This window comes from Rattus norvegicus, chromosome 5 (genome assembly GCF_036323735.1).
Source record: "Rattus norvegicus strain BN/NHsdMcwi chromosome 5, GRCr8, whole genome shotgun sequence".
Lineage (NCBI taxonomy): Eukaryota > Metazoa > Chordata > Mammalia > Rodentia > Muridae > Rattus > Rattus norvegicus.
In genome coordinates, this window is record NC_086023.1 from 65,621,070 (window position 1) to 66,103,258 (window position 482,189).

Genomic DNA, 482,189 nt, shown 5'->3' on the forward strand with positions numbered 1-482,189 from the left:
ACGAATTCTCCCAACCACGAGTGCAAACGCTTATAAGGATATTAGGTCCTTACTGGCCAGTTTGCCAGCAAGCGTTTGGTCCAGACACCTAGTACTTGTAGAACGAATTAACAAAAGGAAATCAAGCATTGCAATATCGAGTCTGGTGTTTTATTATTATTTTGGTTGAGGCAGGGTCTCAGACTCTTTGCCCAGGCTGGTCTGAAATTCTCAATCCCCCTGCCTCAGCCTTCCAAGCGCTGGGATTAAAGGTGGGAATTACCACCCACGGATGATTGTCATATTCTCCCATTGCACATTGCACGATTCTGTATCTATTTTAACTTTTATTTCTTAATTATTTTTTTTTTTACAAAGGTACAAGGAATTTAAGAAACATTAAAACAATCACTCAAACAGCTTCAGGCACGGTTTCAGATGAAAAGCGTAGGCAGGTCCGTTTCTCGCTTCCTGTTTCCCTCTGGGACACGACCTCAAGTTTTGTTCCAGGAAGCAGGACTATTCTAGGGTTAAGGGGGTACAAGCTCATCTCCAAGCACTCTCCTCATCCACACGAAGTTCCTGAGTCAACAGAAAGGGAGCTCCCAAGGCATGAAGGAAGGGGATGAGGGCCTCTTTGCTGCTTGGGTGGACACTGCCTTAGTGGGCAGTGTTGCTCCATTAGCTCAAGAACTAAAAACACAAATCTTAAAAAAAAAAAAAAAAGATGACTTAAAAAAATATCTGATAAAAATTACCTATCCCTCTCCCTTGCTATGAAATAATTTAAATAATTTATTCTAGATGTAAAAAAACAAAACAAAAAATAAATTTGTTCATAGCCGCCTGTGACCTGTTCCTGAATGTGAGGTCTGGTTCCCTTACAGTGGAGATAGCCTTTTTAAGGGGATGGTGTTGTGCAGAAATGGGATGAGAAGCTCCCTGGACCCCACATCTAGCCACATAGATGTGGCAGCCAGTGTTTTTTTGGGCTGGTTTCTTCACTAGGAGGCCATCCTACCCTCTGAACATGGGGTTGGAGTTTTACAAACTGACATACTGGTCACAAATGAGAGAGCCCCTTCCCAGGGGCTTCAGGTCCCTGTCGATGCCTGGAGACTCTTACTCAGATAAGGCGAGCATAGCACAGTATGGAGTCCTAGTGTAGTGTAGTGTAGTGACAGAGAACAAACCAAGGAGCACAGGACTCTGGTGTGTGCAGATACCAGCGACGGTGAGTGACGTGGCCATGTGCAAGCCGGCTTTGTACTTCTGTACTCATGGCCAATACAGGAGCAGGATATGAGGCAAAAGTGCCTCCATCCCCATTTTAAGGAAGCCACCGAGGCAGCTTGTCCAGAGGGCTACACCTCCCACTGCAGGGTCAGCTTCAGTGGGCAGGCCTGGTCATCAGTATGTGCATCCAGGGGGGTGTGAATGGACAACGTGGGTTGAAACCTGTTAGCCTGGATGGCCCTTGCAATTCTTCCTTGAGCTCCAGCCTGACCCTGAGTGATGGAGAAACACTATCTGTTCAGGGGGCGATGGGGGTGGGGGTATCTCCTGTAAACCTTGTCTCAAGTTCTTCTCAGGCACCAGCTGGGCTTGCTGTACAACAAGAAAGAAAAGAGCCTCAGAATTGGGCACAAGACACACAAGGGAGGGCTGCAGGCTTTCAGACCAGGTGCCATCTGGACCCATTTTCTCACCCAGTGCAGTCAACCAGAGTCCTTACTGGTGGCTTTGTCACATCCAGTACTGGACACCCCCCCCCACCTCCCAGAGGATTTTAGATACCCTGGGTGGAAGTATGTTTCTGCCCTCCTGGAGACAACAGACATGGACACGGCTCTGAGGGTCTGTGTCCCTACCTATGGAACATTCTACCCACATGTGACTGATTCTGGTTGGAAGGATGGGTTTGGCCGCCTGTCTGTGGTTTAGGATCGGGCTAAATCTTCACTCATTCCTCTCAGATTGAGCCCCTCTGCCAGACTGAATTTCTGCACTCAATTGAGGTCATCACGTCAAAGGGTACGGTCAAAATCTAGTCTCTGGTGGAAAGTCACAGAGTGGGCAGCTCATTCGAACCTTCCCCTTGCTCAAATGGAAAAACCGAGACCAGAGAGAAAAGCATTCAGTAAGAGGTTATCAGATAAGTCTGGACACAGCTGCAGGCAGAACCAAAGGATCTTACTGTGGGGACTGGCAACAGCATTGTCAGACAGACCCAGACGGACAGGACCTCAGTTCAGCCCTGCCAGGAAACAGATCTTACTTCTCTCTCTCTGGACCTCAGTTTCCTTACTATAAAATGACCAGTGCAGTGTTTTTCGAACTTCTTTTTTTTTTTTTTTTTTTTTTTGGTTCTTTTTTTCGGAGCTGGGGACCGAACCCAGGGCCTTGCGCTTCCTAGGTAAGCGCTCTACCACTGAGCTAAATCCCCAGCCCGTTTTTCGAACTTCTAAAAAATAATTTAGCTGTCAAAGTAGCTATTCCAAAGCCGGCTGATGGAGCCGGGGGTATCTTCTGGAATGAGCCCACTGAGCAAAACTGCCTCCTAGTCTATGGCCAGAGTTGCAAACCACAGGCAGGTTGACCTACCCAAATCCTTCCAGCTCTTTCAAGTTTTTCCCCTCTGGGAGGTCATAGCTCCTCACCAGCCCTTAAAATCAGAATTCAGCAGAAGGTAGGGTGTAATCTAAACCAGCCAGGGCAGGAACTGCAGCTTCGAGAAGGCGACAGGAAAGCGGCACCATGTCCCAGTGGGGTCTCTTTCAGAAACAGAGTTTTGTTTTCCTGGTATAAAATATAGAAATAGTGGTTGTTCTCGGGGACCTGCGGTTTGGTTCTGGACCTCTCCACAGAGCCTAGCGGTGTCCCTGAGGGCAAGGATGGAGGAGACCTCTGCTCAGAACTGTCCTAAGACCATCCGCAGGTTTTTGATCTCCAGTTCCAGCTGCTTGGTCTGGACCTCTCTCTGGATTAACAGCTCCCGGAGCCTCCGGATCTCCTCCTGTTGCCGGTAAAACATCTGCAGCAGCTGCGGAAGCACAGTGCAGAGTGAGGTCATCTGGGTGGCTGGGATAGGCAACCGCACAGAGGCTAAGCCGCAAACTTTTGACTTGGTGACAGAGGTTATATTAACAGGGGACAGCCATTTCTCAGCCGTGGCGAAAGCCTCAATGACTTTACCCAACAGCGAAGTTCAAATAACACCGTGTTTGTATCCTATTTCTCCTCCCCAGATCCCTGAGGGGTAGAGCAAAGGGCATTTGGACCGGAAGCCTGAAGACTTGGGGTGGTTTGTTTTTTTCCATCACAAGACTATGTGGCTAATATTAACCTATCGGGATCTAGAATCACCTATGGAGTTTCTAGACCGAGTTAACTGAGAGGGGGAGGACCCACCCTAACTGTAGGTAGCATTAATAAATGGGCTGGGATCCTGGGCTGAAAGTTGAGTGCCAGCACCCGTCTCTGCCTCTGGCTTGTGGAGGCCACGCAGCCCGCCGCCCTGAGCTCCTGCTGCCTTGCCTTCTCCACCATGCTTTAAGTTGTTTCTGCCAAGCCTTTTGTCACAGCAGCAGCAGCAGCAGCAGCAACAACAACAGTAAGAAGTTGCTAATACACAGGCAAATCACCTCACCTGCCCTATGAGTCAGTTTTCTCCTTTGGGAAGTGAAAACTAATCCCTTACCATAATTACCACTGTACGAAATAGCCCTTAGGTGCTGGCAAGGGTCTCTGCTATTCCCCAAAATGCTTGTGATATCTCCTTAGGGTGCCAGTGTTAGTACCTCCCTTTCCAGTGTGGGAACTGAGGCTGAGGCTATTCCCATTAGCAGCCTGTCCACAGCGGTTGTCCACCAACCCAGCGTACAGCAGAGGCTGAATGCACGCTGCCTCGAAACACAAGTCTCAAAATCTCAGTGCGGTACTAGGACCATAATGGCACCAAGCCATGCCCTTCTGCACTTCAGACCATTCTCACCACCGTATTCTACACATCCATCATCTTGGTCTATGGCTGCTGTTCAGAGCCCATGTGGTGATTAAATTCCCCAAGTGAGTTAAGGCCCAGCCCAGGCCACCCAGCTACCTGCCCTTGACCTCATTACCCTCGTAGTCCACCACCCTCTCCCATCCTGCAGGCCTCTCCCCTCCTACCTCATTTTCTGTCTTTGGTGGCGGGCATTCGAAAATGTCAAAGCCGTTGGTGAGCCAGGACTTCTCCTCCAGCTGATGCTCCGTGGTCCACTTCGTTACCTTCTCTTCCAATAGAGAGAAGGGTGCCTGGTCACCATCTTCGGCCGGCTGTTTCACGGGTTCTAAGGGCTGAGGTGAAACTTGGACCACAGAATTGGAGAGGAGTCTCTCCGGAGGCAGTGCCTGAGGATCCAGCAGCTCGGAGCCGGGTCTAAGGGACATCATGATAGGCCCTGGGGGTGGAAGCAGGAGGCTGTGAACTGACTGACCATGGGTAGATGGGCGTGGACACAGGCAGGCACTTAGAACCATGGCAGAGGCTTCTGAGGATAGTCTCGAACCCATTCTAGGACAATCAGGTACCAACATGTGAAGCACATGTGTGGGAAAGGAAACCAGCAATGTACGAACAAACCGAACAGCGGAGCACACGTGCACACCCTGGAGCTGCCTCCAGATGCTTGAGTTCCTCAGATGAAGCCTGGCTTTCTCTCTCCCTTCTACCCCTAGACAGGGTCTTGCTCTGTAGTTCTGGGTGGCTCTATACTCAGTCTTCTTGCCTCAGCTCTCCCAAGGGCATGAGCCACCCTGCCTGGCCTTGGCTTTGCTTTGTAAGGAAAAGACCCACTATCTTCTGCTATCTGTCTAGCAAAATAGTGGTTTTGTTTTGTTTTGTTTTTTTGACATCTTCAGACAAGCGTTGTAGACGCAGGAGATTGGGGGCTGGTGGGGGGGATGAGCAGGGCCTACGGAAGTGTCTGAGAAGAGGGATGTAGTAGTAGGCCTCCCATGCTCTAGGGATGCGTGAAGTAACGTGGGGGTGTTGCAGAGGTGCGGACAGAGCCTGCATTGCAAGAATGGGGCAGAATCCAGTCAGGCAGTGGTCTATTGCTTAGAGAATCTTGGGTCACAGAATAACCAGAGGAAATGGGGGAGGGACGGAGGAATGTGGCTGAGGCACCCAGACACTCTGCAGCCACAGTGGCAGTTTTTCTATGGAGTGATGTCCTTTTTACCAGAAGGGGTTTTAGGGACCAGGTCACGGGGGGGGGGGGGGGCAGGGCTGGCCGACCAGGACACAACAAAATAAAGATCCAGGCCAAATCTCTCAGTTGCTCGGGACCTCAAGGACTCCATTTTCCTACCCTAGTAGCCTGCTCCCAGCCTCCCTCACTCACCTCTGTTCATTCCGCTGAGCCACTCGTGGGCCGTCAGGGAGGGCTGGGCAGCTGCGGTGGGTGGGTAGATGTCCTCTTGGTAGGATTCTGACTGCAGAGGAAATGGGGACAGTGAAGGCTGAGCCTTGGAGTCTCTCTCTCTCTCTCCCTCTCTCCCAAACCCTGCTGTGAGGAGCCCAGGCCGGGACACAAGGGCACAGCAGAGCGAGTGGGGGATCAGACTCAGCATTCCAGGTCCGAGGGCCGTTCACACTGACCCGGAGAAGGGCTCCCACAATATCGGACTGGGATCTGGGATTCTGACACCCCCGGGCTCTGTGCCCTTCTAGGTGAATATGTCCCTGAGACAGGCCCACATCGCTTACCCTCCGGGGTACAATCATGGACACCGGCTCGATGAGGCTTTTGGTTGTGATCAGTTTGTAGAAGCGGAAGATCTCGCAGGAAGACACATCGAGACCTCTCTTTGGCATGATACCTGTGGCCAGATGGGCAAGGAAATGTGAGAAATCCTGGCACGGCTAGGGCTGCAGAGACCCAGTGGGCAGCGCGAAGGCAGACTGCACGCCTGTGATCAGAAACTGCCCTCCTCCCATGTCTCTCCTCTGTGGGTAGCTCCTCGCCAATAGCTGAGCTGGGCTGCCCTGACCCTGGAAACAAAGCGGGATCCCATAATTAAGCAGAGCCTCCATCTTCAAGGTTTATTATTTTATTTCTTATTTTTATCATTTTAGCTGGATCCTGAAGCCGGTCTACTCTGCTCGAAGGCCCCTATTTCCACCCTCACAGAACCTAAATGCCGATTTTGTATTTTATTTTTCGAGACAGGATCTCATGGAGCCAATGCCGGCCTCAAACTTGTTATGGAGCAGAGAGTGGCCTTGAACTCTTGACCCTCCAGCTTCTATCTCTTTTTTTTTTTTTTTTTTTTTTGTTCTTTTTTTCGGAGCTGGGGACCGAACCCAGGGCCTTGCGCTTCCTAGGTAAGCGCTCTACCACTGAGCTAAATCCCCAGCCCCCAGCTTCTATCTCTTGTATCTCTTGACTGCTCGGATTACACATAACAACAACAACAACACACATTATACATACAACACAAACCCTCATTTGTTTGGGGTTTTTTCTTTTTTTTTTGAGGCAGGGTCCTGCTGTTATATAATCCAGGCTGGCCATAACCTTCTGATACTTGGGCCTCCTCGGCCTCCTGAGCCTAGGATTACAGATGTACATTGCTAAACCTGGCTTTCTAAATGTTCCTGACATGGCCACTCCAGTTCTTTTTTCCCCCTCTTTTTCCTTTGTTTGTTTGATACAAGGTCACAAATAAGCCTGCCATGACCTTGAGCTTATGATACAGATACGGATGACCTTGACCTCCGGATCCTCCTGCTCCCATTGGCCAAATGCCTTGCCCTGTCTTAGGAATCTGGTAATACGAGAGGCACCACCAGTGGCAACCCTCTTGGAATTCTAGAGCCAAGAGCCCCAACATGCTGTGCTTGTCCCAACTCATCCGAGCTTCAGTACTGATACTGGCATCAAGAAACAGATGGATACAGCCCATAGACCCCTTTGTCATTCCCTGATGTTTTCCTGCACCAAGGCCTAGCCCCGGTGCCCTGACCCCCACATGGCTCTGGAGTGCCACTCACCGATCCCCTTCTGTGGGTTGTAGGAGCGGTACTCAGTCAGGTAGGTCAGGTGAGGCTTCTCAGTGCTCACCTCATAGTAGCGGATGTTCCCGTCTCCCTGGGGAGGGCAACCCAGAGAGTCAGTGCTGGGCCACCAGTGCTGCACTGGCCCTGGTGACTAAGTACCAACACCCTGACTTTCAGAGTGGACAGCTGGTGGACCCATATCATACAGGGATGCCGGGAAGCATTTTTTGCCAGTTGCCAAGGCTAAGTCCCTGACCAACAACCTGGCCCACCTACGTTTCTCTAGTGCAGAAGCCCTAGGAAAATTCCCACATGACAATCAGTCAGAATGACTGGCCTCAGAGACCACCCTGGCTCTCAGCCATGAGGACATTTTACATTGTCAGAGTCACTCGGAAGAATGAATAGGGAAAAGGGATTCTAGATACAGGACATCCCCACCCATGGAGAGCTACTCTGATTCAAATTCAAAGACTCCCCATTGAGAACCACCATCTGGACCATGAGTTTGGGAGGAACAAGCTTGGGTGGGGTCACACCAAAGCCCCCGGTTCAGGTGGCCCTAGAGGAGCTAGGAAGGAAGGGAAGGCCAGGTGTCTTCTCCACCCTGTACCCCCAAGGACCCTAGGATGTTCTCTGAACATCCCCAGACCTAAGCTTAGCATATCTTATCTGCTGTATCAGTGGACCAGAGGGCTGCCTCCCTCCTAGGCCAGACTGACCTTCCCCACAATGTACAGCATGCTGGTGTCCGAGTCGAAGAAGGGAAATAGCACACCAGAGGAGCCATCCAAATCCTCCTCTGTGAGGGGCACAGAAAGGTTGTCCTGCAAGGGAAGGGAGACCATCACGTCTGGAGGACCACTCCTGGAACCCCCCATTGGTCCTGAGATTCTAACTGCTGCCCTGGCTGCCGTGGGTGTATGAGTGCGGTTGTTTGAGATAGAAAGCTTGCTGTTCTGTGTGACAAGTTTTGGAAAGAGGTCCTGGTCTTCAAGACAGAGTCTGTGGATTATTCTCTGGAGGAAATGATATTTAGGCAGCACTGCCCCATCCCACAGTCAGCCTTTTATAAAAATATTTATGCATTTTTTAATTTTATGTGTGTGGGTGTTCTGCCTGTATGCATGTCTGTGCACCATGTGCATGCAGTGCCCGAGTATACCAGCAGAGGGCGTCAGACTCTCAGAAACTAGAGTTACAGTTGTGAGCAGCCACATGGGTGCTAGGAACCAAACCTGGGGCTCTGCAAGAGCATCAAGTACTCTTAGCCCCTGAGTCATCTTTGTCAGCAGTTTTGTTCTTCACAAATCGTTTTGAAAAGTATTTGAGACGGGGCTTCACTCTGTAGTCTACATTAGCCTCGAACTCAGAGCAATTCTCCTGTCTGGGATTGTAAGCATGACCGACCTGGCTGGTTTTTTTTTTTTTTTTTCTTTTCTCCTTTTCTTTTCTTTTTCCAGCATTGAAAATTAAACCTGGGGATTCATGATATTGGGAAAACACCCCACCACTGAGCTACATCTACATATCTCTTTTAAAATTGAGAACTGGGCTGGAGAGACGGCTCAGTGGTTAAGAGCATTGACTGCTCTTCCAAAGGTCCTGAGTTCAAATCCCAGCAACCACATGGTGGCTCACAACCATTTGTAATGGGATCTGATGCCTCTTCTGGTGTGTCTGAGTACAGCAACAGTGTACTCACATACATAAAATAAATAAATCTTAAAAAAATAAGAAAAAAATAAAATTGAGAACTGAGAGGCAGTGTTGAGGCTGGCCTTGAACTCACTGTCCTTGTAACCAAGGCTTTCAGGCACATAAGTTTTCACATGCTGGACTTAACTCAATATGTAGCTCTCAGTCCTCCTTCATCGCTAAGTGCTAGGTCCAGCTACCCATTTATTTTAACAAAATGAAGGAGACAGATGTGCTTTACCGCAGGTAGGTGGGAGGCCCTGCATTCTGTCCCCAGCTCTTGAAAACACAGAACAGCCCTGCTTACCTTCCAACCACAGTGGGCCTGTGCAAGCCCTGGACCTGCTCTCCGGATGTCCCCCGCCTTGCTTTAGCCCCTCCCCAGAGCCTCTCTTGGGACCCCACCTCCTTCCGGAATCAGGAGATGTACAAGCCTGGCTGGCTGGTACTCATCCCTGGCCCCCAGCCCTGCTGCCCGCTGACTAAGTGCGAAGCTGAAGGAAGAGAGAGGTACGTGTGTGTGTGTGTGTGTGTGTGTGTGTGTGTGTGTGTGTGTGTGCGCGCGCGCGCGCGCGCGTGCGCGCATGTGAGCAAAGGGAGGTGGGGCTGGGCTGCAGGGCGATGGAGAGGCCAGGTACAGACTCACCTGGTCCCACAGGGCCATCTGCCGGTTGTTCCAGCGGGACGTACCCGTGGATAGCAGCTTCTTGAGGTTCCCCAGGAACAGTACTTTGTTGGCCCGATGCCCCTTGTAGCTGGCTTCCTGGAGGTCAGTGGATAGGTGTGGTCAGTGTTGGGGAGCTGAGGGGAGGGGACTCCCAGCTGCAGGTGGGGTTCCTGCCTCCCTCTCCACTTGGCTCCTGCTGCAACCTTGCTGTCATAGGTTCTTCCTGTCCTCAAGTGAAATCTCTCATTCTACCGAGCGCTTCTGAATAGAGTTGGGCAAACCTCTCCCCTCTCCGCTCTTTTCTCGACACAGGGCCTTGTGATCTAGCCCAGGCTGGCCTTGAACCCTCACTCCTCCTGTCTCAAGATTACAACATGTGCCATCATACCCTGCTCCACAGTGAGCACTTGCCCTGAGCCAGGCAGGAGGGCGTGGCTATGTACTGGCACTCGAATTGTCCTATTCAACTTCAATGAGGAAGGATGAGTGGTCCACTGCAGCTTCTGAGCACAGGCTCAGAAAGCAGAAAGTACCGGCCTAAGGCGGCCCCTGACCCTTGGCCAGTGACAGAGAAGAGGCACATGACCAGCTCTGAGGTCAGAACAGGTTCACAGCCCACCTCTCTACACAGGCTAATCATTTCCTTTCTCTGGCCTTAGTTTTCTCATCTGTAGAGTGGACACAGCATATCTCAACACCCCCCTCTCCCATGATGCTGAGGCCAGCTAGGGAGGCTGCCTCCAGAGGCTGAGCCCAGCTGCTGACAATGCTGTCTGTCACCCCATTCCCAAAGTATCCCTGGAACCTCGGCCCAGCACAAACCTGGAGGACAATCCCTAGTCGGGGGTCAACAATCCGAATCTTGCGGTCCTTACAGGTGGTGGCCAGCAGGCTGCCGTTGGTGTTGAAGGACATGGAGAGGATCACATCTTGGTGACAGTTGATTGTCCTCACCGGCCCAGAAATTACAGAGTCCTTTGTGTCCAGGTTCCACACCATCACCTGCCCGGCAGAGTGCTGTCTCTGAGCACAGTGGCCCTTCCTCCCAGCCCCCACAGCCACACAACAGCAGGCAGCAGCGGCAGCAGCGGTGGGGTGGCGAAACACAGTACTCCCAGGAGGGAAGGTGCAGCTGGCAGCCAGGGCACTCCTGAGGGGTGTGGCTGAGGCTGTATGCACAGCCGGGATGCTGCTGGGAGTCAGGCTGTCTAATTGAAGAAAATCACCACCAGCCTTTGAGCAACAAAACGTTTATGTTGGGAGGACCTGGGCTGTGAGGTTTTTTTTTTTTTGGTTCTTTTTTTCGGAGCTGGGGACCGAACCCAGGGCCTTGTGCTTCCTAGGCAAGCGCTCTACCACTGAGCTAAATCCCCAAACCCAGTGAGGTTTTTTCAGGAGTAGTACACCTTGCTTTCTGTTCATAACCAGGGATGTCAAAGGAGCCTGTAGCCACAGCCTAAGGATGAGCTGCCACAGGTTCCGAGAGTCTCCAGTGCTGGGAATGGTGGGTCGCAGTCACCATGGCCCATGACCTCTGGGCACTAGGTGGAGATGGGGGAAGTGTCCGGTGAGCCCAGCCCACTCCCCTGAGGTTGACTGAGTGCACTGAACTGTGTCCCGATCCTGTCTACCTAGAACCTCAAATGGGACTGTCTGTCAACAAGGTCTTGACAGATGTAGTTAGTAGACATGAGGTCACAACAGGTGAGGAAGGGTTCTCAATCTAACAGTGAGAGGAAGCAAGGACACACACACACACACACACACACACACACACACACACACACACACTCACACGGAGGCAGTCAACAGTAAGGCCTGTGGAAGCAGTAGGCTGCCAACACCTTGCCTGAGTCTTTCTAGTCAACAGAGCTCTCAGAGAAGCTTCTAGAAGTGCCGCTGTGTGTGGTTTCCTGTGTACGGGAGCCTCAGACTCACCTTGTAATCATAGCCAGCACTGAAGAGAATGTTGGCAGTTGTGGGGTGCCACTCCACCAGCCCCACCCTGCGTGCGTGACCCATCAACTCCTTCCTGTAGGTTGTGAGGTTCCTGGTCAGCAGCTGCTTGGGGATGTTCCAGATCTTAATCTGGAGGGGAGACACAGGCAGGAGTGTGAGCTGGGGGCATCTCGAGGCTGTTGCTATCATAAGCCAGAGATTTACTAGCGCCTGGCAGAAGGACCTTGTTGTTGCCCTCCGCTGGGGCCCCGACTGCAGGGTGAAACTGGAGACTCCCCAAAGCCCTCCACTTATAAGCAGGGCTGATCTTGACTAGAAGACAGGCCTTACTCTCAAACTTGCCCCAGGGGCTTTGACCATCACCATGACCTGAGCTGAGCAGGCAGGGTGGACCCAGGATGGAAGGGGCTACAGGGCAAAGGGTAAGGTCTCCGTCCCGGAAAAATACAACACAGGACCACAGGGAAAGCATAGGACATGGAGCCCAGGAAACGTGCTCGCTCTCTCGTGTTCTGCTGGGTTCTCGCTGGTGTTCAGATCCTATCCCAAAGATACGCAGGTTTCCCACGAAGCTTTGCTTGCAGCTCAGGGACATTTCCTGGTGTTGGCCTTAACATCAGGCCATGAACTGTACCTGCTCTGTGTGTGGGTCTGGAGGGAGACAGGTCTGGGCTTAGGAGGGGGAGGCGTGTCCTGAAGGAAATGGCACCTACCATGTCCTGGGGAGGAGGAGCAGGGAGCACTTTGCAAGGATTCATTTACATGCAGTGGGGTTGTAGTCACCCAGTCCCCCCAGTCCCCCTAGCCCCCCATCCCCCACTACCATCCCTGCCCCAGCATCCTGTTCCTTCCCCTCCCCCAGAGCACGCAGAAAGAAGCCTTTCAGGAAGACCTGGTAGGGTGTGGTGGTTCATGCCCGTGATCCTAGCACTAGGGATCCACAGTGGGAGGATTATAATTTTAAGGTCAGCCTGGGATACACTGTGAGACCCTGTCTCAAAACAAACCCCCCCCCCCAGTTAAAACAAAACACCCTGTTTGTAATATCTTTTAGGGGGATTTTCGGAGCAGTCCTTAAAGGAGAGGTTTGAGGAGAGCAGCTGTGTTTTGCATAAGCCTGAGGGTTGGAGACCAGCCAAGTTCTCAGGCCTGACCCCAAGCTCCTACCCGGAACTTTCTGCTCTGAGACAAACTCTTACATACAACTGAGGATGAGGCTGGCCTTGAACTTGAGATCTTCCTGCCTCAGCTTCCCCAGAGCTGGGATTCCAGGTGTGCACCACCAACCAGCTTTCTCAGTGTTCTCTATCTTTCCCCCACCCTGCTTCCTTCCATAATAAAGTCTCTTTCTCTTTTTGTCTCAGCTGTCGAGCAGCCCTGAGCTAAATTTAGGAACTCAGCGGCTGCATCCTGCAGCACTGACATTTCTAGCAGTCCATCACTTCTGCTCTATGTAGTCATTTCTCTCAAGGGAAGCAGGACAGAGAAGAGGTTCCCAAAGTCAGACAGGCCTCAGTTTGAAGCCAGTTCTGCCGCCTGTGCTGTGCAACGTTGGGAAAATTGCTGTGTCTCTCTGATCCCCAGCTTGTCTATGAAACAGCCCACTCAGTAGGGTGCTGGGAAGACAGAGTGATAGTCAGAATACAGCAGGGTGGGCTGGAGAGATGGCTCAGTGGTTAAGAGCACTGACTGCTCTTCCAGAGGTCCTGAGTTCAAATCCCAGCAACCACATGGTGGCTCACAACCATCTGTAATATACATTAAATAAATAAATAATATATATTTAATGTATATATATAATGTGTATATATATATATATATAAAATAAAAAGAATACAGCAGGGTGACAAGAAAGGCTGACTGTGGCTTTATCCACACCCAATTACATTGCCCTTATTTATTGAGTGTGTGAGCATGCACACATTTACTGCTGGGTTTGTGGAGTTCTGTGGACGACTTGTCAGTTCTCTCTGGCCACCATGGGAGTCCATGAGATGGATACACGGGGTTGTCAGGCTTGGCAGGACCCCCTCACTCCCCACCCCCATCTCTCAGGACCATCCATACTTTAATTATTGGCTTATGACTGCGCCCTTTGTTTTAAGTCACGACCACTGTATCTTTGAAGTGGGTGCCAGAGGGACAAAAAACAGTGCTGAACACTGTGTGGAAAAGTGTGTGCTCCTGGCCTGGGCCTTGAGCTCAAGCTCACTGGGGGCTGGGTGTATCGAAGACTGCTATCTATGCTCCCAGCTTCTCAGGAGCTCGGAACAGGATTGCTTGAATCCAGGAGTTTGAGATCACCCCCCAGTGACACAGATTTGGGGTTGGTTGGCCTCTTGGGGTGGTTTTGGGTCTACGTTCACATAAGTCTATTCCTTGTCCTTCGTTTATTCATGGCCCGATCTTTCTTGGTCTCCTCACAGCATCTCCAAATCCCCAAGGGTCGAGCTCCCCTAAGAACACTAGTCTCACTGGATCTTCATGAGATGGGCAGAAGCTATTACAGCCATTACATTTTACAGGAGGGGAAACTGAGGCCCTTAGAGAGGTGCCATGGATCCCAAGTCCCACACACCCACAATGTTGCCTCCAGCTCTCACTTCCTTCCTGTGACATCACCTCAGCCTAGTGTTATGGAGACCAAGCCAGGACTGGTCTCTGAGGGCAGGCTTGGGTACCTGCCTTCCATCCTCCTCCCGGCATTCCTCTGCTCCTGACGTGTTGGCACTCACCGTGGCATCTTCTGAACAGGAGGCAATCTCAAAGTCATCGAAAGGATTCCACTTGATGTCCAAGACGTTCCCTCTGTGCCCACAGACCTTGGGGTAGTGAGGGTCCAACTTTCCCGTCTGTAAAACAGTGTCACAGGCATCAGGAGACTGTCACAGCATCACAGGAGGCTGGCAGGATGGACCGTAGCGTCAGTCAGACAGTCATCACCAAGCAAGCAGGAAAATGTAAGGGGAAGAGTCAGGGCAGCATACCTTTCCCATGTCCACTGTGTGACCCCGGGGAAATCACTTAACCTTTCTGAACCTTCCCATCCTCCTTGGCACAGGGTAGGATGTAATGGGTGTTTCACAGGCTGGACTGAGGACCATGGGAATGGTCTATCCCAGTGTCCAGTGCCTAGTAGGTGTGCAGTCTGGGCCTTTTCCATCCCATGCAACTGTTGGAACTAATGTGGTACAGACATTTCTGAAAATGGCATGGCTATTAAATGCTGAGAGGTACCGAGTGACCCATCAAGGACCTAGATTCGTCCCTGAGAGAAATGAAAATAGGGGTCCACTTGAGACTCCTCTATTAGCATCTACAGCAGCACTGTCTATGACAACCAAAAGGAGGAGGCCACAGCAGCATTGTCTATGACAACCAAAAGGAGGAGGCCACCCAGATGCTCACCAAGTGACATGTGGGAAATGCAATGCAGAGCATGGTTATTATACAGTGGAATTTTATTCAGCTAGAAAAAGGAAAACGGTGAATGAACCTTGAAGGCATCAGTCCAAGTTGAAAGGCTACTTATCAACAGGAGAGGTGGCACATATCTGTGACCCAGCACTAGGGAGGCCATTTTGGACTTAAACATAAAATCAGATATTAGTTAGGCCTTGGTCCTACTATCCCAGCCACTTAGAGGCTGAGACGGGAGGGTCTCTTGGGCCCAGGAACTGAAAGGAAGCCTGGACGACGCAGTGGAATGGTCACGCACACATGGGAAACAGGGAAATCAGAGGCAGAGCACCTGCCTGGCATGCTGAAGACCCTGGGCTCAGTCCTGACCACCACGGAGGAGGTAGGACGTGTACATGCATGCACACACACACACACACACACACACACACACACACACCCCAAATGGGAGTTGTGTCATTTGCTAGTGATGCGTGAGGCAATAGAAAGGGTTACCATGCTCAGTTAGATGGCTCTGCCTCCATTGTTGGAAGCAACAGCCTCCTGGACAGGACAGGCAGGTCATGTCCCCTAGGCCTCCTGTGAGGGACCAGTCTTAGCTCTTTGCCCAGCCTCTAGGCCATTCAGTGCACAGTCCCCAGAGTGCACTGGGTTCCCCAGCCCAGTGTTGCTCAGGCTGGCCTTGAACTCCTGATCTACAGGGCATTTATAGATAAGCACCACAACTGGCTCTCAGGGTGAGGTTTTGAAAATTAAAATCCAATCACGTCCTCTACCTATTTTCACTCCTCGAGGCCCTTCCTCAGGTTTGAAATGTAACAATCTCTTCCTTGTAGGACTGCAAAGGGTTAAGTGAGAGAGGAAATGAGAAGCACAAGCAGGGAGGAGCTGAGGTAAAGGCTCAGCACTAGTAACTATGCCCATGGCAGAAAATCTGTATCTCAAGGCTGAGGGAAGGAGAAGGAGGAGGAAGAGGAAGGGGAAGGAAGGAGGAAGAGGAAGAGGAAGGAAGGAGGAAGAAGGCAGGAGGAAGAAGAGGGGAGGAGGAATAGTAAGTAGGAAGCAGCAGCACTAACAACTGTTTGTGTGCAGATGATGGAAACATGGACTTCTTTTAATCATTTTCTCCCCCCCCCCTTTTTTCTTGAGATATAATCTCTTGTAGCCCAGGCTGGCCTTCAACTCATCATACAGCAAATTTTTTAAAGATTTATTTTATATATATGGAGCTCTATCTGCAAGTGCATCTGCGTGCCAGAAGAGGGCATCAGATCCCATTATAGATAATTGTGAGCCAACATGTGGTTGCTGGGGATTGAACTCAGGACCTCTGGAAGAGCACCTGGTGCTCTTAATCACTGAGCCATCTCTCCAGTCCCTAGTTTTGTACTTTTATTTATTTTTTTTAAAGATTTATTTATTTATTATATATAAGTACACTGTAGCTGTTCAGACACACCAGAAGAGGGCATCAGATCTCATTACAGATGGTTGTAAGCCACCATGTGGTTGCTGGGATTTGAACTCAGGACCTTTGGAAGAGCAGTCACTGCTCTTAACCACTGAGCCATCTCTCCAGCCCAGTTTTGTACTTTTAATCCTCAACTCTGCTTCCTATGTGCTGAGGTTATAGGTGTGACTACTATTATTCTTTGAAAGCAATTTTCCGTGTTTTTTTGGCATAAAACAGAAAAGGCATTTATTTCTGTAATCCCAGCACTTGGGAGGCAGAGGCAGAAGGACTGAGTGTCCATAGGCTGAACACAATCTGATCTACATATCATATCAAGTTCCAGATCAGCCAGGACTATGAAGTGGGAACTCATAACTACATTTCTGAACAGATGGTCCTTCTAGGGTTAGTTGAGGCTTGGTTCTCGAGTTCAAAGCATTTTCAGGCATGTAGGAATGGTGAACACACAGGCCAGGCTTTCTAATGCTATACCTGTGGCAGGCATCACCAATGGATCACAATACTCTCAAGCAGACTAGAGGAGGGACACTCCCAGGGCCATTGGGACTCAGAGGAACAGAGCCGGGCCTCTGCCCAACAAGTCGAAGTGAACTTCTGGTGGACTTCCTATACTCTGAGGAGTGATTGCCCTGGCCCTGCTTTCTACATTCTTTCCCTTTTCTTGTACCACTTCCTGGGTCAAAGGGTACGGCAATACAGAATCTTTTGCTATAAGTCTGATTGCTCTGGGCCTTTATCTTTGTTCTCTGGCCCAGAGCCATGGCCTTGTTTCTGCCCTGCAGGTTTCTCAGGAAATGCCAATTGCAAGGCAGGTCTTGGGCTAATCCTAGGCAAGCAGCCAACAGGCCACCTACACCACACCCTCATCCTCACCTCCTGTAGAGTCTGTTGCTTCAGGGCTAGGTTGACCATCAGAGCTGGGCTCCTCTGGGGCCCACAGAGCCGAAGCCACATCAGCCCACTCCTCCCACTCAAGACCCAGAGCATTAGTGATTTAGTTGTCTGAAGCTATTGACTAGGCTGCTAAAAGCCTGTCTGGGAGGCATTTACAATTAGTAGGCTGTTTTTATCTTTCTGTCCATTAGATCTGCACTCAGCCAGGGAGAAGCTTCTGGTTTATTGGAACACCAAACTTTAAGTCAGGGGTGACAGTGCTGCCTCTCTCAAACCTCAGCCAGGCCTGGCTGGTTACAGGAGCTGGCTACCAAGACTGTGTAGGACTACAAGTCAATGGGGGCTGCCCTGAGACAGGTGGAGAGGGTAGAAGTTAGGATTCCTACAAGGTACAATGAACGGTGGGGGTGGGGCAGCTACAGATCCAGGTTCTGGGATAGGGAGAGTTATGGTGGGCCTGGGAGCATGGCTCTACCTACTACAAGAGAGCTTACCGCTTCAAGCTCCTCCCAATTACAAAGTGGAGCCGGAGCGGCCTGGGTGGGGGAACAGAGAAATCACACAGTAGGGCTGAAGTTCAGCTGACTCCTGCTTCCTGGGGTTGAACCTCGGCTACACCACTTCATTACTGTTCAAGCTGGGCCTCTGAGCTCGGCCCAGGGCCTTGGTTTCTTCCTCTACAGAATAGGGGAATTGAAAAATTCACTTGCAGTGTGTGTGTGTGTGTGTGTGTGTGTGTGTGTGTGTGTGTGTGTGTGTGTGAGAAGTGTGTAGAGCCTTTGCTGGGGCATAAGGCTCTACAAAGCAGCCTGCATCGGTCCATCTGAAGCCACTGCAACTATCCACCCACAGTTTTGTAGGGTGCTGGGGAAGGAACTTGGGTGTCATATATGCTAAGCTGCCTTGGGCTACACCCAAAACACACCCAACTTTAATTGTTGCTTGGTATGTTCCAGGGCCCAGGGATATATTTAGTGTGAGAACAAACTGTTCAGGTGGTGGGGGTAGAGTCAAATACACACACAGACACACAAACTTATCCACCAATATACACATGAACACATGTGCACACACACAAGCACATACATGGATATATGCAAACATGTGCATATGCACATACATATACTTGTGCATATACTTGCATACATGCACACAGAAGACACACAAACAATGCACATGTATGGAAAGACAGACACATGCACGCAGATAAACACACACACATACACACACATACATGCACACACACATGCGCACACACATGCGCACACACAAATGTACATACACACACACACGCACACACGCACACACGCACACACGCACACACACACACACACACACACACACACACACACACACCACTTCCTATACCAGTTTAAGAACCCAGTGAACGGTCCTCTCCATTTCTTCTAGACCAGCACTGTTAAGGTGATCATTTGGACCCCAAGTCCTAGGCCCCTTTGATCTGGTCTTTGTATATCAGTGTCCCAGGGCCTACCTCCTGGGCTCTGTCTGTTTTTTCCTTTCTTCTTCTATACCTCACCCAAAGTTCACATCCCTCATGCCCTGGGAGGCTCTGTCTGGTACAGGCGCAGGCCTCAAAGTCCAGACCTTCTATCCTGTTTGGAGGTTCCAGGCAGCTTCTGCACACACCTCGCCATTCCCCTTTGTACCCCAGCAGACTTCAGTTGCCAAGGCTGCAGGGTAGGTTGTGAAACTCACCCTTCTGGCCTTCTTCCAGAGACTCACTGCTCCGTGCACAGGGGAGAGGCACCTTGCCTGAGGTGGCACCCTTTCTAAGCTTTGAATCTCTGCATGGGAGATACTCTGGTAAGATCTAGGACAGGAGGCTAAGGCAAGCTGCGCTCTGCCCTGCACTTTCAGTAGGGGCAGTGGGGCTATGCTGCTTTCACTCACCCTTGTGCCCACACTTCTCTGGGCCTGGCTTGGTGGCAATCTCTGAACCAGCGAGATGCCAAGCATAAACAGGCAGTGAGCTGCCACTGCAGCAGGGAAGGGTGGATTAGGAGATCAGGAGACTTTCTTGCCACACCCAGCCCCAGGGTTCTCATCTATAGCTCATAGGGCCCCAGCAGCCCATCTAGACAATGGGTAATACTTTTTCCAAACAGGCCAGTGTCAGTGAGGCTCCAGTATGTGCAAATACCCTACATCTACTATGCTAAAGTGGCTGCTATGCTGTTGACTTCTAGGAAGCAGGGCACTGGTGGGTCCCCATCCCTTTCTCTGCATTTAGTGCCCGTTCAGACTTACTGGATGTGGCCAGGTGTGGTGGCTTATGCTTGTAATCTCAGTCTTTGGGAGGCCGAGGCAATGAAAAACACCAGCTTGAGGCTAGCCTGGGCTACATAGAGAGCCCCTGCCCTAAAGATATATTAAAAAAAGAAAGAAAGAAAGAAAAAGGAAAAGAAAAGAAACATTTCTATTTCAGATCCTCAACAAAAGGTGGCTCACACCTGTATCTGAAGCACTTGAAGCTGAGGCAGGAGGACCGCCTCCACTTCAAGGCCACCTGGGGCTACCTGGTGAGCTCTGCCTAGTCTGGCTGGGTGCGATGGTAGACCTCATCTCAATATCCACTTACCCACCAAAGAGGGAAAGAGTTGTGAGAAGTTTAATTTGTTTCGGTTTTAAAGATGAGGTCTTACTGTGCAACCCAGGCTGACCTTAAACTCTGGGCAATCCTCCTGCCTCAGCCTCTGGACTGCTGGGGTTACAGGTGTATGCCAGGTCACCTACCCTGCAGTTTCTAAGAACATTGAGTTCATGGCTACCTTATGATACAGCAGCCGTCTTTAGTGTTCACAGAGGAAGTGATCACAGAGAGGCAGCTTCACTCAGAACAGCCCTGAACTGGAATCAATCAGATGCTTGGCTTGTTTGGTTTGTTGCGGGACAAGGTGTCCCTGGGTAGCCTGGGTTGGGGTTATCCTTCTGCTTCAGCTTCCCAAGTGCCATAGGTGTGGGTAGTAGTTTTAGACTACCAAGTGTGTGTGTGTTGTGTGTGTGTGTGTGTGTTGTGTGTGTGTTATGTGTGTGAGTGAGTGTGTGTGTTATGTGCATGCATGTGAATGTGTTGTGTGCATGTGTGAGTGTGTGTGTGTTGTGTTTGTGTGTGTGTTTTGTGTGTGAGTGTGAGTGTTGTGTGTGTTGTGTGTGTGTTTTGTGTGTGAGTGTGAGTGTTGGGTGTGTGTTTTGTGTGTGAGTGTTGTGTGTGTGTTTTGTGTGTGAGTGTGTTTTTGTGTGTGAGTGGTGTGGTGTGTGTGTGTGTGTGTGTGTGTGTGTGTGTGTGTGTGTAGGGTTTTGGCCCAATGCCTCATGTATGAAAGGAAAGAACTCTCCACTGGCTTTATCCTGCCTCCTACTAGGTAGCTTTTGGTGGGTGAATGGTTAAATACCCTATTAACTGCAACTGAGGCAACTTAGAAAAGCATAGGAAATTAAGGGCACAGGAGAAGATAGCAAAGCCCCTTCAAGATCTAGTTTGTCTTTCCTGGTGGCCGAGAGTCAAGAAATGCCCCCCCCTTGAGAAAAAAAAGCATGACGCCAAATTGCCTACGGGGATAATGTATGTTTTCTGGAAAGCATCTCGAAGGATGTTAAAGCAACAAAGAGAAAAGAAGGAAGAAAGGAAGAGAGAGGGAGAGGTGTGGTAGTACACACACCCACAGTCTCAGCACGTGGGACGGAGAAGCAGGAAGATCACAAGTAGGAGGCCAGGCTGGTCTACACAGGGTGTTCCAGGTTAGCCAGGGCTCAAGCCGAACCGAACTGAACCGAACCGAACTGAACCAAATAAAAAACGCAACAACAAGCTGGGTGTGGGGCACTTTAATCCCAGCACACATGAGGCAGAGGCTGGATCTCTGTGAGTTCCAGGCCAGCGTGGGCTACATATGGAGTTCCAGGTCAGCCAGGGCTACACCGGAGACCCTGTCTCAACACCTGGAAAAACAACAAACAAAAGAAAGCGAGGGCAACAGCCAGTGAGTTCTGTGTACTTAGGGCCGGAAAGTATGTGGCCTTGACTTTAGTATTTCAGTCTTCCTTCTTCATTTTTAAATGGTCTTCCTCAGAATTGAATTTCCAAGACAAAATTCTTTAAGAAAAATAGCCTAGCTCATATAGCTTACTTAGCTTTCAACTTCAAATCTTTTTTTTTTTTTTTTTTTTTTTTTGGTTCTCAACTTCAAATCTTAAGGTCCGCTTCATCTTTAAATCTTGTAAATTACGGGGTTGGGGATTTAGCTCAGTGGTAGAGCGCTTGCCTAGGAAGCGCAAGGCCCTGGGTTCGGTCCCCAGCTCCGGGGGGGGGGGGGGGGGGGGGAGAATCTTGTAAATTACATCCTTTGAGAGTTGTAATGGCACAAGATCATATACCCAGCTGCCGTGAAGACAGGTGAGGGGAAGTAACTTTCTCTGAAGAGCACGGATAGTGTGGGGGTGGGGGGCTGTCCTGTCTTCTGGTAGTCACCCAGCCCATACAGGTTACAAGTTCCCTAAGTCTGCCTCACTCTGAGGACAGGAAGATCAGCTATCTCTGAGCAGAGGTCTGGGGGTGTAGGGAGGGGAGGGTTGTAATGGGCTGTGCCTCCCTGCCTCTGCTGACCCAGCACCCTGGATGGGTTTCCCGAGAACCACACTCCTAAGTGAAAACAGGCGAGTCCAGGTGCAGCTCAGAGCTACCCCAGCTGACGGATTGGGGGGAGCTGGGAGGGGGGCCTGGGTTGAGCTTCCAGTGCTCCAAACTCAAAGAACTGTCGGTCCTATTAACACAGCCTTAAAGTGATAACAGCAATGAAATGGGGAACAGATCAGGGCCAATCAGGGGTCAAGGAAGAAGTGGGGTTGGTGAGGAGTGGCTGTGCAAGGGAGGGGCAGGGAGAGGTCTGTGGGGTGGCACTTACGCCCAATAGTGACCTGGACATCCTTATCAAGGTTGTTACACCGAACTGCAGTGCTATGGGTAGCAGATAATCAGTATAAAGGCACCCAGGACCCCACTGTATTATTTTATACGCTTGCTTATGAATCTGCGAGCATCAAGAATGAAGAGTGCAAGGCCTCCAGGATCACAAGCGATAAGAGACCCACTTCCTCCACACACGTGCTGTGGCAGAATCGTACACACACACACACACACACACACACACACACACACACACACACACACACACATTCACAGAGAGAGAGAGAGAGAGAGAGAGAGAGAGAGAGAGAGTCAGTCAGTGCGGGGACTGGAGAGAGAGTTCAGCGGTTAAGAGTGCTGGCTGCTCTTCCAGAGGACCCAGGCAGTTCACAACTATCTGTAACCACAGTTCCGGGGTACCTGACACCTTCACACAGACATACATGGAAGCAGAACACCAATGTAAATAAAACTTAAATTAAAAAACTCTGTGTGTGTGTGCGTGTGTGCATGTGAAAGTGCTTGTAGTTAATGTGAAATACTCTAGCTGGGTGTCACAAGTGCTAGCAGCTCTGGAGTAGGCTGGGAGTGCAGATGCCCTGGCTACACTTGAACCTTATCTTTATGGTCCCACCAAGGTGTGATAGGCTCATAGGTGGCACTAGTTGTTGTGCCTGTGTTCACGGACGTCTGAGACATGTCCTTGAACTATGTGTGAGATTGCAAACAGCCCAAAGGACCTTAGGTGTGACGATACACTCCTATAGTTCCAGCATTTAGGAGGGTGGGGACAGCAGGCTCAGAGTGCAGGCCGGTGTGGGCTGTGAGGTTAGATGAAGGATTCATAAATCTTATCTAAAACCAGGCTGAGTTTCAGTTCCAGTGGCTTCCCACTGGAGTCAGATAAACCCAAACTTTCTGTGGCTCAAATCACCTTCTTGAGAGTCTCAGCATGGCTCTGCCACACTCTTGCTCCCCTGCCAGGGTCTTTGCACTTGCTTTTGGTTCTGCCTGAACACTTTCCTTAGAGCTGGAGCCATCATCTAGGGCTATCTCCCCAAGAAGGCCTTCCTGGACCATCCCGTGTGATGCAGGCCCCTCCCCTAATGCATATCATCACTCGTCACACAAAGTTGATGTCTGTTGTCTGAACTTGTCGGGACTCTCGTCATTAGCTCTTGCAAAGTAGAAAGAATCTGAGTAGGAAAACCCAGGAACCAGCTACTTCATTCTTTTTCCAACTCTGGGAATCAAACCCACGGCCTTGTGGACTCTACTAGCCAGCTACATCCCCTGACCTAATTAATTCCTTAATTAGGGAAGAACTCGGCTCATTTGGTGGACAGAACCTCTTAGAGGTGCTCAGGGCTTGGGAGAGGCTTGCAGGAAGTGAGGGGCATCTGAGCCTCTCTACCTCTGACCTGTACCCAGTCTCCCAGCAGTGACTAGCAAGTCTCACTCTGACTCATTCTTCTCCAGCTCCCGAACCTCTGTTTCCTTGGAAACGCACTTTCTGTGTCTTTCCCTGGCAGTCAAGGCCTGTCTCAAATGGCCCCAGTCTGCTTCTCCAAGGCTTTCCCCTGCTTTGCTTCCAAACACTGCTCAAGCGTTCTAGTCAGACCGTGGTTCCACCGCGCAGCTCTCTCAGGCCTTTTACCACTTAGAATCACACTGCCTAGCACCATAAACAATGGTTAGATGGTGTGTTTAGTCCATGGAAATCTGTGAGTCAGCAACCCAGCACAGGAGTAAACAAAGCTCGGGCCTCTCCCACACCGTTCTAGGAGGTAGGAGCAGAAGCAGTGAGAGACCAGGGCACCGAGCCCCAAGCAGGAAACGTGTCGTGCCCTGTATCTTAGGAAGGGACAATGACTTGGGCCTCAGAAACAGGCCTGTACATAATCTCTGAACAGGGGAGGTGGAGGCTGGGGCTCAAGATTCACTTTAGCCCCAGAGTGGTTATCCATGAACATGGGATACATTTCCCCTTAATTCAAGTTTTTTTTTGTTTTTTTTTTTTTTTCCGGAGCTGGGGACCGAACCCAGGGCCTTGCGGTTGCTAGGCAAGCGCTCTACCCACTGAGCCAAGTCCCCAACCCCCTAATTCATATCCCCTTCCATGAGCCCTGTAATGCCCTGTAATTCTCTAAGTCTGTCTTGTCCATTCGTAGGAATGCTTGTTGCTGTCTGGTTGGTTTTTTTGAGACAGGATCTCACTGTGTAGCTCTGGCCACCCGGGAACTCACTCTGTAGAGCAGGTTGGCCTTAAACTCACAGAAAGCCACCCGCCTCTGCCATCCAGGTGCTGAGATCAAAGGTGTGCGCCACCATGCCCACATGCGGTTTTTTACTAGAAATGCTTAGTGACCTTCTCCATTTCCGGGAGGTGGAAATGAACTCATTTTTTGAATTCTGAGTCCTATATTCATCTTTCTTTCGAATGCTGTTTTTGAATTGGCTACACAATCTGTTTAAAAATTTTAAAATCATATTGACTCATGTATTGCATGTTTGGATACATGCTGCAGTACACGCCGCGTGTGGGAGTCAGAGGACATTTTTCAGGAGTGGGTTCTCTCCTTCCAGCATTTGGGTGCCAGAGATCGAACTCGGGTTGTCAGTCTCGACGACAGTCACCTTTACACACGGAGCCATCTCACCAGCCAGCGAGGGCCATTTCTTTTCAACAAGTGGCTCACAAATACTCCCTTGAGTGTTGTCATGTTGGCTCTATTTATCAAAGCTAACAGCCCAAGAGGACAGCCTTGTCCCATGATGCAATGAACCAGAAGGGCACAAATGAGTGTATACAGTATTCCTGATCCCCATACACTAATCACAGAAACAACCTGACAAATCTAAATTTAGTCACAGTCCACAAGATTGCTATCCTTTGCTCCTTGAATATAAAACATTTAAGATTTTCAAATGAAGACAAGAAGATACAAGAACTAAACATAATGTGTGATCGCCAATCGGCATCTAAATCAGATTGAAAAACGATGTAAGGACTGGTTGCTCTCACACCATCACGGCATATTAAATTTCCAGTAAGTAGTTATCCAGAAGAATGGTCCTGTCCTTGCAGTATATGATAGATGGGCATTACTTAGAGGTGAAAGGTCAGATCTGTGACTGTTTCCAAGCACACGTACAAATGCATGCACAAACGTGCAAGCACTTATCGCAAGGTGGCAAAGGTTAACTACTGGGAAGCCACATCCAAGATAACCAGGGCTGCATTCAATTGCACTTCCCAATTTTCTGTGTAGTTTACAGAGCTACACAATTACCTTTATTCCTAGGGCTACACTTTGGGTCTTAAAAGTCTGTGCTGTGTAGACGAGGACCCAGGGAAGTGTGACTGGGATGTGGTGGAGTCTTGAGGAGGAAGAGCCTAATACGTTGTCGTCTTCAGGTCCTGGGGAGCAGTGGTGGTGCATGCCTATAATTGTAGTATTCAGGAGACTGAGGCAGGAGGATTGCAAGTTTGAGCCTAGTATGGTCTACACAGGGAGATCCTATCTTAAGAGAGAAAGGGGTGCTGGGATTGTGGTATTTGCTTACTGGTGATGTGGTGAACAGAATTACTTGGCATGTGCTTCCCATGTAATTATTCACCTTCCCTAAGGCCCATATGTAACGGGGCCAGTTGATTATGGGCTGGAACCACTCGAACTTTTTTTTTTAAATGGTTGCCTCATTTTTCTTTTCTTCCTTCCTTTAGTTCCTTTCTTCTTTTCTTTTTAAGATTTATTATTTATTTATTTATTTATTTATTTTTGCATTGGTATTTTGCCTGCACGTATGTCTGCGTGACAGTGCCACATCCCCTGGAACTGCAGTTATAGACAGCTGTGAACTGCCTTGTTGGTGCTGGGAATTGAACTCAGGACCTCTGGAAGAGCAGCCAGTGTTCTTAACCACTGAGCCTTTCTCCAGCTTTGCAGGACTTTGTGGCTGTATGTAGGCCTGATGTTCTAATGTGTATTTATATATGTGAAACGCAGCAAACATGTTCCAAAGTGCATGGATTGAAATGTACAGCCTCACGAATGCTCGGGCAGTAAATCATCGGATCAGCGGGACAGTCCTCCCAGGTCCAGAAGCCATCACTAGTGGCCAAACCACTGAGGTGTCTGACTTCACAGCCACACCCACTTAACTATTCAAATCCTGCCGTATGATTGTTTCTAACTTCAGGGGATGGGATGATAGAATCTGTACTTTGTTATCTCAACATGAGGTCGGGCTGTCTGTAGCCATGTGCTGTGCATGTGAAGTACCGTGGACAGGAACTTATCTACTGATAGACGGGGTTTTCCAGATTGGTAAAGAAATAATGCCCCTAAACTCGTTCACTTGCTTGCTCTTTTTTTTTTTTTTTTTTTTGGACAGGGCCTCATGTAGCCTAGGCTGGCCTCAAGCTTGTGGTAATCCTCCTGCTACAGCCTCCCAGGTGCTAGAATTACAGTCAGAACTAAGCTGTCTGGTGCCTGGCTTCAGGAAGTGAATTTTGGTTTTATTTCCTTTTTTTTTTTTTAAATTAAAAAAGGTCTCACGTAGCCCAGGCTGGCCCCAATCTCCTTATATAGTCAAGGATGGATCTTCCAGACCTTCTTGTTACTGGATTACAGGTGTGTACAACCATGCAGAGTTTATACCGCACTGGGAGCAAAGCTCAGGCAGGGCCTCATGTCCAACAGAGCCGAATCCCCAACTGCAAGAGCGGCGTTCTTCACTAGGTAAGCACCCTCAGCTGGGTGTGGTGGCTCACACTGGAACCCCAGAACTCTGGAGGCACAGGCAGGCTGACTGCTGTGAATCTGAGGCCAATTGAGGCTGCAGAGTAAGACCCTGTCTTGAAATGTGGGGAGGGGTAGTGCTTGAGAGATGGCTCAGTGGTTAAAAGCCTAGACTCTTGTAGAGGACCCGAGAGCTTAGCCTGCAGCTAACAACTACAACTTGCCCTCCAGAGGAACCATTGCCTCTGGTGTCCACGTGCACAGACACACATACACAGCATACACACATTTTTTTAAAAAAGAGAATATGTCTTTTTGATTTCACAGTTTACCACCTCTTTCCATGATTTCTGTGAGGGAAGTGTTTTAACGCTCCGTTTGTTAACCGTCCCAGGATCGCGCAGGCTGTGGATCCCTACTTGAGTCAGTAATACAGGAGTCTGCCCGTTTCATCCATGCTTCATGTCGGCAACCACTCGCTCCAGTGGCTCCTCTGGCTCTCACAGCTCTGCTGCAGGCTGAGCTGCCTCTGCTGCCTTAGGACCGCCTCTTACTGTCAGTCAGTCTTTCCAGAGGCCACTCAGTTTATCTTTCAATTTGTTTCCAGTTTATCTTTCAATTTGTTTCCATTTAAAAACATTTTCTAATGCATTTTTGAATTATTTTTCCTTGGTTTCTGCCTTTTTAAAAAACTTGCATGTGCACATATGCACGAGAGCAGGTGTTTTGTGTGTGTGTGTGTGTGTGTGTGTGTGTGTGTGTGTGTGTGTGTGTGTGTAGCTACCTGTGGAGGCTGGTTATAGGCACTGTGAGTTGCCAGAAGTGGATGTTGAGAATCAAACTTGAGTCCTCTGGAATTGCATCATGGGTTCTTGGCTGCTGAGCCATCTCCAGCCCTGATTCCTGCCTTTTATCACCTTTTCCCCCTTGAGTTTTCTCTAGGCTTGCTCTATTTGCTTACCCACTAAGTTCTTAGGTTGGATGTTTCCTCACTAACGTCAGCCTTCTTCTCTTTTAACGTAAGCATCGGTACTGTGACTCCCTGTCTGGATTACACCCCTGAGTGCCAGGTGTTTTTGCGTACATCTGATGGCCACTCAGTTCCACGTGTTTTGAACTTGCATTTCATAGGGGTTGGGGGTAGAGTGGCTGAGCACTTACCCAGCATATACAAGGTTTGATCTAGCTATTTAAAAGAAAAGAAAAGGAAAGAAATTGGGGCTGGAGAGAGCCCAGCAGGTAAAGCACTACCTATATGTATTAATCAGCATTCTCTAGAGGAACAGGACTGACTGAATTACACACACACACACACACACACACACACACACACACACACACACACGCACGCACGAAGTACTTTTCAGGCTGTGGTCCAGCTGGTCAGGAGATCCTTTAGGGCATCTCTCGGTGCTACCATGTCCTGTGATTAAAGTTAATGGGAAACTACAACAACACAATCCAGGCAGGATGACGAAGGGCCTAGATGCTTCAGGCTGTGCAAGATTAACAACGTGAATTTAATTCCCAGAAGCCACTTAAAAAGCTAGATGCCGGAGGCTCAGCGGTTAAGAGCACCCGACAACTCTTCCAGAGGTCCTGAGTTCAATTCCCAGCAACCACATGGTAGCTCACAACCATCTGTAATGGGATCCAATTCCCTCTTCTGGTGTGTCTGAAGACAGCTACAGTGTACTTGTATATAATAAATAAATAAATCTTAAAAAAAAAAGCTAGATGTCCTGGGTATGATGGCCCATCCCTTTAATCCCAGCACTAGAGAAGGACAGGCAGGTGATTACGGCTAACCTGGTCTACATAGTAGGTACCAGTCAAGCCACGGCTACCTTGGCTGTAACTTCATGAGACCCTGTCTACAAAAACTAGATAAACAAAACCAAACAAACAAGCAACCCCACCTAAACAAACAAACTGCTGGATGTGGCAATGCTCAGCTATGACCCAGCACCTGCATCCTAGGAAATCAGAGAAGGAGACAGAGAATCACCAGGCGTTGGATGACTGGCTGGCCTGGAGTAAGCTGCACAGTGCTAGAAACAATAATGAAGACCCTGCCTCGCCTCATGAGGCCCGGGGTGGGAACTGACTCCTGGAAGTCGCCCTTGGATTTCTACATTTGCATTGTGGCATGCAAGTGCCTCCCTTAACTCCCACACGGAGGAACATATACACCACAAATAAACAAACAACAATAACAAAATAAGCAAACCTTCATTTTGGGTCCCCCTTTGACTCACAAATTATTTAGAAGTGTGGCACACAACCGTAACTCACGGTGAGGAGGTGAACTTAGGAGGATGAGGTCAAGGCCAGCTTGGCTACATGGGAAGTTCCAGAGCTGGACTACAGGAGATGCTGTCACAAGCAAACAAGCAAGCAAACGGTCCACACCAGTGGGCACACGGGGCCTCAGTTAGCTGGTCTGCTGTTACTGGCTTCTATACCTGAGGTACTGTGATGAGGGAGCTGTCTCTGAGCTCATCTCCCTCCAGGCTTTGACCACACAGGTCCGTCAGTGCTCCAGGGCTGCTTCTTGCCTTTCCTCAGACTCTGGATCGCCAGTCTTTGTGACTTCCCAGGGTCCTTATCTAAGTCTGTGGGCTCCTTTCCTGTGGCCAGGCTCCCCGAACACCTCTCGTGACATGAGTAGAAACACAGCCTGGGATCACCTCTCTCCCAGGCCTCTTCATGAGTTCTGCTGAAGGCAAGCTCAGCTCTTGGATCCCACAAAGATCCCCTTTAGGGTAGATCTATATGAAGATGTCACTCCATGGATCCAAACACTGGGCAATGGCGATAGTTCCTGGGGCAAGCATGCTCTCACTGCTGGCTCTAGGGATAAGCATTCTCCTTTCTGCCTACTGCTTTCGAGCCTCCCACTCTCACCTCCTGACAAGGGGAGGTGGCTTCCGCAGTCTCCCCAATTTCAGTTGAGCCCAGCTAATTGTTCTAACAAGCATATTTCATTCAAGAGAGAAAAAATTGGAGCGAGCACTATTCTTGCGTGGATAAGAGACGGTCCTCTAAGTGGGCCAGCTGCTGAGAGCCCAAGAAGGAGACCAAGGGTCTAAGAACTGGCTGATGCAAGCTCACACAACTAGGAAAGCAGGCCAGTCTAGATCTTCAGTCATATCTGCACTGGGGACCTGGGCTTCCCACCTTGTCCATCTGTCCTGTAGACCTCTAGAGGCTGGGTCCTTACCTGGTGCAAGGGGATGACAAGGAAGGCGCCCCCACCGGCACATTCAGTGACCACAGCGATGAAGTGGGGGTTCACAGCACAGAAGTGGTTGTCGTGGACGCTGCGTGTGATGGGCACAGAGTCGTAGCAATTCTCCTTGCTGGCAGGCTTGCCGTAGACGTGTCGGAACTTGGAGCTGCGGTACTGGGGGTGCCATGACATCTGCAGGGGATGAAGGGACCGATAGTATAAGGCCCACCACCTCATCATGGAGCACAGTAGAGAGTACTTAACAGGCACAGCCTGGGCAGTGGTCTGGTTTCACTGCTGATTCTTTTTGAGGCAAGATCTTAGACCAGGCTAGCCTGGAACTCACTGTATAGCCTAGGATGGCCTTGAACTCATGATTGTTTTGCCTTAACCTCTTGAGTGCTAGGATTAGAAGCTGTGCAACCAAGCCTGGTGTTAGTGGCCAATTCTACAAAGGTCCACCCTGAGGGGAGAGAGGCTATCACAGTGGTTATAGAGACTATTGGTCATTACTATTCATTCATTTCCTGATCCATTAGAGCCTTTCTGTTTTTTCAAATATGAACCCCCAAAACAGAGGGACCACAGAATATTTGCTACAGCCCCCACCCCAACTTTCCTGCCCAACCAAGCTCTCCTGCCAACCAAGTGAGAACCAGTGTTGTTCTCTAAGGCTAGCCAGTCTGGCCTCCAGTTCTAACTTTGTCTCACTGTGACTTAACTCTGATGACTTAACCCTCGGAGTCTCTGTGTTCTTGTCTGTAAAATGGGACAACACAAGTCTGCCTCATAGACTTGTGTCTCCCCTCTGGAAAGGGAGCTGTTGGCCCCCACGAATGAAACCACCCAGTCCAGAGCAATGTGACCGAGACCGTCAATACCCATCTGCCCCACCCCAGGCTTTATTTCTATTGCCAAGGTTTGTCCAGACCTTTGAAATGGGGGAGAGGTCACAGAAGTGAGGGAGGATGGCATCTAGTAAGGTCAGGGCATGAGAGTGTCTGTATGGTGTGACCATGTGTGCCATGAGCCTGGCATTCATCCATCACAGAGCTCTGGGGTGCTGGCGTTGCCCCAGGTGTGTCTGGTGCCTTCTGCTCAGGGACCCGTTTGCACAAGGCTTTGGTGACTCAGCAACTCGGAGCAATGGTTTCACTTCCCCTGCCAGCAAGCTTTTGTCTGCCCTGCAGGCAGGGCCTACACCCCTCCACAGCAGCCTTCCCACTTCGTCCGTCCATCTGTCTGTAGTCCTGTGGCTTTATGCCATGGCATTAGGCTGGGGGCTGGGAACCGCCACCCTGAGAAGGCTTTAGTTGGCTCTAGGCTTAAACTCCTGGGAGTCATTTCTCTTAAGTCTGGCTGTGGACTGGCTGGAGACTGTCTCATCCCCTACAACCCTCCTGAGGTGGGGGCGTACTAACCATATCTGAGGATGGGAAATGGAGGTGCAGGGGAAGCTACGTGATAGAAATGGTACTGACATGAGCAGCAAATTGAGAATTCAAAGCTTAGCTACCTTCTTCCTGTGGGGCGAGTGTGCATGTGCACGTGCGTGCGTGCGTGCGTGCGTGCGTGCGTGTGTGTGTGTGTGTGTGTGTGTGTGTGTAAGGGTACTGTTGTGGGGTAAGCAACAGATTTTCCTGCCTGCTCTCCATGGCCCTCTTCTTCACCCAGCCCAGCAAGTAGCTGATGTGGAACCCAAGTTGGGAGGGGCGTGTTCCCTGGTGCCACTGAGGGTGGCTTCACGGTGAGTAGGACATTACCTGATTTGGTTTGAGCAGAGGTGGGCTGGGCCGGAGTTTGCTGTTGCCATTCCACATCTGCTAGCTCAAGTTTTTCTTTTGTTTCTTCCTCTTAAAATCTGACCTTGTGGGCACAGAGGCCGCTCCCTGTAAGTGCTTTGTGGGAGGGTCTGAAGCACCACCTTCTAACATAGCCTGGTTGATAGAGGGAGATTAGAAGGGCAAGATAGGTGTGGGACAGCTGCTCATAATCCTAGCGTGAGGGCCAAGAGTTTAAAGTCAGCTCCAGCTACACAGTGAATTCAAAGGCCAGCCTGAGGTACACAGCAAATTCAAAGACTAGCCTGGGCTACTCAGCAAGAACCTGTCACACAGAACCAAACCAAACCGAACCGAACCGAACCAAACCAAATCACACCACTTTATTTGAATGTGATCTTCAAAGACCAAGAATTAGTGCAATAAAACCTGATTAGAGGTGCACCCCACATGGAGCCAAAAATCCTTTGCTCTTACCCACACAGAGTGCATCATGGCCCTGACCATGTATGCTCCAACCCTGATGAGAAATCTCCCCAGTGGGATCAGAGGACAACTTTTGGTAATTGATTCTCTCTTTCCAGCTTGTTGAGGTAGGTGTTAATCTACCATGATGCCATAGTGGCCATCTGCAGGCCACAGTGGCTCTCAAGCTTCCAGCTGACTCTCCTGCCTCTGCTTCCCATCTCACTGTAGAAGTCTTGGCATCATGGGTGTGCGAGCTGCGGCATCTGGCTTTTCACAAGGGTTCCAGGCATTGAACCCAGGCCACCAAGCTTGCAAGGGAAGCTATTTTACCTGCTAAGCCATCTTGCCAAGTCTCTTTTTTAATACACCCAGAATCCCTAGTGAAGGCCCAATCCATACCGGATGGGGTGGGACAGCTAGCCTGTGGAGCCAATCAGAAAGCCTTAGAAGTCGACCCCTCCCCCCAGGTCAAGGCTATGTACTAATTCCTCTGCTTCCCCCTTCCTCAGCCCCCCTCCCCCAAGTTCTTTCTCATGGTGTCTTTCCTTCTTACAAGGAAGAAGGAAGAAACCACAGGTCCTGGCTCCTGGTAAACGTCGTTTTCTCAATACAGAGTCTCTCAATCTGAGGCCAAGCCCTAACTGAAACCACAACTTCTTGGCACAAGACATTTCAAATTCTGTCTTCTCTAGGCCAGCAATGAGCTCAAGTGTCACAGGGACTCAGGCAATTAGGACATCAGTTTCTGCCCCCCTATCTCAAAGGAACAAGAGGCCTGGTTTCTCCTCTACCAGTCTGCCAGGGACCATGGACAAGGAGGAGTTCTTGTGCTATAGCTATGGAACCAAGGTAGAAGGATTTCAGGTTCAAGACCAGCCTGAAAAATGTAGTAAGCATCTGCCTCAAAATAAAAACACGAGAAAAAGGTTGGGTGTGGTAGCCTGACATCTGGATTCCAACACTGGGGAGGCTCAGGTACGACTGCCACAATTTGAGGCTAGCCTGGACTACACAGTAAGAGTCCCCTCTCAGGAAACAAACAGAATGACAAGAAGGGTTTGGGAGGACAGCTTAGTGGCAGGATACTTACCTATCATGCGCAAGTCCCTAGGTGTAATGTCTAGGACTGCAAGAAAAATGAAAGCAAACCTAAAACCCCAAACCTGAGGACATTCCAGACACACAGGGACAAGTTCGTCGCTCTACCACAGGCTATGGGTAAGGCCCTGAGAGTTCTGATTTTGACGACTCGTCTGTGAAAGAGAAAGCTATGGAAACGAGCGAGTCCAGCATCCTAAACCAGAGACTAGAACATTCTAAAGCACAAAGTTCCAGAAGGTCTGTAAAGAGGTGACTATGATTTCATTCAATCACCAGTCCCTACCCAAGGGCTGGCTCAGGGCTTACTTAGTACCCAGGGCTGGAGGGCAAGGAATGAATGTCTGGGTCACTACTCTCATGTTACTGTTCTCTGAGGTCGTCCATTTTCTGGAAGTGCCAAGTCTGAGAGGAGACGTGGAATGGTGAACCCGAGGGCTGATAATAGGGTCGGCATGGCTGGAGACTCAGAACACTGGGATCGACTGAATTCTACCACTGGCTGGACATAACGGTTCAAGCCTCTCTAATTCTAGCACTTGAAAGGCTGAGGTGACAGGTACACAAGTTCAAGACCTGCCTGAGCCACAGAATTGCCTTCCCTCCGAAAAAGTAAACAAAACAAAACAAGGAAACAAATCCAGCGCACCCTCAGGTCCCCAGGAGATTCCTGTGTGTATTTAGTATAAAGATAAGAGAGACTTACAGGGACTGGGGACACAGCAGCTCATGGTAGTCTCCAAAGAGTGACATCACCAGAGAGCTTGCCAAAACCCTATGTTCTTGGGCCCTGCCCCACCCTACCCAGACAGAATCTGGCACCCCAGAATGCAGGGCAGAACCTGTTGTATCTTAATTAGTCTTCCCCACGGGCTCATGCTCTGTAATCAAGTCTGAGGCTTAAAGATATAATGGAGCCCTGAAAACACGGGTCAATCTTAGCAGCACAAGAGCTAAAAAAGCAACCATTTTGTGTCCCGTTCCTTACAAAGAGACCTTGACAAAACCCGAACCCAGTGCCAAGCAAGACAGGGCTTCTCTGTACACTGTCACACCAAGCCGGGTGAAAGTGTTCACCAGGAGGCAGTTGGCAATCTCCAGAACACAGGAAATCCTGTGGGTTGAAATTTCAAGCAACTCAAAATGACTCAAAGAGCTACACTGAAGGACCGAAACTATAAAATGCTTTGAAAAACAAAAGACCAAACTCAAGGTACTAGATTTGGTGGTGACCAAAAGCAGTCAACAAGAGAAAAGTCAAACTGGACTCAGGGGGCTTAAAGGACATGTAAAACACTCATGTATCAGGACACTATCGGTCGGGTAAGGGCAACAGGGACGATGGAGAGAGATCTAGGACGAGGACTTGGAAAGGGATTGACAGAACAAACAGAATCCCTCAAACCCAATGACAAAGAGGACAGAGTCCACCTGGCTTGGTGGCAAACACCTGTAATTCCAGCACTCAGGAGGCTAAAGCAGGGGGATTGCTGTGAGTCGAGGCTAGCCTGGGCTACAGAGTGAGACCCCCAATAGAGCAAAACAAAAATGTGAAAAAAACTGCCCTGTTTTTTCAACAGGTGATAAGGCCAACGGAACCGGTCCAGACTGGAAGAGGCTCCACGGGTGGCGTGCCACATGGAGTGGCAAACCAAAATCCTGATCCACAGCATCCTGCCACAGAAACCCAGTCTGAAGCAGCTGAACAACTGGATTGACAGTATTAAGTGATGTCACTAGCTGTCTTCAGGGGCGATGGCAACACCGTGGCTGTCAGCCTGATCTCAGAGACGTATGCAAAAGAGTCACCACTTAAATAACACAGCACCGGGGGCTGACTCTGAAACAGGACAGGGGACTGGAGAAGTGGCTTGCTTAGCACGTGCAAAGCTCCGGGTCCCATCCTCGGCACCACATAAAACCTGGTGTGTGCTACAACAATATTCCCAGTGTTCAGCAGGTAAAGGCAGGAGGATTGGGAGTTCAAGGGCAACCTTGGCTAAATCCATAGTTGGAGGCCAGCCTGGGGTATTTGAGACTCTGTCTCAAAAATAAAATAATAATAATAATAATAATAATAATAATAATAATAATAATAAAAGAAATAAAGGCTCCAGGCTCAACCCCCAGCATCCCCACAAATTATAATCAAGTAACCCAGTAGGAGGTGGGTGGCAGACTGCAAGATTTTCATCCAGACTCTAAGGGCTCTGCCCAACAGAAGCCTTTAGAAAAGTATTCTCAACCCGTGAGTCGTGACCCATTTGGGGAGCCCAAACGCCTTTCCACAGGGGTCACCTAAGACTATCAAAACAGATAGGTACGTTACAGTTCATAACAGCAAAATTACAGCTATGAAATAGCGACAAGAGTAATTAATGGTTAGGGGTTCACTGCAGCATGAAGTCGCAGCACCAGGAAGGTTGAGGACCATTGGATCTCAAACCGTACAACTTCTACACTAGCGTGAAAACTCACCACATTAAATAAAACCCAAACTCAACTGGGCAGACACAGCAGCCACACCTTCCAGTGCTCAGTGGCCACACCTGTCTCTGAATGGAGTGATCACAGGATGTCACCACCGTGCTATCTAATGGCACTGTTCTCCCACCTCCTAGCAGCTTACACACACGTCTCCTTCCCCCATTGGTAACATCAGAGCTGACAACACCCTGCGATAAGAACCGCTTACCCTTGTGTCACGTGTTGGGGGTGTTCCAGGTATACACACGGCCCTACAGCAGCCATGGTAATGAGATCTCCTCACTTTACAGATGAGGAAATCAAGACACCGAGAGGGTAAGGCTCTCCCGCCTGGCATCACGCAGCTAGTTAGGGACTGGGCTGGAATGAGAGGCTGAGCCACTCAGAAACAGATCCAACACTTTCGTAGGGCTGGCCTGAGATTCACACATAAATCACCTCGAAGGGAAAACTGACGCACACCCAGCGCTCATCTAACAAACCTTAGTTGAGACCGCAGCATTTGGGCTATAGGCCAGTCACCTGGCTTAGCTCAGGAAAGGTTTGTGTCCAGCTCTGAGCATTTAAATCTGAGAAGAATATTCAGACTGGAAAGGGGCCTCTATGCACGAGCCGCTTGAGGGTCTGACCCTTGGCACCCCACAAAAGTATGGACACACAGACGCACATATGTTCGATGCTAAGGAACAAGCCCCACTGGTCAGGAAGAGTTCAAAGATGGAGGCTGAACCAGCTTCCACCTGTGCCCTGAGGGCTTCGGGGAGATGCTGGGTTAGGGAAGCTCTCGGCTTGTCTATCAGCACAGCCTAGGGCGGATTCTGGGATCCCTCCATGGCATCGTGCATCCTAGTACAGGCAGGGGTATCCTGCAGCCAGCAAATGCACACAGAACCCAGCCCAGTTCTCAGGTCCGTCCGCTGCCTCCCCCCCTCCCCCATCCTTCTGGTCTGGCACAGATGCCTGCCACAGGCCCATAGGAAACACAGATTGAGCTGGCGGCAGCCAAGAGAGAGCCTTTCTTCTTGATGAGATTAGGCTCATCAGGAGAGAGAGCCTCCCCCTCCCCCTCCCAACAGCCCAGAGCTGGGGTTAGCTGGCAGGGCAGCTCCAGAGATGACCAAGGCATTCCACAAGCTGAGTCCTTCTGTTCACGCCCCGAAGTTCCAGTTGCTGTGTTCTCGGGGAGGGGTCTGTTCTCTCACATGTGAGTTCCCATAAACCTCACCATGAATCCCCCCTATTCCTCAAAGGCTTCTGCTGGACTCGGGTGGTGGGTCCCATGCACCCCCACTCTCGTGCTGTCTTCCCTGTACCCCTGAGCACTATGCCTTTTGGATACCCAATCTTGGAACATACCTCTTCTCCCTGAACGGTCTAGAGTAAAGATATAAGGGCCAGGTCTTTGGCTGGCGCTCTCTGGGCTCCGAGGATGCCCCTGCCTCTTTTCCTCTGTTGCTCCAAGTTCCAGCATAACACCCCCACTCCAGATCACCCCATTATATGAAAAACTCATCTTCATACTGGGGGTGGGGTAGCCAAAGCAGGGAGAGAGGTGCCAGGTTTAAGACTGTACCCTTTTAATGGGCCTACACTTAGCATCTCCCTGCTCTGTTCTGTCCCCCTACATTTTTTTTTTTTTTTTTTGGACAGGGTTTCAATATGTAGCCCTGGTTAGCCTGAAACTTACTATTTAGACAGGCTGGCCTTGAATTCACAGAGATCTTTTGCCTCTGCCTTCTCAGTGGGAAGTGACATTATGTCCTGCTTAGCATGTGCTTCTTAACAGGTTGTTCTAAACAAATCCTGGTAGCAATCTCAGCTACTTGCCAGGAGGATCAAAAGTTCAAGGCCTTAGGTTGAAGAGATGGTTCAGGGGTTAAAATGTGTGCTCTCTCCCACTGGACCTGAGTTCGACTCACAGTACTCACTTTGGTGGCTTATAGCAGTCTGTAACTCTAGCTCCAAGAGATCAGGCCTCTGTGCATCTCTGTTTCTGTCTCTCTGTCTCTGTCTCTGTCTCTCTCTCACACACACATTGCTTTGGAACATCTCTGTCGCTGTCTCTCTGTCTCTCTGTCTCTCTCTCTCTCACACACACACACACATTGCTTAGGAACATCTCTGTCTCTGCCTCTCTGTCTGTCTCTGTCTGTCTCTGTCTCTCTGTCTCTCTGTCTCTGTCTCTGTCTTTGTCTCTCTCTCTCTCTCTCTCTCTCTCTCTCACACACACACACACACACACACACACACACACACACACACACACACACACACACACATCGCTTAGGACAACCAACAGTCCTATCAAGCTAGAACACCTATGAACCACTTCAATGACCACCCTGTGCAGTAGTGGCACCAATACCTTGGCTGTAACCAATGGTTCTCTAATTGGACTTACCCAGTTAAAAAAAGGGAAGCCATGCCTGGTACTGGAGACCTAGCTATCTACTCAGTGCCAATGAAACCACAGTTATTACATAAATCCATGGTTACATAGAAACCATTGTTATTACATAGATAAAGTAACATTATATTGCTGTGGGAGGCAAATCTACAACCACTAATTTACTAAACCAGTGTAATCTCTCTAATGACAACTTTAACATTTGTCTTTATACCCATAGATAAGCGTATTCTCCATTCCTTATCAAGGAAACGTCTCTGTTTGATAGACTGAGAACACCACGTAAAACCACAGCCAATCAAAACGCAAAGTTGTGGAGCCCTGTCTCTATGGATACATCTCCCAAATACCTCTGTGCTTAAGGCTCAGGGAACACTGTGGAAGAGGGGGCGGAAAGACTCCGTGAGACAAAGGACCAGGGACTTTCCTCTCAGATTACATCTCTTAGCAACAGAAGAAGCCACACCCATGAACTCTGCAACATGGTTGCTCGAGCCTGAGCTAGACAAAGACGACACTGACGAGTGTTCTAAACCCAACGGAGGAAGAGCCCAGGAGACCTCGATGCTACACAAAGCAACCTAGGAGAGCTGGCAGTGGAGGAGTGGCTCTCCCCAGGGAAGGGCACACTGGATGTGCCAAATGGCCCACCTGAAAGCATACATAAAGTAACATTATATGGACTCAACATATATGTATATGTGTATGTACAAAAACACATACGCATGAAATAACAACTAGTGACAAAAGAGCCATGATTAAAAGGAGAGTGGAGGGGTTGGGGATTTAGCTCAGTGGTAGAGCGCTTGCCTAGCAAGTGCAAGGCCCTAGGTTCAGTCCCCAGCTCCGAAAAAAAAAATAAAAAAAAAAAGGAGAGTGGAGATGGGTATGTGGGAGGGTTCGGAGGGGGAAAGAGAAGGGGGAAACATAGTAATTAAATTACAATCTCAATTTTTTTGAAAAATAAAACTGAGGGGCTGGGGGTTTAGCTCAGTGGTAGAGCGCTTACCTAGGAAGCGCAAGGCCCTGGGTTCGGTCCCCAGCTCCGAAAAAAAAAAAAAAAAAAAAAAAAAAAAAAAAAAAAAAGAACCAAAAAAAAAAAAAACTGAACACAACAAATATATATATATATATATGTACACACACACACACACACACACACACACACACAAACACATATGTTTTTGAGATGGGGTTTCTCTGTATAGTTCTGGCTATCCTGGAACTCACTCTATAGACCAGGCTGGCTTCAAGCTCAGAGATCTGCCTCTGCCTCCTGAGTACTGTGATTAAAGGCATATACCACCACTACCCAGCCACAAATGTTGTGTACACACACACACACACACACACACACACACACACACTTAAAAAAAGGAAGCTTGGACTACAGAGTGATTGAGGTCAAAGCCAGCTTGTGAAATTCTGTCTCGAAAAAGTAAAAAGAGGGCTGAGGACCCAGCTTGACAGTAGAGTGCTTGCCTATGTGTGAAGCAGCACTGGGTTCCACCCACCGACACACCTATCTTGTTATTTGTCTCACAGGCAAGAGAGGCTCTGGGCCTGTACCTAGAGGTTGGGGTAGGGAGTGCTGCAGCTGGCCAGGGTGCTGAAGGACAGCCTGGGGCTTGGTGTGTAGAGGAAGGGGTCATCAAGATTTGTAAGTGGAGACATCATGTGGTCAGAGCTGCAGATGTCCAGCTTGCCTTCAGAGGGCTGAGAGGGGATTTTTCTTTCCTCAAACCAGGCTGGTCTAAGGAGAAACCAGCAGGTTTTGCCGCATGTGAACTGGTTGCTGCAGCTGCTGCAGAGCGCAGAAGTCTGAGGGCATCCTTGGCTATGCACAGGGTGACCTGGGACTAGAGACCCCAGATCTGAACACCTCAGTTCTTCCCTGCTTCTCTCTCACCTGCTTGTCACCATGGTGATAAATGCTGCTGGTCAGACTTAATTCCCCAGGCAAGCCTGCGACAGCTGACAGCGCCTTCTGCTTCCTTCTCCCAAGCTCCACCCCGATCCTTCCAGCAGGCTGGGCCTGGAGACTTGGAGGCCCGAGGCCAAACAGCATCGCCTGCCAGATTCTAACTGTTATCAGCCAGGAGCTGGGGGTGAAGAGTTCAGGAAAAAGATACGAGTGTTGCCTGGAGGAGGTGTTTCTGCCCCAGGATAGCGGGTTAAGTGTGTATGGGTGTGTGTGTGTGTGTGTGTGTGTGTGTGTGTGTGTGTGTGTGACAGCACTTGGTTTATGTGTGTTTTCTGGGGCCTGAAATTTGAAACCCCTTGAGAGCTGACTCTAGCCATATGGACACCCCATTCTACAGTTTCTGACTAGGGGTCTGGGAACCCACATTTCTAAGCTCCAGCGGCCACGAGGCAGCTGGTCTGGGGACCGTACTTGAAGGACTGCTGCTCGGTGTCCTGCTTAGGATCTGAGCGGTCCCTCCAGATCACCGTCCATCTTTCTCTTCACCACCGTCCTAGGAGGGCAGAGCTGGGTCACACCCAGTCTTCCTTGGTGGAGGGGACAGCGTCAGTCTTCCCACCTACTTCCCCGCCAAGCTCCCAACTTCCAGCGTTTCCTGGGCCTCTGAGCCAGTTCCTAATGGGCTCTTATTAGAGGTGGGGGCTGGGATAGGCCGCTCCCCACTGAGACTTGCTCCTGCCTTTGTCTTCCCTGCTACTCAGGGCTTGGCAGGGAACTTGGCACAGGCATCCTGGTGGCTGAGGTGTCTCCTCTGCTGCAGGACATGACAGAGGGACCTCCCGCCCAGGTCCAGGCAATAATGGCTCCACCCAACCACTGTCCACCATTGGAGAAGGGCAAGCCCTGCCTCCTGTACTCCATCTAATAAAAGAGAACAAACAGCATGGAGTATCCAGGCCCTCCTGAGCCTGCAGGGAGCCTTGTGAAGGGAGACTGGGCAGAAAGGGGCTCGATTTACTTAGGAAACATGGTGATCCTACCAGGACTCAATATGCCGCCATTAGGGAGGTGGCTGGGAGCCCACCTGCTAGGCTCAAACCTCATCTCACCATGCATGGGCCTAGAGACCTCCCTTTTCTTCCCCTTACTTGGAAGATGCTTTAACGTCTGTCAAGCCCTTGGCACCCTGCCTGTTCCAGAGTGACTCCTGAGAACCTCCTGTTTTAAATAAGGGACCATGGGCAGGGGCCGGAGCTCATTTTGGCAGGGTGTTTACCGAGAATGCACGAAGCCCTGGGGATTGGCCACCAGCACTGCTGAAATCCGAGTGTGGTGGTACACATCTGTTATCTCAACCACTTGAGAAGTAGAGGCAGGAAGGTCAGAAGTTCAAGGTCATCCTCAACTATACAGTGAATTCAAGGCCAGAAATTTAAAAATGTAAGGAATGGCAAGTTTTACCAAGTCCTTGCTGAAAGTCAGGTTTGGCTCTAAGGGGTTTGCAGTAAAAGTGTCCTGGGCTCTGAGAAGGGCTGGAGTAGAGCAAAAGTGTTCATGCTGCTTTACTTCTCAGGGTGGCACTTGTATGTGTGTGTGTGTGTGTGTGTGTGTGTATGTGTGTGTGTGTATGTATGTGTGTGTGGTGTGTGTGTATGTGTGTGTATGTGTGTGTATGTGTGTGTGTGTATGTGTGTGCAGACGCACATGCGTGTGTTGGGGGTGGCGTGTCACATGTCCCTATAACTAGGAGAAATCAGAGAAAGTCTGTTGTATCCAGCAGCCTACCATTGCTGACTCAGAACCTCTAACTCTTGCTGAGTCTAATTCTCTGCCAGACCCACTAGCTTTTCCTCTCAGATGGGCCTGGTACTGCACAAGGAGGCATGAGTACGGCACACAGAGTTTCAGAGCTGACCAGGCTCAGTCGGGGCCAGCTTGGCTCCCTGCCTCCCTTTCCACACCTTCTCAGCTCAACTCTGAGGTGTTTGGCTTGCATCCTCCCAGAGATGGAGAACTCACTCCTTTGGGAGGGCAATTTTCTGGCTTCTGCTGCTATCAGTCCCTGGAGCCCCAGCAGCCATCTGTGGCTTCCCCAGTAACAGCCTCACTGGCGTCGGAGGTCCCTGACCACGGACTATGGGGATGGCTGGGATGGAGGCTGGAAACTTCCTTGTGGGACTGCTTCCTGTTTCCTCTCTGGTTTTCCCGCTGCCTATGGTGTGTCAAGCCTCCCCAGTCTGGATCCACACACTGTAGGGGGACTAAGGACCCTCGGTACAATAAATCCTCCACAACTTAGAATGATCACATGGCAAGATCCAGGAGGGGAAACCAAGTCAGCTCGCTAGTGACTACCAGGGCAGAACTGGGAACAGAAATCAGGCCTTAAAGTCTTCTAAGACAGCGAACAAAGTTTCCTTTCATCCTGTGCCTGGTTACAGCACCAAATATTTCCCTCTTATCTCTACCACTCTAAGTAATAGGGGAACTTGTTTGTGGAGGGACAAATTCCAAGGATGGCTGGCAAAGGAGAAAAGGCCTTATGGGAAAGGTCAGGGGTCATTCCCATTATCAGAATCCTCTCAGGGCTCCCTTTAAAGGAAGGGCCTCATTATGTGGCCCAGGCTGGTCTTGAACACACACCCTTCCAGCTGCAGCCTTTGACATTTTGGGGTCAGCTGGTGTGCGCCACCTCACCCAGCTTCGCCCTCAGGCCTTTGAAAAGTGAGGTGCTCTGACAGAGAGGCTTGGGTTGGAAACATGGGGTTTCTGGGGGGCTAGGAGAGAAGACAAAACCAAGGATTTTTCCTGTGGGCCAGGCCAGCAGTCCTAAGTGCCATGGGGTGAACCCGAACCCTGCTTTAACCTGATGCTGACAGATCAATGTTAGGTAGGACTCTAAATCTACTCACAATAGGGGTTGGGGATTTAGCTCAGTGGTAGAGCGCTTACCTAGGAAGCGCAAGGCCCTGGGTTCGGTCCCCAGCTCCGAAAAAAAGAACCAAAAAAAAAAAAAAAATCTACTCACAATAGGCAGTGCATGTGTGACTGCGTGTGCACGCACACACTTGTATACATGTGTGCAAGCGTGTAGCAGAGATCCATCTCAATGATGGGGGCGAAGCTGAGAGGAGACCACGGGTTTAGCACAGGCTATGAGTTTCCTGTTTGCTTGTTTGCACCATGTTCTCATGCATCCTGGGCTGGCCTCAAATTCACTGTAGTAAACACAGGGTGACTTTGGAGCTCCTCGTGTGTGTTGATACTGGATTTGAGTACCACTCTACTTCCAAACTTAAAAGAATTGTTTTAACATATAGGTGTTTTGTCTGTGCACACCCGTGTACCATGTGCAGGCCGGAAGAGGGAGTCAGATCCCCTGGAACTGGAGTTACAGGCAGTTGTGAGTCTGTAACTCCCGTGTGGATGCTGGAATCGAACCCCGGTCCTCAGCATCAGCAGCCGGTGCTCTTTCTTAGCTGCCGAGCCTTCTCTCCAGCTCCAGTTTCCACATTTTCATCATCCCAAAGAGCAGAACCCCTGAGACTCCATTCAAGTGTTTTATATTTATTTTTTGTTTTGTTCGAGAATGTTTCTCTGTGTAGTTCAGGCTGGCCTCGAACCCAGAGACCTGCCTGCCTCTGCCTCCCAAGTGCTGGGACTAAAGGCCGGTGCCACCACCACCAGGCAACCAGTATTTTATATTAAGTTCCAGAGCCCACCAGGAGGAGATATGAAAAGATGTGACACAAGTTTTAGGGACATTCCCAGCTATTCAGAGTGGCTGTCAATCTGCTGTCCCCAAGTTTTAAGCCCACATAGATGGGTGGTTGGGACAATTAACCTATTTTTAGTTTATTTTTGTGCAGAAGGGAGGGAGGGAAGAAGGAAGAGGGAGAGAGTGACTGTATAGCACAGGCTAGCCTCAAATTTGTGGTGATCCTCCTGCTTCAGGCTCCTGACTATTGTGATTACATGTATGCATTACCACACCCAGCTCTCTCTCTCTTTTTTTTTTTTTTTTTTTGGTTCTTTTTTTTTCGGAGCTGGAGACCGAACCCAGGGCCTTGCGCTTCCTAGGTAAGCGCTCTACCACTGAGCTAAATCCCCAGCCCCCACACCCAGCTCTCTTTAAACCACTCTCCCTCAGGGGGCCAGCAAGATGGCTAAGCGTGTGAAGGTGATTGCCACCAAGCCTGTCAATCTGAGTTCCTCAGTTTAAGTCCTGGGACCTCCGTGCTAGAAAGAGAGGTGGTTTCCACAAGTTGTCCTGTGATCTCCACATGCATGCTGTGATACTTGCGTATCTATCCATACCAAAAACATAAATAAAATTCAATTAAACAACTTTAAAAAACGTGTCCCTTGGGGAAGAGTTAGTTAAGTTATATAATGGGCAGTTAATATAGTCTGTTAATCTGCTGGGTTAGTTTGGATTAATCAACCAGGTTAACTAACTGGGATATCCTGCTAAACAGACCAAAGAGTAGGGGTCCCACTCACCCCTTTTCTGTGTCCTCCCTTTTCCCTAGAGATTCCTGGGTCATATAAGACTGGGGGGCAGGTATCCACACCTGACAATCATGTGCAAGCCTAACTCTTTCCTTTTTGGTGTGGGAGTGGAACCCAGGGCCCTGTGCATGCCACATCGCTCTTCCACTGAGCCCACACTGAGCCCCGAGCTCTGTTCTGGTTGATGCAGGTTATACGCTGCCTGCCTGAAGGCATCTCATACTGCACATCTCACTCCTAAGCCCCTGGAATAGATGAGAGTGTCACAGAGGGTATTCATGCCACAGGGGCAAGACCCACAGTCCAGGCTGCTTCTCATGCTTCACATGTGAATACGAGAGCCAGGATCTCATGTGTGCGGGTGAGTATGACAGGAGGAACACTCCTCTCTATACCTAGGGACCCAAAATGGCAGCCCTTGCCCGGCTTTGGGGCTCAGGCCACCAAGTTAGTCTTCTTCCGTCACTGCAGGTGGGTCCCTGAATCTCTACCTCGGTATCCTCCCTGCGAGCCCTCACCTGTGAAGCAGGACCCATCCCAGTGAGCTTGGGCTGCTGCTGTCAGGGGGGCCTAGAAGGATCGGTGACATCTGTGGACTGAGAACTGGGGTGCCTTCAGGACGCAAACGTCAGCTTCTACTGCCAATGGCGTCAGTAGACCCTGTTAGGATCTATCTTCCTGGGGTTCTGGCCCGGGGCAGCTGTGGGCCCAGACCTGATGAGACAAAGGCCGGAGACCTGCTCCTGTTTCCACAGCCCTCTTCAGTTCCTTCCTTCGCCCTCTGGGCTGTCCAATCCCCAGCGCCTGCCTCTCTGAACCTTCCCATGGGCTGCTGTCAGGGCAGCATCCTGCCCCAAACCTCCCCACTGACTCTCCAATGGGCACTGAAAGCCAAGGTGTGGCTTATGAGGATATCTGGAGGGTCTAGGAGAGAGAGGAAGGGAGAGCATCAGGGAGACGAGCCAACAGTCAGAAAGAGAGCCAGAAGGGGGCATCTTCTACGGAGAATTTCAAGTCAGTGACAGTGCTGACCCGAGTCCAGCTTCCCATGGTCATGAATTTCTGGTCTGTAACAGTGAGCAAGCTCTCCTTGGTTGCTAGGGTGATGTACTTAGCATGCGAGAGAGAGGCCCTGAGTTCATTCTAAACACCCAAAATAAATAATAACAACCATAAAAAAAAAAAAAAAACAAGCCAAAAAACCTCTCCCTGCCAAAACAGCCTCTTCCCGCCCCGTATAAACCAGAGTATAAACCCAGCCCCCATCCAGGCTGAGCAAGTCTTGCTCTCCAAACCTGACACGGCACAGGACATTCCCGTCCAGTCTCCCTCCTCTACACAGCCTCCTACATGTCCATTTGTGTGTCCCCAAGACTCCCTCCCCACCTCCTGACTCCCACAGTGCGGACTCAGCCAGCAGCAGTTTTCAGTCCCAAAGGAAAATTTAGAAAAGGGACTCCCAGCACCCTGCAAGCCCTGCTGCCTCCCTGAGCCTCTTCACCTCGAGAAGTGTGCTTCATCCTTGTCTCTTGGCCTTGACCTCCTATCTCTTGGGCAAAGGCTAAGCTTGGTCTAGAGCAGAAGTTCTCAACCTGTGGTTTGGGACCCCTTCAACAAACCTCTATTTCTAAAAAATACATTACGGTTCATAACAGTCATAAAGTTACAGTTATGAAGTAGCAACAAAATAATTTTATGGCTAGTGGGTCACATGAGGAACTGTATTAAAGGGTCACAGGATTAGGAAGGTTGAGAACCACCGTCCAGATGAATAGAAGACTACATGCTTTTCTAACCAGGAGCCGACCCGACCCATCACAGGCAGAGCCCCGTCCTCCGGTTCCACATCAGAAACACCTCTTACGACATCTCTAACTTTTCACCCACCGGTGTTAAGCCTACCTCTCCTCTGTTTCGAGATAGAGCCCGTGGGCCTCCTACATAATGAGATTACTGAGCCTAAAGCCCCACACAGGCTCCCTCCGTCCTTCTGCTTTTTGAAATGTCTGACTCTAAGCCTCCCAGCCTCCAGCCCACCTTGCTCAGGGAGCTGGGCTGCAGATCTATCCTTTCACCCACAACCATCCTTTCCCGTTGCCTCGGGACTTTCCAGGCTGTTTCTCCTGTCCATTATGTGCACCCTCACCCGAGAGCCCCCCTGCCCCCCTTATCGTTAAAGTTTTTTCCTTAGGGCAGCCTTTCAGTTTTCTAGGAAAGTGTTAGCCACTCTATGATCCATGGGCTCTTTATCTCCTTCCCTCTCCAGGTCCCTACCTCAGATTTTGTGGGACTGTACAATGATTCTTTCTGACATCTTTAGACCCTGAGTCTATAAGGGCAAAACCTGGATCTGTTTGATCCACTCAGTGTCTCTGAGCCTTGGTATACACACCCAGAAAGCTATGAATATGGGAACAAAGGTCCTAGTCAAGATTTATACTGAAAATGAAAAACAGCAGCCGGGTGGTGGTAACACACACCTTTTATCCCAGCACTTGGGAGGCAGAGGCAGGAGGATCTCTATGAGTTCAGGACTGTAAGGGGCTACAAAGAGAAACCCTGTATTGAATAAAAACAACACCCCGAAACAAACAACAAAACAGACAAACAAAAAAGAAAAATAGCTAAGCACAGTGGTTCATGCCTTTAATCCCAGCACTTAGGAGGCAGAGGCAAAGGGATTACTGAGTTCAAGGCCAGTTTGGTCCACCACGCAAATAAGTTCCAAACTCGCTGAAGTCACAGAAATGAGATCTTGTTTCAAAAAAACCAGAAAAGAAAATCAGTAACAATTTAGGGAGTAAACAGCTGATCTGGTCTGGGCCGAGATTCCAGCACTGTGTGTGTAAAGTGGAGCTCTGTACCTTTCTCCAGACTGGCCAATGGACCAGCCACTATGCGGAATGGCTACAGTAGGGCTGAGGCTAATGAGTGGCCAGTGTGCTCTCCAAACCTTCCAAACTCCTCTGGCCATTTACCCCGGCCCCTGGGCAGTCTGAACTGCCCCGTGGTGCAGGCACATTCCCCTTTGCCTAGCTTGGATGCCTGCTCTGGATGAAGAGGGAGGGGACCCGGTGTGAGCAGGTGTGAATCCAGATGCGCCCCTGAGCCAGCTACAAGGATGAGAGAGGACACACATTGAGAGTCTAGATGTGGGGCTGAAGAGAGGGTGAAGCAGTTACGAGCACTGGCTGCTCTTCCAGAGGACCCAGATTCAATTCCCAGCCTCCACATGGTGGCTCAAGACTCACGACCCTGTAACTGCAGCACCGCTCTTCTGGCCTCTGTAGGCACCAATATGGGTGGGAGTCAGGCATGGTGGCACGCAGCACCACTGAAGAAACCGTGGCAAAAAGATTGGCATGTGCTCCAGGCTAGCACTCGTTCTATGAGTAGTGTGCATCTGCCAGGGCTATATAGCAAAACTCTGTCTCAAAAGTCAAACTAAATCAAGATTGTAGCTTTGCTTCTTTATTTATTGTGCAAAGTGGCTGAAAGCTTGAGTGTGCTGAGGGCAAAGACCCAGACCGCATGCTCTTCAGACAATGGAGCCTCCCTGCTGACGTCATTCTGGGTCCTTAATGCATCAAAGACCCCAAGGCTCTGAGCCCACAGATCGGTCCGCAGATCTGTGCTAGCTATCTCGGCACCACTTAAAGGAGAGCTGCTGTGGCGGGACCCTCACCTCCTGGCTCTGGCCAGTCTCATTTCAGGGCCATCAGAGTCTGTAGCACCAGAGCTGTGAGACCTCTCCCCTGAGTACCTCCACGAGGCCGTCCCTGTCCCTGGGAACAGCATCCAGGCCTCTCTGTGTGCCTCATCCCATCTTGATCTGAAGGGTACATCACCTTCTGGCCTGCTGATGCTAACTTACTGCTCACTGTGGCTTGTGGTACAGCCACACTCGGCACCACAAGCGCAGAGGGGAAATGTGCGTGGGTCTAGGACATTTAAAACATAGAGAGCACAGCCTGGCCACTGAGGGTCCCCAGACAGATGTCTGAATTCTCTCTCTCTCTCTCTCTCTCTCTCTCTTTTTTTTTTTTTTTGGTTCTTTTTTTTGGAGCTGGGGACCGAACCCAGGGCCTTGTGCTTCCTAGGCAAGCGCTCTACCACTGAGCTAAATCCCCAACCCCTCTCTCTCTCTTTTTTAAAGATTTATTTATTTACTATATATAAGTACACTGTAGCTGTCTTCAGATACACCAGAAGAGGGCATCAGATCTCTTTACAGATGGTTGTGAGCCACCATGTGGTTGCTGGGATTTGAACTCAGGACCTCTGGAAGAGCAGTCAGTGCTCTTAACCGCTGAGCCATCTCCCCAGCCCCTGAATACTCTCGTACCTCCATCCTTCTACCCAGCGTGCTGATGACGGACCCTAGGGCCTCTTACGTGCAAGGTAAGTTCTCTGCCCACTGTTTAACTTTAGGAGACAGGAACTAATGTCTAGGCAGACCTTGAACTTGCAATCCCTCTGTCTCAGTCTCCCAAATGCCCAGGATTACAGTTTGCACCAGAAGCCTGGCTTGAATGTTTTTCTGTATTTATGTGTGCACTGCTTTTTTTCATATCTGAACTCAGACACGCTCCTTCTGCCCCGAGACTGTTCTTTTCCCAGTGGCATGACACCTTGGGCCTCTTTCTGGTAGACCAGTCCTCATTGTGATGACATGATACCCCATCCCTGAATCTGGCAGCTCCCACAGCAACTCAGGCAGGTTCTGGAGGTTTTCAGCGGGGGGGGGGTGGGGTGGAGGGTGGGGGTGGGGGGAGGTGGGTGGGGGAAGGAGTGGGGAAGCCATGGGGGAGGGGTGGGGAGAAGTACTTTGGGCCTAATGGGTCCCGTTGGCACAGATGGCTCTCTTCCCCAGAGGGGCTGTGATTCATGATTGAGTGGTGGCTGCCATCAGGGTCCCCTCCAAGTGAAGGGTAAGCAGACATTCCCTGAAACGGCTCTATCAGGTGGTGTGAGGGCAGTGGCAGCCATTTGTCTGGCTGGTTGTCCCTGACTGGTTTCATCACAGAACTTTCACAACAGCCCGGAAGCGCTTCCTGCCCAGATGCCCAGTCGCAGTGGAGGGGTGCCTGGTGCTGTGCCGCTCACAAAGCACCTCCACATCCTTCAGGGTCTGGGGTTCTAATCAAGCCCGTACGCTTGGCGGGCAGGCACTTAGCAGCAATCTCCCCTTTCCTCAAACAGTCTCATGCATCCCAAGCTGGCCTCAAACTTGCTCTACAGCCTTGAACCCTAAGATCCTCCAACCTCTGTCTCCCGAGTGCTGGGATTAGTGACACAGTCACCACACCCAGTTTATGAGGTGCTGGAAATTGAACTCAGAGTCTCTTCAAGCTAGATAAGCACTCTGGCAATTAAGCCACATTCCTGTCCAGTCACCCCCATTCTGTAAGGGAAGAGACAAAGTCTGGAGGAGTGGGTGAGGCACTGACCTTTATAGGTGGCTGACTCCACACCCCACAAGCAGCTCGGAAGGCCCCGCCTCTTCCAGGGTGTCTCCCTAGGCTCCTGCCCCACCCAGGCTGGATTGGAGGTCCTAGCTAGAGGATCCCTGACTGAGTCCTAGCTTTTTGATTATAGCTATGGCTTCCCCTGGAGTGCTAAGCTATTGAGGGTTAAGTTGATTCTGGGTTATGCCTCCCTCCCTCCAAACTCAAAAGCACCTCAGTGGATGGCTCCTGGGATGGCGGAAGACCGGAGGAAAAAAGTTCTCCTTTTCTGGATGGGGACAGAGGCAAAAAGAAGGGGCGGGGTTTGTTTAAAGAGCAACACAGAGGCAGGGCCAGGGGCCTTCCTTAGAGTAAGTGTTCCTTCCATTCCACTGATTCTTTTTTTTTTCTTTTCTTTTCTTTTTTTCTTTTTTTTTTTTCCGGAGCTGGGGGCTGAACCCAGGACCTTGCGCTTGCTAGGCAAGCGCTCTACCACTGAGCTAAATCCCCAACCCCCATTCCACTGATTCTTTATCCACAACCTTGAACGCTGATGCTCAACCCGGAGCTCAGGCTTGCACAAGCTGGAACCTGTGTGGTCCAGCTCACTGTGAAGGGAGCTCAGTCCACCGGCGTGGCCACCACCCTGGAGCGGCCCATCTGTTGAACACCCACAGCCACACACATCCCTGAGGCCAGTGGCTGGTGCCATTATGATATTACTTTGCAGGTGGACAGGGAAAGATCCTGGCCTAAGACCAGCTAGCGGCTGACTGTCAGAACGTGCTGGCACAGTACGGGGAGTAATGCACAGTCAGGTTGCGGGAGAAAAGTCCTCAGGGAGAGGGGTAGTGTGGCCTGGCAAAGCCCATCCCTTTCCTGTCACCTGTCACTTCCTAATGAGGCTGCGGGAAGAGACTCTGGCCTGGGCCTCTTTTAAGTCCCCAGTACTTCCAGGGATCAAGCCACTTGCCAGCCGTCTACAAGCAATGGGCCCAAGGCCAAGCCAGAAGCAGCTGTCATGAGAATCCCATATAGGTTCTCCTAGCCCCGATTTCTCTTTCGAACGTGACCCCAGTCATTCCTGAAACCCTGGACGAGGTCCCACTAGCTTCATGGCTAGGGGTAGGGTAGGTAGGTGGGTGGTAGAAGTGACTCAGTGAAACCCACCCGTCCTGGCACTCCGGAGTTTGCCAGAGAAGAGCGACGTATCTGAACTCTGCAGGCAGATGGCAAGGTGTGACAGCGAGGCCCTAGCCAACATGGGGCCTGAGCTTCTATCCGCAGAACGAGGATGGCGGTGTCCAAAGAGTAGGAAGGAAGCTTCCCCCACCCCCAAGTGTTCACACTGATCTCCGCAGACAAGAAGGCATGAAACATTAATTTTCTGTTTTTTATCCTTTTCTAAAGTTCTATCCACCATCACCAAATAGTCATAGCAGAAGAACCAAACGTGTGTTCTTCATAAGTTAACTTTATTGAGATACAGTCTACCTACCAGGAAATAGATCCAGTAATTCCAGGGAAGACTGAGGCAGGAGGACTGCTGTGAGTCCAGGGCTAGCTTGGGCTACAATATTGAGTTTAGGGCTAGCCTGGAATAGAGGGTAAGACATTGTCTCCAAAAAAATCAAAACTGAAACAAAGGAAACACAGGGAAAGATAAACAGGCCCTGGTGTCTACCTCCAACCTGTCCAAACCCACACCTATGGCTTCAGAAGGCTGCGTGAGTCTGAACTCTTCACCTGCCCAGGGCACAGACAGTTCCAATAGGAGAACAGTCAGGAAGCTGGGCCAGCCTGTCCCACCCCTGTGACAGCCATCTGAGTCCTGTAACTGGTGGACCGTGAATCACACAATGTACTTCTCACAGTTACTGGAGCCTAGAGTCCAAGATAAGGCTGAAGACTAGGATTGTGCAGGAGAGCGGGCTTCTGGGTTCAGGGAAGGGTGCCTGATGTGTGTGTCCCCAGGGTAGAAGGGGTGTGTCTCTTGGGACTTCTTTTCCAGGGACATGAACTCTCCTCAGAAGTGTTCTGCTTTTCCGATCCAACCAGCCCCTTCTGTGCCATCACCCTGGGGGTGGCAGCTTCAACGAATGAACTTGGAGGTGACAGGAACAGATTAACCACAGCAATCCCAGGGAAACAGCAGCACGCAGAGGTGTCTGTGCCCTGGCCCTGTTCAAAAGCCTGGCCCATGGCTCTCAGGGCTTTGGGCCAGGAGCTTCCCCCTGAGACAGTGTTGCAAGCTTCTAAGCCTCTCTGAACCTGATGCTTTTCTAAGCCCAAAAAGAGACTTAAAAATAGTACCTCCCTCTCTAACTTGTAGGATTGCACCCTGCACATGGGTGGGGGTGGTTTAGGTAATCAGGACGTGGCCTCTCTCTGCCCTTCTCTTTCTCACTCTTTCCTGCTCTTCTTAGCACTGTCCTACCTCAGGGGCTTCTCACTGGCTCTCCCTGGCACAGTTCAACCCTGTTTGGCCAAGTCATTCTCTCAGAGTCCCTAAGCCACCAGCCTAGAATGGCTGTCCTCTTCTCTGTGGTCACATTCCTCCACTCCCTCCTGTTTGCCTTTTCTTTCCTTTGTCACCTTCTGCCTTCCCCATCAGACAGATTGCAAACTCCTTCCAGGCCTACTCTTTGGTGAAGGTGTTTGGTAAACACTGGGGATGCCCTGGGGATGAGGCCTGGAGTAAGTAGCAAGTGGTGGTCAACAGACTTGTGGTTGCCATCACTGTTATTGATCAGGCTGCCTCTCAAGACCTCCTTAAGTCAAATCTAATCACAACTACCACACCTCATGGCTCTCTTACAGTAAGGAACAGTAATTACATCTTTAATTATATCCTTTTCTACTTATGCTGAACCACATGAAATTATTATTGTTATTATTTGTTAAAAAAAGGTTTGTTATATGTCTTTCTGGAGTGGTTTAAGCTAATGTATAAGCCCCTTGTGTTGGGGTTTAAATCTCGGCCAGTGCCCGGACAGAACACACCAAGCCAACATGGTTCCACGTGGAGAGGTTTAATGAGAGAAGAAGAGTAGGAGAGGGGAGGAAAGACCAGCCATGAGCACTTGGAGGGACGGGGGAGATGGGGAGAGAAGGGACAGGGAAGGGGGAAGGAGAGAGCAAGAAGGGAGTAAGAGGGAGAGGAGGGGGCCAGCAGCCCCCTTTATAGTCAGGCACAGCTGGCTGTTGCCAGGCAACTGTGGGGCGGAGCATGCTGCTGCCAGGTAGCTGTGGGGGTGGGTGGAGCTGAGACAGAATGCCAACACCTTGTAGATGCCCAGAAGACAGAGAGAGAGAGAGAGAGAGAGAGAGAGAGAGAGAGAGAGAGAGAGAGAGAGAGAGAGAGAGAGGAGAGAGAGAGTCGGGTCGGAGGGTTAGGTCTCCTGGCCCTTTAGATGGGGTGTGAGTGCCAAGTGCCTCCCCACTGTACTGAAGAAGCGCCCCCCCACCAACAAAATGAAAACTGTGGTATCATGTAGGGTGTTCTCATGGTGGTAGAGAGGAGGGAAACTCTCCAAGGTCTGATTCAGGGCTATTTGAAAAGAGCAAAAGCTTCAAGCGGAACAGGGGGTGGGGGGATCTGGCTGCCCTCCCCAAGGGGGCACACTTATCTCTGAGGAAGGGAAGGAGGCACAATCTCTGGTTGTCCAGAGCACTCTGCTCCTCCTGTGGAAGGCTCCATTACTGAACCGTGCAGACTGAGTCGCCACCAAGGCCACACCCACTCCCCAGATGAAGAAAACAAGGTGGAGACCAGCAGGGCAGAGATCACAGAGGGGGCAGGGTCTGTGTCTGCCACCCGCCTCAGGGTCTTTCCTCCAGACCACCTGGGCAGTGTTGGGGTGGTGGTCTTGTCATTTAGCCACTGCCTTTTTTTCATTGTTCCAGTGGCCCCAGCTTTGCTGTCAGGACACCCCACCATAGCAGTGACACACCCGTGTCTCTCTAGTAACCTCCTTAGGGTAAAGTCCCTGAAGGAGAGGCCTCGGAGCAAAGGGCAGACCCATTTCACAGACTCTTGTCTCTATGTTTGCCAGATTACCCTACAAAATGGCACGCCTCGGGCAAGAGCTCGCCAGCAGTTTTAAACCTTTTATGTTCCTATCTTGCTACTTTTACAAAGCAATGAGACTGTTTCATTTAAGACCTGTTTTATAACCCCTTTTAAAATTGGAGACAGGGTCTCGTATATACTGGGCTACCCTTGACCTCCACTTGTAGCAGAGGATAGCCTGGCTTCGGTGGATGGAGTGTGAGTGCCAAGTGCCTCCAAGCGGAGGAACTGCAGGCGTTGAGTCTCCCAGTTCAGTCTATTCGGTTCTGGAGACGGAGCTCCTCTGCCAACAGAGCTGTATCCTAGCTTCTAAGCATCTGATTCTCGGAGTCAGGACTCTTGGATGCTTTGCTGTGTGGCCTTTTACCAGTCACCCCCCCCCCCCTCCAGGGACAGGCGATTATCTGCCCATAGAATAAGGGTGATGGACAAGATGGTTTCTAGAGACCCTTTCAGGTCAGCTCAGAGAATCCACAACTCCACAGGACATTTTTCAAAGTACAGGATGCCTTTGTAATAACCAGAACCCGCCTTGCTCATGCCCCATCCACAGTGGCCTCCCAGATCACAAATGCACACAATGACAGGGGACTCGGGTGGTACTTAGGCTTTCAAGCTGGCGCTGGGCTCTGGCAGCCACACTTATACTTAGTGTCCCTTTACGAGGGGATAATAACACTCATTTGCAGTGAAGCTTCAGGTTGGGGCCACAGGGCAAGGTCCCTGCCACTCTGCTTCAACCCTGGAATCCCATAGCACCCTACAATGCCCACCCAGCCCTCTGCCTGTATGTTAGGATGACACAGGGTTCACCACCGGCGCTGGGGCAGGGGGAAGGAGGGGGGGGTCTCTTCTTTTAGCTCCAAGAAAGCCCTTGGGTGAGGAGGAGGGAGACAGGCGATCAGGAGGTGCTGAACCTGTTCCTTAATTGGGGCAGATGTCAGGAAATGAGGCATTAGTGTCCTGGGGCGGGCCCAGGCCTTTCTCTCCCTCCACATCCTTCAAGAGATGTCAGGAGGTGAGGGAAGCATAATGACATATTCCTATGCTGAGGTACAGGTGGTTATGAGCAAATGCCTGAACCATTCGCAGAAGAGCAGGTTCTAAGGCAGAAGGGCCACATGCTATCCCACTAGCAGGATTACAGCTGCGGTGGGAACAGAGACCCCAGTTTCAGCCAGTGAGATTCCCCATCTCGAGAAGAACGCAACACAAGACCTTCACCAAGAGGCGTCTTACAGAACTTCCCAGTCCTACACCACAGGTCTTCAAAGACCCTGGAGCCACTGCACCCTTAGACACATGCTCAGTCCCTCAATCCCAGGAGACACTATGCTCCTGGCAAGTGGACTCTCTGAGGTCTGAGTGTGGCAGTGCCAACCCTGCCCCACCATGCTGGTACACTGAACTGGGATCCTGCAGCTGGCCAGGGTGCGGACCAGGACATCCTTCCCCATTGCCCGAATGCAGGTGGGTGTCTGCTCGGCTCGGGTCCAAGCAGGTCTGAGACTGAGCTCTGGCCACTGCCAGCGCAGGGCTCCTCCTCCAGCTCCAGGCGGTGAGGCTGGTCTGGGTAGCAGACTGCTCGCCCCACCCGCGCGCCCAGGTCGCCTCAGCAGGAACGCCGGGATGCTTCCTCCTCTACCGTTTCCCGGGACTGGAAGCTGAGGCCCCCGCGAGTAACCCAGCCAGGAGAGGAACAATCACGACTCGGGTCCACGGGACACCTGGGCCACACCGGGGCCTGTCGGGACTGGCTGCCGCGCCCAGGGCGGGCCGCTCACCGCGGCAAGAGGCACGAGCGGTGCGGACTAGCCCCTAACCTCTGGAGCCCAAATCTGGGGGTCGCTGATCCTAGTCACACACTGAGTAGGCAGCCGCACCACTATCCCGTTGGGGAAACTGAGGACCGGAGCGGGACAGAGCTTTGTGTGAGGTCGTGCGGGGGTCTGGAGGATAGGTCTCCGCGACACCGGGGGCAGCATCCCTCCCGCCCCCGAGCTGCAGCCCGGGCGCAGCGAGCGTCTCGCCCTACCTTGTTGGCTGCCGCGCAGGTGGCGGCGGCGGCGGCTCCGGCTCCCGCTCCGCGCTTCACGCCGCCCGCCGAGTCCCCGCGCCCAGCGCCGCCGCCTCCCCGCGCAGCCCGGCGGGCGGGACCGGGCCGGGCGGAGCCTGGGCGGGGCGGGACGGAGAGGCCCCGCCTGTGCACCGCCCGTCGCCCGCAGCTCGGATCCTGTCCCGCGTGCACACTCTTGCCTCTTGCACGCTCTCGCCGCAGACTTTGGGTGGGACCCGGGTCCTGAGCCTCGGTTTCCCCTTGCTGAGATGGAGACAGTCACCGCGCCTGCCTCCCACGTGGCTCTAGGCTGGATCCCGCAGCGAGCGCTCTAACCGCAGCTCCGCAGGCGGCGGGAGAACCGGAGAGCCGAGGGCGGCTGCGCATCCGGGAGGGAGATCCTTCCCACTGCTGCCAGTAGGGGGCGCTGCATCCAAGCCTCTCCCGCTTTTAGCCCGGTGCTCACTGAATATGGAAGCTAGGACGTCATATCTTTCATAATAACCACGCCACACCACCTGTCTTGGAAAGAGTTCTTCGTGTCTTGTAGCGATGTATTTGGTGGTGGTGGTGGGAGCGGGACTAGCACGGTACCTGGCACATGGTAGGTATTGTATATTACATTTGATCTATCACCACCTTCAATCTAGTCATAATAATTCTCCCATTTCATAGATAAATTAAGACGTTAGCTGAGCTCTTAGCAGGCGCTATAACTAATTTAATGTGTATGTATGTATTTGTGACAGTGGGATTGAACATTAGGCCTTTGCTTGTGCTTGCCAGGCAAGTATTCTGACATTGAGCTACACTGTGAGGCCTCTCCTCTTTTTCTGAATCAAGAGTTCACTAAATTGCTCAGGTTCCAGTAGCTAGGAGTACACATCCACCACATTCAGCTCTCGTGAGTCCTTAGTCACTTTAGAACAGCAGCCTCTAAGGTCTTCCTTTGGCTCCTGCTGAACCACAGTGCCCTGGGCCGTTTTCTGAGCTGTGGGTTTCCCACATCCAAATTTCCCCTGCATCCCCAAATTCGGCCTCTTGGAGCTTTGGAAAGTTGGCTCTTTCCTCCCATCTTATTTTTGCCTTGCTACATACTCCTGGCTGGCTGTCCCTGACAATCAGGCCATTCTGCCTCCCATCTCCAAGTAGGAAAGCTGCATTCAGCTTCTTACACGGTTTCTAGGGACAGAACTCAAGCTGTCTGGCCTCTGTGACCAACACTATTGTCCTCTTAGACATTTTGCCAGCCCATTTATTAATTTTTATGGAAGGTACCACATAACTATCTATGAACTAAAAAGAAACTTTGATCTCATCCTCCTGTCAGATTCCCAAAAGCTGGGGGCCCCATGCTGGGGGCCCACTAAGGTGTTTCTGACTTGGCTTTTTCTGGAAGCAGGCTGACTCATCTGGATGTCCCAACCCAGTAAACACTGAGCCAGGGGCTTTGGTGGTCCCCTCTCTCAACATCACTCCCACAAGCTTCTGCTTCCTTCACCTCCTTTGGAAGGTCTCTTTCAGAATTATTTTTGAAGAAGCTCTTGTTCATGGGTACCAGGTCACTTGTCTGCTGGGACAGGCTTGTTTGACAGGGAGTCTCTGGGGAATATAGACCTGTAAATCAGAGGGGATTCCTGGAACCTGCATATCTCTCCTGTGTCTGGGGAGGGGCCTCCTTGTTTCCTCTTACCTTCTCCTAATCCTGCCTCAGATGTAGAAGGCAGCCCCTGACAACCCCTAAGTTACATACAATGAGACACAACCTACCAAGGCCTGGTCAGATACCACAGGGTACATGGTGGGGGACACCACTGATTGACCTTCTATCTTCTTGTCCTGTAGAATGTGTGTGTGTGTGTGTGTGTGTGTGTGTGTGTGTGTGTGTGCGCGCGCGCGCGCGCGCGCGCGCTGTACTGGGAGAAGACAGCCCCTAGGGCAAGGGTCTATTTGAACAAAGTAGTCTGGGAGGGAGTGTGACCCTCTCACATTGATTGAGTCTTTTGGGTCCCTAGGCCCCAGTCCCTTTGTTCTCTGTGATAAGGCCTGCTGGTCAGGGGTGGGAGGGGTTGAACATGGAGTTCCATCTCTGTTCTGGGTAGGAAGGTGGGGCTGTGGGATCAGATCCTCCAGCCTCAGAAGCAGTGGCCCCTGGGGAAGGGGCAACAGCTGTGGGGCGAGCAAGGAACCTGACACTCGGGGTAGCCCAGGCCCCCAGGCCCTGAGGGAGGGGCAGGCTCTGCCCCAGCAGCAGCCCAGAGAGTCTCAGGCTCACCCTCTGTTCCAGTTCAGGCAGCTCAGTCGTTCATCGTTTTTCTCTTATTTATTTGGTTTTGGAGACACTGTTTGGCTGTGTAATCCACTGTTGGAACTGCTGGGATCAGAAGTGTGTACCCCACACCTGACTCCTTTTCTCTTCCTAGTGTTGATACTATGGGTGCACCCCACAGGCAGTCATGGCCAGACCCGCCCTCCCCTCTGGGTGACACTGGAGCTCTGTCTGGGCGGGAGGAAGCAATTAGTCCCAGAATGCTCACCCCCCAGGGCTAGTAGAACTCGGCTCCAAGCTCCAAGAGCCACAGAGCACAAGGCCCAGCACTGCTGGAACAAGGTGCAGCTTGGTAAGAAAGCTGCTCTGGTCCTCCAAGGAAGAGCACAGAGCACAAGGCCCAGCACTGCTGGAACAAGGTGCAGCTTGGTAAGAAAGCTGCTCTGGTCCTCCAAGGAGGAGCACAAGTGCTTAGGCAGAATTCTCTTCTAGGGAGGCGAGGAAAAGGAGAGGTGGGGGCCTTGGCTTGGTGAGGGGAGTGGTAGAGAGGATACTGTTTATCCAGCAGCCCGTGCCCACAGTTTGACCTGTTTTTGGCTTTTTGATGGTTTCTGGGAGAGCTGGTCTCCCCCTAGCATGTCCCCTCCATCTGCTTACCAACTCTCTCTGCTGAGCCAGGTGCGCTGCTGCCATGCTCGCCCTCCCAAGCCTACCTCATTGGCCCCACATGACGGGGGCACACTGTCCAAACCATATCAAGTACCTCAGGGTGGCAGGCAGGGGTTCCCCCGGGATGTCCCCTGTGGGCTGTAAACAGAAGGCAAGTTTTAGGCATGAGACTGCAGATAATAGTCTCCATAAGCAGGGTGGTCTCAACACAGATCTAGGTAGCAGCTCAGAGGGGCTACTGCCTGGAAAGACAGATGAACTTGGGGTGCCACAGGAATGGTGGCCAAGACCTTGAGCCAGAGGGTGCCATTCCCGACACCTTGTGCCCAGGAGCACTGGTAATGAGACTGCTTTTGTCCTCAAGGGGGAGAGCCATCAGCCACAGGGACGTTGCTGTATGTCGACATGGCTCTGACAGGAGGATCCGAAGATCGGGGCCACGCTCAACTGCATAGAGTCCAGGGTCAGGAAGAGTCCCAGGAGGCCTGGTCAGAAGATGAAATCCAAGCCAAACTGAGATGGCGGTGCCTCGGAGACGGTTCCGGGTGACCCAGAGTGTATCCCTGCCTCCTTCCTGTGTGTTAAAGTGCTCTGTGGGGCTGTGATACAGGCTGGCATGCCCGAGAGGCTAATGCTGGGAGAGGACAAGGCCTTGTCCGGGGTCACACACACCTCCGGCCCATTACTGAATTCTGTCTTCCTGCCAGCAGTGGTAAGCAAGGCTTTGAGGAACAGGGTGGTGGGTCAGCTGTCGCCTTCTCCTTCGTCCTCGCTGACGCAGCCCTCAGGCACTGCTCTGCCCCTGGATGCCCTTCTCTCCAAGTACTCAGCCTTCAGCAGTTCTAGCTCCCGAAGCTCAGCCTCTAGTCGCTCTCGGTGGGCTGCCCGCAGCTGCCGCAGTTGCTTCATGGGAAAGGGGTTCATATCATTGAAGGCAATGCTTGTGAGCTTCCTGAAAGGAAAGGTACAGTCAGCCAGGGCATCTGTCAGCCCTAGAATGGTGACACTCCCCTGCGGAGTGCTCCTTCCAGGGGAAAAGACCATGTCCACCTGGAGTTGAGGCTGGAGGGGGCTCAGCAGGCACCTGAGTCAGTAGGGAAGGGCTGCTCAGGAGGGCTTCCTGGAGGAGGGGCATGGGGGGCTTAGCTTTGGGGATAGGGACCAGGCTCAAGATGGTGGTGGCAGTGGAGGAAGGAGCCAGGAGGCTCCTAGTAGGAGAAACCAGTGGTGGGGTTGGTTGTCCCACACCCTGGGTCTTGACAGCAGGCACGGTGAAGGTGGGCTGTAGAGCTTGCTTTCCATACAAGGATACTGAGGGAGGGCACAGGGTGGGGCAGCAGAGGGCCGGGCAGCTCACCGGCTGTCGCAGATGGTCTTGGTGAAGAAGCGCAGGTACTGGTAGATCTCCAGGCTGTCCTGGAGTCGAAGGATCGCTTCCTCGTTGTACTTGAAGATGGCCAGAGCATATCGGAACACCACCTAGGGCACAGTGGGATTCAGGTGGGGTATAGGCCCAGGCAGGTACTGTTCGGGCAGGCTGAAGTGGAAGCCTAGAGGTACAAAGTATGGGGCAGCCAGAGGGACAGGTGACGGGGAGCCCTAAAGAGAGCACAGCTTGAAATATTGCTTTATGCCTGGCCTCCGGATGCCTGATCTCTATACATGAAGAGGCCCTGCCCGCAGGAGTCAAGGCTTCGGCATCAGGGCCACAGCTTCCTCTCATATTGCACAGAGCACTTTGCAGTTTAAGGAGCTGAGCTCTTGGGTGTGACAGGTGGCCGTCTTCCTATACTGTGGGGCCCGGCTGGGCAGCTGGGCCCAGGCATACTGACCTTGGTCCCTTCGTACAGGAAGGCATCCCAGACTCGCAGGAGGATGTCACTGATGAGAGAGTCGGCAAAGATCACGAGGAACCAGTTGAACGTGATGAGAGAGAGGTCTACATGGCGCTGTCCCAGGTGCGCAGTCAGTCGGGGCAGCTTCTCTGAGAGGAGGTCCTGGAGCACCCGCTGGTCCACCTGGAGGGCAGAGGGGGCCCATCACTTCCTCTGCCTCCCTCTCTGCCTGCTCGTCAGAACTGCTGGGCAGGCCTGTTTCGTACTGGGGAAGGTGTGTGTGTGTGTGTGTGTGTGTGTGTGTGTGTGTGTGTGTGTGTGTGTGTGTGTGTGTATGTGTGTGAGTGAGTGTGTGTGTATGTGTATGTGTGTGTATGTGAGTGTGTGTATGTGACTGTGTGTGTGTATGTGAGTGTGTGTGTGTATGTGACTGTGTGTGTGAGTGAGTGTATGTGAGTGTATGTATGTGTGTGTGAGTGTGTTTGTATGTGTGTGAGTGTGTGTGTATGTGTATGTGTGTGTATGTGAGTGTGTGTATGTGTGTATGTGTGTGTATGTGAGTGTGTGTGTATGTGAGTGTGTGTGTATGTGTGTGAGCGTGTATGTGTGTGAGTGTGTGTGTATGTGTGTATGTGAGTGTGTATGTGTGTGAGTGTGTGTGTATGTGTGTGTATGTGTATGTGTGTATGTGTGTGTGTGTGTGTGAGTGTGTGTGTGTGTGAGTGTGTATGTGTGTGAGTGTGTGTATGTGTGTGTGAGTGTGTATGTGTGTATGTGAGTGTGTATGTGTGTGAGTGTGTGTGTATGTGTGTGTGTATGTGTGTGAGTGTGTGTGTATGTGTGTGAATGTGTGTATGTGTGTGTGAGTGTGTGTGTATGTGTATGTGTGAGTGTGTGTATGTGTGTGTGTATGTGAGTGTGTGTATGTGTGTATGTGACTGTGTGTGTGTATGTGAGTGTGTGTATGTGACTGTGTGTGTGTATGTGAGTGTGTGTGTGTGTATGTGACTGTGTGTGTGAGTGAGTGTGTGTGTGTGTGTGTGTGTGTGTGTGTGTGTGTGTGCTGAGTAGCAGCATCACCATGGCTCCCCACACTTGGGCAGAGCAACAGGCTTTGCCATGGATCTCTCCATGGGTAAGTCCTTGGCCTCTTCACACGGCAATTAATTTGTCTCCTGTTTTCAGGAACAAACTCGAGGAGTGTCTTTTCTAAGCTGCCTCTCTAGACCCCTAGTGGCCTGACTCTTAAGATGCTTGGTGGATACTCGGGGCGGGGAGAGGCCTGGGACAGATACTGGTGGGGAGGAACAGTGTCCTGTCACATCAGGTAGCAGGAATCTAAAGCAGGAAGCTGCAGGCCACAGCTGCTAGTGACCTCTCCTGGTGGCTCTACCTTATTGATTTCGGTGGACCTGGCTGATTACTCCCTGGAACAGCTCCCTCCTCCTTGGCAGTGCCCTGATCTGTGTCCCCTCCTGTTTCTCCTTGCCTAGAACCATGACAGTCCTCCCTGTGCAAGTCAGTCTGGGCTTCAGTGTTGTTGGTGAGTACTCGGGGATGCCCTTCCGTCCATATGTCTGTCCGTCCGTCCTTCCCTTCCCTCCGAGGCATGCAGCATCAGAGGCCATGGCCAGCCTAGAGCCCTGTGTGAGCCACCAGATCCGTGATGAATGGAACCAAAGAACTGCGTGTGATCCACAGCACGGCAGGCAAGGCTGGAGGGGCAGGCTCTCCCTCTGCTGGTGACCAGGGACACTAGGCGGGGTCCCAGGCTGCCTATCTTCTCTGTTCTGAACCTGGCCAATTCTCCAAGGTCAAAGTACAACCAAAAGCAAGCTTGATGCTGGTGCTCAATGTATATCCCTTTCAGAGATGTTCAGCTGCAGCGGTGAAATACCGTATTTCCCAGCCCGCCTTACAGCGGGGGGCACACCTAAGGCTCGGCTCTGACCAAAAGAAAGCAGAAAGTAGAAACTGCAGACTGAAACTCCAGCGGCCCACCTGTCTGCTTCTGTCGTACAGCATGGCCACAGAGGGGGTTGAGGGTGGCACAGCCCTCTTGTAACCAACTGGTGACAAGAGGGCTGTAGAACAGGGACTAGGAGCAGCCTGACCCGAGCTGGGAGGAGCCTGACCCGGGCTGGGAGGAGCCTAACCCTGTGGCATCAAGGACCATACTTAGCCCCTCCTCTCCATGAGGCCAGGTGCCGTCCCTTCACCGACCTGACCTTCTAGGTCCGGGGTGGCTCTCTCCTTGCAACTGCACCTGATCCCTGCCATCCCAAAGGGCAGCCCCGGAGGAGCGGTGGGTGTCAGACAAGACGCAGACAGGAGGGGAGAGAGCTGAGGAGGGAGGCTGGGAGAAGGAAGGATGGAGGCTGCCTCAGCAAGAACTGGGCGGGGGACGGGGACGTGACTTTGCACTGACCTTATTCCTATTCTAGAGTAGGCCGGCTGGGGGTGCTTTACCCACTTCAGAGCAGCAGTGCTCCCCAGGGATGTGGCACACATAACCACAAGCATGTGCACGGATGGCACTCCTCACCCCCAGCACACTGCCCAGTCCACCATCCTGTGGTCCCTCTCAGTTCTTGACTCGGAGATGGCAAGGGACATAGAGTTCTGTCTCCCCTCCCTAGCAAGCAACTCTTCCCGGTCATCACCACTGGACTAACTCGCAGGTGGGCAGGACCTCACAATCTTACAGGCCCTCAGTGTAGGGAACCTCTAGCAGTCAGAGAGGGTTCAAAGGCCACTGTGTAGGAGAGGCAGAGACCCAGGGTCTGCTGGCCTGAAGGAACTCCTCTGGGGTGGGGGTGCCTCAGGGGGACCATGTACCACCCCCCTGCTCACCTGGGATGCAGTCAGTGTCTTGCTGTAGTACTCAGCCGGCAGTATGGTCTCCACAATGGCCACCAGGCACCAGAAGGCACTCTCCTCATCCTCTAGGACCAACAGGGCGATGGCTGCCAGCCTGCAGAGGGGGGAGGAGCCTGGGGTGACCCACAGCAGTTGCAGTACTGCATGACAGAGGCAGCATCCTGGGTGCTGGGTCAAGTCCTCCTCTAGGGCATTGGGCTAGCCCTAATCCTGGACCAGGCTGGTAGCCATGGCGCCCGGGGTGAGACACTGTTTAGAGGAGGACACTCAGGTTTACTTCCAGAGCCGTGAAGACCAATTCAGAACAGAGACCCTGAGGCTGTGTTGCCTGGGTGGGAACTATGGTAAGAACTGTTTTTGTTTTTGTTTTTGTTTTTTTTTTTTTTGGTTCTTTTTTTCGGAGCTGGAGACCGAACCCAGGGCCTTGCGCTTCCTAGGCAAGCGCTCTACCACTGAACTAAATCCCCAACCCCGGTAAGAACTGTTTTAACCTATCTCGGCCTCAGCCTCCTCATAAGCTTCAGGGATGGGTGAGGACCAACAGTCAGCCCTGTTGGCTATCTGCCCAGAGGTTGGCATGCAGTCAGTGCTTGTAAGTACTGGCTACCTTCACTTCATGCTGGCAAGCTCTGAAAACCTCTCAGGGACACTGCCCTCCTGTCAGACCTCATGCCCTACCCACTGGCACACCCGTGTGAGCACACACAGGCTTTCCTCCTATGTGCCTTCACCTCAGTTGTGAGGCCCTACTGAGACTGGGAGCAGACAGACAAGTCTTGAGCTGAGTGGAGACATCTCCCTCAGAGAAGCACTCTGCTTCTTCAACCTTCCCTGAGGGGACACATCCAGGCCAACGCATGGATCCAGTACACTCCCTGGTGTGTCTTCCATGGACCCTGGTCTGAGGAACACAGCACATCCCAGCCGCTCTTGGAGGCTCACAGTGCTTCAGCAAAGCCTCAGGACATTCTGTAGCAACAAGCCCAAGGGAGACAGATGAGGGGGGTCCTGGGAACCATGGAGCCTCTTCTGTATGTCATACGTGAGGTCTGGGAGCAGCTCTCTTCACGGCATCTATGGGAGAAGGGGGCTGCACTGGAAGTCATGGGCTCTCTGTGGACTTACAGAAGCTTTGATTTTTATTAAAAATATTATTATTATTATTATTATTATTATTATTATTATTATTATTATTATTATTTTGAGACAGTCTCACTATATAGCCGGGCTGGCCTAGAACCTGCAATCCTCTGGCCTCAGTCTGCAGGTGCTGGGATTACAGGTGTGCACCACCCCAGCCTGCACTGCAGAGCCCTTTCAGAGCCGGGTGTTTATGCGTCTTTGGGCTCTTTATGGATTAGATTCAGGACTTCCGTTTTCTTCTGAGGTTCATGACTTTTAGAACAGGACTGTTTCTCACAAACAAGGAGCACCCTTTCTCCTTTCTCAGCCAATCGGGAATGAACCGCTCCTCCCTCTGGCTCTACTGTACATGTTTGCACAAACTCTCCTGGCTCTGAGCTGAGTGCAAAAAGAGAAAAACAGCCGCAGGTCTCCTGAGACAGAGGAGGCTCTTGGAGCAGGGGGAGGGGACCTGTAGAGGTCACTGGGTTCAAGAACAGACAATGTCCTGTGTGTCAACTACCACTCTGTCAGTGACCAGGGGAGGCATATGTAATTGATCATGGAACTTTTTGCTGTTGAACCTGGACACTACCCCAGAAATTCCTTCAAGGTCTCTAGCAGGTTTTTCTTATGGGTTAACTCTGGTCAAGGAAAACGTCTTAATGCACAGATGGGGACACTGGAACTCAGAAGGCAAAAGTGGCTATCACTTACGACCATCTTGGCAGAGCAGAGGGGACCCAATCCCGGATGCACAAGTTTAGCCTGCTGCTGTCTATCCTAGCCCACCTTTTCTCACAAAGCCCAGGATGTCCTCAGATCAGGAACTCCAGTCTGTATTGTTTTAGACTTCTGCAAACAGATGGTCAGTTACTGGAGGCTAGTCTCTACTGAAGCTTACCACTACTGGGCGGGGTGGGCTAAATGGGGCGCCATCTGAACAGGCCTGCAAAGGCATGTACATAGAGGGGCAAGAACTGCATTTAGTGAACTCGAATTATTTTCATAGGGAAATGGACTTTAAATGCTTGCTCTGAGCTGGCAACACACATCTCCACATTGTCTGTCTCAGGAAAAGGCTGCATTTTGTTGCCTTAGGTGAACTGTTTATTCTGCATGCAGTTCTAAGTTTGACCACTAGATGGTGACACAACCAGCCATACGGGGCTTGCAGTTGTAAAAACACTACCTCTCTTGAGATCCAGGCATGCTCTGGTATATGCATAGCTTTCTATTTAAAGCAATAGTATAAATATTTGTGTGGATACCAATTACGTGGGCTTGCATATCAATCTAAGCCAAGGCATTCTCGAGAGAGACACTGAGAGGCACCTGCTCCTTTTAGCTTCACGTGTCCCCTGTGGCCTTCTTGTTGGCATTGTTTCCCTCTCCACTGGGCATTCTACTCCTGAGTCTGACTTTAAGGCCCTCCTACCACGACAGCTTCCCCCGTCCCTTAGTCACTGGCCAACCTCTGGAGTTCAGAGCCCCTGTGCAGCTAAGGCCCCCCTGGCCTCCATAAAGGACACATTAGATCAGAAAAGCTTTGGGGTGGCCCAGCATCCCCTCTGGCCAAGCTCCCACTTGGAGGGTGGGTTGTAGAAAGGACTGGGGCATGGGCCAATCCAGGGCCAGAGGCTGCTGGGCTGCCACGCATAGTGAAATTCTAGAACTCTCAGATCTCAGCTGGAAGATGGAGTGTCCATCTCCACCTGCAGGGTCAGAGCTTAAAACTCACCACTGACCTAATTGCAGAGCTTCTCTGGTCCCTCACAGATTCTGCTTTCATTTTTTGGAGAGTTCTGGAAATTTTTTTTTTGGTCTGGGAGCTGGGGACCGAACCCAGGGCCTTGCGCTTCCTAGGCAAGCGCTCTACCACTGAGCTAAATCCCCAACCCTGTTCTGGGAAATTTTAAACCCAGGGCCTTGCGCACATTGGGCAAGCATCCCATCACTAAGACACACCCTCGGGTTTCTTTCTTTTTCCTTTTTTGAGGCAAGGTAGTCACTAAGTCATGCAAGCTGTCCTTGAACTCTACTATAGTCCAGACAGAAAGGTCTTGAACTTGTGATTTTTTTCTTGAGTAGCTAGATTATAGGTCTCTGTCATCAGACCCATCTAAACGCCTTCTACTCTCTATTTCTGGTCAAGAATTCATTAGCATTTACTGCTTTACTTGTTCTATTTTTTTAAATAAAAAAAGAATCACTTAGTATTTTTATGTGTATCCGTATGTGTTCTTACATGAGTTTTTTGTGCACTGTGTTTATACGCATGTGTCCATGAAGGCCGGAAGTGGGCGTCAGAGCCCCAAGAGCTGGAGTTATGGGTGGTTTCAGGTCACCATGTGGCTGCTGGGAACCAAGTCCTAGTCCTCTGGAGGAGCAGCAAGTGCCATCAAACTGTGCTGGTGTTTTATCAACTGGGCACAGCTATAGCCATTTGGGGAAAAGGACTTTCAAATGGGAAAAAAAACCATCCAAGACTGGCCAACAGGCAAGCCTGTGAAGGCTTTCTCTTCATTAGCATTTGCTATGGGAGGGCCTCGCCTGCTGTGGGCGTGGGGCCACTGCCTTCAGGGCAGGTGGTCCTGGGTGCTATAAGAGGGTAGGCAGGGTTGGGGATTTAGCTCAGTGGTAGAGCGCTTGCCTAACTCCGAAAAAAAGAAAAAAGAAAAAAAAAAAGAGGGTAGGCAGAGCAGCATGGGAGCGCACCAGCAAGCAGCACCCTTCCATGGCCTTTGTGACAGCTCCCACCTTGAGTTCCTGCCAGGACTTCCCTGGATGGCTGACTAGAGACCTGAAGATGGAATTAACCCTTTCCTCCCCAAGCTGCTTTTGGGCATGGTGTTTTACCACAACAACCGAAACCCTGAGATACCATCTCTCCAGGCCTCTTGAACTTTTTTTAAAAATTGCATTTATGTGTGAATACGTCTGCACGTGACAAGCGTGTGGAGACCAGAAGACAACTGTCGGAGCTGATTCTCCCCCCTGCCACGTGCATCCCATCCCATCTGGAGTTCGAGTCCAGATCACTAGGTGTGGCGGCCACCCCTTTACTCTCTGGGCCATCTTGCCAGCCTCTTCACAGCTATTCCCAAAGAAGATTCGCACATGTCCCTTCTGGAGTTTAAGGCATTTGGAAAGGACTGCACAGTCGTGCTGGGCTGGTAATGTGTGGGCAGGCTGTCTACAGATATCACTTGTCCCTCCCAGGCAGTTCAGCAATGCGTCCTGACAGTCTTGGGGTGGGGGAGGGGGGACGATGACCGAGATATGTGACTGCTGGGGGTTTATCTCACAAATCCCAGAAATTACACGCACATGCTCAATTTCATTCCCATTTGGGCTGGAAATAAGAATACAGAAAATCTCTGCCCTTGGGACCCATTGAAATATGATCGAGGACACTCCAAACGCTGATTCTGTGCTAAATAAATGTCTTGCATCACCTGTTCTGAAGGGAGAGTAGACAGCCTATGTAAAGTTTGCTTGAGGATGTGCGTGCTCGAATTAAATTGAGTCAGACTTGCTTTGGGAAATATCTGAGACTATGCATTCTATGGCAATAACTAGGGTACTCATGAGAGTCCCTCAGTACTGGAGGGGACAGCCACCTCTACCAACTGAGTAGTTCTATCCTCCGCGTGATCCCTCTACCTCTGCTGTTGACTGGAGTCAAACAGGAGTAACCCAGGCTGTACCACTCACACTCTGCTTTTGGAATTGCAGGCCTGGACATGAGGGGTTAAGGGAGGGCTAAAGTAGAGAGACTCGCTTCTGAGCTGACGGTGCTCCTGCAAACATGGTGAACATCCCTAAGACCCGCTGGACATTCTATAGGAAATGTGGGAAGCACCAACCCCACAAGGTGACACAGGACAAGAAGGGCAAGGGTTCTTTGTATGCCCAGGGAAAGCGACGTTATGACAGGAAACAGAGTGGCTATGGTGGGCACTCAAGGGCTGAGGTCAATGCTTAGTCAGCCCTGATGGAACCTACATGTCCGAAGAATGAGTGGGAGAGGCTGCCTTACTGAGAGATGTGCAGGGCGAAGACGTGAAGAGGGAGAGACCAGAGCCTGTGTGGCTGCAGAGGTGCCAAGGGCCTGCACCCCAGTCTGTCTCAGCCATTAACACAACCTCTCTGTCAGGGGAGAGGGGCAGGACTTTCTGGGTTCTTAGCTACAAAATAGAGCAGTGCTGGGAAGAAAAGGCTACATTCGCACCTCTGTGGGGCTCACCTGTTCAAGCCTTGGCAGTAGCCAATGGTGGGGTTCTGCCAGGAGAAGGCCAGGAGCACACGGCGGAGCTTGTCAGGGAAGCTGGAGGTAGGGCAGGTGAAGTGCTTGTTGGTGGGGAAGGTTCTGTTGAGGTCCAGCTCGATCTGACGAGCAGCAGGGTGCTCACATGCCCGGCCCCGGGCCAGAAGCTCCTGGTAGCAGCCTGAGGAGTGCAGGTGCTGGACACGGCGGTGGACCAGCCACCTCCAGACCCGTGGGCGGTGCTCTCGGGGCACACCTGCCCGTAGCAGCTGCTTGAGTTCAGCTGAGGGCATGAGCTCGGTCAGAGTAGCCCAGCGGTCCCGTAGTGGCCTCTCCACGGCCTCGAGGGCCAGCAGGTGGTGGGAGCGCACTTCCAAGGCCTGGATCTTGGCTAGTAGTTTCAGGTCTTCCACCTCGTAGTCTGGCACTGTCAGGAAGCCATAATCATCATACTCGCTGTTGGCAAAAGGGCCACGTTAGCACGACTGTCCCTGGGTGGGCTCCCACCCTGGGTGCACTGAGATCACTCTAGTGCCCGGCCTCAGTTTGCTGATCTGTACGTGAAGATGAGGGAGATCCCCTTCGTAAACAGAAGAACTTATATGCAGCCCAGGAGAGATGCATTTACTGGCTGCAATTCACTGTGTGTGCAGTGTGTGTCACCTTAGCCATCCCCAGGCTCCCTGGGAGGTGGGGCTCCCCACCCGCATTATGTGGGGGCTGAACACAGAGTGCAGAAAGGCAAAGTGACCTGCTTAGGGACGCAGAGCAAAACCGGCAGACAGTGACCCAGGAGCCCAACTGACAGGACTTCCTGCTTTGGCTGTGCTCAGCCAGGGTTTGGCTAGAGGAGCCAGCTTGAGTAATTGTGGGCGTGGAGGCTAAGTGGTTTGTGGGCCTCCAACAAGCCCTGCCCTCTCAGCTGTGTGCACTGCATACTATGTGCCTGGGCCTGGGGAGTCCACTGCTGTGAGGTGCTGGCATACGTGGCCAGAGACACATGATCTCATCGTGCCCGCAGCCCCTCCCTGGTTGCCCACTGGGTTCACCTGACAGGGCTCAGCCCCACGCTGTCGGAAGCCTCTCCTGCTTCCCACTGCAGTGCCTCCTGGACCAGCTGCTGCAGCAGCTCAGGGAAGTCACCAGGCTCAGCCCCTGCCGCTTCCTGCAGCCTTCGAAGTCCGGCCAGGTACTTGCTTTCTACCTGGCAGTTCCTGGCTTGGAGGTAGGCGCACTGTGAGAGTGGAGTAGCTGGTCAGGCTTCTGGGCTGCTTAGGCTGCCAAAGCCACGGATAGCTTTGGGCCCTCCCTCCCAATTCTGCTTTCCCTGCCCACCCCTCTCCTGGACCTGCAAATAGAGAAAGGAGGCCATGACTTACAGCGGGGAAGTGAGAGAGACCCAGGACTAAGGGGGGAGCTGGATTCAAAAGGAGGGGAGGGGAAGAGAGGGGAAGATATGGCACAGCGCACTCGCAGCTTGGAGTCTCATTCTGGATCAGACACTGTGGCCTGTGGTAAGTCAGCTAATACGCCAGTTCACCCTGCACCTCAGGCTCTTCATTTGTAGAACAGGGGTAACACGGGGGTTTCAGCATTCTGGCAAGGATCAGTGAGACCCATGTAAAGCACTGTCTGGCACTAGGCACAGAGACAGTTCCACAAGTTTAACCTGCAGAATACCGTCAGGGCTCCCTCTGCAGGTGTGACCCACAGGATGCTCTCAGGCTCCCCCTGCTGCCCTCACTGTGGACTTCCCTTTCTATGGCTTTTGGGCACCCTCTTCCTCAGCCTGGAGTGTGCCCCTGCGCTCCCACCCCATCACCACTTCGGTGAACGGTGAACGGTCAGCCGGCTGTGGGTGAGTCAGCTGCGCTCCCTGGGCCTTGCGTTTTGTCTCTGTGAGGTGGAGAGGGTGGAATTTCGGCATCTCTGCTGGGCCAGCTTAATTATCATCTTGGCCTCAGGGCTGAAGATGCAAATGCTACAGTCCTGCCCAGGGCCACTTGTATGCGTCTATGGACACTTCAATCCAACCCTCTGGGGAGCCTCTGGCCTTCCTCTCCTCCTGGTTTTTCCCCGTCCACCTCTTTCCTTTCACTGACAACTTTCTGTGTCTTGTCTTCAATGCTGCAGGGATTTGGGGAAGGGACTCCAGACCGCTCCGAATGCCATGCCTACCTTCTGCAAATCTGCCACCACAGGAGTGACAGGCCTGAGAGATTAGGGAAGTGGAGGTGGGGAGGCAAGGGGCAGGGAGTGGAGGAACACGAATGTGGCCATCAACCCCTTGTACCTTGGTCAGCAGGGCTTTCTCCTTCTCGGCCACCTTCCTCCAGATCTTGGTGACCTGGTGGATCTCAGAGTTGAGGAAGCGGTTCTGGGTCCGATATGCTTCCATGTCATCCTGGAAAAAAGCAAGGTGCGTCAGTGGTGGTACTGCAACCATCCTGCTCTGGAGAAGTCACCCTCAAAGGAACAGCCGAAGATCCTTCCCAGAAGACACAGAGAGGGAGTCTGAAAGACTTTTCCAGCAAGATGTGGTAGGGAGAACCCTAGATATGGGGTTCAAGATACTGCCATCTCTAGACCTTTCTTAGCTGTGAAATGGCAGATATGAACCTCCCCTTCAAGGGTTGGGAGAGAACAGGGCTAGCAGGTAACATCAAACGAGTGACAGAACTCAGAAAAGCACTCAAACACTGACCTTCTGCTCCATTGAGACAGGGTCTTAGGTAGCTCGGGCTGGCTTCCAGCTCACTAAGTAGCAGCAGTCGGCCTTGAATTCCTCTGCTTCCTTCCTCCCTCTCCCACATTCTAGGATGAGGCATGGCCTCTCCCTGCCCTGGCTGTTTTTAAATCAGCACAGAGCGTCAGGTATTGCAGCTGTGTGGATTGCTTCTCGTTAAGTATCTCTTTGTACACATGACGGTGTGATGCTCAAGGGTTTTGTATACTTTCGACCAGGCGACTCAAACCCAGCCTGTGTAGCATCCGAGGACGGGCTCTGCCCACTGCCAGCCCCTTCTTTTTCTTTTCTGTTTTTCTTTCTGGTGTTGTATGTTTGTTTGAACAGGGTCTCATGTGCCCCAGGCTGGTCTCAAATCTGCTACATAGCTGAAGATAGCTTTGAACTCCAGACCCTGCAGCCTCTGTTTCCCAAGTGCTAAGACTGAGGCTGTGTAGAGTGGATGCAGACCTGAGCAGAACCACGTCACACCGAGAGTCATGGGAGAGGCAAGGCTTTACCCTGGTGCGGCTGAACATAAATAAACCCATGCCCTCACCAGTGCCGAGTTTCCAGGCTCCTGGTGCACGGGAGCAGGCTGGCCGTCCCGGCCCAGCTTTTCTGCACGTGTCTATCCTTCCTTCCTTCCTGTGTTGTCCCTGTTGGGTCAATCCCAACGCTGTGCAGTTCTTGGCAATGTGCATATACCACCACACATGGCTTGTCCTTGCTTTTCTTGAGGTGGTCCCATTATGTATCTCAGGCTGGTCCCTAACTCACCCTCCTCCTGCTTCAGTCGCTAGACTAGCTGGGATACACAATGTACGCCTCCATGTGCAGTTCCAACAGCTATTTTTTTTTAACCCTACTGGGAAATTTTCTATAGCTAAGTTCTCTCTCTCTCTCTCTCTCTCTCTCTCTCTCTCTCTCTGTATGTATGTATGTATATGTATATGTGTATACACACACATATGTGACTTATATGTCACACACACATATAGTATATATATATATATATATATGTATATATATATATGACAGCTGCTGTCTGAACAGAAGAGAAGCTGGGTGAGCCACTGGAAGGAAGGAGCTGGGTGAGCCACTGGAAGCTTCCATACAGAGCTATAGCTGTCACTCACAACCTTCATTTCCCATTGAGAACATTCCAGAAGCCATCCAAGCATACTGTGCACTCATATCCCCTGAGAGCCCAAGCCTTGCCTTTCCTGCTGGGGAAAAGTCCCAGGCTGTTAGTCACTGGGTGTGACCGACCGCCACAGCCCATCTGTCCCCTCAGTCTGCTTGCTGGAACTGATTGTGGGAATTCTTACCCAGTACCTGGGATATGCCACAGGCACCTAGGTGAGGGCTTAAAGTGTCTGTCAGCCCTGCAGTCCCACTGTGTGCTATCTGAGGGTGAAGTGTTAAAGTAGCACTGTTCCCATTTTACAGATGAGGAAACAGTGAGCCCCTCAGTGATGCAGCTGGCGTGTAAAAGCGAAGAACCGAACCTGGGGATGTTCAGCCCACAGCAGGCACCCAGCAAGCAGCACTGCCTACCCAGAGTCACCCAATCCGGCTCCGTCTTCCCACCCCTTCCAGACCCAGGCTCAGCACAGGCAATTCGGACATTGAGAATATGGATTTGTCACATAGGGTGGCCGTTTCCAGGTCAAAGAGAAGGTAAGAGGTGTCCAGGCAGGGGGTTGGGTGTGAGCACCCCTTGGAGGGATGCCTTGGAGGCGGCTGGGCGGCCTCCAATCAGCTTGGTACCCTACCTTGGGTGCTCTCCTTGGCTCAGAACTGTAGGGAGGAAAAAGAGAGACCTCAGAGAAGAAAAACACCACACAGAGTCAGAGCAAAGCAAGAGGACAGCATGCAGGAGGAGCCCAGGAGAGGAGAGCCTGCCATCACCAGGCTCAGGGGAAGGACCAGACATCACAGATTGTCACAGGAAATGCTTGTGTGGGAGGACCTGAGTCTACCATGATGCCTGCTGCTGCTGTGATCCGAACCATCTCCCCCTCGTGGCTCAGCTGTCCGCGCTGGCAGTGCCCCAGCTGGACTAGACTTCCCAGTCTTCCCAGCCTGATCCCCTCACTGTCCCAGCTAGGACTTTATGTAGTCTGGGCTGGCTTCAATGGATGCCGAGGGTGGCCTTGAATTCCTAATCCTCCTGTCTCCACTTCCCTCCTAGATACAAGGATTATGAGCCTAATTTGGTGGTAGTGGGCTCCCCTACCCTAGCTTTGACATTTAAGAGGTCAATGACACTACTCTTGAAAGGACAGGGTAAGAAGCCCTTTCTCTAAGACTGGGTGCCCTGTCTCAGGCAAGCAGGAAGTGTGAGCACTCTCTGGGCAGTCGCTGATGAAGGCCGCTCAATGGGCCTTCTGAGAGCTATGGACTAAGCCACACTTGGTCCATGCAGCTCTCTCTGCCAGGCCCCTGTACAGGGCTCTGGAGCCGGATCTACAAGTGTAAGATCCCAGGCTGTGAGTCTCCTTGCCATGGACCTCAGTGAAAAATGATCCTCCCTCAGAGGTGAGTGAAGGCCACACTCTGCCTCCAGGGGCGGCAGGATAGCAAGTGGCCCTTGGCACTCCAGAGCCATCCGGGTGACCCGTGTTTCAGCACTGTGCTGATCTATTGAGTCTAAACCCACGGACTCCTGAGGAGGAAGGAGGAAAGGAGAACTGTGGCATATAGGGCAACAAGAATCGTTCCCACCGCCACATACATGGCAGGGGCTTTCTGGCAGGCCTCAGGGGGCTTGCCCTTCTGCTGTATTCCTAAATAGCATTTGACTCCAGGCTAACAGCCATCCTGCCCCTGCTAGTTTGGGGTACGGGTCTCAAGTCCCCTTCCTTCATTCAAAGTAAGAGTTAGGCCACTTCCCACAGAGGAGAGAGAACTTGACCAAAGCTAATCAGCTAGCAAGGCGCAGAATGCAGGACTCAGCTCTGGGGTTAGCTTGCTTCATGGGGTGGGCAGTAGCCATGCTTGAGCCCCCTGTGCTTCTCCCAGAGGCCTGCCCCCCACCTCTCCTTTCCACCACCCAGCAGTTCTTTGGCCCTAGTTACAAAACATGGGAGGTCATGAGAGGCAGTGTTTGGGACCAGACTGGCTCTGGTTCTGTGTACTGTCCTTAGAGACAAGAAAGTGAGGGTCGAGAGCACCTGTCCTTAGCCTCAGGCATGCTGCTGCTTGGGCAGCTCCTGTCACAGACTTTACAGAGACCCTGTATCACACCTCGAATGGTGTCCCCAACGCTCCCGTCACCCCGTGAGTTGGGATGGTCTGAAGAGAGAGATGAGGACAGAGAAAAAGGAAGCCGAGCGAGGCATGAAGTGGTATAGAGAGGCTGGGAGAGCGTCTGTGCAGAGCAGGTAGACTAGTCACAGACCTGAGCTCCAGCCCAGCCCTGCTCCCACCTCTACACTAGCTGCCGGGCAAGCGTCTTTACCCCGAGTACTCGAAGCTGGAAAGTGGGAGGTCCCCATCGGTCAGCCACTGCCTTGCGGGGCTGGCACAGGCCAGAGTGAGCTGATACTTTATTAACGCTGCCGGCAGTCCTGGCATGTGGGGAGCCCTCAGTGGTGTCTACTGCCCTTGCCTTGGACCAGCCACAGGGCAGCCTGGAGCCTTGGGCCTCCTGGGTAACAGAATGGCATTGAAGGAGGCTGTACAACCAGGGCCCAGACTGGGCTATGCTTGGGTTCTTCCGGTGATAAGCTGGGAGCCTGTTCATTTTCCAGAGGCCTGGCACAACACCAAACGGTCACACTGCATTGGGTCTTCACAAAGAGAGGGATGGAAGAGAAATTGTCCTATTACTACCTAGTTCTGGTTTGAATGTTCCAGAATGAAGGGTGATTTCTGCCCTGACTAGAAAACCACTCATGGTACCCTCCCCAGAGGCCAAGATAGCATGCTGGGTGGAGAGGGGGGCCTACCTTCAGATGCTCCAACCTCTCCTGCTGGCTCAGGAAGTCACCATTGGTAGCATCAGCAGGCTGGGGTTGTGCAAGGTCTTCCGTGAGCTTCTGGGAGAGCTTGCAGATGACCTGCTGCTTGGCCTGGTTCTTGTCCATGAGCAGCTGCACATGCTGCTGAAGCGCCTGCACCTGCTGCTCCCGCAGGCCAGCCTCGTGCACCAGGCGCTCACGGTCCTGCTCCAGAGCCTCCACCCTCTGGTTCAGCTCTGCGATCTGCCGCACCTTGTGCCGGACCAGCTCCAGCCGATCTCTGTCCTCGGTGGCTGCCAGGTACGCACTGGAGGCTCGCTTCTCTTGCTGGGCAGCCTCCAGGGCCTTGTGTAGGATTATCACCAGCTCCTGGGTGGGAAGGGAACAGTCATGAGTGCTAGGGAGGGAGGCATGCACTGTCACATGCTCTCTCTAAACTCGGAGATGGGGTTGGGGATTTAGCTCAGTGGTAGAGCGCTTGCCTAGGAAGCGCAAGGCCCTGGGTTCGGTCCCCAGCTCCGAAAAAAAGAAAAGAAAAAAAAAATAAACTCGGAGATGCCCAGCAGCTCCCCTGGGCATCCCAAGACTCAGTTCTGACTTCCCCGTCCAACACGAGGGGTAGCTAAGCACAGGCTATCCGGCAAAACAAAATAAAGCAACAGAAACCCTCACGCCACAGCAAATTCTGCCTTAAAATGGGTGAGCAGAGATGTGGGCTCCCTGGGTCCTGTTCCCTTTCCTTCTGGCTGGGAAGCGACTGGAAGGAAGGGTTACCCAGTCCCCAAAGCTGAAGTTCATGCTGAGGATAGGAGAGCTGCCCACCTTCACCAGCTCAGACTTGCTTACTGTTACCAGGATTCCACAGTGCAAGAGGGAATAGAGATTCTACGGGCTATAGCATTCTGAGGCTTCTCTGTCAGAGGAGCTGATCCCTCACTCCGACTTACGCATGTCTACTCTGGAGAACAAACTGAAGCCCAGGAGAGTTCAGGGGCAAAGCAGCCAGACCCCAGGGCCTGAGCTTAGTAACGGAATTGGGGTGTAGATGTGTGGCATGTGGGGTACGCCTCTTGCCTCTCACTCTGAGCCAGCCAGCCATTGCTAACGACTGGGGCATCCCTTCTCGCCATGGTAGTTGAAGCTTCAGAATCCTCAAGACGGCGTCTGTGATGGTTCATCTTGATGTGATCTAGAATCACCGTGGAAACAAACGTCTATCTGGGCATGCCTGGGAACCAGTTTCTAGGTTAGAGGTTAACTGAGGTGGGGAGACCAGACCCACTTTAAATGTGGGTGACATCATTCTGTGGGCTGGGGTTATGGACTGAAATCAAAGGAGAAGAAGAGGGAGGAGAGCTGGGCATGCATCAGCCTCTCTCTGCTTCCAAGTGCGGATGCCAGGTGAACTTGGGCTGCCTCGAGTTCCTCCTGCCAGGACTTCTCTGCATTGCAGGAATGTAACTTTGAACTGTGCTTCAAAATAGCACCTTTCTTTTAAGTTGCTTTTGTTACAGCAACTGGAAAAGTAAGGAATACAGCATCCAGACAGCCACATCCAAGCAAGCGGTGATGGGACTGGAGGAGAAATCCAGGCCACTCAACCAGGCAAACTCAATCTCTTTTTGTCTAGCCTTCAGCCCAGCAATGAGAAACAGTGCCAGCAAGGTGGGTCCAGGAAGCAAGTGCTAGCTGGCGTGGAAACAGCACCGGCCTTTCCTCCTCTGACCCCAGGTCCACAGCACTTCACGGTGCCTGAGGTCTCTAACTTCCCAGGACTCAGGCCTGTTGTGCCCAAAGAAGGGAAGGAATGGATCCTGCGATCTGAGCTTCAGGAGCCTGATGCGGGGAGGCCCCACAGGTTACTGTCTGACCCCGATAGTGTGCTTGGAATACAGTCTCTCTGTGACACCTTAACTGTGCCCACGCTGCAGTGTTCCGGCAAGTGGATCAGCTGGATGGAATTAACTACTAAGCATGACTCCATTTGGGAGACCTGCTGGAGACCATGCCTGAGCGGTTGGTAAGACCACCTTGGGTCTACCGACAAATCTCTTCTCTAGTTCTGGACTGTTTTGAGACAAGCCTTTACTATTAGCTCAGGCTGGCCTTAAACTCATGACCCTCCGGCCTCAGGCTTCCAAGTTCAAGAATTAATCACACACCATCATGGAAGGTGGTGACAGTTCCCATTTCTGAGGACTGCAAAGACTGGGAGTAAAGATGGGCCACTGTAGTGGAGTGGTTGGCTGTGAGATGGGGGCGAGTGGGTTTGGTGGGGCACAGTGGCTTCTGCCTGGGATGGAGGTGATGAAAGGCCCTTACACTTGGTAAAACCATTCATAAACGTTGAGGAATGAAGAGGGTGAGAGGTGGTCTACAGCTAGTGGGACATGCGGCTGGGGCGGCCTTTCCAGGCTAGGCCCCCAAAGAGAGCCCAACGATAACCCAAGCAAAGGCAGGGGAACAGAAAGGGCAGGTTTGGAGCCTTGGCAGCTCTTGGGTGTGGTCAGCAGGTGGGGTGGGGAAATGATTGCACAGCAGACCACTATGTCTGGAATGTTCTACAGTGGAGTCACAGCTTCCTGGGGCTCTAGTGAGAGATTAACATTCCTGTGGCTCCAGGGTCTAGCTGAGACTTGGAGATGGCCCTGGGTCACCGCTGGGTGAAACAGGCGCAGACGCCACGGCTGGTCTTGCTCTGGACCAGAAGCCCCTAAGTATCTTCCTCTCCGTCAGGGGATCTGGATGCCAACTCATGACAGCCAGAGAGCTCCTTCCCTCGCTTGGTTCCCAGCATCTCCAGACAGGTTTCCAACCACCCCATCCCTGCACCAGAAGACAGGCTGGGGGGAAAGGAACCTGGGGAGAGGAGGCAGCCTCACAGGAAGTTCAGAGATACAGGAAACCTGGAGGCCAGAAAGACCCCGTGGTCAGACCTTCTGCCCAGACACTGGGCTGTCACATGGAGACTGAAGCCCAGGGAAAAGCTATGACTAAAGGGTCAGTGGGCTAGAGGAGAGGGCTCCCAAGTCCCAGGTCCAGAGCCCTGGCTTCTCATACCCCAGTACACGGGCTCTGCAGCAGAATTCTTTCCATTTAAAGTGGAAACAGGCCCCAGACACAGCGGATAGCCAAGGTCCAGGTGTGCCAGCTTCTGGAAGGATCGGAGATTGGAGGCCAGCTACACTGTGAGACTTCTTTGCTACAACCCCATAGGCGTATCACCAGTGAACGGGCGGTAAATCACGCATGTTGTATAAGTACAAGGGGATATTATTCAACCTTCGAAAGAATGACCTCTGGCCTACCTTATCACAGGGATGGGTGCTTTCTTTTCATGAAAATGTTTTTAAAATTTCAAATGTTTAGTTATTACTTGTCTATGTGTGTGTGTCCGTATGTGGTCGTTTGTAGATGGGGGTTGGTTCTCTTTCCACCGGAGGACAGAACTTAGGTCATCGGGCTTGGCGGCAAGTGCCTTTATCGACCGAGCCACCTTTTCAGCTCTAAATAGCACGGCACACTAAGTGGAATGAGCCAGTCAGTCACGAACACGGCTGTGATTCTGGAGGTCAAAGGTAAACTAGAGTAGTCAAGTCTCGGAGCTGAGAACAGTGGTCCCCAGGCTGGGGAGCAGGAGTGGAGCTGTAGAATGGCTCAGGTTTCCTGTTATCTAAGAGAGCAGACACAATGTTGTAGACCTGAGCGCTTCAAAATGGCTGCAGGGTGCCACGAGGTGGCAAAACTTGTAGTTGTGGCATCGGGAAGGAGAGACAGGGAGATCACAAACAACCAAACCAAACCAAGTCAAACCAAGCCAAACTGCCAAATGGTAAATTTCATGCTACCTTTTTTTTTTTCTGGTGGTGCTGGACCTGGAACCCAGGTTCTTGTAGACGTTAGCTAAGTGTTCGCCCCCTGAGCCACGCATCCAGTAGTCCTGTTCTATGTTTTTTTGTCTGTCTGTTTTGTTTTTTAACTACAATTAAGTTGTTCGCTTAGGCTGGGGTGTAGACGGCACTGGAGTACTGGCCTCTCACGGGGCCAGTCTGGCTCTAGTCCCAGCACTACATAGTATAGTTGTTAAAAAGGGACACGGTCACATTGCTTTTTTTCTGACCAAATACTTCATGCTTCTTATGCAAAGTTTTGATGACTTGAAAAAAAATATAAAATTACCGTTTGGAACCAGTATTGATTGTACTGGCACAAATGGCTCAAACTCTCGCCTTTTAAGAAACTAGGATGCGGACGTGTCTGTGAGGACCCTTGGTAGATGGGCCTAAGCGGGTGCACAGTGAGAGCAGGCTCAGTGAAGGCTGGAAAGTGGACAAAGACGGATAGGCTTGGCAATGCCGTCACCATAGGACCTGCCAACTACATTAGCCACATGCTAGGCTTATACCCATCTCGTGGAAACCAGCTTCACTCTTCACATACGGACCTTAGAGAAAGGCTAAGGGAGGTGTGTGACTCATCACTTCTGAGACAGCCTCTCAAGTAGCCTCAGGAGTTTGCTGTGTGACTAAGGATGGCCTTGAACGTCTGGTCATTCTGTCTCCGTCTCCTGACTGCTGGGATGGCAAGGGTGTGCTTCATGTTAGACCTGCACGCTACTGGCGTGGGCTCCACCCACCGCAGTTTTGAAGTTAGCAGCACCCACATGGGACATGCCAGGGACGCAAGGATGGATGCGGCGAAATTCCCTGCATCCTGGGCCCCTGCGGAGGATGGTTCTCAGTTTCCACGACTGTAAAATCATAAGCAATGCCTGAGGAACAACTCTAGGAAGCAGAAGAACTGTGTCTCAATTCTATTATTGTCTGGGCCATCTCAGATGTTCAGACCTGGTCATGAGTGGTTTTATTTTCCTTTTTTTTTTTTAAAGATTTATTTATTTAATGTATATGAGTGCTCTGTTTGTTCATCTGCAGGCCAGAAGAGGGCATCGGATTCCATTACAGATGGTTGTGAGCCACCATGTGGTTGCTGGGAATTGAACTCAGGACCTCTGGGAGAGCAGTCAGTGCTCTTAACTGCTGAGCTATCCCTCCGGTCCCCTTATTTTCCTTTTTAAAGCCAATATGTCATCCTTTTAAATCAGCCTTTATTTTGCTGGTTTGTGTGCACCCATATGTGCATGACTACGTGAAGTTCAGGAGAGTGGCTGGGAGCTAACATGGGCCTCTCTCTGTCTCATGTATTGATTTGTGGTCCCACTGGAAGCTATTAAGAGACGGGAAACAGTTCTTGGGCCCCTGGGGCCTTTGAGAAGTGCTAGGAACAGATAAGGTCATGAGGACTTTATCTGTACTGCATCCTGTTGGCAAAGAGGAAAGCCAGAACACACACACACACACACACACACACACACACACACACACACACACACTCCTTGTGATGCCATATGATGCCCTGAATTACCTCAGAACTCTGCCAGCAAGGCCATCCCAGCTGTGGTACTTCAGCCTTAAAGCTCAAGTTGATAGGGTGCTTACCTAACCTAAGCCAAGTGTGGTTGTGTGCACCCCAGCAATGGGAGGAACCGTGAGACATAGCAAACCTTTTCTTCACAAAGCAACCTGCCTTAGGCGTATTGCCACAGTCACACACAACAGGCTAATGGATCTGAGGCAGGTGCCTTCAGGCTGACCACTCCACAATTCTGTCTCATAATTAGCTTGGTGATAAAGACCTCAGTTCCAGTGCCAAAAGCCTTTCCTTGAATGTGTCAGCCAAGCTGCCCCCCAGCTCTCCTTCCAAGTCAGGGCCAAGCCCTGTCTGAAGACAGGTACTCTGAAGTTCTGGGGGAAGGGCACTGCAGGCAGGATTGTCCCTACCAAGTTTCCTAAACAAACAACAAAGATATCCCAAGTGAGTCTACCTGGTCCCATTGGGGCCCAACTTTCCCAGCACCTGACAGATGGCCAACACCAGTCAACAGTCAGACACCTGCCAGGTTAGACAGCTTTCAAACTGGGTGTGACTATGAGCTCAGGGGCCTGGGGCACCAACTCGCCACCTGGTGCTGCGTCGAGTCTAAACCAACCTCTACGGGTGCAGCGATGGGGATTGCCAAGATGGATAATGAGTTAACGGGTGTCAGTCCCCAGTGGGCTTATCGACACAGGGAGGCATTGAGAATGCGCTCCTGTTTTGTGTCTGATGCTAGGCCATGAGATCGGGGAGGAGAGGAGGTAACCCTGGCTGTGGATAGCATCCTAGGGTTGCAGCATCAGACCTCCGGCAGGGAAAGGACTGAGTGGTAGTGGTAAATAGATCAGACTCTAAGCCCATGTTTGACTCCTGGGACACTCGGGTTTGGAGAGCTCTCAGGCCCTCAGACCTTCCGTTTCCTGTTCAGGAAGGGAGGGCAGTATCTGTGGTAAGAAGTACAGTTGATGCTCAGGCCGCCCTGTGTGCTGGGGCCACGACATGTTAATGTGCCCGTTAGCAGTCTCTAGCTTCCCTGCCCCATAGGATGGCAGAGCCTTCCAGGCCAAGGGTTTGCTCTCAATGTGCTTTCCACAGCAAAAAATTGAGGTGCAAATTCTCACAGGGTCACTGAATCCACTGTCTATGGTTCTCAACCTTCCTAATGCAGTGACCCTTTAATACAGTTTTTCATGGTGTGGGGACCCCCAGCCATAAAATTATTTTAGCTGCTACTTTATAATTGTGATTTTGCTATTGTTACGAACCATAATGTAAATATCTGTGTTTTCTGCTGGTGTTAGGTCACCCCCAAAGGGGTCATGACCTCCAGGTTGAGAACTACTGACCCACATGGTTGGCTGAACTAAGATATATTGCTATTTTCTCCTCACGCTCGAACGCTTTCCTACTCAGGAAAGCGTCTCTGGGTGTTGCCCCTGGGAGAGCCAGGAGCCATTTTTCCTCCTAAGGGACTCTGTCACAGTTAGCTTCAGCTGTCATCTCGTCAGAGACCCAGTCGCTGGGAGACAGGGAACTTCAACTGTCCAGATCAGACAGGCCTGTGAGGCAGGTGAACCTAGACCACACACAAAAGGTAGCTGAGCCAACCAGTGGAGACAAACCAGAAAGCGGCGTCACGGCCTTCCTCTCTCGTTCTCACTTCAAGCTTCTGCCTAGAGCTCCTGCCTCGCTTTCCTCAGTGAGGACCCTAACGTGTAGGATAAGATAACCCCTTTCCACACGATTGTGGTGTTCACCACAGCAACAGAAAACTAGAACAGACGCCAAGGGTCTGAGATAAACTTCTCTCTACCCAATATTTCCAGTGCCAGGTACCACCCTCTGGGTACCACTGGGGACCCAAGGCCTGGCTTCTCTGCTCCATCTGCCTCTGGCCACCTTGGTGTCAGCAGCTGGTTTGTTGTCCTTCTCTCCTGTCTTCGGTGTCTGGATGACTCATAAACACGTAAGAGCTGGTTGAATCCTGTGACCTGAGCTCTCACGTCACTGTTAGGCCGGGAACACATTTCCTGGAAGCTCTGACAGGGTTGGTCACTCCAGCCTCTCCTCAGAGCCCAGGGGAGTGAGCCTGCTCATTGTAAGGCAGGAGGAACCCACACTTAGGGCTGGGAGCACCAAAGTAAGAGCTTGATGGCCATACATGCAGCTGTGGGGCACTGTGGGTTGCCAGGTATAGACCCAGGTCTCTCCAGAAAGAACGGCCATAACTGCGTTTACTATGAGGATACAGGATGGGAGGTTACCAGACACGTCACAGTCAGAATGTAGACCAGCCCGCTCTGGGAGTCGCTGCTAGCCTGCCATGCATGCGTGAGACGGAGAAGTACACTCCTACTATAAGTCAAAGGCTAAACCACAAACCCTTTCTCCCAGCCACCTTTCTGAACAAAGTGAAGGTTTCCTGGAAAGTTACTCATTAAAAAAAATCCACATTTTGATAGGCCCAAACGACTTCCTCATGACCTTCTCTGTTTGAACGGGATATTTTCTGGCAATCCTTCTAGGCCTCTAAGAGTCTTGCCTTCGTTTTTTTGGAAGGAAGGCAGGGAGCTTCCAGAGGTTCACAGGTCTCCAAGGGCCTCCTGAGCACCTCTGACCATGTTATGCCTTAGAACGAAAGGCTAGGTAAGGGGTGAGCTACCCATGTATTCTAGGAAGAAGGGACATGTGGCAACAGGACAGGCGGTGTGTACAATCGGGGTTCCTTTTCCATTTTCTTCCAAGTTTGGGTTCGGGCCTTCAGCTACATGAATCTAGGGATCTGAAGCCATTACAGTTCAACTGAATACCTTCCAGTGACAAGGAAAGGAGGAGAAGACAGATCACTAGGCTCAAGAAAGACCTGAGCTCTCAGATCACTGCTATATCCCCACCTAGGACATCACATGTGGCAAGTACACACCTGAGTGTTCATGTACCCCGCAGCTGCTCTGCTAGGCAATGCATGTCTGGGCTGGGCCTGTGACCTTAACTCTCTTCCTTTCCAACACCAGCATGCTGCATGCACGCTATGGGCCTGAGGTGAAGATCCGTGAATGAAAGAAACCTTCCAATTGCCATCTACTTCACTAACTGTAACCGGGGCCTGTTGTGAAGGGGCGAGGCGAGGAAGGCAGAGAGTGCTTTTCTCAACTGCCTTCCCCCAAACAGGGCAGAAAACACAAGAAGAATCACAGGAGGGAACGGAGACTCAGCTATACAGAGCACATGCCCCACCCCATCCTGAGTCCTGTGCTGCAAGGGTCAGAGAAGGAAGCAGGAAGGGGCTCAGGCAGCCAGAGCTCAAGCACAAGCTTCCACCTTCCTCACAGGGGAAAGGAGCCCACCAATGCCTCATCTGGGCTCCGCCATAACAGCTGTGAGACCTTCACTGTTGCTCCGCTAGAGAGCGTCTCCCTCTGTAACTGCTACAGCCAACCTCTCACGTGAAAACTCAATCCCCTTTCCTGTCACAGCATTCTCTGTCCTGAGCCAGTCCCCCAGGTATCTGCACACAGTCAGAAGGTATGAATATTTCCCTGGCACACTGGGGATCCCTCCCAAGACCCTGCATCCAGACAGCACTGCCTTATCCTCCGTGTTGGGTCAGACCACCCAAGTCTGAGAGGCATCCAATAGTCAATTATTAAAGGAGGCTACCTTTGGTAGCCTCCCACCGCCTAGTTTGTGACAGTGTGCTTGTGAGTTACTGACAGCGAGGTACTTCTGACCTCTATAGCTGTCCTTTGAAGACCATCAACTACCTGTGCCAGGTTGGGTCGATGCACTGCACAGAGCGATCGATCCGTGAGGATCAAAGGCCATGTGGCACAACGGGGCTCCCGGGAACAGCTGGGGCTCACCTTCTGTGACTTGAGCTCTTTGGTGAGCATCAGCACCTGCTGTTCCAAAGCCACCACCTTCTCCTGGGCTGTGCGGCTCCGAGCCAGGCCGTCGGAAAAAAACGGAAAGGTATTGCTTTGCCGCTTGGGTTTCTGCATGGGACCCGAGGGCACGCAGGACCTGGGTGCAGACTTGGGAGGATCCTCTGGCTCCTTTTCTGCTTGAGGAGAGAAACACAGACGTCAGGACGGGCAGACCTACGGCTGCCTCATCCACATCTTCGGGCAACAGCATCTTTCTGCAACTGGAAAGGGGGAAATACACTGCCCTTATTTATGACTCATTACTAGGGATTCTGTGGGAAAAGTGGCACTCTGGGGACAGATGGCAGTGACAGTCACATAACAGCGTGAATGCATATAATGAATGGTGTGATGGGAAGTAATAAAATGGTGAGTCTTGTTATGTATATGTGTTTTACTACAATAAAACATTCTTTTTTTTTTTTTTTTGGTTCTTTTTTTTTTTCGGAGCTGGGGACCGAACCCAGGGCCTTGCGCTTCCTAGGTAAGCGCTCTACCACTGAGCTAAATTCCCAGCCCCCACAATAAAACATTCTAACCTAGTGGTGCACGCCTGTATCCCAGCTAAGGAGGCAGGGGCAGGCGATTGCAGGTTCAAGGTCATCCTCGGCTATACAGCAAGTTAGAGGCCTGGGATACATGAGGCTCTGTCTCTTAGGGAAACCGACCAAATCCCTTGGTCTTCACCTCTGGAGTCTGAGGAGGGAGGGGAGCCTTGTGAGGCTCAGCAGGTAAACAAAGGAAACTCATCTGGAGAACAGAAACTTGGAAGATCCCAGAGGTCGCCCCTCCCCCAACAGTATAAACTTGAGTGACCTCTGCAGGGGGAGGAGGCCGACCAACCCACCTACAGAGAGCAGAGAGGTACACTACGGAGCTGCTTGCCATGAGCAGAGAGCTCCAGACAGGTCTTCTGGGCTGCTTTCAGGACCCGGCACCTATGTTGGGCATTTTTTGGTGATCCAGTTGCTTTTTTGAGTCACCCCTGACCTTTTTAAGAACCCCCACCTGCCCCTGTTAGTAACCCCAATAAAAATTCACTGGTTCAGTCAACAAGGACTTTGGTGTAATCATTATTTCGGTCTGTCATGGGTGCCCTTTCTGGAGTAAATAGACGTGTGTGTGTGTGTGTGTGTGTGTGTGTGTGTGTGTGTGTGTGTGTGTGTGTGGTGTGTCTGTCATATAACACACACTGGGAAGGACTGAGAGTTTGTGTTCCTATAACCCCAGGCTGAAGCTCTAGTCCTCCATCTAGCCCTCCACTAGGAGGCAGGGCCTTAGGTAATTTAGATGAAGGTCCAGCCCCACCATTGAGTTAGTGCCCTCAGAAGAAGGGGAAGATGAGAGCTGTCTCACCCACCTTAAAGGACACAGCATCGCTGCCTTCAAACCTGGAAAAGACTTCTCCTAGAACCCTACTCTTTACACTCGGACCTTGGACTCCTTAGCTCCCACCTAACTATAAAAACCACAGTGTGTTCTGCTACACACACACACACACACACACACACACACACACACACACACACACACCTTTTGGAGGCAGGGAGGAGACAGGGCTTGGTCTCACCTGGAATGCTGGGATCAGAGATCAAGGGCTGCTCCCCTCTTTGAGGCTCTGCACTCTGTGACGACTCTTCCACGGGTGGCCCATGGGCTGTTGCTTGGGCCTGCTTGTTGCCTCGGATGTTGTACATGGTGTTCCTGAAAGGAGAAGCGAGGAGCATGAGGCCAGCAGTGTCTCTGCCTTTTGGCTGCCTGCAGAGTCTGGCCTCAGCAGCAAGCTTCCAATCATCCCAATTGGTCTCCTCAGCATCCTGTATGATGCAGCCCCAAGTCCCCAGCCCCATCCCGAGCCCCTCACCCTTCTTACATTGCCCCTTCTACACTACACTTCCCTACCCCCTTATTCTTGGTGAATTTCACACATACATACAGTATATCTCCATTTCTTTTTAGACTTATTTTATTTTATGAACGTTTTGCCTGCATGTATGCCTGGTAACCATGTGCACTTCTGCTGTCTGTGGTGGTCAGAAGAGGGTATCGGAGCCCTCAGAAATGGAATTACAGATGGTTATGAGCCATCATGTGGATGCTGGGAATTGAATGGGTGGGGGTCCTCTACAAGAATAAGTTCTCTGGGGGTTGGGGATTTAGCTCAGTGGTAGAGTGCTTGCCTAGCAAACGCAAGGCCCTGGGTTCAGTCCCCAGCTCCGAAAAAAAAAAAAAAAAAGAAAAGAAAAAAGAAAAAGAATAAGTGCTCTGAACCACTGAACCATTTATTTCCCCAGCCCCCTACAATGTATCACGACCATATCCTCCCTAACTTTCCCCTCCCACTTTCCCCAGCCCCCTCAACAAATGCCCTTACCACTGAGTCCAATTACTGCTGCCTGCTTGAGCAAGGACAATCTACCACTGGGCACAACCCTGAAGAACAATGGCTCTCCCTTCCCCAGTAGCCACTAGTTGCTAGTAGTGAGCCAGCTAGTGGTGGAGCCTCACGAGCCCCTCCCCCATTGATGCTGGGATTACTGACTGGCTAGATCTTGTACAGGTCTTGTGCAGGTAACCACTGCTCTGGCAATGGCCACTTGCATAAGCCTGGTTTCTGTAACCCCAACCCTGCTGCTGAAGTGTGTGCCCCACGCCTGTCATTCTGCTTATTGCTAGACTTAGAACAGAGCCTGTAGTAAGAAATTGCTTCATGTTCGTTGAATGGACTTGCTAACCTAACTTCCCCAAACCCCCAAACCCTCTGGCCTCCTAACCACCATGCCCAAAGGCCATGGGTGGCTCCCAGCTCTGCCGAGGTAAATTGTAAACATTTCCTGGCAGCTTTCTGCCTTTGCTCTCTTCTTAGACCCAGACCCATCCTGCCTTGCAGTCTCTACTGACTCAAGGGGCTTACGACACCAGTGGCCAGGCAGCTTCAGATTACAACGGCTTGTTGGGGCTGAGGCCCCAGTCCAGAGTCTAGACTTAACAACCTCTGTGTGCTTTACAAAAAGAAACCAGGTGGCACCAAAGGCTGTCCTGAAGCACAGACTACAACAAATTCATGGTCCACCACCAGATGAAGAGACAGCTCAGGGGCTCCCATTCAAAGAGATAAGACCACATTGATTCAGAAGTTAGTAGCAAGAGAGAGAAAAAGAGTTCTCCATGTGAACTGTTTGAAACTGCAGGCTGTGCAGAGAGACAGCCCATGCAGCACGAGAAGAAACAGGCCACCAGGAGGCACATCTGAACAGGCAGGGCAGCTATGGCTTGTGGCAGAGAGGATGATGGCTTCTGAGAGTCTGCCTCGGGCAAGCGTATTTCCCGATGGAGTTTTGTAGGAGGGGTTCTGAAGGCAGGGAGACTTAGCCATTGGTCTTTGAAATGTCCTGAGATCTGTTTCATGCAGACACAGAGGTGGAGGGATCTAGTGCCTGCTTCAGATGTCTGTTGAATGTTCCCTCTTGTGATTCCACAATGACCTTACAACTAAAACCATCTGCCACGCAGAAAAAGGCTAACCTCGGCTCCAGCCCTCCCCCTGTGTAGGCGTAGGGTGCGGGAGAACACTGTTTTCTTAATTCACTATGCACTTTAGGTTTTTTTGAGACAGGGTCTCTCATGGAACCCAGAGCTTGCTGCTCAGCTAGACTGGCTGGCCAGGGAGCTCTGGAGCACTTCCTGTCTCTGCTTTCCCTGTTGCTCCAGTTATAGATGGCACCTGAGGTCACTTACCACTGAGCATCTCTCTAGTCCTTTCTTTGAATTGCTCTCGGTCTTGGGACGGAGTCCCATGCACTTCAGACCACATCTCACACTTTACAGATTTACTCTGTGACAGAGGAATGACTCTGGACGTCTGACCTCTCTGCTGTGTGGCACCAGGGATCAAATGCAGAGCTCCACTGAGTCTGAGAGGCAAGGACCCCACCTGAGCCCTAGCCCTAGCCCTATACTTCTCCTGACCCAATCTTACTCTGCTAACTAGCACAGAGTAGCCATCAACGTTTTCTGCCGTACATAAAGGATAGGAAAAACAAAATAAATTTGATTTAATATGTTGACTCTGTGTGTGTGTGTGTGTGTGTGTGTGTGTGTGTGTGTGTGTGTACTATGGCCAGCTACCATTTTGGGTTATACTGCAGCTGGAAGGCATTTACTAAGCAGCAGCCGAGTGGGGTGGGGTTGGGTAGGGTGGTCAGACAAGAGGACAGGAAAGGCAACAGACCCTGGCTGGGTTGTGTTGTCCCTGTGTGAGACCCATCCTTCGAGCAATATGATAGACAAGTCACTCTGGAAAACCCTCATTCCTCAAATGCTCAGACTGTGGAGAAACAAAACCTCGTTTTGCAGACTCTATTTCAGGTCTCAGAAAGGGGAGGGGGTCAGGGACCGAGCCTGACAATGGTGGTGAAACTTGGGAGGGGAGAAAAGGAATGTGAGTGCAGTGGGCACAGCAACTCTTCTCCAGATACTGCAGGACTGTCCAGGGAGGCCATCCCACCCCTTCAGGCTCTTTACAGACTAGTTGCCGGGTCTACTCACATTTCGAGTTCTTTTTCAGTCAGTCCCGGCAACTTGTGTCCTTTTACGACTTTGTCCATCTCATCTAAGTTTTAAACTCTGTTGGCATTACAGTTTCTCACAGCAATCCCCGAACTTGTATACTTTTTGACAGGAACTAAGTAGCCCAGGCTGACCTTGAACTCAGAATCTTCTGTTCTCAATCACCATGCAATCCTTTACAATGCACCCTTACAATCCTTTTGATATCTGTAAGGTTGGTAGTAATGACCCCCCCTTTTTTTTGGTCCCTAACTTTGGTGATTTGAATTTTCTCTCTTTTCTTGACCTAGCTAGAAGTTGTCAATTTTGTTGGATTTTTAGAAGAAAAACCATTTTTATTTTATTCATACATATGCCATGGCACAATTGGTGAGGTCAGAGAACACTTTTGGGCCTCTATTCTCTCCCTCCTCTAAATGTGTCCTAGGGATCGAACTCAGGTCCTCAAGCTTGGCAGCAAACACCTTTATCTGCTGAGCCATCTCACCAGCCTAAAACTATTCTGAACGTTTTATTCAGTCTGCTTGTTTTTGGGTTCAGGATAAGAAAAGAATGGGGTTGTATTTTCATGGACTGGCAAAGACTATAGTCATCACTCAGAGTAAGCTCAGCATTAGGATCCTAAAACCCTGACCTTTGGTTACAAAGGAGCCCTGACTCTTGGTCTGGTCATTTCCCTTCTTGGTTCTCATCTGAAAATAAATGCAAGTGGGCATGCTGGAGAGGTTGTTAGCCACCGAGATGGGGATTAGGCTGCGCTGAGCACTGCTACCCATAGGTCTCAAGGGTGCAAGCCACAGAAATTGGGGGAGGACCCAGGGACACGTGCGACAGCCAAAAGCACTGGCTAGTGGTGTGGCAGTCACCACTGCCCACACTTCCCTCTGTCAGAGATGAATTTCCCCAGCATGCCACAGGGCCGTGACTAGTGGGCCTTGCATATGGGAGAGCAAGAAGACCTCAACTTGAAGGCAGGAAGGGAGCCCTTCTGGTCCTGGCTGGTGGTATCTCTCTGGGATAGATGTTCTCTACCTTTAACCACTGTCCAGGAAGCCGTCACTCGGGTGAGCCATAGTCCCTGGAGGAAGCGTCTCTTCATCAATGTTGCTTCGGAGCACTCGGGTTGCTCTCCCTGTATTGTGGCTGGCTTCTAGGGCGGGCAATCCCCAATGTGTGCTTTACTAGGTCCGAACCACTATGGAAACGCACCTCTAAGTGTATCCCTGAGGGTGCTTCCCTAGGAACCTAAAGAGAGCTTTAGCTGAAGGGAGGACCCCTTCCTTGAATGTGGGCAGCGGCATCCACGGGCAGGGAGGGCTCCAGACGGAATAGGAGGCAGCTTTAAGCTGAGCTACTGTTAATTCATCTCTGTTTCCTGACGGTGAATGCAGCGTGCTCAGCTCCTGCCTCTGTGCTTTCCTGGACGTGGTGGAAGCCCTGCTTCCTTGAGTCGCTTCAGTTAGGGATTTGGTCATAGTGGTGAAAAGAATACCTAACCCAGCTGTGTTCTGAAAGGCTTGGGCAGCACAGGGGTGATGGCCACCAAGAGGGCCAGCACCAAGCAACCCATCATCCTCCTGGGTTGCCTCCTGTGATGGTTTGTTTATGCTCAGCCCAGGGAGTGGGAGGATTAGGAAGTGTGGCCCTGTTGGAGTAGGTGTGTCACTGTTGGTGTGGGTTATACATTTTCTCATCCTAGCTGCCTGAGAGTCAGCCTTCCATTATCAGCCTTCGGGTGAAGATGTAGAAGTCTCAGCTCCTCCCGCACCAGGCCTGCCTGGATGCTGCCATGCCCCTGCCTTGATGACAATGGACTGAACCTCTGAACCTGTAAGCCAGCCCCAGTTAAATGTTGTCCTTATAAGAGTTGCCTTGGTCATGGTGCCTGTTCACAGCAGCAAAACCCTGACTAAGACAGGGCCCTCTGCTATGGGGATTAGGAATAGAGCCACAGCATACACTGCCTGGGCCGTCCCCTGGGCCATGTTCTAAGAGCGACAGGATGATAATCCACTCATTTTACCTTCATGACAGCCCAGGAGGTGAGTGCTATACCGTGTCCCGATGGACGTACAGGAGAGCTGAGTGCCAGGTCTGACTGGAACTCGTAGTGGCTCGCTATAGACTCGTCCCAACAAAGCCTGTGGTGGTGCTCAGTACTCTCCTCATCCTGACCCCACAGCACACACACACACACACACACACACACACACACACACACGCACACACACGCACACAAGCTCAAGGCCTGCCAGGGCCTGTGCCCGGCATGCAGGCAGCTCTCATCTCACCATGCTCGCTGTTTGGGTTTCCAGGAAGTGCAGGGAGCTCATCCTGCAATGTAGCCATTGCCCTGTAACTGGGCTCTCACAAGTGCCTGGAGGGCAGTGCCTGGGCTATGCTGTGAAACTTCCTTTCTCAGTCTCCACGAGTCCCTCCCCTGTTCCACTTCGGTGGCTGTGGCCTCCCTCAGGTCAAACCAGCTGCCTTGGCCTTCCCAGGCTCCTCTTCCCTTTGGCGTGTTCCCGACACCCACACTCCTGAAGGATAAGCCCTGCACCTTGGGTGCTTACTCATGCTCTGTGTCCCCCAGGCTTCTCTTTCCAGCTCAGACTGGGCTCCATGTGCCCCTGTCCAAATGGCTGTGGCTTAGCTCTTCCTCCAGCCTGCAGGCTCCAGAGGACACACCTCATCTTTTCTCTGTTTCTCTCCTGGAAAGGACAGCACTACCCTCTCAGACATACATATACATAAAATAACAAAATAAAAAAAATTAAAAAGCAGCCAGGACCTAGCATGGTGGTTCATGCTTCTAATTCTAGTACTCAAAAAAGCTGAGACTGGAGGTTTGCTGCAAGTTTAAGGCCAATGGGGCCACAAAATGACAGACAGCCAGGCTAGCCTGGGGCCACAGAGTAAGACTTTGTCTCAACACTTTCACCACAGAGTAGCTGACACGACTGACAAGACGGTGTACATGTGTTAGAAGTGAACAGTTTGATATGAAATCGTTTGATGTGATCTCAGCGTACATGAATGTATAGAACTATATACACCTGCTAGGCAAGGCAAGTGATAAAGCTATGGGGAATTTTTGATGCTTTTCCTTTTAAACTTTTATTATTAAGTGTGGCATGGTGTGGGTTGGGGCAGAGTGTCCGGGTAGGGTGGGGTGGGGTGTGTCCGGGTAGGGTGGGGTGGGGTGGTTGGTGCTTAACCACACAACATGTGGGTGGGGACAGCTCTGTGGAGTTCCTTCCATCTTTAGGAACACATTCCGGGAACTCTGGTGACCTCGAAGCAAGATCCCACTATGTAACTCAGGCTGGCCTAGAACCCATGACACTCCTGCCTCTGTCTCCTGAGTGCTGGGACTTTTTAATTAACAATGTGACTGATTGAAAATAAGCTCATGACCCACCCTTTTCCCACCTCTCTCCCCAGGACCACACCAGAATGAAGCTCACAGAAAAGGGGTGCTGGTGGTCTGGCCACCCACTGGCACTTACTGTATCTCGGTTCCCAGATGCTTCAGGGAGATGTTCTGAAGGGCTGAGGGCATGGCAGGGACAGGCTGCAAAGCCGCTGCTGTACCCACAAGTCCAGGGGGCGTTTTCACAGGGCACAGGAACTCCTCCAGCTCAGCCTCCTCTTGTTCTAGGGAGCCAAAGACAGTCAGTCAGCACTGGCACGAACCATCGTACTTCGGTAGGGATGACTTAGTCCTGGACCATGGGCTCATCTCTGACAGCATTTGGGGCTGCTCCAGCTACCCAGCTAGTGAACTTGATGCAGGTTAATGGCAGCGAAGTGGCTGCAGAATGATCTGTTTTGCTGCTGAAGCCTTCACAGACACGCAGGCCACAGGTATCTGCTGTATCTGATAAGCCATTTGTATCTTGATGTGCTGAGGCCTAGGTCTATCCTAGGGTCATGTGTAGTACCTTAAAGTGGGAATAACCTTTTCCAGGTTTGTTGTTGTTGATGACGTTGTTTTATTTTTAGCACGTGCATGTATGTATTGGAGGGAGCATATACAACATGTTCACATGTGTGTGGACACGCATGCAAATGCGTGTGCTTATGTGTGGTGGCCAGAGGTTGAGGTCAGATACTTTTCTCGACCACTGTCTTTATTCACTGATATGGCGTCTCTCGCTGAGCCCAGAGCTTGCTGATTAGGACAGTCTGTTTATCCAGTGCGCTGGATCTCCTGTCTCTGTCCCCAGGAATATAGGGAGCCAGGGACCACGCCCACCTGGATTTTCATGAGTTCTGGGGACCTGAATGTTGTTTCTCAGGCTTGCATGGCAACCCGTTTTCTATGGAGCCAGCTCTCTAGGCCCCCCTTACTTGGTAGAGTCTCACTAAATTACTCATACTGGCCTTGCTCTTGTTATCCGCACTCCAATGCTCAAGTACCTAGGACTACAGGCACACACAACCAAGCTCAGCTGGGAAGGAAGATTTTACAACCCAGGAGGAGGCTGGGTAAATCATGATGCCTCCACACAACTGTCCCTCAGCTACGTAAAAAATGTTGACGAAAGACACTAGAGAAGTGGGCAGCATGATTCATCTCTGAAGGCTGAAGCGGGAGAATTGTTCTGAGTGCCAGGCCAGCCTGGCATACACAGTGAAACCTTTTCCTCTAGAGAACATAAAAGAACAGACATAGAAAACAATATTAAATGGAAAATGCTAGATTGAAAAAAGGGAGTTACATGTTGGGCATGGTGGTGACACACACCTTTAATATCAGTACTCAGGAGGCAGAGGCAGGTGGATCTCTCTGCATTTGAGGCCAGCCTGGTCTACAAAAAGAGTTCCAGGACAGCCAGGGCTACACAGAGAAACTGTGCCTTGAAAAACAACAAAAACAGAAAGAAAGAAAGAAAGAAAGAAAGAAAGAAAGAAAGAAAGAAAGAAAGAAAGAAAGAAAGAAAGGAAGGAAGGAAGGAAGGAAGGAAGAAAGAAAAGGAAGGAAAGAAGGAAGGGAGAAATGGAGTTGTAGTTGGTCTCCATCACAAGACTGTGGGTGAGGGGTGTCGCCGAGATGTGTAACCTCCATAATTCAAGGTTCCAGATCTCAATCAAAACAAACGACTTGACCTTAAGAGTGTCTGGGGCCACCCTCACTATGGTGGCTACAAACAACCATGGTGCACATAGGAACAAGATTTAAGATCCGTTAGCAGCAAAGACTTCTAGTCAGCCATCACCGGGCATCCAAATATCAGCCATTTGTCACGGGGCAGTTCAAAACTGAAACCTAAGAACAATCCCTGGGGTCACAGGGTCTTAGTGTCACCCAACCAAGGGACACCAAGCAGGTTATTTTACAACCTCACTGAACTGATTTGCTACCTGATGCCAGTCTCTCTGATCGTCAGTGTTTCTTCTGCACCGATATATAACATTGCTAAGTGGAAAGATTGTAGGCTCCTGCCTGGGCACCACACACCTTACCGGGATTCCCCGGCACAATGTGGATGAGTCTGAAGCGATAGCCTCTGCTTATGCCAGTCGGAGGTGGGGCATGCCCTTAATCTTAGGAGGCAGAGGCAAGAAATCGGCATCTTTGAGCCTAGTCTATCAAGAGGTTCCAGGACAGCCATGGCCACACAGAGAAACCCTGTCTTGAAAAACCAAAAACAAACAAACAAACAAACAAACAAACAAACAAAAAAACCAACCAACCAAACAACCTTCTGCCATAAAGGACATTTCTAATAAAGGCAGTAAGTGGGTAAGAGGTTTAATATTCTTGGGTAAGATATGTCTCAGGCTAGAGGTCTCTTTCTGGTTAAGGCTCGATTTTTAAGATTAGAACAGAGGGAGCCCGGTGACTCACTGTTCTGGAATCTGCATGACCTTTAACTGCGTTAGCTTTTGAGTATCTTCTAGTTTTGGACCTGCCGACCTGTCTCGGCTAGCTCTGTAGACAAACAGCATGCCCTGATAACTGCGCACAGCCGTTATGTAGCCACGTGGAGGGACCCTTGACCTAACTTGTCAAATGCTCGGATCCTTAAGCGTGGTTGGGGTGGCACGATGGGATTATGAGTGAGCCCACTACTCTCAATTTACTGTGCTCCTCACCAAATTTGCTACTGTAAAAATGTTAGGTCTACTTCCATAACTCGAAAACAAATTTATATTCATTATAAATAGGAAGTTACAAAGAAATCTTAAAACATAGAGAAATGTTACAATCACGACCCTAAATACTGAAAAGCAAAGTACAGCTGTTTTGCATTGGTATGTGATCCAAAGTACACTAACAGGAGAGGAGGAGGAGGTCAGCACAGCATTAACACTGGCCGTGTCTGTAAGATCAACTATGGCTACCTTTTCTTTGCTGCCTCCCCGAGTATCCTGACAAGAATCTTTCCAGAGCAAGTGACTTCAAAATGTTTAATGTTTCTAGGCTAAAAAAAACCACCATTTGAAGTGTAAGAGAAAGGATGTGGCAGGTCTGCAAGTTAATAGGGAGCGTTGCAGAAAGTGGGAAAATAAAAAAAATAACCGTATGACTTTAGGACTTTATCTGTGTGTCACATCTGTAAAGAAGGTGTGCATAGAAAAGCACCCATCACCACGGCGGTGATCTCGGGAGGTGGGTAGTGTGTGGGTGGAGGCAAATGCAAGAAAATCTGTCTGTAATCCCTTAAACAGTAGTAGGTCACAGGTTGCTAATTCCCAGCAGGCCCTGTACTGCACTGGCTGGTCAGCTGACTTGGCAACGGCACTCAAAGCCATTCTTTCAAGGCCTCCTTTCCACTCCCCCTCTCCCCAGACAGGACCTGGGCTTTCAGGGAGGGCGGGAGAAAGTGAGGTGAGCCATAGCTGCCGGATGCAGATAGAGAGGCTACGGAGAAGCCAGTGAGAGGAAGACATCACAACTCCAGACCCAGGCAGGTGGGAGCTGGGGCACAGGGCTGTTCTGGGAGGCTGAGACAATCCTTCCAACTCAAGTCAGAGAAGACTCCCTCAGGGAGGAAGGGTGTGGCTGTGAGGGCTGAGAGTGTAGCCTGAGCCAACTCCTGACATGCATGAGGAGTGAGGGTTTGGGCACCAGAGCCCAATCTGTGGACAAGGACCAGGAAACTCCATGGGAAGGCCATGTGTGGGGTGTGGCTAGGAAGATGGGTCACAGTGTGTGTGTGTGTGTGTGTGTGTGTGTGTGTGAGAGAGAGAGAGAGAGAGAGAGAGAGAAAGAGAGAGAGAGAGAGAGAGAGAGAGAGAGAGAGACAGAGAGAGAGAGATTGGGGAGAGTATGTGTGTTTGTACATATATGTGAGAGGAGATTGTGTGTGTGTGTGTATGTGTATAGATGTGTGTGTATCTCTGTGTAAATGTGTGTATGTGTATGAGGGGGAGTGTCTGTGTGTATGTGTGTCTGTGTGTGTGCACGTGTGTGCGTGTGTGCGTGTTTTGTTGTTCAGCAAAAGCCTGAAGTGCTAGACCTGCCTTGGGTTGGAAAATTGGAGGCCAGGCCTTGTTTCCAAAACAAGCAAATGAAGAGTCAAAATGGCTGCTCTCCACCCTGTGTTCTTCAAGGTCAGAGGACATGGAAACAGAAAAGGATGAGGCTCTGTAATGTGCACTCCAATCTTTCAGATTTTGGACAGATTCAATATAATATTTTCTCATTCATCAATACTTTAACCACCTTCCCTCTCCCTCATTCAGAGCAAATAAAAATCAGTTTTTCTAACATCCGAGTTTCTTAGTTTGTGTTTCTCTTGCAGTGTCAGGTCTCTCACACCCTCTCGCCTGTGACCCGTGATCAACTCTGAGGTTGCACTACGCTGCCTTGGGTATCTCCAGTAAGAACAGCTTTGAGAGGTTAAGGTCTGTGGTGAAGGCCGAAGCCAACGGGCGGTATGAGCTCAGATGTAATCTGGCCACTTTGCCTTTTCCACTCTGTTCGCTGAGGCTCTGTTCACTCTGCCTAGAAAGCCACCACCTGCTGAAGAGTAAGAGGGACAGGCACACATGGTGGTCTAACCATGCTGAGACTGCACTTTCCACTGGAGGTGGACTTGATGGTGTGAGGCCTCAGCTCCTCTGCCCTGGAGGAAGGCCCCAGTGAGGGGGCCATGCTAGGCAGGCCAGCAGCTCTCCAGGGTTCTCTTCCCTGAGGGCTTGGGCTCATCACTACAAGGAAATCCCTGCCCACACAAAGAGAGGGCTGCTGCTTCCCTGGGACAGCCCTGAATGCCCCCTCAGTCCTAAGGTGTGAACTTGTAGGCTGCAGCTTGAATTTTAGTGTGGGAAGTTCCTTACCAGGGGCCTTTGCTTCCTCTCCTATAAAAACCAAGAACAACACCTGGGAGACAAAGGGTTAAACGGGATGGCGCATGCTCGTCCATGCTCGCCCATGCTAGAGCAATACTGGTAAACGGTATGGGAATTTTTGATGACAGACACTTATGAATGTCTCCTGTAAGCTGTGACTTCCTCTGGCGGTGTGCAATTATAGGAATCTGTCCGTTTTCCTGACTGTTCTTGGCTCTCTGAAGGCCGCTGTGTAGGTGAAGTACACACTAGAGATGGGAATGCTAAAGAGCTGTGGAGAACACGCCTTCGTGTTGCTCAAGGTTGTGACAGGACTTTTTTTTTCCCCTCAGGACCCAGCCTCTGTGACTCAAAGTCAGAAGTGGATCAGGAGGCCTTCTGCTTCCTCAGGAAGGATGGGGAGGGGCTGAGGTAGGGCGGGCATGCTCCAAACAGCTAATGTAAGGTTCACCAGCTTGCTCAAGACTCCCGGAGGGTGGGGCGGGGAGTCAGGCAGAGTAGCATATGTGATCACCGTAAGTTTAAAGCCAGCCTGGGCTACAGAGTGACACTGATGCCATCTTGGGCTACAAAGCGAGGAACCAAACCAACAACGGACTCCATACAGCCCTTTCTGTGTGTGTGGGCATGCGTGTATGAGCGATGCAGGAAGTTTCCCCTCAGGCTTGGCTCCAGCAGGGGTGGGTTTGCTATAGGATGGAAAGGCTGTCAGAAGGGAAATCCATACATCTGCTTCCAGAATCTCAGTCAGTGCTCTCCCTGGGACACCATCACCTTGGCTATAGGGCCAGCATGTTGCCTGCCCCATGGACAAAGCTATGCTGACCTCAAACAGGCCTAGTCACGTGTACCAAAGGAAAGCTATAGAACTAGAATGGGGACCAGGTCTGGCACAGGTCAAGAGGGCAACGGGGTTCCACACCATGCCTTTACAGCCTAGTTCTTTCTGTTCAACACACAGGAAGGCAGGTCTCTCCTCATCTCTTCTCTGAAGCGATCACAGCAACTCTGTCGACTCAGGCTATAATTTTCCACACAGACAAGGCTGCCTGGCTGACTGGTAGAGGGGGTTGGTAGGAACCACAGAAGAAGGATAGGTGCAAATAAACCCTTCAAAACCCCGTCGGAAGCTGGATGCAGTGGTTTGTGCCTGAAATCCCATGACCTGGGGAGAGGAGGAGGTGGGAGGCTCAGGGGTTCCAGAACAGCCTCAGCTACAGAGTGAATTCAAGGCCAGCCTGGGCTACATGACACATCGTCTCATAGCAAAAACAAGAACAAAACAAAACGAATAAAAGGCTGCCCAAGGAAGTTAGTGGCTGTTCACAACAAGAAAGGAGCAGCTGTTATAGAGTGGTGATCGTGGGTGTACGTACTGTCCCGGCAGCAGTAGCATGTAGGTATGATTATGATAATAACAGCATGTACATGCTACTATGATAGTCCTGCACAAGCATGCACAGGTAAGAATAGCATGAGTGTGTTCTCATGACAGAAATACTACTTCTGTGCACCATGGACTACTGTGCACAGCATGGACTACTGTGATAGTTAAGTGTTAACATACATGCTATGTTAGTTAGTACACATGTGCTTGTAGGTTCCACAGTGAATAACAGCCTCAGGCCTCCATGTACGAGGCCTGTGTGCCTAACATCACACTTTACAGTCCTTTCCTTAGTCATAAAGTTCGATATATTTACCCTCACATTCACTCTGCAAATAACTACTGTGCCAGGCTGAACACTATGAACCAGGTGACGAAGGACACAGGTCACAAAGAAATAAATCGTCCCTACTCTAAATGGCTAGTGGGTGGAGACTGACAAGGACATGGTCATCAGAGCACCACGGGACTGGTCTCTCTGCAGTGTTTGAAGAAGTGTCAAAGGACCTACATTGAGTCTAGGTGACAAAGTCCAGGAATGCATCCAAGGAAAGGTTGACAAAATAAGCAGACACTGGCCTCACCTTACAGAATAAGCAGGAGTTTACCAGGCAAAACAGGGACACGAGACTCTCCTTCTAAAGCACGGGCACAAAGTGGGTTCTGAGGGGCTGGCAGGAACGTAATGAGGGTCAGGGGGCAAGCCCTAAGTAACGGGCAAGAACCTGCCCATCTTGGTGGGTTATCATTTTAGAAAGCCCACTCAGACTACAGAGGATGGGTTCAGACACCGGGCTTGGGAGAGGCCACTGGAGATGAGGATGCTGGAGTTTTCTGAGAGAGTTAACCTAGGGAATAATAACTGACATGCAGCTCATGGGTAAGAGGCCAGGGCAGTGTCTAATTGGACTTGCTGGTAGAGACTGAGGAAGGGTAGGGTGTCGCCTGCTGTTGTGAGAATAACTGGGCGCCGACCAAGGGAGGGGGGACTCTCCTAGACAGGTGTACTCAGTGTCGGACATGTGAAGCACCCGGGCACTGTGGTCCAGGAGGCGTCTGGCCACAGCCCTGCCCTGGCTAACTGGCCTGTCAACTGAAGTGGTTGCATTTTAGACACTGACTCCATACTGGGACCTGACTCAGGCTCTGGCAGTGGCAGCTGTAGGTGGTCCAGCCACAGCACAGTGGTTGGAGAAAGGCTGACTCCTCAGGCTTCTCCATGTTGGGACATTCTGCAACTTGGGATCTAAAAAGCCTTCACTCACAGCAAATGGTGATGGCACAAGTTTATTACCCTAGTGCCAGGGAGGCTGGGATAAGATTGAGAGATTTGAGGCCAATCTGGGCTACACAACAAGATTCTGTCTGTCCCAAATCCAGGGGGAGGGACGGTAGCTTAATGGCAGAGTGCTTAGCTAACATTCATGAGGTCCTGAATTCAAACACACACACACACACACACACACACACACACACACACACACACACACACACACAGAGAGAGAGAGAGAGAGAGAGAGAGAGAGAGAGAGAGAGAGAGAAGAAACTTCACTTGTACGTAATACAGGACAAAGAGCTTTGTTCTCTGAAAACATCAGGGTTAACGTAATGGAGACATCAGATCATCACAGAAGTGTGTGAGAAGCCAGCACTGCGCTTTCTCATTGACCCTTCTCACAACTGAGCAGGTGTAACTTCCTGAGATGTCCTAGGGGTATTACAGTGTTCTGGGTTCTGACATTGCAGACATTGCTCTAAGCATGTGAGGCATGTGGATTCAGCTAAGCCTCAGAAGAATGCTAAGATGGATACAATTTTTTTTTTTTCACCTCATGTGGAAGGGAAGGAAACTGAATCCCAGACAGACTTGGCCAAGACTTGCCTGAGGTCACCCGTGGCTGAGACTTGAACTCAAGCAGCCAGCCCATGCTCCTGTCCTAACCAATCCTACATCCCATTCATTCCTGGTTCTGCTTCTTGGCAGAGGGCTCCTCCCATGCTCCCAGCAACAGGGGAAAGGCCTGGCTATCCAATGCCTGGGTATGTGCCTGGAGACCATCCCCTTGGTACCTAGCTTGAGGTGCAGGGTGGGCCCATTCTCAGTCAGGGCGGCAGCAGGGGTGGCAGGAAGTGCAGGTGGGCTGTTGTGGAACTCCCAGCGCTTCATCTGCAGCTGCTGTAGCCAGTAGAGCATCACTTGCCTGGTGGCAGCCTGAGAAGCACGAGCATTAGTTAGTAAGGTCCCGGGCCTTAGGATGGCACTAGGCCTGGCCTTCAGAGGTCACAGAAGGTTTAGGAACTCTGCCAGAAAAAAGGCATCACCATTTTGTGTGTGTGTGTGTGTGTGTGTGTGTGTGTGTGTGTGTGTGTGTGTGTGTCTATATCCACTTCTGGAATGGCACAACAAAAGAACGAGGCTCTGGTTTGCTGCTTAGGGGTTCCTCAATGTCTCTGTGTGTCCGTTTCCTCAGTTGCTTTGTGGTGAGGATGCTACCAATTTTAGACAGTGATTATGAAGACAAAGTAAATGAAATAAAGTGCTCAGTCCAATGCCTGGCACATGGCAGGTACGCAAATGCATTCCCTGGACAGAGAAAGTGAGGTGCCACGAGGGAGAAGAGAGCTTTGACTTGTGACCTGGAAGGGCCCAGTGCCACGGCTCTCTTTGAATGACATCAAGTCTTCAATGCCTTTCTGTGGGAAGGAGGTAACCTCTCCTGTTGCAGAAATACACTAACTCATGACCGTGAATCGGGGCAGGAAAGCTACGTATATACTATGATAACATGGCAGTACCCGGCACCACTGCAAACAAGCTAGCCTGATGTCACTCAGTAGTTTCCCAACTGATGGACTAAACAGATGTTTTTACATCCATTAGCTTGCTGGACCTTGTAGGAAGAAGGCAGGAGAGAACAGCCCTTTTCCACAGATGGCTACAAGTGGACAGACCCCAGAAACTAGGTCTCTCAGTTGTAGACTAGAACTTTACTTTAAACATAATTTTAAAGGCACAGGCTTTGCTGGGCTTAGATGATGGGTGGCTTGCTGGAGTAGACAGCCTTAAGGCTACAAAAGGATGGCAAAAGGCTACAGAGCAACCAGGGCTAGCTCATTCTTTCAAGAGGACCACAGATGTGGTGCGACCTGGGTAGGGCGAAAGGTTGTCACAGTGAGCTTCAGCTGTCAACATGACACAAACTGAGACTCACCTGGGGAAAGGTGACTTAATCAAAGAACAGTCTAGATCAGATTGCCCTGTAGCCATGTCTGTGAGGTGTTTTCTTAGTTACAAATTCATGTAGGAGAGCCCAGGGGATGTAGGGGATGGTGGTGCCATCCCTAGGCAGGCATGTCTAGGTCAGTGGTTCTCAACCTTCCTAATGCTGTGACTTAAGTCGTGGTGACCCCCAACCATAAAATTATTTTTGTTGCTACTTCGTAACTATAATTTCGCTATTGTTATGAATTATAACGTGGATATCTGATATGCTACCCCCAAAGAGTTTGCAACCAACAGGTTGAGAACCACTGGATTCTAGGCTATACAAAAAGGAAGCTGAGCAAACCAGAGAAGGCAAGCCAGTGAGCAGTGTTCCACTAAAGTCTCGGCTTCCAGGTTCCTGCTTGAGTTCCTGCCCCTCAGGGACAGACTGTGGTGTGTAAGGAAGCCAGATAAATCCCTGCCCTCCCCAAACTGCTTTTGGTCATGGTGTTTCTCAAGGAAACAGAAACTCAACCAGACCACAGGCATTTCTATGAGAGTCTCTTGATCTGTTACTCAGATATCAATAAGACAGAATGTTATCTACCAGTCTCCTCTCTCCACACTCTGTTCCTCAGAAACTCCAGTTTCTCTTAGTCTTCACCATAACCTGAGAGTCCCCGGACAAACACAAGCACCTCTTTTTATTCCTGAACTCGTCTGATATGTTCACGCCTGGCAACCTCTCTGACAGGAGGCTCTGCTAATGCTGGAGACCCTGTGACAGGCCAGGACATGTGGTCTCAGTTCACACTCAGATTCATGAGGTAGCCCTTAGGTCTGGCCAGAATTTACTTCAGATAGCACGGATCCGAGTATCTCTTCACTGTGAGCTCTCTTCTGTCAGAACTACTGCAACCAGGCCAGCAGCCAATGGCTATAGCCTGCATCTACTGACCTAACACCCCTATTGTCTGCTTTTCCTTCAGGGCCGCAGCTCCTGCTCAGCCATCGTTCCCTCCTGGGCTCTCTGGTAACCAGCTTCCTCGTACCCCAATTTGTTCTCTGCCTAACAGCCAGGCTGAGCTCTCGGAGCATTCTGATCTCATTGTACTCACTTGGCTTAAGGCTCAGACAACTTCTACAGCCTAGAGACAAAGTCCAGGTGCCTGGGCCTCACTCACCAATGTCTCCCCCTTCACCTCCATTCTTTGGGCACTTATGTGTGTCAGGTTCCTGTGGTTCGCCTGTAACATGTAGTCACACTGTGTGTCCCTACCTGTGCACATATGCGCTCCCCTTCACCTCCATCCTTTGGGCACTTATGTGTATCAGGCTCCTGTGGCTCGCCTGTAACATGTAATCACACTGTGTGTCCCCACCTGTGCGCATATGCTCTCTCAGCATCACCCATCTTTCTCCATTGCACGTCAAGAAGCCCATGGTTTTTTATTTAAAGTGACGCTTTTCTGAAAAACTTCCCTCCTCATCTGGAGGAGCCGATCCCTCTGTCACCACACTGATACTGTCTGAACTCTTCACAGAGTCTCCATTAGGCACTTAACCGTGCCTGCCAGTTTTACCATCACACCTGGAGCTGTTCGAGAATAAGGGGTAGAGCCGAGCAAGTCTGACTTGTTCCACGCCCCACAGCCTAGCACACAGCCAGGCATACATAAAAAATCATGTGCTAAGGGACCCTGTCCAACAGCACTTGCCTCGTGGAAGGAACACAAGACCTAAGCCCATATGCTCCAGAAAGTGTCCTTTCTGGTCTAAAAATTGGATTCCAGCCTAGTCACACTCTGCCAGGAAAGGAGAACTAAACCTATGGGTGTCCTTATATCTGCACAGCTACAGGTTGAGGACCTAGGGAGACCAGGCAGTGGAAAGGAAGACCTTGCACTCCAGGGCCTAAAGAACTAAGACCACACCTGTCTTCCCAGCTAGGGGACAGGTCACTTCACCTTAACATGATAGATAGGTTCTGACCTGTGGTTCAATCATTTTGTGTGTGCAAACGTGTTTATTCAAAGGGCATTTACTAAGAACTCACTAGTTCAAACATGCCTGGATGAACCATTTAGGCCGATCAGTGAACTTACACATTCCCCTTCCTAGCCCCTGCCCATGTCTGCATTCACTCTCGTTGGCCAAAACACCAAGACATGAATCAGATCCTGGCCTCAAAGAACGCAACCACAGTATCTTCACTGCTTCAGTACTAAGGAAATAAGTTAAGGAAACTGGGTAATTAGGCACCACCAAAGTTTTGATACATCATGGAAGATTCCAAAAAGTGAACGACATCGTTGTAAGTGCCCGGGTTGAGCCATTCCCCTTTGTCTATGACTCAGTTTCTTGATGCATAAAAGGAATTCCTCACTCTTGCCTTTGGGGAGGCAATAAAGAAATGGTGAAAGCTAAGTGGGACAGCTCCAGGCTCTGGGCACTCCATGGTGATCAACGTCCGGGTCAATTTACGGTGACCATGCATTAGCCCTGCAAACTCGCTCGAGCTGTAAAAGGGATTGGAGGGTGGGGAGTTCCACTTACCTTGAGGGTAATAACTCGGCTAGGAGTCTTGATTTCAAAAGTGCCCTCCTCCTCAGCGTCCGCCTTACAGTCAAAGGTGGCACTGGAGAGATCGATGCTGTCCAAGGGGTTAGCATCCTGAGCGGTGCGCGAATAATACAGGTGGCACTTCCTCTCATCGTAGAAGAACCAGCGGCATTTCCAGCCTTTGATGGGTCCTTTGCCGCCAAACTTACTTAAATACCCACAGAGTTTCTTAGGGGCCGGGTCTAGAGGCCGGGCGCAGCCCTCTGAGTCCCCGGGAGATGTCACCTCGGGCTCCCTGGCCAGACCCGGAGGCTGTATGGACTCGGAGGAAGGAGTGCGCTCGGGGGTGTCCTCCATCGCTGCTGGCCGCTGCACAGGCCTGCGGCACCGGAATGCCGGAGGTCCGGCGAGCACCTGGGAACCGACGACACCTGGCTAGGCGGAGCCGATGCGGTCCAGCCCCCCGAAGAAGGCGGAGAGCCCCGCGCTGGCGGTGGAGAGAGTGCCTAGGACACTTGACTGCAAACCCAGCTCCGGCGGCAGGCCCCGCCCCTATCACGCGAGGACCGCCCCCAGACACCGCCCATCAAAGCCACTTCCGGCTCTTCCTCCGCGCAGTCGGCCATGTTGCTTCCTTCGCCTGAGGTGCGTGCGGGCGCTTCAGTTTAAAGACAAGGGTCTTCTCTGAGGCACTTTAACCGTGGGCAGGGATGCAGGAGAGACGTGCCAAACTACGTGGGCGCTGGGTTCGCGTGGAAGCGTTGGAGGATGGCGTCCTCTACAGCCGCCACCCTACGGGTGCTAAGCGAGCTACCGCTGGACGGCGCATCGCGCAGCCATTGGCTGAGTGCACGCGAGGCGGGGAGCTCCGTTTCCGGCGCTGCGGGGCGCCGCTCTTGAACCTAAAAAACTTTGGAAGTTTTCCCAGTCACCTCCGGCCTAAGTAGGCCACCACCCCTGCCCTGGCTTGCATTCACCTTTACAGCTCCAGTCGCCTTGCCTCGGGCGTCCTGATGCGGGAACCCAGAGCACATCTAGGATGTAGCTGAACTTTAAATAAAAGGGCCTAGGATCCAGCCAACTCCCGCAACTTCCTGCTTCAGTTTACTACTGTCCCAAGGAGTATTTCGTCCCTAGAGTGGTACACCTTATTCCGGTTTTCCTCTCTTCTGGAGCGTCATCTTTCTTGCCTGTTACTTTAGCCCATCACCTCAACTCCCTTCTACAGTCCGTTTACAGGCAAGGGGTTTTTAATGGGGCAGAAGTATGGCAGTAGCTACCACTCCGAGTATCTGTATATTTTTAAGATTCTCTAGCGTTGAGTGACTTTTACTGCCAAGGTTTTCTCATGTAAGGATGGAGTGATCACACCTACACTCCATTCCACTACAAGCGAATTTATGGTGAAACTAAGGAGCTCTCCTAGACTGGCAGAGGCCAAATGGGGAAGGTTACAATCAGTATTGTCTACTAAATAAATACCAGGGGGATCTCTTTATTGGTAATAGCTTATTTTCTCATACCAAATCAACATTGGCCATCGTACTTAGTTTTCATAATTTTACATTTTAAAGAAACCCTTCAGTACTTCCTCGATCCACAGCTGTCTATCCTTAGAGTTGTTTTTTTATAATATGTAGGAAGCTCTTAATACAGAAGGTAGAAAGGGGCAAGTCTTCAATAAATGTTAGCTGCACCTAGAGGTCAATAAACGACTTCAAAGCAGTAAGCCACCAAGAGGACAATAAGGTATTTAGTAGAATTCACACCACTGAAAACTGGGGAATGTTCCAATGTCATTTTTTAAAAGAATTATTTAATTTATGTATATGAGTACACTGTCGCTGTCTTCAGACACACCAGAAGAGGGCGTCAGATCCCATTGCAGATGGTTGTGAGCCAATATGTGGTTGATGGGATTTGAACGCAGGACCTCTAGAAGAGCAGTCAGTGCTATTAACCGCTGAACCATCTCTCCAGCCCCATTTTTTTTTTTAAAGATAGGAGCTCATATAGCACAGGTTGGGTTCAAGCTTGCTATGTAGCCAAATAGGACTTTCAATTCTGAACAGTTGCCATGGCAGCAGAGCCAGACACAAGAGCTGTGAGTTCTCTTAAACTTTTAGGGACCTCAACCCTCATGAAACTGAATCCTCGCCTTTATTGCAGAAATGAGCTGGGGGTGAACCAGTAAGAAGCAGAATTGCAGTTTATTAGGAAGGTGCTCAGGGAAAGAAGGCACGCCCCAGAGTATGGGTGTGGACTTCTCAAAGTCCTACTTCAGTGTCTTGGCTCTAGCTGCAGGTACTATTTTGGTGGCTTCAAGTGACATCTCAAAGGATTGCTAAGAAATTTACCTTTGACTTCCTTTTCAATAGCGAGAGTTAGGCTGGCTCCGGAGGGACCTCAGCTGGAATTACAAACTGATAAGATAAAACCAGGATCAATTAGAGTTGCACGAGGGAGTTAAAGCATCTCCTACCTCAGAGGGGGTTTCTAGTGAGATTCCTAAAAAAATTGCAGGTTTACCGCTAGGAAGAGAGAAAGGCCTGAAGCGGTTCCTCATCTCGAGAGTCTCACCAGCAAGAGACTTCAACCAGACTCTGGAGTGAAGGGCTGCTTTGTCTTCCTGTATCTGAATAATGTTCCCACTCGCTTCCCCTTGCCCTCTTGGGCCACTTCCTAATTGTTGAGATTCTAGGAATGCACCTCCATGCCTGCAATGGGTTTTAGTACTGCTTTTAGTCTTTGTGAGAGTCCATACAAAGGAACGAAATAAGTAACAAGAATGCTGTAATAAGGCTGACTCTCATAGACAGCAGACAGTCTCTTATGGTAGAAAGAGAATTTTGGTTTTCATAAAGAATCTGCGCAAACATTTTCACCCAGTGACATCATGTGTGAAAGTAATACAAACAAGTTAATCTTGGGCTCATAAGATGGCTTGGGGTGCTTGCTGTCCAAGCTGACGACCTACCTGAGTTCTGTCCCTGGGTCCCACACGGCAGAAGGAGAGAACAGGCTCCTGAACGTTGTCACTTGACCTTGGTGCAAGTCCACACACACACACACACACACACACACACACACACACACACAGAGTGTAAATTTTAAATTATAAAAAGTTAATCACAATTTCCTCAAGATTTTGAAATAAAATCAAATCCCCTACATAACTGTTAAGTACAAGAGGACATAGTGCTGGCAGGGTGCTCGGTGGATAAATCGCTCACTGCACAAGTCTGACTGAGTTGAGATCAATCCCTCAATCCCACAAGCTACATGGAAAGAACTGACTCCTACAAGCCCTCTGACTGACACACACGAGTCATCCACTGATGCACACACATCCACAGCCCCCACCACCAATTATTTTAAAAGGTAGAAATGGCCATTATAAATAATTGGGCGGGGGAGGGGAGAAGCCAATAAAATGCTGTTCCTACCTAAAACCATCACCTCCAGGTAAGTCACTAGAGTTCATAGACTCTGCTGTCAGAATTTTGGCACAATGACAATCGTGAGCTTTGGGAAGCCATTTAATTTTTCTGGATTGTAGTTTTTGATTTGCATATTAGGTCTTTAAAAGTCAGAAAACCCTGTTGGTTTTTTGTTGTCGTTATTGTTGTTGTTTTTGTTTTTGTTTTGGAACAGCCTGGGTGAACTTGAGCATTATTCTAAGTGAAAGAAGCCAAGTTCAGAGGGCGCATATAAATTAAAATAGTTAACTCACAGAGACCAGGTACAGAACAATGGTTGCCAGGGTAACAAAGAACAGATTTTTTTTTAAAGGTTTATTTATTATTATATTTATATGAGTACACTGTAGCTGTCCTCAGACACACCAGAAGAGGGCATCAGATCCCATTACAGATGGTTGTGAGCCACCATGTGGTAGCTGGGAATTGAACTCAGGATCTCTGGAAGAGCAGTCAGTGCTCTTAACTGCTGACCCATCTCTCCAGCCCCAACGGACAGATCTTAAGTGACCAATGAAGTCCAGAAATCAAAACATTCCTTTGAGGGGTTGGGGATTTAGCTCAGTGGTAGAGCGCTTGCCTAGCAAGCACAAGGCCCTGGGTTCAGTCCCCAGCTCCGAAAAAAAAAGAAAAGAAAAGAAAAAACAAAAACAAAAAACATCCCTTTGCTCACCTAATTAACATTGCCCAATTAAAATTAAAACCTCATCCTAACACAGGTTTCCTCTTACACTTTTATAAACTGCCATTTTCCTATGTGTAGCCTCCATCTACTCCCTATCCAGGGGCGGTCCTTTATCCTCCATGACAAACGCCCCTTACTCCTCTTTCTTGATCATTTCCTCCTTCCCCTCCCTTTGTTCCTTTCCCCTTCTCCCCCATCTGACTTTGTCTCTTATTCCCTGCATTTTCCTCCTGTGGGACAAGTGAATCCCCTTTGTGCAGAGAGCTTGGTCCTGGGGCCTGTTGAGCCAGTTTCGAGATTCTCTATGCTGTTAATGTTTAGGATAGGCTGAGTTTATATCTGCGAGTACTCTTCTGATGTTCATATTCCTGTGAAAAGGACCAGGGTGGGGGTCTTTACTTCCTAGTTAGAAGCTATTGGCCTCTTTGCTGCCCATCTTTATAGACATGAAGACTATCAGACAGCAAACTCAACTGTCTTCATCCTGAGCCGGCCGTCTGGAATACTTGAGGACCCCTTGAGACAACTATGCAAAAGGCTGCAGTTGATGGCGCTTGGGCAGTAGGGGTGGGAGGAAGAGGCGTTTAAGGCTAGCCCACTCCATAGCAAGTCCAAGGGTAGCCTGTGCTATAGATGTGTTATATTGTTTGTGCCTACTTCTTCCTGTCAAGGAGAAAGTGGTGTGTGTGTGTGTGTGTGTGTGTGTGTGTGTGTGTGTGTGTGTGTGTGTAGGGGGGGAGGGGGCAACATGGAGAGATGGCTTCGTGGATAAAGCACTTGCCCTGAAAACGTGGAGGCTGGAGTTTGGATTCCTAGGTCCCATTTAACAGTAAAGGCTGGGTAGATGTGGTGTCTGCTCATCATTCCAGCCTTTGGGATCGGGGACTCTGGCGAAAGCTGTTCAGATAGGCATCCAGAATCTGCATGTTCTGAGTCCAGTAAGAGACCTGCTTTAATAAAGTGGAGAACAGTTGTAGAAGACAATGAATGGGATCAACTCCAGGCCCCTACAGGCATAATAAGTGCACACACACCCCACATATACAGGAGGAAGCAAAGAAGGGAATAAAAGAGGAAGAACAGAAGGATTGAAGGAAGGATTGTCACAGATCATCCTGGCTCTAGAAGGCACAGACTTAGGGCTGTTTCAAACACTTCATACCAGGCCTTTGTGGTGACAGCTTGGACAAACCATTTCTGCTTTAGCCAGAGGGGTAACACTTCTGGGCTGTGATTGATTCAGACACTTTGTGGACTATACAAGTGATCAAGGGTTTGGGGAGGTAGCTCAGTTGTAGAGCATGTCTGGTGAATGTGCATGCACCCCCCAGCCCACAGGGCCTGGGTTCAAATCTCCAGCACCATGAAATAAACCCCACAGACAGTCAGGGGCAAGGGTCACACATCAAAACAGGCTAATTTCGAACTTTTCTAAGAAAATGAATTTTTTTAAAAGATTTATTTTTTAAATTATATGCATGTGTCTGTGTGTAAACACATGCTCTTCAGTTGTACACACACCCAGAGGTCAGAGGCACTGGATTCCTTGGAGCTTGGGTTGCAGGCAGCTGTGAGCTACCCATGTGGGGTCTCTGCACTTAGCTGGTGAGCCAATCTCTCTAGCCACTCTTTTTTTTTCTCTTTTCTTTTTTTTTCGGAGCTGGGGACCGAACCCAGGGTCTTGCGCTTGTTAGGCAAGCGCTCTACCACTGAGCTAAATCCCCAACCCCTCTCTAGCCACTCTTAAGGAAAGAAATTTAGGTATGTGGACATGCTGCCGTTGGTAGAGTGACTACCTTGAATGCACAGGACTCTGGGTTCAAAGTCCTGGCCCTTGCTTCCACCTCCAGAATTACACAAACCAGTCACAGGAGGAGTACATCCATGTAATCCCAGCAGCTGAGAGACAGAGGTTGGAAGAGGGAAGTTCATGGCATCCTCAGTTATAAGGTGGATTTGAGGCCAGACTGTAGTACAGCAGATTCCATCTCAAAAAAAGAAAAAAAATCAGAATCTATACCAGTGTCTATATATGTCACCCAACATCTGTGGCACAGGTGTAAGAACAGCCCAGGAAATTTCCCTTTCATGGGCATGCTGGAAAAAATAACTCAGGTTTCTCACTTCCCAGCCTGCTGAGGGTTGAAATATATCCTCCCTTTAAATTCATGAGATGGCCTGCCTCGTAGTGCCTCGGAACATGGTTATAATTGAGGATGGGCTTTAAAGAGTTAAGTTACATAAAAGAATCTAATTTACTAGGAAGGGCCTTATGAAATGAGCTTAGGAGGCGAGCGCGCGTGCACACACACACACACACACACACACACACACACACACACACACACACAGAGGGCAGATCATCTGTGGATTCGGAGAAGACAGCCAGGCAAAGGCTGAGATGAAACCCACTCTGTAGACACCTCAGCTTAGGACTCCCAGACTGCAGAACAGTGAGGGAACCGGTTTCTGTTGCTTTAACCACGGCACCCACGCTCCACCCCCCACCCCAGCCAAAAAAGAGTGCATCTCAGAAGCTGCTCAAAATGGCTTAGCACACCCAGGAACTTTCTTGGAAGCCACGTCGAATAAGCATAAATGTGAGTCATATCACACAACTTAGTTTAGAGCATTCTGAATTAATTTTCAAATTGGAGAGGTGAATAGATTCAACTGCAGGAATAGGGATGGCCGGAGGAGACACATCCAGTGTTATGCAGCTGGGTCGTCTATGTGGGAGGGCAGGAAAGACGCTTCTAGGAACGTTTTGTCCAGCTGGAAAATGGAGCCCTCAGTCCTACAGCTGTCTGGAATGGAGTTTTGCCAACACTGCCTGAGCCAGAAAAGGGACTGCCCATGGCGAGACCTCCAGAGACCCATACCGGGGTTCTGATTTACAGAACCAGGCTGCTGTACACCATCAGGTCTTCCTGTTGCAGTCTGGGTGGGTTAGTTAGATCAGGAGGAGCCAAACGGCCAGATGGCATCTTACTGGTACAGCCATTTGTAAGCCAGGACTCTGCACTGGGCCCCTTGATCTTGGAATCTTTGGTTTCCAGAGCAGGACAGGAGCTCAGGAGGAATAAAGATTGAAAGAGGGCAGGGGAGGAGCGGGAGAAGAGAGGGAAGGGGGGGAGGGAGGGGGAGGAAGGGAGGAGGAAGGGAGAGCGGGGGGGGGGGGAGAGAGAGAGAGAGAGAGAGAGAGAGAGAGAGAGAGAGAGAGAGAGATGCTAAAACTTCAAATAGTAAAACCCTGCTCCCAACCATCTGTACTATAAAATGGATATCAGGAGGTCTGGCTGTACAAGCCCCAGCTGCCCCGCTGGTGTGTTGGGGGCTAGGAAACTGGACCTCCAGAATATAGTTTAGCAGCGACATTTTTTTCTCAGCCTTAGTTCCCCAATCCTAAAAACAGGGATCCTGACATCTGCTGCAGATAGCCCATGGACTGTTACTACTCTATATATACTCCAGGGAAAAGAGAAAATGGAACAAGAGAGGTTTCTGCCGTGTGTTTAGGAACATGAGGGAGTCCCTGTTGATCTAGAGGTATGGGGTGTCACTTATTCTAGTGCATGCATCCTCCCCCCACCCCCTTAATCAGGTCGAAGAGTCATCAACAAGAACCCTCACGTTTCCTCCCACTGTTGGGTTGACTGTAAATAGGAACTTGTCAGAAAGCGACCCCTTGTGGCTTTTGTGGATACTGCCTTCTTGCAAAGCTTTCCTAAAAATCTTTTGTTAAGTACCTAAAAGCATCCGTGTGTAACCTTTTATCCATAAGTATCTCACACAGACATGCCACTAATTTAATTTCTTAAAAACCTTTAGTATATTCCCACCTTATTTATTTAGTGGAAGCCAGAGAAACTTTCTATCTAAATCACATGTTCCTGTTTAGAACCGAATTATGTGTATTTTCATGAAGAACTTAAGTCTGTCTTAGATCCCTTTAAGATGCCCTTAATCCCGGAAGAAGAAAAGCGGAGTCAGGCAGAGCTCTGTGTTCAAGGTCAGACCATCTACTAAGAGAGTTCCGGGAAAACCAGGGCCACCGAAATGACTAAGGTAATGCCATCTTATTTTAACTCCATTTGTGTTTGTTTGGCTCTATACTCCTCTCCCACGTAAGTCACCACTGCCTGTCAACACTTTCGAAATTGTCATGGCCTTGACTGTGGTTCAGATATATTAAGCAAAAATAATTAGGCTAAAATAACTAAAAAAGATATGAGTAAAAAATGTAATGTTAGGTCTGAAATAATCACTGTACGTTTCACTACATACAGAGATTTGCCTGAAAAGAACCAAGAAAAAAAACCTTCAGATTATTTGGGGTTCTCTTTCATGTCCCTTTTCCCTTTTCCTAGTATGGAATAAGAGTAACTTACATGAGTGTGATTACACAGCGTATTACAGTGTTAAAAGCTGTCGGGAGTGCAGTTTGATTTCTAACTTATCTATTTTTAGTAATATCTTTTTCATGGTTTGTCTTTATTTTATGTGTCTTAGTGTTTTGCCTGCATGTATGTGTGTATGACAGTGTTGAATCCCATGGAGTTGGAGTTAATAGTTGTGAGCTGACAGGTGGATGCTGGGAATTAAACGTGGAGTCTCTGGAAGCAGCAAGAGCTGATCCGTCTCTCCAGCACTAGGAATACCAGTTTTCTGTTTCAAAATTTTTATCATGTAGTGTGTGTGTGTGTGTGTGTGTGTGTGTCTGTGTGTCTGTGAGTGTGTGTATGTGTGTGTGTCTATGTGTATGTGAGTGTGTGTATGTGTGTGTGTCTATGTGTATGTGAGTGTGTGTGTATGTGTGTGTATGTGTATGTGTGTGTGTCTGTGTGTATGTGAGTGTGTGTGTGTGCGTGTGTGTGTGTATGTGTGTCTGTGTGTATGTGAGTGTGTGTATGTGTGTGTGTCTGTGTGTCTGTGAGTGTGTGTATGTGTGTGTGTCTGTGTGTATGTGTGTGTATGTGTGTATGTGTGTGTGTCTGTATGTGAGTGTGTGTGTGAGTGTGTTTGTGAGTGTGTGTGAGTGTGTGTATGTGTGTGTGAGTGCATGAGTGTGTGTATGTGTGAGTGTGTGTCTGTTTATGTGAGCGTGTCTGTCTGTGTCTGTATGTATGTGAGTGTGTGAGTGTGTGTGTGAGTGTGAGTGTGTGTGAGTGTGTGTATGTGTGTTTATGGGTATGTGTGTGTGAGTGCATGAGTGTGTGTATGTGTGAGTGTGTGTATGTGTGAGTGTGTGTCTGTTTATGTGAGCGTGTCTGTCTGTGTCTGTATGTATGTGAGTGTGTGTGTGTGTGTGTGTGTGTGTGTGTATAGTGTGTGTAAGGGGGAGAATACATGGGATCAGAGAGGGCAACTGGCAGAAGTAATTTCTCTCCTTTCTACCATGTGGGTCACAAGGATTGAGCTAGGCCACCAGGTTTATCAGTAAACGCTCTTACCTGCTGAGCATCTCACTGGTCCCTCTTTCTGACCTTTCCCCTCCCTCTTAGAGAATTATCTTCATAAGCATAGTCCTCTGCAAATAGATATTGTTGGCAGGTGTTCTGTAAATATTGAGGAGGTAATCAATGGCCACTGGAAACGGAGGACAGAGAGTCACCATTCTCTTTACTTGTGTGTTCATGACATGATAGGACCCCCGAGGACAGGGCGGGCTCCCTGTGGTACCTGGCAGGACCGTAGATTACAAATGGCAGCTCCGTCAGCCCAACCTCACTTCATTGAACATAATGCAAACTGTTCCACGTGTCAGCCACAGCATTTAGCCACAGAATCTTGAAAGAAGCTACCTGATTTTGCACACATGAGCACACTTCCATTTTATATTTTGTGTTGAGGAATGTGAAATACATTCTGCAAAAAAAATCTCAATATTATTTCGTATTATATACACACATAGATTTTTAAACAGTTATTTATCATTTATTTGGTGCTCAAGTGTCCGTGAGTGTGTGTGTGTGTATGAGTGTGTGTGTAGGTGTGTGTGTGTGTGTGTGTGTGTGTGTGTGCGCACACGCCCACATTCTCATTTGCTGCACAGTAATCTTGCTGGTCCTATAGTTTTTTGTTTTTGTTTTGAGGCGGTGCTTCCTGTATCCCAGACTAGCCTCAAATGTGCTGTATGACCTTGAACTTCTGATCCTCCTTGCTTCTGTCTCCCAAATGGTGAGATTACAGGTGTGCACCACCATTCCCAGTTTATGTTTTTAAGGTCTCTCTCTCTCTCTCTGGTACTGAGAATTGAGCCCGGGGCCTTACATATGCCTGGAAAGTGTTGTGTCTCGGAGCCACAGTCTGCAGCCCCTTATTTTGTATTTTCAAGAGTGAGAAAATGTGGAATCCATTGTTAATTCTCAGACTTCATTTCATTTCACAAAACAATGAAAACTCTAGACTTGTGTGCTCTATGTTCTTGGTCTACTTGGCAAGAACTGCAGTAAGGCCATTTACTGAGAGAGGATGGGAAACCTTTGCTTCTGGGGTAGAAGAAAACCTCAAATCTGCCTTTGACCAGTGTTCAAACTCTCTTGTTTGTATCCCAGACTAGAGAGCGTTGAACTGTCTTAGAAGTCAACCGATGTGACAAGGAACATGGTGCCTTGATGTGAAAAAAATCCCCTCGCCAACCAGGAACTAGAGCTAAATTGTAGCTTCATGACCTTCTGTCAGCTCACATCCCAAGAGTCACCTCTTGGGTTCTGTCTTCTGGGAGCCTGTCTCCAGGGCCACGTGCTGACAGCCTTCTGTGTTGTTCACTCACACCACAAAGCTACAAGGCGTGTATGATGCTAGAGTGCAGGGAGCGAGGGCGGGTGGGCAGGCGGGTGGGCGGGCTTGCACACAGCTCCCCACGGTTGTTTTCGGGTGAAGACTGAGAGCCATAGACCAGCAAAAGTCACTGCTTACAAGAAGGCAGCTGTCTCTCGGTTCAGCAGGCTGGTGTGAGGAGATCAGCGCAGGCAGAACGCCAACTGGAAATGGCTGCTCGGATGAGGGTATTAACACACACCTCACACGTGCTAGAAAAGTCACCACTCCCCATGTTATCCATGAAAAGAATTCAGCAGAGACACAGAGTGTAGAAGATAGGCAGAGTTTGTTATGGAGTAAAAAGTGCTTTGAAGGGCTAGAGAGATAGCTCAGAAGTTAAGAGCCAGCTGCTCTTCCAGAGGTTCTGAGTTAATCAATTTCTAGCAAACACTGGGCTCATAACCAACTATGGTGAGATCTGGTGCCCTCTTCTGGCGTAAAGGCATAATGCAGGCAGAACACTGTATACACAGCAAATCTTTAAACAAAACCAAAACAAACAACAACAAGAAAAAAGTGCTTTGAAGGGAGAGTGGCCAAGGAGACCATTGCTTTCCTTGCTCTGCATTCTTGGCAGGTTTTAGACAATTTTCTAAACCCTCTACAATAAGAGCCTTTCCTGAGAGACTTTGTCCAGGCCAGGGATGGACAGCCCGTCAAGAAAGTGCAATGGCATGCCATTGTCCCTCACCCAGGGCTCCTGCATGGCAAGGAATCCGTAAGATGTAAGGCTCCAGAGCCAGGGTTAGAGAGACCCCAATACTGACCTTTTGGTTAACCAGAAATATCATCTCTCCTTCCAGGGCCAGAGACGGGACTCAGGTCCCAGTCTTCTGACCAGTAATTAAAGGCCTCAGTTTTACAGGTTGTCGACTGTGGGATGAGGGTCTGGCTCTCCTGTCTCCCAAGCCAAGGTTCCTAACTGGCTGTTTAGCATCTGTGTTGGCTGTCTGCAGTCTCTGCAGCAGGCTGTTTGGGCTTGCTCACATCAACCTCTTACTTCCTGGAGCAAAGCTCCCCCATTCCCCCAGTCTGCATGTGTGACCCCTTCTTCACAGGCTCCCCATTTCAGCGTGGGGACTGTTTACTAAGTCAAAGGCCAAAACAGTGTCTTTATGGAATTTGTAATAGTGTGTCCACCTTTTTCCCTTTGGAGAGATTTTACACAGTTTCTATTGCTGTAACAAAACACCAGAGGCTGGACTCTGTGAAGAGGTTTATTTAGCTCGAAGCTTTGGAGGCTGAAAGTCTGAGATCTGTTTGGCCTCTGGCAAGGGACAATCTAGCTATTCCAGTGCATAGCAGAAAAGCAGGAGAAGAAATGGCTGTGTATAAAAGGTGTGGGGCCTGTGGGATGGCCTTATGTTACAGCTTTCTCTCTCTCTCTCTCTCTCTCTCTCTCTCTCTCTCTCTCTCTCTCTCTCTGTGTGGTGTGTGTGAGTGTGTGTGTGGTGTGTGTGGTGTGTGTGTGTGTGGTGTGTGTGAGTGTGTGAGTGTGTGTGGTGTGTGTTGTGAGTGTGTGTGTGGTGTGTGTGAGTGTGTGTGTTGTGTGTTGTGAGTGTGTGTGTGGTGTGTGTGAGTGTGTGTGGTGTGTGGTGTGTGGTGTGTGTGTGTGTGTGTATTTTAGACTAGATTTGTCATTTTGTTCGTTCATCTGCACAGTGGCTGGCTTCCCCAGGAAGGCTCTCTGCAGGAGTTTGTATCCAGCTTGATCTCGTGTAGGTAACTTTATAAGAATGATCTAAGTTGGGGCTAGGCTGTGCAGCTCAGCAATCAGAGGGCACGCATGAAGCCTGAGTCCCAGCACCCCAGAAGCTTTGCCTGATAGTGCATTCCTCTAACTTACTGCTTAAGACGTAGATGCAGAAAAATCAGAAGTTCAAGGTCACCCTTGGCTACATCCTGAATTCAAGGTTATGTGAGACCCTGTCTCAAACAGACAAACGCAAAAAGATTCAAGCCAGTGGTGTGCTTTAAAAGGTGTCCACGTGTAAACTCACATGGGGAGTCTGATGACTTCTTCTGATCCCCCAGGCGCTGCACACACATGATGCAGAGACATGCATGCAGACAAAACAAGCATTCATAGGAAAAGAAAATCTTCCTGTACATTTTTCAAGTCTGAGGACCCTGCTCCAGGTTTTCCCATCTGAGTTCTAGCAGAGGAGAATCGAATGTCCCTTTCATGCACAAAATCTCGAATTTCCTGAATATTCCGCAACTATCTGGTTATGCAGGTATGGGGAACAAGAGAGCAGTTGGGTGGGCGGCCAGGACAGTAGAGAGCAAAGGTAGCCAGGCGAACGGCTCCTAAGCCCCAGCTGAGCCTTTGGCTGGTTGCTAGTAACCTGACTCCTGAAGCTTTGAGTGCGGAGTTCAAATCCAGGTCACCACAGTGTCACTGGCCTGGCTCACTAGTCTTTTTATTTTTGCACTCAGGCTCTTCAAGAATCCTGGCTCTGGGGCATTGCAGGTCTTCTGATGCTCGTAATAGCTGTCTATCCACGGGCTCCTGTTCTAGAAGGCCAGTTCCCCGGGTGGCAGCTGAGTGGGACCTCTAACAGACGGGGATGGTGGAAGGTGGTTAAGCCATGGGGCATCGCTCTTGGAAGGGATTCCTGCTGGTCTGGAGGAGTGAGGGAATTCTCACGGGAATGAGTTGGTGAGCTGGTACTTAGCCCCTTCTCCCTTTTCACTTCTCCACTGTGTTGTGACAACCAGAAGAATCCTCATTAGAAGCAAACCAGGTAGACAGTCTGGTCTTAGACTTGGCCCTCTATGAACCTGTGAGCTAAAAGACCCTCTTTTCAGCTCACCTTCTTTTAAGCAGAACATCTTTTATTCCATTTTTGACAATCTCATGCACATAATATATACATGTATGGCCTAGAACTCTTAGAGATAGACCTGCCTGTGCCTGCCATGTGCTGTGATTAAAAGTACGTATCACTATGCCCAGCTAGCACGGCATCTTGATCACGTGTGCCCCCCATACCCCTTTTGCACTCACACCAGGAACTCCCAGCCCATCCCTTGCTCTGACGGCCTCTCCTTCTTTGTTAATAACTTACTGAATCCAATCAGTGCTGCTGTTGATTTGACCTCAAGCAGGTAGCCACAGCAGCCATGTCTGGAAGATGCAGTGGTGTGTGTGTGTGTGTGTGTGCGAGTGTGCGTGCTTTCACGTGTGAGGGGACATTTATTGCCGTACTCAATAGATGGTAATTCTCAGCACGTTGGGCCAGTGATGTGTCTCCACATTAACTGCCGAGCACTGCAGAGAGAAGCCTCTCTGGCCAAGACTGAGGCAGCACTGGTCTGTGGCTATAAGAATAGATATTTGGAAGGCAGTTTGACAATGTGTCATCCAGCAGAATAACAATAGTAGACTCCCTCCCATGCTATGGATGCTTACTTTTTCTTTTCTTTCCCTTTCTTGATTGTATCTGTGAATGTGTATGTGGTGTGTCTGTGTGTGTGGATGCACACGCTTGTGCCCGTGGATGCCAGAAGAGACCAGTGCATACCCTCTCTGTCACTTATTCCTCTTGGGACAGGGTCTTTCCATGAACATAGAGCTAGGCTAAGCCCCAGCAAGCCTCCTGCTTCCACTTTCCACAGCCCTGGGATTATAGGTCTTCAAAGAGGTAGTCAGTTTTCCCATGGGTGCCAGAGATTTGAACTTGGGTCCTCATGCTTGAGCAGCAAGTGTTCTTACCTACTGAGCCATCTCTCCAGCCCCCAGACTTCTTTGATAAAGTGTCCATAGCTAGGTGTGGGACTGTGAAAGGCAGCCTGGTGCCCGGTTGAGCTAAGGCTAGAAGCCCTGGAAACCCTGAAGGGACTGTAGGCATTTCACTTGTTCCAGGGTACCAGGCCCCTGTCACTAGCCACAGTCCCCATAGATTTGTGGCCATCAATCACGTATGGGCAATGCCCCCAGCCCCTCCACATGTAGAGACGGAACCTCTCTGGTCACCTAGGCTCAAGACAGATCTCCATTATAATGAGGTACCTAAAGGCCTGGAGGCTTAGCCAATAAGCTTCCCTTCCCAGACACTCCTTCCTGCAAAAGGTATTTAATCTCAGGCCCACCCTGAGAAGTGGGGTACAGTTTTACTCATCCACCTTCCACCACGACAATAAATGCCTTAAAACCATGGACTGCCTCTTTTCATTGGGATCTGCCATGGGGAGCCATAGAGAAGGCCCTCGTCTACAGAGCCGCCTTCTAATCTCCCATAGAAGGCCTCTCTGTGCTCCCAGCCAGGACTGCCACCGAACTCAAGCCAAGGACCCCCTCCCCCCAAAGACTAGCCAGAGCTCCCCCCTTTTTTCCATGGCATGATCTCTTTGGACATCATAGATAGAAAGCTGGCTTTCAGGACTTGTAACTACACAGTTCTTCAGAAATGTCCCATGCTTAGCTTAGAACCCTGCTACCATTGTCATGAATTTTTTACTAACTTAAATCACAGGCTTAACATTTTAATTCCATACTGACAGATCCACAGCTAGTCTCATGCTTAGATACGAAGATAATGAATTAGGCAGCAAAAGAGGCAAAGGAGAACCAGGGTTTGGGAGGGAACTGGCAGCCCGGTCAGCGCGCCTGCTGGGCACCGGTGCTGTCTTGATTTGTTGATTGTCAGGTGGCCTTAGATTCCTATCTGTGTGTGATCCTGTGGGTTTCCATCACAAACTCACCACTCGGCCCAGATTTCTACTTCCTTCCTTCTTGGGCTGTGTAACTTTTTTTTTTTTTTTTTTTTTTTTGGTTCTTTTTTTCGGAGCTGGGGACCGAACCCAGGGCCTTGCGCTTCCTAGGCAAGCGCTCTACTACTGAGCTAAATCCCCAGCCCCAACTTTTTTTTTATTAGATATATTTCTTTACTTACATTTCAAATGTTATTCCCCTTCCAGGTTTCCTGTCCATAAGCCCCCATTCCCTCCCCTCCCACTCCCCATTTGAGTCACTCATTCAATATCTCCGAGTTTCTAATCTCAGGTCTATAACTATCAGGAGACGGGGCTGGAGAGATGGCTCAGTGGTTAAGAGCACCGACTGCTCTTCCAGAGGTCCTGAGTTCAACTCCCAGCAACTACATGGTGGCTCACAACCATCTGTAATGGGATCCGATGCCCTCTTCTGGTGTGTCTGAAGACAGCTATAGAACTCAAATAAAATAAATAAATAAATAAATAAATAAATAAATAAATAAATAAATAACTATCAGGAGAACCTGCTATAGAACTCATATAAAATAAATAAATAAATAAATAAATAACTATCAGGAGAACCTGCTATAGAACTCATATAAAATAAATAAATAAATAAATAAATAAATAAATAAATAAATAACTATCAGGAGAACCTGCAGGGAGCAGAGAGAACTCCCATCCTTAGGCGCCTATGATGTGGGTCGGAGGAGACCGTTTCGAGGATGTGTGTATAGAGAGGGCAGAGTCTTCAGCCCAGAGGAGGAGGAAAGGACAGTAAGTGGCAGCTACCTCAGTGTCTCCTAAGTTTCAGACTTCAGGACTCCCCATTTTGGGAAGAGTATGTATGAAAAAAAAAACCCAACAGGATATTTTCCCCTTTTATTCATAAAAACAAATTTGCAACAATTTATTAAAAATCGATACCATGCAGTGGGGCGAGAGAAACTCCTCATTTACATTTGATTCTGCCAGTTCCGGTCTAATTGAAAGCAGTCGTGTGTGTGTGTGTGTGTGTGTGTGTGTGTGTGTGTGTGTGTGTGTATGTGTGTGTGTGTGTGCGCGCACTAGCGTCACTGGAAGATGCCCTTGGGCGGAAGCCTCTAGGAAATGGACCGTGTGTTTGCTGCATATAAAAGAACAGAACCAGTAGATAGCCAGAATCACTTTGTGGGGCTTGTTAATTGCAGAGAAATTAAAAAAAAATGGGTGAACCTACAGGATCAGTAGACAGAGATGTATCTTGTGGGTTAACCTAGAAGACGGAGCACAGTTCGGAGTCACAAGGGATTACAGACGCACGCTCACCTCCGACAATCCAATACTTTTGTTTTTTGTTTTTTGTTTTTTTTTTTCCTGCTATGCTGGAGTAATATTTCTACAGGTTTTGTTTTGTCTGTATACATTATGTACAGTTAATTATCTCTTTCCCTTTGAAAAAAACTAATGCGGTCTTTTAAATGAAATTTGGTTTTGGTGAAGTCGAAAAAGCAAGGAAATACTGGTTAACACACACAGTGAGTGACAACACGGAGTTTTGGTGCCTAAACAGAGAAGGACATCAACTTGACCTGTGATGTGTTGACATTTTTTCCCCCCTTAAAAGCTACAGAACCTCTGTAACCTCTCTTTGAGGGATGGGGAGGAAGAGCTATGCTACGTGAACTAGGGTGTTTTGAAATGTTGGCGATGGTGATTCCCGTGGGCCCTTTCGTCACAGCCTGGTGGTTGACAGCAGTGTGTTCCTGACTGCAGTGGTCTGGGAAGAGATTATTGCCTGCCTGTTGAAGCTGCCTTTAGGATTCTTTAGGGAGTGAGCAAACCACTCGTTTGTGCAGACGCCCCTGGACGGTGCCATTCTGGCCTTTAGCAAAGAATGAACCTATTAAGGAATGTCAGAAGAGTCCTGAGCCTGCCTCTGACTGGGCTGTTCCTGTCCCTAGGTAGAGGGCCTTGCAGGAAGTTTCTCTGGGCCGCACCGCACCCTCCCCAGCTGGTGGGAGGGCTGAAGGTCATGGTCGTACTAATACCTCACAGGTCAGAGCTGCTTCCCAGTGCAAAGCTCTCCTGGATGAATGAGATCAAGTGTCCATCCTCAGAGTGACCCTGTGAGGTAGGCAGGATGGGTGTTATTTCAACCCCAGTCTGTTACAGAGGGGAAACCGAGGCTCAGAGAGACACTGGTGACTTGCCCAAGGTCACGGAGAGAGTCTGAAGGGACTGAGGACTCAAATCCAGGTCTGACTCCCAGGCCAGTGCTCTTTGGGGTTCAATTACAAGGAAAGTATGTCGTGATGGATGGGAACCAGCCTGCTGACTGACCGCCTCAGTGACACCCTAGGTGGGCACTCACGGGTTAGGGCTGGAGGGGCACTGGAGGGCTACCTTCTGGAAGCCAGGGGGCCCTGGGCCAGCAGCTCTAGCTCAGGAACACAGAGATGACTTTTAGCAGAATGCCCCTGATTCACTTTGGTCAAAAACAAAGTCAGTGTGTTGGGAGAGGGGGAATCCCAGCAGCCCTTGGGCCCCCATGGGAGAGGTTAAAGTGCACAATCTTTCTTTATCGTGTTTTCTGGGAGCAGACATTCCATGATTAGCTCAGATGGTTCCCCTTATTACCGGGAACCCTAAATTTGAACACAAGAACATGGCCGACACGGTAGGTGCATGACAGACTGTCTGTTGCATCCTGCAGAGCATGTCTGCAGTGCGGTGCCCTGAATCCCCACAGTCCCCGGAACGGGTGTTATTGTGTTAATGTGTGGCATTTATCAGAGAGTAACAAACATCTCTCTTCTGATGGATGTCCCCTGGGAGCATGCGCAGCTGCTTGCTCTGGTTCCCCCAGCCCCAGGGCAGAGCCCGGCTACCCTTCCTGCTGACTCCCTTGTTCCAGGAAGTCTGAAGTGGACTGGGCCAGCTGCTGGGGACCTGGTGGCCCTGCTCACCTTCTCCCCCAGAGTGGAGAAGGGCTGGTGTGTGGGGGCGGGCACCACCGATGACGTGTGTGCAGAGTGCCGAGGGCCATTTCTGCAGAGCCCTTGCTCTGGCCACTTGGCGAGGACAGCAGGAGTCCGAGGCCTCTCTCCTTTGTCTAGAGTTTGATTTGTTTTTGCAAGTTTCAGACATCCCAACTCCTCTTTGTTTGCAGACGCCAAGAAGGAGAAGTCATTGTCATTCCTCTCCTCTGTGAGAGTAAGACCTTCACAGATAAGGCTCGAGGTCGGTGCCGAGTCCCGCTCTGCCTGAGCGCCATTCCAGCAGTCTGGAGAGGCAGCATGGTGCCCAGCTTCTCGCCACCGTCAGTGTGCCTGTGGCAGGCGCCTTGGCCCAGCATGGTGCTGTCCCGGGGAGGCCCCGGCCCCAGGCCTCCCACCCCTACAGGCCCGAGACCATGACTCGGAAGGAGGGTGGTACGTGTCTGTGGCGAGGGCTGGCGGTAGGGCTGACACAGGGGCTGACGCAGCTGGCATCCACGCCTCCGATGGATGGGAGGTAGGCGTGGTGAAGGATGGGGAGCTGGAGCGACAGCCGGCGCTGGATGCTGCAGGGGAGACAGGAAGAGTTAGTGGGGCTGGCGGTTCTGCCGAGAGTTTCTTGCTCCTATTTTGGCTAAAAAAAATTCTGAAGGTAGTAGGAGTCTGTGTCTCTTTAAATCCACGATCTGTGGGTTTAATCGTTTAAGCCTTCAGACATGGGGCAGGCATTTGTAAGAGGCTCACGGGTACCTACTATTGGAAATAGCCAGGAAGAGTAGTAGGAGCAAGATGGAGTCTTGCCATCTCCCTATCCCCAGCCCCCGCCCCCGCCCTCCGCCCCGCCCCGCCACCCTGCCATCCCGCCTCCGCCCGCCCCACCGAGGCTCACTGACTACTGTAAATATCCCGGCAAAATTAGAAGGACCCACCAATGCCTCACCACTCATCTCAGGTTACACAAGCCTCTGTGCTCTGGGGCTTTCAACCCCCGACCCCACAGCTGCCTGTTCCCTCCTCCCTGCCTTCTGCCACTGCTGAAGCCAGCAGCCGACCTTTCCCAGCAGGGTTCTCCTTGCCCTTTCACGTCCTGATGTGGCTGTGACCTTCGGGGCCCTTATTAAGAGCTTTCCAAATGCTCTGGGTGAATCCGTCTGTCTTTTCTCCCCAAATCCTGCCCTCTGGTGGCTCATTTCCATGACAACCCACTTGGGGTGTTCTTCCATATATTTGCGTTTGTATTTCCCATTTGGAATCTTCTTCCTCTGGAGCTCATGACCAAGTTTAAGTATCATCCTCTTGGTGGTACTTTCTCTGGGAGTGAGCCCCTTCCTCCTCAGAGTCCCCAGAGCTCTAGGAGAGACGTCAGAGGAAGCTGAGCAGGGGACAGGACTGAGCTGGCAGTGGGAGGAGGTACTTGGATGCTACCGATGGTGCAATAAGGGAAAAGGTAGCTATCCTCTGGCCCTCTTCTCCTGGTCACATCCTTAAAGACTTAATGATCATCAAGTCAGTGAGTCACTTTAACATTTAGTAAGTTTATAGGGAATGTGCCAAGGGGGTGGCTTCTCGCTCTGTGTCATTTTTGCTGGACTTTGCATTGTAGTGTCTCTGAGGCTACATTCTAGTATCCAGGTTCTCCGTTGCAAACCAAACCAAATCAAATGGAGATTCTCACAAAGAAAAAAAAATTACAGGAAACAGAGAGCAAAGCATCGCTACCCCACCTAAGGCAAAGAAAGGCACGGCCCCTTCTGCAAAATATTTAGGGAAAGACCAGCTAAGCAGAGCCAGGGAGGCTGGGCCCTTGCTTCTGTGGAGCCAAGAGGCTCTGTGGTGGATGCACTTAATCCAACAGGGTGCACCCCAGGGTTTACTCAGGGCTTGATGGTTTCTGAGATGTGTGGGTGCTTATGCAGTGTAGCCCTGCCCTGAAAGGACCTGTGGCTCAGAAAGAATTCCCAGATACATTGACGTTCACAAAAGAGAGTGCTAGGCATTTCGTGGTTGTGATTCCATGCTGATTCCAGAATCAGCCTGGTAGGTACCAGGGACAGTCTAACATTCTAAATTCATCGGAAGGAAAGCACCTATGGTTCTCCTTGCTGAGAACAGAGACAGTGGAGGGAGCCTGGGACCCAGTCACTTTCCCTGATGGCTAAACTCTCTCCACAGCCTTAGCCTTAGGGTTTTCCAAAACTCCTCAGACGACACACTGGAGAGGAAGCAAGATCTTTTTCTCTTACTTCATTTTGGCCACATTATAAATACGTCTATTTTCTATTACCTAATTTATATGTCCCAGTTTCCTTTTGGAATATAGGGAAACCAAGCTGTCCAGTGTTGGCATCTGCTGGGTTGATAACATTTACAGACTGGGTGACTTTGCTGGTTCTCGTTTGCTTGTCACTTCCCAGATGCCATGTCAGAGTTTATGTATGTACCCACTGCTTCCAATAAACTGGAATGAGCAAAAGTCGCTGTTGGGAACAGAGTTGAGACACACAGGTCTTTGATTTCTTCTCTGACGTGTCTTTTTTTAAATTAACAGCCCCTTCCCCATTTCATTTAGCTCTAAGCACCGAATACGAACACTCTATGCCTTGCCTTTTTAATTAAGTAGTTATCCTGTCAAATAGAAGGAAGGTTCTACAAGGTATGGGCAGGAGAGAGGGAAGGTATCTCTGTTTTGGACACTACTGTGTCCCCAGCGTCTGTCTGAAGCTAAGAGATTTTAACTGTCCCTAAGCATCTGAGTTTCACCAGGTTACAGTTTGCACACACCAAAAGCAGTGTGCTCGGATGGAGAACATTTTATGGTGGATTTAATGTTTGGACAGTACCAAGTTCAAATCCTACTTCCTGCATTCAGGTACTGGGTGAGCTTGTTTGGGTCCTCTCCCCTTTTTGGATGTTAGTTTTCTCGCCTGTCAACGGAGCCTCGTGATATGGCTGCTTCGCTGGGTCATGCAGAGCTCGGATGAAATAATCGGTGTGAAACTGCTGTGCGTGTTGGAGAGAGCTGTGCGGGGGCAGTGTGCTCTTGGGCACGGGTCCTCTGGGGAAGGTACTTACTGCTCCGGGGAGTTGATGTCTTCTATGGGGTCTTTGCATGTTCTTGAGGGCTCTGTCGTGTTCCACTGGAGCTGGGGGTTTTGATCGAGGTGATTTTTTAGAATGGCCTTTCCTCCATCTGTTGAAGACAACATCACAACTTCTGTTAGGTTGGGTTTGTTTTTTTTTTTTTTTTAAAAACATCAATCATGAGACCTTGAGGATGCTGTCCACGGAGTAACAGAGTCCACGGTCCTTCTTCATTCTCTGACTCAGAGTCTGCCCCTCAGCCTGTCTGGACCCACGAAGAGGAGCTGTCACCCATGGACAACAGCCATGGGCTGGGAAGTGTGCAGCTGGATGGAGGGAATCTCTCTCTGGTTTGGACGCTGCTGTATCCCCAGCATCTGTCTGACACTAAAAGACTTCAATTATCAATAAGGATATGAGTCTCACAAGGTTACAGTTTATATACAACAAAAGCAGTGCATTCTCTCTTCTTTCTATTTAAGAAAGAAAAAAACCAAAACAAAACGGTAGGTGAAAATCAAGTGGCCCAATGTGGGCCATGTACTTAGCCTGAGGAAATCTAACACTAAAGTCCTCTCTGGGCGTGGGTGTCCAGTGAGAAAGGGGAAAGTTATCTATGGTATGTTATGGATAAAATTCACAAAAATTAAAATGAATAGGAAGAAACTACTGGTGGGGGTAGCAAAATTGTCGCATGCATCTTTACTGAGAAGCCCGGTTAGTGTTTGCCAACCAGTATAAAAGGCACGTGTCCCTCACCCAACAACATTAAGGATTGAACTCAGCGTCTTGTGTATGCTAGGTAAGCATCCAGCACTGAGCTACAGCCCTAGTCTTTTTTTTTTTTTAAAGATTATTTATTTTGTCTTACGTTTGTACCTGTGTGTTTGTCATGTGCATGTAGGTGCCCAAGGAGACCAGGGGAGGGCACCAAGTCCCTTGGAACTGGAGTTACAGGAGGCTGTGAATCTCCTGTAGGTTCTGGGACTCAAACTCAGGTCCTCTGCAAGAGTAGTAAGGGTTCCTAACTGCTGAGCCATCTTCCAGCTCCCCGAAGGCCTGCTTAGTGTTATTTTATTATCCCAAGACAGTGTCTTCCTATGTTGCCATAGCTGGTCTTCAGCTTGTAAGCCCCCTGCCTCAGCCTTCTAAAGAGATGGGATACATATATAAAACTCTGGCCAGAATTTCTGCTTCTGGGAAGTGCCCGAAGGAGGAAATCAAGGCACGAATGAGGACATGCACCGGATGCTCGGCCCAGCCACATGTAATACTGAGATGTTGCTGTTCATCTGAGTCCGTCCAGCAACACTGAACTATTTACCCAAGCTCTGTGGACTCCACTCAAAAGAATGCAGGGCCACACACCACAGCTAAATAAATCCCTTCTCGGGCTTCCAAAACATCTGGAGACATATGTGGAGTCTGTATCCCACCCAAGAGATTGGGGTCGTCTTGGCAGGGCTGCATAACCATTCTTTTGTTTGTTTTTTGCTGCCCTGGAAGACAGTATAGGTATGCAGTTCTGCATCCATCAAGGTGATCCCCATTATTCATGGCTTCTGCCTTTGCAAACTCGTTTACTTTCTCAAATGGACATGCCACCCTGCCATCAACACTCTAGATGCACCTTGGTCATTTGGAGTTGCCTGGCTGGCCTGAGGCCAGCCTTTCTTTGTGCAGCTTCCACACTGTTCTAGCCTTGAAGTTGCTTCAGGGATGCTTGACACATTCTTGCTTTTTTCTACTGTCAGCTTTGCTGTTTAAAATGGTCCCCAAGTGTAGGGCTGACTGTTCCTAAAACGCAAATGTCGGGCAAGCTTCCATCAGGCATGAGCTAGAGAACTGCTGGTCATGCACATAGTGTGTGTCAGGAAGGTGATGTGTACAGAACAAACATTTACAGCAAGATATTGATTGGCTGACAAAAATGCCAACCTGGGAGGAGCTCACAGGAATCTCACCTTCTCCTTCCCTAGAGCATTGATCGGTGTTTGCCATGGTGACCTTGCAGAACGAAACTTACGCCAATGCCCAGCTAACAAGAATCAACCGTATAAGCCCAGTGCTGTGGTTTGAACATGTCCTTTTAAGTCCACAGTTTTATTTTTGTCTATTTATTTGAGAAAGAGTATTATTATCAAGTCGCCCAGGCTAGTCTTAAATTGCTGGGCTTGAATGCTCCCCAAGCCCCAGGCTTCTCTGGGTTGCTAAGGCTATAGGCACACAGAAACATAATGGTTGTGTTAGAGATGGTGACTTCAGAAGGTGATCGCATTTAGAGGGCGGACTCCTTAGGGGAGGGCTTAGTGTCCCTCTAAAGGGGCTCAAGGGACAGGGTTTGAGCCTTTTCTGTCCCTCCCACCTCTGAGGAGACTTCTTCTCTTCCAGAAAATGATATGGTCCAGGGCCCATCTTAGAATCAGAGGCAAGGACCTCTAGACACGGAGCCTACCAATTCCCTCCTTCTGGACTCCCAGCCTCCAGAACTATGAGAAAACACATCTATGTTTTGGCTTTTTCCTTTTCCTTCCTTCCTTCCTTCCTCCCTTCCTTCCTTCCTCCCTTCCTTCCTTCCTCTTCCCTCTTGACCTCCTCTGTCTTCTGTGTGAGTGTGTGTTACATTGTGTGTGCTATTTTGTGTGTTGTATGTGTGTGTTGTATGTGCATGTGTGTGCGTTGTATGTGTGTGTGTGTTGTATATGTGAATGTCGTATGTGTGTTGTATGTGTGTGTGTGCTCACACCATGGGTGTCATTCCTCAGGCACCCTGTCATATACCTAGCAGTCATTCCTCAGATGCCGTGTACTTTCTACCTTTTGCTCCTATTCTTTGGGGTAGAGTCTTTCATCAGCATAGAACCTGCTCAGGAGGCCTAGCCGACTGCTCTGGGAGCCCTGGGGTTAGCTTGTCTCTGCCTCTCCTGTGCTGGGATGGCAGCATGTGCTCTGACACTTGGCTTTTCATGTGTGTTCTGGAGATTAAACTCAGTTCCTTCAAGCATTTTACCAACTGCACCATCTCCCAGACCCTGTTTCTGCCGCATTTGATTGCCAAGATCGCGTTATTTGGTTATAGCAGCATGAAATCCATTACACACAGACCGAATCCCAACAGCGGAAAGTGGCTCAGAGCAAGGTCTGCTTCGAGCAGGTATATTTGCGTACGGCTTCTTTCTTGCCTTTTTCCTTTCTTTTAAAATTAGGCTTATTCATTTTATTTTGTGTATGAGTGTTTTGCCTGCATGCATATCTGTGTATCACATGTGTGCTTGGTGCCCATGCAGATCAGAAGAGGCTATTGGATCCTCTAAAACTGGAGTTGTGGATGGTTTTGAGCCATCGTATGGAGCTGGGAAATCAAACCCAAGTCCTCAGTAAGAGCAACAAATCCTCTTACCCACCGAGCCAGCTCTCCAGCCTCTCACTGTTTGCTCAACAATGTATAGCTTTGGGCAGAGGCAGGCAGGTCTCTGTGAGTTTGAGGCTAGCCTGGTCTACAGAGTGAGTTCTAGGGCAGCCAAGGCTACACAGAGAAACACTGTCTTGAAAAAAAAAAAACCAAAACCAAAACAAAACCAACCAAAAAACAAAAACCCTCAAAATAAACAATATATAGCTTTAAAAAAAATCAGTATTTTACTGCATAGATCAGGTTATCCCCAAACTGAGAAAGACCTCCCCCTTCTGGCACTAATTACAAGCTTACCACTTGGTTTCATCTAGAACGTCCTCATTTTCACTTTTTATATTTAAATCAGTGTTCATCTGTATATTAGCGTTTATGTTACAAAGTACAGCACAAAGTGAGGCTTTACCTCTGTTCTTCCCACATGGCTACTCACTTAGCTCAAGAAAGTTAGCTGGAAAAACTTCCCTCTGCTAATCTGAAGTGCTTTCCTTTGTAAAGGAATTACTAGGATATACAGGGTGTCACTAAGCAGCTCTGGCCAGTTGGAGCTCACTATGTAGACCAGGCTAGCCTCAAACTCACAGAGATCCTCCTGCCTCTGCCTCCTGAGAGCTGGGATTAAAGGCCTGTGCCACTATGCCTAGCCCAAGAGTAATTTTTATCCTTTAAAATTCTTTGTTAACTATTTAAATTTAAAGATTTCTTGGGGTTGGGGATTTAGCTCAGTGGTAGAGCACTTGCCTAGCAAGCACAAGGCCCTGGGTTCGGTCCCTAGCTCCGAAAAAAAAAAAAAGATTTCTTTACAATTAACGTTTTGTGTAACACCACACACACACACACACACACACACACACACACACACACACACACACTATGTGTATGTCTCTCTGTGTGTGAAACTTCTAAAGACTACATACCTAGAGTCCCAGGACTTGCAGGTAGAGGCAGGAAGGTCAAGCATTCTAGGTTACCCTTTCCTGACTACATAGAAAGTTCTAGGCCAGCCAGCCAGGCAGTGGTGGAGCAGGCTTTTAATCCTATCACTTATAAGGCTGACATAGGCAGATCTCTCAGTTCAACAGCCTGGTCTACAGAGTGAGTTTAAGATTAAAAGAAATGGAATATTTTCATTTTTATTGATTTAAAAATAGATTTTTCCACACACTGGAGGTTGGACCCGGAACCTGGAGCACGACAGGCAGGTCCTCTATAGTGAGCTGCAACCACAGCCCATAAAACAGCCTCATAGCAAATGGTGCATGTGTGCTGACAAACGCCAAACACCAGGAGAGTGCCTGTGTACAATAAAAAGCAAGGGAATGCTTGCATACCTCGCTCTGCAGTACCGAGCCTTTCCGTCTGTACAGGGTGGATAGCCTGCTTGTTCTCTCTAGTCCTTTAAAAACTGCACTGTTCACAAACACTCACATGTGGCTGCATGTGCCACCCCACAACTCTCTCTCTCTCTGTATGTGTATGTGTATGTTTGTGTGTGTATGTATGTGTATTATAATGCTGGCCTCTTGCACTCAGAGATCTAACTTATGTTTTTTTAAAACATTTAAAAGAGACTATTTTTCATCTGCATTTGTCTCTGTGTGTGTGTGCACGTGTGTGCATGAGTTTATGTGCGCCACAGGTATGCAGTTACACAAGGAGGCCAGAAGAGGGCATCAGATCCCTTGGAACTGTGGCTCAATGTGGGTGCTGTGAACTGATCTCCGGTCTTCTCAAGAGCATTAGTGTTCTTAGCCATTGAATCACCTCCCCGGCCCCTTTAACACGATAGGCAGACCCTCTGTTGTTCAGCTATTCCATTACCCTTATCTCACCTTTAAGTGGCTGTGCATTGTGCTCTGTTTGACCATTTTATAACGGATGAAATCACTTTAACTCATGCCCGTGAGTTAGGGGTAGTCTTTCCCATCTACCAATAATGTTACAGTGAGAGCTTAGGTGCCCACGTGGATGCATTTCTTGCTGGGAAGCTACTAAGAGGGCCAGCCTGACTTCCAATGTCACAGGCGAATGTCCTCTTCCACATCCCCTGCCCACACTGGCTTTTGCTAAGAGATAGAGAGTGGCCCATGTCGCAGTGACCTGTTCTCATGTGGTTGGTAAGAGGGGCATCATCGTGTCACACCTTCCTGACTGTTCTCCTCCTGTATACAGCTGAGATGCTCCTTAACGTGTGAAGTAAATATAAATCATCCTCTGTGGCCCAAAGAGGGAAATAAAGTGTGTCCCCATCAGAACACTGGGGCACCAGCTATGCTGTGTACAAGGGACATGGCACCTGAGGGTGGGAAGTTGGAACCCAGAGCTGGGAATGGGAGGAGAAGACTGAACAGAGGTGTAGGCAGGAGATGAGGGCCTAGGTGCTTCCGCTCTGTCTGTCCGTGTTCATGGCTTCAGAGCAGCCCCGTGTTCTCTCAGAGCCCTAGCTTCATCTACAAAGTGACAGATCCCATCTCTGGACCCTGCCTCTTCTCACCTGTGCTCTCTGTGAAGTTGCCCAAGCTGAGGATGTCGTTGAGCTCTTGGTAGTGATTCTGTTTGATGTATGTGGTCTTCTCTGGTGTGTCTTGTAGCTGCATGGTGACTTCTTCCAAGTCTTTGTCCAGCTGGAAGACAAGACTCCATCTAAGACCAAGTCCCCAGCCCCAGCCCCTGGGGTTCCACCTCTGTATCGCCCCCCAACCCTTTTTGGTGTTTCCAGACAGAGTTTCTCTGTGTAGCCCTGGCTTTCCTGGGGCTCACTCTGTAGACCAGGCTAGCCTCAAACTCAGAGATCCACCTGCCTCTGCCTCCAGAGTGCTGGGATTAAAGGTGTGAGGCATCACTATTTGTCATGGCTTCTGCATCTAGAGAAGGACTTTGTTGCACTCATTCAAGCAGGAGCTGAGCTGAGATGGACCAGGGGTTGGCAGTCACATGACCTCTCTAGGCTCGAGCCTTGAGTAGGTCCAAGCAAGACCAGGAGGCAGGGCAAGCATCAGGGATAAGTGGAGAGGTCAACTCAGTCCAAGGGGAGACAGGCTGTACTTCCCGGCTCTGTACTGGGCTTGTGAGTCTCATCCTCTACTTGTGGCACAAAGACATCACCGTAGCCTCCTCATAGGATGTGTGGAGGCTCAGTGAGATGATGCATGTGATGTTTATCCTGGTGCCTCACATAAGGAGGGAACGAACTGCTAGAGGACTATCAGAACTATCATAGCTACCCAGCAGAGGCAGCCAGGAGACTCACAGTCAGAGCCCCACATCTCTGAGCCCTACCCTATCATACAGGTTCAGCCGGCTGGGGTCAGCTGGGGGAGCTCAGTTATACTCAGGTTACAGAGGAATCAGAGCAAAGCCAGGGAAGTACGCATGGGTGGTGAACAGTGGAAGTTGGGGTGGCTAGTGGGTACAGAACACAAAGGGAATTTAGTAACTGAATCACTCTTCTGAGGTCGGGGCCAAGTTGCTGCCTAATAAGTTTCTACATGAATGAAAAAAGCCCTCCTATTTTTATTTGTGCTACATAGAGGCAGTGCTGGGAGCCGAGGATCTGTCCAATGGGACGTCGATTGAGGCTCAGTTCTAGGGCAAGCAAAGCCACACTGGGGCTCTCAGCAGTGGGTGATTACACTGCTAGAAGGAAGTGGAAGGCTTAGACCAGTGCTGTGCTGTCACTTGGTATAGAGTCTGATGAACTAGCAATGGGCTCGGAGCGGCAAAAGCTGATGCTTTCATTGCCACAGAAGCTGGTGCAGGATGCACCCATCTTAAAGCATTTCCGGTGCGTGGAATGAGTGTGCTGGCTCCCTGTATGGCAGGGGTCTGTGAACCCCACAGAGGTTGCTGGACCTAGCAAATAAAAACAGAGAAGTCCAGTGCAGTTCAAGAGCCCTCTTTGCAGTTTAGGTACAGCCTGCACTTGGTAAGTCGTGTACCAAAGGGATCTCTAACAGGCCCAAGCCTTGCAAATCTGGTGTTGTTGGGCCCTGACCTCTCTCCTCCCACCCCCTGTTAAGCCGTTAGATTACATTTCTAAAGGTCTGGTGCCTGATTTGGGCACTTCCTTTACCTGTCTAAAACACTAAGGTCCAACTATCAAAACACCAAAGTCCAGCAATCAAAATTCACTACTTGGCTATTCTGACTAAAATGTCCAATCAGAATCCACCAACTCATCCTAGAACAGACTCGCCCTTTTCTCCTTAAAAACTAGTCCTGCAGAGTCACCTGCTGCTGTCTTTGCCAGATCCAGAGGCAGCCCCTAGCTTGTCCCTCTGGGGGAGTAATCTTTGTGCTGACTCCAAGGCCCCTTCATATACTTACTGAAAACAGGATTGGCAGTTTATTTGAAATTCAGAATTAGCTGGTCGTTCCATATGCAATCTAGCAACCAGCTTCTGCCCTGCAAGTGTCTGGCAAGAGGTTACATTTCCCAGGCTCCTCTGTGCTCTGTGGCTAAACGAGCTCATGAAATTTTTGGCAGCACAGGGAGACAGAACAAAACCGTAAGCAAATTGTGTGTGTGTGTGAGTGTGTTTGTGAGAGAGAAATGTGTATGAACGTGTGTGTGTTTGTGTGTATGTGTGAGAGTGTGCGTGTATGTGAGAATACGTGTCTGTATGTGTGTGTGTGTGTGTATGAGCATGCATGTGTATGTGTGAGAGCGTGTGTGAGAATACGTGTGTATGTGTGTGTATGAGTGTATATATGTGTGTGTGCATATATGTGAGAGAGTATGTGTGTGAATATGCGTGTGTATTTGTGTGAGCATGCTTGTGTGTATGTGTGTGAGTGTGTGAGTGTGTGTGTGTGTCACTTGCTTACGGGGTAATCCCTTATGTGGGCTTTCTGTGTCTCTTCTTCCTGAGACTGAGGCCATGTCTTTGTCCTACTGAGCCTGGGGAATGGGCAGGAAGCAGAAGAGAAGCCACAGCCCACAAATGACCCTGCCCAGCTGTGACCCCAGTCCTCAAGTCCACTAAGTAAGAGAGAAGCAATATACTTTCTTTTTTCAGACAGAGCCTTGCTATGCAGCCCAGGCTGGCCTCCAGCTCATGGCCCTCCCTTTCTAGCCTCCTTTTTGGGGCTACTTGCTTTTGAAACCTTTGTTACTGTTGCTTGGCCAGTACCCTAACTTGACTCAGCCCAGGTATAGGTCCAGTCAGAACCCTAGGAATTGAGAATGAGAGGGAATTGGGGTTGGAATGGGGGGACAGGTTAGCCACAGCACAGCCATCTCTGGGGAAGCCTATCTTTGCACCCTTTTACCATGGGAGTTATAGGGTCCTCCTAGCACTAAGTTTGGATCAGATGTGCTTAGCTCCCTGCTGCCATGGCCTGGGGTGCTCTAGAGAACTATGGAGCAGGGATGGGTTGGAGACCAGGAAGGGACCTGGGCAGGAGAATGGGTAGCCTCCAGATGTGGGCGCACCTCTGTGATCTTCATTCGAAGGCGGTGGTTTTCTGACTGCAGTCCCTCCAGGCGTGACGTGCTCGCCTGGTTCACGCTGGTGACTGAAGTGGAGGTCTTCGAATCTTCTTTCTTCTGGTTCTGTGTGAACTGGAACCGCCTGTTCTGAGTGGCTGCGTCAGGGTTTGTCCTCAGAGTGATGAGCTGAAGGGACAGAGGTGGCTTGCGGTGAGACTCCTGCAGTGCTCCTCTCTCTCCCCAACCAAGTCCGAACTGACAGGCCACCCCCTCCCCCAGAGAGGCCCACGCTGAGCTCTGGCACAGGCTTGGGCATGACCGTGGGCAGGTAGCTTCCCAGTCACTGAGCCTCAAAGTCCTTCTGGGATACGAGAGTCAGCCTTCTGACTGGCTCATTCATACCCTACCAGAGGGGCAGAGGCAGTCCAAGACCTTGGGCAAGATCCCATTGTGGAGAGTTTCTACAACAAGAAAATGGAAGACGGTGAAGACGACTCCAGGGTGAGTTAGAGACTAGCTGTTGACCTGTTTGTCCTGGCAAAGGCACGTAGCAGCTCAAAACCCCTCACATCTGTTATAATACAGGTTCTGTGGGGAAGGGGTCTGGACATGATCGAGCAATTGAAGCTGATTTTTACTTCCTTTTTAATGATGCATGTGTATGTGCATATATGTGGGGTGCTTATGTGTGTACATGCAATGCAGGCAGGGGTGAAGGCCGGCAGTTAGATCTTCTGGGGCTGCAGTTGGGTGCTGGGAACTGAGCCTAGACCCTCTGTGAGAGCAGTTTGGGCTGTCAACTATTGTAGTACCTTCCCAGCCCCACTGGGGGAAAAAAACTTGAGACAAAAAAGTTGCCCCATGACTCTAACCTTATCCACACATTCTAGAATCTTCTCTAGCCCATGGTGGGCTCTGGGCTTAGCCCTGGAGACCAGGAGTAGAGTTTCCATAACCTCTATAAGGACTCCTTAGCCTTGGGTGTAGGTGTGAAGAAGAACTTCATTGTCATCGGCCAGAGGGATTCAGGCAGGAGTGGCTACCAGGACCTGCTGTGCTGTGGGTGAGGGGTTGGAATGGGGTGGGGAGTTGGGGTCGGGTTGAAGGGACAGTGGAGAAGAGAAACCCAGCACAGGCAGAGGAACTTAGGGGAGGGGTATTATTATCATCACCCTTATTACTATCGTTATTATTTTATCATTGTGTGGTCACATAGCAAGGTATGCACATGAGGGTCAGAGAACAGCTTGTGGGGCTGACTCTTTCTTTCCACGTCTCTGTGGTTTCAGGGCTCCAGTTCAGGTTGTCAGCTCTTTGTGGCAAGGGCTTTAGCCTCTGACTCATCTTGCTAGCTTTACTTTTCTTTTTTCTAATATATTCAATTTTTAAAGATTTATATATCGGTCAGGCTGCACAGGGCCCTGAGAGGTTAAAGTCTCTTTATTCATGGCTGCAAAGAATAATGCTTGCAAAATATCTCTTCAAGCCGGTTCTCTAGATTGGTGTGACAGCTGTATCCTACAGGGGACGCGTGGCTGCTGAGAGCAGTGAATGCTGCCCAGCACACAACCATAAGCTCACTTGAAACTACGCCTTGTCTTGTGTGTGAGTCTTAAAAACCCAGTTGAGTTAACAGTTGGTTCTGGAGCATGAACTTTGCAGAGGCCAACACTGTGTCACAACATCAAAAGGGTGGATGCGTTTGCACTGGAAGATGTGGGTGGATACTAAGAGGGGTTGTTCCTTTTGACCCGGTAACGCCATTTCTAAGGCTGTCTACAGCAGATAATTGGAAACAAAAGAATGTGCTATGCAGAGGAAGAATGGTTTTTAAAAAACTACAGTAACTGGAGCATTTAGCAATAAGGGATCAAGGGGACAACAAGAGGGCAACAGACCCACCCCCAGTGATGCATGTGGGTGTGGGAAAGGACGATGGTTGGAGAGCCTAGAAAGAGACACAAAGGAAAAGAGAGAGTGTGCTGCACTGAGACCAGGAGAGATGGCTCGGTGGTTAGGAGCACTCCTTGCTCCTGCAGAGGACCCAGGTTTGATTCCCAGCACCCACACGGTTCACACACACATTTGTAATTCCAGACCCAGAACTTCTGACCTCTGAGGACACCAGACACGCATTCAGTGCATATATACACATATATACATATATATACATCCATAATACATAAATGGCCATAAACATAAAATAATACATTAAATAAAATACCTCAAATAAAAAAGCAACCCAAACCAAAAATGAAGGCCTGGCAAGATGGCTTAGTAAGGAAAGGTGACTGCCACCAAGTCTGATGCTCTGGATTCGAGCCTCAGGACTTAAATGGTGGAGGGAGAGAACTGTCAGTGTGTGCTCTGTCACTCCTGCATCCTCTCCGCGTATTACTACTTGGGACCACACTGCAAGAGCACACATGCATGCTTGCACCTACATTTTAAAAAATGTGACTTTAAAAGATCAAAAGGAAACACATCATCAAACAAGGGTACCCAAGTAAACATTAATAGTTTGTTAATTTGGGGCAGGAGATCTCTCTCTCTCTCTCTCTCTCTCTCTCTCTCTCTCTCTCTTTCTCTCTCCCCTCCCTCCCTCCCTCCCCCTCCCTACCTCCCCCTCCCTCACTCCCTCCCCCTTTCCTTTCTTGAGACAGGTTTTCTCTATAGCCCCTGGGTCTCCTGGAACTTGCTCTATAGACCAGGCTGGCCTCAAACTCGGAACTGGTCTGCTTCTGCTGGGACTAAGCCATATGCCACCACTGAGCTCGTCTCTTTCTTTCCTATTTTTCTCTCTCTCTCTATGTGAGGTGTGTTTCCTGTACCTATTGTTAATGTATGTATACAAGTGTGTGTAGGTGCAAGCATGCATGTGTGCTCTTGCAGTCTGGTCCTAAGTAGTAATACCAGGGAATAGAGACTGGGGGGTGTATCAGCCCCCTAGTTTTTCTTCGTCCTTACAACTGGTTTCCTGCAGAAGCCAAACATCAACAAAGGGTATCTTTACCACTTTTCCCCAAACCTAGATTTTACCAATTCAGCAGGACTGGCTGACCAGTGAGTTCCAGGATCCTCCTGCTAAGAGTATAGGCAGGCCTTGTATAGCTTTTTTTAAAAAATGGATTTCTTTATAATTGAACTCAGATCTCACATTTACGTGAATTAGAAGAGATTAAGGTGGGGTTGGGGATTTAGCTCAGTGGTAGAGCGCTTGCCTAGCAAGCGCAAGGCCCTGGGTTTAGTCCCCAGCTCCGAAAAAAAGAAAAGAAAAAAAAAAAAAAAAGAAGAGATTAAGGTGGGACAAAAGCCAGTCATGGTGGTGCACACTTACAACCCCAGTGCTATGAAGGCCGAGACAGCTAGATCTCTGGAGCTCTTGGGCCAGTCAGCCTAGCCAACCAATGGGCTGCAGAGCAGTGACCGACCATGTCTCAAAAATAAAGTGGCTGGAGCCTGAACAGCAACACTGGAAGTTGTCTTCTGCCCTCTGCCGGTGCACATGTGCTTGCATGTAGGTACATGCACAGATGCACACACACACACACACACACACACATACACACACGTGTGTGTGTGTGTGTGCCCCTCCCCTCCATAGGTCCCTACAGTTCCCTGGTGATGGGCAGAGGCAGAGGCTGGTACCTTTGGCACAAACACCAGGCAGAGAGTGATGGTGCTGCAGAAGATGATGACCAGGGCCACGATGCAGAACTGCACGTTGGGCTGGTCACGCGTCAGGAAGGAGACAGCAGCCCCGATGATGCACATGATCCCCACATTGTACACACTCATGCCGATGTACTTGCTGTCGTTGAGGGCAGGGATGCTCACATTGCGGGTTTCCCATGCCAAGAAACAACCGAATAGCTGAAGTGGTGAACAGAAGGGGAAACAGTCATCCCCAGGAGGAGGCCACCAACTACTTCCACCCAGGGCCCCAAGTTCATCACAGGGGAATGTAGACTGGCAGAGTGTTAGCCCCAGTTCTCCTTCACCCTCACAACTGACTGGTTTCCTGCAGAGACCTATAGAGGCCATAGGCAAAGGAACTTCACATAAGATCTTGGGTGTTTTCTTTCACTCTCCAGAGAACACTGAGGTACAGAGAGGAAAGATGGTGGCCCCACATGGTATGGAATGGCAGGAGTGCCCTGTGGCTTGACTTCTCGCATGCTCCCTGTGCAGAGCTACCCAGAAACACAGATGTGTTTCCCATCCTCTTGGAACTGAAGGTAGCATATGGATGGGCTCTGGACAATGTCCTGTAAGAGGGTGTGGTGCACAAGTTCTGGGCTCTGCCTTTAGAGGGGAAGGGGTTGCATCACTCCCTTCTTAACAGCAGATTGTGATGTGTGGCATGGATTGGGGACAAAAGACCATGAGAACTGCCAGGTCTAGACAACTGGCCTCTGGAGCAGGTTTGCTGAGAGGGAAACTGCCCGTGTCTTTAATCACCATTATTTGGGCTTCCTCTTGTGTGCAGTTCTTTTTTTCCTAAGTGATACCTCTCCATACAGATGTAGACAGGAAAGAAATAGATAGCAGAGAGGCCCAAGGGAGACTTTAGCTCTCACAGTGCTCTGAGGGAGGGTCGGCCACAGGAATAGTCCACATCCGCACCCCTGGGTGGTAGTGAGGGAGGCAGAAAGGAGACTTGAGCCTCCTCTGGGTGTAGGGTCCTGGGTCCTTCTCATTAGTGCCTCTTCCAACCCAGTAACCAATGTCTGCCATTGTTCTGGTCACCTGCTTTCTGAGGGTGACTTAATTTGGCATCATGGGTCAGAAGCAGGTGAGATGAGCCAGAGGATCTGGAGCCATCTCTACAAGTCACTGACCGCGAGACTCCAAACAGGTCTCTCCACTTCTCAGGCCTCATCTGCAGTGTCTGGGAGATGGGGTAACACTGGTCTCCAGGGGCTTCTCTTTTGATGAGGTGGGGGGAGATGCAATGATGGTTTTCTCTTCCCATCCCCATCCTTTTTTCTCAAGCGTGTCCTCTACAGCCTGATTTAATAATTTATTTGCTTCGTTATTTACTTATTTAGAGACTGGCTTCCATTTGTAGCTCGGGCTGGTCTTGTCCTACTGCCCCAGTCTCTTGGGTGCTGGTTTAACCATCCAGGCAAGGAAGGAGGTATTCTAAAGAGACACTTGTGAGCCTCACTTCGACTATCAGACTATTGATCAAGAATTCCTCTAGGATGTGGAAAGGAGAGAAGGCGTGGGCCAGCCAAACAGGAACATCGATATTGAAAAGAGATCTATAACTCGTGGACAGCTCACAGGACGGGCAATGATGGGCTGAAGGTGGGCAGTGCACACCTTGACGAGGACTCCTTGGGTATGTATAACTTCTTAAATATAAACGTTGCTTCCAGATCCTAGGGACAGACTTAGGAGGGGGTAGGGTGAGGTGGGGTATCACTGGATTTCTTTATCCTCTTCCCAATGTGGCCGCATTGAAACTCCCTTTTCTGCTTTTCAGATTGATTTGGCTGTTCTAGTTGGTTTGTGGAAGATGGGTACCAAGCCTGGGTTGCTGGAGCACAGGTCTTACCTCACAGGCAGTACCTCAGTAACCCTGGAGTTACAGGTTTGTGCCCCAACACCTTGGATAGATTCTTTTTAAACTTTCCTTTACTAGGAAATGGCAGTCTTGGAAGCAGACGCACAGGAAGGAAGCCATTGTCTGCTGGAAGCCTGCCCTGTGCGGGTCCTTCCCGCATGCTCCTTCAGTCCCCAGAGGTTGTGTCACCTTTCAGGAGAGGAAGCACAGGATGCACCAGGTGCAGGGACCTGCCTGGGGCACATGGTGGTGGGTGACAGGGTTAGATGGGAGCCTGGAACTCTAGCTCTGACCAGAATGTACCAAACCAGCATGAGAGTCCTGCAGTGCGGGCATGTCTGGGGACCTGGGGATAGCTGCAAATCTCTGACGAGTGTCAGGAGGAAACAGAGTCATATGTTCTTAGACTCCTGGGCACTGAGTTGAGGCGAGGAATAACTTTCTGGCAGCACAACCCATCTGGAATCTGTAGTGGCCCTCATGGAGATACTCACATCCAGATCCCCAGAAGGGGGTGGATGTGGCCGTGCTGGTGGTGGGACATGGGGTTGGGAATGGGGTAGAGAGAATCTTTGGAGATAGTTAGGGACCTGTGAGTAAAAATTTTCCAGATCATCTAGTTGGTCCCTAAACCCAATAACAAGGATTTAGAGAGAAGAGGGAAAGGACTTAGAGACAAACTACTAATCCTTGAGTCAAGGACTCCCTGGAGCCACCTTCACTGGAGGAGTCCGGGAAGGGCTCTCCCTTACAGCTTGCAGAGGAAACACAGCCATGCATCAGGAGGAGGACTGGGAAAATCATTTATGTTTATCTCCTAGGGCTGTGGTGGGGCCCGAGACCAGGCCGGCCCTGCATAGACTGAAGGCTGAGTCACACGGGGCATGCTCTGTTGATTTGCTTTGCTTCTTTTCATGTTGGGAAGGCCCCAAGGAGAGACAGGCCTGGCCCAGAAGCATCCCCCAACTCTGCCTCCCACTTGGTACCTACCATGAGGAGCCCCTTGTAGGCGTAGACAATGCCAAGCCAGATGGTCATGTGGGTGTTTTCGCAGTGTTCCAGCAATGGGCGGATGGAGATGTCCCGGCCTGCTGGGTCCGGCTGCATAAAGAGAAAACAAAAACCCCAGGGACAGATTGGCCACCTTCCAGCAGCAGAGTCCCTAGCCAAAGGTCTCCTTTTCCCACATGCTCCACAACTGGGGATACATCAGGAGAACTTTGCGATCCGATAGTGGGACGAAGGTACCAGCTAGCAACAACTGTGATATGTTTGATGGCTGTAACTCAAGCCTGAATGAACCCTGGTGCTGTGGCTTCTTCATGGTGGTCCAACTTGAAATAGAGGTGCTAAGGGAAAGGGGTGCATTAGTACTGTGCTCCAAGGATCTGGTAAGACTTTAAACCCTTCTGATGGAAATGAAGTGATTCTGAAGATACGTAGCCCCGCCTTCCTCTCAGTAGCACCCCAAAGAACTGCAATTTCCCCCCGGAATCTCACTCAAGTCTGATTCCAGCCAGCCACAGAGCATCTCCTAGAAAGAAATCACTCGTGGCACTGACAGCTCGTCAGACCACCTTGCAGAAGAGACGGGAGCCAAGACCATGATGGATTGAGGATGGTCTTTACCACACCTTGACCAGAAGTGCTTTTTTATGCCTTCCTTGGGCCCTCTAAACCAAAACTTCATGTGCGGACCCAAGGATGGCTTGGGAGGGGCTCACTGAGTCTCTGTCCCTCTCCCAGTGTGCCCAAGTTGAACAATGTCTCCTTTCTCCTTTTTTTTTTTTTTTTTTTTTTTTTTTGAGATGGGATTTCTCTGTATAGCCCTAGCTGTCCTGGAACTTGCTCTGTAGACCAAGTTGGTCTCAAACTTAGAAGTCTGTCTATCTCAGCCTCCCAAGTGCTGGGTTGGATTAAAGATTTACATGTCACTGGTACCTGGCTCTTACCTTTTTTTTTTTCAAATAGTGCTTATTTAATTGCCTTATTAAGAATAAATGGTCAAGGGGTTGGGGATTTAGCTCAGTGGTAGAGCGCTTGCCTAGCAAGCGCAAGGCCCTGGGTTCGGTCCCCAGCTCCGAAAAAAAAAAAAAAAAAAGAAAAAAAGAATAAATGGTCAAAGCTTGCTGATCGGGGTTGTTAGGGCCCAGACTTCAGCAGTACAGAGATTAAAACTGGAATGACACAGATGATATTAGCATGGCAATATGTGTTCAGTATTTTCACTGCTGAGCTCTGGACCACTGATGGCTTCTGGAGAGGATGAGTCATTTTTCTTTAAGGCTGTGGTCCCTGGTAGGTGGGCTATGTCTCAGTGGCTGACATCTAGGAATGTATAGACAGCGCAAACTGCATTTTATGGTTATCAAAAGGGGGAAAGGTACAACATTGGGGTGGGGTAGGAGGATGGGGTAGATCTGGGAGGAATTAGGGTGAAGTGTGTATGTATGGAACATGATCAAAATACACTGCAAGAAATTCTCAAAGAATTGATAAAAGTACAGTAAGAAAATTCCAGTAACAAGTCACCCCATAGGAGGTGCCTGTAAAACTTGTTGGAGGAGCAAGAAAGACAACTGGTTGTGAGTTGCGCAGGGAGGTCTTGAGGAGTCTTTGGAGTGAGCTTGGGCAGCTGGGATTACAGAATACATTGGGCAGACATACATAGGGGCCAATACAAGCCCTTCCAGAAAAAAAAGCATTGAGAAGCTGGGGTGGCAGCCATATTCTACATCACATGACACGGCCTGGGCCAAAGATGATTGGACAAATGGTGGGTACCTGACTCCAGGCAGCTAATCCCGAGCCAGGCCAGAGATCTGTGAGGTTTGCTAATACTCTTTCCAACGGTATTTTCTGAACACTTGTCTTTCCCAACCTCTTGAAGACATCCCACTCTTCACTCCTAAATCATCTTAGGGTGTGTGTGTGTGTGTGTGTGTGTGTGTGTGTGTGTGTGTGTGTGTGTATGTGTGCGTGTGTGTGTGCGTGTGTGTATGTGCGTGTGTATATGTGTGTGTATGTGTGTGTGTACGCGTGTGTGTGTATGTGTGTGTATGTGTATGTGTGTATATGTGTGTGTGTGTGTGTGTGTGCGCGCGCGCGCACGCGCGCGCGCTGGGCGTGAGGACACTAGCAGCCACGTGCTCACACTTTCCAGCTGGATCACTGACACTGTGTCTTCTCTATCACCCATCTTCACATAATTGTGATGGGTCCTTTAAGACATTTTGTAGTTTTTCAAAGGAGGACTCACCTCAGGACCATGAACTGCATTTTCTTGTCTCCCTGGCTTGCTTTAGTTTCAAGCCCACTGTGGTCTTTCTATCTGTGTTCCTGAGGAATTCAGTGCAGTTAACCTGCAGAGCATCCTGTGTAGATTGGCTGACTGTTGTCACTACTGGCTTCAGGTTATGCATACTGGGCAGGAATCCTGCCTAAGGGTTGTCCTCAGCTCCCCTGGGCTATACCTTGGGGCATAAGATGGCACTTTGTCCAATGACAGGTGATGTTAACTGTGCTCACATGGCTGTGGCGGTCACACCACTTGAAAGGTAGCTTTTCCCCTTTGTGACTAAGGAGTCATCCTTGGGATCCACTGTGAGACCCTGCAAGGATCCTGTTTCCTGCAAACATTAGCTCAGGCCTACCGACTCTGGGAACTGCAAGCCCAGGGTTTGCTAACCGTCACCCCATTTGGACGTACCCTATTCTGCTGCAAAACAGCACATTCTTGCTTCCCTGTTACTTATGGTCTCGTGGGTGCTTTGGAACCCAGTGTCCTACAACCCATTGCTAGCACTGTGCATTTTGACTCAAGTTAATGCAGATTCGGCCATTGGAAAACGCTTTCCTGTTGCCTGACGTTTTCTCCCATGTGTTCCTGTCATTTTATATTTTGGACACTTCCTTATTTCTTGGTACAGAATGTTCTCAGTTCCCCTGCCATTTTTTTTGCCTTGGCCCAGCATTGGAATTTGGTTATTTTTCTTTTTTCTGGATTATGGTGCTTAGAAATCAACATCTAAAAAATTTGTGGGCTCGCTGTCTTAGGGTGTCATTGGTTTAGTCCTATGTATGTACACAGGTTTGTATACACACGTTTATATCTATCATCTATTAGTCTTATATATTAAATACAATTTATTAGCCATTGCCACTTAGCTGGTACCTATTTATCATTTATCCTTCTCTACTATCTAAGCCTCTATCAGTTAGATGTTGTCTGTTTACCTCCTATCAATCATCTATCATCTACGGGTCATTCACCTATCGTCTATGAACCCTTTATTAGCCATCAATCAATCGTTGGTCCTCTAGCATCTACTTGTCCCCTCTGTCTACCATCTGTTCCTTATCTGTTCATCTATCACCTCAGAGATCTCGACTGCCTCTCCTATTCCCTCATTTCACCTCTCTTTTTGCACCGAGACCTCTGATTTCCAATCCAGTCACTATATTTACTTACTCGCCTGGTTTCACAATACAGCGTCAGAATCCATTCATACAGAGATACCAGCAACAAACTTACTAAGTAGAACTGATGATTTCTTAGCAAACCCTGTTTGCCAATCCAACGGAACCCTGGAGAGCAAGCATATTGCCCAAGAAAGGTGTTCAGGATGCTGTGCTCTTCTAAAGGTGTGCCTGACAGCAAGGGGTGGGCGAACACACGGTCAATACTCAGAAGAGGAGCACTTCGATGGGCCCATGGGTGTGGAAGGGAGGCTCCAGGAAGGGGAGCCTAGAAACCCTCCCTCACCTGTCTGATCTCTATGCCTGGCCTTGGAGGCAGGCACTGCCTGGGTCCCCGTGGATGAGAAAAGATGGTCTTCCTGTATGGAAGCCGGAGAAGCTGAGTCTGTTGGGGTCTGTGGGGTCAGGCCTTTTTATCTTCAGATTATTCAGCTGCAAGCTCTCGGGCTCTATGTCCCTTTAGCTGTGCCAAGCCGCAGAAAGACATTAGCTTCTTTGAGTTCACATGTGAGTAGGAGTGTTAGAAGGGACAGGAGGTTCTTGAGGTGACCTCCAGAATGCTGGGAGATGACTCTTCATGACACCCTTGCTGGATGGGATGCATTCGTTGTGGTTAATGGGGTTTCCCAACATCCTCCCCTTGTTTAATTACGGAGACAGCATGGACTTGTTCCCAAGGTCAGCAGTGACATGGTGTCAGATTCTGTGTCTGACAGCCTCACAGACATCAGAAAGCAGGAACAGAGGTCATGTGAGTTGCAGACGTATTAACGATTGTGTCTGCCGTTCTAGATGAAGGTAGCCATGCGAGGTGGGTTCAGCTGCAGTGAGTGTGGATGTTCTGCCGCATGCCACTGTTCAGTGTAAGGAGGACTTGGTCGGTGGAGGCCGACAGTGCCTGCCTGGTTCTACATACTGTGACAGGAACCCCTCCCTTTGACCCTGGGGAGATGGTTCCTTACATGCTCATTTTACTGAACCAAACCTTCTTCCTGGACTTTATCTATTGCGGACCTCATCTTTCCTCTGTCCAGAAAAACTCTGTGCTGTCTCTCTGGGTCTTGAAGGGCAGTCCACGAAGGACTCCACCTGCACTTTCTTCCACCTGACCCTCATGCAGCCTTGAGTGTCCCCTGATCTAGGGTCGAGCCTGACACTTCCAGCGTGTGGCGTAGACTGCTGCTCCCTGCTCTATATGCCTTTGACTCTCCAAATGTCTGCCTTCCTTTAGGAAGTCCCATGGTCTTTGTCCCATCAGGAGATGCTCATGGGACTGCTGTGATCTGCCTATACTCCAGCCCAGCCATCTTTCACCCCAGCCCCTCTCACATCCACATCCTCTCCCGTGCCTTCTTCAAATCCCAGCTCTCTCACCCAGCCCTCTGTTTCCTATCTACCTCAGCAACCTTGTCACGGCCTGGAGTGCAGCAGGGCAGAGCGGCAGAGGCAGGGCCAATGAAGAGCTCAGAAAAGGCAGCGGTCCTTGGAGCCAGGGACCTGGTTTTTCCTTTACTTCCCCATGTCACAGGTCCTGACTTGGAAATAACTCTTCCAACTTGGCTTTTCACATCCCTGTCTTGCATCCCCAACTCCATGGTACGAGAAAGTCACGGTAGCCCGGATTGAACTAGGGGATGATGGGAAGCCTTTGAATACGGTACCCTGGTACTGAATCTCAATGCAAGCTAAGTAAGTCGCCGTAGGGTCACCCAGATCCGTTGTGGGACTTGGGTTTACAGTGGACTGTGAAGTCCAGCCAGTGGGAAGAAAGAGGCGTCACCTGAGCACTTCTGAGTTATCACTGTCATGCAGAGAAGTGCCACTAGAGGTCACTAAAGCACCGTGTGGCATGCTGTGGATTGCCATTACCCGCTGCTGGGAACACAGAGCCTCACCTATCCAGTGAGGCTGCAAATGCGAGCCAAGCTGTCATCGACTACGAAAAGGACCTACTTGGCCCTGACAGAGGCCACTGAGGCCAGGTATCTAAGTTTGTGGTAGACCTTCCAGGGAAGCTATGAAGGGGTGCTGGGGGAGGGGACACTGCTCTAGGCTTCCTTGCGAGGAGGTGGGTAGGGGGTGGGAGGGGGGCTGTCCACAGAGCTTGTGCCTGGCTCCAGGCCTCTCTCTGTTCCCAGGTCTGTATTCCCTCTGGCTTAACAGAGCTGCTCTTGCTCTGGATGACTGGTTGTAAAGACTTGTAATCTGCTCAATTCTCTTTAGTTTTCTTCTTTCATTTTCTCACCTGGCAATTTGTCAAGTATTTGTCCATCTGTCCATCCATCCATCCATCCAACCATCCAACCACCCACCCATCCATGTATCCACCCATCCATCCATTCATCCATCCACCCATCCATCCATCCCATAACTACTAAATAAAGCATCCTCATTTCCCTGGTACTTCTGAGGGCATAGCGATGCCACTGAAAGCAGGACAGAAGAGGGTCCTGTTCTCACAGGTCTGCCGTCCAGGGACAGGTGGCTTCCAAGAGAGGTGGCCTCATGTGCTATGTACTGGCCTCCCCCCTCCCATGTAATGGTAATAGATAAGCAATGAATGCTCAATGGATAATCATGGTAAGGATAAGGTATGGATAAGACTCACCTCCTGCTGGTTGCTATGGTACGAACGCCACGCAATGCCGGAATGCAGCGAGATCTTACACTCACTTTACAAATGAGGATGCAGAGGCACAGAGCCGCTAACGAATCTAAGTAACTAGCCTGCTCTCCACTATTAAGTCAGAGGGGTGAGATTACACCCAGACCTGTCTGGCGTTCCTCCCACCCTCACCACTTGCCCTTCTAACCCAAACCCCACACTGCAAACTTCTCCTGAGCATCATGCTGGATTCTAAGGAGACAGCAGGTAGGAGACTGTTTGCGCTCCAGAAGGGAATGGCTTCACCATTGAGCGTTTAGTAGAGAGCCCTTCAGAAACCCTGGAACTCTGAGAAGGCTGAGTTTTTTATGCTGCAGGCTGAACTCAAGCTGAGGAAATGCTCGCCTGCATGGTAGGGCTCTGTGCCCAGCAGAGAGGTGGACACCTGCTCGGGATGGCCAGAGGGTAGACATGTTGGCTCTGGCTTCAGCACTGCTCAGCGGGAGGCTTGCACACGCTGCCTGGGAAAGCCTACTGCATCTGTGCATGGGGAGGAAAGCAGCTGGCTAGGATCCCTCTGCAGGATGCAGTTCCCGACAATGTAGGTCAGCTGCCTCTGGACACAGCCTGCATGGGTAGGCAGCACATAAGGGCAGCAGGTCGGGGCCTGGGTCTGCCAACTCAGGCCTGAAAGACAGAGACTTAGTCTTGTTACAGTCTTATGGGAGAACTTGGGCGAGGCCTTTTCCAGGCTTCAGCACCCAAGTTACAAATGAGCCTCGTGTGTGTGTATGTGTGTGTGTGTGTGTGTGTGTGTGTGTGTGTGTGTGTGTGTGTGTGTTCCTGTGTATGCCAGCAGCAGTATGGAGGCCAGGGGTCAATCTTGGGTGTTGTTCCTCAGGACTTAGTCACTCTGCTTTCCTGAGACAGGGTCTCTTGTCTCTCACTGGGATCTGGGACTTGTCAATTAGGCTAAGCTGGCTAGCCAGAGAGCCTCAGGAATCTGTCTCTATCTCCCCAGCTCTGAGATTACAAGCAGAGGATCCCCATGCCTGGCTCTTTACCTGGGTGCTGGGGAAGAAATTGACGTCCTCATGCTTGCAGTCTCCTGGCACCTCCCCCTTACTGGTCAGTTTACAGTGTGGTGGATCACTGGAGGGTGGTTATCCTTGCCTACCATTTATTCTGTCAAAGTCACTTTGTGTATTCCCTGGAGCCTGCTATGTCTAGACAGTAGACACTAAGACACTGGCTATCCAAGACCACACTCTGATGCCAGCATCCTTGGAGCATGAGTTCTAGTCAACACGGATGTTGGGCAAGCCACACATCAGCAAGACCACAGAGAGACCCAGAGGTCCTGGGAAGCTGGGATGGGAGGACTGCTTTGGTCAGCTCCACTGGAAAGGTTCTGCCGAATTGCTGACATAGGGGGTCCCCAACATCCAGGGATGAGGGAGAGGGATGACCTGACATGTCTAAGACTTGCGCATGGGCTAGACCCAAAGGAGCCAGGGTAGGTGCATATGACAAGAAGGGCCAATGGAGGCCTTGCTGAGCAAGATGTGTGCCGGCCTCTCAGGGAGCTTGGGACAGCACAGGCTCACAACCTGCTTGTCTTGGGAGGTTAGGTTTCTAAGCAGCTGCTGGTCTGCGATGCTGCTGGCTCCAGGGCTGTTCTGGGACAGAGTAACCTTTAAAGGGTTAAAATGAAAACAAAATAAATGCTACTCTGTTTGTGTATACATGCATTGGAGTGCCACTCTGGGGAGTTTGAGCCTTCCTCCCGCCATGTGGTCAGGCTGCCATGCCAAGTGCTTTCAGCCATGGAGCCATCACAATGGCCTCAGGAAAGGATTTTAAAGGATGAGGGGATATAAGATGAGAAGTTCTTTGGTTAAAAAGGAGAATCCTGGGGCTGGAGAAATGGCTCAGTGGTCAAGAGCACTGGCTTCTCTAGAGGAGGAAGAAGAGGAAGAAGAGGAAGAGGAAGGGGTGGAGGAGAGGAAGAGGAAGAAGAGGAGGAGGAGGAAGAGGAGGAAGAAGAGGAAGAGGAGGAGGAGGGAGAGGAGGAGGAGGAAGAGGAGGAGGAGGAAGAGGAGGAGGAGGAAGAGGAGGAGGAGGAGGAGGAGGAAGAGGAGGAGGAGGAGCGTTCAATTCCTAGCACTCACATGCTCTCAGGCATCCAAAATTCTAGTTTCCAGAGTTGGGCGCCCTCTTCTGGCCACTGCTGGCATTTGCATTCACAAGGATATACATACATGCAATAAAACAATAAAATAAATCTTTAAAACAACAACAAATGAGGCCTCCCTTTGTCATCTGCTCACCTGTGACAGAGCACAGAGGAGCTATGACACAGCTCTGACACTGGAACAGACTTGCCACCCAAGACTTCTGTGTGTCCTAGTAGAGGGGCTGGGTGGGTAGGCCTGGGTTAGGATTTGGGAGAAAGAAGCTGGTGAGGGAGGAGCCTGATGTGTGCCATGCACAGTGGGTGGCTTGCCCCTTGGACCCTTCCATCCAGCTCTCTGTAGCTGCCTTGAAGAATTTCCTTTGTGTTCCATTCCTGCCTCATATCCTAAATGCCAAAGTCAAATTTTAAAAATGCACTGGAAAATTGGCAGTTTTTTTTCTTTGTGTGTGTGTGTGTGTGTGTGTGTGTGTGTTTTGGTGGTCACATAAATTTTGGGGAATGTATTTCAGTGCCCATGAGATACTTTTTTCCCCCTGGGGTCAGGTGAATCCATTCTACCTTTTTGGGGGAAGATGGAGGACCCCCTCGGTAGAGAGAACATGGAGTCCATCGTTTGGCAGCTATGTGCTTTTGAACACAGTTCTAAGTTCCTCTGAGCTGCGACTTCCTCACCTGCAGACTCTCAGGGCTAGCAAGCAGATGAAGGTGGGTAGCTAACGCGTTCACAGCCTGCAGAAGCTGAGAAGCCTCCTGAGGTGTCAACCGTCATCATTATCTTTAACTGCAGAGTCTCAGAGTTCTGCAGCCAGGAGGGACCTTCCAGAAGTCTCGGGCTGGGCCGCTTATCTCTGCAGCCCAAGGCCAGAGCTATCACTTCAGGTAAGATTCCTTTCTGAAAGTCCTGAGTACAGGTTTCTTCCCAGAATCGCAGATCAGACAGGGAAGAATGCTGTCAGCCCCAGGGGCTTTTGAGGGTACTTCTGGCTGCTTTTCCTTTGTGGGTGCGGAGTGCAGCTCTTTAAAGGTGAGGGGTGTCTGTGCTTTGCAGGACAGACAGCCTGTGCTTTAGGCACTAAATATCATGAGGTCCTGACCGACATGCTCTCTTCCCCCTATTCAGTTTACAAACACTAAGAAGCTTATGCAAATTTTGTTCTTTTCATATCAGAGAAACTGAGCCCCCCCCAACCCCATGAGGACTCATGGCAAGAACTGGCACAATCTTCTGGCCTTGCCCCTGTGTGCTGGATGGTTGTCTCTGGGCTACGTCCTATGTCCAGACTAGGCAAAGGCAGAGGATGAACCATTGGGCTGTGTCCAGGAAGCAGGGAGAGAAGGCACAGAGAAGCAGGGGGTGTGGCCTGGGACTGAAGGGACCTTGGGCTGAGGCATCTCCAGTCTCAGAAGTATCCTGAGTATGACCTTGGCGTCCACTGGATGTTCCAAGGCTCTGTAAGGGCCACAGCTGTAGAGGATCGGGGCTGCTGGTACAGCCATATGTCCCAGTATACTCGGCCCTTTGCAGCTGCTGCAAGTTTTCATGTAATAAACTCTCTTTTGATTGATCTCAGGACAGTAATGGCAGAGAGAGGATCAGAGTAAACAAGACACATATAAGAGAACACAGCAAGAAAGACAGAGGAGAGCCTAGGCCAGAGAGCCTTCCCACAGAGCACGTGGGGTGTCTCATTCGCCTTCTGCATAACTCTGGCAAGTTCTGCTCTCTTCTCAGGGAGACAGACCTTCTGCATGGAGGAGTGTGCACCTGCACTCTTCCCTGCTTGTCTCAGTCAGATCCGGGGAGGCAAAAGACCTCCTTGATTAGTTCATGGATTCCAAGCCAACCTGTGCTCTGTAAGGGTGCTTTTGTGATGGGTTGTAGCTTTATTGTCTCCTGGGGGTCTGCAGGGCCTGGGACAAGGGTGGTGACATTGACAACTCTACAATATACTTACTAAGTCAGAGGTGACCAGGGTCTTGCACCCAGAATCCTCACCCCACCCCCACCACAAGTGCAAGGATGGCCTAGCAACTGGGAAAGGGAGAGAAGGGAGTTGTAGAGGCAGCCTGTATGCTTCAGAAAATGGAGATAGGTTGGTGACCGTGGTGGCCGTGGGTGGCTTGTAACCTGCAGACATGTGTTACCTCACTGGTACTGTGTTTAATGTGGTTAGGCCTCATCACCAGTGAGTAAAACTCTAGTAACTTGGTATGAAACCCAGATTTCCAGCTGTGTTTGGAACACACAAGACCCTTGGCATCATCGGGCAGCCTTAGTTCAGGGAAGTGGCCATGCTTAGAGTGGGTTGCTTGCCTCTCAAGTGCAGCCTTCGTGGAGACTGATGTCTCTACCAATGTCTCAGAGTCAAGAGGATGCCCGGAGGAGCTTTTGCATCTCTGTGTGTGCATGTATGCTCGTGTGTGCGTGTATGTATGTGTGTGTGTGTGTGTGAGTGGTTGCATGTGTGCATATGCATGTGTGTGTATGTGTGTGAATGCATGTATGCATGTGTGTGTATGTGTGTGAATGCATGTATGCATGTGTGTGTATGTGTGTGAATGCATGTATGCATGTGTGTGTATGTGTGTGAATGCATGTATGCATGTGTGTGTATGTGTGTGAATGCATGTATGCATGTGTGTGTATGTGTGTGAATGCATGCATGCATGTGTGTATGTGTGTGAATGCATGCATGCATGTGCGTGTGTGTGTGTGTGTGTGTGTGAATGCATGTGTGTGTATGTGAGCACATGTCTGTATATACATGTGGAGATGTGGAGGTTGAAGGAAAAACTTAGCTCTTGTTCCTCAGGAGTTGTCAAGCTAGGTTTTGACAATGGCTCTCACATACGGCTTGGACTTGACAAACCCCAGGGATCCTCTTGTTTCTGCCTCCCCAGCACCGGGATTACAGGTGTGACAGGCTCTGCTTTTTTATTTTAAACATGGGTTCTAGGGATTGTACCCACGTCCTCATGCTTACAAGGTGGGTTCTTTACCAACTGAGCTGTCACCCCAGTTCTTAGAAGCGCTTACCTCTAAGTTTTCTAAGAAAAGTACCAGAGTCTGGGGAGAGCAGAGACAGACGTCTGTAGATGGGAAGCAGGCAGGAGCCTCGGGTACAGAGTGCTGGGGACAGTGCACTGCACAGGAAGGTGTAGAGAAGTCCCTTCAGGAGCACTACCCTATGTGGACATGCGGTCAAGAAATTCTACCACTATCCCAGGAGCGCCGAGGGGTGTTGGGGTTGCTGGGACTGTGAGGGGAAACTGCCCAGGAGCCAACAGGAAAGGCCTGGAGAAGGGTGGACATCTAGTGGACTCAGGATTCCTAGGCCTTGGGACTGGAAGCAAAGCTCTCTAGGGGGTCTCTGCTGACACGGAAAATGTAATTATCCACGAGGTCACCCAGAAGTGACAATACTGAATGGAAAGTGTCCCTGCTGACTTTGGGAAAGCAAGTCCCTTTCCTCCAGAGCCTTATAAAGGACAACATTGGAGGTTCCAAGATGGCAGCTCCCAGCAGGCAGCAGGACACCTGCCCCCACTGCTGCAGTGTGGCCTCACAGTCAGCAGGATGGGGCATTCAGGGGTCCTCAGGGTGGGAGTACGCTCAGAAGTACTCGCCTTCTGTGAGACAGCAGAGATGAGGAGAAATTTGTGTTCCTCAGATCCTGACACAGCACAGCATGTGAGATGAGGTGACATCATCAAAGGCCCGAGCACAGGTGGAAAGACAAGGCTCTGTCATTTGTCTTGTACCCAGCACCGACAGAACATGACCTCATCACAGCACGTGCTTGCTCCTAGGCAAAGCCAGTATGGGTTTAAAATTCCTCCTTTCCAGTGTCTCTGGCCTTCTCTCCCCTCTCTGAGCTCTGGGGACAGAGCCTGTGTGATCTTTGCCTCTTGCCGTTCCACACCCAGTCCTACACGCACCAGACCTGATGTCCCTCTAGATTATGAACCACTCCCAGTGGCCCCTGGGCAACTCCAAGAGGCCCAGTGCAGGGAACTTTTGATCACCACAGATTTTTCAGCCTCTGCCCACCTTGCCCTTCCACGACCCTCTCAGGAATCTCCACTCCACTTACATCCGGCTCCACTCCTGCCATGGGCGCCCCTCTAGCCCAGCGTTTGCCAGTATGAGCTTACCGCCCTCTCTCGTCAGCCCGCCACTGCTCCCATATTTGCTAGTCCAAGGGTGGCCGCAGTCACTGTCCACCAAGTGAGACCTGGACTCTTGTGTCTCCCTAGTCTTTCGGTTCCTCCTTACCTACGTAGTGCCTCACCAATCAACTACATGGGGTGGCTGTCACACAAAGCTGAGTGGACGTCTGGTCCTGGCAACTCCTTCTTGGCCCAGGCTCCTGAGTCCTCGAGCACCTGTCACTTCTCACTATCCTTCACCTCCCTGCTCCTCCATCCATACCAATGGCTTCCAAATAGCCGGAAACTTCTGAATCCTATGTCTGCCTCTGTGACAGTCCCCAGTGCCCATCCAGCCTCACCCCCTGCCTCAGCAAACCCAGGGTTGAGCCTTTTCTCCGTCCCCCAGGCTCAATGGCACCTTTTCCCCAGGCCCCTCCTTCCCACAAGGTGAATGCCTGCCTGACCCGGCTTTAGGAGTTGCTGCCACTTCATGCTCTCTCCTCAGTCCCCGCCACTTCTTGCCCTTCCTCCTGCCAATCCTCCCGCTGACTACTCTCTGTTGGACAGATTCTGCACAAAGTTTGTTCCATGGCTAGCTTCATTATTCCATGCCAGGGGCCTCTGTGAAGCTCAAGGCTGAAGCTCTAGGTCACACACGCACGGCAAAGAACAGAGCTGGCACGAACACCAGGGACACTAGTCACTATCCTTAAGTCATTGCTCTAACCCAGGGTACCCAGCTGTGTGGTATGTCTGGAGAACGTCCCAAGTGCCCCAGGATGGTGCTGTCTGCATGGCATTGTCCTTGTACCTGCAGCAGAGCAGCCTCTGGCACTGCACTGTAAAATACGTTATTCTTCACGCTTACAACACAGGGGAGAATGGGAGCCCATCCTAAGCTGGCCAGCAGTCACCCCTTGTCTTAGGGTTTCACTGCTGTGAAGAGACACCATGACTAAGACAACTCTTATATGGGACAACATTTAACTGGGGCTGGCTTACAGGTTCAGAGGTTCAGTCCAGTATCATCAAGGCGGGAGCACAGCAGCATCCAGGCAGGCATGGTGCAGGAGGAGCTGAGAGTTCTACATCTTCATCTGAAGGCTGCTAGATGAAGACTGTTTCCTGCGTGACTAGGAGGAGCGTCTCATTGCCCACCCCCAAAGTGATGCACTTCCTCCAAGGCTATGCCTACTCTGACAGGGCCACACCTCTTAATAGTGGCCCTCCCTGGGCCAAGCATATTCAAATCACCACACCCCCCTTTTTTTTACTCCCATATTCACCTCCTGTTTCTACTAACCCTCTGAGGTCACAAGGTCTCTGACAGGACAATTGCCTCTGACTTTAGGTGACATCTGGGTCCCCAGGCAAGGTCTCAGAGGGCTATGTCCTAGATTTCTAGCCTCATAGTTGGCAGGGCCCAGCTCTCTCCTGCCCAGCCCTTGACCTTGAGGCAATGGGAGTACACAGTTCAGCCAGGGCCCGACTACACCACAGTCTCACCACCTTCTCATTCAGTGCCCGACCTGGCTACTTTCAGACGACTCTGGCTGTCAAGTTCCAGCCCAGTGTAGTGTGAACAGGGGAGTGACAGTACTGGGGTGTGAAAAGGCTTTCAAATCAGGACACTGTGCCAGGGGACGGGGACACAGCCTGGTCATTCTACTCCCCTTTGTGCATCTTACAAGTCTCAGTGGCTTTGCTGCTCAACCTGGTCCTTCTGTAGCCATTAACTTTTGTCCCACTCTGAACAGTCACATATCGAACCCACAGCCCAAGGAACATGACCAAGGTCACACAGCTACAACTTGAGCACTTTTGCTCCTCCCTGGGACTCTGGGCATCTCTGCTCACCAAGGAGAAAAGAGGGGTGCTGCCTGGTTGAGTCTGACAGGTTCCCTTCTCCCAGGTCTGCTCTGCTTGAAGTGATGGTTTGCGTGAGGCTAAAAGCAGCCTAGAATTCCTGCAGGGCTCGGGTGTGCTGGCGGGCCGGTATACTGAACCAGAGCCACAGAGCCACGACCGCCGGATGTTTGTTTGTCTTTGGAGAAATGTTGGCATCACCTGCTAGAGGGTTGTTCTGAGCATTTAGGTAAGAACACGAGAAGACAAAAGACGACAAGGCCGAGGGACGCACGTGCCCCATGGTAACACAGGCGAGAACAATGCAGGCATTTGATTTTGCTCGTTGTCATTTCATGAGGCATCATAATGGGAGCCCCCAAAGTGCGCTGCTGCAAAGACCGTTCCAAAAAATCTTTGTTGCTGCTGCTACGTTGGGTGGAAGTGGGGATCCCAGGGTGGTCTGAGGCCACAGAGTGTGTGAATCCCTTCCCACCGCACACTGGGGCTCATTGTTCTGGGCCTGCCAGGGCTGTCACTGCTGTCACCAGGGATGTCATGGTGTCCTGGGTTAGAACATGAAGCTGCTCTCCCTGGATCTCTCCCATACCCTGACTGGCAGAGAGCACACAAAGGCTATATGTGCTGTAGGGAATGGTCTGAAAGGCAGCTCTGAGCCGCTGAGAAAATCTTACCAGGCTTCCCCCAACCTCTCTTTGCATACTTCTGGTAATGAGGTGCTCACTACCCCCTAAGGTAGTCCAGTTCACCCAGGATCAGGCAGGACTTCAGGAGAGACGCTCTTCACCTGAACTGAATTCAGATCCAGTGACTTCTCCACTGTCCTCCACTCTCTCCTTCCCACAGCTCAGGACGGCCTCTCTGAGGTGAGGGACAGAGAGTCCATCCTCCCTGCTTGTTCTTTTCCAGGTGAATGTCACCTCCACCCGCACAAGATCGTGCCTAATTCTTTACCTACCCAGCGACCTTTAGTTATTGTGTTACTCACTACATTCATGGGACCTGGGGTCTAGCCTGATGTCCCCTCTCCTGGGGCTGTCCCCCGAGCTTGCCTTAGTTATGTAGCGACATGCACTGGAGATCCTCACAGCACACATACATATGCACACACATGCATGCACACTCGCGTGCACTTGCACTGGGCGCCTGTACACGTCCCTCTCCGCCGTGACTCAGATCAACACCCGAGCCCCTTGCTTCTGAAAGAAGAGTCCTTGTTACCCCTCCTGACCTTTCACGTCTCCTTTTTAGGCAGGGTGTATCTTTCAGCTGTTTCAAAACCAGGCCAAGAATTACTGATAAACAACCGTAATGATCTGAGGCCAAAATGATGAAAGAGGTCCATCCGGAGGGAGGAGCCGCAATGCCAGGGAAGATGAAGAGGAACGAGATTTGGGAGGTTAGACATGAAAAAACCCCAGAGAATGCAATGTGCCTCTGGCTCAGTGGGAAGGCAAGCCTGTAACGTTAGCTTAAATTTTACAAATATGATCTTACGGGAGGGACTCTGTGACCCAGCCTGATTGGATAGAAAGTACCCGTGCTAATGTACAGATGGGGGAAAGCTGGGCTTAGAGGGGCAAAGGAGACTGACCAAAGGGGTCTGGAGGCAGCACAGGATGGTGCACCCTGACGTTCTAGCTGTGCACCCTTATCTTAGCCCCTATAGCCACTGAGGGTCACATCACTGAGCCTGGCCAATGGGGCTGTGGTTCGACGTGTCAGCTGACCCGCCTGGCTGAAACGTGAGGAGCGGTTGCAAGATCCATGCTGCTTTATTTGTGGTCCAGATGGTGAGTTGCCTCCGGGAAGATACTGTCCAGGACAGCCACCTGCACCCACAGCTGGACTCAGCCTTTGCAGCGTCATCTATGGACATGCCGTCGTTCTTTGTTATTGTGGCTTGGCAGAGCCTTGCCAACGCAGGGGCGCAGTGACGCTGGCCATGGGCTCAGCACTCTGCACAGCCACCTCACCCAGTCTTTGAAAGGTCCCATCAGCATCCCAGGGCTTGCATAGAGGACTTACTGAAGACCCCCAGGAAAACTCAGATCCACAGATACCCAGGCCCCCATGTAAAACGGTAGATGCCCACGTCACCTTAGTGAGTCCTTACATGCACAGGGATGCGTCTGTGTTACTTATAGCTTTTCTTCTTGCTATCTAGGGGAATCGAGGCACAGAGTGGTGAAGCCATTTGCTTACGGTCCCAGTACCACTGAGGTCCAGCAGCCCTGGAAAACCTTGAGCGGCCAGGAGTTTGGGGTGCGGGCAGAAGCATGGAGCTATGATGTCCTGAGCCTCTGTAGGGCTAAGTGCTTCCACCCATGACGGGAGACTGTGCAGATCACATTCAGATTTTACGGCCAAGTAAAACCTGTGTTGTGATTTATTACAGCAATGCTGACTTCCCGATTTTAAAGCCAATGCAGCTTGAAGTGAAACGGAAGGAAAACTGTGGAACATTTGGGACCTTAGGCTTAGCTCATTATGTTTAACTGGAACAGCTCATCAGATTTCTCATCCCCCCTCTGCTCTAGTCTCCCCTGATCTGGCTACTTGTAGCTTTCTGAGGCAGGGGGACTCAGGCACGCTGCCCTGAACCCAAAGAACAACTTTACCCTTCAGGTGTGTGGTGTCAAGAACAGGCTTTAGCACCAGCAAGTGTAAACCAGCAGCGAGCTGGCCACAGGACTGGAGGATTGACAAATGCTATTTAAGGGTTTTTTCCTACTACAGGACGTTAAAATTAACAGACTAATTAAAAACTTTAAACTGTAGAACTTTCTAGCTCTTCAACACACAAAGTTGGACACACACACACACACACACACACACACACACACACACACACACACACACACAAAAGGCAGAGGTGGTACCTGGTATTTCTTCAGTTTTAAACCATGAACGTCCCCTCCCACTTTATCTGGCTTAGGGACTTGTGATGGGGTCTGTGTTCTATGCCATCCACTCTGTCTTTCTCCTCCTTACAATCAGACATGGGAGTCCTGATCCTCCTGTCTGTCTGCTGCGCGCGTACTGACTGGGATACCATCGCCATGGCTGACATCTATGCTGAACACTTTGGGTGAGGCAGTTGGCTTTTAGACTGAAGTCTGAATGTCTTCAGGAGGTCTCCTGGGATGCGTTCCTAGACCCCCAGCCAGCCTCATGCTGCATTCCCTCAACCCCGTCCCCGCCAGGCCTCCATACCTCCTCCGCCCTCCCCAGATTTCTTAGTGGTTGTCACCTCCTTCAGAGCTAGACTCTAGGGTTCTCTGAGCTGTGACCTAGTGAGAAAACAAAGTCTGGGGAACAATGTCAGAAGCCCAGCGGCACGGGCCTGGGCTGGGGCCAAAGCGAAGCCGCTATTCTTGACGCAGAGGAGAGGAACACAGGAAGGCTGAATACCATGAGACTAATTGAAAAGCACATGTTTACTGAGGCTCAGAGAAGCCCTTTCAGAAGCGATCAGGCTGGCATGTGCCAGTGGGCCAGGCAGAATGGGTGCGCACGGGAGACAAAGAGCTCCGAAATCTGCCAGGCAGCACCAAAGATATGAGTGTAATTAATAAAGTAATTAGCATGCACAGGAAGCAAGGAGACTGCCAGGAGGCTGATAAGAGCAGTTATTAAATAGAGTGAGTGTGTGCAGAGAGGCGGGGGGGGGTTGTATTTCCTTTTGTCATGGGTCCCCCCAACACCCTGGGAGTGATAAACAAGCCCAACTTACCCCAAAGTACCAGCAAGTCTGGGGTCAGCAGTCACCCCCTCCCTGGCCAATGAGCACATCAATCAATGAGTCAACCAGTTGACAGCTGCTTATGTCAGCTCAGGTGACACTGCTGTCCCCTACCAACCAGGTGGTGAGGTAGATGACAAGGTGACCTCAGGGTCAGTGCCTGGGCTCCGGGACAAATGTGTCCTTATAAACATTGTGACTTACTGACAGTCACTTCTCTCCCTCCCTCCACGCCCGCTAACATTCTTTTGATCCCTGTGGGTCCCCCTGTTCTAGATGAGTCTTGTCAATGGAATCGTTACTTACTGGCTGTAATGGCTATTCCTGGCTGTCACCTTGACTCTATCTGGAATGAACTACAATCCAGAATTGGAGGGCTCACCTGTGATCCAGGTCTTGAGGCTAGAAGACACAAGTTTCTGACCTGGATCTTGACATGGATATCTTGAGGCACAGTGGCCATGAAAAGCTTAGGCCCAGGCAAGGTAGCGTACACCTTTAATCCCAGAGACTGAGGCAAGGAGAGCTCTGGGTTCAAGGTCAGCCTGGGACAAAGCAAATCCCAGATCCAGATGTGGTGGTGTATACCTTTATAATGGGACACACCTTCTATGGGAGACCTACATAAGGACATTGGAAGAAGGAAGATTCGCTCTTCTTCACGGCTTGCATTTACTCTCCAGCACGTCTGCTGGAATCTACTTCTACAGAAGCCCAGCTGAGACAACCAGCCTCACGGGACTGAGTAACTACTAGGTTGCTCTTCCCTCCCACAGCTGCCATTGTTGGGGTAGCTGGACCACAGACTGCCAGTCATCACAACAAACTCCCTCAATACAGAGAGACATTCCATGCATTCTGTGACTCTAGAGAACCCTGACTAACACAGTGGCTTTTGTGAATGGCTTCTTTCATCGAACAGAGCTGCAAAAGTGCACTTGTGTGTGCCGCCTGTCGTTGCTTCACTCCTTTGCACGGTTGTGTAACAGTCCCTTGCCCCGACACACACCACATTCTGTTTGTGCGTTTATGGCTGGCAGACATGTGGCATCTGGACAGCAGCACCAAGGCCACTTTTCTGTGTGGTGTATATCCTCATATCTCTTGTGTTTCCATTGGAGCGGGTGTTTCTCAGTCACATGGTGGCTCTGATTAATTTCTCGAGGGCGAGCCTTGATGTTTTGCTCCGGTTTTGTTTACCAAACTGCTTGTGCTTTCAAGATTGGGGGGGGTGTGCTCCCCTCCACTTTGCACGCATCCTTCCTTTTGCATGACTTTCTCTGGGTCCCTATGGGCTCTGGCTGGGCTATAGCATTTCTTTTTTTTTTTTTAAGATTTATTTATTTATTATATATAAGTACAATGTAGCTGTCTTCAGACACACCAGAAGAGGGCATCGGATCTCTTTACAGATGGTTGTGAACCACCATGTGGTTGCTGGGAATTGAACTCATGACCTCTGAAAGAGCAGTCGGGTGCTCTTAACTGCTGAGCCATCTCTCCAGCCCGGCTATTGCATTTCTTGTCACCAATATTGGCATCTCCAATGGCTTTGTCCCCAGCGCTGGGAGAGGGCCTCACCCATCACTGTGGCATCTATCACCATGGCTCTGCAGCCAGCAGAGGGCTGGTCCGTGTAGGGCTGGGAGATGAATGAATGAGCTTGGTGTTTCAGGCAGCAACTAGGCCCAATGAGGGCACTTGCAAGGTAGGGGACAGGCATGGCCAGCCCTCTGAGCCACAGTGGCCTTTGAGTGTGGCCAGCAGAGGGTGTGGATGCTCTAGGAGTCATGGGAGTGCTGATGGGGTATGTTGCTGCCACAGAGCTCAGGTTCACAGACCACCTTGGACTGAGGCAGGAAGCTGATCCAAGTGGGTCATATCTGCGGAAAAGGCAGGATGGAAAACAGTTTGGAGACCTGAGCCAGACAGGTATGGGAGGACTGGATCGGGGCCTTTCCAAGGGGGTGCTCTGTGTACAGAGGCCCTCTGCCACCCTTTGTCCTTCTTGTCAGGAAGCTTGGAGTGTGAACAAGCCTGGCTTCGGGGAGCACAGACTACAAGCTTGATGCCTGGATGAGCCAGCCTGCGTATTGGCTGTCCGATGGGAATAACGGGAATGGAAGGTTCTGCAGAACGACATTCGTTCACAGGCAAGATGGCATGAGAAGAAGTCCATGGAAGGCACCGGAAGGAGATCATCTACTCCCACGGTGGCCCTCAGCATCACTGTGCCTCAGGGTGCCAGGGCGGCCCACTTCCTCATGGCCTCATGACACTCTGGGTGGGGGCCTGGAAACTGAAGTTCTGTTATGTGTGCCAGGCTGAGGGCTAGGCACCTTCCTTATGTAACCTCAGTTCATGTCCACAGCAAACCTAGGAGGGTGGATGTACCTCTCCTATGGGCAAGTCTTTACCCCGGGTCAGACAGCTGAGAGGTGGTAGACCATGACATCAACTTAACAAGGAGTTCTCGGTGGTGCCATCACTCTGCAAAAGCCCACTGTGTTGGAGCCCGGGCTGGGAGCATGTTCCATTTCCTCAGCATATGAATGTGTCCTCAGAACCCTGCCACATATTTTTAATAATTGGTATGAAGAAGTAATTCACCATCGGCTGGCCTGCTGTCCGCTGTTCGAGGGAGATAAGAAAGAACCAGGCAGAGGGACGCAGGAAAATCCGTTTCTCCCAGCGGCAGAGATTGCTCCAACGCCAGAACATTGCTGGCTTTAGTTCTCCCAGCCTTCAGTGTCTGACTCAGGTAAGACGGGTCCCCGTGTGAGATACTCACTGTCTAACTCTGGGGCTCAGAAGGTAAGGGCTTCTCACTGTGGAGTCATTTCCAGCCTTTGGAGAGCCCTGAGTCAGGAGCATGGCAGACTGGTTTCCGGGCGATGTGGCAACAGGAGGGGCTGCCGTGGTGGACTTAGAGAAGACTGAGGGACCGTTGATAGCAACCAGGGCTCTGTGAAGCTGCTGATGTTCACAGCCAGGGCTCTCCAGGAGCTCAGCTTGAGGTAGACCCTTCCTCAAATCCAATATGTGTTTATAAATAGTTTTCACATTTGGTAATGTGAGTGGGACGGGGCCTCCACATGTAGCCCAGGCTGGCTTCGAACTCATAACCCTCCTGTGTCACTCAGCTGCTGGGATCTCAGGTGGGAGTTAACTGTGCTCAGGCGAGTTTGCGCATATCTTCTGTTTTAAAGATGGAGAAACTGTGGCTTTAAGAACAGAAGCCATTGTCTCATTTCCCAGGGCTGCTGAGGTAAATGACCACAGTTTGAGAAAGGTGCTCATTTCAAACTATAGTGATTTGCTCACATAGAGATGAGGGGCCAGATCCCCTCTGCTCTGGAGGGTCCTCTGTGACTGTCCCTGCATTAGGAGCTCCAGGAATTCTTCCCCTTGTGGCTCCAACTCCCGCCTCCAGGCACACGTGCCTTCATCTCTTTCCCACCTTTGTTTCTTGTAAGAACCCTTGCTGTTGGGTTAGAGCCCATCCTCTAATCCAGAATGTCTTCCTTCCTTTCCAGTTTTCCTGTAGATCTATAGAGATCCTTTCCCCAGTTGAGGCCACAACCACGGGCTTTAAGCCACCTCACCCACTGCATGGACCAACTTCATACAGGAAGTGGCTACCCTGATGGTTTAAAGTCAACCTCACACCCAGAGTGTATTTGCTTAGCTTTGCTTACCTGCTGGGTGTCGACGGGTGTGTTACTGGACCCCTTTGTGCCTGGGGTCCCTTGACTGTAGACCAGAGGTAACATTGGTCGTGGACACAAGGGGTTTTGTGAGCCTTAAATGAATGATAAAGTGTAGACCTGGGGATGGTGCTAGAAAAGCCACTGCTCGTCTTGGCAAGGTGATGTAACACTGTTGTGATCATTCAATGAGCAGACTTGTTACTAAGGATAAGACTGGCCAGGAGGAGTGTCCTGAGGCTTAGATCGTGGGTTTGAATATCTGCACACAGACTCCTGAAACTCCCGAATGTGCGGAGGTCAGAGGACAACTTTCGGGAGTCAGTTCTCTCCCACCATGTGGGTTCAGGGGACCTGAACTCAGGTAGCCAAGCTTGCTGGCAGCCTTTACCTACTGAGCATCTCACAGCCAGCAGTATCCAGATCATTCCAGATAGGAGAGAAATATATTCATAGAGGCCGTCGGGCACAACTGGACACCCATGATGTCTCTGAAGCATCAATGAAGACTGTGAAGGAGAGTCCAGGCTCCATGCAGAAATAGCAGCATGTTTGGATAGATCTGGTGAAACGAGGCAGAGCCATCGATGCCACGGTTTGAGGCTGGGGTCCAGTGGCAGAGCACAGCGGGCAAGCCTCTTCCTGGCTTTCTTCATCTCTTAACAAGAGGCCCGGGCGTGGTATGGACCATGCCAGGCCACTGTCATGGTTGCTATAGGTGTGGCTGTTACTGTGAATGTTCTTGGCTCCACAGTGTCCAGGTGGGGTGGCACCGGGCTGTGTGTGGGAGTCCTGGGCAGGAACAAAGGCCGTGCTGTTTCTCTGCCTGCTGTCTCCTCTGTTTCACCTGAACTGGGCACCTCTGGGCCTTTAAAATGTCCTGTGCTGTGTCAAGGCCAAGCATTTGAAAGACTCCACAGTGCACAATGAAAAGCCCTCCGGTACCAACAGAAAGTATCCTTCCACATATTTCCACGGTCGGATGCTTTGAATCCTTGTGTCTGCTGCTCTCTTGCTGTCTCCTGTCTAAATGGGCTGCACGATTGGTGTTACCCTTTCTTACTTATTTGTTTGTTTGTTTACTTATTATTACTTTAATGAGGCAAGGTTTTCTACATAAGGTATTCACCATGTAGCTCAGACCACCCTCCAACTCACAATCCTCTTTCTTAGCCTCTCAAAATCTGGGCGCCACAGTGCTTGGCTAGCAAGTAGTGTTCTGTTACCTAAAGTTGTTACCTAAAAGTCTGCTGTGGAAGTCACTCCCTGACCTGTCCTCTAGGGCAAACTGATCCTGTAGGAACTGACACCTTTTGGGGTTTCTTCCTTCCTTCTTCCCTGTGGGGTTTGGAGGTACACAGACTGTGGCTCTTTCAAAGCTCCCTTTCAGAATGGGGGATGTAATTCTCACTGTATCATCAATGGCCTTAAATAGATTCAGTGCTCCAATTAAAGGCTAGCAATCAGCATGCTGGGTTTAAAAAAAAACAAAAAAAACCCAACATGATCCAACTGTGCTTGTTGGATAGAAGAGATTAACTTAGATTCATAGGTATAAATAGGTTGAAAATCTACTAAAACTATTCAAGGAATGGAAATAAAATGCATTAAAGAGCAAAAGAAGAAGTAAAACTACTTCCAAATAGTTTCCCCCACACGGGGAGAAAACCCACCCAGAACGCACGAGAGCTTATTAGCGAAGTCAGCGAGGTTGTCAATGTCAGCATGACGTACAGATGCACGCAGCAGATCTACACCCCATCGTTATGAATGGCAGAAAGGAAGATGGCCATCCAACCAATGACATCACCAGAAAGAACGAATGCTTGGAAACGAATGTGTCCAGTGGCGTGTAGGGCTTACACATAGAAAATCATAATACACTGAAGAAAGAATTAAAGAAAAGCTGACTGGACAATCAAAGGAAGTCCGACTAAGGCCTGACTCAATGGGGAGGCAGCTCACAGCCCTGGGCTGGATTTAATGGTGAGAAGGAGGCAACACTTAGGGAAGCTCCGTGCTTCCCCGGGACAGTCCCAACATCCCTTCCTGCGGACACAGGAAAAGGATTTTAAGATTCACCTGGGAAGTCAGGGGACTTTGAACAGTCAAAAGAATCCAGAAGAGGAAGAAACCTGGAGGGCTCACACTTCCCAACTTCAGCTTATCACGAGGTTCCCGTGGCCATGGCAATGTGGGGGCTGGTGTGAGGACAGACACACAGACAATGGGAAGGATGGGGGGCTCAGAACTGCAGCCGCACACCACGGCCACTGCTTCCAACAGGGTTGATGGTGCTTTTCCACGAAGCAACCAATCTGGGTCCCACATTCAAAATCAACTCAGCAAATGGTCCCAGCCCCTCAATGTAAGACTCTCAGGAGAAAACACTAGAGTAAATCTTCATGATCTTGGATCAGACAGTGGTTTTGTCAAAGGGGAAAAAATAGATAAATTAGATTTCATTAAGATTAAAGATTGTCGTGTGTCCCAAGACACTGAGGAGAAAGTAAAAAGATAACAAATATCAGGGGAAGATATTTGCATATCTTTTATCTGATAAGGGTCTGGCTTCAGAGTATATAAAGAGTTCTTACAAATTAACAATAAAAAAGAAGTTCAATTCAATTAAAAATAAGCCAGGGCTCTGAGTAGCCATTTCTCTCAGGAAAACACACAGTGGTCCTAAACACGTGTGGATTTGCTCCCCACATACTTCCCGTGTTTAGTGGTCCTAAACACGTGTGGGCTTGCTGCTCACCGTCATCTGGTAGTCATTCTCATGTAAATCATGGACTAGCGCTTTATGCCCATCAGATGACAACAATCAAAGAGGCAGATAAATGGCGAACAGAGGCAACAAAATGGAGAAACGAGAGCCCCATCTAGTGCCAGCAGACACGTAAAATACTGTGGAAACTGGTCAGTTCTTAGAAATACAAACTTAAAGTTACAAAAGTATCCAGAAACTCCATCCCTAGGTACGTATGAAAGAGAACTGAAGACACAGGCACACCGGAAACGCCCATGCAGACAGTGATGATGCCCGCGCCAGTCACCAGTCTATCAACTGATGACGGAGCCAGAACAAAGCCAGGCAGAAAGAGCCACGCTCACATGGTTTCATCTGTACCAGTTGACCCCCCTAGGCACTCCATAGAGCAGGAAGCAGACTGGAGCTTGTCCAGGCTGGGGAGAATGAAGAGAGAGAGACAGGAGCTGGGACAAGGAGCAGGGCTTCTCCTTGGGTGATGAGGGTTTCTAGAATCAGTGATGATGGCGGCCTCCAGAAGGTACTGCGACCCTCAAAGTGTGCTCTTAAGAATGTGAATTCTGGGGGCTGGGGATTTAGCTCAGTGGTAGAGCGCTTACCTAGGAAGCGCAAGGCCCTGGGTTCGGTCCCCAGCTTCGAAAAAAAGAACAAAAAAAAACAAAACAAAACAAAACAAAACAAAAAAGAATGTGAATTCTGACATCTCAACTGTATTTCAAAAGCTCAGAATCAAAACCCTAACCTGTGTCTGTTAGGTTGAGAGTGGCCTAGAAGGAGCAGTGGGGCTGGAGCCTGGGGAACCGTGGCCACCTTCATGGCTGTGAATGGATCTGTAGCAACCTCAAGGCCAGTGTGGTAACACCTGCTCCTCACCTGTGGTGCTACCGAGAGCTGGTGCAGTCTGCAGGAGATGTGGCCCAGTGGAAGGGAATTAGGGCTCTAAGGGGGACATGAAGATCCAAGCCCCTGCCTTTCATGCTTTCCAAATCCTGGCTGCCAAGAGGTAAGCAGCCCTCTTCCACATGCTTCTGTCGTGGTGCACAAGCTTTCACGAGCTCCAAACAAGGCCACGTGAGTGGACACACTCTGCAACTCTAGGCCCCATTCTTCCTTGGTTTTAAGTCAATTATCTCAGGTAGTGTGTGTGTGTGTGTGTGTGTGTGTGTGTGTGTGTGTGTGTATGTGTGTGTCTGTATGTGTATGTGTGTGTGTATTTGTGTATGGTGTGTGTGAGTGTGTGTGTATGTGTATGTGTGTGTGTGTGTGTGTGTGTGTGTGTGGTGTATATGCAGCTACAAAGACGTGTACACACACTTGCCCATGGAGGCCGAAGGCTAACCTCAGCTGTCATTATTCAGGGAGCTCATCAATTACCCTAGACTATATGTCAGGGAGCCACAGGGCTCTGCTTGACTCCGCCTTTCTAGCGTGGGGTTATGGCGAGCATCACACACAGCTTGCCTTTGGGTTCGAGGGATTTACCTTAGGTCCTTATTCATGCACAGCAAGCACTTTACTGTCCAAGCTATCTCCACAGCCCAGGTCAGGTGTCCTTCAAGGTGATGTGACTGACACAATCACCTTCCAGGCAGGGCTTGAGTGGCAGAGTCTCTGCTTGACATACCGTGAGCCCATCATGTGCTAACGGCTCTGTCCTACAGTGCTCCCTACTCTAAGGTGTCAGGCAATGAGTGATCATCATGATCTGGACAGCAGTGGAGACAGAACTGACTGGACGGGAGGGGATTCGGCAAGCCTAGAACAGACTGTCTCAGAGGCTGTCCTGTGGAGCTTCTTATAAGACTGCCCCGAGGCTTCCTTAACTTGATGTTTATTGAGTGTGCACCAGGCGGCAGGTACTTTCTCAGACCCTGAAGATATGACGGAGAATGCAAACCAGTCCTACCTCATGCTCTGCTCTTGTGGGCTTACATCCTAGTGGCAGGGACATTATTTGTGACAGCAACAAAAAGCTGGATGGGGGCACTGTCACAGTCGTTATGGCTGGCCAGCATTTCCTGTTGCATTCTGGGTACCATAGGCCCTCTCTTCCCTGCCACACTGGATTCAGGTGTGGACACAGGCACGTTGTGGAGAATGAAGAAACGAGTGGTAGTAACAGGAGGTGTATGGACAGGAGCTTTAAAATCCAGTGCACGGACCTGGCCAGAGACTCTTTTCCTCTGCTACAACAAAAAGCCCCAGAGGTGTGTTGCCAGTTGTGTCTCAGAGAGAGGACATCATGGGGGAAAGCCACACTTGATTCTCGATGGCTTGGTCGTGGTGTCTGTTTGCAGAAGTGAAACCCTAACTAAGACACCCAGAGCACCATGACTAATACCTGTTATCATTCTTTTTGTGTGCCCCGCGAGGGATATTAACCCGCACCCACTCCTGGGTAGTACTTTGGAGTATTAAGCCTAAGGTTTAGTACCGTAACCCAAATGTAAAGCCAAGATTCTGTAGGCTGTCAAGAGGGAGCTGTTCTACAGTATCCCTGTATGCGTTCCCTTATAGATCCTGCCATAGGATGCCAGCGAATCCTGGAACTCTGATGAAGCTCTGAGTCCTAGTTTCTGTGACTTAACCTGGCATTTACACCTTGCTTCTTCTCTCAAAAGGCTGGAAGCAATACACAGTGCCCTTCCAAACACAACGGAATATTTAAAAGTAAAGGTCAGACAGAGGGTAGGATAATCTTTCAGGAACCCCAGGTAAGATGGTGACTGCCCTTAAACATTGGATTAGACTCTGACTTGATGGCACCCGAGGCTAAACATGTGCACACACGAGCACACACATCCATATATGCACGAATAAACATGATGATAATGATGATGGTGATGATGGTGGTGGTAATGATTATGATGATGATGATGATTTAAAAACTAAACTGACTCTTCACTAAAACCTCCTGATCTCAGGAAGGAAGCAGAGACAAGTTGAAGCTCACGGGTGAGCATGGCCCATTCCTGGCACTGCACTCCTTTGATCTCCCGTGGAACCTTATCTCGGGGGCATGGGTCAGCAACAGACTAACATCCTTTCAAGAGAAGCTGATTCGTCCTTCTATTGGCAATGCTGGCCCCAGCAGTGGGCTCTAGACAAAAGGTGAGGGTGACATTAAGTTAAATTGCAACTTGGCAGAGAGGGTTTTTTTTGAGACTCTGGCTTAATGGGTCCAGACAGATGGTTTGAATTTGGACATATGGGGCATAGGGAGAGGGTTCCAGGCGGAGGGAGTGATTTATTCGATAAATATTTACCAAGAGCCTGCTTTGAGCCAGGCCCTGGTGGTGGGTGCTGGGGACACGCAGATGGCCTTGGACTCTGAGGAGGTCACAGACGAGGGGGACAGGTGCACAGACAATTACCAGTGCTGTGACCAGAATGGGGGAGGGCATAGGGTGAGGTGACTGAGATAGACCGAGGCATCCAAGGCTTCATATGTGCTCTGTGGTCCCTGGGAAAATCCTGCTAAACCACTTCTCACAGCTCAAGGTGGAACTTTGACGTAGGACAATGGCACTCTGGGGCAGGAAGGAGGGTCTGTGGTGTAGAGCAGACAGATAGAGGCACCTGGGAGAGAAGCAGAGGTAGGCTGGAGTAGCCCATCAAGCTTGAGGGGGTATGAAGGCCAACCTCCAGATTGCTGGAGGCCTCTGGCCTAGTTGAGGAATACAGACTTCAGTCTCTGACAGAGGCTGATGCGGTCAGAACTTCCCAAGGGGCAGCCGGCCCTGAGATGATTCAGCTAGGCAACCGGAGCCCCATGGACTGCCTGAACCGTGGACTGTCTCCTGGGACCCAGGCTTGGCTATTTATGATGACACTGTGTGACAGAGACCTGCCCTTCTTTCCAGGGCTAGTGGCTTCCGCAGTGACTCTCTGCCACCTGGGAAATGTGACCTTAGCCTCAAAAGCCTTGGGCCACTAGGCCAATTGTGAGCAGTCTAAGGAGATGCTGGCCTGCACTCTCCCCCCTTTGCCATGGTACTGTCTGCCTCACGGTGAGCACTCAGAGGCCTGTCAGCTTTGTGAAGGTTCCAGCCCTTCCCAGGATGCTCCTGCCAGACTATTCCTCCTCCACCCCCTGCCTTCACCCAGACAGCTGTAGAGGGAGGTAGAAGATAAGAGTTAAAATTCTTTAAAATTCCATGTGTTTGCCTCTTCCAATACCTGTTTCCATAGAAACATTACCGGTATAAGCCAAGTGCAGCTACCTCATTCCATCCAAATCTCTGTTTGCCTCTGTGAATACAGAATGGCGAGGCCACAAAATGCGGAGGGAACTTTGAAGCTCCCCCATGTGCCAAGCTGCCTTCCTCCTGATTATGCCAGAATGGCCAGAAAGCCACTGAGTCTAGGGGGCTCCTGAGATAGCCAGCGGCTGGGCGGCCAGTGGAGACGGCCTACCTGGGGGCATGGCCTACCACTTGAGCAAATGTGTGCTCCCCTCCTCCCCAGCTCCACAGGTGGCAGCAGCATGTGAGATACTCTTTCATTGCCACCTGCTCGGGAAGCAAACGGGGGAACGCTGGGTGGTGGCCTCTGGGCACTGTGACAGTCCCCCCCCCCATGCTGTGACAGTGGCTCCAGGCACTGTGACATTGGCCCCCTGTGACTTGTCTGACCATTTACACTTAGCAACTTTGAGTGCTTCCCCTATATCTCTTCATATCAAAACTACTTTGTAAGATGGACGCATCCCCCCTTGCCCCGTGCTGTGGACTGCGAAGGGAAAAAGAACCCTTAGTCAGGGCTGCAGCCACTTCTACATCATTAATACAGCTGACCTGAGCTTCATGGTGAACTCATTACAAACGATTTTTCTCAAATGAAAAAGTAAACTCTGTGTGTGTGTATGTGTGTGTGCATGTGAGTGTAAGTGTGAGTACGTACGTGTGTGCGCGTGTGTGTGCATGTGTGTGCATGTATGTGTGCGTGTGGGTATATGTGTGTGTGTATTTGTGTGTATTTGCATGTGTGTGTGTGTGTGTGTGTGTGTGTGTGTGTGTGTGTGAGACACACAGTCACTTCTTGGTTCTCATCTTACTTGTCCTAAAAGTAGCACTTGGCATGGCTAAACAAAACTTTCTTCTTGAAGCATTTTCTCCCTTTGTTTTCCAAGAACTCGTGTGGTTTTCCCAAAGTGACAGCCTTCTCTGTATCTGAATCCACTGAACTCACGTGATTTTCTTCCCATCCACTTCAGGCATCTCCAGCCAGGCGGCCTTTGCTGCCTCGTGCCTACCTCCCTGAATCCTGAGCTTCACTGTGCTCCTGGATTCTTCCTCTGCCCCACCTCTACTCCTGTGCCCTGAATCGAGGCCTTCATAGAGAACCTTCGATGTCATCTGCTTGTTGACCTCTCTCACGTCCCTCCTGCACCCCACATCGTTCCCTGAAACCCAGAACTGTATAGTCAACAACACTCACTGTCATTACTAAAAGTGGCACTTAAAAAATGTTATTTTCCTTTCTGCCAAGAATCCAAATCATATTTTACAAGCGCTTTAAACATTCTTGGCAGGTTTATCAACACCTCTTGTATATGAGTTGCAGAAACAAGCAATCTTCCCATCTGTGTACAGGCAGAGGGAGACACAGTCGAGACGTCACAATCTTTCCATCCGTGATACAGTCAGAGGCTTGGCTGAGACCTTACAAGGAGCCCAGAGCATGGCCTGGGACAGCTGCTGGCCTGTGTCTCAGTCCTGAGATACCTTCCTTCCTCATACTCTCTCTGAGTGGCACATTTTGACTGTGGACAGCTGTCCCTAGGCCCCCGGGCCCTTCTCTTCCAGTAGCCTCCTGCCTCTCTGATCACCATTCCCAGCCTTCTTCCTGGCACTCTAAGAAGAGCTTTCTTCTCTGTGTTCCCTTTCTCTCTGGGGCTCCATGCCTGTCCTCACAACTCCCAGACTTAGTGTGCCGACCTTCCACCTGTCCCCTTACTGGAGAAACAACTGTCATGTGTGTAGTACCTCAAATCACATCTTCTGGGTTCCTTTGCCCAGAAGGAGATCCTCGGCACTCAAGCATTTGAAACAGATGAACAGAAATGAGACCTTCAGTTCTTTCTCAAGCCTTCTTGTTCGGCATCCTGGCTCAGAGACGTGGCTGCCACCTACCACCCAATCAGAAATCTGGACATGGCCTTGTTGCTGTTCTGTCCCCAGTCATTGGACTCAATCAATCATCACATCTGGTTTCATACGCTTCCTAAGACTATGCACTTCCTGGGTCCCCATTTACACCAGTCTGGTTCAAGTCACCTCCAATTCATGCCTGAATTGCTGCCGTTTTGAGCTTCCAGTCTTCACCTGTTCTCACCCTACAGCCATGGGAAACGTGACCACGTCACTCCTGAGATAGAATCTCCTTGATTTTGAATTTCAAACTCATCTGCTTAGCTCCTGGGGTCCCTCACAACCCGGGCTCTTGCCTATGTCATTGCTTGGCCTCCCATCATCCTAGGAGGCAGATTGAACTGCAACCAGTGAAGATGGCTCATAGGTTTCCTTTCAAAGTTATAAAGAAAAAAAACCCTCTATTTAATATATTTCAGTAGAAATCCTGGCCAATGAAATAAGTCAAGAAAAGAAAATAATAGAACACAGATTAAAAGGGGAAAGTGTATCATGGACAGCGAGCGCTGTTTTCTAGGTAGAGTGTCCTGGAGGACTGACACAAACTCTGTGCTAGTGAGCAGGTCTAGCCACTGTAGATGCCGTGTGTGTGTGTGTGTGTGTGTGTGTGTGTGTGTGTGTACACATATAATGTGTATGTGTATATATTCTTTACACACTATATATGAACACACCAGAATAGAATTAGCAACCAGCATAATGCAGTAGATAGAAACGTATCATTTACAACATCTGTATGAAGAACTCTAGAAAACTTTGGGGTAGCAGGTGGTGAAAGATACCCTAATTCCTAGTCAAGATAGGTCTAATCCTTGGGAGACCCTAAAAGGGACAGCAGGTGCATTCCCAGTCTCCCAGGATTTCAGGGCCTCCACAAGAACCCCTGTAGAGAGGTTTGAGACAGGTTAGTCACAGAGGACAACGCCACAAACCCCTCTTCCACAGGTCACATAGGCTCAAGACAGATTGGTCTTAGAGACAGGACCCTGAATATGTAGACGAGGTCTTCCCAAGCTCTCAGGCCAAACCAATAGGAAGTACCTGGTGTCAGACACTGACCCATCCAAAAACTGTATTTAAGTGTTCAGAATTAAAGGAATTATTCCATCGTCTGAGAGCTTCTGTCATAAGAGCTGTAACACCACCACTTGGAGAAGAGATCACCAGAAGCTCCCCTGCACCCCTCCATGGCTAGTCAGTCTCCTGCTGGCTCAGACCGGCCTGGGCAACTGAAGCGTCAGCAGCACAAAGGAGGACTGGCAGCCGGAGCGGTGGAAGCTGTTCCTTCTCCCTACCTGAGTTTTCTCTCCCCTGACCTGAACCCATGCACCTAGCCCAGCGAGAGATCTCTGTGGAGAGGCCCCTGGAGCCAGAGCCTTACGGAAAACCAGTGGAAAAAGTTTGAAGACATTCTGAAGACATGAAGCGACCGTATTTCATATTCATGGTCAGGAAGACTGAATATCAGTTCACGTCAGTGCCTCCCAACTTCACCTGTGGATTTAGTGCTGTGTTCAACAAATACAAACACAGAGAGCTCCTTTGCAGATGTCAATAACCTGGCTTTAAAGTTTGGTATGTTGAGGTACAAGAACTAGGAGCTCTAATGCAATTCTGAGAATGTGAGCTTAGGCCTGGGCAGAAACCTGCCCGCAAATGCTTACAGATGCTTTAGCTCTCATTGCTCAAGTCTAGAGGTGACTAAGATGCCGGTCAGAGGCGGGGTGGACAGGATCTGTGGCGCAGCTGGATAGCAGAGTGCTCACCAACCGCAAATAGAAACCCAGCCATGAGCAAACACGGAGGGACCTCACATACACGTTACTCTGTAAAAAGCTGATGTGAGAAAGTTGCTGACTGGCTGGTTCCAGCAGTGTGGCCTTGTGGAGCGGGGAGGGTAAGAGAATGGAAGAGGGTTAAATGTGAGACTGTGCGGGGTGACTCGATGACTGTGCATGGGACGTCACATATGTGGCAGAGCCCATGGTGTCTGTCACCCGATTATACACCAGGGCTCCAGTGAGGAAGAGTCTTCCTCACACAAACACAAAGGTCAGGATGTCAGCCAGAGGACCACGTGCGGGGCCAGGAGGGTATGGGAAACACAGTACACAGTTTTAAGTTTCTGTAAACTTAAAGCTGACCTAAGCTACTGATTGACGTGCTAAGAATTCTAAAGCGATGCACAAAACAGATAAAAATATGTCTGAAAAAGATGAGGCGTGAGCTTGCTGGAACCTTCCACGGATGCACCTTTCCCAGTGACATCCTTTTACTACCACCCAGAGGCAACCACAACCTTGGATTTCAGATGAACAGCCTTCCCTTTATTTTACAATGGTGTCATCGCTTTGATGGAGCCTTAAAGAGTATTGCATAGCTTCCATCTCTGAACTTGAAGTATGTGAAAAAATGCTTTGAGTTTCTTCTATGCCTAGCTGTATGTACACGTGAGTGTGTGTGCATACATGCATGCGTGAGTGCCAGTGTGTTGCGCACGCATGTGTGTGTGCTTGTGTGTGCTTGTGTGTGCATGTATGAGTGTGTGTGTGCTTGTTTGTGTGTGTGCTTCTGTGTATGTGTGCTTGTGTGTGTATGAGCACATATGTGTGCTCATGAGAGTCATTCTCCATCTTTTTCAGTGAAGCAGAGTTTCCCATTAAACCTGCAGGTCACTAATTCAACTAGCCAGGTTGGTCAGCAGGCTCCAGGCACTCACGTCTCCATCCTACCAGCACTGGGTCTAAGATATATATACTACTACGCTTGACTTTTATATGGGTCCCAGGGATTTGAGTTCAAATCTTCATGCTTGTCAGACCGTTTTCCCCCAAGCCATTCCCCTAGCCCCGCTGTCTGCCTTTGCCCATCTGCACGTGTCTACTGCGGTTTAACTGCTCCGCGTGTTGCTCTCTCAGCTCTAGACTCTCTCAGCATCCACGTGAGAGTCGACCCTCTGCCCCCCTTCCCAAGGCACAATGGGTTTTCTCTGTATAATGGCTATCTTGAGGTGTCTTCATTGGGCTGTGGACCATGTGCATGTCAAGCTGTTTTCCGAGGTTGGACCGATGAGTCCAGCAACCTACTGTACACAGCCTCCCGCAGCTCCGTGCTTTCTGGCATCTGCTCAGCTGGATTGGCTGTCTCTTCCCCAGTGCACCTGCCTGAGCCCTTCCCACCTCCTCCATTGTCACATCTCCTCAGCTTTCCTCTAAGCAGCTTTGCCCAACCCTACAGGCCAGCTCTGCTCCCACCCAGGGCTCCTTAGGACCTTGAGCTTTCCTGCACACTGTTCAAAGGCGGAACTGCCACAAAGTTGTCTGTCTCCCTGCTGCTCTGATGGACCCTGAAAGCAGGGCCACAGCACAGTTACCAGGCCGTGCTAGAGTCCAGCTAACAGGGAGATGCCACAGACAATGATTCGTGTCAGTCTGGGGCACACAGGGAGGCCAGGGGCAGGATGGTGGGCACGGAAGCCAAATGCTCAGCCTTCTTTGAGGGGTGCTGTGTGCAGTCTTGAAAGGCAGCTGACAAGGACTTCAGATCCTTGTCCCTGTGGTAGCCTTTCCATTTGTGAGCAGAGACAGCTGGGCTGAACGCAGCCTACTCTGCTTGGAAAACAATCTGTATCCCTCCCTGGCTGCGTGGCTTTGGGCAAGTCACGGAACCTTTCTGTGCGTACTCTAGTTCTCTCACTGGCCAAGTAGAGAGAATAAAAGCTCACTTCTCAGAGTGCTGTTGCAGGCTTTAAACTAAGTGACTTCATATTTACAACACATTCAGAATGGTTCCCAGCATGTGACAGGAGTGACGTTAATATTTATTACATAAAAGTGAAGGCAATGGCAGTCAGGCCACTTTCTTTAGGACTGTGGGCTATTCTATTTTCTCAAGCCCGAAAGCAGTCTCTGAGGAAGAAGAGCTCCCAGGCCATCACTGTCACTCCCCAGCCTTGATCCTTTCTCTTCCCTCTTACCAACCTAAAGGGCAGTGCAGGTTGGCTTGTGAGTTTAACCCACTCCCCAGTAGCTTGCGTACTCTGGGGTCAAGGCTGTTGGTTTGAACTCCTGTGTCCCCATGGTGGATGTCCTTAGCGCTCAGTTGGGCAGTTCAGGGTTAGCTCTTCCTGTCCTGGGGGGCTAGAGTTGGCAGAGTTCTGAATGAGGAAGGTTCCGGAAGGCCGGGGAGGGAGGGCGGCACAGCTCTGTAATAAATGAACTTGGTGCTGAAGGTCAAGACATTTATTTGGCAGAGAAGATTCCAGGAGCAGGCAGAATGAGGCTTCCAGTATCCTGGTGGTTTTAGAGAGCCCAGAGCAAACTGAGGTGGTGTGGCTGCAGAGGAAGGGGAAAGGGACAGACTACAAAGACCTTTAATCAATTCCCTTCAGCCCCGAGTTCATTCCTGGCTGACCTAAAAATTTGCCCTTTCAGTGAGATTTTAGTCACCCCCATAGCCTGGATGCTCCGTTTTATTACCACAGAGCACTGTACCTGGCAGGGAGTCAGTGAGAATCTCTGGACAGCTTAGTATCTTTCAGTGGGAAACTGTAGAGACCCTGCTGTGGGTTGACATATCAAAGGGCTCTGCTACGTGACAACAGACAACACAGGGCAAGCCTCCCCCCCCAAAAAAAAAAAAACAGGAAAAAGAGGAATGTCCCAGAAAGGGGTGTGAGAGAAGTCTCAGCAGGCACTGGGGGTGGGGCAGGGATGAGGTGTTGGGGGGAGCAGAGTAAGCCTGGACTTTGCCGAGGCCAAGCTGGATGGCCCTGGGTAGCATCTTCTCCCTTCCAGCTGTGCTGGTGGCTTTGGAGCAGTAACCTGGCAGGTCTGGGATACAATGGAGCCATTGACAGCAACCGTGCTCAGGACAGACAGGAGGCCAGAAAGACCCCAACAGGTAAACCATCAGCTAACAGGGCAGGCAGCTTGAGAAAGTTTTATTTGGATGCTCCTGGGGACACACTTCCCACGTCCAGAGTCTGCGGTTCCGGCTGACTCCCGGCCGAGCCTTAGCCCCACTCTATAAGGGAACAATGCAGCCATAGGTCTCCGGACACCCTGGGCCTGGTCTTCAGTGGCCCTCCCTGGTGGGGCCCCTCCATCTTACTTTCTTTTCGCTCTTGCCCTGCTTCTTGGCCCTCTCCCCGCTGTCTTCCATGGCCTGAGTGTGTGGGATGGGGTAGACATGTTCTGTCCCCTCCCACTTCACAGACAAGTGGCCAGTGATCAAAGCCCTAAGGCAACTGCAAAGAACTATCCTGGTGCTCCGGGGACAGAGGGTAGGTGGTGGTACAACCACTCACCTGCTAGGGTACAGACTGCTGGGTTAAGTTAAGCACGGCTCAGACTTTTCCAGAATCATAGTGAAGATTAGGTAACTCATGGCACCAGCTATGATCATCATCACATTGTCCAGGCACAACTCTTTCTGAATGATTGGTCCTGAGGGGTGGGTGAGGAAACCCCTAGGGCACTGACCATGTTCTTTTGTCAACTGTGCCCGTCGGGCAGCAACCAGATGTGTCTCGATAAACGACTGGAAGAACCTGTCTGATGGCATGACTTGGTGGCTGTCCCTTTGACCCGAGAGCACAACTGGTATTGCCACCCCTGCTGCCATTTCTGTCCTTCCTGTGTCTTCCCAGGGGTGCATGCAGAAGGATGAGATCTCGGTCTCTTGCCTAAATGACGTTCTGATTGCACAATTCCTCACTGGGCTGAATAAAGCCCCAGTCTGTCTCCACCTAAGTGTAGCCGGGCCTCTTATTTGCTTGAGTGACATAAACCTCTGTCCCCAGCTCATAGAGCCTTCACTTCTGTTTTAGTTTAAGAACACACATGGCATCCTGTGAATAAAGATTCCCCTCATAATGGAGCAAGGGGAGTGGCGACTCTCAGGGTCTTCTGGAATTTGCTATGCTGACATGACAGTAAATACTACCTGCCAGCTAGTACCCCACAAAGCCAAGCCCACTGTGTGAGGGGAGGGAGGGAGAGAGAGAGAGAGAGAGAGAGAGAGAGAGAGAGAGAGAGAGAGAGAGAGGGAGAGAGAGAGAGAGCGCAGAAGATACCAGGGGATTCAGGCTCCCTAAAATTGGGGTACCCCACAAAGTCCAGTGCAAGGATTTGTACAAGACAGTTAAAATCTACACGCACACAGAATGATACAGCGTCTCCATATATAGCCCGAGTTGGTCTTGACCTTGGATGCCCCTGCCTTCACTTCTGTTGTGTTGAGATTACAAACTTGGACCAGCGCGCCTGGATAACAATGTCTATGTTGCAGGACTTTTCTGCAAGGTTCTTTATCTTAACAACAAGTGCCCGGGACGGAATGTGTGGAAGGGAATCCATTGCTCATTGCCTTGAATGTTGTATAGTAAGTATGCCCTCCTAGTGTGTGTTCCCTGCTTCAAAGGTAGGACGAGTGGTGGTGTAATTTCTCACTCAGAGGAGCAGGCACATGGGTGCGTCCCTGGTTATGACAATATACTCCTTCCAGGAGTCCAACCTTCTCCCTCAACCTGCATTTATTAATATGACATTAAGTCATTCCATGGCACCTTCTAGTTGCCCTTCCTGAAATAACCAATACCTCCAATGGAAAGACGTGGGGTTAAGGAGGAAACGACTGGTGCAGAGTCAGCCGCCACCACGAAGATGTCCGGATGTCCCTGTGGTGCCGCCCGCCTCCCCCTGCCTTGGCCTCTCACCTCCATGCTGTACCTCTCCACTGTCCTCCGCAGGGGGTCCACAGCCTGCCAACAGATCAGGATGCACAGGTCGATGAGCAGCATGCCCCCCACAATCACAAGCAGCTTCTGGTCTTTGATGATCTGCAGAGGGAAAGAGCAAAGGGGGGCAGACATGAGAGATCGGTCAGGCAGGGGGAGCCCGCTCACTTCTTTACTTGGCTTCTCTGAGCATGGTCCGGCCAGCACCTAAGCACACTTGCACTTGTTGAAATGCCACCACGTTTAGTCTCCGCTCAGTGGTGGTCTTCACCTTCCAGGTCTTCGGTGTGAAACATCAATCTTTGCTGTCTGATGACTACCCTCCCCCTTCTCCTCCTTCCTTTCTCCCGTGCTCCCTCCGTTCTCCCTTCCTTCTCCTCCAGGCATGCTCTCCTATGTCCTAAGCTGGCTTCCACCTCCCTATGTGGCCAGGAGTGAGACTGAACTTCTGATCCTCCTGCCTGCGCTCCACTTACATCTGCTAACAGGGAGGGGCCTGGGGACAAACCTTGGCAGCGACAAGCCTCACCTGTATCTTACTTACTGTAGTTGAGTTACCCCACCCCCAGCCACCACATAAATGAAAGCTAACACAATGAAATCCACCTGGAAAAGCCTGATGGAAAAATAAACAAATCTGAGATAGAAGCTCACGGAACATCGCCAGCCCTGCCTGCTAAAGAGTAAGGCCATTTTTAGAGGAAGAAAGAGTAACTCAGGGGGCTTCACTGCTCAATACAAACAAACAAACAAACCAACCAACGAAGGAACAGCATACGCTGCTGATCAAATCCATAAGAACGGCTTCTCCTGGGTATGGAAACTAGGCCCCCACTCCCAAAATCGAGCTTTTGAGAAGCATCTGGTGACAACTGAGGTTTTGTGCGAACATTATTAACCTTTGCCTCTTGGGGAGCCATGCAACTCCCTACCACTGAGCCTGGTGCTCAGGACAGGTAAGAAGGGCATCTTGCTCTCCGTGCTGGAAGTAGGGGTGCATACATGCGGGGCATTTGCCTTCCAGAGTGCTCCCGACTTTCCTACTGGTGTGAGCCCAAGCAGATTCCCAGGATTCCATGCCTCTGGCATGCCTTGTGTGAGCTCAGCTGACCCTAGAAGACCAAAGACCCCTCTGATTTGTGCAGTAGAGCAAACCCTTTCCTCCAAAGGCTCAGGGAAGAAGTTGGGGAAGGCACTGGACAGTGGGTCCTGTATGGATGATGGCTCCCTCTTTTGCTGCTTGTGTAGTGACAGCCAGAGGGACAGAGAGTGGGGGAGGAGGCTCATGTTTCATTCTCTGAGGGGGGCATAATGGAATGAACAAAGACCTTCTTCTAACCTGAGGTGTTGCCAAAGGCTTAACTTAGCTTCAGTTTCCTCCTTGATAAAGGGGGTCCATGGATCCCCCAAGTGACATAGTTGGTATTAGAGTCAAGCGAGATGAAGTTTGGAAAGCATCCAGTGTGGGATCAAGGAATGGAACCTGGCTACCCTTATGCAGGGTTTGAGCGTTGGTGATGGTGTTTGTGTTTAGGACAGTGACACCTAGGGGGCAAAGTATGATATTACAGCTCGGTTCTATTGGCTCCACCAGTCCACGATGGGAAGGTCATGAGAATACAAGAAGAGAACATTTATAATTTCTTTTTGAATGCTAACATGTAGCCAGTCTCTGTCTTAGGCACAGGGAATGCAGCAGTGAACAGAGAATTCCACCATGGGGGAGCACTCATTAGAGTAGGGAGGACTACTAGTGAGAGATTGAGCAGACATCACAAAGTGTCAAAGAAAAGTGACTTAAAATGATTCAGAGGGACTGGAGAGATAGCTCAAGCAGTTAAGAGCACTGGCTGCTCTTCCAGAGGTTCTGAGTTCAATTCCCAGCCACCACATGGTGGCTCACAACCATCCCTAATGGGATTCGATGCCCTCTTCTGGTGTGTCTGAAGACAGCTCATAATAAACAAACAAACGAATCCATTCTGGCTACATGCTGAGCCCCCAGAAGACCTCTCAGTGCTCACCTACCTGACTTCTCTCTTCCTTCTTTTTAGATTTCTCTCAGAAGCTGCCCCAACTCTCTGGCTTCTGCCAACACTCATGACATCACCTGCTGCCTTGTCTTACATAGTGACTCACAGCGCCACATTCTTTCTGAATGACATCAGGGCACCAGCCATGACCAAGCATTTGGCTCTGGAATCATGTCTAAGTCTGACACGGACTAACTATTTGTGATCTTGGATGTGTCCCCTGTCCCTCTGAACTGCTTTCCTCATCTATGACATGGGGTAATAAGCTTGCAGGTCACGATAGATGTGTGGAGTCTGGTTCACAGTGACTGCTGCCCGGTAGAGGCAGAAGCCAGCTCTCTTTTGAAATGTCATTTCTCAGGGTTGGGGATTTGGCTCAGTGGTAGAGCGCCTACCTAGGAAGCGCAAGGTCCTGGGTTCAGTCCCCAGCCCCAGAAAAAAAAAATTGAAATGTCACTTCTCACTGCTGTCCTGTGCAGGAGCTAGAAAACCCTGCAGTTCGCTTACCACTTGTTTCTGTGAGTAAATGTTTTACAGAATTTAATCACACCTATCCGAGTGTACATCTGTTCCCGGCTGATTTCATTTATCAAGCAGAGAAGAGTCCCTACAAATGAGACTGCAGGGCCCACAACATCGAAGCATTTACCACCTGGTTCTTTACAAAAGAAACTTGGCTGACCACTGGTTTAACAAAACAATACAAAAAAAACCCTTCAAATTTAAATTTTTTGAGATAAAGTCTTGTTCTGTAGCTCAGAATGGTCTTGAACTTGAGATTCTACAAACCCAGCCACTCAGAAGCTGGCACCTATGTGCCACAGCAGCCTTGACTTAGAGTTTTGAGTGGTCCTGACTGATCTAGTAGGGTTGGCTCTTTACTCCAAAGTGCCCCCTTCCAGGAAGAACAGTATGGAGGGGACCCTGGGTTTCCTCACACCGCGCTTCTACCCTGCTGTCTCTCACAGCTGAACTGTCCAGACAGCTGTTCAAAGCCCTTGCTGGCCCTGCTCTCTCTCGAGAAACAGGTGAGGTCTGCAGAGTGACCTTAGATGCTTTGATGTTCCTGTTATTTTGTTGGAGACAGAGCTAAGATCTCTTCATCCTCAGAAAACATCTGCCCCAGAGCAGAGGATCCTTTCCCTGAGTGACTGCTCTCTCCACACTTCAGTTTGCTCAGTGAGAGGCAAAAGGAAGGCGGTGATACATTGTAAGTCGATGTAAGACTTTCCCATTGGCCTTTAGAAAAATAGTAACATGCTATAAAAACATGAAGTTATTGTGTGTCGATGCTCTTTTAGATAAGCCTCTGTCCTGTGAGGTGACAGAAAGTATGAGGTCCCTGTATGCATGTTTGGGGAGGGCCCACCACCCTGGAGGGGTAGGGCAGGGGAGCTCAGAGAGAAAGGTGGGCATAGGAAGACTATAATGGAAAAGAATCAGGATTGCATTTTTATGTTTATGAAAATCTAGTGTCGCTAGAAGAAAAATTAAGGGCTCTTCAAAACAGAATCCAAACGCAACAGAAGCCTAATAAAACGAGCCAATTATACAAGACGAACTGTGTGATTCAATTTATGTGAGATCGCCCGGTGTCAGACTCAGAGAGAGGCGCAGTATAAGGTGGTCCCTGGCTACAGAAAGCAATGGGGGCTGGTGGTGAATGGGTGCGGGGTTTTGGCTTGAGTTTTGGAGGTGAATGATGGCGAGGGTTAAAACACCAAGCAAAGGTCCATGCATGCGTCTGGGGACAAGCACAGGGCCCTGGCTCTGTTGTGGAAAGAGTTAAGGATGACAGAGCACTGGTATGACATTCTCAGCGGGGTTGCTCTGGGTTTGTGACTCCTGGGGCAGGCAGACGGTCAGGTAGAGAGGGGAAACACTCCTCCCAGTGGTGGGTCAAACAGGCAGGGGGAGCCAGACCACAGGGAAGGCAGGCAGCATTGGCTTCAGTGAGTGGTTTTTTTTCCTTTCCCTCACAGGTTGGGTTTTTACAGGAGCAAGGTCTGTCTAGTTGAATTAGCTCTTTTGGTCTGCTTGTTTTTGAGACAATGTCTCACTCTTTAGCCTAGGTTACACTTGGACTCAATATGTGGCTTTATAGTCACATGGCAACGCCCCTGCCTCAGCACCCCGCTTGTTAGGATTACAGGCAGGAGCCACCACACCCTGAGTTTTACGGGCTTTTGGAATTGTGGCGACATTCGTGGAGTTGATCATTTTTAGCTGCTTTCAAGTGGACAGGTTGTTAATCTTGCTAATTTGCTGACTGGAGCCCCTGATGTCATCGGTCTCTTCCTCACGGGAAAGAAAAACTATCTTTCCTGTCCAGGAAGCTCGTCCCTTTCCTGTCTGTGACTCTTGACACCGTTGATGTCACATTCCCCACTGCTTTTCCCAAAGTTGTCCTCCAGGTCTCTGAGGACACAATTACTGCCTGCTCCTCCTTTATCTAATCCCGTCCTCCCAAGGGCCCTGTGTTTCAGCCATTGTTTCTGACATCAACACCATTTTTTAAAAAGTAGGGGAAAAAAAAGTAACAGAAAATGAAAAAAAAAAAGGTCAAAGAAGCCCCTCCTTCGGGCTGAGCCGTCTTCATCCACCACAGGCTGCTCGATTTTCATTCTCAGTGGAGCACATCCTGTCTCGGGCCCTGGCTCTCAGCAGTACCATCAGGCATGACCTGAGCTTGTGGTCCCTGGAGATGACACCCCATCCTCACCCCTCAGGGATGTGCACCCCTAACTCTGAGCTTTTCCCTGACGTGTTTTGTGGGCTGCTGTCAGTTGGTATGTTCTTGGTTGATCATGGTGGCCAGCTCTTGGCTGTGGGTGACAATGTGGCCAACCCACAGAGTAGCACATAGAATGAAAGCTGTGGTTCTTCCAAACCAGAATCGTGTTGCATTAGTGGTAGATCAGCTCGAAGCAGAGCTAGAGAAAAGGAGGGCCAGGGCAAGCATCCCTCGGCTCTAGGCAGGGCTGGTGTAAGCATGGCAGCCTGGGACCTATGCCAGCACTCTGCTTCCTTAGGGCTGTGCTAGGCCCAGGAGCCTGCATTGCTGAGCCTTTTGGGCAAGCATAGCTCAGGCTGGACAGCCCCAAGACAGGGCTTTTGCTCTGGCTGTAAATCAGCACAGTGGTTCTTTGTTTGTGCTGATAAATTTACAGATTCCACCAACCAAAGCAGGTCAGCAGTCAGCAGGCCCGTGGTGCCTGCATCTGTACTGAGAACACACAAACCATCTTCTCTCATGATGACTTATAACAATACAGTGTAAGCGGCTATTTAATGGCATTTGCATTGCATTATGTATTGTAAACAGTCTAGAGATGTTTTAAGGTGTATGAGAGGATGGGTTGGGTCATTGAAGAGGCTTGGTTGCTTTGGGTAGTGTGTGAGTGTGTGTGTGTGTGTGTGTGTGTGTGAGTGTGTGTGTGTGTGTCTGTGTGTGTGTGTGAGTGTGTGTGTGTGTGTGTGTGTCTGTGTCTGTGTGTGTGTGTGTGTGATTCTGAACCTGGTGCCCAGAGGAAACTGAGGGACAGCCGTATCAATGGGGGAAGGTCTGGAGACTACTGATGCTCAGCCATGGCCTCAGACCTTTGGTCTCCAGCAAACTGGGATGGATGACTTCTTAGTGGTCAGAATCTCCCACTGCACAGAACCCATAGCTGGAACCAGAAAGGACTAGGGCAGTTAGGCCACTTCCATCTCATAGAGGGGACTGTCAAATATACTGTGGGGCAGAGGGATGGAGAAGCACAGGGAGGGGTGGCCGTGCTGTGTCCCCCTCTCTGAGAGCAGACTGCACTTGTCTGAGGTAACCTGGTGTCTGGGATGGAGTAGGAGGAGCTGGACCCAGTCATGGCAATTAGGATGGGGACTGCAGCCTGGAAAACAGCCCTGAATGGAGATGGGGCTCTGAGGATTAAGGTCCCAGGCAGGAGAGGGAGTGGCAACCTAGGAGATCATGTCTATTTAACTCTGCCTGCTGCCAAGCGCAATACAAAACGGCGGCAGGACTTAAAGGGCCAGTATGGAAATGCCTCCATGGTCAGATGCCATACCCAGGCTTGGTCAGCATCATGTCTACCCACAATGTGGGACAAACGCCCTCACCGCAGAGTCTCTGCCCTCTAATGCACTCTTTGAAAGCCCCTTCATTAAGCTGGGTCTCAGCCCTGCTGCCCTCCCCTCTTTCAAAGAGGTCCCTGTTATCCCTCAGTCACAGTTTGGATTTCCTAATGTCACTCTGGGTCCCCCCCCCCAGCCTCTGCCTGCATCCCAATTATGTGGACCCCTAATCTTGGCCGTGCGAGCCTTTCAGTTTCTAGACCACCCACTTCCTTCTGCCACGGTCAGGTTCCGCACACGCTCTACCTTTGAGATAGGTACGCAGTCCCCGCCCTTTTTGCCTGGTAACTCCCACTCATCCCCAGGTCCTGGCCTAGGTGGTACTTCTTACAGGAAGCCATCCCCGAGCATCCTGTGCCCCAGAACAGCTTACATGCCCCTAAACAGCTCCATCTCTGTGGGCTGTAAAGGGTTGAGTCGCCAAGTTGCTCAGTACCCTAGCACACAGTAGGTGCGCAATGCCTGTTATATTCGGGAAAAGCCGAGTGAATAAGATGACCCGAAGCCGGGTCTCTAATTACCTTCTTCTTCATCTTCACATTTTTGAAGATGGCATGGACCCTCCAGGTCTTTGCAAACATGGCCCCAAAGGCAGTTGTGTAGCCCACGGTGAGAATCCAGGTCCGGACCTAGAAGGCAGGACAACACAGGGGAGTTAACGTCTCCCAGGTGACTGGCCATCCGGCAGGCAAGTGGAAGCTAGGTGCTGGGGACAGACGCTCTGCCGTGTGTATTTTTTGGAGTCAGATTCTGATCTCAGAGACAGCTAGTGCTACTTGTCACTCATTCACTGGGTCCCGGGCACTAGGTGCAGAGGACAATAAGTTTCAAATTCTGCCTCCAACAGACCCCACAGCTCAAAGCAGGCTGCCCACCCAGCAAGACACAGACATTTCTGCACTGTTGGGCGGTCTTTAGGAAGGTGGGAAACAGACACCCTCCCTTCTGGTCCCTCCCATTCCATTCCCTTCCTGTCCCTTGTGTGGGTGCTAATCTCATGCTTTGACTGACTTTGGGGCCCTGCTCAGGACTGAGGTCCGGCCTGGCTCTTACCTGCTCCCCACACCTCAGGTGTACCTTGGTTTACCAGCCCTGGCTGCTGACTGGTAGGAACAGCCAGTCTAAAGGAGCCCTGGGTTCCTGGCGATTGAGACAGGATGACCGCCATCTGATAGCTACCCTGGGGTCTCCAGGATGCCTGCTTTATGTATTGTAATGACAGTGATTACTCTCTTCACTGTCTGGCCTGGGTACCTCCAACACATGGGAGCCTTGGTCTCCAAGTACAGCTCCTATCACCCCGACCCCAAGTAATGCATTGTGCTTGTCCCCATCTTTCCAGCACTGTGGCTCACAGGTGTCCGGGTCTGATTGTGAGGACAGAAACAAGCTGAGAAAGTGGCATGGTCAACCCCTAAGCCAGGGAAGGCAGCAGCAGGCTAGCCCTTGTTGAGAGACACATGTGGCACGTGAGAGGTGACACAGCACAGGGAATGCTGCCTTCTATTTTCTTCCATTTACTCAAAAATCAGACGGGCAATGAATGACAGTGGGTTTTTTTTTTAGTGGAGGGGAGGAGATGGCCACACTCTCACCCACATTATGGTGTAGTACTCATTTTATAATCCAAGGATGCTAAGAAAAGTGGAGAACATAGAGGGAGGCAGAGCTGATCCCTGGGGACTGGGACCCGAGCTTCTCCCATGACTTGGAGCATCCACCGTTCTCTGTCACAGTCACAGGGACCTCACAGAGCCATCACTCAGCCAGACACTGCTTGATTCACCTGTCTGTTCACTCAGCATGGACCACGAGGCCAGAGACAGTGTGGATTATACAAAGTACCGTCATTGTCACAGGACAACTTGGGAGCTGTTGAATGAGGAAATCACTTTACGAGGAAACTGAGGCCCACAGCGCTTACATATATCCTTCACTGCCCACTGACAGCCCATTACTCCAGTTCAGTGTCCTGAGCCCCAGTGGCCTCTTCCCGGCAGCATCTGTCTCTTCTCCAGAGTCTGCTTTACTCAAAGCGGCTTCATCTACACCCACCGGCCAGCTCACAATCTGCCGTGGGTCTCTGTAACACTCTGGATTTGCATTCCCCCACCCTAGGCTTGAATGTTGGATGCTGTGTCCCCAGATGCTGGTGCTGTGGACACCTTAGGACGTAGGGGCTTGATGGAGCAAGTGGGTTCCCAGGGGCTGGTCTTTGAAGGTTAGACCTGGTCCCTGATTCTCTGTCTCTGCTTCCTGCACACCACACAGGTGAGCCACTCTGTTGGGCCACACACTCATTAATTACCATGATGAACTGAAGCCCCAGGGACTGTCGGTCCAAAGGCATTTTCCATCTCTTAAGCTGTTTGTCCAGCTACTTCACCACAGAGATAAAAGTGTACCTTACGCACTGCAATGGGTCATCTTAATTGTCAACGCGATGGGAATTACATTCTCCATGGGAACACACATAGGCTTGTCTGAGAAGTTTTCTGATGAGGTTTGCACCCTCAAACTGTGAGCCTAAATAGACTGTTTCTTCCTCACGTGTCTCTTTTGTCAGGTAATTACCATGGCAAGGTGAGCCCTCACGGCCTCTATATGCTTTAAAGAGACTATGTCCACCAGGAGGCCAGCTCCTGGAGTTTTGGATCACACACTATTAGAAAGTGACTTTCAGCTGTAAACACACACGGGCATTTTTACAAAGGATGGGAAAATGAAATAGTGCCGTTCTTTTTGCCCTGTTCTGTGGTCTTATTTGGAGGCCACATGTCATGGCCCCGTGCCTGGCTTATTCATGGTCCCTTGACCCACGTTCTCTTTACAGCCGTCATTACCAGGCCGCTTGTCTCTTTTGAGAGAGCCAATTTCATTAAGGTTCAATAACATAAATTAAGTGAGTTAAAACTCAATGAGAGAAATTTAATCTGGCGTCTGGAAGCTGAAATGTGTTGCGGTGAACTAACTGAAAACAAAGAAGGCTACAGGCGCCTGGGCAGAATGCTTCACAGATGCTAGCTCTCTGGAGAGGCTGGCCCTCCCTGGCCGGCGTCTGTGAACTGGGAAGGTCCCTTGCCTTTCGCTTCCTGTTGTAGGGTCTCATCAGGCCTAAGCGATCTGTGCGGAAAAAGTGTGATTTGTGCTACATACATGATTCCAGGCAGCTGTGCTCTGTCTAGAATGTGGGTGCATTGCAGACCTAATGCTTATGTGGCTTGGCCCTGGGTGCCCCCATAGGCTTTCCTGGTTCTCTGGTTGTCCTATGTCCCTGGAGAAGGCTTTGGATGTTCATACCAGGCCTTCCCTGGATGTCCCTTCATGAACTTTTATACCTTGACGAGTGTTGTAATTGATCAGAATCATGAATATGACTGGATGTCCAGCCCTGGGAATCCCAGCAAGTCACTGAGGCTGGGGCTGTCACTGCTGGATGTCATGGCCCTAGCCAAGCCTCCACAAGCTGGCTCACCCTGGACCATCCATTCCTTAGTAACTCTGCCAGAGGGGAGGCCCATTTCTTGGCTCTGCCAGATTCTGTGAGACAGGAACTGCCAGGCTGACCCCTTCCTCTGCCCACTTAAGGCTGTCCCTGGGTGACAGCTTGATTCTTAGACTGTCTTCCTCTGGGCTCTAAAGCTGCATGTGCTTTCATGGGAAGCCTTGGTGACAAGCAGATGCCCCGTAAACCCCTCAGTTCCACAGCTAGGCTGAGCCCATGGCTCTTCCCAAGCTTATGGCTCCTCAGATGCAGGAGTCTTGCTGCCTGTCACTCAAGTTAGAGACCTGAGAACTACCTCCACCCCTTCCTGCCCTCACCCTCCTGTTTCATCTCCAGGCACGACCCACACAGTGACAGTCCTCAGCAGGAAGGGAAACCCTGAAGGAAAAGACAAGCAAGCAAGTGAACCCCACTTCTGGCCCTTCAAACAAAACTATCTCACTAACTTCTACTAGGACTTGAATTTACAAGGAGGCCAAGTGGGGGGCCTATGGGGGTAACTTCTACCTTTTTAGTTAGAGTTAGAAAAACCCTGCGTTTCTTGTAGGGTCACAAGGAGGCTCCCCTGCCCCATCTTTGTCCAGCCGCTTTCCACGATGAGCACACAGTTCCCTGTAAGCAGGGATGGAAGCTAAAATCTCTCGCAGAACTTCGCCCTGCATCCTGGGACAGGGCCGCTCTGCTTGTGGAGCTCTGAGGGAGGGGACACATGTGAACATATCTCACTCTGGAGCTCTACTCCGCTGCAGCTGATGGTTGGGGGATGAGGGTCATGGTATGTACGTGTCCGTGTGCGTGCGTTGCTTTAAGCGAGGCAGTGAATAAGGCTTCTCCTATCTCAGGCAGGGAGCTGCATGCTAAGCCTGGCTCTTCTGAGCACCCACTGAGCAGCCCCTGGCTGCCTTGGCTTTTAATAGGAGTCCAGCAACTGGGGACTCCTGCCCAAAGCATCCACATGCGGGTCTCTGCCTCCCTGCCTCATCGCTCTTACTGCCCGGAGGCCCTCCACACTGCAGGTGGCAGAGGCTCACAACAGCTTGGTTTGTCTCCAGTTCTAGCAGAGCAAGGCCATGGCAGGTCACAGTTACCATGGAAACACCTGCACCAAAACTACCAGCACCCACCCGGGTTCCCAGCTCTTCAGCTGCTCACTCTGCCTCCTTGCTATCCTTCTAGAAGTGACCACCATTATCCTAACAGTCCATCATTCGTTCATAAGTGATCCACTCATTCATTCATTCATTCATTCTAGGGACTTGGAGCTTTAATACACAGTCTCATTTAACCCTTCGAGTCCTAGGATAGCTCCACTTTTACAGAAGAGTGAATGAACTGTAAGGTTCAGAGGTGTTAGTAGCTAAGGCAAAGTCACACAGCTCGGAAGCCATGTTGTGGGGGTTTGGATGCAGACACCTGCCAAAGGCCTCTCTCTAGGGACATGTTAAAAATGAATAAAGTCACTTAAGTATACTCCAGAAGGGGTAAATTTTGTGGCATCTTGATTTTTTTTTTTAAACAATCCAAATGGGCAAATGTTTGGCTGGGATACTTGACCGGCAGACAGAATTCGGTTGGCCTGTTGACCTGTTTGTCCTGGTAAAAGCCAGTTGACAGCTCGGTGTCTCTGAAAGCCTGACAGCTGAGCTTGGACCCTGAAACCCACATGGTAGGAAAGAGTGGGTCCCTGCAATGTCTTCTGATCCCCACATGCGTGCTTTGCACATACGCATGCTCCCTTCTTGTAATAAATCAATGTACTAAATCAAAAAGATATGCTTAGGGTTTTTTGTTTGTTCTGTTTTTGTTTTTGTTTTAAAGGAGAAGACGACTCATGGCAGGCATCCTTGTAATCTGGCGTTTGAAGCCTTACCCTAGCTTAGCATTGCTGGGCAGGCTCTGTCTTGCCCCCAGGGGAGGGAGAAGGTTACCACCTTTTGGTGGCCTTCCTCAGGGTTGGAAGGAAAGGCTAAACCTGGGTAAGGAGATGTGGATGGTGTTGAATTCTGGGGTGGACTGGACTTGTGGGGGTGCTTCACAGAGCTCCTGGCTGGCTCTCCCCCCTCCCCCGCCCCCAGCAGTGCTGCTGAGTCAGGAGCATGGCAGGCTCTGTGGGCCTTGTTGTCCACCAAGCCCCTGGGTCCTCTCTGTGCATCTCTCTCTGTGGAGTGCTCCCTGGTTTCCCGTGCCCTGGCTGAGGTTCCTGCCCAGACTTCACGGGACTGTCAGCGTAGTTTCTCTTGTCACCTGTCCGGCTCCTGTTCTAGCTGCCGGGGGGGGGGGGGGGGGTTAGAGTCCCTGAGCCAGGTGGACTTGTCATCTGTGAGTCCCTATTCCCTTCCCCCAGCACCAGGGCTTTGCCCACACCCAGCATCCTTCCCAGCGGCTCTGTGCCCACAGGGGCCGTGTTGCTATGGTGACTCTACTTCTGACAGTGTCCAGGGAGACGGCACTACCACGGAGCTGGAGCTGCTTGCAGGACTTGCTGAAGCTGGCACTGAAGACTGGGAAGGTTCCAGAAAGGATCGAGGGTGGGGGATGGGGTTGAGTGCGGTTGCTTCCCCAGCAGTAACAACGGCGGTGTGGCGTGTGTACATGCAAGTCCATGTGTGCCCCTGCGTGGACTCTAATGGCCTTTCTAAGCAGATAGCGGAGGGCTATGTGTGGGGAGACAGAACAGAGTGACATCGTAAACCAGTAAGCTGTTCATGATGGAGGCCGTCTTGGGTGCCCACCTCATCTCCTGGCTTGGAGGGTGTGGCTGACCTGGAGACCAGGTTGCAACCAGCATGGTAGAAATGGGGATATTCTAAAGAGATAGCCATGTCCATCATTCTGACTATGAAACTATTGAAACAATTGGCCCCAGGAAATGAGAATTTCCCAGGAACTCATGCTGGGAGAAGGAAAAGTCCTCAGAGAACTAGTCTTCTGGACAGAGTCCTAAGAAAGACTTCCTCTGAGGATGAGGCTGTGGTGGGTCAGTGGCGGGATGGGCTGCACCTCAATTAGGACCGCTCAGATGTGCCACACTCTTGGCCCTCTTGGTTGCTTGAGACAAGGTTTCTCTGTGTAGCCCTGGCTGTCCTGGAATTCACTCTGTAGACCAGACTGGCCTCCAACTCACAGAGATTCATCTGCCTCTGCCTCCCAAGTGCTGGGATTAAGGACATGAGGCACCACGGCTTGGCCTGCATTTAGCCTTTTAAGGAAAGGCTTATTTTGTGTGTGTGTGTGTGTGTGTGTGTGTGTGTGTGTGTGCATGTGCATATACGTGTGCGTGTATGTGTGCGTGTGTGCCACGAGTGTGCAGGTGCCCACGGAGGCCTGCAAAGGCCACTGGGTCTTCTGGAGCTGGAGAACAGGTGGGTGTAAGCCACCAGTGTGGGAATTGCGAATCAAACCTGGGAGCTCTGCAAGAGCAGCCTCTCTCTTAGCAGTTGTCCCATCACCCCAGTCCCTAGATTAATCCTCCCTCAGGACCCTGGTGACGACAGGCTCACAAGCTCACACCTGTTACTGGATCTTAATGTCCCTCTTTCTAATGTGGCCACATTGACTAAACCTCCTTCTCCTGCTTTTTACTATTTGGCTGTTTTAAAACTAGGTTCTTGAGGGCAGATGGCTGAACTTGACTTTTCTGGGTGTAGACTGTGACCCCAGGTTTGGTAACAAAAGTGACATGCTGTGATGTTTTCCTTGTCTCTACCACTTTGTCATTCCACTATCTCATTTAATTCACATCTCTCCCTACCCTGTGAGATAGGGCTGTTATGCCCATTTTACAGAGGACAAAAATGAGGCTGAGTTTCAAGCTTTGGGCTCTGTTTCTTCTTTCTGTATCCTACTTCCTGCTCCCTGCTTGCTCAGCATGTCGGGGCGGGGGTGTGAGTGGGGGGATGCTACTGTGGGCAGCCGGCAAGTCCAGAGATAGAACAGAGCCCATCTATTGACATCAGTGGACTCAGGAAGGAGGCTTCTTATAATAGCAGGTGGCACAAACCTTCCTACCCTCCCCTGGTATTTGGGTTCTGCTGTCCAGAGCATCCAGTCCCTCTTATTGAGCAACAGAGGAATTATTCTGGAAGTGACCCCAGTCATACATTCAGGCTGAACTGATTCAATCCAGAGGAGGCTGCTTCTCCTGCAGTCACATGTGGGCTCCCTCCACACGGTTCCCACTACTGATAAAGGAATTCTGGGCAAGAGAACTGCCATCTCTCCAGCCCCGGGCTCAGGCTCAGGTCGATTTGTAAAGCACGTCATGATTTATTCATGCCGCCTCCCCGGGCTTCCCAGGACGACCTTCCTCTCACACAAATGAGCGCGACTCCCGGAATAGAATGTCAGGCTTCATTAAGGAAAAAGCCCCAGTGTGGGGACAGCCTTTTCCTTGCTCCCTAGCTCCCTGGCCTGTCATTAGCACTTGGAGAATTCAGGTCAAATTCCAGAGAACCCCAGCTGGAAGTGCCCTGGAGGGTGGGGTGCTAGGCTGACGTACATGGAGGGCCCACCTCTGAGAAGAGGCTCTCCTGCAGCACAGCTCTCAAAGTCCCTCTGCACCCAAGCCTCAACTGCCCCACTGGAGACATCTGGGTAGCAGAGCCAAGGAGCCAGCAGAGCCCCAGGAGAGACTGGGGCAGCTGTAGATCCAGGGGTACAAGTCTGCAGTACATTTCGGGGAGGGACGCAGGTCTCTGTCCCCGTGGGATGCCAGCGAGGGGTTGGACCAATGTGCATCCTAGAGGTCCCCAGGAGGGTCCCAGTACCAGGGTCATTAATGTTGTCATCATGGGTCTTAAAGAGGCTGCAAGCCCTTTGGAGCTCAAGTTGAGGGTGCTTTTGCTCTTTCCCAGGTACTTAATGAGGCGCCTCAGGGCAGCACAGGACCCAGCTTCCCCTGCCACCGGATGAGCTCAGCATACACTAAGATGATGTCCAGGAAGGGCAAGACACTGTTCATTCAGGGATGGGAGAATGGGGCACTGCCATCTGGGGCTACCTCACAGCCCTCGGAATACTTGTGATCCGAAAAAGCTTGATGCATGGTGTGCGTGTGCGTGTGTGTGTGTGTGTGTGTGTGTGTGTGTGTGTGTGTGTGTGTACATATTTTAGGATCTTCTCTCGGGTACCCTTCATTCCCCATGGCTGGTTAGTGGGTAACCTGAAGTTTTGGAGCAGTAGAAGGGCCTGGAAAGGTGGCTTTGTAGAGGGCCTGCCTTGCTCTCACACTCCAAGGAAGCAGCAACAAGGAAGGACTGCCCATCCACCAGTCACCAAAACTGATGTACTGACCTCCCCTCCAGCTGTTTGAGGGACACAGCTGGTGCCCTGGGGTGGCGGGACAGGGAGGAGGGGGGAGGAGAATGGAGGGCTGTAAAGAACCCAGTGCTTCACCCAGTCCTTTTGTTGTTGCTTGCTTTGTGACAACTCATAAAAATCTGAGCATGGTAGACACACTTGTGAGCCCAGCACTGGGGAGGTGGAGACAGGAGGGTATCTGGGACTTGCTGGCTAACTAGTTGAGCCTAGCTGGCAAGCCTCGAGTCCTAGTGATAGACCCTGTCTCAAAGGCTGGCTCCTGAGGAACAACACTCAAATTTGACCTTTGGCCTCTATAGGCACCAATGCACACCTACACATACACACCTTCACATACACACTTGCAAATACACACTTGTACACACACCTGCACATACACACCTGCACACACATACCTGTACACCTTCATATGCCCCTCTCACATGTATACAGTCAGTTTCATATGCGTGCACACGTACATGAACACACACATGCACAAATAAGTGTTCATCTGCACATGCATATACCTATTCAATCACACACATATTCACATGTGCATACCCATCCACCCACACATCTGCACACACGAGTATACTTCTTACCATTTATATGCACAAACCAATGCATCAGTGCACACACACACACACACACACACACACACACATTGACAGGAGGGATGATTTCAGGGAAAAATACTTCATAACAGATTTCTGGATTGAACAGTAATGAAAAAATTGGTTTGAGACATCCCTGTCAGAGGAAATAAGACAGCAGCCTTTCTCCAACTCCAGGTCCCCACCAAAGCCAGCAGGTCAAGGATGTGTCATCTCACATGCCCCAGTGACTCTGTGTACTGATGCTTTTGTTCCTGATGGAAAGTCAGTGTTGTGCCTGCCTGTCTGCTATCCTGCACCTCCCTCCCCCAGAGCTTTCTAGTTTTGGTCTTCATCCAGCAGTGGCCTGTCTGTCATGGAGTCACCTCAGTGGTCCAGCCATGCCGTCCATGCTCACTGCAGATGGACACACTGGCACTACTGTCTGGGCTGCACAGTTGATCTAATTGTTTCTCGCTCATCCCGGTGTGTTTCTACACAGCTGTGTCTGATGACAAGATCACCGAGAGATCTTTACATCACACATGACAAGCACATACGTGGGGGCTTACCGTGCAGAGTGTTTCAAAGGTCTTTTCTGAGACGAAGGACCCATCGAGGCCAAAGAGGAAGATGGATGCATAGGACAGCATTCCTCCCAGGATGATGAGGTTGTTCATGTAGGGGCTTGACATCTTAATCAGCCTGGTGGAAAGAGGCTCCAGGTTACACAGCGTCTTCCCAACATGCTGGGTAAGCGCAGCTGCCAAACGTTCAGGAGTGAGGGAAACAGGGCCCTGAGCAGGTCCACCTCCAGGCCAATGCCCACTGCTTCTGAAGAGAACCCCAACAGCTACATATTGTCCCACCTCTTTCCTCAAACCTACCTATCAGTCCTTCAGGGAGGAGACACTTGCCACAACATCCTCAACAGCTTCATCTATTGGAATTTTCGGCTTACAGGATTTTGGGTTAGGATCAGGAACTCAAGTCTAAGTGGACTGAGTGTATCGAGGAGGGTGGTTCCCATACCAGGCTCCCCTGCCTGACTTGGGCACATCACAGAGCCCTGCTGGGAGTCTCCAGGGTTGTTCAGAGACTGCTCACCAGGTGGTAAGTGAGCCCCGCCCACCCTCGCTTGGAGCACTCAGAAAATCTCCCCACTGTTCCACATGCACAGGGGACAGGGGTAGTGACACCTCTCCCAGTCACAACCCTTACCCCAGGAGTTGGGCAACTGGGCCCCATGCTATCTTCTGTTTCTCTATCATCAGACAAGCAGAGAAATGGAGGTATGTCTGTCACTGCCAAACGTGCATCTCTCTCACTTCTTCCAGGAATCCCGCTGTGGCCTCCAAGTGCCCAGCAAACCAAGTTCTAGCTTGCTGAGCTAAACCCCGAGAGGCTAGAATTTTTAGCTGGCTCAGGGTACCTGGCTCCCCAGGCACAATTGGCTTCGAACGGTTTCTTTTACAGACTGTAGCAATAGCCAATTGCTCCCCAAACATTTTACTTGTATTCTGCAGTTCTCCGAATGATTCAAGCTTAGGATTGGAGAGCTTCCTGGAGAAGGTGGTTTGCAAAATCGTGGGTAGGAAGAGAAATGGGAGGGAGATCGAGTTCCCACATTTTTTTTGCAGATTTTTTTCAATGGCTGAGCCATCCAAATAAATCATTCTGGTAATTTCTCCAGGAGGCCACAAGGGGGAAGTTAAAGAATTAATCTAGTGAGGCAGTTTGTGGCTCTGACAGGATCTCCTTAGACAGGCAGGAGGGCTGGACAGCACTGGGAAGCTACTGTATGCCTGAGCCTTGAAACAAATGCTACCGGGTGCAGCCCTCGCTTGGGACTGGTTCCTGTAGCTGTGCAAATTGCAGGTGGCTAGGAAGAGACACCAGGTGAACTGCATTTATTCTTCGGGAAATAGGTTTGACCTAAACAATTACTTAAATAAACAAACCAACCCGGGAGCTCAAAGGCTCCCAGCTCCTCCTTGGCAAGCAGAAAGAGAGGCAAAAGCAGAGAAAAACCCATCGCCTGGAACTGCCCTCCTCATCCCTACCAGTCTGTGGGTAAGGCAGTGCGGCCTCAGGGACAATGGCAAGGGCCCCATGTCCCATGTGAGGCTCCTCCAACACACACCTTTACAGCTTTGGCCCAGTCTCTCCCATGACAAGACAAAAGCTGGGTGCAGTGATTTCCTATGGAAACCAGCCAACATGGCTGCCTGGCCAAGATCAAAGAGTGGTGGCTGAGCACAGTACCTCAGAGTGGGGACTTCCTAAGGAGAGCTGAGGATACTTAGAAAGCTGAGACAGAACCAAGGGGTTGGGCTATGTCACTGATGGACACAAATCCCTGGTGACACTGGGAGTCATGGAGAGAGTCGAATGAGGTGTGAGGGAGGGCCTTCCTGAATGGATGTGGGTTGTTCCAATGGGGGCCTCTGCCACTGGACCTCACTAGAAAGGACCACTTCCTTTCCACCAGCCAGGACTAAAGGTGTTAGAAGTGGGTCTGAGAAGCTGGGGGCTCTGGGGTCTTTTGTGTCGTTGCTCTTGGACTAACTGAAGGTGCTGAGCATGTCCAGAGCTCTAAGGTCTATGGCCTTGGGCTTACCAGTCCAGCTGCCCCCACCGTGTGTGTGTGTGTGTATGTGTGTGTGTGTGCACGTGTGTGTGTGTGTGTGTGTGTGTGTGTGTGTGTCCCTACAGTATTTTAGCAACAGAGCAGCATACACTTCAGGAACCCACTCAAAACTATTCACAGGTGCTTTTGAAGAACCTGCCATGTGGTGACCCCATTGGTGATGCAAGGGGCTGGTCCACCCAAAATGCTTTCCCCCAGCATAGGGCAGGGCTGCTTACTTTTGGTTCCGGTTCTTGATGTTGAAGAAGAGGAAGGCGCTGGCCATGATCATGCCGAGGATGGTGAGAGCGGACAGGATGCTATACAGTGGAAGCGAGATCTTCCGAAGCTGCTCCAGAATGATGGTCTTGTCCTTGGGTGGCTCGGACCCTGCAAGGTCAAGAAGGAGCCATTACACCCTAGTGCTGTTATTCTCCAAGGACATTTTGCCTCTGTGTGCTGTGTATATCCGGCCAAATACAACACATGTACCTTTCGTCAGGCTCATCCACCTACTGGGTGAGAGGATCTAGTGTCTGGCCAGTCTGCTCAGCAGGAGCCTGAGCCAGGACTTATTTCTTTCTCTAAATAGAATCAATAAGGGATCTGTGATGCATTTAACAGCCATTAGAAGACTAGAATTTGATTTGGTCTAATTACGCTGTTGAAAAACCGTCACCATTTATCCCCAAAGGTAACCATGGCTGGGAAAGCTGAGGTACCGCTGGGTGCTACTGGGTGGGGTTGCAGCGAAGAACTTGGCATGGGCCTCAAGGACTCTGTTCCTACCTGAGCATGATAAACGATCTTGCTCACCAGGGCAGACACCCCGCCTGTCAATTCTAGGGTGACAGATATGTGCTCTGGCTGCAGATTCTCAGCCTCAAGGTCATTATCACAAAAGCTCTTTGGTTTTCTGTTTCCTAAGACTGGGTAACCGTGGGAGGTGGAAGCTATCTCCCCTTCACACAGAGCCAGGGCCAGGCTGAAGCTGTGGGGTTCCGTTTCTCTCTGTGCCTGCCAGGCTGCCTGGTTCATTCTTCAAGGGCACCAGGAACTCAAGGGGTGGGGACTGAGAGGCTCAGAGCAAATGTATTGTCCTGCATGGTGGCCAGTTTGTACAGGATAGTCTGGAATGAGGGAGGCGGGAGCTCCCCCGACCCTGTCTTCCTGAAAATTCTCTTCTCTTACGTGTGTGCGATCTCAGGTCACATGTCTGCTGTGGAATTAGGAGCTGTCAAGTCCCTTCTCTTCAGTGGGTTGAAGGAGAATTGGCTAGATGCAGGGGAGTGGCCAAGACCAGAGCTCTGTTGGGGCTCAATTGGGGTGACCTCAGTTATGCCTCCATTTTCAAGAGACAAGCCGGGGAATGGGCAGGCAGCCGAGTGGAGAGCAAGCCCGTTCACCTGGCCTGGAACCCGGTGCTTGCAAGTTCAAATGTGTTCAGAAAACAGTCAGTGGTGAGCCTAAAGGATCCAGGGAGCTTCCAGAGTGTTAAGGGAAAACCCTGAGGAGAGAGAGAAGGGGGAAGGGTGATTCACAAGAAGAGAGGCCCTAGGCAGACAGAGATGGAGGGACAGGTTTTCCACTTGCGGAAGCTGGAGCTTCATATCCACAAACGCCCTCCTCATGCCCCCCAACCCAAGGGCATTCCCGAGGCTTCCTGGCTGGGAACAGGCTCTTCTCAGGACCCCGAGGTTTGGGTCAACGATGACACGATTACTACTGAGTCTGGGCCTATCGTTTAGCTCCACTACCATCTCCTTCAACACTAGCTCCTCTCACACAGCCTCCTTACTCTATCTTGCTTCTCTGCCGAACGGCAGCCCCACCAAGCCCACCTCAGCTAGAATCACGGGTGAATCACGGATGCACCATGGACATGCTGAACAGATGTGCTAGGAGCAGCGCTGAGTTTTATTTTCATTCATGCTTCCCTCATCCAGCCACCATTGCTAATCCCCTTCCCTCAGTCAGGCCGGATGCTCAGTGCTCAACATCCAGGATGCGTAATGAGGAAGATATACTCTCTGCCCTCAGGGGTGGGGAGCTTGATACAGCCTCAGGCAAAGAACAGAGCAATGTGAGGCAACCCCAATTTCTGAGTGCTGTCTGCAGGGTGATGTGGAGTCGAGAGAGAAATGAAAGACACGGGCTTTAACGTATGGGCACTTAGCTCATCTACACACTATCAATAAGTTATAAATATTAGACCCTCCTCACCTGACCCATCCATCACCTTATAGGTGGTGGGCTGAACAGTCTTCCAGGGGTTTTGTGGCTTCTCGAGCTAGTAAGTGTGGCCTGCTGGCAGGACTGGGTCCCAGATCTGCCTGACTCTGTGCAAACGATCCTTAGGGATGCAGCCTAAGGGGCAGGCTAGCCTCAGGTATATGCTAGCCTGTGTACCTGGCAGGCAGCAGAGAATAGTTCCAGAGCTGGAGTCATGAGATGCTCCCTGGAGTGGGGTTGGACGATGAGAAGAATGGTTGCCTGTCCCCAGAAAGATGAGGAGGACGGCTGTCTGGGGCACAGCACAGGGCAAGCACTAAGGTGTTCCAACATTGAAGGAGCAGAAGCAGTTTGGCCGGGCTGATTTGTGAGAGGCAATAGAGAACTGCAGAGAAGGCCCTTTCATGGAGATCCTGGGGCCACAGCACAGAGCCAGGCTCTTCTCTGGACACAGGCACTACGACAAAACTTGATTTGCTATTAGGACGTGTCTTTTTTTATTTTATGCTTGACTCTTTCCCTCCATTATTTTCTCCAGTGCCGGGCCAGCATGCTATCAAGAGCTCACTACCCAGAATCCTTATTCTAAAAGCCCTCTGCCCCTAGCACCCAAGTACAGGAGCAGGCGGGCACTGCATGAACATCAGGACTCTGGAGTTTGGAGCGGGCTGAGTTTGTCACTGGCTGTGTGGCTTTGAGGCGACTCCATTTCTGAGCTGTTTTCTTAAACACCTGCCCATTTTCAGCGGGTGCGTGGACTGTAACATGTCACCGCACGCTTGGTGCTGACTCCCACAGGTGGGTGGGGAGGCTGGCTGACCGTAGAGGCCACACACAGGAGACACACGTGGATGTTAAATGAATCTCTACAAGGCTCTAGGAGCTGAGGTCTACAGAGCCAGTGGGACCAAGTCCATAGAAGAGCTCTGCCTTGCACAGGAAAACTCCTGATGACCCAATATGATCTAAGTCAAATTGTCCGGGGGCCACAGACTTCCAGTTCCTCCATTGTTCTCCAGAGGCTAGGCTGTCCGCCCAATCTACCTATCCATGCATTCATCCATGCTTGTGTGCATTCATTCAATTATTTTCCCACCAACTGCTCATCCATATCTTCATGCATGCATCTGACTGTCTAGCCACACATGCATATTACATGTGTCCATGCATCCAGCTATGTGTCCAGTTACTTATGTATTCACATGTCCATCCATTTATCCATATACAGTCGTCTATCTTCCCATCTACACAACTCACTCCCAGGCTCTCATCTGGCCTGTCCGTCTACTCATATACCCAGCAGCTGCTAACCAACCTATTCATTTATCCATCCACCCATTCACTTATCCAGCAGCCCACACGCTCCTCCACTCATCCGCTCACCCACACATCTATGTATCCGTCTACCCAGGCATTCACTTGATGTTTTTCATCAAATGTCATCCAGCCTCCAACCCTGGCTGACACCAGGAATTTAGAGTGAAATTAGACCCAGAGAGGGCATCAGTGTGAAGTAAAGGTGGTCATTCGAGAGGCAGAAACGAAAGACAAAAGGCCGGAGGTAAACAGAAGGGAGTTATTAGCTCTCAAACTCCACAGGTTCACCCCAGTACTTGGACCCCGCAGAGTGAGTGGCATCTGTATTCCGTGAGGGAGTAAATGCATTAAGGATACCCTCTTGACCCCACAGAGACAAAGACTCTGAGCATCTCCCATGTGGAGTGCCCTTCCGGAAGCCCTCAAGCCTTACCCTGGAACCTTATGGTGTCATTGATGATCTCCAGTGTGTCAGCCACCGCGTTGTATTCGCCGACCTTCACCTCTCTGCTGTCTGTGGAGAACAGGAGACAGTAGCTGGTCAGCCGGGGCTCCCGGGCTTGGCTCTCACAGGCCCTGGCTCTGCTCTCTTAGATTTACCTCCCTCTAACACCTACTCCAGCTAGGATCACAAAGTTTGTAGCTGGCGTGAGTCAGAACCTCAGCAGGGTGTCCATCCAGTGATGAACACCCCAAGCAGGGGAACCCCATTTTCTCCAAAATAAACCCTGCCTGATCATTCCTCCTTCCTGCTCACTGAGTAGATGTCTCCCGTCTGACTTACCCTTGCTTGGTTGGCTTTACCTCAGGGCAGCATGGACTCTTTCTTTGTCTATCCTAGGACAAGGCAGGAGCCTACTCCCTTGGTGCCAACCCCCAGCTCCCCTGAACTTTACTCTACTTCTCTTGGGCTGCACCCACACTCTCTTGGGGTCCCCGGTGAAGGAGGACCCCAAAGCACTGTAAGTGTGACTCTGTCAGCCGAAGGTAGCTGGGATCCTCTCCTCCTTCTTACTGGACAAGACCATCCTGACAATGCATCCTGAGGTAGAACCGGGGTGACCCGGAAGCCACAGAACTCTGTTGTGTCATATCGAGCCGTACCCATTGCTTTTGTTTCTCTGCATGCCTGTGTTCTCCCACCTCACTGGCGAATTCTGTAGGCCTTCCTCCTCCTCACTATTTCTTGGCTTTAGTTCACCATCTTTGCCATTGTCAAGGGTAAAGGTAGCGATGACTGGCTTAGGAAGGTGGCAGGAAAAAGAAGGTGTCCTATTCCCAGGTAACACAGGGCACTGGGTGATAAATGGGAGTGAATAGGAGGGGTGTGGGGATGAGATAGCCACCCAGGATTCCGGCATGGATAAGGACCTTAAGGTGCTGTTTTATGAGTTTGGAGTGCAGGGTGGGGTCATATATTGGAGAGATGTCTTGAGGCTGGGTTGCTGGTAGATCACCTAGATGAAGACATTTTTGGGTCTGGAGCCCAGGGCAACAGTAAGATAGGGCTATCTTACTGGAAGCTGGGAACAGTCTCATCCTGGCAGACAGATGTGAGACTCTAGGGAAAGCCCAACAAGACAAAGGTACCACATACAGCATTGGGGAGCATCGACTTCCAGCAATAGGCAGAGAGCAGAGGAGCTGGGGAAGAGAAGCCAGATGCCACCGTCGAAGCATCATAGCATCCAGGTAAAGGGACAATGTGACCATGGAGCTGGGCAGAGATCTCCCATGCCCCTGAAAGACTCGTACAAGCAGTCTCTTGAGTCAGGGCTGTGGATTTGGTGTCTGGCAGATGCGGGTGTGAGCAGAGGTGGAAGCACACAGAAGGGGCAGGGAGCTGGGTGTATGGGAGCACAGAGTAGAGCCCCCAGGCACAGCAGGCCTTGCAAGGGTTGGGGAAGGCAGGCAGGCACTGGAGGCATCTCAGAGTCCTGCAGTGGGTGTTGTGATTTGATATGGTTTGAGTCTTTCCCTAGAGGTTTGTGTGCTGGGAGCTTGGTTCCTGTGTGACAGTGTTGAGGTGGTGGGAGGCACTTAGGTCATTGGAGTCCCGCTCTGATGACATGCCATTATGAAGGGTGTGGCTTCTCCCTGTGAGACAGAGTTGACGGATGGGTTGCCTGCTGCACAGTGTGATAAGCAGGGCCTCTTTTCTTTGGGAAATAACTGGCCCCAGGTATTTTACTACAGTAACAAGAAATGACCAAGAGTGGCTAGATCTAGGCTTCTTCATGCCTATTTTTCTGTTCTGTATCACTGGTGTGTGCGTGTGTGAAGGGGCTCTTTGTGCTACTCCACTGACAAGGAAACGGAGTCTGGAGCTGATCATAGACCTCCCTCACACACCCTGGACTTTACTCATGGTCCACTGGGCCCTCTTGATTGGATCCCTGAGTGACATCTGGCTGTTTCCGTGGCTCGCCACTAGAGAAGCATGTCTGAAGTGCTCTAAGGCCTACCAAGGTGCAGGTAGGTTCCCAGAGCCTCCAGCCAGCCAAGTGCCCAGAGCTGATAAAGGAAACCCAAGGTAGGTCCAGGGAGACAGTCTGGTCTCCAGAGGTGTAGAAGCCCCGCTCATCCCTTGTAAGCTTCAGAGAAGCAGACGAGGGAATCTCTTAGGCCATACTTCTGCCTGCTTCCTAAACTCCAGGGAAAGGGGACCATAAAAGTCATGGTGTGTGGGCAGGGCATACTATGCAGGTGGCTGCTACTTGCTTGGGTCACCCAGGTCTTAAATGTCACATTAACACACGCAGTAGGGGGCTCCAGCCTCTCAGGCTCCCCAATCAGTTCCCATCCCCAGGAGTAGGAGGAGGAAGCCCTGACTTACTTATTCAGCTCAGGGAGGTAGCACATGAAATACGCAGGCAGATAGGAACCAATCGTCAGGATCCAGGAAGCGGTACCACAGGGACTTCATGGTGCCTATAGCCACATGGCCAGCCCCTCAGACTCACACACCCTGCTCTCTGCACTGTCTCATGGCCCCGAAATAATATTCAACTTCCCACAAAGAACATAATCACAGTAATTTCCCCCAGGAGATAATACTCAGAGGCTCTAGGAGCTGGCTAGTTTCTGCATTTAGTGCTCGGAAACCATGACCTAACTCCCCTGCCCAGGGAGGAGAGATAGGCCTCAGGCAGACGATGGATGGGGCTTAAAGTCATGTGGGGACAGTGGTCAAGGAGCACCTGACAGGGCTACCCTGCTCTTCTTTCAGAGCGCTTCTCCTGCCCAGGCTGAGCGGGAACAGCCTCTCATCCTGCCTCCAGTTACTGAGCACTAATTTGCATGCTGAGGCCTGCTCAGGGGACCAAACCATCAATACTTTTCCATGGGCAATACAAAGTCAAAGTTACTCCTACACCATTCACTAAGGCAGTTCGGGAAATCTTTGATGTCACAGAGATGTTACATTAAGTCCCTGAGTTACATCGCAGCCTTCAGTCATTCAGCTAATATTGTCGGGCACCTGCAATGGGCCAGGCTGTGTGCTGGGAGCTGGAGTCACAAAGATATAAAGCAACACGGTGTACCAGATGCGGTGGTGTGTGGCTGCTCTGTCAGTGCTAGGGAGGCCGAGGCAAGAGAATTGCAAGTTTGGAGCCCGTGCTACATAATAAACGCCCATCCCAGAGGCAGCGGCAGCGGTGGTGGCAGCTGAGGGCCTCCCCAGTGGCTTAACTAACAGGAAATGATAGTTACTTAATCCATGAAGAGAGTAGAACTTATGCTGGGTCCTCAGGCATTCTGAATGCGCTCTTATTTCGATGGATGTCTCCTCTTTTCACAGTAGCTCTCCCCTCCCTCCACATCCCAAACCAAGTTTATTTTATTTTAATTTTTTTTAAACACAGCCTCACTAGATCACAAGACTGGCTTTCAAATTATAACTTTCCCAGCCTGGCCTTGAATTTGTGGTCCTCCTGGCTCAGGCTGTCTAGCAGCCGGGATTACAGGTATGTACAAGATACACGCCCTGTTCTGTTCTTTCTGGCCTTCCTAACCAGGTTAACCGCCTGCCGTGTAGCCAACACTTCTAACTTTTAAAATCTTTTATTTGTTATTATTAGTGTGTAGATTCCTCTCTTCCCCCTCGTGGTATGTGTGTATATGTATGTGTGTGTGTGTGTGTGTGTGTGTTTGTGTGTGTGTGTATGTGTATGTGTTTGTGTGTAAGAGAGGGTCAGTGTGTGTGTGTGCAAGTGTGTGTGCATGTGTGCATGTGTGTGTGTATGTGTGTGTGTGTTTGTGTGTGTGTTTGTGTGTGTGTTTGTGTGTGTGTTTGTGTGTGTGTATGTGTTTGTGTGTAAGAGAGGGTCAGTGTGTGTGTGTGTGTGCATGTGTGTGTGTGCATGTGTGTATGTGTGTATGTGTGTATGTGTGTGTGTTTGTGTGTGTGTATGTGTATGTGTATGTGTTTGTGTGTAAGAGAGGGTCAGTGTGTGTGTGTGTATGTGTATGTGTTTGTGTGTAAGAGAGGATCAGTGTGTGTGTGTGTGCATGTGTGTGTGTGCATGTGTGCATGTGTGTGTGTGCATGTGTGCATGTGTGTGTGTGCGTGTGTGTATGTGTGTATGTGTGTGTGTGCGTGTGTGTATGTGTATGTGTTTGTGTGTAAGAGAGGGTCAGTGTGTGTGTGTGCATGTGTGTGTGCATGTGTGTGCGTGTGTGCATGTGTGTATGTGTGTATGTGTGTGTATACAGTTATCGTTAGGAGTTAGTTCTTTCCTTCCACAGTGGGTTTTGGGGACCAAATTCAGGCTATCAGCACAGTAATGGCCACTGAGTGATTTTACCTAAGGATTTATCTTGCTGGCCCAGTACTTCCAAGTTTTAAGCGTGTGCCTCTACTCTAAGATCATGTGCTAATTCTATGAATCCACACTGGGTCTTATAAACTAGAGCTCATGGACCAGGGCATCTGTGTGGCCTGGAAGGAAGACTAGCTCAGCGGGAGTAGAGACCATTACAGTGGCTGCCACCAGCTGGTGCCCTGTCCCCAGGCTGCGGTTGTGATCAGCTCTTGGAGTGACTTCTCCCTTCTCTGGGCCTTTCTTTCTCCAGCTGCTTTGAGTGGCTCTATTGGTTCTCAGCCTTGGTGGGGACTTAGAGACCTGGGACTTCTGGAACATTCAGATGCCTGGGTACCAGTCGATTCATCGTAGAACCCCAGAGTTTAGGAAGTGGGTCCCAGACGGGGTGGGGTGGGGTGTGTAGGTCATTTTTCCTAAAGCTTCCCAAGATGATCCTATCATGGAGATGAAGTGGAGAGCTACTGGCCACACTTTAGACTTTGAATGTGGACAATTTCTGGTTCTCAGAGGCTAAAAATATTATGGAACCCAGAGTCCCATTTTTGCAGAATAATCCTAGTTTTCCCTTATTCCCTCTTATTTAAAAGGCACATTTCTTTTTTCTCAAATTTTGCATTTGGGCACCTAGAGAAAATAGATCCTATGCTGACAATTTGAATGTTGAAAAAATGTCCAGTCTGAAAATATTCCCTGGCTCTGGGCCCAAGAGTGTCTAGGAGACAGTTGGGCCAAGGTTTTATCAGAGAATGATGTTGCCAGCCTTCTGCTCTTGCTGGCTCTCTGGTCTGTATGTGACATGGGCTCTGTCCCGTCCCCCATTCTTTACCTGACTCTGGTTTGAAAGGAATGACCAACTGTATGTGTTGACACTAACTTACTGGTCTGCTATATTGCTGAGTCCCTGTAATCCCAGAGCGTAGGAGGTGGAGCCAGGATGGTTACAAGTTTGATAAGGGCTGCAAAGTGAGTTTCCAGCAGCCTGAGCTGTGGAGATCGTGTCAGAAACAAAACAATGCAAAAGAAAACAAGACCAGCTGTCCAAAAGCCTGAAAACCACAAATCAGAGAACCCTGGAACGGGGCAGGGGAAGGTTAGTGCACAACAGAGCAGAATCAGACTGGAAGACCCAAGGCCAATACAGGTTCAGCACGTACATAGTACACACAGTCCTGCACATAACTGGGAAAGAATAACCTCAAAATCAAACTGGCCAGGGGGTCAGAAGTGCCAGTTAACAAACAACCCAAACGCCTGAGAGCCAGACCATGACTTAGTTTACTCTTTTAGACTGCAGATAGGGAAGGAGGGACAAAGAGAGATATCGGGGAGTACCGCAGGTGGGAGGGAGGGACATGGGGTCCCTGACCAGCGGTACTGGAAGTAGCACGGTCACTGGGAAGAGAAATCTGGCAGATGTACACAGGTTTCATGAGCGCACACTTCCCAACCCAACCGCCTGCAGAGGCCCCAGTGGAATCCTTAAGGGGATGTGTGTAAGGGCCCTTATTATTCACGAGGAGACAGAGTTTTCGACAAGCTGGTGCCTGTCACTGGGGAGTGGATGTGGGGTGGATGTATCCATGGAGAGAGTAGGGAGAAGCCGTGGCCTAGATGAAGCCCAGCAATGAAGCAGAGGCGTGTCCAAACACAGCGTAGTAAAGGTAAAACAGAAGCAACCGCGAAGACCGGGAAAAACAAAAAGCCATATGACCCGGGGTGCACTGAGGCGGATCCAAGACATACAGACCCAAAATGGTAACCCACACCTGGGGAGGACACATAACACAACATTCCCACTAAGCCATGGGCACCGGGCTCATTCACTGGGTGTGGGGATAAGTGAGGGGAACAGGGGATGAACAGGCCGGAATGTCTTTCCTGGGACAGTGGTATCAACGCCCTGACAAATGAAGAATGTGAGGCAAGGCCATACTTCTGAGCATTGTAGAGAACGGCCAGCGGGGAAGTCCATGCCAGTCACTGATCAAGACACTCGACAGTATCCTGCCACTGGATACCCAGTCACTTTCAAAGCAAAGAACAAGGTTATCTTTTGTATCCCTATTTTGAAAATGAGCTCTAAAATGAAATTTCAGAGTGATTAAGCTACTCTGCCTGGCAAGTAATGACACTTTTCACACGAAGGGGATGAGCTCCTGGTCCCCGGAGACATTCAAGGAGAGGCATGGAGAATCAGGGCTTCTGTAACACAGAAGCCCTGTCACTCTATGAAGCGCAATGTCCCCTAATAATTCTGTCTTCTGGGCCCTCTTACTTGAGGGTGTTCCTCCTGGATGGTGAGGGCTAGCAGGCCTTCAGGCTGGGAACGACACCCTGGTCCCAACAAGCTCACCTTTACTATTTATTGTCCTTCTGACCCACAGCCCTGCTAGAGTGGGCTGAAGTTTTGGGGACTCCATCTCCAGTCTTAAAAAGCCAATGTTCGAGTCCACTGAGGCAGCCTTTCAGACCCTGGCTCATGGTGGCTGCTGCAGTGTGTCAGGAGACAGGTAAGGACATTTAAAAATCAGCCTGGGGAGTCTCTCTAATCAGGGCCAAACTGTCCTGAAGGTTCTCTAGTAGGTTCTGGGAAGTGTCTTCCTGCCTTTATGGGCGCTGACATTTGGCCAGAGAGAGTATGAAGTCCCCAGGGCCAGGAACTGTATCTAACTCAACTTGGTGCGCCCCTGGAGGGCTCAGTAAAGCAGCAGGCGGAGGAAGGGAGAAACTGTTTCAGCATCTGTTCCGTGGGGCGGGGTGATTAGGGTGTGCAAGGAGAGGCGGGGCCTCCACCCCTGGAGGTACAGTTCTGAATGACAATTACGGCTTTAAGAGCCAGCGAGAACCCCATCCCTTCAGATCAGGTGTGCAGACACCAGCCCCAGAGGCTGTGCTTTATATCTCAAGGAAGCTACTATCAGTCAGCCTCACAAACAGGCCTAATGAAGGCAGGCTGTCAGGAGCAGATGCTGGGCTTTCTATGAGAGCGCCAAACAAGGCCTAATCACGCTCTGCTCAGCCTCTTCCCCGCTACAGATCCCCAGTGCCGCTTAGAAGAGGAAGTTACAGGGAATCTTTTTCTCTCTTAAAGGGAAAGAAAGAGCTGCTTTCCCCAACGTTCATCTCCATCCAAGCGGGGTTCAGGAGACGGCAGAGCGGATGGGGAGGAACAGGAAACAGGAAGACTTGGACTTGGGCGTGACCAGGATGGGTGTGGCTCTACGGGGTGGCAACACCGCCCCTGCCTCCACCTGCCATTCAGGAAGTGGAGCTTATTGCCCACCAGAGAAGGGTGGATACACATAAGCTACGTGGAGGAGGTCCTAGGATATAGTGATGGGGGCACGGCCAGGGGTCAGGGAGGGACCAGGGGCAGCACAGGGACATGAACGGGCAGTTGGTTTCTATGTGGGCAGCTGAGGATGCAGCCTCTGGAGATACAAGTCAGCATTCTTTGGAGTGAAGGATGCTGGGTATTTGTACCTACGCATTATCATGGCTCTGGGTTGATCCCAGAAATGGACAACGGGACCTATTGGTCCCACATGGGGAGATGCTGTCGTTCCTAGTGGGATGCTGCCTGTCGTGATGTGGGCAGGACCACAAACCTGACTTAGCTTGGCTGCTTGCTCTGGCTGCCCTGTCAGTCCAGCCATGCTAAACCCGCAGTGGCTGGAGTTGATGTCTAAACTTAACATATGAAAAAGAGGACAATAAAACTGGCAGGAGCTGCTGCCATCAAGTAATCCATATTTTACAAAATGCTCTGCTCCAGGTGATATAATTTGAGAACTTGGGATATGACAAAAGGATTTAGTTGCTATCATTCAAAAAAAAAAAAAAAAAAAAAACCAAGCATATTTGCCAGGATGTTTACTCTGTTCAGCCAATGAAGAAGACTCAGCAAATGGGGAAATAATTACATTTGCCTAAGATAACACCTTTGGTGCCTGCTGGAGAGCTGACGTGCGTTTCAATTACCTGCCTTGGGAGGATGGATGAGTGAACCTCACGATCCCATTAGGGGGAGGCAGCCAAAGAAATACCTCTCCAGATTGATCAGGTGTCTGGCGGGATTCATCCAAATGAATCTGAAGAGCTTGCCTCAGTTGGGGCTTTCTCTGGAATGACTCCGGGATCTACTCAGAGCAAAGGCCTCATCTCTTGTCAAGAAGCCAAGAAGCAGTACTTTTACAAATGGTCCCTCCTTTGGGGCGGAGTAACCACAATCATAATGATGACACTGAGTCAAACTGAGTCAACGGTCCTAGGGAGTGTCCAGCTCTGCCCCCCTTTACGCTCTGAGGACTCTGACGAGTCGCTATCCTTCTGTTTTCATTATACATGAAACGTGGTTGGGGTGGCTTCTGAGCTCCACCTTGACTCTAGCAGCAGCAGCAAAACCCACTAAATGGACTGGTTCCTGCAGAACATTTTGTGGTATATAAAAACCGTGTGTGTGTGTGTGTGTGTGTGTGTGTGTGTGTGTGTGTGTGTGTGTGTGTTGGGGTGGTGGGTGGGGTAGAAGAAGCCACGGAGGTTGTAATAAAATAGAGACTAAGGTGACATACCAGACTGGTAGACTGGTGTGATGGACTTTGTAAGGGTTCTCCATCACACTGCAAACTGTCGGCTTTGAAATGGCCGGGGTACTGATGGGCAGAGTGGAAAGACGCTGAGAACTATGAAATGTTCTCGAAGGTGCAGCGGCTATGTCTGAAAAAGTCCTCCAGAAGAAATGCACACTGAAGCATTTATATATTGAAATGAGCTAATGCCTCGGAGTGGTTTTACAATAGCTAGCAAAAGGTGGGTCAGATGGGGCTCCGTGGGGGCGAGCCGAGATAGTAAGGCTGGCACAATGCAGGCAATGACTAACACCAGGTGATGGAGAGGCCGGGTCATTACATAGCTCTGTGATCCAGTCCCGGAATGATGCAGGCTTCTCAGTGTATTACTATTGACTTACCCATGCTTCCCTGCCCCTTTTTTTAAAAGTCTAGAAGTCACATGGGGGTCAGGTAGGCATGGGGAGTTGGGCATTTGAGAAACAATTTTCCACATAGCTGTAACTCATGTTCTCATGGGGAAGCAGTTCCTATCGACTCTTGTTTTATCTGGAATCTCATATCAGATTTCCATCTCTTCTGATGCCTTTTATTGCAGAAACACAACATCCCTGAATATAAATGCTGTCAGCTGGAATGAATAAGCATCCAAAAGCCTACCTTGAAATTGAGTAAATTTAATGGTTCCCATTCTCTCCCCGTTCCGGAACACAACTTGACCCTAAAAACAAAACAAAACAAATGAGAACAAAAGAGAAATGTCACATTAGCCCACTGAAATCGTAAATGGCACGGCATGCTTATTAATATTGGAGAAAAATTGGCCCCCGTTGAAGGCAGACACCGAAGTCAACCTCATTACTTACACATTAGTTGTGACTTTATCTGCTTAATATGCGAGAGGCACAAAATCAATAATGAAGCTATCACACTTGGATTAAAGCTGAGATAGCATCACCATTAGCACACCGATTATGAAATGCCCACATGGCTCATGTTATCATGGGATGAGGTCTTCAAGTGGGATGGATGCAGAGGTGAGGTTTTTGATTGTTGGTTCTGTGCCCACTATAGGGCTTCCCTGAGGCTATCTGGCTGGAGAACCAGCAGGGTGCTGGAGGTTGGGCTTTCTTTCCCTTCCTTTCTTTCTCTCTTCCTCCCTCCCTCCCTCCCTCCCTCCCTTCCTCTCACCTTCCTTTCTTCTTTGTTTTTATTACATCTATCTATCTATCTATCTATCTATCTATCTATCTATCTATCTATCTATGGTTTATTATTAAGGATGGACAGAGCTGAGCATGGTGGTGCACACGTTTAATCCCAGCAATCAGAAGGCGGAGGTAGAGGCAGAGGCAGAGGCAGAGGCAGAGGCACAGAACTTCATGAGTTTGAGAGCAGCCTGGTCTATAAAGTGAGCTCCAGGACAGCCAGGGCTACACAGATAAACCCTATTTCAGGGGAAAAAAACAGATGGAGAATGTTTTGGGACAATCACCCTGAGGTGACGTCAGCCCCAATTATAACTGCGCTATGATGCAGCTCGAAATTAAGCATCTTCAGCCAGCAGGACCTGACTACTGTCACAGGCAGCTGAGCACCTCTCATTAGGGACTTTGGGGGCTAAAGATTGCTGTCATCTCTAGCATCTGCCTTGATGGTGCCCATACGCTTGGTTGAGTACACTAGGGATTTAAAGAAGGCACACCAGTTCCTTTTGCCCACCATGGTCCCTGCTAAAGTCCTTCGGTTATTCAAGGAAACTGATGAGAAGAACTTGGCATGCAGTCAGTCTGTCACTGCATCTTAAAACCACTTGCTTAGGTAGCGTGGGGGTGCTGCCCACTTTACAGATCAAGAAACTGAGGCTGGGCTGGGGAGATGGCTCAGTGGGTAAGGTACTTGTCCTGTGAGGTTCTGAGTTTTTTTCCTCAGAATCTGTGTAAAAGGCTGGGAGTGGCAGGCCCATCTGCCACCCCAGTGCTGTTTATGTTGAAACGAGAGGCAGAGTTGTAGAATTCCTGGATGAAAACCTGGGCATCTGGCCTGGTGTAGGAAGCCTTGGATAAAAAGAGATCCTGCCTCAAACGCGGTGAAAGGTGAGGACCAATACCAGAGATCGTCCCAGGTTCCATGTGCACACATGCACGAACACACACACACACACACACACACACACACACACACTCACAAACGCACGCACACTTTCATGCACACTTTCATGCAGAGGTTCCAGGGATCGAACACAGGACCCTGCACACACTAGCTGAGTGCTCTACCATTGAGCCACACCTCTAACTGTTTTACTTAGGACTCTCTCACCTGAGTAGGTGAAATTCGGGAAGGAAGCTGTTTCTATGGGATCCTGCCTTCCTCTCACTGCAGAGCATCCCCGGCCAGGGCAATGGTGCTGCATTGTCAGGAGAAAGCCTGGGAGCATCTGCCCGCAACCCTGGCCCTGATGAGTGGGGTGGGGGTGGGGGTGAGGCAGGCCCCATGTCTGTCTTTAAGAGCTAAGAGGATCCCGCACCTTCAGAAACACCTTCCCAAGCCACTTTGACACCTTTGTGAAGCCCCGAGGACAGCTGTGAGTAATATCAGTTTGAAACCGAACACCCACCCAATCCTACATTCAGGTGGCAGTAAGCAATTCCCTAAAGTGTGAAAACACTTCAAGCGAAGGTGAGACAGGAGCTGTGATTTTATTTCTAGGGATGATTGGAAATCACAGAACACCTTCCAAAAGGATCGTGCTTATGCAAATGGACCACTTTACCTGGGTGGGAAAGAGGCAAAACGCTCTCCACAAGGAGAAAAATGGAAGAAAATTCCCCCAAGGGCAGAGCCCTAAATTCTTTACTGATCTCTTCGCCAGGATCTGAAGAATCCCAACGGGCTCAACTAGGTCTAGAATGCGGTCTGTCCCTCCGGTTCTCTGCTGGTTACATTAAAACGCGTGTGGGAGGGTGTCCTTGGCCAGATGGAATAGGTGGGAGAGAAAACGCTCTCCTGATTTTTTTTTTAAATAAACTATTGTTACTTTTAGATTGAGTGTGATTGTGCACGCGCACATTCGTGCACCTGAGTGTGCATGTGTGTTCTTGTGTGCATATGCAGCACAGTCATGTAGGTGCTCACCGGGGTCAGAAGAGGCATCTGAGCTAGAGGTATAAGCCGCTGTGAGCCTCCTAAAGCCTTTGTACTGAATTCAGATCCTCTGCAGTGCTCTCGGCTGTGGCCCCATCTTTCCCGTCTCCTGTCCACCCCCTAACGAAACTCATTAATCCATTTTGAAGTAAGCCTTGCTCTGTTTTGTTTTACCTGCAATAGCTGACTTTACTAGCAGGAACTCCTCCCTTCCCCTTACCGTCTCAGGGCGCAGAGGTAAGAGAGCAAGGCCTGAATTTCACAAGCCGTGCTCCTTCTCCTCTCAGGCAAAGCTGTAGATGTTATCTCTGAAATACAGCCACCCCCACCCTCCACCCCATAGCTCCTGTCTCCACACAAGCCCTCAGTGATTGGAGGCAGTCATTTTTTAAATACTCCTAGTAGCAAAGAGCTGAAGTGAAAAAAAGATCTGAGGCACCAGGAAGTTGCCAACCTTTGGAAAGAAATTTTTGTCTCCCAAGGGACGGACATCAGTTGGCAAAGGGGTAAAACCAGGTAGCCTCATCTCCCAGAAGGGTCATCTCCAAATGACTGATTCATCAACCTCATGAACCACCATGTGCCGTATGTGCCTCCCAACAAGAGGGCACCTTGTTCTCCAACAGATTTATTTTTAAAATTGTGATAGCTAGTGTTGATGGTACACAGATTAACAGTTGGCTTGTTGATGGTCTGTCTGTACCGGAGAGGAAGCTAGAGCTTAATGAAGCCCCTCTGAGGAAACTGTCATGTGACTCAGTTTACTGAGTGACCTGTCTCTCACTGTTCCCTTCATTATTGTCAACTACTCAGAGGGCCATCGGCTCAGATGAGGAAGGCCTCCTGCTCATGAGTAGTCAAGGAGGCCTCTTTAGAAGCTACCCTCCATTTACAAGATGACCAGCTCACAACACAATATTTGACCTATTCTTTGTTTTAAATTGGGTCTCATGCCCAGGCAGCCTTCAAATTCCAGGTCTCAAGGGATTCTTTTCCTCAGCCTCCTGAACGGCCAGCTAGGTCTCCAGGAGTGCTACACCATGCTTTGTTCAAGTACCCCACTGGGCACCGCGTCTCTAAGGGAGCGTTGTATCAATAAACGAATAAGAAATGTCAGTCAGTGATGGAGCTGTGATGGTGAGGAAGGAAGAGAAGCAGAGCTAGATATGGAGTTGGTCTTGCTTCTTTGAGTTCTTGCTGGAGTCCTTGCTCTTGAGATTCTTTCCCAACTCACTTCTTGTAGCCAATATTTGCCTCTTGGTCTGCTTCCTGTAACCTAACCCAAGACTTCCTGTTGGGGCGGGGCTTTGGGCAGAAAGAGGAGGAGGCAAGGGCTTCTCTCCCAGGGTTCACCAGCGTTGTCTGGTTTTTGGTGGAGGATCACTGTAGTCAAACAGTACGAGTGGCGGTTGGGAGACCTGGAAAGCTGGAGACATGAGAAGAGAGGAGGCTTTGTCCTGGAACGCAGCTGACTTTTCTCTCCAGGAAGGATGCAAGATTTCTGGCACAGTCAAGCCCCTGCTTAAGGCCTTTTCTCTGTCTCAGGTGCAAACGTGCGCTTTCCTAGGACTCTCACAAGAAGCCCAGCTTACAGGGTCAGGCAAGTACTAACGCCATTGTCAGACCAACTCTACATCTAGATCTGCAGCCCTGCCAGGTTAAAATTCCATCTCGGCCGGCTCCAGACCCACCTCATGTATCAAAAGATAGAGAAACGGAAATATTTGTTTCTTAGCAACCCTTCGAAAAATAACTCAAGAGTCTCCAAAATGGCATGTAGAATTATTAATAAGACGAGGACTTCTGTCCTTTGGGGAGCCTCTTGGCCAACACGTGGGAGTGTGAATTACTCTGCAATTCTCACTTGAGCCCTCGGGCAGGCCTTGTATTTCCTTCTGAATTCTCTTTCTTTCACCTCACCTGTTTAAGTCTATGTTTCAAGTGGCTCGACCTAAAATTCTTTTCTGTTTCGAAGCCACCAATCTCAGTTTGACCTACACCGAGGTTCCTGGAAGATGGGGGACTCCTCAGGCTGCTGAGGGTGGCACTGTGGAGCTATGGCTCTGTCTCTATCCTACTTTCCAAAACCCCAGAATTGTGCTCCCCTTTCAGCAAGCCTTTACGTATATAAATGTCACAGCTCTCCTTGAGCAGAGGCAGTCTGGGGCTGTCACATCACTGAGGACCAATCCATGTGAGAAATTAGATCCCAAGGCAGTGGGGTTTGTTAGCTGCGACCCTGGCAGTGCCCATAGTTCACTCTCTCATCCGTATATTCTTCTCTGTGTTGCAGGGGCATTCAGGCCTTCAAGTCACATTTCCCAGAATCCCCTGCTAACCAGTTCCGTCTTCGTCTTGCTAATAGGAAGCATTCATGAGAAAAAGTTCATATCAGGGAAAAAATTTTTTTTATCCAATCCCCACCTTGGTTTTGGGCACAGTAGTAAAAGGGACAAGTGGGGTCCAGCTACCTACTGAGTGAGCGCTCAGAGAGGTACAGCCTCCAGTGTGGCAGATCTGGCAGCATCCGTGGGGTCCAGCATGCTTGAACGTCCCCTCTTTATTTGACTTTTATTCCACATCCGCTCCTTGATCACACCCTTTGGACACCATTGCGATCAGTGCCCTATGAAGAAGCTAGGACCCTCTGGCCTTGTAGAGGCAGTCACGGCCCTGCCTTCCTTCCCGTCCTTCCACCTCCAGGGACCTGGGAACACTCATAACCTCACATGTGCCACTTCAGGAACAACCAACCCTCCTCGATCCAGCCCTCCCAAGGAAGTCCTGAGCCGACTTGGGGCCCAACTTGTTTTGCTAAGAACCTCTGTGGAGCAGACGAGGAAATAAAATCATCGAGGAAAAGTCCCCAGGTGGAGAAGCGTTAAGGGTTTGCTTTCCCTTGAAAGAGATGCTGTGTGAGAAAGAGTAGAAGGCCATGAGCCCCAGGGGAGGAGGACAGTAAGGAGGACAGCCAATCAGGATGCAGTATAGTGACACCTACACAAGAAGACGCCGTGGTGAAATCCATTACTATGTATGCTAACCTCAAAAATTAATTTAAAAACGCTATGGCTAAAAGGAGACCTTTAAGAAGCAGCCTGCTTCGTGATGATCAATCTCAGATGACAGGGCAGCGTGTGAGCCACACACGGACGGACAGACGAGGGGGGGGAGGGGGCGGATACAGGATGGGGAGATATGGGGAACTCAAGCTTCAGGATTGGTCAGGCAATAGCAGCTAGCGCCATCATTGTGAGTGGGGACTGGCAGGCTGTCTCTGAGCTGCAGGCCTTCTATCCAAAAGAACAGTTCCTACCTCTCAGGACAGTGTGGGAGGATTAAAGAGGAGACTTAGAAAAGAACACTACCCTGCATTGGGCCCAGAAGGACATTTAATAAGTAATCTACATTATCTAAGTCACTTTAGTGCAAGGTCTATTCCCTGGGGTGGGGTGGGGATGGGGATATGGATGTGGAGGGGGATGGAGTGCATCCTCTAAGCTCCAGACTCTCTTAGAAAAGTCTCTGCTTTCAGACTTCCTCTCCAACAGTTCACTGCTGGATGTAGAGCATTACCCAATAGTGACTTACGAGTTACATAGGTCAAACCCTAGTCTGGGGTTTTTTCTTTCCTTCCTTTATTTTGTGGGCTCGGCCTCAGTTTCACAGCAGAGGATGGGCTGGCCTGCCCAGGACTGGTATCAGGTCTGAGAGGGCAGAAGTGTGGCTTCTGTGAGGTTGACAAGCAGCACTTGGCTGAAGCCGGTAACTAGTCAGGAGATCCCTGAGCACAGCCTGAGGGCCTGGCCTCCTGGGTACTGTACAGGGCCAAGTTCTGTGCTTCCCAGAGCATGCTGGGAAAATTTTCTTCCTGAGTGTGGTTTTGGAGTGCGTATCTGCCTTTGGGCAGTCATGCTTGCTGTGGGAGAGGGGGCATGTACGAGCAGCTGAGCATGTGTGTGTGTGAGAGCATGCACGATCCCATGTATATATGCTTTAATGCATGTGTCTGTATGCATGTGCATCTGTATGTGCATGTCCATGTGCATGTATATATGTGTGTGTGCATGTATTTTTATGTCTATGTGCATATCGGTGTACATATATATGTATGTGTAAAATCTGCACAGAGATGAAGAATTCCTTTTTTAACTTAGTTTTTAAGACATTTAAGTGTATGTGCATGTGACTGCTTGTCTATATGTACACCACACGTGTGTGTGTGCCAGTGGAGGCCAGAAGTTACAGGTGGTTGTGAGCTACCTAACGTTAGTGCCGGTGTTGGTAATCAAACCCAGGTCTTCTGCAAGAGCAGCGACTGCTCTAATCTGCTTAGCCATGTCTGCAGCCCCCCCCCCCAGGTGAGTGGATGTCTTAAAAGCTGAAAGTTGAGGAGCCAGGAGCCCTGCCTAGTTTGCTGGAGGAGTAGGCCGCCATCGCAGGCTGAGTGGACAGTCCTGCACACGTTGACTGGCTCTCCCCAGTGTCTGCACCAGTCTCCGAGGGCAACACGATACTGTTATTGGAGCTCCAATGCTGCAGGGCAGGTTCCCATCCGTGGAGGGCGGAGCTCAACACCACACAGGCTTGAAGGAGAAGGTATCCTCTGTCCCCACAGGGACAGCGGAACTTAAAAGGGAGGGAAAGATCAAATAATTAGGTCTGTCTATCCTGTTTCTGTAAAGGTGAAAAAAAGCTCTTTTTTCCTAGCGTGTCTCCTTGGACTATAGGAGAGGCCATATTTTGCCTTTTATTTAAAATATTTTTCCTACCCTGCAGACCCTTTTGATAGGTCTAAGCCTTCAGATGTGTGATGCGAGAGGTAGGAAGGCCGAAGGTCAGGGGAGGGGTAGGGTGGGAGGCGTGGTCTGCCCACTGCCACTCTCTGAAGTTGGTAAGATGAACTAGCAACTTCCCACAAAGCACTTGGTAGCCTAAGGCAGGGCTGGGCTCAGCAGAAGAAAGTGGAGGCCCAGAGAAGGCTGGAGGATGCTCCACAAGAGGAGACCTGCTCCTACCCTCTCTCTCCATTAGTATGAAAGCAGAGGCAGGCTTCTGGGAACAGCAAATATCAGACATGCATGCAATGTGCACAGAGAAGAGGAATAGTGTAAAGTGAACTCTGATATAGGACTGCGAAACATGCCAACCACAAGCTGTGCTGGGCGGGAGCGATGAGTCTGGCACATGCCAGGCAAGTAGCAGCATAAAGAGTGAGCAAAATCCAGTCCAAGATTGCACAGAGCTTGCAGGCTGCCAGGAGAGATTAATACTTATAATAGGCACATGGGACGTATAGGATTACTAATAAATAACGCGAAGAGAAAACAGATTGCTGTGAAAGAAAACAAGACCCTAATCTAGACAGTAAAGCTGAAGAGGGTGACTGAGGAGAAGATGGACAAAGAGCACGACAGGTGACACAGGTAAAGTGAGCAGAACGTCATCATGGTATGCATAGTTAGTTCCAGTTGACCAGGGCTACATAGCGAGAGCCTGTCTCAAACAAACAAAAAAAGGAAGAAATGAAGGTAAATGGGGACAGGTGTGTGGGGACAGGTGAGTGGGGACAGATGAGGTGAGTGGGGACAGGTGTGTGGGGACAGGTGTGTGGGGATAGGTGAAGTGAGTAGGGTCAGGTGTGTGGGGACAGGTGAGGTGAGTAGAGACAGGTGTGTGGGGACAGGTGAGGTGAGTAGAGACAGGTGTGTGGGGACAGGTGAGGTGAGTAGAGACAGGTGTGTGGGGACAGGTGAGGTGAGTAGAGACAGGTGTGTGGGGACAGGTGAGGTGAGTAGAGACAGGTGTGTGGGGACAGGTGAGGTGAGTAGAGACAGGTGTGTGGGGACAGGTATGTGGGGGACAGGTGTGTGGGGATAGGTGAAGCGAATAGGGTCAGGTGTGAGGGGACAGGTGAGGTGAGTGGGGACAGGTGTGGGGAACAGGTGTGTGGGGACAGGTGTGGGAGACAGGTGTGTGGAGACAGGTGTGTGGGGATAGGTGAAGCGAGTAGGGTCAGGTGTGAGGGGACAGGTGAGGTGAGTGGGGACAGGTGTGTGGGGACAGGTGTAGGGGACAGGTGTGTGGAGACAGGTGTGTGGGGATAGGTGAAGTGAGTAGGGTCAGGTGTGTGGGGACAGGTGAGGTGAGTGGGGACAGGTGTGTGGGGACAGGTGAGAGTGGAGACAGGTGAGTAGGGACAGGTGACTCAAGACTTAAGCTAAACCCTTCACAAAACCCCTCTCCAGGACTTAAGTAGGAAACAGTTTCTGGGGAGTAGAGACTCCCAGAGGAGGTGGTTGTAGGATACAGAGAGCTTTTGTGAATCCTCTTCTGAGCAGGGCAAGCTTTCAGCAATGCTGCTGCTTTTGAGTCACCATGCTCCTGTAAGTCACCCCAGTAAACTCAGTTTCAGTAAGCTGGACTTGGCAAGAATTCTTTGTTCTGTCTGTCGTTGGTGCCCTGTTCAGGGCGATTGTTCATCTCCCCAAGAGACCCCCCCCCCAGGGCCTTAATTTTTCAGGGGAAGCTGCAGATAGATTTTAATCAGGAGATGACTTGATCTACGTTATCTGGACTTGGAAACTGAAGACATTATACAACGTTGGCAAAGTGCCTGACTCCCATTTGTTGGCCTTCAGGTCTCTTTCCCTGTCCTTCCAATCACATGGCTGGACAGGTTTCCCAGCCTCCATGTTAGGTCAGGGCTTCTGACCATTTAGCAAATGGTACAGGGCAGGTATGACATCTGCTGTTACAGATCTAGCACGTGCTAACTTCTCAAAAGATCCGTCATTTCCCCACCTGCTAGTAGGAGCTAGCAGAGAGCTTGCAGGCCTAAGGAGCTGCAGGGACAAGCGGTGTAAGAGGCTGGGCTCCTGCTTGCCCGTGTGGAAGGGCCATGCCCCACCCACTCTGAACTCGGCTGTTTCACTCTATTATGTTTCTCATCCTGTAACCAAACATCTGACAGGAAAATGTTTCAAGAGCAAGGGCTTTTTTGGGCTCATTTTTATTTTCCTGTTCTTTCTTCTCCCTCTTTTCTTTATTCTCTCTAGCCTCCATTTCTTCCTTTTTTGTTTGTTTGTTTGTTTGTTTGTTTGTTTGTTTGAGACAGACTCTCACTATGTAGCCCTGGTCAACTAGAACTCACTATATAGACCATGATGACGTTGACTCACAGAGATCTGCCCCAGTCTGCCTTCTGAGTGCTGGGGTTAAGGTATGTGCCTGGTTGATTCTATCTATCTATCTATCTATCTATCTATCTATCTATCTATCTATCCTCCATCCATCCATTTCACCCATCTATTCATCCACCTATCATCTGTCTGTGTGTGTATGTATGTATATATGTCTGTCTGCATCTTTCTTTCTTTCTTTCTTTCTTTCTTTCTTTCTTTCTTTCTTCCTTTCCTTCTTTCTCTCTTTCTTTCTGTAATCTATCTTCTATATCTGGCAATACCGTGTGTATTGAACATAGAGTCTCAAGTACACCAGTCAAAATTCTACTACTGAGATACATCCCTGGCCCTGCTTCAGCTCACGGTTGAGGTTCTAATCCATCTCAGGAAGATGTGATGGCTGGCATGGCTCTGGGTTGTGGTGGCAGGAGTGTGAGTCTGCTTGCTTGCATGTGGGCAGACCAGAAAACAGAGATTGGGCAGGAAACATGGTATAACTATATCCCTCAAGGCCTGTCCCCTAGTGACTGATTTATTTCCTCTAGCTGGACCTCACCTCCAAAGCCTCCCACAAGAGTTCTACCAGCACTGGAGACCAAGCATTCAAACGCATGCGCCTGGGGAAGACATTTTACATCCAAACTGTCCATGGAGGTTCTGAGGAAACTTTGTTACAGCAGCTGGTGTTATATATAAATGATAACAATTTATAAATAAAGAATGATAAAAGCTAAGAAAAGGATAACAATTCTTCTACAGAATGTTCAGTTCATATGAAACTTGTCCCTCTCTCCAAGGAGCAGTGCTAAACACTGGTTAATCCTGTACTGGGTAATTACGTTTATTTTTTTTTAACTCTTCAATACTCCCTGATATTCTCTAATGAGCAATTATTATTTTACTAACAAGAAAAGTTTGTTTAAAAGTTTTCTTTCGCTAAAATGCTATTATAAGGATATATATTTTTCCCCCAGGCAAAAAAAAAATCACACATCATCACCAACCAGCAAATTAATTCTCCCTCTTGAAATACGTTAATTTTCATCAGCGGCTTAAGCGTTTTCCTGTACAAGATCCAGGGGTCTGCGTGAACATGAACACAGCTTCTCTCATTGTCTGGTGACAAAAAGAAGCTGGAGCAAGGAGTCAGAAGGCCTGCGCTCAGGCTGCACCTGGCTGCGTCTTGAAGCGCCATGTCGCGAAGGGCTCCAGTCTCCGCTCATCTGTCCTCAGGTTTCCTTCTACGAGCACGCACAGCAAAACCACTGCCTGCACCACTACCCTGCAGGGAAAGTCTTCATGCTATTTTCAACTCTGCTGAGGCAGCAGCTATGTAAGACACCTGAGCTCTCTCGGACTCCTCAGCAGCCTCCGTGGGATGGACTGGGTGCCATCTTTCCATTTTCCGGATGAGGAGACAGAGGGACGGAGAGAGCAGGGGTCTGTCTTAGGTCACATGACCAGCCAGGAGGTGAAGGAGCCTTTGCCTAGATCGCCACTTCAGACTCATGCTGCAGATATCGGTGCAGCCCCCTAACCCCGCCCCCGTGCAGGACCCAGACGTTGAACTGAAACTGAGCCCTTTGCTTCCCAGACCAGAGAGTGATTGCTTTCTAGCTTGGGAATGTGGAGAGATGGTGCCACCCTTTGATAGCATTGTTGGCATGAAGGACCTGGTTGGAGTAGTGGGTAGCATCACTCACTACCTGTTCGGCTTCCAGTGGGTAGGATACAAAACACTGTGGCTGGGGGCCTCCTCCCAGGTGCCCAGTCTGCCCTCCTGGTTATCTGCAGTTGTAAGCCCCTCTACGACGAGCGGCATTTAATTTTTGCATTAACTGTAGATTCTATTTTTGTTAAATAGATCAGTCTCTCCACCAGGAAAACTGAATTGCTGACCAGTTGACCCCAAAGTCCAAGACACACAATTTGCAATCTGTTTGCATATTTGCCCACCAGGGTGGGCTGCAGACTGGCCTGAGCTGGGGCCAGGCAGCACTCCAAGTAGGCATCTGGTACGTACAGCAGCCATAGGGAGGTCAAACGGGGCTTGGCTGCAGGGAGATCCTGGCAAGGGTTGGGGTGCACAGACTGAAGTAGGAAGGAGAGGATGTGTAGGAGGTGGTAAGTAATGAGGAAGGTGACCCAGAAAGGGGTCAACTCAGCCCTCAGTGACTTCAGTTGCTGTCTCCCCAGAGTATAAGGAAATGGTTTACATGTTCTGAAAGCCAGGTCCAGGGTTCCTCATAATAATTCAAAAAACTCAGTGTGGGAAGAAGCCTTGTTTGGTCTCCTGGGGATGGGTGACCTCTCAGTGGTTGCCTGGCAGGCAGAAGCCAAGGCAGGGGTGGGAGGTGGTCACTGTGGGGGACAACAGGTGAGGAGATGGGACCAAGGACGAGGAAGAATGGAGAGAGGGAGCTTTGAGGTGGCTGAGGAGCTCAGTCAAGTTATCCAGGTTCATTCTTGGTTCACAGAGACCCCTCCCCACCCTGAGTCCTTGCAAGAGAAGCCAGCCTCGGTGCTGCTGGGTGTCTCATGGTGGGGAAGGGGCTGCTTGCGTCCACACAGCCCAGAGCTGAGGGGAGCAGGAGGGATCATGCCACCTCTGGATCTGAATACACTTGGTGCATGTGAGACCACATGGGCATAAGTCCAACCTGATGTTAATTGTGGGTACCTCCAGGGTGAGGGATGGAGTTTCCCAACAGCCATTCTGTGGTCCTAATGGTGACCTCACATTGTACAAACGATGCAGAGGGGTCAGAGGCTTGGCAGGCTCGGTGGCTTGGGGGATAGGGTGAAGGAAGAGTGGACAAGGAGAGCTCTCAAGCTTTTGACCCCAGAGAAAGGGCCAGGCAGATCCACAGCAGGGCCTTAGCCCAACACACCAGTTTCCTTACTCTGGATATGGGATGCCTTGGTGCGCTCTGAGGCATGGCAGCCCCTCTTTTCTCCCAGCCTCAGGATCCCCTCAAGCATGTTGGAGCCTGGTCTCACTAGAGTGCGGTCCTGTGGTCCAGCCTGATGCATTTGTGCTGGGATGGCTCTGCCAACCTTTCTCCATAGATGGTAGGAAGAGGAAAGACCCACACAGGTTTCAGAGGAGGGCTGACAGGATTCCAAAGTGAGCCTGCAACACTCTACATTTAGCTCAGACCTATTGATTTAGACCTAGCCTAGGATGAGCAGTTCTCTCAGGTAACTTCTAACACCAAGGAAGCTCACAGCTGTGGCGTAGAGGAAGGCTCACAGTTCGATATCCACAGCACACTGGCAGGATGCTCTGGCTGGCAGAGAACCCAGATGTCAGTATCTATCCCAGACTGTGTCAGAGAAAGCTTCAGGAGGTGGAGGAGAGAGGAAGGGAGGAAGGGAGGGGGGAAGGAGGAGGAGGAGGGAGGGAGGGAGGGAGGGAGGGAGGGAGGGGGAGAGAGAGAGAGAGAGAGAGAGAGAGAGAGAGAGAGAGAGAGAGAGAGAATATATGAGATTCCTAAGAGCCTAGAAAGGCTAGAAAGAGCTAGCTGGCTAAGGGGAGGCTGGGGGTGATGAGCCAAAACCAGGAAGAGGAGCGGCATATGTGAAGGCCCTGGGGTGAGAAAGCAGAGCATTCCGTAAGCAGTAGAAATAGTTCTTAGGGAAATTGCAGGAGAAAGGAAGTAAGTTTCCTTTCCAAAGCACAAATCATGTGGTAAAGATTAATCAATATTGAACACCTGGGACAGGCAGCAGAATGAAATTTGATTCTGTGAAGGTCTGAAACACCCCCATGGCGTTAATGTCCAGGTTATCTGTGGGATTCCTGAAGTAACCACCCGAGGGCCACCACCCCAGCAGAGAGACAGAGAAGCCTGAGAACAGGCAGAGACAACAGAGAGAGTCAGGAGGGATGGAGAGGGGGCCGTGGTGTTAGAAACGAGAGCTCGTTATGTGGAAGCGATAGCTCTCTGTAGCTAGCAAGGGCAGCCATTAAGAACAGACAGTCAAGTCCAGGTGCTGGTGGGGGACACAAGGGCCTGGGGACCTCATCATTTCTGGTGTGATATCCTAGGAGCAGTCATCCCGGACAGTATGGACAATATCCCACTAACCCAGAATGCACTTCTGTATCCATTCCTAAGAGATTCTCATAAGGGGACATTTGAAAACTGCCACCGTGGTGTGGCACAAACTCTGTCTCTGCCTCTATCTCTGTCTCTCTGTCTTTTTCTCTCCCTAACTTCCTCTCTCCCTCCCTCGCTCTCTCCCCCTCCCTCCCTCTCTCCTTCAGTCCCCCTCTCCTTCCCTCCCTCTCTCCCTCAGAGATCTGATCTCACAAACATACTACTTCATCGCTAGAAATAACATCTGATGATTCATATTTTCAGATACGCCTGGAACCAGCTTAGGTCCAGCTACAAACGAACAGGAAACATTAGACCCCTGCTAATGCCCTACTAATGCGGCTGTGTTCCCACCACATTCTGCTAAGCTCCCAGATGCCCAAACCAGAAGTTTAAAGTAGAAAGCCACTAACAAGTGAGCTTGCCTGTAAACGTATTCATGATAAGCTTTAAAATAAACAGGATGTAAAATGTCAAGGTGATCCCACATAGCTTTTGTTTAAAAAAAAAAAAAAGACAAACTTTGGCAACAGAGGGAAAAGAAAGACCTATTCAACGAATAAGAGTGTAGTCTTGTGGGGATGGAGAGATGGCTCAATGGTTAAGATCACTTGTTGCTCTTACGTGGGACCTGGGTTCAATTCCCAGCACCACATGACGGCTCACAACTAACTCTAGTTGCAGGCTCTCTGTCACTCTCTGCTGACCTCAGAGGGCATCAGGCACACACATGCTATACTAATGCAGGAGAAACACTCTCACACACAAATAGTACAAGAAATAAATCTTTAAAAGGGAAAGAAGACGGCAGCCTCCTGGTTGTTAAAGGGGGGAGGGGTGAAACACTTGGTTCAGAGACTGTTTCATGCATTCAATGTGCTTGCAATTCTAGGCTGACACCCAGCTTTGCAAAATTACAAAATGAACTGCTTCCCTTTCACTACTCTGGGTATCTGGTGCTCTTATTATGGAGTGAAGACCATTGTTTCTTTCTTTCATTTATGAGAGAGAGAGATTTTTATGTCTTTAAGCTACTAACACATTACACATTTGCACGAAGTAAAAACACAAGTGAAAGATTAAGTGTCTTCAGTGTCCGCTGTGGGGAGGAGGGTTGGGAATGGGACTTACAGGGCAGGTGGATGATGCCTGAGTTAGTGGCATTCATTGCCATGAATGAATGAATGGTGAAGACCAGATAGCTCTGTGCTCCGCCCCTAGAGGAGGTGAGACAGCAGAAAAAGAACCTATATGCTGTTGTGACGGCGGGAAAACGCTGGCGAGAGGCTCGGGGGTCTGAGCTCTGCCTCCCTGCTTGTGTGCCCCTGTCAGTGCACACACTAATGCCTCATGCTGGACTGTCTGGGCCAGCCTCTGAGGCAGGCGCTGTGTGGGCTCCAGGGTTCCTGGTGCTCTAGAGTGGTGGGCTTTCTGGCCCTGGTCCTACCACAAGACCAAGAATCTGGTGGGCCCGCTCTGGTGTTTGCTCAGTGACTCTGAGTAGGGGAAAACCAGGTGGTCGCCAGGCCCTGAGGGTGTCACCATATAGCAGAAGTTAATATTAAAAACTTATATTAAATGACAGATGCGGGCAGAAGAAAGGCAAGTAGGGATGCTAGACTGTTGCTAAACATCTTCCTAAGGATGGTCAGAAACCAGAATGTAGGACGTGGGAGGCAGGGTTGGACCACACTGCACGCACAGTCAGATGTCTTGGGTGTGGTTTGCAGGGCTGGAATAGGACTGGAGCTAGAAGAAAGATGAACTGGGACTCCTCTCTTTCTTACTCTTGCCTGAGAGTCCCTGTTACCACCTCCCACAGCTATTCTAAGACCCCCTGCCCATCTAAAAGGACTCTAGCCAGCCTGAGCACAGCAAACATGGCTCTGGCAGGCCTTGCCTGCCTCCATTCTCTTTACTTTGCTAAAACCCATTGAATTAAAGTCTTAAAGCTGCCACCAAGGTCTATTCCCTTATTTGGCCATTTCCTCTTCTTGAAGCTGACTACCAAGGTCCAGCTATAAAAATATTAAGTCTTATTGTTATCAAAAGCTCCCTTTGGCTCACTTAATTAACATGCCCAATTAAAATCCAGCCCTCATCCTAACACAGGGTTCTCCTTTTACCTTTATAAACTGTCATTTGCCTATGGGCCACACCCATCTGTCTTCTCCATCCAGAGGCAGTCTTTGTCACTCTAGGGCAAATATCCACCCCACTTTTCCTTTCCCCCTTCTCCCTCATTCATAGTCTCTGGTCTTTGTCTCTTATTTCCTGCTCTTTGTCCCTCTAAGGCAAATAAGTCTCCTTTGGCTGAGAACTTGGTCTTAGTGTGTCTGGTGTCAATACCAATCCTTTTAGCAAGACTTGCTGGTCATTCCAGAGTCTTGGTGCTCACACTGATAGAATCTGTACCTATTGTAATAGACATTAATTTTTGTTGCTTGGCAACTCTTTGGATGCCAAGAGTACCTGGTGATCAGTGAGCTTGTGCCAGCTAAGATCTGTGATGGCCTTTGTAATGCACGATGACCCTTAATGTGTGCCTGGGGACACACCCTGGTATAGTCCCCTTTGAAGAGACTGGGTCACTCATAGAAAAGCAGAAGCAACCATTGTACCATGAGGACACCCAAGTAGCCTATGGTAAGGAACTGAGTCCTTCTGCCAAGAACCAGAACTGGTTTTGCCAGCCATGAGAGAAGCCATCTTGAAGGTCTGTTTAAAGTCTTTCCAGGTCTTAGGAGGATCACTGTCCCAGATGATGTCTCATCTGCCTTGTGGAAGAGACATCATTCCAGAACTTTCCAGCTGAGTCACTCCCAAATCCCAGACCCACAGATGCTGTGAGTAAAAAAAAAAAAAAGTATTGTAGCTTTAAGCTATGGCAGGAAATGGGATTCAGTCTGGATGGCTCAAAGGAAAAGATTAATAAGGCTCTTAAGGGGTGGGGAGCTGAATCACAGGGCACAGGGGACGGTGAGGTGCCAGCCACAGATTGGTGTTAGCTGGAGATGTTTCTGTGCTTTAGAGTCCAAGGGGAAAAGAAACAGTGTCACCAAGGCCTTGTACATGTGGAGGATACAGAGAACCCATAGCCACTGTGAACACAGGGACAGAGTTTTTACAGAAAACTCCAAACAGGGAGAGAGACTGAGCTATATCCCGACCTGTCTCCCTTTAGCTGACTGTTTCCTGCCTGTCTCTCCACTAGAAAACCCAACGTGAAGCTCGAAGACGATGGCTCTGGGTGACACTATCCCTTGGGTCCACTTTACAGGGCATACGGCAGAGAATGGGTTAACAGCAGACCCATTGAATGAGAGGTAAAATGTCAACGGAAATCTATGAAGCCGGCTCAGTGCAGAGAAGGGTCCAGTGACTTAGCAGATCCCTGTAACTGTTCTTGGTTAGTTGAGGAACGAGCACATGACCCAAGCCAGCCAATTAAAGCTAAGGAAGCTTGCAAGTGGACGTGTGGTAAGTATTATTGTCTTTGGCTGGATGTGATGGCGGGCAACAGTCTGGAGGCTGAGAAGGGGGCTGTCTTAGGAGAACACAGATGTAAAGATGGAGGGACGGACAGGCCTCATCTTGGACTGTCATCTTTGGTTAAGTGCAGGTCCTGTACTTGCACCAAAGGAGTCGAGTGGCAGTTTCCTGAGCTGATAGGGACCACTAATTCCATGCCACTGAGGAAGAAAACTGCAGTTCTTGGTCACCTGGCAACCAGTTCATCTGAGTTCACAGCTAACTGACCTCCCTAGGCTCCCTGGCATCTCTACTGTTCACACTGTCCGACGTTAGAGTTTTCTCACGGGGGCCCTGTGCGTGCACACTTTTCCCGGGGAGCTGCCTCTAGCTCTCTGTAGAAGACATGGCGCTCAGATATCTGGGTTGGATGAACAAGGAAGACCTGGTGCTGAGAAAGAACTTCCAGGTCACACATCTTGCAGATGGTGGTCCTGACTGAAGGGGTCCTGTGCCCTTTCTAACTCCAGACAGCCTAGGTCATCTTTTTGCTGGTTAGCCCTGTTGGATCTCTGCATTGAGAGTCAGGTGAGAGCTGTGAGTGGGTGGGGATAGCTAGAGAGCTGACCTGCCAAGGACTGGCCACGGCCTTGGTGACTTCCCGAGGACTTGAGAACAAAGCAGAGAGCTCGTCAGGGTGATGGCCTCTCCTGTGAGGTGGAGTCCTTTGACATGGCTCACCAGGTTGGATGCTATCTGGACTTCCATGATGTAGTCCCTGATTTCTCTCCTCTTGGCTAACATGTTTCAATCACACGGATCCCCTTAGGGTTCTCAGATACCTTGGAGACTTTATCTACTTGCTTATTCTTGATTGGATGTCAGACTCTCAAAGAATGATAATAAAATAAAAAAATAAGATAACTTGCTAAGTGCAAGAACATGAGCTTGGATCCCAGCACCACTTAAAAAGCCAGGCATGCTCCAAAGCCAGGCTTGTAACCCCAGTGCTGGGGGTGGAGACAGGAGGATTTCCAGGGTTTGCAGGCCTAATTCCCTGTGCAGTGAGGGATTCTGTCTCAAGGGAATAAAGTGGAGAGTGACACAGCAGGACACCTGACTTCCTTTTCTGATCTCAGTATATCACACACACACACACACACACACACACACACTCACAGACTTACACACACTCACATACACACTGACTCACATTCACAGACTTACACACACTCACATACACACTGACTCACATTCACACATACACTCACCCACACACTCACAAACTTACACACACTCACATACACACTTATACACACTCTTATACACTCACACCCAACTCATACACTCACACACTCAGACTTATACTCACATACACACTTATACACACTCAAACATACACCCACACACTCTCACACACTCACACACAACGCACACTCACATATACACACTCACACACTCACAATATATTTACACACACACTCACGCACACTCACACTCACACACTCTTACAACACTCATGCACTCACATACTCACACACACATCCATACACTCACATACATTCACACACACACTCACATAGACACAATACACTCACATATTCACACACTCACACATTCACATACACATACACACACTCATACATACACTCACATAACACACTCACATATACAATACTCTCACACAATGAAAAACAAAAAACTAAAAACTAAAAAAAATCCCTTTACACATACACACTGACACAGACAGACACATATACACATACATGGAAAAGTTAAAAAGAGAACTAAAAATTTCCCTTCACACACACACACACACACACACACACACACACACACACACACATTGAAAAACAAAGCAAAAGAGAACAACAACAAACAACTGAAAAAAACAACCCTTCACACATTCTTCAGCTTCTGGATATAGATATTTGAAAGCCCGACCCTTTGAGTCCTGCCTTTAAGCTTTGTTAGGGCCTGGGCCATCCTTAGTCTGGAGTTAATTATTCCACTGTGGAGACCGGTCCCTCTGGGCACTCTTCTCACTGACTGTGATGTGTCTCTCATCCAGTCTGCTCCTGCCCGAGTCCTAGGAGGATCCTTCCTGTTTCTGCTGTTTCTCTGCCTGGATTCAGGCAGCATCCTTATGACACTATGCGCTAACAAAGACTGAGCTGAAGGCGAAGGTGACGCTGCGAACACACGTGACCCTGGGAACATCTCCACGCAATTCCCTCTTCTCTCGTACTTTGCCTACAAACTTCTGCCTACAAACTTCTGCCTACAAACTCTGGGATTCTCATCAATCCCACAGCACCGTGCACTGGTTCCCCATTCTGGTGTTTTGGCCTTGAAAGCCTCTGATCTAGAAGAAAGATCTAGGCAGATCTGGGTCAATTGGTGCCTCCAGTCAGGAGTCTGTTGTGCAGTGTGTGGAGACCCTCTCCTCCTTCGCTCTTTGTCAGTTCTCACGGCAAGAGCTTTTCCGGTCCCACAGTGAGAGCTTTTCCGGTTCCATTACTCCCTTGACCGGAAGTAGAACTGACTCTTCCCACCTTCAGAACACGCAGTAGAAAGACGGTGGGTATGAAGGGGCAAGTCTAGGCTCCACAGAATTCCACAGAGGCCAGTGAGAGATCGAAGGGTAGAAACTGGATGGGCATTAGAAGCAGAGAATCCAGTAAGAAAACTAGACCCTGCCATTTCCTACCTGTGTGGATTGGGCCTCCCAGGGCTGCCGTTCCTGCCTATGCAAAATGGTGCCCATTTTGTCTCCCCTGCTGGAGACTCAGACCTTTGGGAGTTTAGTGCTGCTTCCTGCCTAGAGCCCATTTTGGTTTTCATTCCTCCAGAGTTACATAGGGTTGAGAGACCTGGAAGCCCCCCTGTAAACACATATTAGGCACGTGCCTTTTTCTCCCCCGTGAGGGACTCACTGAAGTTCACTGAGTGTCCGACAGAGGTGATCCTCCCCACCTGGAGCACACACTACCTCCCTACTGCGTGGCAGGAAGCCCTGCGAGACAACTTCAACCAGATGGCTGCCCCAAATCGCATCGCTAGGGTTGGGGAAGGGCTCAGGCTGTGCAGTGCCAGAGACTTAATTCTCCGGACATCTGCCCAGCAGTTAAGATCGTTAACCATGGGTTACTGAAGCATCTCTTCCTAATCTCGTTGATGAAATTACTAGATTTGAGGTCAAACGGGAATGTTTTTGTACGCTGTGGAAAACATTGCAGAGTCTCTGCAGGGGCTCTGCCAGATTACTGAAGACAGTGGATTAGCCTGTCACTACATATGGCTGACTGAAACCCTTGGGGAGGCGGGGTACCATGCTTTCCCCGTGGTTATCAGTGTCCCACACACGCAAGTGAATGTGTGCACACATTCTTGCCCATGGAAGCACATACAGAATCCCTACGAGTGCTGTATACTCAGACTCCGTGTGTGGATGTCACAATCTACAGCACTCTGTACAGACTTGACTTTGAATATGAAAGGCTTTTCATGTGGGCCTCTACCCTGTGCTGGGCAGTCTCCCACACATCCAGGACAAAGTTACATAATATCTTCAACTGGACTGTGACCAGCAGGGATCCGACTTAGATCTGAGGCCTCCAGGAGAGAACTGGAACAGCAGGTCCTCCTGGCTCAGGAACTGAGGCCCCTCTCAAGCCAGGCCACACTCAAGCCTCTCTGATTCTGCTTCAGACTTTTCCCCCTTTCCTGACTGAGACATCTGTAAATGAGAATTAGATCTATCGGAGCCAGAACAGGTTGCCCAAGCCAATAATGCCAGCTATTTGTGGGGAGGAGTCAAGAAGACCTAAATTCAAGGCCAGCATGGCTTCTATAGTGAGTTCAAGGCCAGCCCAGGCCTTATAAGACCCTGTCTTGAAATGAAAGCTAAGGTCAGAGATGCAGCTCACTGGGCCACATAATGCCCAGCATACTTGGTGCTCTAAGTAGAGTCTTCAGGACACAAAGAGATAAAAGAGAGAGCCTGCCCCAACCGGGGTATCCTTGGAAGAGGAACCTCAACTGAGGAAAGGCTTCCACCAGTTAGGCCATTTTCTTAATGATCGATGTGGGTGGTGCCTCGCCTGGGAAAGCAGGCATGTATTATATCAGAAAGCAGGCTGGCAAGCTATGGGGGGCAAACTAGTAAGCAGCACCCCTCCACGGCTTCTGCATCAGCTTCAGTCTCCAGGTTCCTTCCTGCCTTGAGTTCCTACCCTGACTTCCCTTCACAACTGTAATCTGCAAACTGAAATAAACCCTCTCCTCCCCAAGTGGCTTTTGGCCACGGTGTTTTATCACAGTCACAGAAAGCAAGCTAAGACAGGGGAGGATCATTCCTGTTGGCTGAGGGCCTGGTGGTGCCAGGAACTGTATCAGACAGGGAAGGTCACTGTTGGTGGTCATGGTCCCAATGCTATACCCATTGTACAGATGAGAAGAAGAGGCCGAGGGCTGACTAAAAGTCCCCTGACTAGAAACAGCCTAGTTGGGAAACATCCAAGTCTTTAACAATTAGTGTTGAACTCTTGGTTCCCTGTGATTCCCCCTGCCTATTTTCTGAAACGGAAACTTTAGGTAACTGTGTTCACTATAGAATATATGGAAACAGGCAAAAAGAAAATCCATCCAGAGGAAACACTGTTCATGTTTAGGAATGACGTCTTCTAGTCTTTATGCATTTAAAATCTCTTATCAGGACTGTCAGTGAGTCAGTTGAGTGGATGAGGACACTCGATTCCAGTCCTGTGGATCCAAGTTTAATTCCCGGAGCCCACAATATAGAGGGGAGGACTGACTTCCATAGGTTGTCCTCTGAGCCCCTCCATAGCATAGCATGGTGTGTACACCTCCCTCCTCCACGACACAAAATAAAAGTAGCTTTTAAAATCAAACGCGGGGGCTTGCCATGCAGCCCTTTGTAACTCGACTACACTGACTTTTTGCAAACCTATGCATTATTAACCTTTCTATGCTCTTGAATATCTTTCCAGAACAATTGTTTTTAATGGCTTCCAACAATTCCACTCACTGTCTGGGCGTATCAAAGTCTACCTAAGCTAATGCCCTCCACCGGGCATTCAGCCTGTGCCTGGTTTCTCCTCTCCTCATTCTGAGAAGCCAGGTTGTCATAAATGCTTCCTGCCTGTCCTGTCTTACAGATGCCCATCTACTACTGGGTCCCAGGTCAAACAAGGTGCAAGACACTCAGAAAGTCCTCATCCTCATTTGGGAGAAATGCCCTGCCCACCAGCTCCAGGATTTCTCCCTCTTCACACACTGCCTGGCCCCGAGGTCTAGCCCACTGCCTGACTGTGAGGCCAGAGCTGGGGATCGGGAGTACCTTAGAGTTTAAGCACTGTGACAGAGAGAAGTCAGCCATGAAGGCACACACTCTACTTGTCATGCCGGTACTCGGGTGGCCAAAGTGGGATTCCTCTGAGTTCAAGGCCACCCTAGGCTATATAGCCAGAGTCTTGTTGTCAGAGGACCAAAAGGAGGGGGAGGTGGCAAGGAGGGAGAGGGAGAAATATTTCGAAAGAGCTACATAATCAACAGCCACATTTGAAAGGTGATCAAAGGGAAGGAAGATGCAGCCCCAAGACAATGCTTGCCTGACGTGCACCAGGCCTTCCTCACCAGGGCTGCATTGACTTCTCCACAGAAAGGCAAACAGAGCAAGTAAAAATTAATGTTGATAGTAATTCCAGAGATTCTGTTTATGTCTGTGTACGTGAACCACATGCATGCAGTGCCTGTGGAGGCCAGAAGAGGGTGTCAGACCCCTTGGAATTGGAGTCATAAGCACTTGTGGGCCAGCTTGTGTGTGTGTGTGTGTGTGTGTGTGTGTGTGTGTGTGTGTGTAACTGAACCTGGGTCTTCTGAAAAAGCAATAAGTGCTCTTAACCCGGCCTATGTCATTTTCTCAAACTCAGTACATTCAAAACTAATAGCACTTCGATTGTAAGCCAGAAAAAAATTGATGTGCACTTTTATTTAAAATCCTTACAGCTATTTACTTCGTTTCTGCGTGTGACATACATGTGCCACAGTACGTGTGTGCGGGTCAGTGGACAACCCGTGGGGGTTGGTTCTCTCCCTCCGCCATGTGGATCCTAGAGTGTAAAATCGGGGTATCAGACTTGGCCGCAAACCCCTCTACTTGTTGAGCCATATCAGACGCCCTACTTTCACCTTGTGTGGCAGGGTCTCACAACCAATGCTGGCTGGGCTCAAATTCATGATCTTCTCTGCTTCCTGAGTAGTGGGTGTGCACACTGGCTTAGACATTTTCATATGTGTGTACCAAGTTCGAAACGGCCCGCGCTTTACACTTTGGGCCCAGCTATATTTCGAGTGCTTCTGAACAGAGCCTAGGGTTGACCAAGCATCGACAGGGGTATGAACATGTCTCTTCCCTTCGGGACCCTTGGTGAATGCAGGCCTGACCTGTGGGAGGCCCTCACTGGAAGGCATTTTTACTGCGAAGTTCTGATTCCTCCTGTTGGGTAAACCTAAATTAATGGTGATGATGGTGGTGGTGGTGATGGTGCTGGTGGTGATGATGGTGGTGGTGGTGGTGGTGATGATGGTGGTGGTGGTGGTGGTGATGATGGTGATGGTTGTGGTGGTGATGGTGGTGATGATGGTGGTGGTGATGATGGTGGTGGTGGTGATGATGGTGATGGTGGTGGTGGTGATGATGGTGGTGGTGGTGGTGATGATGGTGGTGGTGGTGGTGGTGATGATGGTGGTGGTGATGGTGGTGATGATGGTGGTGGTGGTGGTGGTGATGATGGTGGTGGTGGTGATGATGGTGATGGTTGTGGTGGTGATGGTGGTGATGATGGTGGTGGTGATGATGGTGGTGGTGGTGATGGTGGTGATGGTGGTGGTGGTGATGATGGTGGTGGTGGTGATGGTGGTGATGATGGTGGTGGTGATGATGGTGGTGGTGATGATGGTGATGGTGGTGGTGGTGATGATGGTGGTGGTGGTGGTGGTGATGATGGTGGTGGTGGTGGTGGTGATGATGGTGATGGTTGTGGTGGTGATGGTGGTGATGATGGTGGTGGTGATGATGGTGCTGGTGGTGATGATGGTGATGGTGGTGATGGTGATGATGGTGGTGGTGGTGGTGATGGTGGTGGTGGTGGTGATGATGGTGGTGGTGGTGGTGATGATGGTGGTGGTGATGACAGTGGTGGTGGTAGTGAGGATTATGATAATGATTGATGATGATGGTGGTGATGATGATGATATTGATGATGATAAAAATCAGTCAATAATAAAGTGGCATGGGTGAAGTCTGGCTTGCTTTCCTCTTCCATGGGATTCCTGTGGTCACCTAGGATCCCCACAGTTTGCCATGTGCCTCTCTCAGCTTAGCTTCCGAGGATCCCACACAAGGACCCTTGGTCACGGGTCTCACGTTGCAGAAGAGGATGCAAACATTGGGCTTCGCCACCCAAGTGTAGTCATGTTTTTGCCCTAGCAAGCTGCCGTAAGCTAAAGGAGCCACCCGAACGAAATAATGTCACTTCAGTTTTGCCCAGTACTTTTCTGAAACGCTTTCAGGATCATTTTTGCAACTAGAACATCTCTCAGAGGAAGGAAACTAGTTCATCACCGTAATCAAGTCTGTCACAGAGGATGTGTGATGATGTTTGAAAATATAATCCTGTGAGCATCAGAACTGACAACTCTGAAACATCTCGAGGCTACATCTGCTAATAACGGTCTTTAGCATTCAGGCTGGGCACGCACGTGGGCTGGTGTGATCCATTTCACAGCAGAAATGCCCTAACAAGGCGCTTCCTCAAAGAGGAACTGGGCAGAGGAGGGATTTTAATGAGGCCCAGTCCCTGCCAGGGTGAAGTGCTGGTGAGGAACAAAGGCCCGAGATGAAACGTGCCTTTTTGGAGTCAGATGAGAAGATGGTCCTCACATCAGGAGATGCAGTGAAAACTGTCAAGGGGTCAGGACTTGTACAGAAAAGAAGCCACAGCGCTGGGGCCAATCTTCTGAGATTAAAATGAAGCAGACACCTGAGGTGACCTCTGTGGCCGCTGTTCATGACCTCACATTTCCAGCCACCCATTTAACCCACCCACCAAACCACCCACCCGTTCATCATCTCTCAACCCTCTCATCTGCTCATTGATCTCCATCTACCCACCAATCTGTCATCTACTCACCTACCCATGTGTCTGTCTGTCCACTCACCTGTCTCTCCATCCAACCGCCCATCTACCCACCGATTCCTACATCCTTCCATCTGTCCATCAATTCATCCCTCTCCGCATCCATCTGCCCGCCCACCCACCCACTGTCCATTTTCCCCATATGTCTCCATGGCAGGAGAACCTGGGAGACAGGCAGGGATGGTGATTAGCTGTCTTTGATGCTTTTGTTCCTTTGTAAGCCAGACCACGAGGCAACTGACCACAGAGAAGCAAACCTCAGAAAGGCCCTCCCTGGAGGGTTCGGTAGTAGAAGTTTCTGCTGTTAAAACCTCAATGGCATGGTGTCAATATGATTGCAGAAGAGAAATGAGTCTGAGGACCCCTGCCTTCTGATCTTAGCACTGGATTTTAGTACTGAAGACATGGGGATGAGGAGAAAGGGCATCAACAAAAAGACCATTAACAGTCCCACACGAACGGGACAGGCGGAGGCACCCCATAGCTGCCCCATAGCTACAAGCTGGCCCAGGGGATCGAAGCTCTGCTGCTGCTGCTGACGGAGCTCACTCCACCCCCTTTCCCACTCGTCTGTGATTCATGTCTTAACCTTTTATGGGCTGACCATGGTGGCTCTCAAGATAAAGCATAGAGAAGGCTCGAAAGAGGTCACCGTTTCCCACTCCTCCGCCACACACGCGCTCCTTCATGATTTCACACATCCACATACCATCTGTGCTTGGCTTTCCTGAGAGCCTCTAAGAACGTGGAAAAAGAGACCTTGTCTTGTTGCCTCACAGGCAAGCTATGATTTTATATCACACATTAAAATAAACCCAAGACCATTACAATACAGGATGTGGTCCGGATCCCAGTTAAATGGTCCCATCTTCTACATCTGGGACACAGGCAGGGAATATGGCACTGCTAATGGCCTCTCGGGGTCTGAGCTCCTAAGCTGACCGAGGGCCCTGATCCTGGCCCTTCATTAAGGTGTGGCTTCTCCTTTGGCACGGCACACAGGTGCGTGCTAATTTTTAAATCTAAAGGAATGATTAAAAGAGTATTCCAAAGAGCAAAATTGAGAGGGGAAGAAAGCAGTGTTAATTTAAATGTTAAATGGACTAGTGACTTTGGGCTTCTGTGGAAGTCCCCTTTGAAAGATATTTTGGAGCCACTGGAATACAGTGGTAAGTCCCTTCATTTACGATGACTGTAGGTCTCTATGGTCATAGGCGTGTGTGTGTTTATGTGCAACGTGAACTTGAGGATGTGAATAATTGCGGATGGCGAGGGTACAGAGACTACAACTGAATCTGAGTGTGACTGTGCATTCCTGCCCTCGTGATGTGGAGGTGGCGTGATGATGGTTCTGAGGTCAACTTGGGCCACATATCAAACCCCTGTCTTAAAGCAAACAACCTTGGGCTGGAGAGATGGCTCAGTGGTTAAGGGCACTGACTGCTCTCCCAGAGGTCCTGAGTTCAAATCCCAGCAACCACATGGTGGCTCACAACCATCTGTAATGGGATTTGTTGTTCCCTTCTGGTGTGTCTGAAGACAGCTACAGTGTACTCATATACATTAAATAAATAAATAAATAAATAAATAAATAAATAAATAAATAAATCTTTAAAAATAAACAACCCTCAAGCTAAGCCATGTGGTTGTCTATAGGAGCTCTGGACCATGTCCAGCTCCACTATTTAGGGGCCAAATTGTCGTCCCGGGCTCCTGACAATACAGATGACTGAGAATCTCAGCTAAGTCCCTTGCTGGGAATGACCTTCCACTCTGAGGGACAGCCTTGCCCAAGAAGTACAACCATTCCTGGGCTGACAGACTGAAGAAAGCTTGGAGGCACAGGGTTTCCCCAGTTGAGCTCCAGGGTTCCCTTCAGATACTGCAGGCTTAGAAGCAGTGGCTCTGTGGTCCCCGCTCTCACTTCCTTACAGGCATATGTCCTGAGTTCAGTCTTACCGACCTCGACACAGTAAGTGCTCTCTCTCTCTCTCAGTACCTATGTACCAGGGGGCCCAACCTCAAGTGTGAAGCCCCTAGATTAGGAAACTGAGTTCTTGCCTGGTTTATTCAATTCAGCTATCAGGTGACAGCTTGTCTTTGGAGTGCATGCTTTAAGAACTCCCCATCTCTTAGGCGGACACAAGCAGGCATCACCCTGCCCCCTCACTGTGGACACTCGCCCTTCCACAAAGTTTTATGCCCCCGCCAGATTCTAGGTCTTGACAGGCCGAAGCAGGGAACTGTGGGAGGCTTGAATTCTGTTGGGAAAGAAGACGGAGGTGGGTGTTGGGGAGAGATAATGGGATTCACAATCGTATGAGCAAATGGGTCTTCTGAGCCTACTCCCACAGGGGCTGGCAAGAGCCAGGCTTGGGGTGTCACACGAAGAGTATGCAAGTTGTCTCTGCATGAGCATATACAGGCCAGCAACACGCATCAGGCCTTTCATTGTGTCATCTGCAATTTATGTCAGCTGTTCTCCTTAGAACCTAGGAGACTCCTGTCCTGATTAGCGTCCCGAGCTAATATACCTTGATATGTGCACCAAGGGGCTATCTTAGCCTCAATTAAGGGAATGTGGTGAGTGAGTGAGTGTGGGGTTTCTTTGAGAGGTTTTCACCCAGGTATTTTCCTGAGAATTTTTCACAGCAGTGGGATATCAATGGTACTTCATTATTTGCTTAAAAATTTGGTCACAGTTGATATTTTCACTTGTGTGTGTGACACACACACACACACAGAGAGGCAGAGACATAGACAGAGAGGCAGAGACAAAGACAGAGAGACAGACATAGAGAGGGAGAGACAGACATAGAGAGGGAGAGACAGACATAGAGGGAGAGACAGACATAGAGGGAGAGACAGACATAGAGGGAGAGGGAGAGACAGACATAGAGGGAGAGACAGACATAGAGGGAGAGACAGACATAGAGGGAGAGGGAGAGGGAGAGGGAGAGGGAGAGGGAGAGGGAGAGGGAGAGGGAGAGGGAGAGGGAGAGGGAGAGGGAGAGGGAGAGGGAGAGGGAGAGACAGACATAGAGGGAGAGACAGACATAGAGGGAGAGACAGACATAGAGGGAGAGGGAGAGGGAGAGGGAGAGGGAGAGGGAGAGGGAGAGGGAGAGGGAGAGGGAGAGGGAGAGGGAGAGGGAGAGGGAGAGGGAGAGGGAGAGGGAGAGGGAGAGGGAGAGGGAGAGGGAGAGGGAGAGGTCTTACTATGTAGGCATGGCTGGCTAGGACTACACTGCATAGACCAGGCTGCCTCAAGCTCACAGAGATCCACTTGTCTCTGCCTCCTAAGTGCTGGAATTAAAAGTATGCACCACCACATCAGGCTTCACTCCTTAAAACCACCACCAGCAGCAGCAGCAGCAGCAGCAGCAGCAGCAACAACAACACCAACAACAACACCATTTATCTCATTTTTATTTACATGTGTGTATGAGCTGCATGTGTGTAGATACTCATGGTGGCCAGCAGAGGGCGTCAGATCCTTAGGAGCTGGAGTTACAGGCAGTTGTGAACTACCCAACATGGTTGCTAGGATCCAAACTGAGATTCTCTGGGAAAGCACTAGATGCTCTTAGCTGCTGAGCCATTGCCCCAGCCTCATGTTTTCGTTCTTTTAAAACACGTTCTAGAGGCTGGGGAGGTAGCTCGGTTAGTAGAGTGCTTCACAGGCACAAAACCCTGGATTTGTTTCTTAGCACCCGTAAATTGGGTAGTGGTGATATACACCATCATCCTTGGGTTACGTAGCAGGTTTGAAGCCAGCCTAAGACCCATGAAAGCCTGTCTCAGAAACTAAACAATGCAACAAAAGCCTGTATTCATTCTAGGGAGCTCTGTGCAGAGGCCCCCTAGACTACTGGAGGGCACTCTGTATTTAGTTGGAAGGATCAAGATTTCTCTTTACAATCAGTTAGCAAAGCACTTGTGAGATTTTTAAGACACTGTTAAGCACGCAGCCAAAGTACAGTTAGCTTGCCTACAAAAACCAAATGGAATCTCCCAAACATCTGAGGAACTGTAAAATGGCCTCCAGTAAGGGCTGGGGTATAGCTTAGTGGGAGGACTCGTGGCTAGCACGTGAGGTTTGGTCCCCAGCATCGCAAATCAAAACACACAAAATGACCCTCCCTAAAAGGGAGCGTGTGTGTGTGCCTGCTTCTAGTCGTGGTGCAGTGGTCACAGCCAGCAGTGCGAATGCATTGCGTGTCATTAAATTGGAGCGTTTAAACTGGGGGCTCTCAGCCTTCCTTACGCTGTAACACAGCTCCTCGTGTTGTGGTGACCCCCAACCATAAAATTATTTCCATTGGTCTCAAGCCACAAGGTGAGAACCACTGGGATAAATAGAGTTTAAATGTGCCTTATCTGTCACATTGAAATAAGAATTATAAAGACTGAGAAGCGAGGTCAGGGAAAGACCTTCCTGATTTGGTACGTGAGAATAACAGCAAAATGATAGAAGAGACCCACGTCCTAGTACAGAACATCCAGGGAGTGTCAGCTGCCTTTGAGGCCATTTTGATACTGGTCTGAACTTTCCCCACCTTCCACCATGGACATAACCCTTAGGCAAAAGAGATCATGGAACTCTTAAGGACACAAAGAAATAAGAAGCCCAGACTCGGGCTATCGAATGCCCCATCCCTCTGTAGACTGTGTGAAAGGATAACAGAATAAAATGCCACTGCTAGAGCAAAACGCACAGCCTGATTCCCAGGGGTGGCTTCATCCTTTGGATGGGACTTATTTTGTTTCCTAAAGGAAGGGAGTTTATAGAGATGTAGAACAAACGGTGAAGGTTGAAGGGCAGACGGCATAGGTTCAAAATCCCAGCTTCTTCGCTCATCTGAGCTCCGTGGAAGTTCTTGAGGAAATTGGTTTTCTCACCAAGTGTTGCTAGTTTCTATGTTGTGGGACTTAGTTAGTTTCAAACGAGGACTCCTGCGTTGGGAGGCTTACAGAACAGCAGCACTCTGTACCCGAATCCTGGAGGCCAATGGTCATTGTGGATCATTGCTTCCAAAGCCTGGGAGGGAGGACTTGCAACCTGCCCCCTGACTTGTGGCTTGCTGGCAGTCTTTGGTGTCTCATGGTTCTTAGAAGTGTCAGCCCTCTACCTTCTTCTGTCCTGGGCCTTGCTCCTGTCTGTGTGTCTGTTAACTTACTCTTTTATGAAGACACCACTAATGTCACTCTTCTGTGCACCATGACTCCAACCAACTGCAGAAGTAACATGCCAAGGACCTCTGACTTTGGAACCCCACATACAAACTTGGGGGCAACGGAAACAACTCAGCCCACAGCAGGGCTTATTGTCAGAGTCAAATGAGATAGTGCAGAGGAGAACTAGGCTCAGTACCCAGCACAGAGCAAGCACTCACCAAGCACTCAGTGTTTCTAGCCATTCCACCTGTCATTACAGCAAGGGCTACTGTGACCGCCATGTTCCCAGCTCCTTTGTGACTCACAGTCTGCTTTCTCTCTGGGACCAGACTGCCTGTGCCCAGGGAGGCCACTGACGTTCTAAACGATACACTCCTTGACGCTGTTTTTTGTTTAAAAAATAGGTAATTTTCTCCCCTGCCTTGAGGAAGTGAAACTTGCAAGCTCTGTCGGGCTAGGCATCAATTCACACAAATTGCTAAGCCACACTGTTTGGATCTCTCAAATGTATCTGACAGCGGGAGTGGGAGGCGGTGGATTTCTGAGCTCTGTGTTGTCTGCACTCATGTGTAATTGCGTTTGCATCAACGTCTTGGGCACAAGGTTTTGAGACTTCTGGGGGTTTTCCTGTATATAAAAACCATTTGTGTGTGTGTCTGTGTGTGTGTGTGTGTCTGTGTGTGTGTGTGTGTGTGTCTGTGTGTGTGTATGGTGTGTGTGTATGTGTGTGTGTGCGCATGTGTGTATGTGTGTGTGTATGTGTTTTTGTGTGTATGTGTGTGTTATATTTGTGTGTATGGTGTGTGTGTATATGTGTGTGTTTGTGTGTGCATGTGTGTATGTGTGTGTTTGTGTGTGTTTGTGTGTGTTTGTGTGTGTCTGTGTGTGTCTGTGTGTGTGTATGTGTATGTGTATGTGTGTGTCTGTGTGTGTCTGTGTGTGTGTGTGTCTGTGTGTGTCTGTGTGTGTGTATGGTGTGTGTGTGTATGTGTGTGTATTTGTGTGTGCGCATGTGTGTATGTGTGTGTTTGTGTATGTGTTTTTGTGTGTATGTGTGTTATATGTGTGTGTATGGTGTGTGTGTATATGTGTGTGTTTGTGTGTGCATGTGTGTATGTGTGTGTTTGTGTGTGTCTGTGTGTGTCTGTGTGTGTGTATGTGTATGTGTTTGTGTGTGTGTGTCTGTGTGTGTGTATGGTGTGTGTGTATGTGTGTGTATTTGTGTGTGCGCATGTGTCTATGTGTGTGTTTGTGTATGTGTTTTTGTGTGTATGTGTGTGTTATATGTGTGTGTATGGTGTGTGTGTTTGTGTGTGCATGTGTGTATGTGTGTGTTTGTGTGTGTATGTGTTTGTGTGTATGTGTGTTATGTGTGTGTGTGTATGGTGTGTGTGTGTATGTGTGTGTCTGTGTGTGTGTGCCGCCGTGCATGTGTGGAGGTCAGAGGAAAACCTTGGGCATTGCTCTTCTTTACACATTGTTGGAGGCTGGGTCTCTTGTTCACAGGACTCCTGGTCCACGAGCTTCCAACGATTCGCCCATCTCCACCTGCTATGTCACTGTAGGCCTGCTGGGATGGCAGGCCTGTGCTACTTTGCCCAACTTCACATGGGTTTTAGAGAGTCAAGCTCAGATCTCCATGCTGGTGTACTCTATCCACTGAGACACCTCCCCAGCCCACAACCTCTGCTTTTGGAATGAGAACCCTGGATTGTAGTTCTAAGCTGTGCTATGATTATTTCTTCATGATGATATCAATCAACAAACATTCATTTCATAGACTAAGAGCCAGGCCTCACTCCAAGTCACAAGGACTGTCCCTACACCACTCTCACCATTGGCTTACAGGCTCGCTGTCTAAAAGAGGAGGCAGGTTTACATCCAAACAATTTGAGCTGGAACCACTGTTGCCGTCCACTACTTACCTTGGGTGGTGGGGGTCCCTCTCTCCTCCCATCTATTTCACCTGATTGTTCAGACCAGGTGTCTGGAAGGTGAACCCCTATATCCCACCCCACCCCACCCAACCCATGCTTGGTCAAAGTTAGCTTGTTAGAGGAGCTGGGAGTGCGGGAATATCACATATCTGCATGAGCTTGAGTCAGCCAGATGGGTAGCCTGGTCTAACCACTCAGCACCTGTGCAATCTGCTTATGTCCCTCATATGTGTGGTGTATTTTTCTTTCATCTGTAATAGGAACATTCTTTACTTCAGGTTCTATTTATCAGACACTGCCTATGTCCCATGTCTAAGATATTGCAGAAAACAAGCCAGGCAATAATTGAACTGTGCTGTGTCAGCTGGAAACCACTGTGGGCAAGGATGAAGCTTGGGGCAGTGAGTAGATGGAGGGACAGTGAGTAGATGGGGAGGGACAGTGAGTAGATTGGGAGGGACAGTGAGTAGATGGAGAGGGGACAGTAAGTAGATGGGGAGGGGACAGTAAGTAGATGGGGAGGGACAGTGAGTAGATGAGGAAGAGGACAGTGAGTAGATGGAGAGGGGACAGTGAGTAGATGAGGAAGAGGACAGTGAGTAGATGGGGGGACAGTGAGTAGATGGGGAGGGACAGTGAGTAGATGGGGAGGGACAGTGAGTAGATGGGGAGGGACAGTGAGTAGATGGGGAGGGACAGTGAGTAGATGGAGGGACAGTGAGTAGATGGGGGGGACAGTGAGTAGATGGGGGGACAGTGAGTAGATGGGGAGGGACACTGAGTAGATGGGGAGGGACAGTGAGTAGATGGGGAGGGACAGTGAGTAGATGGGGAGGGACAGTGAGTAGATGGAGGGACAGTGAGTAGATGGGGAGGGACAGTGAGTAGATGGAGAGGGGACAGTGAGTAGATGAGGAAGAGGACAGTGAGTAGATGGAGAGGAGACAGTGAGTAGGTGAGGAAGAGGACAGTGAGTAGATGGGAGGGGACATTGAGTAGATGGGGAGGGGACAGTGAATAGATGAGGAAGAGGACAGTGAGTAGATGGAGAGGGGACAGTGAGTAGATGAGGAAGAGTACAGTGAGTAGATGGGAGGGGACATTGAGTAGATGGGGAGGGGACAGTGAATAGATGAGGGAGAGGACAGTGAGTAGATGGGAGGGGACATTGAGTAGATAGGGAGGGGACAGTGAGTAGATGGGAGGGACAGTGAGTAGATGGAAGGACAGTGAGTAGATGGGGGACACTGAGCAGATGAGGAGGGACACTGAGTAGATGGGGAGGGGACAGTGAGTAGATGGGGAAGGAAAGTGAATAGATGGAGGGACAGTGAGTAGATGAGGGAGGGGACAGTGAGTAGATGGGGAAGGACAGTGAGTAGATGGGGAGGGACAGTGAGTAGATGATGAGGGGACAGTGAGTAGATGGGGGGACAGTGAGTAGGTGGGAGAAGGGGCAGTTAGGTGAGGGAACAGCAACTCCACATGGGGTATTGGAAAGTCCTGGCTAAGAAGGTGACAGCAGGGTAGGACATAGAATGTAAAAAAGAGGCCAGGTACAGTCCACACAGTGTGCTAGGCTCCTGGGATGAGCCACCCTCGCTGGGTCTGACCCCAGCCTCTCATCTCCCTTTGTGATGAGTCCAGGATCGGGCTGCAGTGGGAATCGTTTACTAGACAATTGCTCAGCATTCCTCGGTGTGGCTGCGTTAGAGGAGAGCGAAGGCAGCTCGGAAAGCTCAATTTTTAGTACAGTTGTTTATTGCTAGCAATTACTGCCTGAGAAGTGTTCTTGATGGTATGAATTTGCAAGGCCACAGGCCCACACCCCCTTCCGATCAGGCCGGGGATCTAAGCCCCAGAAAGACACCCATGGGAACCATGAGAGGCTGGGGAAGATAGCGGCCTCACAGCATGGGTAAATTCCTGATGCCGAATCAAAGTGAGAATTTGGGATTCGCTCTTGATGAATCTGTGAATGGCAGTCAACTCCAAAGCCTGATGACCTATCTACTGTCAGTCCTGATTAGCGCTTGGGTTGAAAATGACTTTTTATGTACAGAGGCCCGGAAGGCATGGGATGAGAAGTGTTAGATTTCTCAATTAGCAAAGTGATTGGAGGGAGCGCTGGTGGCCGAGCTCACCCTAGGTGTGCAGTCTAGTGGGCTGCGTGGGCTGCATAGCCTGCGTGGGCTGCGTGGGCTGCATGGGCTGCGTGGGCTGCGTGGGCTGTATGGACTCTGTGGGCTGTGTGGACTGCGTGGGCTGCGTGGGCTGCGCGGACTGCATGGCTGCAATCGCCCTGCTGTTGCCTGAGTACCCCAGAGGTGCCATGGATGGTGATTCCCCAGAGGAGACGAATGAGACCCTCAGCTGGGGATACTAGGGAGGGATACCAGTGCAGTGCAGACTGAATCGAGGGAGCCTTACTCAGTTCCTTCCTCAGGTAAGGGAAGCCAACACCCAAGATAGCAATCAGGTTACAGTAAAAAACATTTCTTGGGAATAATTGATTTTCCCATAGAAACATTTGTCAGCCTTAGATTGGCCCCCAGATACATGTGTAAGTGACATGTTCTCAGAAGAAGGAGGCCAGATCAGAAGTGGTGGCCTAATCCTGGGCCAAGTCAGTCATTCCTTGCATCTCCAGGCATGGAGCCCCTAGGCTCCCAGGTGGGAACTATTAGCCAGTCATGTGTGGCATCTGGGGGATGGGCTAACCCAGTCAAACTCTTCAAAGGGATCCTGGGAGACCTGGGTGGGGCACCAACAGCACCTGTGCAGTAGTCTTGTGCTTAATGCTAAGTGATGATTCCAAGGGCAGTGAAGCCAAGTGGCACAGAGCCAGACAGGAGGCCTGCAGGTTGGTGACAGATGCCGTCCCCCATCAGCGACTCAGATCCTGTGACGGAGTGAGCAGCAGAGAGACCAAAATCACACTTGCTCACAGGTAGACTTTATTTGGCGCTGACCACTATAACCTTAACAAGGGTTAATAGATTGGCTCACCTTTGAGAGGATGGCAATGAGTTATGCGTGTGAAGTAAACGGTCCCTCATAGGTATACTGTGACTCACTTCGGACTCAAGCCCCCTTAGAATGCAGCATCCATAACAAAAACTGTGGTATGAGGGCTGTCAGTGGCCACTGAACCCTAATTACCAAGTAGTTCCCATTTTACAGAGCAGGAAACTGAGGCCCAAACAGTGACTATCTTCCTAGGTCACCTAGCTCTCTCTCTGTCTGACTTCATGACTGCAGTTTCTGTGTCAGTTTATCAAGGCTGTCCTACATAGTGGCTTGTTTCTTGTGTTAGAGGGCGTCTGGTTCTGCCTCTGGGCTAAATGAGGGCACCAAATACAGGACACAGACATGTAGGATCTGTGTAGGAAAATGAAACCAGTCACCCACAGAATCACACAGGTAGGAGAGATGGGCCAGCTCTCAGAGATAGTGTTTAGTTGTGTGTGCACAGGCACATCTGTACGCGTGTGCATATGTCTATGTGTACCCGTGTACATGCACATGGGTGAGCGTGTCAGTGTGGACTTGCATATATGTGTGAATGTGTGTACACTGAGTGTGTGTGCATGTTGTGAAGGTTTTATGGATAGAAAGTAAACTCCTCGAGTGTGTGTATGTGTGTGTGTGTGTGCGTGTGTGCGTGCCTGTGTGTGTGTTTGTGTGTATGTGCTTGTGTGTGTGTGTTTGTGTGTACGTGCCTCTCTCTCTCTCTCTCTCTCTCTCTCTCTTTCTCTCTCTGTGTGTGTGTGAAGGTTTTCCAGATAGAAAGTAAATTCTGTGTGTGTGTGTGTGTGTGTGTGTGTGTGTGTGTGTGAAGGTTTTCTGGATAGAAAGTAAATTCTGTGTGTGTGTGTGTGTGTGTGTGTGTGAAGGTTTTCTGGATAGAAAGTAAATTCTGTGTGTGTGTGTGTGTGTGTGTGTGTGTGTGTGTGAAGGTTTTCCGGATAGAAAGTGAATTCTGTGTGTGTGTGTGTGTGTGTGTGTGTGTGTGTGTGTGTGTGAAGGTTTTCTGGATAGAAAGTAAACTCCTCAACTTCAGGATGACAGCTGTGCTGGCCCACAGTGGCATAGGATAACAGGTGGCTGGAGTCTACTCTGTACTCTCTCCTCAGGGGAAACTTGTTTTTCCCAGGCTGCCTACTTTACTTAGGCCACTTGGGATTCCAACTCGACTTGTTTTATGGACTTTTCTTTTTTAGTAAAATGTTGTTGGGAGTGGGTGGGCAACAGTGGCTGGTATTCAAGGCTTAGCAGAGATTCTTTTTACAAAACCCTAACACAAACGCTTTAATGGATCTGCTGGCCCGTGATCCCTCCTGGCCAGGAACAAAAGCAACCAGGTCATGAGCTCTGTGATAGCTCTTGTAGAGCTCTTCCCCTCTCTGTGAGATAAGCCTGAAGAGAGTAGCCATCAAGAGAAAGGTCTCAGCCTTGTGTGGGGCCTCCTGGACAGATGCTGCACTGATACCCAGCCCTTAGTGGTTGAGAGAAGCTGGTGAGGGATGAAGGGCGCGCGCGCGCGCGCGCGTGTGTGTGTGTGTGTGTGTGTGTGTGTGTGTGTACTCATGGTGGCCAGCAGAGGGCGTCAGATCCTTAGGAGCTGGAGTTACAGGCAGTTGTGAACTACCCAACATGGTTGCTAGGATCCAAACTGAGATTCTCTGGGAAAGCATTAGATGCTCTTAGCTGCTGAGCCATGCCCCAGCCTCATGTTTTCGTTCTTTTAAAACACGTTCTAGAGGCTGGGGAGGTAGCTCGGTTAGTAGAGTGCTTCACAGGCACAAAACCCTGGATTCAGAGAGATGGGCCACCTCCTTCCTGGCTGTGGTGGCTTCTGCATGGAGTCTACCCATGGAGAGTGAGAGTCACAAGAAACAGCTTAGCAGGAACCACATTCTCTTTTCAAGGTCCTCACAGGAGTCCCTTACTCACTGCTAAAACCAGATGCACTTGTATGCCACATTGCCCCACCTGGACTTGGTTTTCACAGGCTGAGATGGTAGAGACACTTTATATGAATCCCATTGCCATAGGAAGTAAAGCAAGGATCTGTTGATCCAGTATGACAATACCACATATTAAATAAGGTGAGTTTTAAAGAATGACCAGAAAAGAGGACAAGGAGAGGACTCAATTGGTAAGGCTCTTGCCGTGAAAGCAGAGGGCCCAAATTCAATTACCAGCACACATGTAAACATTGGGCAGAGTAGCACACACACGATCCCAGCCCTGGAGATCCTTGGACAAGGATCTGAGGACAGGTGGATCCTTGAGGCTCACTGGACAGCCAGTCTAGCCTGATTGGGGATCTCCAGGCTGATGAGAGACCCTATCTCAAAAAACAAGGTAGAAAGATTCTAAGTAACAGCACCTCAAAAGGTGTCGTTACCTCTGATCTCCACACACACTCGTGCATACATACGCACATACAGGCATTTATACAAACACATACTTCCACTAACACCCACACGAAGATTAATCAGAAGGATCCTTTTTATCACAGCAGTAATAACCCTAACTAAGACAAGGCCTATGGGTGAAATGTGGTGGTTGAATAAAAGTGGCTCCCATAGGCTCATATATTTGAATGTTTAGTCACCAGGGAGTGGAACTGTTTGAAAGGATTAGAAGGATCAGGAGGCGTGGCCTTGTTGGAGGAAGTGTGCCACTGGGGGGTGGGCTTTGAGGTTTCAGATGCCCATGCCAGGTCCAGTCTCCATTTCTCTCTGCCTGGGGATGAAGATGTGAGCTCTAGCTCCAGGGCCATGTCTGTCTGCATGCCACTACACTCCCCACGAAGATGATAATGGACTAACTCTCTGAAACTGTAACCAAGCCTGCAATTAAATGCTTTCTTCTATAATTGTTGCCATGGTCATGGTGTCTCTTCACAGAAATATAACAGTGACTAAGACATGGGCCCTTACTGAGAGACCAGGGGAAGGAGATGTTCTGAGCATAGCATTGCTTGGTACTTGAATTTTTTCATGGCCTCTTTTTTCCTTTAATTGATGATATATATATATATACATATATATATTCCTAAATGCATAAATACAACCTGTTAAGTCTGTATAATGTTATTTTTATGTATGTTTTTAGGACTGTGTTGGCCTCTGCCTTCTCCAGACCTCTGTCATACCACGTCCAATCTGTCTACCAGCCAAATCCAGCACATCCTTCTTCAATATTTAGCCTTTCAGCCAGCCTGATCCTCCTCTCCATGCACCATCTCAACCCCACCTCTCCAGATCTAGCCCAGGTTCCATGTCTAGCACCCCTGGCCTAGTCTGGCTACTCTTGCCTGCACAGCAACCAACCAACCTCTAGGCTCTATAGGGCTCCTGCCCTCCCAGGACCCACAAGCCCTTCCCATGGCACATTCATTTGGTATTGTGTAACTCTTAGTTATTTTTCTATTGCCATGACAAAACACCACGACCAAGGAAACTTATAAAAGAATGTATTTAATTTGGAGGTCATGTTTCCTGAGGATTTAAGTCCATGGTCATCATGGTGGGAGCATGGCAGCAGGCAGGCAGGCACGGCACTGGAGCAGTAACTGAGAGCTTACATCTGAACCATAACCATGAAGCAGAGAGAGAGAGAGAGAGAGAGAGAGAGAGAGAGAGAGAGAGAGAGAGAGAGAGAGAAACACTGAAGTTTCCTGGGCATTTTAAACCTTAAGTCCCACCCCAGTGACACACCTCCTCCAACAAGGCCACACCTTCTAATCCTTCCCAAATAGTCCCACTAACTGGGCATGAAGCATTCAAATACGTGAGCCTATGGAGGTTATTTTATTCAAACCACCTCAATAGCCAATCAGTATGCTCTTCCTTGGGGAAGACTCTTTCTTCCACTCCCAGCATTCCTTGGTTGCCTGTAGCTCTCTCTGTGGGGTTGGGGCCTCTTGACTCGCCCCTCCCCTTCCACAGTAGCATGTTTACTGGTGTTGTCTTTGCTCAGATCATGAATTTTAATGTAGCTCCTGGAAGATCCTCAAGTTTGGGCAGAGATCATGCCCCAAGATCCTCCTGCTTTCCAAAAAATGATTGTGTAGCAGTGTCTGAGTGTCTAAGACCTAAGCAGGTGACTCCAGCCTGGGGTTCATTGGCAGAGGAAGGTACTGGGCGAGGAAGAATCCTGGGAATTCGGAGTATGGGGTCCTTACAGGCCTGAACGTCACACTGTGTCCCCAGAAGCCAGAGATAGACAGCATGCCGGTCACTGACATAGAGCTGAGGTGTAGATGCTCATTTCCATGGATCCTGGTCCCCGAACAGATGAAATGGAACTGGGCCCCAGGCTAAGCTGGATCTCCACTCTCAGCTACAGAGAAGAAACTTCTCCACCAACAGGCCAGCTAGGCACCCAGGCCCGGATCCCAGACGACTGCACACACTGAATCAATTGGAATTGAGTCACCGATATGATTAATTTAATGCATTTAAATGGTTTCCTGTATAGTAAGCATGCTGAATGAGGGAGACCCAGAACACTGCGTCTGCCCGAGACGTGGAGATGGCAGGAGTGATGATGAAGCCGTGTCAGCCCTTCCCACTTGTCTTCCGTCTTCCGAACTCCTCACTGATTGCTGAACATGGCCTTCTGCAACCTCCTTGGGCCACAAAGGCACTTTGTACTGTGTCAAAGGATATTGTAGTTTCAGCAATCCAAAGATAATTTTAATGAGGCCTGTCTGCAACCCAGGGCCAGGTACACCATAATGCCCAACCAAGGGGGAAGTGGAGGATAGAACAGAAAGCCAAGTGGATTCACATTGCAGCCTTTCTCTGCTGAAGGGGACTCACAAGGGCAGCAGGGACAGGGCATGGAGTTGGTGGAGGCCTGGTGGGTCTGCCCGCCACTGGGGCTCTGCCAGGTCTTGGTGCTGGGGGCCAGGAGGGAGTCACACCCCCTTCCAGATCAATGTCCCTGGTAACAGGGTGTTGGCTCCGAGCACTTTTAAGAGTGAGTGCAGGTCTGCCATTGGCTGAATTATGACTCAGCACAGTGCAGGTGTCAAGGAATTTCCCATTAGTAAGAAATTCATCTTCAAGCCCTGGAAAGCATTTTAGCCCGTCTTAGCTAATTGCTCGTCAAGTAGTGATTATTTGGCTTAGATGACAGGGTGTGCTTCATAGGGGTTATAAATGAGCTCCAGCGAAGCCGTGCCAGGCGCCAGGCGCCAGGCTCAGGGCCGGCCTCTGGGCTTAGAGATGCAGCAAAAGGCTTCTGGGCTTCTGCAGTGATCCATGAGCCAGGCTGTGGTGGGTGTCGTGAACTCATTCTACCAACAAGAAGCGAAGCCCACCTTTCCTCTCTACATGAGCAGAGAGTGTGCGCAGGGAGGGGGCAGGTGGGGTGTCGTAACTGGGAGGAGAGGCTGTGGGCAGAGTTTCCTCTGCTAACCTAGAAACTCATACCTGAGGCTAGCCCTGAACTTGCTGTGTAGCCCCACGAATGACCGTGAACTTCTGGTCCTTCTGCTCTGATTCCTGAGTGCTGAGGTTATAGGCCTGTACCACCTATTGTGATATTCGTGACACTGAGGGTTGAACCTAGGGATTTGCTCACACCAGGTCAGCACTGTACCAACAAGGCTGTGCCCCTAGTCTGAGGAGCCTCTTTCTTACAATGTGTTTAAAGCTCTATGTAGCTCAGGCTGGCCTCAGGTTCACAATCCTACCACCACCTCCTAAGTGCTAGGATTATGGCCATGTGCCACCATACCTGGGTTTTAGTAAGTTTTCTACTGTGGGCTCAGAGTGTGATTTTTATAAGGGCTTCTGAGGATAAAGGCCTCTTTGTAAGCTAGAGTTTGGGGCTAGATTCAGTAAAAACGTACTTGGCCTTCACGCCTGAATATGGGAGGGATGTCTACTTTAGATCCTTCGACCTAGGGATGTTCTGCAAACTGAGAGCCCCCCTCTAGGTGGGGAGGTGGCTGTTGGACTACAGCCTGCATTAAAAGTCACCTGGAGGGGTTGGGGATTTAGCTCAGTGGTAGAGCCCTGGGTTCGGTCCCCAGCTCCGAAAAAAAAGAAAAGAAAAAAGAAAAAGAAGTCACCTGGAGGTTAGTTAAGGACCCAGAGTTTAGAGCCCCATTCAGTGAGTCTAACAAGCTCTTGGGTAATGCTCACACACTCTGAATGGCTGCCCCACGAGAGTCCTTTGCTTGTCAACTCTAGACTTGAGTCCCAACTTACCTTCCTAGGCCTACCATCTGCCACCTACCTCAGTGTTCTGTCTCAGATGACTGTATCCTCCCCTAATCAAGCCCACCGTCCCTCTTACTCAGCCTCCACCTGGTCAGCTAGGCTTGAAGGCCTAGTGCTTGCACACTGCTCAAGGCCAGGCTCAAACACTGCCTCTTCTGAGAAGCCTTCCCTGAATTCTCCATAGAGGTCAAGGGCATCCTTGTAGGCTGGTGGAGTTCTCCCCAGAACCAAATGCTTTTAACCCTTCCATGTCAGCTCTGCTCAGGTCTCACTCCTAGATCTGCACCACCGCAAACACTTGCAGCTCCTGCGAGACCTGCCGGCCACATCGCTAGTGCCTGAAAATGTCTTCCAAACTCAGCATGTATGAAATACACCAATCCTCCCCTCTCATGTTACACAATGCGGACTGATCTCTAATTGATTCCAAGTTAGACAGAACAAGGATAACACATCCATCCATTCCTGCTTCAGGCAAAGTACCTGTGTTTGCCAGGAAGACCAAAGGCAGAAAGAGAACCCTACACTCATGTGCAGAAGGCAGTGTTATGCGGCCACCATGTCCAAGACCCATATTCAAGTCCCAGCCCTTCCTCGGGGTAGCTGTCTACTTCAAAGCTCTGAGTTCTAGGCTGCTCGTCTTTAACAGGAATAGGAAGGCAACTGTTCTTCTCATGGGGCATAAAGATGCAACAGGACCATTAGGGACAGTATCAGGAGCTGGCATGTCCTGGGTTCCAGCCCTAGGTATACATGGTCGGGTAGCATCTATACAATGCGCAGGGTTGAGCCCTGGGTGAATGTTGGGGATCTGTTAAGTATTATCAGTGCTAATTTTCCAAAGTCCGTGTAAGTCATGTATTATCACCATCTGCATCTGCCAAGTGAGAAACTTGAAGCCAGACTTGGGAATCCACCCAACCAATATTAGCAGGTGCCACACGGACACCATTTATTGTCTTGTATTAGAGATTGGACCAAGGGGCCTGGGAATGCTGGGCAAGCATTCAATCCCAGAGCCATGTCCCCAGCCCTCTTTTTCCTTTCAATTTTGAGACAGTCACACTGAGTTGGGCAGGCTGGCCTTGAATTTACTCTGTAGGGTAGACAGGTCTTGAACTTGAGACCTTTCTGCCTCAGTCTCCCAAGTAGCTGGGATTACAGGGCTGCACCTCCAGGCCCAACACGATGCCTAATCTTTGCAACTACTTTGCAGACAGAAGCACTGTTTCCATTTTGTGAATGGAAAGTCTATATTTCAACGATCACTATTTTTGGTCAATATTTGAAAGGAGTTCATTTTACCAGGTAGAAAAAATGCAAATATAAGAGAAGATAGTACTTTTTCTTGGAAAACTGACAATTAAACACAGGTTATTAAAACACTTATTATTAAAGATGCCGGTAACCATGTGCCTTCATACACAGGAGCATGGCACCTCTCAGTATCAGGGAACGTCATTTAACCCTGCGGTGCAGGTCTAGGCATGTCCCTGCATTTAGCCCCATGGTGTATCCATAAACATGTCCCTGCGTTTATCTCTGTGATGTGTGAACAAGCATTTAGCAGACTACAAGGCTGAGTTCTATGTGTGTCTCATGTGATTCTGGGGACCACTCAGTGACTGAGACATACTCTGTCTTGACCCCGTGGAGCCAGTGCTGGTGGCAGGCAGAAACAGGGGCTAAGCAAGATCTCAGACTTCACCCACAGGCATCAGGCTCCGTCTTACGACTTTAGGCATCAAGATGGTGGGACAGTGTGATAAACAAATGTTGATTTTGTTTTAGACATGCATGCAACCATTTGTGTGCACAACTTATATGAAAACATGCAGGTACGGAACAGAACTAAAGGACAAGGAAGAAGAAGGCTTAACTGTCTAACTGGTGAGGAAGGGCACAATGCCCACCAGGACACAGCACTGAGCACCTAATGAGTGGGACTGCATGAAAATGAAGGCTTTCTATCCACCAAAAGACACCAAGAGAGTGAGAGATAAGTCACAGAACGGGGAGAGAAGAGAGCCACACAGACCTCTCAAGGGAGTCTCAGGTAGAACCCAGAGAGGATTTCTGTCTCCCAGCCACCAGTGGGCAAGAAAAGATAACCAGGCAGGGACTCCAGTAGGAAAGTGGGTGAAAGACCCAAACGACAATTACAAAAGAGGCTGAAAAACAACCAACAAAGGGAGGAGAGACTGGGTGGTGCCAGCTTGGTATGACTTCTTGCTGTACAAGCACAAGGACCCAAGTTCGACCCCCAGGACCTACATAAAAATCTGGGTATGGTGACACCTACTTGTAGTCCCAGCATTGGGGAGGCAGGGATAGGCAGTCCCACTGGCCAGCTACTCTAACCTTTTCAGTGAACTCTGGGCCACTAGGAGATCCTGCCTCAAGGAAGGTGGATAACATTCCTGAGGAGCAACACCTAAAGTTGTCCCCCTGCCTCCACATGCACAGTCCGGTGCACATGGGTGCACACACTTATACAAAAGACGAGAAGATGTCCAACTTCATTAGTGGCCAGGGACGTGCAAAGTAAAACCAAAGTGGGATGCCACGTCCCACCCACAAGCTTGGCTAAAATTACTGAAGATGCAGGATTTGATCCTGAATCTGGCCTACCCCACCCATGGGGTAGTGGAGTGCACTCACCCGTGTCAGGTACTTATCCTTTCTTCTTGCTGAATCATGGAGGTGTTTCCCCAGTGAAAGAACCCATCCCACCCCAGCCCTCTGTTCAATCCTCCCATAATCCTGTGTCTCATAGAATATCCCGAGGAAGGAATCACACATCAGCACACGTCAGCAGTGCCTAATGGTCCCTCTTTTGACCTTGTATGACTCCCAAGGGCATAAGAAAACAGCCTAGGAGGCTGGGGACTGACCGTGACCCCGAAGAAGTTGGTCTCGTTCATGGCATTGAGGATGATTTTGCCCAGCGTGTGGTCTGTGTAGTTGAAGTCCTGGATCCGCTGGTGCCTGCTACTGGCATGCAGTGTCTCCATGGCCCTCTGTAGGGTCTTGGCGATGACCCAGATCCCATCGTAGGCGTACCCATGGAACTTGCTGGGCCCCACGCCTGAACGTTTGCTGTTGTACTCTCTTTCATACTGCTGTGGAGTCTGGAAACAAAATGGGGTGGGAGACAGAGTTACAGTGGGGACACCAGGCTCAAGGATACTCTTCAGAGTCTGTTGTGTGCCCATCACAGAGCTGGGCTCACAGTCTATCCTGTCACTTCATTCTCCAATGATTTCCTAAGGTGGCGGCCATTACTGCCCCCATTTTACAGATGTGGATACTGACTTGCTTCGGTCCCAGTCAGTGAGTGACAGGGCTGATCTAGCCCTGCCTGCCTGGAAGACTAAGCAGATGGTGTAATGTGCACTAATCATATCTTCCCCTGATGTTTGCAGGTTCTGGGACTGGAGAACTCCTGGATGCAGTCATCTACTAAGTTTACAATCCAGAACCATGTGATCAAGTCACAGGAAAGCATTGCAAGCCCACTCAATGTTTTAAGCTTATGACTGCTTCTTGTTGGACTGTATTCATAGCTACCCTTGGCTGCATGCCTGTTGGATATGCCAGATTGAGATTCTAGAAAGTTCTAGTTCTGTACTCATAGCCCTGTGGATTCTGAGCCCTGATGGGCCTTGTTAGGCCATCTTGAAACACAGACCCTGAGGCAGATCCAAGCAAAGAGGACCTACACCCTCTAATTGTCCCTTCAAAGCTACAGCAGGGTCGCGTGACACCGAACCACAGATTGTCCCCTACTCCTTGTTGAATTTTATGAACGAATCCACTGGTGATATTAACATCCTGATTGGCCACAATTTTCTGAAATTGCTTTTTGACTCTGGTGCCTGAACTTGCCCTTCCATAGGATGCCACCCGGGGAACCCATGACTTCAGCCTCCTCTCCATGAACCGTTCTTAAATCCTTCTGACCTCCTCAGTGGCAGTATCATCACAGCCACCTGGGAAAACACTCTGAGGGTCAAACCACCCAGAAGCTGGATTCCCTGTTAGTTTCCACTCAGAAGGGCCCTTAGAGAGAGTTACATGCCCTCTCTGTACAGCCTGAGGGGCGGAGGGTCACGGTGGTGGCTGTAAGTGTGTGAATCTGTCCATGAGGTCAGATGGACGCCCATCCTGTTGCTGCTCACTGGCAGTGAGGCCACCTCTGCTCATGGGAAGCTTGTACATCTGTCCTTGGTCAGGAGTTAGGGAAGGTGGATCTGCACCCTCAAAGGCAGGGGCTTTTGCATGTATAGAGCCCACCGACCAAAAAGTAGGGTTTCTGGTAAAGTCACCGAGACAGGTGCCCAGGAGGAGTCCAGACCAGGTGCATCCAGATGTGGCCCCTGCAGGATTTCTGTCTGTTCAAGTGGAATATGTCTAGCAACGAGCCCATGGTCCTCCCTCTAATCTCAGGCTCTTCTGGAAGCCCAGGCTGTCCCTTACCTGTCACTCATCTCCAGCTACCACTTTTATCTATGTCTTTCCAAATCCAAGAAGAACTGACTTCAGACCTACTTGTGACACCTACTTGTAGTCCCAGTTTTGGAGAGGCAGGGACCTTTGGACCAGCTTAACTCCTGCATCCACAACCCACACAATGAATCATATGATATTCCTGTGTGTCCTGATCTCTGTCCAGGCATGGCTATAGAGTGCTGGCACCTTCCTCCTTGGTCAAGTCCATTCTTGTAGGGAGCTGTCCAGAATGAGCTGCTCTTCCTTGTTCTACCCTTCCAGGTGCCTAGATCACATGGAGGTTTCCTGGTACCCCAGGGCCTTTGCACTGGTCATGCCTATCAGACAACTACCCGCTCCCCCGTCCCCAGCTTGGTGTGCTACATAGCCATGGCATTGTGACACTGGGACAGCTCCCCTGAGCCAGGCCACACCCAGGAATCTCTATTCTTGCTAGTACTTTCCATTCTGATGTGGCCTGTTGCTTAGCCCCTGTTTCTGCCTGCCACTAGCACTGGCTCCACGGGGTCAAGACAGAGTATGTGTCAGTCACTGAGTGGTCCCCAGGATCACATGAGACACACATAGAACTCAGCCTTGTGGTCTGTTAAATGCGTGTTCACACATCACAGAGATAAACGCAGGGACATGTTTATGGATACACCATGGGGCTAAATGCAGGGACATGCCTAGACCTGCACCGCAGGGTTAAATGACGTTCCCTGATACTGAGAGGTGCCATGCTCCTGTGTATGAAGGCACATGGTTACCGGCATCTTTAATAATAAGTGTTTTAATAACCTGTGTTTAATTGTCAGTTTTCCAAGAAAAATTATTATCTTCTCTTATATTTGCATTTTTTCTAACTGCTAAAATGAAGTCCTTTCAAAAGTAATTTTTAACTTGTGAGGTAAATTTCCTCTTTGCACAACATTGCTGGAGTGATGCCTGACCTTTCAACTTTTTAAAACTGTCTTCCTCTTTCCCAGTTTATTATTGCTTGGTTATCTTATATGCATGCATGTGTACATGTGTGTACGTGTGTGTGTCTGTGTGTGTATGTGTGAGTATCTCTCTCTGTGTGTATATATGTGTCTGTGTGTGTGTGTGTGTGTATGTGTGAGTCTCAGTGTATGTTTGAGTCAGTCTCTCTCTGTGTGTGTCTGTGAGAAAGAGAGAGTCTCTGTGTGTGAGAGACTCTGTGTGTGTGTGTGTTTGTGTGAGTATGAGCCTCTTTCCCTCTGTGTGTGTGTGTGAATCTCTGTGCGTGTATGTATGTGTGAGTCTCTGTGTGTGTGTGTGAGTCTCTCTCTGTGTGTGTGAGTCTCTCTCTCTCTCTCTCTGTATGTGTGAGTCTGTGTGTGTATGTGTATGAGAGTCTCTGTGTGTGTGTGTGTTTGTGTGAGTGTGAGTCTCTTTCCCTCTGTGTGTATATGTGAATCTCTGTGTGTGTATGTGTGAGTCTGTGTGAGTGTGTGAGAGTCTCTCTCTCTCTGTCTCTCTCTCTCTTTCTTTCTCTCTGTGTGTGAGTGTGTGTGTGTGTATGTGTGAATCTGTGTGAGTGTGTGAGAGTCTCTCTCTCTGTCTCTCTCTGTGTGTGTGAATGTGTGTGTGTGCTCACACTGCAAGTAGGAGCACTGAGTATTGATACCAGAGCAATAATTCTACCACAGGGATGCCCCTCCCTTTCTCATCCCTCCATACTCTCAGGCTTTGAATTTGCAACCGTCCAACCTTAGCCTTCCCAGTAGCTGGGGCAGCAAGCCTGAACTGCCACAAACAGATTTAAACACTTTTAAACGTGGGTTGTGATTTGGGTTTGCATGACGGTTTGCATTAATTGTCAATTGACAAGACCAAGAATCAGCTGGCAAATGGTCCTCAGGGCAGGCCTGTGAGGGTGTGGGAGGACCGCCCATCTTAGTTGTGGGTGGGAGCACTCCCTGGGCTGGGGTGGTGGGCTGTGTACAAAGGGGCGGTTGAGCTGAGCAATTGCTCTCTTCTCCTGGCTGCAGATGGCCATGTGGCAGTTGCTTAAGCTCTGCTGCTGTGACTTCCGACCATGATGGACTGTGACCTGGAGCTGAGCCAAAACAAACTTTCTCCTCCAAGTTGCTTCTGTCAGGATATTTTGTCACAGTAACTAGAAGAGAAACTAAGACTGTCTATTTCTGGCGGTTAATTTAGCTCTTGGATATTTTTAAAGTATGTAAAAGCGACCCAGATGTGTATCTCTGTATTAATTGCTTTCCCCTCACTTTGGTTTCTTGAGGCAGGGTTTCTCTGCGTAGCCCTGACTGTCCTGGAACTTGGGAGCATAAGAAGTATGAGACTCTTCGACCTCTGTCTTCTTGGATTTCCTTCCCTACATCTGCTCTTGGATGCACACAAAGGCATTGGAGGGTCGAGTGACTGTATTGGTCAGCTTTCTGCAACTACAACATAATATATAAGTTTAAGAAAGACCTTAAGAAAAAGAAATTTTGGTTGGTGACTGGCTGGCCTCATTACTTTGTCCTGGGGTGAGGCAGCTCACAGGTAGGGGGTGTGCGGTCAACAAAACCGCTAACTGCCTGACCCAGGGAATAGGAGAAAGAGGAAGGAACCCGTGCCCCACAATTCCCTCCCAGAGCATGCCTCCAGTGACAGCTATGTCTCCAACTCCCAACAGTGCCCTCCTGGGGAGCAAACCTTAAACTCATGGCCTTTAGGGACACACGTCGAGACCACGGCAGCACTCATCTAGAGTTTTGTTTACTCAACCTCATCGTCCAGTCAGGTGATATTTCTGGTCATGTCCTAGGACATATTTCAAGCTGTCTGGGATCCTCTAAAAGTAAGGGGCCGTTACAGTTTGGATAGAAAATGCCCTCCATTCGCTCACATGCTTTAATACTTGGTCCCCAGCTGGTGGTCCTGTTCAGGGAGGCTGTGGACACAGTGGGAGGTGGGGCCTTTCTGGAGGAAGTGGATGGCTAGGAGGTGAGCTTTGTGGCTTATAGGTTTACCCACTTCAAATCCAAGTCTTTCTGTGTTTCCTGGTTGGCAGTCAAGATGTGGACAAGGGGTACCATGGGCTCCCAACACCACCGCTGTAAGCTACCCCAGATGCAAAGCCTTCCTCACCACAATGGATTGTATCTCCTCAAACCCTCAGACAAATAGATATCCCTCCCTTACGTCTAGGATTTGTTCTCAGCAATGAGACAGTAAGAACTGCAGGGTGGGGTAAACGGCCCAGGATGGCCTCGACAGCAGGCCTCAATGTAATGTGTATGTGTGTGTGTGTGTGTGTGTGTGTGTGTGTGTGTGTGTGTGTGTGTGCGCGCGCGCGCATGCGCGCGCACGCATATTCCTGTCTGTCTGTCTGTCTATGTATGTGTGTCTGTGCACCTGTGTGTAAGTACCATAAACTGATTGAAATCATGCAGCCTATTTGATTTTGTCTTGGGACTGACACAGGCCCTATGTCTATTTTTTATGTGAGTCACTTACAAATCTCTATTTTTTTCTGCCTTACTTTTCTACTTTTGTTGTTGTTCTGAGAGATGAGGAACAGGATCAGAGCCACAGAGATGAAGGGCCTGGCTGTCGGTGTTTCTGTGAGCAGAGGCTTGGGATAGGGCTGGGGACAGGTCTCGTTGCCTTTCCTAGTGGGTCACATCCATTTACCACTGCTCCCCAGGGATGCCAGGGCCATCAGGAGGACAAGTTTATATTTATCACGGAGGCTAGAAGTTTCTGAGAAAGAACTTTACATAGATGGTTCCTCTTGCTCCCAGGCTAGATTTCAGTGTAGTTTTGAGAGGCAGTTTTTAGGACTTGGAACATACTTCCCTTTGAAAATGTGTTATAAAGAGCGGCTAATCTCTCAGGCTAGCCTGCAAGGGCTTGCAAAGCTAACAGGTGGCCCAGTGCTGTGAGTTTGTGATTCCAGTAGAGCCATGCTGGCGTGGTTAGCATGGATCATCTGCTTGACAGGATGTAAGCTCACCCATGTTTATAAGGGCTTTCTAAATTGGGTTAACTGAGGCGAGAAGTGGGCAGCACCATGGCACGGACTTGGGGCTTGGACCGAAGAGACAGGAGGGAGTGTGCTGTGTGCCAGCTTCATCTCTCTCTGCTGCCTGGCTGTGGATGCAGTGTGAACAGCCGCCTTAAACTCATGTTACCATGACATCCTTGCTCTGATGGACTAAACCCCAAACTGTGAGCCAAAGAAGCACTTCTTTTTCCTTCCTGTCTTCCTTTCTTGAGTTACTTTTGTCATATATATTTTTAATGATGGTCTTGCTTCCTGAGAGAATCCAGCCTTGTGGACAGAAGGGAGAGGGGCAAGGACACATCTTCTTTTATGCTCTAACACACACACACACACACACACACACACACACACACACACACACTCTCTCTCTCTTTCTCTCTCTCTCTCACACACACACACATGCACGCACATCCATGTACACATACACTCTTACGCATAAGCACACATGCACACACACATGCACACAAATGCACACATACTAACACACAAGGACATGCACACACATGCACACATGTGTACACCTACTTCAACCTGATCAAAGTACAAAAGAAGAAGCCGGTTGAAGATCCAAGTCCAAACACTGTCTTAACAGTAGCTAGAGAGAAGACACATCACTGGTAAAGGGCCAATGTGTGACAGCTGACTTAACAGAAATAATGAAAGCCAGGAGGATGATAACTGAGGCAGGATCAGGAATGATTCTTCAGGCAGAAAGAGAATGCTGCCCTAAGCAGACGAGACATGCTGGAAGGAACGAGAAGAAACGGGACATGTATGCAGGAGATCACACACAAGTGAAACCCAACATCTGGTCCAGAATATTCTAGAAGATCTCAGATTTCACCCACAGGCATCAGGCTCTGTCTTAAAGCTTTAGACATCAAGATGGTGGGACAGTGTGATAAAGACAAACAGACCCTAGAGGACAATGGACGGTACATAGCTAAGCCACACTGTGCAGCTGCTTCGTTCATGGCCGAGGTCAGGCCGTGTGGAAGCAGAGAGGGAGCAGACATGGCCCTTTCAATAAATGGACCTGGTAAGTCACTGGCCATATGGAAAACAAAACAAACATCGATTTTGTTTTAGACATGCATGCAATCATTTGTGTGCACAACTTATATGTAAACATGCAGGTACGGAACAGAACTAAAGGACAAGGAAGAAGAAGGCTTAACTGTCTAACTTGGTGAGGAAGGGCACAACGCCCACCAGGACAGAGCACTGAGCACCTAATGAGTGGGACTGCATGAAAATGAAGGTTTTCTATCCACCAAAAGACACCAAGAAAGTGAGAGATAAGTCACAGAACGGGGAGAGAAGAGAGCCACACAGACCTCTCAAGGGAGTCTCAGGTAGAACCCAGAGAGGATTTCTGTCTCCCAGCCACCAGTGGGCAAGAAAAGATAACCAGGCAGGGACTCCAGTAGGAAAGTGGGTGAATGACAATTACAAAAGAGGCTGAAAACAACCAACAAAGGGAGGAGAGACTGGGTGGTGCCAGCTTGGTAAGACTTCTTGCTGTACAAGCACAAGAACCCAAGTTCGACCCCCAGGACCTACATAAAAATCTGGGTATGGTGACACCTACTTGTAGTCCCAGCATTGGGGAGGCAGGGATAGGCAGTCCCACTGGCCAGCTACTCTAACCTTTTCAGTGAACTCTGGGCCACTAGGAGATCCTGCCTCAAGGAAGGTGGATAACATTCCTGAGGAGCAACACCTAAAGTTGTCCCCCTGCCTCCACATGCACAGTCCGGTGCACATGGGTGCACACACTTATACAAAAGACGAGAAGATGTCCAACTTCATTAGCGGCCAGGGACGTGCGAAGTAAAACTAAAGTGGGATGCCACATCCCACCCACAGGCTTGGCTAAAATTAAAAAGCTGACAGCACCAAGTGCTGACGAGCCTGTGCACAGAGTGGAAGTCCCCCTCACTGCTGGTGGGGTGTGAGTCAGTGGAACCAAAGCTGCTTGGCGGTGTCTGTGAGAGCCCACAGATGCCCATTCTGTGACTCAGAAGTTCCACCAGACTTTGCACCCAAGAGCAGGGCAAGCACACATCCACCACAACACAGCAGATAGGAGCAAGTCAGAAAAATGCGTGCGGGAGTCCCACCCAGAGAACACAAAGCAGTTCTCAGACACAAGGAAAAAAATGCAAAATCACAGGATTCCCAGCCTGAGCCGACTAACATGACTAACACATCTGTTTCCTAAACTTTGATGTTCAGTCAGTCCAATTCTAATAACAATCAACGTAGGTCTGCATGCAGGGCGTGCAAACCGTTGATGTGATCAAGCACTTGAAAATTTTAAGAGTGCTTGCTGCAGGTGAGGGACATCAAAGCCACACATCCACCCAGAGATGCACACTGATGACTCTTCCGTACCAAGCCACACAGAGATCTGCTCAAGCTAGGATGGAGGGATTGTAGGATAACATTATGGAATACTACGCAACACCGAACATGAAACGCCTTAGAGATTGCTCACTCACGTGTGTTTCAGGAAAGAGGAAAGACCCACAAGACTCCATGCATTTAAAGTCTAGAGCAGCTGACTGTAGGGCAATGGAGTCAGAGAGCGGTGGCTGCTGCCAGTACTGTTTGCTGGGAAGAACATTCAGGTAACTTGTAGGCTTCCTTCGCCTGTTTTGGGCTGGCTTACTCCTCTTATCCCACTGTTCTGGCTGTGATGTTCACCCTGAATGTTGATGAGCACTTTGGGTGCAGACTGAGAAACTCCCACTGTGCTACCACACATGTCCTCACTAAGCTGTAGAAGAGACACCACCACCACCAATACCTCGGGTAAGAAAAGAGGGGGAGGTTGAATGATTTGCCCTCTGTCAATCATAGGCTCACCGTGTAACGGCCAACAAACTGTGACTTCCATGAGATTGCTGAGGTCTGTTTCCAGCAAATGTCACGCATGGGCTTCCTGGCCAGCCTCACTAAGGGATCAGAGACCTGGATCCTGTCTCCGAATCTCAATGCCTCAAATGGAGTTTCTTTTCTTTTCTTTTCTTTTTTTTTTCTTTTTTCTTTTTCTCGGAGCTGGGGACTGAACCCAGGGCCTTGTGCTTGCTAGGCAAGCGCTCTACCACTGAGCTAAATCCCCAACCCTGGAGTTTCTTTTCAAGGCTACACATCAAGGTGGCTGCCAGAGGGCCAGTGAACTCATTCTAATTCCACCCAACACAGACGATGAAGATGAAGTTCCTTCTCAGCGGGTTTTCTGGAAGTCTGAGGAACACTCACTCATCTCTCTCACGGGGCATGCTAGGGAATGTCCATTTTTCAAAGAGTAGCCACCTTACCAGCTTAAAGTCAGAATCCTGTTACTGGGTACCGGGAGGAAGGGAGACAAGAATGTTGCTATAGACACAGTCACCTGCCCATCTAGGATTCAGATCTAGCCTGTGTGCCCCCATAGGCCACCAGCCTCCTCCTGAGCCGGCTCCTCCACCCTGCACAGTCTCCAAGGGAAGTAGGGGGTGGGGCATCAGACTGTGAGGCTGGTTCCTGTTTTCTCCTGCCTTTCCATGCCCTTGTCTACCGATATTTCAGAGCATGGGGTGGGCATAGTGACCTCCCCCTCAAAACTTCCCATCATTTCCTATCACTGTGTCAAGGGCAGGTGTCAGGGTCCATGGCTGAGGACTTGTTGGCTCCCTCAGACCTATTGGGCCCAGGAGCCCCTCCCTAGGTTTGGTTGGGTTTCGTCAACTCGATACAACCTCAGGCCATCAGGAAAGAGGGAACGCCTCAGATGAGCCTGTACGTGAGTCTGTGGTGAATCTCCTTGGTTGGTGATTGATGGGGGTGGGGCAGTCTCCTGTGGGTGGTACCACCTCTGGGCAGGTGGTCCTGGGTTGTGTAAGGCTGAGGAAGGCGGGGGAGCAAGTCAGTCAGCAGCACTGCTATGACTTCCGCTTCAGTCCTGCCTCCAGGATCCTGCCTGGGTGACGTCCTGCTTTCAGACGGACATCAAGACCCTTCAGAGGTATCATCAACCATGCCACTTAGCTTCACGGGGCTCCTGTGAACCACTGTGGTTTTTGTTGCCTGAGGCTTGGTTTGGTTAATATCCTGTTTGCCTCTGGGGATTTTTTTTCCTTAGTTTTTGCATTTTTCTCAAACTTCTGCTATTTTTAAATTAAAATATAGTATACTCTGGATCCAAGGCTCTTAATAACTTGCAAACTTTGACACCCATAAAAATAACATTTACCCAAATGAGAGTTATTTCTGCCCATTCCTCAGTGTCTCACTTCGTTTATTTTTTTTTCCCTGCACACATCGATTTTGATAGGAAAATATTTCTTCCAGCATTTTCTAGCCAGGTGCCAACATGATCTAAGGAGCTGTTTACAAAAGCCATCCTAATGATTTGCTAGTTTTTTGACAAACCAATAAATCACTGGTAGAAAGGTGGTTCTGACTGGGATTAAATAATGAATAAAAACATTTATCTACACTTGGTTATGAAGCTTCCCCAGGAAATGGACTAGGTCTGTAAGAGTCTGCGATTGAAGGTATAAACTCTTGGCAAACAATGATCATGGTGGCTCAGGCCTTTCATACCAGGACTGGAGAACAGAGCTAGGTGGATCTCTGTGAGTTGAAGGGCTAGCCTAGTCTACATGGTGAATTCCAGTCTAGTGGGGAGATACCCAGTGAAACACACACAGGCATGCACACACACATGCACGTGCACATACGCATGTTCTGGGATAGAGGAGGTAGGCGAGGCACATTCCACACTGCACTTAGTGGTGAAAGGTAGAAGTTTTAAGGTTGCCCCCCCCCAGACAAAAGTTTAGAGCAGAAGACAGAAACTGATCGGGCCCTGGAACTGCAATTACACCAGCCGGTTCGGCAACTCTCTCCCAGGAACTAGCTGACCATAAAGTTAGATTAAAATCTTAAAGAACAATCTTGAGAAACAGGAAGTTTCTCCTTGTGATTTTTTCACTGGTATCCTCGACATTTTCCAATGACACCATCCCTACCCCCTTGGGTTGTGGTTTTTTCCTTTAAATACCCCTTCTCCCAGCTACTTGTGGTCGAACTCCTCTACCCCTGCGTGGGATTCGAGTCTCGACCCCAGTTCACTGGTTCCTATCAATGAATTGTTTAATTACAGCAAGGACAGTCTCACATGAGTTCTTAGGGGGTCGGGTCATCCCGACACTTGAGTGAGGTCTTTCAGTGGCTGGTTAGAGGAGGAATGGTGGTCTCAAGTGATCAGGGTTGTGGCCTCCTGCTTTTCATAATTCTTATTTTTAGACCGGGTCTTATTATGTAGCTTAGGCCGGCCTGAAATTCCTGTGTAGCTAAGGTTGGTCTGGTCTTCCTGAGTGCTTGAATCACATGTGTGTGCTGGCATTGCCAGCTATGGTCTTGCCTATCATTCAGACAGAAGCAATGGGAGTTTGCATATTGTCATCCCTATGAGGCATCAAAGCAGGGGCATGACTCTAATGGTCATTGGTGGTGGGAGGTTCCAAGGACTTGGGTCTCTTGAGCAAGGTCTTGCTTGTAGCACCAGGATGTACTGCTCACCACCAACCCTGCAAGTCTAGGGAGGCAGAGGCTTACTTAGTGGTGAAGGGCAGCTGGGCCCAGCTCTGGCTGGTTAGCCTACAACATATCACTCCAAGTGCATCTATGGAAGCATCATTGAGTTGGGTATGAGGAGAGAGAGAGACTTTCTAGGCTGTTCCAAACTGCAGGAGCTCAGGAAGAGACTTTGGCTGTGGTTGGTGTCCCACGAGTTGGGGCTCCACCTCTTGGGTATAAGTACCTTTGCTTCGTGTCCTGTATAATGTTCCCCTGCCCAGAACATTCACCTCACTGCCTCCTCAGGCTTTCTGGACAGACAGGCGGCCTCCTACCCTCATTTCCAAGTGTTGTTGCTTAGAGAAGTCAACTGATCTGCTAGGAGCACACAGCGACCCTGAGACACATTGTCAATGTCTACCAACTCAACAAGCCAGGCTGACCAGGAAGGAAGGACCCCAATACTCACCTTCCCTGAGATGGTCTTGATTTGTTTGGAGCTCAGGGGCTCAAAGTCCACTCCGATGTAACCTTCCATGGCAGCCAGGAGGCTTCTGCGCAGGCAGCGTGAGGAATTGGCCTCCACATGCACCTGCTCCCACCACGCAGGCTCGTACCATCCCGGGATGATCCACTGGTACTTGCTGCCAAACATGCTCTCCTCGAAGGCCTGCAGGAGGTGGGTAGAGACCTAGGATCAGCGGGGCCTGGGGTGCCAGGAGAGCGTGCAAGAACCATGGGAGGAGGCTCCCAGCGGGTGTGAAGACTTCTGCCAGCCACCTCCTCTCTATAACTCTGAGGACCCCAGAGAGCATTTGTCCATTAGGTAGGATAAAACAAGGAGGCCTAAGAAAACTGAGCACTCTGTTTGCTCATACAAAAGCCGATGGAAGGTTCTGGTATTACACCCAAGAGATGGAACTTCCTGGTAGCCTAAGAGAAAAGGGCAACAGGTTGTTCACAAAGCCCTCGTCTCCCATGAGGAAGAAGGATAGTGTTTCTGGTCTTCAGCTCTAAAAGATGTCCTGCACCCAGGACACCATCAGAGCAATGGACATATACCAACATCCTCTCTACGACAGAGTTCTTAAAGCTGTTGGGTGTGACCCAGCAGACAGTTTGGTGCTTACTGGCAGAAAGCCTCTGTGAACCCTTGCCCACAGCAAGGCGGCGCCTCTGGCTTCACATGGCAACCTGCATCTTGCTGATTGATATACATCTCCCTCAAGGAGATGGTCAGACGAAGCCTCGTTATCCCCATTTTAGAGATGGAGAAATGGAAAATCAGAGAGGGAAAGTGACTTTTCAAGGTCACACAGCCAGGGAAGGAAGTCAGGCTTGGCCCGCTGAATGTAAGGCTTGCTGCTCATCAAATCCAAGAGGCCTCCAGAATGTCCCAGTGTATCTTTATTTTCCATTCTTCTTACTACTTGGGGCTACTTCACACCGGGAAGAAAATGCTTCCCATGGCTTAGACACACTCAGTCAACTCCTCAGTACGGTCTTGGTCTGGTCTATCATATAAAGCTCAGGGTAAGGTCCCCAGGTGACAGTTCCCGTCAGTGACCAGAGAGAGGTATCTGCCTGTGTGGGGATGGAGACTGCCATGGCTCATTGCACTGATGTCCTAGGGGATGCTCTAATCTCCAGGGAGAGCCCTACCCCACAGTGAGCAGCCCATGGCGTGGCCGTGGGTTGGAGGGCTCCTCCATGCCATCCCAGATCCCACGTCTGTGGCCTTTACCTATTGGTTCAGCGAAGGTCGGGCGAGCAACTGGGTACTAACTAAAGAGGTCTTCAACCACCTCTGCTATGGAGTCTTCTGACCCCATCGAGCTCCCAGTTCCTCCATTCCAGACACTGTACTTCTACGGATGAAACCTCAGCTCATTTTCCTAGCGACTACGATTTCATTGTGCCCCGTCAGAGTTTTGACGGTTGGCATGGAGAACACTCATCTTCCAAGTGCATAACAAATTCACAGCTGGACAAACGCAGGCTGCAGCTGGGAGCCCTCTGAACAGGGCTCAGTCTGAGAAACATTGTTTACAAGAAGATAATGTCAGGTCCTGACCAAGAACAAGACTTGGGTGTGTTGTTTTGGTTTTGAAACAGGGACTGGGTAGCCCAGGCTGGTCTTGAACTTGTGCAGGGATGACAAGTGTACCATCATTCTGGGAGGGACTGGACTTCTGAACAGGGAGTCCCCAAAGCTCTGGTCATTCCATCCGTGGCAGGTCCTATGTGACCCCAGCCTCTCAACTGCTACCCATGGGGGAGTCCCGCATGCACAGTCCCATGATACAGGCCTGGCTGTGTGGACACTTGGATTCCCACCCTAGTGTATGGGGAGTCTGTTGTTATCTCCCTTGTGCATATGAGACTGTCCAGCTTGAGGGAAGGAATTTCCCTAAACAAAACTTCTGAGAATAAGGTGCAAGACTCTAGAGTCATTTTAAAGCCCCCTTCACTCCCTCCCCCCCTTTATTTTTAGCAAAATAAAGCCTCTTTCTGGAAGCTTCCTAGATCTTAAAGGTCCCTGTTTATAGGGGAGGCATGGTGTTAGAAGGCACGGGTAACAAGAGAGCAGTGCAAGGCCTGGTTCTGACCCTAATAGCTGTTGTCATTCACCAGGGCTGCAGGCTGCACAGTGCACAGGAGGCAGGAGGGTCAGGGCAGCTGTGTGTGCAGCCCTCAGACCCTCGTGGTCCGTATAGCCTGCTCCTTGAGGAACTTTGCAGAAGGCAGCCCAGGTATGCGTCATCTGAAGCCTTTTCTACCATGTTGTCCTGCCTTTCTGCTGTCCTTCCTCCTCAGGGGTCATGAGGATCTGGCCTACTGTTATTCTACAAAAGTCCTGCTCATTTTAACTCCTCATTCCCTGTCCCCAAGTTCCTTGATTTTTCCACATGGGAGCCCACAAGGCTCCTGTGTAGAGCGGAACCACAGGCAGAAGCAGGAACCTACAGACAGGCCCAGTCACACTAAGCACTGAGTCACTCTAAGTTCTATAAGAACTCAGGCTGAGCAAGCTATGAAGAGCAAGCCAGTAAGCAGCACCCCTCTGTGGCCTCCATGGCCTCTGTGGCCTCCAGGTTCCAGTCCCACTTTTGTTCCTGTCCTGTCTTCCTGTCCTGATGATGACCAGTGCTCAACAGAGGCACTGGCTGAACACATGGTTTCTCTGCTCCCTCCACCACTGTGGCTCCGTGTTTTCTATTGGTGGTGGGTAGAGGCAGGGGTCTCAGGACCCTCCACCTGATAGGCTATTCCAGGCTCAGGTCTGTTAGCCCCTCCTGCCATGGTTCTTACTGGCGGTAGTTACAGAACCACAACACACATTTCTTTTAATGAAATCCAATTTCCACTTTTATTAGGTTCCCCTTGCCTCCTACCTCCATACTCGAGAGGGACATCTCCCTTTTCTGCGAGTTCTCCGGCCGCAGTAGTGATAGGTGTTCCTGTCAGCTGAGCAAGAATATCTGGGGCAATGCCCCCACTCAGAGCCACACCCCCATCAGGCAGGCATGGCTGAGGTGGTTGCTTGCATTTTTGATGAGAGGCAGCTGAGACCAGAGATGCTCGGTGACTTTCCTAAGAACACACAGCTGGCAGAGGGGGACCCACAGGTTCTGAATGAATGCACCAACTAATGCTGGCACTGCACAGGGATAGACCCTGCAGTGACTGGCTCCCAGCTCAGGAGCACAACAGGGTGCTGCTGGTCCCTGACATGGTCTGCCCTGTTGGCTGCTAAAGTTGTGCTGGAGGGCCTTCTCCATTTGCCCAACTTTACCCCAACTCTAGGACTAGGAGGGTCTGGAGGTCTCTGCTCTGAGACTACACTCCCTCTATGACCCGGACTTTCTATCCGCAGTGAGGACATTGGTGGACTCTCTCTAGGGCCATTGGTACCGACAGGCACTCTCTCCTATGGCACAGACCATGTATGTCCTAGTGGATGGACCCCAGCCGAGGGTCCAATCCAACACTCTAAGAGCCTCCTTCACAGGTGAGCAATGAGCCAAGGCAGAAAACCCTCCCTGTCAGTATGGAGATTTCTCTAGAGCACAGGCAGGAGAGGAGTTAGGATGGAGGCCAGCCTGGGCCTGTGAACTGAGACCAATCTGGATGGAACCACTTCTCTCTGGCACAGGGCAAAGGCAGGTCTCAGTCACACAAGGTTTTGGGTTGGAGCCAGGACCCAAGGCTGCTAAGGGTGTTCAGAGCACGTGGGAATCGGCATCTTCTGGGGCAACTCTCTCCCATTCATCACTCTCTCCCGGAGTCACTTGGTTTCTTTCTTGATGGACACTAAGGCTTCCAAAAGTCTAGGGAAATTGGTGAACGAGCGGGCCAAGTCCAGCTTCTTTCTAGGACCTTCTCCATGTGGGAGCTTGCTTAGCTGTTCCTCTGGATCCTCCTGGGGAAAGCAAGGTTTTCTGATTCTGGAGACATTGTTGAGTCAATGCTGGCTTACTCCCGGCTTCTCCCTTGGGTTTGACAGCACAGCCATCTTGCTGCTCCTTAGGATCCTTGTGCCTAGCTCCCTGTGGGCCCCTCTCCTGAGGTTACCTTTCATCAAACAGACAGGAGGAACAGGGGGTCTTGAGGGCCAGGGCTCAGGCTTCATAAAAAGAGCGTTGTCTCAATGTCCCCCTGTGAGCCAGCAAGATGGGGTAGCCGCTCTCACTTTTTCTGAGGTGTTCTCTGAAGCTGTAGGGGACACAATGCCAATGGAGTAGCCACGGGGTCTCAGGTGGCCGGCTGACTCCAGCGTCACCTCTCCCAGGCCTGGCAGCCTCCTCAGGGGATGTTTCAACTGTCTAGTCTTGCTCCTGAGCTGGCAGGCTGGGGTGACCTGTGTGTCCTTGGTTTCTGGCCACTGTCTGCTGTCGCTCTTGGGCCTGCTGGGTGCCTGCACCTCTTCACGCAGCTTCGCCTTCTAGGTTCGCCCTCAGTCTCCTTCGTTTTCCCCACCTTAGCTCTGTGGTGATGAATTTACAGTCCCTGCACGCCTGCCATTCATGCTCCAGCCAAGTTATGGACAAAAAGGGCAAGAGAATACAGAGTCCCGCCCCTCCACCTGAGAACACACCAATAACAGCTTTAGAAATGCCAGAGGTAGACAGATGCTGATGCATGTAACTCGACTGCCATTTGGTGGACTTCCCTCCTGACCTGAGGGGAAGAATGGGGGCGAAACACAGCAATGGAAGCAAACATGTTCCTGGGTGGGACCCTTAATATATAAAGAGTAGATTGCACTGGGAGTCAGGGCTCTGCTCTGGAGAAGCCCTGTTACCTCTCTTGTGGCTACTGAACAGGGTTAGTTGGATCAAGTATAAAAGTACTTGGTCACCTGCTTTATATAACTTGCCTAAGAGCAGGCAGTGTGTCCCCAGCTGCCAGCTCTGAGCCCTTTCTATGGGGCAGGGAGGGGTCTGAGTCCCTCTGGGGTGTCTAGAGTGTCCCACAGAAACTCAGAAGCACCCTAGGGCTGCTACAGTACTCCAAGTCGTCCCCCCGCCCCCCGTGACTACTCTGCTCTGAGTACAGATTCTGGTCCAGGAAACCTGACTCCAGACTTGGGATGCTCAGGGAACCCAGGGCTCCTGTAGCCCGGATGGAGCCTTACTTACACAACAGAAGACTTTTGCTGCCATATTCTGGTCAAACTGGCCAAGGATGATCCGCACGTCATTCCCCTGTGGGCAGAAGAGGGTATGAAGGTAAATGAGGGCATTCTCAGTGCCAGGACCGGGGGAACATTCCATGCTCAGATTCACAGCTCTACCAACAGGGAGGAAGGTGAAGCCCCGCTGTGCTGTGCACCCCAGAGACTAGTTATGCTGCTCTGGGCTGAGCTACAGTTACCCTCCCTGATTTCATGGGTGGCTCTGGGGCAAGACAGCACACTACAGAGTTTCCCTGACCCCTCTACCAAGGACACTGGGCTACCTTGAATCTTCTTTTTCATTTTATCTACAGGGAAACTGAGGTCACAGGAGGGTGACAGAGCCAGGACCTCAAGCTAGCCATACTGTCTATATGTCTCATTCTTCTCTATTCCCTTGATAATCAGTCTCCTGAGATGTCCTTTGAGCTCACAGGGCTCTCCAGTTCATAGCTTTTGTGCTACCAACAAGCCATGAGCAGCATCCGGTGTCTCCCTTCCTCGTCTCAGCTTTCACTTTGCTCCTCTGATGGGGATAGTGGTGGCACCTCCCTTATAGTGAGTTCTGGGAAGATCCTTCAAGAGGTGTTTACCACAGCCTGGTACACAGCACACACCCAGTGAATGCTAGCTAGCCATGTGTTTGCAACTCTCCCAGCTCCTGTTTATTTCTGCCTGAAAACTCAACCTTGCTACATACATGCAGATCATTGCAGAGTGGCCAACAGACGTCTGTTGCTGATAAAAGCGCATGAAACTCATGCATTCACTCACCAAACATTTACCAAGCACCTGCCTGAGGCTCTTAGTTACTTTCTGGGGACTGGGACCCTGCCATCAGGATGCCAGCTGGGTACTGGCTGACGCCCGATTCTGCCCTATGGCTTCCTGACCCAGCTTTGCAGGAGGAACCTGTTGGCCTTTGTCCTTTCCGGGCACCTCAGGCCCTCTGATGGTGGTAGTGGTGGTGGGGGCAGGAAGCATGGCTTCAAAGATCAGTTTTTAGCAGCTTTTAAAATTGGAAAGTGCTGACTGGGAGGCCATCTTACCCGTCATGTGTGTTAGCAAAATAAAGAAAGCCCTGTGCTAAAACTGGCCTTCGCTTTGCAAGTAAGAATGGGAAGAAGAGGGGGGGAAAACCCCCACACTTGCTCAAAAAAGGACTTTAAAGGGTCGTCAGCAGACGCAGGAGGAAGGCGAGCCTTTGTCTCCATAGTCTGCAGTGCTATAAAAAGTTTCAGGCTGCTTCCGTTCTGCGGGATAGGCTCCCAGGAACACACCAGCCTTCCCATTATTGGCTGAAATCTTTTTTACATCACTCGCTGCTAACAATGTCCATCTGTCCATCTGTTTGTCTACTTGTCTGTCCATTCAAACATTATATATTTGTCCATCTTCCAGGCTTACTGTGCATCAGGATTGCTAACCCCACTTGCTAAATTTGGTACAGCAAAACAGTCAGTTGGGTTTCAGAGCCAGAGAGACTGGGTTCTGAATCCAGCTCCATGCCTGGGCCTTACTGTCCTAAGCCTGCATCTTGTCACGTCTGAAACAGACACTGTCTTGCCTTGTGATGCAGGTGGTCAGGACTCATCACGACACAGCTTGCCGTCTGGTCTTCAGGGTGCTCCCCGTGGCTTCCTGCCACCCCTAATCCCTCCTGTCAGCCCTCCTCGGATTCAGCCTCTGGTGCCACATTCTGCCTTCAGCTCTATGCTGTATCCTGACTGCAGCCATCAAGCCTGTGTCACCAGCATGGACTCAGCCCCTGCTTTCCACAGAACATGTCTATTGGTGTCTCTTGGCCCCTGCAACTCAATATATCCCGACATGAACCCTTATCTTTCTCTACAAGCCCCTTCTTCCTCCTGCTTGTGTGTCTGGGAACTGGGAGTGGCACCACGGCCTCCCACTCACCGAGCTGGAGACTGGAGTCTTTTTCCACACTGCTCTCCCTTCCTCCCACTCCCAGCCTCAGCTTGCTGTCTCCACCTGTTCACCAGCTCCAGAGCCAGCCTGTCCCTGCAGCACTATGCTCTGGGCTTGGTCAACACTCTTCTTCCCTTAGAAAATAGCTGGACCCCAGCCGTCACCCTACCATGTCCAGTGGCCTCTACAGAGGAGGGAGAATCATAGCGAACTCCAGATTCTGACTGAAGAAATCCGAGATGACTCCCCAAGCTAGATCAAACACTCACCAAACACTCTTAGGAGCTCGAGGTTCTTCACTTATCTTCTCCTGCATCACATTTTCACTACTTTTCTATGGAGTAAGAAAGGACTTCCTGCAGTTCTGCAGGAAAGCCTGTTTGCCAGTCATCCATCCACCCATTCACCTACCAGTTTATCTGTCTGCCTGTCTACCAATCTATTCATCCATTCATCCACCCATCATCTCATCCATCCATCCATCCATCCATCCATCCATCCATCCATCCATCCATCCATCCATCCATCCATACGTCTATCTGTCCATCTATCCACTCATTCACCTACACACCCACCAATCCATCCATCCATCCATCCATCCATCCATCCACCCATCCATCTGTCTACCTATCCATCTACCCATGCTTGCTCTCTTGCTGTGACCCCTCATCTTTTGTACAATCTTACATCCCGAAGGTCCTTCTTTTTCTCTTTCCCCTCCTAAACACCGTTGCCCATTCCTTGCCTTAGCCCTGGTTCCCTTACCTGCAATGTCATTGATTCATCAAGCTCAGTGGCCATTCTCCACTAGGCTGAGAGCACCTACAATCACCTTCATCATGGCTCAAATCCATTTTTATTTTGTCTTCTCCTCACCCAAGGGGAGCATGACTCCCCTAGGCCCCCTGAGCCATCACAGGGCATGCTGGATATAGTGATGAGCACACGTGAGGCCTGATGCTAGGAGAGGATGCTAACACAGTCCTGGAGCACCATGGTGGGCCCTTGGCTGTTCAGCAGCCAACAGGCATAATTGTCACTGTACTGATACCCTGCTAGTTCGGGGGGTCTGGTACTGGCTGGGTTCACATGTCTGTTTCTCAAATGGACCAAAAGACCTACATCTTTATGGGGACCAACTCACCACCTGCTGACAGATAAACAACCAGCTCTGTCACTCCGTTTAGTCCAGTTAGTGTCTCTGTTGCTATGACAACTATGTATGCTGCAAGGACCACTTGGTTATGGGTTCTCAAGATGTCGGGTTTTGATGGGCCTGAGGAATCATGGATCCAGGAAGTCTCTTCCTAAAGAGACCAGTGCCTTCCCCCAGCTGTGCAGCTACCAGAGCTGGACGCTCTCTCTGGTGCTCAGGACCCGCAGAGGGCCCTGAAGAAAGATACTGTTGGGAGCTAGGAAGCCCCTGAGACAGAAAGCTATTCCTGTCTACTATACTTCTGGAGAGTAGAGGAGGCCTGTTCCTAGGCAGGATAGAAGGGAGAAGCAGGGCCAAGGCAGTTGTTACCTTGAGAGCAGGTGGAGTGCTAGTTTGAATGGGAATCATGCATCTGGGAATAAGGCAGTGTCCGAGGGGGTGTATGGAACACACACACGCACGCACACACACACACACACACACACACACACACACACACACACTGCACACCCATACAAGTTCCGGAACCACATTTGTCATTGTCTAGGTGAACCTCTTCCTGGAAGTCCAGAGGAAGAAAGATAAAATCCCAGTAGGTAATGGTTTACCTCAGGCAAATGCCTCACCCTGCCAAGGCTGGGGCTCACCTTCTTGATCTCAGGGCCTGGGGCAATGTAAGAAGTACTGAGAACAAGGCTCCACGAAGCAGGCTTGTAGTCTCAGCTAAGTCAGGGGCTCACACATTCAAAGCCAGCCCGGGCTGTGTAGAGAGAGCCTGCAGCTGAGTGCTACGGAGCATGCCTAGCATGTGTGAGGCCCTAGGCTCGAACCTCTGTACTGAAAATTAAATAAGAACGTGCAAGGCAGTGGGGGAAGATCCAGGTGAGTCCCTGCAGGCGACCGTGGCAGAACAAAGCTGTGATCTCCAGAGAACAAGACCACGGCTGAGGTTATCGACCAGACAAACCCAACCTTTCATGACTTGTGTCTCCTGGAGTGAAGGTGCAGTGTCAGTGCAGGTGACAATTTCCATAATGGTCTCGTATAACACCCTGCACTCATGCCCCACATGGGGCAGTCATGGGGGTGGAGTGCAAGTGAGGATGGCTACCCAGTCCCACCAAGCCCCTCACACCCAGAACCCTGTCTCAGGCTCCCAACTCCTAGAGCTCCCCAAAATACAGCCCTAGCCCTGGTAGCCCTCCTTTTCTAGCCCTCTTTTATTCATTGTCCAGAACTCCCTAGTCTCCAAGACCTTAGGGACCTAAAATTGCACACTTACGAATGAGCCCCCAAGCTATCGCATGAGTTTAACTCCACTTTGCGAGGGCCCTGACACAGGAAGTACCCTCAAGTTCCATCTGTCTGGCAAGTGGCATCTCAGCCCTTTCCTGAGAGAGGCACCATTGTCATGGCCACCTTGAGGAAACAAGGCTCAATGGATTCAGCAATGGATGATGGGGTCACCCTGGACCCCAGGTGGCGATGAGCATGTATGATGGGTACCATCCGTGGACCCTTCTCTAGAAAGTACCTTCAGCCGAAGCAGGAGAGACGCCAACAGACAGCAGCTGTCAACAGACAAGGGGAGGAAACACTCCCTTGTACACATCCCAGATCTATGGGCTGTCTGCTGGTGTTCTGGGCTGGCCCTCTGACTGCCTCATCCGGCTTCTAGCCTTCTCCTGAATCAGCCACGTTCACACCATCCCCGGGCTCAGCTCCAGGGACCTCAACTCTGGATTCCAGAGCACACTGGTGTGAAGTGCTGGTAGATGCCTAGATGCCACCTCAGTGTGGTCCCAGAGCCTCAGGGCTGGCCACACATCCTGCCTCGAGCTCTTACACTGAAGAAGACGACCCTCCCATGTGCACTTCCGCCCAGCTCAGCGAGAAGCCAGGCAGGTGACACTCGAGGTCATGAGTGGCACATGCCATCCTGAGTCACAAAAGAGACAGAGGCTGGACATGAGTGCCCTGAGGTCCCAGCACAGCCTGGCAACCTTCTTACCACTAGAGTGTAGGGTTCTGAAAGGAAAGTCAAGGTCACCTGTCACTGACGTCTAGGTCATCTAGAGACTCCTGTAGGCCCCTTTACTTCACCACAGGGCTACCAAAACTCACAATTCCATGTACCACTCTATGAGGTACTGAAGGGACATGAGTGACCAAGCTATGAGAGCCTGGCCTGGTGTGGGCTGGAAGGGCCGGCAGAGACTGTCTATAAAGTCCTGGCTAAGACAGGCTCCAGAATGAAATATTCTCTTATTTAACCAAAATCTGCCTTAGACCTTTCTTCCTCCTCCCACCAGACATATACCCAAAGGCACGGAAGCAGGAAACATGTTCTCAGATTCCAGGAAGTGCATGGAAATGGGACAGCCCACAGCAGCCCACCGGCAACGTGTGACATTTCTTTAATTCGTGTATATTTAGCTTTCCAATAATATATCTGGCTTCACATAAAGATATTGCTCTTTCTTTTCCTCGTCTCTGAGCAAAACTGGCCTCGGGGCCGACGCACCATGGTTTCTCTTTGGTTGTGCACCCCCAGGGCCTGGGCAAAGCTATTTCCAGAGGTTGGCCTGGGCTTCCTGCCTGAACAGACGTGGGGGCGGTTGATTCGGAAAAGGAGGACAGTCTGCACCAAGACCTTCTAGCTAGGGCTCTCCCATGGAGCAAAGTCTGGGAGGGGTCATCTTCAGGGGTCATTTTCAGGCTGTCTTACGTAGAGTAGAGTCTTTCACAGACATCCACATCCCAGTCCCAGAGTCTGTGGGGGTGCAATGCCACATGGGATGAGGCCCAAGCTTCAGGAGTAGCTAAGGAATAGCTAAGGCAGCTTATCTGAAAGGGGATGATCTGGGCGGGGCTTATAAGCAGAGAGGTAGGCTGAGTGACAAGTGGCTCTGAAGCCAGAAGTGGAGGCCACTAGTCAGGGCACAGAGACAATGCCCTCTCCTCTGAGCTCCAGGAAGAATCAGCCCTGAAATCCCCATCTGCAATTGCCAAGACATGCACCTGGCTTCTGGCCTCAAGGCCAGAAAGACACATCTGTGTGATTTCTATGTACATAGCCTTGTGCCAGCAGCCACAGGAAACGGATGTGCCTCCCTCTGACCTGTGAGTCCTCACCTGAGATGGACTCCACTGCCCTCTCCCTTTGGCGAGTCCAATGCTGGTTCCCCCCTGTGCTTTCTCAGCCACAGGAGTGCTTACCAGTATTGGGCTATTTTTGTGACTCATTCAAAAATAGTACTCTTTTTAGCATCAGAGACCTGGTTCCAGCAGGTGAACCAAGTCTTTTGACAGAGAGACTGGATGATGTCATCTATAATGTTTATACATAAGAACTGCACAACCTAGTTACAAATGGCCACTGCAGAAGCATCTCACAATGTTCTTAAAAGTTTACAGTGTGGCCTGTGGGATGCAGGTAGAGTTTCCCATGATGCATTGCTGGAGTCCAGCCTTTCATAGGTGTTTAAAGGTGAGTATTGGGGATTTCTGCCAAGCCTGTGCCTTGCTGACTTCCATCACTCCCCCCCTCCCCACTTCTGCCTCCTCCATGGGCGTAAGCTGCAGAGCCATTCCCTTCCTGATTTATTGATGAGAAGGCTCGTAAAGGAAAAGTTGCCATTTATTCTTGGTACATGAGCATTATCGAAGGCTATGGAAGAATCCCCCTAGCTACGGAGGGGCAGATGGGCATGAAGCCAGAACCAGGCTGTGTGGCTACATGCCCTCTTGCAGCCTCACCCCCATGCTGCAACGCCCATCAGGCTGCTGCATGGCCTCTAGCATGTGTTAAGTTCCCTGAACTCCATTTTCTCAACTTGTAAAATGGAGATAATAACACTTCCTGTAGAGGGCCAGGTAGTAAATAGTCTAGGTTTTATGGGCAATTATTCTCTGTGGCAATTATTCTCTGTTCTGCCGCTGGAGCACAAGAGCAGCCAAAAGCAGTGTTCTAAATGAATGCGTTACAATAAAACTTTATTTATAAAACAGGACGGAGGGCCAGATTTGGCCCACTGGCCATCCGTTGCTGGCTGCTACTGTAAAGTAGCAGGGAGGATTAAAAGAAGGAATAAATCTAAGCACGAATCAAGTACTGGACAGTGTCTGTTGTGGGTATTGGAGTGGAAGCATGGGCAGAGGCCACAGGGCAGGCTGGGATGAGATCAGAGGCAGCAAACCAGCTTACAGTTAGTCCTGCTTTCCCAGCAGTGGTGCAGATACAAGGCTGCCCCCTCCCCTGGTGACCACACTGTGTTGCTCTGTGGACCTAGGGGCCACATAGGGCTCACAGGCTCCTGGCTTTTCTGGTAACTTCCATAATTTATTTCAGAATGGGACATGTCATGGATCCGTTTCTTGCTTCTTATCATTTTCTTGGGTTTCCAATATGACATGGGCCACCAATTCTTCAATCTTGGAGTGTTCTGCCTGTGAGGACCATCATAGGAGCTCATTGGGTGGATGAAGACAGCTGAGGCGGGGAGCGAAGGAAGGAAGTACAGGCCTGCTTGAGTCAAGGCCTGCACTGTTTGTGATGAGGAAGAGACGTGCACCATGGGAAGGCTACACCGAGAGGAGAGTGAGCTTAACAAGCATTACAATGCCAGTGCCAGTTATGCCTGTAACTGAAAAATGGAGACCTAACAGGAGCTTCCTGCTCTGTGTTCCTCCTCCCTGTTCCCCTTGGAGTCCTGTAAGCCGGCTTTGTAGTTCCCCAAGCTGTCATCTGGAGCAGAGACAACCCGTGTGCTTGGTCATATCACAGCATTGTCCCCTCATGTGTAGCAGGCCTGCCCATTCATTGTCCGTTTCTTGATCTCCCTTTGGCAGGACTCTGGCTGCACTGTGGAAGACCAGCGGCCAGCCTGTAACACTTAATCAAGATGCTGTGGTGTGTTCCACTCTTTAGGAACTCAAGAGGCTGAGGCAGGATGGGCCACACAGATCCTGTCACAAGCAAAACAAAACAAAACACACACACGCGCGCGCGCGCGCGCGCACACACACACACACACACACACACACATACACACACACAAACAACTAAAAAAAACAAACAAACACCCACACAACAACAGAAACAAATACAAAAACTACAATCTGGCATTTCATGTTGTGGTTGACCCATTCAGATTTCTAGCCAGAATTACTGTTTGGTCTGCAATGGCCTATTTGGAGCATTCTGTTTTAAAGCTTGTTTTCTGTTGGACACATGGACCAGATTTTCCTTGCTGCGGTCTTCCATGTTCTGGCGGCTTTGGGTACTGTATACCACCATGTTCTTCCTCCAGCCCAGGTTTAGCTTAGGTTTCTCTATCTACAGTTTTAGATTTTAGGTGGCAGTAGAGAGAGGTTCCTGGGTCTCCTGCCAGCAGGGTTCCCAGCTCACTCTCAGCTCACCTCAGCCTCCGTTGTTGTTGCTGCTGTTGTTAATGATGATGATGTTGTTGTTGTGAACATAGGTCTCCTTTGGGTCTCTTCTCTTAACGAGACCAAGAGTTTGGTGATTTTTTTTTTAAGTTCCCCTTCTCAAGCTCTGAGGGCGCACTTTGGATTTCATGTCTCTGTTACTGATGCGATACCCGTTTCTGCATTCTGTGGGAAGTCGCACGCTCTTTCCCATTTACAGCGATTGTTTAGACCTTGCTCTCTTCAGAGTCTCGGTTCCCACTTGCCTGTTTTATCCTGACCTCAGCTACTGAGTGCTCCCTTGTAAGTTGGTTCTCAGGATCACTGTCCAGAAGGTTCCCTGTTGGCACATCACGTGAACCTCACACAATAACGTACGTCCTGGTTGCTCCAAATAACCCTGGGGTTTCATGGTACAAAGAGGCTAGAGGGCAGCCTGGGTTTGAGAACTTTGTGGGAAGTTTGACTCCCCGCTCCTACCACAACCCACACAGCTCTGCCTAGATATTGTGAGATTCATCCTTCAATGTTTGTACATTAAACATCTGTTAAAATGTGTCTAGGTGTCCTTTCTTACACCAAAGTGACTAGGGCACAGACCAGCTAGCTAGCCAGTACACACAGCCTCACGTGTTTGTGCTAACTGCATTTCATAGTTCAACAGTGGTCAAATATTAGCAATTTCGTGTGATCCAGGTTTGTTTCCTATGGTGTGTGTTTGGATGTGTGCATGTTTGTGTGTGGGCGAGTATTCATAAGTGTGTACATATGTGTTGAGGCCAGGGGTCGATTTCAGATGTCATTCCTTCTAGGAGTTCTCACAGGTCCTGGAGCTAGGCCATTAGGCTAGGCAGCTGGCCTGCGAGCCCCAGAGATCCACTGGTCTTTCCCTCCCCAGCACCGGGATCACGGGTACCTTGCCGCCATGCTTTCTTTTCATGCAGGTGTCTGGGGATCTACCAACCAAGGCACCTTCCCAGGTCCCCTTTCCTCAGTTGTCTCTGTTCTCTTACTGAAGAATGTTCTAGAATCTAGATTCTGGCTGCTGTGGGAGCTCTTGCTCCTGGGGCATCTATTTTGGTTCACCCTCAAGTGTCCTGGCGTCCTCTTCTCCAGTCTTACACCGTCATCCCCTCTCTCACAGGATTGATCGTGCCGGCCATTTCCTCTGAATTCTGGAAGAGTGTCTCAGGTGCATCCTCCACGCCATTGATCTTTTTCTCTTGGCTCTGGCTCTGCCCTCTGCTGCAGATGCCTGTCCTGTTACTGGATACACAGCTTCTTCCTTGTCCTCTGCGCCCTGGCTTCACTTAGCCCACACTGAAGCAGAGGCTTGCCCTTCTTCCAGCCCCTCCAGAGCTTCCCGCCTGTCCTTGGTTCTATCTTATCTGTGTTTCCTCCATTTTCGTTGCTGTCTAGACACCCATTGCAGCTTATTCAACAACTGAGTTTGGTTCTAGGTGATGAGAAGCTTCTGGAAGCTTGCATTTTAACAGAAGGCAGGCGCTTGAATAAGGAGATGGATGTCTAACATGGCAGGTTGTGTCCCTCCAAAAGATGCATTGAAAGTTTAACCCCAGCTTCCTGGAATGGGACCCCGTGTGAAAACAGTATCAGAGGATGTTTTAAACCACAGTTGGGCTACAGTGGAAGGGATTCACTCCGCTTAGCATGGGGAGTGTCCTGATGAGGGGACAGTGTGATGAAGGGAGGGGGTGCCACCAGAGAGGGGGTTAGAACTTTGAAGTCACAGGCCAGGAGCTTCCGAAACTATAGATGCCAGAGTCTGAGAAAAAGGCAAGCTCGAGGATGTATGGGACCACTCACATCCCAACCTCTGCCCTCACCCTGAACTCTGCTTGCACCCCAACCTCCACTCACACCCCAACCTCCACTCACACCCCAACCTCCACTCACACCCCAACCTCTACCTGCACCCTGACCTCTGCCCTTACCCCAACCTCTGCTCACACCCCAACCTCTGCCTGCACCCTAATCTCTGCCCATACCCCAACCTCCACTCACACCCCAACCTCTACCTGCACCCTGACCTCTGCCCTTACCCCAACCTTTGCTCACACCCCAACCTCTGCCTGCACCCTAATCTCTGCCCATACCCCAACCTCCACTCACACCCCAACCTCTACCTGCACCCTGACCTCTGCCCTTACCCCAACCTCTGCTCACACCCCAACCTCTACCTGCACTCTAATCTCTGCCCATACCCCAACCCCCACTCACACCCGAACCTCTACCTGCACCCTGACCTCTGCCTGTACCCCAACCTCCACTCACACCCCAACCTCTGCCTGCACCCAACCTTTGCCTGCACTCCAACTTTTGCCTGCACCCCAACCTCCACTCATACCTCAACCTCTGCCTAACCCCAACCTGCTTCCACACCCCGACATCTAGAACCAGACCAGGGAGCACACTCCCGCTGCTAAGCCGTACCATGCTGTAGCACAGAGAAAACAGCTCCAGAAAACAAACAGGCATGCAACTATGAGATGGAGCCCACAGGAGGAAGAGCTTTGTCTCCTGCCCTGCCCTAGCCTCGAGCTATGCAGTGCTCGGATCTTTCCCCAAACCTTGGCAACCCAGGGATCAGGGGACAGCTGGGCAGAGGCACCTTCAGTCTCCAGGTGAAATTCATGCCCTTAACTTCCTGAGAAGATCTTGAGGGGTTACCCAGCCACATTGATCCCCAGTCCCCATCAGTGAAATAGATCTAAAAAAACAAAACAAAACAACAACAACAAAACCCTCCCTGCCAGAGGACGATGGGAAGTTCAAATGGGAAAATGGGTGGGAGAAGGGTCAAGCCCTGGGCCAGTGGCCAGCGCTATGTTGGTCACCAGCTTGGAGCTGGAGGCTGAAAGGCCTGGGTATTTTGGTTGCTCTTCTCCCTACTTTTTCAATCAACTTGGTTGATGACCAGAACATCCTGTTCCACCCCCGATCTCGATACCTCAGCTCCGCACACGCTCCCTTTCAACTCCAAAGCCCTCAGAACTCAGCTGGGCCTTAGAGCCCAGAAGCTATTTCCAGCGTCTGCTCTGGGGAGACACTCGGCATGTGTCAGGGACAAGATTGGCTCCCCTTTTCCCATGAGTCTGAGTCCTCCTGGTCCACGGGGCCCATCTAGACCCCACAACAGCACAGTCCTTGATAACGTGGAGGGGAGGCTCCTGCTGTGACTGCCTGGGTGCTATTCCTTATCCGAAGAGACTCCTAGGGCAAAAGTGTGACCCACGGGCTCTGTGTGCTTTGGAGGAGACCAAGAGATGTGTGAATATTCTGGTTCCTCTGGTTCCCCAGCTCTCTGGGGGCTCCGGGTCTCCATCAGTGAATTGAAACATCTTAAAACCAATGGCTCATAACTGCCACCTGCTGTGTCAAGGGGAACCTTGAACCTACTTGAGTCAGAAGACACTGATGGTTGGCATGTAGGATCGCCAAGTCGACAACCTGACCCGTGGCTCTGAGGGAAGGGAAGGGAAAGAGAGGAGTCTACAGCTCTAGGCGCCAGCTGCCTCCCTCCACCCTTGGGAGAAGAGCTTAGCCAAGGGCTTGGCTGTTGGGAACTGGTCCAGAACTCCGTTTCCAGCCTTGTATCACCCAGTACTCCTTGCTCCCAGTGCCACACGCTCTGATGCTCCCACAGTAGAGCATGCTGGCCACCCTTGGATCTGTAGCCCTGCCTCCCTGCAGTCCTCCCTCCCTGAAGCCCTCCCTTCCTGAAGCCCTCCTTCCCTGCAGCCTGGGATCCTGCTTGGCCTCTGTCTGGTGCTCTCTTCCTTAGAGAGGTTTGACCCCTCTCCCGGTGTCATGAGTCACGTCTCCCTCCTTTTGCCCTAGATCCCTTGCTTCCCTTGAGAGTGGATCTTCTTCCTGGCCATGCTGTGACCAACCTGAGGACAGGGTTGGGGGTCTCTAGGAGCCCAGGAGAGGGGCCAGGGGTTTGCAGTAGACAGTGAAAGAAAGACATGTTTACAACAGGGGAACCTCAAGTTATCTCCCTTTGTTCCTAGAGTGACTGGTGCTGGGCAGCATCAGGAGATGGACTTTTAGCCCTCACAGAAATGTTTTTTTGATGGACCAGATAGCTCTTGGCTCCCAGCCCTTGGTAAGAGAGAGCCTAGTGACAGGCTGCACCTACCTTGAGCTTTTTGACGCTGGTGCAGGGATCATTGGAGAAGCTCTCTGTGTCTGAGATCTCAATATCTTCCCCATACAGAACCCCAGTCAGGTCATTCCTCACCTGTGGACAGAGACAAACAAAGAACTTTGGGTGAGCTGTTGCCAGGAAAGACAAGTTCTTCAGCGCTGGCTGAGTTGGGGAGTCATTTTCTCCTCATCACTGAGAGACAGAAGAGAGCACTACACTAAGAGACAGCAAGAAGCACCATCCTGCATGTGACACTTTGACACAATGTCCTCGGAATTCCTACAAGTGGCAAGATGAAGAGATGGCCTGGCCACCACCTCATCTCGCCTGGCCCAGGACAGGCTCTTCCGTGATACCTTGTTTACGCTTTGCAGTATAAACTCTGGTGTGACTTTCTGTTGTAGTGAAGACATAGCCCAGACTCCCAGAGGAACAGTGTGAGGCGGAAACGGCGAGGTTCGAACCTGCGGGTTGTGCATGTACCCACACGGCAGAGGGCTGCCAACTGCCATGTTCCTGTCTCCAGACATCAGGAATTTCTGGGGTACTGTGACACCCTAGAGACCACAGGGCCTTCTAAGGACAACCACTGCTGCTCCATTACCATGCCGGAAGTGGGCCCAGGGCACTTTGGGAGGAGAAATAAAAAATTCTGGCTTTTACAATATAAAAATCCCTCATGTTTTCTGGCTTTGATTTTTGTTTAAAGTTTGGATTAAACAGAACAAGCCCGAAGAGTGTATCTGGCTGGAAGCCATAGCGAGGTGCCCGGAATGTGCAACGGAGCCCATTCTATGGGGCTGTTAAGAAGGAACAGGGGAGAGGCTGGACCCAGATTCTGGGTCCTGCTGTTTCTGACTTGCTTGTGATCTTGTCCCCTGGGTGTGACCTTCCTCTCTCAGAGCCTGAGAGGAGGAAGGAGATCTTGAAAAGCACATGTTGTTCACTCTGCTGAGATGGCCGTTATCAGAAGCAGACAGGGACAAGCATTTGGGAGGCTGAGAACCTCCTGGGGTCTTTGGGAACTGCCTCGGGAATGTACAATGGCTCAAGATTCTGGGAAACAAGAACACTGAACCTCTATTGCCATCTGCTCCAGCATCCTCACTCCTGGGAATTATAGCCACAAGAAATGACAGCAGGGACTTGTCTCACACGCTCCTTGTATCGGCTGCTTTTCTCAGCAAAGTGACTGATAGAGCAACTTAAAGGAGGGAGGGTTTTAGCTTCTATGTTTACCATTTCTATCTCTATTATCTATCTATCTATCTATCTATCTATCTATCTATCTATCTATCTATCTATCTTTCTATCCATCCATCCATCCATCCATCCATCCATCCATCCATCCATCATGTATCCACTGTGTGTGTCTGTGTTTGTGTGTGTGTGCATGTGTGTGTGTGTATGTGTGTGTGTGTGTGTGTGGTGTGTGTATGTGGTGTATGTGTGTGTGTGTGTTGCCTTGGAGCTGGAGTTACAGATGCTTGTGAGCTGCCTGAGAACCTAGGTTTTTTGGAGGTGGAGCAGGCACTCTTAATCTCTGAGTCATCTCTGTGGCTGAGGAAGGCTTTGTCTTGGCTCACAGTCTGAGAGGGTGCAGTCTATCATAGCAGAAAATGATGGACAAGTTCGTGGCAGCAGTGTGTGAAAGGAACCGACTAGGAAGCAGAGAGAGCTCAGGCCAGAACTGGGGCCAGGTTTCAACTCTCTAGGCCTGCCCCACAGTGACCCACTTCCTTCAGCTAGGCTCTATCTCCCAAGGGTTCCACAACCCCCATTAAGTGCAACTATGGATGAGGAAGCAAGTAGTCAAACCCATGAGCCCATGGTGGAGCTTGTACCCTTTCAACTACAACGTCCATATTCACAGGGCATTCTTCACAATACAAAAGGTGGAAGAAACCCACATGTCTGCTGCTGGAAGGAGACATAAACACATGGTATGCACACCCAGAGTGTCATACTACTCAGCCTTAAAAACAATTGGGATTCTTGATATATTACAATATGGGTTAACCTAAAGAAAGGTGGAGACAGAACCACGATTACACAAGGGACCGGAATAGGCAAACAGACAGATGGGATATTCATGGGGGATACGAGGTGCATGACGGGGCAGGCAGTCACGGGGTTGGGTGGGGCAGGCACACAGACTAGGATTTGATGCTTAACCGGCTTGGAGCCTGTTTAGGGTGGCGCAAAGGTTCAGGAGACGTACAACACTGCAGTTACGTAACTCGAGAGGGCCCTCGTCAAGGCTGCGTATTTACAAACGGCCGAGGTGGGAAGATGTGATGTTCTGTATACATTACCTCAATAAAAATAAACTTTCTTATGTCAACAGTCAGAAGATCCATCTGACTGCATATATCAACATGTTTCTTTGAACAATCTGGCTCTGCATGTCACCGGCCAGGAAGCCACCACCAAGGAAGGGCAGCCAAAGGGTCAGTGTGAACCGCTGCTGTGCTTTAGTCCCTTGAGTGAGAGGTACAGACATGGAGCCTTACGCTGAGAAGTTATAACTTCTGCCGCGTCCAGTTTTCTCTCTGCTTCCTGTGAGGCCTCTGCTGCCATCAGCTCAGATAACTCTTCCTTAATTGCTTCTGGTGGTGGTGCTTTATCACACCGCGGAAAAGTGATGGGCACAGCGGCCCTGGTGCATGGCAGGCAGATGCTCCACCACCACGCTCCGTTCCAGCCCCTCTACCGTTTTTGTCTCTGCTTTGCTAGGAGTCTAGAGACTGGGATGGGCAAACGCTGCCTCTGCCATTACCGCTCAGCTCTGTGTTCTCAAGGCTTCCAGCCACAAGTCCCATCTCAGAGGTGTCTGTATCAGGGACACCAACTGGGCTGACAACGCAAATCAGTGTACTCACCAAGGGGCAAGCACTGTCAAGGCCCAGCTGTGTGTGTCACAGTTGGAGAGGCGACCCTGCTTCTCTTGAATCTCTTTCTTCTCACCTGAAGCTGGTGGCAGTGTGCAAATAGCTCACAGACTAGGTTCCGGGCTCAACATGGGGCTGTGGAATGCCTTTGTATGCTAGGGAGTTCTGGGTCTTCCTTGAAAGTGAGAAAGAATCCATGTCGGGGCATCTGTGAGTGTGTTCAGGGAAAGTGTGAAAACCTGTGTTATGTTTTGTTTGGCAAACAAACAAATCCACCCTAAAGGTAGTCTCATCCTACCCCCCATTTCACCTATGAGCAATTGAGGAGATATGCCCAATCTGGTGATCTTCCCACACTCAAGCCTGGCGCTTCAGAACAGGCCCAGGTACACTGTCGGCTGGCACAGCCAGCCATTGACTCCCGTTGTGTCAGCTCCTAGGTCTTCGCATTCAGTTCGGGAATTTATTCTGATGGACTTTTAGGGATGGCGAGGAAAGAAAAGCAACAGTACAGAACATTTTCAAGGAAACAAAGTATAGGAAAGAATGACATAGGGAACCATCCCCCACCTTCGCATAGGAACTGGAAGACCCGGGGCTTAGCCTCCCAAATGCCCAAGTTTGCCCTGAGCCTGCAGGTTCTCCTGGGTAATGGGCCAGAGTCTGAGCTGTTTGTTCTGGACTGGGAGACTCAGAACCTATGATCCTTTTTGCTTCTGTTTAATAAAAGCAAGAACATGTTCTTCTGGGGAAAGTAAGAGCCCTCCATGCCCAGGAAATTAAATAAATAAATAAATAAATAATAAAATGAAGATGCCAAGTAATGTATGATGGGATGGGTGAGTTCAAAACTGGGAACCATGAAGGAATAGAGCGTACGCTTCAAAGGCCCAGGACACGGGAGGCTCGGCTGTTCCTGGGATCATGTAGTTGCTGTTCCCTGCACAGCGAGAGAGTGAGTATTCTACCAAATATCACCAGAAAAGATTAGCAAAACAAAGCAACACCAAATCCCAGTCTGTTTCTACAGAATGGGAGTCAGGCTTGTATGGTGGTAAGGTTGAAAGTCCCTACCAGGAGTGCTTTGACAAGACAGCACGTTGAGGAGGCACACTCGGGAGAGCCGTGCACTCCAGTCGTGAAAATCGCCTCCGAGAAACTCATTATGTTTTAAGCACGCTTTCAGCCTTGTGGTGGGCCATAGGGAGCAATGGGGAAATCTCCCAGTGATTCCACTACACTGTGTTTGGGTCCGGTGAAAGCTTGTCCTGCCAGATCCTGTCCCCACCATGTTCTCTTGCCCACACATAGGGCCAGTGAGGTCCCTCCTGTCCCCACCCATCCTCTACAGCAACTGTGGATGCCCGACCTCCAATAAGGCTATGTGGAGTCTAAGTTCAGAAGTCCCCAGATAAAGCTTGGGAAGCCGGGGAGGGATATTTGCAGCCCCTCAGTCAGGTCTCCCACTGGGACTGAACGCTCAGATCTTGTCCAACCACTAACTGGCTTTGGGGCTTCATGCCTTCTGGAAGAGCTCCCGTGGGCTCTGGATTCGCAGGATGAAATCTCTGTGTTCCTCCAACCTCATGGATTTGTTTCATGTCTGACGTTGGTATCTCTTCTGCTCAGGCACTGGGCAAACCGGCGATGGGCTTCTAACATGGCGTTGAGCTGCTTGTCCCCCTTGGTCTCTTTTTGCCGAGTGGGGGTGGGAGGTGTTCGTCAGCTGATTTCCCTGGGGAATACATGTGTACTTGCTGAGGCTCGAGTTTAGTGCAACAGAGTTAGACTCGGGCCAGGAAGAGGAGCAGAAGTATCCAACTGTAGCAGCAGCAAGGGCAAAGGCCCTCTGGCGGAGGGCGATGGAACGGAAACTGGAGGACTATTGAAGTTGGAGTTAAATTGGAGCCTAAAAGAAGGGTTGGGCACTGGTGTTAGAATGACAGAAGAAAGGAGAGGTGGGTGGGGGTGAGCATTTATATAAAGGATGTTGGGATCTAAGTGCTATGGAAAGTCACGATGAGGAATCAAGAGAGAAGTTGGCCCGAGTGGAGCTATGTCCATAGTGATAACCCTGGCAGCTGCGGGGTCCATGAAGAGTGAGAGGCATGAGTGTGTGTGTGCTATCACAGGCATGCCTGTGTGTTACAAATATCCAGGTGAGAGATTCCAAAGCAAGGACCAGGGAAGAATGGGAGGCTGCCAGAAGCCACAAGTTACAGGGACATTGAGGGTAACGGATAATAAGTATTTGTCTTCCATTGCTGTGTAAAACATTACCCCAGCAGCTTCAAACACTAAGCACATATCATCTCCCTCATCCCCCAGAGATGGAGAACCAGCATGTGGCTGAATGGTAGCCCTGGCCCATGCCTTTCTATAAGAGTGCATACAAGATTGCACTGGTCTGTCACTAGAAATACTGCCAAATCTCAGGGATGAGGGCTTTCCAGGTAAGTCCAGCGAACTGCTCAAGTCGCTGGGCTCTGAATTTAGGGGATAAAATTCTCAGCTGAAGACCAAGGCAGAAGCTCCACCCTCTTCAAATCCAGGGTCCCATTTTTCCTCGAAGATAGCCCGCCCTCCCTCACCCTCCCCAGCCCTCTCCATCTCATAGCTACATCTTATCTTTTTTTTTTTCCCCCCGGAGCTGAGGACCGAACCAGGGCCTTGCGCTTGCTAGGCAAGCACTCTAACACTGAGCTAAATCCCCAACCCCTCATCTTTTCTTGAAACACAGGTCTAAACCAGGTTTAAAGCCAGTGAAGTTGTCAGTCAAGGACAGGAGGCCGGGGAGTGACTGGGACCCTAAGGCCCTCAGTTGTGATGGCCAGCCATTCCCAGGACACCATTCCCATGGAGGCCACTGTTCCAGCCGAGGAACCATCCAGAAAGGCAGCGTTCCAGGTGAAGATGGCGGCAGAGCCACCTGCACTTATAAGCCTGAGTGTTCTAATTAGGTTAGAGATGAACTCAGAGCTGAGCGAGTTCCCAGCTCTCCTACGGAAGCCGAGGTAACCTACTTTGTCATTCAAATGTACCACTATATATAGACGACGGATTGTGCTGAAATGCCACTCCACTTACCTGACTAAAACGTTTAATTATAGATTTACTTGTATTCATTCATGAAATGTGTCTTCACTTGGTTAAACAGTTCATTCAAGAAAAATCCATTAACACACGGAACGCACTCAGATATGACTCCTTCAACGCTGAGGGCCGACAGAGTTAAGATGCTAATTAGGCTAAATAGATTTTGAAACGTCCCAATGTTTGAATAATTCAGGTCACTTTTTAGTGGGACTTCAGCTCCCCAGGAACTACCATTAATTTAAACTAATTAGAAAATTAGCACAGATCAAGGCAGAAAGAGATGGACGGCTTCAAAATGGAAGAGCTGTCACAGAAAAGAGGGGAGCCTGGTTGGGACACCCTGCAGCAGCCAGTGAGCCAACAGTTAGAAGGGTCAGGAAAGCAGATTCTGGTTCAAAGCCAGAAGGAGGAAGAAGCAGGGGCATAGAGGAATTAGGAAGAATAGGAAGGATTAGGACATAGAAGATGAAGAAGAAAACTTTCTCGTGACAATGAAGGTGATAGTGAGCTCCCCATCACCTCGGGTATGCAAGGAGCTGGATGCTAAATATGAGGCTTTCCTTTCCTTATCAATGTCTATGTTTTTTCAACACTATGGGTAACCCACCCACTGTTCTTTTTGAATGTTAAAGTCAATGAAACAATTCTGGGTGACCATGAGGGTCATTTTTTTTGCTTGCCCCCATAAGCCCGCTCCTCCCAACCGCACAACCCCTTTTAAGATTTGGCACATCCACTTAAATTCTTGTAGAAGTACTTCCTGTGGCAGAAAGGTGTTCCTGTGGGAACACAGACCAACCTACTTCCAGGTAAGTTAGAGCTTTATACTGTGTAGCTGGAGTTGAACCTACATTAAGGATAGGCAAAAGTGAAGATGCAGTACGTGGTGGTTCACCTTGGCTGTGACCTTGGTTGGATCTGTGTGGTTTTCTGAGTTCCCTTGAAGGATTCATTGAGATGGGAAGACCCTCTCCGAGGTGGGCAGAGCCTTTCCCACAGGGGCCCAGATGTAAAGAGGGCAGGAGGAAACGCAGTGTTGCTTAGTCTGTATGCTTTTGCTCCTTGCTGACCTGTGCACCTGCTCTGCTGCTGCTGTTGCCATCCTTCAAAGGCATCCTGACTCAGCTTCTTCGGCCTTCCTATGTGGACTGAAGACAGCAGCTCTGCAGTGCCCCCCCCCCCAGGCTTGCACTGTGATTGCTGAGGCATTCAACCCATGGACTGAGCATCTAACAAGTTCCCAGCCTCTCCAGCCTGCAGACAGCCATCGCTCGACTACCCAGCATGCACAGGTGTAAGCCGATCTAATAACTCTTGTGTAATATAAACCCATTCTATTGGGTCTGCTCCTCTAGAGAGCCCTAATGCACAATGTGAACTTTTTCTGGATAATGAACAAATGTCTGCTCACCCCAGAAAGGACAGCAACAAAAACCAAAGGCACAGTCTCACTGGAATCGAGCCCAGTGGGCCAAGAATCTTGTTCATTTATTTAGAGTTGTATGTGAGTGTGTGTGTGTGTGTGTGTGTGTGTGTGTCTGTATTCATATGACATCAGACGCCTTCCTCAATCATTCTCCATCTTGCTTTGAGTCTTTCATTGAACTAGCATGCACCGACTGACTAGAGGCTGGCCTGACATCCTCCTGTCTCCACGCCCCAGTGCCGGGACTCTGTGTGTCAAGCACTTTACCCACCAAAACACCTTTCTAGCCCTACAACAATGTTTAATCAGAGTTTACTGGAACTTGAGCAGCACACAAGCTCCTTGGGAGGAAATGTCTCACTCTAGCAGCATGGAACCTCATGTGTCTCCCTCTTCCCACAATAGATGGGCCCTACTTTTTAGAGTTCAAGAAGACAATGGTCATGTGATTTCCAGAGGACAGCACTCCACGTAGATGTGCCTTATATCCTCTGTGTGCAGCCTTGTGGGAGAGCAGACACAGTAGTGCCTAGCATCACTCACACCCTGATCTGGGCTGCTTTTACTCTCCATCATGATACCCTTGTCTGTCCCAGGTCTGTCTGTGCCTGTCTGTCTGTTCTCTATTACGGAGAACAAGAACATAGATGGTAGAGTGGGCATAAGCTGGTTGGATTCGGGGATCCTTGAAGGTGGCTGGGGACTAGGGTACTTGGACTTGGAGCTGGCTTATAAACAGCTGACCCTCGCAGGGTGGGTCCACATTACTTTCCACACAAGCCCTCAGATCCTGGACAGAACCAGATCTGGTGCATGGAGGCCCACAGGAAGCCTATGAGGTGTGACTTCAGGATGGGCGGGGCATCCAGGGAGCCTCAATCCCATTCATACTTGGATGCTAGGGACTGAAGGCTGAGAGGGAGAACTCTGTAGGGTCAGAGTCAATGTGGGAGCAGTAAAGTGACTTCCTGGGGAGACCCTCAACTCCACCTGTGGCATCTACCCCTCTGTCTGATGTCCTGGTTCCTTCGGTGGCAGCTTCCTCTCCCCCTTTGAACTCTGTGCTAAGGCCCTGCGCTCTTCTCTCTAAGATAGGTCCTTAAGTTTGAGTGATCCTTGTGCCCTCCTCCCATTCTTACTAATCAACTGACGACACCCTACTAGGTACCCCAGTCTGGCTTTCCAGTTTAAACTTGACCTTTCCTAGGCACTACCGTGGACATCACGTCTAGAACCTTCTATAGGAAAGCTCTCATTCCCCTCTCTGCTCTGATTCACCTGTGACTAAAATGGTCAGCCTCATATGATATCATATCCCTTCTCCAAGGCAGCACACCCAGTGACTTGCAGCCAGCTTGGCTTGACTTGTGGAAAAGAATATCCCCTAGGCCCAGGATGCTAACTAGGCTGCATCTCTTGCTGAAACCCAACACTTGTCCCACTCGCACCCTTCACTTTGCCCAGCCCTGCCCCCTGTGAAATTTGACTTTAATGAGTGGCACCTCTTGATCTGACTTGCTCTGAGACTCCCAGTTAGGCTAGGCCAATGGGGGGCCTCAAATGGCATCAGAAAAACAATGGAATCCAGGAGTGTAAGGGCTAATGGGCGGCCCAGCAGGAGTCAGAGAGCCAATGGGAGCCAGCAGGGGGCTAAGGACCAATAGGCGGCCAGCAGGATTCAGAAGCCAATGGGAGCCCAGCAGGAAGTCGGGGGCCAGAATATCAGCATTGTAAAAAGGCCAATGGCAGGCAGGTCTCTGCAGGCACCGGGAAGCTAATGAGAGGTCCCAGCAGGTGTTGGAGGGCAACCGGAGCCCAGCAGGCACCAGAAGGCCCAAGAGAGGCCCCAGCAGGAGTCCAAGGACAAGGAAGAGAAAGAGTTAAGAGCTAAAGTCTTTCTGCTTGACTCTTGTCTGAATTCCAGCCCTGTCCTTCCTTGTCTGAATTCCAGCCCTGTCCAGCTTGGCTCCTCCTGTTGCTCTCAAGGGCACCAGGCTGTGGGCCTGAATCCCACCATTACTGGCCTTCAGGGTCTCATTGGTCCAATTGGTTCCCCAGGCCTTGCCCAAAACACTTCCATGAAGTTTGCTTTCTTTTGACTCCTCCCAACATGACCTGTTCCCTGCAGGGCCCTAAGTGTAGAATTCTCCTTTTGCAGGTGCAGGTCTCCGAAGGCCGGGCTCGCATCTTGTCATAAACCATACAGTCCTTTTACATCACACCGGCATGGGCCAACCGAGTTCCTGGCCTCTTGTCACTCTAGCAGCCCCATGTAAACAGCTCCATCCCACCATGTCCTCTGGGGGCTCCAGGCACAGCTCTGGCCCTCTGATGCCCCTCCCTGCTGCTACCCTACCCCCAGCCTCATCTACTTGGTCCTGTAACCAGGAAGTCCCCTCATACGCAGGTTCCCCACTGCTCCTGGACAGAGAAGCTGAGGTCTCTCAGCTCCCTCAAGGTTAGGAATGACAACCTGTCTGTCCCCTGGCCTGGAGCCTAGGGCCAGCCTCATCCCGTGCAGGTGCTGAGTGTGCGTCTTGAGTGGACACCGCCCTGAGTGCTGAGCAGGCTACAGGGAGTGTGCTGAGCTCAGCAGTTTGGATGGTGCAGCTTCACTACGAATTGGGAACCGTATCTACTCTGCAAGGCCCACGTGGAAATTTCCAACTGGGATGCAGCTCTGAAAGGCAAGGTGGTGTATTGTGGCTTATTCACCTTCACATCTGCCCTGGGCTGTGTGCAGTGAGAGGGTCTGGAGGCTGTGTGTCTCCCTGGAAGGTCTGTGGCCTGCACCGGTGAGCCATCCGTGTGGTTGAATGAGGACACCTGCTGCCTGTGATGTGTCACTGAGTGCTTGGTGCCCAAAGGGGATGCTAGAGAGGAGTCTATGTCTCCATCATCCGGGTGATTGGAGGAGGGCTTAGGTAGAAATGCCAGAGCACTCCAGAGGGAGGTGGAAGAAAGAGTAGAGAAGGCAGAACACCAGGGGTGGATGGGAAAAGAGGAAATGATGGTGGGGTCCCCGTCCCCTCAGTGCCTTTAGTGCCCCCAGCCACTAGTCCCTCACTCATGCCAGGACTTCAGTCACTTTTGGACATTGGTGTAGACCTAACAGGCATGGTTATGAGCAATGGGTGAGTAATAATAAGGCACAGAGAGGTTGAGGCAGCTGCCCAAGGTTACTCAGCTAGAACGCACTGAACCCGAGACTTCAGTGTGATTTCTTTCTATGGCCCACAACAGCAAGGGAAAGTCACGTTTCCCTGCAAGGGGCCAGAGTGTAAATATTTTAGGCTTTGCTGGCCTTCTGGGCTCTGTCCCAACTAAGTTCTGCTGTCGTACTGCAAAAGAAGCCATAAGCAACATGTGAAGAAGCAAGTGAGGCTGTGTTCTAATAACCTTTACTGGACTGGCCATGTCTGGCAGAATCTGCCCAAGAACCCTGGTTCTGTGCTCACTGCATGCTGTGGGAGAGAGGGAACGGCACAGACCTGGAGTCCCACGGCTCTGCCTGTTGTAGCCCTCTGTCCCGGCCACTCTGGGTGAGCAAGAGAACTCTGGAAGCCCTTTATCTCTGAAAAAGGGCACATCCACAGCTTACCCCAGGGGATTGTAAAGTTAAAAGTACTGGTTGTGCATGCTGGGTGTGGGGGGCGTGGTCACTAACAGGGATATCATCAAAGAGGATAAGATAGCATGATTCAGGCTCAGTTTCTGCAGGGCAAGGAGCAGTAATGCCACTGAACTAAACTCAAGAGGCATGGTCTCTCTGCAGGAACAAGCTAGCCCGAACCCCGTGAAACCCCAAAGGGATACACAGATGCCTCTGGTGGGGGAGATCTTTTCACTGCTCCCCGGAAAGAACAGCTGTGGCAGCTTGGTGACTCCCCACAGAGGGCCAGAGGCAGCTGTTCACAGGCTGGGTACAGCAAATTGTGTGATGTGCTGGGTTCTGGGGCAGGCTGCCAAGCCAACCTGGGGCGCCTCTGCACCCCACCCCTCCACCGCCTGCTGCTTGGCTGCTGACTCACGAGCAAGGCAGGGATTTGCCAGAAGGATCCGAAATGGCTCTCTAGTGAAACACACGGCGTCTGAAAGGGACACATGGGGATCAGGAGGCAGGGAGCAGCTTCTGCCGTTTCCACTCAAAGGTCGTGACCTTGGCAGGGTGGGGAGGATGTGGGAAGCTCCATCAATATCGCTGGAGGCCGGGATATGGATCAGGTTGCCAGAGCCTGGCAGCCATGTTTGGCGGAAGAATCATTCATGGGGTGGGGGTGCTAACTTGGGATTTGAGAGGGAGAGGAGGGAACATGCCCAGGCAAACAAAAACGAAAACAAAAAGCAAAATTATAAAGCCAGATGATGTGCTGAGGGGCCAGCATAGAGCAAGAAACTAAAAGAGGGCGATGGAACTGGAATCACCCAAGACTTCTCATCTGTGGCTATGCCACCGTGTGAATCGAGAGGCCATTTTAACTATGGAGGACAGGCAAGACAAGCACAGATGTCCACCTCCCACCTAAGCTACCCCCTTCTGCAAGTGACAGAAAAGGACCCTGCAAGGTAGCACAAAAATAGGAGAGTCTGCTTCAGTGTTAGAAAAAGAGAAAAGAGAAGCATCAACATGGCAGCAATTTTGAGGAATTTCAGTGAGGTACGATGCCAAGGAAAGCAGATTGAAGGCTGACTCACAGCCCTGCTTCCTGAGCAGGGGGCACTGTGCTGTGCAGAGGGAAAGTGTGCTGGGGCCGGGGGACTGACCACATAGCCTATGATGGGTGGCTGGGCACTGGAGGACAGGCCCGGCTATAGCAGGGGTGCAGACCTATTTGGGGGAGCCCCCCTTCTCATCATGCAGTCAGCCTGCCTTCAGGAATGGCTTGGCTATGCTGTCTAATGACAAGTGAGCAGAGCTGTCCAAATCTAGTTTCCCCACGGTACCTCCCAGACACCACAGGCAGGAGATCACAGGCAGAGGCCAAGAGCGACCCTGAACATCTGGGCAGCTGTTCCCCTCCTACAAGGAGAAACCACGAATAGTTGAGACAATTCAGCACCATGCGACTCCTTGCCCTCAGCTGTCTGTTCCTGGCTATTAAGTTTTGTCTTAGACTCAAGTGAAAGTTCAGCGGGAGCAGCTGAAACAATGGAGACCCAGGAGAATTTGTGGGTGCCAGGCCATCCCAGGTCAGGGAGGTTACGGAGACCGTGAGCAGTGAAAACCAGACAGTGAGCATGCGCAGACGAAGGACTTCATCAACGAGCAGATTTGCTACCGGAAGTGAAAGGAAGCTGCCACCTCAGTTTCGTGCTTCAGAGATGAAAGCAAACCAGAACTACGAAATGCTGGAAATGATATAGTAAAAGAAACCGGAATTCAGAGGACCCCAGCAGAGCTGAGAAAATGACAGCAGGAGATGAATTAGATTACTGAATCTGAGTTAAGACACATTAGAGGCAGCCGGAAGCGAAACTTAGTTACAGAACACTGAGCTGTGTGCAGGATGACCTGAGAACGCTGGGAGGTAATGCCTCCTGGACACGGTCAGTGAGGGTGGAGGTAGAGGTGCCAGAGAGAAAGGGGCAGCAGAGAGGCACTACAGAGACTCACTCTGGAATTAGGGGTTCCCAAAAGGGGGGTGAGTGTGAATTCTGGAATCTTGGACACGGTCAGTGAGGGTGGAGGTAGAGGTGCCAGAGAGAAAGGGGCAGCAGAGAGGCACTACAGAGACTCACTCTGGAATTAGGGGTTCCCAAAAGGGGGGTGAGTGTGAATTCTGGAATCTTGGTTTCTTAAAAACTCTGACATATATAAGAATGTGGTTTCGTTTTAACCTCAGGTGTGGGGATGTGGGCTGCTTCAGACTCTCCTCAGCAGCTGACTGATTTGCCTCGTGCTCTAGCAGAATCGTGGTTTTGCCAGCTACAGATAGTTTCCTGCAGCTGTGTGACATTTGGAATGCTGGGAACTTTTCAGAGGGTATATAAGTGCTAGAGCCGCATAGGCGGCGTGGGTGGTTGTTGGTCACTCAAGGGTGTTGTTTGTGATTTGTTAGTCCTGTTCAATGAAGAAACAAGAAGGGAATTATTTAGTGACCCCCCCCCCACTCCTCTGTCCTCTACCCTTCTTTCTCTCCTATCTAGTGATGGGGGTGAAACAGTGCCTGGGGGTTTGGGGGTGGAGAAGCAAAGAGCAGCTGGGGGTTGTGCAGGGATAAAGGGTGGGTAAAAGAAGAAGCTACAAAGTAGCAAAGAACAGCTGCCTGGGCTGGGGCCAGGCTGGGGCAGGGCGAGGGTTGATGATTTTTCCTGTAACTATGACAACACTTTACAAAAGCAACTTAAGGAAGGAAGGGATTATTTTGGTTCATTGTTTAAGGAATACAGGATTCAGTTCATGTGGCAGGGAAGGTCACATTCATCTGCAGTCAGGAAGCAGTGACTAGTGCTGATAGTCTGGTGCTCAGCTGGTTTCCCCCCTTTTATTCAGTTCAGGGGCACAGCCTATGGACTGGACCCAGCCATGTTTCCGTAGGTCTACCCTTCTCAGTTAAACCTCTCAGGATGTGTCTTAGGTGACTCTAAATCCACCCAGGTTGACATTGAAGATGAATCCTCGAAAGGTCTCAGAGCAAAAGAAAAACTATGAAAGATCTAATGGAAGAAAACTTTCACAATAGGGAGACCAACATTTTCAAACAAAAGCGGCAATCATGTTTTAGGAAAAGTGTCTGAATAACAGACAAGTTTATCGGTCATGTTTATTGTCACTGTATTCCCTATAGCAAGGAAATGGAACCAGCTTAGCTGTCCATCAACAAATGGATAATGAAATTCTGATGGATAATGAAATATATGCTTAATAAATAGCATGTAGATAATAAATAATATATATGAATGAATACATAAATGGAGAGTGAAAATATACAATGGAATACTATACAGCTCTAAAAAATGAAATCACAAAAATTTCAGGAAGACCAGAAAACTTAGAATGTATATTGAGTGAGGTCACACACTTTCAGAAAGACAGAAACACATGGCCTCCTCTTGTGGGAAATGAATGTGAGGGCAGTAAGACATGAGAATGGGGAAGGGGGGCGAGATTTGGTTGATAGGGAAGAAGTGGTGCAGATAACAGACATGGGTCAGGAAAGGATAGAAAACTTTCTTCTCTGGTTTGGTTTGATCTTTGTCCTGGTGTGTGTGCATGTGTGTGCTCGTGGATGCATGTGTGCACGAGCACATGCATGGGAGTGTATGTGCATCTGTGTATACATGTGCGTGTGCATGTTTGTGTGTGCTTGCATGCATGTATATGTGCATGTATATGTGTACTTGTGTGTGTACTTGTGTGTGTACTCATGCATGTGTGCATGTGTGTGTACACATTTGTATGCACGTGTGTGTGTATGTGTGTGCATTTGTGTGTGTTAGAATTGTAAAATCCAGTATGAACCCACAACTCCAGAAAGCATGTTCTAACTCTTCAGGAGTTCACTGAAATGGCAGCCCTTGAGTCTGGTTAATTTCACTGTGTTAGTTTTTTTATTTGCAAGTACTTTATGAGAGAGCTTGAATAACATTTTTAAAGACTAAATTCTTCAAATAAAAGCAGTAGTCATGTTTTAGAATAAGCATTCAAATATCAGATATGTGATATTTTCTTTATTTCAAAGATGAAAAGTTCTGTAAGTAGCTAACACAGGACAGGGCTATTAACAAACAAACAACCAAACCATCACCATTAAACCTTGATACAATGTCAAGAGAGGTTTGAAGAAGATGGGTAGATAACTTGTCATTCAAAGGAGACAACAGAGAGAAGCTATGACTTATGTAAGAACACAGTAGTCAGAAAAGTCACATGACCATCCTGACACACATGACTTAGAGATGCACTCATACATACTGAGACACGAATGGGACATCGATGTCACACTCCCTCCTCCCAAGGCTCAGGGACCATTGAGAAAGAGAGCAGCAGAAAGACTCTAAGGTTCAGGAGGACTAGAACAAAATAGTGTCTTTGGCCTGATGGGCCTGCTGCATCCAGGGACTCCCAGCTGCCTCCATGAGACCCACTTAAGATGAGTCAGTCAACATCCCAGCATGGGAAGGGGAGAGGGCTCAGGGGCCCCTACTCCTAACTGAGGAGTTATTGGTAGATAATGTCTTCTGGGCCAGGGAAAATCCATTTTAGGGGTGTGGTCTCTGGTAGGAAATCTTGGGCTGTTATTGGGTCTGCTTTTATTTCACCGCTTCCTGGTTTGTCTTCTCATCTTGGCTGCACATCGGTATGCCTATGCTTCCCCTCCAGTGGATGGCCCGTACCTAGGATCATACGGCAGTGCAAACGGGACTGACTCAATGGGTTGTTTTGAAAACCACCAACAAAAAGAGAAGATGAAGCTGAGAGGAGGTGGGGTGAGGAGATCGGCTGGATCTGGGAGGAGTTAGGGGCAAGACTAGGAGCTGGGTTTTATCGGAATACATTGCATGCATGTATGAGACTCAGAAAACAATAAATATTATATTTAAAATTCTAATAAAATACTCACTAGTGCTAGAGAGATAGAGCAATTCAAAGACATGGCAGTGGGTGCTAGCCAGTTAAGCGAGGATTTGAATGTTAAATCATGGTCACTGCCATGAACTTTAACAGTAAATATCAATGTCAGATAACAGTTGACAAGGAATATCTACAACATAAAAAATAAAATTGAATAAACCCCCCAAATAAGAGGTTATGAGAGCAGGGGTCAACGGTGTCCTAACTTCCAGAGCTTGCCATCACTGTTCCTGTTTTCTATATTGGAAATTGGGCAAGCAGAAGCCAAGTATTTTAAATTTAAACAAGACTGCAGAACACTTCATTATAGTGGCGAGGAAACAGCATTTACCTAACAGTGCAGTGGGCTAAAACCACGATCAAATACAAAATGCATCTCTGCAAATGCATTTCATAGGAACCAAGAGCAAAGACCAAGTGTGAAAACCCAAGTAGAAAAAGGATGGCCCAGAGAGAAAACACTACTAAAGAGAAAAGCTGACAAAAATAACCCAGAGGGGGGCAGAACAGAGACAAGACCCAGTAAGGGTCTGGGATTTGCTCTTCTCTTTACAAGACAGAACAAGGTAATGCTTCGCCAAAAATTTAACTTTTGCTCCCTCCCCTGGTTTCCTTCAACCAATCAGGATGGCTGTTTTATAAAGCAGGTGCAGAGTCTGGGAAAATGGAAGGAGCCTTTCTAAGAGACAGCTTTCTGGTTCTTAACGAGGAAGATGAGTGGGGAGAACAGGAGAAGAAAGGAGGAGGGGAGGAGAAGGAGAGGGGAGATTGGGGAGTGGAAGGGGAGGGAGAAAATTTTTTAGATCTTTCTTGGAGCTGAGGTGCTAGGAAGTGTGCCCAGTGTCCCTGGCTCAGGGCTGTAACCAAGTAGACCAGTGCTCCTTGCGCCACCAAGTGGCAGCAGGGAGCAAGGGCGGCAGAAGGTGGGCTTTTCCAGCCTCATGTAGGGCCAGGCCCTGGAGTCAGCGCTCCTTTCAGACAAGGTCTAACCGTAGGAACTAAAACTAAAGCCTCAAAATTCTCAAAATAAAATCCGATAACCTTGGACTAGGCAGCGCTCTTTAAATCTGAGGACCAAAGCAAACAAAAGACAACTTTGACTTCATCAAAATGAAAAGAATTTTCACAAAAGGTTTCATGAGGACCCTCATGACGTCCCAGCCAGCAAGGAAACACCTCAGGCCATATCAGGACAGTCCCCAGCCTGTGATCAACCACCAAGATGTTCTCTGGTAGAGTTTGTGATGACTCAAAGTATCAGCCAACCTCTTAGGTCTAAAAATTCCCTCCCAGGGTCCAAATTCCCTCCCAGGGTCCTAACCAGCGTTTGCTCTTCCTGCCTCAGTCCTCCCCAGCCACAATGGACTCCGACGGCCTTTCTTCTCACACTGCAGCCTTCCATGCCAGCACCTCTGTTCAGCTGCTCTGTCTGGGGCTCCCTTCCCTGTGACATCCTGACCGTGAAGCATCCTGAAGGACCTTCTCACCTCACCACACTCAGAACTGTCAAACGTAGTCCCTGGTCCTACCTGACTAATCTCGGCGGCACTTTTAATCATGTCACATAAGAGCCACTAGTCTGCTTCCTTCTTGGCCTGTTTTCCTGCATAAGGGTTCGGGCTCTCCGTATGTAGGGACCAGTCCATTCTCAGCTATGTTCACATGACTGGAGCTGGACCCACTTCACAGATGTGTGCTGCATGAGTGCATTGTAAGACGAATTCAGAAGAATGGGGTTGCTATTTTCCCAACTTGTACATCGAAGAAAAGAAGATGTGGTTACCAGTCTAGAGTCTAGGCAGCCCCGGTTCCCAGACTGAAAAGCTACCTACCTATATGGGAGTGAATGTGAGCGGAACATCGCCCAACATGGTGAGGAATACTTGACAGGCATTACGCCTTGCCAACTACGTTCCCGTTGAAGGTAAGCACAAGACAGTAGTACTCAGTGCTGTCGCTATTTGAAGACGTCACTCTAATGCCTAGTGAACACCTCAAGATGATCAGAAAGGGTGAGTGACAGCACATGGCCCCTGGGTGCTGTTCTGAGCCTCAAGTACTCATGCATATTAGCTATTTTAATACTCCCTACCCCTGAGGTAATCTGAACATGCCCCCGCTTTCAGAGACATGGGAAATTAAATGACACGCAGAAAGCCACCCAGCCCCTGGGGAGCTCAGCTAGAGTTAGAGACCTGTTTGAAGTCAGTTAGAAACCTGTCTCTCTGCTCTGAACAACTGTGCAGGACATCACAATGAGAAGCCGAGAAGATATTCCTGATGATGTGGTCCACCAGTGGTCCAGGGGACCAAGAGCAGGCTCATTCCTGATGATGTGGTCCAGTGGTCCAGGGGACCAAGAGCGGGCTCATTCCTGATGTCGTGATGTTGCTGACTACTGCCCAGCAGACTCAGGGGAATAAAGAGAAGAGAAACTTCCAGAAGCAATATGTTCCATACAGCTAGTCCTGAGAGATGCATGTGTGGAGATCAATAGCTTTCCTATAAGCCAGCAATGACTACTTTAAAAATATCCTAGAAAGTAGATCCCCATCTCCCAAGGCAATCCTCAATGTAGGGCACAGGGAAGAAACCCCAACAGCCAAGGGGAAGGACCTACATGAGGAAGATAAGGCTACTTTACCGGTAACCAAGTGAGCCAAGAACTCCATGTTCACGACTGGGCACCACCGGCCACAGAGATATCATGTCTGCAGCAGAGCAATTGGGGGAATGGCCAGATTTCAGTGCCAAGAGTATTCTGGGAGTCTCACCACAATCAATTTGGTGAAAGTAAAGCTTGTGAACAAAGAAAGGGCAGACTGTGAATTAGCTATGCTGTAAGAGAGAACCCCTTAAAACACAGGGTGTCAGGTCCACATGGGTGGTTGGAGCAGCAGGACAAGTTTAAATGCAGGAGTGGATCAAGCTGGTACAGCGCTACTGGGTCCCTTGCACTCGTGGAGATTAGTTAGTGACATGTGATGAAATGACAATATTTCGGACAGATTGCAGCAAAGGAAATGCATTGTTAGAGTTGATTTTGCCTATTTATTTTCTAACATTTTAAAATTCAGCCACAAGAAAATTTATAAAATCACATCTGTGGCATGCGCTCCATTTATATCCTGCAAAACTGGTCAAAAGCATATAGAAATGTATGTTATTTTCTAAAGGTCAACTTTGGCGTAGGCATTTTAAATGAGTCTGGAAAAGATATAGTCATTAATGACGAAAGAATAATTGAGCGTCTGGGAGCAGGAGAAAAAGGATTTGATGCTTCAGACGCCCCCCTTTTTTAAACTGAAGTTCAAGATAAGTGGAATGCGACAGTGAACGCAGTAGAAGAAAACAGACATAGAAGAATCCCCGTGACGAGGGAGCTTAGAACACAGCGTTAAAGGTGGGGAGCATGGCTCCGATAAATCCAGCCCCATAAAACATCAAATCCTACATGCCAACTCACAAAGCCAAAGTTCAAGGACACATAATACCTACCACAAACCTGAGAAGGGCCGGCAGCCTTGAATAAAGCGGGCTTACCAACCTGGGATGGAAGGGCGGTCCAGTCAGGATCAGCGCCAATCACGTGAGCCGCCAAACTCACAGAAGGAAAATTAGAAACAAGAGGATCCTTAGGAAAGAGATTCAATCTCAATAGTAATCAAAGAGATGCAAATTAAAACAGCCATTGCCAAGGGTGAGAGAACTCGAGCGCGTTGAGGCGCTGGAACTCACTGGTGTGATCTTCTCGGAGGACAATTTGGCAATACACACAAAAGGTTCAAAATGCGCGAGTGCTATTTCTAGGAACCATCCCTGGAAGATAATCAGAGATGCGCAGACAGAAGTTCCAATATGAGTCCATTGTATCTGTGTGTATAATCAGCCCCAAAACTGGCAGTTACCTCCACGTTCCGCATCGGGGCCTCGCCTCGCTTGAGTAAGTGATAGCTCGCCCAGCAAGCTTGGCAGGGGCTTTTGAACAGGGACCGGATGAAGGTGGTGGCAGGAAATACAGATCCGCCTCGTTCCAACATATTTCGACATGGCAAATAAAAGTTTTGAAGGAAAATAAAGCGCTGACAGCTCTGGAAGCATATCAGCGGGCAGAATAGTTGCAGAATACAGGAAGGAAGGGGCAGATGGGCGAATGGAGCAGACTAGAAAAATAAACCGGAAACACGCCCCACAGGGGATGGACAGCTACGGGTCACCAGGGTGTGGTGGGGGCACTCGCTGACCGGGGAGGATGCTCCCTTCAGGCTGAGTACACAGAACTCTTCATACTTGAGAAACCATCATGGCCCGAGCTTGATGCTAAGGATGGTTTCTGGGCTTTTCTCTCCTGAGGTCTGTGTGTAGGGGACTTGGCCCTCTGTGGATGAGGTGGGAAGTGATCAGACCCTGAGACCTGAGGCCTGGTGGGAGGTAATTAGGTCTCAGAAGGTGTTCCTTTCAGAAGGAAGAGAAGCAGTCCTCAAGAGAGGGTTGACTAGCCATGCCGTTCTGCCTTCTCACACCCTCAGGTCTGCCGTGAAGCGCTCAGTAGACTCCAGCTGATGCTGGTGCCTGCCTCCGATCCTCCAGAATGATGAGTTGGGTAAACACTTTTTCTTTATGATACACTCGGCCACCGGTGTTTTACAATAGCAATAGGAAAGTGGGCGAATGTATTGTGTTATGACTGAGTTTTAATTTCCCCTTCTCTCCTTTGCTATTTTGTCAACTTTCCGCATCGAGAACCCGATCGGCATGACAGCTAGAAAGTAATAATTAATAATTAATATTTTAAAAAGAAATATATGTGAAGAGTCACCGTAGCCTTATAATTTCCTTTCTTCACGATGGCAGGATTTCTTGGCTTCAGGTCTGTTTGTCCTTGTCAGCCTGAAGGACTGTGACCGTCCCACTCTCTTCTAAAACACCTCCCCCGGCTCCCTGTAGCTGACGGGAAACTTGGCTTCCTCACAGCTGGTTCTCCCAACCAAATATCCACCATTTCCTGAAGGTTCTATCCAACATCTCCACTCCATTCCTTTCGCACAGGCCCCGGGGCTCCTGAAGCCTGGCAGATGGGCCTTGGGGGAGAACTTGCAGTCAGGGTGTACCAGAATAGCTGTGGGAACCTACACACACATGCTGCCTGTCAGCCCAGAGGCCTGTCTGAAGTAAGGCATGCTGGGAGTAGGGTGTGAGCAGGTGTGGTGGGGAGTGCTGTTCTCTAAGACCTGGGAACTGGAAGAAAAATGATACGTCATGCTGAAAGTCGTGCTGAGAGTTCCGGGGAGGGCTGTGAGGAAGTCCCAGGAGATGGGCCGCTCAGCACACACAGCTACCCACTTGCTTCTGGGGTGAAGTGGGAGTCAAGGATGCTTATCAAAGGCCCCCAGGCTTTTCCCTGAGAAGGGGCAGACATAGCCTGAAGATCCTATAAATACCTGGTAAGTCTTGCCTGTCACATCCTGGCAAGGGCACCCACCCATCCCTTCACAAGTCCTTTCTAAAACATGTCTCCATTCTGGGTGATTGGAAGGGAATCCCTTGCATACAGTAGGTACTCAGAAAGTGGCCACAGGTGATGTGTGGTGGTTTTGTGTGTCAACTTAACACAAGCTGGAATTATCACAGAGAAAGGAGCCTCCATTGAGGAAATGACTCCATGAGATCCAGCTGTAAGGCATTTTCTCAATTAGTGATCAAGGTAGGAAGACCCAGCCCATTGTGGGTGGTGCCATCCCTGGGCTGGCAGTCCTGGGTTCTATAAGAGAGCAAGCTGAGCAAACCAGGAGAAGCAAGCCAGTAAGTAACATCCCTCCACAGCCTCTGCATCAGCTCCTGCTTCCTGACCTGCTTGAGTTCAGTCCTGACTTCCTTTGGTGATGAACAGCAATGTGGAAGTGTAAGCTGAATAAACCCTTTCCTCCCCGACCTGCTTCTTGGTCATGATGTTTGTGCAGGAATAGAAACCCTGACTAAGACAGGTGACAAGGCAACGTGTCTTCCTTCTCCTCGGGGCTGACACAGTAGCTGCTTCCTAGGGCCAAATTGGCATCCTGGGAACTTGGCTGGGATGAGGAGGCAGAGGAAGGGTCCCTGGAGAGCTTGGAGGGCAGTAGGACAGCCCAGAGACTCTCAAATGCACCATACTCCATACCTCACTCATGGTCTGGAATCCTTGTGGCCCTTTGCTGAGTGACCCTCACACAGCTCCCCACCTCTTCGAGCAGAGACCAGCTGGCCCTTTCTTTCCAGTTAGGAGCAGAGGTCCCTGAGGTCCTGGAGGAGTGTTAGGGAGGACCATATGCCGGACCCAGGGGTTTCCACACCCTCCCAGTCCTGGAGTGGAGGGAGGACAGCCACACACCAGGTGTGCCTGGGCAGGTACTCTAAGGCAAACCAAGGAACCCAGCGCAGAGCTCTGACTTCTCTCCAGAAGTTCCAGGCGTGCCACCAAAGCGACAGGCATTGAACGCTGGTCATTCTGAGAGGTAACCACTCTTCCCAGGTGAGGACTCTCACTGTGAAGGGAAGGGTGCCACAAAGAACCCATAGGAGGGTCACATCTATGGAACACATTAACAAGAAACTAACTCCACATGAAGTCCTGCATCTGCCCCAGCGGGATCATAGCAAAGTCTGAAGACCTGAGGTCCCTCTCAATGGATACTTGGTCCTCTAAATTAGGCTCCGAGGAAAAGCCATTGACAGACCCCTGTCCCAAACTTCCATCAGCATTTCACCAACTGTGCCCGCCCCCTGCAGTATTCTCTTCCACCCTCCACCTACCTCACTCCTTCACGAAGATCCTACCTTAAGCCACACCCGGGAGTGCGGTCCACGAGCTGGCAATGATCTCATGTTTTCTAGTCTATGCAATGTGCATACAGCACTACTTAGGCTGCAAACCTCACAGCCTCCATTCAGACTACACTCTGGAGAGCAATGGGCCTCTGCCATCCAGCATGCCAAAGAGGCCGTGGCAAGCAGCCACCCCGGTGTGGGCAGGCCAGAGGGTTGATCCTGGCAGGCATCTCACAGGACTTGCTTCCTTGAGAGCCAGAGTTGGGGGCATAGAGTAGATGCGTGCTAGGGCTGCAGGCGCCTCGGTCAAAAGTCTCAGTTCTTCAGCTGAGAGTTAGGGTACAGGGCAGGGCACTAGGTCATTAGGACTAGACTCCAACTCATTCAGTGTCTCCTCTTTTCTCCCAGTGTACCGGCAAGGACTGCTGATGTACTGGCAAGCCAGTATGGGGTGGAGGTTAGGGGCAGAGATCGGAGGTTCTCAGTGCTACTGGGCTATTTGATGTTCACCGTCACACAAAGACTGCCAGCGTCTCCAGTATAGCTGCTCTCAAGTCCTAACTCAGATTGTCACTGGGCCCCGTGTCTGATGTCTGGTGTGAAGCCCAGTATCACTGGTACCACACTTGGGGGATCCCTGCCCCATCCTGAAGGTAGAGGAGTCAGACGCTGACTCCATACTTTCTCAATGCTCAATACCGATGCCAACCAGAAGCACCACATGGCAAACTCCTAGTGGCTGCCGGTTCCAGTGGCCCGCTCAGACTTTCACTGAGATGTCCCCATCACCGAGATGGGGACAGTAACAATGTCACACTCCCAAAAGCCATCAACAAATGACAGCACGCCTTGGTTGAGTTCTGTGGGAATCTGAGCTACCGTCCCCCCCTCCCCCATCTTCTCAATGGCCTTGGCAGCTTGGGCCGGGGGCAGGGTTGGCACACACATGGAGGGAGGGTGGTGCTGGCATTCCTGTCTACCTCCCAACCTCATCTCACCATTCCTGGCACAGCCACCAGAAGAAGGAAGTGTAACCACTCCAGATCTGACTTACTGAGCATACACCCTGGAGAGGATTCCCACATGAAACCTACACAAGCCAGGGAGCACACACAGAGATGGGCCATGGAGATGGACTGCCCGTTGGTGAGGGGGTAACGAGTCTGCATCATGCTAACAGCTCATGCAGGGAAAGGCAATCTCAGAGGCCTGAGCATACAGATCCCATAGGGGAGGGAGTGTGGACCAGTGGGGAGGGTGCTTCTGCCAGGTCAGAGGGCACTTGAAAGACCCTTTGAGGGTCTTTTAAGCTATGCTGCCCATGCCATGGGTCCAGTTCCTGCTAAAAGGGAAGGGAAGGATTGCGAGTCTCACAAAGGTGGCCTGTAGCTTCAGAGCATGCGGTGGGTCCTCCTGTCCTCCTGTAGGCTTTGTTCCAGGATGCTCTCCAGAAGAGCAAGCCACACTTCAGAGGGGCTCGCCACCCCTGCGGTGGAGCAGATGGCCGCTTGGCCCTGGGAAAGGTTCCGAAAGGCTCCGGAGGGCCCAAAAGGGCAGGGGCTTTGAAGGGTAAACCGCACAGATGGCTACGTTCTCGTCATGGGCAGATCAAGGCCCGCGATGAGTCCTGCCATTTGAAGATCCTTGGTATGGAAAGGTCATCCTTGACGGTGAGACACCATGGCACATCTCTCGGAATGGCCAATCCAGAGCACTGGAACCGCCAGACACCAGCGAAGATGAGGAGACAGTGCAGTGCTTCCTGTCACCGGTGGGACGTGCTATAGGGAATCTGGAAGGCCATTTCCCATAAAACTAAACGCAGTCCTACCCTGTGATCTGGCCTTTACCCAGTGGCATTGAAAATATAATGCCCACACAAATATCTACGTGTGGGCGTTATGACTGAATTGCTCCTAAATGCCCAAACCTGGAAGCAACCAGGATGTCCGTCAGTAATGAGTGGGTAAACTGTGGTATATCCAGACAATGGCTACCAAACCAAGAGAAGACATGGGAGAGAAGAGTGCATGCTAGCATGGTGACACAATGTCTTAGGGCAGTGAAAGTAATTTGTGTGTTCCTTTAGAATGAACAAGGTGCTGGGTTCGTGCCTAGCACTGCCAGGAAAAATAGGATGTTCAAACAAAAGACGTATGCTCATGCAGGCTTGCGCCATTGACTCGAACCCTAAGAGTCTCTGGGCTTTGGGTGAACAGGAGTCAGGGGCAGATCTTCAGGTATGGTGTGATGTTACTCTGTGGAGGGGACTGTGGTGGAGGCTGGGCAAGAGTGTGGGGAGGTTAAATCTCATGGTTGAGTCCCTGGGAGGGGCAGCATCAGGATCATGCACACCCTTCCCCCTGTTAAATATTCCAAGGCACTTTCCAAGTCAGCAGCCCCAGCTCTGTGGTCTCACAGAGGGAGATGATGGCCTCAGATGGAGCGAGTGATTTGTCTGAGGTGGCTTTGCTGGCCATTTGTGTCATGTGGAGACAACGGGTTAGCAGTCACAAGAGGCTGGGGCGTGGGGCTAACTACACTGGGCACAAGTGAGAGTCTGGAGTGATGGGGGCAGGACTGTGTAGCTGACAGAGACACTAGCAATGTGGGGCCGTCTAGCTGGAATGATACATCCCAGCAAAGCTACTAAAAGTGGAGAATCCAATTTAGGGAACCTAATACTTTTAAAAATATATGCATATAATCCCAGCACTTGGAGGGAAGAGGGCAGTGAATTGAAGGCCATGGCTATGTGGTGAGACCCTATATCCCCAAACCGACCAAACCAACCAAACAGGGGAGGGCAGATAGCTTGGTCAGTAAAGAACTTTCTGTGCAAGCTTGAGGACCCAAGTTCAGGTCCCCAGCACCCAAGTAGAATGTCCTTCTGCAGGGAGACAGAGACAAATGTACCCCTGGGCTTACTGTTAGCCAACCAGCTGAATCTGTAAGCTCTGGCTTCAATGAGAGGCCCTGACTCAAAAAACAAGGTGGAGGCGAATGAAGGAGACAGCTGACATTGACCTCTGGCTTCCATATGCATTACACACACACACACACACACACACACACACACACACACACACACAACCGCATGGGGCAGAATTCCTCTAGTAATTGCAATGAGCAGCAGGAAGTAAGAAGCAGCATAGGAAGCCTGATAGGTGATAACCCCAGGACACACAGTGTAGCCACATTGTCATTCCTTGTGTGGAGAGATACATGGTCCCAGAGCTTGCCTCCTGAATTCCTCGGGTAGTGAATGACCACTGGATGAGCACCACCTACATGGACGGGGGGGGGGTGTCTTTTAATTTCACCTTTGCTGTCTCTACCTCTGTTTCCAGAGCAACATCTGCTCGTACACAGGGGAAACCCGCTGCTGAAGTTGAAGCAAGTATGTAGAGTGGCAACATTGCTCGCAAAGCCAGGCTTATGGATGAGTTGGCCCCACATGAGTCATTCCTTTTCCGGTTTTACAGTCTCTAATCCAGAGAGGGCATGGCGGCAGCACACTTCTAGCCACGGATCTCTCGTTTGTCTCAGCCGTATTTCTAGGTCTGACACACATGAGGGTAAGCCCAGAAGGGCACAGTCTGAGGCTTCACAGCCTGTAAAGTTAGACTTGGAGATTCACTTGTCTGAGCCAGATCCAGAGCTGCCTGGGGGCCATTAGGCATCAGCTTTGACTCATGGGGACTGTTGTGTAGTTGTTTTCTCTAAGATTAAACATTTCATCTTAGAGGAAATCTTCTTAAGATACCGGATATTCTATGGAGAGGTGGAACATTTTATCCTGTGCAGAAACTCTTAAAGATCAGAAAGCAAACATTGTAAACTCTTCAGGAAGTCCCTAAAACCGAACAGACTCGCTGGGCCCCCTCCCTGCCTAGGCCTACATAAGAATGAGGACTGCTGAGCAAGACCAGCACACCTGCCTAGAGGAGGCTCAAGCTACCTGGAAAAGGCGCTGACCTCTTAAGCTGTCTGCAGGCTGTGCAGTATACTCCAGGCTTCCAGCCTTTGTGAGCTGTCACCATGCTGTATTAGGCTTTGGTGATTGCAGCTGCCTTTGAGTATTTCTGCTCTCACCTCTAACCTTATAAGTAACTGAATATACTCACTGGGTCACCAGTTGGGAATTAGTGGTATCAGTTCATCATGAATTTCCTATCTGGGGTAAGTAGGTTCAAATCTCCCAGGTGTATTGTCACACAATAAGAACTATAAGCTTGCAGGGGCAGTTGGTGCCACAGTTAGAATGGCCTCCAGCCTCTACCTGGTCCATAGCACCAGTGCACCAGTAATGAACTCTGGGATTACACCCCTTCCTCCAATCTCAGGCTGGCTTTCCATTCTTTCCCTCCCAGTGCACCTATCTGGAACAGAAGTGTTTAACACTGCCAACCGACTGGTTCCCTAAAAGGAACCCAGTTTCCTCTGCACTCCTGAGAAGCCATTAGCCCCTTGCCAGGGTCCAGCCACTGCACTCCAGTGGTACAGCCCAGACACCTGGCAAGGATGCCAAGGTTCTCAGGCAGAGGAGTCAGCTGGGCCGAGCACTTTAATCAAGAAGGGCCCTTGACAGCAATGTCACCCAGCCACATCCTGTGTTCTGGAGACTTCCCACTGAGATGCCAAGACCACAGCAGACAGTCCTGACAGAGCTGTGTGGAGACATTCGATATGGTACCAAACTGCCTGTACCTGACTCCAGCAAGGACAGCGTCACTAGGGAGGACTGTGTCATAGAAAAAGTAATGACCAGCAGCCGAGACGCAAGGCACAGCCATCTGCCCTCTGCCAGCGTAAGTTTCCTCATCTGCAACATGGGAGTCATCACCTCACCCTACAGGGCAGGAGCCTTGGGATGGCTGATGAGGGCAGAGGAAGGCAGCTTGATGGGGAGGGGAGCTTAGGGAATCTTCAAAGCACAGACTGATCTTTTGCTCTCTTTAGACCCGTGGCTCTCAACATGTAGCTCTTGACCCCTTGGGGAATCAAATGACCCTTTCACAGGGGTCACCTAAGACCCTCGGAAAAATACAGATATTTACATTATAATTCACAATAGTAGCAAAATTATAGTTATGAAGTAGCGACAAAAATAATGTTATGGCGGGGATCACCACAACCTGAGGACCTGTGTCAAAGGGTCACAGTGGTCCAAACCACTGCTTTAGACCAAGCTCCCCGAGTCTCGGATCTCGGAGGCTCTCTGCCATCATTTCCCAGGTGACTCTAGGAAGCTATGCCTGTAAAAGAAATGTCTGAAGCATTTAGTCAAACCTTTCTCTTCTCTCTTTAATTGAAATTCCTTTCTTCTTTTTAATTTTTAATTTTTAATTATTTATTTATTTATTTATTTATTTATTTATTTTTGGCGCTGGGGACCGAACCCAGGGCCTTGCGCTTCCTAGGTAAGCGCTCTACCACTGAGCTAAATCCCCAGCCCCTAATTTTTTATTTTTAAAAGGAGGTCTCATGTATCCCAGGTAAGCCTTGCTTTTGCTGTGTACCAGACAGAGGATGGCTTTACCCTTCTGGTGGCCTTGGCTTCATCTTCCTGGCACTGGGATCACAAGTGTGTATCACCCGGTTTATGTGGTCCTGGGGTGGAATGCCGGGCTTCAAGCATGCCACGCACGCACTGTGCCACCGAGCCACACCCCACTCCGGTTCTGGTCTGAACCATCTTCTGTCACCTTGGAGATGCTTTGAAACCTGGAACGTTGCCCCTTCCCTGCTATGGACCTCAGTTTCCCCTTCTACACAATAAAGAGATTAGGAGCGGTGTCTCTAAGGACATTTTGGGCTCCCACAGCCAAAGATGCTATTGGAGCAGGCACCCTGGAATCACTGCAGGGTTCCCCACTTGTTGGGAGCCCTGTCGTTGCTCTATAAAAGAGTCTGCCAGCAAGAGCCTGTTCAGGGCTTGGCAGAGAGTGGTTCCCACTGGAGGTCAAGGTCCCTTTGGTCCTCACCAAGGGCCTTGCCTGGGAACGCATGCCTGGCTCAGATCACCTCCAAACACTTCCAGCTCCTTCTGTGCAGGGCTTTACTGTTCACAGTGCCAGTTCACACACGTGCAGGGAGGTACTGGGGTGGGGGTAGGGGTTGTCCTTATTTTACTTCCGGGAATTGGAACGGCAGCTCAGAGCAGGGAGAGGGCCTTTCTAGGTTCTCACAGGCAACCACTGAGTGACTGCTGGGTAGAGAAAGAGGTCTGTGGAACAGGCAGGGGAGGCCAAGCCAGTAACTCCCAGCCCTGTCCCTTTCAAACCCGGCCAGAGCCCAGGACCACAGCTCCTGTGGAGGCTTGGCTGCTCCTCAGACCCTTGGGTGTGACCCTCCCTAACCCATGGCCCACGGGATGCTTCTAAGCCTCCCTGTGATTTGATCGGAAGGAGACTCCAAGTGGGAAGAGAAAAGGAGGTGGAGGAGATGTTAGAAAAAGAAAAACGGCAGGCCACCATTCTACATGGAGGGCCACCAGCTGCCGCTGGTGAGGAGGTGCCTAGATGGGAATTTTCTAGCATCCTGAAAGGGGATCAGCCGTTTTGGAAGTTAGTTCCTTTCCATTTTAATAGCCTATAACTTTTGGAAAGATAATACACACACCTAGGCCTGGGTGGAGGCTGAGGCACAAGGCTGAGAATGCCCCACTCCAAGTGGTTTGGTTCCATGAGCTATGACTCACCCATGTGCACGCGCACAACCCTATTAAACAGGGATTCAATTGAGGTCTCAGGACCCATTGCAGAGCCAATGAAAAGCCAAACTTTCGTTTCATATATATGGTATGAAGTCACCAGGGCGTAAATGTTGAAAAGCATTCTAGATGGGTGAATGCTAAACACCCCTGGGGGAGAGGAAGTTGAATGAGGGGTTGGGAGTAAAGAGAGCAGAGGAAGGGGTATAAAGGGGAAGGGAGAACAAGAGAGGGTGAGCAGGGTGGGACAGACTAAGGGGACAGTTTGGGAGAAGAAGACGGTGAGGGAAGGAGGGGCGCGGAGGTTACTGGAGCTAGATACAATAACACACGTATATAAATGTCATAGCGAACAATCCCACTGGGCTGGGAGTACCTCGGAGAAGCGCTGCACGTCCTGCGTGAGTGTGCCCACACGCCGCCAACGGAAGTGCTTCAGGAGCTTCAGGATGGCGGGGTTCACCGCGTTGTCTGACGGCACCGTCCGGAAGAAATACGGGTACTTCTTCTTATCCGCAAGAACAGGCGTGGTGGCGGCGAAGGAAAGCTGAGAAGACAAGAGAGGACACTTTTATGGGAGCCACGCACCCAGTCTTTATAGGCAGGCATTTTCATTCTTGGGACAAGTAGTTTTGCTTATTTTCATTATGGGAGTTGTGTGTGTCTTTGTGGTGTGTGGGCATATGGGTGCAGGTGCCCGAGGAGGCCAGTAGAGGGCGTCAGATGCTCTGGAGCTCGAGTTACAGGCAGATGTAAGGGCAGTCTTAAAGAGAACTCGGAAAGAATGTAAGAGAAGGAGAAGGGGTCAGATGGGCAGCAAGCTACACCTCCCCAAAGGAATGGAACCATCAATACTGTGATCTGTTTCTTTCCAGAACTTTCTCTGTGATCAGTGTTTTTATCACATTGATCTCTGTACACAAATGAATGGTTCCCCATGTAAGCAAGGAAACTTCTAGTCTGAAATTCTTTGTCATATTTTATTATTAGTATCGTCGTCTAGCATAGGAACACACCAGGTTTTGGGGGGGTCAACTTTAATTTGGGGACATTAAAATGGTTTAATTGGTAGTGCTGTTTGCTGCATTGGTTGTCATTGTCACATGGGCATCTTGGTGCATAGTGATTCCCCTCTATATTTGAGAATATATTCCACGAGATAGTCGGTGGTGTAAATGTTTTTACGTAATGACCTAGACACATGACCCCACCAGTAGAATGCTTGCCTGGCCACCGTGAAGCTGTGTCTTGTACCCCCAGCAAGCATAAATGCCTGTCATACTTGTACCCAGGAGGTGGAGGATCTCAAGTTCAAGGCTATCCTCAGCTTCATAATGACTCTGAGACCAGCCTGGGCTATCTGATGTTCTGTATCAAAAAGAAAAAAGAAAAAAAAAGTCTGCGAACCTTTAATATCTTCAAATTTAAATAATTTAAAAAGATTCCATCCACTTTGCATATATGCTAGTCAGAGATAATTAGAGGTCCAATCTCACCACAATCTTGTCAGCAGGGAATATGCATCAGTTTTTCTATGTAATTTTATAATGCGCTATCACAGAAATGGGATCCGTTACACTCATGGTTACATATACTGTTGGGCCTTTTTCCACAGGAGGCTCCTCAGGAGTGGGTCCTATTTTAGGAAGTGCCTTTGCATGCCTTCATCTCTGAGTAAGATGCCGGTCCTTTTAAATTGATTGTAAAGGCGTCATTTAAAATGTATAGCCTTCACACTCAGGCTGCCATGGTGGCCGCAAGCCTCATGTTGTTTGTCCTTACACGTGGTATTTTAATTTACACCCGGCAGTCAATCTGTCCATCCTCCCCTGTATCATTTCTTTGTTTCCTTTTAAGTGCCAGTAAGTTGTTAAATTGGATTTTAATTATCTGTCCAGCTTAAATGTCACTGCTTCCTAAGGCTCCCTCTGATCTCTGCTCTCCTCCCCTCAGACCCATCCACAGAAGGAAGCGGCAACCTTTTTGATCCTGGCAGGGAGAGGAGGGAAAAGCAGCTTCTGACTGCACTTCTCATTTGCATTCATCTCCGGGGGACAGAGGCTGTGCCTCCTCCAAGGTCTGAGAGCAACCTATAGCTCCTCTCTGGATGGAGCTAGCTTTGTCCCTTTCCCAATCTGACTCTTAACCTTCTTTGTCTGTAAAAGATCAAGGATGTGGTGGAGGCCCCTAACTTTCCATTTACGAATGGTTTGTGCTTTGTCTTTTGGTGTCATGCGTAGTCTTTTACCACATAGAAACGGGGTTGAAGCAGTGAGGTAGCTCAGTGGGTAGAGGTGCTTGCCACCAAGCTGGACAAAGCTCCATCCCTAAGACCCACATGCTAGAGACAGAGAACTCCTAATCCTGTACATACATGTGCCTGTGTACACGCGTGTGCGCACACACTCGCACACACACAAAGCAAACACGTACACACATACACACACATGCACATAAACACACATGCACAATATAAACACGTGCAAACACACATACATACACTTTCATACACACACACATGACCACGCACACACACAATGTACACACATGCACATAAACACAGTGCACACATACACAAATGTACTATTAAGTTTCTTAAAGGAAAAAATTTTGAGCCATGTTCGAAATTCTTTTTTTCCCCATTTACTTTTTTAGACTTTGTGCACTACTTAGAAAGGACTCTTCTACTTTGAGAGAATTTCTGTATAGATGCTCCCTCTCTTCCTTCTTCCCTCTTTTTCCTCCTTCCTTCCTTCTCTCCTCTTTCTGTTTCTTTTACTCTTTGATACAGAGAGGGAAGGCTGAAGCCAGCTTGCTCGCCTGATAGCTTCCTCTGTGTCTTCACGTGTTGCAGCAGCAGCACTAACTCTGTGGGCCCAGTCCAGCGCCCCAAAAGACAACAGTCAGGACCTACGAGCTATGATATAAAGTCTTCTTCACTGCTGCCTTTATTAACTTTCCATAGGGTTTCCCAGGGCAGGCGGTGGAGATCTGTCCTTCTATGGTCTGGAGCAGAGAGCACACAGCTACTCCCTAAGGCCCCTGGTTGTCCTGCACCCACTCTGGAGCACCCATAGACCCTACCCATTGGAGGAGATTATGCGATTATGCGATAACAGTGGTCTCTGTGTGGAGTTAGCCCCTGGAGAAACAAACTTCTAAGGTCTCCAGGGGTGTGAATAGGAATGGCCACAATAGGCTTATGGATTTGGATCATGGTCACAGGGAGTGGCACTATTAGGAGGCATGGCCTTGTTGGAGTAGGCTTGTCTGTGTTGAAGGAAGTGCATCACTGGGGGTGGGCTTTGAGGTCTCAGAAGCTTCAGGTCCAGCCTCTCTCTCTCTCTCTCTCTCTCTCTCTCTCTCTCTCTCTCTCTCTCTCTCTCTCCCTTTCTCTCTTTCTCCTTGCTGCTTGTGACCCAGATGTAGATCTCTCAGCTACCTCTCCGGCACTATGTCTGCCTGCATGCTGCCATGTTAGCCACCACGATGACAATGAACTAAACTGTAAGCCTCCAAACTGTAAGCCACTCCTACGAAATGCTTTCCTTTATAAAAGTTGTCACGGACATGGTGTCTCCTCATAGCAATAGAAATCATAACTAAGTCAGTCCCAAAGATGTTCCTAGATTGATATAGGAGATCCTAGATTGATAAAGGATATATGGCTATTTTTAAAATTGTAGGAAGACTCACACCAGAGGGAAGAATCTACGTGGAGTGGAATTCCAGCTAGACACATGGAAGCCTCCTAATTCTCTGCGCTGACCACACTGAAAGCCTGGCAGGAGAGGCAGTGAGACTCTGCACTGGGAGAGGCTGGACTTAGCAGTGAGGACCGAGAGGACCCGGCTGTCCACGGACCCTTCCGAACAGTGCAGGAAAGATTTACATGGGTATTTCAGTACACACAGAGGCACACATTTTTTTTTCCTGAAGAATCAAAACAAAACAAGAATCCAGGGCTTTATCAGATTCACAAACAGCACCCTACAATCCAAGCAAGATCTGTACACCTGCTTGCGAGTGACGCATTGACACGGGGTCCCACAGGGACCACAAGAAACAGCAGCTGTGTCCGGTCTTGTTCAACGTGGTGCTCACAGCTTTTAAGATTAGAACACTGTGGTAAGCCTCCTCCTCTCACCAGCTAAGAAGCGATTAGAGAAGTCTGGGTGTGACTATCTCAGACCTGGGGCATTGCAGATACCCACGGCATCCCCCAGGTGCGTGTCTGCTACACTTTGGGAAATACCAGTTTTCTGACGTGATTCTCTGATTTGTGCTCCCGCTGATGCTTTCCCGTTAGTGTCCCATTAGTTCCAGGTCCACAATTAATTGTTGCTCGAACAACCTCATATGTTTGCCCTGTAGGTAATTACAGTGGTTACTGTTCAGTGAATAAATGGTCCATTGTGTTTACAATGGGCTTGGAATACAATATCTGCCCCAGGTCTAAATCATGTTGGGTGCAAAATATTAACTGGCGATGACATTTTCTGCACCATTTGAGATAATACATACTTTGATTAGATTGCTTTACTGTTTCTCGGGCTTTAGTCTCCTAAACTTTCTTCCACGAGAAGGCTGTAGGTGTCTCATAGTTCCACAGGATTTCAGATCCGAGCAAGTCTGAGAAATCACCTTTGTGGTTCTTTATCCTGGCTGTTCACTGAGCAACTTGGTTCAAACCAACTAAGTCAGACTTTCTGGGCAGAGGCTTAGCAGTAATAATATTTAAAACTTGGTGGGGTTTGGGGGTAGGGGGCTGCTGTAGAGATGGCTCAGCGATTAAAAGCATGTGTTGCTCTTGCAGAGGAATTGGACTCCCAGCACCCACACATACTTGTAACACCAGTTCCAGAGTTCTGATGCCCTCTTCTGACCTCCACAGGTACTGCACACATGTGCACACACATACATACTAGCAAAACACCCACAGGCATAAAATTTAAACATAATAAATAAATAAATAAATAAATAAATAAGCCTTTAAAAGACTGGAAAGAGGATGCCCAGGGAGGGCTGAGAACCCCAGATAGACAGACTCTGTACCACGGTCATGAAGCAGATTGTTTGACAGAAATGATATAATCCTGAGACATCCATCAAAGCCAAGGAGCTCAGGTCCAAAGGCCTTCCAATACCAGTGTTCATTCTGGGCCCCATGCTGCCCGTCTGCTCCTGGGTGGTCTCCGGGCCTTCCCTAGCATCTGGCAATACCGGGGTTCCCGGATTAGCATCCTGACTTGAAGGCCTACACTTCCGGGCCCCCTGCCTTATTTCACACAACCAAATTAGTTTCTGAACAGTCTGTGATGGAAGCTTCCAACGAATCCCAAACCCCAGACTTATTGGAGAGAGGATTTTAAATTTTTAATTTACAGTTTTGTTTCATCTAGTTTGGCTGCAACTGTTTTGAGGATTTGGCCGGTACAGTACCTGGTTTGGGAGCTTGTGGAAATCTGGTTTGGCGGCCTTTTATAGAATCAACTTTTGTAAAAGTTCCACAGAGGCTGGGAAAATGATTCAATCTCTAGATGTAAGCTATGGAATTCTTTATTAGCCTACTAATGCATAATAGATACAGCCACCTAATTACGTTACTATCGTGTGCTTCGTGCCTTTGTTTTCTTGCTCTATCGAGGCCGAGAGGCTGTTACACTTTCCTCTTTTGTCTCCGAGCGGCTCGTGCATTTCAGCAGGTCTGGCTCTGTTGCCTTTGAATTTATGTTGTTCTGAGCATAAGCGTTCATCACAATTGTGTCTTTATTTTTCAGCCATGCGTAGCCTTGCCTAGTGTGAACAGCAGGTACTTAATAGATATTCACGGACGGCACCGAGAACTGAAATATTTATGAAGGCAAAATAAACCTCTGTCATTTACTGCTCCTTGTGCTGTATCTCACTTGATAGTAATAGCATTGCCCCTATTAACTTACGGCTCACACTTGCCCATCACGGCTTTGAGCTCCTTTTATTTATACTCTACCAAGATTATTATATCTACCTATGTAGATCACACAGATAGGTGATAGACAGAGACAGAGATGGACAGACAGGCAGATAGATGGGCAGACAGTTAGAAAGACAGACAGACAGATAGATTAGCAGATAGACAGACAGAAAGACAGGCAGATAGACAGACAGGCAGATAGGTAGGCAGACAAGCAGATCGACAGGCAGACAGACAGGGAGGCAGATAGACAGACAGGCAGACAGATAGACAGACAGGCAGACAGATAGGCAGACAGATAGACAGACAGGCAGGTAGATAGACAGACAGGCAGACAGACAGATAGGCAGGCAGATAGACAGACAGGCAGGCAGATAGACAGACAGGCAGGCAGATAGACAGACAGGCAGGCAGACAGACAGATAGGCAGGCAGATAGACAGACAGGCAGGCAGATAGACAGACAGGCAGACAGACAGATAGGCAGGCAGATAGACAGACAGGCAGGCAGATAGACAGACAGGCAGACAGACAGACAGACAGGCAGATAGACAGACAGGCAGACAGATAGACAGGCAGGCAGATAGACAGACAGGCAGACAGACAGACAGACAGGCAGATAGACAGACAGGCAGGCAGATAGACAGACAGGCAGACAGACAGACAGACAGGCAGACAGACAGACAGACAGGCAGACAGACAGATAGGCAGGCAGATAGACAGACAGGCAGACAGACAGACAGGCAGACAGACAGACAGGCAGGCAGACAGATAGGCAGGCAGATAGACAGACAGGCAGACAGACAGATAGGCAGGCAGATAGACAGACAGGCAGGCAGATAGACAGACAGGCAGACAGACAGACAGGGAGGCAGACAGACAGACAGGCAGACAGACAGACAGGCAGACAGACAGATGCTTCCAGGAAGTACCATGTGGCTAGATGGATAAACATATACACTTATTACTTAATAAGAATTACTTAACAATAAGCACTTGACCCTGCATTCCTTGTCTCATTGCCTCTCTTGCTCTTCTTACGTTAAACTTCATTTTCTGGGGTTCCCTTTAGAGCCCAGCTGTTTTCATCGCTTTTCTGGTTGTATGAATTTACCCTGCGCCAGGTACCAGCCTGAAGGAGCACCTTTTGATATCCTGAAGAAAGGAAGAGGTTGTAACCTTGTTGACCTGGCTTAACCCTCTGCTGCCTTGGCACAAGTTAGAAAGTTCTTGGCTGGGGCTGGGGATTTAGCTCAGTGGTAGAGCGCTTGCCTAGCGAGCACAAGGCCCTGGGTTCGATCCCCAGCTCCGAAAAAAAAAGAACCAAAAAAAAAAAAGAAAAAGAAAGTTCTTGGCCAATGACCTCTCTTTGCAAGTGCAGAGTGGTGCAGAGAAGGAAGCTGGGGCAAACCTGATGACTCTTCCCTTGTAGGTGCCTGGCTTTCTTTGCTTGTGGGTCTGAAAGGTTGTTTTTTTTTTTTTTTTTTTTTTTTTTTTTGTCTTGGAATTTAAACATTTTTTGGGTGTGGCATTCTCAGTTTGGTGTGGGATATAAGAAATTCTTCAGTTGATACTTTGAAGTCTTCAAAACATACAAATACAAAATAAGTATACTATATTTTAAGTATTTTACATTGTATATAGTTTTTGTGCACCATATTCTATTATATATTATGTGTGTTATATGCATATGTATTTATGTATATAGCATATATGTCACATGTCTGCCTCATATAATATCCATCTATATCCCTTTCATCTGGAACACGTAGTCATCTGACCATCTCTTTAGTCTCTAAATCCTTATCTGTTCTATTTTCTCTTGTGGTCCTTGTCTACTACGTGGTGGAAGAGTTTCTCCTTTTATTCTATCTGTATTTTGTTTGTTTGTGATACAGGATGACACTGGCCTTGAACTCTTGATCCTCTCACCCCAGCCTCCCATGTGCTGATTGACTTAACCTATAGTCTTATTACAGAGTCCGTGCATATTAACTTTTACTATTTTCTGGTGATACGGCCGTGTCATCCTTGCCACAGCCTCTGGTGACCACTGACCTGTTTGCTGGCAGAGTCTGAGCCTCTAAACCTCCCCTTCTCAACTGATGAGCACAGAGCATAATAGTGGTGCCCACCTTGTGCAGCCGTCCTGGGGACCAGCTGGGTGATCACCTGGGAGCACTTGGCACAGAGAGCTGGGGACACTATAGTGTCCACACCTGCAGTGTTTTGTGGGATCTGGACAGGAATAGCATGGTCCTGCAGTCTGAAGCCTTGCCTTTGCTCTGGCTTCACAGTGGCTACTCTGTGGCACACTACTGTGCAAACTGAAGTCTTGACGCTGGGATTCTAGGAGGATCTGCCACTGCTCCAGCCAGGTAGACACTTAAGTAGCAAGCTTGGAAGAGGTGCGGGGGATGGGAGGCTGTATTTGGCAAACAGATCCCTCTAAAGTTCCCAACTTTCTTAAAACCATCAAGACATGGGAGAGAACACACACACACACACACACACACACACACACACACACACACACGAAGACATACAAACATATACACAAATACAGACAGATGGACACATTATACAAGTACATACACACACACATACATACACAAATACATACACACATCCAGGCATAAATACATACAGAGAGAGAGAGAGAGAGAGAGAGAGAGAGAGAGAGAGAGAGAGAGAGAGTGCTACACACCAGAGTTGGGGACTTCAGGACTTGTTGCCATTCTGGTCATTAGAAAGCATCACTAAACCTCAAAATAGTTGGATCTGGATTAAGAAAATCCAAAACTTGCCTCATAAAGTAACAATCACCTTGAAGATCAGCAACCGTTTCTCCCTTCCCTATGATCTGGGTTAGCGACACCCTCAGTTACATAGTCAGGAAATTGAAACATGGTTTCTCTACGTCAAACTGCCCAACACCAGGTAACTAAATGGCTTTTCCCCTTCAATGTCACATGTCCTTCTGAATTCAAACAGATAATAAACACCTAGAAAAGTGTTGGAGAGAGGGTACTGCATTCTGGGAAGTGGAATTTTTATGGTCTGGAAAAAAACAAATCCTTGCAGCAGTGCATGATGGGAACTTAATATCCTAGGTTGATCCAGAGTAATAGAAAATTAGATATCGAGTGTAGACAATGATGTCACCTTACTACTGTAGATCATTACAAGATGAGCATCAGTTAGGCACCAAAAGCTTCTCTAATCCTTGCCCCTCAGGTTCCTAAGGAATATTCCCAGGTAAATGCAAGTAGACATCAAATAAATTGTCACGTGCTGTCTCCCCTAATGAGCTGCATCTGGAATGCACGGCCCTGCTTTAGAAGTAGCAGGTATTTTCCAAATGGCGATGCCGTGCCCCTGTGACATAAACCACACAAGGTGGGGAAGCAAGATGTGGAGCTGGTCTGATGTTATTGGGTTCTTTTTCTGCAGCCCAGCATAGAGCCTTGAGCCTTGAGGCGAGCATCGAGGGCTCATCCTTTCCTGGAGATGTGACAGAACTCGGTGGAGATAACATTTCTAGGGTTACTTAGAGCGGAGTTTTATCTCTCAGCTACAGAAGTTTCCACAGAGGGTGTGGATCGCTCTGGTAAACTCTGGGGCATATATAACTAAGAGAGTGGCATAGAAGAAGGCTCGGAGTGTTCTGTCCAGGGGGAGTTGTCTGGCAGTAGAATGCCTCTCAAGAGTTTAGGGTCTGCGTGCGGAGCTGGTCACTGTGTTAGCAGTGAGGCCCCGAATGGAGGCAGAAGTGGACAGTGAGGGGCCCTCAAGGACACTTAAGAAAGCAGAAGACTGGAGCTCCCCTCCCGAGGCCAGAAGGGCGAATCACTGGACTGGAGAAGTTACTGCCTTTCTCATCTCTGAAATTATGGCTGGACCAGAGCTTTCAAAGGTTCCTGGCAACCTTAGGCTTACGGTTCTTCCTCCAGCAGCGAAAGGAAATGATGAAGGAGCTTGTGGTTTGGAGGGGGAGGGTGGTTCTTTTTTAAAATCTGATTTAGTTAGACAATTGCCTCACACCTCACTCCTGTGGATAAATACATCTCCCAACCTCACTAACTTTATTAGATTCCAAGCCACTGACGATTCTTGTCTGAATGCAATTCTTTTTTTACCTGGTCTGGGGCACTTGTACTGAGCTCTTCTGCAGATATAAACCGTCCCTAGGGGTTGGGGTCAGCAGGGGTGGCCATGGTTGCTAAGAGCTTGGGAGGCAACTTGCGCCAGGTGGGAGGGGAGGCATGATGGAGACTTGCTCTTTTCTCTGCTAGGTTTTAATCTTCTGCAGTGGGTTTGCTGACTGTGTCTGTAATTAAATGAGGGAGGTGTTTGTCATCCTGGGTCCCTTTCAGCCACACTGAATGCAACACAACTTTCTCAGGGAGCTTCTGACAAAACAGTGTTTGTGGCTGGTGCCAGGATCCGTACAAAGACACCGGGCGTGTGCACTGGGAACTCAGGGGCACTTAGGGGCTGTGCCAGGCCACGGCTGCCCTCGAGCCCAGGGCCAAGGCTGTTTGGAAACTAAGTGCTTCAATTTCAATGTCGTGAGATTCATGTGGTACAGGGTGGCTGCAAAGTGTCCCCGAGTTAATGAGGGAGAATGAATGTCTGGCATGCTGGAGCTTTCTGCTTGAGGCCAGGTTCCCACAGAGGCCTTTGGGGTACCATGCACATGTATTAAATCCGAGTCGGAAGCGGCCTGGGCTACAGACACCTGGGGAGCCACATTCCTCCCGCCTGCTAATGGGGTTGCATTTTTCATCAATAAGATACGAACGACCATTCAACATAAGCCTCTCACCTTCATAGCCATTCCTCCCCATGCCCTACCCCCATCCCACCCCCACCCTGTGGGAACTCAGAACAATTAGAAAGGGAGGCAGGAGAGGCACTGCTGTCTTTGTTTCCTCTTGGAGAAACAGGCTTGAGAAGCATCGGTGAAGAGTGGTAAGGCTGGGCATTGCATTTAGATGCTTTGATTCCTTAGAGTTCCCCCCTTACGAGGAAGGAGAAGGCACACAGGAAGGACTGGAAGTGCACTCTCACTGAAAGTGCAGGGCAACCCTGGGAGGCAGCTGCAAATGCACACTGAAGTCTTTGGGTGAGAAGACTGAGTTCACAGGGGCTCCGCCATTTGCATGTGGTCACTCAGCAAAGTGGAGCAGGGAGAGAAGCTGGACAGTTCCCCACAGACTCACCTCACAGACTGCCATGCTACTCCCCAAAAACTTCCCCTAATACATTTGCTTCTTCATAATTGTTGTGTGTTCATGTGCATGTGCACACATGCAGGGGCATGTGAACACATGTGCCTGGTGGAGTGGGGGAGGTCAGAGGCTAATGTCAAGCGCCTTTCCTGATTAATTTCCTCACTGTGTGAGATAAGGTTTCCCACTGAACCTGGAGTACTGACTTAGTGGGGCTGGCTGGCCAGCAAGACCCAAGGGTCCAGCTGTCTCCCTCCACCCCGACTCTGGGTTATGGACATGAGCTTGGTATAACTTTCCTATAGGCACAGGGGATCGAACTCTGCCTCATTCCCCATATACCCAGCTCTTAACTGACTGGACTATCTCCCCACACTCCCTTTAGCCTAATTTTGATCTTCACAAATTTCACAGTCTAGGTGGAAGTGACTCGAACCCTCTGGTTTTGTAGATGGCAAAACAGAAGCTCGGAGAGTTGACTTAGATAAAGCCACGTGTCACCAGGGGCTGGGCCAGGGCTCTGTACTTTTGTTCTTAGAATATGGTTCTTCAGCTGTCTCCTGAGAGACTCAGCCAGAGTGTGACAAATACAGAGGCGAATGCTAGCAGCAAACCATTGAACTGAGAACGGGGTCCCCATTGGAGGAGTTAGAGAAAGGATTGAAGGTGCTGAAGGGGCTTGCAACCCCATAAGAACAACAATGCCAACCAACCAGAGCTTCCAGGGACTAAACCACCATCCAAAGAGTACACATGGATGGACCTATGGCTCCAGCTGTATATGTAGCAGAGGATGGCCTTGTTGGGCACTGATAGGAGGAGAAGCCTTTGGTCCTGCCAAGGCTGGACCCTCCAGTGTAGGGGAATGTGGGGGTGGGGAGGCAGGAAGGGTGGGTGGTTGGGGAGGGGAACACCCTCATAGAAGAAGGGGGAGGGGGAGGGGATAGGGGGTTTACTGACGGAAAGCCTGGAAAGGGGATAACATTTGAAATGTAAATAAAAAATATCCAATAAAAACTAAGACTGTGGTTCTTCCTCTTATGTACCAGGATGCTTTGCAGGGAGGCCTCTGCATGGGAGATGAGGACTCACTGTGCAGCTTAAGGAAGGGAATGGGATTTCCTTAGAAAATGTGGCACAGCACCAATGCTCTGTGCACGTTTCAATTCAGTGGCAGGAAACAGACATTTTATATGTACTTTTATTTTCTTCTCCTGGAATTGAACCCAGGGCCTCATACATGGTAGGTAACCACTCTGCCACTGAGTAATCTCCCCAGCTCTCCACCATTTTCTAACAAGAAAGATTCTTAAGGAGCCCCATGGAAACCTCCAAACCACCAGGTTACTGTTTCCTCTCTACAAACTGAGGGTAAGGCCTGTTACTAAAGACAACGCCTATAAAAGTCACAACCGTGGAACAGTTGAGCTGGTGCCTCCCTAGGTCTTCACCCTACTGACTGGTGTTCATGATACTGGAAGGGACGCTGCAGTCTACAGAGGAGCAAGGTAAGCGTTAACCCAGTCACGAGCCCTTCGATCCACCACGATGACCTGCAGGATCACTAGGGTAGCAGTGGTACAAAGCTTGTAGGAGAAACCAACCAGCATCTGATTGGGTTTGAGGCCCACTCCATGAGAGGAACCCATTCTTGATAGTGCTTGGGAGAGCAAGAATTCGAGGTTAGACCGGCCACAGTCCTTAGGGGAAATCTGAATGCTACTGCTCTGTTAAAGGGATGAAACCACAAAATGATTTCTCACAACTTTCTGTTCTTTCAGTCTTCTAGATCAATGTCTGACTCAGCCATTATCAGAGCTGCATCCTCGTTACTGGGTGATACCTGCAGCCACCAACACAGTGAGAGTGAGAGACCTTGCAGCACTCAGTTCTAAAGGGGATGTCTCCATCGAGTCTCTCCCGCAGGGCTCAGGGGACCCTGTGGAAGAGGAGGGAGACGTATTGTAGAGCCAGAGGAGATGGGAGACGCAGAGGAAACATGGCCTTGCAAACACAGTACGGCCAAGATGCATGCGAAGTCACAGACACAGAGGCAGCCTGCACAGGTCTAGGCCAGATGGGGTCCCAGTGCTAAGGGGGGGGGGGAGATTGGACACAAGCCCCATCCCTAACCTAGACGCTATCTCCAACTGATAACTGCTCACAAAGGAAAACTTAGTTTTCTCTAATGGAGTCGCACTAGGAATATAGACTACTCTCACAGACAGACACAGGCCCAGCAGCAGAGAGCAAACACAAAATAAACTCAATGGCATCTTTTTGATGTCATTGTCTTAGAACGCTTTGTCAGGGCATTTAATTAATTAATTAATTAATTACCTTTCAGGGCTTTTTTTTGTTCATTTCATTCTATGTCCAATTGTTTTTCATCTTATTAATATCTATGCATATACACATACACAAACGTATACATAGGTGCTTGTATTCAAATGAGAGAAAGAGAGAGAGCAAAGGTGCGGATTTGGGTGAGAAGGGAATTGGAGAGGCGTTGAGGATGGAGAGATTGTAATCATAACATGTTGTACTTTACAAGTACACGCATATGTGTATATATGTGTATGTTTTTGTTTGGGGGTTGTTTTGTTTTTCAGGGACTCTTTTATGTAGCTCTGGCTGTCTTGGAACTCACTTTGTAGACTAGGCTGGCCTCTGACTCACAGAGATCCACCTGCCTCCCAACTGCTGGAATTCAAGGCGTCTGGCACTATTCCCAAACGTGCTAAGTACTTTTTAAACTTTTCCTGTTGGACTGAGGAGGTATCCCAGTGGGTAAATGCCTGCTGTGCCTGCGTGAGGACCTGAGTTCAGGTCACCAGAACCTACGCAAAAGAAAGGTTCTGCAGTGACCAGGATGCTGGGTAGGTAGAGACTTGAGGGTTCCTGCAGCTAACGGCCCAGTCTAGCCAATTGGTGAGCTGCAGGCTCTGTGAGAAATCCTCTCTCAAAAAATAAGGCAGAGAGAGATTGAGGAAGATGCCCAATATCAACCTCTGGCCTCCAGCACATAAATACATGCGGGGACACACACACACACACACACACACACACACACACACACACACACACACACACTCACACACACTCACACACACACACTCACACACACACTCACACACTCACACACACTCACACACACACTCACACTCACACACACACATACACACACTCACTCACACTTAACTGTCAAGCAGAAACTACATTCCCGAGTGCACAATATTTTAATGTTTAATAATGAGACCAATTGCCTGTCGCCTGCTTTAAGAATTAGCTTTAATTTATTTATAGACAGTGAACAGCAAAGTAATTTACTTCTAGCTCTTTAAGAACCGTCCTGCTCTGCGACATTCTGAGGTCCTTAAAATTTCCCTCGTTTTCTCTGACATTTTACCTTTGTTTTATGTAAATAAGATCACAAAACAAATAGAGCTTTCTTCAACTCTTTAAGTTCGTTTCAATAAAAAGGAAAATGGAGGCTTTGGGGAACATCAGAGGCGCACCGGAGCCGGCTGGTGCGCAGGACTGAGTTCCGGGCATGCAGGCCGGGTCCGGGTGCTGCTTTCTGTCACTTGCAGCTTGGGACAAGTGACCTCCCCTTTTTTGGGACCTCTAGAAACAGGGTGAGCAAGGTGTTTTCAGAAACACAACGAGAGTCACAACAGCAGCAGCTTCAGCTGCAGATGGCCTTGGTAAATCCTGGCTTCTAGACATGACGGTCCCCGGGTACAGCTAGCGAGTGAGGCATTGTCTCCTATCGGTGTGTAAGTCACTGACCTTCCCCGCTCTCCCCACTAGGCAGACACAGTTCTTAATCAGCCTTTCCAAATCCTAGCCTCTCGATGGAAAAAAGGTGGGTTAATTACAAAAATAATAATGATTATATGGCTCTGCTAATTGTGTACAATTAGAATGTATGTCTTTAATTCTCCCCGAAACTTCTGGTAAAGTGTTCTATTTCCCTCACAGCTGTGCAGGTGACAAACTCAGGAAATTAACAAATTGCATTGGAGGTCTCTCAGCTCCCTAGACTCCTCTACACTCTGCTCTTAGCCTGTGTCTTTAGGGGGAACCGAATTCTTGTGTGATCACAGCCGGGAAGCCGATACCTTTTAATTACCACGCTGCAGAAATCGTACCTCCTCCTGTCACTTCAGCACCTCTAATTAGTCAATAGGTGGAAATCACAGCCGTGGGACGTGTATGTGGGGGGGGGTCAGTTTAATTCTTCAGTAGGAAAGGATGCAGGGTCACCAATCTCCATGAATGCACCTTGTCCTTCCAGCTCTTTAGACAAGCTCCTACACATCTGACAAGACCCGCTCACTGACACCTCCTCCAGGGAGTCCTCCCTGCTTTCCTGCTGCTGCTCCCACCGTTACTCAGTAGGGCACTGAGCAGTGAGGGGTAGTCAGGCCAACACTTTTCATGCCCTATGGGGTCTCCAAGGACTCCCAGTGGAGGAGAGAAAAATACTTCTGTATTTTCTGCTGGACAGAAACTCACACAGAATGTAGCCATGGAGCAAGAAGGGGCTGGGCCTAGCTCTTTGAGATTGGCTCAAAGCTCCACATTCTTATGGAGGAATAGTTCTGAGGAGGATGAGACACTAATCCAGAGCCCTCAGACGGACTACGGGTCAGGGGTCATTGGGCACTTGACAGTCCAGGCCCAGCTACACCTAGGCTCCTAAAGAAAGTGCCATCTAAAGGTCCTGTGAGCCCAGCCCCTCCCACAGGCCAGAGATGGAGTCTCTACAGAAAAACTCCAGGCTGCAGAGACCTGCTTCTTGTCACTTCCCAGAGACGGTGGTTGAATCAAGAGAAGAGACTCAATCACTTCCCATGAATGGAGAGGTCTTGCTGTGGGGCTGGGACTGGATCCCTGGGTGGGGGTAGGGCTGCAAGAGTTACTGAGCCCTGCTGTGGGCTCTCAGCCTCCAGCCCACGGACACCTACCAGGTCTCAGCCTCCACAGGGTGAAGTCAGCAGCCTGGTCCTGCCTTAACTTTGTAGGACTGAGATCAAGGGGTAGGTTGGGTGGGTAGAGTTCTACAGGGAGGAATTCTTTGTGCTACAGAAGAGAGTGAGGGCTTTGAGGCCCACAGGGCCACAAGCTGCCTGTCTGCCGGATGCCATCTTGTCTACCGAGTCAGGCCCCCTTTCTCACCCCATATGCACACCTACTTCCCAAAGGAGATGGTGAGGTGCTCATTCCCTGTGAAGAAGCTTCCAGGGGTCCTCTCAAAGTTCATGGCCGGGCCAAGGGCACCCTCAATCCAAGCCCACCAGGTAGCTTTACCATGTGACAGTGCAGTGCAGTGCGCCCTTACTACTTTGATAGACTGCAGGAGACAAGCACATTAATCATGATGTGAGAAACAGTTTTCCCTATCAAAGATGGCTCCAGTGTGTGTGACTGTTTGCTCGACCTCTGGACACTCCTGAGACTTGACTCTGTCTCATACCCTTCTTCTCTGTGCAGACCATGGATTAGCCAATCACATTAGATTATGATGAGGCCCTCAGACCATGAGACACAGTCACTACTTGGGTTAAAATAAAAACTAAGCAAACCTCCCAACCCAGTGCCTCACTGGCCTGTCTTGGGTCCTGGCATGGCCTCTTTGCAGAAAGAAGTTCCCTTGCTGGGTTATGTTCCCTTTGCTCATGAACTTCCTTGTACCACACCAAGAATATTCTTTTCCAACAGCAATTAATCTTCAAACACGTGGTGACAAAGTGAATTCAAAGGGAGCAAATGTGAGTCTGTGGGTGTTTGTTTGTATTTCTGTGTGTGTCTCTGCATTTATGTGTGTTTGTGTCTGCGTGCATATGTGTGTGTCTGTGTGAGTGTGTGTATTTATGTGCATGTCTCTTTGTGTGTTTGAGTGTATGTGTGAGTGAGTGTATGTGTATGTCTCTGTGTGTATTTGAGTGTGAGTGGGTGTGTGCATATTTATGTGTATGTGTTTGAATGCATGTGAGTGTGTATTTATGTGTGTCTCTCTGTGTATTTGTGTGTGTAATTTATGTGTGTGTCTGTGTGTGTATGTGTGTGTATGCTTATATGCTTGTGTCTCTCTATGTGTATTTATGTGTGTTTCATGTGTGTTTGTGTGGTATCTCTATGTGTGAGTGTGTATATTTGTGTGCATGTCTCTGTGTGTATGTGTGTGCACCCATGTGGGCATACATGTGTGTGTGTATGTGTGTGTCTGTGTGTATATGTTTATGTGTATGTGTCTCTTTTTGTGTGTATTTATGTATGTTTCTATGTGTGTTTGTGTGGTCTATGTATGAGTGTGTATATTTGTATGTATGTCTCTTTGTGTGCACGTGTGTGGGCATGTGTGTGTGTGTGTGTGTGTGTGTGTGTGTGTGCCCCAGAGCTGAAGGTAGAGTCAATAAAAGCTTTTCAGAGGAGCTTGTTCAGATCAATGTGAAAAAGTAACATAGGCAATAAAGGATTCAAGAAGGAATCAAAATCTCACAAAGTATTGAGTTTCTTGTCATGGGAGGTCATCAAGAAGATGACCAGGCATCATCTTCCAAGGTGGGAGAGATTCCCCCAGTCCACAGGAGAACAGAACCAGTCAGTTGTATTGTAGGTGACTAGGCACCCCGCAAATCCAGGTAAACACTGGGGTCAGTTCTACACTTATGACCATTTTCCCCTTTGACTACTTTACGTTCTCATGTGGATAAATTATGTGCTTCCACCATTCAAGGCATTAAAATAAAACAATAAGTTCTTTTAATTGAAAAAAATACACAAGCTCATAATACAAGTGGGATATTGTGACAAAATCTGGGAAGCCCAGGGTTTGAGTCTCATGGAGAAGTGTGACCAGAACACAGAGACCTCAAAAAACAAAGCAAAGTAAAACAGAAAAACCCTCTACCCACCAAGTCTTAATGTCAAACTAAACGGTTGTAGAGTGAACCTGACTTTTACCTATGCACCGGAGATGGGCAATATAGAAGAAACTTGAAGAGAGAATGGGTCTATCTAGGGAAAGGCAGCGGCAGAGAGAAATAACAGAAGCAGCCTCACAGATAGGAATGCCAGTTTCAGCAATATGCAGACATTCTCATGCTAAGTAAACCCCTTACCTCAACTCAAATCTAACTGGGAGCCCTCTATTCTCCATGCTAATCGTAAATAACTCCTCACTCCAAGCACAGTAAATAGATTTGTGCAGTGGGCTGCTTTTCTGCTGAGGGATGGAGGTTAAGGAAGCAAAGACTGAGTGTGCCATAATCGGCTAGTTATGTCTGCATTGGCACAGAAAGAGGAAACAAAGCCACGGGCTCCATTCATCTATGTGACATCTTGGGCTCCTCCTACTCTTCATATCATATTTTCAGGACCAGAAAGAAGAACTTGCCCAGGCTCAGCCCCAAGTTCATGGCTGGGCTGGATTAAAATCTATATTCATCTCCCTGTGGCCTGCAGAAAACCAAAGCAGAACATCGCCCATGCCATGATTACGTAGTTTCAGAAAATCCTTGTCCAGCATGACTACCCACAGTGTCAGCCAGAGCACACACAGCCAGACACCCGATCCAATTCATCACAATGACTGCCTGTGAATGTCCTGGAATGCCAGGGGTGGAAACAAAACCCACTTGCAGTAAGAGTGTGTAGATGTCAATGTGATAGTCACACTCTGAGACCGGAGGCATCGTGGCTGGGGGGCTCTTGACTATTGACAGAAATGACAGACAAGAACCACGCCGTATTGCAAAGCAAGCGTCTCACTCAGAGTTCATTCAAATAAACAGAACTGAACTGAATGCGATTGCTTTCTTAATCTTCCCATTTCTTCCTCCCTCATTCTGTCTCCCGGTTTCCTTATTGTTCAAATGAGGAGCCTGCGCGGGGTAGTTTTAATTTCAGATCCAAGACTTCGTGATTTTATAATTAACTCTGTGTTTAATTTGCAAAGCAAAGAGAAAGCCCTTTCTTTAGGCAAGAGAACGAAAACGGCTGAACAAGAGACAGCAGCACCAGAAGGGCCTTCCACCAGCTGGGTCACAAAGACGTGTGTTTACCCTAATTGTTTTATATCCCCATTTAGATATTAGCCTTTTACTTTCCACTCTTTTTAATCAAGTGCATTCATTAGTTTTCTCATCCACTCAGCGGAGCTTTATAGTCTCGAGGAAGTATAGCTGTGTTTCCCTTTGACCCAGAAATCCCAGTTCTAGGAAGTACGTAAGCGTACACTCGGCCAGCGTTAGTCCAGAACCCTGGAGCCCGTCCAGGCATCTGCCATCAGGGCCTGGCTGTGTGGACTCTGGTGCAGCCACACTGGGAACTGCTATGCATCTGTGGGAAGAACAAGAAACACCACTCTACAGTGACGAAACTGTGAGCTCAGGAGAGCTTGGCGAAAGAGGGACACCAGTGGGGGAGCACAGTGTGCTCGGAATGTGCCCTTTCACAGAAGAAAGAGGGGTAAGAGACAAACACACATCAGCACGAGAAACAAATATTAACCTTTCTTATAAAAGGTCAGCTATAAAGATGACATGGCGGAACCGGGGTAAGAGCCAGGAGCTCGCTGTTGTGCCGTTGGTTTTGTGGGGGTTTTGACTCTAGAACCACACAAAAGTTATCTGTATTTGAGAAGGTGAAATGGTTAAGCTAGAAGGGATTGGTCACTCCCTGGAGTCTGGAAACACAGCAAAGCATCATGGGAGTAGATGCGTGCTTACAGAACCACAGAGTCTGTCGGACTGTGTGTGTGTGTGTCCACAGTCTCACATACCCCCACATACGTGTGCACATGTGTGCACATGCCGTTTCTGGCTCTCGAGTACACTGAAGTTAGCTTACAGACGTCGGGACAGCTCACTCCTAGAGGACAGAGTGCTATTCTCTCCCAGCACTGCTGTGTCTTTGCCACATGTGTGAAAAAGACTGTTAAATTTGTTATCATTTAACATGCAATCCACAAGCCAACTCTGTGATTCCCCCAGAATTCCCTTCCTGTTTCCAAGTCCAGGGTCGAAACTGCACTCACTGCTCACTGGTACCTTGTACGCTTATTTTAGCTTTTTTCTGTCTAGAACATTCTCCTGCCTTTTCCTGGACCCTGTTGTTTTCCATGATTGATTGCTCTGATGAGTACAGGCTGGGTGAGTTGTAGAATGTCTCTCATGCTCAGCTCAGACGCTTTTATTACGTTGTAAAGTTCTGTCTTCAGGCTCAGCTCACTGGGAAACCCTTAGGAGTAGTGAGCCCCAGTCGAAAGGGTGAGCATGCCCAGGGCTCAGGGATGGACTCCAAAATACTTCCCACTAGGAAGAATCAGGACTGCTTGAAGAAATGAAGTAATACTTAATATTTTTTTTAAAAAATTACAGAAATGGGGAGTGTGGCAAGAGTGCTTGGTTAGTAAGGCCCTGGGTGTTTCTCTCTCTCTCTCTCTCTCTCTCTCTCTGTCTGCCTATCTGTCTGTCTGTCTCTCTGTGTCTCTATGTCTCTGTGTCTCTGTCTCTGTGTCTCTGTGTCTCTCTCTTCCTGTCTCTCTGTCTCTCTCTTTCTCTGTGTGTCTCTGTCTCTCTCCCTGTCTCTCTGTCTCTGTCTCTTTGTCTCTGTCTCTCTCTGTCTCTCTCTCTGTCTCTCTCTCTCTCTCTCTCTCTCACCCCCCCCCACACACGCACACACAGAGGAAGGAGAAAGGTGGGGAGCGCTGTTGCAGATTAAAGAAGCCTGAAGTGTCAAAACAAGACTCTAGCTCTTGGATCCTTGATTCTCCTCTTCACCTATAAATAAATGCCGATGCAGACATTTTGGGGACAAGAGGGAAATCAGAATATAGACCATCTATTATGTAATGTGACTGTGGCACCGAATTGTTTCGGTCGTGATGAGCCCATTATTATTATGTAAGAGAATACAACCGTTCTTAGGGGATTCCTGCTACTGTATTGGAATGAAACATTATGTCTTCAAACTGCCGTCCAGTATATCCTCAAAACAAAAAGTAAGTGGCTACATATGGATGAGTATGAGAGGGAATGTGGAGTGGAGTGCGTGTGTGTGTTGTGTGTGTCTGTGTGTATGTCTGTGTGTGTGTGTGTGTGTGTGTGTTGTGCAATGTGACACAGGTGAAAGGGGAAAAGGCAGGTGAAACAAGATTGGTAAGTGCAAACAGCTCTCAGAGTTGGGTAAAGGACATTGTACTTTGGGGGAGAGAATTTGGGGAAAATGTAAATAGTGCAGCATACACCATCCATAGTAAAGATGGCTGCCACAGACAATCACCGCACTTTTAATGAGCCATGAGTTCCTAATGCAACTTACGAGAGAGAGAGAGAGAGAGAGAGAGAGAGAGAGAGAGAGAGAGAGAGAGAGAAGCTACCAAAACATCTAGGAGAAACACAGCGGATCCTGGGGGGCCCTCTTGGATCAGAGCCAGACCCTAGGTTCCCAGCTTTGCAAAGGGAGATGATGTCACCAAGCAGGATGAACACTGCGGTGGCTTGAGCTAGAATGACACCAGGGGTGGAAGGGTGGGTGGGGCGGGGTATGGATGTGTTTGTTAGAAGCTGTGGAAAGTCTGCCCAGGAAAGTGGTGCTTAATCTGTAAATGGAGGCGTATCTTTTTCTGAGCTCTGAATGAAGGATCGGGCCATTTTGCTGGGCTGAAGTCCCTCCTACCCATCACAGCAGGGACAGCTGGGTGGTTTAGAAGACACTGAAGACAGGCAGGGCGCCCCTCCCCAATGCATACCAAGCCAACGTTCCATATTCCCAGACCACGGGATGGAACACCCTGCCTGAGAACTTGGAGGAAGCGGAGAAATCTGTGTTTGCATTCCTGTTTCAACATGATTTCTAAGTATCTGACCTAGGATTGCTTTTTCTCAAGCAGAGCCCTTTCTGCTCAGCCATTCACCGTGCAAATGCTAAATCATTTAAGATTCTTCGTAAACTGATTCAAAGCAAAAGCCTTCTGTATAATTCACAAGTAATGCAAGCTCTGTGCTACTAAAACAGCCAGTTCATTTATTATCAGACCTCCGGGGTGGAGCTGAGTGTATCCTTGAAAGGCTTGGCAGGCGTCAGTACACCCATAGCCAGTCTAGCTGGCCCTGGAATCCAAAAGGATCACCTATTTCTATAAAGCAACTTATTGAGTGGGAAGTAAGCTTGAGAGAGATGTGTCCCTGTGTATGTCTGCCTTTGTGTGTGTTCATGTGCACCTGTATGTGCCTCTGTGTACATGCATGCATATGTGTACACTGTGTGTTTGTGTTTCCCCGTGTGTGTGCATCTGTGTGTGCGTATGTGCTTGTGCTTTTGCATTTGTGTGCCAGTGTGTATGTGTGTGCATGCACCCTTGTGTATATGTTTGTATGTACCTATGTGCTTCTGTATATACGTGCCCCTCTGCATGTGTGCTCCTGTGTGTCTGTCCCCATGTGTATGTATGTGCTTCTGCCTACATGTGCCCCCATGTGTGTGTGTGTATGTATTTGCCTATGTGTCTCTGTATGTGTGCCTCTGTGTAATGTTTCACCCCAGTACAGCAACACAGTGGCAGGAATTCTCTAAGAATGGTTGTATTCTCTTACATAACAATAGGATTGTCACCAGCCAAACAAATCTCAGTGTGTGCTCCATCTTCCCCCTCCTTTCTGTGTGTATAGGTAGACATGGGTCACAAGTGACTTCCAGTGCAAAGACTTCTGTATAAAGAGTCCTAAGCTAGCCCAGGCCCTCTGTGGACCCATGCATGCTGTACAGAAATGGGTCAGAGTGTCCATGGTCCCTGGGAGCATGTCATAGCAGTACAAGACTGTGGTCTCTCTGCAGCTGGCTTTCATCATCCAGAAACAGCCTAACCAGGGCCAGCTTCAGGTCCTGCCCTGCCTCAGTGCATGTGTGAGTGTTAAATGAGATAGTGGGACGGACAGCAGCCCGGTGGCTACCAGCCGTGATTCTGGGGCTGTGTAGGACTCCTCTGGGAAACTATCGAGTCTCTGTGTACCTCTGTTTCCCCATCTGTGAGGTAAGGGGAGTAATGGTATGTACTTCATAGGTTTGGCACATGAGGAGGAAGAGGAGAGAGCTCACACAGTGTTAGGAACCAAGCTTGGGCAAAGGCCACGGTGATTCAAGTATGTGGGTTTTGTGACAAGCCACCTAGGCTGTGACAAAGCACCATAACAGTCACCAGCATCTGGCTCTACACCTCATTTATCTGCCCTAGTGTCCTGGCTTATATATGCTTGGCCTAGGGGGTAGCACTATTTGGAGGTGTGGCCTTGTTGGAGTAACTGTGTCACTGTGAGTGTGGGCTTTAATACCTTCATCCTAGCTGCCTGGAAGTCAGTGTTCTGCTAGCAGCCTTCAGATGAAGATGTAGAACTCTCAGCTCCTCCCGCACCATGCCTGCCTGGATGCGGCCATGCTCCTACCTTGATGATAATAGACTGAACCTCTTGGAACCTGTAAGCCAGCTCCAAATAAATGTTAAGAGTTGCCTTGGTCACTCTTGGTGTCTGCAGAGCAGTAAAACCCTAACTAATACGCCCAGGAAGCACTGCACCTGATATTCTCAGGTCCCACCTGCCTGTATGTTATAGGAGGGAAGCCCTCTTCTTCCTTCACTATTCAACATACACCACAGTTGCACCAACCACAAACTGCCACTCCTGTACCGTAAGCACTTTGAGTGATTTATTTATTTAAAATGAATTATTTACACCCTTTAGACTTCCAGAAAGCAGTAGAGGTGGCTGATGGGGAAAGACACATCAGCAACGAGGCCACTGCAGTTACACACCGGGAGCTGCTGTTACGTTCGATGCTGTGGTCTTGAATTAAAAATGGGGGTCAGAACCTTGAATTGAATCTTCAGTCAGATTGACAGGGAAGATATGGGCTGAGTCTGTGGCAGGAAGAGATTGGGAACAGCCATGCACTCGAAAGCTTCCTCTAACTTCCTCAGCCAGCTCCTGCTGCTGGAGAAAACCAGAAAAAGAACACATGCCCTCTAACAGCCTGTGGGCTCGCCCCGCCTCCCTGGCAGGTTCTCTGCTGACTGTATTGTTCTGAGTCACCTTCATGGTTTCTGATAGTTCATTTTCTGCACGCAACTTCGAGTCCAGAAACAAGTGGAGACCTATAAATCCTCAAGAATTTCCCCAGCCAGAGCCTGGTTGGCATCTCAGATCACAAGTGCATCCATAGGACACTGTGGGGGTTCACAGTCTATAGAGGCTGTCTGCTTTCCCTGTCCTCGAGTCCTTCCCTGTGTCCCCGAGGAAGGGTCGGCATTTTTGCTCCATTGCACAGATAAGCCCAGGGAGGCTCTGGAGGACTCTAACTTGCTACCCTGCTAAGAGAGTACTCAGAGGCACAATGATTTCAGGCTTCTCAATCTCAGTCCTCTGTTCTAGCAACTGTGCCAAGCTGCCGTGTTTCCCTCTCTTGGGGTGCAGGTGTCATGTGCTGAGCTGGTCGGGGAGAACCTGGAAGGGCATACTGCAGGTGCTGTATCTAGTGAGTGACGGGGTACACAAAAGACTCAGCACAAGCCAGTGGGTAAGTGAATGAGTGAATGAATGAATGAGTGAATGAATGAATGAATGAATGAATGAGTGAATGAACCAACCAGTGAGAGGGGGGTCCTCTCCAGCTCTTCACTTCTTCCACCAAATGCATGGCAGTTTGGATCCAAAAGGTCAGTGCCCATGTGAAGCTGTGGTATGAACTCTCTGTTCCAACTTCACACACGTGACTGGATAGGACTCTGTAGCGCTTTAGGCTATGGCAGAGAAGGACTTCTAGGCAGAAAGAGGTCTGTAAGTCTTAGCTGTGTCGGTGGGGTGCCACAGTATCAGGGGGGACGAAGAATTGGGGACTGTCATGACCCTCTCTGTGTAGACAGGCCTGGGAAGGGGAGAGACAGCACTAAAGCTACGAGATAGGAGGAACCCAGTGAGTTACCAGCAAAGCCCTGAGAAATCAGAGAAGGTCTCATGGAAGTAATCCAATTAAAGGCAGGTCTTACAAGGAAAAGGGAAAGGAGGGTTTGCTAGACAGGAAGTGTTGCCTGAGTGGGCAACTGAGCATCTAGGCTCAAGGCATTCTGGGTAGCCCCAGTCAAAGGCCACATGAGTAGCAAGGCAGGCTCCACCCAGCATTGTCTTTCTTTACTCTGAGCTTTCCCCACCATGCCCTTCACCTCTCTCACTAACTGCTTCAGCCTTGCGTCCACTGCAACCCCTCGGTTACCACAATCACTGGCCCTGGTCCTGCCCGCAAACAACTCCTCCAGTTTCTTTTTACCAAGAAAACCAGTGGATGACTCCTTCTCTCTCCTACCAAGAGCATCCCAGCCAAAGTTTCTGGCCTTTTCCTTGCTCCGTGTGTGGTATTCCGTCCTGTTGACTCAGATGGCTGGTCTTTATTGTACCTGGCATCCTATGATGTGACCAGTGAGGACTAAAGCCCTCACATTCCTGGAGTTTCTCCCAACCTTTCCTCTGCTTAGCCCACAGAGCCTGCGTCTAATATTAATATGGGGTCTCTCCCATGCCTTCCCTTTGCTGGGTCCGCAGAGCCTGCTTCTAATATTAATATCACTCATTCCTTCCCTCCCTTCTTTTGTTTTTAATGACTCCAGAAGGCAGAAGCATCTCATAGATTATTAATGTTCTAAATGGCCCCTCTGGAGACCAGTGCCAAGCAAGGCTCAAGTGCTCTGGATCATTGGCCTCTGTTCTATTTCTTAGACAGCAGCAGCCTCAGCAGGCACAACGCTTCGGTGACCAATCACACCGCCACCTCAGATGCTTTCCGGTTCACCGCGCCCTCTGTTGCAAGGGCAGCCGTATGAGTTGGGCTGTGGCAGGGTATTGGCCTGGTAGGCTTTGACTCCCGGGGATGGAGAGGCAGAAGCGTGAACTCGGAGCGCCTAGCTGCAGAGTCCTCACCCACCCTCCACCCTGGTGCTCCAGAGGAGGTCCGAGGGGCCAAGGCAAACAGGCCTTGCATCCTCTGCAGAGCAGAGAGTGATTTCAAAACGCTCAACAGATGCTGCCAGATGTCTGCTCTGACTGGAGGAGCTAGGGCCATCAGAACAGCAACTCCTGTTTCATCGTTCATAAAAAAAATGCTTTCACAAGACAAAAGGGAGAGAGGCCCTTACTCATTCACTCTTACTACATCTGCAAGAAACGAGTCAAGCTTGCAACGCCCGTTTTACAGAAGAGGGAGCCTGAGGGATGAGACCAAGTTACCTAGCGAACCTCAGGGACCCAAAGGATGGTGTTTGAATGTCAAAAACAATCAAGATGTCCAGTTTGGGGAAACAGAGTCCTGAATGGGCTGGATCTTTCCTGGCAACAGGTCACAACATCTATTTTCTCCATGGGAATGGCCCCAGTGCCTCTACCCAATCCAACCTCATAGGAGCTTATCCAAAGAGACAGCTCCTATGGCAACAAGATTTCTCCTGGCCAAGGAGCTCGTCGGGGGTGCTCCAAGGCTGGCCAGGAGGCAGGGTGGGCTGTGGGAATACCTTAGGGGCGCCTGGGAAAAGGCATCTACGAGTTAATAATTTACCACGGAGCCTTTTAAAGGACAAGCTCCGTGGGACGTAGTTCTTAGGGAGCTGGTGTTTGCTGTTCTCGTGAGCCGCCCTTTAGCCCAACAGGAATCTGACCTCATTTTCATCCTCTTCACTAGAGCAGTTTGCAACCACCTCTGTGACATCAGCAGCTTGCAAGCTAAAGCAGCCCTTAGCCTCCTTCTGAGACTCAGGAGGTCTGTCCATCTCTGAGACCACCTTTTTGCCTGGCTCTGCCTCAATATCTTGGTCAAGCTATTCAGTTGTCATCTTCCCTGCCCTGTTTCTAATTCTCCTTCTTCTCCTCAGCCCAAGCTTCAGAAGGACAGACAAGGCTGGTGTGTGTGTGTGTGTGTGTGTGTGTGTGTGTGTGTGTGTGTGTGTGGTAGATTTTTGTAAGCAGATTGGGAGGTGGGGTTCTGAGGATGAGATCTGAAGGTCTGCTCAGGTGAACTCAGTGGGCCGGGGGAATGGCAATGGCTGTGGCAGAGCCAGAGCCCACCTCAGGTGCCCTTTGCATCTGCTTGGCAAGCGCTAGGGTGGAAGGTGCTTAAGTCATCTGAGGGCTGGTGAGATGGGGGGATGGGTATGGCAGGACGTAGGTGTCAGGCTGCACTGGATGTGCAGCTCAGGAGTGAAAGGCTCTGACCTCTGCAAGACACAGAGCAGCGAGGGACAGGGAGCAGTGAATGCCTAGGAAGGGACCCACAAGGAAGAGTACATGTCAGGTAGGGGGTGCAGCTTCCCAAAGGAAAAAGCCTTTAAGATGTACCCATGAAGGATGAGCAGGGTCCTGCTGGGCAAAGGGAGCCTGGAGGCTAAGGGAGCAGCATGTTCTGAGGCCAGCAACATGAAGAAGTAGGAGGTAGGCTGGAGAAATGTCCTTGTCACAAGGGCCTTGGTGACACAGGTCAGTGTGCCCGGGCAGCAGTCTCTTCCAGTGCCCTCAGGTCCTCCTCCCCATGCCTGCGCAGTAGCAGCAGCACTCACTGAGGTCCCCTGGAGATGGGTGATCCCAATGAGCACCTGGCCACCGAGGCTGCAGGAGCAGAGTACAGAGCAGTCACCTGAGCTGCTGGCACCGGCCAGGCTGGCCCTGGGTGAAAAGTGGGTCACTGAGAATGGGTCACTGAGAGAGTCAACGAATTCGCTAACCTGGTCTTGCACTTCCTGGAGGCCCAGAGTTTGCTCTCTTAAAATTAGCACGTTCCCACCCCACCCCATCCTACATGGGTTGCAAGCCAGCAGTCTGATCCCCTCTAATTTACCTTCAGTCTCTCCAGAGCACACCCTAGCTGACATGAGCATGCTCAGGGCACCTTGGGCAGCCAGGGTGTGGTACTGCACTATCGTCATGGTCTAGGGATGGCGCTACCATAATGAACTGGGATGCTGAGGGGAAGGAGACTTCATCTATGTGGCTACAAGAAAGCTGCCATCCATCCTGAGGCTGCTGGGGGGTGGCGGGAGGGGGAGGTAACCTGTCTTACATGAGTTGAATAAACTCGTTGGTTCCCTAGTGTGGGCTGCGGTGGCACTGTGCTATGGCTTGCCACCAGGTCTTTAGGAGGAGGGTAGCTGTTCACATCTCTCCCAGAGAAGGAACTTTAGCAAGCTCTACGATGTCACAGCCATAGACTGTCTGCAGGAGTTGAAAATCTATACCCTCTAACTTCCACCGTGCCTCCTGCCCCTCACACTTGTATCACAGACCACCATGAAATTCCCAGACAGGTACACAGCTCCAGAGACCCAAACAACACCCTCTCTACAGTCCCAGCGTGCTCCCTTCTTTGATGGCCAGCTAGCACCTTCCTGGTTATACCCTGGTTGGCCTCTCCCTTTGAGATGCCCAGATTCAATTTCTGTATCCTGCCCAGGATCAACCTGGGATGGGAGAGGAATAGTTAGTTACCCTCCCCTGGTCCTCACATTGAGGTGTGGGAATTTAGGCTCCCAGTGGCTGAGTGACTCAGATCAGGACAAACACAGTATGAGCCTCCCTCCTGGCAGGCCTGATTCAAGAAACACAGCAAAAGGCAAAAGTTAAAATTATCCTGTTTCGGCACCAGCATGCGTTTTCACCCGGCAGGCAGCATGCGAATCCCTATTTTTATGGCTCAGGAAACTGAAACAGCCTATTCTCGTTCCAGCGTTCTTGGTGGCTCTCTGTCCAGCAAGGGTCCCCACACCTTCAAGGGACAGTCAGGGCTCCTTAGGCAGCCTGCACCCTAGAATCCATTTCTGAAGTAAGTCAAGGCATTTAAATCCTCCAGCAGCTGCAGACCCACCCACCCTTTGTGGGTGAGCTCGGCCTCCAGACAGGGACAGAAGCAGCTTGGGAGGACCAGAGCTTGGACCATGACAAATGGATGCACAGTTCCTGTAAGTGAAGGAGGGGGGACAGGTTTCCAGGCCGGCAAGCCACTCCCACCAGGATCCAGGTCTGTTTTTCTTTCTACATTCAGATTCTGCATGGCTAGAGGAGAATGGCTCCCTTGGGCTTTTGTGTACCACATTGCCTCCCAAATCCGTCCAGCTCTGCCCAGTTCCCAGGTCTCTGGGCCCCTTCCCCTTTGCATCTCACTGGAGCCTTTGATCTGGCTCTGGGATCTGGAAGGAAGCACAAGCAGGGGAGTAGTGAGCTGGCCTTGGGTGGTACCCACGATGCTGGTCACAGACACACAGCGGGTCTGCCAAGGGAGGGGGAGGCTTGCAGACCTCACTCAGCCCTACAGCCCAGTCCACACTGACCATGGCTCTTCATGGAGGCTTCAGCCTATTTGTCCTTGGCTCTGTGTCTATGGAACCTTCTGCTAACAAGAAGGAACTCAAATTCAGAGAAGGCAAGGGACTGGGCCGAGGTCTTACAACAACTAGGGACACCTCGAGGGCTTAAAGCCAGGCTCACATACACTCTGCCCTGTGCTAGCTCCCTGGAGGCTGTGAGGTTTGCTGCTCTCCAGCCTGTACTGTTACACAGGCCCACACCCAGTGTAGCCTGCTCCAGCTGCATGAAGGATCCCTGTTGCCCAAGCCCACCCATATCCCCATCTCCTAATACTGCATTCTTCTCTCACTGCTATCTTCTGTATCCCATCTGCCTGCTGCCCCTCCTGCTTCAGTAACTCTGTCTCCCACACCAGGAGAGCTCATGTGGGCCAGGCTCAGTGGGATACCTACCGGTCCTGTACCACACCTCTGACATGATCTGGACTCAGGGAGGGTCCCTGTTGGTGCTCTATCACTGTCCTGACTTCTCAGCCCAGCCCCGTAACCCGGCAGCCCTGAATGCTGTCACCAGACATGCAGACTCTTCCTCATGACCAGCTGCCTGTCTAAATTGGTCATCCTGTTCATTCACAGGGCTGCACTTCACCCAGCAGCCCTTTCCCACTCTTCAGATCTCAGATCGAGTTTTGGCATCTCCCAGAGGCCTTTGCTGAGTGCCCCTATGTGCCCCAGCTCCCTTATATAAAACGGGGATGATAGCAGACCAGTAACCAAGACTGAGTTAATGCACATTAGGGTTTATGACAGTGCCTGGTGCCTGGCAGGCTTCAGGGACCGTCCTTAGGATTACTGCTGCATCCCTGTTCACTGCTTGGCCTCTTTCCAGTATGCAGGCTCTGACACGATGGGAACCATTTCTGCCCTTCAGTCCTACATCCCCAGTGTTTACCACAGTTCCAGGCAGAAAGGAAGTTGTCCCCTCCAACTGTTTTTGGTTGATTGAAAAGAAGGAGACAAACATTAATAGGTGAAGGGTTAGACGGATGGTAAATGAATGGACAGATGAATAGATGGGTAGCTGCATGGATGACGGGTGGATGGACAGATGGATGGACAGACAGATGGACAGATGAATGGACAGATGGGTAGCTGGATGGATGGTGGGTGGATAGATGATGGAAAGAATGGTAAATGATGATGGGTGGATGGACAGATGGATGGACAGACAGATGGACAGATGAATGGACAGATGGGTAGCTGGATGGATGGTGGGTGGATAGATGATGGGTAGAATGGTAAATGATGGATGGAGGATGGATGGATGGATGGATGGACGGATGGATGGACGGGCAGATGAATGCACAGATGGATAGGTGAGTAGCTGGATGGATGATGGGTGGATAGATGATGGATAGAATGGTAAATGATGATGGACAGATGAAAGGACAGACAGACAAATGGACAGATGGATAGGTGAGTAGCTGGATGGATGGTGGGTGGATAGATGATGGATAGAACGGTAAATGATGGATAGATGAAAGTACAGATAGATGGACAGACAGACAAATGAACAGATGGATAGATGGGTAGCTGGATGGATGATGGGGAGCTGGATGGATGATGGGTGGATAGATGATAGAATGCTAAATAGTGATGGATGGATGGATGGTTGGACAGATGGATGGATGGATGACAGAAGGTACATAGGTTACTATCACTCATCCTTGTGGTCATATGTTTCTATACTTTTCTTTCCCATTTCAAGGAACAGCTCTTTGCTGTTGAGCCTCATCTCCAGCCAGCTCTACACCCACTGAAACATTTGATCGTGTAAGAGTCAGCTGTGGTAAAAAGCCAACACCTGGCCAGGAGCCTAGGAATGGCTTAAAGAGGAAAAGGGCAATCTTGGTCAAAGGAGACCTTCAGTGGGAAAGAAGATCTGGAAAGGAAAGGATGGGGGTTCACACAGTACAGTGGGCAGGCTCCGCGGCAGCCCTGGGTTTCTGTGGGGCTGTGCTATCTGAGGGTGGTGCTCTCTGGGGACTGCGGTGTGGGTCGGTGACAAGAGCAGAGGGGCAGAGGATCATCCAGACACTTGATAGAACTTTGTGGGCCTGAGAGTCTGGCTAGGGAGTCAGCAGCGAGCACCAAGGCTTCAGCACATGAGATAGCATGCACAGTTAAAGGACTTGAAGGTATACGTTCATTAGAAGAACAGGCTGGGGGCAGGTCAGCAGTGAGGACAGCGGGTGGCAGTGTAGCTCAGGAACCACATTACACAAGGCCCATTCCTGCTAAGTGCTCGCAGCCCACAAAGACAATTCCGTGTCCGTGGGGTAGGGACTCTGCCCTTACCTGCACCAGATTCCAGCCTTGGAGGGACTCCGCGATAATAGATGTGACAGACGGACAGACGCCTCCAAACACCATCAAATGGTTCGGCCCATACTTTATTGCGTCATAGAAGGCTTTCAGTCCCTTTGCATTGTCACACTGGGGAGAGAACACAGAAGGAGAGCAAGGCCTAAATTAGACGTGGGTTATCCTGCGGTAAGAGCCCCATATAGCAGGACCATACAATCAACCTCCCATCATGGAAACCCTTACACAAAGCTCGGTTTGCCCTAGGTGGGGCCTCTCCACACAGCCCCAAGCCCAGGTACTAAGCTTAGGGAAGTTTCTGGTATTACACCCCAGACCCTAACTGTCCTCAAAATGCAGCCCCTCGGCCATCTCTGTAGCACAGGAGCAGAGAGCCACATCAGTCCCCAAGCCTCCTTCCTACAGTCATTTACATTTTAAAAGATGAGGCCACATTCTGGCTATTGTGAAAACAGACAAAGACAAGTGTTGGCAGGGTGTAAAGAAACCGCAAGCTTTGTACACTCTTGCTGGTGATGTAAAACAATTACATTGAAGAGAACAATATGTCTACCCTAAAAAGTCAACAGAGAATTACCATATGGTACAAGAACTCTATGTCTAGATAGAACCGAGAGTCTCAAAGATATCTATACCCCATGCTCAGAGCAGTACCAGTCACAACAGCCCAAAGACAGGAACGTCCCAGAGCCCATCAACAAATGAAAGGACAAGCAAACTGTTGGATGTACGTACACTGACAGTATTCAGCCTTAAAGAGGGAAGAAATTCTGACGCATGATGGAACCAAATGATATGGCCACACTGGGGAGAAGACAAAAGGGTCTGTGGCCTCCTCTGGTTTGTCATTGGAGTCCTGAAGTGAGATTAAAGGTTTAATAGGGGACAGGGGTTATGCACGTCTGAGCAGTCTGGTCAAGGTGCGGTCCTACCCACTATTGACCCATCCTCATCTGGGCTCCCATTTCACTTTGCAAGGTGGTCTCACCGGTCTAGAACTGTGAAATCTCTTTTCTGGAGACAAGCTCCTCCTATAGCTGCAACCAAGCTCAGTCTTTTTTCTCCTCCCAGCAGGAGATTCCTAGAGGGAAGTAGGGGGATGTCAAATTACTTTCGGGTCCGTCGTCGTCGTCGTTTCGATAGTCTAATAGACTGAGGGACAAGCGTGTCTCTTTAACATATCTTCGTTTCAGACAGGCCCATTACTGAATGATTCCACTCATGTGAAGCACCCCGAGAGGACAGATTCACAGAGGCAGGAGCTACGATTGTGGTTGTGAGGGGCGTAGTGAGAGGGAAGTGTGGACCGCTGCTCCGTGGAGTGAGGGTTTTGATGTGGGGTTTTTGCCATAGGTCTGGAAACCGAGGGAGGGATGTTGTGACAGCACGAATGTGAATGTCACAAGGCGCTAGAAGGATGCTCAAGATGGTGACTGGATGTGATGCACATTTGTCACGCTCGTGGGGATGGGGCGGAGGAAGGGAAAGATGCCACGCATCTCAGAAGAAGTCAATAGCAAACGTTTCACACTTGACGCTTAACCCAGACCTGGCCCTGAGGGCACAGCTCTGTCCAGGACTAGAAAGAGACCCTGACCAAAGAAACATACTAGGCACTCCAGGGAGGAAGCAGCAAGAAGAAAAATGTTCCCAAGTGTCAGGAATCCTCCTGGCTCACTCTTCCCTTCTACCTCTGCCTCCCAGCCTGAACGAAGTACCCACCTCCTCAGCCTGGAGCAGAGCAAATCTACCACTGCAGCTGCCTCAGTGTCCCCTGAAAACCACTGATCCCTCCTTCTCCTCCCTCTGCCGTGACAGTGGCTGAAGAGCACTGGCTGCTCTTTCAGAGGACCAGGGCTCAATTCCCAGCAGTCACATAGCAGCTCACAACTGTCTGTAACTCCAGTTTCAGGGAACCCAACACTGTCCTCTGGCCTCCACAGGCACTAGGCATGTGCATGGTACACAAAGTATTTTTTTTGCATGTAAAGTAATATACATAAAATATACACACATACATAAAATAATTTTATAATTATTTTTAAAGGGACATCTAGAACATCTGTGGGCAAGGAAATCATTGAAAACAAGTGTGGGGTACCGGTTGTCGAGACCTGTAAAACTCTGGGCCCCCGCTGACTGGTACAGCAGTCAGATGAATGGCCCCTCCAGCAGGGCAGTTAGAAAACGCTCCAGTACTAGCAGAAAGAGCCACAGAACCATTTCTCTGTGTTATTCACAAAGTTGGGATAATGCTCTTACGTTCTTCATGGTGAGAGCCCCACTCAGGATGCCTGGGTTCTCGCCTCTCTCCTCACTGCTCAAATCACGCCTCCCCAGCCTCCTTTAAATCCCTAAAATAAGAGGCATTGCCTTCATGCCTCTGGGTTAACGTGCTTGCTGCTTCCTTTGCTAGAAACACGTTTCCAACTCACCTGACAATCAGGGCTCCCAGTAGTGGTGCCCAGTCCCACCCACTGTCTAAACAGATCTGTCCTCTGGTGATTCTGAGACCCCACGCAGTCCTCGACAGTTACGAATGGAGCCTAACATCAAATCGTAGGCTTACTTAAAGCGTTATAAGGTCTCTTTGTGAAGGGGGGGGGTTCTTGAGTGTGAACTTTTAGATGATGTCATGTTGCCATATCAAAGGTTGGACTCTATCAAAGTCATCATCCTATTTTTTTGTTTGTCTGTCTGTATTCTGATGCGATGGTACGGACCTGCCATTCGCTTCACTGTGGTCTGCTCATGGCTCCAGTCTGGATTCCATGAGGATAGGGTAAGTGTTGGGGAGTCTGTGACTCCCCGCAGTGTCTGCACATCTCCCTCCTTTTTCCTTTTGCAGTATTGGGGTTTGTATCCAGGACTTTGCACATGCTAATTAAGTGATGAACCTCTGATGTACACCACTGAGGCCCTCTTTTAGGTTTTTTTTTTTGAGGGAGTGTCTTCCTGGGCTGGCCTTAAAACAGTCCTCCAGCTTCAGCCTCCCGAGGAGCTGGGATGATAGGGCGGCCATCACACCCTGCTTGTCTCCCTCTGTTTGTACATTGTGCTGAATCTCCTCTCCTCCCGCTTATCCACACCATCCCTGTAAGTGGTCGTTATAGGGATGGAGCAGGTGTTTGAATCTGCCCTGGACTGCCTCATACAGAAGCTCTGGTCTCGGACCTCACAGGCCACCAGTTAGGGCACCATGAAATGACCTGTATAGGAGATAGCATTTAGGGCCCAATCAACCCGCAGGATTGATGAGAGCCAAGGGGGTACCCTGACAGGAGACAACAGACGGTTCAGATCAGAACAAATTCAGGCAAGGACTCAGGAAAGAGAGAGAAATAAGCCAGCCCTTTACTTCAACTGCACCCCTTGCTCCAGCTCACTAAAGAGGACTTGAAGGTAGGGGGAGGAGAAGGTGGGACCCTCAGTGTCTTGTTGGGGAGTCTGGATTGTAACCTGTAGAGAGCTGAGAGACTTCGATGTTCACATTTTAATTTGATTTAGGAGTTGGTGATATAATTCAGTGGACAGAGTCCTGACAAGCAAGAAGCCTTGGGTTGAAGCCCCAATGCTGTATTAACTGGGTGTGGTGGTGCTCATTTGTAATCCAGGACTTGGCTGGGGACTTGCTACATCATGGGTTTAAGGCCAGTCTGGGTTCATGAAACCCTGATAGATAGATAGATAGATAGATAGATAGATAGATAGATAGATAGATAGATAGATAGATGGATGGATGATGGATGAATGGATGGATAGATAGATAGATAGATAGATAGATGAAGTGGATTGCATTAATTTTGGGGGCAGTCAAGGAAAAAAGGAAGGGAAGGAAAGTAAAGAAGTTAGGCAGTGCTGGAGAAGAATGCTCCCCACATTATGTTTCTTGGGGTCCTGGGCTAACTACCCCACTAGGCAGCTGAGGGTGCTTCACCCTCTGCAGAGAAGGGTTCATTTTTCTGCCCTGATTTCCCGAGCCATTTTTAGTTTGAATACATATCGAGAGGAGGTTCCTTGCTTTCCCATCTAAGGACGATCATAACACAGAGCCACGGGATCTATTGTTAGAGCTTGTTGGAAGCAATACTAAGGTCAGTGAGCTTTTCTAAAGTTGTTTGCTTAGCAACATCACCCATCTGCCCAAGATGCTGGGTTAGCAACCGGGCTGCCTGCTCCCAAACACAGGACTCTGAGCTTGGTCAACTCACAAATCTTGCCACATCTCTGACAACTCCTTGTTGGGGCTGGAAGCATCTCTCAAGGCTACCGAATGCTTGCCTGAGCCAGTTTTTACCAGACTAGGATAGGCAGGAAGAGGTTCAGTCTGAAGATCTTCGCTCCAGAGTGTTACTCCCAGGAATGCCATTTCCTGGCAAAAGGGATTTTGCCCATGTAATTGAGGTGCTAATTAGCTGACCTTAAGTTAAGATCTGTGTGGGCTCCCCGGAGTCCCACAAGCCCTTAACAGCAGAGACCTTTTGCTGGGATCAGTGGGGAAATTAGAGATCGAAAGAGTGGCAGGGCCTTGTTAGGCTATCCCAGCTTAAAGATGGAGCGGGCTGTGTGCCACAGAGAGGAGAGCTCCGCCTTGTAATGGCAAGAGCCTCCATCCTGGCTCAGCACTTAGCGTGCTTGCTGCTCATGCAGAAGACCCAGGTTCAGTTCCCAACCCCACACTGGTTGGCTCACCATGCCTGTTCTGGTTTTCATAGATACAAGGCATGCACACAGTATACACACACACACACATACATACATGAACTCCTACATACACACATGAAATCCTACATACATATATACACACATACATGAACCCATACACACATACATACATGAACTCATACATACATACACAAACTTATACATATATGAACTCATGGATACATACATGAACTCCTTCATACATATAGACAGACATACATGAACCCATACACATACTTACATACATGAACTCATAAATACATGAACTCATATACACACGTATATACATGAACTCATGCATACATACATGTATACATACATGCATACATATACACATATGATTTTTAATGCTTTTTTAAAGAACCTAGATTCTGCCAGAAATCTAAATTAGCACAAAAGCAGACCTTCTCCAGTCAGGCCTTCAGACAGGGATCCAGCCCTGGGTTAGGCACTGCCTGGAGTCACGCCACTACGGAAGCAGAGGCATCAAGACCACAAATTTCTAGTCTGTTTGGGTAACTTAGCCCATCTCAAACTAGCCAAACAAAACAATTATAGTTCTGAGGACCTGGCAGAGCCATAGAATGCTTTCCTAGCATGAGCAAGGCCCTGAGGTCAACCCCCAGTGCAACCAGAATAAGTAAGTTTACAAAGGCAAGGACTCGGCCTTGTGATGTTGTAGAGCGCCCAGAGCACAAGGCTGCACAAAGCTAGGCCGAGCCTGCAGCTCTGCCACAGCTCTGTGAGGAAGCCGATGAGTGCGGCTTAAACCGCCACATTCACGCTGATCGATCGCAGCAAAAACAAGAAGCTAATGCCTTCGGGTAGAACGAGAAAAGCAAGAATGCCATAGTACATTTTCCTCCACCGAAAGAACCAGTCTCAAAGATATGTACACTTGCGTCCTTTCTGGTCTACACGGTGCCGAGCAGTTTTCTCCTATATAATGGTGGATAGTGGGGAGGTTTTGCTTCTAATGTGCTGTGACAAAATGAAAGTTCCTGTGTTCTACTTGGCCTTCTGTCCCTGGTCTACTTCCTCTGTGAATCCAGGTACAAGCAGTGGCTGTGCAATCTATGCCCACAGTCAGCTCCATTGGTGGAAGCCGAGAACGGAAAGGAGGATCTCTCCTCCGACTTGCCAAGATTAAGGGGGATTTTTGGATTCCCAGCTTAGAGGTTTCTTACAGTTAGTGAACTTGGCAAGTGAAAGTTAAAGCTAAGTGTACTGGAAAGACTGACCACTTCCCTCAAACAGGGCTGCCAACGGAGACCTCCAAATGTGTCAGAGCTCTTGGCTAAGGCAGGAGAACTCGCCTACTGGGGGCTAAGACCTCTTCCTCCCCTAATGGGACTGCTAAAACGCATACCAAGGAATCTATTCTTCCCTTCCAACTTTCCCTCTGTGTGTGGTGAGCGTAATTTGTAAACATGCATTTGAGTGTGTGTGTGTGTGTGTGTGTGTGTGTATGTGTATATGTGTGTGTATGTGTGTGTATGTGTGTATGTGTGTGTATGTGTGTATATGTGTGTATGTGTGTATGTGTGTGTATGTGTGTATATGTGTGTATATGTGTGTGTATGTGTGTATGTGTATGTGTGTGCGTGTGTGCATGTGTGTGTGTATGTGTGTATGTGTGTGTGTGTGTGTGTGTGTGTGTGAGAGAGAGAGAGAGAGAGAGAGGGAGAGAGAGAGAGAGAGAGAGAGAGAGAGAGAGATCTGTGCTGGTTAGTTTTTGTCAAGTTCACACGAAGTAGAGACATCTGGGAAGAGGGACACTCAGTTGAGGAATTCCCACTGATGTGAGTGCAGGGGCATTTTTCAGACTGCTAACTGATGGGGGAGCCGGGTCAGAGGTCCTTGGTTGTGTGGAGAAGGTGGATGACTGGAAGCCTGGGAGCAAGTTAACCCCTTCCTCTCCAGGTTGCTTTTGATCGTGATGTTTATCAGAACTAGGGAAGTGATTTAGATATGCTCTATTTTTTTTTTTTGATAGCCTCTGATTAAGCCTGGGGCTCATCAGTTATCCAGACTGACTGCCCAGTGAGCCCAGAGATCCACCTGTCCCTGCCCAGTCCTCCTTCCCAGCACCCCAGCACGGTCATTACAGACATATGCCACCACACCAAGCTTTTATGTGAACGGGTGTAGGGGATCTCAACTCCAGTCCCGTGGCTTGCATAACAGCTACCTTTCCAACAGAGCAGACTCCCAGCCCTCGTTTTTTTCTCTTCAAAAAAATTTTTTTAATTAGCATTGAGTAGATGAACATAGCATGCCATGGCACATACATAGAAGTCAGAGGACAGCTGTAGAATCAGTTCTATTCTCCCATCTGTCTGTGGGCTCTGGAAATTGAACTCAGCTCTTCAGGCTTGGTGGCAAACATCTATACCCAGTGAACCATCTTGTTGGCCCTCTTTCTTAGTTTTTGAGTAAGAGTCTCACTAGATAGCACAGTCTGGCATGGAATTCCATATGTGTCCCAGGCTGGCACCAATCTGGATTTTCCTACGTGCTTAATTTATAGGCGTGTGCCACCAATCTCGGCTATTCATCTGTCTGATTTTACATGCTCCCCTAATCCTAATTTCTCACTCTGAATCTTCTTAGCTGACGTTTGTTATCCCAAGAAGGTGGTCTTTCCAGCTGACCACAGCTGGACCATCTTGGGGTTTTGAACTCATCCCAGCACAGGGCTGGGCCCAGCCGAGCTGGACTGACCCAGAAGCAGCCAGGGGCTCCCTCCTTTCCCTGTAGCCGACATCTCCCAATGTTTGTTCCACATCCCACAGAGCTGTCCTGGAGTGGAATGAGCTCTGGACTCCCTCTGCACCCTGAGCCAGCATCCGAGCCTGTGCTACCACGTCATGAGCCTCCACAGAGCCATGCACTAAAAGCCTAGGAGCGAGGATCCCAGAGGTCATTGACAGAGTGTTGATTTCCTGTGTGGCCTCAGGACAGCATCCTAGACAAGGCCACTGAGTACATACAGAGCAGCTCCTCAACAGGTCACCTGCTGAGTATCAATTTGCTTGATGGCCAGTTCACTGGCACCCGGGAGATTTCTCCAAGTGATTCCTGAGGGAGGGAGGGCTTGTGGTCACTTCCCCAGACACACTTCACAGATTTGTCCTTCCAGCTCAGGTGGAAGTAAATTTCACAACCCGCCCTGCCCCCTGCTTTCTAAAGCGCTTGATTATCACCCCCTCACAGGGGCTGCCCCTGCAGAAGCCAGGAAAATGCCGGAAGCTTTTTGATCTCCTTCTTATGGCGTCTGTCTGGCAGCTGTTAGTGAGGTGTTCACTGGACCAGACAATCGTTCTGAGAAGTTGCTCGGCAAGGTGTCGTTTTAGCCATTTGACTTTTGATAAGTTGCTCTCAGAGCCCTTGAAGGGGGCTCTCCCTGCAAGTCCTCCACTAGGCTATCCTCTCTTCACCTCAAGAGGACATGCTGAGTGTTGGCATGGTCACCGCCCGCCCGGCACACAGGAAGGAATCCCATGACCTACTCCTAACTCACGCTGCCATGCACATCGAGAAGCGCGGCGACAGTCCCGCCGATGATCACCTCCTGCACATTCCAACGCACTGTGTCATCACTGACACTTTTCTCCTACCCTGTGAGAACCTGTCACAAAGAAATCACTGGCACACACGGGCTCTTAAAACCCAGCACTTATAAATGGGAATAGATACAGCAGCCATGAAAATCCTTTCTTTCTTTCTTTCTTTTTTTTATTGTCTTTTTGTTTTAATGAAAAAAGTAAGACTCCAGAATGAGTTCCATTTTCATTTAAATCTCACTTTTAAAGAATTAAAGTACTTCTCTGACTTGAGAATTTCAAAGGAAGTGATGCTGAGAGTGAAAAGTGTTTTTTTAAAAGTATAAATGCCAAGAAAATGTCAGAGTTAATAATGACCCAGTGAACACTGGGAATTATTCCCCACAGAATACTAGACTGGAAGGAGACATTAAAAGCAAGTGTGTCCGTCTGCTCTCAGGTTTCAGAGCCCTCTTCATCTCCCCCAGCACGAGCAGCCGGTGTGTGGTATCTGCTAATGTCCCTCCAGGGCCAGGGGCTCAGCTCTGCTTCTCACAAAGTTCTTAAGTTGGCCTGAAACCACCGTTTCTTCTGCATCGTTTGTCCCAAAGTCCCATAAAGGACCAGATGGCGAGCATTTTAGTCTTCAATGGGCTGAGCAGCGACTCATCCCAACCACCGTCCTATGAACAGCCGCAGATGATACACGAAGGAACGGGGGCTGCAGGCCAATAAAACTTTATTTTTAAAAGCTGCAACAGCTGGATGTGGCTCAGGAGCCTCATTTTGCTCACTCCAGCTCTGTAGCCTCATTGAACAAGCATGGTCCTCCACCTCGGGAGAGCCCCCCAGACACCTCAACTCAGCCCATGTTACTTGGAGATGCCTTCAGGATAAATCACCCTGGGCTCCTCTAATCACCCTAAACGGATGCTTCTGTCTGTGGTGAGCCCCCTGCAGGCTTCGGAGCACAAGTGTTCTGGACTTGTGGAGTCTACGGTGGTCTCCCAAATGTCTCCATCTGCCTGACAGAAAACAATACTAGTTGTAGGGTGAAGCCTCATGCCTTCCATTCCAGCACTCCACGTTTGAGCCACATCAGGAGACCCTACCTAAAACTCCAAACCAAAGGGAAAGTGGACAGAAACAACACCAGGACCATCACCCTCATGGTGAGTCAGGCTCAGTACCAAGGGTATAAGTGATGCCTTACAGTTTTACCAATGTCAGCTTGGGTTTTTCCATTCTAACGTAGGGAAGCCGGCCACCGCCCCCCAAAGATTAAATAATTTACTCAAGGTCACATAGAGGGCAAGAATTCAGTTCTAGGCAATGCGATTTCAGAATACTTAGTTTAAATATAAATTCCTGGGCCGGCAATATGGCTGAGCAGGTGAAAGTGCTTGATGTGCAGGGTCTGACAACCTGAGTTCACACACTTGGAACACACCCGGGACAGAACTGACTCCTCCATGTCCTGACCCCTGTTTTATAGCTTCGCGTCCACACCCTTCCTCAATTCTGTATCATTTGGTTTAGCTGTGTAGTGGGATCATTCCTGAGGGAGGCTCTTCTGACTCAGCATTCTGTTTTGCATTGTCTGGCGCAGAACACAGTTCGAGTCTTTTTATTTTGCAGCAGTATATACCAGGCAAGGTCTTCTGAGTACACCACCCTCTCTGCTAACACCTCTGTCAAGGGATACGCGGTATTCCAGTTTGCCTCTCTGTTGTGGTGATGAAAACCTGACCAGATGCAATTTGGGGAGGAAATGATTTTAGCTAACACTTTAATAGGTTACAACCAGTATCCAGAAAAGCCAAGACAGGAGCTTGAGGCAAAGGCCATGGAGACTATAGCTTACTGGGTTGCTTATACAAGCTGCCTAGGGATAGTACCGCCCACAGAGGGCTTGGCATCCTTCCATCAATTAGCAATAAAGAGAATGCCTCAATGACTTGGCCCCAGGCCATCTGATTTAGATGATTCCTCGGTTGAGGTTTTCTCTTCCCAGGTGACTTCGGGTTGCGTGAAGTTCACAGCTGAAGCGCTCTGGTTATTCCCAGTGCCTTGGCTGTTTCCAAGCAAGATGGCTCGACTTTCCACGCACAGCTCCTGGCAAACAGGCAGAGTTCTCCATGGCACAAACCTGGAAATGAAATTGTTGACTCATAGGGCATGCCCCACTCTCTCAGTGAGCCACTGGCATGCCTCGCAGGAGTAGTTGAGACAGACACCTCACAGCTACACCCACGCCAACCTCCAATTTTGCCAGTCTTGTGGGTATCCGCCGTCTCGTTTCGACTCATGTGGTCCGGGGTACTAGAGAAGTTAAGCCGGCCTTTCATGTGTTTATGGGCTGTCTGAGCTTCCTCTTTCACACTGGCGACATTGCCTGGATTTTTATTGGTCATTTGTCTCTCTCCTATTGATTTGTTCAGAGCCTTTCCAGCCACGTTGCCAAACCGAATGAAACACCACCCATCCTGCACCTGACTTCTCTGCTCAGGCTGCAGCCTGGCCCTGAGTGACACTGGACTCAGCCGCCAGTAAAGACTACACCCTTCTTGGTGGCAGGGGAGAGAGAAACTACTTGGCAAAGTCCAGCCAATCAAAAGATAGGCGAAAATGTAAACCTGAGCAATGGAGGCTGGGAAAGGCAACGGCAGTGAGAGCGGAGAGCTGGGCCCACTTAACCGGGAAGGGAAGACACTGCAGAAATTCGAACTTGAGAAGGTGGAGACAGGAACGGAATTGGAAACTGGTTAATTTCCTCCTCTGCCATAGGAGGCCTTTAATCGATGCCTTCAAAAACTGAAACCTGGAGTTGGAAAGCCGGGAGTCTAACCTCACTGCCTTCCAGAATCCTCTTCTGCGGCTCTCCAAGAGCAAGGCCGGAAACAAACATTCTCAGTAGTGTAGGCAAAATTGCTTAATGCCAAACAATTCCTTCTACTTTACATCCTTCTTCTTTGATATGCAAATGGAGAAGCAGCAACCCCATGTTGCAAATTCTTTATGTCCTTCTCTCTACTTACGACATAAGCATAGAGAGATGTCAAGAGCAGCTGTCACGTGATGCTACGCATAGCAAGGTTTGGGGTGACGTTTTCTTAACTTTCTTCTTGGTATTTTGTTTATTTTGTTTTGTTTTCCTTGCATTGGTTTTTAAAGCACCTATTACGTCTATAAGGATCAAAAGTCTTTTTGGCTACCTTTGAGATAGGGTTTTACTTGACCCATGGGGTTGGCTTTGAACTACATAGCTAAGGATAACCCTGCACTCCTGATCCTTCTGCTTCTACCTCCTCAGCACTAGAATTACAAGCACATGCCACCATGCCTGGTTTCTCTTTCTGGAGACCTAACCCAAGCCCCTGAGCATGCTAAGCAAGCACTCTATGAACCGAGTTAAGTCCCCAGTCCCAAGAAAGGTATCTTAGACTGGGAAGCTTCCTAGAGCCAGCGTGCTTTCTCAGTCAATTCTGTCTCCTCCCTGGCTTTCTCAGTTGACGTTCTGAACCCAAGAGCAGGACATCACCCCTCTCATTGTTAAGTGATGTTAAAATTAGACCAGCACTCTGGGCAGCTGAGCATAGTACACACTGTATTATTGACTTGCCATTTCAACTAATTCATTCATACACTTCTGGTCATTCACTAAAGACCAGGAGTCATCTCAGAAAGAGTGAGCTCACGCACCCTTGAGTGGAACAGACTCTCAGTAAAGGGTTATCTTCGTGTTACATCGAAATAAAGGACAATAATAAATCATATCATGGGTAGCCTTTACACATCATTATTTGTGCCAGACTAACCTCAATCCTTTATATATCGTCTCACGTAAACCTCATATCCAGAATACAGATCACATCCTATTCGTATACTGGCTGGTTTTGTGTGTCAAACTTGACACAAGCTGGAATTATCACACAGAAAGCATCCTCCTTTGAGGAAATGCCTCCATGAGACCCAGCTATAAGGCATTTTCTCAATTAGTGATCAAGCAGGGAGGACCTAGCCTATTGTGGATGTTGCCATCCCTGGTCTGGTAGTCCTGGGTTCTATAAGGAAGCAAGTTGAGCAAGCCAGGGGAAGCAAGCCAGTAAGCAGCACCCCTCCATGGCCTCTGCATAAGTTCCTGCCTCTGAGTTCCTGTACTGTGTGAGTTCCAGTCCTGACTTCCTTTGGTGATGAACAGCAATGTGGAAGTGTAAGCTGAATAAACCCTTTCCTCCTCACCTTGTTTCTTGGTCATGATGTTTTGTGCAGGAAAAGAAACCCTGATGAAGACAATTAGTAAAATCATTCTTATAGATAAGGAAACTGAGGGTCAGAGAAGTTGGTCATTTGTCTAAGGGGAAGCAGGGAGGAAGGGGCGGCATTCCTAAACCATGCTTCCTGGTGTCTGTGTTCTTGCTCTCTTCATCCTGGGCACATAGGGAGAACACGGCCTCCAGACATATCTCGCTGGCGGATCGAGTGTGAGTTTAGGTCATTGAATGTGAGCAAAGGCATGATGTGTACCATGCTGGGGTTGACCAAGGTGTGGGTGAGGAAGAATCCAAGGACTTAGAAGAAGAAGGTGCCCACCCCCAAGCTCCTGGGATGGGGTTCTAAAAAGACCAGTGGAAGGGAGGGCATGCAGCCTTACACACCAACAGCCTCCAGGGACGGTGACTTCAGATCCTCCTTAGCTTTGGGGATGAGACTGCTCTCTGCCTGGGAGTCCCCACTATGCAGTAGGCAGGGTAACAGAACAAGGACCCCACACATCTGACTGGTGCAGGGGCCTCCTGTGGACAGTGTTTGAGCCTCGCTGGTCTGTATGAGACTTTTGCTGGACAGTACTGCAATCCAAGCTTCTTTTTCTGGTCCTTCTCTTTCAGGATTTCATGCTCTGAAGGTCTGCCCCCCCCCTTACCTTGTTGCTCCTGCTCTCCTCTTAGGGCATCATCTGCTTCTTCACCATAGGCACCCCTCCAGAGCCCCCTAACTCAGGCTGCACATGCCCTCAGAGGACTCTGTCTTTCACTCTTTTATTTCCCCGCATCTACTGTGGCATGAACAGGAAACCACCTTAAAATCTAGTTTCACAGGAGCACTGGGTGTGGTCTGCCAGTCAGATCACATGGACTGGTAAGCCTTCTTAAGGGCCTGCTGTACAACTCTGAAAAGCATCCAATGCATCCGATAAAGTATTAGAGAAAGCACAAGGACATGACAGAGAGACAAAGGAGGATTTGGGGGAAATGGCAGGAGGTAGGAAAGTATGCCTTGCACCTGCAAAGCAAACCTCTGGTATTGTTCAGGATGCTGACATCAACCCAGAGGTTAAGGGACATGAGCAGAGAAGTCCACTGTGCGCTGAAGTGGACCGTCTCCTTCTCCCTCCCTGGTCCTTCATGGGTGTCTCGTACACGCTGGTGGAACAGAGTGGCTGCTGTAACGCAGATTCCACCCCCATTGCTGTGTACACCCCGAAAGAAAAGCAATTGTCTCCATAGTTCTGTCTGCTTATCAGCTGCAGCCAGCTTGAGTTTTTCACACCCCATCCTCAGGGTGATGGACGGGCCATCTGCTTCTGAGTCAAGATGGAGTGGCCACCATCTTGGGTGCCCCTGGTTGCCAAGGAAGAGCAGAAAATGCTCACACAGCCCTTGAACAGAGCCCACTGACCAGCTGTCCACCTGAAAGACTGAGCCACTATCGTTTCTGTATTCTCCCTGAAGCCGTCACTTTCGAATTCTTGGCCAACTGCAGACGAAGTTACGTGAGAATGACGGAGCCCGCACCACCCAGCTCTCCTCTGCACGGAGAAAGCCAATTACCTGGTTTACAAAATGTTTTTCAGAGCCTGGTAGATACAAACTGTGTTCCCTAATTAGCTGTCGATAAATCTCGCTGCATATGCAGGTGTGACATTTTTAAAAGTCAGGGTCACAGTCTCAGAGCTTGCCTGGGCTGCCTGTCAGAAAGGGGGTGTTCTTTCCTGCAGGTCTGTGCAAATATCAGGCATTTCCAGCTCTTTCCCTAGGGATGGGGGCTCAGGTCACCTGCAAAAGAGGGACCAAACTCGTGCCATGTGCCACTGAGCCGGCTCCCATCCACAGCTGAGGAGCACACCTCTTCAACATTGACCTGAGTGGAGTACTGGAGGAGGGGCTCAGAAGGACTTGGTCCCGTCATCAGGGTACTCATAATCTATAAGGAGCGAAAGATAAAGTCATTATTTCAGGGCAATGTGTTAAGTGGTATCATGGCAATTTCAATAAAAAGTTCTAGAACATTGTTATGTTCCTTCCCTGACCAGCAGATGATGAAGGGTCAGACTAAACCAGGTTTGGGGGATGCAGAAAACATTATTTGCAGCTCTGGCAGCACTGGGGACCAGATTCAAACCAAAGCCTGCATACAGAACAGGCCAGAGTGGGAAAGATGGCGGAGACGCAAGGTGCCTTCAAAGCCCACTCGATGTCCTTGGTTGAGGTGGCATCTGAGGTGAGGCTTGAAGATGGGCAGAGGGTGGTATAGCAGGAGGGGACACCAGGCCAGGTTACACTCAAGATCAAAGGCTTGGCAGTGGGAAGGGCATGGCCTGCAGGAACATTTGAGGGGTGGGGTGTGGCAAGAAACAGGGTGGCTGGGATGGGACAGGCTTGGGTCAGCATCCAGGATGGTGAAGAGGTGGAGTTGGCTGCCAGGAGCCACACTTGCCTCACAGAAACACAATGGCATCTGGCATAGGGTAATATGGCTGCCAGGGAAGAAAGAGGTCATCTGGGAACATAGTCTAAGGTAGGTGGATGGTATGGTGAAAATTTGACCCAGCACCCGGAAAAAGAGTATACCAACAGGGAGCCCAGGCACTACCACAGTATATGGGTGTGAGTGGTTCATGACATCCAGGAAACAGATTGAAACACACAGTGGCCCAGGGCTGGGAGATAAGAGATGAAAAAGGACAAGAACAGTTGGTCATGCTGTCTCAGGCAGAGGGTCCCAGGCCTACCCCGCTTTCCCCTATGACCTGCCTCAGCTGCTTTCTACTTCAATACAAGTTAGCTTATTTCTCAGTCAAGAAAGCTGGGCTATGCTGTAACAACAACCTCCTCCTGGCCGGCCCTCACACACTGACGCATGTTCACACTTACACACTCACCCATATACTCACACTCACAAACACACTCAGACTTACACATTCACAAACACTCTCACACACACTTATGCACACTCACACATTCACCCATACACTCACACATACTTACACTCATATACATGCTTATACACATTCACACAATACACACACTCATACACACATTCACACACATATACTCCCTCATACACACACTTATATACACACATTCACACACACTCACATAACACATACAGACATGCACATTAACACCCACGCTCATACACTCACACATACACTTATGCACACTCACACACACTCATACACTCACACATACACTTATGCACACTCACACACACACTCACACATACACTTATGCACACTCACACACACTCCACACACTCACACAGATACTTAAACACACACTTATACAGATTCGCAGAACACATACACACAAATACACTCACTCACACTCACACACTTATACACACATTCACACACACACACACACACACCACTCACAAACACACACACACTCCTCAGTGGGTAACCTTGGAGAAGTTGATTTTTCTCTTATCAGACAGGCAGGACACATCATAGAGTAGGCAACCACCATCTTGAACCCTGCTGGTTGTCAAATGAGACGAGAGGAGATGGTGAAGCCCTTGGAGGGACTCAGCAAGCACTTGAATGGAGCTCTCTGAGCTGACAGGGGGCATAGTTACACCTAACTACAAGGAGCAGAGAGCACTTTACAACACAGGAAGCGGAAAAGGAGAGGCGGTGTCAGGAAACCCACAGATGAGGGTCCTGCTCATTCCTCAGGCCCCATCGGCCTTCCCAGTCTAGGTTCTGTTCAAGGCTGAGTGTTGACTCACTTCCTACACAGCTCTTACTTAGCACTGACCTGCGCGCCGGGCGCCATGCTGGATTCCTTGCGAACTTCATTTGCTATTCATAATGTATCTTGTTCAATATTTGCAGTGACCCTTTTAGCCCTCACTTAACGGAGAAGGAAATAGAGGTTCAGGAGCTTAACTGTCAAGCTCAAGGTCACAAGGATGGAAAGCTCTGAAGCTGTAATCACACTGGGCTACCGGAGGCTAATCCGTATGCGCTTAGGAACAAAGGGCCTGGGATGGGGTCCAGGGAGGGAATGAAGGGAGTCCTGGGGGAGGATGGTGTCAAAGTGTATTTCAGCAGAACTAATCCTAAAATCCTGTGAAGAAAGGCAGAGAGACAGGGACTCTGGGGGTAAGTGGTCCTGTGTTGGGACACCACTGGGTAAATGGGAAGGGGCTAAGCTTCTGGGCCGCCCTCTGTAGGCCAAGAGCACCAGTCAGGGGCTCCCCTTCTTCTCCAGGTCTTGCTCTTAGCATTTTAATCATTCTAAGTGGACAGTCCTGTGACATTAAATGCACTCAGTGTTGTGCAACCATCGCCACTGTCTATTTCCAGAACTCTCCATCATCTCAAACAGAAGATCGCTCTACCTATTAAACTCTGGAGGTTCTTAAATTGCTTCAGTCTGGCAATGATGTCACCAGAGTTGATGGCGGCAGGAAAGGACCCAAGCAGATGTGTGAAGGACAAGATGGAGAAGAGGCAGACGAGCAGACAGCAGACAAGCAGAGACAGAGGGGGAGGGAGAAATCCCAACCTCTCCTATAGGACGTGTGAGTTCTGGGCCATCAGGCACTGAGGAGGAAGGGACCTTGGGTTCTGGGTTACCACAAAGCTCAGCATTTGACTGCAAGGTGGGTTAGGCTGGCCAATACTCTGCCCAGCTCCCTGGGGAAGCTATGTTTTCAAACTGAGTGGTTTCATGATTTATTAAAAATCTCAAGATTTGGGCTCAGTCATTCACTAGGCACCTACTTGAGGATGAAGAGACGTTGCCATGGGATATAGATTGTCACCTCTATGAGCAGGCATGCTAATTCTTTGGACTATCTTCTTCCTTCCCTTCACTCTCCCTCTACCCTCCCCCTCATCCCCATCTCTCCATCCATCCCTCCCAGAATCCCAGACGGAGTTTATCCTGTGCCTCTCGTGTCTTCCAGCTCAGGACAGGCAGCCTCTCCCCAGCTTTATGGACCAGGGCTGGGTGGCTGATACACCTCCTTGTCACCAGAAGATTATAGTCAAAGGAACTTCTGGTTCTGCTGGGCCTCTCGCAAATCCTTCTCCTCTCTACAGTCTGAGCTACTGTAAGGTAGCTGCTTGTAGAGACCTGCCTAAGCAGTGAGTTCCTGGCCCCTGCTTTGCAGCTGCTTCCCAATGTCTCACCACAGCTCCTGGGTCTATAGGTTCTGAGCTTGGCCCACTGAAGTCATAGGGGATCTCAGAGCTCAGCATCCTGCCTTCAGTCCTGAGCTCCCCGAGGCTGAGGTCCAAAGGCATCTCTGTTATCTAGATGCCAGGACTCTGGCCCATCTCCCACCCCTATCCTACTAAGGGTTCCCGAAACCCATAAAAGCATTGCCTGGGAAGGCGGAGCACTTAACTTAGGGTCCCCACCTCCTGCAGAGAAATGACGTCAGGGAAGTCTCCAGCGAGCTACACCAACAGTGAATAGACAGGGGCAACTCTGCTGGGAGAGGTGGGAAAACTCTAGATAAGGGACGTTTGAGATTAGGAGTATAGCCCACTCTGGGAAGTCCTGAGGCAGACTTTTGACAGGTGACCAGTGATTCTTCAACGGTAGCAGCTTCAGGAAGGCTAGGGAGATGCAGGCCCTGGGCAGGCCGTCTCGATCCTGGGTTAGGGTGCACATTCCTGGATTTCCATTTGGTGAAGACAGGCAAGGGATGATGGGAAATGCTATGGTTTGAGCAGGGTTGGGGGGGAGGGATATGTGAAAGTGGAGGAGGGGTGACCCACAAAGGACATATTTAGAGACTTAACCATCAAAGTGATGGAACTTAGAGGTTCTCTAGAACCTCTGGAAGCGGGATCTTGTAAGAGCTCCTCGAGCCACTGGGTGTGCTCTTCTAAAGTTTTTGGGGGAGCTTTTTGGTGTCTCTCACAAGAAGATTGTGACGCTTGATATTGGTCGTTGGGTTACCAGGGAAACAAACCTGTTGGCACGTTTGTGAGTGCTTTGCTAGACTGAGTAGTAGAGGTGGGAAGAGCTACAGCACTATTCCAAGGGCTGAGGTCCTGGACTAAAAAAAAGGAGAAAATCTGATGAGGACCACCATTCCACTTCCTGAATAAGCCAGTTTGCTCCTCTATTATCCTGTCCTCTAGTGTCCTAGCAATGGCCCACAGTGGGCGACCATTAATTTTAGGCATCATTATCATGTAAAGTGAAGACAATTCCTCCATTGAGAGTCTCTTTCCCCGGATAGCTCTAGATTTGTGATAAGTTGACAAAAACAAACCAGCACACTGCTTTGGATGCTCCATGACCAGCCACCACATACCCCTACCACTGATTCCCCCCAACCACGATGGGTTATATCCCCTCAAATCGCAAACAAAAATAGGCCTGTCCTCCCTTAAATTGCTTTTGACAGGAATTTGATCACAGCAGCGAATGAATTAACTCATGCAAGAATTGGTTAAAAAAGGGGGAGAGGGGTTGGACCCACCCAGTCTCTGCTCAGGTCTGAAGGGGGACCCTTTTTGCCTAAATACACCGTTACTTGAGTGTGCTACCATCTCCTCTTCTCACCACAGGGCACAGCAGTGTTCCCAGCTCTTGAATGAACTTGGACTTTGAGTCTCAAAAACTACGAGCTGGAAACACTTCTCTACTTCCTAAGGAGCCCACGTCCAGCATTTCGTTACAGTAACTGGAAGCTGACAAATGCAGAAGGCCCAGCCACTGGAGGGCCATGCACAGCCAGCCCGGCGGCCTCAGCCAGCCACCAGTGCTCTGTTTACTCAGTTTGATGAATTAGGCATCAACAGAGCATCTCCCTCCAGCCAAGCTCTGCCAGGCTTTGGGCAAACAGAGGGAAGAAGTCAGAGCCCAAGTGGAGTCAAGGAGTAGTAGGAGGATGATGTACTGTCTTTGTCCATTTAGGCACTGGGACAAAACACCACAGGCTGGGTAGCGTATGGACAACAGACACCTATTTCCAGTTCTGAGTCTGGACGGTCCAAGAGGAAGGAGATTCAGCATTTATTGCCCCATAAACACCTGCCACCGTCTCCTGGGCCTTCTCCGAGGGGACAAGCCGGCACTCGGGGGTTTCCTCATTTTCTCGCTGATAATGATGGTGTTTCCCTGAGTACTAACTTCACTCTGAAAGGGTAGCTTGGTTTTAGGTTTAAACTTCTTAGGTTTAATGGATCTACCCCTGAACCTCGAAAAACTGGAAATTCTTACGATTTTTAATTGGGGGAGGGGGGACAAACAGGATGAGGAACAAGACAGATACAAAAGGGAAGAGCTGTCTGAGTCCCCCTGTACCCCGCCATCAGAGTCCTGGCAGTGGCAGGGAAATGGGAGTGGCTAGATCGGGAGTTTCTCCAGCAGGCCTATACAACTGACAGTGCCATGACACAAAACCATCATCTTTAAAGTTGATGTTTGAGTATCATACACTTAGGTTACAAGACCCCAATATCGTGTGCATGCTCACATATAACACACACACACACACATACACATGCACACACACATGCACACACATGCACACACATGCACACACATGCACACACACATGCACACACATGCACACACACGCACACATACACACACACACACACTCGCGCACACACACACACACAGACTTGTGGGTTTGGGTTGGGATACGTTTGTACCTATTCTGGGCTGTGTGATGCCCACAGGCCACTGACTGAGACTCCTGCAAGAGCCGGGTTTCTGTGTGGGAAGATGATAAAGTCGAGGGGACAGATGCTGATGATAGAGACACAAAGGTGTGATGAAATGCCACCGAATTGACACTTAGAAATAGCTAACATAGTGAGTTTTGCGTGTATTTTGCCACAGCGCATCAAACACAAGCAGTGGGGCCTGTTTCCCAACCTGAAGGACAGGGAGAGGGCAGTTCCTCCCCGTCCTCTGGGGCTGGAGTGCAGACAAGACTCTTCTACTCCTCCAGCTCAGGAGAGCATCTCTCTAACCAGATGTTGACATAACAGTTAAGAAAAATGAAAATGGAACCAAATCCACGGGCGAGTAAAGTGGACCGCTTATCCATGGACTGAATGTGAGAGGAGCCTTGAAGCCTGAGCTAATGGGGAAGCTGGCACTGAGAAGGGAGTGGTTTCCCAGAGCCCACACAGTAGGCCACAGGCACATTCAAATTTCCTGGCATGGGTGGGCTCTCCCAAACCTGCCTTACTCAGCCCCTGGTCCCCAGACTCCAACGAGAGCATGTGACTCTTGCCATGGCAGGTGGTTGAGTCTGCATTGGCTCTTTCTCTAGCCTTTCTGAGTGGAGTGTCCTCCTGGTGTCTGGCAGAGTTGGCCCAGAACAATCCTGAAGTGGAGAGCCAAAAGGACACAGCACAGCAATCTTTATCCTGGCTCCCTCACACAGAAGGTGAAGAACCAGGCTCTGAAGTGAGTCTCAAGTTCAAATCCCCCCAAATGGACTTGTCAGACCCTTGAGCCTCCCTGCTTCAGTGCCCGACCACCTCAGGGATCATAGATGTCTACCTCAAAGGGTTAATGTGAGGGTTAAAAGAGTTCCTTCACTCAATGAGTGTTGGCAAGCTGTACTCTGAATATGGCGTCTCTTCCAAGGACTACCTCAGGACCTCTTGCACTTGTAGGTGCTAAATAAGTGTCTACTGCACAGGCCCCATGGGGGAAAGGAAGAATCACTCTGAGACTGTGGGGCGTGGGCTCACTGCAACCCCTCACACCTCACCTCTGTGCAGGGCCGATCAATTCAGGAGACGAGAGGGGTGGCCACCCTTAGCAGCAAACCTCCCATTCCATTGCTCTAAGTCTGGGCCAGATTTAGAAGGAGCACTGAAGGAAAGGGCAGAGTGGTCATGACTGGACCATACGGGGCCCACCCCTTGCTATTGCTCGCAATTTCAGGACAATCTGTTGGCATGACAACCAGGCTTGCTGACCCTGCCACTAGCAGTTTCCATCCTTAAGCACACATGGCAAGGTGCTGTCTCCGTCCACCACTGGCCTCCATGGTGGGAGGTTTGTTTTCTCATGCTCTACTGAGATCTGCTTCCCTTATGAGACAGCAAGCGGTGGGAGGGACGTCACCTTAGGCACCCTGCTCAAGACACGTGTAGGCACCTGTAGCTCTTCTCCTCAAAGCCTATAAAGGAGGTGTGCAAGCCCTCCACGGGAAGGCGGGACATTCCATGTGGCCTGGTGCTGGCTTACCTTCCCAGCTACAGACAGCATGGGCCACCCCCATGTGTACCTATGAGCCACATCCAAGGAAAGTTCAGTCAAGAATGGCTCATGGGGCCAACTGTGCCAAATGAAACAATGTTCTACCAGCAAACCCAAGGGTTCTAGCTTGTCTGAGTCCACACAGCATCCTACAAGGCCAAGGATACAGGACAGTCTACCTCAGCACCATCATATGCTGTAAAACATGCATTTACTGAGGTGCTGAACTCCACTCGTGCTAATGGAGCACCAAGTCAAATCCTTTCATCAAGAGCTTAGTGGTCACAAAGGTCACTGGGCACAGCACCCAAGGACTGAGTGTCCACTGGGTGCTGACGATACACTTGTGGATCACAAGAGCTCTCTGTTCCCGAGGCTCGCTGTGTGCTGTGCCGACCCCTGCCCTCATCACCACACCACACCAAGTCCCCACTCTTCAGGCTCAGAGATACAAGGTCTGGAGCTTACATCACATGCTCAGCCTCGTGAAGATGGCTGAAGAGGAGCTGGCTTGGAGCAGGTACCTGCATGCTCACTCAGTCTCCCTGGGAGTCTGGGGACGAGGGTGTCAAGAGTGGAGTAGCAAGAAGCGATCCAGAAATCTTCATTCTCCGGAGCCACCTTGTTGATGTCACAGGCAAGGAAATGCTCTCAGGGGAAGAAGAAGCACACTATGGGGAGGGGAGGGTGTGTGGCAGGGGACAGCAGGACCTAGCACGCACTGCTGGGAACATGGAGGGTTTGAGGATGTCGCTGAACTAGGCAATGACATCAGTCACCTGTGGAGCGGAGTGGACTGGAGGTCGGGGAGGCTTCAGTGGAGGGGGAGGAAAGAGGAGAGGGATAAAGGGAGAGGGAGAAGAGGAAGAAGGGGGATGGGGAGGAGATGGATTTCTGAATAGGAGAGGGAACAGGACCGCCCCACTGTCCTGAGCCAAAAGCATTAAGTACAGCACAGGATTGTGACCCTACACCCACACAACATCGCCCACTTTCTCCACGACCAAAGGGAACACAAAGGCACACAGTAAGCTAGATCACCGATGCCGGGTGTTATACAAGAAAACAAAGGAATTTCGCTAGGAGGCTGGCAATGCAGTCAGCCGCAATAAATAAATTAAACGCGCCATTGTTGTCTCTGTGTATGTTGGTTTTAATTACTGTTTACTGAAAAACTGAAACTTTGCATAGGAAAGGAGAACAAAATCTTCAAAGTTGCACACGATCGGCTTGTGTGTAACGGAGCTAACTGGGGCGGGGGCTGGAACTTCCACCTCTGAGTTCAGGCAGGCTCCACCGGAGGCAGCAGAGCCTTACCTGGATGTATTTCTGCAGGGCTGGCAGACTGAGATCTAGAAGGACACCCAGGGACCAGGAGTACAGTCACCTGTGGGACTGCACCACACGCCTCCACTATCCTGAGCCCGCCGTCAACCACGTGGAGGAATACGGCACCCTCCGTGTGGGTCGCAGTCTGCACCAAGTCTGTTTATGTTGCAGGCTCCCTTCCTGCCCCATGGCCCAGAGCGAGCTTACCTGGGGGGTTGAGACACATGATGTTCCAGCTCTCCTAAGCCCGACACTGACCTTGGACTCTATGCCATCTTTCAAAACTACACAAGACATAAAGAAGGTGCTCGCCCATTGCTGTGTCAGTGGGAAGAAATAGAGTCTTGTCCTTGGCAGCCTACATGTAAGCATTCTAGCCTAAAGACTTTTCAGGGATCCCCCCCTGAAAGCAGACTGAGTGAGACTGTGCTTGGTGGACTTTGGGTCCCTGTTGCCATCTCACCACACAGGTCCTTTCTGCTGACTTTATGCACAGGCTCTGTGAGAGTTAGTGTTAATTGTCAATATCACAGGATCTAGGATCGCAGAAGCCTCTGGGCATTGCCTATAAAGGATTTTCCAGATTAAGTTAACTAAAGTGGGAAGACCTGCCCTAAATGCCCCTAAATACCAGAGGCACCACTACCCTGGCTGGAACTAGAAGAGGCTGAATTAAAAGGGACAGTGAGCTGAGCACTGGATTCATCTCTGTCCTTCCTGACTGTGGACTGGTGAGCGGCTGCCTCAAGCTCCTGCTGCCCCAGGTTCCCTGCTGTGGTGGAGTTGACTGTCAATTATGAGCCAAAAAAAAAAAAAAAAAAAAACCTTCCTTCCTTTAGTTGCTCTCAGATCTTGTGTTGTATCACAACACAGAGACAAGGAAACAATACAGGCTTCCCGAATATGCTATCTGAGCGGTGTTTTCTCTAGGAGTACAGTGGGTACCTGAACGTAAGGTCAGCCTGCTATGGTCCTCCATGGTATTTGTGCTTTGCTACATGGACTTGAGTCCTCAATACCCACATGCTTCTGGGGCAGTGCGGCCTTTATCGTACAGAGTTTGTAGAAATGGCCATCAATCAACAGTAGTCCACATGTGCCCATCCCCAGAGAGCCTCCCCCAATCCAGTAAACCGTCCAAGTGTCCAGTCAAGGAAGGGGCTTGGGTTTTATTTCTCTTTTTAAAATGCGTCACATCGTCTCTTTATTTGTGCTGGGCATGAGGTCACGTGTGTGTGTGTGCCTCAGTGAGTGAGTAGAGGCCAGAGGACAACTTGTCCCTGCATGTCAGCTCTCTCCTTCTACCAAGTGGGTCTCAGGGTCATACTTCAAGGTGTCAGGCTTGGCAACACATGCCTTTACCCACAGAGCCATTTCACTGGCTCTGGAGTTTTCCCTTAAGCCAACTGAAGTTGAATTACAAATGGTGTTGACTGTCAGGCTGAAGGGGGCTGTTTGTCCCATAGGGAAAGTGGTCTCTACATCCCTAACCCATACCCTGCAGTAGTGCCATCAGATGGATTACTCGGGGACTTAGTGTGGATCTAGGGCACACCAGATCAGGGACCCCACTCAGGACGGCACCAGCCCCATGGGACAGGAGCAGCTGGGAGGAAGCATGGGAAGCAATGGTCTCTAGAATAGAGGATGCCTACACACAGGAGGCTTAATGTATGGCGGCCAACTGAGAAAGGAGCAGGCCTGGTGTGGTTTGCCAAAGCCAGCAGGGGGCTGGCTGAGTCGGCCTATCCCACTCTTCTACTGCACCAAAAGAAGAGAAAAATCTTAATTTTCTTTCTTTTTTTTTTTTTTTGTCCATAGACAAAGCTTCAAGAATGAATACATGGAAAAGAAGGGGCCAGGCAGATTCTAAAAGCTCTGTCAGGCGAGGCAGCTACCACTTTTCTTTGGACAAAACTGTTCTTCACAGGTAGTGTCTCTCGGCCGCTCCACCCTCTACAGCAGCCACACCCACAGGCCAGCATCTCCAGAAGCCACCCCAGCTGCCTCCTCACAGCTCCAGGTCAGAAGTTACCACTTGCCCAAACCTGGAGCACTGCCTCCTTCTTAATCCCAGCCGACATCTCGGAAGGTGAGACACCAGGGCGTTGTGTAAAGAGGGGCTCCAGTTTCTAATGTGGAGCAGCTTTCTGTACAAGCCTTCCCCTCAGGAACGGCTCTCAGAGAGGGTCCAGAAACATCACCAGACCCTGCTGTATCCTTCCTTGTTTGAATTAGTATCAGCAGTAACAAGCCCCAACTGCAAGTCCAGGCTAGCAATTAGGGAGGTGGTCCTGCATGACCACTCATGCCCAGGATGGCCAGGGGTCCTCTGTAGAACCACTCGGCTTCCTCACCCTTCCAGCTCCTCCTGGGCCTGCTCTCATCATCTCTCCAAAGGGCTGAGGCGTGTGCCTCTGCTGTCCTGCTTCTGTCCAGAGTGGTCTCCGGAGCATGACAAGCTGATCTGTCCCCTAGTGGGTGCCTTCTCGTCACCTTCCTGCACACAGCAGCTCGGATGCGCTTTCTGCTCCAATCCTCCCCGATCACAACAGGCCTCTTCCTCCATCCTGCCCACGCACACAGTGCACCGTAGCTGTGCCCCAGCTCCAGGCTGCTGGAAAATGGCCATCTTCAACAGCAGAAGGATCAAGATACCAGGATGGTTGCTTTTCTGAAAATATTTTTTTCCAAGTGAGGTCATTGAGAGACCAGCACCACATTCTCCGCAGCTCTAACTCTGTCGGTAACTACCCTGGTATCTGGGCAGTGGCAACCACAAGAAACATCCTTTGCATTTCTGTGGCAAATGTTGATGTTGGACTGGGCAGTATTTGTGTTTGGACACTCAGACATTCTTTCATTGCATGTAAGAGGAACATAGTTTTACATGAAAGTGTCTGTGCAATCTTTAAAACTGGACTTTCTTTTTTTTCTTATCTGTTGCTCAAAGTAATTTCAATATAATCAATATAATGAGTCCTTACACACACACACAGACACACACACACACTCCTACACATATCACACACACAGACATACATATTCACACATACACACACTCATACACACATACCACACACACAGTCATACACAAACACACAGACATACACATTCACACATACACACACATACACACACTTATACACACACATATACAACACATGCAGACACGCACACTCATATGCACACCACATACACAGACATACCCATACACACACATACACACACTCATACACACACCACACACACACACAGACATACACACACCACACACACACTGACATATACACACCACACACACACTGACATATGCACACCACACACATACACACAGACACACACAGACATACACATTCACACACACAGACATACACATACACGTACACACATAGACACACACAGACATACACATTCACACATTCACACATACACACACGTTCACACACTCATACACACACACACACACACACACACACACACACATCTATGGTATCACTAGGCAGCCCTAGGACTCACTATATAGACCATGTTGGTCTTGAACTCACAGAGGCCCTGCCTCTGCCTCCTCAGTGCTGAAATTAATAGGTCCAGCATCAGATCTGACCTTTGTCTATTCTCTGTTGTTATTTTGTTTTCTTTTAAGGCAGGGTTTCTCTCTGTAACAGCCCTGGCTGTCCTGGAACTCGCTCTGTAGAGCAGGCTGGCCTCGAACTCACAGAGATGTGCCTGCCTCTGCCTCCTGCCGGCTGGGATCTTGCCCAGTTGTGCCTATTCATTTTTTTTTTTTTTTGAGTGAACAAAACTCTTGGGTTTGATCTCATATTCTGGAATCCTGAGTTGTGCCTACTCCACTTTTCGTTTTTTGGGAGTAGTATGTTTAATAAACAAAGTTTTAAATTTACTAAAGGTTGGTATTGGCTTTCAAAAACGAACAGGGAAGCCCCAGCATCATCCATCACCACACTTTTAACTTGAAAAGAACAAGATTAGAAGGAACAGCACAGGAAGGAGTGACATCACTGCCACGTGACGAGTCTTTGAAACAATCATGGCAGCTCCATGGGAATCTGTCTGTGTTTATCTCCTGCTGCCATGGTAGGCCAAGGTCACTGTAGGCCAAGGTCTGGTCGTTGTGAGTGTCCCCTCAGCTGCTGAGTGTCCTGCAGGAAGCTGGGCATGATCCAGAGTGAGTGACGTCAGCAGTCTGGAACATGTGTGCCCAACTCCTGATGCTGTGGGTTCCTGGTGACCATTTGCCTGGGCAAGGGGTGCCAAGTCCAACACAAACCACTCAGCCACCAGGAAAGCTGGGGCTGAGCTGCCAAGTGTATTTTGGAAAGAAGCTATTTGGATCACTGAGGAAACACATTAGTAAAAAAAAAAAATACTAGAAATGATAATTAAGCAAACATGTACCAGGGTGCAACTCTATGATCTGCCACCACGAGGGGAGCCATGTCTGCAACAGAGTCCAGAACTCAGCAGACAGAGGTGGGCACAGCCTAGCAGCTGGGTGGTGCTGAACAAGCTACTCTGCCTCTCTGGGGGCCTCAGGGTCTCCATGGAGCAGGGGCACTGGCTTATTTTCTGAGTATCTATAAGGCTGTGAGGAGGGACGGGGAGCAGAATGATGTAGGCGCTAGGAACTGAGGACTCGGTCACCCACAGCCACTGCTGCTAAGATGCTTGCCACTGCTGCTCCTAAGCTAGGATTCAGTGCTGCTCAGCAGGCTGGACCCAATGCTCAGTGAGTTTGGGTTAAGGAAGAAAGCAGTGGATAAACACTGCAGTCTCTGGGTCCAGTCTCCTGCAGCGAGCCTCATTTCCCTTTCCCAGGCACCCCCTGTTTCAGAGAGATAAACAGGCTCCCCGAAGGCTGGAAGCAGTTCTTCTAGCAGCTTCCTCCTCCCTGTTTGTTGCACCCAAGACCAAGTGGCTGTTTTGGAGGGAAGGATTTGGTCTGGAATTTTTCCACTGCGTTTCCTCAATGGACAACGCTCTTTGATGCTGGAGAGAGGAGGAATTTAATATTTCTAATTACTTTTTAGGGAGTAGATTGCTCCTAGAAAAAGAATTGCAATTGATTTTCATCCAGTTTCCCCCTGGTTCGTACCATTCTCTGGAGACCCTCGCTGGGCCTTGCAATATCGCCATTCCTTCAATATTGAAAATGTGTGCTGGCTATTTTTATTTCTTTTTCTCTTTGGGGAGGAAGGCCCTCCCTCAGGGTGAGTGCTGCATCTCTGCTGTTTGCAGTCCACCCTGGGCCAGGCACAGCATCTGACCGCAGCAAGGGTGCTGCAAGCTAACGCAACGAGAAGAAATGATTTTCCCTCCGCGTGCTGGCTCCAGTACAGCCCAGAAATCCCAGCCGGTTCAGGAGGGGAAACCAGCCCAAAGCTGATTAATTTTGCAAAACAGACCTTCCAGGGCAGCACACAGGATCCTCAGAAAGAATATTCTGGGTTTCGCTTCCCACTGAGAGCTTTGGGGGCCATAATTAGAACAGCGAGGAGCGGCAGCCTCGGCTCCAGTTCACAAACCGCAAGGACCTTCCTTCAGTGCTCCTGTTCCGTGGAAGTGGTACCGAGAGCTCAGATCGGCATTGTGTTTTGGGCAGGTTTTAAAAAAACGGTTGCATTGAGCTACGGTTCTCGTAACACACAATTCACCCCTTTAAAAGGTAAGAGCCTTTTAAATTGTGTCTGGGATAGACAAATAGAGAGAGATTACTGTTTTGGCATGTTTAAAGGATCACTGGATCGTTCTAGAAGCTAGGGCCCAAAGATCCACATGGGGCACAGGGTAGCCCTTTTCAAAGGTGTGGATGTCTCCATCAGAGACACCCGTTTAAAATGTGGCTTCTTAAGCTGTCTTCTAGACCTACCACACCGAAATCTCTCTGGCTGCTCCTCTAAATAAACATGCGTGCGTACACACACACACACACACACACACACACACCACCATGACCAGATAGACTCCTGCTCAAAGGGACAGCTCATTGCTATGATAAGAAACATTGCCTACTATGGTTCCCCTTCTACTCCCTACTTCTCATACTGGCTCATTCAGGCTGCTCCATGGGGTCACAGATGGTGAGCCCTCCTAAGTCCTCAAGGTCTTGGTCTATACTCTTGTTCTCCCTCCGACCCAGCTGAACTGGCCACCAGTCGCTGCCCTCCCCATTTTGGCTTGTTGTTTCTTCAGGGGTCAGAATTTCTTGTTCTGCCCTTCCATTTACCATGTGTATCCCTTGTATACTGTGTGTTGAGTCACGTCTTCATGAGCTGGAACTACCTGCAGAAGATGATCCTTTAAATGTGCCTGGCTTGAATGCTACCCGAATGCAGAAGTGCCTGTCAGTAAATACCTCCAATCTACTGGGCCCTGTCTTCTGCAGGCAGGAGCCTCATTTCATGAGCCAAGGCCTGCCCTGGTTTAGAGAGATAAGTAAGATTCCCCAAAGCTATAAATTCCTCCGGCTAGCACTAACAACAGTAGTTATCGTAAAGCGGATGATAACAACGGTGTGTGCTTGGTTTTTCGGCTTATAAAAACAGGTCAGGTTCCTCTTTGGACCCTCGCTATCACCTATATCCATAACTCAGAATGAGCCTCACTCTATCCACTTTAGGAACGGGCAGTATGGCTTAGAGAGGTTAAATGACTTTTTTTTATGGACATACAGTTGGCTAGCTGGAGGCCTGGTACTTCAGACCAGACCTCCCGACTCCCAAGACCTCGAACCGTTCTTTTTTTTTTTTTCAGAGCTGGGGACCGAACCCAGGGCCTTGTGCTTGCTAGGCAAGCGCTCTACCACTGAGCTAAATCCCCAACCCCTCAACCGTTCTTTAAGCACCGTCTACATAACCAGTCGTCACCCTGGAGCTGGGGATGGAAAGAGCGAAGTCTGATGTGCTCACCACATCATCGCCCCAAACAAAGCCGTAGCCATTGTTAACATGATGATGAGGCACACACATGGGAGGGCTGCAAAGAGTAACAGAGCAAGACAATGTGCTCCAGCGTGGTACAGCTTGGGCAGCCACGCCCCCCCCCCCCCCCCCCGCCTTTCTGCCACCAGGGCTGAGCAAGGATGTGCAGACCAATGGGAGAGTGGACAGCCGCTTCAGAAAGTGCCAGAAGCCACAGAAACACAGCTCTTAGTGGAACAAACTGCTGCCCGCTAGGGTTGTGTCGCACATTGGGGTACCACCCTGAATCTCCACCCCACTTTCCCTCGCAGGCCTCACAGAGCTGCTGCGATGTTCACCATCTTGGGCTGGCGTAGCTCGCAAACCCAGCTTCAGGGTCGGCTCCCGCTATGACTTTTACGTTAATGTTTAACAGTCTTCTCTGCCCCAAAAGGCTGGTACCATTTGAGGCCTTGGCAAGGAGGACCTCTGTGCGCTCTGCCACTCTCAAGCTCCTTTGAGCTTAAGCTTCAAGTCACGTGACGTTTGCAGCTTAGCCATGTCACGTGACGTTTGCAGCCTAGCCATGAGATGTGGGCTCAAACGCTCAATCCCAAGCCACGTGTTTTCTTCTCCCGCGAGAGACGAATAATGGGCCCTACTCCCCGAGTTAGTGGGAGGATCAGCTGAAATGAGCAAATATGGATAAACTTGGACCTGTGCCTGGTACATCGTGAAACACTAGGGTGTCTACTATCATTATTTTTTTAATTACCATATTCCTTTTTCTGAAGGAAAAAAAAAGGTGCAAATATCTATATCGGCGGAGATTGGCTGCAGCTGAAAGATAATAGCACCTCAGAAAACCAACTGCCGCTCTCTGCCTGGGAGCCTGCTCCCTTTCTCCTTCCAGCCCCGTTGAGGCTGATTCTTACCAGGTGGATTCCATCTATCCCTACCTTAGCATTTTGGCCCCTTCTCCAACCCCTGGACACATCTTCATCTTGCTTGTCAAAATGCTCCTTCTCCGAGGCCCACAAAACCCAAAGCTTACTGTCTTTCAGGTGATCATGGGAGGGGGTCAAGAGTGAGTTTCCTGAGATACAGCGGGATAGTTTTCCTACATAACAGAGCGCCTCATCTCTCCCAAGGGTAACCCAGCCACAGGTGAGCTAAGTCCTAAGGCCCAGGCCAGGCGGAAGTAGACTGGCGTTCAAGGCTGAGATTACAGATGGTATCTGGCAGAAATGTAGGAGAGGTGAACCTGAGTTAACTGAACTCCTGGTTCTTTCATTTTTTTCAGGGAGTGTGGCCCCGGGCATTGCTGGGCCCCTGGCTCACTGGGTGCCTTCCCCAGATTCTTACTTTCTCAAAATTCCTGTGCTGGTCTCTCCGATGTCTGAAGGCACTGACAGTCCAATGCCGGTCCTCAGAGTCATTTTCTCTACACAAAGAGGGCAGGGAGCTATAGGCTATGTAGGAGATCCCTGACATGCAGCTGCCTTGACCTTGAAGGAGGAAGCAGCATCTGTAGCTCACGGAAACCAACTCCCCTCTTCACCCCAATGCCTCTGGCAGGATTTAGGAGGACCCGCATTGAGGAGGAGGAGGAGGAGGAGGAGGAAGAGGAGGAGGAAGAGGAGGAGGAGGAGGAGGAGGAGGAAGAGGTGCTGGGATTAGACCATTTGTGTTTGAAACTCAGTTCTGTGACTCCCCGGTGTTGTGACTTTGGGGGTGACCCTCCAAGCTTCAGATTTCTCATCTGTTAATAGAGGACCACACCAGCTGCTTATTCCTAACATGCCCTTAGGGTTTTGTGAGTTAAGAGCCCTAGAGTTTGGTGCACAGTTAGCACTACCCAAAGCTGATTTCCAGTCATCAGACACAGTGCTAAAAGTTACATCTAGGTGCTAATTCCCTTGTAAGAAGTCAATAGCATCGAAAGGTTTTTGAGAGGAGCCTGCTGGACTGTGGGATCTTGGGAGGGTCAATTCCTGAGAGAGAGAGAGAGAGAGAGAGAGAGAGAGAGAGAGAGAGCAGACAGACAATCCAGTAGTGGGTGGTGCTGTGTGACCACAGGTAGATAGGTAGACTTGAGTCAAGGAAGGTCTAGTGTCCCAAAAGCTGGAAGAGGCAAGAGAAGATTTTCTAGGCCTTTCAGAGGAAGCAGGGACAGCCACATCTTGACCTCCATCTTCTAGGATTAGGAGAGGAGATGGGTGCTGTGTGCGGCTCTCCGAGTTTGGGAGCTGTAGTAGCACACAGGATCTTCTCCACATCGCCATCTCCCTCTTTCATTCCTCTCTTGGGGTCTCTCAAATCCCATCATCCCTCTCCAGCATTTGGATGCTTCTAGCTCCTTCCATGGCCACAGCTGTCCCAGGAATGCACCCTGCCCATAACCCGTACAGGATGGAGGGAGGCTAGGGTCAAAAACCATCCCTTCCCATTGCCTTTCAAGCCAGCATATTCTGACACAGACGTGTCTCTGCCCACTTTGCTCCATGCTTGTGCTGGCTCCAGGCACAGCCCCTCCTGTGAACTAGAGAAACTTCAGGGAGGTAGGTGGATAAAGAGAGCCAAACCAGGGAGCCGTGTTCACTGGAGCTGTCCAGGTCCTGGATGCCCACCTGTGGGACTGGAAGCCGCTTTCTCCCTGTGAATCTAAACTTTTGTTCTCAGGATCACGATGATCTGCATCCTAATGAGCTGCTACAACCTCATCTATTTCCTGCAGCACTGTTTGTTGTAAACAAAAGATTCCTAAGCAGAGTGTGGCTCAAATTCAACTTACATTCCTCAACCCCTTCCTCCCTGTCGCATCAAACAAACAAGAATGAGAGCAGAGATGCAAAGATAGGGAGGTGAAAGACACAATATTAAAAATATAGGAGCCAAGGAGCTCAAGAGATGGCTCAGTGGGTATGAGTGTGTACCACTCTTGCAGAGGACCCAAGTTTGGTTCCCTCTACCCATGTTAGGGGGCTCACAACCCCAGGGGGTACAAAGTCTCTGGCCTCCATGGCACCTGCACTCACATGCACACACCCCCATACACATGCACATGCATACAATTTTAAAAAATAGTAGAAATAAAGGATTTTAAAAATAGAACTCAATTCTAAAGGAAGAAACCTCTGAAATGGAAATGGAAGTGCAAATGAGGTTGTGAGCTCAACAGGCTATGGGCCTAGATTCTCTTGGTACCCCGGTAAAGGCAGAGCCACATTCGATGGCAAATGACACCAGAACCAAGCTCACTGCGGCAGAGAAGGTAAAGAACCACCTCAGAAGCTGGCAGGAAGTCCTACCAAGTGCTGTCTCACCCTTCACAGGTGCAAGAGAAGGAGAAGAGCAATGACAGGAGGATTCAAAGTGGTCCTGACCTAGCCCTACTTCCTACACCTGTGGCCTTGGTTATATGACTTTGCAGCTTCTCCCACCATCCTGATTCTGGGCTGAGTGCTACTTTGATCTAGCTTAAAGGATACGATAGAGGTGAAAAGAAACTCATTCCAGGTCAAGGCCTTAGGAGACTCTAGGACAACATGGGAGATTCATAAGATGTCAACAACTAGGTAGGCAGTAGACTCTTAGGAACAATCACTAGTTCAAATAATGATGTTAGAAGGAAAGCAACTATGAGCATAGAATACTATACCCTGCTAAACTATCACTCCAGGGAAAGAAGAAAACAAAGACAATTTAAGACAACCAAAAGAGCTAACCACTCTTGAATCTTATTACAGCTACAGAGCTAAATCTAAGAATGAACTCAGCAAGAAGACGAACCATGAAAAAGGAATGGGATACAATTGGTAAGCAAAGATAACCAGTAAAATCTGTTGAAATTTTCGATTAACTACTGGCAGTAAAATAGAACAATACCAACTAAAATGTTTTATTAGAACTTAGAAACCAAGTTCTAAGACATGATAAGACATCTTTAGGAGTGGTTAACAATGCTCACCACACCAGTAGAGGAAAAAGATACCTTAATAGAATAAAAACCCCATAATTCAGAATGTTCATTAAAAGTTTAAGGATGTCACCACATCAACAGGGGGGAAAGAGAGGAATGGCAGGAGGAATTCCCAAAATAAAGTAATAGAAATATGTCAGCAACTACAATAAATATAATCCAATTAAAGCCACCTATGAAAAGCAGGCACACCTGGGAAAAATGAGCCAGGCTGGAGAAAATTAGATATACTATAGTGTTTGTTTACTACTTGAAAATATACGGTGTACTGTTTATGGGTACAGGCAGGCATCTGTAGTAAGATATAAAAATAGAGATGAGGGAAATGCAGCTGACATCCAGTTAGCGGCCGAGGCTGCAGAGGAAACGCACCGCAGGGGCAGCGAGAGAAGGTGGAAGGCAGCTCTTCTTTCTGCACAATTAGTTCTTTGAAAAATAAGATCTGGAGGGGAAATATCCCCATTCTTCACATCAGACTTGCAGGTTTAAGCAGTATTCGGTCTGTAATGAGTCTCAAGGGGGACAGTATGTTTGAAATGCATTGTCACATATGCTAAGATTGGAAGGAAAAATGGAAATACCAGCAAGGCACAAAAAGCACTCTTAAGGGGTCTCTTGTAATGAAGACCATGACTTTGGGGGAGGAAAGGGTCTATTTTGTCTTACACTTCCAGGTAACAGTCCATCGCTGAGGGAAGTCAAGGTAGAAACTCAAGGAGGGCAGGAACCTGCAGGCAGAAGCTGGAGCAGAGGCCATGGACAAACATTGTTCACTTGCTTGCTCTCTATGGCTAGCTCAGCCCACTTTCTTACGCTACTCAGGACCACCTGCCCAAGGGATGTTGCTGTCCGCAGTGACCTAGGTCCTCCAGCATTAATTATAGATCAAAATTCACCACAGGTATGCCTACAGACCAGTCTGGGGTACCTTACTTCAACTGAGGTTTCCTCTTCTAAAAGGACTTGAGCTTGTGTCAAGTTGACATAAGGTAGAAAGCCAGCACAAGGAGAGAGGGATCTATTCTGATGCTATAGACATGTTGGAGCCTCCCTGACCCTGGATGACCCCTCCCAAAATGGGCCTATTTCTTGAGATAACCAACAACTTTTCTGTGAGACTTTTATCTGGAAACAAACTGACCCACAGCCCAGGCTAAGCACCACCTCATTTACTGGGCCCATTCTTAGGCCACCATTCACCTATCTGTCTTACTTACTTTTCTGTTGCTATAATAAAATACCCTAACAAAATCAACTTAAGGAACAAATGATTTATTTTAGCTCACAGTTTGAGGGTCCAGTCTATTACAGTAGCGAAGACATGGAAGCAGGAGCCTAAAGTCCATATTGTGCCCACAGTCAGGAAGCAGTGCTCCACCTCCTTTCTCCTTTTCATACAGTCTTAAGATCTAAGCCTAGGGAATGATGCTGCCCACAGTGGGCACATCTTCCCATCTTGATTAACCTAATCAGGATAATCCCCCATGGGCATTCCCAGAGATCCATCTCCAAGGTCATTGTAGATCTCATCAAGTTGACAACTAAGATTAACCACCACAGTGTCAGACACACGGAGGTCTAGGACATTATAGAGTCTATTTCTCTCACACACAGAAGCTGTGGCTCCGAAGAGACAAGTTACTCCCACAGATACTTATGAAACTGAAGCCATGGTCTGCTCTCTCCACCCCCAGGGACTCATGAAGGCTCTACGAGACTGCCATGGACATCTGGGATGTTTCACATGCTCAAAACTGAATCTTTGATCACAGTGCTCTAGGAAGGTAACAGAACCTTTAGGTGGTGGAGCATCTTGGGAGTGTGTGTCTTAGAAGGCAATGCTGGGTCTGACACTTGTTTAATTAATTAATTAATTAATTAATTAATTAACTTTTGCTTCCAGGCCACCACATGCTCCCATGGTGTACCACCCCAGGCCCAAGCTGTAGAGTCAAGCAAGCAAAAACTCAAACTATGCAATAAAATAAACATTCCCCCCCTTCTTTTCCCTATCTCAGTGTTAGCGTGTGTGTGTGTGTGTGTGTGTGTGTGTGTGTGTGCGTGTGTGTGTGCGTGTGTGTGCGTGTGCGTGTGTGTGCTTGCTCATGCAGTTTCATACGGAGGCTGAAGACTGGCCTCAGGATGTCTTCCTTTGGTCACCTCCCCTCCTCATTTGTTGGACTGGGGTCTCTCACGGAAGCTGAAGCTCGCTGCTTCAGCTGGACTGGCTAAGCAAGGTCCTCCTGTCTCTGTCTCAACCTTGATGTTACAGGCACATGCTGCCCTGTCGGGCTCAAATATAGATTCTATGAGTCCAGACTCAAATCCTCATGCCTGTGCTTCCAGCACTTTCTCCACTGAGACATCTGTGTGGCAACCCCCGCTTTCTAAACACGCATGCTGGGAATAGAACTCGGGTCCTCATGCTGCGTGGTGAGCACTGCACAGACTAAGCTATCACCCCAGGCTGCCCTTCCTCTTCCTCAGGAATTTTGTCACAGTGACAGGAAGCTAAGGATAACAAAAGCATGGGGTCTGGGGTCTACTCTGCCTTAAAAGCCTTTAGACCTTTGCTCCACATCTCCCTCTCTTGCTATGTTGCTCCCTCTCACTGGCTTGTGCTACTTTTAGTCTAATGCTCAACCCAATTGAACAGATATTGTTCCACTCTTTAGACAAGGAAACAGAGGCTCACACCGCTAAAGGATGACATCCAAGATCACGCAGCCTAGCTTCAAGTCCAGCTTATCAATGTCCCTCCACAGATGCACCCAGACCCTGTCCCAAACCCTGCCAACTTTGGTTGACACCCATACCTGGTCTTTGAACTCCTCTAGTCCTTGCCAAGGCTGGCCTTCAGCCAGAAGCCTAGTTGGATCCTCACCCAGCAGACAAGACAAGATCCAGATCCCCAAACTAGGAGGGGAACAGATTTAACCAGGTTAGTTCATAACAGAGACTCACAACTCTAAACCAGGACCTGGGTGCTGAGAGGGCACTAGACAGGGTTGTATCCCACACCTGGAGCCCAGTGAACCCTTCCAGTTCATCTGTTCAGAGATCTGCCTGCTCTCGGGCAGGCTCTCGGTAGAGGAGGGGGCTGGATAAGTGAGGGGATCACATGCTTTCCATATCCCAACATAGGGGCTGGTGTTACTTAAGCGTTTTCCAATCTCCTCGCCAGCATAACACAGAGCTGGATATCAAACCCCTTGGACAGTACGTCTCCCTCCTAGACCTATACCTCGGGTCCCACCTACCCACTGGGAGTCTCATTTCTCCACTGGCCCAAATGGTGTGAGTAGCATTTAGACAGTTTCCCTCTTTGTGAGAGATGCCCTAGAGTTTGTCCAACACGAGTGTCTGAATGTTTAAACTGTGCTGTGAGCCAAAACCATATTGGTGATGATGTGCATGTGGGACCACGGAGACCCAGGGAAGCCCAGTTGCTGTTCTGGAAGGAGATGGAGTCTCAAGAGCAAGGTGCAGTGGGGCTCAGAGAAGCAAAGCTGGGGGGTTGAGGGCATCAGGAGGAGGGAGGCCTGATACAGCTTAGGAGAGGTAAGGATAACCGGGGTAAGGATGGGGCCCTGTGGACCAGAGAGAGGCTCACAAAGGAGTGGGGGCTGCTTGGAAGTCTGGATCTTGCCTAGACCTGGATGGGGCAGCTGGATAAGAGCCCAACAAGGTTTCTGGCTAAAGGTCAATCTCCTCAAGGATTGGTTGGGGAGTTGTAAGGACTGGGCACAGACGTCGAACCAGAGGCATGGGAACAGGGTCTGACGTGGTAGAAGTCTATCAGATTCGAAACCAGTCTGAGTGACCTCCGATGTCATCTCTTAGCTGTCTGAGCCTGTTTCCTTGTCTAAAATATGAACAATATACGTTCAACTGGACTGTGCATTAGACTAAAAGGAAAAGGTACATCTGAGAGGGTAGCCTGACCAGTATAAAGGAATGCTCAAAAGGACAGCGGCTACTTATGTCCTTGCCATTAAAAAAAAGTGACTTTCACCTATGTCTGTCAAAGGTCTGTGTTCCCAAGGCAGTCACCCTGGCTAATTACTACAGGTCTAGGCTCTGGGCTACACTACAAAGGGCCCCTATCTTTATTACCTAGGATCCCTCCAAATGGTTTAATAGCTGGGCCTTGGAACAGGAACTACTTGTGGGTAATTACTGGGTTTCCAGCCTTTCTGCTGCAGTCTCGACTTGGGGGAGAGATACATCACAACCATTGGGGGCTGCGTGCAGTATTTAATTAAGCAGACAAAAGCACATTTGGGGAAAACATAGCATCCTGAAACCATGGCAAAAGACTCTTCCTTCTCAGGGCCCCCACACCCACCTCCCACACAGCTCTGCTGTCTGCTGAACACTTCCCCACTTCACCACATGGTGGACGGGCAAGCCATTGCTCTCCACACTGTGTTTCTTGGAATCTTGAACTTGACCAATGAGAGCAGAGGGAAGAGCAGTACCCAGCTGGGCCCCCAACTCTGACCCCAGGGAAGTCCCTCTTTTGTGTGTATTGGTCTCCTATTTCATAAAGTAAGAGTCTGGTTATTTTTAAATGAAAATATTAGCTAGGCTTTGTGCTACAGGAGCAAGATGTGCGAGAGACTTATAACTTGAACTGGGCGGAAAGCTAGGACCACTAAAGCAGAGCCCAACAGAGACGTCAGCAGGAAACACAGTGATCTCAGGGGGCTTGGCTAGCTCAGAGATTGTATTTGAATGCTGGGTGGAAAATGCCAACATTTGCCCAAGTCAATAAACATCAAACTGATATTTCATTGGAATCTAAGCCTGATTTTTCAATATTGATTTTTTGCGAAGTCAATTTTGGTTGGAAAGTGTCTTTTCAAACTGTTGCTCCTGTGGTGTCAAATGTCAACATTTATCTTTCTGGAATTTTCCTTCCTGTGAGGTCTCTGGACCACCCTATAATGTGGCTTTGAGTTCTGGAGTTCCCAAGTTTTGCTTGGTTCTGTTTGGAGGCCTGATTATGAATGCAAAATGCTTATCGTGGGCCTTCAGGATTCCTCCTAGATTACAAAAGGGATTTTTGTATGCATCCCCATCAGGAAGGGTCACCACCTAGGTGAAGGAGGAGGGTTTGCTGGGGTGCAGCTGAACATTTCCCAAGCCAGGAGCAGACCTGCACAGAAACCCCAGCTCACAGTTCACCTTAAAGGCAGGCTGTGGGAAGTAGTAAGGGCCGGCGAGCCTGACCCAGCGCCTGTCTCACAAGTGATGGTTTGCTAGTGTCTGTCTTCCCTAAACACTGCGTTTAGTGCCATGTTGCTGCTTGGATTTTATTGAAAAAAAAAAGTTTAAAGTCATGGAAAAGTAGAAAGAATAGCACAACTAAAACTTACATCAGGTCTGTGGAGGCAGGTAAGTGGTTCGAATCCCCAGGACCCATGTAAAAGTTAGGCTTGGCCCAGTACGCCTGTCATACCCCTAACCCCGACGCTGTGCATACAGGGACAGGAGATCGCTAGGACTTCCTGGACCACCAGTCTATCCCTAGGGTCCGTGAGAGAATCTGGTATATGTGACTACGTGAATATGGGAGAAACCTTATATACCTCTGGCTTCCGTGTGCATCTGTGGATGGACACACACCCAAAGACAAATGTTCACATATTCCATGCAACACACACACACACACACACACACACACACACACACACACACACACACACTAAAAGAATAATTTAAACCCCTCCTATACCTGCTATGTATTCAGTGATTGCTAACATTCCCCATGTTTGCCTCTTCCTGCCCCCACACTTGAGAGCAGCAACATGGGACAGCCTTGCCTCTACTGCTCTGAGCAGTATCTCTGAAGAGAACAGCAATAAGACTAAAACAGTATTTAAAACAAAAACGATATTTAAAATTTCCCAATTTTTGACACATTTATTTTATGCTTGTTGTTTAACCTCAGATTAAAAACAAAACCCCACATTCTGTTGAGCAACCCTAGAGTTCTGAATGGTTTTGGGAGAGCACGTTCCTCCAGGGCAAGCAGCAAGAGCAAACAAAGAGCAAATGAGAACCCAGCAGCTTCGGAGAGAAAGGAGCCTTGGGATTGGGTTCTGGAACTCACAGCTTCCTACACATGTTACCGAGTCTTGAGTCTTCCGCTGAAAGCTTTCACAAGAAACCCCTGGATCCCATAATGGAAGGGGAACTGAGTCAGACCTTCAGACTTCTGAAGTCACATGACACTAGGGTGGAATACCGCCTTGCTCTGGATCTGACCCATCAGCAAACTACCTTAGCCTTCTGAGCCTCAGTTTCCTTGTCCGCAAAATGGGTGTGTGGAATGGGTGCCTGCCTGCTTTCTAGGGCTGGGACTAGAGATAAATGTTACACCCTTGGGAAAGCAGAGGCCCTGCAGCAAGCACGTGGGGGTGACTGACAAAAGCTCTTGTTACTCTGAGAAATCCCAGACTCCACAACGTCAGCTCTCATCTGCAGGGCAATTATCCCTAACGTCTGAAGAGCCCTTCACAGTCAATGAAGTACTTTCTCCATTATCTCCTGGGGAAGACACAGCAGTCCAGGGAGGTGGGCCACGTGGGACAATTATCCCCACTTGAGAGAAAAGACCCTAAGGCCCAGAAAGGCTGAACAGGTTGACCGAGGTTACCAGCTGCCTGAGAGAAGTTTCCAGCTCGGATCCTGTTGCCATGGCATCACGTGGCGTGGTTCTTCATCCGTCCCCTCCTCGATGACACTCATCTTGGTTTGTTTCAGTTCGTTGAATGTCTGGCTGGATCTGGGCAGATCTGTGCCCTTCAGTAGGATTGCGGGAAAGAGGCTGCACCGGAGCCCTCCCGCTGGTGGGCCAACATTGCTGCAAAAACACGCGAGAACTGCGAGCGTCCATCGCTGGCCTCCTTTCTGTGAGCCTGCTAAGGCCTCCTTCAGCACAAACTGCTCTGTCACAGGGAGCCAAATGATTCACTGAAAATTAGGGTCCCGTTTTCCAGGGACTCACGTTTAAAACCAAAATACAAAGTCAGTGTGAAAAATGGTTTTCCATTTGTCATGATTTTCACTTCCTCAAACAGAAGACATATGACGCTCAGCAAAATCGATGTTTCTCTACAATAACGTGCCCACAGACATCCGGCGCCAAGAGCTCCATGGAGGAGGGATGGGAGGCTGGGAGGAGGGAGGAGGGTCTACACGCCACATCAGCCATGTTGAGAAATAGGAAAAGTCGTTCCCCCGTTGGCTTCTAAGGGAAATGCACCATGTTAAAGTCAAAATACGAAGTAACTGACTACAAAGTTCTGAGGCATAAAGGATCTTCCCACAAACACAAAAGAAAAATCCGAAGTAAATTCTCTCTCTCTCTCTCTCTCTCTCTCTCTCTCTCTCTCTCTCTCTCTCCCTCCCTCTCTCTCTCTCCTCTATTTCTCCCTCTTCTGTGTGTGTGTGTGTATGTGTGTATGTGTGTGTGTGTGTATGTGTGTGTGTGCGTGTGTGTGTGTTTATGTAAGTATGTGGACGTATGTATATATGGAGGTCCAAGTTCTCTCACTGAGCCTAGAGTTATTGACTTGGCCACTTGGCTAGGTTGGCGGGCCAGTGTGAGCTTCAGGGATTCTCTGCCCTCACCTCGACCCCACCCCAACTCCAAGGTTTCAGGCTGGCACTGCCACACCCAGCTTTACATAGGTGTTAGAGATCTGAACTCAAGCCCTCAGGCTTGGACAGCAGGCTCTTTACCACTGGGCTGCCTCTCTAGCCCCAAGAATGTATTTTTTAATCAATTTATTTAGTGTTGGGGGGGCACATCACGGCACGTGGGTGGATATCAGAGACCACCTGTGGGAGTTGGTTCGCTCCTTCCCTCATGTGGCTCCAAGGAATGAAACTCAAGTTGTCTGGCTTGGTGGCACCTTTACCCAGCAAGCCATTTTGCCAGCCTAATGTATGTATCGTATAACAACTCTGCTGTAGCCACTGCTGGGCGTGCTACGTGTTTTGGGGCCAGTCATTCTTTCTCCATTCTTCCTGGAGCTCTTTTATTTGAAGCCGCATATAGTCCACAGCCATAAGAGGAAGCGGGCAGATAGGCTGTGTGAGCTCTGGGCCAGCCGTGGACCATGATGTGGACAAGTTGTCATGGGAACCAGGAAGGTCATGATCAGCCCTGTGCCAGTCAAGCCACTGTCAGACCACGCAGGCCCTTCTCTTCCCCTAGCACATCTCATAAAGGCCCCACAGTGCCTGCTGTCTTTCTGGTTCTCTTGTGCCTCAGCACACACATTAGTCCTGGCCCGTTAGATGACCCCAGCTGAGGTGTTCAGCGCTGGAAATGTCTTCTCTTATAGTTCTAGATGCTAGACCAAGATGTTGGCAGGGTCTTCCCCTCTCTGCAGGCTCTGGGGGTGAGTGGTCAGACATTCCTTTGGCTTCTGGTGACTTCTGGCAGTTCTCTGTGTCCCTTGGCTTCAGTCTCAGATCCTGTGGTTAAGGTGCTGTGCCCAGTGGGTCTCTGCCTCTGTGTATCCTCTCCCTTTCTGGGGACCAGCAGCCACACAGGAGCAAGGACACCTCTACTCCCTTAACTAAGCAGAGCTCTGAGGACTCTCTTTTCAAACAAGGGTGAGCATTAATGCTTGGATACTGGCACATAGGACATCACGTATCATGTTTAGAGGCCACCTCTCAGTCTGCAGTAAACAGGGAGCCTGAGGGCCTTTGCATGTGCCTTTTCCTCTGCCTCCAAGGCTCTTCCTCCAGATGTCTGCAACTGCTCACTCCCTCATCACCTCCAGGTCATTATGCAATATCATCTTATTGGGGATCCTTCATCCCCCTGCATCAAACTGAACCTTCTTCCCACTGGATGCTCCCTGCCTATACCAGGTCACATTTCCTGTGTCATATTCTGCTATATTTGTAATTTACCTGTTTATTTCCCTGTCTGTCTCCCTCACTAGAGGCAGAAAGGACTCTTCCTGAGTTCAGAGAAACTCACCTGTCATAAAATCCACTCCCTGTGCTAAGCTCGAGTCCAAACTCACTGTGAGCACTGAGGATCTTCTTATGAGGAGAATGTGGGGTCTAACGTGGGAGCTGGACAAACAAAGCCACACATACAGGCACACGAAGGCTTCTGAGAAAAATCATCTAAGTGTGGGGAGGGAGGAGTCGGGTGGCTGCAGGGAGGAGGGTATCAGGCAGAGTGAGGTTGTTCCCCAGGATGGGATTCTAGAGGGTGAGAGCCTCTAAATCAGGTGGGAGACCCTAAATCCAATAGGCTGCTGATGGTGATAGTGCTGATGGTGATGATGATGGCGTGATAAGGGACGGTGATGATGATGGTGGTGGTGGTGAGAATAGTGGCGGTGAAGGATGATGGTGGTGATTATGATGGTGGTGGAGACAGGGGTGGTGGTGATGATGATGATCGTGGTGGTGGTGGTGGTGGTGGTGGTGACTGCTGGTGTTTCCTGAGCGTGCAGGCAGCAGCCACTCCTCAAGCACCTGCTGTAACTCTCTGAATCCTTTCAATCACTTGCGATAGGGGACTTCTATTCACTTCCTCCTAGTAGCTCTGCCATAAGCCATCTCTCAATGACCTAGAGCAGTGCAAGTGATACACACAGAACCTGCATGACACTGGTGTGCTGGGCCAGGCCATAAGCCTTTGTTCCAGTTCGTAAGATGCCTAACATCTGGAGTGAATCCTCATGGAGACTTTGGTCTTGGAGGGACTGTGTGTGGTCATAGGGTCAGTGCTTGCCATGAGTGCATCACTCGGGAAGACGATACTGATGATGGAGTACAGGCCGCCTCCTTTGATCCTTCCTCTCAATTCTATTGCGAATCAAAGCTGCTCTAATTGAGCCTTTATGACTAAAGCCTTTTAATGGACAGAACCTGTGTGACTGTGTTACAATTCTGGATGTCTGAAGTCCTACACTAGTCTCTTTGGCGACAACACAGGTGTTAGCAGTGCTGGCTCTGGAGAGAACCAGTTTCCTGACTTTCCCAGCTTCTAGAAGCAACAGGTAAGCCTTGCCTTGGAGGCCCCTTCATCCCCTTTCACAGAAAAGCATAGTTCTGTCTTCTTTGTACTGGCCCAGCCTTCTGCTATTGCCATTCTCCTGGACTCAGCTCTCCTGCCCGGCTCCTCAGGAGCCTGGGGCTATGCAGCTCACCCAGACTGTCAGGCGCATGCCCCCGTCCAGGTCCCTTTGTCTATTGAATCTGCACAATCCCTTTCTTATTGTGTGAGAGACTCACAGTTCTGGAGTCAGGATGGAGCCCTCTCTGGGGGCCATTATTCTGTTTGCCACAGTCCCCTTCTTCATTTTTAGATGGGGAACCTGGGCACAGAGGAGTCTAGCTTCAAGGCCCTATAGCGAAATGGATGACCAGGATCCAAACATACATTGTGTCTTGGAGGCTAAGCCCATCTTCACCTCGGGAGTGAGATACACAGTAAATGTGGAGATGTGCTGCCCCATCTGACTGTGGAGAGGAAGAACATGGGCAAACAGCAGGATCTGGGGGAGAGGTGGAGATGGGGGACCCCGTGGGAGGAGCCGAACTTGGTCCTAGGACACTGAGATCCTGAGGTGTGGTCTTGCCTCGGTATTTCAAACAGTGTTTACAGAACAGCCAGCAGCAGGCCCCATAGCTCTGCAGGTCTCAGACCTTGTGAGTCATGTAGGCTGAGCAAAGACACCCGACCCCCAAGGCCCCTGTTAACCGCCTAAGAACTTGGCTTCTTCTGGGATGCTGGTATACTGCGTTCTGCTCCAGTTCTGGGAAAAGTTGGTATATTTTGGCCAGAATTGTGGGAGAGGAAAAAAAAACTGCAATTATCCTAATTGTTCAAATACTGTCTTCTAGCAGAAAAGAATGGAGATGTTAAACAAAAGGTAGGCGGGCGGTTGTAACGCAGACAGAGAAAGCTGTGGTGGGAGGCACAGCAGGCAGGAAGAGAGCCGCTGGGAACAGGGAGGAAGAGGAGGCAGTGCAGGGGAGAAAGGCAGAAGCCACAGGGCAGGGAGGCTGGGCAGAGAACAGACTGCAGTTCCGGGGAGGAAAGCCTTTATGAAGACAGGGAAGGCAGCCATTGCGTACGGCTTCTCCCTCTCTGGAACTCAGTCCCCTGGGCAACAGGAGGAACCAGAGGCGAGTGTTGGCCTGCTGTTCTTCAGGGTTTTCTGGTGTAAAGTCACCTCCCCTCAGCCTGATGTGAGCAGCAGGAAGGCCTCAGGAAGTCAGTGACTTACAATGCTGGCCAAAGAAACTCCAGGGATTTGAGGCCAGGCTAGGATGAACCAAATCCATAGTCTTTTGGGCCCATGGTCCAGTCAAAGACTGGAGGGACATTCTCCAGCCTTTCCTCTAGTCCTCAGAGTCACATGAAGAAGCAGGGACAGGCCCATTTCACAGAATAAAAACTGAGGGTCAGAGGAGCTACAATGCTTGCTGAAGGACAGGCCACATGCAGTGACTTGAATTGCACTGGGAGTCCCAAAGCCTGGGTGGAGGACATGCCTGACTTAGCAAAGGTGGGGTCTGTGGGAGAACGATCAAGGGGGTGCTTACTACGGACCCGGCTGATGGGACAGTGCAGGCCACAGGCAGAGCGCAGACAGGAATGAAGGGAAAGAAGCCGGCCACGAGGCTGGTACTGCCTGGCTGTTTATAAGAATCATCAAGAATGGGCAAACCCCGAAAGGAGGGTGGTAGATTCCAGGGACAGGGTGGTCAGAGGAGTACAGAGTGACTGTTAAGTGGCTGTTAATGGCTGTGGTGATTCTCTAAGGAGCACAGAATGACTGTGAATGGCTGTGGGGTCTGAAGATGGCGAAATGTAAACCTATGATGATGATGGTGGTGGTGGTGGTGGTGGTGGTGGTGGTGGTGGTGGTGGTGGTGGTGGTGGTGGTGGCAGTGGTGGTGATGATAGTGGTAGTGGAGGTGATGGTGGTGATGATAGTGGTAGTGGAGGTGATGGTGGTGGTGGCAGTGGTGTTGGTGGTGGTCACAGTCACACTGATCTGTGAATTACTAGATCCATTGGATGATACTCTTGAGGCTGGTGAATTGTGCTGGGTGTGATGCCAACTCTTGGGATCCAGAGGCAGGAGGATAACTAAATGTTTAAGGTCAGCCTAAACTCCACAGAGAGTTCCAACCTAGCCAGTGCTGCTCCGAAACAGAAGGGGGAAAAGAATAAGTGGATATAGCTGAAAGGACCATTATGACAAAATAGAGATCTGACTTTCAGATTCACTAGGGGTGAAGTGTCAGTGTCAGGCCTCTCTGTATCCTTTCCTCTATGATCTCGTCACTGAACAGCCAAGGTGCCGTGGCTGGAAACATGTGCAACTCAGCTCTGGAAGCAGAGTCATTACCACCGCAGGGCTGGTCAGGAGAGGAGAGTCCAATTCTAGGTGCTCACAAGCGATTGGCAGCTATAAATGAGGTTGAAGGGTTAGGAGAAGCACTATTCCCCGACCTCTGACTCATTCTTCTAGTTAGTCAGGAACCGTCTGGAACGATTCTAGTGTAAACTATAGCATTTCTGGGGCCAGTGTCCACTTGTGAATCTCCCAGACTCATAGAGACGCCCGGCCACTCATGAGTGGCTGCACAGAGAGGCTGTCTAGGCCGGAGATGTCTGCACCATCACTCAAAAGCATCCGCACAGGGCACGCGCACGAGATACCGTCAAGGCGTCCGGTGGAGATTCTGACATGGTGATCTATAGATTCCATAGCCGTTTCCCCTGGTTTTATTGTCCTCTTAACCTAAGGCTCCATCAAACCACCCAGTGCAGCCTCCTATTTTACCAAGGAAAAAATAGATTTCACAGATGATAAGTTCACTTGCCCAAAGTCAGACATTTATTCAAGGAAGAGCCCGGAGTCTTCAGTTGCTGTGTTCAATGGGGCCTGAAGTTGGACACTGATGGGGCCAGACTTCCAGCTGAAAACATCCTGTGTCAGGACTCTGTGTTCCCAAGGGTCCCCAAATGCCCTTTATCAGTGTGTGTGTGTGTGTGTGTGTGTGTGTGTGTGTGTGTGTGTGTGTGTACACCTGTGTGTAGACTGGAGGTTAAGCCTGGGTACCTTCCTCTATCCCACTCCCCTTATTATACCTTCTTATTAGTGTGCCAGGCTTATGTGTATGTGGAGATCTGAGGACAATGTCGGGGAGTTCGTTCTCTCCTCGCCACACCTGGGTCAAGGCTTGGCAGCCACCACACCAGCCCTCACATCTTTATTTTCTTGGAACAGTGTCTCTCATGAAAACCAGCACTAATCAACTCAGCTAGCTTGGTCAGTCCATGAGCTCCAGGTCCTCCTGCCTCTGCCTTCCAGCATTTGGGTTATAGACGCATTGTCAGCTCAACGTTCACCTGGATGCTAAGACTCTACACTGAGCTCCTCACACTTAGACAGCAGGCGCTTTATCGCTGGGAGCCATCTCCCCAGAACCCAGAGTAAATGGCTTTTCATCAGAAAGAGATGGGTGGTGAGCCAAATCTTAGAAGACAGCAGCTGCCGAGTGTGTGGGGCACGCCTGGCCTGTAGGATTTGCTGAAGGAGGCAGAGGCTGGAGGATCACGAGTTCGAGGCCAGCTTGGGCTACACATTTAGAAGACAGTAGTTTTCCCTTAAACTCAATATAAGTATCAACCAGGATAGACTTCCTTTACAAACTGCAAGCCATACGGTGTAACAGCCCCAACAGCCCATGGCTTGGGAGAACCTCACCATAGACCCAACAAGAAAGGGTTTTCAGTTTAACCCTGCTATACAGATGATGAGTGTAAATGCTAAGACACTTCAAAAGGTTGGGCTGACTCTAAACCTTCTACCCTGCTATGGGGTTTTGGTTGTTGTCGATGGTAGTGGTGGTAGTGGTGGTGGTGGTTTGTTTGTTTCGTCCCCCCTGTACTGGGGACAAACCTTCCCAATGTTGCTCTCTGAGGTCAGAGCCTTCTCAGACACTGTCAGGGTTTTACCAGCTTCAGGGCACCATGGGCCAAGCAGGTGGGCTTGCTCTCAAGTCGCCCACCTTGGGTGGTAACACCTTTCTGTCTTTCCCTTTATATAAGAAAAGCACAGTGTTTACCTTTTCAAACCACATCTGTCCCCCAAACCAAAGCACTTGGCTTTTCTCTGGGCATTTGCACCTTGCTGTCTGCTGTGTGAGTGAGAAGGGAACTTGACATTTGCCCTCCATCACCTCAGACGCATTCCCTGTGACAAAGAGTAAGGACCTTGTACAAGTGAGGGTCCCCTGTCAGCCAGTTTCTCAAACCTGCAGGTCTCCCAAGTCCTCCTGTGCAGGTGGGAAGGATTTGTGTGTGTATTTAAAGCACACATCTGCAGGTCTGCATGCAGATCCATGCACATGTACCCTGGAAGCCACTGCAGGTCTACTATGCTCTACTCCCTAACTGTGCCCCACCCCAACCAAAATTAAATTTGTTATCAGATGCGAAGCAGTGTATCTCAGAGACAGGGGTAAAATGCTCAAGATCTCAGATGTTACAAAAACAGGCCTGGTAAAGGGAGAGTAAACAGGTCCACATAGCCCTCAACATTGAAGTTCATCTAAACACTAATGAGTCCGGTCTTCATGAGGGTGAGAATTCGCTGCTATTAAAGTGTATACGTTTTTAAAGATGTTACAAAATTGTGTCCATACACACACACACACACACACACACACACACACACACACACACACACACACACACAGGGAGAGAGAGAGAGAGAGAGAGAGAGAGAGAGAGAGAGAGAGAGAGAGAGAGAGAGAGAGAGAGACAGAGACAGAGAGAGAGAGAGAGAGAGAGAGAGAGAGAGAGAGAGAGAGAGAGAGAGAGAGTATTCTGGTTTGGGCTATTATTTTAATATGAGAATGATTTTCAAGGTAAGACCAGAAGCAATCCGATGAGGTTTAAACTGTCCCCTTGTTCTTATTTATGGCTAGGTGGATGACAAACGTTGAGTCTAAGTGATGGCTCTGCTGCTTGTGTTACAAGCACTTATCTTTCCTTCAAAGTGCAAGCCTAGAGGCAGCCCCCAAAGGAGTCTCCTGCGCACACCGAGCAGCCCCAGTGACCCAGTGATCTCTGCCGCCAAAGCTTTAGCTGGGTAAAGACCCACAGATGGCCTTCCAGCGCCTCTTCCAAATTCAGACAGACTCTGGATCTGCCTGGGATGGCCCTCTCACTGCATGCCAGCCCTGCTGCTTGGTAGATGGGTGCATCATCCCAGCCAATCATGTGCCAGCCCATTTTCCCTCACTGTGATTGGTTTAAAAATAAGCCAATGAAAATACACAATTCCCTACACATTAGTAAGAGAATCTGAGCCAATGAACTATATACAATTGGAGCCATTTAAAGAGAGTCATATTACGACAAATGGGTCTAGATAATTTTGCCTTCCTGGGGTTCTTCACCCATCCAGAATATAAACACACACACACACACACACACACACACACACACACAAACACAAACACACACACACACACACACGAAACTGCATGATACAAACACATTTGTTAATATAAATGTAAAAATATAGTTTACTACTGCATTGGTATAAAAATTAATATATTACTGTTATATGGTAAAGCATTTTCCAACGTACAAGCTCTTTCTTCTTGTTTTAAAATGTATTAAAATATTTTTGTGACTCATGGATAGGTTAGCCGCTTGTTGACCTGGGTCCTATCTTTCCTGTGGACTTGTCATCACAGGTCACGAATCTGATGGTTTCTGCTGCTCTGAGAGGCGTTCCTGTGACCGGCAGGCAGGACCTGCAGACTCCTCTGGAGCAGTAACCACCCAGGAGCAGCCGTCACAGACGCTGATGAGCCCAAACCTGCGTTCAGCCAGACTTTAGCTTTCATTCCCGTCCCATACAGATCCTTCTGGGTCTGAACTGTGAGTGGGGATAACATCAAGTCACAGACAGGGTGGCTTGATGAGAGCTGTGCCTGGCAGGAAGGGAACCCAAAGGTGCCTGCTAAGGTCAGTCAGCCTCTTGGCAACACAGAGGCGTGGCGTTGCTCCCTAGCAACAGCCAAGCGTGGTGGTGCAGGGGCTAAAGCAGTGGCGCACAGACCACGGAGGCAGAACAGACTTAGTCTTCCTTTCTTCTCGAGTTTTCTTTCCTGGGTTCATCAGCAAGATCCAAGAAATGATGCAAACACAGTCATCCAAAAATGAAAAGAGAAGTGCGTGCGTGCTAGCGTACGTACGTACGTACGTGCCTGTGCGTGTACATGCTTCAATGTGTAGGTTGTTGGAAGTTGGAGAAAAAGGCTGTAAAGACTAGACGGAGAGAGGGAAGCAGTCTCGGAAGTGGTCACTGGTCCTAGCCCAGGTCTAGGACTGGACTCTGGGCCCCGGGAAGTGGTTTACTTTTTCCTCTTGGGCCTGAAGTCTTTGTAAAATGAAAAAGAATTGTCTTTAAGGAGGACTGAATAAAATTACTTTTAAACGTCTTGCTTAGTCCCTTTAAGCCATAAAACTGCAATGCCCAGCAAGAGTTTACTAGCTATAGATGCCTGCTGTTTCAACTGAGACGAGTTCAATTTCGTTAATCAAAAAAAAAAAAAAAAAAAAAGAAAGAAAGAAAGAAAAAGAAAAAGAAAAGAAAATTCCCTTTCTGGGTTGCACTAGGCTCCTCTCAAGTCCCCATCAGCCACACAGGACTGTGCTGTCTTAGAGCTTAGCGAGACACAGTTTCATCCCCACAGGCTGTCCCACTGTGCAGTGTTACTGCAGAGGAAGCAGACCTGGCCTTCTTCATCTTATTTAGTTATCCTATTCTAAAAACTATCCCTCAGGCTGTCAGGTCAGACTGAGTGGATTCTCAGTTCATTATCACCTGTGAGCTTTAATGTCGGGTCTTTCTTATTTATTTATTTATTTTTACTTATTCACTTTACACCCCTCTCCATGCTCCCTTCCAGTCACCCCTTCCACAATTCTTCTCTGGCCACCCCACCCTCCTGGGTATCCCTCCACCCTGGCACTTCAAGTCTCTTCGAGGCTAGGTGCTTCCTTTCCCACCAAGGCCAGACAAGGCAGCCCAGCTAGAACATAGCCCAGGTACAGGGCAACAGCTTTGTGATAGCCTCTGCTCCAGTTGTCTGGGTCCCACATGAAGGTCGAGCTGCACATCTGCTACATACGTGCGGAGGCCTAGGTCCAGCCCGTGTATGCTCTTCAGTTGGTGGTTCAGTCTCTGAGAGCCGCAAGGGGCCAGGTTAGTTGACTCTGTAGGTCTTCCTGAGGAGCTCCAATCCCCTCGGGGGCCGCAATCCTTCCTCCTATTCTCCACAGAGTGTCTAAGCCCCATCCACTGCTTGGCTGTGGGTGTCTGCATCTGTCTGAGTCAGCTGCTGGGTGGAGCCTCTCAGAGGACAACTTGCTCCTGTCACTTTTAATAGCCTTTGTTTGTAGTGTTGGGTCTATTAAGATACCTAAGGAAAATGGCGGAGCAGGGTCTGGGAACCTGGATTTGGGCTGGGAACACAGCTTGATGGGTGAAATTCTTGCCTCACATGAGAATCAGTTTGGATGCCCAGATGCCGTAGCTTGTGTCTGTAATCACAGGGCCCCTGCAGAGACATGGGGGCCGAGGCAGGAGGAGCTCTGCAGGCATAAGGGTCAGTCAGCTTGGCACATGCAGTGACAGAGAACAATGAGACTGCCTCAGGCAAGGTGGAAGGTGAGAGACAACGCCTGAGGAAGTCTTAACTCCACATGTGCTCACACTCATTTACACAAGCATGCATGTATACATGCGTGTGCACATGTGTGCATACATACACACACTTACATTTTAAAAGTGTGCAGTAGAGAGATAGCTAACTTTAGAACAGCTAGTAGTCTTCCAGGAGATCCAAGTTCAGTCTCCAGAATCTACACTGACTGGCACAAGACTCATACACACATACATACATACATACATACATACATACATACATACATACATACATACTTCATGATGATTCATGTAGTCATCCCAACACCCATGGTGTAAAAACCATGATTTTTGTTAATCTGGGTTCAGGCCCCAACTGTCACACTTCCTGACTGCGGGGCCCTTGGAAGGACAGTCGGCTCCCTCAGTATGGCTGTCCTGATCTCCCAGATGCTCCCACATGCTCTTGGGATCACATTCTCCAATGCAGACACTCAGCTAACACTGGCTGAGCACCCACTATGTGCTGCACCACTCCCCATGGTGAGTCTACAACAACTGGGGAATAGACAGCTACCCCTGTCTTTAGGGAACTGGGCTTCGGGAAGACTTTAGCTGACAAATCTATTAATATTGTTAACACTACCCAGAGTCAGGTCAACACTGCAACTCAGAGTTACCATCAGCAGAGTCCAGCCATCTTTCGGTTAGCAAAAATAAACATGTTTCAATTTAAAAATAGTTGCATTCCCTAACTCATCTAACTCCCTTCCCAAGACGGATCGCGATAGCAGTTCTTGAAGCTGCAGTGCAGAGCGGGGTTACGTCATCACACCAAAGACTTCCTATGACATTTGAATCTAATTCAAGGAAGAAAAAAAAAAAGATCTGATTTCAGCAGCTTTTGGTCCAGACTTTAGAAAAATTAATTATGCATGCATTCAAGTTGCAATGAGCAAACTTGATAATTTAGGCAGTTTAGCAATTGGGTTGAAATTGTATCGCTAATTTAAAGTCCTCTGCACCACTGGCTTCAGATTCGAGGTTATGAAGCAGAATTAGCCTGAACCAGAACAGTGACTCAGCGTGAGCAGCCCCGGCTGCCTTGACTGACTTTTAGGAACAGAGAAGTGAAGGCTTCTAGCTGAGCCCAGATGGCAATCACTAGGGTGCACCAGGGCTACACGTGAGCCTGGTCGAGCATACTGCCTTAGCCATTTCTCCACTCCCAACCCAACAAAAGCCACAGGGCCCTCAGTGTAGCCCTGGTACAAGAATCACAATAAATGAGGCTTTGGGACTTTAGGGGCCTTTCTTAGCCTCTCTCAGTTTCCTTATCCGCAAAGTGAACGTGGCCACAGAACCCTCCCAGTACCTGGGAAGTTGAGTTAAAGTATGTCAGATGTCTGGTACACAGGGAGTGCTTAATAAATGCAGCTTCTTGGCATATTTGATGTGGTGGTTTTCAAATGTGACACAAATTCTTAGTGGCTTTTCTCCTTGACAAGGGAGGCCATGATAAGATCCATTGGTCTGTGTCCCCCAGCCTGGCCTGCCTATAATCTGCCTGGAATTCCAACCCAAGGAGTTGTTGTTCCAACCCAATGGTTGTTGGTTTCTGTCACTAAGTCTGGGATGGCCTGTTACATACAGTCAGTATCTGGAACACTCAGCAGGCACACTCATCCCTGCTCTATTCCTTGGGCCTTCTTTGAGTTAATCAATGTAATGGGTACAAGGGGGTGCCTTTCTATTTATCAGATCCATGCCAGCACAGGGCTATAAACAGCAGGGTGTCTGTGGGCACAGGAAGGGCCCAGCTTGCTGTGTTCTCCTATCCAGGCCATCAACACTCCAGTTACTGGCGGCTTCGAGCTACCCATGCAAAGCGAGCCAGCTTGACATACTCCTGAGTATGAGCTGGCTTCAGAGCATTGTGGAAAACCACCTTCTAGGTGAAACTCGCTGGGAAAGAGGTGCAGTGACTAGCTCTGGGTGGAGAGGGTGACGGCGACTCTTTAAGCCCCAAACTCCTAATAATCTTCTCCTGAAGAAGGGGGACAACAAACAGCATACAGCCTCCACATAACAAGGATCCAGAGCTGCCCATGGCCTCCAGCAACCAAGCCAGGAGAGCGGAGTGAAGTGAGAACAGGCAGAGCTTGTAGGAAGCGTCACGTAGACAGGAGGAGACATGGCGGAGGTCAAGCCCATCCCAGATCGCCTTGGACTGAGGAGATGCACGCAGACACCGAATTGGAAAGCAGTGGAGGGAGATGGCTTGCCTCAGGTTTGGGTTTGATGGGGAGCCAGGCTTGGCTAGCCGATGCTATGCTGAGACGGGGAGAAGAGTGGGCTGGGCAAACAGGGGCGCCCACAACGAAGGGCAGAAAAACAAGCAGGCAGTCCACTGTATAGGGCAGAGGACGGAAGAGTTAAAGTGACACACACAGCCCCTCTCCCCCGAAGACAGCGCGAGACTCCCTTGAGCCCAGTGGCCCGTCTGGAGCACAAGGTTGTGCCCTGTATCCAGGTCTGTGTTTTATTATGACTCACATTATAAATAGTGTCATGTCGCTTAAGAGGGCATCCAAGGTTCCTCTGAACAGGCTCTCTGCTGTGTTTGTTTGGGCTCCCCTCTAAGCAGAGCAAGCTTGAGGGCATGGAGGTGACCCCCGGGCACAGGCACAGGGCAGCAGGAAGCATAGGTGGGTGGTGGAACAGCTGACTGCCATGGGAGAGGGAGGAGCAGCCTAGAACGCTTCTTTCTCAGAGTGAAACAGGGACCCGTGAAGGCTGAGAGGCTGAGAGGTGCGTTTATCCTCAGTTTGTGGACCTTCATCCAGACAGGCAAGGAAGAGATTAGACGAACAAAAGATTCCATGAGCCTGTGAGAGAAAGCGGGTGGAGAGGGTGGCTACAGCAATGTGGGGCAGGGAGATGGAGTGCAGCTCCAGGGTGCTCAGTTCTGCTCAGTCCTAGATGGGAGCTGTCCACAGGAAGCTCGGTGGGGGCAGACTTCTTTGGTCTCTCCCACAAACAGTGCAGGACTGGCCTAGTGGCAGAGGCCTAGCAGGAGGCCCTTAAGCAGGAACACCCGCAGTGCAGAAGCTACATCCAACCAGCAGAGGAACTTAGGGCGTATATACAGAGAGGCTCCCCTCTGTTATGGTTCCAGTGCAGAATGGTCCCCACATTGGTACCTAGGTGGTGGCTCTGTTTGAAGGGTTTGTGAATCCTTTAGAAGAGGGTGCATCCCTACAGAGTGAGGCCACTAGAGGTTGAACATTGAGGATTAGAGCCCAGTCCTTTCTCTGGTTTTGTTCTCTGCTTCTTGGCCACCCCTAAGGAACTAGGCTACAAGCTCCTGCCACCACGAACTCTGCCGTGCCTTCTCAACTGTGATAGGCTGGGGCCGTGAGCAAAAATAAGTCTTTAATCCTCTCAAGTTGCTTCTTGGGAGTACTTTGTCACAACAACAAGAGAATTAATGAACACGACACCCCATCTGTGTCCTCCGTGACAGCTCCGAGTAGAACATCATCTAGCACACTGCGGTCTCAGCACACGGGGAGCCGTGACCAAGACGAATCCAGAATTTGCCCAGGCACAGTGTTAGACTGTGAACCCGCCGCCTTGATGAAACGATCGCACATCCACGGAAAACTCAGAACATGACCTTATTGGTAAATAAATAAGTGCCAGTTACGGCGGATCCTTAGATAAACCCTAAATTCTATGGCTTGTGATATAAGAATTGGATAACGCGCTGACATGAAATTCAGGTCCTGTGAAGATGGGGCAGAGGCCAGAGTGGTGGAGCGGTTGGTGTGCCAAGGCACACTAGCAGACCCTGGGAGCTTAAGAAGAGGAAGGATCCTCCCCGGAGGTATCAGGGGGGGAAGAACCGGACTGGTTCCTTCATTTCAGACTTGAAGTTTACAGACCACGAGCCAACGAGCGTTCATCTCTTCAGACCACCCAGAGGGCAGTGGTTTGTCACAGCAGTCACAAAAGCTGATGGACTATTCTATGCTCACGGAAACCGATAGATTATTCTATACCCATCGAAAGTGTAGACCAAGCTGGCAAGGGGAAGACGCCACCCTTTCAACAAGAGTAGGGCGACTCTGGAATAGGACCCCAGGGGACTCCACTTCACCTCCACCACACCTCCAGATGGGAGCTTGCCGCGAGCTCATTCACTTTCCATTTGCATGCCAGCTCTGCTGGGGAGCTTACTACCTTGGGGGGCAAACGGGAGTGAGGGTGGGGGAGGGCTGCTCCAGGCAGCCTAGAAAGCCCAAGTCCTTCCCGTACTGACCCGAAACACTCGCTTCCAGCTTTATTTTCTGGGTCCTGGCCTGTCCTTTGACAGGCCATCTTCTACTAAATCTTCCCACAAGCTACTTGGCCCCAGTTCCTTTAAGGGAGAATGTAACTTACTCGAAATCCAACAATGAAACGGGATATGCAAATCATCTTATCAGCTGTACTCCGTAAAGACAATCTTCCCCTGATTAGCATACTGCTCTGGCTCTATTTTCCTCTGGGATTCACAAAACTGGCACACCCAGAGCTTCTAGCAACCATAGGGCATCTGGGGACAGCCACTAAGGCTGAGCGGGCATGGCAGACCCAAGGCCCAGAAACAGTGGTCTCTCTGTCCTACAGAGGGTCAGGGAGTGACATCTAGACTCAAGAAGTCAGGCTGCCCATGGGGGTGGGCTGGGGTGATGTCAAGCAGCAACCTGAGAATGGATGACAGTAATTGCTGTCAAGGGACTCCCAGATCAACAGTGAGAGTGCCAGAGCCAGAAATGTCACCTAGGGCTCAGCATGACTCAATTAAAACTGTCGCACTGTGGCTTAAACAAAGAAAGACACAAGCAGAGAGAAAGCCTCCTGCTGAGCAACCAGGGCAGGCTTCCAGAAGGAGGTTCAGGGAGTATGAGAAGGCGCTGTGTCATAAGCCATTGTGGTGAGAAGACCAGGTTGTGGACGAGGGGCATGTGCCTGTCAGAGGAATTCGAGATGGCAGGTTCCTCTCTTTGTTGAGTGCTTACCCTGTTCAACTGTGTTTGCAGTGGTTCCCAGGCTTCCATTGAGCGCAAGAAGTGACCTAGAAGCATTCAGTGCCCAGCCTTGTCATCCCGGAGCCCTGTGCCCCAGATCTCCAGCACATTCTCCCCCACTCTGATTTGTATCTTGATGAACGGAGTCTAGGTTTCTGCTGCAGCAACGAGTTTCTGCCACATGGCTTCAAGGCTGGGGTGGGGTCCGAACGTCACCTGGAAGCAACCCCAGTGCTTCTCTTTCTCCGTTACAGAGAACAGCGTGGGAGGCGGGACAACACATCAGGTTGTGTCGGAAATCCTGGCAATTTAAGTTCACCTGGAGGACGCACGTGGGAAAGAAAAACCAATTTCAAATCTCCGTCATCGCACTCGTCGGAAATGAAAGGCGGAGGACTTTTCAGCAATTACCTATGTGGGTGGATCAGTGTCTTTGGGGAGTGCCTGGCTTCTCACTGACCCTTAAAGCCCGCCCACACTTTACAAAGAAAGGGCCCTCAATGATTTCAGAGCCTTCACGGGTTTCAGCCCTGAGACTTTACCAGAAGGAGCTACAAGGGTTGAGAGGGGGCATTTGAGAGGCAAACATGGATTTTAGAAGGCAAGAAAATTCTAGGGCTAGGGCTGTAGCTGATCTGCCAGAGCTCTGGTCCCAGCATATATGAAATCCTGGGTTCAGTCCCCCAGCTGTGCATAAATTGGGCACAGTGGTGCATACCTGGAATCCCAACACTCATGAGTTCAAGGCCACCTCAGTATTGCCCTCTTCAACTGCCCCACCACCACTAAGGTAGGCTCCTGTTCCTACACAGACATCCTTGTATCACCCCAACCCCACCCCCTTACTAGGGCAGGCCCTGGTTCCTGTATTTGAGTCCTCATTCCAGAAGAATCGATGGTAACCCCTGAGCTGCTGAGGTGTATGAGTCACCACTGCAGCCTGGGCAGTGGCAGTGAGAATGAGCTGGAAATCTGTACCAAGGGAGATCTCAAAACAGAGTCCTCCCACCCAGCCTCTACCTCCTACCCTGCTCAATGCTGTGATCAGGGCAGAAGCAAAGCCACATGCGGTCCACATGGGACCATCCTGGCATGTGCAAAGATAATCTAAAGAAAGATGCCCCTTACAGTGGGACTCCCCCTGGGGAATCTCCTGCTGGGAGAAGGAAGCTGTTGATGACCAGTGCCAGCCAGACAGGGAGTCTGTCCAGGGGAAGGGGATTTCAAACACCCTTGACTACTTTTCCAGATCCTTTGGGAGATGGAGCTGAGGCAAGGCCAATGATGGGCAGGACCACCTCCTGAGCAGAGGTCCAAGTTCTGCATACCCTTACTCCTCTATTTAAACCTAACGTTCATGTCAGTGCCTTTTAGAGAGATGACTTGAAGGGTTGATCCCTGGACCCTGTTATCTGGCCCTCTTCCCAGTGTGGCCATGGTGAATTTCTCCTTTCTCTACTAGCTTAGTCTGTTAGGGCTGCCAGGGTTAAGGCTCTGGCCCTGAAAGCCTTAACAATTCTAGGAGGCTGGTACTGCCCTGGAAGTGGACTTTAGGGACGCAGCCGAACCCTTCCCCGGGGGAGGGGCACACTTACAGTGACACACTTTCCTACAAACACAACTTAATTAGCCTGGCATAAATTTCAGTCCCATATCCCATCATTACTTTCACACATGTATATGGAGAGAGAGAAAAAAACCAATCCCCATAGGAGATCCTCATGGGAGGAGTCAGGAAATCCTGGCTTCTGGGCTAGTGATAAAGCCGGGGGTGGGGGTGGGGGTGGGGTGGGGGGTGGGGTCAAAAGAACTTGATATCAAGCCCAAGGACCTAAGCTCCATGGTAGAAGGAGAGCATCTACCTCAGCAGTCATAGCCCACATACCTGAGACAAATAAACACAACACAAAAATGATACTCCAGATCCTGTCTCTTTAAAATAGAAGGAAGGAAAACCCTGGCTGTCCACACTGAGTTTGAGGCGTGCCTTGCCCTTGTCCTGGCCCCTCCTCCTACAACCTTCCTAGAGCTACAGGCCTTGTGGGACCACTGCCAGATCCCAGGGTCCCTGGGGTCCCTTCCAACCAGCTTGGTGTTGGAGGCTGCAGGTGGTGGCCTGCTCAGTCTGGGGATACACTGGAGACTTCCTGCCACAGACTTTCTTCCTCCTGTTCAGAAACACGAGGGTGGTAACTGGCCAGGTGGCCTCCATCCTTGGAAATGGCTCTGTTTCTACCCTGGTGATTACCCTCATTTGCACTTAAGGGAGATCCTTGACTAAATTCCATTCCTGTAGACCTCTAAGACCACCAAGCCAGACCTGGTGGTCGGCGGGGTGATCTCAGCTACTCAGGGGTTCAGGCAGGAGGATATTAAGTCTGAAGCATCTTAGCCAGAACCTGCCTGAATAAAAAGCAAAATGACAACAGCTAGGAATGGGGCCAGGTAGGGAAGAACTTGCCTAGCATCACTGAAGCCATGGGTCCAGTCCTCACTCAGTGATAGACAACTTCCATTTTTAAGTTGGGGGCCTCTGAAAAGCCAGCCCCCCTCCTCCCACTCCCTTCTCCTCCTTTGCTTCCTCCTCTCCCTCCTCTTCCTCTTCCTCCTCTTTCTCTTCCTCCTCCTCCCCCCCCTCTCTCTCTCTCTCACTCTCTCTCTCTCTCTCTGAGTCAAGCAATCCAATAGTAATTAATGTTCTCAAAACAGCTACAAGTGCTCTTGTTAAGGGAGGGCCATATCCACAGTTGAGCCCACTGTCTACTGAATTGAACTTCATCTCAAAATGTGAGTGCCATGGACTTGCCCGCTGTCCACACTGGGCTGCGAACAATGGGAATGCAGAGGGGAGTTTCTGGAAGCATAAAGAGGTATGTTACCATGACTTCCTCCCCATCCTGAGGGAAGCGATTCCTGTCCCCTTCCTCTCCAGCAGAACTTGCCACACTTTGAGTGATATCGAGTGACCCAGCACAGGCCAGATGTTGGGCTTACGCAGCAAGAGTCAACAAACATCCACAGACAGACAAGAGGCTCTGGGCTAAGGGGGAAAGAGCCTGGGGGAGCAGAAGCACAAAAGGGGCATTACACAAGACTTCCTGGCTGAGGCTCAATCTGACTGAGCAAGGTGGAAGAACCCCAGGAAGCTCAGGGATGCAGAGGAAGTCAGTAGGGTGTCTGGGGAAACACTGGCAGATCAGGAGGTACGGTGTGCAGAATTTAGAGTAAGACATTAACAGACTGAGCTTTGCCGAGCTCCTAAGTTTCCTCAGTGGACTCATCTGCAAAGTGGGAAGAGTAAGCTCTGCCTCCTCCAGATCCTCACAATTCAGCTTATGGAAACAAAGATCCCAGCATCCTCTTCTCCTCCCCATACAAACACTCCAGTTGAGTTGAAGACAAGACTGGAGACTGCCTTAATAAACACCATCGCTCCATGGTCACACACAGCGGTCATGCTCATCATAGTGGGCAGGTTGGGGGCGGGGATTGAGCCTATCGACCTGTGAATGAGACGGCAGTTTCAGTTACTGTTATTCAATGCGCGTAAAGAAGCTAGTACACATTCGACACAGCGGCCGCTGATAGTTCTGAGAATGTGTTTTGCCTTCTAAGTTGGAGCCTCTTTAGGGAGTTGTCTATGAGAAGGCAGGGCCACTGAATACTCTGCCCAGACAGCAGCGGTAAGTAGGTCGATGGGCTGGGGGGACCCAGAACGGCCTCACCCAGGGGAGGACGAGGGCACTTGGAGGAGCCGTAAGGATGAAATCCATCAAGAAGCAGGGCTCCTCAGCATAGCTGCTTTGCCCTCATGGCAGCCCTGGGAACTGTTCAGCTTCCTGGGCGCGTTAAGTACAAGCTGCTCGACCACTCAACAAGTCCTTTATGCGTCTTCCCAACTCTCACACCAGAATAATATTAATGAAAGTTTCATGCCCGGAGAAGTCGTTCATCATGAACCAAGAGGGTGATAGACCCGAGTTCCTTCCAGGCCCAGCCCAGATCTCTAAGCTTCCTGCTTCTTTCCCTCCAATCATCCATCTAGCCAGCGTTCCCCACCCCACCTTCCACACAGCGCTCTACCACTTCAGCCCCTGCTCTGGCACCTAGACAGACCCGTAGCTTCTCAGCCAGTCCAGGACAACAGATTCCTCAGGGGTCTCCACGCCTCCTCCAGCCAGCCTCCTGCCTCCCGCCTCCCCCTTTTCAGCTTAGACTTAAGAGTCTCCCTGCAGCTGAATTAGGAACGTGTCATAAGCTTACTCAGATCTGAAATGGCTCCCAGGACTCCAGGGTCAAATACAGGTGCAAACACAGCGGCCTCACAGCCAAGCTCCCCTGAGGTCTGGTCTAGCCCCACACTCTCCTGTTTCTCTCACCAGTCTCCTCGCTCTGCTCTTCCTGTTAGCCCAGTGGTTTCCAAACTGCAGATCCCACCTTGCTGGAGACACGTAAAATAACTGTAGCAATTAGAACAGGAGTTTTTAATGAAATGGTAAGTGCTGCACACTTACAACATTTTCACTTGTAAATTCTGCTGTGCGCATGCACGTGCGCGCTAGTGATGGAGAAGAAATGGCTATCGTGAACTGTGTAGCTGTTGCTGTTCACCTCCTTCCCCGTGGGCCCATTCTGCCTTTCCATGCTGTCCTGGAACTGCTCTGCAGGAACTCACCCAGCAGCGGGTAGGGGTCTCTACACAAGGATCCCTGAGGGCCTGAACTCCCTAGAGTCTGCCCATCTGCATACCTGGGTTGGCCCGGGTTCTCTTTCTCACTTCCATATCCACACTCATACTTTATGGGGTCACTTCCTAAGTAAACCTCTCAAGGTCTGCTTCTGGAAGAAGCAGCTACGACAGGTTTGGAGATGTGTGAGTTTGGATGGACAGTGGGGGCTTATGGGAACCGAAGTCCTACAGATGGAAAGTGTGTGGATCAGTGAGCAAGGAACAGAGAACTCAGTGGGCCCAACCCTCCATCCAAATCTTTCTGATTGGGATCACTATGAATGCTACCATATGCCTTTTAAAACATGACACAGTACATACACACACACACATACACACACATACAGACACACACACACACACACACACACACACACACACACACACACACATACACACACACACCAGAATTTTCGTAAAGTGAAGTTTTTGGTAGCATCTTGTTCTCCATCTCCACCCCTGAAGTTCACTGACTTTAAGAGCACAGACTCCACTCTGCTTTATCAACAGTCATCCTGGACTTGAGTCGGAATTCCTTTCCACAAGTCTCTCTATCTGCTTCTGCATCCACTTCCACCAACAGGCAGGGGACACCTCACGAGAAAGACCAAATCAGCTCACTTGCCATATCTTCTCTTCCTGTAAATGGATCCCATGCTTCCCATGGGAAAAGCCCTTCCTCTGTCTCCAGGAGCTGGCAGTATCCCTGTGACCAGGATTACAGCAAAGTGGGTCCCCTGGGACTCGACCTGAACACCGATTTTTCCTGCTGGCATTGCTAAGAGCTGCCGGCTCTCTGCCGGACACCAAGAGAAGAAAATGTTTGAGAATAGCCGACCCAGAAGGGAGTCGAGGGGGGGATGGAGCCCTGGTAATGCTGCAGACTGCCTGAACCCTTGGGCCAGCTCTCTGGAAGCCCTAGAAAGAGTTTGTTCTGAGACAGGCAGTTTCTTGTTTCTCTGATGTAATTTCTGTTACTCACACCCCAGAATCCCCTGTTGGTTGCCTGTTTAATATCCCATTCTGCACCATCCATCGAGGGCAGTGTGTGAAAACCTTCTGTGTTGACTGACACCACAGGGTAAACAGGACCTAGAGATGTGGTGGAAATTCGACCCAACACATTTCCCAGGACACCTCTGTTCTGGCCCCTGGCTGTGGAAGACACAGGGTTACGAATGCCACCTTGACCAGGACCTCCAGATTCCAAACCAAAGACAGTCACACCCACACAGCTTGGTGGCAGAGAGCAGAGACTGAGGCTGAGAAAGGAGGCCAAGAACCAGAGCAGGTCTGGGTTGTCTGGGTCAGTCTAAAAGGAACCCCGGGTTTGAACATGGAGACCTCAGAACCTGCCAGCATATTAACCCAGTTTCAGCTCCAGAGAGACCCCTCATGCAGGATGGTTCTCCAGGTGGCCTTGGCTGACCCAGTTCTCCCCTATCCCTCGATCACTGTTCTCAAGAAGAAACTGTAGAATGTGCCAGAACACAGAATCCTGAGAGGGGAGGAGCCGTCAGAACAGCCACGCTTGGTTGCTGAGCCCTAAAACTAGAATGCAGTCCAGCGTGCCATGGTGCTCTGCTGAGGAGAACTAAGATCCCTCGGCTTCAGAGCAGGAAGAGCATTCTCAGAGTCAGAGGAGACATTCAGCCTGGGCCCAGACTTCCATTGTCCCTGCTACTTAATTTACAAGTAGCAAACCCTCTCCTTTTTATAAAAAAAGATTTATTTATTTATTATATATGAGTACACCATAGCTGTCTTCAGACACACCAGAAGAGCACATCAGATCCCATTACCGATGGTTGTGAGCCACCATGTGGTTGCTGGGAATTGAACTCAGGACCTCTGGAAGAGCAGTCAGTGCTCTTGACCACTGAGCCATCGCTCCAGCCCTGCAGCCCTCTTCTTATAATCCGAGTCTCCTCTTATTTGACTGGGGTGGGTAGCAAGAATGAATCCAGAGAAGCCAGTGTACTGAAAGGCAACAATCGTGCAGAGACCCGCGACATCCTAGCAGGGGACTGGGAGCATCGTCGCCAACCCTGAGGAGCGGTAGGCCTGACCTGTCACTCAGCCCCCCCGCCCCGCAGTGCTGCTGGCTCCAGAAGTTGGCCCCACGACCATGTCACTGCAGAGATGAAGCTAATGGGTGCATTCACCACGCCACCGTGGGGCAGCTTCAGTTGGAGGGGTCCCTGCACACATGGGACTGTCTGGGAAGATGGTCTTAACATTTATGTGATAACCACAGATACGGCAGGAGAAGTCTACTTCCCTGGGCCATCTGAATTAAGATATTCTCCACTGTGAATTCTCTAGTGCAAGAGAGACTCTCCCCTGTTCCAAAGGTTCTCGGTGCTCCTGGGTAAACCAAAGGCATATTGCCATCTTGTCTTGGACCAAGCCTGGGTGGATGTGATGCTTAGGTTTCTTGGGGAAATTTCTTCTTCTTTTTTCTCTCTCTCTCCTTCTTTCTTTCTTTCTTTCTTTCTTTCTTTCTTTCTCTCTCTCTCACACTTCCTTTCTCTCTCTCTCTCTCTCTCTTTCTCTTTCTCTCTCTCTCCCTCTCTCTCTCTTTCTTTCTTTTCTTTCTTCCTGGCTGCAACCAAGTGTGTAGCTTTTGCACCATGGAACCTTAAACAACATTGCCAGCAATAACAGTAACAGCAGATAGGCTAGTAGATGTCGGCTAGCACTTCCCAAGCCACATGCCTTCCTCAGACTAGGTCTGGGATTTGGGCACCGTTATCACCCTCAGTTTATAGAGGAAGAGATGGAGGACACAAGAGTCGAGAACCCAAGCTGTGTATAGTGTGCTCGCTTGTAACCCTCTCATCGTAGAGGTGGAGACGGTAAGATCGGGAGGTCAGGGCTAGCCTTAACTACCTCAGCAAGCTCAAGGCTAGCCTAAAATACATGAGAGCCTGTCACAAAGAAGCAACAGCAACAGCAACAGCAACAACCACCACTATCCCTCAAATGACAGGCCAGGGCATGGATTCAGTCTGGTCTGAAAGTCCTCATTAATGTCTGTGATAGTTCCCCTGGGCAGGAAAGGGTTAACCCAACAAGTCTGAGTCTATATCCACAGAAGGGCCTGTGGGAGAGATTAGAAGACCAGAATGTGGATTGGAGAATTCCCATTCCATCTCGGTAAGACAGACAACTTGGCTTAACCTTAGTCCCCTCTTCCTTCTACCCAGGTAGGCTCTCCCAACAGGCTAAGCAGGGAATGCCTTGGTGAGCAGCCCTGACAGACATCCAGGATACAGGCCTCCAGTGAGCTTTCCCGGGAGGACACATGGGATGTGTACTGTCACTGTTGGTTGCTAGGAGAACTGCATGTGTCTGTGTGACTCCTCTGGGAGAGGCCTTGCACCTGGACTCCTCTGGATTCTACCATGAGCCTGTCCCTGTGGCTCAGTGTCCTTTCCCTGCTGTGTGTTACAAAGGTAATCACAAGCCTATGTTGAGCTCCGAGTCCCTTTGGAGGAATATGAAACCTGGACATGGCCTCGGAGACCCTGACGTATCCCCAAACATCCTAAAACTAGCCATCTGAAAGAGTATCCTAGAACGCTTCAGTTCAGCTGGTCTTGCTTTTGTGTGTGTGTGTGTGTGTGTGTGTGTGTGTGTGTGTGTGTGTGTGTGCGTGCGCGCGCGCGTGCCTGCCTGCCTGTCTGTCTGTCAGTTGGTTGGTCTGTCTGTCTCTGTCTCTGTTTCTGTGTGAGCAAGCACTGTGCTATCAGGCTATATCTTCAACCCTCGTTTCACTCTTTACTTTGAGGCAGGGGCTTGCTAAATTGCTGTGGCTGGTCTTGATCTTGCTCTGTAGTCCCAGCAGGCCTTGAACCAGTAATTCTGCTTTGGTGACAAAGTTGCCAGGGTTATAGGCATGTGTCACCTCATCCAGCTGCTCTTGAGATGCCATTTTTCTCAGATCTTTACCTACCGGTTATATAAAACTACCTCTCTGGTACTGCAGTGTACCTTAAATGTCCTAGCACTGGGCTGGGACGGGGGCCAAGACCCACTAGCTTCCTGGAGGACTGTGTTCAGGAGTCCCTTCCATCGCCCTCTGGTCACAGGCAGCAGAAGCAGCCATCCCAGGAGGACCAGCGATGCTGTTTTACTAACAGGGAAACTGAGATTCAGGTTGCTTGGCCTAGGCCTTTTGACATTATTTTCAGAAATCCCTGATGCACAGAAATAAAAACTTCCTGTGACAAGCTAGTGACACCAGAAGAATCGGATACAATCCCCAATCTGTGCTCCCTACACCTGGGAAGAAGCTTAAGGGACTGAATGAACTGCCCTTCCCTGGGGATGCTTATGCATACAGGCTGGGCGGTTTCCTGCTGGGCACCCCTGCCATTCAGCATCTGACATGGACCTAATCAGACCAGGCAAGCATCCTCTCCAGACGGCTCTATTCCTTCTCCAGGCCTCCTCTCTGCTCAATCATTCTCTGGAGAGAGCATCTCCCAGAAGGATGTAATGGGCTCTGGTAACAGATGGCCTGAGGCTTGATCTCTGCTCTACCCCACACACTAGCTCTGAGTTTCTGGTGAGTTCTATGAGACACCAGGCTCTGTTGTTGGCTCCCTCATGTCTGAATGTCTAGAGACAGCCTTAACCTGCACCTGTCTCCAGCCCGGTGCAGCAGGTTGTGCCCTACGCCCTGGATGCTGAGGGCTGACTGTACCAGTTATGAATAGGCCACCTACTTTCCACCAACAGGAGGGAGAACAAGGTTAATTACACTGGGAAGAAATACAAGAGGGTAATAAGGTCTCCGGTCGTATCTTTTGTTCACAAGTTAAATAAATGTAAAAGCTATTGCCCGAGTGATGAGAAGATATTTGGCCTCCTTACCTTGAATGCATGGTGCTTAGTCACTGAAGAGAGCCAGCTACCCATGCGCGCCCCTCTTAGGTGAGAATAAAGATCGTATTTACATATCAATGGGAATCTACATGATTGAATGCTGGGGATCTTCTTTTCCTCCCTGAATAAAATTCATAGCAACAGAGAATACCACTCTTAACCGTTGGGCACCCAAATGCAAGACTCTTCTCTAAGATAACCCATTTCTGTCATGTGGGACACCATTCCAGCAGTTAGCTGAATTGGTGACTTCTTCTCACCCAGTTATGCCACCAGGTGCCCCTCCTCTGGCCCTTATCAGGGTCTCAGTCTCCTGAGTATGGGGGTCATCAGGAGTTAACCCTTGTAAGCCAGCACTGTTATCACTGGGGTGCTTTTCAATCCCCAGATTCCCAGGTACCATTCCAACTGCGCTGTCTGGTCTTAGGTCAACTTGACACAAGCTAGAGTCATCTGAAAGGAGGGAACCTCAGTTGAGAAAATTCCTACCTAAGATCTGGCTGAAGTACATTTTCTTACTTCGTTGTTGATGGAGGAGGGCCCAGCCCATTGTGGATGGTACCAGCCCTGAGGTGGCGGTCCTTATAAGAAGTTTCTTTAAGAAAGCAGACTGAGCAAGCCATGGCGAGTGAACCAGGAAGCAGCACCCCTCCATGATGGTCTCTGCATCAGCTCCTGCCTCCAGGCTCCTGCCCTGCTTGAGTTCCTGCCCGCACTTCCTTCACTGATGGACTGACTAGGCTGTAGAAGTGTAAACCAGATAGATCTTTTCCTCCCAACTTGCTTTTCGGCCATGGTGTTTTGTCACAGCAATAGAAACCCTGAGACACCAACTTACAGTATGGTGCCATTGGGAGCAGAACCTTAAAATTTGAATTTGGTAAGACTGCTCTCTCCACATCAGACGTCATCGGGTATCCAGACGCCGATCAGCCCAGTCTAGACCAGCTCTAAACCCCTTCAAGAGGCGCCGTCCTACCTTCCGGATGATGAACTTCAGTTCACAGACATCTACGTCATCCTCCAGCCTCCAGGCACCTCAGTTCTTTTCTGTTTGTCAGTGTGGGTCTTTTGTAAATTGATCCCAATGGCTATCTTTTCACACACATCAGCAGAAGAGAGGTTGGGAGAGCAAAGCGAAGTCTGCCTCCACCTCCAAAGGTCCAGGAAAGTGCGATGGACATCTCAGAATCCAGGTCAGTTTCAAAGGCAGATTTCTCCCGACTCATCTCCCAGTGAAGAAAGGACAGGGCTGGGAGGGTTTGATTTAAATCTCAGTGATTTAACTCATCAGTCAGGAGGACTCAATTTGGCCAATTTTTCTCCAACAAAAGATATGTTCTTTTTCCAGAAATATAACCTTAAAGCCTCCAGAGTCAAATGTGGCTTTCCTTTTTGTTAAAGGAAGGGGGTGGGGAAAGGTGATTTTATTTGAATTCAAGCATCCTGAAGATTCAAAGCTAAAAGCCTTTAGTGGCCGCCAATGCTCCCCAATCAGGCCCTGCAGAGGCAGCAAGCAACCTTCTGAGGTCACCCTGTGAAGGCTGGCAGGCAGGAGAGACCTACTCCAGGTCCCGAGAGGGTCTTTTCTACTCCACCCAACTGCTTCATCCAGTTCTTACCAGGACCCCACAGCTCTCAAAGTCAACTCCTCACTGTCCGAGTACTCAAAACCACCTGAGGGGTACAGACAGCAAAGAAAGAAAGAGTCAGGTGACTCAGAGTCCTCAACCGGGGACTGAGGTCTCTTTTACTTAGATGTAAGACTCTCGGCCTCAAAGTAGAACAAGAAGCAGAGAGATCCACAAACAACCACCGAGAGTCCGAATTCTTAAACTTCAGCTCTGCTCTACTAAAAGCTACTGTGATGTTTCAGAAGCTTGTACAAACTTTACATCCTAAGGAATGTATGATGGCAGGGGCAAGGTGGGGTTGACCGAAAAGGCATACGTAGGCTGCTCACCTTGCTCTATTTCTGCTAAGTATCCGTCTTAGACATTCTCCAGCAACAAGCATCTTAGTTGTGTTAGCAGAAGTACAATCAGGGTAAACCTCGCACATCTGGGATTTTACTGGCTTCAGCAAGCATATTGGGGTCCTCACCTGCTGTCACCTTGGCCTCCTTGGGGTACCTTGTTCCTCTGGAAGCCCACAGGTGTGGCCTAGCACCACCTCTGCTGTCAAAGGTTCATTCTTTCTCATCGTTTTCTGATTCTGGGCATTGAACCTGGGCCTTGGGAATGCCAGGAAAGTACTCTACCACTGGGTTCCATCCCTAGCTCTGTTTCAAACTTTCTAATTTAGAACAAGGTCTCTTGCTAAGTAGCTCAGGCTAGCCTCAAACTTGCCATCCTCCTGCCTCAGCCTCTAAACAGTGGATGACAGAGACGTACTACTAAACCCAGTGACCCGAGGCGATTTCCAGCTTTAGGCTTTGATTTTTTTCCCACGTGATTTGCTCTCTTTTCATTTTTCAAATACACGAGTTCTGTCTCCCTGGGAATCACAGCCACTGCATCTTTCCTGAAGAGCACCCAGCTGGAGGGACAATGTAGGACAATGGCCTTGGGTTGCATGGAGACAGTTCTGCTCTGCCATTCTTTCCCTGGGCTACTGAGACAACGGCTTCTTCTTCTTCTTCTTCTTCTTCTTCTTCTTCTTCTTCTTCTTCTTCTTCTTCTTCTTCTTCTTCTTCTTCTTCTTCTTCTTCTTCTTCTTCTTCTTCTCCTTCTCCTTCTCCTTCTCCTTCTCCTTCTCCTCCTCCTCTTCATCCTCCTCCTCTTCCTCCTCCTCCTCCTCCTCCTCCTCCTTCTTCTTCTTCTTCTTTTAATTTTGTTAATCTGCCTCATTTTTTAAGTGGAGACTCAAAGAACAGTCCTCACCTCATAGGGTTAACTAGGCTTATAGTTTTGTGGGTTTTTTTTTTTTAAGAACTTAGAATTTTACTTGGCGCTAGACGAGCATGATATAATTGATAAAATTTAAAATACCATTGTTAGCCCGGAAGTTAATGAGGTCACCAGCAAAATCCCAGAGAGAGAGAGAGAGGAACGCTACAGGACAGATGACCCAGTTTCATCAACAAATAAATTACAAGGAGGGAAAAGAGAGAGAGAGAGAAAACGAAGAGAGAGGTGAAGAGGGAACCTTTTGACTAAAGAATGCTTAAGGGAAGTGTGTGTTCTGTAGTCACAGAGACATTATTCACAAAAGCCAGGAGGGAGAAACGACACAAGTGCCTGTCAGCAGATGAGAGGCAGAGCAGGATGTGCCACGGAAACACAATTGAATAGTGTGTGAAAGAAAGAAGTGTGTGTGTGAGTGCATGGTGCATGCTGTGTGTGCGTGTTCACCCACAAGTGCTTGTTCATGTGGAAGCCGAGGTTAATGACCAGGATCTTTCTCGGCTACTCTCCACCTTATTTTTGTGGATGCAGGGTTTCTTACTGAACCTGAATCTTGAATTTTGGCTAGACTGACGGGTCAGCAAGCCTCTGGGATTGACCCTGCCAGCACTGAACTTACTGGCATGTACTGCCAACATAGCCACCTTTTTATGTGGGAACACAAATCCTCACACGTATGTAGCGGGCACCATGCCCACGGAGCCATTTTCCTAGCTCAATAGGAAAGCCTAAACCATGCCACACCACAGATGACCTGATGACCTGGCCATGCTAAGGAAGCCTATACTTGGCGCAGTCAAGTTCATAGAGACAGCAGAATGGGGATTGCCTGGCACTGTGTGGGAGGCGTGGAGAATGGGGATTGGTTCTTAGAGAGGACAGAGTTTCAGACTGAAATGATAGAAGTTGGAGAGATGAATGGCTCTGATGCCAGCACACCGGGAATGGACTTCACGGCAGTCATTAATGGAGCTCATTAAAGTGATGGAAATGGTACTTTTTGCACTTGCCTACTTCCCCCTAATTTCTAAAACAATGCTTAGAAGACATATCAACTAATGCACAATGTGTGGATCTGATTCCAAAAGCAAACTCAAAAATGCATGACCTATCTGAGCTGGCTGGAAACGGGAATCCCGACTGGCTGTCTTATGATAGGGAAGACTGGTGTGAATTTTTCTACAAGGTCTAACAGTGGTTTTTAAGAGACCATATCTTTGGGGGATTCAAATGGAAATGTCCACAGACAAAACCATATCAAGCGTGACGCTGACTTCAGAATGAAAGGAAGTGCAGAAGCAGGCGACACACCAGCTGGGAGCTGATGGTGTTGCGACCCGCTCATGGGTACCTGGAGGGTCCTTCTGGTATTCTATTACTTGTGGGTCTCACTAACAAAAGTAAGCCAGGTTATCACCATTGCAGAAAAAGCTATTAAAGGAAGTATATAATATCTGTGCTCAGAGGCCTGGGGCAGATACTGAGGAACACTGAATCTGATGGCTACTTCTCAGCTTAGTCTGCGCTTCCTCCCTCCTTCCTGTCTCAGAGCCATGGGCTTCCCGCTCATCTCCCTCTGCACTCCTGCATCTGATTGCTCAGGCATTGAGCGAAATACCTCACGCTGGTGGAGAATGTCTCGAGCTTTCAGAATCACCTGCTATGCAGCCAAAGACCCCAAATCTCTGACGTTAGTGACATAAGTCCACAGCAATAGACTAAGGATGCCTCTGTGGACCTGCGTTGAGATTTCTCCTCTCCCTCCTCTCCAGGCAGACCTGGAGGGGATGTGACAGAAGCAAGCATATATATATCCTTGAAGCACATGTGTGTGTGTGCTTACCCTCATGCGCACATGTGACATGTCTATCTGCCTCCACACTGAAACCCTCTAGGGAGTCTCTTCTGGAGAGGCTGTGTTTCAACCGTATGGACAGAGGGAAGTTACTGCTCCAAATGAGAAGTTAGAGACCTCTATTTCTATGTCATGTACCCCCACCCCAAGACAGAGTCTCACAATGTAGCCCTAGCTGGCCGGGCCCGTGCTGTGTAGACAATCTGGTCTGGGAACTTGACAGCTTACATTTCTTTATATCTTGCTTTCATTGAAGTTGTCTTTTCAACCAGTGTTCACTGTGGGGTCTATTGCTGTGCTGTATTGATGCCAGTGTTCATTGCTCACAGCCATGTATTAAAAAGAGGGGCTCTGTTTGGCATCTCTGATGCGGCGATCCTCAGAGGTGAACAACAGAAGAAACTGAGAATTCGGCGGTCTGCCCCGGTCCATCCTGGTCAGGATGTCTCCGTCTCACCCTAGGGGTTTCAGATGGCACCTAGGCTTGGGAAACTCTGTTCCTGGGAAGCACAAGGCAAACCTAAACCCAGAGCTCCTGACTGTATCTGCAAAGGTCAAACAATGGCTGTTCTTCTAGCTCATGGGCCTGAGAGAGGACCATCGCCTCAACATGTGCAGCAGGGAGGAGAGTGAGAATCATATTCAGGACGCCTGTTGTAGGTGAGTGAGTAAATTAATAACCAAGGTACATCCAGACAATGGAACATTATTTCCTGTTTTAAAAGTAGTACATTTGGGGCTGGAGAGTTGGCTCAGCGGTTAGGAGCATTGGCTGTGCTTCCAGAGGACTTGGGTTCAATTCCAACACCTACAAGGTGGCTCACAACCATCTGCAACTCCAATTTCAGGGGATCTGATGCTCTCTTCTCACCTTCATGGGCACTGCACGCATGTGCTTCACGGATCGTCATGCAGGCCAAACAAACACACATAAAATGAAAATAAATAAATCTTTAAAGTAAAAAAAGAAATGAACCGTACAGAAACCAGTATGGAAGTTGCTCATACAATTACCATACCCTGATGCCACCTTTACCACTCTTGAGTATACACCAGAAGGAATCTAAGTCAGCATACCTCAGATTTAGATACCCACACATTACCCACAGTCTCCAAGATTTGGAATCAATGGGATCAGCCTAATCATCCCCAAATAGATGAATAAGGTTAAAACATGTGGTTATATACTATATGTAAAGCACTATGTACACACACACACACACACACACACACACACACACACACACACACACGTTCACCTTGTAGGTGTTGGAATTAAAATGAAAATCCCAAGTCCTCTGGAAGCATAGCCAGTGCTCTAACCACCGAGAAATCTCTACAGTCCCTACTTCATTCCTTTTAAACAGGGAATAACACCTTGATTTATATATCAAGGAAAGAAGGAGAGAGGGAGGGAGGGAGGGAAGAAAGACAAATGAGAAGAAAGAGCCAAACATCAGACCAGTAGGCAAAAATAAATAGTCAAGATCAGGGCAGACATTGACAAAATGGAAACTAAAAATATTACAAACAATCAGCAGAACAAAGGTTGGTTCCTTTAAAAGGTAAGATAGACAAACAGCTAAACTAACCGAGAGAGGGGGCGGGGGTGGGACTCAAATTATAAAATTAGAGGTGGAAAAGTGACCATTGCAACAGACAACAATGAAATTCAAAAAAATTATTAGAATATGCCTTAAAAAGTATATCCCACCGAGTCCAGGTCCTCATTTATTCCCTGTAGGATTCTACTGGACCCTAAAGAGGACTCATCAACACTTCATCCCCATTCTGTAAACAGGAAAGGAAAGGACGCAGCAAACTCTTCTTCAAAGGCCACGGTCAGCTTAATGCCACACCCAGGGGTCAGCCTAATGCCACACCCAGGTAAGGACACAGCAAGCAAACACTGTCACAGGCCAATCTCCCTAATAACGGACGCAGAAGCTCTCAATAACAAATTTATGAACTGAATTCAAGACTCCATTAAGGATCATTCACAAGGATCCAACTGGTTTTATTCCAGAGTTGCAGAAGTGGTTCAACATATGCCAATCAATAAATGTGAGACGTCACATAAATGAACTCAAGGACAGGGATCACATGGTGTTCTCCATAGTTACAGAAAAGGCTTTCGACAAATCCAACATCCTTTCTTGATAAAGGCCCTGACGAAGCCAGGGTCAGAGGGAACACATCTCTGGGATGAAAGCTTTCTACAACAATAACGAACGTTATTTCCATGAGGGAAACTGGGAGCATTCCTGTTAAATCCATGAACAAGACACAGGGGCCCACTCTCTGCCCTCTACAGTGCTGGCAGACAGTGTTAGCGAAGCACTAAGTCAACAGCCGCAGGTAGAAGGGATACAGAGAGGAAAGGATGGAGTCAAAGCATCCTTTGACAAACCTGCACATACAAAAGAGACCTGAAGACTGCCCCAGGAAACTCTGAGAACTGGCAGTAGACAGTTCCAGTGAGGTGACAGTGAATGACATTAACATACAAGTGAGTGTCCCTCAGAAACAACACTGACAAACATACTGAGAAAGGAATCAGACACATGGCCCTAGGTATAATTGCTTCCAAAATAATAATAAAACAGAATACCTAACCAAGGAAGTGAAAGACCTCAAGTCGTTAAAACTTAAAAATATCTAAGAAAGGCTGGGTGTGGGGGGCGCACAGCTTTAATCCCAGCACTTGGGAGGCAGAAGGATCTCTGTGAATTTGAGATAAGCCTTCTACACATGGTGAACGCCAGGCCAACAGGGCTACATAGTACATAGTAGGGAAAACATTGAAAAGGATAATAGAAGATGCCTATGGGTAGAAGGATTACTGTTGTGAAAATGGCCATCTTACCAAAAGCAATCTACAGATTCATGGCAATTCTCATCAAAGTGCCTGTCATTTTTTTTTCACAGAAACGAAAAAAAAAACTTTAAAATTCATAGAGAAGCACAAAAGTCCTTGAATAATAGACAAAGTGATCTCTGGTGGTGGTGATGGTGGTGGTGGTGGTAGTGGTGGTGATGATGGTGGTGGTGATGATGGTGGTGGTGGTGGTGGTGGTGGTGGTGATGGTGGTGGTGGTGGTGGTGGTGGTGATGATGGTGGTGGTGGTGGTGGTGGTGGTGGTGGTGATGATGGTGGTGGTGGTGGTGGTGGTGGTGTGGTGATGGTGATGGTGGTGGTGGTGGTGGTGGTGGTGGTGTGGTGATGGTGATGGTGGTGGTGTGGTGATGGTGATGGTGGTGGTGGTGGTGGTGGTGGTGGTGGTGATGATGGTGGTGGTGATGATGATGGTGGTGGTGGTGGTGGTGGTGGTGGTGGTGTGATGGTGATGGTGGTGGTGGTGGTGGTGGTGGTGGTGGTGGTGGTGGTGGTGTGGTGATGGTGGTGGTGATGGTGGTGGTGGTGGTGGTGGTGGTGGTGGTGGTGGTGGTGGTGGTGATGCCAGAAGTGTCTGTAGCTGATTTCAAATTATGGTCAAAGCCTGGAAACAAAGAATGATCCTGGCACAGAAACAGACAAGGAGACCAATGGAGCCAACAGACATGTAGAACAATGGAACCAAACAAACATGTAGACGGATAGAACCAGCAGACATATAGATCAACAGAACCGGAAGACTCAGACATAAACCTACACACCTCCAGACCTGACTTTTAACAAAGATGCCAAAAAGACAGGCAGAAAGAACAGCGTCTTCCACAAAGGGGGCCAGGAACACTGGGCAGCCACACATAGAAGATCGAACCCACATCCTTATCTCCCACCCTGCAGAAAACCCAATCCTACAGGGATTAAAGATCTCAACACAAAACCTGGGGCTCTGAGACTATTAGGGAAAAAATACAGGAATACTTCAAGATGGTGGCATAGTCAAAGACCTCCTGACAGAACCCCAGAAGCTCAGGAAATGAAGCCAGCAACCAACAAATGGAACCTTGTGAAATTACAACGTGTCTGTACAGCAAACACAGAATACAGCCAACAAAGTGCAGAAACAGCCTTCAAAATAAGACAGTCCCTTTGCCAGCTGTACACCTGACAATGTGTATACACAGAACATAAAATACAAACAAAAAAATCAAACAATCCAATCTTTATTGTTTTTTATTAGTGTTAATGCAATGAACAGGCAGTAAAAAATGAAATATAATGACCACCAACAAAGGAGGCTCAACCTCACTAGTTATTCAAGAAATGCAAATTAAAGCTACTTTGAAATTCTATTACCTCTCAGTGAGAATGGAAGTCATTAAGAAAAAATAAAATAAAATGAATTCTGGTAAGGATGTAGACAAAGGGAGACCTGGTTCAGGGGAAAGTGAACTAGTCCAACCTCTACAGAAATCAATAAGGATGTTTCTCAAGAAACCAGAACTAGATCTATCATATGACCCAAACACACCATCCTGGGTGTTCACCCAAGGCTCCAAGTCAACATCACACACCTAAACGTCAGTGTTCACTGCCGCATCGAAGTCATGTGACAAGCCTAGGTGTCCATCAACAGGGGAATGGAGAATGGAAGTGTGGTGTGTATACATCGTGGGGGGGTGTTCTTCAGGCCCAAGGAAGGATGAAGGGGTGTCATTTGTGGAGAAGCGAGTGGAACTGAAGTTAATCATACTTGGCGAATTCGTCCAGTCTCAGAAAGACAAATACCGCATGCTTCTCTTGTTTGTGATCTCTAGATTTTTATACAGTCACATAAAATCATATATGACATGAAAGTCCAAGTGAGATTGTATAGGGACCAAAAGGGAGTCATGGAGAGGGAGGGGCAAACAAGGGAAGGCAGTGGGGAGGGGGGCATATGACCAGCATATAATATATACCTATAGAAATTTCTAAAATAGAACAATTTATAGGTTCAACAGCAAAGAAAGACAAGTGTTCATCTTCTCTCCTTGTGGATATACAAGATATGAAGTAGAAAGAGACTATGTGGGAAGAAGAGGGAGAAGCCCGGCAATGTCAGTTACTCGGGAAGCTGAAGCAGGAAGATCACGAGTTCAAGGCCTGCCTGTGCCACAGAGCAAGCACAAGACAAACCTGGACAACTTAGGTGGACTCTGTCTCAAAATGTGACTGTTCTGGCAACATAGTGATAGCTTAGTAGTAAAACATTTACCAGTGTACAAAGTCCTGGGTTAGATCATCAGGGCTGCAAATAGCATCAATAATAAAAAATACTGGGGGCTGGAGAGATGGCTCAGCGGTTAAGAGCACTGACTGTTCTTCCAGAGGTCCTGAGTTCAATTCCCAGCAACCACATGGTGGCTCACAGCCATCTGTAATGGGGTCTGATGTCCTCTTCTGTACACATATACATAATTAAACAAAAATACTGACACATGAGGCATGAGGTCACATGCAAACACAGGACCTCACATTGCCTCCTACAAATGAAGGAAGCCTGGCTATGCAGGATCCAACCATGCTGCTGTCTAAAAGAGGCCAAATTCTGGACTCACTGGAGGACCAGAGGCCGCCAGAGTTGGAGGGACAGAGAGGGCATGGAAAGCACTTCTTTGTGATGTCGTGACAGCAAGCAGATGTTCTGAAGCTTTTGTCCAAACCCACAGATATAGTGTGGGAGAGTGACCCAGATCGCTAGCTATGGATAATGGGTGTACCGGAAGTGTCAATGTAGGTCTCTCATTGTTACAAGTATACCACTCTGCAGTTCCTGGGTGTTAAAGGTAAGGGAGCGTGAGGAGGGAGCCATGCCCTTCTCTTGGTGTTTCTGTGAGTATATAACTGCTGTGAGAACATTGATGTTCAAAGAGCGAGATAGAGAGGCGAGAGCCTGGGGATCAGGGACACCAGGAAGAGGTGACAGGGGTAGCTGACCATGCTGGAAACCTACAGGGGCATTGTATCTGTATTCTGAGGGTAGCAAGAAGGCACTGGGCAGCAGGAAGGGCAAGCATCAGTCCCTTCTCCAGCCCAGGAGCGTGTGAGGAACTGTGTATAGGGATGCTGGGAAATTGGGGCAGCTTTAGAAGCCTGGCTCTCTAGGACAACAGAGGTGGCTAGGACAACGGTGGGCCAGCCAGACTGGGGTGGAGGCAAGAAGGTACAGGGTGGATATGGCAGGGAGGAGGAGATAGGAGTGGAGTCTGGCCTCTAGGGTTCTGGCTTAGAAAAATACATGGACGACAGACACAGACTGAGAAGAGGAAGTCCCGAAGCCAAGTTCAGGACCCGGACATAAGCTAAGCTGCATCAACCACACCCAACAGGTGTCACTGGGGGCTAAACCCAGCCTTGTGTGCTGTCTTCTTACAAAGGGGAGAGCAGTTGAGCTGGTATTTTGAGTAATAAGTGGGCAAATACTTCAACATTTAATTTATATGTCAGTAGTTTCAAAACTCACTTTAAAACCTCCCTGTAATTTCACCAGGTTTATGTACACTGACATTATAACACCCGAATTATTTCTGATCTAAAAATAATTATCCCGTATGTTGCTTTGCCTGAAAAAGTGTAGAGAGAAGTTATTGGCAAAGAATCTTCCCTCATTGCCAGGAAGCAGTGAGCCAGTTACCAGTTATGTTTCCCTCATTCCACTAATTTTAGGCCCAGCGCGGGACCACCCTGCTAGCTGTTGAGGAACAGGGCAGGGCACAAGGCTGGAGTGCACACCTCCCTCTGACGGTGGTGAGATGGTCTACAGAGGGATGACGAGAGACTACGGACATTACACAGTCTGTGAGCAAGCAGGTGTGTGAAAGGCCAGGCAAGAGCCAAGTGTGTCTTTGAATAGGAACCAGAGGCCACAACCGCTGGCCCTTAGCGTATTCAACCTTACACTATATTTCACTGGAGCCACACAGAGAATGTTTTTCAAGTGAGCCAATATTAAAATCATACAAAATCCTGGCTTCAGTAGCTCCAGCCAAGTGGGTCGGTCACCTTTCGCTGGGTTAAGCCGAGCCTCCGTCGCCCATTTAGGTGGGAAGACTTCCCCCAATCTCGCTTCTCCTTACATTTAAAGTTCCACCAGCTCAGCACCATCTAATCTGAGCCACCGCAACTAATGAGTTTGTTTTTCTTATGGGGAAGAAATATTTCCCTCTGCCCATATCTGCAGAGCATAAATCAAGAGCTGTGTTTCTAGGAGAAGTAGGAAGAGCGGATTCCAGACAGCATGGAAACCTTCATTTGGTGTCCCGCATAAGGAGTCAGTGCCGCTCTCCGCGTGTGTCCACATGGTCTGCCTGCTCCTGCCTCCCCAGGTGCCCTGGAGCCTGGGAGTTCTTCAGGTACTCAGCCCCAGATCCAACAGTTTAGGGCTTGAGGGATATGAACAAGACATCGTCACAACCAAGGCCCACGTTTCCCTGTTGGAAACAGGTTCCGTGATGAGGCCATCTGGGCAGAACTAACATCGACGGCTCTGATGGTGAAAGTCACCCGCAGTCTTGACCACACAGACTGCGGCCGAGCAGCAGGCCGAGCGCTCTACACAAACGCATCGCAGACGTGTGATCTGAGGGGAAGAGAAGTTCAGCCATTTAACAGAAAGAGAGTGGGTCCAAAGGACAAGACTCCAAGGCCACTCCCATGTTACACACACACACACACACACACACACACACACACACACACACACACACACACATCAATCAAGAAATAGAGACATATTTCTGACCATGCCTCTTGTTTTGTTTTTAAGTTTTCTGAGGTATTGCAAGCTCACAGCCCATGGGGAGAGGCACCTGCCCCCCCCCCCCTGCCCCGCAGACAAATGTCCGTCCAGCCCCTCACTCAGGTAACCCTCCAAAGGCTAAACCATCATCTGTCACATGAAAAAAAAAAGACCAGTTGTTATTCGGTATGGCATCCCCAAACATGGCTCTCCTAAGGGCCCAGCCATGGTATCCTTCCGAGGCAGGCCTTCTCCCAAGGGCTGTGCAGGCAGAGGGCAATGTTCTAGCTGCTGAGAAGAGGACCAGCAGCGGGCCTGAGGACGGAAGAGGACTGTGGAACCTCGTGAAGGACATGGTACAACAACATATATTTATTTTGATTGCAAACCCCATCGTTGCAAATTTAGGACCCAAACTAACTCACTGACCCAGAACACCAGATCAGAACAAAGAAAGAAGCCAGGAGGACATAGGACTCTCGGGAGAAGGTGGCTCATGACAACTGTTCTACACACTCAAAGCCAGCTCATCGGTTTCTGGAGAAGTATGTCGATGATGACATGAGCATTGAGTTGGTCAACCTCCTCAGGGATACTACAGCAACAAAGAAAAGCTGCTCTGCTCTCCACGAACTTAGGTGTTCCTGATTTTAAAGATCATGAAACGTATGGTGACCATAGTGACTTATTCTTGCTCGGGGTCAAGTTTCACCTTTGAGCAATTATTCTATCCTTCTGCATACATTTCTCTGTACTGAGTTCAGTCCTCGCTTCATTTTGTGGCTCTCCTCTTAGCACGTTAAAACTTCTCCGCCTGATCTATTCATTTTAAGCAAATTCCTATGGAAATGTTTTGAGTTGTTTGTGTCACGTTTGCACGTCATTTTATTTGACAAATTTTTTTGGGTCAGCAAACTTTTTCTGCAAAGGCCCAGATAGTAATATTTTATCCTCTGGAGAACATATGGTCTCTCTTTTTTAAATCCATCCTTTTTAAATTGTTTAAAAACCATTCTTAGCTTTCAGGCTTAAAATAAAACGATAACAGGTGTTATCAGTTGCTGCTGTGCGATCAGGAACGAACTTACATTAAACTGAGACTTACCAGAAATAACTGCTACGAAAATTATGGAATATATTCTTCAAGACACTTGATACGCTTCTTTTGGATAAAAATCTAGATTCTATTATACAAGCGGCTTAGTGGATTTTTTTTTAATTTAATAATTTACCAATAATACTCTAAGCCATCATGGAATACATAAAACTTTATAGTGACTGGAGAGGTGACTCCACATTAAGGAGCACTAGCTTTTCTTCCAGAGGATGCTGGGTGGCTCACAACTATCTGCAACTCTAGTTCCAGGGTTGTGACACCCTCTTCTGGCCTCTCGGGGAGAACTTGCATGCACACACACACACACACACACACACACACACACACACACACACGCACACACGCACACACGTAAATCTTAAAAGACATATTCTATAAATACTACATAGTTGCACCAATCCTTTCTTTACCAACATTTAGACCATTTCCCATTTTTCAACATTACAAATATACTCTAGTCACCACTGTAGGAAAGGAACTGAAAAGGGGCTTTCTAGACCAGAAGATACATAGCTTAAAGTCAGTCAGCGACAGCCCCAGGGCACCCTTTAGAAAGTTAGTTGCACAGATATACCCAACAGCTCACTGCAGGAAGAAAATACTTCTTAACCCTCACCAATGATGAAGACCATTGATTATTTTTACCAACCAGATCGTTAGGTGATACTTTACTACTTTCTAGGGCCCTCCTGCACCCACACAGCTCCTCTCTACCTGCAGGGGACCCCTCCCGGAGCCCTGTGACTCTTTCTCTGCTGCTGACCTTAGGTTCTATGGCCCTCTTTCACTTAGCATCCGGGCTGTGAGGAAACACCTTAAGGATGCTCATCCACCTCCAACTTTGAATTCCCGGGACTGACAATGCCAGAAAAGCAGCCCCACATTGGCTCCCTGGTCTGGAGAGTGAGGGTCACGATCGTGGGAAAGTCCATGTGGAAGCTTACCAAGAGAATAAGTTGAGAACAATATGGCAACCTGTGGAGGGATAAGAAAAGAATGATGGGAAGATCCAAATAATAAAGGGTGAGCGGCCTCCAGCATGGTCCCACGTCACTTCCCAGTCTTTCTCCATCAAAAACCAGACAGACCCTGATGAGTGACAGCTGCTGTACCTAATACCAATATCCCTGAGACTGCATTAAAGGCTTCGGGGACTTGTGACTCATCCTGGAAAAGAGAGGGGCCGGAGGCTGTCTGCACACAAACGGAACACAGCAAATATACATCTGTGGTCTGTGTGGATGACGCCTCCCTCCGTGACAGTCTACAAGGACCTGATGAACAGGTAGCGCCCTGAGCTTTGACCTCAAGGATCAGTTAGGCAAGAAGGAGAAAGTACACCCCAGTAAGATACCAGTCGAGGGCCAGACAGTCCCAAAAGAGATGGAAGTGCGGGGGTGGGGGTGGAAGCAGGACAAGATGGTCCCTGCAGCACACGCCACTCATTTTATAACGTGCCCTTCTCAACACTGAGAGAACTCTTCTGGCGCCCAAAACATTGTGGTCCACATTTTGCAGTCCTGCTGTGACCCACTTGCTGGCAGATAAGACACTGCAGGTGGGCCCCAGGGCAGGGGAGGTCTGCAGAAGGTCCAGCTATATGGTGCAGCAGACCCCCAAGTGTCAGCAGGAGCTGGAGGGGAGAAACTCCGTATGGAGTGTGTGTCAAGCCAGGCTAGGAAAATCACAACACAGACCCTGGGGTTCTGGAGCAAGGCCACACCATCTGCAGCAGGGAACGGAGCGCCATCCGAATGAAGCACTTAATGTGCTACTGAGCCCTGGCGGAGACCGCGTGTCGCCTCCCACTCAGTGGGGCTCGGTGACTGTCTCCCATCATTGAGCATCCAGCCTGCCAGCAGCAAAGGCCACGGCCCAGGCCCATATGGCATTGAGCCTTGTGGAGTCCAAGAAGCCATCCCAGGGATGAGCTGATTCCATGGGCCGTCTCCTAACCTCAGAAGGCAAGTGGCCCATCTTGACCATAACAGAAACATGTTGTAGGTTCAAGTCGATCTATCTTGCCGTAAGGCCTTTGCCAGCACGGTCCCTACAGGAGGCTTGACCACGGACTTGGGATCCTGTATGCCACTACCTTGACCCAGAGGAGATGTGACTAATAGTGACTATGCCCAGTGATGAGCCCATGCATGGTGGACAGAAGTCAGTGAACCAGACGAACAATCTAAAGGAACCATCTGTGGACAGTGAAACACCCCAACGTCTGAAGGGAGTCTCCTGGTCACAGCACACCCATAGCATCTACAGAGGCCTCTGATGACACTGTGTGTCCTGCCCCTACTTCTCTCCTTCTCTTCCTCTCCTCCCACCCCCTCCAAAAGGTGTTGTTCTAGAGAACACTCCCTCAGGCCAGCAGGAGGACTCAGCTGATGAGAACAACTTGCTCTGCAAGCCTAACGACCTGAGTTTGATCCCCAGGACCGAGATCTGTAATCCCCGTGCTCCCATAGTAAGATGGGGGGCGGAGACAAGAGAATTTCCCAGAAGCTCACAGACCAGCTAGCTAAGAGTTTGCAGGGTAGTAGAACGAGGGAGGCCTTCCTCAACATCATGGAAGGAGAGAACCAACTCCCCAAAGTTATGCTGTGACCTCCACACATGCAGGTAGCATCCTGCACCTACACACACACACACACACACACAAACACACACACACACAAACACATGCACACACAAACACATGCACACACACATGCATATGTATGCTCACGCACACACTTATAAATAATAAGAGGAGAGAGAGAGAGAGAGAGAGAGAGGAGTACTGCATACCCCCTCTTGCACACATGTCTGCTCCAACCATTTCCTAAGAAACGGAACCTGAGACACTCATGCTTTGTGTATTTGCCCTGGTTGTGTTTACTGCTATGGTGGATACTGAGGGCTCCACCTGACATCCAGCCACCAATGGCTCACAGCTGGGACCCTTCCTGGATGAAACTCGTGCTCGGGGACCTGCCTCAAGCCAGGGGAGAGCCCCTGACCTCCGAGTCACACTGCATGGCAGTGCAAATGAGCTCAACACCACTGGATGCTGAGTCCTTAGAGCTGTTAATCTGGTAACACTTTACACTGCGTGCGTTTGGTTATAAACTAAGGAATTTAAAACTGGGCGTGTAATCCCAGCCCTTGGGAGACAGACACAGGAGGAGCTGGAGTTTAAGGCCAGCCTGACCTATATGCTGAGACCTGTCTCTAAAAGCCAACAAACAAAACAAGACAGGTTAACCTTGTTTACCACCTCACAGTTCATAATTTTACTTCAGGGTGAATTGAGGTTAAAGGTTGCTCTGCAGGAAACCATCAACAGTGGCGGTGGCATGGCCATGAGGAGCTGTTGGGGCTTCTGATCATGAGACCCGAGGGTAGCAGCTTGGGAGCTGACATTGTATGCAGAAATATAACACTTAACATTGTCTGAAGGTCAAAACTATGGTTTTGCTATGCTTGACTCCCAGGAAGGAGGCCATGAGGAGAACCTACATGGGGCTCACTGGGGAGGCTTGGTGAGAGGGTAAACAAGAGGCAGTGCAAGACTGGGCAGATCTGAACCCTGATCTCACTGTGGCTTCATCTCTCAGTGTAGCTGTGTACCCTTCGGTGGTCCCTAGCTGCTCAAGGCTGTTCCTGATGTAGCGGTCTTGGCCTCATTTCCCTTGAAGCAGCCAGGCACCAGCCACGGGCTCTCCCCCTAGCATGAGGCAATTCCGGGAGCACGAGGAGAAGGTCCATCCAGGAAGGGACCCAGTTGTGGGGCAGCAATCAAGGAGAAGTCAGAGAGTCAGCAGGGCACGAAGACAGTAGGGATGAGCCAGCAGGTAAGGCCCCAGGGTGAGCTAAAGGAATGTCTACCAAGAGCAGTAGGAAGCCAACCAAAGGCTCACCACACACCACACCACTCAGGGTTCCACATGTCTATGTGAGTGTTACCATTGTTCAGTTTCAGAAAGGGTCACTTCAGAAGGCAGCCCAGACACCACCTCACGTCTGTCCGGATGGCTCTGGTGAGGATGCGCTGAGAGCTGAGCTTCATGCATTGCTGGTGGGAAGGATAATGGAGCCCCTGCTACAGAAAGCAGCACGGTGGCTCCGTAAAAACACAGGCAGCATATCGCCAGCTAACCCAGCAATTCCATCTCCGTGAACGAGCCCCTAAAGACGGGAAAGCAAGGTCTCGAGAAGAATTCCTTATCCGTGCTTCAGGAGCATGACTCCCAACAGCTAGAGGGTGGGAGCGACATCTCATCCACCAACAGATGAGCGATGGCCAACACAGTGCGAGCATACAAGAAATACCACTCAGCCTTGAAAACAAAGGCAATTCTGATCCCTGCTCCAACATGAACAAACCTTCATGTTATTCAGCTAGGTTAACTAACCTTGTCTCCGAAAGGCAAGAACCGTAGGACTCTACTGATGTGGGCTTCCTATTTTTTATATAACCATAATGAAAATGACGGGCTAGGGTGGAGTTATTGTTCGATGTGTCCAAGCTCTGGAAATGAATGGTGGGGAGAAATGCGTACTCCTGAGTGTGCCTCGCACCACTGTGCTGCCCCTCTGGAGATGGTTCTGGGAGAAAAGGGAGTGGAACTTGAATTTCCTATTTGGCTATGTGCACTTCATTTGTTCTTGAACTGTGCATGGTCTGAAACTAAACAGTTCATCTTAAAAATCACTCTGGGGCTTTTAATAAAACGTGATGTTCCTTCATGCCACTGAAGTTGGCCATACGCACTGCCCTTACTTCTGAGCATCCTGTGATCTAGTCCAAGAGATCTGGTAATGTCTACCACTCTTAATCATCCTGCCAGGCTCCTGACAGGCAATCTTGAACACTCACAATGATTTTATTACTTCATTACAGGGCAATCTATCAGAACACATCATAAGTAATAATTTAGGTGTCCGGATGTTTGTTAAAATTCAAGTGAGTGTGAGATCTCCCATAAAATAAAGACCCACAGCAACCCAGGGTGGACAAAAGACCTATCTACCTATCCATAAGAGAGGACTGGCTTCACTATAAAGTTCTCCTTTGACCCCTAGCAAGATGCAGCCTGGTTTCAGAAGTGTTGAAGTATTGAGAGGTTAAGGGGGACCTGTGTCTTAGGCTAGGGAAGGCACGGTGTCTGCTGAGGACAAAGGGAGTTTATGCACAGCCGGGGCAGGTGCCAGCAGGCACCAAGACAATCAAGAAACCAAGCTGAAGAGATGGCAGCCCCATGAGCACTTCCCATACTCTAGTCACAGGGCAGGAGCCAAAAGTCCCACATGGTTGTAAAGGACAGTTAATGAGCTTGGAGCCAAAGAGCTTTTTCAGATTGGTTTCCCCCCTCTCCATCTCCCTCCCTCCCCTCTCTCTTTGTGTGTGTGTGTGTGTGTGTGTGTGTGTGTGTGTGTGTGTGTGTGCGCGCGCGCTCGTTCACACAGGTATGAATGTGTCACAGTGTGTGCAGAGGCCAGAGGACAAGCTCAGGAGTCATCCCTCACCTTCCACCTTGTTTGAGACAGAGTCTCTCGTTCACTGCTGTATATACCAGGCTGGCAGGTTCATGAGTTTGGGGGAGGGACAGGATTCTCATGTCTCCGACCCTCGCTATCTCCACAGTAACACCAGCATTACAGGCACATGCTTTTTGGAGACTGGCTATAGTAAGTGCTGGGGGTCTGAATTCATGTCCTCATATCCTCGTTTCCTGATAGGCCATCTCCCCAGTCTGGAGATGAAGATTCCACAGATCAATGTGTGAGTAATTAGAAGTCCCATTCATATCTTGGAAGGTGGGATGTGAACTCTTCTACTTCCCAAGATAGCAGACAGAGGGAGAGAGTTCTTACTGTTTGTAAGCAGTCCTGTTTATCTTCCCTACAACTGTGCATGTATGGAAAGACTTTACACGTTAAAGAATGGAAACGCAGCTGGAGAGGTAGCTCTGTCAGTGAAGTGTGTGCTTCGAGGTGTGATAGTTTACATTTACCATTCCTCTCTGAGGAGGCGGAGTCAGATCTCTAGGGCTCTGTGGCCCACCAGTCTTTGCAGGTTTCAGGACAGTGAGAGACCTTGACTCAAAAAAGAAAGGAAGGAAGGAGGGAGGGAGGGAAGATGGCTGGGCCAGAGGAATGGCACCTGAGGTTGTCTCTGGCCTTCATATAGACAATCACACACAGGCACATGCACTCACACACCTCCACAAAAAAGCAAAAAGCAAAAACACACAAACAAAACTCAATAAGGAACGCTTATATAAATTAATACAGAATGGCCAATCTTCTCAAAGTAAACACTTTTGGCATCGGCATGCAGGAACCTTAGTTCTACAAAAACAAATGCTGTAATCCAAGGCCTGCTGTGAGGAGCCTGGGTTAAGCGAGGCAAAGTAAGCGTGAAAACCCTGAAGGAATTGCTGGCCCCACTCTGACTTTGCTATGAAGTAAGTGCTGGTCAGCCAGCCCCTGTCTGACTGTGGGTGCTGATGCTGCGGGCGCTGTCTCTGAAGGTCAGGAGAAGCCCTGTTGAGGATGAGATAAATGGTAATGGTCTTTTTAAGGATGGAGCCTTGGCTGGGGCCCATCAGTCACCGCAGCCCCATCCATGTAGCCTACATCAATCTTCCAGGGAGGGAGAAGAGGTTTATAAACTCGGTTTAACGAGGGGGCCGCTTGCTCCTCCAGCCTCATGGTCACTCAGGCTGTGGTGTCACTTGCTCCTTTGCCAGGCTTCAGGGAGGGACAAGGGAATTTGTCAATTTCCCTTTGCAATTCTTTCCTTAAGTCTCAGGATACCTATGAGCTTGGAGCACAAAGGGGTCACACTGCTGGCAGAGGCACAGAGAGCCATCTGCACTGTTGAACCCTGCATCTACAGAGTCCCCTCCTGGTCCACATTGGTTAAATCCATCCACATAGCCAGAAGTCATTCCTCTTATGGCCTAAGACTTAGGTGGCCAAGCATGCCCATGAGGTGTAAGGACACGCAAGGCCTTCTTGTTCGTTACCATTCCACAGAGACACTAGTTGGATCTCCAGATAAGAAGGGAGGGGTGGCATGCAAGGCCCCACCAAGTGCTCCTCTTTTGATTGTGACCAGATCATCTCCTAGGGCCAGTCATCAAGCAGAAGGGCATCTGTTTTTGTTTTTGTTTTTTCCGCTAATGAAACATCCCACCTGTGTGTGCAGGACAGTACCTATGGAAGATACCCCATCCTAATCCCAGAAACTTGTGAATAAACTGCCTTGTATGGAAAGGGATTTCAGAGACTGACTAGCTCTGAATCTGAGTGGGGGAGGATATGCTGGTGCAGCCAATGAATCACAAGAGTCTTCACAGGAGGGAGCCAGGAGTCAAACTGAATCATAGGAGAGGCAAGGGTGAGATCGCAACCTCCAAGTGAGGAGAGAAGGGGCAATGTATATGCATGAATAGAAGTGACCTGCATACATTAAAAGGGCTGAGGGATTTCCCTGCAGAGCCTCTGGAAGCAACCAGCCCTTTGAGACATCGAGTAGCACTCAGTTAGACCATCTTGGACTGCTGACCTCTAGAAAGTAAGGAAATACATTTGTGTGATTTTTTTAAAGCCAGTAATAATAGTATCAGTAATAAACAAATATTGCACACCACTCATTTTAAGGTAAGACCATCTATCAAGAAATCAAATTTGACCAGCCTCCCTTGCAGCTATGTGTGGCTGTAGGACTAGTCTCTAGCAATGCAATTGAATGGCAGTAGTGTAAACAATTCCTGAGCCAGCTTCAGCTTCAATACAAGCAGCTTGCTCTCAGCTTCTGCACTTCGTTTTTCCTCCTTCCCTTCCTGGTGGACAATAATAGAGGTGTGGCAATGACACTCTTGCAATCATTCCTCTGAGGGCAAGCTATGACACAAGGACTGAGGAACTTGGATCCTTGAAGGACTCTGTGGAGGAGATCTCTCCTCATTAGCCAGGACCAGCTAGGTCATTATCTCAGAGATAAATATATTTGTGGTGTTTGTGTGTGTGTGTGTGTGTGTGTGTGTGTGTGTGTGTTTGTGTGTGTGTGTGTTGTGGGGGGGTCATGTGAGTTTACACACGTGTGCATTCACATTTGTAGGCCAGAGGTCAACCATGGGTGTTTTTCCTCCACCTTGTTTTTCCAAGACAGGGTCTGTCACTGGGACTAGCTGACCAGGCTAGACTGAATGTCCAGGGATCTCAACCAATCCCAACCAATAAATATATTTTTAATTTAGTTCAGCCACAGTCATAGCAGCTATCATGGCAGCTTAACTGAAGTATAAAAACACTATTGACAGAAGTTCCACAGAGGGCTTGGGGAGATTTCTAAGTCAATTACATGCTTACTGTACAAGCATGAGAACCTAACTTTAGTCTCCTTCAGAACCTAAAGTATGCACATGTGATCCTGTTTCTGATTGAGGGGACAGCAAGAGCCTTTGATGACCAACCAACTTAGCCAAATCTGTGATCTCCAGATTCAGTAAGAGACCACATCTCAAACCAATAAGATGCAGAACAATGGTCTCTGGCCTCCATATACATGCACATACATGTGCATGCACACACATAAACATACACACAACCACAGAGACACAAGGCCAAATTTATCTGGACAGTGCATCCAGCCACAAATGTTCACACTCTGGCAGGATGAATACAGGGTATAGAGGTGGCCGGGCACTCTGGGAAAACACCTTCCCTTGTGACATAGGGAGACAACCATTCACATTGTGTATGTTCTCAGTACAGCTATACCCTGCCTCTTAGCCTATAAATCAGCAGACATTCATCACCAAGGGAATGATCTTCCCATGTGGCCACAAAGACTAGAGCTCTTTCTGTTCTCAGTGTGCAGATCGCTCAAGGCCCCCATCTGTGGTAGCTCCAGAGCAGCTGGCCTCCTGCCTGCTTCCAGATCCAGGCGCTTTCCCAGAGAAGAGTGTGCTGGCCAGCCCCGACAGCTGCAGACTTGACCCAGACAGCAGCTGTGGAAGACAAATCATCTTGCTCATTGGTTTTGTGCTTTTCACGACTCAAGGGCCCCTTAGACGGTCTCCCTGGGTCTTCCAGGGACTTAAACAGGTTGCTAAGGTTTCCACAATACTTTCTGTGTTAGTGGTTTTGTCTAGTGGTGGTTGGTTATACTATATCTCTTTTGGTATCTTATTTTCATATACATATGTATATGTTTATGAAAATAAACCAAAAACTATCTAAAAAACATACTGGAAAGTGGCCCTATGACACAGGTCCATCATATGACCTCCCTGCTCCAAATCCTCCAATGGCCTCTACCACAGAGTCCTGAGGACTCTACCCACTTTCTGACTTGGCCTCCTCTCCTCAGTACCACAGGCTTCCTTCTGTCTTCAGCCCCCTCAAAGCTCTCATTTCCTCTAGCCAACCTCCCCCCAGCACCATCTCAGAGGCCACTGTAGCCTTCTGGAGCGAGTACTCCCACCCCACACCACGATCTCACACTCCCGACACTCCTTTACTGCTGCTTCTGGTTCAGTTCGAGCTTCCCTGATCCAAACATCCCAAATTCCAAATGCTCCAAAACCGGAGAGTTCAGAACCTGGAATTGGGGCAATGCCACGCAGCCATAGATGCTCCCACAGTGACCGAGACAGACGCAACTTTGTTCCCCAATGGTTTGCTGTTCAAAACTTGGTTCCATGAATGAGATTACCTAAAATGTTGTATAAAATTATCTTTACCATATATGTATCAGGGGTATAGAGAGTGTACATGGATTTCACATTTAGACTTGGGCCCCCCCACAAGGTATCTCATTACATGTAAGTAAATAGTCTAAACCCCAGGAAAATCTGAAATCCAACCCTTTCTTATGCTGCACTTTCTGGCCAGCACTAGGTTAGGATGACGTTAATTTGTGCATTGATTATCTCTTGACCGCCACAACCACTCTCTGTGGAAAGGTTCTTTGTCTTATTCCCACAAGCCCACCTCGGACTCCTCACTGCTTATGCCAGTGGCTGGCACACAGTGGGTGGATGGGGAAGATCTCTTAAATCAACCGTGGGGTGACACTAGTGGTGCATGAGGACCTACTGATAGAGACCACTCCTTTTTGTTGTCATTTTTCGACAGCTCTCTCCTTGGCATCCTGTTCTTACCTTGATCATGCTGATTTCAGCTAAACTGCTACAGACAACCTGTTTCCAGCCAGAACAGCTGCTACCCTCCCAGGGGCACCTCCAACCACAGCTCTCTCACACTGCCTTCCACTCCACACACCTTTTTAGAGCCCAGGTAAACAAACAGAACCTGTGCACCCCATCCAGGCGCACCTTTCCTGCACGGCGCATGGCTCCGCCAGGCAGGCAGCAGCTGGTATAATCACGAGGTTTGTAATACGCAGCTCTGCAAGGCTGCAATTAGCGCCTGACAAGCTCTTTATGGCCCACAATTGAAATGTCTGTGGTGTTGTAATTCAGTTCCTCCTTGAGGTGAACATGCTACTAACCTCATCTAGGAAACGAGATGAAACGCCTCCTCACATTCCTGGTCTCCTAACTAGTGCACGTGAGACCTGATGCTTCTCTGTCACTCTACTTCCAAATTCCCACCATGATTTTTCTTCAACATCCCTGACGCTGGTGCCAAGGACTGTGGTAAGGACACGCTAGCTAGATTCCTGCAGACTAGAGGCAAATTGGAGCAGATAAGTGTAAAGCTTCAGGTAGGTCTCCTGAGTGTCTTTCCTCCACTCCTAGACAGTTGAGAATGAATACCCTTGATCTTCAAGACAACCACAACCCCCATACATTGGTGGTTCTGAGGTAAGTCTGGTCTACTGGTCTACCCAAGGAAATAAAGCCTGCCTGTTTGCAACTAGCTCTTCAGAATACAGATAAAGGGATAAGCAAACTTCACTACTTATTTCTGATCTAGGGCAAAACCTTCTTAGCAAATGACCCAGGGGATACCTCTGGGACACACCCATAGCTGTCAAAAAGAATAGGCAGCATCCACACAGTCATCAAACAGCGGTCTTGTTCAAACAAGACGCAAGAATGCTGCTCCAACATCTGCTTAGTCCCATCCTCAAAGTGGATCAGGGCATTCAGTCCACGGGCAAAGGGGGTGGACAACAGAGAGCAATAAGAGGAAGAGGCATCATTAGCTGCACATCAAATGACTGTCTACATGGAAATCCAAAGGACATCACGGGAAACTACTAGACTTAGTAAGAGTGTTCAGTTGGGCCTCTGATTATGAGAGATACATGCACAGGTCATATAGCAGCAGTTAGTGAGAAAATACCTCTAGGGACAGGGAGTGACTACAGCAGCCGCTCATTCACACTACAGCAAAGAGAAAATACTACTGGCTAATTAACGCAGCAAACTCGCTCTCAATAGGACGCACATGGAAAGGACTCTCAGGGCTAGAGATGTACCAGAATATTGGCTAATGGAGTTCAGCCTTAGAGAATCTCCAGCCTCAAAAAATCAAATTTAAGCTGGACATGGTGGTACACGCCAGTAGCCTCAGCACTTGGGGCCCCAAGGAAGAATTATTCTGAGTTCTAAGCCTGCTTGGACTACAGAGCAAGATGCAGTTTCAAATATCAAACAAACAAAAATCAATTCCAGTAAAATTCACTCCTCTTTCAAGTGCAGGCACAGAGTCTCAAAATTGCCCAGTGCAAATCTTTGAACTGCTCTCCACAATCTTTTGCTTTATTTTTTTCAGTACTGAAGATTGAAGCCTGGCTTCCTGCATGCTATGGGGGCACACTAAGCTGCATCCTAGCCTTTCCTTATTCTTTATCCCAAGACAAGGTTGAACTAAGTTTGGCTCTGAGCACACAGTCTGCCTTGTCTCTATTATGGGGCTGCACACTTTCAGGAGCCTTGCTACTGCCACTGTGTTGATGATGATGCTACTATCACTATCAGTTATGACACCACAGTCTGCCATGTGACACTGTTGTGATCATGACCACCATGCCACTATCCCGATTTCTATCGATCACTATTGTGGTTGCCACGCTGTTGTCACAATCATGATGCTACCATCGCAGTCCCTGGGCTGCATTTGCAATCACAGTGTGGCCATCACAATCAGGGTGCCGCCAGGGCCACTGTCGCAATCAGGATGCCACTGGTGTGATTATGATGCTACTGTCCGAGACCCGAGTGAACCATGCGTTTGGGGCAAACCTTGGAAACTTCCTAGGATGTCAACACTATTAAAGGTGAGTTTATATCCCTGCGAACTTTGGCGGATACCTTTTAAATGTGTAAAATGTCTACCTGCAGACCCGAGGCTGAATCTGACCCAAAGTGCCCACAGACACACATATGCATGATGATGAGGATCAAACTCTGAGTCTTGCCTGCACTACACAAGTGCTGTACCACTGAGCTACATCTCCATTGTCTTAGTCGGGGTTTTACTGCTGTGAACAGACACCATGACCAAGGCCTCTCTTATAAGGACGTTTAACTGGGGCTGGCTTACAGGTTCAGAGGTTCAGTCCATTATCATTAGGGTGGGAACATGGCAGCATCCAGGCAGATGTGGTACTGAAGGAGTTGGGAGTTCCATTTCTTGCTCCAAAGGCAGCTAGAAGACTGACTTCTAGGCAGCTAGGACAAGGGACACACCCACAGTGACACACCTCCTCCAACACAGCCACACCTCCTCCAACAGGTCACACCTCCTAATAGTGCCACTCCCTGGGCCAAGCGCATACAAACCATCTCACCCATCTTGGACCCAAACTTTATAGAAAAGTCACAGATGCAAAATGAAGATATGTGCTGAGTTTCATTGTGTTTTTAGATCTGGTGAAGAGTTGGTGCTTTTAGACAAGAACTTTCCTGATGTCTATTGTACAGACATGGAGGGAATTCCTGTACCAGATACTAAAGTACAATATGAGGTCAGGGCAATTTTATTAACATGACAAGAGTTCAAAAAGTGTCAGCCTGACCAACTATAAGGTAAGTGGAGAAGGAAGTTATTTGACAAATGGTATTGAGACCTTAGATTACCTGTTCATAAAACAAAAATTGAGAAAATGTCATTCTATTAACAGTTCTGGGAGCTGATGGGTGAAGTGATTGCTGCTCATGTGTGAGAACCTGAGTTGGGACCCCTAGACTCTACATGAAACATGGGCAAGGGGAGTGTGGCTGCAATCCCAGGGCAGAAGAGGTGAACAAGGAGGGTTCGTAGAGCTCATTGGTCAATCTGGTTGCATCAGTGGGCTCTGGCTTCAGTGAGGGACTCTGACCCAAAAACTATAAGGCAGGAAATGACTGGAGAAATTACCAACATCCAGCTCTGACCTCCACGTGTATACACACACCCTTCCCCTTCCCTTTCTCCTGTATACAACACATATAACACATGCACACAAAATTCTACATGCTTTAAAGCTAAATACTAATTTAAAACCATTAAGAGCCCCCCCTAGAAAACAGGATCTAAGAAGGTTAATTATAAGTGCATAGAGTGCTGAGGGGGTTCCTAGGCAAGAGTCCAGGGGCAGAAAACATGAAGATATAAATCTGATATGAAAATTAAGAATCTCCCGTGTTGGAAAGGAACAGAAAACTAAAGAGTAGGAATAAAAACAGGATGTACGTTTACCACTGGCATGGGACAGGGGCCACGTGTGTCTAACGCAGTTCACAAATTAGCAGGAGAGAGAGCTCTATATTCATAAAACGAGCAAGAGCTGTGACAAGTCCATTCACAAAAACAGAAGGGTCCATTAAACATCTAAATACATTTAACTTTTATTTTTCAGTGCTGGGAATGGAACCCAAGGGCCTCGTGCAGGCACAGCAAATGTTCTACAGCTCAGCCATATTCCTGGCCCAACCTTACCAACGAAAAAATGCAAATCAAAATTTATTAACTATCCAAGGGGCAAAGCATTTGATTTAATTTTGATTTAGTGCTAATTCCCAGTCAGGGACTCTAGCAAAGGGTCCCCCCACCTATCACTGTCTACCCAGAGAGACAGGAAATCCAGGGCAGGAACTAGCAGGGACCTACAGCGGCTCTGTGGGCTTCTTCCGTCTGTCCCAGTCTCTGAGATTTAGGATAAGTGCTGGCACTGCTCAAGCCCCACTCTTTTACTCTGAAAGAAAAATAATAATTATTAAAGGGGGTGATGCACATCAAGCTATGATGCCAGAGATAAGAGTGCATCAAAAGACATCAATCTCCCATCCTCTGTGGTCTAGCCAAGGCTAAATCCTAAGAAACAAATACAGAGACCGAAAAAATGGCTCATGGTGCATCAAGAGTTCTTGCTGCTCTTGCAGAGGAAGGACCAAGTTTCAGCTCTCAGCAGCCACATCAGGTAGCCTACAACTCAGGCTTCATGGGGTCTGACACTCTCTTCTGGCTCCAGTGGACATCTGCACACTCATGGTGTACAGGCATACACGTAGATGGAATCAAATAAAGAAATAAATAATCTTTTTAAAAAAGAAAAAGAGAGAAACCAATCTCAGAGAATCATACATATTTTGAAGGCTGTAGACTGCAGCGTCATTTAAGAGCACATGCCCATGCACACACATACCCACATGTGCATGCACATACTCATATTCATGCACACACATACACGCGTGTGCATGTACACATGCACACCCACACACACATGCGCACACACACATGCATACCCACACCCTCACGTGCACACACACACAGGCACACACATACACACATGTGCATGCACACATACGCACATGTGCACACAATACATTGTCACAACTATAAGCAACTTGCATATTCAATGATTGATTATTCAAATAAACAACAGCTTTGTGGAATGGTGGGAATCGTTGTACACACATAGAGAGGGTTCCTAAAAGGTGTAGAAGGCTCTTAATAAAGAATTAAGGCTTAGGGTGAGATTGTGTTTTGTCATATTAAAAAAATCAAATCAAAACAAAACCAAAACCAAAACCAAAAACTGGGGGACATACAGATGGGGGGTGCAGCAGATGACAGACGACTAGGACTTTGTCTCTAAATGTGTGTTGATAATGGGATGACCTCAGTTGTAATTGTGTGAGGGAGTGGGGTTATGGGTGGTTTGGGCTTTCTCCATTTTATGTGCATTTTTCTAAATCTCTATTTAAAAAAAAACAAACAGGTAATTCTATAAGGTAAAAAATCACAAATTAGCTTTTTAAATGCAAACTCTGCAAATGTGAAGAAACAAGCATCCTAGTCTGTTTTTCCATTACTGGGCCAGAACAGCAAGAGAGGAAATCAATGGAGGGAGGAAAGAACTTATTTGACTTATGCTTTCTTGTCACTGAGCATTATGGAGGGAAGGCAGGCCGGAGCCCGGAAGTGGGAGCCAAAGCAGAGACGGGGACAGTCAAATGGCAACCTTGGATACTGGTCCCCACCTTCCACCTTCTTAGAGGCATGGACTCACGTCTATGACTGTATCGGCCAGGCTCACTGATCCTCCGGTCTCCAACTCTCATCTTCCCTTGCGAGTGCTGGGATCACAGATGTGTTTCCACATCTGGTGTTTCATGGGCTCTGGGAACATAAACTCCAGCTTGTCTAACAGTCACTACCTACTGAGCCATCTCTTCAGCCCAGGATGGCTTTTCAAAATGTGCAATGATGTCATACAAGTGTGCTTCCTTCCAATGTAGATACGCAAGGACCGGCCACTCCCCAGTGTGGTATTGGCGAATGTCTCCAGAAGCCACTGCTGTGGCATTCAGTGACACCTCCCATTTTCGTGTGCTCCTCATTCTGAAAAGGAGACTCATGCTCTCCAGACAGCATGCAAGTCTACCTCCAAAGACCAAACGCAGACATGGGAGATGTTCTCCAATAACACAGGTTTCTGGCGGTGCCTGGATGCCCTGGGCGCAGCATCTCTTGGTAAGTTCTGTTTTGTGCTCACAGTGGTCTCTGCTGGAGATCCCTGCCTTAAGGACCAAAGCCAGGGTCTCTCTCCAGTCAGTTCCTTGCCTATGAATCCCCTGTAGTCCATACTGTGTCCTAAACAGAGCCTGGCTTTATACTGAGGTCTCTTTGCCCCTGTAGCCATAGACCATAAGTCAGAAGTGCTTTTCTTTTTCTTTTCTAACCTTTCTTTAGCTACTGACCAGCTCCAATTTCATCTTTCTTTCATTATTTATTGATTCACTTCACATCCCAATATCAGCCCCCCTTTCCAGTCCCCCCTCACACAGTTCTACCCTCATTCCCTCCTCCCCTGGTAACACCTCACCCTGGCACATCAAGTCAGTGCAGGACTAGGCACATCTCCCACTGAGTCTAAACAAAGTGGCCCAGTTAGGGGAACAGGATCCACAGGCAGGCAACAGATTCAGGGACAGCCACTGCTCCAGTTGTTGGGGAACCCGCATGACGACCAAGCTCCACATCTGGTACATACGTGCACAGGGAAGCAGGGAGGTACAACTGATGCCTCTGGTTTTATTTAACAGCACTGACCCTCCTCTGGGGCTCTCAGCTTCATGCTTCCAAAGCTGCAGCTCTTTTCTGTCTTCCTTGCTACCACCTCCACAGCCTATTAGATTGGGGGTGAGAGGGAGAGGGCATCTACAAAGCTCTCCCATGCCCCTTCTCCCATGTCCTCTGCCTCCAACTCAGATACACTGAACTGTGAGCCCAGGTTTCATCTTTGAGTGGTTCATAGCTTACAAGAAAGAGAAAAGCTCCTTCCACACACATCGGACTTTGTCCCTTCTCTGTGGCTGACGTGATTTCCTTCCCTCTTCCAGTCCTGCAGGATGTTCCACTACCAGCTGTTAAGCACAGGGGCTGAGGGCGTAGCTCAGTGAGTAGAGTGCTAGCCTAGCGTGCATAAAACCCTGCGTTTGATCCCCAGCCTTACATAAACTGGGCACGGTGCCACGCACCTCTAATCCCAGCCCTACAGAAGTATAGGCAGGAGGGTCAAGAAGTCCTCCAGGTTGGTGTAGTGAACCCTGACAGTTCCTCATAGTGATTTCCTGTCTCTCAATTCCCACCCTGCTCTGTGGCTACGACCCACCTACATCTCTTTGTCCCATTCCAATCGAGCCCAGTTCTGCAGGGGCCTCTCCTCCCTGAAGGCAACAGTCTGATTTATTTCTCCCATGTTAGGCTACAGCAGAATTCCAGCTTCCTCCTTCCCCTTCTTTTCTCTTCCTTCTATCCCCCATCCCTCTAATATAGGGTCTAAACTCAGCCAAGGGTGACCTTGAAATTCTGATCCTCTTCCCTGTACTTCGGATGTGCTGGGGTTATAGATGTGAGGCACACACTGAGGAGGTGGGGAAGAACCTGACCCGTAATGAAGAGTGGAAATTCCCCCATACAGTAACTCAGCAAGACTCTTGGTAAAGATCAAAGGTCAAGGCCTAGGTAATGAACACTCAGGAGCTGACAGGCAGTCTGCACTACACTACTGCCCAGCACAGGGCTCAAGATTCACACACAGCCCTTCAGCTCCTGGCCCCACAACTGCCCATCTCAGGGTACCTAGTCATTCTGGGACTTCATCCCATAGATCCTGGATGTCTGCCATCCACACATGTTACGGGAAGAATTGGCCCATACTGTCCTGGGATAAGGACTTCTGATTGGTGCTAACAGCATCCATCAGTGCTGGTGCATAGGTGTCTCCCAGTCATCGTTCGCAGAAGGAAAGGGGGGGCATTATGGGAGTCCAAGGTCAGAGGAAGAGGTCCTCTTAGACTGTCTCACAAGGCACAAGAGGCTCAGACCCTTCTCAGTCCTCTAAGGTCTTTCTGCCCTCACATGGTTGGCTTCTGAGACCAACTGTGGCATGGTCCATCGCACCACGAGAAAAGAACCTTGAGAAATGGGATGAATGGAACACAAGGAAATTTAGTTTCTGGCTCTAACATCTGAAATGTTTGCTAATTTTTCTTGTTTAGCATTAGCAGCAAAATCTGACACCTGCAGCTTTAGCAAGACCACTGATTTGAAAGTACACATCTTCTCTTATAGATCACACACCTGCATTACACATGTGTGCGAGTCTATATATACATATCACATATGCACACATACGCCACACACAAACACATCCATACAGAACATACACAAACACACACACACATATATATCTATTACATGAACATGTGCATACATATACCACACATGTGCACACACATTACACACACACACACACACACACACACACACAAGCACACATGCACACACATGTACCACAGACACACAGGCAAGACGCAGAGTCCTGTGGACAACCACTACTGAAAACTTGCAGTTTAACATCTTGACTGAGAGATTCCAACAACCAGCAGGTAGTCCTAAATGGTCCATGATCCCCATCTTGTTGAAAAAATTAGAAATTTTATCAAATAATCTTCACAGAATCTACAGTCCCTAGGTCTCCACTCTCCTTACCCGCCCAATTTAGCCACTTGTTCAACACAGTAAGCAAGGTCAGCTTTATACACATCGTTCTTCACGAACTCAGGAGACCCCAGGGATCCTTGCTTTCACACTTGCAGGTCCCATCCCCACTCTGAGCGTACATGCTGGACTTACGACTGACGACTTACAGAAGCATGGCCAACCCTCTACAGCCAGTAGGGAATGACATACCACAAATACACAGTCTGGCTATGTAGCACCCGAAGACACCAAACACTGAGAAAAAGCACTCGTGTTGAGCACGTGTGCGAAGCATGGTGGGAGGGAGGCCAGTGCAGGCTGGGTGCTGATGTCAGAGACATGGGTGACTGGAAGGGCTGGTGGCAGGACAGCAGGAATGCTGCCACTTCACACAGGCAAGGATCTGCCTCCTCCTATTCTTGGTCACAGTTGCCTAGATAACCATATCCCAAGTTTCCAGAAGAGAGTGCTTGGTTTCAAACATGGACATCTGCCCCAGAGCCAGCCATTGCTGTACCCACAGAGGAGCAGGATTGTTTCTTGACTCCCATGATTCCAGGTTCATCTCCAAGACTTAAGATGCTAGGCTTTCGGGGACCACTTGGCTACCACTATGTAGTTAGTCAGCAAAGACCTCAAACTTCTACACTTCCTTGTTTTCTTGTTTTCTTACTTGCTTCTTGCTTTGAGACAGGATTTCTCAAAAGAGACCAGGCTGGCCTTGAGCTCGACAGCCTCTCATTTCAGTCTCCTAAGTGCACCATCACCCCTGCTAAGTTGCCTTCTCATACATCTGAGCCATCCGCAAAACCCTTTCCGGGATGTAGCCTTTGTTTGTTCGGTTGGGCCTTGACTATGCTCACACCCTGACTTCTCCTTTTACAGGATGAAAGACTCCAGCTGCCCATTTTCTTCCCTAAAAAGTAAACCCCAACTTAAAAACAGGAATAAATGGCTTGCTCTTGACATCCCCTGCCCTAGTTCTTCTTAAAACTGAAATGAGACCTACTTAGGCCCTATTATCTCACTGCACTGTTTCTTCTGTGACTTGCAGGGTCCCCGCCTCTCACAGCAGCAGGCCTTGTCACAGTGGGGCCCTCACAGCAATGCTGTGTTCTGGCTTTGGTCGGAAAGGCTTTGGGTTTTTACCCAAGTGACGTAGAAGATGACCTGGGAGCCAGGCATGGAGGTGCAGGCTTGAAACCTCAGCCATTTGGGAGACCAAGACAGAAGGATCACAAATTCACAGCCAATTTGTACAATTTAGCGAGACCTGTCCCAACATTTTAAAAGCTGTTTGTTTGTTTGTTTGTTTGTTTGTTTGTTTTAAAGGGGGAATGAGAATGTATCCTAGCGGTAAGGTATTTACCGACCATGAATGAGGTTCTAGGGTCCATCCCCAAGGCTGGGAAAAATAATCATCTAAAAGGTGCCTTTCTTTTTGACAACTATGGGAGCTGAGGCAAAGAACATCAAAATTAGAGAATAGCAAGTGTTTCCGGCTAGGCCTTCCCTTCCCTGCTGCTCCCCTAAACCATTCTAACTCTCTCACCGAACACCCAGCACTGAGTCTTTTTTGGTAAAAATCCAATTTAGTCTTTATCCATCAACTTCTTTATCAGTGCTGTGTTAGAACCACTGTACTGCTCAGCGCAGAATCTCTTCCTTCCAACTGCATTTTCCAAATGGCCCATCATTCTCTGCCCAGAGAAGAAGTAATCTGAGGCAGGCTGTAACAAGGCTGGAACCTGGCAGGTCTCAAAAGCAAAACCATCCGTCGTCCCAGCTGGGAAGCCAGGGCGCTATCCTTCCCAGGCGGGCTGATTAATCACAAGAATCCAAAATGACAGTGGGGGCCCAGTGGCTCTGCTGCCTCTAAATGCAGACTCTGTTCCCACGGAGGAGTCTTAGGAGTGGAAGACCCTACACAGTCTCCCACCACACCCGACCCTGCTAACAGAGACAGGTGCTGGGGACCGGCACGGCGTGTGGCTAAACTCCCCCCCTCCACCCCGTCACTGATGCCAGCCTGGCCACCCACCAGACTGAGAGGAGGAGCAGTCCCGGAAGTCAGCGCCAGCTTCTGCGTCAGCCTCACAACCAGGCCTGGTAACCTGTCTTCCTGTGGCTCTTGTCACATTTACTCCAGCCCGACGCAAGCTCCCTGCTTCCTTCACCAAGGAAGCCATTAAGGGAAGTGTGAAGTCCATGGCCTCCATTCAGCCCACCTACAGACCCAACTTCGAGGAAGCTTTAACATCACTCCCGGGCCCTCTTCAGGCCCTGACTCATTTTTCCACTGCTCAAATTAGAATAGTCCCCTGACAGACTGACTCTCTGGACATCGAACAAGGCTGGGTCCTGCACCTATTCAGTATTTCCAGGCATGGATGGTTGTGCCTGGCTCCAGCTCTCCTCGCCTCTCAACAGTCATTCACTCCCTGCTGTGAGAGAAGCAGGCTGAGTAAGTAACAGGGACTACAAGTCCTGGGGCCTGGGGCCTGTTCGTGGACACAGTGTGTAGTGCCTGGGCCAAACCACAGGTCTGTCTAACCACGCTTCCCCTGCACCCTGGGCTTCGCAATGTTCCCGGAGGCTGCTCACTCAGCTCCTGGGTAACTTGAAGGTGTCTGTCCCCAGGAAGCCTCTTTGCTGACAGCATTGTCTGTCTAGAAACCAGGACTCTGAAGGAGCCCGAGATAAGCCGTGACTGATTTAAAGTGTGCTTTCGAGGCCTGTGGCTCAAGGACAGTGGCCTTCTAGGTCTTTCCCATGGCTTGTCTGAAAGGCCCTCACAGCAGTTCCCTGAAGTCTTTCCTTCCACCCTTGGCTCACTTGTCCTCAAACAGGGCTTTGCCTGCTGTCCTTCAAGGTCACAGGTCGAAGCTCACCATCCGTGAGTCACCTCTTCTCTGTATACTTACAGTCCTTACATGTGCCCCTTCAAAGAAAATTTTCCACGAGCCCCGTCCCATTCTCTTTGTGTGACAGATGCTCCTATGTACCAAGCACCGTGTACCAAGGGAGCACTGAAGCCAATGGCAGACGCTTGAATGTTCGTGGCATCTCTGCGCCTTTATAAGATGTTAATGGAAGCTGAGCGGGGTGGTACATGCCTGCAGTTCAAGCACTTGGATGGCAGAGACAGGAAGTCTGCAAGTTTAAGACTATCCAGCTCTGCATAGGAAGCTACAGGTCATCCAGGGTTATGCTAGGCCCCGTCTCAAACAGAACAAAACAAGAAGATGTTTACGAACACCCAGTGACTCTGAGAGAACGCCAAATCAATCAGTCCTTGGAGGTAATTCAGGGGCATCTTACAGCTGTGACTCTCTACAGCTCTTTGAAGCTTTTCTTTAGAAAAAATAAAACAATAAAAAATAAATTAAAAAGTTCGGCCGGGCTGACTGGTGCATACCTTTAATCCCAGTACTTAGGAGGCAGAGGTAGGTAGATCTGAGTTTAAGGCCAGCCTAGTCTACATAAAGAGTGAGTTCCAGAGTAGCCAGGGCTACACCGAGAAACCCTGGCTGAAAAAAACAAACAAACAAACAAACACATAAATAAATAAAATTGTGTTATTTAATGCATACAAGTGTTTTGCCTGCGTGTATGTATGTGTACCGTGTGTGTGTGTGGTGCCCAGAAGAGAGCATCGTATCCTTGGAACTGGACTTAGATGCTTTAGATGTTTGAGGGCAACCCTGTGGGTGCTGGGAAGCAAACCAGTTCACAATCACTGAGCCGTCTCTCCAGCCCTGGGAGCCTCTCTTTTTATGATGTTTACTTTGTTTTCAGTTGTGATGTTTTGTTTTGCTGGAGACAGAGTCTTAACTCAGTAGCCCAAGCTGACTTTAGACTCTTGACATCCCCCTGCCTCAACCCCCTGAGTGTTAGAAAAGTCTAATTGCCTCTGTCCCTGCCTCACCTCCCACTCTCTCCCCTACAGAAGCGCCATGAAAAACCAGAGACAGCATAGAGAAGCCCTGTGGCTAGTTCAAGACTAAAGAACAATGGAACAGATAAGCCATGATATATCCGGAGCTCTGTCTACTGAACTACCCTGCCTCCTAAATGATTTGCCTCTGGATGCTGAAGAAATGTGTCCTTCTTGGCCAGGACAGCAGAACATGTCTCTCTGGCCTCAGACCCAGCACTGAGTCCCAGCAATCCGCTCCTCAACTGGCACCCCCTAACACCTTCTCCATTAGCAGGCGGAGTTGTGATCTTATCCCAAAGTGTTGCTTCAACAATGTATTCCACGCCACTCACACAGAGCAACAGTTGTTCAGCACCAACAGTGTGCAGGGGCCATTTTAGGCATCAAGACAGGGGCTCCGGTCATACACAAATGTCCCTGACATAGACACAGATCTAGGTGGTGGGATCCCTGGGGTAGGAAACATGAGCTAGGGCTGCCCTTGTGGCCGGGCCAACACTCAGCTAGAGGCAAGGGGGCCGGGAAACAGCAATGAGACCCAACAAAACAGAGCTACAGGGAGCTTATTGGAGATAAAAGACTCCAAGCCAAGGAATAACCACTGAGCTTGCAATGTTCCTCCAGTGATTTCAACTAGAAATGCTCTGCCTGTAATGTTCAGACCCGGGCCACAGTCTCCCCACTATCCTCAAGCACAGCCCCACTGAACAAGAACTAATTTCTTTGCCACAGCGGGAGATTACATTTCTTTCTTTCTTTTTTAAAGATTTATTTATTTCATGTTTGCAAGTACACGGAAGCTGTCTTCAGACACACCGGAAGAGGGCATCGGATCCCATTACAGATGGTTGCGAGCCACCAGGTGGTTGCTGGGAACTGAACTCAGGACCTCTGGAAGAGCAGCCAGTGCTCTTAACCACTGAGCCATCTCTCCAGCCCAGCGGTTTACATTTTTGTATGCATTATAATCAACTGGTCACACTGAGAGTTAGTGGCTGACTCTGGGACGTGGGTCCCTATGCTCAATGCTTCAATGAATGCTTCCTGTTGACCCTCACAATGACCCTGAGTGTGGCCTCCCCATTCCACAGACAGAACAGAGGCTCAGGGACCTCAGGCTCAACACTGCACAGGTTGCCTGACTCTGAATAGCTTCCCACACTGGGCTAGCTGTCTCCCTGCAGCCCACATACTAGCAAGCCATTATAAACATCTTAATTAGCCTCTCATCCTTCGGCTGTCCCTCATTCATTCTACACGTATTACTGAGTATCTGTTGTGGGCTAGAAAGTATACCGCATACTTGAAGGTGCTAAAAACAGACCAGCTCTTGTCCCCTAGAAGAATGAAGGCTGAGCAACATTGATGGACGAGCCCAACAAATCCCAAAGGATACCTGCAACAAACCCTAGAAATGGACCGTAGATGGGAGAGGAGTCCTGCTATGTGAGTCTAAGTCAGAACAGAGGAAATGTGATCAAGCTAGTTCCCAGGGCAGGAAGGAAGGCGGCTGAGGCATTGCCAGTAGTGGCAGCTTGTGCAAGGGCCCTGTGCAAGGATGAGCATGCACTCTCGGGAGTCACAAGGGACCACATGGCTGGGCGGGGAGGATGGGAAGGTGCTCTGCGTTGGCTCTGGGAGTTGACAGGTTGACCCAGAGGAGCGCCAAGGCTATGAGAGTCCTGTTTTGCCAGTTTCAGAACAGCAGTGCAGCCCCTGCAGGGTTTTAACCAGGGAAACCATATAAGCAGTGATATTGGGGTGTAGAGGACAGGAAGGGACAGGCTCTGTGCCATCGGCCACACCAGTGTGCACATACACACCATGTGCTAGTGCCCATGGAACCATTCCTGACCCACCTCTTCCATGCACCTTCTAGGGACCAGCTGCTTCTGGTTCATTTTGCATGCCCATCCCCACCCAGGCCCTGGACCTAGCTGGTGCTTAGGAAAGTTGTCCCAGTTAAACACGGGAGGTACAACCGTCGCCCTGGAGATGATCTGAGTCTCAGGAGACACGAACTCTGGCACTGAGGTAAACACGACAGAGTTCCCTCCAGAGCCGAGTCCTCCAGGTGCAGGAGAAGGTAGAGAGGACGAGAGTGAGCCGGGTGTGGAGACAGATATACTCAAAGTGAACCGAGAGTGCAGTGCTGGAGGTGTGCGGCCGAGTGGGCTGGTGGGGAGAAGGAAGAGGGTCAATCTGAGCTAGAGGAAGAGCGAGTAGTGAGGGTGAAATTCACCAGGGAAAACATCCTGTCGTCTGAAAAGAGAAACTGATCTTGTTGGGTGTGAGGGGCGGACAGCTGCGTAATGACACATGATAAAGTGGACCTCTGTGGAAGACTCCACTTTCGGCTCCTTCTTGGCCAACGGCATGAAGTCTCTTCACCTTGCTCAGTCTCCTCTGTGAAGTGTGAGCCAAATAGGCCTCTCCTCGGGAGACAGAGTTCAATGAACATCAGGTACAACACCACCCACACCGCACAAACAACAGGTAGGAAGGGTAGGGAAGTGGGGTCCTTCTTGTCCTGTTCTCTAATCCCCACACTTGCAGCTCTACCTCCCATTTCTTTGTCCTTGGTTGACAACAATGACATTAGAAGCTCTGTGAGGACTCCCTAACCTCCCTAAAAATTCCCAGAGTCCTTCAGGATCTAGAAGGATCCCCTGGGCCCCGGTTTTCACTAAGGAGATGGAAACCTGTTCTCATGGGTTCTGGTGACCTGCTGTAGTGGGGCGTGAGGTCCTGAAGCCATCCCGGGCTTCGCATTGAAGCTCCTGGGAATGGGTAGCTCCAGGAACAAGGCCAATTGCTTTAGGTGACACACTGAGGCCAATTGCTTCCGATGATACACTGGCGATTATTCTAAGTGTGGCCGCCGCTTTCAGAACCAGCTCCCTCGAAACCAAGTCAAGTGGATCTTGAGCAGAGTGTAAAAATATCATTTTCTCCGAGCCCCTGCTGACCCCACCGCACAGGAACCGCAGTAACGCGCGACTCCCTAGAGCCTCCGCTGGCTGGATTTGACCAGAATCCCGAGCAGTGAGATGCTTGCTAAATGGCAGGAGAAGGGGTCTGCTTTAGCCAGCACCCGACACCCCTAGGCACCTATGAAGATGGATCACTCCATTTACTTCCTACCTTAGATCTACTAATTTTCCAGACAACAATGACATTTCATCCTTCAACAGCACAGCCATTCAACACGACCGGGAAAGTAAAAATTGGCAAAAAAAAAAAAAAAAGAAAGAAAAAAAGAAAAAAGAAACCCCCAATCTGTCCAACAGGCATCACAATGGCCACACCTTTAGAGTCTTCTGATTGAAAATCATCTCACAGCCAATCAACTTTGCACATGGTCCTATCAGATTTGCTTAGCTAATGGGGTCCAGACCCATCTCAAGCATCAGGGAGAAGATGGCTTTCTAATCCCACTCGCTCGGTTCCTGAGTCACTACTGATCGCACAGATGTACAAAGCACCTCATCGCCAAGAAGTCTTGCTATCCGGGAGGTTCCCAGGCCTGGCACAAAACCACCTGACTCACCCAGAGCCTGGCCCCACCCCCACTGGCTCAGTGTGAAAATGGGTGCAGGGTATCAGAACCCAGCTCCTGAGTTTTCATTGAAATAATGCCCCGATAAACTAACCTGAGACCCGAGGACTCTCAAACCCAGGCAGATTTCCCTCCTAGATTGGGCTGTGCTTTACAGGATGCTACACACATGTTCTTCAGAGAAAAAGAGAGAGGGTGGCATTAGCTTGGAACATCCAACACATGCCCTTCCCTCCCTTCATGACCTCTGTAAAATGTGTAAAGAGCAGTCCGGAAGCTCTCCCCAATGCTTGGCACACAAAACTCCTCACCAACTTGTTACGAAGGCACCCATGAGTCCTCCAAGAATCAGTGAGCTGGAATCAGGCCTTGTAGACTCATTTGTTTGTTCCATGAATATTTCTCAAGCTCTCATTCCATAGGCCTGGACCTGAGATGATGCTAGAGGCAATGCGAGTCTTTGGCACCAAGATGGCCAACAGGCTCTGTCTCAGCTGCAGACAACAGCTAGCAGAGGTCTGGCCAACAAGGCGAGCCCTGGTACAGTAGGACCCAGGCCACAGGTCCTCTCTAGGACTCCTCCTACTCTACTCTCCAGCTGGCACATCTGTGCCTCCCTAGACAGCCAGGTACCAAGAGGAAGGCATTTTAGCAGCCTCCCAGCCTGGCCCGTTGTTATATAACCACAGAGCAGAAGAAAACAGAGCAGCAGATGCAAGACATCTGCTTCTTGGGCAGCTCTGCCTGTTCGAGCTCTCACCTTCCTAGAACCAAAACACAAAGAGGTGAGAAGTCAGGCTTCGCTCTCAGTTGAGCTGGGAATGGCCAAGCCAGGAAGGTGTTCCACTGGAGGCTCGCCTGGCTGCTGTGGGTGGATCCCGCCATGTGTGACTGTGGCTTAGGCCTGTTACACTGCAAGCTCCTGAGTGCAGTACCTGCTTCTCACTGAGGACTGTACTGCAGATCTTCACCCAGATTCTGGTGGAAGGTTCTCCCCAGCAAATGGGTGTGGTATTAAGTTTCTGGGGCAGGAATCACCCTTACTGTGGCAACCAGTCAGGTGAGTGAGATCCTTACCCCTTTCCAAAGAACCAAGGCCAGCAGGCAACCTCCCAAGACAATTCTAGAGCTACTCTTCAGGCCCAGCGTGGAACCTGCATTTAAAGAGGAGAGCCCTGGCTCCAAAGCTCCCCACTGGTCTGCTTGAGACTTCTAAGAATGGCCCTTGACCCTGGAGCTCCTCCCCCTCAACTGTCTTTTTATGTCTCCTCTTTCCTAAGTGCGAGAATGTGCCATGGTCTGTGCACTTCCCCGTGTAGCCGTGTTTTAAACTTAGTATGTATTCGTTGTACAGTGATAGGTTTCTAAAGACATCTCAATTCAGGCACATCATGTGCATTGGCCAGGTTCACCACCTGTGCCTTCTCTATTTTGCCCTCATCCAAAGCCCATTCTCCATTGCTCTTGGGTGTAACCTGAGATCTCTGTCACCTATAGATTCCCCCTGGCATCATCTTCCTGAAGGACCCTAAGTGGCAAATGCCTGTGACAGTCATGTGCTCCTCTATACTTCCAGATTCTTTTATGTTTAGTCTGAGGGCAATAACTATTCCTGGTCAAAGACAAAGGTCTAGGACTCATACATGTTACTTGCCAGCAAAGGCAACCAAAACCCACTTCACATAGGTGATTCCAGTGTGCGTGGCGCCTTCCTGAGGGTTTTTTCTTGACACAGCCTGAAAACAGCCTGCATCCCTTATGCTGCTTCTTGGATGAGAGTCAACAAGAAGAGCCTCTGACACACACAAGACTTTGAGTTAAATATGCTACAGAGATTCCAGGACTCGGTTAGCTACTGCTATGCCCATCCTAACAGAAGACACACTCGGCGATTGCATATGGGCTCAGCACCAATGTTCACACTGGTCATCTTGCACCTCCATCTTCTAGGCTCCCTGCTGGGATCTCGGATCTCTGTGTGTGTGGGACAATGTCTCCTCTGTGCTTGGTAAGAGGGAGGGCCAAATGTATGAAGAAGCCCCTTTAAAAATAAAAAGACAACATCAGCCCATAAAATTCTAACTCAACATTAGAATGTGCACTAAACAGAATTACCAGTCCCTCTCGTCTCCTTTTTGAATTTGGGGACAAAGGTGTGTCTGCGATTGCCTGTCCTGACTTAGGAACCGCTGGGGGATGAGTATGGGGAAGTTGTTGCCCCATTTGGGGCATGGAAATGCAGGAACGGACGCTGGTGGGAATTGCAGAAGACAGCACCAGCTTGACAGCAAAGGTCGTCTTGATCCCTAAAGTCACTTACACCTTGACGTGAGAGAATAAAGGCCCCGGGGAAGTGGTCTGGGCAAACCTTCCTGGAAGATACCAAGTCATCCAGTTAGAGTTCAGCTCAGCAGCCATTCACCCAGGCCCACCACATGCCCAGCTCTGCTAGGCCCCACCCCCAAGAATGAGGCTTGCCCTGCCTGCAGGCAGCTACAGCCTAGTGAGAGATGACTGTATGGCTGTCACATGAGGAAGAACAAGAGCCCCATGAAGTCCTCGGAGTCTGTATCCTCAGTGCCTAACACTCTTCTCAGCAATGGTGTCAGAAAACGGTGCTTTGTGTTTACATTGTGTTCGAAGCTTTCCTGTGTATCTTTTGTCTTCCTCATAGCCGCTAGAAGTGGTGAACATAATAGTCCTCACAGGGAACAAAACTAATAGTGGCAACGCTGTAACAACCAAACACTAGCGTTCGCTACATCCTGAGCTGGGTTTGGAAGCAGTCCCTCTCTTTGTTTCCTTATGCAACTGTTGCCAGGTCTCCAGGCAGGTAAGTAGCATCCAGACTGCAGTCTCCTGACCCTGAGCCTAACCTCATTCAACAGGTATCAGGTGAGAGCTGGAGATATAGGAGCAGAGGGAGGTCACTGACCTCCCCATCCCTGCCCATTTTCTATCAGGGACAGAGCTGTCAGGAACATGCTCCTCTGGGCCCCTTTCTAGTGCCTCTCCTGCCAGCCAGGTCACAAGGCCACCCTCCCTCTGCCTCTCCATCCCTTGAGACCCCAGCATCTTTCTTGATGATGATACAACACTTTCCAGGTCTCCAAGATCGCCCTGTCCATAGCCAACCTCTACTTTCCTACCAGATCACTAAAACCTAGCTCTTCACAGAGCAACCTTCTTCAAGGCAGCCACGCCCAGTCCCAGGCTGCCTTTCTTCCCAAGAGGCTGTCCTTGGGTACCACATCTCACACCTTGATGCCTCCATTCTTTAATCTTGAGACTCTTCCCTAGGCCCAACCTCCGCTAGGCTTCAGCTCTCTGTGTCTGTATTCTAGTCACCCCATTCTAGTCTTTCTCTGGAAGGAAGCACAGCTATGATCATTTTCTCTCTGCCGTTGGGCTTGTTGCCACTACCGTCAGTCTGGCATCTCCCATGAGCCTGCCTTGGTGGGTACCACCATCAGACTCTCATGACATCTATGCCCCTATATCAGTCTCTGATTTCCTAATAGGTACAAATTCTTCTCCACTCTGTATTCCTGAGATTGGGTGCAGGTGACACCTCTCTCTCTCTCTCTCTCTCTCTCTCTCTCTCTGTCTCTCTCTCTCTCCTTTCTCTGTCTGTCTCTGTCTCTGATTTCAAGACAGGTTAGTACATGGCACAGGCCAGGCAGATCTGTGTCATGTGATTGGCTAGGGGATGAACTCATGACCCAGTCCACACCAATATGAGCCTAGCACCTCTGCTGGAGCATTCGGAAGGCACAATTATTCATGCTGGAGTTCCTGTGAGTGTGCAAAGCCACAGTTGTGTGAAGCCATCTGCCACCACTCAGGACAGCATGCCTCACTGTGAACTAGCAAGGGACCAGAGCCAAGACCCAGAGAGGAAGGCATTTTTAAAGATGTCACTATGCTCCTTGATACAGACATACCTGAACACAGGTCACTCCAGGTTTTGCTTAGTGATATGAACCAGTAGTTTGGGTTTCTACAAGAGTCCTGAGTGTGGCGCTTCCTAAAGGTTGGACAGTGGGATACAGTCACTCAGTGTTAGCCTAACTAAAATCAGCTCAGTCCAGCTTCTTGTCGCCTGCAGCAGGAGGAATAGAACCAGAGCCCAACCCATACTGGGCAAACATTTCTTTTTAAGTTGAGATCTCACTAAGTTGTCTAGGCTGGTCTGAAATTCACTCTGTAGCCCAGGCGAGCCTTGAACTTATGAATTCAGCCTCCTGAATAGTTAGGATTGTAGTCAAAGTCATCAGATCTATTTATTTTTATTAACAGCTACATTGACAGAACTCACGTATTATAACATTCACTATTTAGGAAGTTCTGCCCTAGAATACATAGCACATTCTCAAGTTGTGTAACCATCTCCACTCTCACGCCCTATCCTGAGCTGAAGATGATCAATGCTCTCTTGCTCTGCCTTTTATCTGCTGGTCACTTCTCTCAGGCTAGTCCTTCGGTTCTCACCTTTCTGCAGGGCAGCAGTTCCAGTGGGTGCTTGGCACCCACCTGCAGCGCTGAGCCCGGCCTCCTAAGGAACACAGACATGTGAATCCCTTGTAAAACACAATGCAGGGACCAGTGAGATAGCTGAAGGAAGGGACACTTGTCATACAGCCTGGCGACAGGAACACAAACTCCTGGATGCACGTGGTAGGAGTGAAATGACTCTCTTGAGTTGTGCTCTGGTTTCTACATGTGCGTGGCTACACACGTGAAAACAAGTGCAGCACGTAAACCAGTAGGGAGCTGGCAAAGCTGCCCCAGACAAAGGCATGACCCTCCATCGTTTGTTTCTGCTGGGATTCCTAAGCCGGATCCCTGCATCCTCACAGCGATCTTCCTGAAAAGCTAGCCGCATGCTTGGGTTATGTGCCTCTGATTTCCCGAGCCTTCCTTTCTTCTATTACAGTAGTGTGTGGTGTGTGTGTGTGTGTGTGTGTGTGTGTGTGTGTGTGTGTGTGTGTGTGTGTTTAATAGTAACAAGTCAGAAAACTGCAATCCCACGGCAGGGAAATGGTTAGATATTTATATGTGCATGGGATAGAACAGTATACAGCCACTAAAAATCATATTAGCATGATAGATTTAAAGACATGGGGAATGGCACATGATGTAATGGTAAAATGGTAAGCAAAAGAAAATATTAAACTGGAAGAAATAATCCTGCTTGTTTGACGCAATTACTTTTGCCAAGGTAGATCATGGGCAAATCATTTTCGTGATGCTTTTCTGTATCTATCAATTCTTCTAAAATGAGCACGAATCAGATCAGACCCACCACCATTGTTTTTCAGGTCTACTCCATGACTATTATTTTCTTTTACTAATGTGGCTGTCAAAGAACTCACAGGTAGCATAATCCACCAAGTTCACTTTTGTATCTGGATTGCTTTCAAGCACAGAGCAGAGAATCTGACGCTCCAAATGCTACTCCTGGCTTTTCCTTAAGGCGGAAGCTTCAGAACCCCTATACACAGCTTTCGGCACTTCCTCTTGTCTATATGCTCAGTGCCTTGCTTGTGTTTTTATTAGGCAAGTCCTCCTGGAATCGGTAAACAAGTGTTTGCTGAAGTGATACGAGGCTCCACCAAGGAAGCAGAAGCCCGACGGCCCCGTGATCTGTAGTGATGCCCCATCGGCAGACAGAGGCTGGACAGAGGCCTTGAAAGTTCTGGGCTGAGCTTGGGATACCTGCTACTAGAGACACTGGTACAAGTTCAAGGCCTGCCTGAGCTACAGAGTGAATTCAATACCATCTTGGGCAACTTATGGAGACTATTTCAAAATAAAAATGTAGAAAGAGATCTGGGGATATAGCCGGCAAAGCCTTTGGCTTCTGGGTTTAATCCCCAGAATTACAAAAAGGAAAACAGAAAGTTCTACTGTTCATCTCATCACGGAAGAGGCTCAACCTACATAAATACCTAGAGGAGGGAGGTTGGCCTGGGAGAGCAGATAATATGACTTTCGACAGGTGGTGTGGACCAAGGTCCATCCTGGCTTCCTTTAGTCATTGATCATTGAGGCCATGACTGACATCAAACGTCAACAAAGCCAGGCAAGATTAGCCCATCACACCAATCCCACACTCAAGTCTTCTGACAGTAGTAGCAGACTGTGAGGAGACAGTTCTCTCAGTCCACACACACACAGCCTTGCATTAATAGGGGCCACTCACTCACTCAGAAGTGGCAAATGCCTTTCAGATTGCCCTGCATCTGCTGCAAGTTCTCAGACTGATTTTTTTCCTTTAGTCCAGCTCAGAGAAAACTTTAAAGACGGGGTTAGCGGGGGGGGGGGGGGGGGCAGTAATTATAGCCCCTGGGCACTCTCCCAAATGTGATACCTCAGGCAAGAGATGATAGATTGACTGTCAGCCCGAATTCCCTTTTCTGGTGGTAACTTCCCTGACTCTCTTAGAGACTGTAAAACCAAGCAGGAGAAAGAAGCATTCTTAATATTTTAGCAGTGAAAGACTTATCCCGCCAAGGCGTCTTCCTGGTGAATCCACGACAAATGGAAGTGCAGGACGGGAGGCAGTTATCTATCGAGTGCTTCAGCGTGCCAGACAGCATTGGCAGTGGAGCCTGCTGGCATCTTGCTGTAAACCCCTGGACACCATCCGACAGAGGATGGCTAACCCTCTCCTGCTCTTGAGAGATGGACAGCTGCATTTAGAGACATTAGAGATTAGGTGCCCAATTCAAGGTCATGGGTGGGCAGGGTCAGGGGTCAGAGGAATAAACTATTTCTTCGTATTCAACCCTAAAGCCCCAGATCGGGGATCGGGTACAGTTGACGTTGAACTGAAATCATCATCTACCCTCCTCCCATGCTGTTTCTGAACTATTCCCACCACCCGAAGCACCTCTGACTGCCTCATCCAATTGACTTTGGGCCCTCTCACTCAGAAAGCCACCGAGTTGCGCTTGAGGGGAAAAAAATGTAAAAGCTTTGACCCACACCCTGCAAACCAAACCCCCATCCCTCTGCTATCAAAGCGGACTAATAGGAAACTTCTCAGGAAGCGTTCTGAAACATTTTCCAAGACGGAGATATGATGCAAACAGGGCTGCCTTGTCTACAAATGTTTTTGTCTTCAAAGAACCGGCCTTTCCCTGTCCCTACCAGAATACAGGTGGAAACCACATGAAAGGGTGTTAAGGGGATATGCCTTTGCATAAACGCATAGCACTCTCAACGTGCATGTGCCAGACCATACCCCTAAAGAACTTGAAACGCTCAGGGGGGCGAAAAAGAGGGCGTCAAGAATGTCAATCGAAAGTGATTTCACACACGGTTAGCCCTGCACAACCACCCAGTGTGCCTCTTCCCCAGGCAGAGGAGCCTCTCCGCCTGCAGCAACCTGTGCTCACTGTCACCAACTGCTACCGATTCCTTCACCTTTTATTTACAGAGCAGAACAGCAGGCTGCTTCGGTGAAGCTGAAGCGGGGGAGGCAGGGAATGAGATACAATCTACATTCTGCTCTTTTCCGGGAGGGGGGAGTATAAAAAAGGGGTCAGGCAGGGGAGGAAGCTAAGCCCAGGTTACACCACCAGCGGGATGCTCCTTCCCTGAGGAGTCTGCCCCCTGGCTCCAGCAAAGGCGCGCCGCGGGAGCCCGGGAAGCCAGGGTTGAGAGCTGCGCCTTGGCTGTGCTGGGAGATGCTAGAGGCGCCAACAGAGCTCACCGTAAAGGAAATCACTGCCCCCTTCAGGCCGCATCTCATCTCTCGAGGCTGCGGACCGGAGAGTAGGAGCTCCCTGGGTCCAGAAAAACTCGCAAACCCGACCTTGTTCCTGATCGCTCTTCCAGGCCCTCTCTTCGTCCTAACCTCAGACTGAACAGTCAGGGTCTAAGCTGAGTCTTCTTGGGAACTTAGACAAGAAGGTGTGAGACAAAGATTTGGGATGGAAAGGTCTGGTTCTCCAGCTTTGCTCAAAAGAGGAGGTCGGAGGGGAAACCTCTGCTACACTCCAAGTCTAGGCTCCCACCACTGGGATGCCTCAAGTGTGCACCTGCTCAACTGTGCCAGCAGCTGCCCAACAAAAGTGGCAGCGCGACCGGACACCACAACACGTCCCGGGCTAGATCTGTCAAGCCACTCTATGAGCAACTAACCCAAGGCGGGGAGAGGGGGAAGGGGAGTCTCCCAAAACTGCTCGAGCTGGACAGATCTAGGCAGCAGCGCTGCAGAGCCCTCCCGGCTCCAAGGCTGACCGTGGCGCGCAAGCCCTGAGCTGCAGAAGCGCACCACAGGACCTGTCCTGCCCGGAGCTTGCCCCGCCTAGGGTCCTGGAGCCCTCTGGCCCTAAAAGGGCGTCTTGTATTTTTTTAGGGTCTGGGAATAGGCCCCATAGCCTGTCCAGCTGTGGCTGGCCCAGTTTGTAGTCAATGTGCTTGTTCCTCACACTTGGCACCCCCATAACCCTAGGAGCGGCACCAGGACAGGGGCAACCATCACAGGCCTCTGGGGGTTCAACCTTTCCCATCTCTACTCCTCCTCTGGTCAAAGAAGACCCCATTCCACACCCACGCACACATACTCCCAGAGGTAGAAAAGGTGCTCACAAATCAGGGTCCCACCTGCACCAGCCAAGCCCAGTGGGACCCTGATGGTCACAGTTCGCGATCAGTCAGCGAGGATCAGACAATTACGGCTCTGTCCCTCCTAGACACCCCCAGCCCCGACGGCATGGGCGACTGGACACTTACCTCGGTGTCATAGAGTCGCAGGTCCAGGAAGTAGGGGCGCAGGAGTGACTCGTTGCGGATCTGCTCGATGGCTAGCTCCACGGCGGGGAGCACGCCGCGCCCGATGCTGCCCTTGGCCACCTCCTTGGTGAGCGGCATGAGGCCCATGATGGAGAGCGGCGGGCTGCTGGGCGGCGGCCGGGGGGCGCCCCGCGTCCAGCCCCAGGCCCCGGGCGCCAACCACAGCAGCAGCGACAGCAGCAGGGGCAGCAGCAGGCGCGCGGGCGGCGGCGGCGGCGGCGGCGGCCGGGGCTGCCCGGAGCTCGGCGGGGAAGCCATGCCGCGCCGCGGGCTGCGGGCGCCAGCTCACTCGGCCCGCATGGCCTGGCCCGGCCCGCCGCCCGGCGCCGAGCTTTGCCCGCGGCTCCCGCGCAATGGCGCCGGCACGGGCCCCGGCTCGGCTCCGGCTTCTGCTCGCTCAGAACGGCCGCGGCGGTGGCGGCGCCCGTGACGGATCAATCACGCCGGGAAGGGGTGGGAGCCAGCGGAGTGCGGGAGGCGGGGAGCCAGCGAGCGAGCGAGCGCCGAGGGGGCCGAGTCTCCGCGCGCCTCTCTCCAGCGCGGCCGCCCCGCACCCGGCCGCCTCCTCCCGCCTCCGTGCGCGATCGCAGCTCTTTCCTGCTCCGAGCCGCGGGCCGGCGGACCCTGGAGCCCGGCCAGGGGAGGGAGAGCGGCGGGAGGCTCGGGAGGCGAAAGCAAGGCTGCTGAGCGGCGGTTCGGGCCGCCTCCGGGGACAGGGACGGGCCGTGCGCGCCGGGGGAGGGGGAGGCGCCGGCGCTGCGGCGGCCGCGGGGAGGGCCGTGCTCCCGGCACACGCACACTCGCGCCCGGGGCGCCGCGCGGCGCCGGCTGCTGTGGCCGGCTGACCCCGGCGGGAACCTAAGCTCCAGAGCACCACGGTCTAGGGAATCGGGCCCCGGAGCTGCTACGCGCGGGGGACGCGGGCGCCTCGCCCTGCGCTTCCTGTAGCACCTGCAAGGTGGTTGGGTACTGCTTCTCTTAGGTCTGGGCGGGTGAGTCGAGGGAACGGACGTTCCACAAAGGTGTCCTGGGGCACCGGGAGCCTGCGCTCTCCTGTGCCAGCTACCGCAGCCCCTGGAACCCTTGATCTAGCCTGGAGTCCTTTGCCAACCCAGGCCAGGACTGGGATCCCAGACCTAAGAGTACTACCGCCCCCTTCAGTCATTTGACCTCTCAGTGTCCCCAGTCCCAGAGGGCCCCGCCTTAAAATTCTCCCCTGGGTGGGAACTCTATCTTCAGTCCCAAGAAGCACATCACAACCCTGGACTTGGCTGGTTGTCTCCCAGGTGACATAAGCACAGTGGATAACCCCAGTCAAAGTAGTCCTGGCAAGATGAACCTGAGTGACCCCTCTGTGCCTCCCCATGAACCCTGGCATGAGCACTAATGTACAAAATTCCAACGCCTGATTAATGCAAGGGTACATTACATTATAAAACAGCCCATCCAAGCATTGTGGACCATAAGCACGACCTTGTAACAAGGGTGGGAGTTTAACCTTCACTGACTGCTTGCTACCTGACATATCTGATGTATCCCCAAAACAGACGTATGAACTTAGTACATTGGGTCTATCATTCCTGCTTTACAGGAGAATGCTGGACAGTAGGTCGATAATATACAGCTAACACAGGGGAATCAGAATGCACAGCCACAAAGGACTTTTCTGCACCCCTGGTGTTGGAAAGCCCCTCAGAAAGAAGGGCACAGAGGGCACGGTGCTCTCAGTCACTCTAGATCCGCTCCCTCCACACATTTTGTAAGGAGTCATCTAAATGGAGTGTGTATATGGTGCTAGGCGGGCAATCCTGAGGAAATGCGGTCTATCAGAAAGTAGAGCCCAGGCTGTGTTGAGGATGGCAGTACCTTGGACAGCTCCAGAGAGCCTGGAGCCAAATCAGCCTAGGCTGGTCTCCTAGAAAGTGGTGTCTGTGTTTCTTCTCTCTGGGACTGGAGGTTTGTGCAAGAGCACAGCTCATCCAAGCACCCCCATCTTCCAGCCCCCCCCAAATAGTCTAGATGTAATAGTCGCCCCAGACATTCTAACAGATGTCTTCTGACAGGAGTAGACCCATCTCCGTGCCCATCAGTCTGGCTCCAGGTCAGACTGTGACCTCATGTCCCACTTTGCTTGTCTGGGCATCCTTCTGGATCTCAGTTGCTGTCCTGGTCTTGAGCTCCACTTTGGGCGACTGTGTCCTTGGTGTTCTCCCTGCTTCTGAGTCCCTGCCCTGATCACTAGCCTGGAATCCCTGTTCTTGTAGAGGTGGAGCTGGGCTGCTTTTCGCTAATAGCCATTTCTTCTTTTTACTATGTTCCATTTAGGAGACACTCCTCCATGTTTTCCAGGAAGATAAGGAACTGAAGAAGCAACTCCAGCCACTGTTCTTATTGGGTTGTTGTTCTGGTTGAGAAAAGAGACAGTACCTAGGAAGATGACATTTCAGGGTTTGGGACTAAGGGAAAACCTATTGGAGGACAACGCATTGAGAAAGAAAAATGAGACATGTGAGGTTGGGCTAAGATCCAAAACAGGGAGTTCAGGGAAGTGCTCACTACAATGACTCTTTAGCAGAGACTTAAGGGAGCTAAGACAGAAAGTCAGTGTCCCATGAGAGGAAAGGGCCCAGGACAATGGGCAGGAGGGAGCATGGGATGTTTGGGGACAGTCAGGGGCTGGGGTGACTGGCATAGAATGGACGAGGGAAAGAGCAGTATAAGCCAAGGTCAAAACCAAAGGCAGTCATCCAGGGCCTTGGTATTGTGAGGGCACTGGCTGCACTGACAGAATAGAGAGCCGCAGCACAGTGCCATGGTCTGAGCTATTTGACCAGACTACTCTGGCAGCCGAGTGAAGATCCATTAGGCTGAGGAAAGGGCAGAGGCAGGCACACCAGCCATTAGGCTCGGCAGCATAGCAAGAGTCAGGGTAGAAGCAGGCGAGGTGAAAACGGCTGGAGTGGTCATTATTCTTATTACTAATGGGAATAGAATGCACTGGACAAGTCCCAGGACTGGGGAGACACTTGACTATAGTGCTCTCCTTATGAGAAACCCAATAGAACCTCAGGGTACCCTTCTGGATCCGGAGGGGAGTCAGTGTTAGCTGGGGCTGCATTGCTTAAAGTCTCATGGCCTTCTCCTACCCCAGGTTTCTCAATGATCCTTTCATCCCCACCCTCGCCTACAAATAGAGATGTGTCTCCAAACCCCAGCTTGGGCCTGTTGAGATAGCCCCTCACTGGCTTTGTGGGAACTTGTGAACCTAGTGGTCCATAATCTGCCATGGAGCACAGCATCCTTCCCTCTGAGCAAGATTCTGACACAGGGGTTTGGGGATTTAGCTCAGTGGTAGAGCGCTTGCCTAGGAAGCGCAAGGCCCTGGGTTCGGTCCCCAGCTCCAGGGAAAAAAAAAAGGAACAAAAAAAAAAAAAAAGATTCTGATGCAGGAAGATACCTGCCCCCAACCCCACTTTCTCTTTTTTTTTTTTTTTTTTTGGTTCTTTTTTTCGGAGCTGGGGACCGAACCCAGGGCCTTGGGCTTCCTAGGTAAGCGCTCTACCACTGAGCTAAATCCCCAGCCCCCACTTTCTCTTTAAGAAGTATTGAGAAGCCGCCCTTGTGAGCAAACCTCTTCCGCAGGTTTGTGTTTATGCTGGGGTGTTTCTTTCAATGGAGCGGTTCGGCTCTTTTTATAAAGCTCATTGTTTTACATTTCTTCTTCTTCTCTCTCTCTCTCTCTTTTTTAATGGAGAGGTTGTGAATGATGGCTCTAAAAAAGATTCCCTGAATGACTCTAAGGAGCTTGTTCCCTTTTCCCCAAGGCATGTTTTTTAAACTGAAAAATTGGGTTTCAGGCATCAAATGTGGTCTAGTGACATCTTCGAGGAATAATAATGGCTGCTACTTACATTAACCACCCACCCGCTCTGTGCCAGACACCTTGGGATGCATCATCTGAGACTTCATGGCTGCCTGGGAAATGGCTGTTGGCATCTTCATCTGTAAATGGAAGACTTGGGCTTTCTTGACTCAGTGGTGTCCTGAGGGCAGAGACAGAAATAGGCAGAAGCCACTTCTCCATCCCTGGTCCTGCACTTGCCTTTTCCACTTACCTGCCTCTGAGGATACACTTCTATGTCTGACCAGGAATGTTATAAAAAGGTTCAGAACACCACCAAAGGGCTGGGGAGATGGCCGAGTTTGTAAAAATGCTTGCTGCACGAGGATGAGGACCAACATTGGAATGCCAGGACATACATCAAGAGATAGGCATGAGAACTAGGGAGATGACAGCATTTAAGAGCACTGGTTGGTACTCCAGAGGACCAGGGTTTGAGCCCCAGCACCTGTATGGTGACCTGTCTGTACCTCTGGTTCCAGGGGATCCAATGTCCTGTTCTGGCTTCCAGGGACTCCTGCACACATGTGGTGCCCAGATATACATGTGTCCAAAACACCTATACATATGAAAATAAAATGAAAGCTAGACATGGTGGTGGTACCCATCTTAGTTTTAGCGGGATAGCCCTAGGAGCTTGTTGGCCATTTGGTTTAACCAAATCAGTGGGCTCCAGGACTGGTGAGAGAGTTTGCCTCAGGAAATAAAGTAGATAGCAATTGAGGAAGACACCTGACATTGTTCTCCGGCTTCTAACTCCTGATGTCATACAGACATCAAGATATGTATGACCATGTTTGCACACACAACTTCATGTGCATGTGAACAGTACACTGCTGAGAGTCAACACTGACAAGTAGAAAGAGAAGCTGGCCAGGGGACTCTACTGAATGAAGGATGGGTCTGGGTCTCCTGGTCCCCCCAAGAAGCCCCTATAATGTCAGTGAGCCCACCACAATGGCACCGATGCTTCAGGAGAGCATCATCCTTGTGGCCGGAGCTCTCATCGGGTCCAACATTGGGGACTGCATTCCCAACATATGCTGGGAGTGGGAAGTACTTCTTAGTTGGATGGTACCCAGAGGGCATAGGCAGGCTAGAGCTCAAAGCCTCCTCTCAAAAGGAGCCAAGGACAGACAGATGGTGTGCTCTTGCAACCAAGCCTCAGGTGGGGAAGATGCATAGAAGCCTTTGGTCCAACCACCTGCCCAACACTGGAGTCCTTCCTTACCTACTTCCTTAACTACTTACCCTCATGAACTTCAGTTCCCACTCTTTGAAGCAAGGATGGGAATGGCTCCTCCCCTGTGGGGTCATCATGATGATTAAACAGTTGTTTCTGCTGGGCCCCAGCTCGTCAGCTACTGTTTCTATCAGATTCCCTTATCAAGTACAGCATTGCATCCGTTGTACTTAACACAGCCCTAAACACTTAATAGGCAAGAAATCAAGAATATCAATGCCACCAAGGGTGGCAAGACCTGAGCCTGCTGAGGCTCCCACTCTGCTACTTGATTGACAAGCTCTTCATACATATCCTCCCCTCAGGTTCCACCGAAGTCAGCCGTCCTATTGCTCTCCTGCTGGCATCGGAATCTGTCACTGACTTCTGTGTTACTCTTAACTTTGTTCATGGTGACACTTCAGGAACGATAGCTACAGGCATCTCCTCACACTGTCTTCCACAGGAGAAGTGACCCCAGGCCCTTTCGCCTCCCTTGGTCATCAGTCATCGTCCCAGGCTTCCCTTCCACGATAAAGTCAGAGCTGACCACAAACTCTCTGAATAGGCCAAGAAGCACAGAGTGGAGTAGGGCCAGCCCCCAGTGCGGCCACAGGACCGCTGTCTACTTATTCATATTTTGCGAGTGGCCACATTGCCCTTGGGTTCCTGGGAAGCTCACTGCCCTGTAAAAGCCTAGCTTTGTTTTCTATGAGGCTGCCACTGCTGCTGCTTCCAAATAGCCAGGTCTTTCCTATCCCGTGTTTGCAGTTTTATTTGGAAGCCCCAGAACAGAAGAGAAATGTTTCTCCAGTGACCCTCCCTGCTGTCCCGACCTGCTGAAGGTGTCCTGCATGGCAGATCTCTTGTTTTTCATACTTGATGTGTCTTCCAGTCAGCGCCACTGTTATGAGGCAGCTCGACTTTCTTTCTTGTCCTGAAACATTGATCAGAATGTTAAATAGGAGAGAGCAAGAGCCACAGAATGAGTCTGCCCACACTGGGCATTACACACCAGGATTAAATCTCACAGCAACCCCACTCCCACATCCTACAGCCTGCATTTCCCCACCCCTCACTTCAGAACGCGGCCATTCTTGACGTGCTTGACAAAACTCTGGTGCGCACTGTCTTGGAGCTCCTCTGACCCGCCTCATTACTAAGCCCGTGAATCCAGACTCTCTGGGTGTTGATAAACACACACTGACTCCAGGAGGCTCTGTGGCCAGCTATTCTGCAGTACTGTGGAGGGTGGGCACCTGAATACCCTGTGGCTGAGAACACTCGGGGAAGGCTGTGAGAGAAACTAGAGCCCAGCCACACCTCCACTGCCTGGTACCTCCACATGGGCTCGTGGAAGCAGGTAGCTGCCTTTAGAAAGTCTCTTCCATTTCCCTTTTGCCCATCCAGGCTCACTTCCCACTCACTGGTCAAGCTCTACCGAAACCTCTACAGTGCCACTGTGAATGAACGGCACAGCAAAGAGCTAGTGCTCCATCCTTCCATCCGCCCACCTTGCTTTCTCCTGGTGCCCCACCCAAGCTCCTCTAGTGTCCCTGATCTTCTCTGAAAGACTCTGCTTCTCCTCGGACTGACCACCAGCAGAGCAGCTACACTTCTATTCTAGACTCTTCCTTCCGGGGTCTCCCTCATGGTTCTCATACTTCCGGTAAATGTTGACGTGTAGCCATTTGTGTACTGAAAAACCTCACAAACGTTAAACATGTGGTTCAGTGGATTTGCACGAAGCAGGCGTTTGCACAAACCAGCAGACCAGCAGAAAGAGCCAGGGAGTACCAGCCACCCGCAGCCTCCGGTGGCTTCCTGTCTCCAGAGGAAGCCTGTGCACAGGGCATCCACAGCAGAGGTTGGTTAAGGTCTCATACTGGACTTGAGTTGAATGGTATCACCGTCTGTCCTCTTTGAGTCAGCCGCACCCTGTAAGATCCATCCGCATGGTCACGTGTGTTTGATAGATCTATTCTCGAAGCTGAACGATGGCCTTGGCTTTTTACAACTGAACTTCAACACACTGGTCCACACGTGAGGGCCTGGGTTCGTGCCAAGGTCTACCCTGTAAGGCTGACCTCTCTCCTAACTCTGTTGTAGCTTAGTCTCCATACACCTGAGCAAAGCTTAGTTTTACTCACAGCTCAAAAAATCCTGGAGCTCCCAGTAACCATGGCGCACATACTCTCAGCCCCAATATCATAGGTTGTTATAATGTGGCTTCGAAGCTTCCAGCATTAGTTAGCACAACCAGCTTCCCTCCCCACGCCCTCCGGATTCTTACTTCTTATACTACACTAGGTGGTCTATAGCGTGCCTGCCCCTTTCTGACTCCACCCCCTGATCATGTACTCATCCCTTCAGCCTAGGTTGCTCTCCTTACTCTTTCTCCCACTGGCAAAATTGTCAAGACCCAGCTCAGCCATCACCTCCCCTGCAAAGCCTCCTCCAGTCCCTTCTAGGAACAATTGTTCCCTTTTCTCAGTTCTCAGGTTCCCTTCATGCCGAGAGATAACACTTATCACCTCTTTAGAAGTTAATCACCACATGGTGCCATCCTGAGACACATTCTAGCTCATCTCAGGGGCCAGGGTGTGCTTTGCCCTCGCTGGTTGGAAGTATGGAGGTCGGGGCGGTGTGGGGGTGGGGGGCCTTTGTTTTCGTTCTTTCCTATCTTGATGGCACGTGAAACCCTGGCATCTTAAGAGTCAAAAAATAGAATATTTATTCTTATCTCAGCATATTCTAGAAGGGCTTTTTGGCATCATGTTGTGTTGAAGAGTCAGCTGTCTGCAGCTCTGGATCCCTCTCTTGTTTGCGAGGCCACAGGCAACCCAAGGTAATCAATACGCATTTGTTGAATGGAGAAGTGTGCTGTCTGGTGCAGGCGCTCTCTGCATCTGAGGCAGAGGGAGGGCAGAGTGGGGAGGTCTCTGTGTAGTCCATCCTGGGCTTTCTCACCTGGAGGGGGGTGTTGCTGGCAGAGTGAGCTAGTGGGGGGAGAGGAACCAACGAAGCCAACTTCAATCATGGTGCCATTCTTAGGGGGTCAATGGGATTTGCTCTTTGAGGTCAACCCCATCTTGCTGGGAATGCACACTGTGGTAGGGCACAGCCACATTCTGTGACATAACTCATGTTCCAAGCTACCATTTTTGAATGACAGTGACTCCTGTATGTATGTATATATTTATGTATTTATTTTTTTTTAATTTTCTGAGACAGACTTTTTTTTCTGTGTAACCTTGGCTGTCCAGGAACTCTGTACACCAGGCTGCCTTCAAACTTAGCAATCCCCCTGCCTCTGCCTCCCAAGGGTTGGGGTTAAAGGTGTTAGCTTTTCTAGTGATGCTAACTCTTGCTCCTGCCCTACCTCTGTGCTGAACCACAGGCTAAAAGCACGGGTAAGTTGTCATCTGACATTTGGACATTTTAGTTACTTTAGCCCAGTTCTTAAGATGTTGGCCATTCCAATTTCATGGGATTTTTAGTAAAGTCCAGCCTGTACTGGTCTTGGTCTGTTTGGCTGCTATAATAAAATACATCAGGTGGGGCAGTTCAGAAACAAAACACATGGTTCTGGAGTTGGGGAAATCCAAGATCAAGACACCTAGTCTGCTGACTAGGAAGGGCCAGTCTGCATAGCTAGTGCCTTCCGTGCCTGTGCCCAGGAGAAGGAACACAGTCTCTTTTCTAATGGCTCGTTTCTGAAGGGGGCTCCCTTATAAACTTCATTACTGTTTGAAGATCCCACATCTTAACACCACCACGATGGGAGTCGGTTTCAGTGTGAATTTGAGAGACCGGGTCATTCGGACCACGTTGATGCCATATTGTCTTTTCACGGGCTTTCTAAGATTTAGAACTCCAGCATGGATAGCCAGAGGACTTGGGACAGCATATTTCATGTGACAAATAAAAATCTCAGGGCTGGAGAATGTCTGCTGCACAAGGGTGAGGACCTGAGTGCTCATGTAAAAGGTCAGACACAGCTGCACACATCTGTAATCCCCATGTTGGAGGTGAGCTGTGAGACAGGCAGATCCTATCTAGCCAATCAGCCAGGCTGAAGTGGTGAGCGCCAGGTTCAGAGAGACTCTGCCTCAAGAGATAAGGTAGAGAGCCACTGGAGAAGACACCTGACATGGACCTCTGACCTCTGCATGCAGGTGCACCTCACCTGTGCTTTCTTACTGAACACTATGCATACACACACCACACACTCACGCACATCCACATACAACAAAAAAGACCCAATTTAATGATATTGCACTATGCTGCACAAGACCCCCCAATCTGAAGCAATCTGCAGTCCGTTTGAAAGAAACTTGGTTCCTGAGTTCTTTGGGTGTCCGGAGTCAGCTTTGCAGGGTTTACATGGTCGTTATGAATAAGAGATTCCCTGTCACAGGCCCACGTGCTGAACGCTTGGTCCCCATCTGGATTCTGGGGTGTTATAGGAACTTCAGAGAAAGAACCTATCTGGAGGCATTGGGCTACTGTATGAGGGCCTTTGAAGTTTATACCTGGTCCCTGGTTACATTTCCTTCTGTTTCCTGTTCACCATCTAAGCGTAGTCTCTGCCACACACACGCCCTCACTGCCACTATGTCCCAGAAGAAACAGAAGCAAAAGCTAGAAATGGAAACCTCAGAAACTCTGAGCCAAAATAATTCCCTCTCTTTAAGTTTATGTCGATCATATTGTCACCGAAAGCTAACACGGGAGGTCGTCTCCGGTACTGGGTATGCTGCCTGGGGAGCGAGCTGAGTGTACCGGTGTTGCTCTCGGTTGCATGGCTTTCCTGGATGTTTAGACAACCTGGGATTGCCTGGCTGCAGAGATGGATAAAGTTCAATTGCATGTCCATCTGGATTCCCTAGGGGACTTTCTTCTACTGACATCTTTTTTTGGGAAAGGTGCTTAGTTCTTTCAGTGATGTTTGTTGTCTTTTAGCAAGTTAGATCCCTCTAGGAATTCTCGAAATTCCATCTTCTCATGAAAATGAAAAACCTAGATTCCCACACTGCAATGTGAAAATAGCAGAGATGAAGTTTCTGGGTAACGGGAAGGGGTGGGGATAATGTTTTTTTGTTTGTTTGTTTGTTTTGTTTTGTTCTGTTTCGTTTCTGTTTTTTACCTTATAGCTTTCCATATTGCATGAACATTGCTATTTTAGCTTTCACTCAAAAAGAAGCCCCTTGTAGCATTAGGCTTTTTTTTTTTAAAACTGTTTTTCAGTTCTTTTTCACCTGTTTATTTCACTTTGTATTCAGAGGAGGGTTTGGTTCATTCAAAAATAATAGCAAACTAAACAAATAAACGATTAAAAGAGACAATTTGGTAGAGCACACCTTTAATCACAGCAAAGGCAGGCCAATCTATGTAAATTTCAGGACAGCCTAGTCTACAGTGAGTCCCAGGACAGTCAGTTTCCCAAAGAAGGAAACTATCTCGGGGTTGGGGGGGGGGGGACACCAACTCAGCACCTGGAAATTTTGTTGATCGCTTTTTATATCAAATTTAACTTTATAATAGAAACAAAAGAACAGACGTGATATCAACATTTTTTAAAACTTGAGGGAGGGTGGCTAGGAACCCTCTAGAGAACCTCAGTGCGGTGGGGGAGGGGAGCTTGACCTCCCACGGGAAATGGGCTCTCAGATCCATCGATTTTGTCAAGAATACACAAGACAAAAGACAAACTTGGAACTTTAAGTCTTGACTTGAGGAATCAACCAATGCTTTCTGGCTCATCTCAGCTTCAAGATTAAGTAAACTACCAATTATTTTGACTATCCTGTCCCCTGTGTGCATGTGTGCGTGTGTGTGTGTGTGTGTGTGTGTGGTGTCATGTATTCCTCCCACCTCCACGCACTGCTTGCCTATTCTCTGGGCAAGGTCCCTGGTGGGTACACATTTCCATGGAGCTCGGTTGACTATCACAAGAATAAATCTGAAAGCCTGGAGGTTGTCAGAGGGTATGACATTCAGACTCTCTCTCTCTCTCTCTCTCTCTCTCTCTCTCTCTCTCTCTCTCTCTCTCTCGTACCTATGCCCTCTGGGGAAGGGAAGGGAGAGAGACAGTGTGGAGAGGAGAGGCAGGGAGTGAAGGGAGACATGGGAATGTACTCTGTTTCCCACTCGCTGACACCTGTTCGAGATGGGTAAAGGACAACCTCGGTGTCTTAGTTTTGGCTCCTGATTAGAGTGCATGCAGTCCATCACAGCAGGGAAAACCTGACGTCTTCTAAAACAGTGGGCATGTGACAGCAAGTTACATTCCATCTATAGTCAAGAAGGGTGGGATGGAGGGAGGGAAGGAAGGAGGAAGTAAACAAGGAGAGACAGAGGAAGGAAGGAAGATGAAGGAAGAGGGAGGGTATAGAACTGGCCACCATCTGTAACCTCTAAGATCCACTCCCCCCAGCTAGACCTCACCTCTTAAAGGATCAACAGCCTCACAAAACAGAACCAATAGCTGCGGAGCAGGTGTTTAAAATGCTACTTTTAATTATGTGTTCCTATGTGTATCTATGTGGGAGTATGTGCTCATGAGTCCAGATAGCCTCAGAGGTGAGAAGGTGTCAGATTCCTTCAGAGCCATTGCAGGTGGCTGTGAGCTTGGGAATCCAGCTCAGGTTCTCTGGGAACACAGTGCATTCTCTTAGCCATTGACGCACCTCTCCGGTTTCCAAGTGGTGCACAATTCATAGCACACCGCACTCCAGGTCTGTTGATGTGTCTCCTCCCATGTGTAGGGCTCCTTAGGGGCAGGGCTGTGTTCCCAGGGCTAGCACAGGGAGGGGTTGTAAGAAGAGAACACTCCCTAGCCAACAGCCAGGAAACCCAGACTCTGGACCAGTTCTGTGACCAGTTAACCGAGGGCCAGTCCCGGTCGTTCTCTGAGCCTCAGTTTCCCTGTGTGTACTATGTGAGGCTGAGCAAAGCAGATCGGAGGGTAGCTGACCTTCTTGTGGTTCCACAAAATAGAGGCCACAACCCCTAATGATGTCACAAGGGCTTCTTTTCCAGCTACTTCCACTCCCCCTCCTGCACCCTATCCCCGACCCTGAGCTAGGGGTGTAGCTCAGTTGACAGAGGGCCTGCCTGGCATGAACCCAGAAACTTCCCATAAAATGCTGTGGTGGAACACAGGGTAAGCCCAGCATTTGAGAAGTGGAAACAAGAGGCTCAGGAGCTCAAAGTTATTTCTGACAAATCCAAGGCCAGCCTTGGCAATAGTACTCTGCTTTAAATTTTCAAAAAGGGGTGGAGGGGGGGTCTGGATAGATGGCTCAGTGGTTAAGAGCACTCTCTGCCCTTCCAGAGGACCCTGGTTCAATTCCCAGCACTCACATGGCAGCTCACAACCGTCTCTAGCTCTAGTTCCAGGGGATCTGATATCCTCACATGGACACACATGCAGGCAAAACACCAATGCACATAAAATAAAAATAAATAAACCACTTGAAAAAAAGGTTTAAAAAGCCTCTGCGCGGGGCTGGGGATTTAGCTCAGTGGTAGAGAGCTTACCTAGGAAGCGCAAGGCCCTGGGTTCGGTCCCCAGCTCCGGGGGAAAAAAAAAAAAAGCCTCTGCGCTGGCTCCAGCTCTCCAGGGACACGGCATCTTTTGTCCTTGTGTCCTTAGGAACATGCAGGAGGAGCTCCTCTGAGGCACTGTGGCAGGGTTGGGGCTGCTTGGCCCCAGGTATTAATCAGTCTAACCAGAAAGCAGTGTTTACCACAGAGGGCTGTACACGGGACACTGGGGACTGGAGGCACAGAAGGTTGAGGTGTTCCTAGTACCAGCAAGAGCAGAGGGTGACTCCCGTCCCCTGCTGGGGGAGCAGACTGACAAGAGGTCACCTGAGAAAGCTGGACTGATGGCTGTCTTGCTGTCCAGAGTGACCTCTGCCTCCAGGTGATACAGCTGCCTCCGAAGAAGGCACATCCTGATGGCTACGAGGAGGAGAGCCTGCTGCTACTGTCCTTCCCAGCTCCTCCACCTCATACTTTACTTCTCATGGGGTGGAGGGCAGACCCACAGGCACCCTTAAGACAGCCCTGACCCCTGAGAGAGCTCACTGAGGTGGTTCCCTCTGGAGGAGAGCACAGCAGGGCCTGCTGACATGGAGCCTGGGAAATGGGACCTTTGGGAGCCAGCCCTTTGTAACAGAGAGTAAAGGGGAAGGATGAAGGAATCCCTCGGAACACAAGGCTTGGAGGCAGGTACAGCCAGAGCTAATATGCCCATGTGAGGCTAGGGTTGGTGGAGGGCTTGCTGAGCTACAGAGAACCCAGGCTTCAGCCCTCAGCACCACACGAGTCAGTCACAGAGGCAGCAACTGCAATCCCAACACTCAGGAGGTGAAGGCAAAATATTAGCTTAAGGCAGGGCTGGAAAGACAGCTTAGCTGGTAAAGTGCTGACATACAGGGGGCCTGAGTATGATCCCAAGAACCTAGGTAAGAATTCCAGCTATGGTGGTGTGTGCTTATAATCCCAGTGCTGAGGAAAGCCAGGACAGCAGGGTCCTAGGATTTATACCCAAGGTTGCCCTGTGACCTTCAAACATCTATGCACATGCACATGCACATGCACACAGACACAGACACAGACACACACACACACACACACACACACACACACATAGAGACACACATACACATAGACATACACACAGACACACAAATAGATACATAGACACACAGACACTCACACAGAGACACATACACACACAGACACACTCACATGGACACATGCATACACAGAGACATACATGTACACAGTCACACACACAGACATGGAGACACACATGCACACATACTCATATACACACAGAGACACACATGCAGAAACACACAGACACACACATAGACATACACACAGAGAGACATATGCACACAGACACATCCACACACAGACACATATATACACATATACACACACATGCACACACAGACACAGACACAGACACAGACACACAGACACACACACACACATACACAGAGAGAGTTCAAGGTCAGTCTCAGCTGAGTTTGAGGCCGACCTGGACCACGTAAGACCCCACCTTGAAACAAACCAAAACGAAAGCAGAGAAACGACAGCCTGCTGTGCAGAACTGACTGTAGCAGCTGTTACAAACCACATCTGCGCCACACTGAGTCCATCTACCTTTCTGATGAATGAAGCTGACAGGGAGAGACTGTTCGTGTCTGTCACCGATGAGGCTGTGGATCTGGCTCATTGTGTCTCTATGAGGACACCCGCTTTCCCAGGGTGCGTGAATACTTCTGTATCTAACTGCTCACCCCTGATGAGTTCCTGTCAGATCAGACAGCGTCCTCCAGTCATCTTTAACCTTCATGCAGGCCAATCTATCATCATTTTTTTCTCTCAGAGCTTGCTTGGTGATTGTTGGTTTATCTGTTTGTTTTGTATTTTGTCAAGGAGTCTGAGGCAGGTGTAGTGGCATATAGAAATAATCCCAGATTTGGGGAGTTACAGGGCTGAGGCAGGAAGATGGTAAATTTGATCAGCCTCGTCTACATAGTATGAAATTCTATCTCAAACCAAAATAAAACCAAGAGCCATTGCCCACTGGGCAGGTCATATCCCTCAGCGTCCTGGGCTGTGTTCTCGAAGCTGCAGGAACTGTGGGAACCAAGTGGAAGCTCGTCCCTCCAGTTTCCTGCTTGGCCGTGTCGGCCTCCATCTTGGAAGGTGGATGCTCTCAGCCTGTTTCCCGGGTTGAGGACTCTTCACCAAAGTCTTTGTTCTCTACAGCATCCGTTTCCCAGAGAACATACTAACTAACCACCATCATTGCCAGTGACACCATAGCTGGAAATAGCAATGCTGAATTTGAGGGAAAGCGTGCATGATGCGTGGAGTGCAGCTGGCTTCCGAAGCAGGTCCCCTTCCGGGGAACTGTAGGAAACGTGAAGAGACTGAAAGTGGGCACCTTGGCTCCCACCCCTCAAGTGTCCTGTCTCAAGGGAGTGAGCATACCTCAAGTTCATTTTCAGGCCTTTGAGTTCGCTCAAAGGTTCAGAATGGGACCTGTCTCATGGCTATAGAAGCAGTGGGGTTTGGGGGTCAGACACGTAGCGGTGGGGCGGAAAGCCTAGGGGGATCTGCACACAGCACTCCTGTCACCTGACCTGGCGTGTGTGCCTTTCCCGAGGACACTTGGATAGGAGAGGAACTGAAAGGGTCCCCAGACTTTGGGGATTGCTTCATTTTGTCAAAGGGTTTCCTGTTGTAGCCCAGGATAGATATGAGCTTGTATCCCCCTGCCTCAGCCTTCCAATTGCTAGACTTGTAGGTATGCTCCACCAAAACTAAGGAGGCTTTTGCTCTGTGACAGAACATAGCTATATAATCCAGACTGGGCTCCAAATTGTGATCCTCCTGCCTCCATCTTCCGAGGGTTAGGACTGCAGGCATTCAGGGCACCATTATATCAGGCCTTTACAGGTTGCTAAGCACCTACTGTGTGGTAGGGGCACCTTTCTTACTTAATTCCCCCATTATACACAGTAGGAGGGACATATTCTCCCACTTTACAGAGGGAGCTATTGAGACTTAAAGGTTCCACAATGACGTAACACTGGTAGGTCATCATGTCAGCCACCCTTTCTCCTGGTTAAGTGAACAGTGGAGCCATTTGATGTGAGGGCGAAACCTTTCGATGGCCTTCCTCATGTTCTCTCAGGCTGCTCCCCATCCTGCCTCCCCCCCCAATTCTTTTGCCCTGGAAACCAGATGAGCAGCAGCCACACATGGTACTTTCCAGGTCTCCTCTCCCCCATGGCTTAGGTAGTGCTCACAGCTCTGGCAGCCCCAGGGATCCCCCATCTGGCTGCTGAATTTGCTGTCTCCTGGGAAGTCGTCTACAGCTCCAAGTAGGTGCAGAGAGCTGGAAAGACCTGCCATTCCGGGGCCTGGTAAATAGGCCCCAGGAGACTTCCATGTGAAGTGAGGGAGAGTATCACTGCAGAACGAGCCTTCATAAGCCCAGGAATGAAGCTGCCTGTGGCCTTGTGGATAAGGTGTTCAGGCACAGCCTGGGCATTGGAGGAAGCAGTGAGGTGACTTAGAGCAAACACAGCCAAATGTTTGGCCATGGCCACCCTTTGTCACGGGTTAGTGTAAAGGATCTACAGTTGTGTGGACATGATGGTCTGAGGTGGCCCCTTAGCTTGAAGGGCATAGAGACCATTTTGTGCCCCAAGTCTCACAGTGTCAGAAAAGTTCTGAGCCCAGGCAGCAAGGACTGAAGAGCTCCCATCTGATACCTTTAAACTCTGGTTGGTGTCGTTGGATGAACAACACATCAGGTGATTTCAGCAGCAACAGGTTTTCAGGTCACTGGAAGGTGCCTGAGACACTCCCACAGAACTCGCTTATGATGTAGAATGCAGGCTCAGAGAGGACAAGCGAGGCTGCACAACACAACACAGTCAGTCACTCCGAGCCCACACTCCCAGTAGTGCTCTCTGCCTATATGGTTCCCGGCAGCCCCTGTGGTAAAAGTCACCATCCGTGTGAGTGCTCAGCATGAAGGAGGGGTTGTGATAAAAGAGGACATTGCCCTGGATTCTGGGGTTGGGGGTAGGTGGGTGGGGGAATGTTGAGGGCCCAGCCCTGCTGTTTGAAAACTGCATCCGCATTCATTTTAGTATGTGCACTTCACAGAAACAACACCGATGTGCTGGCTCTCCCCTTGCCAGATCCCCGGGAGATGTAGGACTCAAGAAACATTGTGCTTGGAGCCTATGGGGAGCCAGAGAAGTCCCAAGCCTAGTGTTTCCCAGGAGCAAGTGGCAAGGCTGGGGCAACAGCAAAGGCAGGTGGGGTAGGAAGAGTCACAGTGAATTTATTAAAAATATGACTTTGTCATCGACCTGATGTTCTGGAGTTGGGCTGGCCGAGACCCATGTTTCCCTGCTGCTGTCCCTGGGTACCACTTTTCTCCTTCCCTCGGGTTTGCAGGGCCTGGGAAAGGTTGAGGTTGAGACGGAGGCTTTCCTCCCATTTCAGCTCAGGGTTACTGAGTGACTTAGTCTCTGCATGTGACAGCTGGTGAATCAGAATCTCCTGAGGGGCTCTGTCTAGATCAGATCTGACCATGGACAGCAAGTAAATGACAAGCCATCCCCTGCTCGCTCTGGGCTGACATGGCAGCCGAGGATGCTGTTAATTTTGCTGTTTACAGAAAGAAGTCCGGGGTGACTGGAGGTTTTTTTGGTGTTTTAAAGCCAGATGGTATTTCCTGCCTTGATCAGCCTCAGAGCTTTGGTTCCCATGGCAACTCTGAAGTTCCACCTACTGCAACTTCCTCATTCTCCGAGCTTCTTCCTCTTCCACCATAGTGTCGAGGGGCCCAGGAGAATAAAGCCATTAACTAGTTTGTGTGTTGCACTTCACTGCTGACACTGCGCTCCTGCCCCAGTGTCTATGACCTCACTCCTCCCTGCAACCTTGCCACAGAGCATCTGCTGTCTCTCCACTTGGCACAGGGAAACCCAGGCTCCAGAGACAGGTGATCTGCTCTGCTCACCCTCATTGGTGTCAACAGGACTCCAACCAGGTCTCGTCTCTGGACCTTGGGTGGGATGAGCACACCCTAGCACTCCCTCTGCTGTGCTTAACAATTCCTAAGTGACCAATTTCATATATAAGTTGGGCCAAAATCGAAGCGTGTTATCTCCACCAAGGAAACTTCTCTGAGCATCCCTTTGCTGCAAAATACCAATACTGGTGCCCCTCTGAAAGGGTGGGGAAACTATATATGGATACATATATAGCCACAGTATGTGCCTATTGGATTTGAAGACCTAACATTGCCCTAATGTCCTTTTGACATTGAGCATAATGTTGTCATCCACAGATATGCTGGGCCACATTCACAGATATGTGGTGCATGTAGCCTGCAGGTCAGAGGTTGGGAATGTGTCAGAGGTAACAGCATATAGTGCGGATTTGCTGTGGTGAGAACAGTACACAATTTCTCATGATGCAATGGACACGCACGTCCCCAGGGACCTTACAGGGATGTCACTTCTTACTAATGTCCTGGGGAGTAGACCCTACTTCAAATAGCAATACCGTACGCAGCTTATGAAGCATTGTGCAAGTGTTCTGAGTGGTTCAGTGTGCAGAGAGGCATGGCCAGATCTGTAGAAAATGCTGGAAGCTTCAGGGATATCAAGGAGTATGGGCAGGAGGCAGTAAGGACTATTCCTCCAGGTCTGATTGCCAGAAGGGCTCCCGAGGCTGTTGCCCAGGTTCCGCATATCCTGAAACCTCAAGGGGCTTTGGCAGCAACTGTGCCCATCCTTGGAATATTCAGTAGAGGATGGAAAGATGTCAACAGGCCGTGTCCTGCATGACAAATAAACTCATTGGTAATGATGTGGCCAAATCTTCCCAGCCAAAAGTTACTGTTAAAAAAAGTCATCCTTTCTCAGGAATGCCAAAGGACACGTTTAAGCTCACGGTAGAAGGGGGAGTGGAGCTGACAGCAGGCACCTGGTGCTGCTCTGCCTGGCAGTTTCCTTTGCTCTGTATTCTGCATGACTGTGGTTTGCAAACTGAATTATGTGCATTAAGTTAATTGCCGTCCAATTAACAAATGGTTTCCATTCATTCTTGCGATCAATCTGGCGGGTACATCCCATAACTGAGCTCTTTTGCCTGTCCCCAGCTCCATGCTGGTCCATGCGGTGGTGCCAAGTGGCTGATGAATAGTTCATGTCGCCTGACCCCCACCTGACAGACAGAAAAAAAATGGCCAGGAGCTTGGGTGTTGGAGTGCTTTCCTGGTGAGGAGCCCTCAGACTGCCAGTTAAGCTCCACACCTGCCCCTTGAGCAGGACTGTCATTATTCTAAAGGATGACAAGCAGGACAAGGACTTGGCTTGGCTCCCGGGGCTTCCCCAGTGCCTCTGACGAAGCTCCACACTCAGGCCTCAGCAGATGAGCCTGCGACCCAGTTCCCATGATCCCTAAGGACACAGTGATGTCAGCTTGCCCAGTAGCTCCATTCACAAAGCCTGATACCTCTGGGCTCTTACCACTGGTCCCTCATGCTGTATGAATCCAACCCCCTTATTCTATATGTGCTCCAGGAGGCAGACTCCAGTGTAGACTGGTTGTGCTATCTAGTTTTATGTCAACTTGACATAGCTATTGTCCTCTGAGAGGATGCCTCAATTGAGAAAACATCTCCAGGAGATATGGCTATAAGTGGACAAGCATATAAGGCATTTTCTTAACTAGTGATTGATGGTGAAGGGCCCTGCCCATTGTAGGTGTTAATACCCCTGTGCTGGTGGTCCTGGTTTTTATGAGAAATCAGGGTAAGTAACCCATGAGCAAGCCAGTAAGCAGCACTCCTCTATAGCCTCTGCATCAGCTCCTGCCTCCAGGGTCCTACCCAGTTTGAGTTCCTGCCCTGAATTCCTTCAATGATGGACTATGGTCTAGCCTCCAGCCTTTGGTTTGGAATCTGATTTGCCAATGGACACATGTAGACAGGGAAGCAGGACTAGGTGACAAGAGAGATACAGAGGGGACCGAAAGGCGTGAGGGGCTATGGAATCCCTAGGCTGGGCCTCAATGGCTGAACAGTTCTTAGAATGGGTGATCATGCCTGTGACAAGTTCTGAGCCCTACATTTATCTGCTGATGAGCAGAGACAATTGCTCTACTGAATGAGCCACAAGTTAGCTGAGAACTGTGCAAACAAGAGGGTGTGCAGCATGGTGACTACCTCAGGGGACATTCCCACTTCAGGAAGGGGGCTCACTAGCCCATTCTGAAGCATTTG

General features: G+C 49.7%; 3 protein-coding genes and 6 long non-coding RNA genes across 19 annotated transcripts; 6 read left to right on the top strand and 3 right to left on the bottom strand.

Moving 5' to 3' along the window:
• Positions 1-2,750: 2,750 nt before the first annotated feature.
• On the bottom strand, positions 2,751-56,414 carry Coro2a (coronin 2A). Of its 5 annotated transcripts, none has more exons than XM_017593364.3 (13): positions 33,380-33,586; positions 31,804-31,906; positions 30,032-30,232; positions 14,084-14,200; positions 11,328-11,477; positions 10,212-10,391; positions 9,369-9,485; positions 7,747-7,851; positions 7,019-7,115; positions 5,732-5,844; positions 5,367-5,457; positions 4,150-4,421; positions 2,751-3,022 (listed from the first exon to the last, which is right to left on the bottom strand). In XM_017593364.3, exons 2-13 carry the CDS (start codon positions 31,858-31,860, stop codon positions 2,891-2,893), a joined length of 1,632 nt encoding a protein of 543 aa, XP_017448853.1. In that variant the 5' UTR covers positions 31,861-31,906; positions 33,380-33,586; the 3' UTR covers positions 2,751-2,890. The 5 variants fall into 5 exon arrangements, with proteins under 5 accessions (XP_017448853.1, NP_001012101.2, XP_006238120.1 ...); NM_001012101.2 differs by having other exon boundaries at positions 31,804-31,977; positions 33,380-33,533; XM_006238058.5 differs by lacking the exons at positions 31,804-31,906; positions 33,380-33,586 and adding an exon at positions 56,272-56,414.
• On the top strand, positions 34,252-38,969 carry LOC108350963 (uncharacterized). Its single transcript, XR_005504745.2, has 3 exons — positions 34,252-34,600; positions 34,968-35,347; positions 38,502-38,969. It is a non-coding gene; the product is annotated as an uncharacterized LOC108350963 (long non-coding RNA).
• A 20-nt stretch (positions 56,415-56,434) lies between the features above and the next one.
• Positions 56,435-65,111, top strand: LOC108350962 (uncharacterized). Its single transcript, XR_001837940.3, has 4 exons — positions 56,435-56,896; positions 59,595-59,942; positions 61,081-61,188; positions 62,559-65,111. It is a non-coding gene; the product is annotated as an uncharacterized LOC108350962 (long non-coding RNA).
• Positions 58,601-106,909, bottom strand: Tbc1d2 (TBC1 domain family, member 2). 5 transcript variants are annotated; one of them, XM_063287625.1, is made up of 13 exons: positions 105,414-106,909; positions 101,723-101,864; positions 93,471-93,618; positions 86,963-87,096; positions 85,330-85,529; positions 76,019-76,399; positions 71,631-71,741; positions 70,387-70,571; positions 69,317-69,793; positions 63,919-64,039; positions 61,063-61,248; positions 60,588-60,709; positions 58,601-60,182 (listed from the first exon to the last, which is right to left on the bottom strand). In XM_063287625.1, exons 1-13 carry the CDS (start codon positions 105,774-105,776, stop codon positions 59,975-59,977), a joined length of 2,778 nt encoding a protein of 925 aa, XP_063143695.1. In that variant the 5' UTR covers positions 105,777-106,909; the 3' UTR covers positions 58,601-59,974. The 5 variants fall into 5 exon arrangements, with proteins under 5 accessions (XP_063143695.1, NP_001386092.1, XP_063143696.1 ...); NM_001399163.1 differs by having other exon boundaries at positions 85,330-85,526; positions 105,414-105,927; XM_063287626.1 differs by lacking the exon at positions 101,723-101,864 and having other exon boundaries at positions 105,414-105,552.
• LOC120102869 (uncharacterized) lies at positions 78,700-79,405 on the top strand. Of its 2 annotated transcripts, none has more exons than XR_005504744.2 (2): positions 78,700-78,837; positions 79,133-79,405. It is a non-coding gene; the product is annotated as an uncharacterized LOC120102869 (long non-coding RNA). The 2 variants fall into 2 exon arrangements; XR_005504743.2 differs by lacking the exon at positions 78,700-78,837 and adding an exon at positions 78,892-79,030.
• Positions 97,712-99,386, top strand: LOC134478963 (uncharacterized). 2 transcript variants are annotated; one of them, XR_010051793.1, is made up of 3 exons: positions 97,712-97,818; positions 98,598-98,676; positions 99,227-99,386. It is a non-coding gene; the product is annotated as an uncharacterized LOC134478963 (long non-coding RNA). The 2 variants fall into 2 exon arrangements; XR_010051794.1 differs by having other exon boundaries at positions 97,716-97,848.
• A 15,094-nt stretch (positions 106,910-122,003) lies between the features above and the next one.
• Gabbr2 (gamma-aminobutyric acid type B receptor subunit 2) lies at positions 122,004-462,626 on the bottom strand. The gene is given in 19 exon segments (NM_031802.2): positions 122,004-124,671; positions 127,178-127,295; positions 133,093-133,222; positions 136,033-136,215; positions 139,678-139,902; positions 142,592-142,702; positions 179,996-180,118; positions 186,705-186,812; positions 196,152-196,284; positions 198,448-198,598; positions 202,191-202,271; positions 211,812-211,872; positions 256,533-256,769; positions 268,215-268,415; positions 273,388-273,453; positions 286,100-286,201; positions 315,992-316,162; positions 347,503-347,640; positions 462,159-462,626. Coding segments are annotated over 19 exon segments (2,823 nt in total). The 5' UTR covers positions 462,477-462,626; the 3' UTR covers positions 122,004-124,505.
• On the top strand, positions 140,283-144,499 carry LOC134478964 (uncharacterized). Its single transcript, XR_010051795.1, has 3 exons — positions 140,283-141,376; positions 141,680-141,821; positions 142,423-144,499. It is a non-coding gene; the product is annotated as an uncharacterized LOC134478964 (long non-coding RNA).
• On the top strand, positions 305,473-306,916 carry LOC134478965 (uncharacterized). Its single transcript, XR_010051796.1, has 2 exons — positions 305,473-306,039; positions 306,626-306,916. It is a non-coding gene; the product is annotated as an uncharacterized LOC134478965 (long non-coding RNA).
• Positions 462,627-482,189: the final 19,563 nt, after the last annotated feature.

Excerpts from the sequence above, each read along its gene's own strand:
- Tbc1d2 (XM_063287625.1), bottom strand. The coding sequence starts at position 105,776 with ATGGAGGACACCCCCGAGCGCACTCCTTCCTCCGAGTCCATACAGCCT. Across the intron at positions 70,572-71,630 it reads AGAAAGCCCTGCTGACCAAG|TGCGCCTACCTCCAAGCCAG; the intron begins GTACAAGGGGTT and ends CCACTCTCACAG. Across the intron at positions 64,040-69,316 it reads TACTGCCAAGGCTTGAACAG|GCTGGCAGCCATCGCCCTGT; the intron begins GTGAGCCCCACA and ends CCCCCTCTGCAG.
- Coro2a (XM_017593364.3), bottom strand. The coding sequence starts at position 31,860 with ATGTGGAATGGCAACAGCAAACTCCGGCCCAGCCCACCTCTGCTCAAA. Across the intron at positions 5,845-7,018 it reads CAACCCACAGAAGGGGATCG|GTATCATGCCAAAGAGAGGT; the intron begins GTGAGTGGCACT and ends ATCTGGCCACAG. Across the intron at positions 3,023-4,149 it reads CACCAAAGACAGAAAATGAG|CTGCTGCAGATGTTTTACCG; the intron begins GTAGGAGGGGAG and ends GTGCTTCCGCAG.